The sequence below is a fragment of the Ahaetulla prasina genome, chromosome 1 (assembly GCF_028640845.1).
Source record: "Ahaetulla prasina isolate Xishuangbanna chromosome 1, ASM2864084v1, whole genome shotgun sequence".
In the NCBI taxonomy this organism is placed as follows: Eukaryota; Metazoa; Chordata; class Lepidosauria; order Squamata; family Colubridae; genus Ahaetulla; species Ahaetulla prasina.
This window is the reverse complement of record NC_080539.1, coordinates 117,809,861-118,357,436: the sequence shown is the minus strand read 5'-3', so window position 1 is coordinate 118,357,436 and position 547,576 is coordinate 117,809,861. Positions and strand designations below refer to the sequence as shown.

Here is a 547,576-nt window from a genome sequence, read left to right as displayed (position 1 = left end):
TCAGAAAAATAGTGAAATCAGCAAAATGATAGTGAAAAACAGAGAAAATGGAAGTCCTTGAAATAATAGTAGAAGAAACTCAGATAACAAAATTGCAAATATAAAGGAAAACGCTGATATGAACTATAGAAATTATAACTTAGAAGTAGTAATAACAGAGCCAATACATGCCAGCACTGAAACAACTTGTGAACTAAGCCCCTGACAAGAAGAATTAAAAGAGAAAATTATGACATATAGCAATAGTACTTAGACTTATATATTGCTTTACAGTGCTTTACAGCTCTCTGTAAGCAGTTTACAGAGTCAGCGTATTGCCCGCAACAATCTGGGTCCTCATTTTAGCCACCGGAAGGGTGGAAGGCTGAGTCAGCCTTGAGCCTGGTGAGATTTGAACTGCCAAATTGCAGGCAGCCGGCAGGCAGCAGAAATAGCTTGCAGTACTGCACTCTAACCACTGCGCCACCATGTAGGATTACCAGTAGAAAGAGAACTATCAATATTGAAAGTAGTGCCCAAAAAAGCAAAAGTGTCATCTTCCAGGGTGACTCATTATTTACCTTACTATTTGTCATTGCTGTCACCCCATTTTCAACTATTTTAAAGAAAACAAATCTTGGCTTCCAAACAGCAAAAAACGCTAACAAAATCTCACTTTTGCTTTAAATGGATGATCTGAAGCTTTATAGAAAATCAGAAATCAAAATCCAGTCACTGACAAATACCAGGGACAAACACCAAATAAGAATTTTTAGCACAGGTATAGCAAAGAAATTTGGTCTGGAGAAATATGCTACAGTGGCAATAAGCAAGATAAAATCAAACCACCTGGAGCCACCAAGACGAAGCCTACAAGTATCTGAGCATTTTACAGATGGATAACATGAAGCATGGATAAGTTAAACATGTGATAAAAAATATTGCTGTTTAAATAAATCATTAATATAAGCACTTGCAACAGTCACGCATTGTCTGGTACTGTCGTTGGCTCAGTTTAGCTCAATGAATTGTTTGAGCCCAATTGTGATTTGTAAATCATAACTGATGATTTAGGATTTCATGCAGAAATCACCTGATTGTGGCTTATTCAACATATGATTGAACTAAAAATATCTGAATCCAGTCAGTGTAACATCAGAACCATAGACTCACATAGGAATATATTCTGCCACATTATGACATCCTTGGCCAGCTGATAGGATCCAAATATGGTTCTGCTTCGTTGAAGGCATATGCTTGTGTGGCTTGTTCCAGTGGCAAAAACTGACGCTTAATTCAAGATGACCCAGCGCAGACTAGCAGTCAATCTGCATAAGGAATACACAGACCATAATGAAAGTTTTGCTTCTCTACCAAGGAAAATCCTCACATGACATCTAAGGTAATAATGTGTGACACAAGTTCTCCATTCTAGATGAAATAACCGCTGTCAACTACAATGTGGATTCAGCCAAGTTAGCACTTGACATTGCAAAGACTGCTCATTAAGCATCCTGTGGAAAGATGTACAAAAAAGGGTGAGGTCTTCTTGTCTGCTATGATGGTGAACCCAGTAGCGTACCATTTTTGGTAATAAAAAAATAATATAATTTCCATTTCTTCCCAGGTTTGTTTGCCTACCAGTGCATGTCTGAATCACATAATAAGCACGTCTGCCACGTCACACAGGTTACTTCTATCTATGCAGAATTCTTCCCATTGATCTAATAAAATTGTATTGGATCTAATTTGCCACTTAATAAATGTATTTGAGTATTTGAGGTAGTATCAACAATAATAAAAAAGTTTCCTCTTCAATTTACAGACTTAAAATATTTTTAATTTGTTTTATTGCTTTCATATGAGAGGGAGGGAGGGAGGGAGGGAGGAAGGGAGGAAGGAAGACAAAACTGAAAACAAATTACACAAAGGAAATCATTTGGGCAGTTTTTAACACATCACCAAAGCTTGAACACACAAAATAATAATGCTCCATTTTTCAATGACATCAATAGAAAGCCCATTAATAAGCTAAGAGCAAACATTCAAATCTATAAATTTTGGGCTGTGGTATCTTTCCAATGCAGAAAAGAAATATTTCTTTCTGCCCCTCCTACTGGATAAATCCTTCATTCTACATATTGTGAATGCTGGTTGTCTAATTCAAAAATACATTTACAATTTTTAACAGTGCTTATCTTTGAAACATTGTATTAAGAAATGTGTGAATATTACACTACAATGAGGAAATAGTGAGACCAGCCCATATGAAATTTATATTCCCTTCCAGGCAGTGGTGGGTTGCTACTGGTTCAGTCCAGTTCAGGCGAACCGGTAACAGCGGCGGCAGGAGGCTCCACCCACCCACCTGGACGTCAACAAATACAATATGCGAAAAAGCTTCTGCACATGTGCAGAAGTGGTAGGTGTGCGAGCGAAGCAGGTGCATGCACATGAGCAAACCAGTAGAATAGTTAAGTGAAATCCACCCCTGTTTCCAGCAGAATGAAGTTGACAGACGCTCCTTTCAAACATCTTGTGAGGTGTCTAGAAAACATGAGAAATCATCTTTTATTGAGTCAATCCCATCTTAAAATTATAAGCCACAATAAGAAAATATTAAAACCTTTCACCACTGATTTGTTAATATGGGAAAGCATCGTTCTTTATTCCAAAATTCTTGCAAATAACAAATATTCACCTTAGCAATACTCTTATCGTTTGTTTTGAAATTTTTAGAATAATTCAAAACACATTTTAATGTTGATAGTAATTCAGGAGTTCCAAAGATTGTTGCTGCATTTGATCAAATATTGAAAGGAAGAAATATTCTAATTAAATATCCTGTCATTTTGCAATTTTATGCAATCCAAGTTCCTCTTGCAATAACTCAGATGGTATAAAAAAGTTGATTGGGAATAAGATGACTAAAATATTAATAGCTCTACTTGATTTTTCTGTTTAATAAAAAGGCCCACCTGCAGTTTTTAAGTTGAATGTAAAAGTTCCTCTTAGACTGATAACATTCAAGCAACCATTCTGTAAATAATGTGCCACTGTAGACTTCCCGAAAAATCCTAGTATTTTACCAATCTGCATAAAATGAGTTAACGTTATTAGTCTAATCATACCAATCCTGCAATACTACAGTTATATTCATATTTATAACATTTATGGTTCCCTATAAACTCAGTGGGATTTTTAACCATCTATTTATGTCCATTTTAATCTGAATTTTAAAAGTTTATGTATTTACATTCAAAAATGAGGAAGAAATGCCCTGGAATTACTTTTCTCAGATAATTAAAATAATCCTAGCAACAACAACTGAATCCCTAATTACTATAAATTTAATAGCAAATTTAATACCACAGGCTTGAGCTTATAATTTGGCCTACTCCAGTTACTATAATAAGCTAATAAATTATGAAACTGTTGTATAATATCAATACATAATTATCAAAACACATAGTCTATGTTCAACAAATAATATTTTTGTTAAACTCCAGTTTTACATTTCTGAAATATTTTCTGATATTTGAAATGTAAATCAATGTTTTCCATATCAAATTAATAATAAAAGATAGCAGGATATCCTTGACTAGTTCCACAAAATAACTTGAGAGAAGGAAACATAATTATATTTATAATTATTATAGCAAAAGGAATAGAGTGTCACCAATTATTAAAAAGGAGGAAAATCACATTTATATCAAAATATATAAAATCAAAATCAACATTTTATCGTACTATATCAAAGGCTTTTTCTGCATCCAAAATCACTACTGAATTCCTATTTTTCAACATGTATATGCAGATTGTCACATTGTAATCTAAGAATATCAGATGTTTGTAAACTTTTATAGAATGAGATTATGCAGAATGGATAATATCTGTAATCTACATAACAGGAACATCAATTACATTGCACCAATGTACAAATAATAAAAAAATTGAATGATAGCTTGCATAGTCAGCAGGGTTGTTACCAGTCTTCAAAATCACAATTATATAAGCATCACTGAAGGAGGTTGGAAAAGAATTATGAAATGACAGTTCTAAATCTCCAATGTAATATTAAACCTATTAAACATTGTTGATTTAAATCTGGTCCTTATTCAAATTACATGCAACAAAAAAATTTTTTTCAGAATTTTGTTAGCAGTTTTGAAGATTAAATCAGTTTCAGGATCCACAAACTCTGTGTTGTGGCCTCCTTCTTCCAATATTATGTGAGATAACCATCAGTTCAATATATGTCACATTCAACATGTCACATCATACTCAGTGGCATAACCATCCAGACTGTGAACATCTCCTGTTTTCATAGATACGCTGTTTTAATTCAAAGACATGACGATACATCTAAGTGCAGTAGAACTTGATCGTGCCTAATTTTAGGAACAGCAAGATTATATACCGATGTATTAATTTCTTCCCCAGTTACCTTTGACTTAAGTGTTACACTGTTAAGCCTATGCATTTGTTGTATCAGAATCGTTTTATATTTTACTTGCTCATAACTAGTAGTATGAATTGCAATTGTTTCAGCTGAAAAGTTAGTAATTTACCATATTTTTCACCTCACTCCCAGTGTCTGTTTTTTTGCAGTTCAAGAAATATTCTGTTTCAAGTGCGTAAAGGGAATTAAATTTCCATTCAGCCTTCATAAACCTTTATATAATTCTGGTGCAGGTCATCTTTCAAGCATGGGCCAAAGTTCCTTAACCATTTCCTCCATAGTTTTGTGCTTAATCTTTTGATTCTCCGTGAGGGATAACCAATAATATCACGTATGTCTGCCTTTGAGGCATCTCAAGAGGTCAGCATTCATGGCAAGTTGGCCCCTCGGTTTTCTAAAGATGAACTCCGCCAGCTACAGACTTGTGGTTTGGTGATTCATGAGTTCACTTGAGGACTTTGACTTCTCTTGTCTGCAAGTGACAATGCTAATCTTTTGTGCATTTTTAGCCCCCTGTGTTTCCTCATCGCCATGTAATGTTTGAAGAAGGAGGCTGCGACACAGAGTATGTGGGTCTTGGAGCTGATTTAATCTTCACAACCGCCAGCAAATTTCTGAAAAATGATTTCGTTACGTATATTTTGGGTAAGGGCCAGAGTTAAATCCACAAGCAATTTAAGCCTGCATATTTTGATTTCAGATTATCCCGGTTATAATACAAAAACTAGTTATACCACAATGCTTGGACAGAAGCCAGTTTTACACCCATTTACGTCAATGCAACTAATGTGATTTAAATCTAGACATTCCAGTATAATTAGGTTTGTGAATCAGGTTGTTACGCAGTGATGTCAATGACAAAAAATATCTCAGCCCATATATTTTAACTCAGCCAGTTTATTAATTCAATTGTCCAAGCTTAAAATTCTGTTTTATTGTTTCAAGCAAAAATGGGAAAATAATCCAAAACTTTCTTGTCTTCTATACTGTGCATAAAAATGAATAATTATTCCTGTGATCTACTTGGAGTGATCAGGCTGCATCGCTTGTAAAAAAATGTAGCCAGGTCAATCTAATTGCTGAGGATCAAGATTAATTCCTTCCAAAATAGGACGACTTCCGGTATCCGGCGGCAACGGACATCTGGAGGTGCCTCTCCTGCCTCCAGTGTCCGAATCCGGCCGCCTCCGAGGCCCTTAGGGGCCAGGTGTTCCGAAAAGGACACCTGCCGCACGGACGGCTCGCCAGGGTCTCCCAGCCGACATACAGGACTGGGGGACCGATGCTGGCGCGGCCCTAGGCTCGGAGGGGTTCGAGGCCTCAGGCCGCGGCCATTATTTTGGTCGTCGCCTAGGCCGCTGTGCCCAGTGACACCGGGGCTTTGGATTTATAATTGCAGCAGCCTGGTGGCGAACAGGGAACGGAGAAGAATTGAGGAAGGGAGAAGGGAAGGAGATATCGGCAAATGTGAGTGGAGTGCTCCGGAGTGCGGGGGGGTTTCTCTCCCCTGCGACTGGAAGGAGCACGAATCACTTTGGAGAGAGGAGAACTTAAAATAACAAGATTACCGGTTTTGTGGAGCTCTGGAGAGAAGAGGTGATGGAGAAATTTAGGAGGGAGGGTTTGAGGCCCCCCCTCCCTCTGGGGAACAATGGTGGCGCCCAGCTTCCGCCTTCACTATGAGAATCTTGATGACATCACTTCCCTTCGGCTTCCTGGTTGACTAACTGTACTCTGGACTCGTTGCTCCTGTGAGTGCCCCCTGGTGGATCCGGAGGAAATTACAAGGATACTGTGCTTGCCTGAGGATTTTAAAAAATTTTTTTAAATGGCAAAAGGTCAGAGACCAACTGCTGGAGAAATGGAGAGAATTTTGGAAAAGTTATCTAATATGGACAAGAAACTGGATGAAATAAGAGCAGAAATTGTGACTATCCAAAAGGATTTAAAGGACACTCAACAAGTCTCAGCAGAAAACAAGCAGAAAGTGGAAGGTCTGAGGAGAGATGCGGCAGTGCAGAAAAGAGAGGAGACGACAGGCAATGCTGTGCTTGGACTACAGATGGATAAAATGTCTTATTTCCTTAGGTTTCAAAATCTGGAAGAAGTGGACCAAGAAGACTTGAGAGATGTTGTGACTAAACTGTTGGGAGAATTTCTTGGGAGAGGTGTTGACTTTATGAATTGGGATGTGGATCGAGCTTATAGAGTTAATTCAAAATATGCACGCACGCATGCAGTTCTGTAGGAATTTAGCACCCACCCCCCTCCTAGAAGAATGAAATATTCTAGGAAATATTTTAAAAAGCAGAATATTATACCTTCCTGGATGAGAAATGGAGAAACATATTTTAAAGACAAAGGAGCTCTCTGCAACTTCCTGACCCCCCCCACCTTTGTCAATGGGCCATTAAAAGCCTCAGCTAAGCTCACTCATTCTCCCCACCTTTGTCAATGGGCAATTAAGGCTTCAACCAAGCTCACTCAATCCCCCCATGATTTGCAACACAATACAACTGAAACTCACCACATGGCAAGGCTCAAGCAAGCTTGAGAGACAGCCAGCAAGGCTAGCTAAGGCCCCCACCCCCTGGGAGTCTGACAACCAATCAGGATACTCTTCCTGTGCCCCAGAAAGGTCAAAGCTCAGAAAAATCATAAAACCAGGGAGCACACAGGATCTCGGGCCCTTTTCTGTTCAGGAACTCAAGCCATGTGATCCTGACCACCATTAAACCATCTTTCCAAGCAGCCTCCATGTTTCCAGTGTCTTTGTCCCCACTTGGAACTGAACCCAGATGGATATTTCTTCCAACAATTGGCACCCACAGATGGGACTCCAAGCTAACCTAACCAATGGATCTGGCCCAGGTAAGCCTCCCTTGCTAGCAGCAGACCCATTGAGTCTGTGGGTAAGTTTTCCTGGACCTTGGCCATTTGGAACTAGGTTTTAAAGGGGTTTTGAGTGTTGAGCTCAAAGACTGCTTGGAAAGAAGGTGAGTACCTCTAAATTTTAATTTTAAGCATGGAAAAGCATGGGAAATATGTGTATGCCTGCATGTGTGTGAATGAGAGAGCCCTGCTCCCAATCACAGCTGGATCTTGCATCCTCTGTGCATTTCCTAACCGCAGAAAGACCAAAAGTCTGAGAGCATGGGGTTTTGCCAGAGCACAGGACCTTCTGTTAGGGAAGGAAGAAGTGTGTGTGGGATTCCACCTAAGGAAACAGTCTGATTCCACCTCTTTGAGCAACCTCTAGCCGCACCTCTGCCTACTGCTAGCTCCACCGAGCCGTGACCGGTAGGATAGAGAAAGCAAGGGGGGGAAGCCAAACGTGGAACTTTGTGTTTATTAGGAACGGAAGCCGAGCGAGAGGAAAGTAAGTGTGAATGAAGCAATTAAGAGAGTAAAAAAAGAAAAAGGAGAAAAAAAAGGAAGCAGGAGATCTGCTTGGGGCCCTGGATGCCCGGAGGCTGCCAGTACTGCCTGGTATGCTAAAAAGGAAGCAGGAAGCAGTGTTGAAGAGGTGCTCGTACCTACTGGCAGGGCAGTAGGTCCTCTGGGATCACTTTTTTTGATCCAAACTGGAAGCTCCCTTAACAGGAAGGTGCCCATACTTCGACAGAAGGGAGTCGAAGTCCTTCCCAGAACTTTTTTTTCTGAAAATTGTAGGAGGATCCACCCGGCTAGGCCAAAGTGAAAAATAAAACCTCACATCGGAGAGGGAAACATGGGAAGCAGTAGCTCGAGGGTGGAGGGAAATCCCCTGGAAAACCTGCTGGGGGCCTGGAGTGCCCGGAGGCTGCCAGTTTTACCTGGTATGCGGAAAAAGAAATTGAGGAAATTGTGTAATAAAGATGAGAATAGGAAACAAATTTGGCTAAATAAAGGTACTTAAAAGAAAAGGGAAATATATAAATAGGAATGTTTGGGTTTTTGTTTTGTTTTGTTTGTTTGTCTGTCTCTTTCTCTGTCTTCTATTGAACCACGTGGTCTGTCTGTTAAGATTTGTGCCTTCCCTAATTTAACTGAGATTTATGGCGGGAATGATCAGTGTGTGTGTAAATCTCAGTTTTGTTTTCCTCTCTGTCCTCCTTGTTTTTATGTGTGTATGTCTGTCTTTGTGGGCCCTTGAGGTAATTGTAACTGTAAAATGTATCTGATCTCTAGAGACAAGAATTTTAAATTGTTAGGGAAAAACAAAAACAAAAGGTTGAAGCAATAAAATAGGGAAAAGAGAGAGAGAGAGAAAAGAAAGAAAGCCTTTGCCCTATTTTCGTGTGGCCACCGGGAATAGGGTACAGAACTTTTCATTTCTGCTTTTTTCTCCTCCTCTTTATCTTAAAGTAACAACTCAAGTTTATAAGGAAACATTTTAAGTTCACTTACAAGATAAGTTTATGAGGAAACGTTTTAAGTTCACTTACAAGAGGGGAAAAAAAATTCAGTCTTGCATTTACTGTGTGTTTAAATGATTTTACCTGTTCCTGAAGCATGTGAATCCAGTTTTTTCTTTCTCATCAGTTGTTGAAACTGCATTTTGTTGAAACTGCATTATCTTTTAGTAACTGCAATATTGATGTGTTGTTTCTTTTCAAACTCTGCCTGCAAGATATCTACCCCCCTCCTTTTTTAATCCTGTTACAATGCCTTTCCTGAGATTACCCACAAAAGTGGGGAGGAGATCCTGTTCTAATGTCTTTCAGCCCTGAAAAGATGACTCTGCAACTGTGGAAGCAGAGCACATGGTTCCAGATGCTGCCCCCAGAGGAGACCTTCCATTTGTTGGAGCCAGGAATTGAGTTTGAATCCAGCCCCCACTGAAAGTCATCACAGCAACCAGATTGGAGCAGACCTTTCCAAACCTGACTGACCACCAAGCATGCCACCCAAAAGATATGAAAGAAAGGACCCTGAGATGTATAAGTAAAGACTAAAAGACTCTTTTCAATTCCCAGAAGACAGCTGAAAAGACTATGGCGGGAGGTGGAAAATTCATTGTAAGGTTTTCTGTCTTGTCTCATTTACATTGTAATCAGTCTAAAGTACTCATGTAAGGATTGTATTTGAGTGGCTACCACAGTTAGTTCTGAACACCTGAGATTTCTGTCTAATGGTAGGGAAATTTGTCCAGTATGTTTGTATTGTTTGTATTGCCTGAATTGTAAAAGTAGCTGCATACACAGGCACACACAGAGAGACACACCATTCAGAATTAGTCTATTCCCTTCACTTACCTCCACACAAGACTTTTAGGTTGATTTTTGCTCTGTGGCACTAAAAGCCCAAGGAGTCAGATCTCCCTGCTAATTCCATGGGGGAGGGGCATTCCCCTCAGGCAATTCCTCTCTTGAAGAGATAGCAGAAAAAGTGATATCCAAAACCCAAGCCCTGACTATGACTCACAAATGATGCTGCCCAGTTGCCCAGTAAAGCAAGATATGTTGCACTGGTGGTCTCATGAGTAGAAGTCCCAGGGCTCATTGTGTAATTTATTTTGTTAAGAAAGGAAAAAGCCTGGATTGCACACTGATTAACCTCAATTTGGACTGGAAAAAAAAAATCTTGGATAGACTTAAGTAAGAGCTAGGGCAGGTTCAGTAACCAACCCTTGGAAATGGACAGCCTGTAATTTAAAGGAAAACCATGGCTGTGAAAATTTTGGGATGTGTGCTTGCTTGACCTGACTGGAAGCTCTCAGAAAGTGATATCTAACAGCTGAAATTAATTGGCATAGAAAATTGGATACTGTAAAATTCTTACCAGAACTTTTCCCCTGGCTGCTAGACCTTCATGGTTGAAAGCTTTTGGGAGCCACTGAAGGAATCTTTTTTTCTGTTGTCTCTATCAATGGCTTCCTTTGCATCAGGAAAATTAAAAGCACCCACTGATTTGATCAATTTTAATTTTTGCCAAGAGCATGTTTCAAAACTCACATGTTTTGAAAAAAAAAAAAGTAGGGATTGTAGGAATTTAGCACCCACCCCCCTCCTAGAAGAATGAAATATTCTAGGAAATATTTTAAAAAGCAGAATATTATACCTTCCTGGATGAGAAATGGAGAAACATATTTTAAAGACAAAGGAGCTCCCTGCAACTTCCTGACTCCCCCCCACCTTTGTCAATGGGCCATTAAAAGCCTCAGCTAAGCTCACTCATTCTCCCCACCTTTGTCAATGGGCAATTAAGGCTTCAACCAAGCTCACTCAATCCCCCCCACCTTTGTCAATGACCATCTTTTGCAACACAATACAACAGAATCTTACCACATGGCAAGGCTCAAGCAAGCTTGAGAGACAGCCAGCAAGGCTAGCTAAGACTCCCACCCCCTGGGAGTCTGACAACCAATCAGGATACTCTTCCTGTGCCCCAGAAAGGTCAAAGCTCAGAAAAAGCATAAAGCCAGGGAGCACACAGGATCTCGGGCCTTTTTCTGTTCAGGAACTCAAGCCATGTGATCCTGACCACCATTAAACCATCTTTCCAAGCAGCCTCCATGTTTCCAGTGTCTTTGTCCCCACTTGGAACTGAACCCAGATGGATATTTCTTCCAACAGTTCCTAGAGAGGTTCATGTCAAATTTGTGAGAAGAGAGACGAGAGATGAAATTCTTAGAAAACATAGGAGTGGGGCACTGACTTATAGGGGCAGGGAGATAGCCATTCTGAGGCAGATTCCCAGACAGGTACGTGAAATGAGAAAGAAATATTACTTTTTGTCAAGCAAATTGTACCAGAAGGGAGTAGGCTTCAGATGGCTGATGCCAGAGGGATTGATGATTTTCCGGGAGGGCATTACGAAAAAAATTAGTACAATTGCGGAGGCTGCGGCCTACGTGGAGGAACACAAAGCCCTCCTGGAATTAGATGACCCAGGAGTTGAAGAAGGGGAGGTTATAGACCATGGGAGGAGGCGGCTGCCGCTGTTGCGCCCTGGAGTTGGGTCAGGCTGAACCCAGAGTTCTGAGATCCAAAACTAGGAAGTGACAATGATATTTGGTATTGTGTTGGTTTTCCTTATTCTCCTTTGTATGATATTCTGATTATTCTTGACCCTTCTTTATTGCGTATGTAAGATTGATAAACTTAGCTACTTCGTATCACCTGCTTGCCATATGGCTGTTGTATGTGTTTAAAATTTTGAGTAAAATTCTTATCTTGTATAAGAAAAATGAAAATTTACCATACCTGATATGTATTTGTATAAACCTTTTTTGACCAATAAAAACTTTTTGGATAAAAAAAAATTCCTTCCAAAATAGTTTGGTTTGACCTTCTTCCATTTGCTTATTAATTTTGTCATTAATAACTCACCTTGATGGGCATGTGAAGACAGGAAACACTAGAGCACACTTCTGCATGTTTTATATTGATCAAACCAAGCCCAGGCAATGTCAGCAGCAAAATGAATTAACCCCAGTAAAAAGAAAATGCAACTGCCCTGACAGGTTCTTCCACAACATGTATCTTCAGCTGTCTATCCTGTGAACTGACAAAGTTCATACAGATGTGAGGAGAGCACCATAATCTAGACGTCACCTTCAAACATTTCATATCATGAAGGAAATCAGGGCACAGAGCTGTGATAAAAAAGTTACACATTCAATTGGCAACAGTGTGAGAATTAATGAAATAAAGAATTGCCTATTCTTTCACAAAAAATGGTCAGCAAGAAACACCTGAGATGTTTTAGGCAAAGGCCTTGGGCTTCAGTGATTTTAGATCTGACAATAATTTGTGCCTTATTTTCTGTTAAAAGTTAAAAAATGGCTTGGTGATTTGATGACAATAAATTCTCTTACCTTTGTGGATAAGTGGGAAGCATGGTAGTCATTAGTGAACTGGCTCTTAGTAGGACATATCCATGAGTATGACAACAGCATTAATGTCTGCCCCATTGACAAGAAAGTCAACAGACACTCAACCATGATAAGTCTCTTGTAATTGAATTCTGCTGCAATATACATAGATAAGAAAGACCTCTGCAAATCGTTGGATTACTCTTTTTTCAAATGCAAAATGCAAGCCCTTTGTATACCTGTGGTGATTATGTTAGTGTTTCTTTTCCTGCCCTTTCTGTATTGAATAGCCATTTCGTCTTGAAGCTAGGTGATTTTGCTTGTTGACAAAGCTGACATATCTATCCAGAGAAATACTGGCTATTGACTACAAACAGAAATCAATGATCACAAGCTCTCTGAGTTGACTGAATTTCCACCTTGTGAAGAGCTGCTCTTTTTGTCAGAACCAGATTTTGGTATCTATGGAAGGGGCAGTACTATTTTCAATGAGAAAACACCAAGTAGACAAGAACTGCACAACTAATCCTAAGGAGCCATGGCGGTGCAGTGGTTAGAATGCAGTATTGCAGGCAAATTCTGCCCACAGCCTGAAGCTCGATCCTAACGGGCTCAAAATTGACTCAGCCTTCCATCCTTCCGAAGTCAGTAAAGTGAGGACCCAGGTTGTTAGGGGCAATGTGCTGAGTTTGTAAATTGTAAATTGCTCAGAGAGTTCTGTAAAGCCCCCAGGGAGTGCTATATAAGTCTAAGTGCTATGGCTTTATGAGCTCAGCCCAACTCTAAAGATCAAATGGAAAGTGCTCCAAATGATTCTTGAGGCTGAATGAAGCAATATGGGTTAACTAACACTGAATCTCAGGTATGAGCCTTAAACATAACCTGCAAGTAGAAAGAATATGGAAGTCTTTAAGCTAGTGTGGCTTCTGCTAATTAAATAATAAAATCAGAACCACTGACTTCATTCAGGTAAGTGCTTGATTTCTTTATATCAAAATAGACTACTGATTAATGTACCTGTCTCAACCTACTCTGTTCTTCATATGTTGTCTGGAATTCCCATCATCCCCAGCCAGGTTGGCCAAGAGCTCCTTTCCATGCACATCCATGAGAGGGCATCATGACATCAAAGTGATGACATGCACATCATGATATCATATATGTTCATCTAATTTGCCTCAGTTGTGTCATATGAGATGACTGAGGCTAATTACAACATTTCATTATTGTACAAGGATGACAGCTCATGGGTATAATCAATTCTCCCCACAAGTGTCTATGCCCCCTCTCTTGTATACTCATACATTGATCGGATTCTGATAGTGCAAAGGGAAGGAGGCTGTGTTTACACATGTATCCATATGTTAATGGAGCCATGCTTGAAGAGCTCTTTTGGAGGGAGGGACAATTTTTACATGACACACTGAAGAGAAACTAACTATATGGAATGCATTCAGAATACACACTAAGCTAAAAGTGTGGTTATCTACTTGGTGGTTTGGTAAGTCCTGAAAATCCAATGTAAAAAGTGTTGTGGTTTTATGAAAGATGAGTAGTTGTTAGGCTCTTGTGCTCCAGCCTATACACAATTATTTTTGTTCAAAGCAGCTAGGTTTGTTTCAATACCTCTGGCAAGTAAACAAGCTTTTCCAGTGAAAGAAGACCATGTGAACAAAACATAATAGTCCAGAGGTCCATAGAAAATGGTCTAGGACAGGGGTCGCCAACCTTAGCAACGTTAAGCCAGAATTCTGGGAGTTGAAGTCCTCCAGGCTTAAAGTTGGCAAGGTTGAAGACCCCTGGTCTAGGAGGGTGTTAAAAGTGAAGAACAATACCACTTGCAATGCCGCATAATTCCCAAAGATTCAGATGTCAGTTGGAGAGCAAGAAAAACATTCCTAAGAGCTGAGAGATGATCAACAACGGAACACACTGCCTCAGGAGATGGTGAGTTACTGGAGATATTTAAATGTCTGTTGGGCATGCTTTAGGAGTGATTTCCTGTGCAGCAGGGCAAGAGGCTAGGTTAAATGATCTCCTTCTATCCTGGAACTTAGGATCAATTTTATATTTGCAAAATCTTTGTAAAAGTCTGATCTCATCCTGCTTTATATCCTGCTCATGAGCGTAGCAACAGAACAAGAGTTACTTCAATCTCCACAATGTCCCATTTAAGGGAATCCTGGACCATTAAAGAAGAAACTTATCCTCCTCAATAGAAAAGAAGCAGGATTGGAATTCAGGTCTCTCATTAGTCTGACAGTGGATCCTTTATAGCTACAGCAGAACCAAACTGCACTTTTCTCTGAAAATGAGCTCATTTCACCAATGCTCTGATTCAGATGTTCCTGATTGGCCCACGTTAATTCCCATCTATTGTTCACAATGGGATTTAAGGGAAGACAACAGAAAAAGCAGGGAGGGCGGTAATTATTGCTCATTGCTTCTTCTTTTTGTCCTACCAGAATTTTGCCATGCAGTGTTGGAATGCTCCATATTACCCTTGGCTTGCTCTGCTCAGGGTGTGCATCTGTTTCTGGTCATATATGTGCTTAGGTGATATATAGCTAAGCACACATTTCCTCTCTATGAAACTTCCTTCCTGTTGAAGACTACTTCAGCTTCAACCGTAATAATACAAGAGCAAACAATAGATTTAAACTTAATGTTAACCGCTTCAATCTTGATTGCAGAAAATATGACTTTTGTAACAGAGTTGTTAACGCTTGGAACACACTACCTGACTCTGTGGTCTCTTCTCAAAATCCCAAAAACTTCAACCAAAAACTGTCTACTATTGACCTCACCCCATTCCTAAGAAGACTATAAGGGGCGTGCATAAGAGCACAAAAGTGCCTATTGTTTCCTTTCATTATATCAAATTAATATAGTTATTGCATACTTTTGCTTATATATATGTTTATATGATGTATTGTTGTTTTATGTTGATGCTTGTGTATACTGTTGTGACAAATTAAAAAAAAAACTAAACCTGTTTCAGTACACAGAATCTTTAAAAGAAGTAGTGGTAAATATAGACAAATAGAATCTTAACAACTTTACATTATAAATAAAATAGCCAGGCAGGGCATGTGGAAAAAAATATATATCCAGAAAAAGAAAGAAAAATAAACCAAGGCTATTCTTACACCAGTTAGTGACTATTTCACACAGTAGATGTTAGGACAAACTGGGCTCAAAAGTCTTCATTCTGTTCATTCCAGATTTCTCACGTTATCCTCCAAGCTCTTAACCTCATTTTCCCTCCTCCTCTCGCTCTCTTTTCACCGTAATCTTTTAAATAGTGCCTCATCAGCAAATCTGCTGCTCCAAACCTGCCTTGCCAAGAGGCCACTTGTCTTTGCGGTGTTTGGACTCACTGGAAGAACAAGCACTCCTTGCACGTGGCTCACAGGCTCTTGTGCAAAAGAGGAAAGAAAGGATCCCTTCTCACCAGGCCAATCCCATCAGGATTACCTTCTCCTCCTTCTCCTTCTCCTCCTCCTCCTCCTCCTCCTCCTCCTCCTCCTCCTCCTCCTCCTCCTCCTCCTTCTCCTTCTCCTCCTCCTCCTTCTCCTTCTCCTTCTTTTTAAATACATTTTATTAATTTTCTATTCATTACATTTCTTAGTGCTTAATAAACATTGTGTTGTCTGGGTATTTAAATTGCTTAACAATACAAATTCCCTTCTTACTCTCCACCCCTTTTTTCAAGCCATTGGTAAAATAAGTTCCAGGTTTGATAATATTCTGTGTCTTCTTTCTGTTTGATTTTCAGTGTAAGTCTATCCATTTCTGCACAATCTACTATCTTCTTAATTATCTCTTCATCTTGCGGTATTTCTACCTGCTGAAGGTTCGGAGTCAAAAACATCATGAGACACACAACATATCCAAACACATCATGCAAGCACACCAGATATCTGTCACTGGACATACCTTCCTCAAACCCTCAAGACTAATTATTGATTTTTCTTTTCTTTCCACAGCCTTCCCTGTCACTGTCCTTACATGATCTTAGAAGCTGATACGAAAGAGATGACCTGCTGCCCCCTATCTCTGCGTCTTTAGGCTCATGACAGCGAGTTGTTCAAGAAGAGAATGAAAGAAAACTGAGGATTCTGTCTCACCTGTCCAATTTTAGCTCTGTGCTTCATTTTCATTTGTTGACACACCTGTTTGTGTAAACATATTTTTCTCATTGCTTGTCCTGCACAAAGAATCTATTACAATGAGGGTTGTTTTTTTCTAGTTGTTCATGAAGTGATCTATCTGTCTTCTCTTTTCCTCCAATTATTTGGGTTTTGTATAATAATTTTTAGATATATGTAATATAGTAATATTGTATAATAAACAATTTGGTTTCAGAAAAAAATATCCTGTAATCTACAACTTCTTCACTGAAAAAACATATGGACTACAAATCTTGATCAGGGCAAACCAATAGATGCAATTTACATAGACTTCTGTAAAGCCTTTGATTCAGTGGTACACGACAAACTACTTCTAAAACTAAAATCCTACAGCATCTCCAGACCCCTCCATAATTGGATAACTGCGTTCCCGTCAAACAGGCAACAAGTGATCAAAATAGGCAGTGCCCTATCAAATCCTGCTCCTGTTAATAGCGGTGTCCCCCAAGGCAGTGTTCTAGGATCCAGGCTCTTCATATTATACATAAACGACCTCTGTGACCATATTATAAGTAACTGTGTTCTCTTCGCCGATGATGTTAAACTATTTAACACTGCCAACAATGCTGCTATCTTTCAAAAAGACCTTGACTTTGTGTCGGAATGGTCAAAAATTTCGCAACTCCAAATCTCAATCAACAAATGCTCTGTCTTACACATTGGAAAAAAGAATCAGAACACTAAATACAAACTTGATGGACATGACCTTGTAGATGACCCTCACTCTGTCAAAGACCCTGGAGTTCTCATATCAAATGATCTAAGTGCCAAAGCCCCCTGCAACTACATCGCCAAAAAGGCATTAAGAGTTGTAAACCTAATCTTGCGTAGCTTCTTCTCCGGAAAGATTACACTACTAACCAGAGCATACAAAACATTTGCTAGACCAATTCTCGATTACAGCTCATCTGTCTGGAACCCACATCTGCATTTTGGACATTAATACAATTGAGCGTGTCCAGAAATATTTTACAAGAAGAGTCCTCCACTCCTCTGATCGCAACAAAATACCTTATGCCACCAGACTTGAAATTCTGGGTTTAGAAAATTTAGAACTACGCATGACCTGAGCATAACTTATAAAATCATCTGCTACAATGTCCTTCCTGTCGAAGACTACTTCAGCTTCAACCACAACAATACACGAGCACACAATAGATTCAGACTTAAAGTGAACCACCCCAATCTTGATTGTAGAAAATATGACTTCAGTAACAGAGTTGTTAATGCCTGGAATGTACTACCTGACTCCGTGGTCTCATCCCAAAATCCCCAAAACTTTAATCTAAGACTGTCTACTGTAGACCTCACCCCATTCCTAAGAGGTCTGTAAGGGGTGTGCATAAGAGCACCAGCGTGCCTACCGTTCCTGTCCTAATGTTCCCTTTGGTTGTATTCATTTTGTGTGGTTATTTCATGCTTATACTTATATATATTGTTGTGTTTGACAAAATAAATAAATAAATAAAATAAAAAATAATTATTGATTTTTCTTTTCTTTCCACAGCCTTCCCTGTAACTATCCTTACATGACCTTAGAAGCTGATATGAAAGAGATGACCTGCTGCCTCCTATCTCTGCATCTTTAGGCTCATGACAGCGAGTTGTTCAAGAAGAGAATGAAAGAAAACTGAGGATTCTGTCTCACCTGTCCAATTTCAGCTCTGTGCTTTATTTTCATTTGGTGACACACCTGTTTGAATAAACATATTTTTCTCATTGCTTCTCCTGCACAAAGAATCTATTACAATGAGGGTTGTTTTTTTCTAGTTATTCATGAAGTGATCTATCTGTCTTGTCTTTTTCTCCAATTATTTGGATATTGTATAGAAGTAAGATAAATGTGTGTAGACATGTGTGTATGCACGTGTGTGTAAAGCATATGGAAGCAATTATTTTGTACTTAAACATGATTTGTTTTTCTTCCTGCCTCTTGTTCTTTGCAACTTCTCTGCTGTTCATTTAATGAAAGTGGTAAAAGGCAGGAGGAACCCAATAACCTGATTTTTGAACTGAAGTGTGCAAATGGTCTACGTAAGGTTTGGAAAGGTTGTCATCAATTCTATCCGGTTCTGCGCAAGACTTAGGTAATTCACAGAAAGCACAAACAAGACCTATGTTTGTAGGGTGTGTGTGTAAAAAATAGATTCCTTGCACATAGAAGCATTGCACTGACAAGATTGGAGCTGTGTCCTTCTGTCCCAACTGTACCATTGGGCTTACCAAGGCTTAAGAAACTGAGCCAATTAATTTAACTATTGGCTCAGCTCCTGCTCCAACTGAATGCCTCAAAGACAGTTTTGCAAAGGTAGTTGTAGAGACTAGCATTTTAATTAGTGGGAAGTCTGTCCGCATCTTTTCATCCAGCTCCTGGGATTTTCTTCCTCCTTCTTATAGTCAAGGCAATGTGGCATCTAGCCATCATCCTTCCATCCTTCGTACTTGGATTAAGGGACATCTTTGCTACATACTCAATTCTACATAGCTCAAGTTCCCTTCCATCTGTGCTTCCTTTAGAAAAAGAAAAACCACATGGGAAAAGACGAATAAAAGTGTTGGTGAGGGTCAATTCCCCCCCCCAATTTTGCATTGGTCAGTTGATGACCCACTGGCTGGCTAGAAAATAGCAGTGAAGATACCCACATAGTAATACAAAACTTCTGCCAAACAGCTGAGGAATAATATGAATGGCTGTGTAGAAATGCTCTTCGATCCATCCTTGAGAGTTGGCAGAAGAAAAGGAAAGGCCTGTATTCAATCCTGGCTCTTTGTAAATTACCATGAATCTGGAAATTCTTTGAGGAATCAATTCAGTGGAATTGGGGGAAAAAAATGAAGATATCTGATGACTTTTTGACCGCTATGGGTTTGGTAAAAATGCTAATGTATTGGGCCCTTGCAAAGAGACTGGTATGTGACCAGACCAGGATCACATTCCAGAACATTAATGAAAAAGGTGGCTTGGGTGTATGTGTGCTGCCTGACACAAAGCAGCCCAGCCCATCCTTTGGGTGTGGTTACTATCTGCCTCTGACGTACTTTTTTCCAACTAAGAAGTGTTGACCACAGATGGTATCAGTTTCTTCCTGCTACCTAACAAAATCAATCTCTTCACCATCCTTTCCAGCCACCTTCCACCCACCTCTTCCAACTAGCCCACAATTCCAGGAAGGAAAAAGGCAATGTCAATTGGCATCAGGGGCAAGTGCTTGGATCACAGACAATGGCATACCCATCTTCATTCCGCATTCAAGCAGGGAAAGATGCCTTCAGAATCAGCTTCTCTTTTGTCTGCTCAAATTAATGACTGATTTTGGACAACAATCCAACCTACATCTCATCCTCCCAATTAGGACATGGCAAATCCATAGCTGAGTTCCTCCCATTCAGTTTTTTCCCCCTGGCTTTGAGTCTTTCTTCTTCCTCAAGATAGACAAGAGGAAGACCCACCTAACAGACCTGTGTTTTTGGGTCTAGGGCAATTTGTCATAGCCAACTCCTCACAGCCAACTTGTCATGGCTAACTCATCATGGCCAATTTGCTGGCCAACTTGCCACAGTCAACTTGCCGCAGGACAAAAGTTACATAATATTGAAGATATGATGGAATAGAATCATTAAAGAAAGGATGCAAAAGGAGGGACAAAATGAAATGTGAAGGACAAAAAACTAAAATAATTTGTAAATTATTTTAAATAATTAAATTGAATTGCTGAATTGTCTGTCATGGGTTGGCCGTGGCAAGTTGGCCCTGGTAAGTGATCCCATACTGTGTCTTTTCAACCTTGGAACCATGACCTGAGGAGAAGATTGGGAAAGGGTGGTGGAAAGGCCAGCCGTTTCCCTTATCACAGAAATCTGTTGAATCAAAGTAAGGGATTACTGTTTATTGGTGTCTAAAGAAGTTATCTGAATAAGTGATGACCACTATTGACTGCATTCAATATCTAGAGCTGTCCCCATAGTTCCCATCAAAGTGGAAATCAAAGTGAGCATTATTATTGGCTGTAAAAGTGTCAGTCACCTGTCACTTTATACTGACAGATTAACCATCTTATTTTGAACAAGGGCAAAATGGACTTTTTATAGAAAGATAAAAAAAGGGGAAAAAAGAAATTTGTGGTTTTTGATTTTTCTGATTTGATAGGATAGAGATTATAGAAAGAAGAGTAATATGATGTAACTTTAGGCAGGTTAAAATATATTTATACTCACAACTGCTGTGAAACCACTACTTTATATCTTTTTTCTTTCTAGTTTTCCTCAACTTTTTTCTTTTCTCGTACTCTTTACTTTTATATCCTTTTTCTTTTTTTGTTCCTTATTTTATATATTAGTTTATTATTTTTATCTTCTTGTAGAAAAGTTTCAATAAAAGTAATATATAAACAAAACTAAAGTAGCAAGTGAGTAATAAAAAAAGGAATGAAATTATTCATTGCACCAGAGCCAGCAATAAAGTAATAAAAACAAATTCCCTAAAAGGGCCAGAGTTTTAGAGCCTGAATCAGGTAATGTTTTCTTGGATGAATAATGACTGTAGGAGTTGTAGTAAACCTCATTTATTAGTCAATTGACCACATCAAAACAATGGGTGTCAACCACAATAAGTAACAATAAAATAAGGTAAGATATGGTAAAACAAAATAAGGTAAGATAAAATAAAATAAAGATAAAAGATGAGATAACATAATGTAAAATAAAATAGTCCATATGTGTTTGTGCCCTGTTCCTTTCTTAACCTCTGGAATCTTGTAAAAAGAGCATTTTGTTTTCGTTCTTTTAATACTGAGAAACTGATTTGTTCAGGACTGACAAAATCTGATCGATTCAGAAGTGTAGATCCCACTACTTAGGTCCTTTTTTAAAAAAAAATCTCCCAGATACTACATAGAAAGAATGATAATATGTGTTTCTTCTAAAAGATGGGCAGCAAAAATCAGATGTAAAATGTTTATAATGATGGGAATAAGACAATTTGTTGTTATGGTCTCAATATATGGTTCTGTCAAGTAGTGTTTGTAAAGACTGAGTTCTTTCTGGAGCATGTAATTCACAGTTATTTCTGTTTCTGGTGGTCCATGAACACACGTTCTCTCATAATATGGCACTTCATGGAATTGTCTATATTTAAACACAGAACCTAGCTTCTCAAATCTTGCTTTGGTAAAAGCTATCCAATGGGAATTTATGGTAACATATTGCCAGGTATTTTTCTGTTTGAAGACATTTTATTCTTGGCTAACTATTTCAACAATCTGATGTTTGCAAGTGACTCAATATTGGTTTGGATGTTAAATGTCTAAAACTCCTTATTTGAATATTGCCTTGGCCTGAGGTCCAGCTGAGAGTAGATTGAGAAGCCAAGCTGCATTCAGAAGCCAAGCTGTGAGCTGCGAGATGATTTGGAGACTTCGATGCATCCAAGTGGTATGTTGAAGTGTCCCCATCTGTTCTTCAAAGCTCATTTTTGGTAGTTTGTCAGGTTCGATTGGAGAATCATCCACCAGTGGTTAAAGATTTTGATTACTGTTAGACAATAAATGGAGTGGTGGCCTATTTCAGTGTTGATCTCCAGAATAAAACTTAAAAAAACATGTTTGATTTTGTTTAAGTGGGCGAGCCTTTGATAGGCCCCACAATTGTACACCATAAATGAGCAATTATATGATTTTTGCCTTGTGAATCTTTATAATGGGGGGGGGAGTGGGGAGTGCTTGGGTAGTTATAACTGAGTGATTTAGTTAGCATTTTAGAACTTGCTGTGGTCTTTATTGAACTTCATTTGAAGTGGTTAGCCCCGGGCCTTGTGTTTGTAAAAAAACGACTCCCAAATATGAGAAATGCACTGTTCTATAGGCTTCCCTCTCAAGTGCCATTTGAATTTGACCCACCGTTTTCAAAAAAACATCACTTTGGAATTAGTTTTATTAATCTTCATAGAATTAGAAGTGAAAAAAGCACTGCATTTCCCCCACCAGTCTTCTTAGATCTACTTTTAAATGTGCCATCAGAACAACGCCATTTTTCTTTGTCTGTTCAAGCTCTTTGGCACGTGAACATCAGTAGAGTAGAGATGTCATTCCATGGTGGAATGCTGCCGGTTTAACAACCGGTTCAGTGAGGGCGTGCTTTGCACACACGCACACACACACACACACACACACACATGCTTCGCACTTACACATGGCTAAGGCACTTGTGCATAGCACTGAAAATGGAGCATTTAGAAGCTTAGCTGCTTACCTTCCAAGTCAACAACAGTAAATAGAACAGCGGGGAAGGGGGAATCAGCTGTGCCATGCGATTGAGAGGATCTACAAAGCAGGAAATAAAGGACAGGACAGAGCAGGGGCAAGTGGGCGGAGGCGGGTGGGCAGGGCCAACTGATCTTTGGCACTACCGGTTTGCTTGAACCAGTCCTAACCGGCTGAATTTCACTTCTGATGTCATTGCCATAACGGTTAAACATCATTGAGCCCAAGATGAGTTGAAGTCTACCTATCTTAAAGTTGGCTAGGTTGAAAATTGCTGCAATAGAGGGTGTTTACCACAACTGGGTTCTATATTTAGTTTGGCCAGTTTCTTCCATAAGGTATCTCTATTACGTCAAATGTTTACTATATGTTGCATATTTACTAATAAATTGGTGTGGCACAAAACAGATCTGCTGTGAAATGCCAGATCTGAATCCAGTCTATTCTTCCACTAATATGTTTTTCTCAATCACTCAATCCTTGATTTTTCTCAAGAGATGTTTTGCATACATCTTACTGTTATGTCAATAAGACTTATAGGTCTGTAATTTTTATGGTCTTCCTTGCCTCATATTTTATGTATGGGAGCTATAACGCGGCATCCCCATCCTTCAAGGATATGGTCAGTGTTGTCTATATAAGTAAACAGCCCTGCCAACAGAGAGGCTCACCAGTCAATACGTGTCCTGAAAAGTTCAGAGGGGGGTGGAAATTAGTTGTAAGTATTCAGTTTACTGTTTTCTCCTAGACATTTTTAATCAAGCAGAACAAAATATCTGTAAATATTTATTTTAAACTGTGGGGCCATGATGGCTCAGTGGTTAAAGATGCTGAGCTTGTCAGCTGGAAAGCTGACAGCCTGAGTTTGAGATCCGAGCGCCGTGTAATGGGATGAGCTCCCAGCTCCCACTCACCTACCAGTTCGAAAGCATGCGAGTAGATAAATAGGTACCACTTCAGTAGGAAGGTAACTGCATTTTGTGCTCCTTGGTGCGTAGTCATGACCACGATAGTGTCTTCGGATAATGCTGGCTCCCTTGGCCAAGAAACAGAGATGGCTGCCTCCTAGTGTCAGACATGACTAGACAGGGGAAACCTTTACCTTTATTTTAAACTATATACCCTTTTGAGCTACAGTCAAGTAAAATAGCTTATACCAATTTAAAATAACAAAAGCAAAAAATATCAAATGTGTTAAAATCACATGACAGAAAATTGAATCAGGTTAAGCATCCTAATTACCATGAAAAGAAAAAGAGGAGGGAAGAGGAGGGAAATTACTGTTTGTAATACCTGTGTTATACACAGCAACTTATTAATTTTCTTTACATTGTTAGCTCTCTGAAGTTGGATTTAGCTTAAAAATATAAGATACCTATTTTAACACATCAGATGTTTTTGGGGAAACAAGGATGAATGGGCCTTCTTTGGAGCAGAGTTACATATATTGTTATGACAATATATATATTACATATATTGTTGTGACAAAATAAATAAAAAAATAAAGAGTCTAAAATATTCTGATGGTGGTGATCAGAAATGGTATTCAGCCAGTTCACACTGGTTCGGGCCTGCCCACCCGCCCCGGCTCCAAGTCGTGCTATTTAGGCACGTTTTCGAGGCCAGGTGCATGCGCAGAAGGCGCATAAGCGAGCATATGCGGAAAGCCAGGCGCATGCACAGACAGCACACGCATGCATGAACTGAGCATGCACGTGCAGGGCGAACTGGTGGTAATGGTAAGTGAAACCCACCCCTGGTGGTGGTGGTGAAAATGATAGGCCAAAAAGCTGAAATGCTGATGAGGAGGAGAAGAGTCCCTGAGAGAATCCTCTCCTAGGCACTTTGCCCATCTTCAGTGGCCAAAATGATGATCGTAGTCAAGGCTATCGACTTAAGGATGGCATAGTTGTATTCTAGATTGGGTCTGTGAAAAATCAGCAAAAAATATAATCAAATAACCACACCCTATACCGTGTATCTAAAATTTGCAGAAGCAAAACCAGAACATGTTCCTGTAACGCATTCAAGGAGTGTGATTTTTTCACCGTTTCTCTGCAGTAACCTTCTAATTCTGGTGCAGGATTTTCACCAAATACCCTGCCAAATGGATCCATTTCATAAATCATAATTTTCTTCAAAATGCAAAGAAAATGCACTTCAAATGCAGAGAAAGAGAAGAAGGGAAAGGATAAAACTGCATTTCTTAGGGTTCCAGGAGACTTTATTAACCTGTACCTTTGGCCACCAATAAATACCAGATGACTTCAAATGTATTTTCTGGATTTATCAGCTGTAATTATCTTTTATCTCATCCTTGCCCTTCTTACTAAGCTGAAAGAGCCTACAATTTCATGCCATTTTCAAGGATAATGTTTCCTACTATTGAAGGCACAGAAGTGAAATAGCTTTAGGAGACAGCAGTACTTATGCCAATAATATTTGATTAGCCCTAATTGATGCAATGATTATCAAAAGTTCACTAAATGGGAAAACCAGGGAAATGCATTTTGCAAGCCATTTTCTCATTTAGCTGTTGCCCTTCTCTTTGTCTCTGGCAGGCCATATATTCCAATCTTATAAATGTCATTTACTGCTGTTTCTATGAAGAATGAAAATGCAGGACATTATGGTTTACAAGGAATTACCTGTTGTCTGTCATAGCATAAATACTTGGGGTTTTTTCGGTGGATGGGGGCTTAGCAATATAACAAGATGCAAAATAATCAAACATAATAACAATTATAATGATAATTCCTTAAGCACACATTTCCTTCATAAACTGTTTTACATAAGACATTTTACACATGATCAGAAATATACAGAGAAGAAAATAATTTTGAAAGTAGTCTTACTGCTGATTTGTCTTTTTATAGGGAAACTATACCCAGGCCTTATTTGGAGAATAGATGATTACTTATAGTGTTATTCCATTTCATGTAATTTTAAATGGGCATGCTGCTTTTCAAAACTACGTTTTCCCAGAATAGCTTGCAACACATTTAAATCACCAAATGAAATACTGAAACAAACAAAGTACATCATAAAACACTCAAAGGTTAATATATGACGTTAAAATAATGATGAAATAACAGAGCTTAAAAGTTCATCCACACTACACATATTTAAAATTAACGTATTAATTGATTTATCCTGAACCTTACTAGCTGCAGTTATATTCCAGTTCCATTTTCAATAAAGAGAAGGAAAAATCTATGCAAGAACCTTATTTATTTTTAAATGAGGCATTGTTGCTGTGGTTGTTGTTTCAAAAGAAATTGATAATATTCAATCACCAAAATAAAAATACATTCCTGCAGTTTAGCAGTAAAATTAAGGTTGTCTCATTTTGTCAGAAGCTGCAGAAAGCCAGAAAAAGAGACTCTAAAATTGATTACATAGAAGAAGTGCCTGATATTATTGTGCAATCATACAAATTGTGCTTGCAGAATATGAAGGGAAGCAGCAGCACTGTTGTGGTTTACTCCCGGTACATACAGGTTACCATAGTAAGAATACACTGTATGGGAGACTGATGCTGAGGGAGATGGATTAAAACGTTCTAGGCCAAGCAGTTTTTGAACTGTTCGTTAGATATCTAAAGGAATATTTAAACTACAATCCATACAGGTCAGCATGAAATACATCAGTAGTGCCCCTTGGACTTCTTCAGAATTATGAGATGCCTGCCAGTAAAAGAAGAGTTTAATCAATTTCTGAAATTTTGTAACTTGCTATATTATCTATGGCAATTTTTATTGGATTGCTTTAAAATTTGGTCCTGTTGTTGGCCGATCACAGGGGACCAAGTTCAAGTAATTATCTCAATTTCTGAAGGGGAAAGAGTTTTGTAGGGCAAGAAGAGTGAAAGATGATTTTGTGATTCATAATTACTGCAAGTAAAAACAGAATTTTATGCCATTTCACACATTCATGGAACAACACAAGGGGTCTAGTTTTTATAACATAGTTCCATGTCACCCATCAAGGTATATTTGGGCAATAGCAGGGGGAGTTTGAACAATTTCTGTACTTTTTTCTTGTTGTGAACATCAGGATATCTCTGTACTTGGTTCAATCCTGTAAAAAAAAAATAAAAAAAAATTGAAGAATGGTTTCATTCCTGTTCACTTACGGTACACTAAAACAGGAAAATATTGCTTTTCCTGATTTCCGACACTTGATCCTTTCTTCTTTCTCTCTTTACTATTTCATGATTTTGTACCGGTTTTATTTTATTTATTTATTTATTTTGTCACACAGTATATATAAGCATAAGCATGAAATAACTATACAGTATATAAGCATATATATAAGTATGAGTATGTAGTAACTATATTAATTGGATATAACAAAAGGAAACAATAGGACAGGAACAGTAGGCACGCTGGTGCTCTTATGCACGCCCCTTGTAGACCTCTTAGGAATGGGGTGAGGTCAATAGTAGACAGTTTTTGGTTGAAGCTTTGGGGATTTTGGGAAGAGACCACAGAGTCAGGTAGTGTATTCCAAGCATTAACAACTCTGTTACTGAAGTCATATTTTCTGCAATCAAGATTGGAGCGGTTAACATTAAGCTTAAATCTATTGTTTGCTCATGCATTGTTGCAATTGAAGCTGAAGTAGTCTTCAACAGGAAGGACATTGTAATAGATGATTCTATGAGTTAAACTCAGGTCATGTCGAAGGCGGCGTAGTTCTAAATTTTCTAAACCCAGAATTTCAAGTCTGGTGGCATAAGGTATTTTGTTGCATTCAGAGGAGTGGAGAACTCTTCTTGTAAAATATTTCTGGACACGTTCAACTGTATTGATGTCAGAAATGTGATATGGGTTCCAAACAGTTGAGCTGTATTCAAGAATTGGTCTAGCAAATGTTTTATATGCTCTGGTTAGTAGTGTAATGTTTTTGGAGAAGAAGCTACGCAAGATTAGGTTCACAACTCTTAAGGCCTTTTTTGCGATGTAGTTACAGTGGGCTTTGGCACTTAGATCATTTGATATGAAAACTCCAAGGTCTTAGAGTGGGAGTTTATGTTTTAGGTACTTTTTATTGTGGCGTGAAAACAACAGCATATGGGCTTGGTTTCTTTCCCCTTCCGGCTTCACAAAGTCACCAGTTTATTCTTCTTTTCCATCAGAAAACGTCAGTCTCTTCTCTAAAGGAACAAATATATTTTTGATATATTGAGCTCACACCATTTCTTAATTGTGGTTTGTTGAGTGAACTACAGTGCAGAGGTCACCGATTAAGCTAAGCCATAAAGAAACAAACTTGAGGGGTTTAAATGGGTTAAGAATCGAGGGGGGAATGTTAAAACCCAACAAATGTCAATTGTTTGGGAATGATCTGTGAACTGTGTTGCAGAAATAGTCAATAAACTCTTCTACCCCAATTGTCCTGCCTCAAGCAGATCTTGGTGAGTAGGCGTAAATAAATTTAGTGGGATTTACTATTTTTGATTAGACACAAAACTGCATTACTTGCATGTTAAAATTGTTTTGAGACTAAAACAATGGAAGTTTTATCAAATACCTGAAAAGTTATTGTCTTTAAAGGACATATGGAAGGTAGCAAAAATATAGCTTGAGGTTTATTTAATAAGCATCAGCAAATGTCAACAACATTTAAGTGGGAAAAACAGGGTAAAAAGGAGGCAAAAACACAGAGAAAAAGAAACATGAGCAAGAAGCAAAGATTTACACTACCTATGTTGAGCTCTAAATATCAAAAAAGGGCAAAAAGTTCCAGAGGCCCTGGAAATCATATCGAGGATAAGTGGCATGAACAGTTCCAAAAACAACGACTTTTGGTTATTCTAGCTTTATGACAATATAATGTAACAACTGCCAAATAGAAATGGAAAATAGCTCTATTATATCCCTTGGCGACCCAAGTGCTGTTATCACTGCACTCTCCTGTAAGCTGTAGAGGCCTGGATAGGAGACAACTGGCTTCAGCGGAACCCTGGCAAGACCGAATGGCTTTGGGTGTATGGCGCTTCAAGAGCTGGGACTTTGACATCTTTAACTCTGGATGGGGTGGACCCTACCCCACGCAGATCCTGTCCGCAACTCCTTTATTTGCGACTCTTGCTTGAAGAGCAGGTGGCAGCTGCAGTCTGGAGAGTCTTTGCACAACCTCAGATTATGTGCCAGTTGTGGCATTTCCTGGATCAGGAGTCCCTGCACTCAGCCATTCAAGCCCTGGTTATCTCACGCTTGGACTACTACAAGGCACTCTACATGGGGCTACCCTTGAAGAGCATTTGGAAGCTTCAACTGGTGCAGAGTGAGGCGCATACAGTCTTTGTGGCCCCTAGAGTGGATGGCAAACAAATTTCATTAATAAATAAATAGAACACCAGGTGATCTGTGCTCAGTTCTTCACCATGAAAGAAATGATTTGGTGGATGGAAGCAATATATTTACTTACTTTATTTAATTATTGATTCAATTTATATTGCCGCCCATCTCACCTGAATGATGCAGGGTGACTCAATTAAATAATTAATACAATAAAATAGTTTTAAAAAATACAATTTAAAATACAATCACAATAAAAGTCATTAAAATAATTAAAAGTTAATTAAAACAATATGACTAATTTGTGGGAGAGTACAGTACATTGCTAACAAAGCAACTAATCAGCAGGCTCTCTACCACTACCAGACCACTAGGCACGATGAGAAAATCATGTCTTAAGAGCTTTCTAGAAGGCCTGCAGGGTTGGGGCCCATCTCACCTATGCGGGAGAGATGGAGGATATTCAACCTTGGCAACTTTATGACTTGTGAGCTTTGCTGGCTGAGGAATTCTGGGAGTTGAAGTCCACAAGTCTTAAAATTGCCAAGGTTGGAGACCCCTGTTCTAAAGGACAGGTGCTGCAGCAGAAAAGTCTCTCCTCCTAGGTCCCATCAGATGACATTCCTTGCTAGACAGAATCCTTACCATACCTCTCTTGCCAGACCTGATGTTCTACAATTTAAAGCAGTGTAGATTCATTTCCCTTTCCCTCTTGTATTAAATGATGCTACTCACACTTTGGGCCATGTGTCATGTTTTGAACCAGGACACTAAAGCTTGTTTTAAAAGTCTGGGGTAAAGAAACTGTAATTTAGGATAATGTATGAGCCCAATCTTTATACCTCCACCATCTCTGAGAGAAGAGGCTGAAAAAGTTAGGAATGCTGATGCTAAACTCTGAGAGCTCAGCTGCCGAGAGCGCTAAAGCCGATCGCTAATATCAGTGGTATTTTACAGCAATTATTATATTATACGCCAGTTTTGCCATGTCAGGCTACATCGTCTTGGTTCTCAGTATTTAATCTCCCTTGGTATTGTTTTTTAATGGAAGTACAGTCTGGGACAGTAAATCCTTCCAGAACCTTCTGAAATATTAATTAAAAAGAGCATTATTCATTGTAAGATCTACATTTTTGTTACTAATTATTGCAAATTTACTCTGCTTTTCTGAGTATCAGTTATCTCTGAATTTGGCATTCTTTTTATGTTGCAACAGAAATGTTTAATACAAATTGAGAGAACATGCTTTTTATTGTATTCACTTCCCTTCTGTTTCATATCAAATCTGCTACCTGACAGCACGATCTTGCGAAGTGATAGCACAAACTGTAATTTTTATTCCTGTAGTTAGTGATTCTTGAAATTAATTCCATTAAGAGCTCATCTGTTTTCAGGTTGTGAGGAATGGGACTTTATTTTAGAGGCTTATCAGGTATTAGCATACAATGAAAACTGTATATTGGATACTTTGTTTTCCGGACGTCTCAGATACATAGTGTATATTTTAAAAAATATTAGGAAAAAAAGGACCTTCTAGTTCAGGGGTGTCAAACTTGATTTCAATGTGGGTTGCATCAGGGTTATGTTTGACCTTGGGAGCCCGGGGTGGCATGGGCCATCACTCGTGTCGGGGGGGCGCCTATGGTGGCTCAAGCGCTCTGCCAACAAAAACGGGCTCCTGAGCTCCGTTTTCAGCTGTGACAGCCTCCTGCAATCCTCCGTCAGTGAAAATAGAACTTTTGAGTGCTGCTCGCGGCCCTCGCAAGCTCCATTTTCAGCTGTGATGGCCTCCTGTAACCCTCTGCCAGCAAAGATGGAGCTCCAGATGTGGGCCGGTGCTTCACTGTTTCCAGGGTGGCCCCGCAGGCCAGATCTAAGCACCCCGTGGGCCAGATCCGGCCCCTGGGCCTTGAGTTTGACATCCCTGTTCTAGTTTCTCCTAAAGTATTAATATAAACTGCATTTAGTTTTAGAAGTCATATGTGCGTTACATTATCTCTGTTTAAAAGATCATACACAGTGATCTACATTACTATTTAAAACTTGTGAAGAAATTATTCCTACTAATTCTTTCTCCACTTAATTCCTGGGAATAGAACAAATAAAATGTGAATAAGAACTAAATTATAGCTGCCTTCAGTCTTCAAAGATCATAATATCAATGTTAATTAGGCTGTTTTATCAACCTGTGTAACACAGACTGACATTTTGTATTCTGTTCTTTCTTTTTCCTGTCAAGTTAGACCTAGTTGACATTTTGTGATATTTCTTGATTTATATAAAAAGTTTTTATTGGTCAAAAAAGATTTATGCAAATACATATCAGGTATGGTAAATTTTCATTTTTCTTATACATGATAAGAATTTTACTCAAAATTTTAAACACATACAACAGCCATATGGCAAGCAGGTGATACGAAGTAGCTAAGTTTCAATCTTACATACACAATAAGGAAGGGTCAAGAATAATCAGAATATCATACGAAGAGAATAAGGAAAACCAACACAATACCAAATATCTTTGTCACTTCCTAGTTTTGGATCTCAGAACTCTGGGTTCAGCCTGACCCAACTCCAGGGCCGCAACAGCGGCAGCCGCCTCCGCCCATGGTCTATAACCTCCCTTCTTCAATTCCTGGGTCATCTAAATCCAGGAGGGCTTTGTGTTCCTCCACGTGAGGCCGCAGCCTCCGCAATTGTACTAATTTTTTCGTCATGCCCTCGCAAGCTCCATTTTCAGCTGTGATGGCCTCCTGTAACCCTCTGCCAGCAAAGATGGAGCTCCAGATGTGGGCCGGTGCTTCACTGTTTCCAGGGTGGCCCCGCAGGCCAGATCTAAGCACCCCGTGGGCCAGATCCGGCCCCTGGGCCTTGAGTTTGACATCCCTGTTCTAGTTTCTCCTAAAGTATTAATATAAACTACATTTAGTTTTAGAAGTCATATGTGCGTTACATTATCTCTGTTTAAAAGATCATACACAGTGATCTACATTACTATTTAAAACTTGTGAAGAAATTATTCCTACTAATTCTTTCTCCACTTAATTCCTGGGAATAGAACAAATAAAATGTGAATAAGAACTAAATTATAGCTGCCTTCAGTCTTCAAAGATCATAATATCAATGTTAATTAGGCTGTTTTATCAACCTGTGTAACACAGACTGACATTTTGTATTCTGTTCTTTCTTTTTCCTGTCAAGTTAGACCTAGTTGACATTTTGTGATATTTCTTGATTTATATAAAAAGTTTTTATTGGTCAAAAAAGATTTATGCAAATACATATCAGGTATGGTAAATTTTCATTTTTCTTATACATGATAAGAATTTTACTCAAAATTTTAAACACATACAACAGCCATATGGCAAGCAGGTGATACGAAGTAGCTAAGTTTCAATCTTACATACACAATAAGGAAGGGTCAAGAATAATCAGAATATCATACGAAAGAGAATAAGGAAAACCAACACAATACCAAATATCTTTGTCACTTCCTAGTTTTGGATCTCAGAACTCTGGGTTCAGCCTGACCCAACTCCAGGGCCGCAACAGCGGCAGCCGCCTCCGCCCCATGGTCTATAACCTCCCCTTCTTCAATTCCTGGGTCATCTAAATCCAGGAGGGCTTTGTGTTCCTCCACGTAGGCCGCAGCCTCCGCAATTGTACTAATTTTTTTCGTAATGCCCTCCCGGAAAATCATCAATCCTTCTGGCATCAGCCATCTGAAGCCCACTCCCTTCTGGTACAATTTGCTTGATAAAAAGTAATATTTCTTTCTCATTTCACGTACCTGTCTGGGAATCTGCCTCAGAATGGCTATCTCCCTGCCCCTATAAGTCAGTGCCCCATTCCTATGTTTTCTAAGAATTTCATCTCTCGTCTCTCTTTTCACAAATTTGACATGAATCTCTCTAGGAACTGCATGCGTACGTGCATATTGTGAATTAACTCTATAAACTCGATCCACATCCCAATTCATAAAATCAACACCTCTCCCAAGAAATTCTCCCAACAGTTTAGTCACTGTTTTTTTTTTTTTTTTTTTTATTTCTTGATTTAGAACGGTAACATTATTTAGTTGATCACATTCTCAGGACAAGGAAATACAGGTTAATCTAGTGAATGGTTCAGTTTGCAGAACATATTAGGTTAAAATGCAATTAGCTAGCTTGTGCCTCAGTGTGTAGAATAGAATAGAATAGAATAGAATTTTTTATTGGCCAAGTGTGATTGGACACACAAGGAATTTGTCTTGGTGCATATGCTCTCAGTGTACATAAAAGAAAAGATACGTTCATCAAGGTACAACATTTACAACATTTGTGTGAATTCAGCCAATGTGGTTACTTTATTGTTCATGTAACCGGCAAACTCAGAAAATTGAGTAATAGCACAGCCACTGACGTGATGCTTAATTCTTTCTTTTGCTCCTGTTTTCTATTTCCTTTGACTGAATTTATGGATCATGTTAAGCAATGACTGACCAACCATAATTTATTAAATAAGGCATAATTTGTGTGAGCGCATACAGTTCAATAAAACTTCAATCACAGTTTATATAGCACATGAACTAGGTGGAGAAAACATGGTGAAGTACATATACAAAACAATATTTAAGTTTAGCTGAAATTCAGTGTATCTTATCAGAAGTGGCCTGAAGTTCTTTGTAAAGGCTAACAAAATGCAGTATTATGGTGGCTAGTAGACTACATGCTACCAATTCCCGAATTGTCCAGGGGCATCATTTTATTTATTACAAATGTTTCTATATCATCTCAATAAAAATCACTCTAAGTAACAATAGTATAATGCTGCTACCAATGTATAGAATCCAGCAAACAGGATTATATTATTACTTTTCATCCAATTCTTTTATCATAATATGGGAAAAAAGAATCTCATTGCCTTTGAAATGCTATCCATGGTCTTCAGTCATATGTAGATTCATCGGTCTGAGATATTCCCATTTTCATTTCTAATCAAAACAACTTCAAAAATGTCTTATGGACTTAAATTTGTTTTTGAATGCGCACAGGGTGAATAGGTTTTTGTAATATTCTTTCATTCCACTTATTTATCATGTTCTTCCTTTTTTCATTGCCAAACAATGGTGTACCATCATGCCTGTCCATAGACTGCATTTAATTCTGCTCAAAATAGGGTAGATAAATTCTCTTTCAGTACCAAAGTAAATCTGGATGCATTTCACTGTACCGAAGTACAAGAAATTATCATTTTTTAAAAACTGACTTGTTTTATAGTAAGAGGCCATGAAATTAGCCTCTGACAGCCTGCATTCAGCCATTGTTTCCGGCTAACTGTTCATATATCCACTGAAACACTTTGCAGATAAGTACAAACTGAGAGAGAATAGAACACATTCTGGTAAGGAAGTTAGGAGAGGGATCAGAGGTCAGTTCTTAAAAAAACAACAGACAGAAACTGGGAGGAAAAAATGGAAAGAGAACTTGGACAGTGTGTCCATGCATTATGGACGGCACAAAGAAAAATGGATCCAGACAATGTTACACTATTAAAAGATTTCTTACTGGTTTTGATAAAAAGCAATATTGGTTGCTGGGCCTAAATTGGATTGGCCTGTATTAAAATGTGGAAAGCTTGTTAATTCAAGCAAAAAATCTGGAGAACTTTGCTGAAGGGGAAATTTGGATGAGATCTGGCAGAAGATTTTGCCCACTCAACACAGATGACATCTCAGGGATTCCAGAACATTCTGTCAGTCAATGCTGAAAACAGAGCAGAAAGAAGGCTGGCCAGTATATATTTAGCCCTTTCCTTATCTCTAAAGTAGGATGTAAATAGAGAGGCGTGCAATTATAAATAGCCCATATGCACAAGCAAATTGGAGCAACATTATAGCTTGCAATCATATATATGCAGTTAAAGAAATCACAAGTTATGATATCCAGATGTAGAGAGGCAATCGAAAAAGACAAACAAAGGCATCATTAGATGGTATGGGGGAGAAAAGGGAAAACAAAACAAAAAAACACTTTGGAATGCATTTAGCTCATTATACAGTAAATTCTGCTTGCAGAACTTACACTGGAGGAACTAAAGCTAATGTTGTTAGCTTTTCAGAATAAAGAAAAAATAACTTCAAAAAATGCAAAGGAAACTGTTGTTTCACTATGTCATTCATCAAATCCTATGAACCCTCATAACTTAATTCCAATTAAACAAAACTCGGAATGACTGGAACCATATTTTTATTTTGATCATTTGTTTCTCTTGTTTAAAAACCAAACAAACTTATATGGGTCTGAAATGTAAAACTGTCTTTATTCCTATAGAACAGATAACTATGACTGCAGATGGTATGGAATTCAATATAAAAACTAAAAATTTCTTTACTTTAAAAAGCTGACACAAAAACTCATGCGCAGTCCTGTTGTGAACCGATAGTAAAAGTAAGTAGAACCCATCCGATTAAAACATAATCCTTAAGCAAACTCTGGACTACACGTATGTGAAAAGATACATGCATATGAAAAGATACACCTTCCTTTATGCAAATTTGTCATATATTTGTTTTAACCCCCAAGGCATTACTACAGATCAACTAACTTGGTTAGTAAGCTTCATGACATAGCTCCAGAATCAGAATCGTCCCTCATTAATTGGTAATAGCATTTTCTAAAACAGAATTAAAGAACCGCATAGAAATATTCTAAACAAAGAATTTGTTTTCTGAAAATATTTTATTGATATATCAATAGAATAATACTCAGAATATAAATTAATCTGGGAAACATGTTCACTTTTTAATATTTCATCCTTTCATGACTGTAAATTATACCGCAAAGACTATTGCATCAACTGTTCTGATCTTTCATGCATTGTTCAGCTTTTGAGCCCAAGTAAATAAAATTTACTACCTTAATTTCTTTGCCATAAACTATAAATTTATTAAATACTGTATGTACTGTAAATTGATATTACTTTGGTCTTCTTAATATTTAATATTTATCCCAGATGTTCACTTTACATTTCTATTTTGATAATTAGTCCCTTTCAGTCTTCCTTATATTTAGCCAATAAAATGGAATTGTCTATGTATCTCAAGCTGTTACTGATTCAATATCCATTTTTTCCTAATAGCTCTCATCTCTTTTTTGCATAATCTGCAAATTATTTTATTAAAACTGGAGCAAAAAGATAAAAAGTAACACAAACTGATATAAGGAAGAAAAAAAGAAAAAGAAATAAATAAAAGAAAAAGCAAATAGTGCAAAAAACCAAAAATGAATACTAGGAAAGAAAAAAATTATAAAGAAATGGTTTTCAATGTTTTTCACAGCAATTATAAGTACAAACATATTTTAATCTCTCTCTAAATTTATGTCATATTACTCTTCTTTCTATATCCTGTCTAACCAAACCACAGATCACAAATTCATTTATTTTCAGGAAGGGGCTTCCAATCAACAATAAATATAGATAATACCTTTTATATAATTGAAGAAGCCAATTCATCCATTTCAATAAAATCTGACAATTCCACCAAGCATTTCTCTAGAATGGATAGCGTTGAATCTTTCCATCTTTATATGTATGATAATCTCGCTTTCATAATCATACACTGAAATAATTTTCCATGGCCTTTTCTGTTTATCCATTAGCCCTAAAAGGAAAAGTTCTGGTTTTAATTGAATCTTTATCTTTAAAATCCTCTATATCAAGGTATGTATTTGAATCCATTTTTTAAAAAAACTTTTTGATATCTCAACAACCTATGATTAAAATGTCCCTTCATGTTGTTCACATTTCAAACATATATTCGAAGCGCCTTTACACATTCTAGAAATTTCTCTTACATTGTGTACCAACAGGATATCATTTTATAAAAATTCTCTTTGAGATTATAATATAGTATAAATTTCAACCCCTTTAACCACTTATTTTCCAATTGATACATCTGTATACTATAACCAAAATTCTTAATCCTCTTTATCATACATTGATCAACCTGTTCTTCCTGTTTCAAATTTCAACAACAGTTTGTACATTTTAGCAATTAATTTTTATCAAAGGTACACAATTGTATTTCAAATTCTTACTTTGCTCCATACAATAAATCTTTTTATTCATTTTAAGTCTTTCAGGTAATTGTTCTGCTGATTTGATTTTAAATTCCCCCTTTGATTGTTTTCAAATAAATTCTGGTATTTCAACCATTTATCTTTATTAACCCTTTCTTTTCTACTAAATGCTTCTTGAACTGAGATCCATAAAGATGTTTTCAGACACAACTTGGGTTTATATCAATTCCATATGGTCAATATGACATACTGTATCTAATAAAATTATTTCAATGTCCACATTAATTTTAACTTTATCATAGCATAAATATCCATTTCATCCAAACTTTAGGCTGTGACCTTTTAACTGTAAAAGTCTCTTATTTTTCAGCAATACCCATTTTTTCATTCAGACAAAACAACAGCCAGTGAAGTACAATTTCAAAGCCAAGGAGGGCCAGGAAAGCTAAGCGTTCTTTCCTTTGCATCTTGTAACACTTTACATGTTAACGTTTTTTTCCCCTTTGCCACTGTTTAAATGGTATATCAGTTGCCAAAACTAGTATGGTCTTAAATAAATTCTAGGCAAAATGTTCATTTTTATCACAGACATTCTTTCCAACGGTAACAATTTTAATTTCTTCTTTCTTAATATAACTTTTTTATACATTGTCTTAACTCTATTATTTTGAAATAACAAACAATTCATATTTAGCATAGTAATAACCAAGTATTTTTTCCTCAAATCTTAAAACCAGTTTTCTCTATCAGTTCTATTTGAATTTCTAATTTCATATTTTTGTGAACATCTTTGTCCTCTGATTATTAATCTTGAAACCTGCTAATGTACAAACCTCCTTAATTTTTCCATTGCCAGTCCATCGAGTGGATCTTATCAAAAATCATCTGCAAATGTCTTCAGCGAATATGTTCTTTTTTAATCTTATCATAATTCACTCTCTTATGTCTCTATTCAATACCTCATGAACCAAAATGTACAAAAGTGCTTACAGTGGACATCCTGGTCTTGTTCCTTTTTTAATCTAGCATTGTTTTATTAGTTTTCAATTAACAATTATTTCGCCTTTTTGAGAAGTATCAATTAACCTTACCTATCTAATAACATTATTTCCTAGGTTCATATGTTCCAGAATTTTAAACAAAAAAATATATAATTCAAATTGTCAAACACCTTCTCTGCATCAATCAATGCAGGTTACTTTTCATTATGTTGCTCCAGCTATTGCAGAATATTAACATTTCTAACATTACCTTGTAATTGCTTTTTATGTAAAAACTTGCATTGATCTTCATTAATAAAATCCTGTAAAATTATTTGTCATCTTTCAGCCAAAACAGTTTGCAATCATTATTCAATAAAGACATTGGTTGATAATTTCTTGTCCCTCATTAGGTAACTTTATAATATCTTTCCAACTATCAGGAATCTTTCCATTCTGCAAAATAATATTTCTTGACTTTTGTATAAGGTCCCAATCCCAATTCAGGAAATCAACAGAGACTTGTCAATCTTTTCTCTGATATCCTCTCCATGTTCTTCTAGAATTGTTCTAAATCTTAAGCACTTTTTCTCTGTTCCAATGATGCCGAACTGTCCAAATCCATCTCCAACTCTCTGTATAAACTTCTATTCTACTTCCCTAAACTTCCACTTTGTCAATAATTTGTTTGAAATCTATAGCCAGTGGCCCTATAGATTTTTCAATTTTCTTAACTTTTTTTCTGCTCTTTTTTCATCCATGCAAATATTTCTTCCTTTACCTTTTTAACTTTTTACCAAATTGTTCAAACTATTTCTGCAACAAATCTGACAAAATGCCCTTATCTGTAAGTTGTTCCAATGAACCCACATGTCCTTCTCCCAATTTGACAGTTTTCCTTGTGGTTGCCATGGTAAGAAAGTATAAGTATTTTAATTACTATAGAGAAAGAAAATGGCAGGTTTTTTTCTGTTTTGTTCTCCCTATATTTAACACTTTAGTCCCAACTGTCTCTCCATATTCAGTCATACAGTCCAGCTCATATTACTCTTATCTTCTTATTTTGTAAAATCCATCCATTATTACTGTCCTTAAAAATAAACCATCAATATTTCCATAAAGATCCAATTTGTTAGTCTAATTAATGTTTCTATTTTCAAAGGCAGTTTCATCAGAAAAAAATAGTTTTTCTTATTTTTTTTTAAATATTGTCCCCCTTGTCCATGTAAAACTTTCTTATATCACAATCTTGTTAAGCGTTTTGCTTTTTAAATTAAAATCCTCTAAGATAGCAGGGTTTTATTTTTCTCTTCTTAAATTTCAAAAAGAAAGCACTCAGAGAGTCTTTGATCTTCAATGCTATTTGGAATATCTCTCTTATGTTGTAAAGCAATTAAATTGTATAGTGATTAAGAAGGTGAGGCTTTTGCAAGGCCAAAAGACTATAAAGGCTGCACGGCAATTTAGGGCACATTGTAAATCCCTTAACTCCCAAGCCGTTTGCCTTACGATTGACCATAAGAAACTAATGTCTTGCAGCCTCCTTGAGAGAAGCAGCTCTTCCAGAGCTTGTGTGGGTGATCCCCTATATTCCAGTATATTCACTGCGTAGATTTAGCAGATTATGAGGACAATAAGGATCTTTGTCTCATTCCCTTCATATTCGAAAGCGTTCTGGTGTTGTCCAGTTTAAATTTTTATGGAAGCTTCCTGCTCACGGTAAAGATTCCCTAGAAGAATAATCAGGTGTTCTGTCACGGTCACCAACCTCAACCTACATGCTAGTGTGATTCAAACAGTTCAAGTGCCACAGCATCCAGGGGCAGGGAAGTGTGACAAGATGACGGTCAAAGTAACACACTTAAACCTCGCTATTCTGGGGGCATGCAGTATTATTGCCCTACAAAAGTGGTGGGGCTTTAACTGTAATGTTGTAACCACCATCTTGTCTTTGATCCACCCCTGCAGATGCTGTTTGTCAAAGGCCACTCAATAAAGCAAAGATAAACCTCCTCCTTCTAATGCCTTCATTTCTGATTTCATGCCCCTCTGCCTTTTCCAAAGCCTGGTTTTTTGGAGGGGTGTTATTTCTGCATGGTTCTATTCTTCTTTGTAAATCTTAAGCAACATTCCACTTACAAGCATGGCCAAAATTAAATAAATGGAATTATGTCAAAAAACCTAGATTACTACACAACTTTGTTCATATTTGTTGTAAGATAACATTTATTGTCATTTTTTCTTTGGACACTCTGGCACATATTAAAAATAAAATTCTGTTGCCTGCTCTCTGTAAATGTTATATAGATGTTACTCCACAGGCTTAAATATTTAAATATTTTCATATCTCATCTATTCTGGATGCTTCCATATTTGACAGCTACTCTATTCCTCACTTTTTATTAGGGATGGTTCCAAAATCTTTCATCTTTCCTTCATTTTATAATCCTGTTCATAATGGGTTTCTTTACATCTTATTTTAAAATAATTTGCCTCTATTAGATCTCTTCCATAATTATTCTTTTAAGTATTCCTTACATAGATGATTCTTCTGATCTTCTTAAAAAGATCTTTCACTTTTCTATTGCTACATTCCTCTGCATGTTAACATTCATGCTGAAGATTTCTTAGCCTGATATTGGGAGTTTGTAGTCAGTCATTGTCCAGAGCTTTGTTTTTCCCTCACTGTCATGCTGGCTTGTTCTGCCAGTCGCTAAGATGTTTTTTTTTTTAATGTTGGTTTGGTTTGTACAGTGTTGTTGGTACAGTGTTTCTTATCTTTTTGCTTTTAAATTAAAATCCTCTAAGATAGCAGGGTTTTATTTTTCTCTTCTTAAATTTCAAAAAGAAAGCACTCAGAGAGTCTTTGATCTTCAATGCTATTTGGAATATCTCTCTTATGTTGTAAAGCAATTAAATTGTATAGTGATTAAGAAGGTGAGGCTTTTGCAAGGCCAAAAGACTATAAAGGCTGCACGGCAATTTAGGGCACATTGTAAATCCCTTAACTCCCAAGCCGTTTGCCTTACGATTGACCATAAGAAACTAATGTCTTGCAGCCTCCTTGAGAGAAGCAGCTCTTCCAGAGCTTGTGTGGGTGATCCCCTATATTCCAGTATATTCACTGCGTAGATTTAGCAGATTATGAGGACAATAAGGATCTTTGTCTCATTCCCTTCATATTCGAAAGCGTTCTGGTGTTGTCCAGTTTAAATTTTTATGGAAGCTTCCTGCTCACGGTAAAGATTCCCTAGAAGAATAATCAGGTGTTCTGTCACGGTCACCAACCTCAACCTACATGCTAGTGTGATTCAAACAGTTCAAGTGCCACAGCATCCAGGGGCAGGGAAGTGTGACAAGATGACGGTCAAAGTAACACACTTAAACCTCGCTATTCTGGGGGCATGCAGTATTATTGCCCTACAAAAGTGGTGGGGCTTTAACTGTAATGTTGTAACCACCATCTTGTCTTTGATCCACCCCTGCAGATGCTGTTTGTCAAAGGCCACTCAATAAAGCAAAGATAAACCTCCTCCTTCTAATGCCTTCATTTCTGATTTCATGCCCCTCTGCCTTTTCCAAAGCCTGGTTTTTTGGAGGGGTGTTATTTCTGCATGGTTCTATTCTTCTTTGTAAATCTTAAGCAACATTCCACTTACAAGCATGGCCAAAATTAAATAAATGGAATTATGTCAAAAAACCTAGATTACTACACAACTTTGTTCATATTTGTTGTAAGATAACATTTATTGTCATTTTTTCTTTGGACACTCTGGCACATATTAAAAATAAAATTCTGTTGCCTGCTCTCTGTAAATGTTATATAGATGTTACTCCACAGGCTTAAATATTTAAATATTTTCATATCTCATCTATTCTGGATGCTTCCATATTTGACAGCTACTCTATTCCTCACTTTTTATTAGGGATGGTTCCAAAATCTTTCATCTTTCCTTCATTTTATAATCCTGTTCATAATGGGTTTCTTTACATCTTATTTTAAAATAATTTGCCTCTATTAGATCTCTTCCATAATTATTCTTTTAAGTATTCCTTACATAGATGATTCTTCTGATCTTCTTAAAAAGATCTTTCACTTTTTCTATTGCTACATTCCTCTGCATGTTAACATTCATGCTGAAGATTTCTTAGCCTGATATTGGGAGTTTGTAGTCAGTCATTGTCCAGAGCTTTGTTTTTCCCTCACTGTCATGCTGGCTTGTTCTGCCAGTCGCTAAGATGTTTTTTTTTTAATGTTGGTTTGGTTTGTACAGTGTTGTTGGTACAGTGTTTCTTATCTTTTTTTGCTTTTTCACATATGTTAACCATATGGGACCTTATTTCTAACATTGATCTTATATTCTGATTGTGTATTTTCTAGGTCATACATTAATGGCACAGCTGCTGTCTGTAATTCTCTAAATTTAACCTACATACGCAACACCAATAATTAATGGTTTGTCAATAATCTGCCCCCAAAGTATTTGGCTGACTGGATTGTACTTCTTCATCTTTTGTATCCTATTATGCAATTGATTTGGTTCTACTATTGTCAATTCAATGAAGGTTGCATGTAAAGGCCATTGTTATATCCCTCAAAGCAATATAAGCATTAATGACAATAAGCCAAAAAAACCAACCACAACCCATCGCTTCTCAAACCCCTATTAATCTATCTCCTATGTATTGTGTTTCATATAATTTTATACAAAAATTGTACTATATACAGAATTCTTTGATAGTTTCCTCCACTGCCTCTGCAGTACTATAGCTACATTACATTTATTGATGCTTACCAGTTATCTAATACTCTTGATAGATGTGCTGTATATCTTATTGGTTTCTAGCCTAGCATGTATTTAGCAATATCCTTTTAGAATAGATCTGGTTTCGTAGCCCTTCCACTACAACTTTATTCCTTCAAAAGGATTCCTGATCTAAACAGTATATCCTCTGGCACCAGAGGAAGAAAGCAAAACAGCAATTTCTCATTGCTGCACTTTAGCCATTGACCCCAATACTCCCACTACATGATTCCAGAGGGCTGGAAACTATTTAGAGCATTGGGACAATGATCTAAAGATCATTGGTGAAGAAAGAACTGGTGAATGTTGCCGTTGGAAAACTTCCTGATTCCCATTCTTCCAGAAATGAAAAACAACAACAACCCAGTACGACTAGATTATCCAGTGCACAAAATTGATCAGGAGCAAGCCAAGCTAAAATTAAATGCACAGAATAATTTTGGGCTGTGGGAGATCTTGCTTGTGGTTTATTTTTAACAATTTACTTCTGCAGTTTCCATCTTGTCCTTGTATCACTGGTTGTTCCGCAACAGTATGACCTTCAATCTATACTGTGATCATTGTATCAAGAATCAGTATGTCAAAAATCGTGGTTTTGATAGAGCATATAGTTTACCTTCTACAAAAATGTAAAAATAGAACAGTGGGTCATTGCTGACAATTTAAAAGAATGGATACAAAAACAGCTTTTGACTTAGAGCTGCAAATTATCATCAAATTACAATTCCCAGAATTTGAGCTAGCTGGCTAGTATAGTTGATATTTTATAAATTGTCTGATCATCTTTTTCAGGCCCAAGCTGTTCCTCATCTTCAGTGCTTGCATACTGCAAAAGGAAATTAGCATCACTTCTAAAAATGGACCAGTTTTCTAGATTCAGAAATTATGGTTTTGGCCTGTGACATACTGCAGTTGAGATCCCTCCACAAGATTAGGTTCTTGTAGGAGTTACCTAGAGAAGTATTTGGGAAAAAAATAGGTTTCATTTTGGAAGCACCTATGCCTTCACTTAAAAGCCAAGCAATCCCTTATCAAGAGTCATGGATTTTCTGAAGAGCATCAGAAGTGATTTCTGGAGCTTGCAACCACAGGGCTTATACTTGGCACAAGGCTGCCTTTCCCTTTGCCATTTAAACTGTATTCTTTTGCTTGTTCTCACCAGTCCCAAACTCATCCAAGTGGCTGATTCTTTCAGAATCCCCCATCAGCCCCTTTTGCCTGGGGAACAGAGGCCAGCCTTGTCAAGGGGCTGCTAAATGAAGTGGAGGGTTCACTGGCAGAGTGTGAGAAAATTCTCAGCAGCTATTCAAGGCCATGGACCAGGTGCACCCACTTCCCCAGCACCAAGGAGCTGCTACCGCCTCATCTTGAGCTGCCAAAAAATTGTTTACTCTTTGGTAGCAAAACAACATTGTTTACTTTATGGGGAAAAACAGCGAAGGCACAAAGTGTTTCAAACACACCAAGGGTTTCACAAACCTTCTAGTGTCCTATAACACTGAAAGCATTAAAAGGCAAAAAAGAATGCCTGCCTGCAAATGTGTGTGTACACACGCAGAGAGAACGAAGACCCGATACAAAACAAGGTTCTTCTCTTTGGCACCAGTGTTCTGGGACACATTAAGTGTAAGAAAGGGAAAAACAGAGGCTTAAAGGGAGAAAAGCATTTCTTTATTTATCGCTTGGGTCTACAATAGCTACCTTTGTACAAGAGCAACCCTGCTGCCTCATCGTGCCAAGCCTGCTTTCTGATCAAGAAAAGCCCATCTGCACCCAGTATATTAGAGATTGTTTTAAAAGATACAAGTTTTGTTTTTTTGTGACTATTCCTCATGTATCGATGCCAAAGTTATTGTCGGTTTAGGTGATCTGCTAAATAATTAAACATCAACTATGAGCTGCCTGAGGGAAGGTTGAAAATGTGCCTTGGGTTTTAAAGAGTCGTGCCTCTTAGGGACCCTTCTCTTCATGGCTGCTTGATATTTCCAGTTCAGCTCCTTTTTAACCTTACAGACTGGCTTTTCTGGTGGTGGTCCAAACTGCAGCTAAAAGGAGGCCACTCCAACCTGTCTACCTTTGTCACCTGCTCACAACTGCTGAAGAATCGATTCAATATTTTTTATGTTTAGTTTCATCTGAGAAAATCGGAGGTGTGGTCATTATTCTTTCTTTGAGGCTCCAAAAGTGTGAACATTTGTCAGCTAAATCTGTCTACAAGGAAATGGAAGACTTGACAGGCTTCTGCACAATTAGAGTTTTTTGAATGTTTTGTTTCCTCTCTTCTCTGAACCTCAAGTCAGTTTCATGGGCATGAAAGCATCATTCTCCTGTGGTTCCTAGGGAAAGTTGACTCTCAAACAGATTGCTCTAGAACATAAAAGATTAAGCAATTCTTATTTCTGAAATTGTTCGTGCCACTCTGATTTGATTACATTTTCCTCCCCTTCTTGTTTGGTACAAGACGAGTTTCTAAAGTGCTGCCTGTTTCTAAGTTTATTTTATTATAGATCTCAAGTAGGCTACCCATAAGTCACATGAACTCCATCCTGATATTTTTTGGCAAATTGCCTCCCAATTTGCCACCGACATTACATAGTAGCGTAGTCTGAGATCACATGTCTGTCCCCTACTTATGCTTTTTCTATGGTCTCCACCACAGATTTTCAGTAAAAGATTGAATTAAAGTTAGAAATTTGCAGACCAGAGGGTGAATAAATGATGCAGAGGAAATCATCTTTATGGGGGAAAATGTGGGTATAGAAAAATGTGATTTTTATTCCAGTTACATCCCCAGTTACTTTGGCCAGACTCATTTTTTCACAACACATTCTGTGAACTGCAGAAAAGATTATGCACTAGTAAGTTAGAGATGTGTTATGGGAGAAAAAGGACAACAAATGAAGTTTTTATGTACATCTTTTTAAACTTAACCTTTGGGAGAGAAAAAAATCCAGAATTAGTCTTAGATTGCATCTTGTTTTTTTGAGATACACAAATTGGTGGTCGACTGGTTGCATGTGTACGTTTGCATTTTAAATTTATATAAATACTTGTGCTCTTCTCTTGGTTTATTTGGAAGCATCAAGCTGCACAATGCCAAAGTCAGGCTATCGGGATTATTCATATAGTTTAGGTCCTTATAGATTTACTTTCTTCTGACGTTGATGAAATGAGACAGAGCTCTTTAGATTTGCCACATTGGGTGATTGATGGACCTCATGGGGCTCCCAAGGGACTTGCCCCCCCCCCAAGAATCTGTTGGGCCCTTCAGACAAGGGTTTGGTTGCAGGTGAATGACTGAGACCTTGAACCAGATTGCTCCTGTGCTGCATTTCCCTATGTGTCAATCCCACAGTGTACCTTAATTTCCTGACGGAGTATCAGAAGCAATCCCCAAAGTGACTTTGGAAAAAGACAAAGTGAATCCAACTAAACACAAACCAACATTGTGACAACAATCAGCATTTGCTGATAGCTGCCCAGTGGCCCTGCTTAGAGTGACTGTACCTTATTTGGGAGGCCAGGCCACAGGCAAAATTTCTCAATATCTTATCACTTACGATATTGAGTTCCTTGACAAGAAACACAAGGGAAGGCAAAATCATTTGGATTTGCCTGAATAATTTGTTCCACCTTCTCCAGTTTGATGCCCTTCAGAACTATTGCAATATCTCTTATAAATTAAAGAAGCTTCAGGAAAGCTTAATTAAAATTAGTTTTCTTATGGCCTTTCATAACTGGCTAGTTTCTGCTGCCCTCTGTCTTTAAATAGAACAAAGCTTGTTGAACCAAACCGCACCATCAGTGAGTGTGAGACGGAGAACAGCAAATTCCATTAAGGGCATAAATAAAGTGCATATGTGGTGCAAGATATTCAGAATAGCTGATCATATGATAAAAATGAACACGCTGTTTATCCTATACAACAACTACTATGACATTGATTCTGATGGCCCTCTCAGCTAATAGCGTGTACATAGGTAGACGCAGTATTTTCTATTATAAAACTGAATAAATGCAATTTAATATATGAATTAATTTTATAGATTCAAAAGTGCTACAGTTTTATTTATGTTTTATACTATAAGTGTATTTCCATATATAGTGCATTTACTCAAAAGTAACGTCCATTGAATTCAGGGACTCTTTATATAAGATTACAGCCTCAATGTAACATGCAGTTTAATTCAGTACTGCAAAGAGAGCAACCCTATAGTAAAAACAAAAATCTACAGGACAGCTATGTTATTTTGTGCATTGCACACATTTGCACTGTAAAATTGGGAATTCTGATCCACCTACTTTTTTATATTTGCTGATAAAATATTTTTAAAAGTTGATCTTATTTGCAGTATAAGATTTCATATCATTTTTATGCAGTTCATAAAAATATTATTTAAATTCTTCTTACAATCTTAACCTAGGAACTAATTTCATTTGGGAACTAAATCTATATAAATTTGCATAGGACTAGCAGACTGATATGGAAGACATGTAACATTACATTTAGCCTCAATAATCACAGCAGAAGCCTATAAGAAAGGAAACAGGAAATGTCTCTCTTCTAAAATGACGTGTTTTTCCTTCTCTTGTTAATTTTGTAAATTCTAATTATTCGTGTATCTCAGAATAACAATGTTTTATATAAACTAATTTAATCAAATGGATTGCATTCAAAACTGCAGTCTTAATTTTATATTCCCAGTACGGTAATATTTGCTTTACCATGTTAAAATAAATTTCAAGAAACTAATGCATACCGTTTTTTGTAGACTAAACCCAAAATAAATATGTAATCCAGGATTCTCATTATTACTTTACTTTGCAGTAATTTCTCAAAGCACCCTGAAAATCTCGAAGCCATTCGATAATTGGGGAAGCAGAACTATCAAAATAATTTTATTTCAATTTGCTCTTCACTCTTACAAAGATTTATTCTTCTAAAGTAGTATCCAAATTCTATCAGAACAATTTTATCTACGTATGCATACGTAGATTAAAACTCTTCACTTTCTATCATTGATTTCATACTTGACTTTAAAAAAAGTAGAAGCTTGTTGAAATTTTAAAAAAGGATGAGTTGCACTAACTTTATGTTATTTGGCAAGCTGGAAAGGAAACATTAGAAGAAAAATTAAAAGTGAGGTTTCGGGTTTCAACCTTCTGCTTTTTTTACCTTATAGGAGCTTCACTTGGTGCAATAAAGTAATTATTGCACCAAGTGAATATAATTGTACTTAATGCAAACTCCTGAAACAAATTGAACTCACAAAAATATTCTCAAATTTAAAAAAAATATGTGGAAGAAAATAAATTATATCAATTTAGCCATCCAATAACTGTTGTATTTCAGGAAAAATGATATGGTTCCCAAAGAACTGCAATTTAAAGTAAGATACTATAGTGAAACAAAAAAATGCAATGGTGATAAGAAACCCAAAACCCATATTGCACTATTTCAATATGACAAAGATGATTCTGGAAAGCAATCTTACTATACAATACCCCTAGCTTGAAGCTAGGAGTCAAACATAGTTTGTGATATACAATTAAGATCATCCATTCGATATCAAAATTTATGACTAACATATCTAAAATTATGGGCACCGCTGAAGTAGGATTGTAGAGATTATAGCCAAAAATATTACATTTTCAAGTTTGCCCATCATGACAACAATGTGTTTTAATCTCACTGTATCTACATAGAAAGAAAGAAGTGAGAACAATATTTGGCTGGGAACTTTTATAATGAACGAACGCATCTGAGAGTGAATTTCCAGGTCTAGCAGCAAGTATAAAAAAATGTAAGCGTTAATTGCTGTTGCTGTTGTTTTGTGTGTTTGTGTGTGTGTCAGTAATCACTATTAGAAAACAGGGAGGAAAATTAAACTAGAAAAGTGAGGCATAAGTATACAGTTGCAATAGGAGCTGAAGGCTGGTAGCTATTTTTTTTTCCAATCCTGGATACAATTGTTGTAAGTTTTATTTTAATTAAATTGTCAGATCAACATTTCAAAAGCACAACAGACCTCTAAAGAGAAATGTCTGAATTTTTATGAAACTCAAATGAATATTAGGATTATGTTAATGGAGCAAAAATGTTCTGGAATAAGAAACAAACCTTTAAAAAAAGGAAAGCCCTTTAAACTAAAAATCTGACAGCCCATATTGCACAAATATTTTCGGTCTTGTCCTTGTTTCACCTTTTCAGTGGGAAAGAATATGTTTTTTCTATATTTATCCAATGGCGAATGAATCAGCTTTAGCAAATTTCAAGAAAAAAATTGTTTAAACGCAATTCAAAGGGATAAGATTTATAAATTGTTGCAAGATCTATTTTTCTTATGTGAAATAAAATTTTCATAGTTGCAGAGATTGATAACAAAAATGTTTCTACAGTATATATTTATTTTTCATTGTTAAAATACAGAGCTGTTATCCTTTAAACATGCTTTCACTCTTAAACACTATTTAGGCCAACTAGAAAATTTATCCTCCATAATTATGTTTCTTGATCAACTCTAATCCACATTTTTTAAACTATAGCAATCCACACTAAAATTTATCATCACAATTTCCAGGTTTCTTATTTTGATTTATATATACAGAAGCAAATATATTACAATACCATAGTTTTAAATATTTTTGAAAAAAACAGGAGTTAATTAAATGGTACGAATAACTATACTTTAAAATATTTTTTAAAAATGAGTTTCGATTAAAGCTCTAGCATGTATAAAAATTAGGTACAACCAATTTTTTTAGAAGGCTTTTCAAAGCATGGCACTATTGTACACAATAGGAAGAAGCTAATATAAAAGCAAATCAATGTAAGGATTTAAACTGTTACCAATTTTTGAGAGTAAATACTGGGATGCATATGGATATGATACAGTTGTGTTATTTTTTACCATAAATCTGAATTTAATATGTTGTAACACAGCTATAAACGTATTGACTGTATGGATATACTGCAAAAATGAAATCTCTTATTTATCAGTAACTGAAGAACATGATTCTTTAAAAAATGTGTATGACCAAAAAGAAAAAAAAGGAAAATTACAACATGTCACAGATTCAATTTCCAATGTTCCAATGAATAGCAGCTAAAAATTTAGTAATTATTTCTGTGCAGGACATGTGGATCAAAAAGATGATAAATAAGAAGAAATATATCCCAGTGAATCTGGCAATTTTGATGAGCTATGTCTGATATTTCCAGAATACTTCTGGTCCAAAGGAGCAATGCTCAACTCGGTGTAAATTAAGAGAACCCCAGCCTTCATAGCTTTTCCAGTATAAGAAAGACACGGGCAGTTTTACCTATTTTAAATTTAAATCAGTGTTGTTATTTTTTCAAAAAAAGCCCCCTACAATATGGTTTCAATTTGGAAAGTAAAATAAATGGCTACATTTAAACAAGATTCCTATTCGTGCTATTTCATGATCGTCTATATTTCATTATGTAACAGTGAACATAAAATGAGGTCTCTTTTAGCTAGGCAGGAATATGCCTTCAACTGAGATGCTTTGTATCGTGCAACTCGATCCTGCAGAACACTTCAACTATATAACAGTATGTATTTTTTCTCCAAAGACAGGGAAATTATATCAAGAACCATAAAGCCATAGGTACCTTAGTAGAAAACCTACTGTCACCTTTGCTTTTTCATAGAAGTACTTAGAATTCATACATTGCATCAATATGAGCAATAAGGACCTTGAACATTTAAAAGCTTCAAGATATTCAGTGTCAGTTTAAGATCCGAATAAAATGGTAAGCACCCAAAACTTATGTCCTTCAGAATTTAAGCAGCTTTCTATTGCCTATCAAAACTACAAATGTACACATTTTAAAATTCTGCAACAATTTATAAGTAAGCGGTCGTACGAGGATATTAAAGTACATTTGAGCCCATGCCAATTCAGAATTTCCTGTTACAAAACTTCCTATTTTTATGCGACATGCAGTAATGTTCTGTAAGGTAAGAACATTACCTTACAGAACAATTCTGCTTATGTTAAGACATAAATTGTACTTAGCTGAATACAATGTATAATTTCCTTCAAATGTATTTAGTACTGTATTTATGAATTAAAATAATTGCAAGTATAGATCCCTTGACTGTATCTTAATATATCCAAGATTATAAATTATATAATTTATAAACTAACATTCACATACATTTAATAGAACATGGTTGCCACAAATAATTAAGAAAAAGATCTCTATTTATATGTTGTGTTCATTTCTTAATTTAGGTTATTTAATAGCCTTACAAATGAATCAAATCACTTTTTTTTGAAGAATGGGTCATTTATAAATGAAGTATATAAATGATTTTATTTTTCTGCTTGTAACAAAAAGTGTTAGGATTAAGCTGGTGAAGAATAAAATAATAATTAACTATTCATCTTTCATTTTTAAAGCTGCAAAGCTCCTATTACCAGGTCAGATTTATTCAGTTGTACTTGAACAATAACTTGGCTCTGGGTTTTAGTTCTAAATACTTTGCTTCTATTGCTTGTAATAGCACAAAGGGATATATTTTGGTCAGTTAAATAATTCTAAGATTTTATTTTCTCACTAATGCCTTTTGGGCCTTCAAAAAAATATCCTACAATTCTAGCATTACTGATTATATGAAAATGAACAGATTTCGTTTTTGTGTCTAATTTTAGTATTTATTTATATAGCAAAAGGGAAATCTGTATGAAAACTTCATTAAAAAAGAATCTCTAGGAAAACTAAGACAAATACATGTCTCTTACATTTTCCTCAAAATTATTCTCTTGTTGGCTGGGGTTCTAACATATAAAGCAACAGACATCCTCACCCAATCCTTGTAAAATCTCATTTTCAATTGCATATCTAAAGAGGAAAGCACAGTACCTATCACCAGATTCTAGGTATCTTTAATGAAGTGTATGGAAATATTTTGGTATTGTGGCTGTAATATTTGTTCTTGGAATATTCAAGTAGAAGTACACCTTTTGCTCCGTAAGACTAGATGGCAAGGGAAAGCCAAAAGCAAAGGTTTTCAGGACAATGAGGTTAGATGACAACAGCTAGTGTTAATCTCTCCTATCATTTTTTTCTTTCTTTTTGTTAATCTTTTCATTGGCACTTTGCAACTTTATGAATCATCTTCAAATTCTTATTCTTTTCATTTAAGTGGATGCAATCTCTTATTTTAAATACAAATCGCGGATACTTCCCTGTCTTCCACTTACGTTTTTTCACCCTTTCTCTGTCCTCAGGTTGTCATTATGTCTTTATTCTAAAATATCCTCTTCTTCATTACTATCTTTCAAGTCATCTGCTTCCTATTTCCATTTTGTGGGGGGGTGCGGCAAAGATCTTATGAAGACAGTGTATATATATATTTTTTACTTTCTTTCAACATTACTATGCTATTTTTGCTTCCTTCCTTCCTGCCCACTTCTGCCCTTTCTATACAGATAGTCCTCAACTTACAATAGTTTGTTTAGTGATAATTCAAAGTTACAACGGCACTGAAAACAGCAACTTATGATTGTTTTTCACACTTATGACTGTTGCAGCAACTGTATGGACATTTGATCAAATTTCAGATGCTTGGCAACTGGCTCATATTTATAATGGTTGCAGTGTCCCTGGGCCTTGTGATCACCTTTTCTGACCTTCTGACAAGCAAGGTCAACAGGGAAGCAGATTCACTTAATAACCATGTTACTAACTTAGCGACTGCAGTGATTTGCTTAACAAGTGTGGCAAGAAAGGTCGTAAAATGGAGCAAAACTCAAGTGAAAGGGCAGGAAGAAGCAAGAACCGTAGGCATCGTAATGTTGACTACCTGTATTGCAACTGTTTTGCTTAGCAACAGAAATTTTGGGCTCAGTTGTGGTCGTAAATCAAGGATTACCAGTACTTGATTCTTGATTGGCAATGGAATTTGTACATTTTATATAATACCTAACACACTGAGTGTAGTACCAAGCATGTAGTATATTAATCAAACTAACATAATAGTTTGCATGTCATATGGATTAAAAGGCTGATCAGCGTAAGTAGTAGATGATGTAGAAGCACCTTCCTTCAATCCTGCATGTCCTGTGTATGTAAAGCAGGAGACTTGTATTAGGCGTATCTTATTTATGCTGTCCTTCTTCCATAAGGAGTTATGTGTGGAGGGGAGAAAAAAATAATAAACCAACTTATTGAATATACCAATCTCTCCAAAACATGCATGACATCATGATGCATGGAGCCGTGATGGTGCAGTGGTTAGAACGCAGCGTTCTGCTGACAGCCTGGAGTTTGATCCCGCCGGGACTCCAGGTTGATTCAGCCTTTCATTCTTCCAAAGACAGTAAAATGAGGACCCAGATTGAATAGAATAGAATAGAATTTTTTATTGGACAAGTGTGATTGGACACACAAGGAATTTGTCTTGGTGCATATGCTCTTAGTGTACATAAAAGAAAAGATACCTTCATCAAGGTACAACATTTACAACACAAATGATGGTCAATATATCAATATAAATCATAAGGATTGCCAGCAACAAAGTTACAGTCATACAGTCATAAGTGGAAAGAGATTGGTGATGGGAACGATGAGAAGATTAATAGTAGTGCAGATTTAGTAAATAGTTCAACAGTGTTGAGAGAATTATTTGTTTAGCAGAGTGATGGCCTTTGGGGAAAAACTGTTCTTGTGTCTAGTTGTTCTGGTGTGCAGTGCTCTATAGCGTCGTTTTGAGGGTAGAAGTTGAAACAGTTTATGTCCAGGATGCGAGGGGTCTGTAAATATTTTCACAGCCCTCTTCTTGATTCGTGCAGTATACAGGTCCTCAATGGAAGGCAGGTTGGTAGCAATTATTTTTTCTGCAGTTCTAATTATCCTCTGAAGTCTGTGTTTGGGAACAATATGCTGACATTTATAAACCCCTCAGAGAGTGCTGTGAAGAACGATGGAGTGATATATAAGTAAGTGCTAATGCTATTGGTACCGCAGAGAAGTGGGTAGAAGGCTGTTCTGTTGCAGGTTCTCTTAGTTTAGTGACCACAGTTGAGGAAAGCAACTCACTGATTAAATGAAGCAATTGCTAAGTAAAACTGTGATTGTGCTTATTACGAGTTCAGCTTTCCTTTGCTTTATAGACCTGCAAAGGTCATAAATGCGAGCTTTGGTCATTAAGTTACTTTTTTTTATCACTGTCATAACTGCAAACAATCACTAAATGAGACGGTTGCTAAACAAAGGACTACCAGCATTGGGAAAAGTAAAGATTGGCCAGTTTCCTAGATCTGTATGACTGTAACCTTGTTGCTTGTATCCTTACGATTTATATTCACTGTTTCCTAATATGATTTAATGCTTATTTGTACCCTATGACTATCATTAAGTGTTGTGTCTTATGAATCTTGACAAATGTGTATTTTCTTTTATGTACATTGAAAGCATATGTACCGAGACAAATTCCTTGCGTGTCCAATCACATCTGTATTTAAAATTTGTTTTTATGCATGGCATCAGCTGCAAGGATATTATATGTACAAAGATGAAAAGAGGAACATATTTTTTATTGTTTTAAAATGTTTTTAGTATTTTAATTGTAATTGTATTTTTTGAATTGTAAACCAACCAGAATCATTGAGCAAGATGGCTGGCTATAGAAACTGAACAAACAAACAAACGAACGAACGAATGAATGAAATACCCATAGTGGAGGAATGGATCTTGAAACTAATGGAACTGGCTGAGATGATCAAAGTGATCCCTTTGATTAGAGACAGTAACCTGGCTAAATTTCTTGAGGCTTGAAAAACCATTGTTAGATTTCCTACAAGAAGAGGAGAAAAGGAGAAAAATGAATTTTTGACTCTGGGATTGAGAATTAGATCTGATTTGGTTAAAAAAATATCGTGAATTGTTAAGTATATGGTTATATATGGTTGATAAATCATATATTTATATATAGTTTATATATGCATTAGATGAAATTTAAATTAAGAATGTATGAATATTATTTATTATTAACCTTGATTATTTGTATTTGAAAGGTTTTTAAATATTGATGTTATTCATATGAACTTAGAGGAGTTTATTGAATTTTATTGTCTCTGTATTGAAGAAAGCCAGAGGTCACTTTTTAATATATATCTGCTTTAATGTATGTATTTTTAGTCACTCTTTAACTTTATCCTTTTATCCCCTCCCCTTTTTCCTTTAATGTTTGTATTTTATTGTATTTTATATTTATATTTACATACACACACACACGTGTAGATAGATAGATAGATAGATAGATAGATAGATAGATAGATAGATAGATAGATAGATAGATAGATAATCTAAAGCACAGACAAAGGCCCTAATCTCACCAAAGGTGTTTTTTCCCAAACACTCTTAAATTGGCTAATTCAACATACTGCCTTAGCTCTTTTTTCTCTTATGGAAGTACCAAAAAATAATGTCCAGAGAACTGAGTTAAGAAAAATAACATAGTTTCTGTAAGTGACTATTTAGGAAAAGATAGGAAAATATTTGCAAAAGAGTGCTTTGCAATATTTTTATTTTTTTGGGACATCACATAAAATGATGAAAAATTTACAATTTTTTTTTTTTTATTTACATTTATATCCCGCCCTTCTCCGAAGACTCAGGGCGGCTTACAGTGTGTAAGGCAATAGTCTCATTCTATTTGTATATTTACAAAGTCAACTTATTGCCCCCCCAACAATCTGGGTCCTCATTTTACCTACCTTATAAAGGATGGAAGGCTGAGTCAACCTTGGACCTGGTGGGACTAGAACCTGCAGTAACTGCAGGCAGCTGTGTTTTAATAACAGGCTTCTTACAGCCTGAGCCACACCACGGCCCTATAATATAATATGCAAGCAAGTAGTTAGTAGTACCACTTGGGAGTCCTCATTTTCAATAATTTATATTTTTAATATGTATCTTGTAATTCCATCATCACATTTCAGTGTTTCCCACTAAACATTTAAAGTAAAATGAGATCCACAGTAAGTTTTATGAAGGAGCATTTTATCCTCATTCATTAATGAAGATAATTATAAGCTGTCACTTAACTTCTTATATATTTCATAAATACAGAACCTGTTCATTCTATTCCAGTCTAAACATATACAGTACATGCATCCTACAGATAATCAGCATAATTTTTCCTCATACCTTGTGTACACTTTGAACTAAGAGTCCAAGTTTTCTATAGTGAAATCAGACTGCCATCTATGGGTGTAAGTTAAGACTTAGCAAACAACCTATCACAAGGCCATTTTTTCATACTCAAATTAGAGGATTTATAATAGGCCACGATTTTCAAATTTATTTGGCTATAAACAGCATTAAATGTACTGGGCTACTTCATCAACTACAGACATTCAAATGTTTAGTATATTATTTCCATTTGCATGCTGGAAATGGGAAAAATGATAAACCCAAAAATGTGGTAGGAACATTTAGATTTTGCTTTCTGCAAGTAAGCAAGATATAGATAACAGCAGTATTCAAAAAGTTAGATTAGATATTTATTAAGAATAGTTCATATGTTACATAACCATAACTATTTATGCAGCAAATATATTTCCATGCATCAGAAATATTTTTGTCAAAATATAACAATAATGTTATTATTATATTCTGACAGGAATATAGAGAATGCCTTTGCATATTAAAGGTAAGGAACTGCTTTCATCTTGAGATTTTACATATAAAATCAAAAACTAAATAGAGATAAAAGAGGCACACAAGAAAGCAAGTTGTATAAAGTGTCACATTATCACTGTTAACAAAAAGGAAGTCAACAAATAGTTAAACAAAATATAATTTTAGCTTTACTCCACTTTAAAGGATGATTGCGATATACTTTGATAATCAATTGATTTCTAAATGATCTGAGAACAATAACATGTAGCTGGATTTTTTTTAAAAAACTGCACTGCAGTAAACTGGCTAGATTATACAATGGGTACTACTGGACGATTTAAAAAAATAAAATGACAAAAGTATCTGTAAAATAACTTGTTTATAAATTAAACTTGTTAATTGAACATTATAGAAAAATTATAGCAATTTTTAACTATAATGTTATATGTTTTTGGGCAATGAAAAATTCCATTCAGTAATATAACCAATCTCAAGTACAACTACCAAATCTGTGTTGAAAAGTATAGGCTACAGAAACGTTGTTGGTTTTAATCAGTTTCTCCCTCAATCCCTATTGACTCGGTTCTCTTATTTAAAAGTCTCACAAGAGCTAAATTTTTCAGCTACCATATAATTTTTAGATGCATTCTGAGACAATCTCTCTCAGTTCTAATATTTAGGTTTGGATCTGCCCTCTGCAGTTCATATTATAGATTTTGTTTATTTGGTAAATTATCAACTTTATAAAAGTTAATTACGCATTCTGGGGGGAAGAACCATCCTTAGCCACTACGGTTGTTATGTCAATGTAGCATATGCCCTTTTAGTCACCAGCAATTTGTGGCAACACTTGTGCAAAGCACAGAACAATCCATTTGCTAGATGTCTGATCAGAATCTCCAATAGAGAGAAGTATTTTTTGGAAAGGACAAAATTTGCACAAAAGGGGATAATATGTAAACTAAAAATAAAAAATATACTAACAGAAAAAAATAAATATGAAGTGTCTGCATTACATAGGAAAGGAGGTTTAGAAAAAAATGAGAACAATTTGGCTTCATCATAAAATTAATATAAATAATCTCCAACCTTAGAGATTTCTTTCTGAAGAATGATACAAACATTAAAAGAGAGATGCTGTGATTACAAAACCAATTCATTAATCATTTTGTATCCAAGATTTAAAAATAATTTTAAACATTTTAGAAAACTTGTGGTCAGGGTTGTTCATTTTTTAATTAAGGAGAAAAAGGGATCTCTTTGTCTTTCCAAACTATGAAGGCACCCAAATTGCATCATTGACAATGTTTCAATGTTTCAATAGCTAGCTTCTAGATTAACTAGACTGTTCGTTTCAAATGCAAAGAAGTTCTAATCTAATGAAATCTGTTCCATAACACGTAAGCTGATTCTATATATTGCAATGGAGCATACTTATGTAATTGCTAGTATAACATATATATGATAATGCATTTTACTGGAAGACAAGATAGTCTCATAATTTGTTAGGATAATATCTATATGCTTCTTCACATTATGTAGAACAAGTAATAAACTAAAATAACCTAACATAAAACGGATACATTTCAGAAACCCTCTACTTTATGTTTTAAAGCAACTATTAGAAATTATATAATTGTTATAAAACAATTATTGGAAATTTAGCAAAGAATTCAGTGATAGTAACTGCAGGTGCATTGTGTAAATGAAAGCTGATCTATTACCTCTGAATCAACACAAAGTCTACTAAAAGTATCTAAAATAATTATTTCACCTCTAATACAAAAAGAGGATATAGATAATGATACAGACTACCAATTCCATCAGTAAAGAATATGTTAGCTTTCCATTCAATGGTATTGGAATTGCTATATTTTGTATATGATAGAGGTAAAATTTAAAATTACTTTATTAAATATATAAAATGTATATTATATTTTCTAATGAATATTTAAAAGTTAATGCACATGAATGATATTGGTATACAACTAGGTCTGATTTTATTAGAGTGCAAGAGATTTGCACCTCTTTGCAACAAGATACTTTCAGAATACATGCAATGTTAGCAAAGTCAAATTGCATATCATTTTTGTAAGTTGCAGAAAAAGAACATTATATAATTAATATAATCATGCATAGACCCATACTCTAGAATATATGTGTCTAAGATTTATAATCTAATAATGTAATAAAGATAAATGACAGTTAAAGATTTGTGAATTTTCTCCATCCCCAGTTTTTTCCTTTTAGAACTATAAAACAGGGGACAGATGTATGTTTTAAAAAATGTCTGTAAACTGAAGAATGAAATTTATTGTAGAAATCTGAATCTGTCTGAAAGTGTCCACTGTCATTTTTAATGAAGGAAAACTTCTGCAGTGGTCTAACCTGGGTATTTCCTGTATAGCAGGACTGATTCACAATAATAAAATCTGTGCCTTGGTGTGCATCTTCTGTTTTACTGCCAGCCTTACTGCAACATTTTGTTGATCTGAAATAAAAGAAACTTGTAAGAGGCCAAATGGATGCTGAAGGGTGTGTGGAGTTTCTTATATTTATGGCCTATATTTGAAAAGTCTTCCTTGTGTCCTGGGAAAAGCTGACATCTTTTCCCTTTATATAACTCTCTTTGTTGCATAACATCCAGCGTGCAAAGTGCACAACTCCTTTAATTCTATACCAGTCTCTATCATCAGTATAGTCTGGATTGAGGCTAAGAAAATTGTACTTATCACTTTACCATATAAATTGTTCCTTATTTCGGTACCTGTTTCAGAGAGATTTCAAAATAGAAGATGAGGCGTGTGCCTCACAATTTAAAACGGGGCCTTTTTAATAGTGGCCCTACAGTTTGAGAATCATCTCTCTGCAACTCTTTCAGACCAACAATCAAGTAAACAATACCCCGATCAAGAGCCAGCAGTAAAGAGCCCAACCAAAGAATCTCTAAGACCCACAGACAGGCAAGACACCAGAATATAAACTGACAGCAAACGGCACTCCTCACTAGCACTGATGATGTTGCCTAGTTAGGATAATGAAACATCTGCAAGGAAACAAGCCAGCTCAGAGACCACCAAGGACCCCCTCACTCTTTCAAATGTCCAGGGTATTTTATTTTTGGCAAGCTTTTCTATTTCCTTCCATTCCTATATTTATGTCATTTACCCATGTTTAAATTGCCTTTAAATTGTATTCTCATTTTTTTCAGCATGCAATCCAAACGTTTCCTAACATTCACCTCATTGGGAACTTACTTCCAGGTAGTCATCAATTGAGCTGCATATTTAGTGATTTTAAAAAAAATTATGTATTGTTTTGGAGTAGGAAAGCTTTATAGGAAAAAAAGATAAGAATTGTGGTAGATAGTTTTAAAAAACCTTGTGATGAGAAGGCCTCATCACATTTATGATTTCTTCCAGGGCTCAAAATGCAATAGAAATGCCAGAACAGTCTTTAGGGAAGAAAAAGTGTTATAGAAAATGCACGGAAAGAAATGACATGGAAATATGAGAACCCAATGTAATTTGGTATTTAAAATATATTCTCTTCCACACACACTTTAATCCAACTTCAAAATGGATTAATTTTTTTAAAAAAAGGAACAGGAGAACCAAAGAGCACAGTGAAATCCAAATCTCACTAAGTAATTCCTTTGGAGAAGACACTGCCTCCCAAAAATTGCAGGAATAAATTACCAAAAAGCTTTTATTATAGAAACCTTCCTGTAAAAAGCATAGTCCAAAAGAATGAAGTTAGGTTGTAAGCAATAGAAATTAACACTGCCAACCTTCCTAAGGCCTGCTAATATTTAGTGCCAACAGGTCCCCTAGTGGTCTAATCAAATATTGCAAATCACAACCAAATATGATTTGGCCTCAACAACTACAGATCACAAATGTTTATTACATACTAGTATATGGGCAAAAAACAATCATCATTGCTAAACACAATTTCCTAGTTTTTAAATTTCCATTGGCTGGAATACTGGAGGAAGATAATGCATATCTTTTGTCTTCCAAACTATATGAGAAAATGTTCAAGATTAAAAATAACCCTTCAATATTTCTAAATCTTTCATGATGCATGTAGGGTATCTGAAATAATTTCATATTAAATGATTCTCCATAAAGGAGAACGAATATTGGTTTATACACTTGGTTTACTTACTGTATGCACACATTTCTAAAAAAATAATTTCCCTGAACTGAAAGTCCACTGAAAAAAAAAGTAGCATAGCCAAAGTACATTGTTTTTTCTTAGAGGAAGAATATAGGATGCACTTATATAAGAGCTTATTATATTTTTCTTCATTTTAATCACTGGCAATGTATAAAAACTTGTGAATTATTATCACCAGTTCCCAATTTATTTCTAACCTTTGGCATTATTCGTATCTTTAAATGGAAGTACCAATATAGTACCAACATATGCACCAAGACAAATTTCTTGTGTGTCCAATCACACCTGGCCAATAAAAAATTCTGTTCTGTTCTGTTCTGTTCTGTTCTATCTGCATTTCATGCCTCATGCTGAGAGTAATAGGTAACTTCAGAAAACAAAGTGCCTAGATAAGAAATCAACACTCAAAGTTAAGTTTGTTCTTAGAGGTTTCTAAAATTGGAGGTTTGAAGATTAGGACTGCCTGCTGTCTGGGGTCTCCCTCCCACTTTGCCGTTCAATGAATTCTCCATTACACACATTCCACCCCAATGCAAGTTTTCTCTCTTCTCATGTACTGTATGTCATTATTATTTCCTAGACTTATAACGAGCATGCAGAGAATGTTCTGTGAAGTTACTTAACAAGCCCCAAGTTGTCTTTTAGAACACCAGAGTAAGATTACTTTATTATTCTGATAAAAGCTTCATAAAAAAGATCTTTATTCATTTAGAGATATGCATGTTTTATTTCATTTTTTGTACCAATTTCAATACAAATATGTTTACATAGATTTAATATAAACATGTTAAACATATGTCCTTCAGTGTAGTCCTGTTTCTGCTTTTCCCAAATGTGATGAACACATTTGGGAAGACAAAGAGAAAAGCAGAGAACTAGTTGTTGCTCTCTAAATGTTCAGCATTCCAAACAACTTTTCTAAGTGGCCAATCTAGTCCTAAGTACTGTTTATGTTTGCAGCACATTTCAAAGTAAGAGAGATTGCATAAATATGAATGGCATGGGGTTACAAACCCAAATTCTTCATTGTGTTATGAAATGTATTTCTGCTCATCGAGGCCTATCTTTTCAAGAAGCTGAGCAATGTGTCATGGAAGAAAACCCTAAATTTTTTATTTAGCCATGGTGTTCTCCTAAGATTTCATTTGTATGTGTGCAAATAGAATTTATGAATTATTATTAATATTGGTTGAGTTCTTTTAGTATTGTTTAAACAATATCCAGGTTAAGCTTATGGAAAGCTATTGTTATGGCCTTTATCTCTGCCTCTTTGAACACATAAAAGGATTAAAGGGACACAATCTAGGGGGTAAAAACACATTCCCACATCCTTCTTTATCAAAGATCTCCCTTATAATTTATCTGCAATACTCCTGTACACAACTCTGCCTGAGAATTCTAGCGTACAGTAAGTACCAAAGCTTTGCCATCTCCACTTCGTTTGGTACGTGCAGTGTACCAAACATTATGTTTACAGTTTAATCCATATTAAACTGCACATCTCTGAAAGACAGGTAAGCAGAATTAAATCTGTGTTAACACAGATTTATATGCATATATATGCATTCATTTCTAGGATTTAAAAATCCCTTTCTAACAATTCTGCCCCTTTTTAAAAATTATGTATTGATGGAGAAATTCTAAATGAAATACAGCACTGTATTTACATACTATATCACTTGCTTGCTACACTCTACCTATTTAAACACATGGGGCAGAAGTATCAATTTCTTGCTGCCTTGAATTGGAAACAAAACAAGATTTAAAAAAAAGTACTCAGTAGCCTGCATCAATAATATTAGCCTGGATTTGTCATGAGTGAGTGAATGTGTGTGTGTCTGTCTGTCTATCTGTGTACTATACGTCATGTTTTCAAGTAATGCAAATTCTTATTTCATTTTTTTTAATCTATAACTTAAGATGGTTCACATTTCTCTTCCTTATTCGACTTAAAAACACCCCACCAAAATACTTGTTAGTATATACAATATACTGAATTCCTTCTCCCTCCCTTCGTTTGCCCAAAACACAGAATAACACACACACGCGCGCGCACACACACACACACACACAGACAGAAACAAACGCACGTTTCCATGTAAACAAGTTATTTACCTTTGTCTGTCTTCTTTGCATAACATTCACTGTAGGACTTAGACCCAGCTGTTTGTTTACAAACCACACAAGTCAGCACTAGGTTGTTTGTGTTTTGTTTGTCTGTCCTTTTAAACCCTCCAAGAAAACTAAAATGGAAGGAAAATAAAGCACAGTGCAAATACATTCCGCCCGACATCGCGCTACCATTTATCCCGAGGCCCCTGTTAAAACACTGAAAACACACGCGAGAAAACTGTGTTTACAATCCACTCGTGCTGACTTCCGCCCCCTTCCTCCCCCCCCCCCGCCTTTGCAACCCGAAAATAGTACACCTTCGCAGCCCTAGAAAATTCTGTTTTCTGGCTGACAAGAGGATCTCATTTAAGCCTTTAATCTACGCTTTGAAAGACGCGATGATCAGAAGGAAAATAAAATCACCGACATGCCATGAAAATAAGCAGAACACCCGACAGACCTTTTATTGCCTCTATGTATTTCCCTCCCTTAGTGACAGACGTTTCATTGGTTTTCAGCCGCGGCGCAAGCTCGGTTGCGATTGGCCGAACGGGTTGAGCTTAGCTCTGTTGGTAGGGAAAAGGCTGGCGGTCAGGCCGACCAATCGCGTCTTTTGTTTCCAGGAGAAACATGGCACGAGGAGCTATTTCGATCCTTACGAGTGTGATGTCAGCGCTGGAGGCCAGGCGGGCCTGGGAAAACGCGCGGGCTTGCAAAGGGGCAGAAAAAGTATAGGCAAAAGGCAAGCTGGAGCAGTTATAGAGCCCGTGCAAGAGACACACTTGACCGAACTAAATCGGAATGGTTATTAACCAGGCAAAGTGTCCCAAAGGGGCTTTTTGCAAGAGGCAACTGGACTTCCTTGTTTTTTCCTTTGAAGACGTTTGGCTTTTCATCCAAGAAGCTTCTTCAGCTCTGACAGAATAGTGGGGAATGGAAGGAATTTATATTCCTTGCAGACAGCTGGTCATTTGCATCCTTTTAGAGCAGGGGTATCAAACTTGCCTCTTTCATGGCAGTGTCGCGTGACGTATGGCGACTTTTCCCCCCTGCGCTAAACTGGGCATGGGTGTGGCCGGTGCATGACGCATCTGGCCTGTGGGCCACGAGTTTGACAGCCCTGTTTTAGAGGGTTGTGAAGCACTTGGAGGTTTATCTGTGTCCTCAGGGTCACCTGAGAAGTGCTCCTGGTTCCTGTAGTCTGCAATTTTTTTCCTCTGGAATATAACTCCTTCCATTCCTCACTATCCTCTCAGAGCTGAAGAAGCTTCTTGGATGAGAAGTGAAACATTCTCAAAGAAAAAACAAGAAAGTTCAGTTGCCTCCTGAAAAAGCACCTTTGGAACAACCATGACCTGGATGACTGTGAATCTCTACAGGCTTTTGGAGGCAAAATGTGAAGGACCATATCACTACTGTAAATCCATACTGTAATGTTTTTTGGGCATCCTTCCCCCCATCAGCACGGAACTTACTAATTTTTCCCTAAGACCAAGGTACAGATAGTCCTCGACTTAACAACAGTTCACTTAGTTGTGAATGCTCCAATACTGGGAGTATTGGATAACTATTTGTCTGAAATGGTATAGGGCAGTGATGGCTAACCTTTTTGCCATTGCATGCCAGGAGGGGCAGGGGACGGGTGCCCATGTGCCTGCAATCATAATTCTATGCCCCTTGCCCCTGCGCATGCGTGCATGACTCCATCCTCACTCCTGGCACACAATGGCCCAGTAGGCCTGTTTATCTCTCTCACTTGGCTCCAGAGCCTCTCTATGAGTCTTGGGAAGGCGAAAGCTGCCTTTCCTACCCACCCCAGAGGCCCTCCAGAGGCCAGAAACAGCCTGTTTACCAACTTCTGGTTGAACAGAAAGTGACAGTTTTTGCTGTCCCCAGCCTCCAGAGACTCCTAGAGAGGCTCTGGAGTCAGGTGAGAGAGAAAAATGGGCCTTCCCCACCATCACCACTCAGGCCCTCTGAAGGCAGGAAACAGCCTGTTTCCCTACTTCTGGTGGGCCCAGAAGGCCCAAAAATCAGCTGGCCAGCGCACACATGCACACCTGAGCTTGTGTGCCCTCTGATATGGCTACGTGTGCCACCTGTGGCACACGTGCCATAGGTTCACCATCACGGGTATAGGGTTTCCTGCCTAGGCAGGAGGTTGAAGATCTCCAAGGTCCCTTGGAACTCTTTTCTAGTGACAGTTCGAAGTTACAATGGCACTGAAAAAAATGATCATTTTAACAATTTTTCACATTTATAAGCATTTCAGCATCCCTATTGTCGCGTGATTTACATTTAGATGCTTAACTTACATTTATGACAGTTGCAGTGCCCCTGGGTCACGTGATCCCCTTTTGTGAGATTCTGACAAGCAAAGTCAATGGGGAAACCAGATTGACTTAACAACCATGTTACCAATTTACAACTGCAGTGATTCGCTGAACAAATGTGGAGTAAAAGTTGTAAAATGGGAAAAAAACCACTTAACAAATTTCTCACTTAGCAACATAAATTTTGGACTCCATTGTGGTCGTAAATTGAGGACTACCTGTAGTTCAAAGATACCGTTCTTCCTTGGTTATATTTTTTAAAACATTAGGATTCATTTGCAGAATGCAATTTTGTAAAACATGTTTGCCAGTATAGTAAGGAAACGTTGCTCTTCTTATAGTACATTTGCTCTAAAATGATATCTTTGAAAAATAATGCCAGTGCATTGCTAAAAAGGGTAGTGTGGTAGTATAGATCTTCTACTTAATGGTTTGTTTCAGAGCAGTGATCTCTTAATCTAGTGTCTCCAGATGTGCTGACTACATCAACCTGGTTCCCTTAGGATGCTAGTTGAGTTAATATTTATTTATTTATTTATTTATTTGATTTTTATACCGCCCTTCTCCCGAAGGACTCAGGGCGGTGTACAGGCAACAATAAAATACAGAACACCACAATATACCATTTAAAATACGAATTAAAAAACTTATTATAATTAGCCTAAAACCTTAAAATTTATAAAACCAAACCCCATTTAAAATTAATAGAGAATTTAAAATCGATAAAATTTATGTAATTTAAAATTTAAAATATAAAATTTAAAATTTAGGCCAGCCCCGCGCGAATGAAAAGATATGTCTTCAGTTCGCGGCGGAAAGTCCGAAGGTCAGGTATTTGACGTAAGCTTGGGGGAAGCTCGTTCCAAAGTGTGGGAGCCCCCACAGAGAAGGCCCTTCCTCTGGGGGCCGCCAGCCGACATTGCTTGGCGGACGGCACCCTGAGAAGTCCCTCTCTGTGAGAGCGTACGGGTCGGTGGGAGGCATGTGGTAACAGCAGGCGGTCCCGTAAGTACCCAGGCCCTAAGCCATGGAGCGCTTTAAAGGTCGTAACCAACACCTTAAAGTGCACTCGGAAGGCCACAGGTAGCCAGTGCAGTCTGCGCAGGAGCGGTGTTACGTGGGAGCTACGCGAAGCTCCCTCTATCACCCGCGCAGCTGCATTCTGGACTAACTGAAGCCTCCGAGTGCACTTCAAGGGGAGCCCCATGTAGAGAGCATTACAATAATCCAAGCGAGAGGTAACGAGCGCGTGAGTGACTGTGCACAAGGCATCCCGATCAAGGAAGGGGCGCAACTGCCGAACCAGGCGAACCTGGTGGAAGGCCCTCCTGGAGACGGCCGTCAAATGATCTTCAAACGACAGCCGGTCATCCAGGAGGACACCTAAATTGCGCACCCTATCCTTTGGGGCCAATAACTCGCCTCCAACAGTCAACCGCGGTTGCAGTTGACTGAATCGGGATGCCGGCATCCACAGCCACTCCGTCTTGGAGGGATTGAGCTTGAGCCTGTTTCTCCCCATCCAGACCCGTACGGCTTCCAAACACCGGGACAGCACTTCATAGAATAGAAGTGAACTTCTATTCACTTAATAGAAACTTCATACAGGGAAAGATAGAAAGTTAAATAGATAGAAAGTCCAATATTTCTGAGGGCACTATTTTGTCCAAGAGTAGCACTGCAAAGAATTATGGCCAGTTATAGGAATGGAGGTGTGTATTTTAAGCTCCATCACAATATAATCTATTTTTAATTCCATCTGCATGTAAGCTCAAAAAGTCCAACCCTTCTTCCTTTCATGGTGGTTTAATTATTCCACCCTATTATAAAGCAGTAGTGATTTTGTTCTTTGTACTTGTCATCAAGAACAAGTACATTGGACTAGATTATTTTTTTTTGCTACATCCTGGCATAAAGGATGAGTTCTGCATATAATTGTATCTGGAAATTCATTGAACTGGGCAGAGCTTTATAACTGGGAAAACTTGGAACAAGTTAATTGCTTCTGATGATAATCCTGTATAACATAATGGTTCTCTTTAGCGTAGTTTATTTCTTCACATAATTCTTTTGAATAAATATATCGCCAAATAGCAGAATTGACTACTTGTGTGGAGAATAACATTTGAAAAATTAAAAGTCAGTCATTGGGAAAACTCTCCAGTTATTCACTGGACTTTAATGGATTAAAACAATCAAACTATTCTTTTGCCCAATTTAAGGTCATTGTGTTGACTGACTGACTGACTGATTGATTGATTGATTGAATGATTGATTACTTGATGATATTTGTCTAATGCCTGAAACTGAAGGACTACACTCATCTTGTGCATACGTAATTGTGAGAATTTACCTGGTGAAGTGACTTCCTTATAGGTTTAGTGTTTAAAAGTTAATTATACTTTCATATGAGATACAAAGTGGGCTTGAAAGATCAAGGGTTTATTTCTGGCAGCCATACATGGACAGGGACAGGTTCTGCCTTGATTCTAAGCTTGGCTTCTGAAGATACACCCCTTCAAAATCCTTCTTTTCAATTTCTGGCCACTATCTCAAAAATAACAAGGTAACATATTTTTGTTGCAAACAAAGTCCATAGATGCAAAGGTGTTGAGGCAAATCTACCATTTGTGTGCACAGATATACCAAAGGTGGTATTCATCATTCTGATCACTTCTAGAGAACCAGTAGCAGAAATGTTGAGTAGTTCGGAGAACTGATAAATACCACCTCTGACTGGCCCCTCCCAGGGGTGACTGGCGGACCGGTTCAGTCGAACTGGTAGTGATGGCATTGGGTAGTTCGAAGAACTGGTAGCGACGGCAGTGCAAGGCTCCGCCCACCAGCACGATTGTCATTACTTCCTGGTTTTAACCTGTTTTTTACCTTCTCCACATGCGGAGAAGGGTTTGTGTATGCACTTCCAAACCAGCAGGGAAGGTAAGTAGTTTTCACCCCTGGCCCTGCCCCCATCTATTCTCTACCATCCGAGTCCCAGCTGATTGGGAGAAAATGGGAATTTTGCAGTAACCTTCCCCTGGAGTGGGGAGGGAATGGAGATTTTATAGTATCCTTCCCCTGCCATGCCCACCAAGCCATTCCACGCCTGCCAAGCCACGCTTACAGAACCGATATTAAAAAAAAAATAATCCTGTCTCTGGGATGTACCATGGAGTGCTCACTTATTAGAATAAAGTTAAGCACTGAGTCATTCTGGGCAGCGGTGAAATCCAGCAGGTTCTGACAAGTTCTGGAGAATCAGTAGCAGAAATTTTGAGTAGTTTGGAGAACCAGCAAATACCACCTCTGGCTGTCCGCCGAGTGAGGTGGGAATGGAGATTTTGTAATATCCTTCCTCCAGGAATGGGGAGGGAATGGGGATTTTGCAGTATCCTTCCCCTGGAGTGAGGTGGGAATGGAGATTTTGCAGTATCCTTCCTCTGTCATGCCCACCAAGCCACGCCCACAGAACCGGTAGTAAAAAAAATTGAATTTCACTGCTGATTCTGGGACATGAAGGGCTCTCACAGGGAAGAGTGTGTGGATTTATTTTCCATTATGCTTAAGGGTAGGGCAAGAGCCAATGCGCGGAACGTTTACAGAGAGAGATTGAAACTTGAAAATAGAAAGAATTTCCTGATTGTGAGAGCTCTTACGCAGTGGAAGAGCCTGCCTCCTGGAGCTGTGGGTGCTCCATCAGTAGACGTTTTCAAATAAAAGTTGAATAGCTATTTGTCTGGGATGATCTGGGATAATCCTGCCCTGCACAATCGATTGGACTAGAAGACTCTAAGATCCCTTCAACCCTATGAATCAATGTATTAAGTTCAGCATTCCTTATCAACAGTGGACAGAAATGCCAGTAATGAATCTTCAAACTGTGAATGAAAGGCAAAGGCCCCTGCCTGCTGTTAATGTTTATTGTCCATCCATTTCAGGGAATAATAGTGACTTCTAGCTATATGAAAGTGAAACATTTATTTTTACTTAATCTTTATACCATTTTTAGTTACATAACCCCCCATTGTTACCTTCTCCATTAGGGTTCTTCCATGGAAGGGTACAATTCCATTACTGAACCACCTTTGAGCTTTCCCCAGCGGATAAAATAGGCTTGATCCATTTATTAAATGGAAAACTCTTGTTTCATAGCAATGAATAAGATGTTTTCCTGAGCTAAGGACTATCTGGGTTATGCTGTGTTACACGCACACCTAAGTTCAGCATGTGTCACTCACACACTCACAGTCTGTTGAGGTATGCAGATCTTGTAAGGCTCCACATCAGGTTCTTTGGAATACACAGAGTCTCTGTATATTTAAAGAAACAGTAAAATTTTACTGGTTACAATGTGCATTTACTTTTTTTTACATTCACACATTCATCCATACTTACCTATGTCCTTCTCAACTAGGCAGCTAGGCAATAGCTAGATGGACAGAAGCCACGAAGTCTGGATCCAAAGATGGCTTCAGTCGGTGGGCTTCATGACAGCTTAATATGCCCAAAAGATTCCTAGGACTGGCAGCTACTCTTGCCTTGTCATTTATTAGTCTGTTGATAGGACTGAGGGGTGGGGGGAAGGGTTTCCGTGTGTTTAGACCCAATTGCCTTTATTTGGTTCAGGTGACATTTTTTTCCTATGTTTTATTTCAATTTGTTCCATTTTTACCTACCTCCTTGAAAGGATCTTTTAGACAAAATTGCTGACTTTTTGTTCTCTCTATGTGCCTGCTTCATCTTTAATTATGACATCTTCAGCCTAGACTCACAGCTATGAGATGGAGAGAAAGAGAGGCTTGGTTTGTTTCACCTTCCAGCCCTTTGGGAAACACTATGATGATCTGGTACCACCCAGTATTATAGTAATGTCAGCCCAATGAGGAAGCTTGTTTCTATGGTGATCACACAAGTACCCACAATTGTGATCTTTTCTGAAAGGAAGGGGAAGTATGTTTGAAAGAAAATTATGCTGGCAGGAAGAGTAACTTGTTTCTGGCCGGCAACCAAGCACTGATTGGTTGTTAGGAGTATCCAGGTATCTGCTTTAATGTGCTTTCCTCCAATCTGTGGAGCAGCACAAAAGTTTGCCAGCATAGTTTGCTGGTTAGCCTCAGCCGGAGTGGTGCTTTACTACAAACCTTGTTATAGGACAATGATTGGTGGATTTCCTGACATGTGGGAAAACACCCACCAATCATTCTCCGCAACAAGCGGGGGTAAGGGGGTGGGAATGGAATCGAGGGAGAAAGTGAGTTTGGACAAGTTTCCTTGGAAGTCTCCGCCTACTTTTGGATGATCTATGCTCACTGCTCTTTCTTACTTTCACACTCTCTCTTGTCTGTTTCTCATTCTCTCATTCTCTCTCTTCTTTCTTGCTTGTCTGTTTTACTCACAGTCTCTTGCTCTAATGCTCATTTGGTCTTTTGCTTTTTTGTCTTGCTCACTCATGTGTGTCTCTTGCATTCTTTTTCTGCTCCCTCATTTGTGTTCTTTCACGTTCTCCCAATTGTTCACACTCTTGCTCTCTTTAACAACTACTGACAGGGGTCTCATGACAAACACTGGCAGGTGGACTTCAACCACATCAGTCAATGTTACCTGTCAGAGCATTTATTTTTATATTTGTCTAGTGGTCTCATATGAGACTGATAGAATAGAATAGAATTTTATTGGCCAAGTGTGATTGGACACACAAGGAATTTGTCTTGGTGCATATGCTCTCAGTGTACATAAAAGAAAAGATACGTTCATCAAGGTACAACATTTACAACACAATTGATGATCAATATATCAATATAAATCATAAGGATTGATAGACCTGTTTAGATAAGGAGGGACCACACAATGGCTCACAATGGAACTTTGCAAAGGCATTATGTGAGCAGATGCCTAATCTTGTTATGACTCTGTAGTAGTTTATTATCTTGCTATTGCTGTTGAATGGCCATGGTGGAAGGTCACCAGTGCCTGGAAGAAAGGGTGGCAAAAAACAGCCCATGGGAGCTGAACAGATCCCAACCTATGCCTCGCTCTCACCACAATGTCTGTGAAAGTGCCATATATCATGGCCTGTGTTGGAAGAAGATGGAAAACATGCTTTCGACATTGGATCAGATAAATAGAAAACAAGGACACCTGGTCTGTTAGGTGGGCATGAGAGGAATGTTAAGTGATGCAGGCACATCCTTCAAGAATGGTTAGGAAGGTATTTTTGAGCAAAAGGGGAGTTATGTTTGGCTGTGTCCTTAGTTCTGCTATCCTGGTCCAGAAGGGCAAGTATTAATTGTTGTTTCTTGGCCAATTTTGTAGACTTACAAGCATGTGAATTCTCACTTGTCCCAATATTCTTAGAAATAGTCAATATAATTGACTTAATCTTGATTGTTTTTTAGCCATGGGATAAGAAGTGTTTTATATGGGGGAATGGCAGGTCATTTAAAATTGTCTTTAGTTACTTTTTCCCTTTTTTGATAATTTGTACATTTGATATATTAAGATTCTTACCCCATGCAATCCTCTTAAAGCTGCATGTTTCTCTGCCTTCCTTGTCCACCATATCAAGCCCAAACAAAGCTTGTTCTGAGATTTAGTTTTGTGAATGCCCCTCTATGCAGGATCAGTTGAATTGGGTTTATTCAACCAAAATACTATATTGCTATATGGTGAGTACTGAAATCATTGATAAAATGTTGTTAATAAGGCTTAAGGCAAGCCTTAATTTTGCTCCCTGAAGCAAAAATAAAGAAAATATTGAATCTCACAGCATTTTCCCCCCCAAAAATTGAAACAAAACATTTCCCTGGCAGTGGGAAATATTGGGGCAGCAGTATTTAAGGTGGTTCATTTTTTGTGATGAAGAATTTCATTTAGCCCACTTAATTTTCCCACAGTGCATACCATGTATTCATATGATTTGTTCCGGGGGGGGGGAGTTTTCTGTCTCTCTTAGTTGCCCACATCCACCAATAAACTCTAAGAAGCACTCCAATTAGTTGGACAGAGGAAATGTATTCTATGCATGGATGCTGTTTCATTGGCAGGCACACACAATGCTTGTTTTGGAGCCAAGGAAATTATGCTTTAGCATTTCCTGAATAAAGTTTAACTAGCCAGAATTCCATATCTACAGTACATAGAGAGATGTAAAATAATTAATTAAAATAATATTTTCTATCGTATTTGTTGCTTTATTTATAAAACATGGTCTTCTAGTGAGATGTGGGTGATTTTGCAATTGTGGACGTACCAGTGAGTCAATTTTAGAAAATCTTAAATACCTTTGCAGTGTAACTCTATATGTATATATAATATACGTTATTGCCCTGGAATGCAGTCTTCTTCATGGATTTCAATATACTATAGTGTTTTTAAAATGCATTTTTCAACTAGTGACAAGTTAGCCTTATTTTGTCAGGATAGATTTATAATGCAACATTTATACACAAAATTCATTAGAAATGTACGAACTGGAGATAAACTAAAAATGAAGTTTGTCTATTTATAATGGATATAAATAATCATTATAAGACAGAAATTGGAAATTTTAAGAGTTATGCTGAAAAAAACACCTCTTTCTCCAATTTTCAGTTTTTATTTTTCTATAAGGAATACACTTTTATTGCATTTATATACAAATTAGGTAAGCAAAAGCATTTAGCCAATATAAATATATCATTCTTACTGTGATTTGACATAGCTGTTCTTGGGATGCTTGAAAACCTATATAGAGGTTGTGAGAATCTAAATTTACCACCAAGCCCATAAAATGTTGATTCCCAAATAGGGCACAACTCAGAAACCCCATCTGTCTTTTTAAATGTTTTGCAGGTATGAAACAGAATATAAATTAAAATTAAATTCTTTCTTGTGTTTCATCACATCCAAGCTTGCTCACATCTTCCCCTTAATTCTATAAGAACAAATAGAATTTTATCATGCTGTGTAAGAGTGGAGGGATTAAAAGGATGATGGATCTTGGCAGCATGTTTAGCTCTGGAGCTCTTAAAGGTAGTATATCCAAGTTGTAGAGTTCTCATGAGCTGAAGCAAACTTGAAAATATCTAGGGGCTTCTGGACAAAAACTATAAGATGGGACCATTTTGTCACTTCCAGTGAAAACATTGTAAATTACTATTACAATATTTATTGGCATTTGTATGGTTGTTTAATGTGTTCTTCTTGTGGGAGTAACTAGTTTGCCAATTGAGCAAGGCAAACTATTAATTATGTAATTATTTTGACTAAAAGGCATGATGGCTGCAACTTATCTATAGAATTGGCTTGCAATTGAACAGAAGGGGGAAAATGGTAGCTGCTATTGGTGGTTTCTATTGGTTCTAGTACTCGTTTTTAGTTTCTATTAATTTTTTGAACTTTTTTTCAAAAATCCAGCATGTAAAAAATACAGTCAATCCATAATCAATCCAGATTGATTTATTATTAATTTCAGAAATCCCACATTAATAACTACCCTGTAATTTTGGGTTTATTAAATCTTAATGATTACAAGATCCCTTACATCTAAGTGCAACGTACCCTAAAAAAACAAATCTCACCCTTATGGGTGGTATGTGTCTTCCTCAATCTTGAGTCCTCTATCAAAATGTCTATGGAGATTCTCAGTCATCCAGGTCATGGTTGTCCCAAAGGTGCTTCTTTCAAGAGGCAACTTGACTTTCTGTTTTTTCTTTGAAGATGTTTCGCTTCTCATCCAAGAAGCTTCTTCAGGTTGATGGGGAATGGAAGGATTTATATTCCTTGCAGACAGCTGGACATTTGCATTCTTTTAGCGGGTTGTTAAGGAACCTTAAAAAATGCATTTGTCCAGCTGTCTGCAAGGAATATAAATCCTTCCATTCCCCATCATCCAATCACAGCTGAAGAAGCTTCTTGGATGAGAAGTGAAATGTCTTCAAAGAAAAACCAGAAAGTCTAGTTGCCTCTTGAAAAAAAGCACCTTTGGGTCCTCTATCAAAGGCTTGGGAGCTTGACAGTTCTGCACAGGATCTTAACTGTTCTTAATCCTGTACTCTTCTGGACAGAGAGTTCTTATGTTGTTCCTGGAATTTGTTGGTGCCACTGTCTGAGTTTAGGAAACACAATCCTACGTGCTCCTACCTTTACTTTTCACATCCTATCTAGCTCCTTCTTCAGGCCCTGGTACTTCTCCAGTTTCTAATACTCCTTCTTCCTGAAGAGAAGATTAGGGGAAAAATACTTCCGCTTTGGTAGGAAGTTGGGGATTACTCATTATTAGACTATGTGATCTCTGAGCACATTCATTATTTGGGAAATACACATAGAATTGTAGCTTTGAGCCTGCTCACATGTTTGTGGAATGCATCAAGTCAGTGGACAAGGCACAAGCCTCCCTTCCCTTCTTTACAGGTAGTCCTCGGCTTACGACTATATTTGAGCCCCAAATTTATGTTGTTAAGTGAGACATTTGTTAATAGAGTTTTGCCCCATTTTGCGACCTTTCTTGCCACAGCTGTTAAGTGAATCACTGCAGTTGATAAGTTAGTAACCTGGTTGTTAAGTGAATCTGGCTTCCCCATTGACTTTGCTTGTCAAAAGGTTGCAAAAGGTGATCACATGACTTTGGGACACTGCAATGGTCGTAAGTATGATCCAGTTGCCAAGCATCTGAATTTTGATCACATGACCATGGGGATGCTTCAAAGGTTGTAACTATGAAAAATAGTCATAATTCACTTTTTTCAGTGCCCTTGTAAGTTTGAACTAAGTGAACTATTGTAAGTCAAGAGCTGTTTATACTTGCACCAGCTTCTTGTATTTTCCTAATGGCAGTAAAATCTTTGGAAGGGAAGATTTACTGGTGTTCTAGCAAACATGCCCAGAAAAACCCTGGTAAAATGCTTATTGAGAAATGACAAAGCAGGGCAGGGGTATGCATGGAAGAGAGTGCTGCTCTTTTCTTCTGCCTGCCTTGCAGTGTGTAACTTAGGACTCCAGATGTCTTATATTATATATTGGCATATTTTTGGTGCCTTCAAGTCACTGTTGACTCTTGATAACTGCCTGGAAAAGTCCCTGCAGTTTAACCATTTAGGATCCAAATATATATTTGCAAAATATGTAAGAGTTTTCATGTATTTGTTTCCTGCCTACAAAGCAACTCTTGGGACTCCTAATAATTATCTAATAGTTATATATATAAAACAGACCACAAAGATTTGGGGGACAGGGGTCCCCAACCTCCAGTCTGTGGACTGGCACTGGGCTCCGACATGCCAAAAACGGGGCCTCACAAATAAACAAAGTCCCATCCATGAGATGCAGGCATCACATCAGTAATGGGTTTCAATTTCAGCCGATACTAGTTCGCTCGTGGGTGCTCATGTGCTCTTGACATTTCTGTACATACACAGAAGCTTCTGCACATGCGTAGAGATGTCCGGATGGGTGGGTGGAGCCTCCCGCCACCGCTACCGGTTCACCTGATCCAGGGCGAACCAGTAGCAACCCACCACTGCATCACATGAAACAACGCCCCCTCCAGTCCATGGAAAAATCTCTCTCCACAGAACCAGTCCCTAGTGCCCAAAAGGTTGGGGGCCGCTGGATTAGAACATGGCAGATCATGCTTTTGTGACCTTTCATCTAAACTACTGCAATGTGCTCTATGTGGGGCTGCCCTTCAGCATTTGGAAGCTTCAACTGGTGCAGAATAGGGCTACAAGGGAGTAAAAGATGCTGAGAATCCAATACATGTAACACCATTGCTTTGTGAAGTGAATTGGTTGAGAGTGTGTTTCTGGGTGCAATTGAAGGTGCTGGTTATCACTTTTAAAGTCCTTTCATGGCTTGGGGGCAGATTACCTAAGGGACTGTCTTTTCCTAGTTATTCCTACCCTTTCAATTTGATCAGGCAGGTTGGGAACGTGTTTTGTCAGACAAAGAATATCTGTGGGGGAAGAAGGAATGGTTCTATGTGTGTGGCAGGTGTGCGCAAAAGCACGCACAGTTCCATTGCGGGTGCTCATACAAATGGAGCTTCATATGCAAGCAGCCACCGCTCACACAAGTGGAGCTTCGCATGCAAGTGCCTGCCGCTCAAGCAAGTGGAACTGTGTGTGTGAGCGTAAGTGCCCGCCGCTTGTGTGGCCCGGTTCCAAAGAGGTCATGGCCCTGGGGTTGGGGATCCTACTCTAGAACAGGGTCTCCAACCTTGGCAGCTTTAAGCCTGGAGGACTTCAACTCCCAGAATGCCCCAGCCAGCTTTGTTGGCTGGGGAATTCTGGGAGTTGAAATCCTCCAGGCTTAAAGCTGCCAAGGTTGGAGACCCCTGCTCTAGAATATACTCCCGTCAGATATCAGAGTGACCCGATTCTGTTGACCTGCTGTATCCAAGCCTGGTCCCCAAGTGCGTTAAGGGCCCTGTTTCCTGGTTCAATTAACCTCCATAGTAACAGTTTTACTTGATGCCATACATATTTATTTTGTACTATCTTAATTGTTTTTAATTATTTTTATGGCTTAAGATGTAGCTGCTGAGATCCACTTGTTAAGATGGGTAACTATATAAATCAAATAAGCAAATAAACTATAGTTTTGCATAACTGAAGTGAGAGAGAAAAAGCCAGCATGATAGTAACACCTGAGTAGACTTCTCTCCTGACATTTTTGTCATGTCTTACAGGGGAAAAAGTTTTATTTCTTTACCTGTTTTTAAAACAAAAACATAAAACAAATAATAACCTTACTGTAATGTATCTTTAAGAGTTTTGGAGGGAAATTTAGGCGGGAACTTGCACGTTCCTGATTGGTTAATGCACCGGAGAAAACTGTATATAAAGAGGGGTTTTGCCGGACGTTCTTTGCTGGGTTCACTATAAACTAAAGAGCTGTTGTCACTCATCTGGTCTCCTGTCTCGTTATTGCCCGAATCAAACACTGGCGACGAAGGTGGGATGTAGGCAGTGAGATCGGGAAAAAAGGCGCGAACCCAGCCAGTTTCAAGGACGGAAAGTAGCGATGTCCAGCTACACGCCGCCACCGCCATTCGACCCAGCAAAGGAAAAATGGGGGTCATACATGGCTCGTTTCGAGTGTTTCCTCGAAGCAAACGAACTACAAGGAGTTTTGGACAACAGGAAGCGAGCATACTTCCTAAGCCACTGCGGTCCAGAGGTCTTCGATACCGCGGAGTCGCTTTCAGAGCCAACGCCGGTACAGTCGGTACCGTGGCAAACGCTGCAATCGGCACTTCGAGCGCATTACACCCCCGTACCCTCGAAGTTCGTGCAACGGTTCGAGTTGAGGCAGAGGGTACAGCGAGAAGGCGAATCGATCAGTGTATACATGGCAGCGTTGAGAAAAGCCGCAAACCACTGTGAGTATCGAGATTTGGAGGACTCCCTACTCGAACAACTCATTTGCGGGGTCAGAGACATTCGTTTACAACGACGGTTGCTGTCCAAAAGCAACCTGACCCTGGCACTAGCCCTGGACGAGGCTAGGGCTCATGAAATGTCGACCAAGGCGGCAGAAACATTGCAAAAGCCGACGACACCAGGAGCCGGAGCGAAAGCAACTCCGGTCCACAACGAGGAAGTCCAGGGCGAGTCGGAAGGGGAGGAAGAGGAAGAGGCTTTCCACACCCAGAGGCCAGGGAAAGAGGACCGGAGTGAATGTATTAGTTGCGGGGGCCAACACCAACGACAACAATGCAAATTCAAGGACGCGACGTGTCGGCGGTGCGAAAAGAAAGGTCACATAGCACAGGCCTGTCGAGCCCCCCAACCTTCCCGCCAAAAATTTAAACCGACCAATCAGAGTGCGGGAACCGCGAGGCGGCCCGGGATTGGTCCATTCAAAAAGGGTGCGAAGTTAAACCAGACTTCAGCAAGAGTAGCCCTCGCATCGACGCGGCTAGAGAAAAAGATTTTTACCAAGGTACACATCGAAGGGGTATCTTGCAAGATGGAGGTGGACACCGGCTCATCGATCACAATGATGTCATGGGACACCCTCAAGAGGGACTTGCCAGCCATCGCGAAGCGCAGGTTACAGTCCCAGCACATAAGAGTTCAAGACTACCAGGGAAACCGAATCCCTGTGCGAGGGGGAACGTCAGTCCAAGTCAAGTATGGACAGTTCAAGAAAACCCTGCCAATCACAATAGTCGACGGAACCTTACCAAGTTTGCTTGGACTTGACTGGTTCCGGGCTCTGGGCATGGGAGTGACCGGGGTGTTCCGAAGCGAAATCGACCTAAAGAGTGAACTGCTGAAGGAGTTCGAGGACGTTTTCGAAGATGGCCTGGGCAAGTACGAGGGGACCCCTATTTCCTTCAATTTAGATCCCCAGGTTGCCCCCATCAGGTTGAAGGCTAGGAGGGTTCCATTCGCCCTAAAGCCCAAGATTGACCGGGAACTGGACAAACTAGTAAACCAGGGAATACTAGTGCCCGTTGATCACGCAAAATGGGAGACGCCTATAGTCACCCCAGTCAAACCGGACGGGTCAGTCCGGATTTGTGCTGACTACAAGGCAACAATAAACAAAGCATTGCAGAAGAGTGCATACCCCGTCCCAGTAGTGCAACACTTACTGCACTCGTTGGGACAAGGGCAAGTTTTTGCCAAACTAGACTTGGCTCAAGCCTATCAGCAATTGCCAGTAGATAGCAGCACAGCTGAAGCACAAACCATTGTCACGCACCGCGGCGCATTCAAATGCACCCGGCTCCAATTTGGGGTGAGCGTAGCCCCAGGGCTGTTTCAAAACCTAATGGAGCGATTATTGCAAGATCTACCCAGGGTGGTACCGTATTTTGACGATGTGTTGGTATCAGCCGAAAACGAAGTAGAACTAAGGGTACGACTGAGGAAAGTTTTGGGCATTTTCCGGTCTGCCGGGCTTAAAGTTAAGCTAAATAAATGCCAAATCGGGGTCGGATCCGTAGAATTCCTGGGCTACAGGATAGACAGGGAGGGAATTCACCCCACGGAGAGCAAGGTGCGGGCCATCAGGAAGGCCCCAGCCCCCAAAAATAAAACGGAGTTACAGGCATTTTTGGGTCTGGTCAACTTCTATGCGGTGTTCCTCAAGAACAAGGCGACAATAGCCGAACCACTGCATAAGCTACTGGCAAAGAATGCCGCGTGGGCATGGGGAAAAGTGGAAAATAGGGCATTTGAAGGGGTAAAGAACCTGTTATCTAGCCTTCTCATCCAATACAACGGCACGTTGCCACTAGTGCTGGTCTGCGATGCATCCCCCTACGGGGTGGGGGCTGTGCTCAGCCATAGGTTACCGAATGGAACGGAAGCCCCTATAGCATACTACTCCCGAACAATGTCCTCGGCCGAAAGGAACTACAGCCAGCTGGATAGGGAGGCTTTGGCTATAGTCTCAGGGGTGAAGAAATTTCACGAATATGTATTCGGCCGAGACTTTGAAATAGTGACGGACCATAGACCCCTGTTGGGCCTGTTAGCGGGCGACCGCCCCACGCCCGTTGCACTGTCACCCAGACTGACTCGATGGACTATTTTCCTGGCGGCATATTCGTACAAACTGATCCACCGCCCGGGAAAGGAGATGGGGCATGCGGACGCTTTGAGCAGATGCCCGTTACCAGAGACTATCGAAGATCCAGCCCCAGGGATACCCGTCCTGCTGATTGACTCTTGGGACTCTGGCCCTGTCACTTCCAAGGAAGTGGCAAGGGCGTCTTACAAGGACATTACTATAAGGACTGTGATTGGATGGGTGTTGAGGGGATGGCCCGCTGCGCCGGGCGAGCGTTTCAAGGACTTTGCGAAAAAACGAGAAGAATTATCTGTTCAAGGGGGGTGTCTGTTATGGGGGGATAGGGTGGTTATCCCGGAGAAATTACGGAAAAAAGTACTAGAACTGTTGCATGTGGGTCACCCGGGGATAGTTCGGATGAAGAGTTTAGCAAGGAGCTATGTGTGGTGGCCCAGAATGGACAATGCAATTAGTGACGAGATAGGGAGATGTCAACCCTGTCAAGAGTCGAGGCCACTACCCCCCACGGCCCCTGTCAGAGAATGGGAGAAACCACAGGGGCCATGGTCTAGGATTCACATAGATTTTGCCGGGCCATTTCATGGGCAAACCTTTTTAATCGTAGTCGATGCCTTTTCAAAATGGTTAGAAATTATTCTAATGAAATCCACAACGGCGGAAGCCGTTATCTCAGTCCTGAGACACCTATTCGTCACCCATGGGTTGCCCGACACCCTGGTATCCGACAATGGCCCGCAATTCACGGCAACACAGTTTGAAGGGTACCTAGCGGAGGAGGGCATCAGACATGTCCTCTCGGCGCCTTTCCACCCGGCGACGAACGGACTTGCAGAACGTTTCGTTCGGAGCGCCAAAAAAGCACTCTCTAGAATAAGACCGGGTGACTGGCAATTAAAGATAGACACTTTCCTTGCAGTCCAACATAGAACCCCCTGTGTAGCAACTGGCCGCAGCCCGGCGGAGCTGTTAATGGGACGAAAACTCAGGTGCCAACTAGACCGACTAAACCCTACATACACCCCAGACGAGTACAAAGGGGCACACGGGAAAACAAGGGAAATGACAGTCGGTGACCAGGTATGGGCACACAACTATAGCGAAGGCCCAACCTGGTTAAAAGGAACGATTAAGGGGGTAACAGGGCCGAAATCATATCTTGTAGATATGGAGGATGGCCGGGTATGGAGACGCCACATAGATCAAATACGAAAAAGAGTAGCAAGTAACAGAGACACAAATCAACCAGGCCCTGACTATCCAATGTTTGAATTCACAGCTGACTCAAACCCGGGGCGAACGGGGGACTTATCTGAGTCCGACGAAGTCCAGCGACGCCAACCGGGCCCTCCGGAGAACGGCAGGGACAGCTCTGCAAATAATCCAGGGCTGGATAGCCCAGAGGAGGAGCTTGGAGGAACTCCCAGTCCCTCCGGACAGCTCGACTCACTCCCCAAGAATGAAGTGCGCAGGTCTGAGCGAGTTAGGAAACGCCCAGCCTACCTGCGTGACTACGTAGAGAAATAATATGTTAATATGTTAAAGTTATGTAAATTTGGTTACAATGCGTTCTGGGAGGGGAGGAGTGTAATGTATCTTTAAGAGTTTTGGAGGGAAATTTAGGCGGGAACTTGCACGTTCCTGATTGGTTAATGCACCGGAGAAAACTGTATATAAAGAGGGGTTTTGCCGGACGTTCTTTGCTGGGTTCACTATAAACTAAAGAGCTGTTGTCACTCATCTGGTCTCCTGTCTCGTTATTGCCCGAATCAAACACTTACAGATGACCCCAACCCTATTAAAGATCTTAGAGTTTTCATATCCAATGATCTAAGTGCCAAAACCCACTGTAACTACATCACAAAAAAGGCTTTAAGAATTGTAAACCTGATCTTACGTAGCTTCTTCTCCAAAAACACTACACTGCTAACCAGAGCTTATAAAACATTTGCTAGACCAATTCTTGAATACAGCTCGCCTGTCTGGAACTCATACCACATTTCAAACATCAATACAATTGAACGTGTCCAGAAATATTTTACAAGAAGAGTTCTCCACTCCTCTGAATACAACAAAATACCTTATGCCACCAGACTTGAAATCTTGAATTTTGAAAACTTAGAATTCTGCTGCCTTCGACAGGACCTGTGTTTAACTCATAGAATCATCTATCGCAATGTCCTTCCTGTTGAAGACTACTTCAGCTTCAATCATAACAATACAAGAGCAAACAATAGATTTAAACTCAATGTTAACCGTTTCAATCTTGATTGCAGAAAATATGACTTCTGTAACAGAGTTATTAGTGCTTGGAACACACTACCTGACTCTGTGGTCTCTTCTCAAAATTCCCAAAGCTTTAACCAAAAACTCTCTACTATTGACCTCACCCCATTCCTAAGAGGTCTATAATGGGCGTGCATAAGAGCACAAACGTGCCTACCGTTCCTGTCCTATTGTTTCCTTTCATTATATCCAATTAATATAGTTATCACATACTTATGCTCATATATGTGCTTATATATTATATAGTTATTTTCATGCTTATGCTTATATATACTGTTGTGACAAATAAAATAAATAAATAAATAACCTCTGCATTTCATTTTGAACTAGCACTATATATATATTTGGTTTGGTTAAGAAGTGGCATAATAGGAAAGAGTAAAAAAAATTGAGATGCACTTTTGACTTCAGCATTAAAAGCTAGTTTTATTATTTGCAAATTAAGCTGCATTTAGAAATTACATTTTTAACATTTAGTTAAAGTACATTTACATTTAGTAAAAGTAACTTAAATGCCATATTTCATTTAAAATGAAAAACTGGTGTCTATGAAAAATAAAGTATTTTTCTAATGCTCTATTTTTCACGGACACCAATTTTTCATTTTAATTGAAATATGGCATTTAAGTTACTTTTCCATCAAAGAACATAACATTTTTAGAAATGATGCAAATTGTAGAGGCATAATGCGCATGCTTTAAAATTTTGCTTCTTTCATTGCTATATTGTAATAGCAGTGGCACTTCTACTTTGCAACCATGTTATAAGACAAAGAGTACGATCTCTTTGTCACGATCACAATCACGAACATGCTTTTATTGTAACTGTTTTTAAATGGCATCTAATTAGGGCGCCAGTTTGAACTTCTGGTAGCTTGCACAACTGGAGAGCACCAGGAGATAAATGTCCCTTTGGGTGCCCTTTGGCAGGGTTGGATTATAGCTTGATCAACCTCAGCAAGCAAATTAACAATAAATAAAAGGGAAGATGTCATTTAAGATGTCAGAAAGAACATCCGGGGGCATAGAATTTGATTCTTATGTTTATTATGAACATTTTCTCATGTGATATTAGCTTAGTTTAATGTGCCATGTTGCATGCTGCAGAGGAAAGGGCACCTGCTGCTGACACTTGTTTACAAATGCTCCCCTTCCTGTGGATTGTTGCCTTTGTGATGATTGGCTGTTACTTGTGGGGTCCTTGGTGCTCTCTGAGCTTGGTGATTTTCTTGCAGACATTTGATTACCAAATTAGGTAGCATCATAAGTGCGTCATCACATCATGAGCACTGATGAAGTTATCTAGTTCGGTTATGAAACATCTATAAGAAAACCACCAAGTTCGGAGAACGCCAAGGACCCCGTATTTCAACCCTGAGCTACAAATTTTCTTTTCTATTGATAACTGTTATTTCCTGCTTGCCTTCAACAAGAAGCTGATATAGATCATTGTAAATAGGTTGGGGATGGATTTATCTTCTCCTAATCTCTTTTTGAAACAACCTTCACATCTTTGCAGGAGATGAAAAAGATCGGCAGTAAGGGAGACTGCCATTGGGGCATTTTCAGTTATGTGATGACAATGCTGTGGTCTTTTGCTCTGGATTCTCCTCCCGCTGTCCCCCTGTCTCAGCTTTCAAGTATAGTCAACAGCCCTGGAATTTTCTGGTGGTCTCCCATCCGAATACTAAAATGGTCCCCTTTTCAATGTTAGTCAAAGCTGAATTGGTGTGGAGAACCCATGCAACAATGAGCAAACCTGATCGACACCACTTGACATATGGCAGGGCTGGTTTGGGGTTTTTTTTCAACTGTATTTATTTTCTTTGAACAAGCACAAAGGGGCCATTTCCTGAAATGGAAGTTGTAGCTTAGCACACATCTCAAGAGCACAATTTGGGGGAGATTGCCTAAACTATTGCCTGGAAATCTATGCTATGTTTCAGCAATCAAGAGCAAGAGTTTGAAATAAAACTTCTTTCTTCATCTTAATTTTTTTTTTTGCTTATTCAGTCCTCCTGATCTTCTCCCTCTTATCTCCTTAAAATTACCATCAAAGAGTACCGTCAGGTTTTCCTTTCCACTAGGGACTGCTGAAAATTGTGAAATGAGACCATTTCTAGTATGCCAGGTCCCTGGCTTTTAACCAGCAAAATGTTTAACTTCTCATTAGGAAAATACATGGAGAATTACAGTCTTAGTGGATTGAACTGATCAATAGAACTACCATATCTGGGCTCTGGAATTCTGAATAATCACTACATTTCTGCCAACTAGCAGTCGTTCAGATTTCTGGAGCCTAATTAAGGTCATCCTTGCTGGTGATATATGCTTTTCCTCGTAAGTTGGTGGTAACCAGAAGATCTTGTTTAGAGGACTCATTCTCTTAATACGTACATATATGCCCCCAAATCTTACATAAGGGTTAGATTCAGATCCACTGTAGTGACTTAAAGGTAAAGATTCATATCAAATGATCTAAATGCCAAAGCCCACTGCAACTACATAGCAAAAAAGGCTCTAAGAGTTGTAAACCTAATCTTGCGTAGCTTCTTTTCCAAAAACTCTACACTACTAACCAGAGCATATAAAACATTTGCTAGGCCAATTCGAGAATACAGCTCGCCTGTCTGGAACCCATACCACATTTCAGACATCAATACAATTGAACGTGTCCAGAAATATTTTACAAGAAGAGTTCTTCACTCCTCTGAAAACAACAAAATACCTCCCACCAGACTTGAAATCCTAGGCTTAGAAAATTTAGAACGCCGTCGCCTTCGACAAGACCTAAGTTTAACTCATAGAATCATCTATTGTAATGTCCTTCCTGTCAAAGACTACTTCAGCTTTAATTGCAATAATACAAGAGCAACCAATAGATTTAAACTTAATGTTAACCACTTCAATCTAGATTGCAGAAAATATGACTTCTGTAACAGAATCATCAATGCCTGGAACACTTTACCTGACTCTATAGTCTCTTCCCATAATCCTAAAAGCTTTAACCAAAAACTTTCTACTATTGACCACCCCATTCCTAAGAGGACCATAAGGGGTGTGCATAAGAGCACAAACGTGCCTACCGTTCCTGTCCTATTGTTTTTCTTTTTCTTCTCATATATATATATGGGAGTTGCTCCCAGAAGCACGAATTGCTCCCAGAAGCACGAAGCTGAAGCCTGAAGATGACGAATGAGACTTCGTCGAAACTTCGCCAAGACACTTCCAATTTTACACGGGAGAAAACCCGAATAACCAAAGACCTACATACAAACACCAGAAAACCTCAGAATATATATATATATATATATATATATATATATATATATATATATATATATATATATATATATATATATGCTTATACCACCTTATATTTCTTCATATATATGTTTATATACTGTATAATCTTTTTGTGTGATGCTTATGTATATTGTTGTGACAAAATAAATAAATAAATAAATAAAATAAAATAAATTCCCCTCACACATATGTGCTAGTTGTCCCCAACTCTAGGGGGCGGTGCTCATCTCTGTTTCAAAGCCGAAGACGTCCGAAGACGTCTCCGTGGTCATGTTGCCAGCATGACTCAACACCAAAGGTGCAAGGAACGCTGTTACCTTCTCACCAAAGGTGGTCCCTATTTTTCTACTTGCATTTTTTACGTACTTTCAAACTGCTAGGTAGGAAGAAGCTGGGACAAGTAACAGGAGCTCACCCCATTACATGGCACTAGGGATTCGAACCACTGAACTGCCGACCTTTCGATCAACAAGTTCAGTGTTTTAGTCACTGAGCCATCGTGTCCCTGTAGTGACTTACTGTTATCTAATTAAGACTAAGATTGTATTTTAATAAGTAAGTGAAAAAGTTCTAGAAATAGAGGTTTCTATCTAACCAGTTCTTGACTTTTTTATTCAGCATAAATAGATTATTCTGAAATAGACTACTGCAACGCTCTCTACATGGGGCTCCCCTTGAAGAGCACCCGGAAGCTCCAACTGGTCCATAATGCGGCCACATGGGTGATAGAGGGAGCATCTCGTAGCTCCCATGTGACACCTCTCCTGCGCGGTCTGCACTGGTTTCCGGTGGTCTTTCGGGTGCAATTCAAGGTGCTGGTTACCACCTTTAAAGCGCTCCATGGCCGAGGACCGGGTTACTTACGGGACCGCCTACTACCACCAGTAGCCTCCCATTGACTGTGCGCTCCCACAGGGAGAGGCCTCCTCAGGGTGCCGTCGGTTAAGCAATGTCGGCTGGCGACCCCCAGGGGGAGGGCCTTCTCTGTGGGGGCTCCTGCCCTCTGGAACGAGCTGCCTCCGGGGCTTCGTCAACTCCCCGACCTCCGGACCTTCCGCCGCGAGCTGAAGACTCTTTTATTCTATCGTGCAGGGCTAGCTTCAATATAGTTTTAATATAATTTTAAATTTTTAATGGGGTTTTGTTTAATTTAAATTTTAGCCATACATTGAATTAGTTTTTTTTAATGATTTTTAACTTTTGTTATATGTGTTTTTATTGGCTGTAAACTGCCCTGAGTCCTTCGGGAGAAGGGCGGTATAAAAATCTAAATAATAATCATCATCATCATCATCATCATCATCATCATCATCATCATCATCATCATCATTATTATTATTATTATTATTATTATTATTATTATTATTATTATTATTATTATTATTATTCAGCGTAAACCTCAGGGTCAAACTGCATGTGAAATACTTATACTTTTCCAACCAAAGAGCTGAACCAGAGAAGTAGATTTATCTTTTTCCTTATTATGGCTTCAGGTTTGGTGTATTTGCATTTTATCCCTGCTGTTTATTTTGGAAGGAAATATCTTTTCATTGACAATTTTTGAACTGGAACTAACCAGGACAGGAGGGTGGCTAAAATTCATATCAGGTAGCCTTTCATTGCTATCTTATACGAATGTTGTCTGCACAAAAAGCTATGACTGAATGTTTTGAGTTCTATCTGTGTTTCATCAGTAATCTGCATGTATCACACGTATTTTGCATCAGTTCCATGTCTTTTCCTCCCCCCATGATACAGCTACCTTCTTTTTTCTATGTAATCCGGGTGAAGGAATATACCAGTGATTATCCAGGCTATGGCCTGTTCACGTAAACACACTTCCTTAGAAGAGAAGTGGATTGTATGGTGAAATTTATGGAACATAGCCATGTGTAACAAAACTGTATTTCTATTATGGGCTTAGGATAAAAATAGGGAGTGTATATTGTGAATAAGCCATAAAATTAGCACAGCCAAAGTTGCTAAAAATCACTAGTGACAAAAAACCAAATCCCAATTATTTTATAGCTATTCCATATTATTATTTTCTGTAGTTTGTCATGAAAATATTTATAGGAAATTCTCAATTTACAACAGTTCGTTTAGTGACCGTTCAAAGTTATTGCACTGAAAAAAGAGACTTATGACGTTTTTCACAGATACGACCTTTGCAGCATCCCCATAGTCATATGATCAGATTTCAGATGCGTGGCAACTTGTTCATACTGTATTTATGACCGTTGCTGTATCCCGGGGCCATGTGATCCCCTTTTGCAACCTTCTGACAAGTCAATGGGGAAGCCGGATTCACTTAATAGTCAGGTTACTAACTTATGAACTGCAGCAATTCACTTAACAACTGTGACAAGAAAGATTGCAAAATGGGGCAAACTCACTTAACAAATGTTTCACTTAACATAAATTTTGGGCTCATAAGATGAGAAGTACCCCATTATCTATTTAAGAGGCTGGCCAACTGCACAAGACTGAGCAATTTGCAATTTATTGAAAACTATGAAACAGTGGTATCATAAAAACATAAACCACAAGAGTCTAAAAAAAGAATAGAATAGAATAAGCAAAAATCCTACAGGGTCTGGGCACCTGTCCTAACCCAAGGCTTTAAGAAACATTGACTTTTTAAGATTACATGAACATTGTGAGAGAGATAGCATACAAATCAGGAATGTAGAAATGCTGTTCCAGAGAGCAGGCACCATGAGAGAGAACTATTTCCTCGGGTCTCTCTAGATAACAATGGCATATACTCAGTCTGCCTGATTGTACAGGATAGGCTGAAACTATTGGAGATAGGTGGTCTCTCAAAAAGTCAGGCCTTGTGCCATGAAGGGCTTCATAGTTGGTAACCAAAACCTTGAATTCCACCTGAAAGCTAACTGGCAACAGCTCATGGAGCAGTGGTGTCACATGAACAAACTGAATCAAGCCCATTATCACCTACACATTCTGGAGCAGCTGTAGCTTCTGAATGGTCTTCCAAGATCAACTCCGTGTAACCTCAATTGCATGTTGCAATAATCCACTTAGGAGGTAGATCTCTCAATCTAGGAATGAGCATAATGGGTGAATAAGATGAATCTATACAAAGCCTTTCTTGGCCATAGCTGCCACTTGCTCTTTAAGCAGGAACTGCAGGTTCAAGAAAGCCCCAGATTGAGGACTAATCTCAAATGGGGAAGTGTGACCCCATCCACAATTAAAGACTGACAGTTCCCAGGAATAGGGAGAAAAAGGCCCTTATCTCGTTTTGTCAGGATTAATCTGAAGAGTGGAAGACTGTCCCAGACACTCTCAACTTCCAGACACAGAAACATGTTACTGACTGGATTGCTTGGGTTGCACAGAATCAAGTACCAGATTCTGAGTTGACGGTTGAATTCACCCTGTGGTTTGAAGTTACTTTAAGCAGGAGGGGTGAGAGCACAGGGCAACCCCACAAATGAGGCCTCAATCCTGATTTAATTTTCATCATTACATAATTTGCATCAGTTTGCATCACTTGCGTAAGCATATAAGTTTGAAATTTTGCAAATGATATAAATCAACACAAATGATGTAAATTATGTCAATTAAGTATTCATGCAAATGATGTAAATTGATGCAAATGATCAAAATATGTTAATGATGACAATTTGGATTAAACAGGCATTCTGTTTTTATGGAGGTCCCTTCCCTACAGTTGGTCTGTAAAATTGAGGTTGTAATGTAGCTAAATGTCCTTTTATCATCTGCCTTCCATTTCTTTAAGCTTATTATTGCTTATTCTTTTTCTGTGTTCTGCATAATGTTGCTTACTCTGACAGTGAATAGTGTGGTGACTTAATATTAATAATAGAAAAGGCTTAATAATAGAAAAGATAAAAGGCTTCCCTACCTGTAATTTAAACTGCTGGAGCAAAGAAAGCTGAAGAGAAATCCAGTAGTGAAGCTTTTGCAGAAAACATTGTGCATTCAGCATTAAATATATACTGTACCATGGGGTGCTACAGGACATGTCCCTATCCTTCCTTCTGTTTATGAAGCTGCTAAGAGAAGTTAGTTCTGGGTGAGGTCACAGCAGTATGCTGATGATTGCCAGATCCATCTCAGGCCAAACTGAAAGTGTTGTGGAAGTCCTAAACTCAAGCTTGGAGGCTGTGAAGGTCTGTGCATCTTTAAGATTTGTGGACTTCAAATCCCAAAATTCCCCAGCCTAGTCTAGATGGATAGAGAAACAAACTAAACTTTTCTGATAGCAAGGCAGAATTACAGAAACATTTTTGGCTAAGACACATCCCTAGCAGGGGTGGGCTCTACTTACCTTTTCTACCAGTTCGCACTGGGAGTTCCCGCCGCTTTTACTACCAGTTCGCAAGAACCGGATCAAACCAGGAGCAACCCACCACTAATCTCCAGTGATTATTATAAATGAGGCCACCCCGAGGGAGCAGATTTGCACCTTGGAGGCTCTCCTGTGTTTAATTACCACAAAAACACTGGAAGTAGCTGTGACCAGGGGAGCTTGTGTTGGTGAAACAATTTTAAGTTTACCTGGAACATGCATCATTGGTGACTGTAATTCACACTCTCATTACTATATTATTAGATGAATGGGGCTGCTTTTGAAAACAGCCCAGAAACTTAAAACTAGTTCGAATTGCAGTAGTTAAGACGCTTTTAGGTACTAACCACGCAGGTGGTCCTTATTTAACAAATCAGCCATGCAGGAACCATTTGAATTTATGATGATGCTGAAGAAGTTGTAGGTATGACCAGTCCTTCTGCTTACAATCTTGCAGCACCCCATAGTCACGTGATTGTGATTCACTACTTTCCTTGCCAGCTTCTGACAAGCAAAGTCAATGAGGAAGTCAGAAGAAAGTCAATAGCTTAATGACCTATGCAGTCCTTAATAATGGCAACTGCTGGACATCTAAGTGTTCACAACTGCAGTGTGATCACATGTTTGTTTGTGGGTTGTTGTTTTTTACTTACAAGTGGATAGGAGTTTCCACAGTCTAATTAGTGAAGACTACCTGACTGCAATATAAAACCTACAGGTAGTGTTTGTTTAACAGCCACTCTTTCAGTGACCATTTAAAATTACAGTGTCCCTGAATGAGTGGTACTTAAGGCTGGTCCTCAAAGTTCCAGTCGCCCTCCCCCATCCACCAGTAGCCATTGCTGGCCAAGCTGTACTTGTGCCATGCTACTCGCCAGCTTCCCCATCTGGCAGCAGCCACTTACCAGCCCGCTGGTCTCCTTGTGAGGCACCTGGGTCTTGTTTAACAGTACACAATCCTTGCTTAATGATGGCAACAGAGAATGCCAGGATTGTTATCACTGAGCAATGTGGTTATGTAATATCATGCTTTACAACTCACTCAGTTAATGATGGAAATTCTGGTTCCTAGTTACTGTTGTTAAGTAAGGACTATTTGTGTTTGCTGCTTACTTCATTCACTCATTACATACACAGTGTCAGGGTTAGAGCACCACATGTCATTGCTAATTAGGATGAGAATCCTTAATGAAATTCTCATGGATTAGTTTCCAAAGTTCTCATTTTCATTGTATGACCTTTATGCACAGACTTGAGAATATTGAACTGTAATCAGTTTCTGATTATGAAGTACAGTAGAACCTCTGGTCATGAACGCTTCTGACCATGACCAAATCGAGTTCCAACCAAAAAATTCACAATTTTTTTTTCACGGCCGATTTCCCCTTCCACACCATTTTTTTGTAAGCACTTAATTTCCAAAATTAGGTTTGGGTCACAACCAAATTGGTTTGCGACCAAAGTTATGGAACAAATTATGGTCATGACCAGAGGTTCTACTGTATTGTTTTTGTCTACAAAATTCTTTACAACTTGGCTTTAAAATACATGAATGATCAAATATCCTGGAAAAAAACAATGAAAAATCAGTTCTGTATCATTGCCAGGAAAACTGTCCATGAAGCCATCAGGATCTCAAAGGAGTTACCTATTTATGTGTAGATGAGGGGTGGAAAGGATTGGAACTTCCTTTTAATTAAACAGTAAGGAACTGCGACTGCTAAGTGGGAAAATTATAAAGGAAAGCTAAGCACAAAAGTTAAAATTAACTCTTGAGTTTGACAGTTTAGAGAATGGGGAAAAGAGGAATAATGTGCCTATGAAAGAGGTTAGAGAAAGAGCCAAGAAAGCTTGGTGACTCTACACAAAAGTGGCTCAATTAAATGTTACATTATTATAATCACAGGGAAAAGGTTCATGTTCATTATTTTGGCAGCATCATGGCTTTCGACCCAGAGGTTTTGTCTGTGCCACCTCATAAGTAAGGGAATGATTCTGGGAGGATGCCAGAGAATATAATGAATCGTCCATTCGATGTTTAAAATGACTTTTGAGGGGGGGAAATCCCTTCGGTTCCTAATTCAAAAAGTGCTTCAAAATGGAACACTAAGAAAAAGAAAAGAGTTCATTGCAGATGGTATTTAATTTCCTTTGTGGTATCTGTTTAATTGAGAAGACACATGGATGAATATATATGAGAAGTTATTAAAAATATTTAATATATTGAATATATTCACTTTGTGACATTAGGCTTGGCTTGATTCCAGATGTTAGTGCTTAGTGGTGAAATCCAGTGAGATAAGTTGGTCATGAATAACTTATACCTTGCTGATTTTAGCGTGCTTCTTGTCTAGGTAGATGAATAAACCTGAATCCAGCCTATGTAACTTGCATTTAAATGTTGTTTTTCAATATTAATATTGCATAACTGATGTCTGATAGGAAATACTAATGGATTGATGTATAAAATGGACTTAATAATGTATATCAATTTTAAATTCTGATTTTTTTGGGGGGGGGAAACAATCCTAATGTAAATAATGTTTATTTACAAGCCAATAAATTTGTTTTAGGGTAAAGCATTTTCATTAAATGAGAACACAGCCAACTGAATTATTTTGAAAATTAGTGGACTAGCATGAACCAGTCAAGCTTTATATGTGATTAAAATTAAAAGGGAAAGCTACGTAATTCATATTTGGGACAAATGGATCTGCTGAGGTTTGGGCTGTGTAATATTGGCTACAATATTCTATGATCACAGTTATGTCATAGCAATTAAAAGAGAGAGAAAAATATTTATGGAGGAAAAATAATTATAGACACCAGATAATTATATTTAACTGTTATACCAGTTAAAGTAACATTAAGAGTTATATAAGGAATATACAGTACTGTTCATCTTCTGAATATTTACTACTCGCCTTTATTTGGGGGCGCACCACAAAATAAAAAGAGGACAAATTACGGGCACTGTAGACTTCACTTAATGCCACTGAGCATGCTCACTCCCGGCTCAATAGTTACCAATAGGCGAAGGGCAAAGGCGTCAATCGAAGCTATTGGGCATGCTCAGCTTTTCTGAGTTTGCGCAGTATTTAATTAATTAAAAAAAGGGGCCAATTTTCATGCTACACCGGCTACGGCGGGAGAAGAAAACCAACTCTGATTTGCGTACGTGACGACCGCTCGTTTCTCGTAGCTTTCTCGGTCGAAAGCTTTTATTTTCCCGCGATAGCTTTAAGCTAAGCAGGGAAGAATCAAGGAAGGCTTGTAATGAAGGAAGGCCCGTGCGTGTACGGTTGCTATGGTAACGGGTCGCCGGGAGCTTGCCGCGCTGGAGCCTGGCGAATTGCATTCGGTTTCCCGCGCGTGGGTTGAACGTGCGCGGGCATAAGTTGTGTGTCTCTTGCCATGGCCAGCGCGCGTTAGGAATCTGCCCGATCTACTATGGCAGATGCCTCTTCGCACTCTTCTCGGCTGTGAAACTGATGGGAATGACTGCTGTTGGTGAGATTCAGTGATTATATACAGCAACCATCAGCTACCAGGATCCACCAAGTCTTAGAAGATAATGAACATTAAATACATCATTGAAGGGGCAGTCTCGGAAATGTAGGAAAGGAAGGTCCCTATTGATTTCCCTTTTCTTCTCTTTTAGACAAATGCTGGAATCAACTTCCATTTCATCGTAATGCTTGTCAGTAATAGCTAATAGCGAGTTTGCAACAAAGCAAATGGTGAACGTACTGCCTTATATCAGAAGTTAATGCAGTATGTACAACAGATACGTTGCCAGGTTAGTATGACAATGACAATGCTCACAAACCATGCAGAAACACACCTAGCCAGCCACATTTTAGTCCAGCATCTTGCATGATCAGCTGGTGAGGTGGTTTATGTAGGTTGTAGTTCACTGTCTTGTACCAGTCCAGAAAACGAAGTAAATTTTGATTTAGTTAATTGTGGGCTAATACGTTGTGGAAACACCTGTCAATATAGAGTAATTTTGGAATGATTCTGAGCTCATCTGTTAAACTTTATGATATTTCCTTAACAAAACTGTAATGAAGTCCTCCGCTGTTTAGGAAGTATATATGGGATAGTTTCTTCAGGGATTAAGAATTTAATAGGCTGAGAGGTATAGCTTAAATAGATAATTGATCTAAAACTATGATGGGTAGGAGAGCTGAATCTCATATTGATTCTTTTAATCACACATGTCTTACTCAATCTGTTTTCTCCATATGCATCATAGTGTCTTTCAGATGTGTGGAGAATCAGAATCCTCAGTTCCCATGGCTATTGTTCAGATGTTTGCAGATTCTGAAGGTGTAAGATGGGCAACTACCATATGATCTGAGAGTTTGCCATCTTCCTAAATCATGAAGTATGATTGGTAAAGCACAGAAGCCAGAATCAAACCAAATAATCACATTATGTCTTTTGATGAAAATAGTTCACCATAGCATCATATAACCTTCTCCCACACCCACAAACTCTAAAAACAGCACAGCAAGCATCTGTTTGCTTGTAAGTATCAGTTGAGGGAAGAAAGGAAATTGAACTGGGGAGAATAGAAGGGCTGCTAACCTTTTGGTGCTGACCTTACATTAAATTTCTTGCAAGGAGGGATAAGAATTTAGGTGATGTATGTCATGAGTTATCACAAGATGAAAGAAAGGTATGAACACAATTCTCCCTCTCAAGATGATTTTGTTCTTTACTCTATAATCTGTGTTGATTTAAGGCCATGAGGTTTAACTTTCCATGCTATTTAACAAAGAGACTATTACCAGTGGTTGGAAAAAAGGGTGGAGATTAAGAATAGAATCTGTATTGCTAAACAAATTAAATACCCAGACAGCATGGTGTTTATTAAGCACTAAGAAATGTAATTAATAGAAAATTTATTAAAAAACAAAACAAAAAAACAAAGAGATTAAAGAGGATGAGACAGGAAAAAGGTCATCTATCTTTTTGTGTCTGTAATTCTTGCATTACAAAAAAATGGTTATGGCTCAGAAATAAATTTCACCACTTGCTTGGCTTATCTGAGTTTGAAAATTCAACAAGGCTGGTAGTATTTAAATGAAACCATCAGAAAATTTGAGGGCTATAAGCCAGATTTGGGAATTTGAAAAACTTTGCAAAGAAAGGGATGCTTCTGTAACTATTGCCAATGAAACTGTATTTAAGCATCCTACAGTTAGCTTGACTCAAGGGTTTCTTTACTGTTGGCACCACATATTTCTACTTAAGCAAGTCTACATCTGAATTATTTTTGTGATGAGGAAATTAACACTTTATATATCTTTGCTTACCAGGAATCTTATACTGTAATTTTGAACTGTACACAAGGAAAATATTTAGACCCAGGAGTGTTCTAATCTCTGTTAAACAGATCACTGATGATCTTTAAACGGGGGGGTGGTTTATATGGTCAGCACTCAGGAGTTAGGGATGGCTTAGTTAATGTGAACATGGGATTGGACTAGATAGCTTATAGCGACTGCTCCATTTTATTGTTTCTATGTTTTGTGTTAACATTCATGATAGTGAAAACCATTTAGGAATACAATATAACTTTAGAAGATGGACTGAAGATCCACAAGGATCTTGACAGACTTGAACACTGACCCATATACAACAAAATGCAATTCAGTGGTGAGAAAAGTAAGGTTTTATACTTGGGCAAGAAAAATTAAATGCACAGGTATAGAATAGGTAGTACCTGGCTCAACAGCAGTAACTCTGAGAGGGATCTCGGAATCCTAGTGGATAACCACTTAAATATGAGCCAGCAGTATGCTTCAGTATACAGATTTATATTGCTTTGGAAAACCATAGTTAGAATATTATATCCAGATTTGGTCACCATGATACAAATTAAACAAATCGGAGTTAAACTGTGTTCTATTTTTCTAGCTAGATATTCTTTAGGGATACCAAATGCCTAATAAGATCGAGTCAGAAATCTGTTTAAATAAAATATATACTGCTTTCGATGCCAATTTACAAGCTGCTTCTAATAATCTATTGAGCATAAAAAATAGTCTTCTCTGATGATTGAAAACTTCTTATTTAAAATTTCCAACTAAAGCCCTCTTGGGTTTCTCACTACTGAGTGCAACTGGGAAAATTAAGTTTTTCCAGGGCGGCTTGCTTTTATTCTGTGTGTCTTATTCATTATTTAAGTGGTTGCTTAAATAAGGTGCAAAATAATTAATTCAGAAGCTAAAAACAGATGAAATGGACAAAATCAAAGTAAATGGAATAGTTGTGTGAGTGGAGCTAAAGAGAAAGAAAGAAGCAGCAAGGATGATCTGCTTGATACTAGGAAAGTTGTTTGAATTCTCTACAAAAACTGTAGAATAAGATTTTTCACAAGTTCATTAGCAAGTAAACTTAGGAATGGATATACTATTACAACTAGATTTTAATATTTCCTTGTTACTTAAACATAATGCATTCTGGTGGAATCAGTTACATTTACCTACAGAGGTTTGAGTTTAATGAAGTGCAGATATGTAAAACAAGCCAGCTACTTTGTGATGAAATATATATTTCTGCTCTCTGGGCTTGAAAAGAAATGATTTCGAAACAAGAACTGCAGAAAGTACATTGAAATTGGTGTATCTTTTTTATGCCTTGGAAGTAACAAATCAAATATTCTAAATGGATTGCTGACTAACACAGTGCTTTTTAAAAATTATAAATGCATTAAAATAGGTTTCATTGATTTTATATATCTTTGGTTATTCGGGTTTTCTCCCGCGTAAAATTGCTTCTAGGAGCAAAGGAAAGCTCCTAGAAGCACGAAGCTGTAAACACCAGCCTGAAGATGACGAATGAGACTTTGCCAAAATGTCACCAAGACACTTCCAATTTTATGTGGGAGAAAACCCGAATAACCAAAGACCTACATACAAACACCCGCGAAAACCTCAGAAAACATATTTATATATATATGTATATATATATATATATATATTGAAAGGGATCGTAGTTATTTTTTAAATTGATTGTTTATTCTTCTAGGAAGAAAAAAGATATTTGCATTTTTCTTGACTAATATTTAAATACTAATCAACAATGCTTATTTTCTGTTTAATAGTACATATAGTGTTGCCTTCTTTCTTTTAAAACTAGATTTTTCTCTTTATCATTCAAATCCTGCTAAAATGTCATTATTGCATCACTCACTAAAATATAAATTAATAGGTGTTTAAGTGCTTTTATAAAGGGATATCAGTGGAGTTTTTATTTCAACTTGGAGAATTACCTTGTTTGACTGTGAGAGCATGGAGCAGAGATGCTTTCAATGAGTGGCTTTTGTGTATCTTTCATTTTTGTAAAAAGATTTTCTGTGCTTCTTATACTTCTGCGTGGGTTTTTTTGTCATTAAGTAGGGCAAGAATAATTGTAGCTCCAGTATCAGAAGAAGCTTTGTATTAGCTTGAACAATTGCTATTCTTTATGCAGGTTCAAAAAGTCTTATCTCTGAACAGTTCAGATGGTCTGTAAACTTTCTTTAATAACATAGTAAGGGAGTGGATATGCTGGTTTGATTGGACCTTTGGTACTGTAGGTCTAAGTGATCTATAACATTTATTTTGTGGGTAAAGTATTTAGAAGACTTAAGATGATGTGCTGCTTTGCTACTTGTAAGACTTTCCTCAAACTTTAGATGTGCAGCCATTATTTCTTACTTTGACTTCAAGGCATTCTGTTGTGTTTCTATCTTATTAACTCTGTACTGCTTGGCCCAGTTCTTCCACTGATAAGTGCAGAACAGCAAAAATCAAGATGCTTTTTCACATAAAGATTAATATGAGAGAAAGAAAATGAAAGCCCACACTTTTTCAGAAATGAAGTTAAAGTTAGGCAACATAAAGATATTTAAATGAAACCTTAAAAATCCCTAACAATGTGATTAGTGTTAGTGGGGTACCTAGGAATCTGATCTGTTTTCCATATTTTGATTAGATCATATTTAGACTATTTAAAATAGCTCTACTGTTGAATAGGTTCCAGAGATTGGAACAAAATTCCATAGGCTGCTGCAAAATGCAGCAACTATGCTTGTTAATTAACAAATAATATTACGATGTTTTAATTCCAGTATGGAATTTTATTCCAGTATGGAATCTTCACTGATTCCATTTGCTTGTTGTTTTCCAGACTTAATTCTAAGTGTTGGTCTTAAGCTTTAAAGCTTTGAATAGCTTAGAGCTCTAGTTAACTAATAGGCTGACTGTCTTGATATTCAGCTGTGAACCTGCCAGGGTCCAATTTTATTTTATAAGCTCTGTGTGCTTCAAATTTATCAGAAATGTTTATTGTGGTATATATGACTTATGTGTATTTGTTAATTTCTTGCTGAAGGATATTCATTACAGTTGGAAGTTATATATCATAAATGTATGTATATCAGTGTACTGTATTGGAGAACCCTGTCATAATATGGTTTTTGCTTATGTATAGACTAGACTGATTATGCTAATCTGCAGTGCAGACAGATGGCTAAGCAGCATGGACTAATGTCCAGTATATTGGGAAATACTAGGATTAGATGTACATTACTGTGTAATCTGAACTCTAAAAACTTACACAGGAAATAATGCTGTCTTTAATATTTTTCTGTGCAGCAATATGCAGTCTTCAAAGAACAAAAATGTAGACTATTCAGAAGCATTCTATAAACCTATATTACCTGTCCAGAAGACTAGTGCTGAGATCATAAATGAAGCACGAAGTACACTAAGGACGTTAAGAACTCAAAGGCCATTTACACCAAGAGATGAGCGAAGGAAACTTTTTGGTTCCACCTCTTCAAGAACACCTGAAAATAGACCACCTTCTGCTTTTAGGTATGAAAAGGGGGGGGATACTCTTGTTCATACTGAACGTAGGCTTGAAACTTACCTGTATTTGTGGTGACTTGGGGCGTGCCACGAAAGCAACACAGCCAGAGAACAGGTCTAACTTCCCTTTAGAACAGGGGTCTCCAACCTTGGTCCCTTTAAGACTCGTGGACTTCAACTCCCAGAGTTCCAGAGCTTTGCTGGCTGAGGGACTCTGGGAGTTGAAGTCCACGAGTCTTAAAGGGACCAAGGTTGGAGACCCCTGCTTTAGAAACTCCCCAACTTTGCCCCCAAATGTCCCCACGTTTACTACAAGTCCTGGAGCAAAGCTCTCACACGCACCTTCAACAGCCTCTGGTTGCAAGTAGTCCAGTAAGCAAGGTTAGCAAAACAGTAACCACAACAAGAAGTTCAGCGAAGCAGGCAAACCAGGCAAGATCCAGAGCACAGTAATCTCCAGGCATCGGCAAGTGCACACGAGGCTCCACAGATTCAATGCTTGCTCCCGACAAATGCCCCTCCCACTGGCATCTCCTTGCATCTCAGTCCCCAGGTGTGCCTTGTGAAGTGGGGCAGGGCACTCTCCTCCCTCATAGCTGGCTCAGTCTGCGTTGTTTTTGCCTTCTTTCTTCTCTTCATGCTCTAGGATCAGGAGGGGGTTGTCCTTGCCTAACTCTGTCTCTCCTGCTTCTCCCTGCCTTCAAGCCTTTCTAATCATGAAAAGCCCTGCCCGGATTGGCTCTGCCTTTCCCCAGTTTCCTCCAAAGCCAGCAGAGCCACCCCCTCGATCTTTGTCGGCTCCTGTTCCAGCTCATCTTCCCCTGCAAATTCAGGTTCTGTTGGTGGCATGACAATATTTCTCATAATTCTCAATTCCAAAAATAAAAAAAAAACAATTTTGCAGTTGTCGATATCTTATTACGACATAGATCCTCTAGAAATATTTAAAGTTACTCACTTCTAAAGTGAATATTCCAATCCAAAACCATTACTAGGTTTGTGTGTAGGAAATATACTGGCGAAAACTTTTCTTTTTTTCTGTTGGTTTTGTGATTCCAGAAACAGTTGCTTATATAGGAGAAGCTTTGTCACTGAATGGCTAACCACTGTAATTATTCATCACCACACACAGAAGGGACCAAAACAATAACAGCGTTAATTCTTCCACTGAATTTGCCAGTTAGGAATCTATGAGATAAAACTAATATTTTTGTTTTTCTTTATAACAAAGGATTTTTATCCTTTACATGTTATTCCAAGAAAGAAGTTTGAGGTAAATTAAGCAACTTGGCAGTAAAAATATTTTCACTGCATTAGTGACACACAGAAGGAAATCTTGTGGTGAAAAACACACAAACAGCTGTGTACACATTGATTATTATGATTTGTTTTTCATTCTAGTCTCCACTCTTCAAGCTTTGAGTCAGTTGAATCAAGACCTGTCTCTTGTACACGCCTCAGCCCACTGGACCATGTGCGTATTTATTTTTGGCAATGCTTCTACATTCTATGCCCAATTAAATCTTGACACTAAGAAAACCTGTAATTTGTAGGGATTATGTAGTGTGATGCTTAAACCTACTGCCATAGTCCACTGGAGATTTTGTCATCTGCTCAAGATTGTGACCTGGCTGGGTGTATGCATCAAGGGGAAGATACTCGAGTCACAGGAGGGGCCTGAAGAAGATTGAAGAGTTGCCATCTTTACTGTTATTACCAGGCAAAAAACTGTAGGTTCAGAACAGGAGAGCAAATTTGCAATTTGAGAACAGAAAAATATATTCCACAATTAGCTTATAGCAACCAGATAGTTCATATCCAGAATAGATAGCCCTTAGCTATCACTCGTTATAAAAGATGTAGCATACCTTTTCTGTGACCATTGGCTTCCCCAGTGATGATGGTGGGTAGGCTAAAGAATGTTGTTCAGGAGAAAAAAAACTGAGCTCCATTCCTTTGATTCAAAGAACAACTGCACCTTTTGTTAATTATATGATTCAAGCATGAGGGTAAAGAAGATAGCTCCGGCTCAGAAGGACTAAATGCTGTATTTTTTGCACTATGAGATGCACCGGACCATAAGATGCATGTTAACTTTAGAGGAGGATAACAAAAAAAAAAATCTGCATCTGCCTCCCAGCATCCATCTGGTATTCATCTGGCTAACATCCTTGCAGCAAACAGCCTGGTCAGCTTCAGTATGTTATTGCAGCCCCAGCACATGGCTTGTTAGGGCTCTGCTCTGTTGCGCCCACTACTGGTCAGCTGAGCTGAGCTTCTGCTGCCTGCAGGGAATGCTGGAGCTTTCGCTGCCAAGCAGCTGATTGGCGGTTGGATCGGCTTCCCGGAACGCCGATCAGTTGCTCTAGGCGGGGATCATCCGCACTGATTGCCGCCTTTGCCATTCATCGCCTATCATTCCGCGGCGATCCCCGCTGCTTAGAACAGCTGATCAACGGTATTCCAGGAGGCCAATCTAACCGTTGATCAGTTGATCGGCAGCGAAGGCTTCAGCGTTCCTTGGTGGTGGCTAGCCGCTGCTGCACCAATCCCTTCCCCCCCCCGCTGCAATATTCGCTCTATAAGACACACAGACATTTCCACGTACTTTTTTGGAGCGGGGGGGGGAGTGCGTCTTATAGTACAAAAAATATCGTATTGGTTCTTGCATTTTTGGAGGATGCAATCAATAGAGACTTAGTTATAGAGTACTTAAGTCCTGAGCTGATTCCACCCTCTGCTGGAAATCAATTGCTATTTTTCTCATTTTGAGATTGTTTTACAAGCATTTCCCATATCATTTGCATTCCTAAATAAAAGTGCATTCTGTGTGCATTGGCACATTTTGTCAATTTTACCCAATATAATAGGACTGTGGCAAATATCATGCAAGTGATATGAAAAATGGTTGCAAAAAAAATCTTAAAACCGGAGAAATAGCTCTGCCTGTTGGGAGTTAATAACATGACTAATGTCTATGCATTTTTTCAAAATTTATTCAACACAGCCCTCTTTAATTTTGGTTCAAATTCTGTCATGTCCAGTGTAAACCTTTGTGAGACTATCTTCTAAGAAATTAGGAATTTGCACTCTTGTGGTTGAATTATTCATATGCTACATTAAATTTTGTTTTGTAACAGAAGCCAAAATTATTGTCATCAGCCTCTAATTATGAAGACTATTGTGTTTCCCCACCTTCATCACCAGTGGATTCAGAGGAGATCAGAAAAGTCAGCAATGCTCGCGCAAAGTTGTTTAAAACTGTTTCCTGTGGAAGTCTACTTCCAGATAAACTATTTCTTCCCAATGACTGTAAGAATACTAATACATAACTTTCTCTATAGCACAATTCCATTTCTTTCAATATGAATCTAAATTTCACTCTTCCATCAATAAACCTATTGCCGATTTAATCAATGCAACCTTACAGGTATTTCTACCCTAGAAGTAAGCACCGTTCAATTTAATGAGATTCACTCCCAGGTAATGATGTATGTATAATATTATAATCTCCATATATTAGTTTGAGCTTTAAATTACTGTATTTTTCAGAGTATAAGATTCACCGGAGTATAAGACGCAGCTTAGTTTTTGGAGAGGAAAATAGGGAGAAAAAAACCTGCCTACCAGATATTCATCTGGCTAGCGTCCTTAGTCTGGTCAGCTTCAGCACATTAGTTTGCTGGTTTTGACCGCCTGGCACTTGGGGATAAAAAACAGCTTCTAAAGCACAGCTGAGAGGGAGCAGCGATGAGAAAAGCAGGCAAAGCACGGAGATCACTTCACTCGCTAGCACTCAGCTAGGGCTGAAAAAAAGCTTCTAAAGCACAGCTGAAAGTTGGAGGGAGCAGGGAAAGCTCGGAAGATAGCACCTCCTTAGGGCTGAAAAAAAGCTTAAAAAAAGCTACATTCAGAGTATAAAACGCACCCAAATTTTCAGCCTCTTTTAGTGGGGGAAAAAGTGTGTCTTATACACCGAAAAATATGGTAGCCATCAGTCCATTATGCTTTCAGTCTAGTAAATGATCTTGCTAGAACGGGATAAAGGCAAGCCTCTTCAGGAGGTTTTACACAGCTGAAATTTTGTTGAAAGATTTTTACAAACACTTTAAACATTTTTATATTTCTTTAGAAAAATATTTGATGCAAGGAAAATCACCTCTATTCTTTATAAAGGTGCATTATGCAGATAGTCCTGGACTGAACAACTGTTCAAAGTTATGACAGACTTTCCTGAAGTTATTTACAACCCAGTTTCAAAGTGCTGATGCTCCCCCCATCACATGATCACCTGTTGGGTGCTCTGCCCATACTTAGAGGCATTTTCAGCATCCCATGGTCATGTGACCATGTTTTTTACAATGTAATTTTGCTGAAAACCAGGATTTACTTCGGGTTTTTTGGCAAATCCAGTCCATTGGTTCGCTGAACAATGGTATGTGTACATTTAATGACCACCACCAAAAGATCTTAAAATTGGGTCAGTCACATGAATGGTCTGATTTTTGACTTTCATGATTTATGAGTATGCTGGGCAGACTCCATTACGGTTGTCAGGTTGAGGACTACCAGTAGTTGTTCAGTTGCAATTAGGAAAAACAGCAAATACATGGACAACTGTTATTTCTGAACATATGTTGTTTTTCACTCTTAAAAGCTATCTTTCTGCATGTTTTACCAGTGAAAATATTGCAAGTTTTGTTTAATACAGGTAAGAGGCTGTATTTTGAAGAGCATTTTATTCCAAGGAGTGAGCATGAAAGTTTTTCACAAAAGCTGCCTGTCCAGTTCGGCGTCAGGGATGCCTGTCTTCCACTAACTTATATAGACCATCACAATAAGACAGTAGGAGAAGAATTTTTTCCACAAATGAGAAACATACCATTTCCAGCACAATTCAGCAGGCAAAGGTCAGTATTTTTTTTTAACTTTACCATTTTCTCCACATATATTGTCCTGGAACAGCATTCTCCCAGAGATTTGCATGGCTCCCAATTTACTAGCTTAAATGCATTAAAAACACATTTCCATAGATCTTAGGTCAGAGTAAAGCAGGATCGGGATGGGAAGTTATCTATTTTTTATCTCTGTGGGGGTGAGAGTTAGCTACTGCTTCTCCTCGATAACATGTACTTTGGAGTTTTATTTCAAATATTACTGTTTTTCTGTGTTAAGTTGTCCAGAGTTGTAGAAGTTGGGTGGCCTAGAATTTGAAATATAAATAAATAGATAAGTAATTTTATATTCCACTTCCTATACAACATCTCTAAGTTACTTTCAAAATATACAATAAGAAATAAATTAAGAATAATATACGTATAGAGCAGGTTGTATTGTTTAAGTTCAAAACTATCAAAACAAGGACATCATTAGTAACTGTTTGTGTTCAGGAAAGAAAAAACTAGTTGATATACCAATTGAAGCCAGCAATAGGTGCTGCCTTCTGCCCCCCAGTACACTGAGGTTACTTCAGGGTGTACAATTTACAGTGTTGATTTTAGGACCACTTGGATCTCTGTTCTTTCTGAGCGAATGCATAGGATTGAGGCCTGAGTTGGAGCTATATCATTTCATTATATGCTTTAAAATAATTTGAATGCCAGTGTGCAAAAAAATCCAGAATGTTCCAAAAGTTGTTTTTATTCATTGTATATAGAAACTGAACTGAGAATTAGTTTTCATACCCAAATGAATATTTGGTTCCAAGAGGATTGGTATATACTCTTCTTTATAATTGCTAAGAATAAACCTCTTGCGCACTGATAATAGTTAAATGTACTCATTTGTTCATATATTTACTTTTGTATTTTACATTTTAGAATTATTATGTCAGTTTGTTACAGTTACCTATACCTAATCTAATTAAGGTCTGACAATGTATTTTCACCTTTCCTTACTCTTTTTAAGCTACTTGTTTAAATGCCACAATTTTTTTAAGCATAATTCACTGACAATATTAATTGTACCAGTAAACTATGAAATCTTAGGTGCAGTTCCTTTTAAATATAGAATTTATACTCATAGGTAGGCTAGGTTAAATGATACAAGACATCTCTAATTTTAAATGTCTCAACTGACTCTATTTTATAACTTCATAGGTATGTAGGTTATAAATGTTGCTTATTTAACAGTTCCCATGAAATAGTAACACAGTTCCTAATGAATGGTTTTAAATCGATTTAGAAATAAACATTTTAAAATTAAGAACTTCCTTTCTATAATAGATATGAATTATCCTTATTTCCAAACTTCTGTAAGATAAACAAGGTGCCTTTTTAATGAAAGTATTTTGCTTAAGACTGACAAATAGAATTGTTTAACACACAAAATCATCTATTGCAATATCCTTCCTATAAAAGACTACTTCAGCTTCAATCGCAATATTACAAGAGCAAAAAATAGATTCAAGCTTAATGTCAACCGCTTCAAACTTGATTGCAGAAAATATGACTTTTGTAACAGAGTTGTTAATGCTTGGAACTCATTACCTGACTCCATAGTCTCTACTCAAAATCCCAAAATCTTCAACCAAAAGCTGTCTACTATTGACCTCACCCCATTCCTAAGAGGACTATAAGGGGCGTGCATAAGAGCACAAAAGTGCCTACCGTTCCTGTCTTATTGTTTCCTTCCATGTAGGTTTTTCACTTTTCTACACATTACAAAGTGAAACTGGGAAATGTCCTATTTGTGAAGAAACAAAGGAACAAAGTTTAAGACTTTTTAAAGCTAACGTTAATACCTAAATGTTGCATTTATATCAACCGCTGATCAACTAGTGTTTATGGAATGTAAGGTTACCATGCTTTGTTCCTTATCTTGTGGCTTACATTTTGGGTTACATGTTTGTAGCTGCTCAGGCTCAGAAGCTCATCAGTTTTTATGTTCAGTAATGATGACCTCTTGTGGTGTGATTCTTTTACTGCAACATGGATAGGTTAAATTTAAAACACTGTATAAAATCGTGTTAAATTCATTACGTAAATAAATGAAACCAATGCATTTAATATTAAATCATTTATAAAAGAAGCAGCAGTTTCATTTCTGATATGAGGAAACACGTAGAAGTCTTAGAGGAGTTAAAATATTTCGTCTTTTAAACCCATTTATATTCCCTGTTAATTAAAAAAAATACATGTGGCATATAGGATTGGGTATTGCTTTCAAGACTTTGACCAGAGGATATAAATAAATGCTCAATTTCCTTTTCTCAGCTTATCCAGGGGGAGAGCAAACAGACTTCTGCTCCTTTTCTTCCCAGCTGCTCCCCAAACTGGTTGTGGTGAGACAATTTAGCTTCAGAAACAGGTGGTTTGGCCGCCCACTCATTCTCAGTGCTGTATCAAATCTTGGTAGAGTTTGCAAAAAACAAACCTCTTGGGAGCACTGATCATCTAATTGTGAGTTGCAGTTAGCTGTAATGAGTGTTGCCATCCTCTGACCAAATTAGATTACTTTGGTTTGCAAGAGAAGGGTGAACTCCTTAATCCAGGAGTGTCAAACTTGTGTTGTCATGTCGTCATCAGATGACATTGCAACTTTTTTCCCCTTCCCTGTTAAACTGGGGGTGGGGGTGGGGGCGGCCAGCATCTGACACATCTGGCCCATGGGCCACAAGTTTAATCTGTCAGAAAGTTATTAACTTATTTGCAGCAGTTGGTCACAGCGGTTGATTAAAAGTTATGATAAATAATTTGTATAAATGGAATCAAAGATACAGATGAATATCCCTTCTCAGTTTATTTAGCAATTGGCATGTGAGAGAGAGGAAGAGAGAAAGAGTGTGTGTAATTTTGGCTCCTGAGGAAATCCAAATTGTTTGGATGAAGAGATCTAGTAGCATAGTTTGTGGCAAGAGTTAAATAGGCTCTCCACTTACTAAAATGCATTCCCAGCTTAGTGGGTGAAAGGTCAGAGTAAATATTATTCATAATTTTGATGGCTTTTTGGCATTTTTAAAAATTACTGCTAATTTCCCCTCCTTTTTAGTGACCGGTTTAATAGACAAGAGTCTCCTTTATCATATCCAGACTGTACTGAAATGACTAAGTCTGCAACTAAATCAGGTACATGTTACATACTTAGCCCATATATGATTTTTCATTGTAATGTAATGACAAGTGAATGAGCCTTGGCAAGCCAGAGCAAAGGTTCAGCCTTAAGTACTCTTCCCATGTGTCCAAAAAGGGGGTGGGGGGAATTTGACTTAACCTAATTGTTCACAAGTCCTGGTTTGTCATAACATACAGTACAAAGCAGGAATTATGTTGTCAGAACATTTGATAAACTAAAACTAAATGTTGATTTCTTTCTTCTGATCTTTGGTTTGCTCAAGCTCATTTGTGTTGGATATCTTGAATTAGGCCTGACTCCTGGATATTCTATGGACAATTACCCTCCATCTTGATTTGTGTCTGGTGACTATCCACAATTATTCTATGGACATTCCAGGATTATCTCTGATTTAATCTATCTATCTACTTTGCCTTCCTATCTTCTACATCCCTCAACTTTACCAATTTGGTAATATTATCTAGTTTCATCCTTATTTCATCCTCAGCTATCATTTCATGCCCAAGATTGAGTTTTTACTTGGTAATTATTGCCTCAGTGGAACTGTCTGTTGGTTTTTCTTCCAGCATGGATTGATTGAGTTTTTCTTGTAGTCTGGGGTATTCTTCATATCTTTGATTCAGATGTCTACCTTTTTTCATTCTTTTTTCAGTTCCTAAGTGACTATTACTTTAATTATTCTGCTTTGTATTGGCATAAAAATATACATACTTTTTATGATACTTTATAAAAGTGCTATTGCTTTTTCCTAGAAATAGTTTCTTTATTTCTTTAGCATGTTGTTCAGCTCAGGAAAACAATTATATACTATGTCCAATATTTACACTCCGTTATGATAGCTAGGTATACTGTTTAACATTGCTTTTGTGAATATCTTACATTAATACAGATTTTTACCTTTCAATGTATGTTTTCCTAGTTAAGTTTTAAAAATCTTATTTATTTTTAGTTTTGTGGGTGTCATTCATAAAAATAAAACTGCTAGTGCTTTAACGTCCAGTTTGAATTTAGTGTGGCCAGCCAGTTTGATGTAATGGTTAAGGGGCTGGCCTAAAAACAAGGAGACTGAAAGTTCTAGTTCTGCCTTAGGCATGAAAACCAGCTGGGTGACTTTGGGCCAGTCGCTTCCTCTTAAGCCAGTCCACTTCTCAGGTTTGTTGTGGGAAAAATAGGAGGAGAAAGGAGTATTAGGTATGTTTGCAGCTGTGAATTACTTATAATAATAAAGGCAGGATAACAATTTAATATATAAACATCCCAAACATTTTTCCCAGTCATAGAATGATGTTGGTTCCTTGATATTTTGGACAGTTGAAGATGCTGGATGAATGCTGCACATGTAATAAATAAGATTAACATAAATAAGATTTTGTTCTGTGATTATACTTTTTCAAGCAGAGTTTTTTCATGAAGCTAAAAGCTTATGGTTGACTAGACATTTTTTGTATAATGTTTATATTTCTTCTGATTTAGATATCTTTGTTTTGTAAGAGTCCAAGGTAAACAAAAAATAATATATGATGGTAAGTCATGTATAAATTATTGGAAGGTCGATCCTTAGACTTTTATTTGCCGTGCAAAATTGGCAGAGCTGGGATGAAAGACAATGAGGTGCTTGAAACTTGGAGACAGCGACAAAGTATTTAATTAAAAATATGATTTAATTCTGCAAATTGATTGCATAATTATTGGGCAAAGCGCTGGAATTAATCTAGCAGTGCTAGATTATATTGATTAGAATGAATAATCTTGTTTTAAATTTATCACAGAATAGAATCAATCTTTCTTACATTGTAATAAGATGAGAATTGTAGAGTGGGAATGCACTGTTGCCCAGTGGTTTATCAACTACCGTATATACTCGAGTATAAGCCGAGTTTTTCAGCACGTTTTTTGTGCTGAAAAACGTCCCCTCGGCTTATCTCAGATCGGCTTATATTCGAGTTTTTTTTTCTTTTTCACATTATACCGGATGGTGCAAACTTGGCGGCTTTGCATTAGCGGGAAGCCCTGCCGGTGCAGTGAGAGGGCGGGGAGCCGCCAGCCTTCTCGGCTGAGGAGGAGGCTTTCCTGACCGGTAGCTGCCTCATTTCCTCCTCGGCTTATACTCGAGTCCCCAGTTTACCCCAGTTTTTTGGGGTAAAATTGGGGACCTCGGCTTATACTCAGATCGGCTTATATTCGAGTATATACGGTAATCCTTAGCTGAGAAATTATATCAAAGTGATATTGGGGACTTTTATTCCATTCCACATCATTAAACAATATAATATGAAGTTCCATTGTATCCCTCATGTTTGTCAACATTTATCTGAAACTCTTGAGATATGTCATCCAGAAATTTGGATGTATAAAGTATCATTAATTATCATTCCTAGTGTCTACACATTTTAAGGTAGAGAAGGTGGCTAAAATGAGACTTAATCTGGCTCCAGATGCAAGGAAATCTTTGAGTATGGCTTACATGTCCCTTCTAGGAATTGCTACCAATTATAATGTTAATATGACTTAAGGAGAAAATTATTAAATGCATGAAGACTGCTATACATCAGCCTGCTTTTACAGTTCATAAATTTCATTTGGTCAGATGAGATGGTCAAATGTAGAAAATTAAACTATCAGTTCTGACTACTGATGCATTTCTAATCCCAATTAAAACCGATGGTTCAAATTTGAAGCAATAAACAGTTTAGACCAAGCAGCTTTTTCTGTTGCTTTCCAAGTTTCTGTTATTCCATCAGGAGCTTGTATATTCGTATATGGCAATTTTTGTCCTTAGGAGATGTATTGGGGTGAGAAAAGCCAAAGGCTTGAAGTCATCCAGTATGTTTCCATAGCGGAAGTAGACTTGAACCATAGTCTCCCCAGTTCTGCTCCAAAATTGAAATCATTTCTCCAGAGTTCTTCATACAACCTGTTATTTGAAAAAGGGCTTCTGAGGATCCCTTCTGCCTACCTCTCAGACACGGAGTGATAAGACAGCTTGAACACAAAAACTGGCAATGGGGGGGTGCTTTTTAATATAGCTGGTCCTTACTGTTATATCACAGAAAAATTGCTATGGACTCTCTTTTTAATTTGCCTTTAGTCTTTTGTGGAACCCTGGGGTTTGAAGAAACTTGCATTACACCATCATGATCCTGTTGTTTTATTAGCAACAATTAAATTTATGTTGTAGAATCTGCTGGGTTGTATTTTATTATTAATTTCATTAATTTTTGTTTTTCATTGAATTGAACTTTATTACCTGAGAGTGTTCCCCACCCCCCACACACACACGCACATGTGCTTTTATTCTTAAATTGCTTACTTGGGGGTTATGGGAAACCTACAGCATTTCATGAGCATTTTAATACCTTCCCTTTTATGTTCCACACCAGTTAGTACTCACTGATTTTTAGTAAACCCTTTTCCCATCTGTACATGATATGATCACATTATATTATCAAATTTGGACTGTCTTCTAAATCTGAAAACATTGGTTGGAAGAAATCGGGTAGAGGCCATTTATTTTTTTCTGTCTTGCACTGAAATGTCTTGTTAGTCAGGGAAGAGAAGCAATAAAGTGCTTCCTCCAGCAGAGCCTGTTTCTCTTTCCCAAAAAAATCAGGCAGAACCCCACTTTGACAGAACTCTAATTGGGCTGGCAGTGATCGTGAGATAATGGCTTTGCCCATAGTTGTAGATGGCCCATTTTACAGATAGTCCTCGACTTAACAACCGTTCACTTAATGACCGTGCAAAGTTACAACGGTACTGAAAAAAGTGACTTATGTCCATTTTTCTCAGTTATAACCTTTGCAGCATCCCCACAGTCATGTGATCAAACTTCAGATGCTTGGCAACTGGTTCATATTTATGGCAGCTGCAGTGTCCCAAAGTCATGTGATCACCTTTCTTCTATCAAGCAAAGTGAATGGGGAAACCAGACTCACTTAACAGCTGGGTTACTAACTTATCAACTGCAATGATTCACTTAACAACTGTGGCAAGAAAGGTCGCAAAATGGGGCAAAACTCACTTAACAAATGTTTCACTGAGCAACAGAAATTTTGGGCTCTGTTGTGTTGTAAGTCAAGGACTACCAGTACAGAGAGAAGTACCAACAATAAGGAGGAAAGAGAAAGGAAAGACGTAACACTTATGAGTGAAGTGTAGGTCTCAAGGTCTTGCTTTGTCTCAAGGTAGACATTCATGGTTTAGTTCACTCCTCAATTTGTCTATTATCTCCCCATCCATGAAATCTGTCCTGCCCAGTGATTTCAGAGTGAATTAATATTTCTCTATAAAGCAGAGCTCCTCTACTATTTTAAAGGTTATTTATTCCTATGGCGCTCCTTGGCATAATCGGCGGTGGTGAAGGGTCTTGCTCATGGAACCTTCTCTGGATTCAACCCATTTAAGCTGGTCCACTAATTTCCAATATAGCCATAGAGAAGACAGTAGCACTGCAGGTCCTGGAACCCTTACAGAAAATGGCTTGTCTAAACCCTTTTGATTCAGAACCAGGTTTGGAGTAGAAATGACCTTGATCACCCTGATGGACTATCTGTCCTGAGAGAAAAAGAATGATGGGGAAGTATTGACTTTCCTTACTCCGTCAGTAGCTTTTGATGCTATTGATTGTGGTTTGGTGTTTTTTTTTTATAGCACTTGAGGGAATTGGGAATAGAACGCATCACTGTTACCTTTCTATATTCTTTCAGAAGGTGGGAACTCTTTGAAAGTTGGTACCATTTTCCATATTATCTAATAGCTTTATGTGGGGTACTAGATAAAGTAACAAATGTGTTATTTGTTGACATTTGAGTTAGACTGTATCAGGTGAATCACAATCTGACTGTAACCAGTGGCTTTTATGTTTTCCCATTTTCACTCTCCCTAGAACATGGCCAGAACACACTAGGCATGTTCTACGTATGTCTCTGGACTAAACTCGTGTGGAATGGACTAGTTGATACAGCCTGTTCCAAACACAGGAATGTGCATGGGATATTTTGCACATCTCTGTAATTTTGTTTCTCATGTAATTTTTATTATCTATTACATGTGACTTTCAAGAAGATTGATTATTGGCACTTTGTTATGTTTCTTACCAACTTGGAAAGAAGGAATGGAAGAGATTTTAAGCCATACAGAGCCATATTAATTTATAGCACATATTTTTATAAATAAAAATGAGTGCCATTTGTGTGTTTGTGTATGTGCACGCATGCATACACATGTAATTTGATTATTTGAAAGAAAATAGAGATTGATTTTGTGACATGATAGCCCAGATCATGTTTGGCAAGGCTAAACTTTCCAGATTGATCTATTGTGTGTTTATAGGCATTTTGTGGTGCCTCAGCTTTTTGTGCTTTTACTAAAGAAATATTTCTGTGGTCCAAAAGAAAATGTTAATTTGTTCAAGTGGAAAACTAGCAAGTCAGTACTTATTAGAATTGTAATGATTCTCTTCTGTATAGTTAGGTAGATTTTTAAGAACTAATGTTCAGTTATCTGAAACTCAGTGTTGCTAAGGCTCTTGGATTTTACATGCTAAAAACAGCAGCCAATAAATGTAGACCAGTGTCATTTTTGTGACTGGCATACAAAGCTGTGGTTATAACAATAAACCACCGAGAGAAGGAACTTCTGAACTTGTCTGCCTTTGCTTAAGTTTCCTGTTTTTCTTCTTTTTATTACTGAGACTGTTGAAGTTAGATTACTAAGAAATTTCTGTTAAAATATTTATGTTTTACCTGATTGGTGCATGCTGCTATAAAACAAATTACAGTCTTATTAAAGTTTTGTTGTGTGACTATCTGAAAATCATTGTTAATGTATCTTTTCAATAATATATGTTTCAGAAAGTAGTTTGGAAACAAATGAAAGGGAAGAAGAGGAAGAAGAAGAAGCAGAAAGCTATTGGAAAATGAAAGTTTTACCAATTTTACATATATTAGAGATTGGTAAATAATATAGTTCTATAAAATTTGTTTGGGTTTCATAAACTAGACTTTTCAAGGCTTCATTCTATTCATTATTTCTAATAATATTTTTCCTATTACCAATTTTAAACAGTCCCATTGCTGGCAAGATAGCCTATATTCCTGCTCTTAGTTTAGACTGGGGGCAAAGTGGAATGGAGCTATAAAGATGTATTTGCAAGGTTTAAAAATCCATCGAGAATGCATACGATAAACATTCAAAGAGGCTGTAAATATTAATGACATATACTAGAAGTAGGTACATTTTAGATGTTTCGAATGACAAATCCCATATTGGGAATTAAAAGACTAAAACATAGACACCACCGTATTTGTGGGATTTTTTTTAATCATAACAAATATAAGCCATTGCTAAATGTAACACTAATTCTGTGATTCAGTTTTTATGTCTTAGCATTGTATATTGTGCTTGCTTAGATTAGTGTTTAAGTATCAAGTAGGGGAGCTCAAGATCTTCAGTAGGCTTTCAGTGGCATATTTGAGGCCACATTTCAAAAATAAGTAGAGCCATGAAAATGGTTTTAGGAATTTTAAGGGGTAAAATGAATGCCCTAAGCATCTGCCAAGTGTTATATATTCATTTCACTCCTTCAGTTCCCTCATCTTAACAAGTGCAAAGAAGCCCTGTATTTTTGATCCCATATTTCTGACAAAACTTTATTGCCTATGAAAAAGATGCTAGCAGGTTACACATGACCCTAGTCTGGTATCTAGTTGCCTTTAGTTGAAGAAAAATGCATGCTATTTCTGGGAAAGGTTTGGATAGTTATATAAACATCTATTAGAATGATACTGACCAAAAGCTATTTATATAATAATAATAATAATAATAATAATAATAATAATAATAATAATAATAATAATAATAATAATAATAATAATATTTTAATTTGTATACCGCCCTTCTCCCGAAGGACTCAGGGCGGTGAACAGGCAGATAAAATATAGATACACACAATAATTAAAAACATCCCTTAAAAAACTAATTTAAATGCCCAAAATGTTAAAAAACGTACTCCCCCGTAGTTTTTATTCCAGGATCATTTTCAGGAGGAGTATTGAAAGGACCTCTCCAGTTGAAGTCCATAAAATTTAAAATAGCTGTGTTTGTTGATAGTGCAGGTTTTGTGGTATTTGTTAAAAAAAGTTACTTTCTTCTTCTTTAAAATACTTGATCACTAATTTTACTTTCTTTTTTTTCCAAATCAAATAGAAAACAATGTAGAAAGTCTCTGTGATGCCTGTACTATTCTTTATCAAACATTGGAAGAAGGAAATATGCTTGGCAAGCGATTCAAGAGGCGAAATTTACTGCTAAAGATGTTATATAAATTAGTTGATGTTACTTCCGATCCTCTTGGCTTGAAATTAGCAAAAATAATTCTGGGTGTAAGTTAAAAATATTATACCTGTTACAGAATGTGATTCTTTGATACTTGTATGAAAGAGGTAGTTTATATCCTGAGAAATACGACTAAACGTTAACTACTAAATCAATTTTTCACAAGAAGTTGCAGAACTGCACTGTTTAAAATTACACTTTTTTTTGTTCTTGTTGTTAGATTTACTTAAAATCTAGGAGATTAACAGTGCAATTATTCCTTTGGCTACTTAGAATTGAGTTTACTTCCAAGTAAATAAATATAGAATTTCATCTCAAGTGATAGCATATGATAGTAGATAAAAATACCATGTGGTCACTGTAGTCAAATTTTTTGAACTAAACTGTTCAACCTACACCAAAAAACAGCTACACTTTGTGAGAATTTTTGCTTTCAAGGTATAACAACAAATGCATTCACTTGAATACATTTACTTGAATTCTAGAGTAAGTCATAAACCACATTTCCTGATTTCTTACTTGGGTGGTTGAATATCAAAGAGATAGATAGCAGAAGAAACTCAAAGAAAACAAATATTCATTATTGTAGTGTATAGTATCTCTCCTAAACCATTCAAAATTTATATAACTTTTTTACAAGCGCTGGCAACAGCTACTATCATATCATGCTCGTGTAATTTGTGATATACTATTTAATTTATTTGAAAGTATGTTTGTCATAGTTGTAACTGAGACATTTGTCAGGACCTTCTAATCATCACCTAGTAGCTCTGTAGTAGCTATAGAAATTTATAAGAACTTGTTGCTAGGTTGTTAACCATTTCCTACTTTCAACAATTTCTCCATTCACACATTCAAAATGGTTTGCTGGATTCAAGTGAAGGGAAAATCTATTCATCAAGGAAATTCAGATTCTCTGTATGTGTGTGGGTTTGCAATATATCTTTATAGATAACAATGATTACATTTTTTCTTCCTGTAATGGGGTGTCTAAAGCAGGATTATTTCAGTTAGAATTACCCAAATGCATGTAACATGGAAATGGATTTAATGTCATTAGATTAACCAGCATCTTGCAGATAGTTTTATAATCACATTCCAGTACGTTGGATGTAACAGGAAGCCCTGTTTTACATGATGTGGTATTGAATGCTGGAGTTGGTGTATAAATGGAGGACAGTTCCTAAGATCGTATTGAAATTTGAACTTTCTTTCTTGTAGATTTTTCCGTCTCCAATAATCTTGGATCAGATAAATGGCTGTTATATGTTGATTATTTGATATGGGAGCTCTTATCTGAGTACTTGTTTCGGAATATGTTTGAAAGCTGTGATAAGGCTCCAAATGTTTCTAGTTTCAGTTAAGTGCAGCATGTACATACAGGTAGTCCTTAACTTACGACCACAATTGAGCCCAACATTTCTGTGGCTAAGCAAGACCAGGGTTAAGTGAATTTTGCCCCATTTTATGATTTTTCTTAACCACCGTTGTTAAGTGAATCACTGCAGTTATTAAGTTAGTAACGCAGTTGTTAAATGAATCTGGCTTTCCCATTGACTTTGCTTGTGAAAACATCACAAAAGATGATCCCGTGACCTTGGGACACTACAGAAATATGAAGCAGTTGCCAAGCATCCAAATTTTGATCACAGGACCATGGAGATGCTGCAGCAGTAAGTGTGAAAAATGGTACCAAGTCACTTTTTCCAGTGCGGTTGTAACTTTGAACGGTCACGAAATGAATGGTTGTAAGTCGAGGACTACCTGGAGTATGAGAGCTGTATGACACATACCTGCTCTTAAAAGAACAGCTAAAACATAAGGTATAGTTATTTAATATATATTCTCTTTTTCCATTTTTCCTTATAGCTGAAAGTGAGTGGGAAGAATCTGCTTAATGTTTGCAAATTAGTATTTAAAATCAGCAGAAGTGAAAAAAATGATTCCCTTATTGAGAATGACCAAATACTGGGTAGGTAAATATGCTATTCTGTGACCGAGTAGAATATCTTTTATAATGTTGAAAAGATAATATACTTGCTGTTATGTGTGGGCGGGGGAATATGAAACTGCCAAATAATTTAGTATAAATACGATTTCAATCTGCGTTTTGGTGTTAATTTTTTTTTTCTGTTTCTGATTTTGCCTATCCTAAATACGTTAATGTTTTTGAAGCTAATGAAGCTAATATTAGCTAATAAGAAATACAAATATTATTATTGGGTAGGAACTGGACATAAAAATTGTAGCTGCAATTGAAGAAAAATATATAGAGAGATAAAAACTAATCCCCAGGCTTATTCTTTGATCTGTTTCATCATGGAATCTAAGTAATATATTCCAAAACCCAATTAGAAAGATATTGTTTGACTTCTTCTCTCTTCCCGCCTAAATGATATATTTTTCCTGCGTCAAAGATTGCAAGACATATTTAAATGGTGAATGGGAGGGAATTTGTTATAATCCTAATTTGCATGAGAAATTAATACTTTGCTTATACATTGCACACAATTCTTTCATCTGGAATTTTGGGGCAAGAAAATGAAAACACTGTGAATCAGATTATTGTTAATCAGACTTTTACATTATCTTTTAGCTAAAGATTAGTTAAAGCATGCACACTTTGGGCACTCAGTCCGGAAAAGGTTAGCCATCACTGGGCTAGACATCTAAAAACGAATGTTAGATTTGTATCCTGTCATCTTAATATGTGATTAATTCAAGGAAATACTTTTGTGTTTATAGGGTAATCTAAAGAATGTTTAGCAAACATTACGTATCAATATCTACATGTTGGAAGTACAGTCCTTGACTTATGACTGCAATTGAGCCCGATATTTCTGTTGTTAAGTGAGACATTTGTTAAGTGAATTTTGCCCCATTTTATGACCTTTCTTGCCACAGTTGTTAAGGGAATCATCACAGTTGATAAGTTAGTAAAACAATTGTTAAATGAATCTGGATTCCCCATTGACTTAGCTTATCAGATGGTTGCAAAAAGTGATCACCTGGCCTTGGGACACAGCAATGGTCATAAATATGAGTCAGTTGCCAAGCATCTGAATGTTGATCACATGATCATGGGGATGCTACAAAGATCATAAGTGAAAAACGGTCATAAGTCTATTTTTTTCAGTGCCATTGTAACTTTGAACGGTCACTAAATGACCTGTTGTAAGTCAAGGATTACCTGTATAAAATTATGAAATGAAACATATGTTTGAAACTTGTTCTATAATTACATAATTTAGTTTAATAGTCATAAGATTCATATGATGCTGGGAAGAGAAATATAATATAACTATATTATTGTGTTATCAATTGTAGACTGAAAATTTAGAATGTATTAAAATATAAAGAAACCTGAATTTAGTTGTGTGTGCTCTGTAGCTAAAAAAATGTTTGATAGAAAGATTCTGCTACATCCGATTTCAAAAGCTAGACTGAAGATAAGTGTTTGTCATAGAAAGAGTGGTCAATATTACTCCCATGTGGTCAAAGCTTATAATTTAGGACCTGAGTTGGTCTCCATCTCTCTTTCATTCTTTCTCTGTGTGTATTTATGTGTGTATTATTTTTACTTGTTTTTATTTCTGTTTATGTGCCTTTAATTTTTTCTCTTTGTTTTTAAATTAAAGTAAGGCAGTTGAATCCAAAAGTAAAAACTGTGCATAGCTGGGTATTACTGTCAGGAAGACGGGATACTTTTTAGTTGACATAAGACACATGTGATTAGTACCTACTAATAATCAGAAACAATTGGCCTCTAATCATTTTTATTATTGTGACCAAGACTTTTCATTATATGCAACTTCCACTGAAGCAAATTAAATTGTGTGCTGATTTCCTTTTTAAAAATGGATCTTCTTGCAATCACTGAGGGCTATATTTGCAAAAAGGAAATTTCCATAGCTTTGCCTTCATCAAAAACTTTCCTGGGTTTGGGAGAATGTTCAGTCCAGGCCTTGGATTTGGGATATGCTCACATAGTTACAATGGAAAAAAACCAGCCAGAAATAGCTTGCATAAACGTAAGCTCCACTGTTGCAAGTTCCTTCTCTTCAACAAATTTTCTCAGCTATTTCTCTTCCCTTATCCCTTATCTGAATTATTGGGATGGCAGATAGTAAATTAATCTTGAGCAACTGTCTTTGCAGTCTCATTGGATGCCTTTATTTCAAAGTACTTTAAATAAATAACAATGCAGAATTATTTATTTCTTTGATCAGTTTTATATTGCTTACTATATCACAAATTCTACTGTAATTTTGTATACAATAATCAATAGTTTATGTATTAATTAATTTAGAAAATGTATATGGCTGCCCAACTCATTCATGGTGACTCTGTGGCAGCTTAGTTAGAGAAGTTATTATTATTTTATTTGATAGTTCCTTAAAAAAAAAAGGCCTGGATGTACTAAACCTCATTCTGCCTGGAGACGGGGTGGGGGGGGAATTGCATTAGAGTGGAAGATTCACATCATGCCAATTTTTTTTGGTAGACTCTCTGCTTGAGATTCTGAGAACTGAAGACTTGCAAACAAACACTGAAGCTTTTCTTTATTGCGCTGGTGCTATAAAATTTATTTCTGGCAATGCAAGGCTCGTTAATGAAATGGTCAACAAGGGAGCTATTGAAATCCTGCTGCAAGTAATGAGAATGATTAATGAAATTAATGAAGATGATACTCGATTTTCCAGTTCAGGACATCTCTTGGTCCAGGTCAGAATTACCTTTTTATTTCAATTATTCACTTATTTCAATTTATTTCTACAAAAAAGTTTCAAGCTTTCTAATGGTGTTCCCTTGCTAGGTTTGACTCTTGGTAGACTGTCCAAGGTTTTTTTCTACCTTAGAAGTATTATGGAAATGGTATGTTACTACTTTTATTCTGAGATGTTTTCCACATTTTCAGTCTAGGCAACTATATTATTCCAGTTTTAACTTTGTGCTACTCTGGTAAATTTTTCTGAATTAGCTAAAGCAACCTAAGGTACAGCAGGCACTTTAATTTAACAGTTCCAGAATGATCTATAACACAGGTGTCAAACTCGCCGTGTCACATTGCTGTCACGTGATGTTTCGCAATGTTTTTCCCCTTCGCGAAGCTGGAGTGGGTGTTCCCTGCGCGTGACGCATCTGGCCTACGGGCTGCCAGTTTGACACCCCTGATCTATTATGTCTGTTATTGGAAACTGATAAATTGTTACTAGAATTTATTGGAAAATTCTTACTACATACCAAAGGAATAGTGAATAAGACATTCCTAGCCTATTGTGACTTCTTGCCAGTTTCTGTCATGTGCAGTAGCTCTAGTTGTATACTTGCTGAATCTGGGTCTTGCATTTGTCTATTTTATTTTACTTTATATGTAAAATATTTGTATAGCGCCTCTTGTCTAAGATTAAGGCAGCATGGTTACTTCTTGCTGACAGGATTATAACAACTACAGTAGCTCAGAGTATTGTGTCAGTATAACATTCCTTTCCTTGGAACAAACAATAGGACATAATATTAAGAAAGAATCATTGAAATAGAGAGAAACAAGATGTATGTTCCATCTAGGACTAATAGGGGATTGGAATGCTAATAAGGCTGATCATGAAATATTGAAATTGATTCCTGATTCCTATAAATAAATATTTACTTACTTACTTACTTATATAATACTATTTTTAGAATCTGCCCATGCCTCTCACATAAGACAATATCACCTTTTAAAATTGTTTAGCTTTACTTTAGACTTGAAAAGAGTCCCAAGTTCTGGTCTGTTTTGTGAAAGGTTGTTTGGGGTCTTTTTTGCTATTCAGGAGTGGATGTAATGCCAAAACAGCGATATTTGTAATGAATATGTTATAGTGGTGGAGAAGGAGAATTTCCTTGTAGTTACTGGAACAATTTATTACTGAATTTTAATAACAGTTAAATGTAAGTTTAAAATAATAAAAAATTCTCATTTGAACCATCTTGAATGTTATTATTCAGGATCTCATATTAAAAGGGCCAGTTCAAACAAAAGGATTTACATTTGAAGAAATAAGCGGGGCCTTCAGTGACTTACAATAAGTACCTCATGTAAGCTGAAATCTGAGGTTTAAAAAAATGTTGAAAGATTTGTTACTGTCTTTGCTATTTAAATGGCCTAATTGTTTGTAAATGTATATAAAGAAATAACTATGCCTTACCATCTGTCAATAAGCTTAATGACTTAAAATGTTTGTATCAAAATACATGTTGTAGCACATTCAAAATAAATAATTGGAATTCCAATGTTATGTTTTTAGAGAAACATTTTGGGTGATTTGACACAAAGGAAGATGAATTGAAGCCTAATAGGTCTCTGTTCAGTTGTGAAGAGAGAGTTAAAAATAAGTCAAAAATAGAGGGAATCAGTGGTGGGTTGCTACCAATTTGCCCTGGTTCGGGTGAACTGGTAGTAGTGGCGGCGGGAAGCTCCACCCACCAACCCGGACGCCATCGAATACGCTCTGCACATGCACAGAAGCTTCTGTGCATGCGCAGAAGTGCTGCATGATCGAAACAATAGCAAAGGTAAGTGAAACCCACCACTGGAGGGAATGGTATGGGATATGTCATTTAGGGAGCTAGATGTTTCCTACGTGGCAGATCTTCTTAGCTATGGCACCTGCATTGTGGAATATCCCATCCCCTGAGTTCGGCTGACACCATCACTCCTAACTTTCTAAAGGCTTCTCAAGAACTGGTTGTGCCATCAGGCTGAGAACTGGTAAACTAGTAAGATGGCTCTCATTATAATCCCTTCACCCATGATTTGTTTTAGTTGTGTTTTATAATTTTTAATGTTATCAATCATAATAATAATTCTTATTATTGCTGTTATTTATGAACTATTGTTTTTTTTAAATTTCTTCTACTCTACTGAGAGTCACTTGTATTGTAAAATGGACAATTATATAAATTTGATAAATAAAATAGAAGTAACAACTCCGAACAACGAATAAAGTTCTTTCAGATAAAAAGTGACTTACAAGTAGGTATGTTTTTAACAATAAAGCCTGTATTATTGTTTCATATTTTGAAGTTTACATAACCTACACCAGAGGTCTTCAAACTTAGCAGCTTTAAGAATTGTGGACTTCAACTCCCAGAATTCTCCAGCCAACATAGCTGGCTGGATAATTCTGGGAGTTGAAGTCCACAAGTCTTAAAGCTGCCGAGTTTGAAAACCTCTGACCTATACTATTTTAAATTTTCCACTGAGCTTCACATTACTGCCATCAGAGGAAGGCTATGCAAATTTTAGTTACATTTTCAAAAATGTCTGGTACTCCTAATAAAATTATGTTTACTGTGTTTGTTTAATTCATATTTAAATGTATTTTCTCTAGCTCACTGCCACTTTACGAAACTTGGTAGACTTACTTCAGTCAAGGTGCAAATTCCTTGAGTATGGAGCAATCCCAGAACTCTGCCTCACATTGGAGAAACGTATTAGTGACAAGGATGTATGTACCAATGTGGCCAGAATATTCAGGTAACCCCACTATTTTTTTTAAAAAAATACAGCGTAGATCTTTTTGCCTCTTCAGCAACTGCCTCGTTATCTATTGAAGTGGTTGCTTCCATGGAGATACTGTTTATATTTCTGTTGAAATACTTTGGATCAGTATAGCGTTTAATTCCTGAACGATTGTCTTGGCTGACTTTTTTGAATAAGTAAACACAAATCTTTTGCAATCTAAACACAAGTAGGCCACCCACAGTCTTCTGGGCGCCCTTGAGTACATTATCTTTTTTGACTTGTGGTTTTTGTAAGGGTGTTAGTTCTTCTCTCCCTCACCCAGCCAGCAGATAGGATTATTATTCCTTGCTTTAATGTTGTAACCTGCCTTAGGATTGCTATGAGAAGGGAGGAAGAAATGTTATTGCTTCCTCCTTCTTCACAGCAACCGTGCTCAAGATTGCGGATTTTTAAAATGACTTTAGCATAAGCAAAAGAGAACTTGGCCTCAAGATCATTAAGCATGAAGAGCATAAGACCTCTTCCATTGTCCCTTTTAAATATTGTTGCTTTTCACTGCTAGATAAGGTGCAGTACTAATTTTGAGTTGATTTATTGGGAAGGGATTAAGTTCTGCTTACTCCCCAAAAGATCTTATGCTGAATACTATTCTGTGTGTGTGTGAAGGTGTATTTGAATGGATGGATGTGTATGTGTAAGCAACCAATAGATACGGCCTCGGGTTACTAACTTAACTCACCCCTCAAAAACATCCCCATAGGAATGAATTAGGGCCATTGCTTGTTTAACACAGAAAACTTCTTATATTCCATTCCTTATGTGATTCCTTCAGAAAAAGAATGCCACTATATTAAAGAGGAAATCTGTCTCCTGTTGCAGTGGCCAATGGCAGTAGGCAGCATTTAAGGCTGAATACAATAATATGTTTACTTTTTTCCCCCCTTCTGTTCAGTAATCCATAATTAAACGGTCCAGTGAAACAGGTCAAGGTCTTCTTGCCATCAGCTGAGAACCTCAGGACTTGCCATCTTTGTTTCGCCGTCACTGCTGCTGTTACATCTTTTCTTTCTTCTCATAAAAATACCACTTTGCTTTACAGCAGACACTTCCTGTGTGTGAGATCCTTGGTGCTCTCTGAGCTTGGTTGTTTTTTTGCAGACATTTCATTACCCAAACTAGGTAACGTTTTCAGTGCACTAATGATGTTACCTAGTTTGGGTAATGAAACGTCTGCAAGAAAAAAACCAAGCTCAGAGAGCACCAAGGATCTCAACCCTCAGCTACAAATATTCTCCTTTATTGGTACTTCCTTATTTTTTTTTGCTACTGCATTATCCTTGGCTGCTGCCGCTTTGTCTTTCTTGTTGAGGTGCTTGAAGATGTTTGTGTTGTCTGCCAGAAATCATAGTGGGACTCAAAGAAACAGTAGAGGGATTGGAGGTTATCTTCTACTAGCAACTTAAATTAGCATATTTTTTGCACTATAAGATGCTCTGGACCATAAGATGCACCTAGATTTTGAGGAGAAAAACAAGGGGAAAAAACTGCCTCTGACTCCTAGCAATTTGTCTCGTTGCACCAAACAGCAAACAGCCTGGTCAGCTGCAGCACAGCCTGATTTAGCACGAGCAGCTGATTGGCGGTCGGATTGGCCTCCCGGAATACCACCGATCAGCTGTTCCAGGCTGTGGGGATTGCCACTGCCGCCCCTCATTGCTGCCACCTATCACCGCCTCCGCACATCCTGTTTTCAGCCTGTTCTTGCCCCATTTTCGGCCTCTACACATCCTGTTTTTGTCCCGTTCCAGGTGGCTGGGATCAGCAGCGATTCCTGCCACCTGGAACAGGTTGAAAATGGGGCATGCGGAGGCAGTGATAGGCGGTAGCGGTGATGAGTGGCGATGGTAGCAGTGGATGGCGGCGATCCCCGCAGCCTAGAACAGCTAATTGGTGGTATTCTGGGAGGCCAATTCAACTACCAATCAGCTGCTCATACTAAATCAGGTTTTGCTGAATCTGACCAGGCTGTTTGCTGCAAGGAGACAAATTGCTGGGAGGCAGAGGCTGAAGGGTGGGGGCCAGTGGGAGGGCAGGGCTTCAGCAACATTCACTGTATAAGATGCACAGACATTTCCATCCACCTTTTTTTGGGGGGGGGAGTGTGTCTTATAGACCGAAAAATACGATAAACGTTTGATTGTTATTATTCCTTGTGATAGAATTGATTTTTTTATGCTATCAAAGTCAATAGTTATTTCTATTGAACTGTACAAAAATAGACAATGCTGGCTTTTTCATTTTGTACTATGAATAATGTTTAAAACCAAAACAAAATACTTAGATTTTAGTTGGAAATCATAAAAGAAAATCTCATCTATATTATTGTTTCAAACATGCAGCAAACTTTCTTCCTTCAACGACTGCTGTACAGCTTTGGCAGATTGCTCCAGATGTTATGCCTTATTTTTAGTCCTGCTAAACAAATACCCAACAAAGCAGGTCAGTTTTTTTAATCGCCTGGGTTTTTTTATATTTTAATCCTTTAATGTTCCTGTGGGGTTATATGTATGTTAGTCCATTTTTAGAAACAAATTCCATGTGTATTTTCCAGATAGAAATGAATGTCTTCAGCCATTTAGGCATTTAAAAATAAGTTCCTGGTGCAATGCAGTCCTTTACTTATAATCACAATTAGGACTAGAATTTCTGTTGCTAAACAAGATGGTTATTAAGTGAGTTCCACTTGATTTTATGACCTTTTTTGTCATGGTTGTTAAGCAATCACTGCAGTTGTTAAATGAATCGCATGGTTGTTATGTGAATCTAGTTTCCTCCATTGACTTTGTTTGCTGAAAGTCAGTTGGGAAAGTCACAAATGGTGATCACATGACCTTGGGATGCAACAACCTTTGTAAATACATGCCAGTTGCCAAGTGCCTGAACATGTCATCATAGAGATAATGTGGCTGTTGTATGTGCGAGAACTGGTTGTAAGTCACTTTTTTCAGTGTTGTAACTTTGAACAGTTACTAAGGTAAGCTAATGGTTGTAAGTCAAAGACTATCTGTAGATGTAGATAGTACAAACCTCCTACTTACTGAGACGTAATAATAGAGGGGAATCTACAGATTTAAGGGCTTGGAAGTTTCTTGGTCCTGAAACTTCTATATTTGGCCAAAAATGGAACAACAAATAAAAGGAAAAAAGACTGATTTTTAGAATAGTAGGAATGCATTAAAACAAATATTTTTTTTCATAAGAGCAGATTAAATGTTTCTTTTGACTGTGTTGCTATGTGAAGATCCCAATTCATTACAAATTGACGTAATTATATATTTTTTACTTGTGTCAGTTTTTAATGTGGTAATTTATACTGAAAGAGTCAGTAAGGCATCAGGTTAGAAACAAGGAGCTCATGATTTCTAGTCCCACCTTAGGCATGAAACCAGCTAGGTGACCTTGGACCAATTGTGCTCTCTCAGCCCCTGAGTAGGAGGCAATAGCAAACCAACTCTGGAAAATCTTGCCAAGAAATTTGCAGGTTCTAATCTAGGCAGGAATCAAAAATACACACTTCTCTCTTAATGTTAATTCCATTATTATTGTTGTTTTGGATGTCTATGCCATAACAATGGAATCTTTTCCCCTCTTCTACTATGAATTATTGCAGAGGAGTACTGATGCACACAAGGCAGAGCTCCATCCCTAAATAATGCACAATAAAACAACTGTTTCATAGACAGTTATTGAATCTGTGTTGCTTTTACACAAATTAATAACTATGTTGCTGGGTTATAGTTGGGTAGTGTGGTTTTGAGATTTGATTTAGATCTTTTATTGAAAACAGTGTTATAAATGTGGGCTTAGAATTGTGAGAAGTTATGTTTTGAAAATATTGCTAGAGTATATGCTCCTATAAGGAATGTTTTATGCTATTTGTATGTGTAAAAGTGATAGATAAATAAAATCATGCTTGGTTGCATTATGTATTATTTCACTTTTGTACTAAGTATGAACTGTTTATTCAATATTCAATATGAACGGAAGTGAGTTAGATATTTTTTTTCAAACATTGAATTATTTATTGAAATGAAAATTATCAGTTTTCATTTGCAGCGGATTATTTCCTTTCTTATGTTCAATTTCAGGACTTAGTTATCCGTATCATTTTCATTCTTGGCAATTTAACAGCAAAAAACAATCGAGCCCGGGAACAATTTTTTGAGGAGCAAGGAAGCATTGATACACTGATAGCACTTTTCCAGACTTACTGTGAAAATGTTCCTAATCGTAAACTTTGGAAAGATGGTGAAATAAAGAATCTCAGACACCCTTCTGAAGCAGAAGATATTCTCATCAAGCTGATAAGAGTGATTGCCAACCTGTCCATTCATCCAAATGTAGGTGCATGTTTGGCAACTAATCATCACATTGTGGCATTACTTATTACAGTACTTGGTAAGAACTGCTTTTGAATATATAATCTGTAGAAGACAAACCATAAATGTCAAAATCATTTGGCTGACATTAATTTATGTCAGACTTCCCAGCGCCAATGTACATTTTCTGAAAGCATTAGACACTCTTAGAACTGTTGCTTGTCCACTTTCCTGAACTATAAGCAAATACTTTCATTATATCTGGAACAATTTTTTAAAAGGTTCTTGGGTACTCATGCCCAGTGGATAACCCAGATCTGGTCATATCAGTTGGAATTGAAATCTAACATAATTTGAGGGCACCAGGCTGGGAAAGGCTGGAAGGTTCAGAAATACAGAACTAGATGCATAGTTAAAAGTTCACCATTCTCTTTTATCTGTAAGCTCATTGACTGTTTCAGTGTCCTACTGTTTAATCCACATCCTGGAAAATATGTATTAGTTGTATACTGTATAAATTAGCCATTTTAAATGATGGATTTCAATTCGCCTTGCTGCATCGCAATTGTGTAGCCCATAAAGACCATTATAATTGGGACAGCATTCCTGTAATTCTTTGTTTGAATTCTGTGCATTTTAAAAACTATGATGACCATCATCTACAGGGGTACCAATTTTATTAGCTAATCAGAAATTAGAAAAGAGAATTGGCAGGAATTTTGTCTTCACATTTTTTTCTTTGCTTTTTTCAAAACTTTCCAAGGTCTTTATGGGCATATCATGTATTCAGATGTCAGTGTGAAGGGCTTCTCCTGGAAAAAAAAATCTATGTGGTACTAACAGTCAATACTGACTTGGTGCCACCTAATCAATCAATGAATGAAGGACTTCAGTAAAATGAATGTGTACATCTACTTGTATAAAAAACACACGGTTTCACTTTGAAATGGCCTCAGACAAAAAGGCTGAATTCAGCATCAGAATTTTGTTGAAATGTTGCCAATTCCTTATTACAGCAGTTAATTGACTTCATTTTATGATGTCAGTATAGCTTTTTATACAAGGGAATATAGCTTTTTATACAAGGTGGCTCAGGGGCTAGGACGTTGAGCTTGTCGATCGAAAGGTTGGCAGCTCAGTGGTTCAAATCCCTAGTGCTCCCGTTACTTGTCCCAGCTTCTGCCAACCTAGCAGTTTTGAAAGCACGTAAAAATGCAAGTAGAAAAAATAGGAACCACCTTTGGTAGGAAGTTACCAGCGTTCCGTGTGCCTTTGGCGTTGAGTCATGCCGGCCACATGACCACGGAGACATCTTCGGACAGCGCTGGCTCTTTGGCTTTGAAATGGAAATGAGCACCACCCCCTAGAGTCGGGAACGACTAGCATGTATGTGCGAGGGGAACCTTTACCTTTTTATAGCTTTTTATACTAGAATGACTGAAGTTATGATGAACTACATAATCAGTATCATGATAGAAGAGTGAAGTTTTCCCTTCTAAATCACTAGAGTGCAAGTCGATTGATGAATGTGAGGAATTGGTTATTAATGCCATTGCAACAATCAACAATTTATCCTTTTATCAAGTGAAGAATTCCGTAATCCAAGAGAAGAAATTACATATTGCAGAATGTAAGAATATTTTAAAAGTTAATTCTCTCATCTTTCTATTACATGGTAATGCTCAGGATTGCTTATGAATATTATAGGTTTGAACAAAAAATCATAAAACTTAATTTAATGATTTTTTTAGACAATTTTGTAATGATAAAGCTGGTCCAATTTGGCTTAATCTTTGTCATGTTTGCCTTTATTGATTAGCCTTATAAACAATATACTGATTTTGTAAACTGGTTGATTAGCATATTACTCCCCTTTCACTAGTTTTGTCTTGTTTTTGTTCCTAATTCGTGTCAAAGGCTTGTCTAATATAAAACATTATTCTTTGAGTCTATAGATAATAAAGCTGAACTGCACATCACTCAAAGATGTCAGATCAGAATTCACGGGACAAAATTTTCAGACACACAATATGTTAATAGGGATTTTCTGTCTTTGTAGATATTGCTGAATTGCTCTTCTAACATCTCTCGCAATTGGCTGTGCTGGCTGAGTTTGCCAGAACTTGCAGTTCAGCATCTTTTGAAAGGGCACAAACACCACAACTCTGATATGCATGGTATTTTTTAAAAGTTGGAGTCTTGTTTACAAGAGATTTAGCAGTAAAGAGGAAAGATAACTTCCTGATTAAGTAAGAAAAGTGCCAAGATTGTCTGGATGTTCAGTAAGATTAATGGAGGTTTGTCAGCAGATAAGGAACAAAGGCAGGAGAAATGTCAAGTTTTACAAGGGTGAGATTAAAAGTGAGAAAGTAATTGTTACGAGGGCAGTTTCAGCAGAATGTAGAAAATAAAGGGAAATAATACTTTAAAGCTTTTTTCCCCTGGTTCTTCCACTGACTAGGCTTCCCTAATTAGTGGAATATATACAGTCCTGGTCTAATTGTTTGTTTCAGTGAGTCCCTAAGTAAAAATAAACTGGCATAACCTCTGAATGGTGAAGAGTTAAACACAACATCTTTGTGAAAATTTAACTGCACACCTATTATTTTTGTGCAGTAGTTAACAGGTTCCAAGTTTTAAAACAAACCCCAGTAAATACTGTGGTTGCAAAAGTTTGGACACCTTTTCGGTGGATATTTTGAAATACTTCCTTTGGCAGGAAAAAAAAATGTTTTCAAACATTTCTGGTAATGACCTAAGAAAACTTTTGGGAACTTTTTCATGGAGAACTTTTCTAAATCAGAAATATTTTAGATCTCCTTGCATGAACTACACATTTGTGTTCTCCCTATAGATTTTCAATAATACTCATTTCTGGGTACTGTGAAGGATTGCAAAAACCTTTCTTTTCTGTAAATAGGGTTGATTTGAAAATTGTCTTGCTGAAGTATCCAACTGTTTTAAACTTCAGTTTCATTGACTGTGGATATTACTTCTATACTATGTTGATGTCCTGTTTTTAGTGTTAAAATTTGATCAAGGGTAACTCGAATTATGCATACCATTGTATAAATTGTATTTATATGTAGGTGTCATGGCCCTTTTAGCCTGAAGCACAACACACAACAATTTTTTCCTCTAGTCTGAGAGGCTAAAATAAAGATGCACTCATTGCTTAGTTTGGCCTTCTGGGAGACATATTTAACTGCCCTGTTTTTGGAATAAGATACTTATCCCTTAAAATATATATCCAATGCAGTGTATTTTCCACTTACAGTGCTTTTAAAGATGTTAATGAGCAGTCATATGGATGGAATTCTGGAGGCTATTCGTGTCTTTGGTAATCTTTCTCAAAACCATGAAATCTGCAATTTTATTATACAGCGAAAAGGTGAGTTCCTATCTCATTAGAAATAACCATGTTAAGTAACACAAAATCATATATTCACAAAATGTTGCCTGTTAGATTTTGCTTAAAAGAAATGGCTGTTAAAACAATCAGCACAGAAAGAGTTCTATTTGAGAATGCTTGGACAAGGGTCATAAAAGGAGATGGTTAAATTTAAGGAGAATTTGCAAAGGCAGGTATATCATTTCATACTACACTCGGATTGCCTTCCAATTAAAATACCTGCTTTTTTACTTTTAAAAAATTGAAAATTTAACGAGACAGCAATGCATGAGTTCAGCTTTGTATCAGGTGACTTTTTAAGAAGACATCAAGAGTAATTGTGCTGAAAGTAGTCATGCCAAGTGTTCGTGTTGAGATTATTGGGATAAACCCTTTGAAAAATACGGCATTTTCATTAATTGCATAGAGAGTTGATAACTGCTACAGAAGAGAAGTCAGTATTTCAGTCCTTTAGAAGTAGCATAGTAGTATTGTAATGGTGCATCTGATAGTTATCTGTTCTTAAAAGCAAGTTTGTTCTCTTTGATTTTTTTTCTTCTGTGATCTAGTGTACAAGTTCATGATTGCTTTGCTTGATGCCAAGCACCAAGATGTCTGCTTTTCAGCCTGTGGAGTTCTCCTCAATCTTACTGTGGATAAAAGCAGGCGGAATATTTTGAATGAAGAAGGAGGAATTAAAAAGTAAGTCCTAGAAAGTGGCTGAGTCAGAAAAAAGATTGCTGAAATTCACACGGGGGTGGAGGATATCTAATATATTGTTCTTTCTATTTTCCTACAAGGCTTCTACAAAGACTCTAGTTTTCAAGGGTTTAATAACAGCTATTCACCTATTATTACAACAGATTAATCGATTGCTTGAGAGATTTTGGGCCCACAGACTGGCAACTGGCTGGTTTGATATGCAAAACTTTGTGGAACTACAGTGAGAATGTTACAAGTAATGACCCCTGCTTTGAAGATGATGACTCAAATGGTCTATTAGTTCTTCTTATGACATTTCTAGGTAAGCTCTAAAAGCTGTTTCTTTAATGAATGGAAATAGGACATACAGAAAGTTGTTTACATGACTTTTTTTCTATGTAGCCCATTATTTTCTTTACAGTCTTTCCAGAGTCTTAGCAAGAAATCATTACTAGCAATAACAATAGCACTTATATACCACATCATAGTGCTTTACAGCCCTCTAAGCGGTTGACAGAGTCAGCAAATTGTAAATTGCCTCCAACAATCTGGGTCCTTATTTTACTGACCTTGGAAGTATGGAAGGCTGAGTCAATCTTGAGCTGGTCAGGATTGAACTCCTGGCAGTGAGCAATGAGTTAGCCTGCAATAATACATTCTAACATTCTGCCACCATGAAAGCTAGCTGGGTAATATTTGGCTAATCACTCCCTCTCAGCCTCAAGAAGGTGGCAGTGGCAAACCATCTCAAAAAATACTGCCTAGAAAACTCCATGATGTAATCAGGAGTCAAGTCTGACTTAAAGGCAGGAAAAAACCCAAATACCAAACCTCTTCAGGATATTTATCTTAAGACTTTTATGCACATTCTTTTCTTTAGATCAGGGGTGTCAAACTTGAGTTCATTGAGGGCCACATTAGGGTTGCATTTGACCTCGGGATGGTGGGTGAGGCTGGGGTGGGCGTGGCCAGCTTGATGTCACTCTTGTTAGGGACGCCTGTGGAGGCCCAAGTGGGGCTGGGGGGGATCCATTCCTCCAGCGGAGGAAGACAAGACCAGGAGAGGGTCAAACCCTTGTCCTCACCATCTCAGGCCACGTGGAGGACCCCCGGATGGCAGGGCAGGCTGTCCAGAGCCCTAGGCAGCGGAGGATAAGCGCCCAGCCTATCCTTTGAGCTCCCAGGGCACCAGGACCCCACAGCCCACCTCCGCTTCTCCAAGAAGGTGCCTGGCTGCGCATACCTCCTCGAGGCTGCTGCTGCTGTGCTCACTCTCCTTGGCCATGTTGCTCATGGTGTGTGCAGGAAGGGCAAAGTGTGTGGGTCAGAGGGAGGCCCACTCCCTCTCCATGCGACCCAGCTTTGTAACAAAAGCATCCTCAGAGATAGGATGGGAAACCACCAGGAGAGTTCAGGAGGAGGAAACAAGGGAATGGGGAAATGGCAGCAGGGCTGTTGGTGGCCAAGTGCTAAGGCAGCTCGCATGGCCCTCCTGAGCTCTGTTTTCAGCTGCCACGGCCGCCTCCAGTACGCTGCCAGCTACCACCAGGTTGTAAATCAGCGCCTGGTTGGCCTGGGTCAGGCTGAGGCACTGTGGCCAGTCCTTCGCTGTTTCCAGGGGTGGCCCTGCGGGCCGGATTTAAACACTCCATGGGCCAGATCCGACCTGCAGGCCTTGAGTTTGACACCTTTGCTTTAGAGATTCTTCTTTGGGTTGGTAGCAGATACATTCAAATAGATGTGTGAATAACTCTTAAATTGTTTTAAGTTATATTTAATGTTGATTGGTAGGCATTCTTTTTCTTGCTGTAGATGAAGAACTGGCACTGGCTTACAGTTTTGACAGTGACTTAAGAGAATATCACAAACTTTATTGGGAAACAGAGTTCAAACCTGTGGCACACAAACTTCTCCAGAGAATTCAAAATTGAAAATCATTACTTGAGTTCCTAATACTACGTGTTTCAAGATGGGTGTTGAATCAATCAATGCACAAATCACTTCTGCAGCTGCTTTTGCAAATCATTAGATATCAAAACATTTCAGTATGTTTCCATGAAAAATGCCTTTTTGTTTTTTAATTTTTCTACATAGCATAGACATTCATTGTAGAATACCGTTTTCTTAAATTTCCAGTGGCATTTAGGAAACATAAAAATAAACTAATTGCAACATCTGAATTGAGTATCTTTTTGATTTAACTTTATAATAATGTTATGCTTTATATTTAAGATTTTATTAAAGATTGCAAAAATTAATACCATAATTATCAAGTATAGATCAAGGAATTCAGACAGCATTCATTGTTAAATAATTTTGTTAGGTTTTAATATATAGAATAGTATTGCATTTGATCAACAATTTCAAAATGAATTTTTAGATGATTCACACTAACATTCTCCACCTAATATTTTAAAAATGTATTGAAAATCACAGTATAAATGCAGATTTTTACTTTTAAACTATTGTAAATGTATTTATGTGATAAGATTATAATCCTTGTCCCTTTATTGATAAGCCAATCTGGTAAAGCAAGATAGTTATTTGATTTCACAAATGAAATTCATAGAGCAGGGAATGAAATTGGTATTTTTAGCCAAAGCCAACTTTAAAATTGCACATTTGGCTTATATGTTTTGGATCAGCATTTGCCTTGCATTTTTGAATAAAGGAAATAGCAGATGCTTCCTGTTGAACTGTCAAGAATTGCAGTTTAACTTTTGTCGTTTTTCTCTCAAACAAATTAGAAATACACACCAGACACAGCATTCATTCGTCTATTTCGTAATGAATGATACAGGTATTAATGTAAGAAGTCTGAAAAAAAGAGGAAAATGTTATTTTTTTATTTAAACAACCCAGTAATACTAACAAAGACCTCATACAAAAAGTGTCCATATATTTTACACATGCACACACTCACATACGTATATCAAAGTCACTTACAGGGTTTTGTTTTTGTTCTTATCCTATTTTCTTGTTTAACTACATAAGCTGCTACTTAAGGGGCAGACTGTAGAAATGAGTGTTTTAGTAAGAAGCTATTTGAGGCCTGAATTGATATTTCGACACCTTTGATAGCTTCTAGGAATACTGAAGAAGTAAGATTTTCTATCCTTGCTCTCAACTATTCAATTTTTTCACAAAGTTGCAGATTTTTAAGCAGCTTTGATAGTCTCGCACTGCCTCAGTCTGAAATAATAGACCAATCTAGACAGCAAAAGATTCTCTTAACAATCAAAACTATTAATGTAACATCCTGTTCAGCTCTGCATTATCAGCAAGGAGCTTCTCTAACATCACATACAATGTAGGCTCAGACAATAGCATTACTTGCATTTGTTTATAGCTTAATAACTGGAATCGCTAGTTTCTTCATTTAACCAGCATGTTCAGCAGCATCAGGACTTTTATAACATTATTCACCCTTATATCAAAAGCAAAATTCTTATTTTCCAGATTCTTACTTATTTCTGACAATACATGACGATTTTGGTAATTAGTTGTCTGCCAGAAGTCACTGCCTCCTATGCTAACTAGAGCAGGCTGGAATCCGTTTGATTGTGTCTCTGAACAACTGTCCTACCACCAACCTCAACATCAGCAGTAATATCCCACTAAGGAAGGAGCAATAATACTAGTAGTAGCAGTAGGAATAATAATAAACACTATGGCACAAATAATTTCATGGCTTTTAGCCCCTGCTGGTTGAGAAGCCCCATAACAAGCCTTGGTAAATTGCCCCTGCGGCACCTTCAATTACTACTGCCCAAAGTTTTCACGTCATGTAACGAGTAATGGCTCTCAGAGCATAAAGCAGTTCAGCTTGCATCCGTGCTTCTATGAGAAGCAAATTGACATGAACCTTAAAGAAAACAATAAAAAAAAGAGTTGGGTTTAGTGTCTTTTGTGCAGTACAGTATTCTAAAGCATGCAGAAATGCTGCTAATATCTGAACTGAAGCCAGATGGAAATCCACGAATATACTAGTGGCTAATGATGGCAGGGATATTATGCTACAGCCTATCAGGTGGACTGTTGCCTCCATACGATAGCTATATGCGCAATATTCATTAGGCTGTGATAGCAATGGCACAGTGCTTTTACAGCCCTCTCTAAGCAGTTTACAGAGTCAGCATATTGCCTCCCAACAATCTGGGTTCTCATTTTACTGAGCTCAGAAGAATGGAAGGCTGAGTCAACCTTGAGCCTGGTGAGAGTTGAACTGCAGGCAGTCAGCAGTTAGCAGAAGTAGCCTACATTACAGCATTCTAACCACTGTGCCACTAGGCTTTAGGCCTGGAATGACTTACATCTTATTAGGCGAGACAAGGTAGCTGTAATCATAAGGACCTACAGAATTTTCTTCAATATAGAAGAAATGTGTTGTGATTTCTGCTAAAAGCAATAATGCAAAGACAAAAATTTTACAAGCTAGCGAAAGTGTAAAGAGATATTTAAGTCAATATTAGCAAAACAAATGCTTTAGTAAATGCAACTGTCAAACAATATTATTCAACCTACTAAGTCACAACACACAGGTATATAACAACGCATATACAACATACCTTCTCAGAATGTTTGAATTGCCTCCAAAAGCTATCGTACATTCTATTTGTGGTTCTCTCAGGAGCACACACTACAGTTTTGATATAAATTTTAAAGCTGCGATCCAACAGCTGATTAATTTCACCATAGTCGTAATCATCGTATCTGTAATCAAAAGAACAAATATGTTCAGATTTTGCATCACACTTGCCAGTTATAATAATTACTGTGCTATTCCTCGCTATTTCACAGCCATATTTTCTGGTAGATCTTAAGCTGGTTTTACTAGAATCCCAATTATAGTAGTACCCTCAGTATTTTTGTCCATTCTCAATATGTGGGAAACAGCACACGTCACCTTTTTTGGGTGGTTTGCCCTGTTTCCATCTTCTACTCTATGTAGTCCTGTTCAGGTGCTGACCTTCAGAGTACTGCAGCTGTCTTCTGCCTTTTTGGATTTGCTGTTTTCTGTGACAGCTTTCTTAGTATCTTCTAGCCATGGATTTGGGAGCAACGCAAAACTTTTGTTCTAGAACAGTGATAGCTAACCTTTTCTGGACCCAAAGCGTGCATGTGCGAATGCGCGTGTGTGCATGTGCCCAAACCCCCAAAATGCAATGCGTGTGAGGCCAAGCCCTCCCCGCGCATGCGCGGCAGAGACCCGACCAGCTGGCTGGCGGAAGACGCGCGCACATCCGTGGCAGAGCTGAACTGGGGTGACGGCTCATGTGCCCACAGAGAGGGTGCTGCATGCCACCTGTGGCACATGTGCCATACATTTGTCACCACAGTTCTAGCTTTAGCTTTTTTAGCTAGTTAGCTTTCTCAGCTTACAAGGTTCTTACCTCAAGCACAATTGTTATCAAGTATTTGCCTTTAAAAGCATTTGTTAGTAAGAAGTTACCAATGCAATTAGGTTTTTATCAAGTTCATTGATTGTATGCTCATGGCTTTTGATTTAGGTTCTTAATATAAATTTCCATAATATATGTTCAAGCAATATGGGAAGCATAATTTTCAAAATTAATAGATAACTAAAGCTGATCCGGACCAACCTTATTCCAAACATACAGTGGATGTAATTCCAGATTGCGCGTCTAAGCATTGATGTATCCACATCTTTATGCATAGCCATTGTGTTGTAAGTCAAATTGTAGGCAATTTGAAACTTCTCATCTATCAGTTGTCCTACATCTGGATAGAGACGATTTACCAGCGAATATCCGTGGTCTTCCCATGAATAGTCCTTAAAAGCAAAACATACATGGAAGCAAGTTCTCAAGAATTTTGACAAAGTAGAAAAAATATATATTTTTCACTGCATTTTTAAAATACAAATTAATGAGATAATTGCTAGGTATTCCAACAGCATGGATACTCTGTTGTCCTCCACTGGTTTCAACTGCAGGTCGTCCTCAACTTATGACCCACAATTAAGACAGAATTTCCATTCCTAAACAAAGTGCACTTTTTCAAGTGAATTGTGCCTCATTTTATGAAACTTTTTGACAGGGAGTCCGTGCAGTTAAGTGAATCATGCCGTCATTCGGCTTCCGCCTTTGAATTTTCTTGTCGGAAGCCAGCTGGAATGGTGTCATCCCCTCCACATGAACCCAGGATGCTACAACTGTCTAAATGTATGTCCATTGTCAAGTGCCTCAATTTTGATCCCTTGACAGTAGGAATGCTATGACCATTGTAAGTATGAGGACTGGTTGCAGGTCATTTTTTTCAGCGCTGTTGTAACTTCGAAAGGTTGCTAAACGAATGGTTATAAGTCAAGGACTATCTGTATAGCTTTCACAATAATCCCCTATATTCTGCCTGAGAATGATTAGTAAATGTTCAAAGCTACAGGGCAACAAATTGCCTGTGCTTGCTTTAAAGTTATTTAAAAAACCCATACAGCATGTACTTTATACACCTAATATTCTGGGGAACACTTTATTTATTTATTTATTTATTTGAATTTATATCCCGCCCTTCTCCGAAGACTCAGGGCGGCTTACACTATGTTAGCAATAGTCTTCATCCTATTTGTATATTTATATACAAAGTCAACTTATTGCCCCCAACAATCTGGGTCCTCATTTTACCTACCTTATAAAGGATGGAAGGCTGAGTCAACCTTGGGCCTGGTGGGACTTGACCTTGCAGTAATTGCAAGCAGCTGTGTTAATAACAGACAGACTTAGTTTGCTGAGACACCAGAGGCTCATTTCGATACTGATAATGTATGACTTACCTGCACACGGAAGGTAGGTACGTGCATCCCATGTCTTGAGAAATCTTTATAGCCATAGCTGGTATCCTCAAAGTGACGAGAAACATCTCTTGTTGGTGCTATTTCTTCATCTTCTGTTAAATATGTAACAAATACGATAGTTTCACAAAAATAGCTTAAAGCCCATTGCCAAATTATAATAAATGACAATACAGGAAAAGCATTTTGCAGATAAAGTATAGCTTCTTCAAAAATGCAGTACTGAAATTCCTCCCCATGTAATCTTTGCTTTTAATAGCAATAAGGATCCAAACATGTTGATCGTCTGTGTTATGAAACGGAGGGCTGCAACTTATTTGAATGTCACTTATGAATATGAAAAATGGACAAGCTTGTTTTCTTCTGTAATTATTTTCAAATATGAGAAAACTAGCCCTTGAGAATGAACCCATTACTTAATTACTGTGAAAAGGGTCAATAATGTACACAGGACCAGGAATTAGCATCCAAGATCCTTGCTTACGATCTTGTTGCTTGTCCATAAGCAGATTGACAGGGTAGATACAATTAACACCCAGTCTACAAGTATATTAGAAAGGTTCACAGTTTTAGTGGCAATGAACCAACTATACAAGCTTAGCTGTAAGATAATTGCTGCCACTGCAATTTTTGGGCTACAAGTTCCATACTGTAAATACGTCAGTTCTTCCGCTATCACATACTGTATATAAAAGACTTAGTTATTCTACAGGCTGGTTGTGAGCACCCTTCCTTGTGCTGCTTCTGAGAGCCAATGGGCAGGGAGAATGAGCCAACTCGTTCTCCCTGCCCATAAAATAGAAACCTTGGCTTGGGCATGGCAAAATACACACATTGCTTGCAACACACACCCTTCCTATCTATATACAATTTGTTCTTAGGTAATTATGTATTTTTATGTACACATGCAAGGGCATCTGTGGCTAGGAAGGCATTTGTACAATTTTATCTGGTACACCCATTGCATCTTTCCTAGATTGGAGAAGTCTGGCAGACAGCCATTTCTCTAGTCATCTCATGACTTGATTACTATAATGTACATGGGCTGCCCTTGAAGACACTTCAGAAGCTTCAACTGATCCAGAAGGTAGTAGTACGAGCAGTGATGGGAAAGCATTGATATGCTCATGTAACCTCTCCACTTCATGAGTTGCACTGGTTGCCAATTTGCTTCTGAGTGCAATTCAAAATGCTGGTCGATGCCTATAAAGACCTACATATAATAGGTCCTGACTGATTGGTCAGCCAAATATTTAGATTTGATTTGATATTTTTATCCACCTATCCAGTCCTTCCCAAGGCGTTAAAATATACCATTGCAGGATGCTGTTCCAAGTAAAGCTGCCTTTTACAATTGACGAATGGCGATTTTGTCGATGCGATGATGTTCAGGTGGTGCTTCAGAAGTTTTGGGATCTATCACTATTGGTACTACTTTTGCTTTTTTTTTCTACCACAGTCATTTTACTTCTATTTGTAGGTCTTTTGTATTTTGTTATTTTCTCCAGTTATTTCTTTCCTATTCTTACCATGTTGCTTTACTGTAACATCCACTTTCTGGATTTTTTTTGTTCTTATTGACAAGTCATTGTGGTTTTTATACCTACATGCATGGAATTGTCATTTTGTAAATGATGTAAGAGCAGATTTCTGATTTTGAATGTAACATTTTCAATATTTCCTAGTGCTACTGAAAACTTATTATGATATGGAACACAATACCATATTTATCATTTGATAACAGCTATTTTAAGCCCATACAGAGCCTTCAGTTTAAAATGAAATGACTGACTAGAGAGCCAAATTTGCTGGCCTGCTCCATTGAGCTAATGAATTCACATTTATTTATAAAAAATCTGTTTTGTCCTATTAGTGATTATGTAGTTTTCCGTTTTTTAAACCTCTTAAGTTTTAACAGATTAATTTTAAGAATGATTGTTATAAAATGAATGTCTGTTAAACTGGCAAGTGCTAATATGACAATTTGCATCATCTGCTTGATACCATTACACTAATTATGCCACTTGTGTTAATTTATGTCATTTGCATAATGGTGCTGTTTCACAAATGAGAAATTATATTATTTACTTTGTGTGTGTACTATTATGCAAATGACATCAATTTGTGCAGAAAATTGGTCTGATCCTTATAAAATCTTTTTCATCAAGATAAATTAAGATTTCACTGTATTTACTAAATCTAGTGTTCTTTAGGTTCTCTGAATTGTGAGTCACATAGCCAACAGATATATTAGTTGGATTAGTTAGATTGCCCATGGACAATCTCTGAGCCCTGACACTTTTCCGGATTATTGTTCATCTTACTTAAGAAATCTGACAGGTCTATGCTGAGCTGTGAAATATTTAACAACTTTTTGAAGGACAGTTGGATTCTTGATTTCTTAAAGGAAGCAATGTCAGGCCTATATTGTACTGAGGGGTGGTAGTTTAAGTACAAACTTTCTAAAAATTACTGCCCGATGGTCAGAACTTTTTAGAGTGTGCTGGGTTGAATGTAGGTTTAAAGGATGATGATAATTCTGACCCATTTTTTACCCCTGGTTTTAGAAGAGAGCAGTTATTGTTGCCCTGATGAACTATTTATGTTACAGAATAATGAGGAAGTATAAATACTGGAACTGATAAATATACATGTGAAATTTTAAAAAATAAAGAAATATTAAATATGTTCTGACCTGAGCAACCCACCAACATGCTTTCTCTCTTCTCCTTCTCGAATCGGGTGGCCTTTTCTTCTTGACTAGCTTCAACATCGTCTCTGCATTCCTGTATTTGCTTCATTTTTTCCATCAGTGCTTCTACTTCACAGGAGGGCTCAGGAGTCTTTAATAGAAACATTTGTTAAAATTGCAATGCAGCACTGATACTCCATTATGATAAAGACTGGATTTTCTATTTTATACCTAAGGTAGTACTTGCAACTTTTTTAGAAAGCCTATTTATAGAATTAGGAAGAAAGCAAATGCAATTTTTTCTAATGCTTAAATTAAAGGAACAATTTTTCTTTTGCATAGCAAATACATGGAAATTATTTTACCAATTGAAGGAATTTTTAAACGTCCCAAAATGAGAATATGTAAAGTTGATGCATAAATGTACTTGCAGGCAGGAATTGCTAGCAGTAGTTCCTTAGTGTGGCACTACATCACTGGATAATTAAATATCCTATAATTGGGATTGCTATAATACAGTTAATTCTTTATTTTGAACATGTTAGAACGAATTTTAAAAAGGCTGAGGCCTTGCATTATTATTAATAACATCTCAACTGAGTGGCAAATCATGTTTCTAACTGATACGCTTCATAAATATTTCTTACAATTAAGAACCGAGTGACTACTTCTGTTCGTTTTAATGAAACCAACATAATGCAAACTGTTTTATAATTATCTTCAGTCATATAATCTTGAAAAATAAAAACAATCTTATAATCATTCTTTGTCTTGCAGAGGATATATCAGATAATTCCAGGTGCTAATTTAGAAAAGTCAGACCAACTCTTAGAAGAAAAACATTTCTTGAATATTGCTGTTTCTTCTAGCTCATATTAAGAGAAATCCAAGTCTGTGTATCTCAAGCCAATTGGGTTTCCTGGCATGCAATTATACCTAACACTGTGCATTTGCTGCAGGAAATACTGTTAATGTGTATTAACAGATATACAGTATTAGTAATAATACCAAAGTTGCAGCTGAAATGAAATGTTATGTTCTAGACTACATTCAAGTTAAGATTGCCTTCAGCCTAATATGGCAACCTCTTCCCACGTCTCTGACTTCCAAAAATTTTGTCTGAATTTCTTTCAGGGTCCCAGGGTCCATGTGTTCAAACACTATGGTTACAAAGTCATACAGAAGTTTCTTCCAACAGTTAAGTAACAGATATACTCCATTTCAGTGTGCCCCTTTATAACATCCATCTTGCATTTCTAAAGAGATTTACTTGATAGTTTAAAGTATTCATTCTCTCCATTAAAAAAAAAAAGAAGGGAGAGACTAAGGGAAGGAAGGCAAGTTGTACAACTTTGCAAATATACACCACAACAAGCAGATGCCTTTTAAAAAGGTAAACACACTCAACCTTTCAGAACACAATACTCACTGTAATATCTGTGTCAGGGATGTGCACCTTATACTCATCATGATTGCCATTTGTTATATCACAAATGCAATAACCATCAACGGAGAGCAGCCTGAAAGTGTGACCGCCATCACAGTGGATCTCTGGATTGATTCCACAGCCAAAAGTGAACGAAGCGAGCGAGTGATAGTGTGTGAGGAGTACCACAGCATGGACCAATTCTGCCAATGACCAGCTGTGTTCTTCGGTTTTTAGAAGTTGCTTTAAAAAAAAAAGGGAGAAGGAACGTAATCATTACATCAAATTTTGTCAGGCCCCCAGAACCAACAGTGACATGTGGAGTTGCTTCTGTGAAGTTCCTTTATTGTTCACCTACAGGCAGACTCTTGCCAGATTAAAGCAACTATCTGCATAACTATAGGTGTACTGTGTAAACTACTAGCAAACTTTTCAAGCTCCGCTGCCTTTTTGCCCTCTGAAGCAGTCCCTCTCTTTTGGGACTCCTAACTATATTCCATAACAAATTTATAATCATCACACCACAAGTAATATCACAAATATAAGTCCCCAGTGAAGTCCACTGTAAACCACCCTGAGTCCTTCGGGAGAAGGGCGGTATAAAAATCAAATAAATAAATAAATACAGTGGATCAAAAATACTACAGCAAGAGATTAATTTTAACTGCTCCATTCTAAGGGGTCCTTTTAAAATGCAGAAAGCCATGTTAAATACTTTATAGCCCTTTTTCATTTGGCAGCTATGAGAAGTATATCATGTATTGTTTGTTCTATGTATCTAGGACAGTAATGTAATTTAGAAATAAAAGCAGGCAGTGGTGAAGGATGACTAAGCATAAAGTCTATGCAGGAAATGGTGTTTGAAACAATATATTTTAACTACTTTAAATACTGTAAAAGTCAAACATCCAGAAACAATTTAGTCATTGGTGCTACAGGACTCAAAAATTTTGGAGAGAAAATATCATCAAAATGGGTGCAATTTTGCACATCTGGGAAGGATGGGTGATCTTTTCTTGTTTCATTTTGAACTGGTAAAAACAAAAAGAGAACCTTTTCTTTTAAAATATATATATATTGCAACAAGTGATGGGGAAACCCCTGCTGAGTTCATTAAAGTGATTTGGAGACAGATTCTGCAATAACTTAAATTTGAGTAACAAACATTAAATTGGTAGCTTAAGAATTACGGACCAACAAATAATGGCAGCCATTTCAAAAATATAAAATCATTGTAGATTCAAGAAACACACTTACTTCAATATGTTCCTTTGTAATGAGCCAGGGTCTGTGCGCCAAGATTTTATTCAAATCACCCAACTTCTGCAACTTTTGAGGTGCATTTTCTAGACCATTCAGCCATTTAGGATCTCCTCCAACTTGTAGAAAATAATTGACATGAAGGTTTACCAAGTAAGAGCACTGATGTCTTGCTGCAGCCTAGAAAACAATGTGCAAACAAGAATAATGGAACAGAGATGTTCCATAGTCATTTAAAAACATAATTACAGAGAACACTGCTTAGGTAAAGTAAAACAATGCGTATAACACAATACTGTACACTACTGAAAAAAACCCCATGCATTCTTTTAATTATTTCATTTTTGTATATGCCTTATATGCAAGATCAAAATTGAAAAATAACAGTGAAATGGATTAAATTTGAAAGCCACTTGCACAGGCAAATTCCATGATCTACAGGAATGAGTTAGATTTAGTATGAACTGCAACTCCCTCATCTCTTACTAATGATCTCACTGGTGAGGATTGATGGGGAATAGAGTTCAGTTTCATCTGGTGGCCTGTACTTTGATCGGCCCTGATTTAAGGATTGTATTTCTAGAAAGAAATTTCATTGACTGAAATGATATCCAAATTTTCCCCTGAAAAGCATAGGCGTATAGTGGCTTACAAAACAGAATCGATGTTCGAATGATTTTTCAACAAGCTGAAAGCAGCAAGAACAAAACCACAAAGAAGTGCAACCAGCACCTAATTGAGTCAAATACATTGCTTAATCTTTTGGGGCAATGACTATTCTGCATTTCTTGCAATCCTAGGCAATAAAATGTGACTGTTGATCTTCAAGTGATCTCTGTTAACAGTTTACATAAATGTCAACGAACAGGATAAAAATCATGGGATCCAGGCCAAAGGGTTACATATGAGCCTTATAAAGTATACTATCAAAATTAAACTGGATCAATAAAATATTCTTTCTCTGCAAACTCCTCGCAACACAGTAACCCAGAAGATACCATGTTTGATATTGAAGTTGGATCATCACTACATTTTAATGCATTTAATAAAAATAATGCCACCTAATATTTATAGTATTTAAATCTAAAGTTATCTTCTTAGACACTGTTTAACAAGGATAGACAAGAACTAACCATATGCACCGCTTAGTAGTTGGCTATTTTTACATCCAGGATGTAACAAGCATGCAATGTGGGCAACCACAATGAGCCAAGAATCCTGTTCATATTCTCAGGATGCAAAAATTGTAGGGAGCCTTTAATCCCTGCACTAACAACTGCAAAAGATGCATAACTTTTATTAATATGCACTGTAAGTCAGAAGGAATTAAAATGATTTTATATACAAAAAGTGTCTTCCAAACTGGTCATAGAAATGGAAGACTATGTATAAAAGCAACGATGCAAAATAATTATGCTTTTCCATTATCCCTATCATACAATAGAGACATCGTTACTGAGATATAATAGTTGAGTTCTAATTTCAGTTTGAATTCATTCAAAGCTGTATATCACTTTAATTGTTTTATATACCGATTTCACTGTTAAGGTTTCCAGACAGACAATTTTCTTAGCTTTATGGAGCTAAGTGGAAAGGTAAACTATCCATTACCAAAGTTGCAATCCAACTCCTACAAGAGGAGCTGTGTAAGAACATTATTCAGACAGGCATACACCACATGGGCATGCAGGCCCATACATCAGAACAAGAAAACAAAATGAATATCTGTGCAGCTTTATCAAAAAGTTCCTGGCTACTCAATCAACTAGATTAGAGCAGGGGTCTCCAACCTTGGCAACTTTAAGCCTGGCGGACTTGAACTCCCAGAATTCCCCAAAGCTGGCTGGGGAATTCTGGGAGTTGAAGTCCGCCAGGCTTAAAGTTACCAAGGTTGGAGACCCCTGGACTAGAGCATAACCAACACAAGCTATGAAAAGGATAACATTATTACAACAAAAAATCTCAGAAATGATCAGCAGGACAATTTCAACCACCCATTATGGTGGTTGGTAAGGCATTACCATAACATGCAAACTAAATTCAATTAAAGCCCTCCAAAACCTCTTAACCAAACCAAAACAATGAAGAAAAAAACATGAAGGAAAAAACAGAAGTCATCTACTACATACAGTCTAAGCAGCCACTATGTAAGATAGACAAGCAGAAGACTAGAAGAGCAGATCCAGTCAGAAGGACACAATGAAAACTCCTTAATCTCATGCAGCCAAAAATGGACAGACTCAATCATAGTTTCACCTGGGAAACTGTGAGCATCCTAGACCAATTCCAAAAATGTTAGAGAATTCCTGGAAGCTTGGTATTCAGACAAATCAGCTACTGTAAGAAATTAACCATATTTATATGCCATTCAAGAGAAAAAAGCTAAAAAGGAAAGAAAGACCAGAACAATCTCCTCCAGCAGCCAACATCCAGATAAACATGAATTAACACCAGACAAACAAGCAGAAAACAATACCCTCAACAAGGAACTACCAAGCAGAAATCCACACCCCCATCAAAACCGGGAGGGTAAACTACTGTATATAAACAGGGAGCAACTCCACACTCACTAGCACTGATGGTATTACCTAATTGGGTAATGAAATGTCTGCGAGCAAACAATCGAGCTCAGGGAACACCAAGGACTCTACAGTTCAGTTCCGAGCTACATGTACTCTTCTATTGAAATTATCATAGAGCCCTTGGCAAGATTATTAAAAGTATAGGAAATTTTCAAATTTACAGCTGAGCTCACCCAAGCCAGTTCATGTTGTCAGACTCTGGGACAATATTTTTGATTTAATTTAAATGCAGCCATAAAACATCAGTATATAGTTAGGAATCGTTTAAAACTTTCCCCTTGAACTCTCTTATCTAAATCTATCTAATAATTTTAAATTCATTTTCCTTAATCTTAAATTAGCTTTGCTTTGGTGCTTTAGAGCTGTATGTGCTCTCTATTCAGCAAATGCTAAAAAGTGAGTAATATGATAAAGGGCTTGTAGATTTAGATTTAGATCAAGAAAGATTGAAGGGGGAATGAGAAAACCACTTCACTCAGCACCACTGATACTAAATTAACTGCTTTTATGGAACATAACAATGTAAACAAAAATCAACTTGTTTGCTGCTCATGTCAATAAAGAATTTGCATCTATGGTACTGTATAATTTTGATTATAATATTTAGTGCAGATAGAAACTCATTAGGGTATTTTAAAATATTCCAGAGATAGAACGCTGTTATTTTTACAAATTAATAAAATTAACAGAGATACTAAGATTCCCTAAGCACATAGTCATACACATACACTTTAAAGAGAAACGCTAATGCTGTAAAAAAATGTTTCATGGGTCATAATTCAACATACCATTATACCTATATAGTGTCGATAGCAAAGAGGCAGTGGACCATCCATCTGCAATAGATAATGCTGCGTTTTCAAAAAGCTCTCCAGATACCGTGGATGAAAAACCATCACCAATGTAATGTTATCCAAATGCCCTAAAGTTGTGAAAGACTCAGCAAACAAAGAAGACATCTGAGGATCCTCAGCGCTCACTTGAAGAATCTGTGTGAAAGGAGGGGGGGAAACCACAACAACAATATTTTTTAGGAGCAAAAATAACATATTTTAAATAATTGTAAACTTCAAAGCCAGTGTTTTTCAACCTCAGCAACTTTACGATGTATGGATTTCGACTGACAGAATTCCCCAGCCAGAAATGCTGGCTGAAAAATGCAGGGAGTTGAAGTCCATATATCTTCAAAATCTCTGAGAATGAGGAACACAGTCCAAATAAATTGTTAAGTCTATATACTGTGCATACACTGAGTTGGGGCACAGAAGAGATTCTAGAAATTAACCATTGCCCAAGCATGGCAAATAGTATGTGTACTACAAATTAATAATGTGACTGATTAATTATCTGGAGGCACATTTTAACTGAGAAATAAATAGAAAGCATATATTTAATTATCAGCAATGTGATAGTCAATAAAGTCTTCCAAATTGCTAAGTAGTGGAAAATAAATCACTCTCAGAAGGCCACTTGTGAATCTTAATTTGGAATTAAAGTTCACCAGCTAATTGTCTGTTACAATTATGGATCAGGTTAAACAATATTTGATACCCAAAAGAATTGGGCAACCAGTTTAAAATGGCCAATTAAATACTGGTAGTTCTCAACTTACAATTACAATTGAGCCCAAATTTTCTGTTGTTAAGTGAGACATTTCTTAAGTGAGTTTTGTCCCATTTTATGACTTTTCTTTGCCACAGTTGTTAAGTGAATCACTGCCGTTGATAAGTTAGCAACCTGGTTGTTAAGTGAATCTGGCTTCCCCATTGACTCTGCTTGTGAGAAGGTTGCAAAAGCTGATCACATGACCTTGGGATACAGCAACCGTCATAAGTATGAAGCAGCTGCCAAGCATCTGAATTCTGATCACATGATCATGGGGATGCTTCAAAGGCTTTAACTGTGAAACTCACTTTCTTCAGTGTTGTCGTAACTGTGGCCGGGCACCAAGTGAATTGCTGTAAGTCAAGGACTACCTGTATTAAAATTACATGCACATCTTTTCCAGCTGCCAAACCCTACTAAGGATTTGTTGCACTCTGGATGGCCAATACAAATTTGCAGATTAACAGCTGTTCTTCAGTCAACATTAAACTTTGAAAAATCCCCTCCAACCCTGGCAAAAATGTCACAATTTCATTGTTTTCTTGCAAAACAGAAAGCCTTACATACCTCCATTTCTGGGATGAATCTACTTGGTCCTTGTCCCAGTGGTCTGGGGATCCTAATTCCAAGTTCCTAGAAAAGAATGTTACACTACAGTACCTGAACTTTTTAGTTATAAACATTTCAGCTGCGGCTTTGAGAGCAATTAATGCTTCACCACTGAAAGAGAACCAGCCTTGTATTTCAAAAGTGCAATCAGTGGAAATGTTCTGCCCATGCTTCATAACAAGCCACACTTGTTTACAGTGCACCATTCTGCTGCCATTAAAAACAATGAAACCTGGTTCAGTAAAAAAACCTAGTTTTGCATAAAGTACTTGGCAAAGGGTCAAGAACAAGGAGTTCAGTACACAGCTGCTAGCAGGGTAATGTCAGCGATATTGGAGGCTTTTGAAGTACATCTGCATATCCGCAAAACAGCCTATGTATGAAATCTCTCAGTATCTTTCAGGAAGTAACAGGGCTGTAATTTTATCAGGGCTTGAGGGGGAAGCCACAAAAGTACATGCAATAGGATTTTTTATATGTCTATTTAAAAATGACAAAAGAACAAACAGTAATTTCTTAGACTGAATTTATAGTCAACTTGAAACTTTTATCTACCGCAAAACTTTCGCTGAATTAATTTTCAAGCCCCATTGCACAACTAAAATGTTTTCAGCTAAGATCTTTTAAACATATTACAAAAGCAGTGAATTACCCAAGATTACCCAAGTGGCATTTTTTAAAAACACCTTTATACACACACTGCATGAACCAATTTTGCAATTGTATGATTATGCAGTTAAAAAGATAACCTTATGGAATTCACAGAACTAAAGCTGGTTGCTTTTGTTATTGTGAAAAAGCCCTAAGTCATATAATCATTTCTAATATTTTTTTTGCGCAGAATCACTTCATCCAGAAAAGAAGTGCTGTGTCAGAAGAAAATATTTTTCTTCTGCGTTCAGAAAAATATATATTGTTATGATATATAAGTATCTTCATCCATTAAAAAATAAAAAATAATAAGGAGCAGAGACCAGCAATTTTTTAAAAAGCAAGACTTGGCCTTTGAAAAGCACTGCTGGAGCTTTGGCTGCCCACTGAAAAAGCAAAATGAATATGTGGGCAAAGTGATTACCTTACAACAGGTTCTGGAGAACAGAAGCCAAGCCCTCTTCTGGTCAATTACCAAATAATCAAAAGAAAGACTGACCCAAGAGGCAGTTTGGTCTAGTGGTTAAGTTACTAGGCTAGAAACAAGAAGACTGTGAGTTCTAATCCTCCTGCTTTAGGCATAAAAGCCAGCTGGGTGACTTTGGTCAGTCATACTCTCTCAGTCCAACTGACCTCACAAGGCTGTTGTGGGGGAAAAAGGAGGAGGAAGGAATATTAGATACTGTATATTTGCTGCCTTGAGTTATTTATAAAAATAATAAAGGCAGGATTTTAAAGAATCTTTTTAAAAAAGGATGGATGGATGGTTAAATGAATTATACATTATTTCCTCTTTCACGGACACAAACACACACTCCAATTATTTTAGAAATTTACAGTAAATGAAAACATGGCATTTGTGATGTAGCTATAATCATCCCAATAGGTTACCACAACCACAGCTGCCACCATCTCCTGTAGCAGCAGCTCTATTTTTATGGGAATATAACAACTTCCTTGCTCCAAAGAGTCCCAGTCACTCTTTGTGCAAATATATGCTGGGGTTTATAAATATGGCAGTCAGCGACTGCTTTTTGAACTTTGATGGCACCACTAAAATACATGGAGGACTAGAGAATGGTCATCACTACCTCTATTAGCTGCGCCAATACTGGACACCAGCAGCAATGGCTAACAGCACTACAAGTGTCCATATTAGAAAGCATCATGCAGTTAGATTCCTACTCTGAAGCAGAGGGTCAACATAAGCTTGGTGGCACGACCCTTAACAGCATCATTGGCATCCACGTTATTTTTGTATAGGCTTTCTGAATTGGGGGGGGGGGAACAGGTATACATCCTTTATCTTTTAATGGCATGTAGTCTATTTATCTACTTGATAAAATGCACTGCTATTTTTTTCTTCTATCAGTTTGAATAAATGTAACAAGCAAGCAAGACAATATGCAGGGGTAATATAAACAACATGAGACACCCACTCTTTTCTGCAGCCTCTCTCAAACCATTATGGGCAAACATTGAAATGCCCCATTATTTCAATGTTCCTTATTCTACTTTCAGGTTTTATCAGTTTGTACAAGAATAGCAGTGCTTCACCACAGACAAAAGGCAAAGGCTGCCAAAAATGCAGAAACAGTACATATGTTTTGGACCCCACCTTGATTCTTCAGCCCCAAAGCTTTCTTCAGGATGTCTTATCAGAACAGTATTGTATTGTACTTTTTATCATGTTCTGCCTGTCTCTTATCTACACTTCTTGAAGTCTTCTTGCTTTTTGTTTTCTATTGCTAAACCTTCATCCAGAACTGTTTCATTACTTCCCATAACACAATTCTTTTAGTCCATGCACTGAACTTCTAACTAGTTCTAACTAACTTCTAACTAATCTATCGTGTTTACAATTAAAACTATAAAAGGTTTGCTGTACCATCTCTCAACTTTCATTTCCTCTGCTACCTTCCTCAGTAGGTGTTGGTTTCCTCATACAACTTTGCCCTTTCTCTCTGTGTGTTTATATTTATGCTCTGAAAGATCTTCCAGTTTTTAAAATTCTTCCCTCAAAACTATCTTCCCAATGAGGCTTTTAATAACCCCTTAATACATATGCTGTTGTCATCTGTATTCAATATATGGCTTCCCCTCCCCCCCTCATTTATACCTGCCTACTCACCTTTTGTTAATGTTTATCCACTCAGGACAAGGATCCATCCTTATTCCCCCCCCCAATCCTTTCCCTCTCTCTCAGAAACATTTTCTGGTCAATTTAGATTGGCATGGAACAACATGCATCTTTAAATCTCTGTGGTTCTTTTCAGTTTCTAATAAATGATTTCATATTATGTTTTCATGTGGTAAGATTTATGTTGGTGGTTTGTACATTTCCCTTTAAGTACAATGAATGGTTAAAACAATTAGATTTTTCTCTACTCTTATTACTGAAGTGGACAAGACAGGCAAGTTGGATCTCTGTAGCTAAGCAATATTTTTAGGGGTGGGAACATTCACAGAAACCATTTCCACCCACATACTGTTCTCTGTTTTACAACTGGACAACAACAACACAACTGGAGATTTTCCTTGAGTCAGCCTCCAAACAACCAATTGAGGAAGTGAGCTGATGCCAAGTTGTATACAAGATTATACAAAACTGATATTGCCTATAAAAAATTCATGAGGTACACCACTGACTTCATATAACTGAGACACGTTAAATTTCCTAGTTAAAGGTCTTCATAAGTAGAGTTCGCCTGTTCTATTATTTTCTTATTTCACTCCAAAATCAATGTACAATTCCTTAAATCTTATTTCTAGGCTTTTTGATTAAATGATAGCACAACCCACACTATACATAGACACCTTGAAAATGGTAAGTACCCACTCATAACACCATTAGAGCCCAATATCTGTCATATTTTCATGGAACTAGCAAGTCATTTCACATTGCAAAAGTGATATCCACGAACAAAGCATACTAAGCATTTCAATTACAGAATGAACATGAGACTACAATGTATAGAATGCTAGTATATTAGAAGTCCAAGTTTATCAAAGAATAAGGACATTTAGAGGCCCTGGATGAGTTTACAGTATTCTTGCCAGATGAAAAGCATTTAACTGCTGCTTGCATAGCTCCGGCACAAACAACCCACCATCTTTTACAGCAGCCTGGTCTGCTGCCAAGAAACTCTACTCACAAATAAGTTATTTGCATGGCTTAACTGCATTTTATTTCTCTGCAGTTTCCAATTACTCGTTTTAGGATTTGAAATGGCAAAAAAGCATTAACCCAGTCTGTTCTCCTTGGTTAGTAGGTATTTAATGGCAACAAGGGTCAAAAGTCGTATTGAATAGGAGCTTTAACAGCATAAACTAGGGAAAGAAATCTGATTTTTCAAAATTACCTTCAAAGCAAATCTGAGTAGCATTACACTTTCAATTGTACCATTATATTTTATGTATAGGAACAAGTAGTGTTCAGGCCTTTTTCTATTTTTCTGTAGCTTAAGCCAAAAGCAAACCAGATGGCAAAACAAGCAACAGTATAGAAAAATCTTCCTGTAAACCAGGGAAATAGGAATGCACTACCAAGTAAGTCAAGCTACTCATTTCCATCCTCACTGCTATCCCCATTATTTATCAACAACAACCAGTTTAAGAGTATATTTTTAACCCCATGATAAAAAAATATATATCAAAATCATAATATTTCAAATACTTTAGAAAGATTCTAACAAGACCATACCTTTCTATCCTAGGGACCCATTTCATTCTCTCCTCTATCCATTCCTGGATTTACACCGGTGTGGATTCACCAGAATCCAGATCTGTCAACAGTCATTCTTCAACCCTTTCATTGCCAACAAACTTTCTAACTGGTCTGGTTATTTTCCAATAATATATTTGATACTTGCCTTCACACCCTGCAGCTCAATATTGCAGCTCAGCATTTGTCATCCCCATTAAACTTCTCTAGAGCAGGGGTCTCCAGCCTTGGCAACTTTAAGCCTAGAGGACTTCAACTCCCAGAATTCCCCAGCCAGCAAAGCTGGGAGTTGAAGTCCTCCAGGCTTAAAGTTGCCAAGGTTGGAGACCCCTGCTCTAGCGGGCCCCCAAAAACCCAAAGAGCATCAAATCATACAAGATTGATCCTTGCCAAGTCTCCAAACGACACACGGCGCTTCCCCAGATTCTCTGTCCCGCCTCGGGTCTTTTTACCTTGTTCCCACAGGTAGTACAGCGAAACGGTCGCCCTACTTCGCGGTCCCGAGTTGAGTTGGGGCCGCTCGCCAGCTTCATGCCGAAACGCGAACCGGGGATGCCGCCGCTCCCTTCCCCACCGACGGGCACCGCTTAGCACTCCAAAGAGCTCCAGAGCACAAGCCGGCCGAGACTTTAAAAACAGCTGGCGGGCGGGGCACCCCGAGCCGGGTACAAACAAGACAGAGCTCCTCCTTTTGGTCCGCCGCCCACCAATGAGCGGGCCCGGAGGGTTTGGGGGCGGGGCCCGACGGGCTACCTTGACGGGGAGGGGAGCGAACGATCAGAAGACTCCGGGATGAGGGCGGAGGTGGTGGCGCTTACAAGGCAGCTGCTCAACCAGGCTGGCCGAGAGCTGCAGAAACGCGGCATGCAAGGCCTCTGGTCCTTTTAGTCGTCTTCTCTCCTCTCCTGTCCCTATGCAACATTTAAGAGCGGGCTATTTTTAAACGGCCTCTTTGCAGTACAGCACGAGGAAGCCCGACTCTGATGAGAATCACTTGGCCGCTCCTTCTGCCAATAAATGGAAGAATTGTTTGCAACAGCGGAAGAGTAAAAAAGGACTCTTGTCCAGCCTTCCAGTGTCCAGATCTGTTAAATTATCTCAAGGGCTTCGGCATTCTCAAGTACAGGAGTGCTGGGTTGATAAGACAATATCAATACCCCATCTTTTTTTTTTTAACTATGCTTGTAGCAATATTTGATTGCTATTTGATATTTGATTTGGATCCCAAAAATGCATTGGAGATGGCAACAACCTCCAATCTAGTAAGACAGAATGGAAAATCTTTCCATTTTATCCAGTGCAAATGTTTGTTGGGGTAGAAAACACATGTAAAGCAAGTGCTAAGGGAATGTGCATAGTGAAGATGATCCTGCTACCGAACAAGGCCCATATACTTAGCACACCCTTTACAAGTGACTTCCAAGCACCAGTTTCTTCCACTTATACTTGATAGAATAGAATAGAATAGAATAGAATAGAATAGAATAGAATAGAATAGAATAGAATAGAATTTATTGGCCAAGTGTGATTGGACACACAAGGAATTTGTTCTGGTGCATATGCTCTCAGTGTACATAAAAGAAAAAGGAAAAAAAAGCCATCAAAGGTACAACATTTACAACAAATGATGGTCATAGGTGATGCAGAACGAAGAGCATTTGCTGGGAATTCCCCTGGCACTCTGCCCAAAGGCCATCCCACAACTTTCTGTATTCCAAGCCAGATAGTATTTTTCCTCATAAAATGTCACCTGCATTATCTGATGCAACCAAAATCAATAACAACTTTTATAGCAAATCGGTCCAAATTGGCAGCACTTTTCCAGTATTTTAGACAATCTTTCCCAGCCTGATCTAGAGAATGCCAAAGGATGTTCTATATGCAAAATACTTTGTTATTAGGAACATTAAGTTTTTGTCAGCCATAGCAAAAAATTCCTACAACCAACCTAATGGGAATTCCCACATATCTTTAGACCAACCATTTTACATGCAGTGTTGTGGACCAAATTGATAATCTTTTTCCCTCTTAACTAAAAAACATTTGGTGTACATACCAATGGGTCTGGTCACATCTTATTTAACCTATTCAGAGAAGTGCTCTAAATTTCTTGATGATCTTTTCAATAATTCTTGGGCACGTGAACTGAGCCATGTCTCTTCGCGCTTAATATATAAATTACAGAAATTAAAATTTCCGTTTACTTAACACATATTTCCTTTGTTCTTACATAAACTGTGCGTGGATTTCTGTACAGTTAGTAGACAATATTAATAACACTTTTCTCTCCCAAGAAAGGGAACTATTTAAATGCAAAATTAAAATATTGTTCTCTTTTACATGTACGTTTTTAAAACATAGAAATAACCATGTATTCTGGATATTGCTGGATTTAGTGTGACATGAGAAGAAAACTTTGCTATTATTATTGTTTCAACGGAGCAATGTGGCTACTTATTAGGGCTCCCTCAGACACCACCACCATTACGGATGAGTTGGGAAAGCATCTATTTGATTGCGGCTATATACTTTGTGTTTAAGTATTCTAAGAACAGATCATTATGTGGCAGCTACAGACCACATCCACAATTCCCCTTTGAATTTCATTTTCATTTGCTTTAACTCTGGAAACATATGGTTTTGTGGGGGGAACCCTAATCCCCTCCATTAGCTGATTTGGAGATGTACAGAGAGAGAATGGGCATGGAAACTAGAGCTGCACATTCTTCAAAAAGGATTCAGAAGAAATGCTTTGGTGCTTTGCCAAATATAGAGCCTCTCTACTAATTGCTGAACAAACATGATTCTTTCCATGATTTTATCTGAGTTTGAAAAATACGTAGCACTTTTAAGGAATCTATTCATTAAAGTTACAAAAACTTTTTAGCAGCCCATTTTCCAGGCTTCCATGAAAGCCTGGAAAAAGCCAGACCCCATTAATCAACAGCAGAGAGATAATGTTCTCAATCATTTTGTGTGAAAAGCCCTGAAGAAAATCCTCATCTTGAGGTAGGCTTCTCCTTTTTGAGAGCAGGTGTAGCATCACTTTAAAAAAATGCCCATGTTATTGCTTAACTTCTGATACTGAAAAGTTCTGTAAATAGACTAAAATGTTTGGCAGCTCACTACAAGAGACAGCGGTATTTTAGAGGTACTAAATAGTCATATTTTCCTCTTATACAGATAGTCCTCAATTTGCGACTACAATTGAACCCAAAATTTCTGTTGCTAAGTGAGACATTTGTTAAGTGAGTTTTGCTCTATTTTACAACTTTTCTTGCCACAGTTGTTAAGTAAATCACAGCAGTTGGTAAATTAGTAACACAGCTGCTAAGCGAAACTAGTTTCCCCATTGACTTTGCTTGTTAGAAAGTCGCAAAAGTTGATCATATGACACCTGGACATTGCAACCATCATGAGCCAGTTGCCAAGCATCTGAATTTTGAACATGTGACCATGGGGATGCTGCAATGGTCATAAGTGTGAAAAATGGTCATAAGTCACTTTTTTCGATGATGCTGTAACTTTGAACAGTCACTAAATGAACTGTTGTAAGTCTGGGACTACCTGTAGTTAATTTTATGTATGTATGTATATATGTATACGTGTATATGTATGCATGTGTGTGTATGTATGTATGTATGTGTATATGTTTATATATATATTTGTTTTCGTAGGTTTTCACGGGTATAGGTATGTAGGTCTTGGCGTATTCGGGTCTTTTCCCGTGTAAGGTTGAAAGTATCTAGACGACGTTTCAACGAGGTCCCACTCGTCATCTTCAGGCTGGTGCTTTCGGCTTCATGCTTACAGCCACAAAGCCAGCACTCCCCACCTCCCCACCATTATTTATAGAGAGACGGCAGCTCCGACCACACTTTGCTCACACAGGCACAAAGCCGAAAGCACCAGCCTGAAAACGACGAGTGGGACCTCGTCAAAACGTCACCTAGATACTTTCAACCTTACATGGGAAAAGACCCGAATATGCCAAGACCTAAACACACACACACACACACACACGTTTTCTGAGGTTTTCGTGGGTATTTGTATGTAGGTCTTTGGTTATTCGGGTTTTCTCCCGCGTAAAATTGGAAGTGTCTTGGCGACGCTTCGACAAAGTCTCATTCGTCATCTTCAGGCTGGTGTTTACAGCTTCGTGCTTCTAGGAGCAATGTGTGATCACAGCTGTTTCTTCCTTTTAACTGCTAGTGGGGGTTTGAACTGATTGGTTGGGAGCTTGGCTGTGTTCTGATTGAGTGGAGGTGTGTTCTGATTGGTTGGGGGTTTGGCTGTGCTCTGATTGGATGGGTTGTGTTCTGTTTGGGTAGGGGGGGGCTCGGTTGTGCTGTTACCAGAACTATCGCCAAAACTGAACACTTTAACAACAGAATAATCAGAGAAGCCATTGAGATAGAAAAACGCCCACACAGCATGAATAACCGAGATGATACCTCCCACCTACCAGCCATTTGGAAACCCGCCCTTATCGACAAATGAGTCCCTAACATGAAGAATGACGCAAGACCCATACTCACGAGTGCCACAGAGCATGTCACCACCACACATCCACGCAGAAAGCAGACTCAAACCCACACTGATGATGAAGCACGACCACGGACCAGAAGCCAGACCGCAGCTGCATCATTAGCCATTTCAAACCCCTCCAATCCATACATGCAGCAGACTGACACCATGAAGATGTAGCACGACCACGAACGCGAAGCCAAACAACAGCAATGCAGTTCACCATCTCAAATCCCCCTGCAACCCAGACTAACCTGAGCACAACCAAGCTTCCCCCCCACCCAAACAGAACACACTCCCATTCAATCAGAGCACAGCCAACCCCACCATCCAATCAGAGCACAGCCAAACCCCCAATCAACCAGAACACACCTCCACCCAATCAGAACACAGCAAGCTCCCAACCAATCAGTTCAAACCCCCACAAGCAGTTAAAAAGAAGAAACAGCTGTGATCACACATTGCTCCTAGAAGCACGAAGCTGTAAACACCAGCCTGAAGGTGACGAATGAGACTTCGTCGAAACATTGCCAAGTCACTTCCAATTTTACGCAGGAGAGAACCCGAATAACCAAAGACCTGCACATGTATATGTATATGTATATTTATATGTATATATGTATATATACACACCATTGCATGTTCATGCAGTTACTACAGTTTAATGCAAAAATTATTTAAAACTTAATTCAGCATAGTTAAAGTAAGGAAAAACTAAGATTATGTGTTAAGAAAACAAAAAGCTTAGCTCCTTCACTATTAATTTATGGAAATAACAGAGGTCATTTTTTACAGAGATATTTTCTTTTTCTTTTACGAAAACAATTACCCATAATCTAGAAAGCAGAATTTAGAAAGCTCATATCATAAACTAAATCTTATCTTCCTTTAGGGCAGGAGAGTGGGTATAAGGCATATCCTAAATCATATACACGGCTTGTTCTTAATAACTCCAGAGAAAATTCTAATGTTGTTCATCTTATATAAATAAAATGTAAATTTAGGGAAATTAGGAAAATGTATTATTGTCAGAAAGTGTGAAGATTCATTCTGCAGCAAACAGTTTGAGTTTACAGTTCTTTTATTAGTTAAGATCTATAACTGCCTGGACGACTTCCGGTATCCAGCGGCAACGGACGTCTGGAAGGCTTCTCCTGCCTCCAGCGCCCGAATCCGGCCGCCGCCGAGGCCCTCAGGGGCCAGGTGTTCCGAAAAGGACACCTGCCGCACGGACGGCTCGCCAGGGGTCTCCCAGCCGACATACAGGACTGTGGGGACCGATGCTGGCGCGTCCTAGGCTCGGCGGGGTTCGGAGGCCACAGGCCGCGGCCATTATTTTGGTCGCCGCTTGCCGCTGTGCCCGTGACACCGGGCATTGATTTATAACTGCAGCAGCCTGGTGGTGAACAGGGCACGGAGAAGAATTGAGGAGGAGAAGGAAGCGAATATCGCTAAACGTGAGTGGACTGCTCCGGAGTGCGGGGGGGTTTTTTCTCCCCTGCGGTTGGAAGGAGCACGAGTTATTCTGGAGAGAGGAGAACTTAAAATAAGAAGATTACCGGTTTTGTGGAGCTCTGGAGAGAAGAGGTGATGGAGAAATTTAGGAGGGAAGGTTTGAGGCCCCCCCTCCTTCTGGGGAACAGTGGTGGCGCCCAGCTTCCGCCTTCACTATGAGAATTTTGATGACATCACTTCCCTTCGGCTTCCTGGTTGACTAACTGTACTCTGGACTCGTTGCTCCTGTGAGTGCCCCCTGGTGGATCCGGAGGAAATTACAAGGATACTGTGCCTGCCTGAGGATTTCAACTGCTGGAGGGATGGAGAGAATTTTGGAAAAGTTATCTAATATGGACAAGAAATTGATGAAATAAGAGCAGAAATTGTGACTATCCAAAAGGATTTAAAGGATACTCAACAAGTTTCAGCAGAAAACAAGCAGAAAGTGGAAGGTTTGGAGGGTGAGATGCGGGCAGTGCAGAAAAGAGAGGAGACGACAGGCAATGCTGTGCTTGGACTACAGATGGATAAAATGTCTTATTTCCTTAGGTTTCAAAATTTGGAAGAAGTGGACCAAGAAGACTTGAGAGATGTTGTGACTAAATTGTTGGGAGAATTTCTTGGGAGAGGTGTTGATTTCATGAATTGGGATGTGGATCGAGTTTATAGAGTTAATTCGCAATATGCACGCACGCATGCAGTTCCCAGAGAGGTTCATGTCAAATTTGTGAGAAGAGAGACGAGAGATGAAATTCTTAGAAAACATAGGAGTGGGGCACTGATTTACAGGGGCAGGGAGATAGCCATTCTGAGGCAGATTCCCAGACAGGTACGTGAAAAAAGAAAGAAATATTATTTTTTGTCAAGCAAATTGTACCAGAAGAGAGTGGGCTTCAGATGGCTGATGCCAGAGGGATTGATGATTTTCCGGGAGGGCATTACGAAAAAAACCAGTACAATTGCGGAGGCTACGGCCAATGTGGAGGAACACAAAGCCTTCCTGGAATCAGATGACCCAGGAATTGAAGAAGGGGAGGTTATAGATCATGGGGCTGAAGCGGCTGCCGCTGTTGCGGCCCTGGAGTTGGGTCAGGCTGAACCCAGAGTTCTGAGATCCAAAACTAGGAAGTGATAAAGATATTTGGGATTGTGTTGGTTTTCCTTATTCTCTTTTGTACGATATTCTGTTTATTCTTGACTCTTCTTTATTACGTATTTAAAATTTGCAAACTTAGCTACTTCGTGTCACCTGCTTGCCTTATGGCTGTTGTATGTGTTAAAAAATTTGAGTAAAATTCTTATTTTAGATAAGAAAAATGAAAATTTACCATACCTGATATGTATTTGTATAAACCTTTTTTGACTAATAAAAACTTTTTGAATAAAAAAAAAAAAAAAAAAAAAAAGATCTATAACTGCCTTATTTATAATTCATTTTTAGTTTAATTGTTAAAATTCCTGTATTGTATTTCAATTTGAGATAGCTGCTTTAAGCAATAATGGGTCGTCCTTCTCCATGATCCCTATTGAATACATTTTATTTGAAAAATATAGAGCCACAATTATACCAACTAGCTTAACTATTTAATAATATTCATTAACTTGTTTGTATTTCCAAGCCTTCCTAAGAGAAAGACATGTTTCTATGTATTCTAATAGCCTTAATTATATGTACCATCTAATTGCATTGTTATAATTGTAACATTATTGTAATTATTGCTACAATGGCCTAATGTTGATATATTTCTGAGTCATGTAAACCCATACCATATAAAGGTTAGTTTCCATAATAACCATCAGCTGGTTTTTTTAAGTCGTTATATTTTTGTGTGTGGCAGAAATACTTTTCAATAGTTTTCAAAGGGAGAATGAAAGTAGTATTCTGCAACAGAAAGAACAAAGAACCCTTAAAGTGTAAAAAACATACGATAGTAGTCTATTGTGGATCACAGTCCACTTCATTAGATATATAAAAACTCTGTTGAACTGGGTGGTGAGTGATCTTCAACAGCTTATGCAATCATAGTTTTATTCATGAGGTAAAGGTAAAGGCTCCCCTTGCACATATGTGCTAGTCGTTCCTGGCTCTAGGGGGCAGTGCTTATCTCCGTTTCAAAGCCGAAGAGCCAGCACTGTCCGAAGACGTCTCCGTGGTCATGTGGCCGGCATGACTAAATGCCAAAAGTGCACAGAACGCTGTTGCGTTACCACCAAAGGTGGTCCCTATTTTTCTACTTGAATTTTTTACGTGCTTTTGAACTGCTAAGTTGGCAGAAGCTGGGACACATAACAGGAGTTCACCCCGTTACGCGGTATTAGGGATTCGAACTGCTGAACTGCTAACCTTTTGGTCGATAAGCTCAGCGTCTTAGACACTGAGCCACCGCTTCCCTTTTAATTTTATTCATACAACCCTATAAATATGCTATAAAATGAAAAAAAAACCTTTTATTCTTTAACTTAAATAGTGCCTTTGCCAGGTGAAATAAACATTTTTTTCCATTTTGATTTACAGCTCTAAAGCTTAATGTATTTAATGTTTAGTGCTTAGAGACTACTCAGCCTTTACTATATTGCTACTTAAAAAATGATATGAACATATCACATTTACTGTACCTTCTGGGGAACGAACAAAGGCAAGAAAGAGAGACAAACAACTGAGAAAAACAAGACAGCCGTTCAAACAGGTCTTGTTCAACTTCCTAATTTGCCCAGGAACTAAGAGCCTAGCAACAGTTCTTATCCAATCAGAGATACAGGTACAAGGCTCAGCTCAAAACCTCACAAAAACCAGCCTCCTCCAATAGTTTCTTAGCAATGCCTTGCAACAAAAAAAGAACTGCAGTTTCATAAACTGAAATGGGACACAAACTTACCAATCTACAGATATAGCCTCCTCTTCTTGCAAAATCAAGACTATTTGATTTTTAATCAAGCTTTTTAAAACTTCAGTCTCTTTCTTTAACCACCCTTTGATTAAGACTCCCTGTGTGTGTTTCTGTTGGACCTTAGCAAAAAAAAAAGTTACTGTTTCATTGTACTCCTTTCATTCCTCTGAATATCTTCCTTTTTCAAACTCTTCATTTTCAGTAGTTAACTCATTGCACACCTACTTGTACTTTATTCCTAGACACTTCAATGTTTATATTTTTGTAGTCCAGTTTCATAAGCTCTTTAGGAAAGAAAAAGTTTCAGAATCAGTTATACAATATGAATCGAGTTCTCTCTCTCCAACCAGTTTATAATCAGCTTCCACTGAAATTTAGTAAGACTGCACAGAATCTTTTTGACACTTTGCAGTATAATTGTCCAGTTACTCCTGTTTAGCACTGCAGCTATTTTAAGTGGGGAACACCCACTTTTACTTTCTAGAAAACATGTTTATAGCAATGAAGCAGAGTGCTTAAAAGTAATTCATGATCAATATAAAAGTTAAAAACCTATAATTTTAAAAAATATTTTAAACCATCAGCCTAAGCATTTTACACAAAAATCTAAACTATTAATGAAGGCCAAATTCTAAAATATTCAGTCTACCTACATACAATAGGCAGAGAAAACTGATTCCTTCTTCTTTGCTTTCAGAAATGAGATTAGTGTTACATTCAGATTGTTCCCAGAACTCATGTCCTACAGAAAAAGGATGAGATAGGTTTGTGTTATGTTTAAATAAACAAGTGGCAATTAGCAACAGAGAGTACTGTGACTGGGCTAAGGAGTCCTGTTTTCCTAAAAATTTCAGAGACAGATGAAACTGCTATAACTGTAAAGGATTCAGAAGCAATTAGTGATATCCCAGACCATTTTTTCCATACACCAGGATTATTGATCCCTCACTGTATAATGTGAAAAAGGGAAAAAAACTGAGATAAGTCAGATACCGAGTATAAGCCGAGGGGACGTTTTTCAGCACAAAAAACGTGCTGAAAAACTCGGCTTATACTCGAGTATATACGGTACTCAAAATTTCCGCTACTGGTTCTCCAGAACTGGTCAGAACCTGCTGAAACCCACCTCTGCCGTGGTACCTCTGCCAGTGAAAACGGAGTTCAGGAGCAGCCCTCCCAAGCTCCATTTTCCCTGGCAGATTGTTGGAGGCCACTGCAGCCGAAAATGGAGCTTGCGAGGGCCATAGGTGGCACTAGGGAGCCTGTTTTTGCTGACAGAGCGCTTGGGGCCACCACACACGTCCCCAACCTGAGTGACGTCAAGTTGGCCACTCCTACCCTGCCCCCCAAGGTCAAACACAGCCCTGATGTGGCCCTCAACAAAATTGAGTTTGAAACCCCTGCTCTAGGCCATATTTATGGAATCAAATCCAGACCGAGATTCAACTTCTTCCTCCATGCATACCCAAGCTATCTGTATGCTCAGTCAGGAAATGGCAATGGCAGTAAGGGGAAATCTTGCCTCTCCTGAAGTTCTCGTTCTGCTGCTGTCTGGCCATCTTTTCTCTATCCAAATAGAGGGTGGGAGCTTGAAGAAGAAAGAAGTGGGTGGGAACTGCCTTGTTTTCCAGGGGCTAGCTACATAGGTTCTTTAGTCCCAGGGCCAAAGGAAATGGCTTAACACTGGTCAGACAACCTTCTATTCTCTTGCTAGAACTGTTGGCGAGAGCAAGGCTCAGTCCAGAAAGAATGGACAGGTATAAATATCTGGAATGTGTTACCATTTGATCGGTACAGCACTAGTTAAACAGTTGTATCTGACTGTACATTAATGGGTCCAAGGTCAAGCTGGGATGAAGTGCTGAGTGATGCACTGCAGAGTTCCCTTCTCATCATATTTATTAATGACTTGAATGAGGGGTTCAAAAATATGGATATCATATTTGAAGCCAACACAAAAATAGAGAATAAGTTGGAAAAATAGACAAAAACCAGCAAACTGAAAGGCGAAGTCCTATATTTGGGTAGGATAAATCAAAGGCATGAGTATAGGATAGGGATACAACAATGGTCAAGGGTATATGTGAAAAAAATGAGGTTCTTGCTGGTTCATCAGGTAAGCATGAGTCAACTGTGAGGCATCTTCAAAAAGGAGAAATTTAATCCTAAATTGCCTCCATATCAATATGGCATCAAAAAATCCAAATGATGTCTACCCATACAAGGAAGATCATTATTTAAATCCCATTAACACATCTTAAAGGGACGCGGTGGCTCAGGGGCTAGGACGTTGAGCTTGTCAATCGAAAGGTCAGCAGCTCAGCAGTTCGAATCCCTAGTGCTGCCGTGTAATGGGGTGAGCTCCCGTTACTTGTCCCAGCTTCTGCCAACCTAGCAGTTTCGAAAGCATGTAAAAATGCAAGTAGAAAAAATAGGGACCACCTCTGGTGGGAAGGTAACAGCGTTCCGTGTGCCTTTGGCGTTGAGTCATGCCGGCCACATGACCACGGAGACGTCTTTGGACAACACTGGCTCTTCTGCTTTGAAACGGAGATGAGCACCGCCCCCTAGAGTCGGCAACGACTAGCACATATGTGTGAGGGGAACCTTTACCTTTACCTAACACATCTTAAGATACATGATTTCAACTGGTCTACTCTAAATGTACTCTAAACTAGCAATGGCTAAGCCAAGGATAAGAATATAAATTATTTCTTAATTAGGATATTTCAATAGTATTTATCTGGTGTTTAGACACTTTCTACTGAAATGAGCAAGACAACAATTTACAAAAAAGGTTATTTAAAACTACATTAGAAATTCAAAATGAAGCACATTTAGTTTGGAGAAGGCAAATATGTTACTAGCCAAACAAGCATTTTTCTAGTTCTCCATTCTATAAATATTCACCATTCATCAATCTGCAACAGTGTTTGTGGTTTACATAATTTTATGGTCTCTATGAGTAGCTTCTGCTGACAACTTGAAATTCCTTTTGTGCACATCAATGAGATTAGTTTTCATAATGTTTCCAATTTTGTTTCAAATGTGTTTTTTCTTCCTTAATAAATAAAAAGTTGCAATGCTTTTTCCTTCTGAAAATTTTGTAAGTAGATAACAAAGTTATTTAAAACCTTATCTAAAAACCAACATCTGTAAAACAGCAAAATAAGTGACATATTTATTAATATTTAAAACTGTAAAATCCATTCTTCCATTGTAGTGAATACTTCAAGTCAAAAGGTTTATAAATTGAAATGCCTAGGAAAAGAGAAATATTTTTGCTCAACTTGCTGGCTGGGGAATTTTGGGAGTTGAATTCTACCTCTGTATATTAATATTTACCTGAAGTCATTGGGTGTACAGTTGAACATCTGGCCAAACATGTACCAATGGATTTCCAGGTGCAATTTTATGTGCTGTTGCCATCTCGAAGACCCTACATGACTTTAGATTTTGCTGTCTAAAGACCACTATTTGCAATGAGATTTGCCCATCCACTAAGATCTGGAAAAGGCAACTCACTTTCTTTCAACTCTATGTATTGTTTTTGGTTTGAAGTATGCATTAAGCTTTGAAGAGGAAGAAAGAAGAAAGGAAAGGTGGGGAGAGACAGGGAGGAGGGTATATTGATACTGATGGAAGAGAATTATACTGTATTGTAATCAGTGTTCAAAGTATCATTTCGTATCATATTGATATCCAAAGAATTTTTCTATAGACTTTTAGCAATAGCAATAGCACTTAGACCTATATACCGCTTCACAGTGCTTTACAGCCCTCTCTAAGTGGTTTAACAGAGTCAGCATATTGCCCCCAACAATCTGGGTCCTCATTTTACCGACCTTGGGAGAATGGAAGGCTGAGTCAACCTTGAGCCAGTGAGACTCGAACTGGCAACTTGCTGGCAGCCGGCAGTCAGCAGAAGTAGCCTGCAGTACTGCATTCTAACCATTGTGCCACCATGGTTCTTTTATCTATAACAATGCTGTTTGCTGGAATAATTTCTATCACTTCACTGTACTTGCAGGTAACAATTTCTCTCTTAAAAGATAACGACACCATTTAAACCTCAGAGTTTGCATTTTTCCCCATAGCAGATTGCTAACCTTCAGACATACTCATAGATGTCATCTTCATTTCACCCCCGTGACCCAAGTGTTCATTTAGCAGTTTCTGACAGTCTAGTAAGAATGTTTATTTATTTGTTTATTTTATTAGTTTGTCAAACATGTATAAGATAGCAGGTATAAATATGAACATGGACATGAACGAAGGAAATGAATACAAACAAATGGGGACAGTAGGACAGGGACGGTAGGCCTGCTGGTGCGCTTATGCACACCGTCTTTACGGACCTCTTAGGAATGGGTGAGGTCAACAGTAGACAGTCTAAGGTTAAAGTTATGGGGCTTTGACGATGGAGCAACAGAGTCTGGTAGAACATTCCAGGCGTTGACTACTTTGTTGCTGAAGTCGTATTTTCTGCAATCGAGTGTGGAGCAGTTTACCTTGAGTTTGTCCTGTATTATTGATGTTGAAGCTGAAGAAGTCATTGACAGGTAAGACGTAGCAGACTATTTTGTGTACTACGCTTAGATCAGACCGCAGGTGGCGCAGTTCCAGATTGTCCAAGTGACTATTTTAATCTGACTTATTAAAAAGTCTTTGCCTTGCACCTTTGTAAATAAAATATTTGAATTCCGTTTCTATTTACACCACTCCTCTCCTATAGCAAATAAACAGAAATGGGGATAAAGGACAGAGAACTTGGCCATTCCTGAAGTATTTAAGAAGAGCAGCTTTGATACTGTTGCATTGTATCTCTTAAGATAATATAGTCACTGAGAACAGAAGAAGCACATTGCCCAAGAGTAATAATAGGGACTGACAGCAAAGAACAATTTGGTGGAAAGGGAAAATGATCTCCAGCATCTGCATTATTGCTATTTGAGAAGGGAAGTGTAGAATTTGACAATTAAAAGTCTTTGCTGGAGTTTTCTGATGTTTAATAGTAGTCTAAAATTCAGGGCTTTGTTAAAAGGCAACCAAAACCTCGAAAAGATGTGGCGCAGCATACTGTTTAATGAGCTTTAATTATTTTCCAGAGACCACCAGTCTAAGAAGATGTTAATCTAAGAGTGAAACCAGCTCCTGTTTCCCTGTTTCGCTCAGCCATTGAAGCTTCCCGGGGAACTTCAGTGAGGCCAGCCACTCCCTCCCATCCGATAAAGTGTCTTTTGGAGAGAAACATTGGAGGAGGGAGCATTATGTACACTGCCTGATGCTTCTGAATGAAAAGCAGAATAAAAAAAACCCAATAAACCAAACAGGTAAAAGAATTTTGTGCTAATACACAAAGGCAAAACACAGAGGGTCAAGGGATGTTTCACTTTTCAAATTGTAAAAACTTACTTTTTAAATTGTGAAACTCCCTTTGACTACAGTGTTATTTTCCATTATTATGCAATTCTTAGTCTATAGGTCCATTCCTAGATCGCACATTTAGTAATATTATTGTCAATTACTGCTTTAAGCCTTTTTGGTTTATCATCATCTACAATGAAAAGATAACACGTAGCATATGTGTTGGCGATCCACTTGCCAACCTGATGATAAAATGAGGTTTTCAGAGACTTCCAGAAAATCGATAGGGATGGAACTAGCCTCACTTTGGGAGGAAGGGGGATGGGTCTTTCATAAAGCAGGCACCACAGCAGGGAAGGTCCACTGCCTGAGTCCCACCAAGTATAGTTACCTAGCAGATAGGACTCATACCATGCCTCGTCTGCAAGATCTGGAAGCTGGTCCCATACCATGAAGGGCTTTAAAAATTAAAACCAGCGCTCTAAATTTGACCACAAAGCAGACTGTCAATCAATACAGCTCACGGAGCAGAGGTATAATGAATGCTGTTTTAGAGACATTTTGCATCAGCTGAAGTTTTCCTATATTCTTCAAAGGCAGTTCCATGTAGACTATAGTAGTAGTCCAATTGGTAAGAGACTAGAACATGAGCAGAGTCCCAATCTAGGAATAGGTGCAACTGGGTGCACAATATGAAGCTGTGCAAATGACCTCCTAGCCAGAACTGCCACCTATTCTTTGAGCAGGAATCATGAATCCCTGATTGTGCACCAGGTCTGTTTGGGACAGTGAAACCCCATCCAGCACCATAGATGGCATAGTAAACAGAACTGTCAGGTCCCCAAACCTAAAAGTAGTCAGTCTTGCTAGGGTTCAGCTGAAGCCTATTGCTCCTCCTTCCAGATCCTCACAAGTCTCCAGGCACTAGGATATGACATCTATGGCATTGCTTAGTTTGCTGAGGCAGAGGTGTTTAATTTGGATATCATCAGCATACTGTGGGGTATACCCTACCCCACAGCGATGGATGATCACACCCAGCAACATCGTGAAGATGTTGCATAGGAGTGGAGAAAGCACTGAACCTGCAGCACCTCACATAGTAGGAGCCAAGGGCAAAATCTCTCCCTTACATCTCTCCCCCCTACATCACGACTGACTGGAATCTAATCTGGAGAAAGGAGGTGGATCAGCACAACACAGTGCCTCTATCCTTTGAGCCGATTCAGAAGGATACCATAATGATGGCCTCAAAAACTACAGAGAGGTCATGTTGTGTCTTGTCCGCTCTCACCGCAGCCGGGGTCTGCTTATCTGCTCCCGAACACGGAGGAATGTATGCCTCCCGGCCCCAGTTCTGGCTCCATGCCCAGACAAGCTGCAGAGGAGGGGGCACCTCCCGGCCCCAGCCCTGGCTCCATGCCCAAGCAGGCTGCAGAGGAGGGAGCATCCCCCGGCCCCAGCCCTGGCTCCATGCAAACGGAGCAGCTAGACCCTTCCCCCTTCTCCACAGCATGTGAGCCTGAGGAAAGTTTACTTCCAACAGCTGATTGGAGTGACCCTCGCATCAGAAGATTGGATAGGCGGAGGCAACAGAAGGAAGGGAGGGGCAGGCCTTAATGAGTGCTGAGTCATGGAGCCACACCCCATGGCCTATATAAAGGATCTGCTTTCTGGCAGTCTCTGAGTCAGGCAAAGTCGAACTTATCTTGCTGAAGTCACTTACTGGTCTCCTGCCTGCTCTGAGGACTTTGCTAGGACTTTGGGCAGAGCTGCAGAGGCAAGCCTGATTCGGATTTCCCTGACCTGGCCGTCAGCGGAGGAGTGGGACACGACAGGTCAAGTACAGCAAGGATGGATACACAACCCTCATTCCATCCTTGCCACAGATCACCCAAAAGCCCAACCAATGCCATTCCTGTCCCACATCCAAGTGTGAATCCTGACTGAAAGGAATCCAGATAATCTAGTTTGTCCAAGGTCCTCTGAAGCTGTTCTGCAATCACCTTCTCAACGCCTTCCCCCCAAAAGGTGGGGCTGGATGAAAATTGTCTACTCTATGGGGTCCAAAGATGGCTTCTTGAAGAGGAGGTGAACCAACGCCTTCTTGAAGGCAAAGGAAAAACCTGTTCTAAGAATTCACCATTGCTAGACTCCATTCACATCACCAGGACCACTTGAATCACCCAGGAGGAGCATGGATTAAACAGCAGGTGATTGAGCTCACAATCCTTTGGACTCTGTCCACTTCCTCAGCCCAACAAGTGCAAATCATTCCCAGATAACTAGGTAAGATTCCTCCTAGGCCTCTTCCCCTGGATCTTGAAGAAGGCCAGCATTCAACTGCAAAGTGATTACGATTTAGTTAAGCTGTTCCTGAACACAGGTCTAAGGCTCTGTTGAAAAAGAATGTTACAACTGTATAGTCCAGCCAACAGGTCACAGGCCTAAAGAAGATTCCTGCTAAGTGATATGTAACAGCAGATTTGTTACATTTTTAAAATAATGAATAGTAATGAAAATGTTTTGTAGTGCAATACATCCCATACCCAAATAAAGATAACTAGTTTGGAAATATAGGCAGATTATAATAATAAAAAAAACAAGTATTTATTGCTAGCCACCAAAATTCAAAGTGTTTTAACAAACTACATTTTAATCTAGTAAAATCACAACAGAAAATGGGAAAGATTCCTTTAATCAAATGAGTTAAAGTACATTTATATTTGAAAATCTATGGCGCCAACTAAAGAAACTTGATAGTCAGAAGCGACCCAGCAATAAAACCCAGTTAATAGAAGCAATCATTCAATCTTGGTTTCACATTATAACAGCTGCAGAAGTAAAAGATTTGGTTCAAGGCCGTAATTCATGCTAAAGGTTACCCAACTAAGAATTAACTGACGTGATAATTTTTGTATATCTCGTTTCTTCTATGTGTTTCACTTTTCCTTTTTCATACTATAACTGCTATTCTAATAGCAAATCCTTCATAAAAGTTATTGCATTACATTCTTGATTAAATTATCTTTTCATTGGTATATAATTGTATGGTACGAATCCCCCCAAAAGTGGTGTTATTAGCTAGTTTTAGAAAATATACTTTTCCCAAAAGGTTTCCACAATTTTGGCCAGCACTGTATAAGGTAAGAAACAAAGCATCATTTACAGAAAATGGGGATGGGATAATATTTTTAGAATAAAGGATTTTTGAGAGTGGAAAGAAAATTAATTCAATTATTAGATTTGCAAGTAACTAAAACCCCAAATTCTTAGTTTAACTATAGCCCTAATTCTATCACTCAGAACATCTTCCTTCAGCAGAGGTCCACAAATTCAGTGTGACAATCAAAAAAGGCCTGAGGTGGGTTTTTTTTTAATGGTATCAATAAAACAGAGAATCTTTTACAAAATGGCATCTGATATTTTTGTCACAGAACACTGCATCAGTGTTTCTGTTTTCTACAAAAACATATTTTTATTCTGGCTTCTAAAATGGAACAAAATGGGAAATACTTATTTTGCTTCTCTAAAGCAGAAAATGAAGAAGAAAATAGAAAAATAATTTTTTCACCTTTCCCTTTCTTCTTTTTTCTATATTTCAGCGCCTTTAACCCAGGTTTTTTTTATATGGCAGCAAATGAAGTCTGGTCTTGAAATTTGAGAGTAGTAGTTCAGGATTCTGTAAAATTAATTGCCAAAGTGGCTTCACAGAAAAAGAATGTGCAACCTTCTGAATTCTAGACCACTGTCACTATGCACAAAATTTACATGCATGATTCTCAGAAACAATTTGGAAACTTGGCGTGAGAACAATTTAAATAAAATTCAATGGAAAAATAATATGTGCCCATTGGCAGTTATTTTTCCCTCGATAGCTATTATTCCTAAATTGTTTTTTTTAAATGCAAGAGAAATTTAAGAAGCGGTGTCCCTAAAAACAACTATAGAATTGTAATTTTTACCACTTATGCAGACAGAACATGGATCATAACCAAAGCCTCCTCCTGGGCTATGGGCTATCTAAACAATTCCATATTATTAAAAAGAGGCCAGTTTGTAAAAACCTAACACTATTCACTCACATAATCATAGTATTCCTTTAGCATTTTATAAAAGCACTTGTTTTAAAATCAAGTATAATAAGGGATATTTGAGAAACTGCAGCCTACACTAGCCACCTACAATCAGAAAATTTCACAGAATTTCAAATTAAGAATATTAATACAGTGCTATTTGCTTGCTTCTACAAATGCACTATTTGCAATTAAATAGCAGAGGCTTAAACTTTGTGCATGAATAGATATACACAAAAATGTAACCAACCAATTTATTATACTACCGTATCTCTCTGGCCATCTTTACTATTTGAGAAATAATCTTAACTTTCTTTTTAAAAGTTAACATATAGCTTAGCATGCTTACATCACCACCCCCTACCCAAAACATGAAGCTGCAATCCTATATATGTGATAGCCAGGAAGCAAATCACCATGAAATGAATAGATTTTATTTTCAAGTACACACGTATACAACTGTACTGTCAAACAACAAGTCAAAGGACTTACTGTTCTCAAAAGAAACACTTATTCATTCCCCTTATTCATTACCAACCCACCCAAATAATTTGCAAATACTGTAATCATGTTTGTTTGAATATGAAGCATTGCATAAAAGGTTCTCTGAAATTCAGAGAAGATTCTATCTCGCTTTTAGGGATAAACAGATTCCAAGGGTGTGATCTCCTTCAGCCAATCACAAATCTAAGCCACAATGCTGCCATTCGTTCATGTCCTATTACAGCAAAGAGAGGCTTGTTTTTCTGCTTTTGTCTGAAACCTTAATGATGAATGGCTGCTTCAGGGAAAAGATTAAGCAGCGTTGTTAAGGCTTATTATGAAAATCAGATGAAACAAACAAACAGCAACAGTTAATAGAATAATACCTCTAAAATACATCCGAATTTCAGAAAGAGAACATACTTTACCCCAGGATCTGTAATATTCCAACATGAACTTTTGTGACCAAATTAGACATGACAGCAGCAAAATTGGATCAGTGGCTAAATCTCTAGGAAGGTGGAGGAAAGGAACAATTTGAAGTACAATATGGGCAAATGTGAAGAGCTGAATTTCCTGTTCACCCTTCCTCCACAAAACTACTTTAAGTGGGCATAATTTTTTCTTTCTTTCTAAAAACAGGGTTGTTTTCCATGCCCAGACAGAATTCTCTCTGGAGAAAAGGTTTTGAAAGCAAGTAATTATGGGTAAAAAGCCAAATACAGGGAAAAACTGAGCTCTCACTTCCACTGATACTCTCTTTTTCACAGAGTTTGCAAACATACTTTGCAGAGGATGTGGCTTGTGCATTACTTTTGCCAGTCCTCTCTTGCCAAGGAAAACAACCAGAGTATGAATTTTTACAAACATAATTTAGGATACTAAATGCAGGTCATCATTTGTACTGAAAATGGTGTCTACTGTCTACACATTAATTTACATGACATAGTGACACTTTTGGCTGCCCTGAATAAATATTTAAGGTGAAGGTAAAGGGTCCTCGGAGTCTAGCTTGACTCCTGGTGAACTGAGATAAACAAATACATTACAGATAGTCCTCCACTTACAACCATTCGTTTAATGACTGTTGAAAGTTGTAACATTTTGGAAAAAAATGACTTATGACCTATACTCAGTTTTATAACTGTCATACCACCACCCATGGTCATGTGACCATAATTTGAGCACTTGATAATTAGCTTGTGTTTATGATATTCACTTAATGACCTTGTTGATTTGCTTAACAACCACTGTAAAAATTGTTGTAAAATCAACAAAAAATCAAAATGACTCAATTTATTACCACAACTACTTACAATGGAAATTCTGGTTTCAATTGTAGTTGTAAATTGAAGACTACTGTAGCTTTGTTGATAACAATACCAATGACTAGCTGCTGCCTTTTTCTGGGATTTTGACCCTGGATTGCCTTGATATCTTCCATCCATCTAATAATTTGCTAGCTAAAAATTTGATAGTTCGCTTAATTCATTACCCCAAATCCTTTCGTATTTTTTCTTGCTATCACTTCATATATCACAACATTTCTATATTAAATTGCCTACTGTTGGGATTATGAAACATTGCATGCCCTTAGGATATGTAATAACTTAATGCCTTCGTTCAATTTCAGGCCACCTGACTCCCCAGCAGCTTTGCACAACTTAAATTAAACATTTAAAATAAAATTGAATGAAAACAATCAGTGAAAAAGAATACAGACGGCCAAAATAGGGGGTATAAAACCCAAAAGGATTCAACCCAAAAGGATTCAAGGGCCGTGGTGGCTCAGGCTGTAAGAAGCCTGTTATTAAAACACAGCTGCCTGCAATTACTGCAGGTTCTAGTCCCACCAGGTCCAAGGTTGACTCAGCCTTCCATCCTTTATAAGGTAGGTAAAATGAGGACCCAGATTGTTGGGGGGGCAATAAGTTGACTTTGTAAATATACAAATAGAATGAGACTATTGCCTTACACACTGTAAGCCGCCCTGAGTCTTCAGAGAAGGGCGGGATATAAATGTAAACAAAAACAAAAACAAAAAAAAAACTATCATTCTAATCCAAGATCTGGGAGAACACCAGGTCTTTAACAATTCACAGAAAATCAAAATACTGGGATAATAATATATTAATAGAAGAAAGTGTGGATAATTGATTTGAAAATACCAGGGGACAGTAGAGTACAACACAAACAAATGGGGAAGATCACAGAGGATCAACATTTGAAAATGTAAGTTGAAATTTTATATTATAAATTGGCAGTGGTGTTCCCAGTGGTTATCAGCATATTGGATAGATCGGCACATATAGGTAGTCCTATACTAGTCCTGTACCATTCCTTTATTGACCGTTCAAAGTTACAATGGCATAGAAAAAAGTGACTTACGACCAGCCCTTCCATTTATGACCATTACAGCAACCTTATGATCTCATGGTCAAAATACAGGCCCTTGGCAACCAGCATGCATATATAAAGATTGCAGCATCCCGGGGTCGTGTGATTGCCATATGCTGGCTAGCAACAAGTTAAGTCAATAAGGGAAGCTGGATTCACTTAAAGAGCACATGATTCACTGAATTGGAGTGATACACTTAATGATCATGGCAAGAAAGCTAGTAAAATCAACGCAACTCACTTAACAACCATCTTACTTAGGCAATGGAAATTCTGATCCCAATTGTGGTCATAAGTCAAGGACTACCTGTCATTGACTTACAACCATATTCAGGACTGAAATTTGAGTTATGTGACTGCATCATCTAGTACAGGGGTCAGCAACCCGCAGCTCTGGAGCCGCAGGTGACTCTTTCATCCCTCTGCTGCAGGTCCCTGTCGCCAGTCGGCTCCACAATTGATAGGGCTTTCGGTTAGGACAGGTAGAGGAAAAAGGACGCCCCGCTAGGAGGTGGCTCTATGGTGGGGGAACTGGAATTCCAGTTCTGGACTTGGCTCCAGAATTGAACAGGGGGCTTCCGGTTATGATCTTTGTGGCTCTTCGAGTGTTTAAGGTTGCCCACCCCTGGCCCAGTAGCTGCAATCCCAGCAATCCCCGCTACCTTTATTAAGATAATCTACCAGTTGTTAGCTGAGGATCCACCTCAATCAAAGCCATTTCTGTCTTGGTCCCTCCCAGCCCTGAACCTAGTAAGGTAAGGAACTGCCTCTGATTGATTCCCCTAGCCACCTATTTCCCCCATATTACTGCCCCTTTGGCTCTGGGACTACATGCTACAACTCGGGAATCTGCAGCTACCCCACTCAGTCAAAGTCATCCTTCCTATCTTACACCTCATGACCCCAGCCATCCCTGCTAATCTTCACCGCCATCTTCTTGTTCCTGCTGATGAGGCATGTCTGGCCTGGCCGTTGGGGTGTATGGTACTGATTTCACGTGGCAGATAAGAAAAAAAAAAAGCACAAAGCAGCAGGAAAGGATGCAGCACACTAACACCTTTGCATCACGTTCCTGAGCTATAAGGGGTTGGCTTCACACTGCAAAAAATTGAAAAAGAAAGGCTGTTTTTGATTTCCCCCTCCCCATTTTCACAAAGCCAGCCCCAGCCCCACCCAGGAGCTTTTTGCGGGAGGGGGGGAAGAAAAGCCTTTATACCAGGGGTCTCCAACCTTAGCAACTTTAAGACTTGTGGACTTCAACTCCCAGAGTTCCTCAGCCAGCAAAGCTGGCTGAGGAATTCTGGGAGTTGAAGTCCACAAGTCTTAAAGTTGCCAAGGTTGGAGACCCCTGCTTTATACTATTACAGTGAATCAATGAAAATGATTTTATTTTCTAGATACTATAATGTAAAATCAAAACTTTTAAAATAGAGAATAGGCTTCATTCTATGTAACCTCACGGCCACCAGTAAAATGTTATTGAACTGGATTTTTTTTACCAGGAAGTTTTCCACTTGTCAAAGAACTTGTGCCCTTTTTGGTTATCCATTTTTGTTGACCTTCAGAAGAACTCAGCGCAGATAATACTTAATAATAATAATAATATAATGTCAGAGTTGGAAGGGACCTTGGAGGTCTTCTAGTCCAACCCCCTGCCCATGGGATAAAGCTGAAAGTATTTTGTTAAATAGTTAAGCAGGATTCATTCATACATCTATGAGCAAAATACAAATTTTCACCATGAGAACCATGCAGTACTTCTAAAAGATGTCACATTCCCTCCCTCCTCCCCCTGACTATTAAGGGTTAGAAAATTTAAGTAAGAATTAGGGCAATATTATTACCCAGCAGCGTCAATTACAGTAACATTGCCACAGAAGGAAGGAAAAAGAGAAGAAGGGGAAGCGAGTTTATTCCATTGGTTCTGGTGGGAAACCAACTGTTTATATTTTCCCCCCTCATCTGTTGTTTATTAGTAGTTATTCCCATCTGGACAACTAAAATGTCTCAAGTTAGTCGTAAGTTTTATATATTTAAAAATCAGTACCTATATTAAACTATTCTTCTTCCCTATTCCTTTTTCCCTTGTTCATATCTTATTTATCTGTTTATATAGCCTCCTATCTCACAATAATGGCTCTGTGTTTTAGAATGTAGGTAACCATGTTTTAAAGTCCTCTGGGCATGGGTTATTATTTGTACAGGTCCATAATGCTGTCCATATTGTTAAACAATGGAAGCATAAAGATCATTTGATAAGACACTTCACTTTGGGCCCATTCTTAACATTAGCTCTTGGTTTTCATGTCTTTTATACAAACACGTAAGGAAGTCTTCATGCACCAAGCCTTTGAGTAACTATGTCTACTTTGCTTTATTTTCAGAAACCTATTGAACTTAACCAACTCACATATCAGCTAATAGAAAGACACCAACACCATTTTTTTAAATTTCGTACAACTCAAGGCAGCATGCACAGTGGTCTTGCTTCCCAGTTTCCCCACAATATCCCTATGAGGCAAGGAGTTGGGCTGAGAAAGAATGACTGACTCAAAGTCACCCAGTGAGTTTTCAAGCCTAAGAGATGTAAGGTAAGGTCAGTTCAAATGCTTTGACTCAAGCTGGACTCTTTGTTAGTTCATGGACTCATCCATATACTGTACTTAATTAATTCCAAATAATACTGAAGTTGCTTGGTTTTTCAACTTTTTCAAGTCTCGCTTACAGTCCTTATATTTCCTTTTAGTCTCCAATTAACCAAAGCTGACCGGCTTCACTTTCAAAATTAACCAAAATGTCTAAGTGCTACCAAGAAAAAAGAAAAATTGAATGAATTCAGTTATTTTCTTTTCATGATAGTGACAAGTTTTACCCATAAAACAGATCACTACATATATCAGATTGCAAAAAGACCAAGCAAAGAAAGTTTTTTCAGCATAAGAACCTTTACCCAGGTCTACCCAAGGGTGAATTTTAGTGCAGATTTTTGACTCTCTACTTTTGTTATTTTGGTCTTGGCCTCTTCTTCAACTTATGTATTAGATAATATCTTTTAATTATTTACACCAACTGCACAGTTTACACCAGGGGTCTCCAACCTTGGTCCCTTTAAGACTTGTGGACTTCAACTCCCAGAGTCCCTCAGCCAGCAAAGCTGGCTGAGGAACTCTGGGAGTTGAAGTCCATAAGTCTTAAAGGGACCAAGGTTGGAGACCCCTGGTTTACACTATTTTTCTTTTCCAGATGTTGACCCTGTTCCTACAATTACCAATGACTATACCAATGATTGTAGGCTAAATTGTGGGGTTGTACAAACCATTCTGAACTTTGAAAAGGTTTTCCAATTTTAGTGGAAATGTTCCAATGTTCCTCTGGCCATAACAGCAATGTCCCAAGTAGCCTAAAACAGTTTTGATATAGTAGGAACATTTCTGCTAAGGTTGGAACTCATCTATTTTGAGTCCAACCTCAAAATGTTCAGACTCTGAAACAGTCTACAAGCTAAATACGAACAAAGTGACTTAATACTAGTGTGTCACAAACTAATTTTATATTAGAATTAGATACATCTGTGAATATCTTTTCACAATTTCCATTCGATTGTCAGGGATTTGACTTTTCTTATCTAGAATAAAAAAACCCAAATTCCCATTCATCATATGCATATTTTGTATTGTTTCAAAGGAATCAAATCCTTCAGGCTTGTCTCACCATAATTTTGACCTTACTTCTTTCTCGAGTGAGTCATAGACTAAATATTCAGTATTGCACAACAGTGGCAACGTAGCTTATGGTAGCTCTTTGCATGCCAGTGCATATTAAAATTTTACAACTTAAATACAGTGGGCATTCCTACTGTTAAATAAAATATTTATAAGAAAAGCTAGGGCAGGCCACATCTTACAAACACAAAAGGAACACCTCATTAAAAAGAATCAGTGCAGCCAAGTGAGAGAACAAATGAAGTATCCATTGCCTATACAAGCAAATTCTTTACCTGAAGTTAAAAACATATTTAAACATGCGCAGCACTTAAAACAGGTTTTAGCACGATAAACATAACAGTTTGGATTCCCAAATAGCATTATTTATTTAATTGGAAGTTGGAGCTACAATAGTTTTAGTCCAATTTAGGAAATAGTTAATTCTTAATATCCCACTCTAGGGTTCGTAATCAAGGACTAACTTTTTATTTACCTATTTATTTTAATTCAAGGCAGTAAACATAATACTCCTTCCTCCTCACAATAACAATCTTATGAAGGGGGTGGGGCTGAGAGACTGGCTCAAGTTATACAGTCAGGTTTCATGCCTAAAACGGGACTAGAACTCACAGTCTCCTGGTTTCTAGGCCATCATTTTAACTACTGCAATAAACTAATTTCTTTGCTCTACATTGTATATGCTATGAGTATACAACCTGGTTGTGTCCAAATGTTTGTGAATACAATTCCTATTCTCTCTAAACATGGTCATAGAGTTATATTTATTGTAACAGTAGTACAAAATGTACCATGAACTCCGCATATTTATGACTGCCATAACCACACAAACTTTCCTTCTAAGTCTTAGAAACAAAATCTTACAAACACTTTAATTTATCCATCCCAAGAACCCAAAGCTGAGTAGAAACTATACGGTTCCCATGCTGATTTGTTGGGGGATAATTCCTGACTGTTTTATTTAGAATCAAAAGTATTCTTAGCATATCTTAACAATCATTAGTCTGAATAGGAAAGGACAACATAAAGCTCAAGAAGGAAGCTGAGGTACTTCTATTGTGTTGTAAAATGGCCTTGGCTTCCTTTCATCCTTACCATATCAGATTAGAGGTTTATATTACACCCTGGCAGATCATATGCCACTTTCAAAGAACATCCATAAGTCTTATCAGAGACCAGGATAAAACTGGTCTATCTATCCAGTTCTATCCATCTAATTGTAATTCTCAATGGCGGTTCTTAATGCATCTCCTTCACTATCTAATGTTCAGAGATAGGGTTCAATGAATACACATACCCTATTTTCCAGGGTATAAGACTCACTTCCCCCCTCAAAAAAAAAGTGGATGGAAATGTCTAAGTGGGTCTTATAGAGCAAATGTTGCTGAAGCCCTGCCCAGCCACCGGCCCCTCCATTCGGCCTCTGCCTCCCAGCAATTTGCCTCCTTGCAGCAAACAGCCTGGTCAACTTCAGCACAGCCTGATTTAGCACAAGCAGCTGATTGGCAGTTAGATCTGCCTCCTGGAATATCGCCGATCAGCTGTCCAGACTGTGGGGATCGCCACTGCCCAACCGCCATTGCCACTGCTGCCTATTGCCACCTCTGTATGCCCCATTTTCAGCACCCCATTTTTGGCCTCTGTGCCCCCCATTTTCAGCCCATTCCAGGCTGCTGCCACCGATCCCCGCTGCCTGGAATGGGCCAAAAGTACTTTAAACTGTATTATACAACGGGAGATTCTATGATAAGATGTTCATATCTTTTGAAAACTTCTCTTTCAAATTCACTAGTTTATAAGGGAAACTTACATTCACCCTCAATGCCTGTCTTAGAAATCTATATTCAGTGCAATTAAGAAGGAATCTTCTTAATGATGTTAAAATCATATATTAGTTCAGATAACAACAGCAGTTACCTCACAAGCAGCCAAGAAACTACTGTATTTCTAAGTTCATTTATACATATTTCAGACTAGTGGCATAAACATGAATCCAAACGTGCAAAATTCATTAGGGATATTAAGAATATTTTTAAAACTTCTGAATCTAATTTAGACTATTACAAGAACAGTTAGCTATTTAAAATACAGACAAAACCTTTGCAAGAAGCTATCAAAGAGCAACATTCCCTGATCAGAATAAATGAATATCTCAGTTAGGACAGCAGGTGCGATTGGATAGTTTCAAAGGGATTCCTTAATTTTGTCTTTTCTTGAAATGTGGTACTTGCAATACAAGCCAGCAATTCCTATGGTGACACTGTGCCTTCCCCCATACTACTACTATTACTACTAGTACTACTACTACTACTACTACTACTACTACTACTAATTATTATTATTATTATTATTATTATTATTATTATTATTATTATTATTATTATTATTATTATTATTATTATTGTGATGATGGGAAGAAAAGCATTTTGTATGATTTCTTGAGTATTAGAACTATAAAAACCCTTCAAGATAAAATTGTCTTTTTGTGATGGACAAGTATGGTATCTCAAATGTGTTAACCCAACATGTCCTTTCATGGAAGAGTGGAAATCCTCTTCGCCTGAGCAGGAACAGGAAGCAAACTGGAGCTAACAAAACCTTTTTGAACTGCTGTGTAAACACATGTTTCAATATATGGCAGCAGTTCAACCAGCAGATGGTAAAACAAGACAACACAAATGCTGTCAAATAATAATGATTCTGAACTCGTAACTAGAAATGCAGTGCCCTCTTTTCTTAAGTAAACTCTTTAACTGTCAATGGTTTAGTCACTTGGCACCCTTTTTGTCCTTGATCTTGACAATTGCTGTAGGAGCCAATGAACAGTGGTTGGCCTCAAAATACATGTTCTAGGGAGCGTATATATGTAGTTGACTAAATGCAGACAGCAATTCTCCCATTATTCTTTCATGTATAGTCTTCAGTGTACACGGAGAAGATTTAAATTATCCTTCCCTTTGTGGTGATATCACTCTGCACCACTCCTTGTCAGGCAAGAAAGCACATGATTCAGTCACGCCTATATATAGTCTTATCTATCTGTCTCCATGCATTTCCCCAATTTAATTAATTTTCCCAACAAGCAACTATTCAACTGCATTGAAAACAGCATATTCTCAAATGAAATCATGGAAGCAGTGGCATGGAAGCAGGGGAGATCTGTAAGCAGATATGAACACTTTTGACATTTGTACACTATGAATGCACACTATGGCAGCTTTAAACATCTATATATCCATTCAGTAAATTATATAGCATTAACCCATGTCCTAGAGAATATATCTGATTTTTGCTGAGTTGTGAAAAAATGTAATGAATACATGCTATAGGTTAACACGTCAACCATTAACAGTTGGAAAAATTAATGTTGTATAGAATAACTAAAAGATAGGAGCTTATTCTAGTGAATATTACAGTCCTGCAAATATTTTATTTTGAATGAAAACATTTATTTAGCCAGGACTAGATAGCCAAGACTTAAAACAGAATCCAGGGTACTGAAAGAAACCACTCATAAAAATACACTTCAAGATACTGTTGACTGTTCTTTCATATTCTTGAATGTTTCATTTGGAAAGTTAATGTACCACATAAAACAAAATGCTTTGAGTTGGCAGAATGCTTGGAAAATTCTGCTCTCAATTTAGATTTACACATACCTTTTTCTTCAGCACTTCCTGCCTGTGCCATCCTAACAATAAGTGCCACATGAACATACTTTCTCCAGTAATCCTTGTGCATCACAATAGCAGGAATATTGCTGCTATTGTGATGCACAAGATTTAAAGCTTTTCACCTGACACTTGTCAAAAACTCTCAAGAGTAGAATAAAGTAGAAAAGAAATCTGGGCAGACAGAAGATTACAGTTCATTGATAGGCCCAGGCTTAAAGTAGTTTATTGATATTGTTTACCAGATAATATCTGAATTTTTTAGAGGACAGAAATCATTCTGATAATTACCAGAATTTCTATCATCTGCTCAAAATCTCAAAAAGTGTGTATCTTTTTTCCTAAGCAAGCTGAACTAGTCAGTTCCTAGTTTTTATCCAGCAAAACATTCTGCATGTTCTCAAATGAGAAAGCAGGTTTAGCTTCTCTAATATAAGAGGCCCTAATCAACCAATACTCCATCTTAAACTTCTCCCTACATACCAAAGCAAAATTGCACTTTTATGTAGGCAAATCCTTCAGTTTCAAGTGAGGCAGCATTCTGGTAATAGGCAGTTTATCATCACTATTCCATGCCAAACTAGAAGACCTGTTGTGGAAGTCCAAACTCAGTATCTGACAGAGCTGAGGGTTGGACGGATAGAAACAAATTCAAAATTAATCTCAAGAAGGTAGAGTTGCTCTTTGTATCTCAGCTCAGAATCTACCCCAGTCTATTTGGACCATGAAATCCAGGCAATTGTTCTGGATGGGAATTTCCAGTACAATGAGGTGGGTGGAATGAGGCGGTAGAGATTTCTAAGGGTCTCTCAGTAAAAATGCCTGAAAAATTTAGCAGTTCTTTTATGAACTGGTATTTAGCTGAAGAATAGGAAACAAAGATTGGAAAGATTGAACTATACAGTGGAACTTTCCAAGGATCTGTATTAAAGCCCGTGTTTGTTAGCTTGCTCACAGATAAGTAATAAATGAGCAGTGAAGTCAGTAACACAAAATCCCTACTAATAATATATAGGCTATTTCCCTGATAGTAATTTAGATTTTAGAACACCTCCACATTATCACTGAATCATTGCTTAAATAATATATAAATCCTGTTGTTGTCATTATTACTATTTTGGCACAAACATGGTTGAATGAATGTAGAAGATAGTCTAGTGGGGAAATGACCAGAATCTTCTAAGTTTCACCCAGTCATTGCTGTGGTAATATAAAACCCATCCTCATTATTATTTAAACCTCACCATTTATTTCTATTTGCTGCTAATGTTCTAATGCTAATGATTCCAATAAGATTCATATAATAATAAAAAATGAATGAAGAGTTTGAAATGTAGAATGAAAAGTAGAAAAAACAAGAGTTAAAACAGCAAGTATGTTCAAAGTAATCCAGTTGTAAATCCAGTTATGTTTCACTAGCCTATTGCTGAAAGAAGCCAAAGTAGTATTAAGTGTTGCAGTGTAAAAGAATATCTTCTTTATCCCAACATAAAATCCCCATTGTGGACAATCTAGATTCTACACCATATCACGGAAGATTAGAGAGCTCTTCAGCTTCAGTTCTGATTTCTCTGTTATGGGAACAATATTCTCCTGGCTGGGGGAGAAAAACAACAGGGACACTAACCAATCACTTTCTTACAATGAGAATGCATATAATTGTGCATGCTCCAATTCAATGCTTCTATATTTCCTTCACACACAAAAGCCATTTTCTGAAACACCAGCTTTTCAGGAATATGCATATGATTTTCTTTTCTCCCAATTATTTTCCTGTTAAATAGTACTACGCCTTGTATCTCTACAAACTGTCTAGAGTTAGCTTTGTATATGACAATGGCTATCAGGATACTTCATGCCATTTAGCAATAGCACTTAGACTTCTATACTGCTTCACAGCCCTCTCTAAGCAGTTTACAGAGTCAGCATATTGCCCCCAACAATCTGGGTCCTCATTTTACCCACCTCAGAAGGATGGAAGGCTGAGTCAACCTTGAGACTGGTGAGATTTAAGCTGCCAAATTGCAGGCAACTGGCAGTCAGCAGAAGTAGCTTGCAGTACTGCACTCTAACCACTATGCTGCCCTGGCTCATTTAGTGGAAAATGAGGGATAAGTTAACACACCAACCATTAATAGTTGAAAAAATTAATGTTGTATAGAATAACTAATTTAGGGAATTACATGTTAATTCCCTGTTTAGAAAACTGGCAAACTAAATTGTAGTAGTATACATCAATGTCAAAAATAACTTATCTGAAAAGCAAGCCTGACACACAATGTTATTCAACATGGAAACCACTTATGTAGAAACATTCTACGCAGTAAAGAGACTATTTGGAAATGTCACCATGGGGAACTCCCACAATATAACTATGGAAACCTGGGAAAGCAGATCACCTGGTATTTTATTTAAGAGCACTCTTAAATAAATAACAGCTCAATTGTCACTGTTTACCTGGACTTGCATCTTCTCAGTTGGGTAATATGCCTATACCTTTTACTCTTGCAAAATCAGGTGCCTTTTTCCTTTCTAATAACAATGGTGCAGGATCAGTGGAGGAGGAAGATGAATTGTGTGATATATCAGACATGCATGCTCTGAATATGCCAGGAGGCAATACTGAAAGTGAGAGGTGTGTGGGGTTTTTTTTTATATAGTTTTTTTTAACTTTCCTTAATAAAAAAATACTTATTAGAAGTTCTGAAATGAATATATCAATTTGCATACCTATTTTCAGTCTTGCTTGTTGGTTTAAACCCAGGGGCGAAATGCTTCTGGTTCGGACCGGATCGTGCGATCTGGTAGCGATGGGAGCAGGTAGTTCAGAGAACCGGTAGCAAAAATCCTTCCCCCACCCCCACTGCCCATGCCTCGCTGTTCCTCTTCCCTGTCCCTGAAGCGCTTGGTGGTGAAATAGCTGCAAACGGCCTTAAATGACTGCCGCGGCATTTCAAAGGGCCGCACTACAGCTGATCAGCACTGTAGGCAGCTAGTAGACCGGTGCCTGCCAAAAAGAGGCACTTGGTAGACCGGTGCCTCTCAGTAAAACGCAATTGGTGGACTGGGACCTCTATTTTTAAAGAAGGTAGACCGGTGCCTCCCAAGTTTTGTATACTTTATTATTTTTATTATTTATTATTATTGACCATGCCCATTCAGTCACCTGACCACCAAGCCACACCCACCAATTAAGCCACGCCCACAGAACCGGTAGGGAAAATTTTTAGACGTCACCCCTGGTTAAACCTGACAATTAATAGCATTCCACACTCTAAATGGGGTATTAACTATCACCATTACTTACTATGCTAACCTCTAACTTGCATATTCCATTTATGATTGATGCACTTTGGGTGCTGTAGTGGACATAAAAGCTTGCTGACAGATTTATTTTTATTTATTTATTTATTAATCATATTTATATACCGCCCTATCTCCCAAGGGACTCAGGGCGGTTTACAGGCACTAAAAACAGATAAATACAATATAAATACAATATAAAACATTTAAAAATGTACTTTGTTGTGCAATTTAACTAGCTAAAGCATTTTTCTTGACATAAGCATTTTAAATTAGTCTTCATTTTTCTTTCATGTATAGTGGCACAGAAACACAACTTTGGCTTATGGAAGAAGGCTAATTTGAGGAAGAATAGCTACCCATATCAGAAAGTCAGCCACTTCCTTTTCTCAGTACTGAATAGTTTCCAAAGAACTATAGACATGGAATTATTGTTAACTGTGTTTGATTCCTTAATTCCAAATATCTCTCTGCTAGAGCTATGCAGCACTTTGAATCTGAATCCTCAAAGGTGTTCTGGAACACATCAGAGTGCAAACATAGTACCTGACAGCAGTACCTTAAAACAAACACATTTTTGCCAGCTCATGTGGTGGGTTGAAAGGGCAGCCATTCAATATTGGAAAAATAGCTGTGGAGAAGTGAAATACCTTTGCATGCTCCAAAGTATTTCACAGAACTATATATCCCTTTTAATCCATTATTCTGTTCTTCAATTGTTATATCTCAATATTCTAGAAAATAGAACCTGCAGAACTAAAGTCGTTCCACATTTGCTATCTTACCCATGTACTGTTAATTAGATTTCCCATTTGAGAATGGGATAATGAATTAGGTAAATCTCTCATCCTTCTAAACCTCATACCTACTAGGGAAAAAAAGTAGATCAGTTCTAATACATTTTTGTTGTAAATCTTCAACAAGTTAATCATCACCCAGAAATGTTCAGGCATATCACCGTGGGATACAGTGTATATCTAATATTTATTCAGTGAAATATTATATATATAAGTTCATATATTGAACGTGTTGCAAGTTTAATTATATAACTTACATTTTGATACAACTTCTTATGTTGTGCTTATAATGATAGTTATTCTTTTCTGGGACAGAAAATAATAAGATAAAAGCTTTGTATTCCTCAGTTTATAATCCCATTTGGTGCTAAACAATGAAGAAAAAGCTTTATCTCTCAGATTTTTGCTGGTTACATTTTTATATGCTGACTTTCCATATTAATGAGCATGTGTACTAGCACTTTGAATCTGAATCCTCAAAGGTGTTCTGGAACACATCAGAGTGCAAACATAGTACCTGACAGCAGTACCTTAAAACAAACACATTTTTGCCAGCTCATGTGGTGGGTTGAAAGGGCAGCCATTCAATATTGGAAAAATAGCTGTGGAGAAGTGAAATACCTTTGCATGCTCCAAAGTATTTCACAGAACTATATATCCCTTTTAATCCATTATTCTGTTCTTCAATTGTTATATCTCAATATTCTAGAAAATAGAACCTGCAGAACTAAAGTCGTTCCACATTTGCTATCTTACCCATGTACTGTTAATTAGATTTCCCATTTGAGAATGGGATAATGAATTAGGTAAATCTCTCATCCTTCTAAACCTCATACCTACTAGGGAAAAAAAGTAGATCAGTTCTAATACATTTTTGTTGTAAATCTTCAACAAGTTAATCATCACCCAGAAATGTTCAGGCATATCACCGTGGGATACAGTGTATATCTAATATTTATTCAGTGAAATATTATATATATAAGTTCATATATTGAACGTGTTGCAAGTTTAATTATATAACTTACATTTTGATACAACTTCTTATGTTGTGCTTATAATGATAGTTATTCTTTTCTGGGACAGAAAATAATAAGATAAAAGCTTTGTATTCCTCAGTTTATAATCCCATTTGGTGCTAAACAATGAAGAAAAAGCTTTATCTCTCAGATTTTTGCTGGTTACATTTTTATATGCTGACTTTCCATATTAATGAGCATGTGTGTACTATCACTTTCCATTTGCTATCCCATCGTGTACCACAATTCAATCATGATTTAAGGCTTACCTACTCAAGAGTAATTGAAACCTTTTTGGGCTTCTGCAACCTAGGCCTTATCGCAAGACATTGTCTAAAACCTAAGTGGTACAAATTCAAATTGATGCCTATTTCAGATTCAGAGGATAAAGCTCTCAACTTACTGAAAAAAAGAGGGTAATGAGGGCAGTAAGAGGGTAATGCACAAGTACTATATAAATCCAGGTGGTGATTGTATGAATGGCAAGCTAAGCTATTTTGTAGGCAGTTGGTATACAGGAGCAAAGTAACTAACATTAAAGGGAGCATCATTTATATGTTTTAAAAAAAAACTATCCCAAAATATTTGTATTATTAAGAATGATAGGCTGGGCAATATAACATAATTACATGATCAATTCTGATATGTCAAACTGATTTTCATGTCCCATAACAAAGCTGTACATTTCTGTATGATTTCCAAAATGGATTTCAGAGTAGTTTATTCTGGAGTAACCATCATTCTATAACTCTGTGACATTCCCACCCTCCCAGGTCATTGTTCTGTTTGATCACTGCCACTCCAGTTCCCATTATGTTTTTGTGCCAAAGTCAGAAAGGCAAGACAAGCGAGAGCATAATCAAGAGCAGAAGGTTATCAGCCATGCTTTTACCTGAACGTGCTTCAGAATAGCCTCCGTCTTCTCTCTTACGTCTCTGAAGGGACACCTCTTGGAAAGCGTGAGCAGACGGGCAAGCATTTGGTTCAGCTCACCTGGTGCGCTATTTGCAGGGGGCAGGAGCCCTTCTGCAGCCGGAGGAGACACACTGCCTTGGTCCAGAGCCATGGCCTGGCTTTTCTTCAGGACCACCTGCTTTATGTTTTCCAAGGCGCTGACTCTTGCGTTGGCATCCCAGCTGCACAGCCCGTCCCACCTCACCTCTCCATCTCCCTCAGCCATTCTTGGAGAAAGACCAAAAAAACCCAGATCCTCCACTCTTCCGAGTCTCAGTTAGTGGGCGCCGTCCTCATGGTGAGCCTTCTCTGGAAAAATCACAAAAGGAGAACGTCTGAAGAATAGGGGAGGCTGGTACCACCACCACCACCGGGTTTACCTGTCAACCCCTTAAGACATCTGTCAGTTTGCATGGCGGAGCAGCGCCAAGCGGTGCTCTCGGCCAAGTAGGCGGCGGAGCAAAGCGCCGGGTTTTCTGCCACCGTCAGGCAGCGGATACTTCGACTTCCATAATCCCCGTCCCAACTACAAACTTCCATGGGGAATAACTGAGAAATCTGGGATGTTTTGGGGGTTTTTTCGACGCAGAAACGGCACTAGGAGGGGGATGAAAAAGCGGCTGGCTTCCACGACTCCAGACGCGGCAGACTTAGTTCCTTCCTTCCTTCCTATGTCTACTAGCCACCCTCACCCTCCCGGGGAGGAAGAAAAACTGAAGCCCGAACTCCCCTTTTGAATTCTCCCCCTTCTACTTCTCGCCTTTGGCAGCAGAGTCAAGATGGGAGTCGGGAGGGGAAGCCAAGCATGCAAAGACCAGGGTGAAAGCGGTGTGTCTGAACCTGATACGAGATTTTACCTGAGCAGACTCCCAAGCATGGGAGCAGGCGAAGCTACGCGCCCCGCACCCGATTCCAGAAGTCCCCTCTCGATTCTTCCCCGACCCCAGACCCCGAAGGCGGCCGCCAAAGAACCCGGGAGCCGCCTTCCCTCCTAAAGTTACACGCGCCTCCGAGCGAACGCGACTGGGATCCGCCCCAGCCAATCCCGTTTTTTTTAGAAGCAACCAATCAACGTGAAGTATTCCCGAGGTATCTGGGATTTGTAGTGCCAATCGGGCCGAACAAGAACATCCCTAAACCCGAGGCCGGGGGAAAAAAAATCCCTTTAAAAAGGGGGAAAAGGGGCGGAGAGGATAGAGTACGATTCAACCACGTGGGCGTATATTTAATGAAAAAGGTGGATGGGTTTCTTTTGTTGTTCGTTCGGGTTGTCGTCGTTTCTTTGGATCTGGGTGAAATGCATAGGATGAAGCGGACGAATGGACTCAAGTTTTTCTCAAAACTTTCAAGTTCATTCTTTAATAAAGTATTAGCCTTAAAGTACCAGAAATAATTTTACCCTCTGCTGATTTTTTTTGTAAGGGACATTTATATAATAAGCTTAGCAGGAAAGCTACTCTTTACATTTTGTAATTCTATGTTTCTAAGAAGTTTATAGAAAAGTTTTAGAATCTAAACTTTAGATAATCAAGATTGTACAGGCTCTGTATTACCTTAACACAAAGAACCAGTTTGAATGCACGGAAGTTCACCAGGTTAAACTTTTTCTGTGAGTCTGAATTTTAAAATACTATATAAATAAAACAATAATAATAATTGAGCTCTTGAAAAGAGTTGTCAGGGTTCCAAGGAGCATCCCCAACGAAATAAAGTTCTGAGGCTTGAGGTTCCTCAAAGTTTCAATTTATTAGAGATGTCATGTTGGCACAGCTGGGAAAACCCAATACTGAAAGCTTCCAGGTTTTCCACACCCAGCTGACAGTTCACAGCCCTACCCCACACCCACAAGTTCATCACATTGTCCAATCAACTCTTCACACTCAATTATGAGAGGATCTCTAGTAAGGAAACTACCTTGCAAGCCAATATATCCCATCAGTTGGGAAATGCGTGCATGTACTGATCTACCCAAGATTCCTTTTAAAAAATCTCTACATTACTAATCTAGATAGATAGATAGATAGATAGATAGATAGATAGATAGATAGATAGATAGATAGATAGATAGATAGATAGATAGATAGATAGATAGATAGATAGATAGATAGTGTTAGATTCGGGCAATAACGAGGCAGGAGACCAGGATAGTGACAACAGCTCTTTACTATATGGTGAACCCAGCAACCTGGGCTGAGAAAAACCTCTCTTTATATACAGTTTAGCCGGAGGCTTCAACCAATCAGCAACGTGCTTTTTCCCCGCTCAGTTTTCCCTCCAGAATTCTTAAAGATACATTACACTCCTTCCCTCCCAGAACACATTTTGCCAATATTTACATAAAATTAACATCTTATTTTTCTACGTAATCACGCAAGTAGACTGGGCGTCTCCTGACTCTTTCGGACCTGCGCAATTCATTTTCTGGGAGTGAGTCGAGCTGACCGGAGGGACTGTTTGTTCCTCTCAGCTCCTCCTCTAGGCCATCCGGCCCTGGATTATTTGCAGAGTCGTCCCTGCTGTTTTCAGGAGGAACCGGTTGGACCTCCTGGAACTCAGATAAGTCCCGCGTTTGCCCCGGGTTTGAGTCAGCTGTGGATTCAAACGTTGTATAGTCAGGGCCTGTTTCGTCTGAGTCTGATTTACCGGTTATGCGTTTCCTTATTTGGTCTATGTGGCGCTTCCATACCCGGCCATCCTCTATCTCTACTAGATATGATTTTGGTCCTGTTGTCTCTAGGATTTTTCCTGCTAACCAGGTCGGGCCCTCGCTGTAGTTGTGTGCCCACACTAGGTCGCCTACTGCCATCCCTCTTGTTTTACCGTGTGCCCCTTTGTACCCGTCTGGTGTGTAGTTTGGGTTTAAACGGTCTAGTGGGCACCTAAGCTTCCGACCCATTAATAGCTCTGCCGGGCTGCGGCCAGTTGTTACACAGGGGGTTCTGTGTTGGACTGCTAGGAATGTATCGATTTTTGTTTGCCAATCGCCTGGCCTGATTCTGGACAATGCTTCCTTTGCGCTCCGAACGAAACGTTCTGCAAGGCCGTTCGTCGCAGGGTGGAAAGGCGCCGAGAGGATGCCCTCCTCTGCCAGGTACCCCTCAAACTGGTTTGCCGTGAATTGTGGGCCGTTATCGGAGACTAAAGTGTCGGGCAACCCGTGGGTTACAAATAGGTGCCGTAGGACTGAAATCACGGCCTCGGCTGTCATGGATCTCATGAGAATGATTTCCAGCCATTTGGAGTAGGCATCGACTACTACCAAAAAGGTTTGGCCGTGGAAGGGGCTGGCAAAATCGATGTGGATCCTCGACCAAGGGCCCTGGGGTCTCTCCCATTCCCGAATTGGGGCCGTTGGGGGTAGCGGTCTGGACTCCTGGCAGGCTTGGCATTTCCCTACCCTTTCAGCAATTTCCCTGTCCATTAAGGGCCACCACACATAGCTTCTCGCTAGACCCTTCATTCTCACGATCCCTGGGTGGCCTTCGTGAAGGAGCTCCAATACCTTTTCCCTCAATTTCTCCGGGATCACCACTCGATCCCCCCATAGCAGGCACCCCCCTTGAGCTGAGAGTTCCCCACGTTTCTTTACAAATTCTTTAAACCGCTCGCCCGGCGCAGCGGGCCAACCTCTTTGTACCCAACCAATTACAGTCCTTATTGTAATGTCCTTGTACGAGGCCCGAGCCACCTCTTTGGATGTGACTGGGCCAGAGTCCAAAGAGTCAATTAGCAGAACTGGTGTCCCCGGAGTGGGGTCTTCGATAGTCTCTGGTAACGGGCATCTGCTCAGGGCGTCTGCATGCCCTAATTCCTTCCCTGGCCGGTGTAGTAGTTTGCAAGAATACGCCGCTAGGAAGATAGTCCATCTGGTCAGTCTGGGCGAAAGCGCCACAGGCATTGGGCGGTCGCCTGCCAACAGTCCTAGCAAAGGTCTATGGTCCGTGATGATTTCGAAATCACGACCAAATACATATTCATGGAATTTCTTTACTCCGGAGACTATAGCCAAGGCTTCCTTATCAAGCTGGCTATAATTCCTTTCAGCTGATGACATGGTTCGGGAGTAATATGCAATAGGGGCTTCTGTGCCATTTGGCAACCTGTGGCTGAGCACAGCCCCCACCCCATAGGGAGATGCATCGCAGCTTAACACTAATGGCAGCGTGCCATTGTATTGGATAAGGAGGCTATCACTCGATAGGAGATTCTTTACCCCTTCGAATGCCCTAGCTTCCGCCTTTCCCCAAGACCATGCAGCCATCTTTGCTAGTAATTTATGCAGCGGCTCGGCTACTGTTGCCTTATTCCTTAAAAATACCGCGTAGAAATTGACCAGACCTAAGAATGCCTGCAACTCCGTTTTGTTCTTTGGAACCGGGGCCTTCCTGATGGTCCGTACCTTGCTTTCAGTGGGGTGAATCCCTTTCTTGTCTATCCGGTAGCCTAGGAATTCCACAGATTCAACCCCGATCTGGCATTTGTTCAGTTTAACTGTGAGACCGGCAGACCGGAAAATGCCCAAAACTTTTCGCAGCCTTACCCCTAATTCCTCTAGATTCTCAGCGGATACCAGTACATCGTCAAAGTATGGTACCACCCCTGGTAGTCCCTGCAATAACCGCTCCATTAGATTCTGAAATAATCCTGGAGCCACACTAACCCCAAACTGTAACCGGGTACACTTAAACGCCCCTCTGTGAGTCACAATTGTCTGCACTTCGGCTGTGCTGCTATCTACGGGCAGCTGTTGATAGGCTTGGGCCAAGTCTAGCTTGGCAAAAACTTGCCCTTGCCCCATTGAGTGCAGTAAGTGCTGTACCACCGAACGGGTAAGCACTCTTTGCAACGCTTTGTTAAGCGTTGCCTTGTAGTCAGCGCAAATCCGGACCGACCCGTCCGGTTTGACTGGGGTGACTATAGGGTCTCCCACTTAGCATGGTCAACTGGCACTAGAATTCCTGGTTTACTAGCTTGTCCAGTTCCCGGTCAATCCTGGGCTTTAGGCTAACGGGACCTCCTAGCCTTTAGACGAATAGGGGCAACTTGTGGGTCTAAGTTAAAAGAAATAGGGGTACTTGCCCAGGCAGTCTCTGAAAACGTCCCCAAATTCCTTCATGAGTGCGTCTTTGAGGTTGACTTCGTTTCTGAAGATTCCAGTCACTCCCATGCCCAATGCTCGGAACCAGTCCAGTCCCAACAAGCTTGGCAGGGTCCCATCGACTATGGTGATGGGCAGAGTTTTCTTGTATTGTCCATACTCGACGTGGACGGACGTTACCCCTCGAACAGGGATGCGATTTCCTTGGTAGTCTTGTACCTTTAATTTCTGTGTTTTCAGCTTGCGCTTTGCGATGGCGGGTAAGGCTTTCACGAGGGTGTCCCAGGACATGATCGTGATCGCTGAGCCGGTGTCCACCTCCAATCGGCACGGCACCCCCTCAATCTTTGCTTTCGTAAAGATTTTTTTCTCTAGGCGTGTTGTTGCGTGACCCACTCTCACGACAGTCTGATTCAACTTCGCGCCTTTTTTGAATTGACCAATCACGGGCTGCTTCGCCGTTCCCGCGCTCTGGTTGGTCAGTTTGAATTTTTGGCGGGAAGGTTGGGGTGCTCGACAGACCTGTGCTAGGTGCCCCTTCCTTTCGCACCGCCGACAAGTCGCATCCTTAAATTTGCATTGTTGTCGTTGGTGTCGCCCTCCACAACTCGCGCAGTCACCCCGGTCTTCTTTCTCCGGCCTCCCGGTGTGGAAGACTCCTTCCTCCTCCTCACCGTCCGACTCGGCCTGGACCTCTTCATTGTGGACCGGGGTTGATTTCGCACCAGCCGTTGGTGCGACCTGCTTTTGTAGGGTTTCCGCCGCTTGGGTAGACATCTCATTAGCCCTGGCTTCATCCAAGGCGTTTGCCAGCGTCAGGTTGCTTTTGGACAGCAGCCGCCGTTGCAAACGGATGTCCCTGACCCCACGAATGAGTTGCTCCAGCAATGCCTCTTCCAAGTCTCGGAACTCGCAATGGTTCGTGGCTTTCCTCAGGGCTGCCATGTATACGCTGATGGACTCGCCCTCTTGCTGCCTACGCTCCCTGAATTCGTACCGTTGCACATACTTGGACGGCGTTGGTGCATAATGGGCTTTCAATAGGGTCTGTAGAGTCTGCCACGGCACCGATTGTACCGGCGTTGGCTCTGCCAACGATTCTGCGGTGTCGAAAACCTCTGGACCGCAGTGGCTCAGGAAATACGCTCGCTTCCTGTTGTCTGAGACTCCTTGGAGTTCGTTCGCCTCGAGGAAACACTCGAAACGAGCCATGTATGACCCCCATTTTTCCTTAGCTGGGTCGAATGGCGCTGGCGGTGTGTAGCTGGACATCGCTGCTTTCCGCCCCTTGTTTGCTGGGTTCGCGTCTTCCTGGTGACTTCAGCTTTTTTCCTGGCGCTCTTAGCCTCGAGATCCCACCTTCGTCGCCAGTGTTAGATTCGGGCAATAACGAGGCAGGAGACCAGGATAGTGACAACAGCTCTTTACTATATGGTGAACCCAGCAACCTGGGCTGAGAAAAACCTCTCTTTATATACAGTTTAGCCGGAGGCTTCAACCAATCAGCAACGTGCTTTTTCCCGCTCAGTTTTCCCTCCAGAATTCTTAAAGATACATTACAGATAGATAGATAGATAGATAGATAGATAGATAGATAGATAGATAGATAGATAGATAGATAGATAGATGACATTGTGGCACTGTAGTTAGAATGCAGACTAACACTGCCCACAGCCAAGAGTTTGATCCTGACCGACTCAAGGTTGACTCAGGCTTTCATCCTTCCTAAGTCAGTAAAATGACTCAGATTGTTCAGGGCAACATGCTAACTCTGCAAACTGCTTAGAGAGGTCTGTAAAGCACTATGGAACAGTATATAGTCTAAGGGTTATTGCAGGGGTGAAATCCAGCAGGTTCTGACAAGTTCTGGAGAACCGGTAGCAGAAATTCTGAGTAGTTTGGAGAACCGGCAAATACCACTTCTGGCTGGTCCTAGAGTGGGGTGGGCATGGAGATTTTGCAGTATCCGTCCCCTGGAGGGGGTGGGAATGGAGATTTTGCAGTATCTTTCCCCTACCATGCCCACCAAGCCACACCCACCAAGCCACACCATGCCCACCAAGCCACACCCACCAAGCCACACCATGCCCACCAAGCCACGCCCACAGAACCGGTAGTAAAAAAAATTGGATTTCACCACTGGGTTATTGCTATTGCTATTAAATGTGATACTTTTCCTCCAAAAAGTTAAAAATAGAATATAATGTTATTTGCCCCCTTCACTTTAAATCTAACGTTCTGACAATTAAATTATCCAAACAAAATATTCTATATTGCATAAGACTAAGAGAGGGGATAAATTCATAATAAAGGTAAAGGAAGCCAATTTCTTTTGGTATTTATGTGATCAGGCTTCCATTCGTGCTATTCCATATGATTTGTCTGTTAACTTTTAGCTCCTCCAGAACTTAAGGCTTAAATAGCAAGATAGTTTATCATCCTAGTACTTAACTTACCAAACCACATGAAAACATTTCTGATAGGATCAAGGTAGCTACATTATGAAAAAAATATTTTAAAGTCAAGTGTGAGCAACATATAATCTTCCATGTTTGATTAAACCTCATGCAAGCATTATAATTAGTCATGCTGGTTAGGGGCTGATCTGAGGTGAAGTTCAGCAACATCTTAAGGACCACACATTTCATCCCTTTTAAAGTAAATTCTGAATTGAATTCAGGAAAATAGCTGTACAAGTAGACTTCCAGTCTGGAGATAATAGCTTCCATTTCTAAAATTAATCAGATATTTAATATAATTGTATTTTTCCAAATGCTGAGCGCCAAAGAATTGAAGCCTTTGAATTATGGTGCTAGAGAAGACTCCTGACAGTCCCTTGGACTGCAAGGTGATCAAAACAGTCAGTCCTAGAGGAGATCAACCCTGACTGCTCTTTAGAAGGCCAGATCCTGAAGATGAAACTGAAATATTTTGGCCACCTAATGAGCAGGAAGGATGCACTGGAGAAGAGCCTAATACTGGGAAAGACTGAAGGTAAAAAAAGAAGGGGACGACAGAGAATGAGGTGGCTGGATGGAGTCACTGAAGCAGTAGGCATGAGCTTAAATGGACTCCAGAGGATGGTATAAGACAGGAAGGCCTGAAGAAATGTTGTCCATGAGGTAGCAATGGGTTGGACATGACTTCGCAACTAACAACAACAAATTTTTCCAAAGTAAAATTTCAATTATTACTAAAATAACTATTTTAATACTTCTAATAAACCAAAACTAACATGCATTCAAAATAAATGAGATGTATAAGTCCTATTAATTTTAAAGCCAGGATTTCCTGCTAAATAGTTTGACAGTTGTTAGTAAATGAATATTCTATTTGATCTACTGTAGAGCATATATAGAAAGGGGACATATACAGTACATCACTAATCTAAAAGGTGACTAAGTAATATGGCTAACAACTAGCAAACAAAATATATTCAATAACCTTCCAGTTATGGGATTTAACTACAAAAATACAAAATACAAAAATATAATAGACATATTATGAAATACATACAAACCTTCTGTCACCTCAAGAGAAGAAAAGTAATGGACAAAAAAAGTATAGTATAAGATTTGGACAGTAGACAAGTATTGCAACAACTGTTGTCTTCTAATAAAGATCACTCCTGGAACCTAGTGTTTGTATAATGTGGGATTATATTGAAGAAACTGGCTTTTGCATAAAGAACAGAATTAAAGAACATGAAAGCAATATTAGGCTTAAGAAACATATGGCAATTACCTTGAATATCAATCACGAAGACCAAAACAAAAAATAAACCTCTAGAGAACGTCAACATCATGGCAAAGTGTACGAGAGATTGCTGTAGAAACATTGTAAATTTACAAACATTCCAATAATTGAAAGAAGTAGAATGATTTATATGGTGGCTGTTGATTAATTGTGGGCATTCTGCTCCATCAAACACAGGTACCATGACGGTTGCCATTGGCCTGGATAACCTGGCCATCCGTTGATTATAATGGTTTTCTCTAGACTTTTAAATTTAAAGACAACTTTTTAATTAGCAAATATTTCGATTTAGGCTCATTTAAACCCATTATTTTCAACTGATATAGACATTTCCAATGCTATTACTGAATAATAGTGCAATCCTAAACTTATTTGCTAAGATACAAGTGCAATAAGTTGCATAACTTCAGGTAATAAGGTTCAGGCTTGCTGCTTTGGTTTATTTTTATTATTATTTGGTTTTTAAGGGTTAGGATTAAATAAACAAAACACCTTTCCTTCGAGGGCTGTAATTAAGGGGAAAAAATGAATCTATTTGTAGAGGCATACAAGATGGGAGGACAAATTTTGTCTTCATCTCATCCAAGTCTTCAGGTCTTTTATTTTATTTTACAGAATTCCAATAGATTGATTTGACTACCAGACAGCATTTCCTAGTCTGAAGGTATTTTTGATTCCAAGATAGCATGACTGATATGCTACATTTGGAAGGAACTAAATGTGCAGACTAACACATCTGAAGGATACCAGTGGGAGAAAACTGCTTCAAAATAAGAACATTTCAATAAAACCTCAACTTCTTGGAAAAAGTTTTGTACTGCCACACTAGTGGTCTCGCTGCTATATTCTGTCTTCCCACAGAGTTAGTCAGCAGACAAATGGCTATCAGCCAGTACAGTACCCCACTTACTCTTGTTCTTTTTTTTGCTGCTAAGGAAAAATTGAGATATTTTTTTTTGCTGCAAAGGTATAAAAAAGAAAATAAATGCTTGGAGTTGTTGCGGTGTGTGTGTTGGCAAGTTGCCTTCAAAGGAATTGATGAGAAGATGATAATGGCAAGGTGTCCAAATTTCTTGGCTACAGTTCTTCTAATGAGAACCTGCCTACAACATAACCCTAGAGGAAATGCTATAAAAGTATACCCTATGAAGCAGACACTAGATTGAGTTAACTGCTTTAGCTTTCCAAAGTTCTATGGCATCACAAGATGCATGAAAGGAGCTTAAAAAAAAGCATTTTCGGTAGCACTAATAGTAGTGTTGTGTTATTAAATACATATTTCAAACACGTGACTTTTCTTCCTTATTAGATGCCCCCAAAAGAAATCTGTGGAGAGCATATTCCCAGAAAATTAGACTGTTTATAAAGACATTTCAAGCTTGCTTCAGAAAATAAGGGGATGCCAAAAGTCCAATACTCCACTTTTTAGTTATTTACTAATATAGTGCATTGTAATATGATTTATTTTGCCACACTGATGTAAGAGTCCTAAATATACACAACTGTTCTCAGAACTGATGAATTCTCAGTACAGTTGTAATTATATAAAACGTTTACATTATATAAATGGCCTTTTAAAGTCACTGAACAATTATCTGAAGATTTAATATGGTATAGATGGAGGTAGTGAGGGTGGTTTTGGAAACGTTGGGAAACAGGAAAAAAAGAAGAGAACTAAGTTTTACACTGTTTGTTTCCTCAAGCTAACAAGTGATTATCATATCAGGAGGAATTTCTAAAGTATCCACTGAAATAATATGTGCAGATGTTCAGCCAAGTATTCTGGATAGAAAACAAGTTTTAAAAGTTCACATTCCAAGCTGGTCTTTCTAAACAGTTCATTGCCAGTTGTACTGGATCCTGAGAACAAGAGCCAAAAGAGAAGGGAGTTTCCTCATATTGCTGCTCATATTGCAACTATTAACATGAATTTTGTTTGGAATGCGGTCAGGAACTGTGAATGATTCAGAATGCTGAAGGTTGAAATATGGTCATATTTTGTGCATAATCCAATAAACTATCTCAAAAGGTTTGATACAATAGTTTTCTTGAAAGGCAATGAATAATAGCATTTTTCAAACTTTTAAAAAAGTAATCTTATGGGAAAGTCTAAAAGGAAATTTGAATAATAAAGCATATTTATTGGGTTCAGCATTTTCTGAAAGTTTGGTTTATCCTGTATTTTGAGGTAAGATTTTACAATATACATTTTAAAATAAGAATTTCTTTGAGCCATCAATAGTCAAAATTAGGGTTATTAGTGAAAAACTAATAGTTTCCATGTGTTTCAGTCAGACACCCTGAATGTTTTCCTGTACTCTTATGTTGATATACTTTTAAACTCAGAATTTGAATACATGACCCTCAAATAGCTGGTTTGCATTTTGCTCTAAGGCAAGTTTTTTTTTATTGTAGCCTTTGATTGTAGAGTTCAGAAAAATAAATATCAGGATCAAAATCCTACGTAAATTTACTTGGGAGTAAATTTTATCAAACCGACTGTGCAGTTTTATTCAGATTCATTACTGGTGGTTAGCACATAAAATTGTTTTTATTTCTATTTAAATGGTAATGGATTTGGGTGACGACCTGTGATTTTAAAAGCTGCATACAATGCACTACTGTAATTTACTGTAACAGGTGAAAACAACCCTTCAAAAATAATATAAAGGTAGAAAGAAAAAAACAGATCTTGAACCACAGAAAGCGGCAAATGCTTCATACGTTTGGGAGCAGTTAGATTAAACCAGAGTTTAATCACAATGGTTTAGCATTGGGTGTAAATAGCAGAAACTAGCAAAGTCCCCTTCCCTCTTTTTAACCCTTTCTTAGCAGCCCTGCCTCTACGTCATTCTAGACCAGAGGTCCTCAAACTTGGCAACTTTAAGATTTGTGGACTTCAACTCCCAGAATTCTCCAGCCATCATAGCATAGCTGGCTGGAGAATTCTGGGAGTTGAAGTCCACAAGTCTTAAAGCTGCCAAGTTTGAAGACCTCTGTTCTAGACATTTAACAAGCGCTGTTCCTGGGGTGGGGGGACCGTAATGCAGAAAAAGTCCATCTCTGCATAGCAAAACACTGAATTAATTACATTCCGTGGGGAAGCGAAGACACTTTGATTACATTTTTCTTATGCAAGACCCTCGCCTTGGGATCAAGCCAGAGATGTCCGCAACCCTTCCGCACGAGCCAACAACCGGCAGGCATCTGATTTAACAGAAGAATAGCAGCAAACCCCCTATTAGCCGCCTCGAGCGCACAGACCTTCTCTGATTGGCGCAATAACAGCGGGCAGAAGAGTCTGGGCAGAGGCGGGTCTCATCCGGGTCTCTGCGCCGGAGGCGGAGATACGTTTGAGCGGGAGGGGAGGCGGTCTATTTAAAAAAACGGCCCCCTGGTGAGGGCGCTCTAGTAAACAGGCTGTTTTCTATGGTTGATTGAGGATATCGAGTTCCGAAGTAGGAGCCTAGGGATAGTTGGCCGCCTTTTTGGCCCCCGCGTGGATTTTGCACCCTCTGTGAGGAGGCGGCGGCGGCGAGGGTCGTCTGCTGCTGAACTTCTGTTCGAACTTTCTCCTTCGGATTGTTTTTTTTTTTTGTGGTGGGGGAGGAGGACTGGCCTAATCGTTTGGAGGGGACCGACTATATGGCCTCAATCAGAGGGGAAGGTACTGTAATTGTGTATTGGCTTCTGGGCAGCTCTGAATGGGAAAATGTCTCCTATTCCGCTTTTCTGATTTTCGTTTCACGCAGAAATGGCCGAGTCAATCGGTGGTCCTATTAAGCCAGCAAAGCTGGGCTGGGGAATTCTGGGAGTTGAAGCCCTTTAGGATTAAAGTTGCCAAGGTTGGAGACCCCTGTATTAAGCTCACAGACTGTCACTTGTGGCTTCCTCAAGGAAGGAGAAGTGGTAGTGTATTAAATGTGTGTGTGGTGATGAAAATAATGTGTGTGTTAATTCGAAACAAATAAAGAATTTAAATATTAGGGATAAATTATTCCAGCTGAAAGATGGAACAAGTAATGGGGTTTTTTTGTTTTTGTTTTAGTTGAATGCTGTTCTAGATCCTACACAGTGGAGGTGAGTAATGCAAGTTGTAACAATCCATCTGTTTTAAAGTGATAACTTGGGAACAGAAAAGGCCTCAGCCTTTTTATATAAAGTGAAATGATCCTGCTTTTATGTTGAATTTGTCAGTCGGATTCTATTGTTTTACGTATCTTTTCTTTTATGTACACTGAGAGCATATGCACCAAGACAAATTCCTTGTGTGTCCAATCACACTTGGCCAATAAAAAATTATATTCTATTCTATTCTAAAGAAAATTGGTGAAAATCTAAAATGATCCTTGAATGTGGTATCCTTCCACATTTGATTCAAAATACAAAAGGTAAAAATCTAAAAAGAAAAACGTTGAGGAACATAGTATTTGAATTTTGATATGGATTTGAGGCACTTTTCAAAAGTAGAATTCTGAGTTATGATATGTGAAACCTGATGGAAAAAGTCCTTATGACAAGAACTGTTGAACAAAGGAAATTATTTTGAGTAGTCAAAATGTTCCTAGAAGGCACTCGACATCAAATATGTTTTGGATTACTGTACTTGAAATATACAGTCACATAATATAATGCCAGGGGAGTTATATTTATGCTGTAATGATTAAATAATTAAGTATTATGAATCCCTCAACACCTACATTTGAAATTCATGCATATATTCATAGATTCTGTTTTCCTGCAATTTACTTGCAACTAATTTTATTGGTTTTAGGGGAAGAGGATAGATTTCCTGGCACTTCTGCTTTAGCCCAAGGTGACAAAGTAACTTTGGTGGCAGAAAGCTCTGACTAATAATAAAACCATTGATGAACAGAAACAGAAACTCCAAATTAATTCCAGTCATAAGCAGTATCTGCTCTTTTGTATCAGCAAATAGATCCAAACAATTTAGTGGGATCTGAATGAGGCCTTACAGCAAGTGCATACAAATCATTTTCTTTGCTGATTATGCAATCTCATTGAGCACCAGAAGAATTTGCAAAAAGTACTACAAGATTAGAAAATTAGTTGGGAAAGAAACAGGTGCTATCCTATTGTCTGTAAAAGATAGGATAGGGGAGTTATCAGTAATTGATAAAAATACTCAATAGCCTGCCTTTACCATTTTGCAACCATCTTCAGCACAATGTTCCATTATTATAATACAATTGTATTTAGTGAGATCATTGACTCTTTTATCCTACATATTTTATTACATAAGCAGTGGTGGGATTCAAATAATTTAACAACCAGTTCTCTGCCCTAATGATTTCTTCCAACAACCAGTTCATCAAACTGCTCAGCAAGTTAACCGGTTCTCCCGAAGTGGTGCGAACTGGCTGAATCTCACCACTGCATATAAGGCTCATGGAGTTTCTCCTAAAGCAGTTTATATATCTGAAATAAATTTAAGTCTGTATAAGCTAGTTATTAGGCTCCCTGATCTATAATTTCTCCAACAGAATTAATTAAATTTGTTAGTCTAAATTAGATACTATGATTTGATCATAAGTGTGCTCTATGAGGCTTGCATTCAAACAATTTTCACTACTCTTGTGATCCCACAGCTCCATAGAACCTTTTTTTATTTAGTCATTTTTACACATTTGAGAAAATTTTAAGACATAACTCTGGTGCATGAATCTTTGCAGGGGTTTTACAACACTATTTCATCCCTTAAGTGTCAATTTGGGGTCCTTTTTCAAATGTGACATGCTGTTAAAGTTCTATGTAATTCTCAAACTAATGAAAATTCTGTGTATTCCTGATCTAAGTTTTTAAGAAGAAACGGCTGAATAAATGCTTATGAGGAATTATAAATGCTACTGTTATGTATCTTTCTGTAGTCTGTGGATAGTGAATCAAAACATAGCTATATTGGAAGTTTTCTTCAGCCTCCAGAAAGATTAAAATCTACTTTTGCTGATCTCAGGCCAAAAAGTGTTATCAACTTCCCACCAAACAACCAAGGTAAAGTACAGTATAACATACTATTAATGAGAAGCGTGGTCAGTTTGTCTTCTTGGCCCATGTTTAATGTCTTTTAGAATATGGTACACATAGTCCTTGACTTGCAGCCATTCATTTAGCAACTGTTTCAAGTTATAGTGGCACTGAAAAAAAACTTGACTCTGACCCAGCCAAGGTATACTGTCAAGGTCCTGTCCCAGTGTCGTGAGACTGGGCAGATCTGGATGAGGAGAAACTGATTCTGAATTAATCCTACCAGGACTGAGTGTGGCTATCAAGGCCTGCTGATCCTATATTTCTCACCTTTAATTTTAAATGGGGCTGCATTTCCCCATTCAAGATTGGTGTGCAATCTAGGAATGGTCCTGGACTCTCAGCTCTTGTTTGTACAGACCTTTGAAACAGTTACTCACTGACCTCATATGCCCATGTCCTGCCACTGCTTTGTAAGCTGCTCTGGTTGCCAATATCTTTGCTGGTGCAATTAGAGCTACTTGACACATTTCCTACCTTTCCAAGATTTCTGTCCATCTATTAATAGCTGATAGGGTTGATGCACTCTGGGTCCCCTTGATTAAACAGTGACCCAAGAAGCATGCCTTCTCTGTGCCGGCACCTGCTTTGTGGAATGAGATCCCCAAAGACTGGCAGGGCAAGCTATTATGCATAAATAGCTAGCAAACTCTACTCTCTCTTACTCTGATGATGTTACGTAGGCTGGTAACAAAATATCTGCAAGAAAATACTAAGAAGCCAGCATTTTTTAAAATCTGCTTAGATACTAGAAGTGTAATATCACACTGTTACATTGTGGAATGTAATAATGTATAGTTTTTCTTTTAATGATCAAAACTGAACAATTAAAGTTTAGTCAATCTGTTTACCAGCTCTAGTGGCAGCCCTAAAAACTCTTCAAGAAAAGATCCATCGTCTTGAGATAGAGAGGATACAGGCTGAAAATGACCTGAACTGCTTGTCCAAAGAAGCTGCACAATACAGAAGAGCCTTGCAGCAGGAATCAAATGAAAAGAACATAGTTCACCAGGAGCTGATGGAAGAAAAGAAAGGTAACTTCTCAATAGTATTGGTAGCAGCTGTTCCAGACTACATCTGTTCTATCTTAATCTGAAAGACCAGTCATAAGTATTGCATTCTTTTTTGCATTCCATCTTAATATATAAGTAAGGTTATAATATGGTTAAAGATATCTTATTAAGATTACATGTTCTTTTAAGAAATTGTAGGAAGTATGTAACAAATATACATACTTTGTTTATCTCTGTCTATCAAATTTGTTTTTGTAATCTCTAATGAAACGTACTATTACAATTAAATTTCTCTCCCCTGTTTTTCCCTTCCTTTTAGATGTGAGTGTGCCATTAAGGGCAGCACAATCACGCTGCTCTTTGCTGGAAAAGCAACTTGATTACATGAGAAAAATGATGCTCAAAGCAGAGCTGGAAAAAAAACTGGTTCTGGAGCAGCAGGTATACAAATTTAACAAATCATTCTTAACATTTGTTTCTCCATGTGGTGTTTTATGTTAGTTTTCTTGATGTGGGTTTCTTCGTAATCTTGCATATTCAGATCAGTAGCACATGAATCATGGACCTGCTGTTGCTGGTAGTTCTTGCAGATTCTTGAGCTTTTTCTAATAAACCACCTGCTGATTAAACTGAGCTCTTGACAAGCTCACAGATGACAAGTATTAATTTTTTCTCCCTTGAACAGATGGATATCTAGAAATAAAAATGAAAAATGCTCACCTAGGCTTTCTACCCAGATCTCTTAATATTAGACTTTTCAGCTTTATCACGTTTTCAGCATAGGCTTTTTGAACATATTTTAAAGAAGTTTTAAAAGAAAATATTCTTTTCTATGAAAGAAATGTATTGCTTATTTCTTAACTGCATGCATCAAGAATGATTCTGATGCTGAAGAAATGCACACATACCTTACCTACAGATAAATGAGGATTGATTGGATGTTTGCTGAAAGAAATGTAGTGGAAGTTCGCATTTTGGAACTTCTTACAGCTAGATGTTATTTATCAGGAGTAATTAGGAGGTATGAGCTATTAGCAATGGATCTAGATTGTAGATAGAGAGATACAGGCTGAAAATGACCTGAACTGCTTGTCCAAAGAAGCTGCACAATACAGAAGAGCCTTGCAGCAGGAATCAAATGAAAAGAACATAGTTCAACAGGAGCTGATGGAAGAAAAGAAAGGTAACTTCTCAATAGTATTGGTAGCAGCTGTTCCAGACTACATCTGTTCTATCTTAATCTGAAAGACCAGTCATAAGTATTGCATTCTTTTTTGCATTCCATCTTAATATATAAGTAAGGTTATAATATGGTTAAAGATATCTTATTAAGATTACATGTTCTTTTAAGAAATTGTAGGAAGTATGTAACAAATATACATACTTTGTTTATCTCTGTCTATCAAATTTGTTTTTGTAATCTCTAATGAAACGTACTATTACAATTAAATTTCTCTCCCCTGTTTTTCCCTTCCTTTTAGATGTGAGTGTGCCATTAAGGGCAGCACAATCACGCTGCTCTTTGCTGGAAAAGCAACTTGATTACATGAGAAAAATGATGCTCAAAGCAGAGCTGGAAAAAAAACTGGTTCTGGAGCAGCAGGTATACAAATTTAACAAATCATTCTTGACATTTGTTTCTCCATGTGGTGTTTTATGTTAGTTTTCTTGATGTGGGTTTCTTCGTAATCTTGCATATTCAGATCAGTAGCACATGAATCATGGACCTGCTGTTGCTGGTAGTTCTTGCAGATTCTTGAGCTTTTTCTAATAAACCACCTGCTGATTAAACTGAGCTCTTGACAAGCTCACAGATGACAAGTATTAATTTTTTCTCCCTTGAACAGATGGATATCTAGAAATAAAAATGAAAAATGCTCACCTAGGCTTTCTACCCAGATCTCTTAATATTAGACTTTTCAGCTTTATCACGTTTTCAGCATAGGCTTTTTGAACATATTTTAAAGAAGTTTTAAAAGAAAATATTCTTTTCTATGAAAGAAATGTATTGCTTATTTCTTAACTGCATGCATCAAGAATGATTCTGATGCTGAAGAAATGCACACATACCTTACCTACAGATAAATGAGGATTGATTGGATGTTTGCTGAAAGAAATGTAGTGGAAGTTCGTATTTTGGAACTTCTTACAGCTAGATGTTATTTATCAGGAGTAATTAGGAGGTATGAGCTATTAGCAATGGATCTAGATTGTAGATAGCAGAGAGATTCCCATTTATGTATGTTCCTACCCATATTGTAAATTGTTGTTAGGGTAGGCATTTCATTTGACTACCATGTCCCTGAAATACAAATCATAAATATGTCCATTCTTTGTCAACTTGCCATTCAGCCTTCAATTATACCCAGAGATCTTGCTGTGGGCAATCTTCTGTGGGCAACATTTATCTGTACAACCAGTGCTACAGGTCTAAGCTTCCTGTCCATACCTATTGTACTTGTTCGATCACACCTATATCTGCCGTTCTTTGTAGGGCTATTGGTTCACCTTAAAATATTTGTTTAAATATGGTTTGCTATCAGTTGCATATTTTGTACATATTTTACAGACACATCTTCGGAAGGAAGATGACCAAAATCAGATGGAACTCTGTGCAAAACTTGAAAAACTTGAAGTTCTAGAAAAACAGTGTTGGACTCTTATTAGCACTCAGAAAACTGCAGAAGTAAGAAAATATGGTATCATCCAAACAGACCAGGAGCATGTCTTTGGTTCTCTCTATCTAATGAGGGCATTTTCAAAGAGGTCATAAGAAGATGATAATACTCTTCAGCCTCCTTCATTCCTCCCAGCCTCTTTTCTATCAACAGCAATTTGGCTTGGGAAAATTAACTAAAGCATTTTTTCAGCCCAGGGCACCATTTACTTTAGTTTTAATTTACCCTTTTGGGGATTCTAGAGGCTATAAATGGTGAACTGCCTGCAATCTATAAGTTCCCTATCTATTGTATTTTTATTTTTTTCAGGAAAAGATCAAACATTTGGAACAGAAGCTTTTGGAAGAACAGCATCAGCGCAAGCTAATACAAGATAAAGCTGCACAGGTAAGGAAAATCAATATCGATATTGCCCTAGAGCAATGATGGCAAGCCTTTTTGCCATCGCGTGCCAGGAGGGGGGGCCGGGGGTGTCATGCGCGTGCATGCCCACACCCATAATTCTATGCGCCCTGCCGCACAACGCCCCGCTCCCCTCCCCCCGTCTCCTGGCACGTGATGGCCCGGTAAGCCCATTTCTCTCTCACATCTGGCTACAGAGCCCCTTTAAGTGTCTGGGGAGGAAGAAAACGGCCTTCCCCACCCCCCCGGAGGCCCTCCAGATGCCAGAAACGGCCCGTTTCCCAAATTCCGGTTGGACAGGAAATGACGTTTATTGCTATCCCCAGCCTCCAGGGACTCCTAGAGAGGCTCCCCAGACTCAGAGAGAGACTCTGGAGCCAGGTGAGAGAGAAAAAGGGGCCTTCCCCACCACCACCCAGGCCCTCCAGAGGCAGGAAACAGCCTCTTTCCCAACTTCTGATGGGCCCAGAAGGCCTGAAAATCAGCTGGCGGAGCTGAGCTCGCGTGCCCACTGATATGACTGTTGGAAGAAATATCCATCTGGGTTCAGTTCCAAGTGGGGACAAAGACACTGGAAACATGGAGACTGCTTGGAAAGATGGTTTAATGGTGGTCAGGATCACATGGCTTGAGTTCCTGAACAGAAAAGGGGCGAGATCCTGTGTGCTCCCTGGCTTTATGCTTTCTCTGAGCTTTGAACTTTCTGGGGCACAGGAAGAGTATCCTGATTGGTTGTCAGACTCCCAGGGGGTGGGAGTCTTAGCTAGCCTTGCTGGCTGATGTAATCTTCCCAGGTGTCATGTGGTGAGTTTCTGTTGCTAGATGGGTCCTATTATGTTGCAGATGATGCTGGCCCATTGACAAAGGTGGGGAGAATGAGTTTCTACCTCTGACCCATTGACAAAGGTGGGGGGAAATGAGTGAGCTTGGCTGAGGCTTTAATGGCCCATTGACAAAGGTGGGGGGGAGTCAGGAAGCTGCTTTGTCTTTAAAACATGTTTCTCCATTTCTCATCCAGGGAAATATATTCTGCCTTTTAAATATTTTCCAAAATATTTCATTCTTCCAGGAGTGGGGTGGGTGCTAAATTCCTACATGACTATGCATGCCACCAAATGATTTTTTTTTAAATTAACTCCTCTAGTGGTAAACGTATCTAGTATTCCTCCATTCTCCTATATTACCCCCAACAACAACCATGTAAGATGAGTTGGGCTGAGAGAGTGGTTGGTCCAAAATCACCCAGCTTGCTTTTATATCTAAGGTTGGACTAGAACTCAGTGTGCTGGTTTCTAGCTTGGTGTCTTCACCTCTAGACCAAACTGGCTCTTTAGTTGAGCCAGTGTGTTAATTTCCCTGTCAGCAATATTGCATGTTTTAAGAACATTTTATAATATGACTTACATGTTATTGTAGCTGAAGATGTTAGCTTGAACATTAGTCTCAAAAATGAATTCTTGTTTTTAAACAGCACAGCCATTACATGTCATTTCTTTAATAAGACAATTGGATATGAATATCTGCTAATTAAGATTGCTTGTTACAAATTTTGTCAAAAAGTTCAAAGGATGTGGTTAGGATTCTCGGGAAACTTCAAAATACACTGTGTTAGTTGGGCCTATAAAGGTCATCATTTAGTTTTGTGGTTCAAAGAATGCAGCCCATGAGGTTTCTCAATTGGCACTGATTGCAAAAAGAAAGGAGGGGCGGGCCTGTCAAACAATACTTGATACTGTGATGAAAATAATAGTTTTATGCTAAGCAGATATTTTAAAATAAACTTAGGCATGAAACAGCTGACAAAAGTTCCTGGCTAATGTAGTGTAAAAGTATAATGTATATAGAATAGAATAGAATAGAATAGAATAGAATTGAATTGAATTGAATTGAATTGAATTTATTGGCCAAGTCTGATTGGACACACAAAGAATTTGTCTTGGTGCATATGCTCTCAGTGTACATAAAAGAAAAGATACCTCCATCAAGGTACAACATTTACAACACAAATGATGGTCATAGGGTACAATTTAACACTTAATGATACAACACTTAATGATAATCACAGGGCACAAATAAGCAATCAGGAACAATCAATATCAATATAAATCACAAGGATTACCAGCAACAAAGTTACAGTCATACAGTCATAAGTGGAAAGAGATTGGTGATGGGAACGATGAGAACATTAATAGTAGTGTAGATTTAGTAAATAGTTTGACAGTTTTGAGGGAATTATTTGTTTAGCAGAGTGATGGCCTTCGGGAAAAAACTGTTCTTGTGTCTAGTTGTTCTGGTGTGCAGTGCTCTATAGCATCGTTTTGAGGGTAGGAGTTGAAACAGTTTATGTCCAGGATGTGAGGGATCTGTAAATATTTTCACGGCCCTCTTCTTGATTCATGCAGTATACAGGTCCTCAATGGAAGGCAGGTTGGTAGCAATTATTTTTTCTGCAGTTCTAATTATCCTCTGAAGTCTGTGTCTTTCTTGTTGGGTTGCAGAACCAAACCAGACAGTTATAGAGGTGCAAATGACAGACTCAATAATTCCTCTGTAGAACTGGATCAGCAGCTCCTTGGGCAGTTTGAGCTTTCTGAGTTGGCGCAGAAAGAACATTCTTTGTTGTCCTTTTTTGATGATGTTTTTGATGTTAGCTGTCCATTTTAGATCTTGCGATATGATAAAACCTAGAAATTTGAAGGTTTCTACTGTTGATACTGTGTTGTCTAGTATTGTGAGAGGTGGAAGTATGGAAGGGTTTCTCCTAAAGTCTACCACCATTTCTATAGTTTTGAGTGTGTTCAGTTCCAGATTGTTTCGGTCACACCACAAGGCTAGTCGTTCAATCTCTCATCTATATGCGGATTCGTCATTGTCTCGAATGAGACCAATCACTGTTGTGTCATCTGCGAACTTCAGTAGTTTAACAAATGGATCGTTGGAGATGCAGTCATTGGTGTACAGAGAGAAGAGAAGTGGGGAGAGCACACATCCTTGGGGGGCCCCTGTGCTAATTGTACAGGTATCTGATGTGATCCTGCTTAGCTTCACCTGCTGCTTCCTGTTTGTTAGGAAGCTTGTGATCCACTTACAAGTGTGTTCAGGTACCTGTAGCTGGTTTAGCTTAGTTAGAAGAGTGTCTGGAATGATGGTATTGAATGCTGAACTAAAGTCTACAAAGAGGACCCTTGCATAGGTCTTTGGAGATTCAAGATGTTGAATCTTGAATGTAGGATGTAGTGCAGAGCCATATTAACAGCATCATCTGTTGATCTATTTGCTCGGTATGCAAATTGCAAGGGGTCTAACAGCGATCTGTGATGGTTTTCCAGTAGGAAAGCACTAGCCTTTCAGAGGTTTTCATGACTACAGATGTTAACGCAACTGGTCTATAGTCATTCAGTTCCTTGATGGTGGGCTTCTTCGGCACTGGGATGATTGTGGAGCGTTTGAAGCAAGAAGGTTTGAAGTAAACCATTCTTAATTTACTGTAAATTGTACAACTTCTGTGATGGATCATGCAAAGCAAATTTTTAAAGGTATTTTTCCAGGGAGCCCTTACATCACACTATGACATTCCAGTCAGACTCTTATATCAGTCATGTACTCATATTTTTCATCTTATTTATTTATCTGACTGCTGGCTGTTAATAATTTACTACAGCTCCAGACAGGTCTTGAGATGAATAGAATTCTCTTGTCGTCACTTTCACCTGAAAAGGAGGTGAAGAAGAAAAGCAGGAAAAAGAAAGTCATCAAGGTAAAATGTTAGTTTTCAACCATATTGTTAATAATATTGCAAAGTTAGGCAAGCGATAACTTTCCATGTATTTTGTCCAAGGCAGGTTTCCTAGGAGTGCCTCTTAAGATGCATATTTAATCTCAGCAAAGAAATGTAAAATGTGCCCAAGCATTTCTGTGATTAATAGATCCTACTCCTATTTCTAGTTTTCAGATAAATTCACCTGAATTCTGCTTTTCCTCAAAACTAGTAGGCTATTAATCAAGCCTTCCAATTGGATTCCAATTTTTTTTTCTGGGGATTATCCCAAGACAGCATTTTCATTAGACATATTTTGGTTTTTCTAACTTTCAAAATGATCAATGTTATTTGGTATGCTTTTTGACCATCTTTTTCTTAAACTAAAAAACACAGATTGGATCATTTTGTAAATATATTTCTTGAATATATTTAAGAATGATCCATTGAAATCAATTGGATTTAGGTAGTTTGGATTAGTCATTTAAAATTATAACTAATTTAAATCCCATTTATTTTAGTAAATACGTATTGTATGATTAAGTCTGAGCCCACCTGACTTCCTAAATTACATCCAGTTTTCTATTTGTGTATAAGATTTTTTCTTTCTTTATGGAATACCCATCGTCCCTTATTCTGAGGTTTATGGAAACATTCAGAAAATGTTTGATAAGCGATGCAAGAAAGCTATAAAAAAGGGAAGGCTGGCAAACAAAGATCAAACACAAAAAGGATTAAAATATTTCCGTAATTCAGTATATAAGAAATACTTTGAATATTGATATCATGAAACTTACATGTTCTAAAGAGAAAGCTATAACCTTTCATATTTTGTCAAGTCTCAAACAAGTTTCGAATCTTGAAACAATTATCTTAAAAGTAATAAGACATAGGATTAATAAAGAGTTCTCATTCATCTCCCTTCTTCAATTTATTTATTTATTATTTGTATTTTTATACCGCCCTTCTCCGAAGACTCAGGGCGCTGTACAGCAAAAATAAAACATAAATATCGAAAAAAGTTTAAAATACAATAACTATTAAAAATCTAAATTCAATAAGCTGAGAATTTAAAAATTTAGAATAAAATTATTAATAAAATTATTCCCCTTAAAAAAACCATTAAAACATTCAATTAAAATTGTATCAGGCCAGCCCTGCTTGGTGAAAAAAGAAGGTTTTGAACTCGCGCTTAAAGGTCCGAAGATCAGGGAGAAGTCGTAGCCCAACGGGTAGTTCATTCCACAGGGCCGGAGCTCCCACAGAGAACGCTCTTCCCCGGAGGTCGCCAGACGACATTGTCTGGCGGACGGCACCCTGAGGAGGCCCTCTCTGTGGGAGCGCACAGGTCGATGGGAGGTTACCGACGGCAGTAGGCGGTCCCGTAAATATCCCGGTCCCATGCCATGGAGCGCTTTAAAGGTGATAACCAGAACCTTGAATCGCACCCGGAAGACCACCGGCAACCACTGCAGCCTGCGCAGGAGAGGTGTTACCTGGGAGCTAGGGGAAGCTCCCTCAATCCCCCGCGCGGCCGCATTCTGTACCAGTTGGAGCCTCCTGGTGCTCTTCAAGGGGAGCCCCATGTAGAGAGCATTGCAGTAATCCAGACGGGAAGTAACGAGGGCATGAGTGACTGTACATAACGAGTCCCGATCCAGGAAAGGGCGCAATTGGCAGATCAGGCGAACCTGATAAATTAAAGTTTAGAACCTCACTTCTTTTTTTTCCAAATGAATAATAAATCCAGGTTTTAATTTTCAGAATAATTCTAGTGTGAAGAGAACAGAACCAAGCTTTCAGGGTGGAATGTTGCCTTTTGTTGCTGGCAAGGTAAGCATTGTGTCTTTGTAAGTGAGAATTTAGTCAAATTATTATTTGCTTAACAAAACGTTATACTTTGCTGCTTCTCCCACAAGTCTGCCAGCTCAAGTCACTCTGTTGTTGCTAATGTACAAAGTGTCCTGCATATGATGAAACACCGGAACCCTTGTATGACTTCACAGTGTCCAGAAGGCACTGAAAGGAGGACTTCAAAATGGACTGGTATTTGCAAACCAGTGTCTTGTTCCACGACTTCCTGTACTACTGAAACACTTTCTGACCTTCTTCTGGGTATGCAAGATGAATTGGGACAAATGAGTTTGTAAGTATTTGTGTATAGTTTTCCATACAATCTCTGCAGTGTCAGTGGGTATTTTAACAACATATACTTTTTGATCTCCTGTCACCTACCAGATACTGGGGCAATGTAAAAAGCACCAATCTTTCTTCTCCACCTGTCCCATCCATATATAGGCAGATGTGGAAAATGGCAAATTGCTTTTTGAAAGCAGGTGGTGATATAGGTTGATCCCATTCAAATATTAAAAAAAAAACACCTGAGATGCTATTTTTGTCACATCCACAATGTTAGTAGGAGCAGGACTGAACTTTAGAGGCACCTTACTAAAAGCAACAAAGTATCCTGAAGTTCTTAGTAGCACAATAGGCAGTTTTTGGCACATGTGACACTCCATGAACTGCATTGGTTGCTAGTACAGGTAGTCCTCAACTTACAACAGTTCATTTAGTGACTGTTCAAAGTTACAACAACACTGAAAAAAGTGAGTTATGACTTTTTCACACCTACGACCATTGCAGCATCCCTGTGATCACATGATCAAACTTCAGAAGCTTGGCAACTGACTCATAGTTATGACCATTGCTGCGTCCCAAGGTGATGTGATCACCTTTTGCGACCTTCTGACAAGCAAAGTCAAAGGGGAATCCGGATTCACTGAACAACCATGTTACTAACTTAACAAATGCAAGGATTCACTTCACAACCGTGGCAAAAAAAAGTCATAAAATGGGACAAACTCACTTAATAGTTCACTTAGCGACATAGGTTTTGGACTCAATTGTGATTGTAACTTGAGGACTACCTGTCTGTTTTGAGCTTCAGTTTTAAGGTGCTTGTAATTAGCTCTAAAGCTGTTGGGGTGGGGTTAACTGTCTCTCCAGGTGTATCTACCCATTCTGTTAGATTCAGCAGGAAAAGCTTGCTCTGGGCCCTGTCCACTCAGGAGTGTCATCTGGTAGGTCCCAGAAACACAGCCTTCTCTGTCAGGATGCCTGCCCTTTGGAATATCATTCCCCTGGAGATCAGATACTCACACTTTGGCTGTGTTAATTATTGTGGTTGGTTGATTTTGGTCAACTCCTGTTATTTATGATATACCTTACTAAGGTAAAATAACCAATGTGTTATTTATGATGTACCCTACTAGAAATGTATGTGATTTACAAGCTTCTTGTAAGAAACATACTTTTCTAGTAGGGTGCGCAACTGCATGTCTAAATAACAGCTGTCTAGTCAGCTGAGAATATTCCATCTCTTTAATTCTGCTGCTTCTCCAGTACCATCTGGAGTTTCATGCGGCAACACTTATTGGCTGCATTTATTTCTCATGGCCAATTAATCTGCACAAAACTTGAAATTTGGAGCTCCTCTGCTCAAGTAATATCCTCATTCCAGTAGTCCTGGACTTACAACCATCTGTTTAGTGACTGTTCAAAGTTACAACGGCACTGAAAAAAATGATGTGCAGCCGATTCTCTCACAACTATTACAGCATCCCTATAGTCACATGATCAAAATTAATGTGCTTAGCAATTGGCATGTATTTATAATGACTGCAGTCTTTCATGTGATTGCCATATGCAACTTTCCCAGCTGATTTCTGTCAAGCAAAGTCAATGGGAGAAGCCAGACCTGGCTTAATGACCGTAATTCATTTAACAACTGCAGTAATTTGCTTAACAGCCACATTATTTAGACTTTAGTATTTTATGACTCTTGATGTAGAAGTAATAAAGAAACCTACAAGGATGAACAAACAAAATGTAGATGTAGAGTAGAAAATAGCTAAATTGTGTTTAAACAACTGATAGAATTTTTCTTCAACAGTGAACATCAAGAACTATCAAAGCAGATAGAAGAAAGCCAAAACCAGGACATTCGGGAAGACCTAGAACGTGAATTGGATTATCTCGTGAAGCAGATGGAAATTAAAGGAGAACAGATTTCACAACTGAAAAAGCACCAGGATCATGTAAGAGACAATACTGAAATCAGAAGATGTGATTAGTTAGAATGTGCCTTGTTAGACAGCCAATGTTTAGAACTGTGATGCTCGGGGAATGGAAAAACAAATTGAGAATAAATTTTATGACATTTCATACAGTTGAGACAATTATGAATGTGCTGGAAGGACTAAAGATAGACATCTATACAAATGTTGATATACATCATTGCTTTGCTGAATAATATGCACTATCATGCCACTAAGAAATGTTAAATCAACTGTTATGTATTACTTTATTTATTCAAATACAGCTCTAAAAAAATCTTATTACCCATTTTAATCCTTGCACTTAAAACCAAACATATCCATATTCCAAAATTATAATTAAAAAAACATTTGATAATGCTTTTTCTTCCTGTAACATACCTAAGTCTATTTGAGCAGATGCTATAAAGAGATTGCTAGCTTTGCAGCAAAGAGCCTATCTCTGCACATCAGAATTATTGTGCATTTTTTCTTTTATTTAGGTTTATAAACTAAAGCAAAGAGCTCAGAAACTGAAGAAAGAGCCAGCATATTCAACATCAAGGCCTAATGAATTAAAACGAAGCAAAGAGACTGTAATCACTTCAAGTATTTGTTCCACAAATAAAACCACAAATTCCCTTCGGCTACTAAAAAGTGCTCAGAAGCTTCAATCAGTATTGAAGAAAGATGATATTGTGTGGGAATCATAGCTTTCACGTCTGATTTCATACATCACTACCTGCTGAGATTTGATTTTATAAGTTTGGTTTGCCTTAATAGTGTACCCACTAATTCTGAGAATAAGATGTGAGGTAAATAAATTCCCTGTTTTCTGTACTGGCATTTAAAAATTATTTTAACAAAGCTTGTACACTATTTTTAATTAAAGGACCTATCACTGTGTAGTCAAATTATTGTTTGCCTTTCCATACTTTCTTTCATGAGAGACTTTGAACAAAAAGTATTAGTTTGCATCTGAATTGATTTATAAAATACCTAGTGGTTCATTGTTTTATTTCTATAAAATATTTATAGACTGTTTTTCAGTAAACCAATAAACTTTGAAGTCTTAAAAAATATTTTTAAAAACTTTAAAAAAAACACAGTTCAGGTCTAGGTTAAATCTGTATGCTTGCTTGTCTCACTGGTATTGTTATGCACCCATCATATTCTGCTAGTTTACAAAGCAGAAGTGTTACATGAGCATACTAAGGCACCCCTCTCACTGTATGTGAAATCTTTGTCAGAGTAAAGAACCCTGGTACTGCCAAATATAAATACTAAAAACCAAATTTATCTGGTGCAAGCAGTTTGGAGGGTTCACGGAATCCTCCTTTTTAGCACCCCAAGAATTGATCACATCACCACTGAATACTCCAGAGAGGAGAAATTGGGTGCTTTAGCAGAATAGTCAGGGAAAGAAAACCAGTTGAATGCATCTCATGGTTATCATATTCAATTCTTACTTTTTTAACACCTGATGGCAAACCGGCTCTTAATAAATGAATGTATGAAGATGGTGTGGATTTGCAGTTGTTTAAACAGTATTTCAAAAGGGCTTTGTTTGTGATATCTAACTTTCAAGCAGAACTGTCTGAATATTTTGAGCACCTACAGTCTCATTGAGGCCTACTAACCTTTCACATGGTTTTAACCGTCTTTAGAACTCAGCAAAACATTTTCTCCCACTTATGCAGAAGGACCCTATTTATTTGGTCATTTTTTGATTAAAATAGAGCAATATGCCATCTATGAATCAAGCCCAGGAAGTTATTTTTTCAGCCCTCAGCTTTTGTGTATAGATGTTGTTACGGTTACCGCAAAGCCTACCCAGGCACTCTGACAAACGTCTCGATTGCATCTTTAGTTTTGATCACTAGCTATAGAAACCTGTGGGAGATGTTTGCTGCTTCTACTATTTCTAATAACGCAACTGAGCTCTTTGCTTTGCTAGAAGCTGTTTACCTTCTGTGCTTGTGAAGTTGTGACCTTTCTATTGAGACCAGGTATCGTATTCTCTTAAACTATGTGTTCCAGGACAGAGAGCAAAAGTAATATAAAATTAGTTTTATTTGTCCCAGAAAGTGCATTTCCTTGTTAATTTATGCTAAAATAACTGCATATGAAAGACCTTCAAAGAGGAAAAGTACTGGACCCCGATATACAGAACCAGGTCTTGCTCTGCTAAAGAAAGAACTACAGTAATCAAAATGAACAGCGGCAGTTTCACTCTTAAAGATTTTTTTAAAATGGTTTTCTGGAAGGAGGTTAAATGCTATGTTTTTAGAATTATCATTCAAATGCTTCAAAAATTAAGATAATTGGAGAAGAAATTCTGACTTATTTTCTCTTTATTCTCTCTACCTCCCCTCCTCTCCCTTCCCATCATCATAACAAAGGTCATTTCAATTTTGTTTGCTTTTAGGGGAACAGGCATTCTTCCTAGTATGTATTATGTCTATTTTGAAATCTTATATATGGGTTGCTGGTATCATTCTTAATCTCATTACCTAAGTCGGCTAGCACAATCATGCCTGTGGCTTTTTCAGGGGGAGAGACATCAACTGATCATGGATAATTTTTGAAATTGTGATCTGGCATTTGAAAATCCTGTAAGCGTCAGTTATACAATAGACTTGTTGCTTTAAGAAAATACTTAAAAGTTTCATAAGAAATTGGGGTGGGTGGGTGTTATTTTGTTAAGGCGGAAGCAGTCACTCTGATTTAAGAGACATGCTTAAGACAAATTTTAAATCCCTCACAGTTTTAATTTATATATTAATTAGATGGAGTGCTTTTTCTAAAGAAATTGCATTGCATTTTCCAAATTTGATATGTTGTGTGGCTTTGGGCAACAAGTCAAGAAAAGGGATGTGCTTTTCCATAAGTCAGTAGGAAATTATCTATGTGGGTTCAGCTGCAGTTTATGTAACTAGAACCCATATGATTTATTCTGATAGAAATTGTGCTACCCAAATCACATTGAGAGTCAGTTCCTATATAAAAGCTACACTAATTAAGAACTGGGACTATAGAGTTATGTTCAAAGAGGAAAAATGGACAATTCTATGTAATTATCAAAATCTTTGATACAAATGATTATATTATTATGACCATAATAAAGATTTGATTTGATACTGGTGATTAGGTATGTTTTCGCTGTCTTTCAATTATATATCAAATGTCAGGATAAAATAATAAAAAATAAACATTTTAAAAGACTCATGTCTGAACCCACCAGAATGAGCCAAAGATGAGAAGCAGTGTTAGAAAAATGCAGTCAGTGTTCTGCATTAATTACCATGTTGGACGTGACTTGTTTCAAATTCCTTTCAGTCATTAACCTCATTACTCTGCCTTGCACCAATCACTATCTTTTTAGCTATCTCACAATCTGATTTTTGGGGGCAGGAATGGAGAGAAATAAAATGATGTATTGCACCCTTGAGTTTCTTGAAAGAAAGCTTACATATAAATTAAATCATTTATATTTATATCATATTGCCACCACAGAACAAGCGGAGGACAGAATTTGTAATGGAATTGACATTTGAGGCAACAGATATATTAAGTCAATTTTTGACCTTTGAAATATTCTGTACTAATACTCAGCAAGGAATCTCTGATGTATTCCAGATAGGCAACGTATAACAGTCTCAGTACCGAGCAAACTCGTATATATAACTGCTAAAAGAAATGTGTAGGCCTGTCAAAGGTTCTAATGGTTTGGGTAACTAGGCCAGGAATAAGTATATTTCTTTTCTTTCAAAGTTCTTTTGTGCTATAATGTTATAGCACTTTCTAATGCTATAAAATCTGCTGATGTGGATCCAATATTAATGAGGCCAAATGTGGCTGTACTGAGAATGATCAGGAATCTAGTTCATATATCATAATTGGTTGCATTTGGTTTGGTCTTACCATAATGTGTGAAATTGTAATTTATAAGCCATATTTTATGGATTATAATTTGCACAATCTTGCTAAATTATGCCTTATTCAGTGAGCTGTTGTAAAACCAATAATAATGATGTGTGGACCCAGTTAGTATATGACATGAAAATACCTTATCTGTATTTCTGTAAACACTATATGATGGGTATATTTGCTCACTGAATAGGTGCTCTTAATGGATATTGTTGTTTGTCTTGTCTTGTTTTTCATTCTGTAAATTTTTGGGAGGGATGCAGCCTAGAAATTTAACAAATAAATGAATAAATATCTTATACTGATGGAGGTAATAATTAGCTTTCAGCTTGGTCAGAATAAACTAGAGTGATGTTTTAGTAGTTAGTACTATCAACCAATAACAATTTCTGGATATTGGAGTGTACATGCTTTCAATAAGTGAACCAGAAAAAGACTATAAAGAATAATTTACAGATCATCTTCCCCTTCTTATTATATTGGTGATATAAAAGAAACTTGAATCACAGCTAGAAGGTATGCAGAACTTGCTTTCAGGTTTAGACATAGCTAATCCAGATTATTTTATGAGCTATGGTGGTGCAGTGGTTAGAGTGCAGTACTACAGGCTATTTCTGTTGCCTGCTGGCTGCCTGCAATTTGGCAGTTCAAATCTCACCAGACTCAAGGTTGACTCAGCCTTCCATCCTTCCGAGGTGGGTAAAATGAGGACCCAGATTGTTGGGGGCGATATGCTGACTCTGTAAACTGCTTAGAAAGGGCTGTAGAGCACTGTGAAGCGGTATATAAGTTTAAGTGCTATTGCTATCTTTTGGTCCTTCAAAATACCAACACAGTTTCAAGTAACGGTGCAACAGATAGCATGCACTTGCAGCTTGAAATTGTTCTGTTGCAATTAACAATGCATATAAAAGCAATGTCATTAAACTGTTTAAGTAACTGGGCTTTTTATTTTTGTGGTGCTGTTTTAATATATAAACTGGGCAGTTAGGATAAACAGGTAAGTTACATTTCTACTGGTTCTTTTATCCTCAAATAAGAAGTGAAACAAATATCCATCATACATTATAACTTATTTATTTGGTTTCTGTGCATTATATTTATGCACTTCTAAAATGCTTTGTTATGAAACTGCATTGTTGAAAATTGAACATAATTTTATCTACACTTTCTCTTTATGTTACAAGACCAAATGGATGAAATGTATAAGATCTCTTCAACTGAGAGAGTCCAACAGGTAGAGAAAGAATTAGCTGCGCAGCTGGCTGAACTGAAGAGAGAAATTGAAGGAAATGGGATCTTACAGGGAACTCCACATTGGTAAAAACATCATTCCTTATTTAGGACCATAGCTGTTTTGTAAAGGGCCAAATACCTTTGCTCCAATGCAGCTCCTTCCCATTCTTGGGCAAGGTTGCTCAAAGATCTTCCCGTAAAATTATTGTGAGGAATGTATTGGGCATCTGTGGAATAAAGTCAGTTTGCTCTAAGTTAGACTTTAGCCTTGTAACAGGTCTTCAGGGCTCAGTCTTGTTCAGTTATCTGGGAGGAAGTTGACCCTATTGATGAAGTGAACAGGATTCTCATGACTGTTAGCTTGTCACATGTCCTCATTAAGCCATCAGTAGACCCAATGATGCTGGACAATTTTTTTTAAGGGGAGGTAATAGAAAAGGTGGTTGTGCATAGCAGTTCCAGAGAACTCTGGTGAAAATGGATTATTTGGATCCCTTTCATTCAGGATTCAGGTCTGGGAATGGGACCATAAAGCATTTATGGTGCTTTTAGAAGACTTAAATAAGAACAGGTTGGAGGCAATATATCCATCCTTGTTCTTGACAGCTGTTATGATCTGTCATAATGTCCTTGAGCAGGTTCCTCAAACTTGGCAGCTTAGCAGCTGGCTGGGGAATATTGGGAGTTCAACTCCACAAGTCTTAAAGCTGCCAGGTTTGAAGACCTCTGTCCTTGAGGGACAGGAGGAAGAAGAAGAGCTGCAGCCTACTTAGGTGATGGTCAGATAAGAGGTAGCTGAGCCCACAGAAGGAATGGGAACCTTGAAAATGTCCCAGAAGTGACTCACCTTGGCTTGTTGGGCTGTAAAGAAAAGGGAGAGAAATGTCTTTTCATATTTTCAAGATTCTGTTATCCTAACCTTACAACAAAAGGTAATGTTAAGATTCATAGTTGGCCCTTTCTGTCTGGACTACCTTGAAGGGTTGAAATCTCACCCCCTCCCCAGCAACATCAACTGGGACCAGCCCTGAAGGAAAGAAGAAAAAGCACCAATGACTGTCAATACTACCTTTAAGGGTTTTTTTTAAACATTTGTTTTTAATTATTATGGTGCCCATATAAGTAGAACCAAATAAAAAAATCACATTATAAATATAGGCTTAATTTCAGAAAGAACAGCTGAACAATGATATATGCCAGTCTATCGTATATTTCTCTGCAGCATATTTGATTTTAATAATTCCAGCACATCTTATGTAACCTTAAAGCAATATTCTTTAGGCTGTCCAACCCAATGTTTATCTACTTATAAAACAATATGTGAGGAGTGAATTACTGTTGTGATATCAGTGACTCACACACTGAACTCCAATTCATTAGATTACAGCAACTTGTTTACGGTGTTGCCTTTAGAGATAACTCAGAAATTCCTGGCATCAAACACAGTAGTGAGATTACTAACAGGGCAAAGTTGCTGCATTAGTTGATTCACAGGACGTCAAACAAAGATGGAAGGAGTATACTGTAGTTCAGTTAAGGTGTCAGTATGCATATTATCTTAGTTATTCTCTATTTAGAAGAGCTTCTACAATAGAAAGTTAAATTAGATCAGCACATCTGGTTGTTTCCAAATTTGGAGCTTACCAAATTGATGGAATGGTTATAGGAATATGGAAAGCAACAGAAGAAGAATCAGTAAAGGTTCTATGCAAATTATACTAGCAAATCTGAAGAATGACATACCGACCAACAGACTGTATAACAATACTAAAGAAAGGAGGCGTAAAAATGTTTGCAAACTATTATACCACGTCCTTAAGTTCACACATTAGCAAGAAAATGCTTAGGAACATCCAAAACAGAGCAGATGGAGATTCTTAGGTCATGGTTGCCTCAAAGGTGCTTTTTCAAGAAGCAACTGGACTTTCTGATTTTTCTTTGAAAACGTTTCACTTTTCATCAGCTGAAGAAGCTTCTTGGATGAGAGGTAAAACGTCTTCAAAGAAAAACCAGAAAGTCCAGTTGCCTCTTGAAAAAGCACCTTTGGGACATTTACCCCACAGTGTAATGCTTTGCCAACCTTTTTTCATTTCATTTTCACAATTCATGGAGGTATTTGCTACTGTGTGACCCCCTTTAGAGAATGTCATGGCATCAGTTTAAAATTAGGGCCTTAACTTGCTCATCTCTGATTTTGACTGCATTCTAGTGAAAGTGATGTTCTGTTCAAAATTGCAGTTGTACAGCTGTTGACTTTCTCAAACAATCAATTTCCCACATCAGTTGCATGTTTGTTTAAATAGTATTCTAATATTTGTTCTACTTGTGATTAATAAAATGAATTAATCTGTATCCCAAGCCCCTCCACTAAGTGGGAATGATGAGGTCTGACAAAGCTGAATTGGCCGTTTAATTTCAGCAGAAAAATTCCACTAGCTGGAAATAAGAATATATTTAACAAAATAAAGGTAAAGCTTCCCCTCGCACATATACTCGTTTCCGACTCTAGGGGGCGGTGTTCATCTCCATTTCAAAGCCAAAGAGCCAGCCCAGCGGTGTCCGAAAACGTCTCTGTGGTCATGTGCCTGGCATGACTAAACACCAAAGGCGCACAGAACGCTGTTACCTTCCCATCAAAGGTGTCCCTATTTTTCTACTTGCATTTTTTACGTGCTTTTGAACTGCTAGGTTGGCAGAAGCTGCCACAAGTAATGGGAACTCATCCCTTTACATGGCACTAGGGATTTGAACCACTGAACTGCCGACCTTTCGATCGACAAGCTTAGCATCTTAGCCACTGAGAACCGCATCCCCTCTTAACAAGAATAGGTGGGAATAAATATTGACTTGAAAGTTTCAGTCTGTGGATATTGGTGAGTCAAGCTGTATGAAATCCTTGAGTTTCCATGTGATTATTGTTAAATTTATTCCATATATGTTGCAGCTGTTAAATCATTTCATATATGTTTTACTGCTAATTCTGCTTCGGTTTACACTACAATAATATTTCATCATGTTTCATAGTTCTGTGTCTCTTCCAAAAGACATTGATTATTTCAGAAAAGAAAGGGAGTGGACACTGAAAAAATGTTTACAGGTAAGTAATAAATGCATCACTGTAAAAAATATATTACAACACAGACAGTCCCAAAGTTATATCTCTATGCCTTTTGTCTGTTGTTAAACCTATTCAAACTGGAGAAGCTTATTTCTGATCTTTAGTAATTATTTTATTGAATAAAAAAACTGTCATTAGAATGTTCTGATCGTTACTAAACAGCAGAATTTTCAAAGTTCCCACAATACTATAAACATATCTACTGTATATTCAATACCGCTGAATAATTTTACACCGTTGTTGATTTTTCTCAGGTTGCAGAGGCAAAGCCTCTTGTAATTCAAACTGATGTCCTGAAGAGGGAGCTAGATAGCTGTCTAAAAAGAGAATATACACCGGAAAGTTTACCCTTGTTGTTGTATCAGGTAATGTTTGCTTTTTTCACGTTGAAGATTTTTTTTTCCAGTCTAAATTTTCCGCCAAAAAAACCCTGGTATATTATGGCTTCTCAGTTTCCAAATTCCTCAAAGTTGTGCCTCTAATTGCCCATATTTTGTATTGGAATTTTTTAGTTTGAGGTGGACAATGAGCCAATGTGTATACAAATGATATTCCAAGGAAGTTATTTATGATGTATAGTTTTTCAGAAGTAAAACTGTAATTTTAATCTGTAAAAAATCTCTTATTTTTTTACAAAGTTTTTTATCGACAGGATCCCACAGTTAGTCCAAAGCAAATACTTACATATGCTAAGATGGAAAAGATTTTGTCAGCACAGTAGTGTTATTGAACAACTGTACCCTTTTTACCAGGTATGAATTCTCAAAGTTTGCACAGTTGTTAAATATAATGTAAAATGTTTATTTTCAAATTTAAATATGATTTAATGTTTGTTAAGTGTGGGGCAAAGCTATAGAATTTTCCTTTCTGTAAATTCAATTTAATTTGAGAAAAATAGTATTTTCCTACATAATAACTTAAAAACCTGCTCCTCTAAAATCACTGACTTCTTATTAATGCCTATTTCTATATGTGGGAACTTATAGGGAAGTATTAGAGTCTACCAACAAAAATAATTTCTATAGAATTATCTATACAATGTATAGAATAGAATCTATTGACCATAGAATGTATAGAATATCTATAGGATAGATAGTAACTATAGAAATTGTAATATGTGTATTTGTTCCATGTATAGATCGGCTCTAAAACTAGGAGTCCAGTGGATCAATAATGTGATATTAACCATTTTGTTAGTTATGCCAGCCAATAGGAAGAATTGTTGAAGCTTCAGATGGTGCCAAAGAGATGAATTTAGTTTTAGAAATCATTGATCCCCAACAGTGTTATGTTTCTAGTTCTCAGCGAACACTTTTAAAAAGTAGGGGGGGGAAAAAAACCTTTATCGCAATAGGCAAGCTTTTTGACTCTCTGAAGGTGATGGGTGATTTAAAAACGTGCAAACAAACAAACAACTTCCCAGAATTTTGGAAGGATATCTGTGGGTCTTCAAGGCATTCCTGAAAATAAAAATAATGCTAGACTGGCACTTTGCTTTTATTTTTTTTTAATGGCTCCTGCTAACATTTTGTAAACTTCATTTTCCATTTTTTTAAACTGAAGGGATTTTGTAAAAAAAAAAAAAAAAGCCTTGTAGAAAAGGAAGCCTTTTCCCCAGTTATACAAACCCCAAGAGTCCCACCCCCCTGACCCCTTTGATGGTCACATGGTCCCACGTTCTCCCAGTTCATTCGAATATCTTCTCGCCACTCTTCCTGCAGATGTGAACACCATCCGACCTTGACCGTCTGAAGAATGTTACCATACCCCTCAGCCCCCCTTCTTCCCCTCAGGGGAAAAATGTGGCAGCATCTGGAAACCTAAAGTCTAATATGGTTTCCAGGCCTGACAGGCGTCCCCCCTTGGAAAAGAATCCGGAAATTCAGTTTTGGAATTTCACTCATCGTGTGCCAGTTTCCTCATGCTAACTCTTAAAGTAAAGGACTCTTAAAGACAATGGCTTCTGAGTTTTCTTTATGCAGAAGAGGTTTTTCTGGAACCTTGACACTAGGATAATTTTTACTATTTACTATTTAGTTACTACAAACTAAGTTATTTATTAAATAAGCACAGCGGAATTTTTATGATTTACTTCTTCAAAGGAAAAAACGATTTTGTAGAATCATAGAATCATGGAATAGGAAGAGAGAGACCACAAGGATTATCTAATCTACATCTCTGTAAAGTTCAAGAAAACAAGTTAAATCACCCTTGGAGGCTAGATATACTGACAACCTTATACAGAGTTACCATAAATAACTGTAAATACTCTAAGAAAATAAGAGACAGATTATAATCTTCCTTCTTTGTCTGGATACCATACTACTAGGGAAAAATAGTAAGAAAGATATATGGCCATATAAATAGGTGATAAATAAATAAACCTCGGTGCAATAATTCTTAAAATTGTTCATTTGTGGATAAACTTAGTTTCTGGCAACCATATTTTATAGTACATTCATGTATCTGCAAAAAGTAACACAGAAATTGTGCTACTTCTGACCAAATCAACTTATTTTGCAAAACCCCCAAGATACTGTTGGAGTGCACTCAAGTGGCTGACGGTATCATATTGTCTGATACTGGTGCTTGATGTTCTAGGTCAGGAGTCTGCAAACTTGGCTCTTTTAAGTCTTGTGGACTTCAACTCCCAGAGTTCCTCAGCCAGGAAGTCTTAAAAGAGCCAAGTTTGCAGACCCCTGTTCTAGGTAGTACATTAATTCATTTTCCTGGGACAAGAAAGCCGCTTCCATCTTTTTTCCTCTCTTTGTAGAAACAAGTGGCTCAAATTATGCAGGAGTATAATGATGCCATTCAAAGGGCTGCGAGACTCTCCAGTGTACGAGAGAGCTTTCTGACTGGAAAAGAAATTCCTATAAACCTGGTGACCCAGGAAGATTTGATGATCTACACACAATGGCTGATATGTCATTTGCATTCACTTAAAACCATCCATGCCTATCTCCAGGTAAAATAATGGCTTATCATGAAAGAGGCCATGAGGCGTTATGGGGAAGTTGAGACCCATTTCACAATTAATATTCATGCATTTCTGCTAAAGGCAGCAGGACACTTACAGAGGTTGTGTTAACAACATTCTGCCAATAGTATTACAATATTAATGTAAAATGACAGCACAAAGTCTGGATCCCTTTGCAAATCTCCTCCCGAAATCTAGCCCTTTGAGCATTAATTGGATTCCTTGAGAAGCAGCTCTTTTTTTCAGATGCAAGGCCCCAGAACCAGCCATCAAGAGTTCAATATTTATTCTATAATTAGATAGCAGTAGATAAAGAACTAAAGATTTATAAACGTTTCTACTCAGGTTGCACTCTTATATGGACATTTTTCAAAGGAGTAGCCTGAAGAAGTCAAACCATTGTAGGCTAAAGCATTTACTGTGGTATAAATTTGATTGAGCATGAAAATGTGCACCATAAATTGATTGGACCTCAAGGAAATATGAGATTATCTTTCTCCTAATAGATAGGGAGTCTAGGGCTCTCCAGACACTGCTGAACTGCAGTTCCTAATATCTTACAATAAGAATGAATTTAATAACTATAGATGTGAAGTGAAGTCAGGGTCCATTCTTATTGTTTTACTTGGGCTAGTATATAAAACATGAAACATCCTTTCTGTAGGAAACTGGAGTTTATAACAATATCTCTTTTATTAATAGCAAGATGCAGCCTACATTTTCTGAGATAACAGTCTCATAGAGGTGTTTGTGTCTCCAACCAATATAAAAAAGAAGAAATAACCTTAGTTGAACAGCATATTTCAAAATGTCCTAGGCAGGATTCCCTAAATTGTATTTCTTTACAAAGGCTGGGAATCTCAGTCCATTTCCCATAAAACAACAGTTTCTATCATTCTTTGGGGAGAAGTATAAAAATAGTTGATATTAATTAACTATTAATTAAATGTGTACTACCTTCTGCTTTAAAGACATATAATGAATGTAAAACATGTCCTCAAATCTATAGGTACTCCAATACTTGCCTATCTCTCATAGGACAGAGGTAACCATTGGCAGACATCCATTTCAAGGTGATGGACATAAAGCCAAAGCTTCTGGAAAAATGAATTTTTTGTCTCCCAGGATGCAGGTCTCTGTCCACCCTAGCACTTTAACCATGGAGGGTAAGGAATAATTATATCTGTATAATTGGAAAGCCACAGTCTTGAAGGGCTCTGGGGACTATAAAAATTAACTGAAAGACTGAACATGGGTCTCTTGGTGGTTCCTATACAAACTAATTGTTTTGGCCCAACAGCCATGCCGTAGGGGTCTAGCTGCTAAACAAAGCTAGATGTCTTCCTGAATTTTCTAGAGAGAACATGTTTTCCAGTCTTTCCATGTTTCTCAAAATTAGAGCAGAAGGACTGGAAAAATACTGATTCGAGGTAAGGTAAGGTAAGGTAAGGTAAGGTAAGGTAAGGTAAGGTAAGGTAAGATGATAATAAGACAAGAGCAGACAAGACAAAGCAAGGCAAGGCAAGGCAAGGTAAGGCAAGACAAGAGATAAGAAGATAAGATTTTGTTACTTTCTCTTGAGAAGGTATATATTTACCCAAATACATACATAACACACATACAGTATAAACATGCTATATACATACATGTAAATATATACTATTTATATTTAGCATTTCCTCAGGATATAGTATTTTCTGGGTACTCAAAGCAGTGTTGGTGGACCTTTACCTCCTATAACAAACTCTGATGGTAAGACTAGGCTAAGAGAGAGAATGACTAAACCCAAATTATCCAGGGAACTCTGCTTTTGAGGAGAACTTTGAACCTGGATCTCTCCAGTCCCATTCTAATAGGTTTACTTACTACTACTTTATGTTGTTGTCCTCAACTTACCACCAATTGCTTAGCTATCATTTCAAGTTTGAAGTTATGACAGATTCCCCAAAAAAATGCCTATGACCTGCCTGCACAATCCCACAATCATGTGACAACATTTCGGGTATATTTACAGATGTTTGTAAGCATCCAATGGTCACAGGGCCAAAGTTTTCAATGTTTTTGCTGAAAATCAGTGTTTACTTTCAATCTTTGGTAAAAGCACTCCCTAGTAGACAGTAAGTTTGCTTAATGATTGCTGCAGAAAAGGTTATAAAATCAGGTTGCTTATGTGGCTGTCTCATTTTACTACCTTCACGACTTATGATCGTAATGAGCAGCCTCCTGTATGGTTGTAAATCAAGGTCTGCCAGTATGATTATACCAACATCGCATTTACTTCTTAGATTGAATTAACAAAGATGAACAAATATGTGCACATTCTACCGTTAGACTGAATCCAAGGTCATTTCAGGATTCTGGCCATATGATTCTGTACTCAGTTCATATCTGACTATAATTTCAAAGGCAAATAGGCTTTTATGGAGCCAAAAAGATAATTTAAATGATTTGTTTCTTTGCTGTTTACTTCCAGTAACAAGTTATCCCAATCCATTTATTTCGAAGATATTAAATAAAGTCTACAACTTCATCTGCTATACAGTATAGATTTAAATTGGATAGATTAAATGAGAAGATGATTAAATAAAACATTAAAAGCAAAGATTGAGTGAAGTGTAGGGTAGGAACACAGATGGCCTTATTCATGCCAAGCCATCAAACCAAAAATTAGATTACCTACAGTTCTACAAATTCTGGTGAACCTGATTGAACTTTAGCAAGTTGTTGCACAGTAATTAAAATACTTGTCTCAATAAACTTATAAGCAAAGGACATCTGTGCAGGGAACATAATTATATTTGAGGTTTGAAATATACCTTGAAAATGTGTCTCAGTAGAAGCTACATTAGGCTCACATTTGAAAGTAGAAGTTAGTGTTCTGGCCATAAACAGTTTTTCCCTATAGCACTGTCTCTTGTTTTGGGGTCCAGATTAAAATGATGTTTTTTGCTCACTTATTTTGGTCTTGAATTGTACAGGTGGCCCTTGACTCACAACAGTTCGTTTAATAATTCTTCAAAGTTACAATGGCACGGAAAAAAATGGCTGTTTTTCACACTTATGGCTGTTGCAACATCCCCATGGTCACATGATCAAAATTCGGATGCTTGGCAACTGGCATATATCAATAATGGTTGCAGTGTCCCGAGGTCATGTGATCACCTTTTGTGAGTCAATGGGGAAGCCTTAATGAGGAAGACTTAACAACCATGTTACTAACTTAACAGCTGCAGTGATTCACTTAACAACTGTGGCAAGAAAGTTCATAAAATGGGGTAAAACTCACTTAACAACTGTCTCACTTAGCAACAGAAATTGTGGGCTCAATTGTCATAAGTCGAGGACTACCTTTACTTATTTTCCTTTTTTTTCTTTTCTGATTTTTATTGGTTTAAATCCTCCAGGGGTCACAGATTGTGAGAGGAGCAGTTTACAAATCCTTTAAACAAGCAAGCGAGCAAATTGCCCAAGAAATACTCAGTCTGGGAGACTACTCCCTTCTCCCTGATGTATGTGCTCAAGAATAGAGAATTTTCTCCACCACAAACAAGAGGGGCAGCTGCTGGGGTCGAGGCCTTTTGGCCAATATCACCCCACTTTAGGACTGCTCTCCCCAAAATGCTTGCCTGGCCCATCTCTGTGTTCTTTTCAGCACAAGATGAGGGCTGACCCCAGAACTCCAATCACTGCCATTTTAAACCTGGCCTGTTTTGAGATACTGTTTTATTTGCCTATTCGTTTGTTCAACTTAGAACCGACTCTAATAGTGTACAGTTAAACAGTTAAAACCAGTACAAACCCTAACAGGGAAATGAACAGGGAAAGGACATTATGTAACAGGGAGAAACATACAGCCAGCCCAAACAAGAAATGCTCATCACAATAGCCCACTGCCATTGTTTATTTTAAGATTTTATACACCTGGGTGGTTTTTATGTCAGCTAACTGAAAATCTGGCAACCTAACCAGGGGTGGGTTCTACTTACCTTTACTACCGGTTCGCATCGTGCCCTTGCGCATGCACTCGCTACACTCGCGTGCGCGGGTGCTCTTCTGATCATGCGCAGATCACTTGATGACATTCGGGTCAGTGGGTGGAGCTTCCCACTGGTTTTACTACCGGTTCTATAGAACTGGTCCAAACCGGGGGCAATCCATCACTGAACCTAACTGTACTCTATGCCTTTTTAAAGTTCCCACTAGACTGAAAAGACAAACAATGTTGAGACGGTGTTTCAACATCCAAAATGAGCAGCAAAAATTTAGGCCAGGGGTCTGCAAACTTGGCTCTTTTAAGACTTGTGGACTTCAACTCCCAGAGTTCCTCAGCCAGCTGGCTGAGGAACTCTGGGAGTTGAAGTCCACAAGTCTTAAAAGAGCCAAGTTTGCAGACCCCTGGTTTAGGCCACCTATAGTATGAGATTTGGAGGGCAGGGGTTGTCTCGAGAGTCACGAGGATCTAACATTTCTCATATTCTTCCATTAATTTTGCTTTCTTAAAGAAACCATTGCAAAGAGTGCACTTCCCCAACACACCGCAGAAATGGACGAACTGAAACCACAGCTCAGACTTCTGCTTTCTCAACTGGATATTAATTATGATGTAGAGAATGTGAGACATTCTGCAAATGAGATGGAACTTTTTTCCATGGTAATAAAAATCCTGGTTTTTTATTTCTTGCATACTGAGAAAATGCAGTTATGTTTTTAGTTTTTAGTCTGGTGTGTAACTTTAAAAAATTCTGCGTTAGCGTAAATTAGTTCCCATTATCTAACTATTTAATGCACTTATCAGACAGCTCTATTTGCAATTCTGCAGACACAAAGTAAAAAGTAAAATTCCCTATAGGCTGCAGTCAATTTTGGTGAGTTAATCGATACTTCTATGCTGTTTTTCTTGGCACAAATATGAAAGTGGTTTATCACTGTTTTCTTCTGAAATCAGTCCCATTGGCTACCAGGCACAATGATGCCCAAATGACAAAACATGCATTGCAATGTCACGATTCAAACCCTACCATCTATGTACTCGCATGTTGTCTTGTGATGCAAACAAAAAGGCGCAAAGTTTGCACTGTAACTTTGTGATACTTGTTCCACTGCTGCAGAAACTTCTGTCTAGAATATTTCTCACTTTCCTGGTTTATAAATTTTCGAATTCTAACTCATCCAAATACTGTATTAATCAGGCCCAGTCCACTTAGATTCTGAATGAGACAAGATCAGTCAGGGGTTGCTATCTTCTGAGACATACCCTGTTTTTAAAGAAAGCATAATTTGCTGACGTGCCACACAATTTGAACATTTTTCTTAATAGAATTTATCTGGGCTGAAATATTTTTGGAACAGAATTCCTCTCTCCATATGTGTACATTGCAATGCCAGTGCATATATATGTGTTTAAATATTTGTCTGAAAATCAACTACAAAATTATATAATTCAAAGGGTTTTAAAATGTTATATAGGAAGTGAAAGTTTGAATCCAACCTATTGAAAGTATTTTGTACAACAGAATAAAACGTATTGGGAGATATCTACCACCTCTAACATAGCCAGGCGGCAAGTAGATTTTTATAGCATATTAACAAACTTCATATAATCATATAAACAATTATGTATGTTGTACAATGCAGGTCTGGATTTTTTTCTGAAAGCCTATAGTTAAAAAACAACAATCCAAACCAGTAGTGAAATGTAAAATTTGTTACTACAGGTTCTGTGGGTGTGGCTTGGTGGTGGGGGTAATGTGACTGAGTGGGCGTGGCCAACTTTTTATTTTTTATTTTTAAAAACATTTTTTCTACAACCTCTTCAGCCAAAGAGGTTGTAGAAAAAATGCTTTTAAAAGGCTCTAATGATGCCAGCTGAGCCGAACAATCATCAGAGGCTTTTTTTTTTACTTTTAAAAGCATTTTTTCGGTTGAAGAAAAAATGCTTTTAAAAGTAAAAAAAATACAACTCTGATGATCGTGCAGCTCAGCTGGGCATGGGGAGGGCAGGGATTTTTACTACCAGTTCTCCAAACCACCCGCCACCATTGCTACCGGATCGAGTGATCCGGTCCGAACCGGGAGCATTTCACCCCTGATCCAAGCTATTATTTATTTTAACTTCAGCAAAGAATATAATAATCCTATCAATCTTCCCTTCCCTTCCCTTCCATTATGTTAGGTAAAATTAAATTTGGTTTAAAGTAAACAAGACTTCAGTGAACTCAACCTTTTCCTTGATTATAATATTTCTGTATTGAGTAAGTGAATTCTGTCCTAGCATTGATGTAACATTAATTCAGAGTAAAGCAATATTATTTTTCTAGCTTAATCAGCATGATCTCCCCAACATCCTCAGGTCAAACATAAATTTAGGAACATTTTCAATAAACAACAAACAATGAGAACATTTCCTGTTTATGATGCTGGAACCCCTGGATCAGAAAAATTGGGCATAATGAACTCCAACGTTACTTTGAAAAAGAGAGCAAATTGGACCTCTTTTATAAAGGTAAAAACTAAATTTCAACTTCAAGCTATGCAAGCAGCTATCTGAACTTCTGAATTTTCAAATTCTCGATAGCTAACTGCCATATAATCATCCTGAGTGAAACCAAAATTAAATATATTTATATTTAGGAAGACAGATTATGTGTCTTGTGTGTATAGCTGTACGTGGAAAACCATACAAGAGCATTACCTTATATATTATACTTCTATATACTAAACTTAGAAGATGCTTCACATATAAGAGATTAGGGTTGCTCTTTGAAGAGGGAGATATATTGTGGACTGAGCAGATGCAGTTTTCTTTCACAGCATTGACTGCTCAGTAGTCTGGAGGGCCTGTACAGAGGTTTTGTTACCAAATTAATATCACCAGTGCACAGATAATGTTACTTAGTTTGATAAGGAAACCTTTGCAAGGAAACTACCAAGTTCAGAGAGCACTTAGGGCCCCATAGCTCAACCCTGAGGTACAAATATTCTATCAATATTATACTGATAATATACTGATAATATACTGATATTCTATCAGTATTCTTTTTCACACATACATAATTGTTAATTCTCACCAACTACTAAATTAGTAAAATAAATTTTCTGTATTTTACTTTGAATATCTACATCTTGTCTGACAGATTAAGCCTCGACAAGATCCATGGCAACAAAAACAATTGATAAAACTTAAACAGTGGGAAAGGGTAGATGAACAGCTACAGATTCAATCAAAATTGTTACAGGTAAACAAATTTTTTAAAAAAAATTTACAGTTGGGTGTGTAACATCTTAGAATATTAATGACATTCTCAAATTCATTGTAATATGCATAGTAATATTACATGATACTTTCACTTCAAACAATTTCAGAAGTTTTGGGGTGTTAAGATAATATGTAAAATCACTCATGGGGGGGGGAATCTTATTTATTCTACAAAACCATGGAACTTCCTTTCCACATTTTCTAGCAGATTTCCCATAATATAGTTGTCCTGGATTTTCACACTATTTTGACATTCCTATTACCTTACTTTTGACTTACAACCAATCTATTAGTTAAATCTAACTCCCACCAATTCTGATAGTTGATCACTGATGTTTAGCACAGATTCCAATAAACATACAGGATACTGGAGCCTACTTTTTTGGAACTGTTTCCTGTGGAGTCCAACTCTCTGTTCAATGATCTTATCAGTATTCATTTTCTTATGCAGCTCTCAAAACAGGACACAGTATTATTAATACATGAAGCTGCTGAACAGTGAGTGCCTTTTAATTTAGTTCTAAAAGGCTCTGCACGCAATCAGAGAAGAAACATATCAGTTTTCCTACCTGAGATAACTTGCTCAGATGAGAGAAAGTGGGGGAGGTAGAATGGAAGGGGTTGCAAAAAGAAAAAGAGAAGAGAGTGGTAGAAAAAGAATAAAAAGAAAAATCTCCCACAGTTTCTGTCCTGGTGATATATTCTCCATGTAATATCTAACACATCATTCCCAACTCCCAGGAAAAAGCTGCCTTATTTCTGCCCCAAGCAAATATGTGGAAGCGATTACATATTCAATGAATGTTGTGAATGTTAATAGTGCATGATGGTAATATATTATTACATATAAAAATCTAATAATAATTGATCGCATATAAATACTATAAATGTAACATTATATATTTGCAGTTTCCATACTGTAGTTTTTATGAATATCATTCTTTCCTTTTCCTAACTAGGAATATTTCACTTGCAAACATGTTTCCTGCTAGGAGAGCTGGAAAACTTTGAACAAAATGCTTCGCAGCAGTCACTGTTAGAAAGCAACCAACCAAACTGACACTAGCCTCAAGATCTTTGTTCTTTGGCTTGTACAGTTTGTTTTCCTAAATTAAAGCATGTGGTTGTGTCAAACTAGGCTTCCAATCTGGAGTATGTGATGGAGGCTCTCCAGGAGCAAGCGGTAGCCATGCTCGAACCACCACCAATGACATCTGCCTTTATGACTTCTTTCCGTTCAAAACATTACAGTCAGATCTGGGAAAAGCTTTATCGTAACCCAGAACTCTATCAGGTAATAACAGAGACTCTGTCTGACAGTTCTTTCTAGGCAGCAAATGAAACAAATGCATTTTGGCAAAAAATCGTGAAAAATTCAACACAAAAATAGTTTGTCGCGAAAGCGACTGCCTGCGAAGGCTCCTGGATTGAAAGGCTGAAAGGCGGAAGCGGAAGCAGTATGCTCTGTCCCATAGTTGGGTAGACCAGATTGCCCTGATAGACCGGCCTCACCAGAAAAAACACTTATTTTGGCAAAAGCTTTATATAATCTGAAGAGAAACCAGAGAATGGGATTTTTTACAGAGACTTTGTCCTTGTGGATCCAGAGAGATCAAAACTCTTGACCATGTCCCTTTTATGATGCCCTATGATATCTGATTTCCCCAATCATTTCTAAATGCAGGGGCCATAGAGATACATTTTGTGCTTATTATTTTTTAAGGGATGCTAACCCTACACTCCCATATCAGGTAGCCAGTTCATTTAATGACTGTTCAAAAATACAATGGCACTGAAAAAATGAGTTATGATCATTTTCCACACTTATGACCATTGCAGCATCCCCATGGTCACGCGATTAAAATTCAGATGCTTGGCAACTGACATATATTTATGATGGTTGCCGTGTCCCAGGGTCACGTTATACAACTGTGCAAAAATTTTAATTAGATATGCTGCTTTCTTGTCTTGTTACTTTTCCCCTTCCCCATTAGCTAAGGGATGTATTGAACTATTTCCCTTTCCCCCTTTTTATTGTACAGGCTGGTCAAAGACCACAATCAAGATATCTGATTTGCATTTTGGTTGTTTTCACTTTCCTAAGTCATGTTATGTAAATATAAGATTGAAGGAAATGATTTACAGGTCCATATGTTTCATAATTTCTTATTTATGTAACATTGAAAAATAAAGGTGCATGTATCCATTTGACCGTAACATTTAATCTGCAGGGGCAACAAACGAATGACAATAATAACAATCATATTGTGGCAATTGATGGAAAAAGCATGGAAAATATCAACTTTAGAGAAGGTTCTGCTTTTTCAGGAAAGAGGAAACATGGAAGGTAAAAGCGATTGCTTGTTTTGTTTGTGTTGAGATCATGCACACACATGCAAATATACACAAAGACAGATTTTGTATGCATAATATAGAATATCTAGCAAGAAACAGTGATTAATATGTACATAGTGCATCACTTAGTAATCTGGAAGTTTTGTGATTTTCATTTCCCCATTTCTATAATGAATAAATAATAGAGCTGCTCAAGAGTTCTAAAACAATGTGGGAAAAGTGTCTGGAAGTGCATTGGGGCATGAACATAGCACTTTTATGCTGCAATTTAAAACAGCTGCCAGTTTACTTATCATTGCACAATTGCTCTCTGAAGCTACTACCTGATATTAAGAAAACACATGGCTGATACCACCTGAGCTATCCAACAATCTGTCTGATTCCTCTTTCTTTTATTTAACACCTGACCCTGTATTGACAAGCTGATAATCTAACTACAGTCTTCAATAAATATGTCTCTTTCACATGTTCCTGGTACACTTTTCTGACTTTTCTGCATTGCTCCTAGAAGTGAACTTGCCGTAGGCAGTGAAGTTCCCCCACCAAATTTCATACTGTAGATAATAATGGGATACTGATATAAGAGATTATTTGTGTCTCAGGACAGGACTGCGGGATCCATGATGCTCTCTGAGCTTGGTGGTTTTCTTATAGACATTTCATTACCAAACTAGGTAACATCATCAGTGCCAGTGCTAATGGGGTTCCAATTCTTCCCTTGGGGGATGCTTCAAGCTAAACTTCTACCTACTTTTCTTCCCCGATTATCCCATGATAAGATGTATGAGTACAGAATTTAGGTAGATTTGTCCACTTTGAAAATGCTCTTTTCCTTTGATCATCCAGAGATTCCATTTTTGTTTCTGATAAAAATGCATATACTGTTCTATTTTCTCACTAACTCATTCATTCTTGAATTTCTTTGTTCATCCAAGTCTACAATTAGTTCTTCAGCAATATTAAAGTCCAGGTTCTTGTCAGGCAGGAAGAGAAAAGTATGATTAAAGATATGATGTAGGAAAGAATGGGACAGAGATACAGATAGTCCTTGATTTACGACTGTTTGGTTAATTGGACTCAAAAAATTCATGTACGACCCATCAAAGTTATGTCTACCACATATTCACTCACTCACTCTCACACACACATATACACACCGCAGTCATGTGATCACATTTATGGTGCTTGGCAACCAATCGCCATTTATGACTAGTTGCAGGATCCCATGGTCACATCTTGCAACTTTTTGGCCATTTTCTAGCAAAAAAACCTATTGGATAAGCAGGATTTGAACTTACAATCATATGATTCATTTAATGACCATGGTGACCCATTAAAAATATTTGTAAAAACAGTTGTAAAATTGAATCCGATCCAGAGGTGGGTTTCAGCAGGGTCTGACCAGTTCTGGAGAACCAGTAGCGGAAATTTTGAGTAATTCAGAGAACCGGTAGTAAAAATTCTGACTGGCCCTGCCCCCATCTATTCTCTGCCACCCAAGTCCCAGCTGATCGGGAGGAAATGGGTATTTTGAGTAACCTTCCCCTGGAGTGGGGTGGGAATGGAGATTTTATAGTATCCTTCCCCTACTACACCCACCGAGCCACGCCCACCAATCCATGCCATGCCCATCAAGCCACACCACAGAACTGATAGTAAAAAAATTTGAAATCCACCACTGATCCGATCATGTGGTGATCCAACTTACAATTGTAATCATTTATGACCAAAATTCCAAATTCAATTGGGGTTGTAAATTGAGGATTATCAGTATGTTAGAACAAACATTTCATATTGCAAGCTATAAATATTATAAAAGCTGAAGGTGCGATTTCTTCTACTCCTTGGCATTTTCAGATATAGCAAGCTTTCCACAAGCATAAATGATAATGGCATTTATTTTATATGGTTTTTCATAAGTTCTCCTTATCTTAATCTGATTGCATCAGAATCCATCCATTCTAATTATTGTTCTGGTACAGAGGCATCTATATAAGTGAATTCCTTCTAGGAAGGAAATATAAAAGAGATTATTTAATTTAGATATAACAGAAAATCTGTCTGAGCTACAGTAATGTGATTTAATTTCTCTTTCCTGGAAAAAAAAAATAGCGAATTGACTGTCTCAGAGCTGCTAGGTTTAGATGAAGACCTGGAAGCACCCAGCAAAGACCTTTCCACAAGAAAAGGTGGATACTTGTCTGTCCTTTATTTACGCCACTTGAGAATCAGAGAATTACAGGTAATAAAATCTTTAAAAAAACAGAAACAGAGCTGTATTAAATGCTGAGGCTGTGTATTTTTGCCAGTTGGTATTGTTATCATCATACTCATCATTGTTTAATCCCAATGTCATTGATACCAGAGAATTTGCTTGGGAATCCTCAACTATTTCCGATCCATTGAAAGAACTCTGACCATCAGCACCTCAGGTCTCGCCTCGCGTAGCGGACATCTGATTTCCAGTGCAGAAGATGCCAGCTGGGTGAACGCAGCCAAAGGAGGCACTGGCGCCTTTGGGGGTCTCAGCTCACACTCTTACATGCATTACACTCCAGCTGACTATAAGGTGAGCCTTTGGTTACATTAGAATAGAGTTCTCCAACCTTTCTGGAAAGCGGTGGTATTCAGCTGGTTCTATCCAGTTCGGGCAAATCGGTAGTGGTGGCTGTGGGAGGCTCCGCCCACCTGCCCGGATGTCATCACATCCCGTTTTGACGCTCTGCGCATGCACAGAAGGTTCTGTGCATGCATGGAAGGTTCTGTGCATGCACATGCTCACATTTGCGAACCGGTAGCGAAGGTAAGTGAATACCACCCATTTCCAGCTTTATGGACTGACAGCAGGGAGGGGGAGAGCGGATGGGTACACTTGCATGTGCTGCTCCATTTGCACAAGCGTCGGGCATGTATGCCTGCTGCTGGCACAAATGGAATGGCTTAGGTGCTACTCATGCAAGTGGGGATGGGTACATGCACTCACCCACCATTTCTGTGGCCCAGTTCCAAATGGCTCAAGGTCCAGTAGTGGGTTACAGTCCAGAGTTTTGGGAACCCTGTATTAGAGAATATTTTCATAGTGATAGATCTTTAAAAATAAAACATTAAACCAAGTATATTGTCTTTAGGAAAATTCCCAGTACATTTGCAAGAGGAAATGGACTGAAATCTAGTCATAACAATGTTTGGCCAAAGTAATAAAGTCTAAACCTGAAGTCCAAGATCATCTAAATTATTTATTTTTGACCCAGACCTTAACTTCTTATCTATCAGAATGCAAGTTTCAAAATAGAAACAGTAAACCAGTGCACGAAGGAAGAAAAAAACACCTTCCAGTTCTCTGAATATTAGTCATGCAAATCCAAGTTTATATGAGGAAGGTTTACTAATGGGCTTAATTCTGTAAACTTAAGTATTCTAATCAGCCAAGTATCAAATACAGGTAATTCTTGTTTTACAACCTCAACTGGGACTGGAACATCTGTTGCTAAGTGATGTGGTCCTTAAGTGAGTTGCAGTTCATTTTATCTCCTTCTTTGCCATGGTTGTTAAGCAAATTACTAAGATCATTAAGCGAATCACATGGCCACTAAGTGAAACCTGCTTCCCCCAGTGATGTTTCTTGTGGGAACCCCTTGTGACTGTTGTAAATGGTGATTATGTGATCCTAGGATGTTGCGAGTGTTGTAAATGCACATCAGTTGCCACCCAAATTTTGATCACATGAGCATAGAGATACTGCAACAGTTGTCATTGGGAGAACTGGTCATAAGACATGTTGTTACTTTGAAAGGTCATTAAACAAATGGTCATAAGACAAGGATTGTATGCTAAACTACGTTCACACATCCCACTAATCCGTAATCATGATTTCTTGAACAAGACTTAGTGGCTTGATTCATACATGGTGCTAAAACAAAAATCTTGGTTTACAAACCAAACTAGCATACATTGCATTAAGCTCAGTTTGAACAAACCACATCCTAAAGGAGGGGGACTTCAGCTCTTGCTAGGAAGGCAAAGGAAAAAACTAATCAGAGCTTCAAAAGTATTTCAGTATGTACCTGAGTGAATGGATATCAGTTTATCCTTTCTACAACCTGGATAAATGGATAAGGAATAAGAGAAGTGGTAAAATCCTCCAAGGTCCGCTACTGGTTCTCTGTGTACTCACATGCATGTGCACGCCAAATGCATGCTTTGCGCGCATGTGCACCGCAGGTGCTACTGCATAGCACTGAAAAAGTAGGCTTAAGAAGTTAAGTAGAACAGCGAGGGGAACGGCTGTGCCGCATGATTTAGATTTGCTAGAAAGTAGGATTTCCTGCTTTCTAGCGAAAATAAATTGCGCAGCACAGCTGATCATCAGAAATACAGGTTCATCCAAACTGGTAGCATTTTTTTACTACCGGTTTGCCTGAATCGGTAGCTTTTATTACTACCGATTCGCCCGAACCGGTCCGAACCAGTAGCATTTCACCCCTGAATGAGAGGTTCCTTAAATTTAAAGGGTAATGGATTATGGATCAGAGGAGATCCCTGTGGGAAAGAAATGGCTAAAAACCTCTGAAGTGCACAGCTATTTGGAAGTAGATTTATTGGTCAGCTGTCATGTTTTCTTTTCACCATCTATGACTCCACAGGTCCACAGTGTGCAGTTCATGGAGTTTGCTGAGGTGGAGAACCATGATGATTTTTACACTGTTGAAGAGGCATACATTCATACCCAGGATCAGAGAGGGGCTTTTGTAATGTATGATGTGGCCCTCCAAGACCTGAAAAAGACAGAAACGCATCTTTTGCTTGTGGCAAGCCAGTACATTGAGGTGGGAAATGGTAAGGCCTTTATTCAAACTTGGCCCTGAAATATCTCTGATATTACCAATGATTGAGGGATAGAAACTCTCACAAAAAGCAGCCATTCCCAAAACCAAAATTACTTAGTAACCTAATAATGGAACCAAAGATAGTTGTTTCAAAGTAATTGTTGGAGAAAAGAATAGAATAGAATAGAATAGAATAGAATAGAATAGAATAGAATAGAATTTTTATTGGGCAAGTGTGATTGGACACATAAGGAATTTGCCTTGGTGCATACGCTCTCAGTGTACATAAAAGAAAAGATATGTTCATCAAGAATCATAAGATACAACACTTAATGATAGGCATAGGCTACAAATATGCAATTAGGAAACAATATCAATATCAATATAAATCATAAGGATACAAGCAACAGAGTTATAGTCATACAGTCATAAGTGGAAGGAGATGGATGGTGGGAACGATGAGAAAATTAATAGCAGTGCAGATTTAGTAAATAGTTTGTCAGTGTTGGGGGAATTACTTGTTTAGTAGAGTGATGGTGTTTGGAAAAATACTGTTCTTATGTCTAGTTGTTCTGGTGTGCAGTGCTCTATAGCAGCGGTCACCAACTGGTGGTCCATGGACCACTGGTGGTCCATGAAAATTTTTTGGTGGTCCACAGAAAAATTATTTGCATTTTTTATATTGCACTAAATCAGGGGTCCTCAAACCATGGACTCTTTCTCATGGTGGCTGCTTAGCTCCAACAACTACTATCTGTTGGAGCCCTAAGGAGCCCGAGAAGGCAAGCAAGGAGTGGCTGGGAAGGGAGGGGCGAGAAGAGGCTGGTAAGACACCCTTTGATATGAATGGCATCATTGGCGATGCCCACCCAGTCACATGACCACTTAGCCACGCCCACCCAGTTAGTCATTAGGCAGATCATATTAGTGGTCTGCGGGATTGAAAATTATGAATTTAGTGGTCCCTGAGGTCCAAAAAGTTGGTGACCACTGCATCGTTTTGAAGGTAGGATTTGAAACGGTTTATGTTCAGGATGTGAGGGGTCTGTAAATATTTTCGTAGCCCTCTTTTTGACTCGTGCAGTATACAGGTCCTCAATGGAAGGCAGGTTGGTAGCAATTGTTTTTTTTTTTGCAGTTCTAATTATCCTCTGAAGTCTGTGTCTGTCTTGTTGGGTTGCAGAACCAAACCAGACAGTTATAGAGATGTAGATGACAGACTCAATAATTCCTCTGTTGAACTGAATCAGCTCCAGAGGCACTAATTGTTTGAAACTTTAATCTTACTGGTTATTCGGGGTCACCATTTATTTGTAATGCATCTGTAATTATAGTAAGCGTAGCTATATGGATAATTTTCAGTTCAGCTCTGTGAAGCAGGAAAACCTTGATAATGGAGGAAATTTACGGCTTATGTTTTATTTGGCCATCATTAACTGCAAGTGTTTGTGACTGTTTGAATGTGTTATTGCTGGGTTAAAGTCTTTTGTGTTATCCTTTTCTTTCTGAGGCCAAAAAGCAGGGCCTGATTCCTCTAGCAACAGCTGCTCAAGGCGGGCACAATCAGTGGATCGATCGGCAGTCTTGCTTGACCTTTGGACCTGTGAAGCAGATTTCTTAAAAAATAAGTGGCAGGTATACATACTCATGCTTCATTGGTCTTCTAAGAAATCAAGGACAAACCCCACCCCCCCATAGAACAAGGGTGTCCAAATTTGGCAACTTTGAGATTTGTGGACTTCAACTCCCAGAATTCCTCAGCCAGCTGAAAAATGATCTTGACAGAGATATGCAAGATTGGTGGCCAGGATGGAGGTGAGGGCAAAACACATTTAAAGTTATAACAGACAGATAATATTTGGAAGTGACTCAGATAGATACCTCCCTAATTAACTGATCCCTAATTAACTGAACTATGAGACGGAGGAGGAGGTACAGCACAATCAGATTTGGGAGATTCTGCTATCATAGCTGATCTCAATTTAGCCTTGCTGCGGAGTTGATTTCTTAATTTAGCCTTCCTAGTGGAAGCCTGACAGATTCCCTGCAGGCAACTGATTGTGCACTGGGCATCATTCATATTTGCAAATAGGTTTATTTAATAAATTGATTGATAGGGCTGCCCGTTTCAGTTATGTGACTCTGGGTAGCTCCCAACATTAAATCTTATGTTCTGTTTACATCTAGAAACGGTGGCCCTTATTTCAGCTTGTGTCTTTTTTATGTTTAACCTGATGAGGTGCATTCATGTGTCCCTTCAACTATATCATACAAGAAAAAAAAGGAAGGGAATAGTAGATGTTTTCCTTCTCCCCTAAATTACAAAATTATACAGTATTTATGTAATCTCGTTCCTACTCGGTCTAGCCTACCAAATGTTGCTGCCTGAAGCAAAGGTGTACAGGCAGTCCTCAACTTAAGACCCCAATTGAGCCCCAACTTTCTGTTACTAAGTGAGACATTTGTTAAGAGAGCTTTGATCCCATTTTATGACCTTTCTTACCCCAGTTAAGTGAATCACTGCAATTGTTAAGTTAGTAACTCTGTTGTTAAGTGAATCTGGTTACTCCATTGACTTGCTTGTTAGGTCATAAAAGGGGATCCCCTGACCTTGGGACACTGTAACAATCATAAATATGAATCAGTTGCCAAGCATCCAAATTTTGATCTTGCGATCATGGGGATGCTACAATGGCTGTAAGCAGTGGTGGGATTCAGCCAGTTCTCACCACTTCGGGAGAACCGGTTTTTAACTTTCTGAGCAGTCTGGTGAACTGGTTATTGGAAGAAATCATTAAGGCAGAGAACCGGTTGTTATATTATTTGAATCCCATCACTGGCTGTAAATGAGAAAAATGGTCATAAGTCACATTTTCAATGTCGCTGTAACTTTGAATGGTCACTAAATGAATTGTTGTAAATCGAGGCCAACCTTCATAGATGACCACCAAAACTCCATTCTTGATACAAAAGATGCCTGGGATTTATTTTTTGCTTGTCCCTGGTGAAATTATACCCTCTCCCATCGCTATTGTGAGCAACAGTCTGGCTTACAGGGTACAAGGGAGGCTGGATGATATAAAACAAGGCCTATTTGAGAGCCAAGGTGGCGCAGTGGTTAGAGTGCAGTACTGCAGGCTACTTCAGCTGACTGCTAGCTGCAGTTCAGCAGTTCAAATCTCACCAGCTCAAGGTTGACTTGGCCTTCCATCCTTCCACGATGGGTAAAATGAGGAGCCAGACTGTTGGGGGCAACAGGCTGATTCTGTAAATCGCTTAGAGAGGGCTGTAAAAGCACTATGAAGTGGTATAGAAGTCTAAGTGCTATTGCTATTGCTATTTATTTATTTTCTTAGCACCTGCAGTTTGCCTCAGTCCACCAATATTTCTGATTTAAATGAGCTACCTGGATTATTGTTCTGAACATATTTATTTTGATTTTTGAAAAAACTAGTGTGATACAGCAAGACACTAGATATATAATAGGTGGAGCGGAGAATCTCATTGAGAAATTTACATGTGGCACACACAGAAGTATTTGCTGAAAGATTTATGTTATTAGCGGATGAAAGCAAAAACAACTAAAACAAAATGAAGGAAAAATAAACATTTCTTGCTTATTGTTTTGAAATATATTTCAGCTTCTTGATAGTTACTTTGAAGTATACCAACATGCTTTAGATTCAGAAGAAAGATTTGCATTGGCCCAAGTAATAACTAATATCATGTACAGACGTCCTCGATTTGATTTCCACCTTGGGTATTTTGTGAACACTTACAGAGATGAATGCACTTGTCTAAAGCTTCACCTCTGCTTGGTGAGAGACATTATGAACCGACAGGTAAGTGGACAGTAGAAGGTAAGTTGGCAGTAGACAGGTAAGATGTAAGATGCAGTAGAATTTTGCAGTAGAGTAGCCAGGATCTAATTCTTTATCTTTTCCATTAAATGCATGACATTCAATTTTTAGCATTTGACCTAGTAATGTGCCAGGCCATGCTGACTGCTAGTATTCAATTACAGATGTTAGCATCTGTTTACTGTTTATGTGGTGTTCCTGCAAAGCATTGAAAATGGGGATAGGGACGAGAAACAGATGGAAGCCGGTGAATCTAGCAAATTCAGTTTATTTGTCACTTTAATTGCTTGTATCAGGCTTCCTCTAACACTGAGGTCATGATATAATTTTTTTTAAAAACCAGAAATTGCTATATTTTATGTAACAAGATCTTTTTTATTTTGATTTTTTCCCCCCAGATAGAGAATCAGCGTAAATATAATTATAAAATTTGGCGTGGTGGTCCTAAAGGTTGTATCTCTGAATTTGGCTTTCCCCCACATATAGTTACAAAACAATTAATTGCTCTCAGTAACAGCCCGTGAGTATCATTTGTCTCTCTAATATGGCACATAGGTTTATAATGGAGCTCATGTTTGGTATTGTTGTTTAATAAGAAACTCACACAAGCAAATTCCATTGTTTATTCCCCTGGGTTCAAGCAATTCTCATTTAAACGAATCAACCAGCCAAGCCATATGACAAAATAGCTTTCCTTATGCTGTTCTTCCAAAAGCAAATGGTCATTTCTCAGACCTAGTAATAATAAGGCATTAATTCTGTGTTAATTAATTCAGCATGCATATATGTACCTGGGGTCATTTCTAAATTAATAATAGACATGCAAACAATTAGGATGTATAAGATTTCATTATCTCTTAAAACATTTGTTTAAATGTTTTAGACATATTTATTTTGATTTTTTCCCCCCAGATAGAGAATCAGCGTAAATATAATTATAAAATTTGGCGTGGTGGTCCTAAAGGTTGTATCTCTGAATTTGGCTTTCCCCCACATATAGTTACAAAACAATTAATTGCTCTCAGTAACAGCCCGTGAGTATCATTTGTCTCTCTAATATGGCACATAGGTTTATAATGGAGCTCATGTTTGGTATTGTTGTTTAATAAGAAACTCACACAAGCAAATTCCATTGTTTATTCCCCTGGGTTCAAGCAATTCTCATTTAAACGAATCAACCAGCCAAGCCATATGACAAAATAGCTTTCCTTATGCTGTTCTTCCAAAAGCAAATGGTCATTTCTCAGACCTAGTAATAATAAGGCATTAATTCTGTGTTAATTAATTCAGCATGCATATATGTACCTGGGGTCATTTCTAAATTAATAATAGACATGCAAACAATTAGGATGTATAAGATTTCATTATCTCTTAAAACATTTGTTTAAATGTTTTAGACATATTTATTCTTCCGCGCAGGACTGGCATAAAATTAGTATTAGTATTTGTATCTTAAATGGGGTTTTATGGTTCATATATTTTACGTATTTTATGTATTTTAAATTTAGGGGCCAAATTTAATAAGTTTTTTAGCACTGTTTTTATTTGTATTGTATTCATGGATTGTTGTTTTTATCTGGCTGTGCACTGCCCTGAGTCCTTCGGGAGAAGGGCGGTATAAAAATTAAATAATAATAATAATAATAATAATTATATTATTATTATATTATAATAATAACAATAACAATAACAATAATAATAATAATAATAATAATTATTATTGTTATTGTTATTATTATAATTATTATAATTATTATTATTATTATTATTATTATTATTATTATTATTATTATTATTAAAAATTGTAATATTATATTATTTTAAAAAGTCAGGATCATGTCACTGTACCTGGACTCAAGAGCATCTTATAAGACTGTTTCAACACAGAAGGCTCCCTAAACCTTAAAAGCCAGAATTACAAGCAAAACAGAATCTGACTTTTTAAATTGCATTATCTGCTGTGTGGCGAAATTGACAATCTCTATTCCAGGGATGAAATGCTACTGGTTTGCTCTGGTTTGGGCGAATCGGTAGTGATAAAAACTACCAGTTCTAGCGAACTGGTAGTAAAAAAAAAAGCTATTGGTTCAGGCAAACCGGTAGTTAGCTACCGATTCAGTTGAACTGGTAGTTTAAAAAGCTACTGGTTCAGGCAAACTGGTATGTCTGACAATCACCTGTACAGTGGGGTTTAGCTTTGCTAGGAAGCAGGAAATCCTGCTTTCTAGCAAAGCTAAATCGTGTGCCACAGCTGATCCTCCCTCACTATTCTACTTACTTTCCCAAGCATCCTTTTGGTACATATTGCGCGTGCGCACCTGCACAGCACGCACCAAAAGGAGGCTTGGGAAGGTAAGTAGAACAGCGGGGGGAAATCAGCTGTGCAGTGGGGTTTAGCTTTGCTAGAAAGCAGGAAATCCTACTTCTACTTACCTTCCCAAGTCTCCTTTTGGCGCGCAGCGCACATGCGCAGCCAGTGAACTGGTAGCAAACCAGTTCGGATTTTACCACTGGTCTGTTCCTCCCTTCCCTTTTGTAATAATGTATTACTTTTTATTTACTCAGTTCTATTTTTCTGTTTTCTCATAGGATAGACTTAAGAAAGTCATCTTTTGAACTGTGTATTTACAATATAAGTAAATATATAAATGTATTTTTTAAAATAATTATGTTAAACTATCGTCATTCTGGTATATATGGATATATATAGTGCACTGAGCTAAAAGACTGCAGCTAACTTTATATATGGATAAATAAGAACATAAATTGAGTCATACATTCAATTAAGAGATTGCTTGTTTTTTAATCCAGTTCACCACTGAATCTTCTCATTCCTTTGGGGAATGAATAACCATCATTTTACATTATTTGTCATTTATGGTTATGTTTTTATTAGGTTTTTTGGGGTGGGGTAGTTTTTATTAGTTCATTTTCAAATAATTCTATTCTGTCATAATACATTTAACTCTTTTTTTCTTTTAAAGTACAGCTCTGAAGAACATGTATTTATTGGAATTTCATTCCTCCCTTGGCCTAGTATCTTTAATTCCTAAAGCTCTAGATCATATCCTTCAAGAGTTCCAGCAAATCTGTAGGCCAAATACAGCCTGTGAGGCCATTCATTTGGAGGAACGAATACTTCAACTTTCGCTGGATGGATGGATGACCATGGAAAATCCAGAATCTTTTTATGGTGCTCAAATTCAGAGAGATGTATGTTTGTGTTCTACATACAAGGATTTGGGTGGGTTTTTGCTGCTAAAATGTCCTAATCTCATTAAGTAGACATATAGGATTGGGTTAATAGAGATAATTCAGAATTTTTGTAGACCTGTTACAGATTCTATCTACAGTAAGTAAATTACTAATAAGGAAGGACTGGTATATTGATACAAAATTGTTTGAATTTAACTTCAGGGTTTCACTGAATGTGTTTCACAATGGAGTAAAGCCATTTTTCTTTGTGAGCTGGGCACAAGGCACTATTTGTGCTTTAAGAGAAACTATTTGCTGCTTATGCTTAAAAGTAAAAAAGAACATCTCCTCCCATAGTCATACTTGCTTGTTGTTCAGTCATCTGAAGGTTCTTGTTCCATCTTCTCCTTCTCCTATCTTTCAATTAAATATTTCCATGGTACAGAATAATGTCTTGAACAATTAAATATCAATTGTAACATCAGTACAACAATCAATTGACATTATTTGAATTAAACATTTATAAATGCTATTATTTCATGGTAGATATTTGCAGATGTTCTGGTTGAGGATCCTCTCATTATAAGAGAAATTGTTACATTAGCCTTGAAATCAATATCAGAAGAAGAACAGAGATCGAGCAAAGAAAAACAAACTATTACTCTGAATGTCTTTTCAAGACTCCTTGAACTTCTAACCCTCCGTCATCGGTTGATTGAGGCAGCAGTAGAAGGAGCACAGCTGGGCAGGTTAGCAAGGGGACACAGAGGAAATCATTGTAGAAAGTTGTACTGAAATTCAGCAATATTTTTTTATTTAATCTAAATCTTTTCTGTACTATTGTTTTAATCTGTAAAAGTATAATGACAAAATCCATATTCAATGTAATATTTATCTTCTTGCTGATGTAATTCCCCCCTTTCTTCAATTTTCCCAAATCACAATTGACATCATCTTATTGAGTACTTAGTTAATTGAAATCACTATTTCTCTTTTTTTTTCTAAATACTTTTATTACACATTTTCCTTTATTATACATCACATTTCCAGTTTTGCAATGCCAGTGCACTGGCTGTATCAAGTACTTTTTAAGTACAAATAGTTTTATACACCCTAAGTATAACCTGGTCTGTTTCCCCCTCCAAATACTCCCAACAAAAAGTCAGTCAAAGACCTTCTTCAAGTTTATTTACATTTGGCTGGATTCCTTCTGGCACAGAGATGTTCTGGCCACGTCTACCCACGCACCTGCCAAGTCTCTGGAGATAACTAGGAAATTATAGATAAGGCAAGAGTAACTCACGAACATATTCTTCCCTCCATTGAAACAGTTTGCCCGCGCAAATTCACTGCTTTGTCCAAGACAAAAGACAGGAAGCTCCGCCTCCTGCTTTATAGCCCCTGTGGATGTCACTCCATGACTCATCATTCTCTGACCCTGTCCCAACGCCACCTCTGCTGCGCACGCCGGTCACGTCTGTGCAGTCTCGCATCAAGCCAAGATTGTTCTTGGGGCGTTGCCAAATCAGAAGAAGGCCCGGGGGAATCAGGCTTTGCCAGCCCCTCCTTCTCCTCCTGGGTCGGTGCCAGGGTGGGAGAGGGCCCAGGGGAAGCAGGCCTTGCCAGCTCCTCCTCCTCACTCCCTGAATCCTCCTCCTCCAGGAGTCCGAGTCCGGGAACCTGGGTTACAACATAACCATTATTCTTGTAGTCATACAATATAGTCTCTTTTAAATACATAATGTTGTACATCATAGTTATAACCATTATTTTCATAGTTGTACCATAACACTCTATACCTTTATCACTCTACATGTTTTAATCTATAATCCCATACAATCTGGTAGTACTGTTATTTACAATATATATATATATATATATATATATATATATATATATATATATATATATATATATATATATATATATATCTTTGGTTGTTCGGGTTTTCTCCCGTGTAAAATTGGAAGTGTCTTGGCGACGTTTCGACGAAGTCTCATTCGTCATCTTCAGGCTTCAGCTTCGTGCTTCTGGGAGCAATGTGTGATCGCAGCTGTTTCTTCCTTTTAACTGCTAGTGGGGGTTTGAACTGATTGGGTGGGAGCTTTGCACGCATTGAAGTGCACGCATTGAAGAACACAAGAACTCATTCAAAAAAGAGGAACCAACTTCTTCCCTGGTCCAACACTTTAAAGTCACAGGACATGATATTGACTTTAAAAAGACCAGAACTATTGCCAAAACTGAACACTTTAACAACAGAATAATCAGAGAAGCCATTGAGATAGAAAAACGCCCACACAGCATGAACAAACGAGATGACACCTCCCGCCTACCAGCCATTTGGAAACCCGCCCTTATTGACAAACGAGTCCCTAACACGAGGAATGACACCAGACCCACACTCACAAGGTCCACACAGGATGTCACCACCGCACATCCACCCAGAAAGCAGACCCAAACCCACACTGATCATGAAGCACGACCAAGGACCAGAAGCCAGACTGCAGCTGCAACATTAGCCATTTCAAACCCCTCCAATCCATTCATGCAGCAGACTGACACCCACTATGAAGATGTAGCATGACCACAAAGCCAAACAACAGCTATGCAGCTCACCAGCTCAAATCCCCCTGCAGCACAGACTAGACTGAGCACAACCAAGCCCCCACCAACACAGGACACACCCCCAGCCAATCAGAGCACAGAAAACCCCATCCAATCAGAGCACAGCCAAGCTCCCACCCAATCAGTTCAAACCCCCACTAGCAGTTAAAAGGAAGAAACAGCTGCGATCACACATTGCTCCCAGAAGCACGAAGCTGAAGCCTGAAGATGACGAATGAGACTTCGTCGAAACGTCGCCAAGACACTTCCAATTTTACGGGAGAAAACCCGAACAACCAAAGACCTATATACAAACACCCGTGAAAACCTCAGAAAACATATATATATATATATATATATATATATATATATATATATATATATATATATATATATATATATATATATATATATATATATATATATATATATATATATATATATATAGTTGATCTTTCGTTAAGTTACTAATCTGTGCACCTATTTAACCATTTGTACAATGTCCCATGTTGAGTAATACTACGATTCCCCTTTATCTTTAAATTCCATTGTTAACCTGTCCAATTTGGTGAAATCATTATTTCTCTTCTTCCATCCTGACCCAGTATAACTTCTAACCCTTCTATAGCTGGCCCTATCAGTATACTCAACTGAAAAGCCATTATTTTTAAGGGAAGCCCCAGATATCTTGGCCTGAGTTGTAACGTAGATAGTTGATAATTGCAGTTGAATGCTTTTGATTGATACTGTTTAAATATGTTTGACAAATCAAATTATACTGGTTGTGTTTGCTTTGGCATGTTCATTAGTTAGAAAATATTACAAATATAGTACACCAAAACCTTCTACTTATCTTTTCCTAACAACCCAAACTACAACTTGGTTTAGCAGGGAACAAGCATCATATTTTCTAAACCTAGTACTCTGGCTTATTCCATGCCAATCTAGCCATGCAAAGAATCCAATAGAAATAAGCCAGAATCCCTGATGCAGGAATCACAGTAATCAAACCACAGACAAAATTGCACATACCAGTAGTTTATTAACACTCATTTGGGGGAGGTGCCAGCAAAAATGATCTGAGCAATGGACAAAGTGAAATTATGGGTTGAAATATTATACAACTATATTTATTGTCTCTGGGTTTGAAACTCAAAAGAATATATGACAGGCAATTAATGTGTGTGTTTTGCTTGAGCAGAGTAACCACTATAAGTAGTTAGTTCAAATATGTGCATTCTTTTTCTTCTTAGACTGTACAAAGAATTTGCAGAAGAAATGGGCTTTAATGAGTTTCATTTGTACTTACGGCCTGTGTACTTTGAATGTGCAACTCACAAAGAGAAGGCTGATCAGTTCTCACCAATATTCATCGCTTCACTTTTAGAAGATCACGACATTAATGTGGACAGGTAAATCAGAGGTTTACAAATGTTTTCAGCAGGTATAAACATGCATAAATCACCAACAAACTTAATAATATTTGTTTCCATTCTAAAGATGCATTTAGCAGTTTGATATAGAATAGCTACTACTTTTTAAAAATATTCTGATAGAATTTTGCTATACTGTTGTTTGCCCGAAAATAAGATCCTGTCTTATATTTTTTTGAACCCCGAAATAAGCGCTTGACCTTATTTTTGGGAAGGTCTTATTTTGGGGCGTGTGGAACAAGATGCGGCTCCTCTTGCCATCTTACCTGATTTCCAGCTCTGTGTTTAAATATTTTTGGGAGGGCTTATTTTTGGGGGGAGGCTTATTTTAGCACATGCGCTCATAAGCCTGATTGGGCTTATCATCAGGGGATGTCTTATTTTCGGGGAAACAGGAGACAACAAAAGTATGAAAAATAAGAAAAAGGAAAACATTAAGAATTAGAAAAAAAAGTGAAAAAAGAATGTTTACTTATGCCCTTCTTTCTTAGAATAAATGCCATCTTAGTTTTCCCACTCCCTCTTTAAATTTTTCTAATCCTCATAGAACAGCTACTTCTTGCCATATACGTTTCTTTTGAGTAGAATCCAATACTACTTTTCTTCTGTCTATGTAACTAAAAAGGTATATTGGTAGTCCTTGACTTACTACCACAATGGAACCTAAGCAAGACAGTTGTTAAGTGAATTTTGCCCCATTTTATGACCTTTCTTGTCATAGTTGTTAAGTGAATCACTGCAGTTGTTAATGGAACCATTCAGTCATTAAGCGAATCTGGCTTCCCCCATTGGATATTGCTTGTTGGAAACCAGCTGGGAAGGTTACAAATGATGATCACATGACCCTGGGACAGCCCAGCTATCATAAATACATGCCAGTTGCCAAGCAGCTGAATATTGATCACATGACTATGGGGATTCTGCAACGGTCATAAGTATGAACCCTGATCATGTCACTTTTTTTCAGTGCTGTTAAAACTTCAGATCATCACTAAATAAATGGATGCAAGTCCAGGGCTACCTCTAGTTCTAATAAACTGTTGTATCATATAGATGTTTTAATATTGTTTTTAATTGTTTGTGAACTGCCCAGGATCATATACCTGAGACAAGTGGCTATATAAAATGAATGAATGAATGAACCAACCCTTACCGCCTTTGACTGACCTAAAAGGTCATTATGGGCAGTTAGAGCAGAACTTGTAAAACTATATTCTGTAAAACTCTAGGATTCTATGAGAACTTGATGGGATTCTATGTAAGAGGAAGAGAAGAGAAAATTTCATTTGAAATCCACCACATCTTAGGCTGGGATTCTGGGATTTATTTATTACTAATAGGTGCTACAGCCTAAAAGTTTTTGCAGCTCCATGAGTTAGAGAGCTGTTTGGAGCAGATCAGGGAGCCCCCTATTATCGTTTATCATCTTTTCCTCAGTTACATTAAATATTTACTAATTATTTAATTACATCTCATATTTCAGAAATTGACATTAGCATTTAGAAATTCAGCTGAACTGGAAAAGAGAATATGTGTGTGTGTGTGTGTGTGTGTGTGTGTGTGTGTGTGTGTGTGTGTGTGTGAAATAAATAATTTGATATTGATAAAAAGAGATATACATATCCCAAAATGGAAGAAACAATCCAGACTTGTTCTTTTGAAAACTACAACTGAAATATTGGGTTGGGAATATTTGTAAGCATGATTAATTTTTAAATATATATGTTCTGCATAAACAAGGACAGCTGAAATCACCTGTGATGAGAAGAAGGATAATCTTTCACGTAATCTCTAAATGTGGGTTGGTATTTCATTTCTGAAAAAATTTAGACAATGTTTGTTGTTTTCTGCAGATATATTCCTTCTAACTTAATGTTAGAAATCCAAGATATAGACAATCAAATTGGAAAATTTAGCTTTTGCACCAGGGAGAGCATTCTTCAGGTAACTGAAATATTTTTTATTCTGGTTTCTATTATAGCTATTAAGCTATTATATTAAGCTATTATATTACTTCATTTTACTCTTCCTGCCCCTTTCCTATTTGTTTCATTTTGTACTAAACCAATAGTATTTATGACTGTACTTCTAACCAGAGTCATACAGATTCCATAAATAAAAAAAAAATTATAACTGCAATTTGAAAATGTAGACCTCTTAGCATCTAGACTTTGAACAAATCTTGAAGCAAGAAATGCAATTCTAAACAATACCAAAAGTCACATTATGCAACAATTTGGTCATTTTGAAGCCTTTGGGGAAAAAAAATTAATTTCAGTGAAACCCAACCCTAAAATGCTCTGTCCAGAACAGAAAAAAGGATATTTGTGTTCCAAGGAAAATTCAGTGTTAAATAATTTATGTGAGTGGAGTCAGGTATAGCAGAGGTCTGGGGTGGAAAAATTGATCATTGATCTTAATCAATCACATATCATTGCTAAAACGATTATTGCTTCTGTATGTTCACTGGAGATCTTCTGATCAACATTATTACTTGTCTATGGCATTTGATTAAATTTGCTTTGTGCTAAACTATTGTCACAGAAGGTGGCACCAGGTAGTTAATTTTGGCTAATGTTGAAAATGCTATGCAGCGTCAGACATGGTGATAATAGAACAAAAGACTATCTGGAAATGACAAGGTTATACATGATAGACTGGGAAGTCTGTCAATGCACAATATGCGTTTGCTTGTGTATAAACCAGGGGAAAAATAATGACAAAATCTTAAGTATTGTTACACATGCATCTTAAGAATGTTACACGCACATATAGTTATCTGGAGTGAAGATCTGGAGATCTACTGAATTGGATACTGTTGCTTTCTTTCTTTTTTAAAAAAAAATGTTTTATTGAGTTTTTACAATTAAACAATTCTTATTCAACTCTTGTGCATGACTGTGACCATTTACATATCAGCACATTAGTATTCATCTATATTCTATACATTTTTACTAAATCTACAATCTATTTTTTCCATTTTTTCTATTTTTGATCCAATTAAACCATTTCTCCCACATTACGTAAAAATCCGAATCCATCAGTTCTTTCAATTCAAGTGTCATTTTATCCATCTCGGCGCAATCCAATGGTGGTTATGCTTCAAAACAAAAAAAATATTGGATGAAAATACATAGTTGGATACAGGAAGTAATAGACTTCCACATACAATGCACACCAGAATTGTTTCTTTGAGGAATAATGAAAAGGAAATATGAAAAAACAACAACATATATTATACATATGACAACTGAAGCAAGATTGGTCTTCGCCAATCTTGTTGTTTGGAGAATCTTTAATATACCCTCTAATGATTTAATAATTAAAAAAGTACTGTTGCTTTCAAACTTCATGCAAAATCAGTCCTGCTTCTTGAATACAAATACAGATAGTCCTGGACTTACGAGTGCATTTGAGCCCAAAACCTAGATTGCTAAGCGAGATATTTGTTAAGTGAATTTTGCCCAATTTTACCATCTTTCTTGTCAGAGTTGTTAAGTTAGTAACTTGTTAAGTTAGTAACACATTTGTTAAGTGAATCTGGCTCCCCTATTGCTTTTGCTTGATGGAGGGTCACAAAAGATGTTCACATGACCCTGGGACTGCAACTGTCATAAATATGAGTCACTTGTCAAGCATCTGAATTTTGATTATTTCCTGGGGATGATGCAATGATCGTAAGTGTGAGAATCTGTCATAATTCGCTTTTTTCAGTGCCGTTGTAACTTCAGAACAGTTACTAAATGAACTGTTGTAACCTGAGGATTACCTGTACAACTGAAACAAGTTTATAGCCTCATTGTCAGGCCTAAAGGAAGTAGATGCATAATGCTGCATTATAATGACCACTAATCTTTTTATCTTCATCCTTCAGCTGTTACTGAAGCCGTATGGACTGGAAAACTTGCAGATTGCTCTTGCTTGCCAAGTCACACATAAAAACATGCTCCTTGTAGCTGTTCAGCAGGCTGCATTTTGTCCTTCAGTGCAGCCCATACTAACTGGAGACTTAAAGGTTGGCAACTTTTCCCCCCTCTTCCTCCCTTTCAAAGACCAAATTCCACCATCACTCTTTAAAAAACCAACATAAAAATCAGAAGCAAAAAAGTTATGAGGAACGAATGAGTCTTTCTTTGCTATCTGCCTTCCGTGCTGTTTGACCTTATACCTACATTTTGCTGGGAAAGTGTTAGATACATAGCTACACTCCTGGCCTTCTCTGTTTCAGATAGGAGATTATTATCGAAGAAAAATAAAAAGTGAGATTATGGGTACCTTTCTGTGCTACCTTTTTTCATCCGGGGTACATTCCAGATATGACGACGTCCACTCCAAGGATTCTCCACCCAGCATGACTATTGCTGATACATCTGGTATTTGAAGGTCACATATCTGAATGGTATCTTGATTGAGAAAGGCCCTATTCCAATGATGGAATCTTTGTCAATTGATTTAATTTCTCCGTAAAGAAGGCAATGGCGGAGCTCACTAGGTGGAATCGGCTTTAAGTGATTACACATCTTGTTGTTAACCTTCTGGGGTTCAGGAAATCTTGCTTCTGAAACTAGACATTTCCTTCAGTCATGCAATTGGACTTAGATCTTCGACTTATATATACTGCTCCATAATGTTTTACAGCACCCTCTGAGTGGTTTACAAAGGTCAGCATATTGCCCCCAACAATCTGGGTCTGCAAAAAAAAAAAAAAAAGCATATTGCCCCCAACAATCTGGGTCTGCATTTTACTGACCTCGAAAGGATGGAAAGCTGAGTTGACCTTGACCTTGAGCCTATTAGAATCAAACTCCTGGCTGTGGGCAGAGTTAGCCTGCAATAGTGCATTCTAACTACTGTGCCACCAGGGCAATGCAATAATGTAATCAGACATACAGTAATGTAAGAATCATAGGACAGGTGATTCTTTTATAGAAGCATACACTGCTAGAAATAATATACTGTCATTGTGAATAGTGGCCATTGATAGCTTATAAGGAAGTAACAGCATTTATTTATTTAACAGTATGTCATAATATGCATATTATGGAGGGACGCGGTGGCTCAGGGGCTAGGATGTTGAGCTTGTTGATCAAAAGGTTGGCAGCTCAGCAGTTCGAATCCCTAGTGCTGCGGTGTAACGGGGTAAGCTCCTGTTACTTGTCCCAGCTTCTGCCAACCTAGCAGTTTCGAAAGCACGTAAAAATGCAAGTAGAAGAAATAGGGACCACCTTTGGTGGGAAGGTAACAGCATTCTGTGCGCTTTGGTGCTGAGTCATGTCAGCCACATGACCACGGAGACGTCTTCGGACAGCGCTGGCTCTTTGGCTTTGAAATGGAGATGAGCACCACCCCTAGAGTCGGCAACAACTAGCACGTATGTGCGAGGGGAACCTTTACCTTACATATTATGCAAGATTAGGGTATTATGTAAGCCCCACCACTTTTCTTAATCCCTGCAGCCCTCCTGTGAAAAAATTAGGACACCCCCCTCCCCAGCATAATCTTCAAGGTCTGCCTTTAAGTTTAACCCCTATTGCTTGGTGAAAGTCAAACACTATAACCATTGCTCCATATTGGAATTTTCAGTGTGAAAAAAAGGATTGCTGGTTGCGATTTGTAGGCAACAATTTGTCTTTTTCTTTCTCTTTCCTTCTTTGCTCATGTGGTTTATCTTTTTCAGAAAAATGCATAATATAAAAAAGAATAAAATGGAAATCAGTGCAGACTTGTTATTTAGTACGTGCTAACAATTTGCCTCAGGAGATCATAATATTCCTCTTAAATGGTCTGTTAAAATTAGTTTTTAAGCAATTGTTTCCAATTGTTCCTGTTTTTTTTTAAGAAACAGGAGAGGATTAAAAAATATACATGTACTAAAAAATCTCATTAGTTTTCTTCCTAGACAGCTATTTTCTGAGTAAAAAGCAAAGTGTGTTTACACTTCCTTCAGTAATATTAGTCAGCTCCACACCTATACAGCCTTCTGGCTATTTAATGCTTCCTTGTTCTTTTTTTATTTTTTGAATTTGTTTTTCTTTCAGGAGTATTAGAAGAAGCCAAATTACAAGAATTTGAAACTTCAGAGTCAAAATAGAATGGAAAGGAATAGAATAGAATAGAATAGAATAGAATAGAATAGAATAGAATAGAATAGAATAGAATAGAATTCTTTATTGGCCAAGTGTGATTGGACACACAACAAATTTGTCTTTGATGCATATGCTCTCAGTTTACATAAGGACAGTAAAATACATTCATCAAGTATATAAAAATACAACACTTAGTGATAGTCAAGGTTACTAATAAGCTATCAAATCATACTAGTAAACAAGTAAAACAATATAAATTGAAAGCTACAAGCAACATGGTTATAGTCATAAGTGGGAAGAAATAGATGCTAGGAAGGAAGAGAAGAATAATAGTAATAGAGTCTTAGTAAATTATTTGACAGTGTTGTGGGAATTAGTTGTTAAGCAGAGAGAGATGGCATTCGGGGGAAAACTGTCCTAGTTGTACTGGTCTGCAGTGCCCTATAGTGTCGTTTTGATACTGGTCTTTTTCTTCAACAAGGGCTGTATCAAGCATCCAAAAGCATGTGCTGAGTTCCAGGACATTTACAAGGGCCTCTGTTTACACTGACCTTTCTCTCCCCTTTATAAAAATATTCAGCATAACTATCTGAGCCAGCGAGACTATCTTCCATATAAATTTCTCATAAGGCACTCAGTGGTGGTTGTTTTCCACCGCAACAACTTGCCTGATGGTATCAGCGTGGCTTCCCTGAGTAAGAGACCCTGTTGCTCTTCTGTTTCAGGAAGGACACCTGAGTGTGAAAGGTCAGAGCAGCAGCTCACCAAATGGAAGAAATTCTACAGTTGGGAGTGAAGCAGAGGATACCTTGATGTCTCATTCCATTAGGCGATTGGCAGCTGGAGGTTGCAATTCAAAGAGGTAGCTTAATGTGACATACACACCCTTCGTGGGGTCGGGGCAAACGTGCTGAATGAGGACTGGAGAGAGCGGGTTCATCCCAAACAGGCACAGAAAACCATTGGATGACTTTGGAACCATAATCCTCTATCAGCGTAACCTATTCCATGGGATGGCTATAGAATAAAATGAAGGAAATTCCTTTCTTGAAAGAAAAAGAGACTTTGAATCTAACAATAAATAATAATAATAAAAAGATCAGAGCATCTGGGTATTGAGGCTAGGGCTAGGTAGAGCAAAGGGCTAGGTACAGTAAAGTAAGAAAATGACAACTGTTCTCATGTCTGAATGCTCTTTCTGGACTTAAGTAGCAGAAAGCAGCCTACACCCAAAAGGCTGTTGCTCCCAAAGAGCTCTTCCAAGTAACTTATCCCTCCTATTTGGGGGGATCGTCCAAAAAGAAAAGAAGGTCTTCCAGAACATAGCAATAGCTCTGCTGCTGATTTTGATTTGTAATTTACTCTGTACACTGGCATCTCAAGACAGCAAGAGCTGCTTCAAATACATATTCAAAGTGTGTTACTACTTTGTGCCTTAAAGGGTGGTCTGTGTTTTCAGTGGAGACATTCCAGCTCCTGGTTTAGCAACATGCTGACATAGTTGGGAAAGATTCCCAAATACTAGGCCAGCATTACAGATCGTAGGGGTTCAGAAAACAACATACGTTCACCACTTTGAGTTATTTGTAAAAATAATAAAGGTGTAATAGAAATTAATAAATACAAGTTAGAAACACAAGTTAGAAACACAAGTTAAAATAGGGAAGAAAATGGTAAGTGAACACCTGTCTACCCTAGACGAGTTCAAATCACCAGGACCAGATGGATTACACCCCAAGGTTCTGAAGGAACTGGCAGATGTGATTTCAAAACCACTGAACTATATCTTTCAAAGATCCTGGAGCACAGGGGAGCTGCCAGAGGACTGGAAAAGAGCCGATGTAGTTCCCATCTTCAAAAAAGGAAAAAAAAAACAGATCCAGGAAACTACAAACCTATCAACCTGACCTCAATACCGGGGAAGATTCTGGAAAAGATAATCAAGCAATGAATCACCGAACACCTAGAAGCAAACAAAGTAATAACCAAAAGCCAACATGGGTTTGTCAAAAACAGATCATGCCAGACTAATCTTATCGCATTCTTTGACAAAATGACAAAATTAGTAGACCAGAGGAATGCTGTCGATATAATTTACTTGGACTTCAGTAAAGCATTTGATAAAGTAGACCATAACCTACTACTAGATAAAATAAAAAAATGTGGGTTAGACAGCACCACCACCAGATGGATTCGTAACTGGCTGACCAACCGCACTCAACGTGTAGTCGTCAACGGAACTACATCCACATGGAGGGAAGTATGCAGTGGAGTACCCCAAGGCTCTGTTTTAGGCCCAGTACTCTTCAACATCTTCATCAATGACTTGGACGAGGGGATAGATGGGGAACTCATCAAATTTGCAGATGACACCAAGCTGGCAGGAATAGCCAACACTCCAGAAGATAGGCTCAAGTTACAGAAAGATCTTGACAGACTTGAACATTGGGCGCTATCTAACAAAATGAAATTCAACAGTGAAAAAAGTAAGGTTCTACATTTAGGCAAAACAAAATGCACCGGTACGTATATGTGGTACCATGCTCAATAGTAGTACCTGTGAGAGGGATCTTGGAGTCCTAGTGGATAACCATTTAGATATGAGCCAGCAGTGTGCAGCAGCTGGTAAAAAAGCCAACATAGTTCTGGGCTGCATAAACAGAGGGACAGAATCAAGATCACGTGAAGAGTTAGTGCCACTTTATAATGCCTTGGTAAGGCCACACTTGGAATATTGCATCCAGTTTTGTTCGCCACGATGTAAAAAAGATGTTGAGACTCTAGAAAGAGTGCAGAGAAGAGCAACAAAGATGATTAGGGGACTGGAGGCTAAAACATATGAAGAACGGTTGCAGGAACTGGGTATGTCTAGTTTAATAAAAAGAAGGACTAGGGGAGACATGATAGCTGTGTTCCAATATCTCAGGGGTTGCCACAGAGAAGAGGGAGTCGGGCTGTTCTCCAAAGCACCTGAGGGTAGAACAAGAAGCAATGGGTGGAAACTGATCAAAGAAAGAAGCAACTTAGAACTAAGGAGAAATTTCCTGACAGTTAGAACAATTAATAAGTGGAACGACTTGCCTGCAGAAGTTGTGAATGCTCCAACACTGGAAATTTTTAAGAAAATGTTGGATAACCATCTGACTGAGATGGTGTAGGGTTTCCTGCCTGGGCAGGGGATTGGACTAGAAGGCCTCCAAGGTCCCTTCCAACTCTGTTGTTATATTATATTATATTAAATAGATAGAAGATAGATAGATAGATGATAGCTAGCTAGCTAGCTAGATGATAGCTAGATAGATCGATAGATATCACAGAAAATGGAAAACTTTCCAAGTGTTTGACATATTTGTGTATATATTAAACATATGTTAATAATTTAATTCATCCTGTTAATATAATGCATGGTTTTGGATTTTTCATAAAAGCAAGAAAAAACCCGAGAAGCAGCAACATTATGTGTAAAGAAAGTTAAATGCCTGGGCACAGTCAAAGAATAAAATGTTACTTATGAATGCAGTTTGCATTCCAGTGGTATTTCTTAGTAATGTTCTTTTCCTTCATTCTCCAGACCTACCGAGGCTTTTGTTTCGATTCAACTGGAGAAACAGGGTCCACGTGACCTTATGCTGAATACATTCATTCAGAAGAAACAAATCTTGGGAAGTCGAATACAAAATCCAGTAAGTGTATGTTTAGGAATTAACCAATGTTTGATTATAATTTTTAAAGGATTATTCATCAACTTTACTATAATAGCTTTGGCTTTAAGCTTTTGGATATTTTTGTCTTTACAGATTGTCCTCAACTTAAAACCACAATCGGGGCCAGAATGTTCATTGTTAAGCAAGACACTTAAATGAATTGTCTCAATTTTATGGCCATGTTTGCCATGGTTACTAAGCAAATCACTGTAATTATTAAGAGAATTACATGGTTCAATGAAACTGGCTTCCCCCATTGACTTTGCTTATCAGAAATTGGCTGGGAAAATCGCAAATGATGATCCCACAACCCTGGGACACTGCAACCATTGTAAACACATGCTGGTCACTAAGCACTTGAATTTTGATCACATGACCATGGGGAATGTTACTGCAGTCATAAGTGTGAGGACTGATCATAATTTACTTTTTTCAGTGCCATTGTAATTTCAGTTGCTAAACAAATGGTTGTAAGTGGAGGACTACCCGTATTTTAAAATATAAAATATATTTTAGGTAACTTTAGCTATGTTTTGTGAGATTGGTGGTCATGTAAACAGTACTATAAATAAATATTTTTTAAAAAATAAGTCAGTCTTGTAATCAGAACAAATAAGAACAAGAATGTGTGTATGTATGAAAAGAAATAATAGAGGAGTAAAGTCTTATGAATACTTTGGAAAAAAACCTTAATAATGATTGTTTCTTTAATTGCCATAAAAATGCAAAATGATTGTTCTTTAGATATGGTAACCTTTCAAATTTTCTTTTGCTATTTGAGGGAATTGCTATACAATTTTTCTTCCAAGAACAGGTATGAGGATCAAATCCGATTTACATTTTAAAATCTATATATTTATGTAATTTATTTGTATATTTATTGTTATATTCCCAGAAGTTGGGGCATTAGATTAGATTAGATTAGATTAGATTAGATTAGATTAGATTAGATTAGATTAGATCAGGGTGCCGTCTGCCAAGCAATGTCGGCTGGCGGCCCTCAGGGGAAGGTCCTTCTCTGTGGGGGCTCCCACACTCTGGAACGAGCTTCCCCCGGGTTTACGCCAAATACCTGACCTTCGGACCTTTCGCCGCGAACTGAAGACACATCTTTTTATTCGCGCGGGGCTGGCTTAAATTTTTTATCGGTTTTTAAATTTTTTAATATTAATATTAATTTTAAATGGGGTTTTAGTTCTCTATTTATTTTAATGTTTTCTAGGCCAATTATAATAAGTTTTTTAATACGCATTTTAAATTTGTATATTGTATTGTTTGTTTTTTATTTATGCCTGTACACCGCCCTGAGTCCTTCGGGAGAAGGGCGGTATAAAAATCAAAATAAATAAATAAATAAATAAATAAACTGACATTAATTTGTTCTAGGATGAAGCTGAAAAAGTCAAGAGAGAAGTTATTGCTGAATATTGCCACAGGCAAGTACAAGAAATGTATGCAGTATCTCTCCTGAAGAGTCATAGGTAGTATGTTTGTTTTTCCCCACAGTCTATGTTATGGCAGGAAATGGTGCAATGTTGACTTTTATCCAGCATAGGCTATAGAGGAACCAGAGAGTAAATATACCGTAATCCTAAAATGAAACAGATTGAAACATCTGATATATAACGTTACGTTAATAGTTAAAGCAGGAAAGAAAATCAAAAACCCCATTAATCCTTTATATAACCTTTCAATAATACACAATGTGTATTATTCTTCGTATTTATTCTTCCGCGCAGGACTGGCATAAAATTAGTTTTATTATTTGTAATTTTAAATGGGGTCTTATGGTTTTATGTATTTTAAATTATGGGCCAAATTTAATAAGTTTTTTATTAGTGCTTTTACTTGTATTGTACCTATTTATTGTTGACTTTATTTGGCTGTGAACCGCCCTGAGTCCTTTGGGAGAAGGGCAGTATACAAATTAAATAATAATAATAATAATAATAATAATAACAATAATAATAATAATAATAATAATAATAATAATAATTATTATTATTATTATTATTATTATTATTATTATTATTATTATTATTATTATTATTATTATACTACTACGAACTGGATATTTACTGGATATTTAAATAAATCATTCCTCAACCTTAGTGTTATATATAAGGCAGAAGAAACTGCCTTGATATTCAAGCTATGAAGCCTGAATTGTTGCAGTGCCGGTTTTGTTATAAAGAGTCTCAGTAGGAGGTAGCCATAATTGCTACTGATATCATATATCATGCCGCTGAATCAGAGATAAACAAACCGAAGGGTCCCAGGGAGTTCAGATTATAACTCAAACAACATGACTAGTATTCAGGGATTTCAGGAAGTGTAGTCCAGAATATCTGAAGGTAGGCATGTAATTTTGATCTGCATTGTGCTCTTTCTGATATTATAAGTGTTGTGACTTGATTTAAAAAAAAAATGGGGGGAAAGTATGTCACAGGCTGGGATGCTGACTTAAAAATTCACAATAAAAAAATATTTTCCAATGTAGAAGTGACATAATTACTTGATACCATCACAATGAAACAATAAGAAATATTAATGAATGTCTGCATTCTTCCACCCTTACTCATTGCTAAGGCTGAAAAGATAAAATCCTGTGCGCTATTATCTCACACGAGCACTGATAAATTTTTGAGACTTCTTTCTTTTGAAGTTGATTATTTGAATATCAAGACTCTGGTTTTTTAAAAAAAATATTAGTTAGATCATTCTTCTGATATTAAGATTTGGATCCCGTTTAGGTTGACTCACCGTATGTCTCAGTACTCTCTTCGAAGTCAGATTGTTGCCTATTATAACAGTATAAAAGCAATGCTGGATGACTTTCCCAGGGTGAAAAACAAATACTTTACCATAGGATTGCCACAAGACAAAAAAGATGAAAAAGAATCCAAAGAAAAAGTTAACAGTGATCCCAGGTTTGTAATTTGTCTGCAGAATTCCCTACCAACTTGAGTGCCATAAAGCAGAGGTCTCCAATCTTAGCAACTTTAAGCCTGGAGGACTTCCTTTATGGAGGACCCCTGCCATAAAGAATGGAATTAGCATTGTGAGGGAACAGTGGGGTTAAACCAACATCAATTAGTGGTTTTTGGGTGCTGTGTACCATTGAATTTATTTGTACAAGTAATTCAATTATTCTGTTAACAATCAGGTCATTCCAGCCACGACCTCGTTGCTTGCTGTCCAGTGATGGACAATCCTTCTTGAACCTGTGGTTCATCCCTCACCCTTCAGAAACCCTAGCTGTATTCAAAATGCTACCAGAGAAGGTCAGTGCTTTGACAATCTTGCAAAAAGTTCTTAATTGGTCAAACGGCCTAGATCTGAGATTGATCAACTAGTAGAGTGTGAATATGAATAGCCCAGGAAAAGATATTTTATTGGGAATCATGATTTTAAAAGTGACTGAGATGTCACCCAAGATATTTGACATTTTGCAAGATTTTCTCTCGTCATCATCTCTCATAAGCAATCAGAAATACTGTGAAAGCAAAGAGAACTATTCTGACTCAGAATTATGGACTTAGTCCAACCTAATGGATGCTTCATTTTGGGAAAATTTAGCCTATCCTTTGGCAGATAGCAGGTACAAATATTTTATCAGCTCCTGTGTGTGTATGTGGATAAATGCATAATGATTATCCTTTAAGAGCTGAATGCAACAAAATTTCATTTTAATGTATACTGATTAGTGTACATTTAACGTGACAATAAAATTCTATTCTGTTCTATTCTGTTCTGTTCTTTACTGGGTAATATCTGGGATAGAAGGAACACAAGTTAAGTAGGCCTTTTTCCTGTATAGAGATCTAGCAATGTTACTCAAATTGCTACAGAAGCTAAATTGCACTGCTTCATACCATACATAATAAATAACTGTGATGCAATGAAGATCCTCCCAGTTTCCTAAGAGATTTGGCTAACCCAGTATGCTAATCCATAATCGTTTACACTATGATTTTTGCAAAAAACAATTGGCTGATTTCTTATGCACTGGGATAATCATTAAAATGCTACCATTTTAAGGGTTCATCAATCCTGCTATTATGATTTAGTGCAGGGCTGGTTAATTTTTTGAGGCTAAAGATCATGCCTAATATTTTGAGAGAAACTTAGGGTGGCAAAAAGACTGGGACCACATTGCTGATGTGGAAGGACAGCGGTTTGGGAGACAGGTTTGAAGCTTTACTTTGTTTTTTAAATGTATAGGACTAAGGGCTTACCTTACAATTGTTGTACCTTTTGTATTTTCATCTTTAGCTCCTCATGATTTATGAAATAACATAGCAATCATGGTCAGAAGAAGGCTTTGGGATCACAAAAAAGGTGGTTCGGGGACCTCACTTGTATTGCGGCCACAGATTGCCCATATGTGATTTTAGCACAGTGCAAGAATTCATAAGATGAAAAAGAAATGAAGAAATATAGTTGAAACCTTAAATAACCTTGGTTAACTCCTAAATATTGGATGTGCTACTGTTTCTAAGTAAAATACAAAGTTCATCCGCTAAATTTTAATTCACCCAGAAAAAAAATACTTGGGCTTACTGTTTGGAAACTACTGTAATAGTAGTTTCCTTTGGGATATAAGGAGATGCGAGGCAGCCAAGGGAATGATCAGATAAAAGCAGCTTAGCCTTCAGCAGGAATGTGGGCCAGGCACTTGGCTCAGAAGAGAACCTCCCTAGTTTCTTGGGCTTAAGTTAAAAGAGATGTGGGGAGAGATGTAATTTCAGACTGCAGGACTCTGTTAATGTAAGCTTACAATCAAGTAGAATTAGCTCATCTGGCTGTGGACCTCATCTACCTCACAAGGTTGACATCTACCAGTAGGCAACTCAAGCACACAGCTTGTTGGCACTAAATATAGAAAGACAGTAGGACACTTAGTGAACCTGTTTAGAGAAGATTTATGAAAGGTAGAATTACAGCAGTTTATGAATGATTGAACTGGTGTCACTCTGATCCGCTCAGTCAGTTTCTTTAAAGCATTTCTGTGCCTGTTCTTGAATTGGATAGGCAACCAAACGGCTTACATACTTAATAAAAGCACGACAGGCTTGCCATCCCAACAGACAGACATAGAACAAAAAGAAAAGATAGGTGTAACTTCTGAAAGTTATAACGTCCTTGTGATGATCAGATATGAAAAGGACTTAATTCAAGTGGAATATTGTTTGCCCTCATAACACATCAGCCAGGCAGTTCAAAAATGGCAAATCACCCAGATGAGCCATTACAGCAACTGTGCTCCCTGCTCTCCCTCTGCTGCAGCCTAATGGAAGGACTCCTGGACGATCAGCGTAGGAGAGGTCAAACCAGGTGGAGCTGGCTGCTACTTTCATTTTGTGATTGCCTGACTGCTTGATGAGCTGTGTTTCTTTCTGAAAGTCTGTCCTTTAACCCTCTTTCTCACAGGTTGGCTGCGATGCCCTGCGGCACACATTGCAAATCGTGGCATCCTTTCACGACGTTATTGCATACATTTTCAGTTTTGCTCAGCTAGGAAGTGCACCAGGCTGCTTGGATTACAGGTGTCCTTCTGAACATCTCACAGCAGACTGGGGAGGGACTGAGCAGATTGGTTAGTATCCGTTGCTCAATATTGGGATATGATCTGTTCTGGTTGGGGACAGAGTGTTGTTTCTTGTTGTGAATGCTGGAAAAGGAGTTGCCACAGCTTGAAGTTTTGCCACAGCTTGACGGCAGCTATTCCATAATGGTAGACCGAACGAAGACCTGGGAGATGGGGCAAGTAGGAATAATTTTCTCTATTAACAGAATGATCTGCCCCCACAGGTTGCAGAAATGAAGGTATACTTTTCAATGTACTAATAGTTGCAGAACACCAATGTTTCAGTCCACTAAAGATTTCAAATGCAAAGCCATGTTTTCCGAAGGAGTGGCACTAAAAGGTGGAGGAAGCCTAGATTGTATATCGCATTTTGGATGGGACAATTATTATTTCAAGTGAGCTGTCAGGATTTTGCCTGACAATTAATAAATTTGTCTGAATGTCTCATTAGACGAGAACTTTTGAATCCCTGAACCAAAGCGATAGGTTCTGAGAAAAGCAAAGCAGTCAAAATAAGTCAAACTAGCAACAACTTGGTTGTTTTTCATAGAGAACAGCAGTGTAATAACTGGATAACAGTATTTGATGTGATATTACACACACAAAAAAGACCAAAGGTACCAACACATGCTCTTTGGATTCTAGGAATTGAACTTCTTGAAATACAGAAAAACATAGACAGCCTTCCAAACTCGTCAGATCCAAAGAAAGTGTCTCACATGCTGACCATGCTCAAAGAAGTGAAGTTTCTTCAATTTGAAGCAGCAGTGAGATATTCAATGAGGTAAGATATGAAAAAGAAGCACATCAGAGGTATTTTCTTTTAAGATGTTTGCAACTTTTTCCTGATTACTCTTAATTACAGGGGCAGTTCAGCCTTTATCTCTGGGTATTTTTTCTACTCAAAACTATGTACCGCTCATTATTTCTCTGCTTATTAGGGAACAAATATGGTGGGAGATTGGAACTTGTGAGAAAGTTGGGGGCACACTTGCAAAAGGACTGCTGGGAGAGAAAGTTGCACACTCACAAAATGGATGTAAGAGTCTATTGACTCTTATACTCTGTGTGTGTGTGTATATGAGACTCCAAATTTAAAATTATCCATTCATCTCCCATATAGTACTGACAGATTTCATTTGCCTATGTTATTAAATTCTCACTAAATTTAAATCAACCCTCCCCCCTAAACAAAATTATTTGTGGGAGTGGAGGAACCTTCCTTTTTCAGGTTATGTAAGATGTACAGTATATTTCCTCTGATTATAGTTTGATAATCACTTTAGTATACACACATACACTGTGTGTGTGTGTGTGTGTGTTAGGATCAGGTTAATAGTAAAATAAGGAATAAGGAATTAAATAATATTAAATAAGGAATTTTAAAAGATGTAAATAAAATCTATTCAAATGAATTTTTGTTTTGTTTGCTTCTAGAAGCTATAAAAAGTATTTTATTTCTACATTTTGTGGAAAGCTATAACTACAATATGAAATAAACAGCACTGATTATTGGGGACCTTTTTAGTTTATTAAACCTATACACTATTTACAAAATGCATTTAAGATCACATATGAAGAGTGAATCTGCACGTCTCTTCAACGGTGAAATGTGTAAGCTGTGGAGTGTTCATGGGAAATGTATTGTGTAAACTGGAGTAAATGGATAGAAGAATAAGAAATTCCAAATTGGTTTCATTGAGGTCCATATATTACCAGCCGAAATTAATATTCCTTCTCCATGGGAATAACAGGAAGAGTTATTTAATGAGAAAAGCTGTTTTGATCACCTTCAGCATCCTGGCAGGGGTTCAGAGATAAAACAATGGGAAACGCTAGACCACTTTTCAGGCAGATGTTGTCACAGTAACTTAAATAAAATGCATTGTACAATTGTTAAGCAGAATAAATTGGAAATTGGATTTGTCTTTTCTGTATTTATTTATTTAAAAAAATTATATGACCACCCATCTTAAGCAATTCTGGGTAACTCACAATAACAATAAGTATTGTTCTATTTTTCCAACAACCTTTCAGGGAAGCATTTTTATCATCTGGAAATGTTTCTGCATATCAGAGTATTACAGACAACATTTACCACGCATTGCCTCCCATGAGTAATGCAGTTTTTGGAAGTGCATTTGCTTCCCAACTCCAAATTCCACAGCTATTAGATCCACATGGCCAGAGAGTGAGTAAAATGGCTTTTTCAAGATATATTTGCTTTAACTTCTGAGACATCTTTCAGAAACATTTATCTCCCATCTGTTCTCCAAAGAATTTTGTTCAGCATTTAACAATTAAAAACAGCTGAAGTGCTTTGCTTCTCATCTGTACCAAAGGTATATATAGAAGGTACAAATACAGATAGTGTGTGTGTTAAAATGAAAAAGTTCAAGCAAATGTCTATTGCAGAGGGATAGCTTATCTTTCTGACCTACTTTTTCACAGTCTAAAAGATATTGTAATTAGCAATTTCTGGTTTTACCAGTAATGATAGAATTCATAATTTTACCAGAGGACTACACAAATTTGTGGAGAGGAGCTTTTAAGCCAAAATGTTTGATTGCTCTCATGGCGCTCAATAGGTTTCTTTCCAAGATAGCTCTGTACTTCTGGGAGCTCATATTTCAGCATTTTCGTATAATAAAAAATTGTGGTCTTTACCATTGTAATGTGAGTGATGGTAAAACTTCAACTCACACATGTGGCTTTTCTGATTCTTTTTGTATGTGTCAATGTGTCTTCAAGTCAGTGTTGACTTCTGGTCAAGTTCCTGCAGTTTTCTTGGAAGATTTCAGAAGTAGTTTTGGTGTTCCTGGTCTCTCTGAGCTTGATTGTTTTCTTGCAGATGTTTCCTTACTTAACTACCGGTAATATCGAGTTACCTAACTACATTACCTAATTGGGTAATGAAACCTGTGCAAGAAAATAACCAAGCTCAGAGAGCACTATTCCAGAAGTGGTTTCCCCATTGCTTGCTTCCTAGGGCTGAGAGAAAAAGACTGGCTCTAGGCCACCCAACTGGCTTTGTGCCTAAGATGGGACTAAAACTTTCCCCATTTGTAGCCACATTGGCTCTATACATAAGTCTTCAACTTATTTTGTTTCTAAACCAAGAGCTTCTCTTGATATTGTAAGAGACTTTATGCAAAATCTCTTCCTCATGTTGATATCAATTTTCCTCTAGTATTTATTTATTTATTTAACCGCCCATCTTATCACAAGGTAACTCTGGGTGGTTGAACCCTTAAATCTTTTCTTTGCCCACCATAGCAAGCAGACTTTTCTGACATTCCACAGGGACCTTCTTACTCCATTGTTTATGGAAGAGCAGAGCTTGTCCTTTTGCCACAGCAAGGATGTTGAATACTTGTCCAAGTGTTCGCAGGACATTCTGAGTCCTGGAAGCTTTGAGGATTTTCTGTCAGGCTGGGAATGGGTATCACATGGAGCACCGGATGTGAATTTAATAACTTTCCAGTGCATTTCCAGCTACCTGAAGCTCAGTTGCTCAGGGTTAAAAAAAACACATTATTCTCTTGAATACTATTAATAGCACTCACATGATGAGAAAAAGACAATGCAAGGAGACTTTTAAAATGATAGTGGCTGAAGATGAAGAGCAAATGTGACAAATTATGCCCATGCAGGGATTTTCACTGTGATGATAAAAGGGTGAAGCGACTACAGAAATTTTTCCTGGAATTTTACTGTTCCTCTTTTGCCTAGCACAGTCCACTGATCAATGCACACTTCTGTCAATTAAACTGGAATTAAGGATATTAGAGGTAATATACCTGTGCCTGGGGTTTAATATTAGAGCTCTACAATTATCACTTTCTTTAGGCATTAATGCTGTTTCCCTGGAGGACATTCCTAGCAAAAGGAGATCTATTTCCTGACACCATAAGCAACCTAAATCCCATCAATTCTAGTATGCAGGTATGAGGCTTTTATTCCTTAGTAATCTTAGATTTCTTTATATTTCCAACACTATGCAGTTGACTACAGAAATTAAAACACATTTATTGCATCTAGAACAAATCTATTATATTGCCATACCTGAATTAAACACCTTGGTACCATATAATCATATTTTATGTCCTAGTGTGACTTATTAGAATAATCAATGATTGATTTGCTTTCATAAAAATCCGATCAAGTTCTGAATTCATCTCATCTCTTCTAGTTATGTCTATGTGGTCTGAGCACTGAGGATCAAAAAGTAGCTCATGGAGAGCTGATTGGGATACAGTTTGTAATGGAAGATGTTCTCTGGAATTCCGAAATTCTGACCGACCACCAAGAAGTGCAAAAACCGTTCAGAAAGGTCAAACAGGTGGAATTGTGCATAAATCTTGTTCTGTTTGGTGCTGACCACATTTGCATTTAGCACTAAATAAAGAACTTCAACACTACAGTTTTTTTTTATTTCTTGCATTAATTACACGATAACATTGTTCAAGTTCCAGAAAAAATTATGTGTGGCAACTTTTGCTAGAATGTATCAATCATATAACTGAATGCCAGTATATCTTTAAATGACTTGACCTTTTTTTAAAAAAAATTCTGAACTACCATGTCAGGCTAGACTCGCAGAGTTTCTCAATTGTGACAACTTGAAGAGGTGTGGACTTCAACTCCCAGAATTCCCCAGCCAGCTGTGCTGGCTGGGGAATTCTGGGAATTGAAGTCCATACCTCTTCAAGTTGTCACAATTGAGAAACACTGGGCTAGAGACTGGTAGTAGATCAGTGATCAGTAACAGGGCAATTTTTATATAATTGACTCAGAAATCAGAATAACTGAGAGATCCTTGGTACTCTCTGAGCTTGGTTGTTTTCTTGCGGACCATTACCCAACTAGGTAACATCAACAGTATTATTCTTTTCTGCAAGAAAACAGCCATGCTCAGAGATCACCAAGGACCCTCCATTTCAACGTTGAACTATACCTTATTGGTATAAGAATAACTGTATGAAAAGTTGCTAATTCACACAATGTATATTTTGATTTCTTTTGACAGAGAGTATTAATGTGGACTGACATAAGTTAGCTGTAGACTTGAATCATTCATTCAGTTTTTTGAATTTGTTACATTGGCTAAAATGTGCTTTTGCAGCTCTGTTAAAATGTCTTTCTAAAAAATGATCTTGTATTTTCCAATCATTGTTTCATCAGGTTTCAGCAGCATCAACAGCTGAAGCAAAAGGAAAAGCTTTAACAGCACCACCTGACACAATGACCTCATATGCCTTGCAGAGATCGTATCTGATACAATGGAAGCAGCTGGAAATGTTAAAGGCAGAATGGGGAAGACTTAAATTGAAAGTTGAGGATATCAACACAGCTTCTCTGTATAAGCAGTTTTCTGAACTATATGAGTAAGTTACATCCTAATGTAAAACTATTTTTAATTTAGAGATTCAGTGATATTAAATTTCAGCAGTGCAGATTATAAAATAAAACATTGTGTTTCATTTTCCTGTTTTCCTTGTTACATTAAATTTAATTGTAAAACAAAGTAAATTTAACAACAGACAGTATGCATCCTTGTTTATAAATACGAATAAAGAAAAATCGATTTACTTTTCTTTCTTGAACTTCTATGTTAAATAAAAATCAGAATATACCCAATCATATATTTAATCTGTTACACTTACCCCATTTGGGGAATGAGGAAATATTACTTTTTAAAAAAAATTTGCATTTATATCCCGCCCTTCTCCGAAGACTCAGGGCGGCTTACACTATGTTAGCAATAGTCTTCATCCATTTGTATATTATATACAAAGTCAACTTATTGCCCCCAATCTGGGTCCTCATTTTACCTACCTTATAAAGGATGGAAGGCTGAGTCAACCTTGGGCCTGGTGGGACTTGAACCTGCAGTAATTGCAAGCAGCTGTGTTAATAACAGACTGTCTTAGCAGTCTGTGTTAATAACAGACTGTCTGAGCCACCAGAGGCCCTACTGGCTGTGAGTCTAATGGGAAGTATTCCTAAACTGCATCCCATTGTTTTCATAACTTTATGAGGTAAGTAAACAAGGAAGGGATTTGATTGATTTCAGTTGTAAATGTTTATGGCAACTTTGCTAAGTTATCTAACAATTGTGATTTATAGGCATTTGAAGGGGCCTGGTGAAATCTACCCACTGTTTATAGGAATAAAGTCAGTAGGTTTCTGGGTGCAGATCAAGGTCCTGGTCAACAGCTATTAAGTCCTCCATAGTCCATAGCATCTCTCAGTTGTTTCTACCCATCCAGAGTTGATACACTTCAGAACTCTTCCATAAATAGCTGCCATCTTCTGGGATTTAGAAAGAATGGTCTCTCTTGCACACTACCCTGCCCTCTGGGATTCCATCACCCCTAGATACAAATGAAGTCTACTCTCCTGGGGTCCCAGAAAGCTTTTAAAGCCTGGTCTGTTCCAGCTCTGATATTAATGATGTATCTTTAGGGACCCTCTCATATTCGTATGGTTTATTGTTCCGGTTGTTTTAGTCTCGGCTGCCCGTTTATATATATTTAATTAATTTGTATTGTTTTCTGAATTTTGTTAGCCATCCGGAGTCTAATGGAATGGATGGTTACAACCCTCTACAGGGTTGAACTGTAGAGTTCTTGGTGGTCCAGTGAAGTTGCACTGATGATGTTACATAGCTGGGAAATGAGACTTCTGTCAGCAAAGAGCCCAGCTCAGCAACAAGAACTTTGGGAATTAAAATGTTACTTTTACTTCCATTGCTTTAGTCATTTCACACGGAATGGAATTAGCAAAATGGAAATATTCTTTTCATTATTAGTGGCATCATTTTCCAAACATTGATATGAACAGAAGATATTTGTAAATATTGCTATCATTTGAAATCACTGAAAAGTTACGGTATTTAACAAAAGAACCCATGTATGGAGATATATCTTTGCATTTATTTTTAGAGCTGAAATCTTTCATGCTGCAATGAAATTCATAGCCAGACATTGGGGTATAGAGGATGAGTTTGAAGAATATGGCACCATCCAACCATGTTCACTCTTCCCTAAAGAAGTTTCAAAAACTGATGTAATAACACACCAGGTAAAATAGATATGACAGGGCAAAATAAGAGATTGGTGTTTGTTCATTAAAATATATATCAACAATATTTCCTCTAACAAAGTAGAAGACATGTATCTCTAGCGAGATTTATTTGAGTTTCCGTATGAATAATAACAATGATTGTGTTACAATTAATACTTTATACTGTTATGTTCTCTTTCCATATTTCCATTTTAATTTAATTGAAATCCTGTGAGGCAGGTTAAACAGAGATAGTATCTATGATCATCCAGTAAATTTCTTATGACTTATTCCATTTATGACTGTATGACTGTAACTTTGTTGCTTGTATCCTTACGATTTATATTGATATTGATTGTTTCTTGATTGCTTATTTGTACTCTATGGCTATCATTAAGTGTTGTACCTTATGATTCTTGATGAACGTATCTTTTCTTTTATGTACACTGAGAGCATATGCACCAAGACAAATTCCTTGTGTTGTCCAAACACACTTGGCCAATAAAAAATTCTATTCTATTCTATTCTATTCTATTTCATGACTAACTAAGGTATGCATCAGTCCTTTTTAGGAGGCAAGTCAATTTTACAAGTGGCAGATAAAATAAAATTTTATTAAAGAAAAATTAAATTTCTTTCTTTTAAAACTTTAAATATTAAATGTAAATACTAAGTGTTGGTAGAAATAAAATAGAGCTGTTCAAATAGCAACAAATAAGAAAAATACAGATGAAAATATTCCAGACAGCCACAAGATAACATTGGTTGCTAGAAATGACATCTCTGCTAGAATCTCAGATGAGATATTATTATATCTGATAATAATATTACGAGTCACAAGATATTGCAAAAGAGATTCCTGTCTTTTTCACATGAGTAAGATATAATTCAAAGGTGGCAAAATCCAGTTTAATTTGCTCAGAACATTAAAGAACAGGGATTTAACAGGACACTGTAAACAGAAACCAAGACTGAAAAAAAAATATGTGGCTAGAACAATTTTATTTATTTCTACAGAAATAGAACCTACTTAAAACAAATGTTTTTCTGCTTCATCTTGCTTTTTGGAGGTTTGGAGGTTTTTCGAGGATGTTAATATTGGAGTATATGCCGCACAGATAGAAGAGATCCTATTCTTAATCAGCCTCTGAATGGCTTTTCCCAAGTTTGCATTTTATTTAAAAGGAGCACAGGATCTATCTCCAGCAGAAACGGCTGGGAGTATCTACCTTTATTTAATTGACAGCCATCTGTAATTGTGTACATGTGTACTGAACATCTGTCCAGGCAGGTTGTACTCTGACATGCAGGCCAAATGTATTCCCAACAGATACTATTATAATTTCTACATATATTCTTGCTTCATTATTTAGTGTTATTTTCCCTAATAAAAATAACGTATTAAGATATTGTATTTGGAGAGGATTTTTCAAAATAAATCTTGCAACTTCGTAACAAATATATTTCTTTGACTCCTATTCTGCCTTCTTACCCTGGAGAGTGTATATAAAAACTAAAACAGACATATGCTGTTGGTCTGCTTCACCCGATATTGCTTGGCAGCCCTTTGATCATAATCTACCCACCATATGGGGGTCTGCTTTGTGCTTTTCCTGTTACCAGAAAACAGAAAAAAAAAGCTTGTCAGAGGCAGCTATGTCAATCACTTGTAGAAAAACCAATAAACATCCTCATGGATTCTTAAAGATTAGCAGGTCTGTTATGAAATAAGATTTGGTTGACAAATTTTATTTAATCAAGTATGCAAAATGAGGAAGGAAGTGAAAATTGCCATCTTAATAACTATGGAAACCTGAGATTTTTTCCCCCCCAGAAAGCTGGTGGGGAGGAATCATAACAGGATACTTCAGGAACTCTCTGTTATAGTTATCAGAACAAAGTTACTAGCCCAAGTTGGGTAACCTTGGGCCAGTAACTCACTTATAGCCCTATGAAGAAGGCAATGGCAAACTACTTCCAAAAATCTTGCCACAAAAACTCAGGGATCATTCCAGGCCATGACTCAAAATATAACTATACAAATGAAACAAACAAAGCATCAGGAACAAAAATGTTATTTGCTTGAAAACTTAGATATATATGTGTAAGGCTTTTTTGTTGTTGTTGATGGCCTTTAAAACAATCTCCTCCTTTTTTGTGAACGTGAAGAAAGTACCTGCCAGCTACAATTTTTACAAATGTTTCCATTAATAATAAATCAACCTTACTATTAAAGGGTGCTGTGATTCATTTGATTATTTTTAGATGACTCCTTTTTTGAATGGTTTTTCACTTAACAGTATTAATCAAACATTCATGGATAAAAGTTGTAGCAGTCCTTGAAAAACCTTCACTTTCAATTTTAAAGTACTCACAATATTCTCTGAATCAATTTAGTTGCTCTTGATAAAAGAAAAAAAAATCTGCTTTTTTTTCTAGATTCAAAAACTTTTGGAAAATTTAGAAATACATATGATCCATGATGTACAAAAGAAAATTAACAAAGAAATAACACTGGTTTTATCTGAAAAAGCAAGGGAAGAGAGGCACCTCCCCACAGGTAATAACTGAAAATGCTTCAAATTCGGGACAGATCTTAAGGTGTGGTGTTAAAAATGAGGAATAATCATATGCTGGGAGATTCCTGGGAGCCACCGTACTCAACAGACAATTAATTTATTTTTTAGTACAGGTAGTCCGCAACTTACGACCACAATTGAGCCCAAAATTTCTGTTGCTAAGTGAGAGGGTTAAGGGTGTTTTGCCCCATTTTATGAACTTTCTTGCCACAGTAACTACACTTGTTAAGTTAGTGACACAGTTATTAAGCGAATCTGCTTCCCCAATGACTTTGCTTGTCAAAAGATGATCACGTGATACTGCAACCATCATATTTTATTTATTTTATTTTATTTATTTATTTGATTTTTATACCGCCCTTCTCCCGAAGGACTCAGGGCGGTGTACAGGCAAGATAAAACAATACAATATACAGATTAAAATGCAATTTAAAAAACTTATTTTAAAATTAGCCTGAAAAAATTAAAATATGCCATGAACTAAAAACCCCATTTAAAATTAATAAAATTTACAAAATTTAAAAATTAAAATTCAATTCAAGCCAGCCCCGCGCGAATAAAAAGGTGTGTCTTCAGTTCGCGACAGAATGTCCGAAGGTCAGGTATTTGGCGTAAGCTCAGGGGAAGCTCGTTCCAGAGTGTGGGAGCCCCCACAGAGAAGGCCCTTCCCCTGGGGGCCGCCAGCCGGCATTGTTTGGCGGACGGCACCCTGAGAAGTCCCTCTCTGTGAGAGCGTACGGGTCGGTGGGAGGCATGTGATAACAGCAGGCGGTCCCGTAAGTACCCAGGCCCTAAGTCATGGAGCGCTTTAAAGGTCGTAACCAACACCTTAAAGTGCACTCGAAGGGCCACAGGTAGCCAGTGCAGTCTGCGCAGGAGCGGTGTTACGTGGGAACTACGCGTAGCTCCCTCTATCACCCGCGCAGTTGCATTCTGGACTAACTGAAGCCTCCAGTGCACTTCAAGGGGAGCCCATGTAGAGAGCATTACAATAATCCAAGCGAGAGGTAACGAGCGCATGAGTGACCGTGCACAAGGCATCCCGATCAAGGAAGGGGCGCAACTGCCGAACCAGGCGAACCTGGTGGAAGGCCCTCCTGGAGACGGCCATCAAATGATCTTCAAGCGACAGCCGATCATCCAGGAGGACACCTATGTTGCGCTCCCTATCCTTTGGGGCCAATAACTCGCCTCCAACAGCCAGCCGCGGCTGCAGCTGGCTGAATCGGGATGCCGGCATCCACAGCCACTCTGTCTTGGAGGGATTAAGCTTGAGCCTGTTTCTCCCCATCCAGATCATAAATATCAACCAGCTGCCAAGCAACCAAATTTTGATCGTGTGAACATAGGGATGCTCCAATGGTCGCAAGTGTGAAAAATGGTCATAAGTCACTTTTTTTCAGTCTGAAAAAAATCAGTCTAAATGAATGATCGTAAATGGAGGACTACTGTTCACTTTGAGTCAACAAACACTGAGCAATTATACTTCTTGTTTCCTAATGAATTTTCCTTGTTGGATTTGGCAGTGGAGGGTTTATGTATATCTAACTATGCACATAGACTTGTCTGACACATTTTATAAGAAATATCCATTGATGTTTCAGAACTTGTTCCAAAACAAGTTTTGCTTTATGAAACAAAGACAATAGGGAAAAAAGAGGAAGGAAAAAAATAACATGGTATGTGTGGAAGTTAACTTGAATGAAAACCTTTTTCCCCCCAACAATAATTGTAGCCCTTGGAGTAAGGAGACGGTAACAATTTTGTTTGGGGTTTCATTTCTTTGGGTTCCTTATGCAAAATCCTATTCAACTTTTTAAAAAGCAGTCATAGCATTGCATATAGCATATAGCAGTGGTCCATATTTCATGGATCTGAATATTGCTGATGTATCTTTTTTGTTCACTCTTGCAGAACTCTGGAAGCATCACAGCATGCAAGAAATGTTCTCTGTCACAAGGCCCGTAATTGTTGAATCATTTATACAGAGGCTAATGGAAGATCATCAAGAAATTAATGCAGAGGTACGTATATCACACCAGCTTCAACTAGTAGAGGTTATCAAGCATTTTGTTTCAGATTTAGCTTCTCGTATCTCAGAATTAAAATCATCATGTTAGATGCAGATGGTAGATCTTGGGATTTTATATATGCAGTACATCTTCTTCACTATCAATGAACTGTGGAAGAAGCATTAGGAGAAACCAAATTTGCCTATGTTGCTAACACTGTTTTTTGCCTAACTGCCTAACACTGAGAGTAAGTTTGGTCTAGTAGTTAAAGAATAGAATAGAATAGAATAGAATAGAATTTTTTATTGGCCAAGTGTGATTGGACGCACAAGGAATTTGTCTTGGTGCATATGCTCTCATAAAAGAAAAGATACGTTCATCAAGGTACAACATTTACAACACAATTGATGGTCAATATATCAATATAAATCATAAGGATTGCCAGCAACAAAGTTACAGTCATACAATCATAAGTGGAAAGAGATTGGTGATGGGAACTATGAGAAGATTAATAGAAGTGCAGATTCAGTAAATAGTTTGACAGTGTTGATGGAATTATTTGTTTAGCAGAGTGATGGCCTTCGGGAAAAAACTGTTCTTGTGTCTAGTTGTTCTGGTGTGCAGTGCTCTATAGCGTCGTTTTGAGGGTAGGAGTTGAAACAGTTTATGTCCAGGATGCGAGGGGTCTGTAAATATTTTCACAGCCCTCTTCTTGATTCGTGCAGTATACAGGTCCTCAATGGAAGGCAGGTTGGTAGCAATTATTTTTTCTGCAGTTCTAATTATCCTCTGAAGTCTGTGTTTTTCTTGTTGGGTTGCAGAACCGAACCAGACAGTTATAGAGGTGCAAATGACAGACTCAATAATTCCTCTGTAGAACTGAATCAGCAGCTCCTTGGGCAGTTTGAGCTTACTGAGTTGGCGCAGAAAGAACATTCTTTGTTGTCCTTTTTTAATGATGTTTTTGATGTTAGCTGTCCATTTTAGATCTTGCGATATGATAGAACCTAGAAATTTGAAGGTTTCTACTGTTGATACTGTGTTGTCTAGTATTGTGAGAGGTGGAAGTATGGAAGGGTTTCTCCTAAAGTCTACCACCATTTCTACGGTTTTGAGTGTGTTCAGTTCCAGATTGTTTTGGTTGCACCACAAGGCTAGTTGTTCGACCTCTCGTCTATATGCGGATTCGTCATTGTCTCGAATGAGACCAATCACTGTTGTGTCATCACTTGACTAGAAACACCTGGAAACACCTGGCTAGAAATACCTGGCTAGAAGCACCTGGTTAGAAACCAGAAGACCGAGTTTTAGCTCCATCTTGAAAGTCAGCTGTGTGATTTTGGACTAGTCACTGTCTTTCAACACAACTCACCTTACAGAATTTTTGTGGTGGGGAAAATAGGAGGAAGGAGTATTATGTCAGATTGTTGCATTCAGTTATTTATAAAGTAATAACAATGAGATAAAAATCTTTAAAAACATGTTTATTTTCTGATTTTATTTTATTTCCAGATTATCTTTCAAAGGGACCACTTTAAAAAATGCCTCACCTCTCTAGCTTGTGATGTCATGGCCAGAGAACGTAGCAACTTTGAAACCTACTCCATGTTCTATGAAAATCTGCTCCGTCGGCAACATCAGCTACTATATCAAAAAGAACAGGTATTCTCCTGCTACTGGTTCTATAACAGGAAAAGGTGGAAGTGATTCTTCATTTCTTTGAACATTTAATTTGAACACAATATTTACAAATTACTGTCCTGAACACGGAGAAAAGGTAGCAATTTCTGAAAGGCCAAATTAGTTAAAAATACATTTCCATTCTGTTTCAGGAAGTGCATGTCATAGAAGACAATACAGGAGTTGTTGCTGTTGAAGTGGATCTGAGTCAAGTTAGTGGCTGTGACTTTGGTGCTTTTATTCAGGAGGTCTATGAATGCCTCCTGGTGTCCTTATACTCTAAAGACTTATTTTGAAAGATTACGTTTACAAATAAAATTGTAAATCATTGCTTCTACTTCTTTTATAGATAGCTAGACTGAGTCATGAGATGATTCTGGAAATAACTGCTTTGCGAGCCAAAGTTACTGATCTGCAAAGAGAAGATCACAATATCAAAGAAAAGATAAGAAAAGAAGTTCAAGAGGATTATGAAACATTGATACAAAATATATTTTTGGTGTGTCTGCAAATAAAAGTAGGTACAAGAGGACACAGAGGGATATAAAATCAAGTAGATTATTCCAGTGCTTTTTCAGAAAAGTGTTGAAATTTAGTAAAATATTTTATGCTTTCTCAAGAATAAATGCTAAATTCCAAAGATCAGGTCCTGTGTAGACAAGATAAGAGAGCAGAGCAACCTGGTTCATTGTGCCATGTTAATTCTGTCCATGTTTTTCTTACTTCTCAAACTTCCTAAACTATAAATGGAATTATTTAACTTCCTTGCTACTTTATTTTAGTGGAACTTCACCAGTGAAAGATCAATTGTCTGCTCATTGTTTTCAGATTACCGTAGTGAAGGATGGTACCAGTTAGCAAAAAAAAAAAAAAAGCAAAATGTAACTCCCCCACATACTATGTCACTGGTCTTGTTTTCATTCATTACATTTTATTTCTTATCAGAGCTCTGTGTATAGAATGTCAGTACACACTATAAAGTAAAAACAAACAGTCCCAATGTGCTTTTTTTCAAGAAGCACCTGGACTTTTTTGAAGTTGCTTAGACTTCAAGAAGCAAGTCCAGTTGCCTCTTGAAAAAAACACCTTTGGGACAACCATGACCTGGATGACTGAGAATCTCCATAGACATAAAAACAAATATAAATGTCAAATTTGGTTTTTATTTAACAGAAAGCTGGCTTCAAAAAGCTTTTTCCAGAAATGAATTGGTTTCATTTTCTCATGTTGCCTTTGATTACTAGGTAGGGATTAGGAGAAATGTCTAGGTTGCTGGCCAGTGTTTATTTTACAAATAATAATGTTAAAGATGAGGAGATTTTTGTGTTTCCAGTTTTTAAAAATCCTACAGAATTGTTTTCTTAAAATTCATTTATTTTAAAAAAGACATTCAGAGTTTGACTTTGCTTTATGGCTGCAGGGGAAAGTAGATGAATATCGTCTAAGCATGAACAAACAAATGTCAGAAATCATCAGTGAAGTGAGAAAAGAGGGTGTGGAGAAAATTATTAATCTGAAGAAAAAGTTTGGCTCTACAAAGGATTACAGTGCGCTTGAAGAACATTTGGCTCAGGTAGCCCTTTAGTTTCCTTAATGCTTAGGAATAAAAGAAACAAATTATGACCTAGGGTCAAAAGAAAGAAAAGCTGAGAATTGCAATTTGATATACATGCATTAGAGAAATCCCTCTAAAAGCTATTAAAGCAAACAAAGCAAAGCATGTAGACATGAAATTTTCTGTATTCTGATATTGAATAAGGATTATGCAAATTTTAGTGGCTTTTTCTTTGGAATCGTTACCAGTCTGACTCTCTCATTCATTAAAATAATGTGTTATGAATTAGAATATATCTGGTCGGAATTTCACATCTTTCTGAGATGGATTGTATTTAGGTTTACAGACCAGAAAAGCTGTGCTAATTTGAATTATGCCTCTGCCTGAGGTAACCTTCTCTTTTCTCAGTCTAAGTTCCTTTCACATCAGCCATATTGGGGAGGAGATCAAGAATCTGATGCTTAATGCTAAAAAAAATTATTCATTAGCATTTTTTATTAATTTTTATGGACCGGTATATACAAATATTACGTGATGAAAACAAAAGTTATTGAAAAAAATGCATTATTGGGGATTAAAATCTATTTCTTTTATAATTGTTTAAATGTAGAAAATCTTCCTGTTTTCCATATAAATAAGAATTTAACCGTAAAAAAGATTGCCTGAGATAAATTGTGTGCTGGTTCCTGCTCATTGCATAATTTACAGAATCACCAGAAGCACAATCCTACTGAGTACGATGAACATTACTCCCAGATTAAATGTTTAGAATTTCAGTCTGAGATGCTTTATAATATTTCAAATAGCAATGGATGAACTTTTTCACATTATTAATTTTATCATAAAACAAAACCTCTGAAAAATATATATTCTATATCAGTAATGGAAGAAAGAGATGATATTGCAGATTTTATTCAGAACCAAAAATCTGATGACTAATTCTATACATTTCTCATTGTGAGCATAGTTATAATGCAAAGAGAGAATATGCTAGGGTCCACTTAATTGTAAGCTGAACTACTGCTCTGGGTATTCCTGAATAGCCATAAAATTTTTGTACTATGGAGAGAGATTATATGACATACAATTTAACATGTCTTTGAGTTTCTGTTTTGTATTCATATCTCTTTCCTCACTAGAAAAAATGCTTATTGTTAAAAGGCTGTTGCAAGGATTTGGGGAGAGAATGCTAATAGAAAGAACCTATGCTCTTTAGCAGGGGAAGTTGCAGGAACTACGGGATGAAAACAGTGAATTGGAGAAGTTATTATGCAAACTGAAGGTCTTAAAGGTCTGGAAAGAAACAATGCAAAAAGCACAATTTTTGACAACATTGCAAGAAGTAGAGAAGGTGAGATTCCCTAAAAAAAGCTACTGGCTTTTTAATAAGAGTATAATAAATAAACATGTAAATCATGACAATTTTTTTTTAAAAAAATAGCATAAATTGGGATTGGACAGGTCTTTATGGCAGAATATATGTTTTGTTTATATGTGTGCTCCAGTGGTGGGTTTCAAATTTTTTTATTATCGGTTCTAAGGGTGTGGCTTGGTGGGTGTGGCATGGCTTGGTGGGCGTGGCAGGGGAAGGATATTGAAAAATCTCTATTCCCTCCCCAATCCAGGGGAAGGTTACTGCAAAATCCCCATTTCTTCCCGATCATCTGGGACTCAGGAGCAGAGAATAGATGGGGGCGGGGCCAGTCAGAATTTTTACTACCGGTACTCAAGAACTACTCAAAATGTCTGCTACCGATTCTCCAGAACTGGTCAGAACCTGCTGAAACCCACCTCTGGTGTGCTCACTTCTACACAAAGATATTAGTTAGCTTCTGAAAATAACACATGTATTAATTAGAGGAGAACATAAGCCTGAAGGACAATGTGCACACCCTTTGTCCCAAAATTGTGTTGATGAGATTTAATGAATACTTGTTTTAAATTAAAAATAGGATTGAAATTACTTTCCACTCTGAATCACCCTAAAAATAGTCAATTTTTTTCATTGTTATGCTAATTATGGCTTGGTCTAACTTTTTAAAGGATGGGAATAGAAACAGGAAGTGTTCCATTATAGAATGACCTCATTATATGACCAATTAACCTGGCAGATAGTTGGAATCTGATTTGTGGCCTCCAGCCTCTCAAATATTGTCCATACCTACATTGCCAGATCATTGAGAAAGCAGAAGTTTTAGTGTTATTTTCTTTCTGTCACACACCTCCAGACTGTTGCTTCCCCCAGTTATTAGCATTTGACTTTAGCAAGAAAGAAAAGGAAATGTTGTCTGTCTGCCTCCTGCCAGTTCTGCAGTAGACAATTTTTAATGTTTAAATCAGGAGTGGAAAAGTATTTATTGCCAAGCATCCAGCTGCAGGCAGCTGACAGGTGGGTGATGGGGAAAATGAGAATATGGACTGAAATCAGCCCCCACTGTCTCCAAAGGTACTTTAAAGTGCCTCATGGGCTTGTTGTACAGAAAAATAGTATGGTGCCTTGAGTTGGCAAATGAGACTTGCAATATCAATCCATTGGCCATAAGCAACTGGGTGCTTAGTTCACCATAGCCTCATAAATCTAAACAGCCTATTTAATTATAGTTGTAGAAAGAATAATTTCTCTCACATTAAGAGATGTTCTGCCAGTTTAAGATGGCTGTGGACATAATTATTTAAACTAGAAGAAGGCCACATTGAATGGCTGGGGCTAGCACTTTTTATTTCAGAAAAGGTGAAATAAAGCAGCAGTGTATGCAGCGCTGATGTTGTGAAAATTAAGAGTCAGCATTGAAAGAAGTAGAGATTTTCTGAAGTTTGTTTTGTATTAAGCTTTAAACGATCTACAGTAGATCAAAAAAATGTGGGGACCTCGTCACACATTGTAAAAGAGACAAAGTTAACAAAGTTAACAACCTTATAAATAATTCAGCCTCTCTGAGAGTTGATTCTCTAGCTTAATCCTTTGCCTTCGCAGGAGGCTGTTCAGAATAAAAAAGAGTGCTTACAATCCCAAATGAAGGCGGAAGAAGAGGCCATTTTATTTAATCATCAGTTGAGAGCTATAAGGAAAGTCTTGGCAGAATCTCAGACCGAAAATAAAAAGCTGAAGCAACAACTAGAGAAACAGGTATCTACCCAAGCTCATCATATACCATGTAGCCAACAAAATCCTCTTTTATTATTTTTACTGAATTCAATAACATCTCTCTCATTTTTAAACTGTGTTTTTACGTATTTCGTTTTTCTTATAAAACTTTAACAAGAACCTGTGTATTCCTTCCTCCTACCAAAATGTAACAATTAATTCACTTCAATCTGTTTAAAATGTAGAAATGGAATCAACATAAGCATTGCTTGATAGCGTTGCTATCACTCTTGAATCAAAATACATTTTCACATTTTCAAATACATTTTCAAATTAACTCCTCAAAATGTAAAAATATTTTTTCTATCTATAATTAACTCCTCAAAATGTAAAAATATTTTTTCTATCTCTTAGTATTCATCTGGATGATGCATTTAGAAATGCTCTTAATAATTAAAATGGGAATTATGCTGGGGATAACAGTCTAATTTAATAAATTGTGGATAGTGTATAAAACCTATTTATTTTCTTATATCCTTTGGAACTTCATATTTGGCCTAATAGTTGACTTAAATCCAGTTTATTTATATCCAGAATATTAAAGTATACAATTTTTATAAATTTAGGTACTGATTGTAGAAATTTCTTACTACTTCTTGTGCCACATCTGTCATTGGTGATCATGTTGGCAATCCTATTTTTGTCAACAGCCGCATGAAAAAGTGCTGATGAGTTTTGTCCAAACCAGTCCCTTAGGTTTTGAAGCCATGATGTTCTTTTTCTGCCTGGACCTCAGTTGCCTTCAATCTTCCACTGGAGTGAAGGATGCCGTATTTTTATTTATTTATTTATAGAAATTATAAATAAATTATAGAACTTATATTTATAAATTTATAAAAAAATATTTAATGACATATTATATTATATTTAATGACATATTTAATCTATAGAACAGCACAATAATACTGGACTTCAAGATTATTGTAACCACTAACTATAAGGCCATTCAAAAAGGGACCAACTCCAAGAATCTTAGAAAAAGAGATATGGGAAGTACTCCATCTAAAATTTTGTTTGTTAATGTAACATTATAGTGTAATGTAGCTCAGGATTCACTTTTTAAAGAAACAAATCATTTGTTACAGCAATATGCAAGTTTTAAAGGACATATATTATACAAATTATTCAAAGCAAAATATTGCCAGACAAGGTGTTTTTGCTTATCTAGATGTATTTTAATTTCTAGAGTGTCTCTCAAACATTAAAAACAAGCCAAGTCTCTGGAAAACAATCTGACATTACAATCTAAATCTAAATGACTGTTGTGATAAAATGATATGTCTGAGACAAATTACTTTACATTTTACTCCTAAAGATTATAAAAATGAAAAATGTAACTTCTATTTTTTAAAGATGGAATGAAATAATTTTTTCTTTCCGCAGTCAATTTTAATCACTTTTTTATTTGAATATTCTATGCAGCATTGCAAAACATATATTTTGATAAAAATATTGTCTCTGTATAAAGTTTAGTCTATATTAATAAATTTATTTAATTCAGTTTCTTTTCTCCTGAATTTAAACACAGTATTATACTAATCTTGTTAATATTTTCATATAGGAATACTTACTTCAGGAAGCAGAACGTAAGATTAATCGAGAATTTTGTAAAAGACAGCAATTAGATTTGATTAAGACAGCAAACTTGGAAAAAATGTTAGGAAACCTTGGGGGGAGAGAAGTGAAGTTGTTCAACCTGACAGAAGAATCAGAAAAATCCTCTAAAACAAGACATCTTCAGGAAGCAAAGATGAAGAAAGAAATTCAACAAGTAAGGTTATAAATATGTTAGTGAATTACCAAAGGATGTATTTTCGTACATGCTTTGAAATCTTCTTGCTAACATGATTAAAAAAAAAGTCATGCACCAGAATGTACATCTGAATTTTAAAATGCAGTAATATAGACAAAGATGATCCAGATTTTTTTTTAGATTTTTTGTTGCACCTTTATCGTTTTTATATTAAAAAAATCAAGGCAGCAAACATACTTAATACTCCGCCTTTCTACTATTTTCCCTGCAACAACCTTGTGAGGTGAGTTGGGCAGAAAGAGAGAAGAGTCTGACTGACCCAGTCATCCAGCTGGTTTTTCATGCCTAAGGCGGGAGAATAACTTGTTTACTGGTTTCTGGCCTGATGCCTTAACCACTAGAGTAGACCCATGCAAAAGAACTTCCACCTTTGGCTTCCACTTACCTTCAGATCTCTTTTGCCTGGCAGAATAAGGGCACCATTATTTTGTAGCTAATATATTTTATTGCTGCTATATGTTTTTTCTGATTTTCTGTAGTCATCTGTTCTAAACCGCTAAGCTTGTTCTGATGCTAGTATAATTGATACGGAATATGTATGCCATCCTTGCCATAGGGCAATTAGTTTGGTTGTTTGTAGTAGTTGAGCACAGTTGTGGTTAATTTTTATTTATTTTCTGAGTCTTTCCAAACTGGCACAGGGAAGTCTGGAAGATTGTCACTTCGTATTACTGTTGCTTTCTCCTGCCAGAAAAATTTTAAAAAACAAAATTCCAGGAGCGTGATTAGCATTGGCCCCATCATGGGTAGTCCTAGGGAGCCTAATTTACTATCAATCCCTTTCTGCCTCTGTGGTTCTACAGCCACTGGGGAGAGGGTGAAAAATAAAAAGGAAACACAGGACTCAGAAAAGTCTTGTTTTCACAAGGCTCTCTCGCATTTAGCTCTTGTCTTGGAAGTAGGAAAGTACAATTAATCCCAACATAAGCTTCATTTGATCACATGGAATTGCTTTGTTCTCAAACAGTCCTATGGCTGCTTCAATCTAAATTAATCTAATCCCTTCTGGTTTAGCTGTCAATATTTATTGAACTAAGGTTAAAAGCATTTCTTTTCCTTTCCTTTATGCACTGTTTTAAGTACGGATCATAATATGAATTTGGGATTATTTATAAACATGTATATATGTATATACGTATTTTAGATAAGAAGCCAGCTGACCCAGGAACGCAATTTAAAACTGAATGCTTTCCAGAGGATACACGAGCTGCAGTGTCAACGTTATGACTCAGAAGCTGCAATTTCCCAGAAATGTTCCCCTGCAGGTATAAATGTAGTTTGAAAGATAATTGGTTGCAATTATATTTTAGTTCCATTGCACGGCTATTATTCCAAACAAAAACAAAATCAGCAGTAAGAGTCTGCGGCCTTGGAAAGGCAGGGAAGGTGAAAGCAATTAAAGAAATAAAATCAGGCCTTTCACTAAGAATTATGTCAGTATGTCTTACTTGCCAACATGCTCAGATCTACTCACCAATTAATTTCAGTGAGCCAAAAGCCATGGAGAAAAATAGTAACAATGGCATAGGATACAATTCAAAGAAATTACCATATCATCCTCAGAACCCTCAATTTTGAATGAAAAGGTTAGAGGAGGAGGAGATTCTCTCACTCTTGGTTTTGCTACCTATGTTGTTGAAATTAATCTAAAATGGACCTTGAAAATATTTATTGAATAGCTTCAGCATGAGAGCTATCCATTATCCAAAGTCAGTATTTTAACACGCTGCTGCTGAAAAGCAGACACTTCTTGCAGCCCCCAGTCAGCTCACATTTGATATACGTACTGTAATAGTCAATTCTGTTGACTATTTCTGTTAACTTGGCATCCTAATTTCCTTTTTATTGCAGTAGCATTTTTGTATCATTTTCAATCAATAATTTGTTATTTGTAGCTCAGGGCTGAAAATATATCAGGATTTATATGTGATAAGTGCAGCAAAGCATACCTCTCTGCCCCTACTGGATCTGTAGTTAACTTCCTATTGGCCCTATTTCATGTAACCAGGTCCCTTTGGGTAAGGAGGAGCTGGGGGAGCCATTTCAAGACTGCTATGAGTTGCTCAGCTTCGCTTAGGGTTGGACTCTGATTGAGCAGATCCTTTGGAAATAACTCAGATACATCTGAGTCTTGTAATCTGGGAGGAGCTTGAGCTGGTTGATCCTAAGGAAGTGAACAGGGTTTCTATGCTTGTGAGCTCAGCCACCTGTGGTCTAGATCGATGCCCCTTTTAGCTAATTTAAGGTGTCCTCAGAAGGGCCATATGTTTGGCTCCAAATGTGAGGGGTTGGCACAATCTGCCTTGAAGGAGTCACAAATGTGCCCCATACTTGAACCAATCATGTTAGACAATGTTCATCCAGATGTTTTTAGTGAAGATGGTTGGGAGGGTGGTTGCTACTCAGTTTCAGAGGTCACTGGGGGAAGTGATTTATATGGACCTTTTCAGGTTTAGGCTGGAAAAGACATTGGTTGTGGTTCTGTTGACTTTTGATGGGCTTGGGACAGGAGTGGTGCAAACATCCTCACTGTCCTAGAACCGTCAGCAGCTTTTAATACAATGGTATCTTTCTGGATTGCCTTTGGGGGTTGGGAGCAGGAGCCATTGTTTTGCCATTGCCAGGTTAAGTCAAAATTGGTTCCAGCCCATCCAACTCCTCACAATCTCCAAACAGACAGCACTGCCACAGCCATTGGCTATGTAGCTTGGAATGATGCATCATCAGCCTTCCAGGAATTGGTGATGTGTCATTTAATTCCAGACAAGGTTGCACTCTCAAACTGAGGTTGTAATTCTTGTGGATTCTCTACTCCTACTTATGGAGTAGATTGCAGCAGCACCTAGATTAATTGTTGTTCCAACAATTGTGAACTTTTCTGGACTAGGATTCTGTGCTTATGGTCAACTCCCCTTCGGAGTACCACAGAATACTACACTGTACATGGGGATGCCTTTGAGCACCACCCAAAAACTACAACTGTTTCAGGATGCAGTACATACACATTGGGCACTTCCAAGTTTGCCCATGTTACAGCCCTGTTGCATGAGTTACATTGGCTCCCATTTTCCTTCTGGGTACAGTACAAGGTGCTGTTTATCACCTCCAAAGCCTTACATGCCATGGGAATATGTGGTGCTCTCTGAGCTTAGTTGTTTTCTCGCCAGCATCTCATTACCCAGCTAAGTAACATCATTCCTGCACTACCCATCAGTGGGTAAAGAAACATCTGCAAAAAGAAAAAGAAAAAAAGAAGCTCCAAGCACCAAGGATCCCACAGTTCAAACCCTGAACTACAGATATTCTTTTTATCAATGAGACTGCCTCTCACTGAGTGTATCTGTCTGTTCCATCAGATTGAAGGGGTAGGTATGCTCCAGGTCCTCTCTCTGAAATGTTGCTATCTAATGTCTTTTCTGTGGCTGCCCTATCTTGTGGAACATCTTCCCTCTATATCCAAAATATAGATCCAGGTAATTTGTTCCATGAAATACTTGCATGCATTTAAACCTGCATCATATAAGTTAATTAAATCCCCATCAGAAATGAAGCATTACCTAAATCCATGCCATATCTGAGAATCATATCTGTGAACACTTTCTTTGTACCAGTTCTTAATTGCTCAAATAACACAACTATTATCTACTTGTACAACTGGGAAGAAACGTTTTAAAAAAACCATTACAAGGGATTTACTTGCTGAAGCTTGGATGAACTCTTGGTTCTGTTTACATGCACAAATGCTTAAAGTTAGGACTCCGGTGCTTGACAATATCATACTAATAAAGCAGCAGCTGCATTATAGCATATCTCTATTCAGAAATACTGTTATTGAGTTGTAAGAAAGCCAAGAGTATGATGTGAGAATTTAATTATATCCACTTATTTAGATATAGTATTGCATACGGCAACAAAAACAATGTCAGAAGATCCAATCTTATCCATTTTAATAAATGTTAACTAAATTTGAAATCTGATTAATCATAACCTGAAAGCAAAATACAAGTCTAACAAAAATTGATGCATCCAGATCTGTTAACTATGTAGACGCTTTGATATTTTATTTTTCATAGTTAATTTTTTAATTCATCTTATGTTCTTGCTTTCAGTTACAAGGTCTGCTAATCTTTCACACATTACTAAAAGCAAACCTTACTATTTTCCAGGTAAGAAGAACTAAGCTATCATTTCTCATTTTAACTTTAGCGTACTATCTTGGAAAGCTGTAAGGAAAAATATATAAACCTGTAGGCTCCCTTTACCAAGTAGTTATTAGTATATAAAAGCAAATAAAATTCACGGATGGTATGTTTTTATAAACAGTGGGAATTTATTACTATGTCATTGCCACCACAATGTTTACAATGCCCTGAGTTGAGCTTGACCTCTGGAGATTACATGGACATATCACTGTGTTATACTGTGAATGTAGACAGAGAGGCAAAAGTATTAAAGCGGTTTGTGTTTGTCATCGTCCAGGATGTTTTTTAACCTCTCTAGTCAAACCTAACTAGATTGATTTGACAGCAACAACCACATCCTGGTAAGAATGTAATTTAAAGGATAACTTAGCTAACTTGGACTAATGTCAAAACCACTAATGGTATGGGATACTACCAAGAATGCCCTGGGCCTGAAAATTGGAAAAAATATATATTCTGCAGCAGTTGCCAACCCCCTTCAAAATTATTGCCAAGATTTCAAATGCATTCTGTTCAGATTGCTATAAAGTTCATTCGCACACTTCAATTGTCATCCACACAAGCAATGGAAACATTCTAATGAATAAGCATCTCTTCTATGTAGAGCTGTGAATGGGATATATTAACAAAGAATACAATGTAGCATTGTGTACCTGTGCACAACAATATTCCAGAAATTGTTCCAAGCTCTAAGATTAACTGTACAAATTAATCAAAGCCTAGAATGTACTGCTGGTCTTCTGTAATGACCTCATTGCATTTTGTGCTTGGTTTACATTGTTAAAAGGAGAGGTACACCAAGTGGAATTTTTAAAGCACAAAATTTCACAAAATGTCTTGCATCAAATGTGAAACTGACAGATTATTTTGGAAGTACTCTGAGCTTTTGACAGAGATTAATGAGTTTAAAACACCTCCAAAAATGCTGAAAACCACAGGATGTTTGTAAATGGTATATTTTCAAGAAGGGATATACAATCACTTCGATGTAACCTAGAAGAGGTGCTTGGAAATTATTTAGAGTCCAGATGCAATACCTGTTCAACTGGGGAGAGGCTGTAACATTACCACTTAACAGTAACAGTAGAGCAGAACATGCAAAGATTGTCCAAAACAGGTGGTAAATTCTCATTCTCATGTGTTCTGAAGCACGCTACGTTCAAGCCAAATATAATAGTTGCTATCATATTATAGCAGGGGTATCAAACTCATGGCCCACAGGCCGGATGCGTCACATACTGGTTTAGTGAAGGGGGAAAAAGGCCCGATAAGTCACATGACAACAATGTGACAACATGAGTCTGACACCCCTGCACTTCAGTGACTTTCAAAGCTGAGAAAAAGTGATTGGTACCAACCTTGAAAATAAACACATCTGCTTCTAGTATATATCAGAACGATGGCTGTAGGCTTTTTAGTTGGCTAGTCTCACTGACAAGAGAACAGATGTGAACTACATCTCTTCTCTGCAATCCCACTCAGCTGCCCTCTACAATTTTATTTATTTTTGTCACACAGTATATATAAGCATAAGCATGAAATAATTATATAAATTATAATATATATATATTAAATTATATATGTAATAATATATATAAGCATAAGCATGAAATAATATCAGGCAAGTTGCTATTAGGAAAGCTATGCAAATAAAAAAGATTTGTCTGGGGGAAAAAAAAATCACCCTTTTTTGATATGTGATGCTATCCCTATTCCCAGTGTGAGGAAGTATTCTTTGTTTTTGTTACAATATATTTTATAGGGAGATTTCCCTAACAGAAAGTAAGAAGCTATCATTGACTTCTTTGCCGGGAGGATGAGGGGGAGAAGGAGAGGTTTGTTTTTGGATGGACAATCATATAACATTATATTATATACTGCATTTATATTTCAGGCTCTTCTTTATGCAGTCAGAATGCAGAATTGCCAACATTCATATTAACCAAGGATTCCACTCAGAATCTTTTGACAGCCAAAACCAAGTTAAAGAAGATTCCTAGACCAAAAACAGTGAGTAGTGAAAAGTTAATGAAATCATCAGACAACAAATAAAGTGATCCAGTCAAGAGAGCAACAAGTGTATTAATCTGAATGCTATTTTTAAAGTGTTTCACTATGAAAGAATAACAATGGTTATTCTTGCATGTGTATACACCTCAGATATGCAGTGGGTTTTCCTCTGTCTGCTTCCCCAGATTATGCCGCTACAAAAAATAGCCATTCCCAAATCTTTAAAATGTTAGCTATTCAGAGTGCAAAACATAAAAATAATAAACTTTGTCTTTCCAGGTACCTTCAGGATGGAGAAAAAGAACAGATGTTCTATTGCCAGATCTTACCCAAACCTCACATTCTACTTTTCCTGTGCAACAAGAGTGAAAGCCATCTCAAAAATAAACTGCTACTAGATTTGTCATTGACCAAGACTGAAAACATTACTGTGGACACAGTTGCTGTCAGTAATTGTTAATAAAACTTTTCCTACCATATTTTCTTCAATGCTTTTGAGTAATAATATGAGAATAAAAGTTTTTGGCTTTGTCATGCCATATTGAAATTTCATTGTTGTTCTTTTGAGTGTTACTTATTGTCATTGTACTTTCCTCAACGTACGACCACAATTGAGCCTAAAATTTATGTTAAGAGAGAAATTTAAGTGGGTTTTGCCCCATTTTACAACTTTTCTCACCCCATTTGTTAAGTGAATCACTGCAGTTCTTAAATTAGTAACATGGTTATTAAGTGAATTTAGTTTCCTCGTTGACGTTTCTTGTCAGAAGGTTGCAAAAGGAGATCACTGCAACATTGCAACATTCATAAATGTGAGTCAATTGTTAAGCATCTGAATGTAAATAATGTGACAATGGGGATGCTACAATGGTCACAAGTCCCTTTTTCAGTGCTGTTGTAACTTCGAATGGTCACTAAAGGAACTATTGTAAATCAAGGACTACCTGTATATAATGCACATGCGTTGTATAAAACTGTAGTTTGATATTTCTTAAACAAATTATCTCTTGGGTCCCCTAAATAACCAATGCCTTACAAAATACGTAGCACAGTTACATGCTGTCAATGTAACGTTTATTAGGTTGTTTATGTAGTCTAGCGCTAAGTAACTTACTTGGACAAAAAAAGCATTTTAATAAATGATTTATTATTTTGGTATTACAGTTGTAAATAATTTGCATTTCTTCCAATGACAACATCACATATGCAGTACATAATATCTATAACATTCCATTCCCTATGCAGTACATTTGCATATGAGAGTTCTAAGAACAATCCAGATAAAGAATGAAAGTCACAATTTACTATCTAAAGAATTAAGGTCCACGTGATCAGTTATTCTATACAGGAAATTGCTTAAAAAACAAACAATATGCTGAATTTCAAACAACCAGCAAAGTGATAAAAATCTATTCATACTAATTCATAAGTAATGGCATTATACCGAAAACAAAGTTTTATCTATCTAAATCTAGATGGTAAAGAATTTAATATGTGAATAACCGGGAAGCCCCTTAATGTGTCCGCTGTTGTTTGGTAGATTACAAATGAAGCTGGTTTAGAAAATCAAATCTACTGCCACTGTATGAAATTGTTAGAAATGCCCTAGTAACTAAACATATAGCTTTATGCCTAAATAGAAAATATAGATTTCCTGAAATACCTGAATTTTCTAAAATCATTGGAAAAGAGCAATTGCTGACACTAAGGGGCAGATATATTGATTAAAATTTCATTCCCTGACATGAGGCCAACATTAAGAAAATTTAAGGCACTTGAAAGAATTCCTATATTTAGGAATACATGTTTTAATGTCTTTGACAGGTATTCTTGGCTCAGTAACAAAATCATCTCACATTTTGATTTTGGAAGTGCATACTGCACTGTCAGTTTTGAAACATTTTTCCCTTTAAATTTACAAGATAAATATTAACATTCAAGAATAAGCATGGAAGCAAAAAGTAAATAGCTTTTTAATCTTAATTTGAAGAATAATGTTTATTTAATATTAAGAGTGCATTTTTAAACCATCATTCTTTAGAATTTCATTAGCATTGTGTTTAAATTTTCAGCTTCTTAAATTTATAAAGATCATGGGGAGGTGGGTAAAATGACTACCACAAGGCCATTAAATACACATTACCTATTTTGGAAATATCTGAATGGAGTAGTCAGTTCAACTGTCTTATTCACCTGAGCTATTGTCTTTTAGGAGTGCAGTTGTCGGAAGATTCTTTAAAATTACAGTACTCTCTACTAAATATATTTTATGAATTCACTTTCTGGCTAATACTGAAGTGAACTTTACTCAAACTAGAAGGATTAAGGAAATTAGAATGATGTTAACATTTTAAACAATAAATCTAGAGAGTCAATTTTGTCACCAGCATAATATCAACCAACCACTGCAGTTCCTGACTGGAGCTCATCTAGCAGAAGCACTTAATCCTATAAACTGAGTTTTGATTATTTCAACTGTATTTATCACATGACTTGCAAAACAAACATTATGACGCTATTAAGAGAATAATCAAAATAAAATAACTTAGTTCAAGTGTTCAATCAAGTTTGTTTCCATCACAATTGTTCTATCATACAATTTGCTGTATTATGAAATGTACAGGTCGGATATTGCTATGTGGGAATAAAATATTCCAAGATCCATGCAGGACTACAGTACCTTTAAAATATCCATAATGTTGTGAGCACAAATTGTGTTTGCTAAAATTATTATTCTCATATGAAAAGCACAGCATTTTCTAAGGCAGGTAATTTGAAGGCTATGGACAAATGGCTTTAGAAACAGTAAACAAAGCCTGGATACAGCAAATTGAATCCACACTTTGCCACATTTAATAGGCCCACAAATATCAGTTGGATAAATTCATCACATGTAGCTTACCCAATCTATTTTCCTCAAAGAATCTAATTCCTCAAAAATATAGATCCAAAACAGTTAACAATGTTAGCATATAGTGCTGAGGTTCCTATGTCTAATGGAGAAAACTTGGTGCAAATAAAATAACATTCTTCACTGAACCTCAAAATATAAGATGGCACAACACTTCAATTTGCAATCTGCTAATTAAGGCACTGGTCCTTCTTCCTTACGCACAGGAGAACTTGTATCTTTTGATCATCATTCTTCCTATAGATGCTTACACTTACAATAGAAAACAATCATCCTTGTAATATCATATAATATGGAAAAATATGGGCATTCATATTTAAGAAAAAAATATCCTAAAAACATCCTACAAATCTCTTCCAATTTCCAAGCTGAACAGATAAAAAGTCATAATTTTCAGAGATAATTTTTATGTCAAATTAACAGTAATCTATTTTCAATAATGATGCATAGGGATATTGTATCTAAACCTAATTAAATCACTGTAATTGTAAATTTACCTACCAAGAACATTGCTGCCACTAAATACAATAACTGTCAACAGCTACATTTGGCATATCAAATAATAGAATAGATTCTATAGTAGCAGCTACTAAAAATTTAAAACAGCAAATAAGGGTTCATGCAGAATATTGCAAATATTTCTGTTCAGCAAGACATGATTCACATCTTATTCCAAGCACGTTGCAGATCTATTTTTTTAAGTCTTGAAAAATAATATCTTGAACTGCTGTATTCCATAAAGAATAAGCATCTTTTGGTGTAGCTAACCATAAATATTGAGCTAATCTAAGTCCACTTAAAAAGCAACATTTCCTAGAGTGTGTGATAGTTTTGTTCTTTGGACTTGCAAAATTTATACAGAAAGAAGATAACTGCTTGCAGACCCAGCACAAGTACAATACCACCAATGAAACTGGCTGCATCAAAACTTGCTTTATGATGTGATGGCTTGGTAGTTGGTGTTAGAGCTGTTGTACCTGTCAAGTAAGTGAATTATAATTATTAGTGATTTGCTCCTGAATTGTATTTTCTATATATTATTTTTTATCATCTAAAAATCAGTTCTACAGTTTTGCCTCTATGAAACAGAATTTGAATACACTCTTCTAGTCCTTTTCTAGATTAGATGCTACAAGTGGGCAAGGTCAATTGCTGTTTAAACCTGTTCAGGTTATTTACATCATGTGTGTGGATGCTATAGAGACCACAGATACATGATTTAAAAAAATTAAATGCAAATCTTATAAGATTTAATGATCTTGCAAACTCTCAAACAATGATTTAAAAGTTATATGATCTGGAAATTAATTGCTGATTCCCTCCCCACTTTGCAATGTGGATATATAGTATCTCTCTTGGAATTGTTAAAGTTAAGCACAACTACTGCTTCACAAAGAAAAGCTTATAAAACAACTGACAAAGACACTGCTGCTTTATGATTCGGATGTTTTGTACATGGTCTCTTACCTCCCTGGAAGAGAACATCATTACACAATTTGACTCTTGTTTTCCAGTGTCTGACAATGGACACATACTATTTTATTTAATCCATAGTTCACTTGCCTTTTGCTTTTTTTTATTCACCCAAGCCAAGAACACGCTTACAAGTAACTTTCCTCAAGACAACAGAGTTCATCATGAATGCCTAATTAAATTTTACCTGTTTTAGCAGTAATAACAGAAGTAGTGGCAATGGTTGTAGTATTCAGAATAGGTTTTCCTGTCGAAGTTGAGTTAATTGTACTACCTGTTACAAAGAAACAGTTTATACCCTTTTATTTGCCTTGAAATATGAATGTACACGTATACTTACAGAATCCTATTTGTGATTCAAATCATTGAACATGATCACATATATGAAAATTATAAAAATATCAATGAATGATATACTGAGCACAATTTAAGAATCAAGTATAAAAGAGGGCAATATCATAAATGGAAACCCACCAAAATGTTCATCTTTTTTTTTTTTTTTTTTTTTTTTCCCTGTTCAAAAAGTTTTTATTGGTCAAAAAAGGTTTATACAAATACATATCAGGTATGGTAAATTTTCATTTTTCTTATGCAAGATAAGAATTTTACTCAAATTTTAAACACATACAACAGCCATATGGCAAGCAGGTAACACGAAGTAGCTAAGTTTACAAATCTTACATACGCAATAAAGAAGGGTCAAGAATAAACAGAATATCATACAAAAGAGAATAAGGAAAACCAACACAATACCAAATATCTTTGTCACTTCCTAGTTTTGGATCTCAGAACTCTGGGTTCAGCCTGACCCAACTCCAGGGCCGCAACAGCGGCTGCCGCCTCCGCCCCATGGTCTATAACCTCCCCTTCTTCAATTCCTGGGTCATCTAATTCCAGGAGGGCTTTGTGTTCCTCCACGTAGGCCGTAGCCTCCGCAATTGTACTAATTTTTTTCGTAATGCCCTCCCGGAAAATCATCAATCCCTCTGGCATCAGCCATCTGAAGCCTACTCCCTTCTGGTACAATTTGCTTGACAAAAAGTAATATTTCTTTCTCCAAAATGTTCATCTTCAGTTGGAGACTGCCAAGAACAAGAATGTAAAACAAGACCCTTGTATTGTTATTGAGATTAGTGGAGGAAAGAGATCAGGAAAAGGAGATATAGCCTTCACAGTTGTTATTATATATTTAGGCAGTGAGGATTTTGGAGAAAAAAATATATATCTTTTTTGTGTGTCTTTTTGCATTTTCTTGATCAAATAAACAAATATCACCTTATGAGTTACTTTTGTAACTATTATGCACAACTAGATCTCTTTGTTGCTGTGTAAATTAATTGGGTTGAAATGCCTACATTCACTACATTGTAGTTTCAACCAAGGAGAATTTCTAAAAGCAGTCAAGTAACAATACTGTAAATGCAGGTACATCTAAAATTTTACCAGTTACACAAGAAATTATTCATGAGAATGGAAATATAGAAACTGAAATTTTTGTTTAGAAGGAATGCTTAGAAATAGTAATTTATGAATTGCTGTACATTTATAATTTTTATACTGTTACTTGAGCAATACTAATGCATACTCTCAAAGCAGATTTTGCTTGATCTATACATTTATCAAATTACTGATATAACTGAACATAATTACTTGAGCACAAGAATCACATAAGCATGTAAGTAAAAAACTTACATGTCTCTTCAAATACTTATTTTACTACAGATTCATTACTGGAAAGCATTAAGCTAAAACAGTACATCTGCATCAATGCAGAATTTTTTCTATTGTTACCTGTTGGGCTGGTGACTGTGGTGGAGTTACTAGCTGTAGTCGTCTTACTAGCTGTAGTAGTCGTGACAGGAGAATCTAAAAAACAAAACAAAACTATGAAGCATAAAACTGATTTTTAAGAATAATAGTAGCAATATCTAGGCTGCGAATTCTTCTAGGGTTCTTATGTGCATATAAATCTTTACTTGAGTAACTTGGTGCTTGGCCTGGAATTTTTTTTTAAAAAAAATCATTTAAAGTTAATAATTACAGCAGTAATTACTCCGCTCATCAGTAGTCAATAATCAGCTGGAATTCATGAGACATCTAAATCCCTTCTACAGTAATGGATATACAGCTTTTCATCTTCATTGGGATTGCAAAGCTATTAAGATTCAAGAAGGGGAAAAGTATCCACTGAAGGGGCAGGATTGTACACGACACTTTACAGGCAATCATCTGCCCTAGAAGCCAGGAAATATCATTAGGTCCAGGTGACTAGTCTGAACAACTGACAAAACTACTAAACTACTATTCATTTCTTTTGGTAAGATTCTTTTTTCAGACTTTTTTCAGTGTTTAGAATTTCATCAAAGGATTATCAGTGTAATTAAAGTAATTCTTATCTTTACTAATTAGAAATCCTAACTCTTTGATGGTCTACATAAGGGGTGTCAAACTCAATTTCATTGAAAGCCACATCATATTTGACCCCGGGAGGCCAGGGTAGGGGTGGCAAGGGTGAGCGTGATCAGCTTGATGTCACTTGTGTCGGGGCGCCTGTGGTGGCCCAAGCGCTCTGCCAGTGAAAATGGGATCCCGAGCTCAGTTTTCAACTATGACGGTCCACCCGCACCCTCCCAAACTCTGTTTTCGCTGGCAGAGGCACTGCGGGCCAGTCTTTTGCTATTTCCAGGCTGGCCCCACGGGCAGATCTAAACACTCAGTGGACAGGATCCAGCCCTCGGGCCTTGAGTTTGACACCCCTGATCTACATAGTGATTGTGTCATACTCCTGCTGAGTTGATGGAGATTAAATTAGAAGCTCTTCATAGGGGTACTGGACTATTGGGATTTGAAATGGGCTGACAGTCACCACCATCTTTGTTAGTGGAAGGGTTCTAAATTGGCTGTGAATGTTCTGTTATCCAAACCTCAGAAACTTCTTATGGAATGAGCGAACTGCATTGTTTAGGCAAGCCAATGAGGTCAAGATAAGATTCTTTTTGAAGATATTCAGTGATGGAACTCAAGAGTTCCCATAAAAAACTTGTGGCATTTTGTGGTGCAGTTCACTCATTTAACTTTGTAATTGTGCACATTTTTCTCATTTTTATTGTACAATCAATAGGTAGTCCCTGACTTACAACAGCTTGTTTAGTGACTGTTCAAAGTTACAACAGCATTGAAAAAAGTGACTTATGACCATTTTCCACACTTATGACCAATATAGGATCAAGTTTTTTCAAAATTCAGACACTTGGAAACTGATTCATATTTATGACAGTTGCAGTGTTCTGGGATCACATGATCATCTTTTGCGACCTTCAGACAAGCAAAGTCAATGGGAAAACAGATTCACTTAATAACCGTGTCACTCACTTAACAACTGCAGTGATTCACTTAGCAGTTGAGTCAAGAAAGATTGTAAAATGGGGCAAAACTCACTTAACAAATGTCTCACTTAGCAATAGAAATTTGGGGCTCAATTGTGGTCCTAAATGAAGGACTACCTGTACAGAATCTCTCACCTTGTGAACCCATGGAAAAACCTAAACAATGTTCAGACTTTAGAAATAAGCCTAAAAGAGGTTATCAGCCTGCTAAAGTTGTAAGGTTACATCATAAAGATCCAAACTGCATCATATTTTGAAAACACTGCAGAGTTCATCCTTTTTAATAGAGTTCTCAACAGAACTCTATTCTATAACAATAGAGAAAAAAGATGGACATAAAGAAACACATTAATAGTAAAAGGCAAGATTTGCCAGCAATGGAGAATTTAAAGAAACAAGAATATTTTCAGTTGTCATCTGGCAGCTGCAGTGCAGTAAAAGATTAGGTGCTGACAGAACATAATAAATATGTTTGTGTTGTTTATTATACTGAATAAAGTTTTCAGGCAGCTTTGCTTTCATATTGTTTGACCCTTAAATAATTATTCTCTTTATATGCATAAATACTCACCTGTACATGTCCCATTTTCAGAAACAGCAACACAACCTGGTGGAATACTTGTGGAATTTGTGCACTGAGACATAGTTCCTTCTAGAGAAAAAAACACCAGCTTTTAATGAATGAAACTTTAAAGCATTTGGCTACAATTCTTATTATAAACATTGTTCTATAATGCCCTTAAAAACCCAATGAAGTTCTGATTTAATAAAATATTTAGGGAGAGTCTGTTACTCCCCAATGTCTGTTAAATTGCAAATTATATTTGTAGCAGTTTGTCAAACTGCATAAAATTCACAATTATAATTTATATATTATTTGTATTATGTTGCATTTACATACTGTAAATTAATTCAAAGGAAATAAAATTAACATAAATTTAATTGCCTTAGATTTTTGAGATTCAATGGATTTTGTCCATTTTTGGAGGGGGTAGGTAGGCAATTATTTTATTCACTAAATCTGAAGTCCATTAAAAGGGGACTGTTAATATAGAGTTTCATATACACAATGTTATCTATTCAGCTATTATTTGTAACACTTCGATTTCTTTTTCACTATTATTAATTGGTTTCATATAGGTTACATTTAAAAGATAGCAGTTATATAATAAACAGAATGGAAGAGTGCTAGGGAACTGACAATATCCATGCTCATGCTTTACTGAATTATTAAAAAGCTCATTCTAAAAAAAATTAATCATTTACAAATTAACAATATTTTGTTTCAATAAAACAGCATTAGCCTCACCTAAAATATATGTAGGAAATCCTATAAAACATGTAGAAATTTACAGTCAAAACACTGGTTTAATATGTAAAAGATAAACCCCACTCATCTCTTAGCTTTTTTCAACTTTAATTTTATCAGGTTCTATATTGTAGAAATAATAGAAGACACAAGGGGAGAGGGGAAGAATTCTTAAACATTGCCAGATTATAGTCTGAAACTATAACAATTCCAATGTTTCTTCATCAGTAATTTTCACTACAAATTGTTTCAATTTTTCATTATTCAATGATTTCTTGCTATTTCTTTTTCAATGCAATCTCTTTCTATGCTTTCATTAGGTTTATACCATACCTATTTTGCCATTTTAGCAACCATGTATTTTTGTGTCAATACACTGCACATATCTCTTAGATGGTAGATTAAGGCAGAATTAATCTAGCAGAATAATCAAAACACAAGAGGGAGCAGTTTAAAATAAGTATAGTAAGGTATTTTGATCACATAGAGAAAGTGAATGAATGGATTCCAGAACCATATTAATGGTGTTACAAAATACTCAAAGGATAAATCTATTGTATTATGAATGCTGATAATAAGGATATGAAGATATGACAACTTTGTGTCATTCTGCTTTCTGTGTAAAAACTGGAACTTCTTAAGCTTTGCATATTTGTCTATAAACATGCAAGTGATATTAAATATGACATCTCATTAGATGTAGCATCTTTCCCAAATATATAGTCTTAAACAGCTCATTATCCTTAGATGTGTTACTGAATATAGTATACCTAAATCAAATTACCCCTAATATAGGAGGCCATTGTCTTTGGCTTGATATATGCCCTTCCTAGTAGTCCTAGGACTAGTGCCGAGTGCCCAAAGTGCGCATGCATGCCCCAATCCCCAAAATGCAATGCAAGAGTCCCCTTTGCATGCACCCGGCCCTGCGTGTGTTCCCTGAGCATATGTGTCCCCCCTCCCCCTCCTGTGCAAGCGCCCCGGTCCCCGTTTTGGCTTCCAGGTTGGTGCAGACGGCTTTTCAAGCCCAAAACAGGGTGCAGCGGGGGACTCGCATGCCCAGGCTTTTTCCTCCATTCTGCCTTCCCCAATCTCCAGAGTTTTTCCCTGCGCACCCAGGCTTTCTCCTCCATTCTCCTCTCTTCCATGGAGAGGCATCTGCGGAGGATGGAACCTATGGAGATCGGGGAAGGTCCCGCCCCCGCGCATGCACAGCAGAAACCTGAAGATCAGGTGGCTGGCAGGAAGCGCACGCGCATGCACGATGGATCTGGGCTGGGCAATGGCTGGCATGCTTGTAGAGAGGGCTCTTTGTGCCACCTGTGGCACACGTGCCATAGGTTTGCCATCATGGTCCTAGTTATCCCAGTTGGGCTAAGTTTAGCTCACACAGCAAAGGGGCTATTGGGATTTTCCAAATAATGTTTACTAAGACTAGATTTAGTTTTCCTTTAAAAAACAACACCACAAATCCTGTCCTTAATTTTTCTTTACTATTTATTTCCTCTTCTTTGTACTTTCTATAATGTTGCTTAGCCCAAAAGGAACTAGTGGGCTGTCTGTCTTTTGGTTAATAGATTGCTTAGAACATATCTTCACTATTTCATATACAAGCCTAAATCCCAGCAAACAACTTGAGAGGCAAAATACATATGATTATGTTCTCTTATCAAATTACATGAATCTAAACCTGCATATATGTAGCAATGACAGATTTTTATATATGTGAAGAACCAAACCTTACAATGTTTAATCTTACAATGTGTGCAAAAACCAATAAAGTCAGAAAAAATGTAATAAATCAGAAGTATTTAAATGTAATTCAATTTACCAGTGCATTGAAGCCATGTGCAATTCAGTTGAGATGATTCAATAGCAATGCAGGAACTACAATTTGTATGTCTTTCACAGCCAACTAGAACAGAAAATAAATTGTAAAAAGAGAAGCCAGTTAACAATAGATAGAAAATAGAAATGTAAAGGACAACGAACAGTTTAAATTTAAAGGCTTTAATATATTATTGATGACTAAAGATACTTGCATTAGATACTTTATATATGAACCAAAATCCAGAAATAATTGTAATAGTCTTTATTTTTAAATGGAAAATTAACAGAGCAAAGGGGAGGAATGAATCGACAAAGCATTGGACATTATGAATTATTCATATTTAGAATTTGGTTCTTTAATAGTTACTTTTGTTAGCTATTCTTGGCTCACAAAATATTAGGTTAGCCTATTGCAGTATTATTTGCATGCTAAATTTATGTGTCTATATGCCTTAAAGCTCTTCTTCTTTCCCTTTCACTCTAAAAATGGATCTAGTTTTAGCAACAGCAATAGCCCTTAGACTCATATACCACTTCACAATGCGTTACAGCCTTCTCTAAGCGATTTACAGAATCAACTTATTGCCCCAACAATCTGTGTCCTCATTTTACCCAACTCAGAAGGATGGAAGGATTGAACTAACCTTGAGCTAGTCAGGATCAAACAGAATACGAATCAGCGTGCAATACTGCATTCTAACCACTGCACCACCACTGCTTCTTTTAATTACTAAATTCTATACACTAATGACACTAATTTAAATTTCAACTCAATTTTTTCAAGTTTAACAAGAATATCCCTAACCATCACAATGAAGTGTTATATTTATATTTATGGCACTAATAGCGCTTTCCCTGTCTTAAAGATAAGATATCAATTTCAATGATCCATCCAATGACAAAATAGATTTTTCTAGATTCCAAAAAACTCTGTCAAAGCCCTGATTGCTCTGTGGATGTAGAGCTGTCCTAAGTGGTCAATGCAATCACTCCTAAGCATGTTCTTCTTGCCAGCAGAGCCTGAACAGCAACTTGGCATGTATCTGAATTGAGAACTATGAAATAAGTAGGATGTCCACTAGAATACACATGAAGAAAAACCCATGCCAAATAAAATTTGATATAATTTAGGGCCCATTAAAAAGTCAATATGATACAATTAAGTCTTCCAAATGTCACCCAATGGAGTTTTTTTTAAATAGCAAAGGGCATATTACAATCTGTCCCAAAGAAAGACCCAAACTCTCAGTAACACAGGAGAAATCCATAAGAAACCTTGAAGGTAAATTGCTTGCATTCACTACAATTCAACCTCTGCACTGATGCAAATCCAGATGTGGAAGCATCCAGAATACCATCCTGTCCCATTTTGGATGAGTTTCAGTAGTGATGCTCAAGATGAGCATGGTATGTGTTTGATCGGTCAACTGTGTATTCAACTCTTAAAATTACAGGTAGTCCTTGACTTACAACAGTTCATTTAGTGACCATTCAAAGTTACAATGGCGCTGAAAAAGTGACATTATTTTCACACTTGCAACCACTGCAGCATCCCCATGGTCATGTGATCAAAATTCAGATGCTTGAGAACTGACTCACTTGTTCTGTCCTCCCTCGCCTCCATCCGAGCGATGGCTTAATTAGCCGGCACTATCAGCTCTGGCAGCAGAATAGCCAGCGTCTGCCAAGAGCCTCCGTTATCTTCCACGACGCTGATGAGTCACCCAGAAACAAACTTCAGCTCTTAATCAGTGGATTTGCCTGTTACAAAGGGACACAGCAGCTCTCGCTGCCTTTTATATCCTGTGGGGTGTGGCTCCATGACTCAGCACTTCCTGGGCCTGCCCCACCCTTGCTTCTGTTGTTCCCTCCTCTCCTGCCTACAAAACCTAGAGTTCAACCAAGCCTGATTGCCATCAGCTGGGTCTGCAGGCGTGGCCTGGGGGGGGGAAAGAGTCAGGGAATGGAGGCCTCGTTATCTCCTCCACCTGGCCTGCTTCTGGCTCCTGGAGCTGAGCCAGGGAAACCGATGCTCCCGAGGTAAGTCCTGACGGCCCTTCCCCCTCACTGTCCAAGTCACTTTCTGGCAGCAGGCCCGGCTCCAAGTCACTTTCTGGCAGCAGGGCCGACTCAGGGGGCGCAGACACAACGTCACTTTTATGACCATTGTAGTATCCTGGGCTCATGCTATCAACTTTTGCACTTTTCTGGCAAGGAAAGTCAACAGGAAAACTTAACTATGTTACTAATTTAACAACTGCAGTGATTCACTTAACTATGGCAAGAAAGATAATAAAATAGAGCAAAATTCACTTAACAAATGTCTCACTTAGTAACAAACATTTTGGACTCAACTGTGGTTGTAAATTGAGGACTTCCTGTACTGTCTTATTAAATTAGTAGGAGAGGCTAGTTAAGGCCATCAATGCCTCAGTGAGAAAGGGAATGGTTCCATCCTTCTTTGTTCTGTATTTCTATAACTCTATTGACCCTTTAGGACCTCTTAGTAGCTTTCATATCATTGATTATGGTGTTTTCTTGAACAGGCAGTCTAATTTGGGCTAATTTGGTGGAAGTGTACTATAGTGGTTTCACTTGTACTTGGAAACCCTTTTTCATAAGGGAGAATTACTGTTTCTCAACTGTTCTTGTACATGACAACTAAGCTACAGAGTCCCTGGGGTTTCGTATTATTTCCCCTTGCTTTTTAACATATGTAAATAAAAGTGCTGAGCAGTCATCCACAGATGTGGGCTGAGGTGCTCTCAATATAGTTTTCACCTAGCTCTACTTTCCTTCTTAATTAACGGGTGAGACAATTGGCATTCTGAACCAGTTCTTGGGCAGGTTAAGGGACAGGATAGGGGCCAATAAACTAATATTTGGTGGTAGCACAGATTGCCTTTCATCAGTTTCAGGTGATTTACCACTTATGAGCTTACCGAGACAAAGATAATCTTACAATATTCATATTCTGGTAACTTCCTGGTTGGATTATTGCAATGTACTGTACATGGGACTCCCTTCAAAAATATTCTGACAATTTCAGCTGTTTAAAATAGAGCAGTTAGACTGCTCACTGGGACTGGCTGACACAGATTATTCCAGTATTTCACCATCTATATTAATTACTGCTTCATTTCCAAACCCTATTCAAAGTGATAGCTTTCACCTTTAAAGCCCTCAAAAGCTTAGGAACACGTTCTTTCATATGTATCTACCCAGACCTCAGTATCATCTAACAAGGCTCTCTAAGTCCCCCCACAAAAAAGATGATGTGGATCTCTATAAGGGAGAAAGCCTTTTCTGTGGCAACCCAGAATGCCCTGCCCAGAGAAACCTGACTGCTGTCCACAAAAACATTTCAGCACTAGGTAAAGACCTTATTTTCCTTAATTTTGAAATACAGGTAGTCCTTGATTTACAACGATTTGTTTAGTGACTATTCAGAGTACGATGGCACTGAAAAAGTGACTTATAATTGTTCTTCACACAACCATTGCAGCAGCCTCATGGTCATGTGGTCAAAATTTGAGTATTTGGCAACTGGGATGTATTTATGACAGTTGCAATACTCTGGGGGGGTGTCATGTGATCACGATTTTCAACTTTCACTGTAGGCTTCCAACAAGCAAAGTCAATAGGGGAAGCCAGATTCACTTAACAATCATATGATTTACTTAAATGCAGTGATTCATTTAATAACTGTGGCAAAAAAGTCAAAATGGGACAAAACTCACTCAACAAATGCCTTGCTTAGGCTTAAGAAATCATGTCATGTTCTTATAACACAACTCACTATTACAAAAATAGACAAGGAATAAGGATCTTTGCAAAACACAATACTAATACAGGATTGGCATTCTGACAACGATTATTCCTATATCATTTCATTGCCAAAACTTTAGTTCAACATTTATGGGTCTTCCTCTTTGTCATACAAGCCAGCAACTCTGGTACAATCTATCTTAGAAACATAGAAAACTGTCAACAATAAGACCTAGTGGTCCTTCCAGCACACCCTTTGAGTTTTATTTTCTTCATTAATTTATTATTTTTAATTATCTGGATTTTTAATTGTTATCCTGCCTTGCCACTCCAGTTCCCAACTCAATAAAATAAGTTTATCGGTTTACATTATTAGGTACACAATCCAACACCTGACCCCCCAAACAAAGTCTTTCAGATTAATCTGGACTTAAGGTTGTAGTGGAAAATCATTTGTCCCTTATTTTTTTGTCTTCTTGCAGACAGAACTTCTCAACTATAAATTCTAGCTTTTTCCTCCTCCGGATTGAGTCTCACCGGCAAACCTACTTAATAATGTACCTCCTTACCATCGAAGAACAAATACATAAATCAGTTTAAAGCTAAGGGCAAAACCTGCTCTTCAGCTAGGAAGAGCCGATGTTATACACCTTCATAACAAAACAAAAGTAATTCTACTACTTCCGGCTCCAATGTGTCCCCCTTCGATTCGCCTTGCTAAAATCGACCTTGCCCACCAGCAGAAGAAACTCAGAAAAGTCCACAAATGATCTGCCTCCATCTCGCAGGGCTCAAATACGTCGGCCTTTTTTTCACCTCTCCGCCGTCCATTTAAATCCCAGATAAAGCGAAAAGCAGCCGCGTGGCTTCTTATCCAGGAAGCGAACGCAGCGACCGTGACTGTTGTTTAAAACCGTCTCTGCTCTTCGAATGGCTTTTTTCCTTGCTGTGAAATTCGGCGGCTTTTGCGCGCAGCCCAAAGGAAACGCTTGGCGTCTGGCCAATCCAGCGGAGAGTGCCTGCAACCGTGTGCGCGGTGGGATCGCAGCGAAGGATTTTTCCTTCCGGGATCTATCAATCAGAACAGAGCTGGAAGGGACCTCGGAGGTCTTCTAGTCCAACCCCCCTGGCTCAAGCAGGAGATCCTATACCATGTCAGACAAAGTGGCAGTCCAGTCTCTTCTTAAACACTTCCAGTGATGAAACACCCACAACTTTTTGGTGGCAAGCAGTTTCACCGGTTAATTGTCCTCACTAGTAGGAAATTTCTCCTTCATTCCAGGTTGCCTCTCTCTTTGGTTAGCTTTCATCCGTTGTTTTTTTTGTCTTGCCTTCTGGAACAGTGATTCGTGTGCGTGCGTGTAGGCTGCAGGTATATATTTATGTATGTATATAGCCACGTATTATGTATGTGTTTGGGTAGAGATATACACTTTCTCTTGGGAGCAGACAACAGAATTTCATGTTTAATGTGGGCCGGTGTGCTCGCAGTAAAAAAAAATGGCAATAAAGTTATCTTGTCTTCTGTTCTGGGGCTTGATCTTCTGCCTTCGGCGATCCCACGCTCTTTCTCAGCCCACTCGTTTCTTCCCACTCCCTCCACCCCCGACCGCGACTCTGGCAGCCGGTTTCCCCAACTCGAAACGCGGCCGAAGGAGGAACCGCAGCGGCCGCCTCCCTTTCTTTTTCTCACGCCTCGGGATTCGCGGCCAAAACCCTTTTCCCCTCGGGACGCGCGGCAGCCCGGGCCTTCAACCTGCTAAGTCGACGGGCCCCCTCAAGTCAAGGCCAGGCGTTTCCAGCTCGCACCCCACCTCACCCCCCCCACTCACCCCAGGCTCCCTTTTTCTTACCTTCTTCGACAGCTGCTTTGCTCTGCGGAATAAGGCAAGAGGCGAGAACCGCCAGGAGCAGCGAACAAGCCAGGGTATCCCAGAAGCAGCGCTGGCGGCTGTAACGGCTCATGTCGGCAAACGGTACAGAAAACGGAGACCACCCCCTCCCCTCTCAGAAGAGCGTCGTCCGTTCCAGATGGCCGTTGAACGCTCGTCTCGCGCCCAGCGGTTTCCCTTGCCAGACCGTACTGCCCTCTGCAATCACGTGAGGCGGCCGTTGAACGGACGACGGAACAAGGAGGCCAAGGGCGTGGCCTCGCTAACACCTTTTAGTAGTGAAATAGTTTTCGACCACGCCCCCCGCCCCGTTTTTCTGCGTTGGACCGGCCCCTCCCACACCGGAATCGGCACGTTCTAGTCACGGGACCGACGCTTCTCGCCCGGGAATCGAGGGTGGGAACCGCTGCGGCCGCTCTAGGCCCCTACGCTAGACTCCCTTTTCCCGTAAATCTGACGACGCAATTGGGGAGGAAGTGATGTCATGCAAGGCTCTGCCGCCGCAAAATTCCCAAGTGTTAATGCGGTGCCGTGTGGATCTTCGGGATCGGATTGGTACTATCTTCTTCCATAGCACAAAGATTTTTCTTAAAACCGTGAGATCAAAAATACTCTTTTTTAAGGAAAAAACTTTTGGGATATGCGCGAAAATTGTTTTTGGAATTTGGGACTCGCACCCCACCCTACATATTGGTGTGACTTGGAAGATAAATTGTCAGCCAAAGTTAACGTAATTTCCCTCCAGACGTTCGGGCATCTTTGGTCCTTCTTTGGTGTCTAATAAATTACATTTTATTTTTCACTCTTGCAAAAATTCGGTATTACTGTACACAAAATGAAACAGTACAGGTAGTCCTTGGCGTACAACAGTTCGTTTAGTGACCCTTCAAAGTTACAAAGGCACTGAAAAAAGTGACTTATGACCATTTTTCAGAATTACAACCTTTGTAGCATTCCCATGATCATGGGATCAAAATTCAGATGCTTGGCAACTGGTTCATACTTATGACCATTGCTGTGTCCCAAGGGGATGCGATCACCTTTTGCAACTTTTTGGCAAGCAAAGTCAATGAGGAAGCCAGATTCAATTAACAACTGGGTTTCTAACTTATCAACTGCAGTGATTCACTTAACAACTGTAGCAAGAAAGGTTGTAAAATGGGGCAAAACTCACTTAACAAATGTCTCACTTAACAACAGAAATTTTGGGCTCATTTGTGGTCCTAAGTCAAGGACTACCTGAAAGAAAGACTTAACTTTTATCCACCTTGAATGCCTTTTGGTTACAAAGATGATTACAAATATCATAAGCATGCTTTATTAGCGAGATATTTAACAGCCTTTTCTAGATCTATGGTATCTTAACCTCTACTAAACAAAACATTCTTTTATACATTGCTAAATTGATATATCCCTTCATTCCCTCTCCCATTTTAACAAGAACATTTAAGAACTAGTGGTTGAACAGGTTTAGCAGGTTAAGTTGATGGTTTTACTGCCTGCCCTTTCCTTAAGAAGGATCGTTGCTCTACATATGAGACAATTTCCCATCCTTTTTTGCATAAAAAAACCTCCATGCATTCTATAATCTGAAATAGATACAGATTTGGGATGTTTTGGGGAGTACTTTGTCTCGTGTTTGTAGTGTCTTTCCTAAAATCTGATGAGGGAAATAGTGAGTTCAACCACTGTAATATAATATGAATCTGAAGCCCAATCAATTCTTAACCTGTAGATTGAAATATATTATCTTCCAAAGGGCAGTAATTTGGTAGTACGTCACTCCTGAAGCATCACTGGATGAGAATGATAACACAAAACACATAATGTCTGGAGTTTCTCTGTTATCCAGGTTATGGTTGTCCCAAAAGTGTTGTTCAAAAGACAACTGGGATCTCTTGGTTTTTTCCTTCCTCATCCAAGAAGCTTCTTCAGTGAAAAAATCCAGACAGTCCAGTTGCCTTTTGAACAACACATTTGAGATTGACCATAATATTTCTACCTACTCATCATTATCACAAATTAAAATCACATATAATAAGACCAGTCTCCAAGAATCTCTTTAAACATTGTCATCAAGCTGTAATGTTGATTTAAAGGGGATGTATTAAATATACAGTATAAGAAGTAATAGTATATATTTAATTGTACTTAAAATTTAATACAAATTAATCCGAATATTAATTTTGTTTTGGCCTTACCACTCAAAGCTCAAATCCAGCACTCAGCTACAAAAGGTGGCAGATCACTAATGCTTAAGAATTGTTATGATGAATAAATTCTTTACCAGTTTAATCAGAGGTCCATTTGGTTTAGCTTTAGATTTGAATCAATCAAATATACCTCATAATTCATTCTGATTCTCATCAAGATAAATAATAAAATTTGATAATATTAAAATTAGAGAATCTCTTTAGTGCTTCCTGCATAAGAAAACAATGTTATTGTATTGGCTAATGAAATGCCTGCTAGTGTTAAAATAGTAAATGAATTTGTTTCGGTTTGGTTAAACACATCTAATTCTCTTTGAGCAACTCAGTCTGTAGAAAATCCTCTTTTTAGAATCTCAGATCAGTCTTTCACAATTTTCTTATTTACTCAGTATATTCTTCAGCTATCTTGACCTATTTTACAGATTTTTTAACTCGAGTTCAGATTAATCAAGTATTTTGTCATAACATCTTTATCTTCAGTAGATATCTTTAAAAATCTAACATGTGATTTAGCAACAAACTCAGTAGTTTCTTCGCCTTGAGTCAGCAAGTCCAAAACATAAATCCAAAACTTTATCCATCTTGAAAGTATTATAGACTTCTCTTTTTGTGTTCGTCTCTATCGTATGCAATGTTGTATGATAGCTTGCTGGGTATACAACTGATTGGAACAATGTGGAACAATGGAGAGATATCTTTTAATTCTGATCATCTTTGAAACATTTTAGTTCACTTTAGTGGTATGTGTTTTTCCTCTTTTGTATTTTTGACCACCCAAAGTCACATTATTGGACACTATATAAAAGTTCTAAATAAGTAATTTGCAAGTTGTGCTTTGACAGCAGCATTATGGAGATCCAAAGTGGCACTCGGTTATCAACCCAGGTGATAAAAGGCATCCTTTGTTGGTGAGATGAATGTTTGGCTAGTAAATGATAACACAGAATTTCATGCTAGGGCAAAACTGGTACAACATTGTGCCTTATTTCCTCCTAAAAGTATAATACCACTCAGAGCCTCACATTTACTTGCTTAGAATGATAATATTCTGAATCCAGTCTGTTCTGGGCTAAAAAGAAATCCAGCCCACAGGCCGTACCAACCAGTTTGGTGTAGTGGTTAGGGCTTCAGGCTAGAAACTGAGATATTAGGAATTCTAGTCCTACCTTAGGCACAACGCTAGTGCCAAATGACTTTCGGCCTGTCATTCTCTGATGGAAGGAAGGAGGGAATGGCAAACCACTTCCAAAATCTCACCAAGAAAAGTACAGGGACTTACTAGACAGTCACCAAGAGTCAAGACTGACTTGAAGGCACCCATCCATTCATGCAGCACACACATAAATACTGCTCACAAAGGTAAAGCCATCAGATGTCGGCTGCTGAAACCAGTTGATAACTAGATAGCAGAAAAGAGCTGTGGGGAGCTCTGCTGCCATCTATCCATAATATTTTACAGCCCAAAATATTCAAGCATATGATATGCATACAGGTAGTCCTCTTTTAGTGGCCCTAATTGCAATTCCATCACTTAAGTGCAGTAATCATTAAGCAAAACATCACATGATTGCCCCACACTTGGCTTCTCCATTTGGCTTTCCTTTTGTAAAAGAAATGATGACATGGTGTAGTATGTCATGTGTTGTTGTTTATCTGAGGCTGTATTTTATCTAGTTTTAAGAACTGCTAAGGACCAGATGATTTTTATTATGTCCTTAGACATATAACCACAGAATTCAAATAGGGTGTACTTTCTTTTTCACATGACTGTATTTTACTTTGGAAATGAAAAGGACAATAAGTGCTTTTATTCTTTGGTAAAAATTAAAAAGTAATTTTTATTTGTCAACTTTTTTAATTGCTACAAGTCATATGATCAGAACAGAGCTACACTCTACAATAAAATTAAATTAACATCCACAGTATACGGTAATCATGGCTGAAAAACATTACAATTAATAATTCTGCATTGTAGCACTGGTCTCTCATTGAATGTCTCTGATAATTCCAGTTCCCGGAGAACTTCTGAGCCCTCGATTACCTGTCTAAAGTAATAATTAAAAAAGAAACCTAAGTAAATCCTTGGAATTTATGTCAGTTGGATTGGTATTAAGCCATAGTTTAAGAGTACTATTTGTTTATTTATTTGATATCTATGGCTGACCATCTTAAAATACAACCCTGGGCTGCTCTTAGCAGTAATAAAATTATAAACCATATAATTAGGAAAGAAAAACTAAAATAAACTAAAAAACCTGGCATCCCAGCCATCTTCTAGGATTCCCCACTAGTCACCCACCAGCTTTTATCACTTTGCCCCAATGCCTGGAAAAACAGCCAGGTCTTGAAGACCTTCCAGGAGGCTAAAAAGATGGGTTGCCTACTGGATTGTTGGGAGGGTGGTGTTCCACAAGATAGAATAATGCAGCTATCTCACTTCAGTGAATCTTTCCACTAATATTGCTTTGAGTTCCATGATAGAAGAAAGGCAGGAGAGAAACATTAAAAAGAAAAGAAAATGTTCCCATGTTTCAGTTACAACATTTATACTTGGGATACCCAGAGTGATGTTATACACCTACCCAAAAGCCACATATTTGGTGTTCAGATATGGTGCAGCTTGTAATGTGATGTAGAATTGGGACCCGTTGGTGTGACGTCCTTTGTTAACCATTCCAAGAATCCCTCTCTTATCGTGGGGAACTGCAAAATTTTCATCTAAAAACAGTACAATAAGCAATATATAGGTGTGCATGTGTGAATATACCTACGGATAAACCTACAAATACTAAGGCTGATGAAACTGTCTTTATCCCCATTGAATTAACCTGCACAAGTTAAAAAGTCTCGATTAGTCAATCCAGAGGTCATTTTCTAAGGCTTTCCAGTTCTTGCAAAAGAGGCTGGGAGGCTGCTGCTTCCCTTTTAATAGCCCTCTTTCCCTGGTCCTTCGTCACAGTCAGCACCATAATACATAGTCCCACTTGTTTCTGTACATGGTTTTATTCCCCATTGGAGTGGAGTTGGAGTGTGCGTAGACATGCCTTGTTTTTGCAGAGCATCTCTGAGATTTCTTGATTATGGACACCAGAAGGAGCAGCTTTCCTCTAGGGTGACATGGATCAAATCATTTTATTTATGGAGAGTTAGTTTGTCCCTAAACAGACCTGGTTGGGGCTGAAACCAGGTTTCTCTTTATTCTCTTCCTGGCTCCCTGCAGATAAGGCTATAATGGAAGCACAGTTCTCTATGGCCCATTAATTTACTTTTTCTAGTGTTATATTGGCTTGTCTGCTTGCCTTAGTTCATTGTAATATCTATAATGCAACCAGAAAAAAAGTATTGATCATTCCCAGTTTTAGACAGAAAGTTGAGCGATACCTATTATATACAATTCACAAATCCACCTCAAAATCGAGCTCCCCACTATTCCATACCATGACAATGAGTTGTTCTGTGGTTTCTATTGCTCTCCATGCTTTTCAACCTCTTTTATAGCTTTACTTCTCCTGGTGATGATGGCCAAAAATCAAACACTTTGTGAACTATCGATAATTTGGAATATATGAGTTCTAAACTGCTTTTGAATCTCTTCAGCTCAGACCTGACCCTTTTTATGAGGAAGTGAAAATGAAAAGTGGCACTTGTAATACAAATGGTTGGCATTTGTATTACACTGATTAAAGTAAGAGCTTCAATATCGCCTTAACTCTATTTTACACTAGTTCTTTCAATTCTGTTTTTCTTAGAACATTATTTTTTACATTTAGGATATATATTGTGAAACCTGCTATTTATGTGGGACCAACTTTATTTAAGAAAATACTTCTACCTTCAAACACGGGTCCATATATTGATTCACCTCCATTTCCTCTTCCACCATCTATATCTATGTACATTATGAAAAATAAAATAAAATTATACATTATTTTTTTTATATCGGAAAACAGAATTTTAAATGACACTGTCATGTATAATATTATGAATTGTAATGTTTGTCTTTAAGCAAAATTAGGAAAAATATCAGGAAAAGGAAAAAAGCAAAGTACAAAATTATATATAAATATTTTACAGATCATCTATGGGTGATTATAATGGTTCTCTTTCACTGAAACGGTTGTCTAGAACTTTACCTACATATCCATTCTTGAGAAGCCCTAATATATTTCATGACATTGGGAAGAGCGCTACTGTATATACCATAGTTTAATGGTTATTATTAACAGATCCTGCAATATAGGGAATTCATAATGTTAGTTGTTGCTGAAATATATCTTTCAAAATCCAGGATTGATCATGTTTGATTGGATTCCTGGGAAGCATAATTCAGCAGCAGTCAGAGGACCACAAGTTCCCATATTTTGTTGTAACAGAAAACCCAAAACAACTTTATGTCAAATAAAGGTAAAGGTAAGGGTTCCCCTTGCACGTATGTGCTAGTCGTTCCTGACTCTAGTGGGTGGTGCTCATCTCCATTTCAAAGCTGAAGAGCCAATACTGTCTGAAGATGTCTCCGTGGTCATGTGGCCGGCATGACTAAACGCCAAAGGCACATGGAACACTGTTATCTTCCCATCAAAGGTGGTCCCTATTTTTTTACGTGCTTTCGAACTGCTAGGTTGGCACTAGGGATTTGAATTGCTGAACTGCCGACCTTTTGATCAACAAGCTCAGTGTCTTAGCCATTGAGCCAACGCATCCCTTTTATGTCAAAACATAATGAGTATTCTATGTTTAGGCCTGCTTCTATCCAGATAAATTTATATAAAAGTTAAATTTTGTGTAAAAATTCCCCCATGTTTTATTTCCCTGCCCCCATGCTTTTTTATTTACCGACATGATTATCTAAAAGTATAATACTTATCTAATACTTATCTTGGTTTTATTCTGGTGATGGGGAGGAAGAACACTCTCACATGCTGGGTAGTATACCAAACCTGTCCCATACTTCACTCTATGAACAGATTTCAGTACAAACCTCCTCCTTGTATCCAGCCATTTTTTACAATTCGATGAAAAATTGAATCCTTGTAAGTGAGTGCCAGTCCAGACTCAGAGTATCCTTTCTCTCCTGTACATAAACACTTGAAATTATGGCATGTTCTGGGGCAGATATCAGAATAGAGCTGGACAATAGAAGAATATGGAAAATTTCAGAAGCTCAATTCCTGAGGTCAGTGGGAAAAGAAACATTACATTAATTTATGAGATGAATGGATCACAATGAATTCTGTATATACCAGGTATTTTATCAAAGATTGTGACATCTTTTAAAAATGAGTGTTTTATCCTCATGAGAAAAGACAACGTATTTTAAAATGGGAACAAAAAAACATGATTCAGAGATTGAGATCTTGAGCATGCCCTATTTTTATCTGTTCTATTATTTTATGGTGACATAGAATTACTTTTCTGCCTCAGGCCAACTGCTCACTATCATTTCACCCATCTCAGCTGACCAATAAAGCAATAAAACTAACAGCCTTGGCAACAGTGTTGCCTCTCTTTTGGAATACCTGTCCCTCGCCAAGATTCAGGTTCTGGCAATTTTTCAGCTATGTTTTAGGAGGCAATTTCCTTTTCTTCTAAAGAGCTTTTAGTTGAAGTTTTAAGAGAGGGAATGGACAGGTTTATTTTCCATGGTGTTACATGATAACTTACTAATTTTAGTATTTGCATGTTGTAATAGCGTATTTTACATTTACTGTGAATCATTTGCAAATATTTACAAGGACAACAGGCAAATGGACTTTCCAGTTTGTTTGGTTTTTTGAAGACATTTTGCTTCTCATCCAGGAAGCTTCTTAAGGTCTGGCTGGATGGTGAGGAGAACTGAAGAAGATTTTGGATGAGAAGCAAAACGTCTTCAAAGAAAAACCAGAAAGTCCAGTTGCCTCTTGAAAAAGCACCTTTGGGACAACCATGACCTGAATGACTGAGAATCTCCATAGACATTCACATGCAGAATTTCTGCATTCACATGCAGAAATTTAACATGCATGCATACATACAAATACCCGGAGAGGGGGAGGGAGGGAGGGAGGGAGAGAACTGCTTGATTAGAAAACTCTTATGGCACAATGCTAAACATGTTTAGAGAGAAACAAAACAGTTTGAGGAGTTGGCAGTAAGAGTATTGGATTGTAGCTTTAATAAATTGTTTTAAGTTTTAAACATTTAATTCATCAAATAAGCATCAGCTTGCATTTGAAAAAAAATCTAAATCAAAATATATTTGTTTTTATGTTCTGAGGAGGCATTGCTTCAACTTTAAAAGCATTCCTTTCTCGTTGTTACACATATGCCTATGCATGCGTACTGTATACAAGGTACAAGGGATTGTACCTTCTAAGGTGACACTTTTCATACAAATTTTTTAAGTAGTTATATAAAAATTGATTTAATAAAATTTGCAACTTTACACTTAAGAAAATATTTTAAAATAAAACTGACTGATCAAACCAATATTTTTTGATCAAGGTGAACCCACAAAATTTCGGCTCCAGAGGCCAGAAATAATGTACACAAATTTCACCCAAATTATTCTTATGAATAGTCTAAGCTTCATTCATGTTCCAATGCGTAATTGATCTCACATCAGGAATTGGACCTTAAGTGTTTAAGTAACAGTTTTAAACATAAGTGTGTTTCCTTCCATGTACAAGATTAAAACAAGGATTGTTTGCCTTTTCCTTGGGCAACTTACCTCAAAGAGCAATTTTCCAATCGAAACTTCCTGAACTGCTATTTCCATGAAAACAAACATATGCTGCCAAGATAAAGAAACCAAACCCTATGGTTAAAGTAGAACCGAGTGAGTGAATCACTGGATAAAGATTGCTCCCTTCTGACTCTGAGTCATGCTTCAGAAGGTAAAGGGTCAAATTCCAGTAAGTGGTCAATTTTATCTGCATTTCCCTGAAGCTATGGCTTGTCAATATTTTACTATTAGAAGATTTGATCAGTAATCATCAACTAAACTTTCAAAGAACTCAGACATCATATGGATGAGTCTGGAAAGCATTCCAAGGTACATGCCTATAGCAGAGGCTCAAGGTCTTAGATCAAATGTGAATGGAGAATAAATAGAACAATGTATCTGTGAAATTTAAGCAAGGAGAAGAGATTTACATTAGGTAGGCAAGCTGAGTTTTAAGGGTTGAATTAATTCCACTTCTTCACTGATCCTGAACCTCTGCTGGGAAGGGTGGGCCAAAGCTTCATAAACTATTCTATGTTGGCACTGCATGGAACTCAGTGAAGTAAATGGATAGCTTTGGATAGTGAGATAGGCAGCGTATACATTTGGTAATAAATAAATAAAAATAAAATGAATGGAATGGAATGAAATGAAAGTTACCACATAAACCAGGATATTGAAAGCACATCTGTCAAGGAACAGCTTGGTCTGCAAATATGTCACAGTTGAAAATGTCTGAAGGCTACAACTGTGTTTTTTTAAAAAGTATATTAATGTAAATTAGAGGAAATGATACTGAAAATATGGGTGTTTTTTAAAAAAACAACAACTCTCCTCCTTTTTGAATGATTAGAATAAAATTATTTCCAGCTTCATTATACCACTTGTATTTTAGCAGGCATTAAGCCTGAAATCTTTCACATGAGTATGAACCTATGTTCCAGAATGCATTCTTGAGATGGTGGGAGCCTTTTTTGTGAGCTTTTGGGATCATTTTGTCCCTAAAATGGATTGATACTGTAGTTCAGGAGTGTCAAACTCCTGGCCCGTGGGCCAGATGTGTCATGTGCTGGCCACGCCCATCCCTGCTTTAGTGAAGGGGGAAAAAGTTGCGATATGTCACGTGACAACGTGTCATCGTGAGTTTGACACCCCTGATGTAGTCCATTCAACAAACCTTTCATGGTAAAGGGCCAAACCAGGGGTGAAATCTACTTACCTTCCTTACTGGTCCGGAAGTGCATGCGCCCTGTGCTCGTGTGCTTGCTTCACTTGCGCGTGTCACATGCACAGACAGACCTTCTGCATATGTGCAGTAATATATTAAAAAACACATTTTAACCAGGAAGTAATGACACCCAGGTGGGTGCGCTACCAGATCGCCGAACTATTGGCCACGATTAGCCGATTGGCCGGTTTAGCTCACGCTGGTAAAGCCTGTTATTAAGAACACAGTAGCCTGCAATTACTGCAGGTTCGAGCCCGGCCCAAGGTTGACTCAGCCTTCCATCCTTTATAAGGTAGGTAAAATGAGGACCCAGATTGTTGGGGGGGCAATAAGTTGACTTTGTAAAAATATACAAATAGAATGAGACTATTGCCTTATACACTGTAAGCCGCCCTGAGTCTTCGGAGAAGGGCGGGGTATAAATGTAAACAAAAAAAACAAAACAAAACAAAAAAACGATCGCTACTGGATCGCGCAATCCGGTCCAATCCAGGAGCATTTCACCCCTGGGCCAAACATTTATTTTCCATTCCAGATCTGAGCTGCACCAAAACTTCCATATCATGTACATTGCCGATTTTTGCATCAGACTCAGCGGGAACTCACAACTTTCCAGACATTTCACCCTTATTAAACACTTGGCTTGATTTGGCAAAAAAGTCTCAGATGTGACATGGCTATATTAGACTCTTTATGCCAGTTAAGGGTGAAGCTTAACTAAATTGTTTGTTTACTCACAGCCATGCAAAGAATGCACAGCCTTCAGATGCAGCTATGCTTCAACGTGTTGGCTTTTTCTTCCTTCTGTTCTGAATTCATGATATTGGTCACTCTCATATGGCCTTAACAGGCAGCTGAAAGATGTTCATGGGACAGTTGCTATTTAACTTGGAACTGCTGGTTCCTGCCAAACTCAGCCCTTATAAGCATTCAGACTGTGCTCTGGACCTCAGCTGCCTGTTTTTAACAACTTACTCACTGACAATCCCCATTTTTTTTCAACTGGCATGTTGCATATTTTCTAAAAGTATATATATAATGGAAAACTAAGTAGCAAATAAGTATTACTGGCTTGAGTCATGCAGCCAGTAATGCCCCGGAGTTACAAGCTGGCTTATTATGGCTCCAGCATCACTGACAGTGAAATATACTACGGCCTCCCAGATAGATGCATTCAATATTTCAATTTAAAAAGAATGCTGCTATATCTTTGCTTGGCCTGGAAATGTCAGTAGCAATCTATTTTAGTTTATTTGTGAGGATTGTTTGGACTTTCCTGGAGGGTGGGATTTTGGACAGCCATAAATCTGTCAGAAGCTATTATTGGTGTTTATCTGTAAAGCATGATATGAAGAAGAGAGGGAGTTAAATCTATGATGTTAAGGTTAGTGTTTAGTAAGGTTTATGTGATTTAAATGCCACAAAAATGATGACTACAGCAACTTAAAAAATGGGAGAAAATCTATGAATTGAAATTCTCCTGGTTACTCTTAATTTTCTAAAGCCTTTTCTAAGTCAGTTTTAGAAAATTAAACAAATGAATTACATAGGGTTTTATGTAAACTCCAAATATTGTCTAGCCATCAGTGAGACTTTAAAAACTGAAATATCACCTTTTTGGCTTTTAAGTATTTTGTGAGGAAATCTGATGTAATTGCTTCATAAAGTGCTGTGGGTTTAAAGTCTTTATAATCCCAAACATCATAAGCCCATTTCAGCAGCATTTTTTCATCTCCAAGAAGCTGGCCATTAACAAAACACATCACATTGGATGGATATTCCCATGTTTCACCTCTCAGTTCCTGCAATCAGAAAACAAAATGGCAATGTTAAGGACTGATACACATATCATAGAAAATCACTAAACATTTTACATTGGTGATAAAATTAAGAATAGATCTGAAAAGATAATGATGCATTTTTGCTAAAATATTCAAGTTTGAAAGCATTACATAAATTGATCAGGATTCCCTATTTATTATTGAATTTCTAACCCGTCTTTCTGTTTCTTCAACTGTAGATACACTGGTCATATTCATGCATCATACTAAGCCATAAATCGTTCTTTCTGGCTCGTTTTATTGTGGAATTTCACCAGCTTACAATAAAGCACAGAATAAGGCATTTGACAATTGTGGATTATTCAACAAATCATAAATTTAGTATAATATGCTATACTGTTAGACCTCAAAGAAACCACTTCTCCTTAATTTAGGCTAATTTGTCCTGATTTGGAAATAGAAGTCACACAATCAGAAATTAGCCAACTATACTTTACTATCTTGTACAAACCAATCAGTGTGATTGCTTTGCAGTTCAGTGTGGAGTGCAAACTCTGAAATTGGAATAATAAAACTAGTTAACTATAGATAAGCATATTGTAAAAATATAGCCAGAAATAAAAATATACCTTCTTTTTTTCTTGTAGATATTCATCCCATGCAAACTGCAATAAAGGAAGTACTTTAGGCTCAGCAATCTTGGTGGGGAAATTTCTGCTAAGGGTCTAAATATGCAAGAGAAAAGTTTTAAAGACTGAGCTATGTTTTATATTTTATAATGGTGTTCCTAAAATACACATAACCATTATAGTCATGTAGCTGATCATATAAGTTACTTAAGTAACAATATTTTGGGACCGCCTTTAGGAGAGGAATTTATACTACTTGCATGTCATATGTCATGCAAGAGTTTTATCATAATGATGTCAATTTCTTCTGCATTTATTATACAAGAGTAAAATGGCTAAAAATAGTTTAAGCAATGGAGTGGTAGCAGTGAGACTTGCAAGTCAAGAAATTTGCTTTTCATCAAGCATCGGTTCAATTAAATGGTCCTTAGTTACCTTCCATCTCTCTCTACAATATATTTCATTGTATCTCATAATCTAGGAAGTATGTGCAATGAATTGACAGGTATATATGATGTACCATCAGAACTAAGTATCTGAATGAAGGTCAATATCCTTTCACAGAAAAATCTACTCTTGGGAGATATTGATAAATGTCAAATTTTAATTGCTTCCCTTTGGGTTAGCCATATTTTTTTCATAGTAGCTCTCCTCCATCCCTACTTCCTTTTCTTTGTAGCCCTCCCAACTCTTTAAAGGAGATGAGAGGTTGCAGGATAGATGCCTCCTCCACAGTCAGTGAAGAAGGCATTCCATCAGTGGGTTTAATTGGTTAAAACCCTTTTAGTCTACCCATCTAATTAATTCTTGGTTTTTCATAATAATGTGTGAGTTGACATGAGATGGCCTAGGTGAAACAGCCTTCATATAGCTGCTTGAGTACTAAGAATAAATATTGACTTTTTGAGTACTTTTTGTGCAGACATAATTCCTTCCTAGAGTGACGTTCTCTACATCTCTACATCTGCAGAGATTTTCAGCAACTTAACTAAACATTTGAAAAAAGTCAACCTGGGTGCGGTTTTTCTCCACCATGAAGGAAATCTCAGTTTTATTTCTACCTAACTAAGGAAATTTATTTTATTTTATACTTATTTATTTTATAAGTTCATTAGCTGCTACAGAAGGCAAGAATAATATAGAAATGGACAGTTTGTGAGGGGCATTATTTTTTTAAAGTTACAAAAGCCTACCTTATAACTGCATACTGACACTATAGAAGATAGACTCATAGGCCTGGAAGGGATCTTAGAGGTCTTCTAGTCCAACCTCCTCAAGGCAGGAGATCTTATACCATCCCAGTCAAATGGTTGTCCAGTCTATTTTGGAAAACCTCTACTGATGGATCACTTACAACTCCGGGAGGCAAGCTATTCCGTTGATCAATTTTTCTCATTGTCAGAAAATTTCTCCTTTCTTCTAGGTTGGATTTCTCTTTCACTAACTTCCACCAGTAGTGGGATTCAGCCAGTTCGCACCACTTTGGGAGAACCGGTTGTTAATTTTCTGAGCAGTTTGGTGAACTGGTTGTGTTCTGTCCCCCCTCGCCTCCGTCCAAGCAATGGCTTAATTAGCCGGCACTATCAGCTCTGGCAGCAAACTAGTGAGCTTCTGTCAAGTGACTCTGTTATCTACCTTGATGCTGATGAGTCACCCAGGAACAAACAGTACTTCAGCTCTAGTTAAGCAGTTGATTTGCCTGCTACAAAGAGGCATAGCAGCCCTCGCTGGTTTTATATCCTGTGGGGTGTGGCTCCATGACTCAGTATTTCCTAGGCCTGCCCCACCCCTGCTTCTGTTGTTCCTGCCTCTCCTGCCTATGAAGAGGGTCTAGCCAGTCCTGATTGCCATCAGCTGGGTCTGCAGGCGTGGCCGGGGGGGATGGGGAAGAGTCAGGGGACGGAGGCCTCGTTATCTCCTCCACCTGGCCTGCCTCCGGCTCCTGGAGCTGAGCCAGGGAAGCCGGTGCTCCCGAGGTAAGTCCTGATGGCCCTTCCCCCTCACTTTCCAAGTCACTTTCTGGCGGGGGACCGGCTCAGGGGGGCGTAGACACAACAGGTTGTTGGAAGAAATCATTAGGGCAGAGAACTAGTTGTTAAATTATATGAATCCCACCATTGCTTTCCACCCATTACTTCTTATAATACGTTTAAATCTTGAGCTCAACCAACAATTCTGTACTGGAAGAGCCTTTGCAATACCACGTTTGCGGTCTGAAGAGCTCAGGGGCAACATTATCAATGCAAAGAGCAACAAGGAAAAGAGAAGCAGTTCCCCAAGATGTGAGCAGTGCATCTGCAAGAAGGACCTGGGTCCTGGGAATTACCTCCGCTGCGTGTGCTGCCATGTGAAAGGAAGGTTCGGTGAGCAGGCCCACCACCTCCACTTCTTGAAGCTTTATGGACTGAACACATGGGCTCTTCGACCACATTACCCACAAAGTTTTCTCTCTTCTTTGCTTTTCAGCCACCACACTTCTTCTCAAGCAGCAGCAGGAGAAAAATCAACAAGTCCCCTCACCATAGCAACTCCAATCAGGTGCTACCATTCTCTTCAGCTGGGAGTTGTGCCAGCCAGCGATTCTCAGCAGACTTCCCCCTTATCTAATGCAACATGAAACCCAACTGGTCAGTTTGGAGGTACGTTTAAATTTGATAAATAGCTGTTATTATCAACCCAGAACGTTGATTTTCCAATGAAATATCATGAGATAGTGGTGTGCTGGCTCACTGAGCATGTTGAGCTGTGATACCCACTGAGAAGAAATCAACATACTCCTTATACTTTTCTTTCCTATACATTTGTATAGGGAATTATTTAAATAGTACATATTGATTAGTGGTGCACTGTAGAATTAATTTACACAGATGGTAATAATATTTGATTAAAGTCTCAGTAACAACATAATGTGCTTTTGTATTGGTGATGGGTTTTGCTAAAGGCCAATTTCTTTGTTCTTTGATTAGTACAGTTAAACAGATTAATTCTTGCCGTATTTAAACTCCACTGATAGAAACAACACATAATGTCACATGCATAAGAACAGTTAAAAGTTAATAATTGAAAAAACATGATAAATTTAATATGTATATAAGTAATTGTTATATACCCAAATTAGATCAATCACTGACTGCATGTGATTATGAAATTTTATTTTAAATGCTTTAAAAAATATTAACGTATATACTTGCAGATAAGCCAAACCCAATTTTTAAGGTACATTGTGGCACCTCAAATTCTGATAATCACGTACAACCACAATTGAGCCCAAAGTTTCTGTTGCTAAGTGAGTTTTGCCCCATTTTACAACCTTTCTTACCATAATTGTTAAGTGATTCACTGCAGTTGTTAAATTAGTAACACAGTTGTTAAGTGAAACTTAACAGCTTCCCTATTGACCTTGCTTGTCAGGTCACAAACGGTGATCACATGACCCCAGAACACTGCAACAATGAGTCAGTTGCCAAGCATCTGGATTTTGATCATGTGACCATGGAGGTTCTGCAATGTGAAAACTGGTGGTCATTTTTTTTCAGTGCCGTTGTAACTTTGGTCACTAAATGAATTGTTGTAAACCAAGGACTACCTATACAGTATGAGCCTGGAATATTTTCCATTATGGACTGACAACTGTTTGCCATCTATACCTACGTGTTGCAGCTTCTCAGATACTATCACCCTGTGATCTTGAAATATGCTTGGCTCGCAGACGGTTAGAATAGAATAGAATTTTATTGGCCAAGTGTGATTGGACACACAAGGAATTTGTCTTGGTGCATATGCTCTCAGTGTACATAAAAGAAAAGATACGTTCATCAAGGTACAACATTTACAACACAATTGATGATCAATATATCAATATAAATCATAAGGATTGCCAGCAACAAGTTATAGTCATACAGTCATAAGTGGAAAGAGATTGGTGATGGGAACTATGAAACGATTAATAGTAGTGCAGATTCAGTAAATAGTTTGCAGGTTGTTTCAAGAGTTATCCTTTTTTTCCCCTTCTTGTTATTCTCATTCACTTAAGACAGTATAGAGACGATTTCACCACCAGGTAAGGAATATCTATCATGTGGGTTTTAATGAGAGTGGGTAGAAGCTTTTCTGTTTTGTCATGTTATTTTACCTAAGTGTTTTAATTTCCTTAAGGATCCTAATGACAGCCATTTTGTTCCTGTGAAATTTGCAGACACCTTGATGTTGACAGCCAGATAAATTTTAAGGGAGAAATTGGTAACATGGGAAACAGCGGTAAATATTTCAATGGTTGTTGTGCAATACTGAAAAGATACACAAAAGTACTGTATTCCCAAGTAAAACAGGATATTTACATATGATTAAAATTCAGGAAATCAGTTTTGTTTTTATTGATAGTCAGAGGGAACTCCAAAAAGCCAAACTGGTTCCTGCTGTAAGGAATGGGGAGGCACGCCCTAATTTACATTTATTGGTAAGTGCTAAGTCAACGCTCAGTTTTGGTTGACATTCAGGCTAATTGGGAACACATAGGCAGGGCAGTTATTCAATCTCTCTTTTTCTGCTAGGTAATGTTTTTCTTTAAAAAATAAACAAAAGATAGAAGCTGGAAACTGAGTCAGGAATAGAAACGTGGTTCATTCTCCCCAGCAGCCTCAAATAATTGACTGAAATGCAAAGGGATCTGAAAATTAAATGCAGGAATAATTGAGATAGAAACATGTTTCAGGAAGTTATCTTGTGGTATGGTGAGAGCCTTATATTTAAATGTGCCTACGCAGTGGTGGGATTCAAGTAATTTAACAACCGGTCCTCTGCCCTAATGATTTCTCCCAACAACCAGTTTGCCAAACTGCTCAGAAAGTTAACTACCGGTTCTCCCAAAGTGGTGCGAACTGGCTGAATCCCACCACTATGCCTATCTTTCCAGAAAAGTAGAAAAATAAGGGTGCTGGGAATGATTTGGGAAGGTTACAGGAGGTCCTAGAAAGCACCCTCAAAAATTTGTTGTTGTTAATAGGGTATTTGGGACTGGTAATATCCATCATGGCTGCCATTTTGTGATAGCATCTAAATATAATCTCAAATTATCATTTGGGCATGTGGGGAAACAGTTGAAATGTATTTTTATATTTGCACATATGATTGTTGCAATTATATTGTACCTTTATATATTTTTATTAAAGCAATTGCATATTTAATTTGTTCTTATTTATACCACAGAAGCATAGGTTTGACCTGCAAGGAACACATTTCTGACAAAAGAAAAAGTTTGTAACACACAGATAAACCGTGGAAGAAATTTTTTTTCCAGAAGGATTAATGCATTGTGTTTATTTTAAAAGCAGTGTAGCTTTATCTTACATAAAGAAGCATTATATTTTAAATGTTTAACTGAGGGCACAATTTCATCATTTAGAGCAGAATTATTTCCCGGTTATACGTCTTATGCCATTTTTCCCCTCCTGGTATTTTTTTTTCCTTATGCAAACCTTCAAAGTTAATTATCTTCACTACATCATTCAAATGGTTTTAAGACACTGAACTTTTTAGAACAACAGATTTATAAAAATCTCAATTAACAATTGAGGGAAGAATGAGTACCCTCTCTCCCATGTACAAACTCTTAGTATCTGCATCTCATCCTGTTCTGCATTATACCAAAGGTTATGGGATGCTGAAGTAATCCGTAAGGTTTCATCGCCAACCAGTGTTCATTAACACACTGAAGCTTTCCTATATTCAGTAGAATCCATATTGTACAGTTCAGGCAGTATGAGGAAAGGAAGAATGGAAGCAGTGGTGGGATTCAAGTAATTTAACAACCGGTTCTCTGCCCTAATGATTTCTTCCAACAACCAGTTTGCCAAACTGTTCAGAAAGTTAACAACCAGTTCTCCCGAAGTGATGCGAACTGGCTGAATCCCACCACTGAATGGAAGGTATAGTGCACATCTGAGTTTGGATTCCTTAAAGAGGAAGTATTTTCTCTCTTCCTATTCCTTCCTACTTTTTAGACTACTTCGGAACTAATGATTTTGGTCAATGGTTTATTGGCCCAAACATGAAGCTTTTATACTCTATTCCCCAGTTTGATTCTAGTTTAAAAACTAGAACTACTATTAACATATAAAGCAAATGTACTTGTAGTTCTAATGGGAAACAATCATTTTTTAAAAATTTTATTACAGGAATGCATACTGCCAGAATATAAAAAGAACAAGAGAAAGGAGAAATCACAATGCCTATGTTTGCTCTGATAAGCCAATACCATGATTGATTTGTGTCAGCTAAGTCTAGGGAAGTCGAGCATTGAACTGATGTGCATAACTTAAAAAAAGCTAATGACAACAACCAAAACAAGGCAATGGTTTGTTAAGCCTGTTACTTAGGAAAGCTGTAATGATGACAGCCGCAACCCAGAAGAGGAGCTGCCCAGGGCGCATGCACGCACCTGAAAATGAAGTCTTCCAGGAAGAGGAACGGGTGATGCTGCGCGTGCCAGGCAACATGGCTCCACTTCAGGCACGCATGCCATAGGTTTGCCATCACAGGCCTATGCCCATCTGTTTGGAGATGTAACTTTTATTTTTTGTCTTAACTGATTCTCGCAAAGTCTTAATTGACACAGATCGATCCATTTTTAAAAAAAATCCAAACATGAGCTTGCTTTAGCCCAAACTAATGAGCATATAGGAGGAAAAAAATACTATATATATCTATATATCTATATATAAAATCAGTTGATAGGCTTGTTAAATATATACAGTATAAGTCAATTCAGAGGCAATTTTACATCCCATCATTTTCAGTGGAAAAATTAAGCATGCACTGTTTTTTCTCACTGAAATAACGGAGATGGCAAAATGTGTAAGCAGGCTTGTACCATGTTCTTTTAATATTTGATTGCAGTTCAGGCAAAATGCTTGAGAACCCTGGTTAAAAAGCCATGCTTTCAACATGTATCTAAATTGATAAATCTGCAAAGTAAAAATGCATAAACCAATTGCCGTTATGGCAACAATCAACATTACCAGCATGTGAAATTAAATAGGGAATACTGTATATATAATGCATTTCACATGAAGGCTCTTCTTTCATCTTGATAAATAAATATATCTAAGGAGGAAATCAGTTTGGGTTTTTAAAAAGCCTGCCCTTCAGGGTGATGATCTCGAGATGGCTGGTCTACAGTTAAGAGGCTATTAAGCTGTATTGGAGATATGTACAGTTTGGTTCTGTCCCTTGCTAATTTGAGGAGGTAGAATTGTATCTTGGCTAATGTGAAACTGTTGGCTAGGTTCTTGGGTCATCTGCAGATGCGGGGTTGGATGCGGTGTTCCTGCAGCTATTTGAAGCACATCTGCTTGACTCTGATTGGCATGGAGATGTTCCAGAGCTTCTTTGGACAGTGTGATGACATGCATTTGTTCAGTCTGGGGAGAATCCATTGGGTCACTCACAATGCTGATATTCTGAATCTGGTCTGTGGGTTCCGCTTGCCCTGAAAGAAGCAGGTTCTGCAGCTGCTGTGATGGCTGAGTGAGAAGAGTAAGGCTGCCTGTGTGCTCCGTCATCACATTTTGGGAATCATCTGAAGTGACAACGCTAATGCCTGGATTATGGCTGGGCACAAAGTTTATGTTGTGCACTGAGTCTGTCACCAACAGCTGAATCTCCTGGGGTCCAGAGGTAGAAAGTTGATACTGCTGCAGCTGAAGAATGTTCCTGACGTCCTCTGTGCTGCTACTGTTGGATGCAGTGTTGGCTTCCTGCAGCTGTTTCTCTTTGATATGAATTTTCAAATGAGATTTCAAATTGTCTAAACGTGCAAACTGCACACAACACTCTGAACAAGAGAAAGGTTTTTTGCCGGTGTGCAAGATACAATGTCTCCTTTTGGCGCTGGAATCGGAAAAGGATTTTCCACAAATACTACACGAATATGGCTTTTCTCCTCTGAAAGAGAAGACATCTGGTTTGATCACATGTGTCAATATTTTGCGAAACATGGATGTTAATAAGAACTCAAAGCATTATTCAAATATCACAGCATTAAAATTGAATGGCAGATGGAATCTCTCTCTCTCCCTTCTTATGAAGTACTACTCAGGTGATATGTAAGTCAATGGGAGCCATCTTACTTTCTTATCATGCAGTATAAATCATTACTATATGACAGAATGAAACTCTCTGAGATCCTGTTGCTGCTCATGATGCCTCAGTATGGTTGGTAGCTAGTTTGCCAATCTCAAAAACTATTGGGCAGGAGCGCAGATATATGGTGAGACAACTGGGTACAACTAAACCCATTTTACTCTTGGCATTTATACTGTAGTAGCCATGTTTGTTTCTAATCATATTCCAGTATGTCTATCCCATAGAATAACAGTAATCAAACTACCATGTGTTGAATAAGTCTGTCATTAAGATGACATGGTAATACTATTCTTTTTTATCCATTTTGGGGTATGCAGTTGATTTACACTGAGGTAATAAGTGAAAAGATATTAACACAGTACATAGAAAAACATTCCACCCAGTCACACATTTTCTGTATAGCTTTCTATCCCTTTACTATTGAGCTTTCAAAGACTCTTAGGATTGTCAGCTTTCTCTGCTTTTATAAACAGATGATGATCTATAGGTGCCCCATAAAAACAAATTTCAAAGTTTTTTTTAAAAAAGACATTACTATCCATTTCTAATGCACATATACTCTCAATCTGTAATGCCAAACTTTTTTTTAACCAAAAGAAGATAAATTAAAACTGTATGCCTTGTGTCATCTATAATGAGAAACCCAGAGTTCATTTAAAGCAGGACCCAATAGAGGTCATTGGGGTTGGGTTTTTTTGACAATATATATTCAATAATGTGACTGTGCTCATTAGCTTTCGGATAAAGACTAAGTATAATGTGCACCAGTGATTAAAAATAATTTGTTTAAATATTCACAATGATGTAGACCAGGTGTGACTGGCCCACCGGCCACATGCAATCCTGAGCAGTAGTAATGCAGCGCAGCTAGTAATGCAGCCCAGCTAGATCATAAACTTTTAACATCATGTGATTTTATATTATAAAACTATATTATATATTTATATCAGGCTCAAGACAATTTCTCTTTACTCAGGCAAGCCAAAAGGTTGTATACCCATGGTGCAGACAATCAAAATTGTCAGCATACAACATACTGTGAACTGAATTTACAAACTCTGATCTGTAATTGTATCAGACAATAAAACTGTATTAATAGCCTCACTCACATTATTTTTTATAGACTGGTTTCCATACAAAATCACAAAGAAAAACAGGGGAAGGAGAATACCTGTGAATTCTGATATGTGTCTGAAGAGAACTTTTTGCTGTAAATGACTTGCCACAGATTTCACAAGTAAATGGCTTTTCACCTATAAAAACATGCTGATTAGTACATAGTAATTACCTCTTATTTAAAGAACAATTAAGAAAGTTTGACTTACAAGTAGACGCCAATTAACAACCAAATCTCATGCTAATTTGTAACTATTAGGGTGAATAAATAATGAATTGAAATATGAACATAAAAGAAAATACTGAGAAAATTTTGGAGGACAATGTTTTTCTCTTCAGTCTTCTTTAACTGTCCCTACTCTAAAAAATTAGGGGGAAAAGATTATGAAATATATCATCATATTTTAATGTAAAATTATACACAAAATGGATAATACTGTTTTATTTCCTTTTAGTAATCTGTTCATGGTTTTCAGCCATAATAATTTACTTTCTGATAAAAAAGCAGTAGTTCTATTTCCTACCAGCCAAAAATTCTGAAACAGTAGCAGCAGTTTGACAGTGGAAACCAATTATTCAAATGTAATAAGTTGACCTTCACTGAATGTACTGAAGTACCCGTCAATTTATATTCCTGCGCTGAGTGAATGATTGAAATCAGCACTAGGACTCCCACATTGGGCTGCAAAACTCCAGAGAACTGCCTAATATGGCAGCTATAGTCCATGACCTTAATAGCCCCTACCAATTCTTTTACTGTAAACTTTGCACAGTATTGATTCAGCACCACACAGTTTCATTGTTAAAGATTAGAATCCATTATAATCTCATTTATTATTTGCTTACTTGGATGTTCCTACCTAAATTATATATACTGCCAGCTTTTTTTCAGAAAAGAATAGAAAGTAGCATTACCTGTATGAGTTCTTAAATGTTTCTTTAATTGAGCTGTGTCCATGAATTTACGATGACAGAGGATGCATTCTGGCAATGAATGGCCTGGATTATGTAAAATGAAAAATAAATTATTATTTTTCCCAAGTGTGACTATTCCATTTATAATTTTTATCTTAACATGTTGGTGGTTAATAGTAACAAAAGTATGACGTTTACAATTCTAATACAACTGAAACCAAAGTAATGCCACAATTGATGGAAGCATTATAGAGAACATTTAGAAAATTAAAACATGGGATAATGGCTCCATCAAATGCTAGGTGAACTGACATCTGCTTGCATGGTAGATTTCTCTACTTTCCTTCTACTTGCACTCCAATTACTTCCAGATTTGGGAGATGTGTGAGGGATGAAGGAGGAATCTCTTATGGTATTGTATCAGCGGATGACTACCATTGCATGTGTCCCTATGTTCTTCTAGTTGTTGCTCATCAATAACATTTGCTATTATACTTTTTCCAATATAATCTTAGTAACTAAACTATTACATTAATGAAACAAGCTTGTACTAGAACACAATAATGCCAAAGTTAAGCGAACTGGTGGTCCAATTCACCACAGCAACTGTTCTACAAGCAACTCTATTTTTCTTGCTTCTTCATATGCAGGAATTATCCCTTTACAATCTCTATCTTCAATTATAATATCTCCATAATTTTTAGCTTATTACGAATTGCTTCCTTTCAATTGTGCATTTTCAGCAGAAAATATCTCCAACACGGACTATTTTAATTTTCTGTATTATCACATTAGTCATATAATAATTCTGCAAAATGATCAGATGGAACTAACAATGTGCTGAGCCATTTATGGAATGCACAGTAAACAAATATATACCTCTTGGTTATGAATCAATAACTAAAATTACAAGAAAATCTCAACATTTCCTAACAACTTGTATTATTCTTTAATTCATTATACCTGTATGAACTCTATAGTGACTTTTAAGTTGCCTTCTCTGGCTGAAGTATTTTCCACACTGGTCACAGGTAAAAGCCTTCTGACCTGAAAAGAAAGGGGGGGAAACAGGAATTGTAATTTATTTGTACTTATGGTAATCTGAGCAGCCATCTGTGAATTCACACCTAGTTATTCTGATCTTGCATAGCAACTCAGTTGAAATATTCCAGAGTGCAGGGAATTCTGACAAGAACCCTGCCCATTACAAAGTAGGGCATCATCCAAAACCCTGTTCTCAGGACTGCCATAAAAGGTTGAAACCAAGGTGATTATTCTTAGTGGCAGGTGGGATGAATGGACTGGTTGTATAAATTCTCAAATGCCATTCAAAAAACCATAATAGCAAGTAGTAGCAGCATCTCTGGGTCATTTTCAACCTTATTTACCAGCTTCCGACAAAGTAAATGGGAAAGCCAGCAGGAAGTCACAAACGGCAACCACAAATTGCCTTCCCTTAACAACCTATGATGTTTCACTTAATGATGGCAAACTGGGAAGTGCCAGAACTGCTGTTGTTAAATGATGCAGTCACATAACATTGCGCTTTATGACCACGTTGCTTTGCGATGGAAATTCCAGTCCCAATTGCCATCCTTAACCAAGGACCACCTGTAGAAGAGCTGACACTAGTGGACTGTCTGGCAAATGGTTGCAAAAGAAATCCCTCAGAAACGCCACTGATAAAGCCACAGAGTGACTTTGTAAGTTTATGAGATGAAGTACTTTAGTCAAATCATATTAACTAAACAAGAAGATACCAAATTTATAGGCTATTAAGCAGGCAGAGAAGTTATACACGTAAATCACAGGATTTATAGATTTACAGAAATAGCAAATACTGGAAAATGAAACATTTTCTCAGGACTACTTGATAGTATTTCACATTTTGTACCTGGACTTTCATTTACAGAACATTACGTAGGCAGATTTCTATTTACCTCATTTCTGCGGCCACCATCACATTCTCATTACTTGTCTCTGTTACTTGATTTTGAGAGCATGTAGTAATTAGAAGATGGTGGAGGAATTTCTCTTGTCTCATTCTTGGAACAAGAACAGCAGTAAGGCCTTGAATACCAGTGGATTATGGCTGCTATATCCAATGTACCTTATTCAAAGGAAAACACACCGGGGACTTCTACCATTAATGTGAAATTGACATAGAATTTATTCCATAGGGAGAAATCATGAGCTATAAAAAGCTTTCTATAACTGAATGGAAAGATCTAGTCTTATGGATTAATTTATAGCCCCTATGAACTACAGAAGTATACCTTATAAAAAAAGCAGACACTAAGGACAAAATATTGGGGTCAGCTATAATTTCCAACTCCTAAAACGAGTTCTTGGACTTGTCAAACATTCTGTTACTGAAATAATGCAGGTATATTCATTCTAATCCAGCCAGGGATTATTATTTTTTGACTTTACAATTTTAGCCTAATGAATGGCTTTTGATCTTACCTGTATGAAGACTCATGTGTTCCAGGAGAGAATGTTTTGTGGTTAAAGCCTTACTGCAAACTGTGCAAGCATATGGCCGTTCCCCAGTGTGCATCCGCTCATGGACTTGGAGAGAGTGCTTCTGGGAAAAGCCTTTGCCGCATTCACCGCATTTGAATGGGCGCTCTCCTGAAAACAAAGGTAAGGCATTGTGAATGGGAAACAGACATTTCAAGCAGATGGAGCAGTGCTTGAAGTAACAAGCATCATTTAATTTAAATCGGAAGTATTTTTTCAATACTACTACAGTTTGAAAATACTACAAAGGCAGCAATGTTGATGGTAAATACAAAAGGGCAATTTTAAGAATTTTAATTCTAGCAGCACTCAACTTCTTTTATCTATATTCTGCTGTAATTATTTATATAAATAACTATAGTCCATGAAGATACCTAATATTCTTTCCTTCTCCCATTTTTGCCACAACAATCCTATAAGGTGGGTTAGGCTGAGAGAGATTCACTTGCCCAAGTCACCCAGCTGGCTTTGTGCCTAAATTGGGTACTAGCATTCCTCGTCTCCTGGTTTCTATGCTGGTGTCTTAACCAAAAGGAGATAGATAAACCAAGAAAACAAAAGTTTGTTGTGGGGAAAATAGAAGGAGGAAGGTATATATACTTGACACCTTGAATTCTTTGTAAAAATAATAAAGGCAGGATACAAATAAATAAAAATAAATATTAAGAGAAAATTAAGCTATATTAAACATTACTGTGACTTTTCCTCCATTTTGTATGTAACTTAAACAAATATAGCCACTGAAGATTAGGCAGCTGATTTTCAGGCACAATTCTTTGGACAAGCTAGCAAATGTATTTTTTCTTCCAGTTTTTTGGAAGGTGAGACATGTATGTCGATCATTCTGAGAAGGATTTTCAAAAACCGTAGATTGCCAAGGAGATTCCAATTTCTATCATTGGAAGTTTTAATTGTTAATTATAAATGTAAACCTTATTGCTTAAACTAATAAATATTACATATGAAAGTTTTTAAAACACATAATTTTATTATTGGCAAGCGATGAGGAAAAGCGTTTTGGGAGATTCACAATTTACCTGTAATTATACCACTGCTGCGCAAGCTGCACTGGCTTCTGAATTCCTTGTACAATTCAAAGTGCTGGTTATCACCTTTAAAGCCCTGTATGGCACAAGGCCAGGTTATATGAATGACCTTTTCCCCTTAGAGGACATCGTCCCATTAGATTGGATAGGGTGGGCTTACTCTAGGTCTCCTCTAGTTATTTGCCAGGATCTAGGGAACAAGCCTTTTCCATAGCTGCATTTACCCCATTAAGAGCCATTCTCCTCTTTGTCTTCTGGAAGGCTGTTAAGATCAAACCTTCAGATGTTGGGCCAGAATGGGAAGCGAGCTCAGAATTTGTGATGCTGAGAAGACAGTGTTATAGTGTTTGGTAGTATGTAGCATTTTTTAACTGTATGTATTTTATTAATTATATATCTGATAGTAAGCCATCTAGGTTATTTTATACGAGTGGCCGTATATTTTTTAAAATAAATAATAAATAAAAGTTTAGGTTTATTCATTTCCCCAACAATTGGTTGATCAATTTATACATTATATTAATCTTTCAATCACAGTTTAATAACAAGTAGAGTGCTTGTCATATTTTGCCCTACTTTTCTTGAAAAGAAAACTAACCTGTATGACTTCTTCGGTGAATAGCTAAAAAATGATTATATTTGAAGACTTTCCCACAGTCTTTGCACTCAACTTCAGAACCAGTACGTTTCCTTCTGCCATTGGCCCTTTTTGACAGCCCACTGTCCTCTTCATCACCAATAAGTTTATAATCTTTTAATTTGATTGACCGCCGTATCCTACGTTTGCTGTAACGACTCTGAGTGATCTGTGTATTCTGGCACTTAGGATCATAGTTCTCATCCTTTTCTGTTGAGATGCTGACCACAGCTTCTGTCCTACATATTTCTCTTCCCTCTCCACTTACAGGAATGAGTTCATTGGTATTTCTGTCTTCTACCACAGCCTCCCGCTTTATAAAATTTTGCTTATTATGAACCGAGTTGTTCTCTTTTAATTGCACATCTTCAGTTGAAAGGGATTCCAGTTTTTCTTCCTGAATGTTCTTCACTTTTCTTGGTCTTCCACGCTTTCGCTTTGGTGGATCTTCACTTTTCTTTGCTAAGACAGCTATCGGGGTTTCAGCATTAGAAATTCCAGATAATGTGTTTGTTAAGCTGCAGTTCCTCTCTTGCTCTGTATATGCTCTAACTAGATCATTCACTTTGAGGAGATGAGCAGTAGCTAAAATCTGTTCTATACTTTTTTCACTAGCTTGTAGGCAGCCTGTGTAAATAAATTCCAATAGCACACCAAAAGCATCTGCCACCATCCCTTCCAGCATGTAGATCGACTGGCCAATCTCGCCCTCTTCAATGAACATCATGGAGAAATATTCACTGCTGGCAGCAAGTAATGCCTTATGGGCTCTAAAGTGAACATTTTCTACAATTAAAGTGATGTCACACAAAAAATCTTTTTTTCTCTGTTCCTCAAATTTAATCAGGATAGTGTCTCTGTGAACCTTGGAGTGGATTGCTATAAGTTTCTCTGAAGAATTAGATACAACTTCATCCATTATTGCTAAAGACAAAGGGGAAAAAAAAGAAACTAAGATTGAAAGCGCTCCAAGACAATGGAAAATACTTATTTAAGTACAAGGGATACATGCTGGCCTATTTGAATGGCACTATACAATGCCCCGAAACTGCCAACTTTCAGAGTTATTCAGGCTAGCCACTATAATTTTGAATTAAGCATCCTAAATAAGGGCCTCATTTAAATTCCGAGTTTTAATAATTATTTAATTAAGTTAATAATTAAATAGCTTTAAAAATAGAATAAACATTGATACCAACATAGCAAAAAGAAGAACTCTATGACAAGATCCTCTAGAGTTTGAAAGGGGAAGGCAATTGTCATGAATTTGGCACCTACTTTTTGTAAGGCTTTACCCCTAGAAACTCTTGTTTTGGAAAAGTTGGGGGACTCTCCAGAGAAACATGGGAAATGGCAGTGGGGGAAAGCAGCAATACATTTCACCGTTTTTCTTTAAACTTATGGAAGCACTTAATTAGCGGAATCAGCCATAGAATAGAATAGAATAGAATAGAATTTTATTGGCCAAGTGTGATTGGACACACAAGGAATTTGTCTTGGTGCATATGCTCTCAGTGTACATAAAAGAAAAGATACGTTCATCAAGGTACAACAATACAAAGGTATAGAATAAATCCTTTCACTTAGGGATGAGTATGTATGTATTTATAAAATTTATTGGATGCCCATCTTACCATAAGGTAATTCTGGGCAGCTTACAGTCACAAAACTATATCGGCATTAAAACATAAATTAAAAATCAGAATTAAAATCTACGGACATGTGGGGAGAGCAGGGGTGGAATGGGTGGAGGTGGGAGCAGTTGTTACTCCATCAACCACTTCCACTATGCTGTTCCCCCATCGGGCCCCCAGGCCAATCAGCAGAGCCAAGTCTTTAGGCCCTTTTGAAAGGAGGGTTGGGACCAGCCTCACCTGGGGTGGGGGTAAGATGCTGTAGAGGACAGAAGCAACAACAGAGGAGACCCTCCTCCTGGACTGCTAAGTAAATTGGGATGCAATTTATGCTCCGTTATAAACGGATGCTCCGTTTATTCATACAGGTATTTCTACATAGGCACACAGATGTACATGTACGCACAAGAGAGTTTGCACTGGGGCTACCAAGAACAGAACAACTTGAATGTAATACAGTGCATATGTATTACAGCTTGATTTCTAATTAGCTGCCAATTATAAGTAGACCTCAGGACTTATTCCTAAATATATATTTGTGAATAACAAGAAAGGGTTCTTTCAAATCAACAAAGGCAGAATTCTGATAGGAATGTAAGTTTTTTTAAAGCATTATTGGAGATAAGGTAAATAAAAATGTGATCTAGTGTAATGTAATACACATTCAAGCTTTTTTTTTTTTAAATAGAAATCTCAAATTTAGCAGTGATACAAATGAAACTTGCAAGATGGATATTGTCCAGATCTATTTTTTGTTCTTTTTAACACATGGGAATGATTATACTAATGTCCTGGTCAATAGGAAACTGGCTAGGGTTGTCACAATGTACAAAAAGCACCTCTCTTTGTTTCAGTAGTGCAACTGTATCTTTTCCCATGCTTGCTGTTGGCTTTTTCCACATATCTGGGAAAAGGTGTGGCTACTTTATTGTTTTGAAGTAAAATGCTTTATTCAGATTCCTGTCTATTGCACAGTGACTCTTTTGAAGGATTTGCATAATATTACTGGCCAGTATCACTGACGTAAGAATCACTTATAATAATAATAATCATCTAAGGTCAACTGAGCCTCAGGCAGAAATCTATAATTTTTTTTTCCAAATAAATGCTGATGTAGCCACTTTTTCTAAAACCACTTAAGAAATCTTTAACTGGGCCTGTCACAGAAGTATGTTTGTTTTCTAATATTTTTTGAAAGTTTAAATGAAATAGGATATTTATAGGTTATTCGTTCCATTAAGAACGGGCTTTTCTTTTAGAAGATGTGTATATATAGTTTTGTGCCACATCCAACTTTTCCGTAGAATCATATTTCTAATTGAATAAGCAATGCATTAAATCAATTCAATATTGATTTAATGCATTGCTTATTCTGTGGTTTGTACTATGCTAGGTTAACATGTTCAATTGGGATGCTTTTTTCTCATCCTTTTTACGCTTCTTTTTTTTCACTTTCTTTTTTATTTACATTTTTATATAAAAATAAAAAAATGACTTTTATTTCCTCCCATGTTAAAAATCCCTAAGAACATTAAAACCATGTATCACCATGTACCATATTTTCCCTTCCAGCTTAGGTTCCATACTGTGTGATTTCATGGATACATGAAGAATAAAAATAAATTTCTTTTTCTATAATGAGACAATTCCTGCACTTTCTTCAAAGACAATTCCCATACTTTCTTCAAAGCTTTTGCAGCAGCAAAAAAGAAGACCCAATTAGAGAAAATAAGGGATATCTATCTATCTATCTATCTATCTATCTATCTATCTATCTATATATATATATATATCTATATATCTCACATATATATATATGACTGCTCTTTCAAAGCCAGATCTACCTGTGATGCCCACTTCCCTTTGCTCTCTTATTTAAAACAAAAGAGGAGTCAAGACTGTTAAGCAAGACAAGGTCAGAGAAATAATGAAATAAAGGGAAAAGGATGAAAAAAATGGAACCGCGAGGCCCGTTTTATTTATTTTATCCTCCCGCCAGAACTTTCCTGCCTTTCAGAAGCTGCGAGCGAAATTCAACAGGTGACGCTTTTTTTTTTCTTTCCATCTCATCCAACTGGTAGAAATACGAGGTTTCGGGGTAGTGAATTTCATCCCCCCTCCAACAGTCATTGGAAGTTCCGTCCTTCCGACGATCGTTGTTTACCAACCTAACCCATTTACCCAGAATAGGCATCGGTAGCGGGCTGAATGCAGCAGAAATACCGGCCATCCCGTAATCCATTGAGAAGACCCAGAGGAAGAGTTGGAACCCCCAAACGCCTCTATCGCGCCGGTCGTCTAATAACTGTCAACGGAAGACCAAGATCTTTCTCTGCATAATCTGTTAGGCGTCCGGGGGGGGGGCGGGAGGGGGGGGAAGAGAGAGAGAGGAAAAAAGTCAGCGATGAAGCCGGACTCACCCTCGGATTGCGAAAGCTGCAAATACGGAGCCCTGCAACAAGGTGGTTGAAGCCAGCAAAGGCATACGCCGGAAGCGGGAGGCGCGTATCCCGGAAGTGAGGTCACAAGACGAGTGAGGTGGGGAACAGAAGGGTGGGGTGGAGTTCGGGCGTAGGAAGAAGGTAGGACGGTTAGGAGTTCGTTGCCCTTAAGCGGCAGGTGGGTGGGTGGGATGCTCTTCGGTCCAAGCCGGCGTGTTCTGGGATTGGAGGAGCCGGTGTGCCGATTCGGAATTCCCATAGCAAAGCATTTAGCAATCCCAAGGGTGCTTTTTCAGGAGGCGACTGGTCTTTTTTTTCTTTTGAAGACGTTTCGTTTCTCATCCAAGAAGTTTCTTCAATTCTGACAGGATAGTGGGGAATGAAAGGGTTTGTATTCCTTGCAGATAAGAAAAAACAAGGAAGTCTGTATTAAGTCCGTGACTAGTGGGTCCAGAAAGAGTCTCACACAGAGGTTGTAAGGAACACAACCTTTATTTAACTCGCAATTAATCACAACGGAATAACATGTTAAGCTCAAAAACTAACTCTCCGGGTGACAGCCCTTATATACTAGCTGCCTCAGGAACTTTATCCAATGACAGGACTTCCAAACTCCCGCTTCTTCCCTCCAGCGCGTCTTAACCAATCAGAGACCGCCTGGCTGTTGTCAAGGCTCAGGCGGGTCGTAACCCCGAGGACTTTGTTAGACATAACACCCTTCCCCTCCTGGATCGCGCATGCGTAATCGGCTAAGTACGCGGGCCGACGTCGACTCCGCTCCGATCTCCTTATTACAGGGCCGGACGCCGGAATAGTGGGCGAGGCGGAGGCTGGGCTCGCTGTCAAGGTATCTCCGCCTCGGATTTGGATTGGGCGAGGCTTTGTTGGGCCTTGCCAAGAGGATGACTCCACCCCTAGGGAAGGACTGGCCAGCGCTGGAACACTCGGAATCTCAGGTAAGTTTCCCGACGAGATCGATTCACGGTTTAAGGGTTGGAGTCCCTCCCCGGCCTCTTGGCCCGGAAGGCTGGTCTCTGGACGGGGCCCAGCGTTGTCGAGGTTCCTCTCGGGTCATCGCCTGGCGGTTGGGTAGTCCTGCTCATGGAGTGGCTCCTCGATGCCCGGCATTCTCCGCCGGAGCTGGTTCACATGCCGGCGCCACTCTCTCCCATCTGCCAATCGGACCCTGTAGGAATAGGGCCCAGTCATTTCCGTAATGGCTCCTGGCACCCATTTAGGAGACGACCCAAAGTTCTGGGCAAAAACAGGGTCCCCTGAACTAAACCCCCGAGGCACACTGGCATTATACCGAGGTTGATCAGTATCATACTGTGGGTGTAATCGATCCAGGGTCGTCCGGAGACGGCGACCCATTAACAACTCGGCCGGAGTAAGATGAGTGACTGGGCACGGAGTGGTATGTTGTGCCCTTAAATACTGGCAAATTCGGTGGTGCCAGTTAGTGGGCCCCAAACGGGCCAGCGCCTCCTTCGCCGATCTAACGGCCCGTTCTGCCCGGCCATTCGCTTCCGGATGGAACGGGCCGTGGGCGCATGTCTAATGCCATGCCTGGCTAAAAACATCTGGAACGGTGCCGACATGAATTGAGGCCCGTTGTCCGTCACCACGAGATCTGGCAACCCGTGGGTGACAAATAACCGATCTAAAATTCGGATGGTGGCCTCAGCGGTGGTAGTGGGCATAATTGCCAACTCCACCCACTTGGAGTAGGCGTCCACTACCACCAAGAATGACTTACCTGGCACGGCCCTGCATAATCCAAATGGATTCGGGACCAGGGTGAGCGGGTACCTCCCACTCCCTAATGGGCACCGCCGAGAGCTGGCCTCGACTGTTGACAACTTGTGCAACAGGACACACATTTCAATATCCCGGTCCACCCCCGGCCACCACACATAACTCCTGGCCAGCGACTTCATGCGGACAATGCCAGGGTGGGCCTCGTGTAGGGTATTCAGAATGACCCCCTTCAGAGTAGACGGAATCACCACCCTACTTCCCCACAGAAGACATCCCCTGAGCGCAGACAGCTCATGCTGTCTGCGCCGGAAAGGAAGAAAATCCTCCGGCACTGGGCCCACAGGCCAACCCCTCCGGACCCAGTCCAAAACCTTGGCCAGGGTTTGGTCCTTTGCAGAGTGGTGTGCAATGTCTGCAGCCGAAATTGGGGGTCCCCACTCTTCAACTAATAAAACAGAACCCGCGGGGGCTGGGTCACAAACCAGAGTAGGCAACGGGCAGCGACTCAGGGCATCTGCATGCCCGATCGCTTTCCCTGGCCGATAAATCATTTTATAATTATAAGCGGACAAGAATTCAGTCCAGCGAGACATTCTTGGGGACAATATTTGGGGTGATGGCCTGTCACCTGCTAAAATGCCAAGGAGCGGCTTGTGGTCGGTCACCAACGAAAAGAGACGGCCATAAAGATAGTGGTGGAATCTCTTGATTCCAGCCACTGCTGCAAGGGCCTCTTTATCCAACTGGCTATAGTTCCGTTCGGACGCTGAAAGCGTCCGGGAATAATATGCCATTGGAGCCTCTGCTCCGCTAGGTAGCACGTGACTTAACACGGCTCCTATGCCAAATGGCGAGGCATCGAGGCCAGAATGACAGGGAGGAGAGGGTCGTATTGAACTAGAACCGCTTGGGAAGTCAGAAGGCCTTTAACAGCCTTGAAAGAAGCGGCCGCTTCTTTACCCCACTTCCAAGGCGCATTGGCCTCTAACAATCGGTGCAGGGGCTCTGCCAGGGTCGCCTTATGGGGCAAAAATACCGATAAAAATTCAGGAGCCCCAAAATGCCTGAAGCTCCGTCTTATTTGAAGGGGTGGGGGCTTGTAAGATAGCCTCGACCTTAGAAGGGGCAGGGTGGATTCCTTGGGAGTCCAGGAGGAATCCCAGGAATTCCACTTGTGGAACTCCAATGTGGCACTTCTCCCTCTTTAATTTAAGTCCCGCCCTCCTGAACTGAGACAAAACGGCCCTCAGCTTTTCGGCCAGGTCCTCCGGACCCGTAGCCGAAATGAGGACATCGTCAAAATACGGGACGACACCCTCCAATCCCTGGAGCAATCGCTCCATCAGGCATTGGAACAACCCGGGGGCAACGCTAACGCCAAATTGCAGGCGCGTGCATTTGAATGCCCCCCGATGTGTCACAATTGTCTGGGCCAGGGCGGTGGACTCGTCTACCGGCAATTGCTGGTATGCTTGAGCGAGGTCAAGCTTCGCAAAAAGGGTGCCCCGTCCCAAGGTGTGGAGCAGGTGCTGCACCACAGGAACGGGGTATGGATTGGCTTGCAGAGCCTTATTAAGCGTCCCCTTATAGTCGGCACATAACCTAACCGACCCATTTGATTTAAGGGAAATCACTAATGGCGTTTCCCAGGGGGAATGATCTATGGCCTCTAGCACCCCCTGGGAAATGAGTTTGTCCAATTCCTCGTCAACCTTAAGCCTCAATGCAAGTGGCACCCTCCTAGGTTTTAGGCGAATCGGCGCTATTTGGGGGTCCAAATTAAACGATATCGGGGTACCCGTATATTTACCCAACTGATCACTGAAAACATCAGCGAAGTCACGGAGGATACTCTCGTAACAGTCGGGAACAGTGGAATGGACCCCTATGACATTCAGGCGGAAAGCCCTGAACCAGTCCAACCCCAGTAAGGTTGGCAGGTTACCCCTCACCACGATTAGAGGCAACCCACCCGAGAACCCCTCATGAGTCACAGGGACATTGCAACAACCCATAACTGGAATAACCCGCCCCTGATAGTCTTTGAGGGTGACAGGGCATGGCCTCAGACGAGACTTGGAGAAAGTTGGCAAATGTCGCTTGAGGGCGGACCAGGCCATTAGGGTTTTGGATGAGCCAGTGTCCAGTTCCATTCTGCATGGCTTGCCCTCTAGATTCACCGTAAGGTAGATCTTATTACCAAGAGGGTCAACGGTGGCATGCCCGACAGCGAAACAATCATCCTTGCGGGTGGCCGGCAGGCCAGAAGACTTCCGACGGGGAGCAGGATCTCTCAGGGAATCAGCCATAGGCAACCCCGCCCGGCAGACCCGGGCTAGGTGGCCACGCTTCCCACAACGGCGGCAAACGGCATTTTTAAACCGGCAATCGGCCCTTCCGTGGCTTCCCCCACAGCCAGCACAACTCAGCGGAGAAGACTTGGCGGCCGGCAACCCGCGCCGAGGAAAGGACTTGAGACGGCGCACATCATCGTCTTCATCCGAAGAGCCATATGGTGTCTCCGATGGTTGCGCCTCCCCGTGGTGAACCGCCAGGCCAGGTGCGGCTTGAGTCTCAGGTGGACGGAATCTCTGAATCTCCGCCGCGGACTTCTCCGCCAACTCGGCCGCCTGCGCCTCAACCAACGCTGTGGCCAAGGTGATGTCTGAGCGGGCTAGCAGTCGACGCTGCAGCCGCAGGTCAGTGGTCCCAGCCACCAGCTGATCTAGAAGGACATCGTCCAGCTCCGGGAACTCACAATATAGGGCAGCAGAACGCAGGGACGCCATATAATCGTTGATCGATTCCCCGGTCGCTGGACACGCCGTCAAACGCAAGCCTCCGGGCGATACGAGAAGGCGTTGGGGAGTAATGGCTCCTCAGCTTGGCCAATAAATCATCCCACGGCATTTCAAAACCAGCGATGGGGCAGCCAGGACCCTGGCGTTGCAAAACCTCACGGCCACAGAGGCTCAGGAAGTAGCCGCTTACGAGGCAGGCAAATCCACATAGTCCTGGGAGTGCAAGAAGCACTCAAAGCGCCCAGGAACGAATCCCATGTCTCAGCTGCTGGCTCAAACGGCAGGAATGCTTGGGCCTTCTCCATCTTGAGGTGATCGCGAGTGAAACCGCAGAACCGAAAAAACAATAATTAGGTTGCTGCGCTGTGCGGACTCCCCACACCTTCGTCGCCAGTATTAAGTCCGTGACTAGTGGGTCCAGAAAGAGTCTCACACAGAGGTTGTAAGGAACACAACCTTTATTTAACTCGCAATTAATCACAACGGAATAACATGTTAAGCTCAAAAACTAACTCTCCGGGTGACAGCCCTTATATACTAGCTGCCTCAGGAACTTTATCCAATGACAGGACTTCCAAACTCCCGCTTCTTCCCTCCAGCGCGTCTTAACCAATCAGAGACCGCCTGGCTGTTGTCAAGGCTCAGGCGGGTCGTAACCCCGAGGACTTTGTTAGACATAACAGTCTGGTTGCCTCCTGAAGAAAGCACCTTTGGGACAACCATAACCTGGATGACTGAGGTTAACTCTGCTGACTGCCAGGGGCTTGATCCTCACCGGCTCGAGGTTGACTCAGCCTTCAGCCTTCCGAGATCGGTAAAATGAGGATCCAGATTGTTGGGGGCCATATGCTGACTCTGTAAACCGCTTAGAGCAGAGGTCTCCAACCTTGGCAACTTTAAGACTTGTGGACTTCAACTCCCTGAGCTCCTCAGCCAACTTTGCTGGCTGAGAGCTTCTGGGAATTGAAGTCCACAAGTCTTAAAGTTGCCAAGGTTGGAGACCCCTGGCTTAGAGGGCACTGTGAAGTGGTAGATAAGTGCTAAAGTGCTATTGCTAAGTGCTAAAAGTCTGTAGAGATTCTCACTCATCCAGGTCATGGTTGTCCCAAAGGTGCTTTTTTCAGGAGGCAGCTGGACTTTACAGTGTCCACTAAGCAGTTTACAGAGTCACATATGGCCCCCAACAATCTGGGTCCTCATTTTACCGAGCTCAGAAGGATGGAAGGCTGAGTCAACCTTGAGCCGGTGAGCCGGTGAGGATCAAGCCTCTGGCAGTCAACAGAGTTAACCTGCAATACTGCATTCTAACCACTGTTATCACCTCTGCCCCACCTCGGCTTTTGAAAATAATATCAATCAAAATGTGGAGTGCAAGGGCTCTGTATCTCACTCAACCACGCTATCCACTTTTTTGCCAAACACATTGATTTTTTCCCCAAACTGAATGAAAACATTGAGGAAATTCTAACCATATCTAGGGAGATTCTCAGTCATCCAGGTCATGGTTGTCCCAAATGTGTTTTTTCTGAAGATGCTCCTTGGCTGAGAAGGAAAATGTCTTCAAGAGAAGAAAAACAGGAAGTCCAGTTGCCTTTCGAAATAGCACCTTTGGGACAGTAGGTGGAGATCTCATGGGACTCTCCAAGCTGACACCTTTTACTTAGGGTGTCTAATAACAAACTTCGAAGACAGGCCACTGGGTATTGGGATGGCAGGTGTGTAAGTACAAAAATATTCTTGGCACTAGGAATGGCAGACACATGGAGTCCAGGTGTTGTTGTTTTTTTACATTTATATCCCGCTCTTTTCCGAAGACTCAGGGCGGCTTACAGTGTATAAGGCAATAGTCTCATTCTATTGTATATTTACAAAGTCAACTTATTGCCCCCCCAACAATCTGGGTCCTCATTTTACCTACCTTATAAAGGATGGAAGGCTGAGTCAACCTTGGGCCGGGCTTGAACCTGCAATAATTGCAGGCTATTGTGTTCTAATAACAGGCTCCTAACAGCCTGAGCTATCCACGGCCCTTTCTCGATGGGGCATTTGTAACCGAAATGGTAGCAGTAAAGCAGTAAAGGAAAACTTCCAATTTTCCCATTTTAGGGGGAGGATTTCCTCCCCTTAAAATGGTTTCCAGATTGACATCATGGCCATTCAGGACATTTTACTGTTTTACTGAGGAAAACAAATGAAAAGAATAGTTGCATAAGATAATTGCAAAGTGCTTCCCAACTGTTGACACTGCGATCTTTGGAAAAATTCTCAGTTTGGTATCTGAGTTGCACTGAAAATATAGTTCCCTAAGATACATTTGAACTGTTGACTACTTTTTGCCAAGTATCTTCAGACAGGTTTTATTTTATTGCTGTTTATTTGTGACTCTCTTCCAGAATGGTTCTTTACGGCTGAGAAAGTTCTTCAAACTGCTATGTGTGTTTTCACTGCCAATTCAGCTAGTGCTGCAACAACTAAACAGCACTGAGCCATTCGCTAATTAACAATTTATTAAACTAGCTCTTGACATTTTAGCTTAATATGTTGCACAAATCTGTCTACGTTGTTAGCTTATGGCTCGGTGTATTGGACAAACACATAAACTGATCTAATTGAAGGGTCCTTGGTGCTCTCTGAGCTTGGTTGTTTTTTTACAGACGTTTCATTATCCAAGCTAGGTAACTTTATCAGTGCCACTAGCACTGAGGATGTTGCCTAGTTTGGGTAATGAAACATCTGCAAGAAAACAACCAAGCTCTGAGGAACCTTCATTTCAACTGTGAGCTACAAATATTCTCCTTTATTGATACTGATTTTATTGAGTAGACTATGATTAAACGAACTATAACACAGTCATAATGGTTTATTCAGTTGACTGACCCCTAAATCTGATTAGTACTGATTAATAGAGCTCTATGTCTGTGTTGACCTTACTATTTCAGATTGGAGGGGAAGTCAAATAATTGCTAATATTCAGGATTCAAATGGAAATATCTGATAATGTTTTCTTCATGCCGTCTGGTTTTTCCTATGGAAGATTTATTTTTGAATTGAAGACCATTCAACTATATGAGCCTCTGCTTGCCAAAATGGTACAGACCTCATTCACCAATCTCATTGAAGACAAGTCTATACCAACTGCTAATCTGATTAGCCACTGAAGTGAGGAAAACACAGTATTAAGAAAGCCATTTGAAAAACCACTGTTTTTAAAGGCATTGTTTATAATAAATATTCATTTAGAATTTTTTCAGTTTTCCATTCTAGGAAGGGTAAATAGGGCAAAAATATACAACTGACTGTATTGCTCAATTGCGCTTAGTATTACAGAGTTGCTGAAAGGACTTACACAGTAGAATGAGATTACTCTCAAATTATTCAAAAGTGTAAAAAGAAGCAATTACTCATATTTATTTAGGACTGGGTGTGGAAGAAACAATAGCAATGACCTGAATGTGGATTCTTTCAGATAACTACATATAGAAGTTAATATTTCACTAGTTAACAAAAGTAACAAATTTAAACCACTACAGTAACAACTGAAAGCCAAGATATTATCTCAAATTTATGAAATATCTCATAGTATCTCAAATTATCCCAGATCTTTATATTTAAATCAACACACTAAATATTTAAGTACAGTAATGTCAAACAATAATGATTTAACAAATAGCTTACAGCAGTTGAAGTTCTATCCTTAACCACTGAAGACTATTAATATACCCACAATTATAAACACATTTTCTGAGAAGTAGACTTACTAAAAACAATCTTTACTAAGTTCCTTGCAAAATTAGAAGTATAGGGCAATTTACAAATATGTTTGTACACTATCAGTTTTACAAAGTGCCTTTTGCAAACTATAGGAAACTACGGTACGGCCTTATTTAGACTTCCAACAAGCCAGTGACATGAGCTTAGCCTGATCTGTTCTGTAGTTAGGCAGGTTCTAAAAACCCCAACCACATAAACAACCATATATGTTTAATTTAACAGTCAAATATGAAAATATCACTTTCCAGTATTTTTGCAATATTTCACACTAATAGGAAGTTGGGTCCACATCTTTGAGAGACAAGAAGGTCTGTAACTTGTGATCAAAATCAATAGGTCGATTTTGAGGCTCCTTGTACTTCTTTGTCATTTTGATGCCTAGGTATGGGATAAGTTCACAATGGTCTATGAACCGTTCCAACTTCATTTTATACTTCTTTCGTATATAGTCTGGGCTGTTAGGGTTATATGCTGCAAAAAATTAAATACCATCATATTTCAGAATTCACATTACTGTTATTCCAATATCCAAAGTCACATAGAATCAGTGGTGGGTTGTTACCGGTTCCCCCAGTTCGGGCGAACTGGTAGCAGTGATGGTGGGAGGCTCCACCCACCCGCCCGGATGTAATCAAATACACTCTGCACATGTGCAGAAGCAAATACACTCTGCGCATGTGCAAGCGAACCGGTAGCAAAGGTAAATGAAACCCACCACTGCTTAGAATACATGTACATACTATGTTTTAGTGGTTCCCAATATCTCACTAGATGTTTATTTAACTATTTTTAAAATTTGCATCCATGTACTCCTAGGAAAACCAGCCTCTGGCAATTTACAACAGTAGCTACTGTAATGGTAACTTCTAATATTGAGGTCTTGCTATGAGAAAACTGCTGGAAGTAAAGAAAAATGGATAATGAGTATAAGAAATAAAAATAGTTCAACTTGCTTGTTTTTTCAGATATTTTCTCCATACCACCAAAAATTTTTAAATTACAATTATGAACCGAAACCATAAAAACAAAAGCAATTGTTGTTCAAGTAAATCTAATCAAATTATACTGGGTTTAACTCTTGGAATGGAGGAAAAAAATACAGTAAAACCAAGAGGAAATTCTTTTCCCTTCAATTCTCTGTTCGGTATTGAATTTTTTTTCAGATTCAGATAAATACAAGTTTTACTTCTTATCAATTTCATGTGCAACCATATTTTTTAATATGGTTGCATGGCCCATTAGTGGACAATGAGCTGTTTCAACTAAGCCACAGAAACATCAGGTGAGTGCAGATGTGCATCCCCACTTCTGCGAGCAGTGGGTGAGTGTGTGCATGCGCAGTCCATTTACATGCCAGCCACTCACACAGAATCATCCCCTCCCCCTCCAGTTCGCAAAGCTGGAAAAGTTGGGGAACTCTGCATTAGATTACCTCTTGCATTATTTTTTTCCCCTTAATGGTCTGCTTCCTAGCATTCATATTATGAATTTGGTATTGCCTAAATGTTCCTTTGTTTCATTATTCCTGTATTGATATGATGCTTTCATTATGCATCTCTCTATTTAGAAGTCAGCATTTACACTGACATAACTAATGTAACCATTTGTTTCTGTATAAGTTTACAAATCCTTTCCTGCTCTCCTCCCCTCATATAGTAAATTTTTTTACTAAAATTAAAAATAACTTCTGGAAAAGGAACATAACTACTTGAAAAGAATGTTCTTTTTCTATCTATCAGGAAAATTATTAATACCGTGTTTCCCCGAAATTAAGACCCTGTCTTATATTTTTTTGAACCCCGAAATAAACGCTTGGACTTATTTTCGAGGTGGTCTTATTATTTTGGGGCACGTGGAGCAAGACAGGGCTCCTCTTGCCACCTTACATGATTACCAGCTCTGTCTCCCTAACCTAACCAGAGGAAATGGTGGGGCCCGGCTGTGCATGCATTTGAATATTTTCGGGGCGGGCTTATTTTCAAGGGGGGGGCTTATTTTTAGCGGATGCGTTCAAAAGCCCGATTGGGCTTATTATCAGGGGATGTCTTATTTTAGGGGAAATAGGGTAGTTTTTTTGTTGGATTAATTCTGATGTCAGCGCTCAATCTGAATGTTTCTACAATTAACTATATAGAAATAACAAAATTTTTGTAACAATAATGCTCTCTTCCTTTCTTTACCTTTTAAATGATAGGCTATGAATAGCAAAGCGGTCCTTTTCACACTCAGGAATGGAAATTTTGGCTTTAAGCAACCAACTGCATTCATTGCTTTTATTAAAGCTGTAGCCACACCCTTTGGGATAAAATATTTTTAATGTTAATTGTTTAGAATGAGTTCATTTCATTGATATGCTTTATAATGTACATGGCTTGATACTGAGCTTCATAGAGGGACCGAATACAGATTCTGAAGCACCTTAAAATTTGATTTTTTTTTAAAAAAATTACTTTTAGATGTATGATAAAAGATACAATATATGTCTCATTTAATTTGGCCACGTCGTGGGAAGATTCACTGCAGAAACCAATTATGTTTGGAAGAGTTAGTGGTGAAAGGAAACTAGGCCATCTAAGAATAGAAGTGGCTGGGCACCATTAAAGCTGAAACCAGCCAGAGTGGTGCAAGATCAAATGATATGGAGGGACCTGGAATCACCAAGAGTTGGACATGACTTAATGGATAATATCATCAACATCATCATCATCATCATCATATGTTAAACGAGCTGAATTTGTATTTGTTGAGAGTTCAGAAATTTGGATAGGTAAAGGTAAAGGTTCCCCTCGCACATACATGCTAATCGTTGTTGATTCTAGGGGGCGGTGTTCATCTCTGTTTCAAAGCCAAAGAGCCAGTGCTGTCATGTGGCTGTCATGACTCAACGCCAAAGGCGCACGGAACGCTGTTACCTTCCCATCAAAGGTGGTCCCTATTTTTTCTACTTGCATTTTTACGTGCTTTTGAAACTGCTAGGTTGGCAGAAGCTGGGACAAGTAACGGGAGCTCACTCCATTACACAGCAGCACTAGGGATTCGAACCGCCGAGCTGCCGACCTTTCGATCGACAAGCTCAATGTCCTAGCCCCTGAGCCACCGCGTCCCTACTTGTTGAGAGTTCAGAAATTTGGATAGACTTGACTAATTTGAGTGGAAGATCAAACAGGATTGCCAAGCAGCGGTGACCCTAGTGTATGCTAATTTAAATCCTAGGTGACTTAGGAAATATTTATGTATAATTATCTTATTTGGCATTATAAATATGCAGATTTGATTTGATCACAGAGTCTTTTGGGACATATATGGCACATTTCTATGCATCACAAATCAAATCTAGTCTCAAAATCAAAATTATAAAAAAGGTGTACCAATGAATAGGAAACATTTTAATGAAAATCATCCATTTTGTTTGAGAAAGGTCGTTCTAGTTTTAAAATGTGTATAAATATAGCTAACACTGATTAGAATCCAAATAAATATTTAAATTTTATTATAAATAACAAGAAGAAGAAAAAACCTGCTCAAGATATCCAGTCAGAGGAAGAGCTGTCAACACTATAGGTTCCTTTAAGGGGGGAAGCTTATGTGGAAGTGTCAGTTTCCAATATTTCTCTGGTTTTCTAAGAATACGGAAATGAGAGGTCAGTAAAATGTAAACCTAGCTCAACATACAGATATGAAGATACTAAATGCATTCCATACCTCATAAACCTCTGAAGTTTTTCTTCATTTTCAAAAATATATAGCTTTTTGCGATAAAGTACAGCATATTCAATGTTCCCAGGTATCAGAGCTTCATATCTCAAGAGAAAGGAAGAGCAATATGTATATATATTAATTTGCACCCTGTCTTTCTGTTTCAAATTGTGTCAGGAAATTATCCTTAAAATATAAAGCCCTTTAAATTATTTTAGGGCTTTAAAGATAATGATTAGCCTTTAAATTGAGTATAGAAATGCACCAGAAACAGTGAGCTAAGATAAAAGAAAGAAATTGTCCCCAGTTAATTGGACTGCAAGTATTCAACATTTCTGTACATGACTTTTGCAGTCTTTTATCTGTCCGCTCTGAAATCAGTCCTGGGCAATATATAACTTCATCTTTTTTGGGAACAAAGAACCAGCATGAACAGAACAAAAGTATTTCTCAAGTTAGCAGCCATCTGGGAATCCAGAAGCATGTGCAGACTGTGATTTTTCAAGAATTAATCTATAAGATCTCACAGCCTTAACCCTAAAATTATCCAGGAAGATTTATATTGAGTATATTACTGTATTGTACATTACAGTTATCATACAATGTAATGTACAGTGGTATATATTCTAGATACCAAGCATTAGTTTGATAATCTTTGGGATATGTGTTTGGCCAACATGTTTGTAATATTTGGCGAAATATAAAAAGTGTGAATGGAAGCTACTTTAAGTATATAGAAAGAAACAGTTTAGAATGCAACACAGTTTAAAATGCATCTCAGAGTGAAGATGGAATTTTGGATCTTCTATGAAGTAAGCAGGTATACCTGCATAATATATTTTACTAGCAATACCCGTGATCCATTACAAAACTATCTGATCAGGCTTGACAAATCTACACAGCTTGAAAATTAATGAGTAGTTACAATCAGCCTCTCCTCTCCCCTTCTCTCCCTCAGCCTATCCTATTTCCCTTCTTTCCCTCAGCCTTGCCCCATATAAGCTTATCCTATCCTATCCCCCTTCTCTCCCTCAGGCTTGCCCCACAGAAACATCTCCTATCCTATTCCCATCTTTCCTTCAGGCTTGCCCCATAGAAGCCTCCCCTATCCTATCCCCTTCTCTCCCTCATGCTTGCCCCACAGAAGCCTCTCCTATCCTATCCCCCTTCTCTCCCTCAGGCTTGCCTGATAAAAGCCTCCCCTATCCTATCCCATTTGCTGCTGTGAAAGTAAAACTGAAACTCCTCTCCTTGTGTTTTGCATTTGGAACAGATTTCTTTTCAGGTGGGAAGGGGGAGTAGAACACCTTAGCATCAGAGGGCTGTTTGGAAACTGAAACAGTATTTGCTTTGTGAGGAAGGAGGAGACAGGAAGGAGCCTGGCCGTGGTTTAGCTTAACTGCTCTGTAATAAAAAAATGCTGCTGTGAAAGTAAAACTGAAACTGAAACTCCTGTTCTGGCTCCAGCCCCCGAACCTGGCCCCATGCCTGAAAGTGACTCCGAGAGTGAGGGGGAAGGGCCGGTAAGGCTTACCTCAGAAGCACCGATTCCTTTGGCCCGGCTCCAGGAGCCAGAACCAGGCCAGTCGGAGGACGTAATGAGGCTGACATCCCCTGATTCCTCCCTTCCTCAGGCTACGCCTTCAGACGCAGCTGATAATCATACTAATCAAGGCTGGATCGACCCGCGCTTCAGAAGATCAGAGAGGCGGCGTCATCACAGGATATATAAGGAGCTTTGGGACTGCTTTCAGTTCCACGGGAAGCAAATTAGCTGAACTGAGTCAAAGTGAGCTGAAGTCTTAATCTGTTTGAACTTTTTGGCAGGCAGCTGTGTTTTCTCGGCCAGGACTGATAGGAGCCATGAACCCACTGGCTGTAGGCCAGCTCGTTACTCCAAAGTGAGGACGGAGACAGAACAACTCTTCTCCTCTGCTTATATTTTGCATTTGGAACACATTTCATTTCAGGTGGGGAGGGGAAGTAGAGCTCCTTAGCATCAGAGCATGTTAATCATAATATAGGAAATACTAATGCTCTGATGGTCATTTCAAAAAATCCTTTCTTAGTGAGCACCTAGAAGCCAAGAGGAACATACATGGCAAATTTCAAATTTGTAGGCTTTATGGTTTTGGAGATTTTGTGATGATATGTGAGTGGTATTTTGCTTTTATATATATAGATGAGACATACAAATACTTAACATTTCTTTAAAAAAAATTCCTTCAGTGCAAGATTAAGAAAATGGCTCATAAAAATTGCAAAAGAGAAGGCTTCAGTTGCTTCATAAAGCGTTTTATCATTTAATTTTTTAAGCTATTTACAGTTTTATAGTCTGTCCTAGGTTTGCCTTGGATATTTTAGTTCTAGTTATTTTTGTTTCAAGTTGATTCTCTTCATTATTGTAAAATACTGACAGTCCAGTTAATGGCATTGAGTATAAATTTTATAAAAATATTTCAAAGCATTGTTTTTTGACATTACAGTTAATGGAAATGAAAATGTGAGTGTTTACCTTTTCTTTCCATCAAGATAAGTAACTGGGCAGAAGCCTTGCAGTTCAGCTTGCATAGGAAATAAAGCTTTTACATCTGCAATAGTCAACCTTTTGGGTAAATCATTTAGTAAAGGAAGAGGATAAGGTGCTAATGGAGGAACATATAATTCCGGAGTTTTCAGAAATTTCTGCATTGAAAGAAATATTATTTCACAAGAAGAAACATACTTTAAGATAAGAAACAAAATACTGTATGAATCTATGAAAAAAATGGATGTTTCTTTTTTAACTACTGTCTACTTAGTACTACAGAACATTTATCATCAGCCCTTTGATAAGTGCTCTATAGAACAACAATATAATGCAGTAATAATTTAAGAAGCTAAGATCAAATTATGAAAAGGGAGGGAAGGATTCAAGAATTAACGGTACCAAAATGTACAACAAAGACAGCATAATCATTCTGAAAGGAAGCTTTAAGGACAGGGAGGTGGTATAGATAGGGGCCAGGCTACAGGTACTCCTCGACTTACAATCACAATTAAGCCCCAGATTTCTGTTGCTAAGCCAGACAATGGTTAAGTGAGATTTGTCCCATTTTATGACCTTTCTTGCCAGAGTGGTTAAGTGAATCACTGCAGTAGTTAAATTAGTAATACGGTTGTTAAATGAATCTGGCTTCCTCAGTTAGTTTGCTTGTGAGAAGGTTGCAAAAGGTGATCACATGATTTCAGGACACTGCAACAGTCATAAATATGAACAAGTTGCCAAGATCCAAATTTTGACCACATGTCCATGGGGATATTGCAACTGTCGTAAGTGGTGGGGAACAGTCATAAGTCACTTTTTTCAATGGCATTGTAACTTTGCTCACTAAACAGATGGTTGTAAGTCAAGGACTACCTGAATGCAAAAGAAAGTACTTAATTATCACTGTCCCAGAAATTATTTAATTTACTGCTTTTATTTAGTCTAAACAAAATGAAAATACATCTTAAAATATAACTGCTACTACATTTTAATTAACAGCATTGTATTCTTAAAGCTCAGGGAAAAAAAAGAACAGCACAACTGAGCAAATAAGCATTATGTATAACCTTTATGTATAATATTAAACCTGAGCATTCAAACAACATCCCAAGACATTTATTTATTTTATTTATTTTATTAATCATATTTGTATCCCCCCCTTCTCCCGAAGGACTCAGGGCGGTTAACAGCCAATTTAAAAACACAATATCCAACAAGTTGCAATATCATACAAAGAACTGAACACTGGGCTTAAGGGACAGTAATTTGCCTAAGAATGCTGGATGGGTGCTGGGTAACTCAGAATGCTGGGTGGGTGCTGAGAAACCATAGGCTTCCCCATTCACTTTATTGTGTATGCCATGTGTGCTGAAACTCCCCCACCAGTTTTGGTATAAGCCACAACAGCAGAGTTTGAGCTCCAAGAATTTGTTTTTGTCTCCAAACTCTTCCCCAAATGGTCAAGAGATTGGGAAGAATATCTTCAGAAGGTTCTCTACATCTTTGGAGAGTCCAGTGCTTGCTCTCACTTGCTAGTCTACCCTACCCCTACCTCCTTCTTGCTACCCCTACCCCTTGCTACCTTGCTATCCCTACCCCTTGCTACCCCTGCCTCTTGCTACCCCTACCTCTTTCTTGCTGCCCTACTCTACTCCTACCTCTTTCTCTACGAGGGTCTCTTGCCCCACCACAGTGCAGGTAAATTTCAATTTGTATACGCCTAACAAGCCCTACAATCTCTCACAACTCTTTGCATCAGCATTTGTTTTGCTAATTAATATTATAATACTTACATCTAACTCCTTCTGTCCAGCCATTTTGTAGTAATGTCCTCGAAATTCTGCAGCAAACTTCAGAGAAGGAGAATCGGAGCAATCAATAAGTTCTTCTCTTTCCGCAAGGCTCACTGGACAATATTGCCCAAACTCTCCCAGCCGAGAGAGCAACTCATTTGGCGTGATACACATATCAGCAATACTGGCGGCTTTTCCTGTTAACAATTGAATACACTACACTACTATCTTATTTTATTTATTACATTTATAAGCCACCCATCTCACTATCAAGTGACTTTTACCGCATCATAAATAACAATTTGGACAATGAAAAAGTTAGAAATGTGGTAGTAAAACATGAAGCATTAAAATTAAAACATCATCATTAACAACAAATTAGGTAAAAGATCCAATGCCTAAACAGGTTGGAGATGGAATCTTATCTAATCTACAAGTCACTTCCGTAATGGGACACCCCAAGCCAGTTGACAGAGACAGATTTTCATGCTCTTTCAGAAGACGAGGGTGGAGGCGATTCTCACCTCAAGGGACACGTTGCTCCAGAGGGCAGGAGCCATGGCAGAAAAGGCTTGTCTCCTAGACCCCACAGTCAGAATCCCTTGACTGACAGGGTCTGCAGCATGCCCCTTCTACTGCAGTGAGTAAATAGGCAATCTCATAGGGATGAGGTGGTTCCTCAGGAAGCCTGGACCCAAGTTGAATTGCATCCAGAAGCAGATGGGTAACCAATGCAGTTTGCGCAACAGAGGTGTCACATGAGGTCCCCAAAACTGTTTGCAATGCTGCATTTTGTATTGGATGTAGTTTCTAAATGCTCTTCAAGAGTAACCCAATGTAGACTGCATTGCAGAAGTCCAAGGGCAAGATGACTAGGGCATGAGTGACTGAGCGCAGGGCCTCAAGATGCAGGAAAGTTTAGTTGTTCAACATTTGCCTTTAACAAAGATTCCCCACTAACATCTATATTGTGCTGTGACCCTGTGACATTGGTTTCATCTCATCCTCTTCACATGAATGAAACAAACTTAAGCTGTTCTTGATGGTGTTAAAAGTACTTTCCCACTCCCATACCACTCAAGGGCAATCTCAGGGTGCACAAAATCTGTTAGGCTTACTCATCCATTATCTTGCAAAGAAATTGGTGACTTGCAGCGAATAGGAACAGAGAAGATAAGAGGTGGAATAAGGATTGGAAATGGGTATAGCAAGTCTCATGCCATTTAATGGTCAATTTAAGAGTGGGTGGAGACTACTTCAACTGTGCAGTGGGCAAAGAACTAGTATCTTTTTATACATTATTCCATATAAAATTTTCAATTTTAGAAATTGAAAATACCACTTCACCTTCAAATTAACATAACATTAATAACTATTAGTAATTAATCAGATATAATTCAAATAGTAAGAAGTTTGAGCTTTTAATTCCATTTTCCTGCCTATAGGGTAGAAAATAAAGACATGTTTAATGATAACAATGTCATATAAAAATATATGACTTCCTATTGCTACATGAATTGCACACATAAAGGACAGAAGGAAGAATCTCATATATGTATGTGTGTGTGTGATGTATATATGTATGAATATATATGTATGTTTTCTGAGGTTTTCACGGGTGTTTGTATGTAGGTCTTTGGTTATTCGGGTTTTCTCCCGTGTAAAATTGGAAGTGTCTTGGCGACGTTTCGACGAAATCTCATTCGTCATCTTCAGGCTTCAGCTTCGTGCTTCTGGGAGCAATGTGTGATTGCAGCTGTTTCTTCCTTTTTAACTGCTAGAGGGGGTTTGAACTGATTGGGTGGGAGCTTGGCTGTGCTCTGATTGGATGGGTTTTTTTTTGTGCTCTGACTGGCTGGAGGTGTGTCCTGTTTGGGTGGCTTGGTTGTGCTCAGATTAGTCTGAGTTGCAGGGGGATTTGAGCTGGTGAGCTGCACTGCTGCTGTTTGGCTTCGTGGTCGTGGTCGTGCTACATCTTCATAATGGGTGTCAGTCCGCTGCATGTATGGATTGGAGGGGTTTGAAATGGCTAATGTTGCAGCTGCGGTCTGGCTTCTGGTCCTTGGTCGTGCTTCCTGATCAGTGTGGGTTTGGGTCTGCTTTCTGGATGGATGTGTGGTGGTGACATCCTGTGTGGACCTCGTGAGTGTGGGTCTGGTGTCATTCCTCATGTTAGGGATTTGTTTGTCAATAAGGGCGGGTTTCCAAATGGCTGGTAGGCGGAAGGTATCATCTCGTTTGTTCATGCTGTGTGGGCGTTTTTCTATCTCAATGGCTTCTCTGATTATTCTGTTGTTAAAGTGTTCAGTTTTGGCGATAGTTCTGGTCTTTTTAAAGTCAATATCGTGTCCTGTGGCTTTAAGGTGTTGGACCAGGGAAGAAGTTGGTTCCTCTTTTTTGACTGAGTAAAGCCAGACCGCAGCTGCAACATTAGCCATTTCAAACCCCTCCAATCCATACATGCAGCAGACTGACACCCATTATGAAGATGTAGCATGACCACGAACACGAAGCCAAACAGCAGCAGTGCAGCTCACCAGCTCAAATCCCCCTGCAACTCAGACTAATCTGAGCACAACCAAGCCCCCACCCAAACAGGACACACCTCCAGCCAGTCAGAGCACAAAAAAAAACCCCATCCAATCAGAGCACAGCCAAGGTCCCACCCAATCAGTTCAAACCCCCACTAGCAGTTAAAAAGGAAGAAACAGCTGCAATCACACATTGCTCCCAGAAGCACGAAGCTGAAGCCTGAAGGTGACGAATGAGACTTCGTCGAAACATCGCCAAGACACTTTCAATTTTACGCGGGAGAAAACCCGAATAACCAAAGACCTATATATATGTATATGTGTATGTATGATAGAAGACAGAGACAGAATTGGTTTTGTAGTTATAAAACCAATACTGTACTAGATGGATTTGGATTATTTTGACAAATAGCATCTGGACGTATCATGAGTTTCTTTAAACTAATTCTCTTTTTAAATTTCTGATACCTTGATTTTTATTTTAAGATGAATTCAAGTTCAAGTATAATATTGTAGATTTGAACACTAATTTCCTTGACAAACGATTATTCATTTAAAACAAGACTTTCAGCTTACCTTGCCGTATTCTTTCCAGGTATAACTGGATTTGTTTAGTAACTGCTTGAGTTTCCTGTAGGATTTTGTTCCAGATCCACCATTTGCTGTGAGAGCCATCAAGTACATACCAGTTCTGGTGCTCTTCCTCATAGAATGGCCTGATTTCTTCAGTTTGTACTTTGTAACAGGAATTCTTGAGGGAAATGATGTGAGAGCTGTCATGCAGTGGGTAGGGAGGTCTGAGAAAACAATTTGAAGAAATATTAGTGCAAAACTTCAAAGTTTGGCCTCCTAAAAATTGTTCGGTTGTAGGTTATATTGACTGTTGCAGTAATAGTGGTAATGAGCATAACATGATTTCCTCTTTTACTTAGTGTTCTCATCACTATGCTTCCTCCCTGCCACCTCCCCACCCCTTCAATTTTTTTCTGGAAAGCTCTTCAGAAGTCCAAGATATTATTTTGGGTTGGGTGGGGGTGGGGGTTATCCACAGAAACTCTTCCATTATGATGCAAGGATTGTATGTAGCTCCCAAACTCCATAACTCCTTGAGATTCTGCTGCCAGAATTCAGTAAACAATTTCAATGGCTCAATTCCTAACTGATTTTGGAGGCAAAATGAAAAAAAAAAACACCATACAATGAAATGCTTTTTTTTAAACAAATGTTTTTGGATTTTAAAAAATATAATTCACTACCACCACCACTACCACCCCTGGAAAAAAATAAACATTGGATGAAAAATGCCATATCATACCTTCTGATTATGTCACTGTTTCACATAGAACTGTCTTTCTCAGCTGATATTTTTAGAGTGACAACCAAAAAGTTACCCATGTTGTTATTAGTTATTGAATTAGTTTTAAATACCGTTCACTTATTATATATAAAAAACCCTTTACCATGTGACCTGTTTATAGTCCTCTTTCATGGAACGTAAATACTTCTAAATCAGGGTACTGAAGATTTATTGCTATGAAAATTTATGCCACAATAAAGTTATTCTGAAGCTGCCACAGAATTTTTTGTTCTTTTGGTTGTTATATTGGTATATATTATTGTACGGACAAATACTAACGATATGCATGTATCCTGTAAATATATCATGAGGCACAAAGGTAGACAATTGAAATAACATTTAAGGAGCACATATAGTTAGTTATTGACCATTCTATGTTCTGTCCACAATAATGGAACTAAAAGTGCCAATTTTGATATGGTTTGTTGTTCACATGTTATTTTATTATTTTTAGAAAAACACTGTAATGTCAGTCTAAAAAAAAGTTTTACTTTTACTAATAGAATCAGTTTATGGGTGTTATTCATGTCCCTGGCATTGCTACCTGTTAGGACTTTGTTTATCCTGAAGTGCTCTTCTTAAAACCTCCTTTATATCAATATCTAACTCAAAGATTTTTATTGGAATTATTTTCATTTCTTCCAAGAGGTCCACCTGTTTTCTTGTAACTGGGTATCCATCAATAACAACTCTATGAGAGATAAAATGAATAGAATTCAGATCTGAGTTCAGATTTATTTTGCAACAGTAAGAGTTCCTGTAATTCCTGAACGCTGCTAACAAGGTAGAGAACACAAACCAGAAGGAAACAATAACAAAAATATATATTTACAGAAAGAGAGAGAGAGGGAGGGAGGGAGTGTGTGTGTGAGAAAGAGAGGGAGGGAGGGAGGGAGGGAGGGAGGTAGACTTAAAAGAATTCTGAAACTTACAATCAGTCGTTTTATATGTATGTACCGGTATGTACGTTTGAATATGTGTGTATGTACTGTACAACATATATATTTATTTATTTTATTTATTTATTAATTAGATTTCTAGACCGCCCTTCTCCCGAAGGACTCAGGGCGGTGTACAGCCTTATTAAAACACATAGGTACACAATAAATTTAAACAATTTAAACAATTAAAACAATAAATTTAAATTACATTTAAAATGAAATATTTAACCGGCCAATTTAAAACTAAAAACGGTCAAACGACCGATATAAAACCCTAAACTATAAAATCACCATTAAAAACCCATAACTTAAAAAACTAACCCAGTCCAGCGCAGATAAATAAGTAAGTTTTGAGCTCGCGGCGAAAGGTTCGGAGGTCCGGAAGTTGACGAAGTCCTGGGGAGCCTGCTCCAGAGGGCGGAGCCCCCACAGAGAAGGCCCTCCCCCTGGGTGCCGCCAGACGACACTGTCGCGCCGACGGCACCCTGAGGAGTCCCTCTCTGTGAGAGCGCACGGGTCGGTGAGAGGTATTCGGTAGCAGCAGGCGGTCCCGTAAGTAACCCGGCCCTATGCCATGGAGCGCTTTAAAGACGTTCACCAACACCCTGAAGCGCACCCGAAGGCCACAGGTAGCCAGTGCAGCCTGCGCAGGATAGGTGTCACCGGGAGCCACGAGGCTCCTCTATCACCCGCAGCTGCATTCTGGACCAACTGCAGCCTCCGGATGCCCTTCAAGGGGAGCCCCATGTAGAGAGCATTGCAGTAGTCCAGACGAGACGTCACAAGGGCGTGAGTGACTGTGCACAAGGCATCCCGGTCTAGAAAGGGGCGCAACTGGCGCACCAGGTGAACCTGGTGGAAAGCTCTCCTGGAGATGGCCGTCAAATGATCTTCAAAAGACAGCCGTGCATCCAGGAGAACGCCCAAATTACGCACCCCTTCCATCGGGGCCAATGACTCGCTCCCGACAGTCAGCCGCGGACTCAGCTGACTGTACCGGGATGCCGGCATCCACAGCCACTCCGTCTTGGAGGGATTGAGCTTGAGCCTGTTTCTCCCCATCCAGACCCGTACGGCTTCCAGACACCGGGACAGCACTTCGATAGCTTCATTGGGGTGGCCCGGTGTGGAAAAGTACAGCTGGGTGTCATCAGCGTACAGCTGGGAGCTCACACAAGCCACTGATGACCCCCCCCAGCGGCTTCATATAGATGTTGAACAGAGGGGGCGAGAGAACCGCCCCCGGCGCCCCCCCCCAGGTGAGGCGCCGGGGGGCCGACCTCTGCCCCCCCGTCAACACCGTCTGCGACCGGTCGGAGAGATAGGAGGAGAACCACCGATAAACGGTGCCTCCCACTCCCAACCCCTCCAACCGGCGCAGCAGGATACCATGGTCGATGGTATCAAAAGCCGCTGAGAGGTCTAATAGGACCAGGGCAGAGGAATAACCCCTATCCCTGGCCCTCCAGAGATCATCCACCAACGCGACCAAAGCCGCCTCAGTGCTGTAACCGGTCGGAAGCCGGACTGAACGGGTCCAGATAGACAGTTTCCTCCAGGTGCAGGGGAAACTGATATGCCACCATATTTCTACAACCTTCGCCGGGCGAAGGTTGGAGACCGGACGATAATTACCTAAAACAGCCGGGTCCAGGAAGGCTTCTTGAGGAGGGCCTCACCACCGCCTCTTTCAAGGCGGCCGGAAAGACTCCTCCAACAAGGAAGCACTCGTAATCCCCTGAGCCAGCCTCGTGTCACCTCCTGAGTGGCCAGCACCAGCCAGGAGGGGCACGGGTCCAGTAAACACGTGGTGGCATTCAATCTACCCAGCAACCTGTCCATGTCCTCGGAGTCACAGGGTCAAACTCATCCCACACAACATCACCAAGACCGCCTCAGATACCCCATCTGAATCGCCACAATTTTGGTCCAGACCGTCCCTAAGCTGAACGATTTTATCGTATAGATAACCGTTAAACTCCTCAGCACGCCCCTCAACGGGTCATCCCGCTCCCCTGGTGAAGGAGGGAGCGGGTCACCCAAACAGGGCAGCTGGGCGGTTATCTGCCGACGAATGAGGGAGGAGGCGAGGAACGCCTCGCTTCCTCAGTGCCACTAGGTAGGTCCTGGTATAGGATCTAACTAGTGTCCGATCAGCCTCTGAACGGCTGGACCTCCAGGAACTCTCTAGGCATCTTCTCCGGCGTTTCATCCCCTCAGCCCTCGGAGAACCAAGGAGCCGGTTGGGATCTGCGCCGGGTCAGAGGTCGCAAAGGCACGACACGGTCTAAAGCCCCAGCCGCAGCCCGCTCCCAGGCTGCAGCTAGTTCCTCTGCCGTGCCGTGAGCCAGACCCTCAGGAAGTGGCCCAAGCTCCGTCCGAAACCTCTCTGGGTCCATCAGGCGCCTGGGACGGTACCACCGTAATGGTTCCGTCTCCCTGCGGTGTTGGGTAGCGGTCAGAAAGTCCAGGCGAAGAAGAGAGTGATCTGACCATGACAAAGGTTCAGTGACTATTTCCTTTAAGTCCAGATCTCTCAACCACTGACCAGAGACAAAAATCAGGTCCAGTGTGCCTCCCCCGATGTGAGTGGGGCCATCCACTACTTGAGTCAGGTCCAAGGCCGTCATGGAGGCCAGGAACTCCCGAGCTACCGTCGATGACGAGCCGGCAGATGGCAAGTTAAAGTCCCCCATGACTAAAAGTCTGGGGGTCTCCACTGCCACCCCGGCAAGCACCTCCAGGAGCTTGGGCAGGGCAGCTGTCACGCAGCAAGGAGCCAGGTACGCGACCAGCAAGCCCATCTGACATCTATGACCCCACCTCACAAAGAGGGATTCACACCCGGCAATCTGAGGTACAGTGGTCTCCCTCGGCTCTAGACTCTCTTTAATAGCAACCGCCACCCCTCCACCCCTACCCTGGGCCCTCGGCTGATGGAATGCACGGAAACCCGGTGGGCACATCTCGACCAGGGGCACACCCCCTTCAGTGCCCAACCAGGTCTCCGTAACGCCTATAATATCCGTGGCACCCCCCTGTATCAGATCATGTATTAGGGGGGCCTTATTGGCCACGGACCGTGCGTTTATATGTATAAATATTTGATATAGTATTTTAAAACTAGCAAATACTGAGTTATCCGTTGTCCTATATATATTTTAGAATCCATGAATAAATAAATCCACTGAGTTCTTAGTAAAAAAGAAGTAAAAAAGAATTATGATTATAGCAATGCTTTAAGAAGCTGTATCACTCTTTTTTTGTTTTGTTTTGAAATACAGAGATGTGATTTTCCAATAGTAAACTGCTATGAGAATTATTAGAATTATGTGGTAGACAATCCACAATAGTCTGTGGCATAGACTGGAAAAAGCTTCTTACTATTTTGCTAAACCCTACAGAAATAATGCAATACCTGAAATAGAAATTGCTCACCCTGAAGTGTTACACACAGTATCCATCAAGGCAATATCTAAGGCCCTTAGGGCAAGTTCATCAGGTGCAGTCAGTCCTTTGTGAAGATGCCACTTTAGCACAAGGGCCAATTCACTTCCTGACTGATTGTTTAATATTGAACGGATAGCATCTCCCATGGAAAGGCGTAATAATCCATATGTTTCTGCAAATTTTTTGGCAACTGCAAAACATGTTGCCAATTCTTAATACATTTTTCATTATATCAGTGAAGCATACTGATTGTATTCTAAAGAATGAACAATTATGATCAACAGAGACAGTTAAAATAAAAACTAATACAGTGACTAACATTGATGGGAAGAAATAAATAGTCCAAGTTATTTTTAAAGTTTAATTACCATCACTTGATTAAACAAGAATAGCAGTTTATTAATAAAAAAACAGCTTTGCCCATGGTTCCCTGCAGGACCAATTACATAAAAACATTCATATCAGCAGCTACGTGTGCATCTCTCCCTTTGGTTATATTACAGTTATTTTACATTATGTCTTACAGCAGTATATTATGCCTTAATTTCTGAAAGGATATATACCTCACATGAAAAAATGTTTTTAATTTAAATTGTAATGAATTGATTAATTTAGTTTAATTTAAATTTAATGTAAATTTAAATTTATTTTTTTTAAAAAATGTTAAAAAATTTAAAAAGTACAAAGAAACCCATACTTTATATAATGGGGATGTGTAAATTTCCAGGATTGGGGGATTAAAAGGCTGCAGGTGACAATATTAGAACGATATTGATATTACTGAAAAGGATGGGACTGATCCTGTTTTTTTAAGAGTGGGCAAGGGGAAAAATCTTTCTCATTTCCACCCTTAAAAATCCTCCAAGCTTCAAAAAGCAGCTTGCAGTTCTGCCACCAAAGTTTGACGATATAATGACTGAATTTTAGTTGCATGGTTCTGAACCATGAGGAGGTGGATTGTGTTTTGTTTTGCTTCCCCACAATAAAAAAAAAACCAAGCAAACACAAACACCAATATTCTCACAGTTGAATTAGAAACCTACCTGTTGTCTTGCCAGAGCGTGGAGGCCCAACAATGGCAATTTTAACTGGTACAGTTGGTTTAGGTTTAGGCTGGCGGAGATATTTGAGGGGATTTTTCATAAATTTTTCTCTATTTTCTTTATTTGTAAAGAAATATATACAGTTTCGATGAATAACTGGAAAACTCGGTGTGTCATCATTTCGGAAGGGCTTGATTGCATCTCCTTCACTTAGCTGCAATAAATACAAAATTATTGATGTCCAAAATTACATTAAAATTACAGAGCCCTTTGGAGTTGAACAGCCAATTCGGATGGTCGATAAAATTTAATTAATAAATAAACACTGTATTATTTGTAACTTACATAATACTTTTTTATTATGTTAAATAGATTTTGACAAATAGTAATCTTTTATTTCTGAGAAGGAAGCTAAGCTTCTTCATCCTGCAATTTAAATAATTTATGCTAGTACCAATACTTGCTGAAAAACTGCATTAAAGAATCATTACTACATTACTATTAAAGCTGCATTTAAGAATCATTACTACAGACATAGTCCTATCTAGGTCTTTTGGAAGTATACCTAAAAGAAAAACAAAGAAGCTATCTAAAATTAAAATGTTTCAAGTTTGGGAGCCTCTATCAGCCCAAGATTTTCCCTTGAGACAAATTTCACATCAAAGGCTCCTGGAACCTTGAGTTGAAGGCAATCTTTGGCTGTTGCCAGAATGATTTGATATTAGCAAAATACATTGTGGAACTTTTCTCTTTTTTCTCCTGGCAGGCTCCATCCCTGTTTAACTTATGCAAGTCCATCAAGACATGGCTATGTTATCAGGCTTGGAGCCCCCAGGGAATGGTGAGTTATTTCCACAGTTATTAATATCAGCCATGCTTTCCTTGTCTTTTAAAATTATAATATCAATTTTTAAATTGTTAATCTATGGGTTGTTATGGTATGCTATCTTTTTTGAGATGGGCAACTATATAAACATGGTGAATAAGTAAATAAAAAATAAAATTGTGGATAGTATTTTCATAGTTTAAGAAGTCTATTCTGCAGACCACTGGCAACTGAACAGGGACTGACTAAGCTCCTATCTTTATAGCTATCTACCCCAACTTTTCTATTTTATTTTTTATTGAAAGAGTTTTAAAAAACAAAAACATTTTCCCCCTTTTTTCCCCCTCCCTCCCAAAAAACAACAACAACAACCCCTCCCCCCCTCCCTCCCCCCCCCGGCTTCCCGGGTCAATCACAAGGTATTGTTATACATAAACCAAACATAGAATAAAATTTTCCCTTCCAATCCAAATAACCACATCCAAAGCTTTTCATCTCCCAACCCCCTCCCCATTACATAAAATAACTTTCTAATTATTCAAAGGCAATCTGATATTTCTTAATCTGATATCTGTTTTGTAGATAATCAATCCATTTTTCCATTCAATTAAATATCTTTCCTGCGTATTGTCTTTTAAAACGCTGAGATTTTAGCCATCTCAGCCAAATTAATAACTTTCAATATCCATTCTTCTATTGTAGGTATCTCTTCTTCTTCCAGTATTGTCCAATCAACAGTCTTGCTGCTGTTATTAAATTCAGAATCAATTTAGTCTCAATCCCTGTACAATCCGTTATAATTCCCAAAAGGAAAAATTGTGGCAGGAACTTTATCTTCTTCTTCAGTACATTTTGAATAATCCACCAAATTCTTATCCAAAAGACCTTAATTTTCTTGCAAGTCCACCAAATATGAAAATATGTAGCATCATCACAATCACACCTCCAACATTTCGCTTGGATATTAGGATACATACATGATAATTTTTTGGGATCTAAGTGCCATCTATAAAACATCTTATAAAAATTTTCCCTTAAATTCTGTGCTTGTGTAAACTTAACATTTCTAACCCAAATTTTCTCCCATGTTTCCAACATTATTGGTTCCTGAATATTCTGTGCCCATTTTATCATACAATCCTTTACCAAATCCTTTTCCGAATCTATTTCAAGCAACACATTATACAATCTCTTTATATGCTCCTGGGTCTGATTTCTAATTTGCTTTATTAAATTTTCCTCCCTTTGCATTATACCAATTTTTTGATCTTCTTTCCATCTAGCACTTATTTGCCCATATTGAAACCAAGTATAATTCCTCCCTTCTTCATTTAATACCTGTAATGATTTTAATTGCAATCTACCTCCTTCAGCATACAAAAGTTCTTTATAAGTAATCATTTCCTGTTTCTGTTCTATATTTATATTCTCTATTGCATGTCTAGGGCTCGCCCATATAGGAATCTTGTATTCTAATTTATAGGAATATTTTTTCCAGACCCGCAAAAGAGCACTTCTCAACACATGATTCTTAAAAATCTACCCCAACTTTTGATTGGTGTTTAGCTGAGCTGGTTTCCAACTGGCACAGATTGGTGAGGGCTGGTCTCTCCACCAAAATGAACAATCAGAATCGGGCACAAACAAAGAACCAATTAGAAACTTGCACCTATTTCCTTAGCCAATAGGCAGAACTGCAACCTGAGAAGAACATATCTGTAACCCAAAAATCTTTGCATTGTATTTCTTAAGAGTTTTTCTCCTACCAGTTGCAAGACATGACATGAGCATCTCCTCTGCCAATGTTCTGATAGGGATTCTGTGGTGACAAGTAGAACACAGAACTGGCTTCCTAGATCTCTTACTATAGAAAAGAAAGTAACTAATGGTCAGTAGCAGGAGGCACTTTGTTGATAAGTAGCTGGAAAAGCAAGGAAAAAGGGGCGATGCGTTTCTATACATCCAAAATGGACTTGAAGCCCCATTTGTTGATTCATTTTTATGATAAACTTTGTTTTACTAATTAACATTTTATGAATGTAACCCATGATGATACATCCTTGCTTATAATTATGAATAATAAAAGGTATATTGAATTGAGAGATAGTTTTAGAAAGCCAGCAACCTGACTCTTTGGTTACCTTGACAGGATCCCATTGGCCAAAATTGCTTGGATGTTTATAAGAGAGAACAATCATTTTCCGTGCAAGTGAAAAACTTAGTGGATAACATTTCTCAAAAATGCTCTCACGATTTTCTACAACGTCTTTTAGCTTTTTCAACAATTGGTAGCGCACAATGTGAGACTTTCTTTTGCAAGGGAGAGTTATTAGAGGTATGAGTAATTTTTCAAATTCTTCCTGGGAACAAAAAATAGGAAAGAAATTTAAAAATATGGTTAAGAGCTATTTTAAATAAGTACCTTTCATAAAGCCTCAACAACTAAATCACCACTGTAGGCATATCACATGTTAACTAGAATTATGGAATTGGCAAACTACTTTTCAGAAGAATAGCAGATGGCAAAGGTATTAAAAGGATACCTCTGCAAAATCCACTAGTGGCACGTAATACATAGAATTAATAAATTATTGATAATCCGCATTTTCAATTGGTTTAATATTGTTATTCAACTTAAGTATGTACAGTTATATTCACTGTTTTTTAAGATTCATTAGAATATTCATAGTGGACTGAAGACAAGTCTTCAGTCCGCCATGAACATGTCAACAAAAGAGTAACTGATGAATGGACTGACTCCCTGAATTCCTCACTGGATTAAGGAGAGGCCTAAGATTGTTCACAAATGCTTTTAACAGAAGCTCCCTGTGAGAAAACCCAAATTTTAATTAATTTCCTTTGCTTTGCTGGACAGCTACCATATATTGATGTTCCAAAGTAACATATTACTGACCAATTCTTCTGAGGCATCTAAGTTATGCAAATTTCTAAACTGTTTAGGCAAATGTTAAAACAGAATAGAGATAAATTGGATATGCTGAAAATACCTGCACAGTTTGCACATTTGCAGTATCTGCTTCATATCTCTCTGCAATCTCAATCTTTAAGCGCTCAATAGCTTCAGACTCTTGCTCTTCGTCCTCTTCCTCTTCCTCTTCTTTCGGAAACTCATCTTCCAGAATAGCTTCAATATCTTCTTCTTCTTCTTCATCTTCTTCTTCACCTTCAGCCTCAAGCTTCCTCGCCTCATTCTAAAATTAAGCATGTTGCTGTACAATGATTTTTGAAGACTTCCAAGAAATAAGTGTTGTCAAATCAACAGCAGCAACAATAGTTTGCTGAAATACTACAATATTGATAGATACGGAACTCAAGAGCCAGTGAAATTTAATTGCCATATGATTGAATTCATTTTGAGTTTATGTACAGATGTTGATGCCAAACAATATGCTGAAGAACAGCATAGGACATGGATACTCAACTTTTTTAGGGACAGAATCCACATTTGCCCTTTTGGGCACAATGGGCACTATAATACAATAAGTAATGTGCATGAGACCAGGACAAAAATGTATATTTGATTTTATTCCCTAATCTTGATATTTAATTACAATTAAATATAGCATTGTTAATACCATTTATCTGAAATGGTGTAGAGTTTCCTGCCTGGGCAGGGGGTTGGACTAGAAGACCTCCAAGGTCCCTTCCAGCTATGTTATTATGTTATGTTAATAAGCAGGATCCAATCTGGGTTGGTCACCATTATATAAGGTATGAGAAGTTCCCTAAAATGGGCTCCAGTATGAGTCTGAAAGCTCGGAAGACAAAACCTCTGGTCCCGGTAACCGACCCAGATTGGATCCTGCAACATTATCTTAGGACATGTATATTCATCTTCATTCATTGTTAATATAGTTATCCTATAGTTCAATATTTAATAATCCCCCTTCTGTATTATTAAATATTATAGTTTAATAATAATTTGGGAGTCATTGGGCTGCTCTCAAGACTTTCAAGAATCTAAAGCGTCAGGTGAGACTTTTCTGTTATAATATGTGGTGGGGTTGAAGTAGAAAGGATGATCCCTAAAAATCAGAGAAATTGCTTTTAATAAGTATATAATTTGGGGACGGTGGGGAATCAAAGGTAACAATTGGGGGTAAATAGAAGAATACCTGGGGAAGGAAGGAGAGAATTATGCTTCAACATCTCTAATTTTTGAAATCTGGGTCTAGACCAACCCACTAATCATCTGATTTTTCTCCTCTGGATAAAAATAGTTTTGGAATGATGTCATACTCATTTTTGTTTGCTTATTATTACTAATACAGATGAAGCCAAAGTAAGCTGATTCTTTGCCACGTACAGTTTATTTCATTTCATTTCATTTATTTATTAATTTATCAAATTTGTACAGCAGCCCATTTCACAAAAAGTCATTCTGGGCAGCACACAAGAATCCAATACAAAAAGGTGTGGCTTCGTGACGAGATGGACGCGAACCCCGGGAGTTCCGGGGGGACTGTCGAAAATCCCATCATTACGGGGGTCCGTAATGGACCATAGCTGTCCTGCAGGGACAGCAAAGAAAGAAAGAGCCGTCGGAGCGAACAGGGAAGTTCCAAATTCTTTGCAGCACCGGCTTTTTGCCTTCGACCCAGCAATGAGGACTGCAGCCATTACAAGCTGCCAAAGTCGGGACCGCCACATAAGATCGTGGAGGAGGTTGAAGCAGTGAATTGGACAAAATATTGAAGCTGGGTGAGTGAACACCAACTCACGGTGAGGAATCTTAAAATTGATATTTGCAACAAACTTTTAAAACCTTGGAATAGCGGCTAAAATGACAAAGACTGTTAATACAATTGAATAAAAGAAATGGAAACAGTACCCAAAGACCTGACAAAAATTCAGCTTTTGAAATTGAAGTCTAGAGCCTTCAAATAAAAAGAGAAAAATAGAACTTTTAATTAAAGGTGGAATCTGGTACAATCTGGAAGTTTTTAACAACTAATTAAAGATTATAAACTAGGGAAAAAGGGAAAAAACTGAGGATTTAAAATTGGACTTTGATGGAATATCTCCGACTTCCTCTACCCTCTATGGATCTGAACTAAGCAAATTATTAAGTTAAAGTTATGTTTTTTAAATGGGACAAACTGGAAAAGGAAAAAAAAAACAAGTTGAAACAAAATAAGGCGCGGCTCTAAGTAAAAGAAACAAATGGATACTATTGTTAATTGTGGATTGGATCTGTGGACTGTAAAGTGACACCTAAAGGCGGAAGAGGAACTACAAGTATTTGGTCATTGTTGAAAACCTTTTATGACTGTGATAATTGGTGAGCATTTAAGGGAGGTCCCTATCAACAAGCTGTCTGACCTTCACAAGAACAACACCTACAACTTCAAAGAATGAAACAGAGAACAACTGAAAACAAGAGAAACACAAAAAGGATTTTAAAGCAAGAAATACAAAAATAATTATAAGACTGGACAGAAAATAATAATTTAGCAAAACTAGAGCTGTTTTTTAGCAGTGACAGTGAATAAAGAATTTATGATGTTAAAATATAAACTTAAAGGATTATACAGAGGCTATCAGAGAGATATAAAGATGGGGGAAAGAGGGAAAAATGAGAATATAGGATATATATAGGATAAGCTAAGAAAGCATGGAATTTTAAGTGAATAAAAATTGAATCAAAATAGTTTAAGAATAAAACTTCTAAGAGATGAGAATACATAAGTATAAGCATGAAATCTTTTGAAATAAGAGAAATGTTTGTTCCTTTTTACCTTCGCTTTTATAAGATTAAGAATAATAATTTTAAAATCTTCATTGATAAAGAAATGGAAACAGTACCCAAAGACCTGACAAAATTCAGCTTTTGAAATTGAAGTCTAGAGCCTTCAAATAAAAAGAGAAAAATAGAACTTTTAATTAAAGGTGGAATCTGGACAATCTGGAAGTTTTAACAACTAATTAAAGATTATAAACTATGGAAAAAGGGAAAAAACTGAGGATTTAAAATTGGACTTTGATGGAATATCTCCGACTTCCTCTACCCTCTATGGATCTGAACTAAGCAAATTATTAAGTTAAAGTTATGGTTTTTAAATGGGACAAACTGGAAAAGGAAAAAAAAAACAAGTTGAAACAAAATAAGGCGCGGCTCTAAGTAAAAGAAACAAATGGATACTATTGTTAATTGTGGATTGGATCTGTGGACTGTAAAGTGACACCTAAAGGCGGAAGAGGAACTACAAGTATTTGGTCATTGTTGAAAACCTTTTATGACTGTGATAATTGGTGAGCATTTAAGGGAGGTCCCTATCAACAAGCTGTCTGACCTTCACAAGAACAACACCTACAACTTCAAAGAATGAAACAGAGAACAACTGAAAACAAGAGAAACACAAAAAGGATTTTAAAGCAAGAAATACAAAAATAATTATAAGACTGGACAGAAAATAATAATTTAGCAAAACTAGAGCTGTTTTTTAGCAGTGACAGTGAATAAAGAATTTATGATGTTAAAATATAAACTTAAAGGATTATACAGAGGCTATCAGAGAGATATAAAGATGGGGGAAAGAGGGAAAAATGAGAATATAGGATATATATAGGATAAGCTAAGAAAGCATGGAATTTTAAGTGAATAAAAATTGAATCAAAATAGTTTAAGAATAAAACTTCTAAGAGATGAGAATACATAAGTATAAGCATGAAATCTTTTGAAATAAGAGAAATGTTTGTTCCTTTTTACCTTCGCTTTTATAAGATCAAGAACAATAATTTTAAAATTTTCATTGATAAAGAATGACTGATATTGAAGTTATGGAAATAGGTAGAATTTATTGAAATATAAGATATATTGTTTTAAAGCAAGGAACTTTAAAGAAAAACAAGAAGGGAATTAATATAGATTAAGATTGAAATATTAAAGAGATGAGAATTAAATATATAAGAGATCTTTTGGAAATATTAGAAAGATGAGAAGTAAATACATAAGAGATCATTTGAAATAATGAATATTAGCTGGTATTATTTTGTCTTTTTTCTTTGTTTTTGTTTTTCTTTTGATAAAATTAAGAATAATAATTCTTTTAAAAAATGTTTGTAGAAATGTAATGGAATTATAGATGTTGATGATATAAGGATTGAAAAGAAAGAAATTTGTAAATGGGAATATAGGGTTTTAATACCGATGATTGAGATAAAGGGGGGCAAAAAAAGGGGGGGGACTAGACCTGATTAAAGGGTTAAATTCAGGACAGAGGGTTAGATTGAACTTTATATTAGAGATATGCAAATAGTAAAATTAAAAAAGGGGGAAGGGAAATATATTTGATAAAGTATGAAAGAGGAGGGTGGAAAATTGAATTGGGTTTGACCATATACCTGACCGATATTTTGTTCAAAAAGGATACTGTATGTGGTTTCTATTAAAAAAAATTTCCAAAAAAAGAGAATCCAATACAACAGTACATATCAAAACAATCAATCTTTTAAAAAAAAAACATTTTCAAGTAATTGATTCTTTAGTCAAATATGTAGCATATATTTAATTTACCATGAGAGACAACTTAATCTGTGTTTGTGGTGTTATTTACACTAGATGCAAGCTGAGCACAGAAAGTACAATGACCTAATTTGGATTATGATTTTTGCACAAGGGGAAAAAGAAGCATAACTTTTCTCCTCCCAATACTTGAGGAAACACTAAATCCTCCAAATCAGAATCCTAATAAAAATCAGACTAAAGCAAGATAAAAAGTAAAATTTTGGTAGTCTAATTTATCCCTCCAAGTATCCATGGGTTAGCTCCAGAGAATGTAAATAGAAAGACTTGGTCTGTTGAAAGAAAATATTGACAGCCACAGGAGTTCTATCTAAAGAAGTGGGGAAAGTGAATTTTATTCATGTTTCCTTTCTTCTACCACCTTTCTTTTCCTTTGCCACTTCCTTCACTATTTTGGATGGAACCCTAATTTTCAGGGGAGATTGTAGGCAGTTGGAGAAATCAGAGAAAACTCTCTCTCTCCACCCTACCCCCCAATCCTTCTGTAAAAACATTCCATGAACAAATATTCTGAAATGAAGGGGAAAATTTATGTGTTGACTTGAAACATTTATCCAGTACAGTTTTATCACTGGACAAATACATTGAGCTAATTTTATTTTATTTTTTTCATACCCATGACAGATTGCTTTCCTAAGTACAATTTGTTCTTAAGGTAGCAATGACTGAACTTAAAACTTTGTATAGTCGTGGGTAGAGAAAAGGGGAAAAAATAAAGATCACAGTAATCATAAAATACAAATAAAGCCTCTTTTTGGCAATGTAAAATGCTTCAGATTGACAGATACACGTCCCTAAACAACTGACTAGTCCATTGTGGGATGAATGGATAATTCATAAATGATCTTCAAAGAGTAATAACTGGTACCGCGGTGTGGCTCAGGCTGTAAGAAGCCTGTTATTAAAACACAGCTGATTTGATGATGGTTTTGTCACACAGCTGCCTGCAATTACTGCAGGTTCTAGTCCCACCAGGTCCAAGGTTGACTCAGCCTTCCATCCTTTATAAGGTAGGTAAAATGAGGACCCAGATTGTTGGGGGGGCAATAAGTTGACTTTGTAAATATACAAATAGAATGAGACTATTGCCTTATACACTGTAAGCCGCCTTGAGTCTTCGGAGAAGGGCGGGATATAAATGTAAACAAGCAAAAAACAAACAAACAAACAATCGGGCTTTGCTGCCTAGACACAGTCATGGAACAGAAATAGCGGGCTGAACTACTATTGGTGAAATTAAAAAAACAAGCCAGCTACACTCTTTTAAAACTAAGAGGGGGAACACAATGAAAATGTTTTGGCATCTTGAGCTCATATTTGGGTCACTTCATTAATTCTAAAAATAAGGAAATATATATGATAGACAGGGGAATAGAATTAAGTCTTAGGACTGGAATGGATCCTTCAAAAGACTCTCCTTTTACAGGCTGGATGACATTATAGTACTGAATGTGGAAGCAAAATGCAAACTTTCACAAAACCATCATCAGACCGCCATCATTTGTAGTACTGGAATTTATGGTACTGAGAGGTGCCTCAGAAAAGTGTTAAACTTGTCAAGTAACAACACACCAAACATGTATGTTGTGTGCTTATATATAAAATGAAACACATTTATGCCTGTTTCTTTAAAAGAAGGGGATGAATGAAAGGAATATTAAAATAAAACATGCTTTAATAATGCTCTTTACTTTTTTAAATATTTAATAATAGTGATAATAAATCAGCCTTAATGAATTTGACATTTTTTCATTGAGTGAAGTGAGATTTATTAAATAAAATCTTAAAATTATCCTAGCATGCATCTTTCTTTTATATTTGGTCTAGGGTTATAGTAAGTGCTGAAAATTCACTTTCACATTAATATTTTGAAGGAAAAGGAATTAGGACTCTTCTCAGTAAGTTTTCACATAAAAATTATGTTCATTCACACATTTTTCTGTTGTTCCAAAGTAAAATCTGAGAAGTGACCTGCTAACATTTCCTCTTCATTTAGGATTGGAATCTACCCCAAATCCATAAAATCCTTTTCTTAAATCTTATGACCACTTTTTAGGTATGTGGAAAATGCTGGTGGTCAGAAGAGAATTTAAGAATATTGCTTTTAAAACTTTACAACAATATTGCATTTGAAGCATATTTATATTAAGATGGTAATGATGCTAGATGGCATCTTTATTGTATTTAGTGAAAAAAAGTCAATTGATGGAGGAGGACAGGGGTCAAGAGACAGCTGATGTCAATGGGCACAATGAAGACAAAGACTTCTTAGTCAATGATTATTTTCTCAAAGCAAAACATTTAAGTACTTTATTCCATTCCAGCCAATTTAGAGAAAAATGTGCCATAATTATAATCTGAGATCATTTAGCAGTTTATTTTCTGTTCAATTCCAGCAGTGTCCAAATACTAGTCATTTTATAAATTTCTATAACATTAATTCAAAACAATGTTTAAAAATAGGTTTTATGAAATTTAATTTTGCCTTTCGAGTCTTCTTACCTCTAATTTCTTTCTTGTTTGTTCAGTTAGAAGCACTGCCCGTCTTCTAGCAATTTGCTCTTCCTGTTAATAAAATATTCTAATGTACATATTTACATTGTTTCTAACCAATCTACTAATATTAAATCTCATTTTTTTCAATTAACCCCTGATAATAAAGCTAACTAGAATTTGTTAAATGAGTCTTCCTCAATTCATAAAAAACACTGAGCTAAAAATAATGTAGTAAATCCAGCATTATATATAAAGATAATATGATAGGTTAATCTTAAATCATAGATTGGGAAGTGACCTCAGAAGTCATTTAGCTCAACCAACTCAATCCTCAGTGCTAGATCTGCTAAAATATTTGGACAGTGTACTATCCAACCAAAACACTTATCATTCTAGTTTTAAACCAGTCTGCTCCAAATAGCCAACTATAGCTTTTGGCTAGTTAAAAAAAAAAGTAGTCTATCATTAAAAAGATTACCTGTATCTGTCATTGAATTATATAATTAATACTAGTAATACTTACTCTCACTTTTGCCTTTGTTTCTTTAATCTGCTGCTTCTTTTCCATCTTCTTAGTTTGTTTCTCTTTCCATTTAGTTATTTGTTTCGTAAGAAGTCTGTCAGAAATGTCCTCTTCGTCAGCTTCAAGACAAACTACAATATCCGGAAAAAGTGAACGCTCTGCTAAGTATTGGATCTCTTCTCCTATTCGTGGAAAACCATCAAGTATAAACCCAGCAGAACTAAAGGGAAACAATATTTGGAGAAAAAGAAGTTGTTACTATTCCTTGGGAGTTTAGTTTGCTTGGTTTTTTTTTAATCAAACAATGAGAAAAATATCATACCGTTTTGTGGGTAAAGCTAATTGGAGAACTCATCAGGGATGTAGAGGACAGTTTTATTTAATTTGATGAATTTGTGTCCCATTTGGAAAAGCAAAAATTCGATTAAAATTCTGTTAGTAATAAAGCTAAAATTAATCTGTTTGTTGCTTTGGAATTGGTTAGAATGTTTAAGAGACCTGCTGAACAATGGCTTATGATAATGCATGTGATAAAATGCATTATCATAGCCTGGTTTAGAGTCTCAGAATTGGTAACAATTTTAGTTGCATCAAATAAAGCTTTGTTTCCAAATCATTTCAGAAACTGTCCATTTTAGGGCCACACTGTACAAAAGATTCTGAGAGAAAGACAAAGATAATAGGGGATGCAAACATTTCCTGTGAAACAGTGGTGGGTTGCCCCCGGTTTAGGCCGGTTCTATAGAACTGGTAGTAAAACCGGCGGGACGGTCCGCCCACTGACTCGAACGTCATCAAAAGCGATCTGCACGCGCGCGGACACAATGCGAGCCGGTAGTAAAGGTAAGTAGAACCCACCCCTGCTATGAAAGGAGTATGAGGGAAATGGATGCAATTAACTTTGCAAAGAAACACTTAAGGGTTAGCTCTCCTCAGATGTCTGAAAGCTTTTTCTCAAAAGAGGAGGCTGTAATTGATTTTTCTTTTTCCCTAGAATGTTTCTATTATCAAATATCGGAGGGCTGAGAAATGCCATAGCACTGGTTAGAAGTGAAAGGGCTTAAAGTGCTTGGGCAAAAAATCATATTCAGTATACTGCAATCAATATAAAAGCAAATTATTTTTGTTTTAAGATGATGTCTGTACCCTGAACCCATCACAAGGAATACACTATGGGTTATTTTTGGCAATAAAGCAGAAAGATTGACTTCTTAGTTTATGTATTCTTCCTTATTTTATCCATAGCTTGTTGCAATCTCTGAGGCAGAATCAAGGCTTAGTGCATTTTTTAAAATGCTTCTTAAAAAATTCTGCATTGGAAGAAGAAAACAAGGTACAAACCATGAATTGGCTACACAAGCTGTAATGACCTTGCTGGGTTAAAACAAATCTAGATTTGCTCTTGTCTTACAAGGCTTATTAACTATTATTTAATTGTGAAAGTAGCTAATAGGTTCCTTATAAAAATATGGAAAAATACTCAGGGTGAAATATTGGACAAATAATATGATTGATATTTTCAGCTGGAATTTACATGCTATATAGAGGGGGGAAAGTGAGATTATTAAAAAAAAACACAATAGTTACCGAAATGGCTCCTTCATCCACCAATCAAGAACAATATTATCAAGCACTTCCATGGGAATTGGTTCATTTTCTAATATATTGGCCTTGATTGCTTCTTCCTCATCTGTTAATAGCATATCTTTCTGTTAAAATGATCAAAATCCATGAAAAATAATTATCTAATAAGTGGTAATGTAATTAAGAACTTTGATTAATAATTTTGCATAATTGAAGGTTTCACTTAACTTCCTTTCATAATTACATAGTAACAGTATATAGTTGTAGAGCATAATATTCTATGTACCATAAAACTAGATAATTTGAATTGATTTATTTCATTTCCCAGAAATGCATTCATGGAACAAGTGTATATTTAGGCTGTTCTAATGATATAACTATCTCTAAAAAAATAGACAGTCCTCAACTTAGTACCACAATTGAGCCCAAAATTTATGTTGCTAAGCAAGACAGTGAACCACTATAGTTCTTAAGCTAGTAACATGGTTTTTAAGTGAATCTGGCTTTTCCATTGACTTTGCTTGTCAGAAAGTTGCAAAAGGGGAACACATGACCCCAAGACACTGCAACCATGATAAATATGAGTCAGTTGAGAAGTGTCTCAATTTTGATCACGTGACCATGGGGATGCTGCAATGGTCATATGTGTGAACTACATTTATGGCTATTTGCAGCATCTCATGTTCACGTGGCCATGGTTTACAACATTTTTGCCAGAAACCAGAATCTACTTCCAATTTCTGGGGGGGTGGGAATGTCCAATAGTGAACAATGGGTTCACTTAATGACCACTATTTTTCCTTTCAAAATGCTATGTTCACTTAATGATTGCTGGGTTTGCTTAATAAACTCTGCAAAAAAGGTCAAAAAATTGGATGCAGGTCCAGGATCACTCAATTAATGATAGTAACTACGGACTCAATTATGGCATAAGTTGAGGACTATCTGTATCATTCCTACAATGATGTGGACATTCAACTAAAATAGCATGCATTTCAAACATTGGGTTTGATGGGAACTATTGGGCTAATGAAACTTAGTTCTTTTAGACTGATGTTATTGCAACATCTCTCCTCCAAACCTGCTTAGCCTGCTGTAATATGGAATCAATTGGTCTATAAAGTGAATAGATGCTAATTTAACATTGTTAAAATAAGAATCAGAAATGACTGATGTCTTCCTGTAGCCCAACTGGCACAATAGGAGCTAAAAAGTAGGATTTAGAATTATAGCTTGTCTTCTTTCCATTAACAATATTGGCACCTCCCATCATAGCTTTCTTTGATGGAAATTCATCTTCCACTTTGGAGGAAGCGAACAAGGAATATATATAGTAGCTCGATTACCTCATGAACCTGCTTACTTTCCTCTTCACTCCCATCTTCAAATTCAGGTGCACTTTCAGGAATAGTGGATTCTCCCAATTCCTGTGTTCCCTCACCTTCCTCTTCCTCCTCTTCTTCTTCAAGTCCAACTCTTTTTCCTGTTTTGAGCATGATCAATTCTTGCAAGCGTTCTTCAAATTGAATATGAAAAATATTTAGCTTATCTGCTAACCACCGGGCACAGACTGTTTTACCTATTCCATGTGGCCCCAACAGAAATATTCTTATAGGAGGAGCCTGAAAAGGAAATGTGTGAATATTATTATATAGGTTTTTAAAAGAGAAGGTCTTGCTCAATAAGATTATTGAATGAATGTTTCTAAGAAAAACCTTTTTGAGAAACTTCAGGCAGAAGATCCATGTTTTCAAACGTATTATTGACTAATAGTAAATACTTCAGCATGAGTAAGAGAATTATATATAGAAAGTATGTTGCATGACAGCTGTTCTACTCAGATGCTGCATTCATACATCTGCACATTTCAGAGCATCTCTTTGGAATCAAACCTGTAGCACTGCATAGCCTTAGCAGTTAAAAAAACAATAAATCAGCAAGCAACCCAGATATATTATATGTAAATATCCAGCTAACTCTGGATGATCTCAAAAAGCTAAGCAGGAGCAGATGAAGTTTGTCATTAGATGAGAGACCATCAGAAATTTCCAGAGCTAGTCAACACTGTGAAGTTGAAAACAAATCCCAGAAGGCAGTAACGATAAACTATTTTTGTAAGAAAACTACATGGATGTGTCTCAGAGAAGACTTTTCCTAACTTACAAAATAAAAATATGATCTGTATTTTAAAGGAAGAATGGAAATTGTTAGCTATCAAATATTGTACAATTACAAACCCTAGCATTACCGATCATGCTAGCAAGGAGTGTTTGGTTTTGGAATTCAGCATTGGTTTTTATTGATATACTGAATTGTTACTCATTTAAGTAATACAGAGGTAGAAGTATAGTACAGTGAGCCCCAGAGCCATTTTCAAACAAAGAAAACAATGCTGATCCTCTGGCAGGTAGACAACATGAAACCTATTTAACTAAGCTTGATTGGCGACTTGCCTCTAGAACAGGGGTGTCAAACTCAAGGCCCACAGGCTGGATCCAGCCCATGGGATGCTTAGATCTGGCTCATGGGGCCACCTGGAAACAGCAAAGGATTGGCCCACGGTGCCTCTGCCAACAAAAACAGAGTTCGCAAGGGCTGCGTGTGACCCTCCCAAACTCCGTTTTTGCTGGCAGAAGGTTGCAGGAGGATGTCGCAACCAAAAACAGAGCATTTAGGCCACCATAGGTGCCCCCAATAGGAATGACATCAAGCTGGCTCCATCCACCCTGGAGGTCAAACACTACCCTGATACCCTCAGTGAAACTGAGTTTGAATACCCCTGCTCTAGAAGTTGCAAGCACTCCAATACTGAAGGTTTTTAAGAAGAGATTGGATAATCATTTGTCTGAAATGGTACAGGGTTTCCTGCCTGAGCAGAGGGTTGGACTAGAAGACCTCCAAGGTCCCTTCCAACTCTGTTATTCTGATATTAATACATGGACCGACATTTTTTCCTTCTCTAGCCATCACACTTGGCCAATAAAAAAATCTATTCTATTCTATTCTATTCTATTCTATTCTATTCTATTCTATTCTATTCTATTCTATTCTTATAACAGCTGCACTTCAGTATTGCATTCTGAACCTTCTCTTGCTCAGAAATAATATTTAATTCAACACATACAGTAATATTCAGACCCAAGTACAACTTATCAGTTGGACTACTTAAGAGGTAAGGAGCCTAGTCTCAAAATGTTTTGCCAGAAGGACCATACTCTAATAGTTTCTAGAAGATAATATCCGTTGGTCTGATAAAAGATTTTCACTCCAAGATTTTGCTTTGCACCAGAGCAGCTGCCCTTTGTTAACGCACATTTAATTCAGCAGCAATTCATAAATGATATTGCAATCTTTCCCAGATGCTCTGAATGGAAGCTGCTTTTGCACATAACAGATCAATCCAGAAAAATATTGTGTTGAATTTTTGCTATATGCCAACTTTGGACACAGTTGAGGAATCCATTGTTTCATGGGGAGACCTGAATATCATTACCTATTATTATCACCATTCGGTTAAATTATCACATGTTAAGCACAGATAAACACAGATATTCACATGGATATTGGAACCTCAATTAGTGTTAATTTATATAGCTCCTGTATGTAAGAATTACATACTTTTAATGGCTCATTGTGAGAAACATACACGTCAGGATTTTCTAGAAATTTATCTCTGTTTTCTGGACTTGAAAAATAATAGTATTTTTCTCTATATTTAGCTGCATTTTCAGAATTTCCTGGATAAAGGATAAAGTTTTCCTTCAGAATCACTGGACAGAAGTTCTTCGTATCTCCCATGTGTCTCTTCCTCTCAGCAATTTTTTCTTCATCCTTAAAACAGCAAAATATATCTGATAAGATTACTTACAGTACATTAACCCTTTAAAGAATCTGGATTTACTTTAACACTTTACTTTAGCCCAGACCTAGGTAATTCAGAAGGTAGAAAGCAGCTGCAGATCCATTCTATACTTGGTTAAACAAGGAATGAGGAATCCAGATTCAATTCTACCCACAGGTGTGGAAACTTATTGGGTGATTTTGATCAACCCCACCTCTCTCATACGGTGGTTGTTGGGGGATAGAATAAAGGGAAATTCACATATAAGCAGTGGTGGGATTGAAATTTTTTAACAACCAGTTCTGTGGGCATGGCTTGGTGGGCGTGGCCAACTCGACGTCACTCAGAGCAAACTGGGGCGGCATCTTCCTGTGAATGACGTTGAGTTGGCCATGCTCACTCAGTCACATGACCAATGCTGCAGAGACAGAGTGATTTCCTATCTTTCCCCACTCTGCCCTTGGGCTGGCAAAAGCCCATCCTCACTGCATGCCAAAGCACCCCCTCCCATGCTGCCCCCCCGTTAATTCGCACTAAGCTTCCCTCTTTGGAAGACTTTGCCGATTGTTCATTGTCCTACAAAACCAGCTGCAATGTTCAGTCCGTGCGTCCAGCTCCTGCCTTTCTAAACCTCCCCCCCACCGCCCTGCTTGCTTTCACTGTGGACTCGCCAGTTCAGTTGGCTTACCTCTGTCCCATTTCCCCTCCTTCAGAGGTCCCTTACTCACTCTCCCCGCTTCTTCCCCAACAGCCACCTTTTTCTTTGTCCAAACACATACATATCTCACAGCGCCAGAGGGACTCGCTTACCCACGCGCTGTCTCCTCGCAGAAGGTCCTGGCACTGTGAGAGGTGTGTGTGTTTGCTCTGTGTGTGCGTTTGAGGCCAAGAAGATGACTTGCCTGAACTTTTCCTCTCAGAAGGCAGCTGCCGTGGCCTGTCCCTTTATGGTTCCCCCCTCCCTCCCGCCACCTGGCTTCAGCGTGCAGAGTGACCAGGATTGGGAGAGTTGAGTCCTTTTTCTTTGGCAGTGGTGGTCCTGCTGGGCTGCTTTTCCACAGGGCCAGACGTCACACAGTGTTGAAGTACCTTAAAGGGACAGAGTGTGGCAGCTGCCTTCCAAGCAGCTTCGCACTTCATTGCCTGCCAGTGCCGCTCGTGGCCAGACCCAGCCAGAAGGACAGCCTGCTGACGAGCGGCAGGCTGCTGCTGTCCTGACATGTCCCGCCATTCTCCTGGCCTGTTGCCGCCCTGTTCTTTGCACTGGCTGAAGCTACTCACAAGGCAGCTGCTGTAGCCTGTCCCTTTAAGGTACTTTGACGCTGCCTGCCAGCAGGGCCACCATTGCTAAAGGAAAAGGACTCAACTCTCCCAATCCCCAGTCACTCTGCACACTGAAGTCAGGTGGCGGGAGGAAGGGGAGAATCATAAAGGGTCAAGCCACGGCAGCTACCTTCCAAGCAGCTTCTGAGGCAGGAAAAATTCAGTCCTTCTTGGCCTCAAATGCACACACAGCGCAAACATACACACATCTCATGGCGCTGGGACCTTCTGTGAGGAGACGGCACATGTTTGCTCTGTGTGTATGTTTGAGGCCAAGAAGGAGAAGACTTGACTGAACTTTTCTGCCTCCCTCTCTTCTGACACTGGCCAGGCAGGTGAGCAGCCTGCCATTCAGTAAATTATAGTTTATAATAATCTATTGGGTCGAGAGCTACATCTTACTTCTTCCTCTTCCTCTTCTTCCTCTTCATCACCCTCTTCTTCTTCTTCTGCCTGTGCCTCTGCTTCAGCCTGCAAATCTTCTTGTTCTTCATCTTCATCTTCAGGTGATAATTCCCAGCCATGATATTTAAAAGTTTCTGTTGGAGATAGTCAGTTTTCAGGCCATATTTTTTTAAAAAATGTTATGTGAGACAGGCGGACCCTCAATTAACCAAGCCCTATGCCCGTGATGGCAAACCTATGGTACATGTGCCAGATGTGGCACACAGAACCCTCTCTGTGGATACCCGTGCTGTCACCAGCTGTTCTTCTGGTTTCCGGTGTGCCCCAGAAACCCAAAGATCAGGTGACCGGTGTGCATCAGGCAGCTTGTCTTCAAATTTCTGGGGTTCCGGTGCACATGCGTGTTCTGGTTTAGGCACTCAGTGCCAAAAAGGTTCGCCATCACTGCCCTATGCCATGTAGGACCTTATAGGTAATAAACAGGATCCTGAATTACACCAGGAGCAAACCAGCAATCAATGCAACTTGTGAAGCAGAGGTCTTACATAAGGCATAGTGAGCATGCTCATCGCTGCTCACCCCGTCACATTCTGGATCAGTTGAACCTTCTGGGGTGCTCCATGTTGAGAGCATTACAACAGTCAAGCCAAGAAGTAACTAGGGCATAGGTATCTATCTGAAGACCCCCTGATTCAGGGAGGATGCATCTGGTGTACTACATGGAGTTGTGCAAAGTTCCTGGCTACAGTAGACATCTACTCTTTAAGCAGGAGCTTCAAGTCCATATTCATATTCACAACTAGTACCTGATCCTAAGAGACAATTCAGCAGGAAAAGCCATCATATTTGAAAAGTAGATCTCCTTCCCTTCATTCGTTCTCTTCAAATAGACTATAATTAATAGCATCCTCTGATTTCCCAGAAGAAAAATTAAGTCCTGTTTTGTTCATTTATCTCTAGAGGAAGCTACCCCAGCTTGGTCAACATTGCCTTCAATTTCATAATCAAATGGCAAGAACACTTTTATATTTCCTTCTATTCTCCTGCTGACAGTCCATTTTTTAAAAAGAAAAGGTTTTTAAATGTTCTATTTTAATACATGAATACTTTTTTCAAATATGAATAAAAGAAGTCATGTTGATTATTCAGGATAGTGCATTCATATTAAAACAGCCTTTTTATTAAACCAATTAAAGGTTTATAGAATGTTAAATATTAACTTAAATGATTTCTCTTGCTCTTATTGTTTATTTTCTAAGTAGTAGAAGCACATGTACATACAATACTATGATGTGGGCCGCAATTGTAAGATGTTATTTGCCTCTTAAGAAGTAGCTCATAATTTGTACAAGCTTGCTTTAATCAACTTTATTTATAATTTGAAGAAATCGTTAATAAAACAAAGCCCAAAACCACCTGAAATCTCCTGAGGAAGAAACAATTTTAACATAACAGTGAATGTGAATTACTTACGTCGCATAGCTTGCAAACTCTTATTAAGTAGCATTTCTGGAGTCTGCCCATCAATCTCCAATTCAGTAACCTGGACCAAAAGTGATTCTGCAATATGTGACTCTAATTTTTGCCAGTTATTCTGGAACTGGATGAGCTTATTTTTAAATGGCTCTATTTCTACTACATCTGGAAAACCATCTGCAGGATACTCGGGCATCGTGACTCCTAAACAAATCAAGTTGCATTTTAGGAAACAATTATGCATTAACAATAAAATGCTCTCTTATGTGTGACTTTCTTCTTGATATTCTGTCCAGTTCTTATGGAGCCACAATGGAAGACTTCACAAGAAGGAGGACCGACAAAGCTAAACAAAGTGTTTCTCCAGAAACACTACACTACTAACCAGAGCTTATAAAACATTTGCTAGACCAATTCTTGAATACAGCTCGACTGTTTGGAACCCATACCACATTTCAGACATTAATACAATTGAACGTGTCCAGAAATATTTTACAAGAAGAGTTCTCCACTCCTCTGAATACAACAAAATACTTTATGCCACCAGACTTGAAATCCGCCTTCGACAGGACCTGTGTTTAACTCATAGAATCATCTATTGCAATGTCCTTCCTGTTAAAGACTACTTCAGCTTCAATCACAACAATACAAGAGCAAACAATAGATTTAAACTTAATATTAACCACTTCAATCTTGATTGCAGAAAATATGACTTCTGTAAGTTATTAATACTTGGAACACACTACCTGACTCTGTGGTCTCTTCTCAAAATCCCCAAAGCTTTAACCAAAAACTGTCTACTATTGACCTCACCCCATTCCTAAGAGGTCTGTAAGGGGCGTGCATAAGAGCACAAACGTGCCTACCATTCCTGTCCTATTGTTTCTTTTCATTATATCCAATTAATATAGTTATTACATGCTTATGCTTATATATATGCTTATATATTATATAGTTATTTTCATGCTTATGCTTATACTGTTGTGACTAAATAAATAAATAAATAAATAAATAAATAAATAAATAAATAAATAAATGGACTTCTGCAGAAGTTCAGAAATCTGAAAGGGGAGGGAGAAATACTTAACAAGTGAAATTCCTCTAACAGCTCTATGAGGAATAGGTGTGCTAATGAAACTACTGAAGGAAAAGTGAAAAGTTGGATGGAGGAAGAATGATGTATTCTAAGAAGGACATCACCACAACATTAAACTGGGACAGGGCACACAACCAAAGTTTATTTCAACTCGATATTTTTAAGAAAAAAGAATTGGAATGATTATACAAAGCCATTAGTTATGGTTTATTCAATGCAGACCACCCTGTGGCAGGATGAATGACCCAGTCAACCACTAACCTAGTTCAGATGCAATACTTTTCAGGTGTTCATATTGTGATACAGATTTTTCTTCACTTTCAAGGGGTTCTGTTGATTCTGTGGAGACCAGGAGAGAATCGTTATTACTTAATTTTGCATGTTAAGAGCTTTCAAAATATTTAGGAAATTAGTAGTTTTGATGTTCTCCAGATTTTCACTTTGTAGGCTTTGCTTCTGAAAGTTTATCAAATTAAGCCAGTAAAAAGAAGAACTAATAAATTTTCCTACAAAGAAGAACTAATAAATATATTAATTAGATGGTGATAAAGAATGAAATGTAAATGGTGATATTTAATAGATACATTGGTGATGATGATAGATTTATAAAGCATCAAATCACAGATGCTCATATTTTGACATTAAAAATGCAGTGAAAACAAAACACTAATAGTGTCATAGGATTAAATGAATAAAAATAGTTGTTTCTTATAATGAACTATTACTGATATATACATATATATAAATCTAACCTGTCTTAGATTCTTCATGTTCTTTGGAGTCTGCAGAAACCTGTGCTTCATCACTCTGATCTACAAACTGCACTGTTTCTGTAATCAGGTATATAAAAACACTGAGGTTTCTTATTAAATGGATTTCCCCTAATCCATATAATCATGGTAAAGCTAAAAAATATGCTACAAAACCATAAAGTTATAATTGAAGATTATTTAAAATAAACCTATTAATGCAAAGTGTACAAATAAGGGAGATGGGCTAATTATGTTATTATTTGTGATCAGTGGTAGAATTCAAATTTTTTTACTACCGGTTCTGTGGACGTGGCTTGGTGGGCATGGCAGGGGAAGGATACTGTAAAATATCGATTCTCACCCCACTCCAGGGGAAGGTTACTGCAAAATTCCCATTTCCTCCAGATCAGCAAGGACTCAGGAGGCAGATAATAGATGGGGGTGGGGCAGGGGTGAAATCTACTTACCTTCCTTACTGGTTTGGAAGTGCAGGTGTGGACTCTCTGTGCATGTGCAAACCCTTTGCGCATGCGCAGAGGGTTAAAAACAGGTTACTTCCTTGTTAAAACCAGGAAGTAACAATGACCGAGTGGGTGGGCAGAGCCTCACAGTGCCTTCGCTACTGGTTCTCCGAACCACCCGCTGCAATCGCTACCGGTTTGGCTGAACCGGTCTGAACCTGTAGCATTTCACCCCTGGGGCGGGGCCAGTCAGAGGTGGTATTTACAGGTTCTCTGAACTATTCAAAATTTCCACTACCAGTTCTCCAGAACTGGTCAGAACCTGCTGAATACCACCTCTGTTGTGATGCATAATTGCTGTGATTTAAATTTGACTTGACTATTGACTTCAATAGCTGGTCCTGAAGGAGGTTAAGTTGATCTTCACAGTCAATCTTTCCATTAGATAATGAAAAAAAAACTTTATTATAAATTTTATTCTTTAGGATGGCTACTGTCAGACTTTACAACATGGCCCCAGAGCAGGTTTTAGCTCTTCAAAAGCCTTGGCAGTATCCCCACAGGTTCTATATTTTGTCACAAAATTATAATTTTAAATGTGAATAAAGAGGAAAATTATTAATACATCATTGGAGAGTAACCATGTCAATATTATAATATTTGTAATATGCACTTTCTGTGAAATTTTAATTTCTTTGTGATCATTTTGCCCAATGGATACTTAAATCATGTCCTTGGGATATATAATTTTTCAGGCCAGATACGGCTCTCAGCAGGAATAACACGCATTAGCGTGTTAGATGTTAGTCTGATAATATGATTCAAATGACATCTTAGTTCAGTTAGTGCAGAAATGGATGTTTCCACATGAGAATTATACTTTAAGAATGTCTTAACAGGCAGAAGAATACTATTTATAGCAAGAACAGTGTCAAAAAATTGAAAAAAGAAGACATGGTAAGAAAAATACTTTGTTGCCCTCAGATTTTCTATAGCAGAGTTACAGACACAATAATGTAATAAAACAACTTGATGTTTGTCAGAAAACAAAGATAAATATCAGTGATATCCTAACCTCCGGATGTTTCTTTCTGTTTAGATTCTGAAAAATCAACTTGTCCTGGCTGGCTTCTTTCAACCCCAAAGCTACCTTCCATAAACTCTGCAGATTCTATAAATACAAAAAAACATTTTTTATGGAAACATTTATAAAGCAATTTTGGAACACTAAGGTGGGACTTTACTGTACTATAAAAAATATAAACAGTTTAGAAAATCATGAGACAACCCAAAATTGGATCCCAATTTAAGCTTTAGAAAAATATATACAGTCAGACAAGAATCCTAAAATTACAAATAAAGCCAGAGTGCTAGATTCCACAGTTCAGAGTTACAAGGAGTACTTGAATATCAATGAAAAGTTATCCATTTTCAGAACTTGGAATAATTTCTTGGGCTAGCCATTAGAAATCGGTGGCCTCACATCTATGGAATTTATTTCCTGATACTGCTATGAGGCTCTTGCCCAAGCCATTCATTTGTTTAATTTCTCTTAATGCCCTTATGATGTGCATCAGATGCCTTCTGGTTCCATTTTTATGTTTTGGCAAGTCCTAATGAGAAAGAAGGACTCAATGGAGAAGTGCCTAATGCTGGGAAAGATTGAGGGCAAAAGAAGAAGGGGATGACAGAGAATGAGGTGGCTGGATGGAGTCACTGAAAGAGTAGGCGTGAGCTTAAATGGACTCCAGAGGATGGTAGAGGACAGGAAGGCCTGGAGGAACATTGTCCATGGGGTTGCAATGGGTGGGACACGACTTCGCAACTAACAACAAATTCATATACTGTATGAGTACAGTAGGTATGATGAATGGTAGGGACAGAGTCATGCCCCAGATTTAAATTCTTCCTTGTTTAGTAGTGCTTGTGAGTTTAACAATATGATTAATATGCACAAAATTAACTTCATTGCTGTAATAATTCTAAATACACAATTGTATTTCTTACCTCTGTCTTCAGCAGATTCCTGAGCTTGCAGTTTTAACATTTCTTGCAGTTCTCTTCTGCAATTAGAAATTCAAGCAATTTATTATTTATTTACTGTAAGATGAGAACATGACAGAAGAGAAGTAAACATATATGTATGTAATTATAAGTAAAACTTCTATGGGGATATGACAGTGGCCTCATAACTGGATATCCAATTCAGCTATCCCAGGCCATTGTCTCTGGTGTTGCTTCATTCAGATCTTCTAGGGAACAAGAGAACACACGCTGTGGGCGATCTTGCCCCATATGTTTAATAGTTTGCATATCAGCAACACAATCGCAACAAGGGGAATCTTTCCATCCCCACTGCTACAGGGCAGAGGCAATTCTTCCAGTATCAGACATAATTCTGTTCAATTTCAACCAGACAAAGTGAGGCAAGTCAAAAGCAGGTGGTTTGGTAGAGGGATCACTAATGGTCAGGCCACAAGAAGGTACCTTGGACCATTCCTCTCTCCAGTCATTCTTAGGGTGAAACTGGGTAGATGTTAATTGAATAGCTGTTTTCCAAACTGGCCTATGGGATTTCAATCTTGTGACAGGCTGTGCATTGTCCTGGTGAATAGGGAAGGAATAGTTCAGCATCCTTGACCATAGCCGAATGAGAGCTTGTTGTCTTCTAATGTGGGGTGGTATGATATTGCTAAGTACTGGTATCCAGTGCACAGGAGTAAGATGCAATGTGCCAGAGATGATACGCATTTGTCTGGTGGAGTTGGACATTGACCATTTGGATGGGGGCGCTGTTAAGCCACTTGCTGCCACAATATTTAGCTGTGGAATAAACCAAGAAAAGCTGAAGAAGAGAGCTGAAGAAGCTTCTTGGATGAGAAACAAAACATTTTCCAAGAAAAACCAGAAAATCCAGTTGCCTCTTCAAAAAAGCGCCTGAATGATTGAGAATCTCCATAGGCAAAGCCAAGGCTGTTGTTCGTAGGGTGTTAGCATCAGCATTGCAGGATGTTCCAGCAAGTCTGTTCAGTAAATTGTTGTGGCTTTTCAATTTAGCAGTTGTTTTTTCTTGGTGTTGCTGGAAGGTTAATGATCTGCCCAATGTTACCCCCCAGAACTTCAGGGAGTTATTACATTGTAAAATGCAGTTCCAGAACTTCACTGAAGGCTGGTAATTTGCTTACCTATTGCTGAGGTGGAATGTGGCTACTTCTATTTTTGTTAGGCTTGGTTTTTTTGAAGTAGAATTCAAACAATTCAAATGATAATATAACATGAATGAAAATGAACTGCAATCTTTCAGAATATAAATTATTCTAAACAAAATCCATATTGGTCTGCCCATAATCAGTTTAACAGGTTATACACATTTCGGTAAAAATAAAATAGCTAAATCTGGACTGGCAATCTTAGCAATTAGTTTACTCTCTATAAAGGTAAGCCATGGCAAAAAAGAATACCAGGATTTTTTTAATGTAGACCAATCTTCATTGTAGTCTGTTTTAATTAAATTTCTATCTTCCCCTTCCCTCCAAATACTTGCTTTGCTTCTTCTTCCTCTTGTTTCTTTTTCAAAGCATCATCTATTAGCCTTTGTATAATTTCAGCATCAATTTCTTCTTTATTTGCTTCATACAGTCTATGCAGTACCAGCTGTCCTGCAATTTAATAGAAAACAATGCAATAGAAAAGGCCTGTGTACCACATCTCACAAACTATAAAACTTTAAAAAAAAGATATATTGTTGATCCCAATAATAATAGTTAACTGCATAATGCTCCCAATAATAATTAAGTGTATTAGACAGCATTCTTTAGGCAATTGCTTTAAACGGTTTTAAGAAATCAAAGGTCTTTCAATAGCTGAATAAAATTAATTGAGCAGCTGAAGAAAATAAATAGTATATCACTATTTATGCCTCACTTTAATGAAAGTATGCATTAATCAAGGAATAAACTGGTGGTAAAGTAGGATATAGTAATGGTAGGATTAATGTATCAATTCTCTGTGTTTGCAGTTCTTTTCTATGTTATTTGCAAGTTGAAACTAAAAAATCTCTAAAGCAGGGATTGAATCTAGCTATGGTCAGGCTTCAGGTTCCCTAACTTCTGATTGGCAATACTGGATGAGGCTGGTGGGAATTCAAATCCAACAACAGCATCCATATTTTTAGAGACTGAATTCCACAGCTGGGAGGAGGAACATGTTGAAAACTTAACCACATCAGCTATGATGATTATTCCTTAAGTGACATTTGTTTTATATATTCATGTTGAAATATTCACTTACCATTTTGTTCAACATTCTTCAAACAAATCACAGTATCAGGTAGGAGTCCTTTTTCTAACAAAGCAATCCAATGTTCTGTCAGTGGAGGGAAATTATCCACTACCCATCCTCCTTTACTTGCAGCTCCAGGATATCTGCTTGAATTTGTCTTCTGTAGCTGAAATAAAAGAGTGCAATGAGCATATTAAATTGTTGAACATGCAGAATGACAAGTGCATTCTTTAGAAGAAAGATACATTTTTGAGTTCAGTTGACTGGCTTTCATGAATTTTTCCTCAGCAGTAGAATTTCCATCAACTATTGCAACGAGCTAATTCATTAAAATGTATGTTACATATCAGAGAGAGACAGTTACAAAGTTACGACAATTTGCACTTGCTAGACCAAACCTTTTCCTTGAATTCTAGAATAACTCTGTTATTCTAAAGACTCATTTTTTGTTCAGTCATTACATATAATTCAGATAACAGAATAACAGAGTTGGAAGGGACCTTGGAAGTCTTCTAGTCCTCCAAGGCAGGAAAACTTATACTATTTCAGAAAAATGGTTGTCCAATCTCTTCCTAAAAACTTTCAGTGTTGGAGCAGAAAGTTGTAAATAGGGTTTCTTGCCTGAGCAGTGGGTTGGAGTAAAAGACTTCCAACGTTCTTTCCAACTCTGTTATTCTGTTAAATTATTATCAAATTGTTGTAGCCTTATGTTTTTCTTTTTTTTTATTAAAAAGTTTTACAAAATTTTTTACCCACACATCCCCTCCTCCTCCCACCAACCCACACCCTTCCCCCTCCCCCCTCCACCCAATCCCCCCCCCCGACTTCCCAGAGCAATATACAGGGTATAATATCTAACAATCATAAGCTAGAATGCACAAACTATCCATAGATTCCCATCCATCCCTTAGAACCTTAACTCCCCTTCTCCATAGTAAAGAAAAAGGGAAAAAAAAAATATACAGTACATTCTATTCATTCATAGGCTATTTGATAGTTCTTAATCCAATATTTGTTTTAAAGATAGTCGATCCATCTTCTCCTTTCCAATATCCATCTTTCTTGTAAGTAGTCTTTCTGGTACACTGAAGTTTCTGCCATCTCCAGGAAGTTCACTGCTTTTAGCGTCCAGTCTTCAATGATAAGCAAATGTTCCATCTTCCAATATTGCGCTGCCGGTAAAGCTACTAATACTTAATTTAAAATCAATTTACGCCCTTAAACGTTATCTTCTTTTTCAAAATATTTTGTATAATCCACCAAATTTATATATCCACCTTATGTAATAATAAATAGTATCAGCCCAACCAGATCTCCAACATTTAAATTGTAAATTCAAATACGTACACGCCAGTGTTTAAAATCTAGATACCATCTCTAAGACATTTTACAGAGTTTTCCTCTTAAATTTTTAACTTATATAAATTTAACATTTAACCCGATTTCCCCTTTTACCATACAATCCTTAACTAATTCCATTTCTTATTCTATTTTTATCAACACCTTATATAACCCCTAATCAATTTTTACCCAGAATAACTTAATTTTTAACAAATCCACCATATATAATCAAATAACATTGCATTTAAATTCCAAATACCATCTACAAAACGTTTAAAACTTAACTAGTTCCAGTCCTTATTCTATTTTTATCAACACCTTACGTTCCCAAAATCAATTTTTAACTTATTTTCTAATAGACCCATCACTTATAATCAAATAACATTATTACAAATTCTTCTTCAAGATTTAAACACATACACAGTACTTTTTAAATATATTCAAAAATTTCGGTTATGATTTACCCTTTCCCATAAAAAGAAACTCTTTTCGCTTGATATTGCTGCTTCTTTACTCTTTTTTCTTTTCTTTTAATGTCTATTCGAATCAGTCTTTGCTCATTTAAATCCCCTACTTTTTCCAGTATTTCTTCTTCAGCAATTGCCATCCCAACTTTAAATTTTGTGTGCTTTGCTTCCTTCTCCCGCTTTTAGGTTCTAGCAGTGGTGGACTTCCAGCCTTTAATACATTGGTATAAAATCTCTTGCTTTAAAAGCTGTGTTAAGACGATATTTTCTTCCTTTATAATTAACTGTTAGTACAGCTGGAACATCCCATCTAAACTGCATCTGACGGTTTCTAAGTTCATCCACCAAGAAAGTAAACTCCTTTCTAGATCTTAACATTTTAGGAGGAATTTCTTTAAACACTAATATCTCTTGTCCTGATATTTGAATTTTATTTTTATAAAATACTTGTAAATTTTCATTCCGAATCCTCCTAGTTGTAAAATAGATAACAACATCTCTTGGTAACTGTCTCTGTCTGGCAACCCAGGAGTTGACACGATAATTTTTTTCAATTTGAGTTACAAATTCTGTTGGTTGTTCTCCAAATATATGTGCAAAAGCATCTGCAAAAATATCTTTTAGATTCTCGCACTTATTTTCTTTGAGACCTCTCACTCTCAGGGCAAACTCCATCGATCTATATTGCAACAAAACCAACTCCTCATCTGCCCTGTTCATCTTGGTCTGGACCTCCTCTATTTTATTTTCCAAATTCACATTAGCTTGATTAATTTCTTCCACTCTTCCATCCAACTGAACCGTGTATTCAAACAATCTTTGAAATACTGCCACATCTTCCCTTATATCCTTATTCCTAGTTTCGATAATATCTTTTATTTGAGATATTTACTCTTCAAGCTCCATAAATTTTTGATCTATAACATAGGTTTGAAAGTCTAAAGCTTCTTCTAAAAGACCTTTTAAAAATTCCTTCAAATCTTCTTGTAGCTTTTTCATTTGAACTGGTAAAATCCCAACATCCTTAATAACACGAAACTTTGTTTGCTTAGAAGCCATTTTTCACTTTAAAACCGTCTCTATAAATTCAATAAATCTTCAAATCTTTTCATAAACTCTGTATTTGGGTTAGGTAAATCAATTCTATAGTCCTTCCACTTTTCAGTTTAAAATCTGTTCATGTAAATATAAAATCCGGCAAGTTTAAAGAGAACTGAGAGTGCAACAATGTTAACAAAAACTTCCTTAAGTTTCACTTTCACACCCTTTTAAGTACAGGTGCCATTTCCTTTGTTCTTCTTAAATGCAGTCCGAGAACGGAGTTAAGGTCTGGTACTTGCCATTGCCAGTGCTCCTGTCATTGCTCTGTCTGCTTTAATTAAATTAAATCTTCATCTTGAAGCAGAAGTGGTCGTGGTGTTTTGTTCTGCTTAAAAGCAGAAGTGTCCCGGATCCGGAACTCTGTTGGGCTTTCCAGGGAGCTCTCACCCTTCTAGCCCCAGAGTTATTCCTGGGGCTTTTTGGGGAGCTCTACCTCCGCCCAAATGCTCACCTTTCCCTCTTCTCCTGAGGAAAAGGTTTCCGAGCTGCCAGACAGCTGATTTTCGCTGTCTGGACGGCTCTACGCAATCGCGGGGCTGGCGGTCTGAAAAGACCGTCTTCAACACCTATGGTGCCACCGGAAGTCCCTAGCCTTATGTTTTTCATGGGACTGTTCCAAGAAGATTTTTAGAGTTTACTGGCTTTGCAACAGTGGTGAGTTGCTACCAGTTCACCCCGGATTGGGCGAACCGGTAGTGGTGGCGGCAGCAACAGGAGGCTCTTCCCACCCTCCTGGACACTTCTGCATATGTTCAGGAGCATTGCGCGCGCACAAACACCCACACACCCACAAGCAAACCAGTAGCAATGGGTTTTGAAACCCGCCCCTGGTTTGCAATATTTAGCCCAATACCCCACCACTCCCGCTTTCTCTTTTTGCTTTCTGATTATTAAAATAGAAACATTTAAATAAATGGCCTTTTCATTTTTCTTTGGATGATTCTTTTTAATTAAGCTAATATCAATTATCCTCCTTGTGCTGGAAGAGAAGAAGCAGAAATCCAGAGTGGGCAATTAAGAGTGAAAGCCTGTATTAGTCTGTTCAAGAATCATCTTTGTCATGTTTATTGAGGCTTACTTGTACACGACTCTCATCCCCACTCTGCCTACCAGAATCAGTCCAAAGCAATAAAATAGATATGGTTTGCAAACACACGTCCTTTAATTAATACAAATATAACATTTCATGTGAAGATTGTATTTTTACGAATGAAGAAGATGAAGAAAAGCATTGGTAAATAATACAGCATTATGTTGAATTCTTCATGGAACTCTGTATGAATCATTTGTTTGATGTTTGGAACACTCAAAACATTTCATCTTTCCACCCAACAATACTTTTATAAATTGCAAAAGGTATGACTGTAGACCTACAACATCCACATAGATTTTTTTTTCTTTGTAGTCAATTGCATGTTAAGGAAGTGACATTTGGAGACAGGCATAACTGGAAACACTGGAATGAGAATTACATTCATTTTGGGAAGTGCTGCAAATGAAAAGTGGCTTTCATAGAGATTTAAAAACAGAAAGTAGATAGTAAAATGCATCCGATTTACATTGCAGGTCCCTAGCATAGTGATTACAGAACATTTCAACATTTTTATTAGAGATTTTGTTTAGAAATTGCTCAATCTTGTCTGATTTTTGGAAACTGCCCAGAAAAGTCCCCATAGTTTTCTCGACAAGGTTTTTTAAAACTGTTTGCCTCCTTCCTAGAACCAAGAGAAAGTGACTGGACCAAAATTACCCAGCTGTCTTTATGCCTATGGCATGATTATACAACACAGTCTCTGGTTTCAAGCCTAATGGTTTTTCCACTATACCAAACTGGTTCTCTTTAGAAGTCCTAGAAAAGGCCAATTTTTTTTATTAGCAACATTATTCTATATCAGCCCTCCAAAAGTCTCTTGTAAGAAAAGAACATTACAAAATTCAAAATGTCTCTGGGACATAAAATATATAATATATAAAATGAGAGAGGAGCATTCCAAAAACGAGTAATGGAGAACAAATAAATAAAGAATGTTTAAAGGCGATCCTCGGGCTATGAGAATGCAGTAGCTTGGGGCACCTTAGGTCTAATATTTTAATGGCATATCCCAGATTGATTGTTTCTATACCTTAGTGAAATTATTTTCTGTATGCAAACATTATGCATTCTGTATGCATACATTTTCTGTATGTAAACTGATCTGTAATCTTCCTTATAACATTACCAAATTGGTAATGATTTACATAATTTTAAATACATTAAATAACATGTCGGTTATAGTAAGATCTTTCTATCGTGCATGCCTTTCATTTGATCCTGGTGCTTTTACCTCTTCAATGGTTTCTTCTAATACTTCCACATATTTTTCTGGTGCCAGAGTAATTGGAAACAGCATTGCAGCTTCTATAGCACTCTGGACCGCTTCCTGGATATCTGGATGGTCAAGAGGGATCTCCGACTCTGTTTGTACTGTTGAGATATCTGCTTATTATATAGAAAAAAATCCATGCGTAAGTATCCCAAAATGTAGTGAACTCTAAAAAATCCTGTTAATATTACTACCAGGAATGGAAGATTCCATTAGTGGAATAAAATGGTTCTCTTTTCCAAATCTGAACTGAAGGATCGTATGAACTTCTGAATAAATTTGGTGGGAGCAGGGACAAAAGGAAAAGGGGAAACGCCCTTGCTTAAGCAAAATTCTACCCACACAATAATGTTCTAGTGTTCTTTTGGACAGTTTTTTTTAAAAAATACCGCACTGGTTTTGTTATGGGTTGAAAGAATGTATTACAAAATACATATTTCATATTTAAGAAAGCATAGAAACCTAGCTTGTTAGTGAGAGGGAGCCTGGTCCAAAATAAGAACATGTCTGTCTTCTCTTATTACCCATGATACCAAATGTTGACGAGAAATATTTAGGAAAAAAAGCATGGAGGGGAAGATCTTATAGTGGATTGCATACTAGTAGCAAAAGGAGCTGGTATCACTCGCCAGCATATTTTTACAACCTGGGAGGATAATAAAAATTCTGATCCAGGAAGAAATAAAGAGTCTCCTTATGTTGAGGGAAGGACAAGTTTGACAGTTCCATTAATTACACAACAAAAAAGCAGGAAATGTTTGTCTAGTGAGATTTCCTATGTAAGCACTGCATCAAATTATATCCAAATCACATAAACAGGTAACTAAAAGTGAAAGATGCCCATCTCCAGCACTCTCAATATCATATAAATATTTGGATCAAGTGAGCAAATACTCTATAACCCGGTAATAATTGATATTCTTCAATTACAGCAAATACTACTTCCACTACAGATATTTATTATTAATGCTGATTATTTTTTAAGGTAGGCCAACTCAGAAAACAGACTCCACAATCTTGAACTTTATTTTAATATAAGAGACAGAGAGAAAACCAGAATCTTGAAAGTCCAACTGAGTTTTTCCCTCCTGCCTTCTTATACTCTAGTGTAGGGGTCTACAACCTTAAACTCTCAAAGAGCCATTTGGATCCGTTTCCCACAGAAAACAAAACATTTTGGGAGCCACAAAATCTGGGTGGGCATGGCCAACTCAAGGTCACTCACTCCCACCCAGTCACATGACCCCAGCCATGTCTACCCAGCTTTTGTGGCTCTCAGTGTTTTCTTTTCTATGGGAAATAGATCTCACTCTCTCTCTCCCCCCATCTCTCTTCCTCTCTCTTCCTCTTTCTCCCATCTCTCTCTTTTTCCATCTCCCTCCCTCCCTCCCTCATCTCTCTTTCTCTCTCCCTCTTTCTCTCCCCTCTTCCTCCCTCTCTTTCTCCTTCTCCTTCTCTCTCTTTCTCTCTCTCTCTCTCTCTCTCTCTCTCCCTCTCCCTCCTTATCTCCCTCCCTGGGTGCCCCCAAAGATGCTTGACAGGCAAAGTACGGGACGACATCCCCCCCACATCACCAATCACCAAGGCAGTGTCCACTGAATCCTTGCAAAATTGGGCAAAGGCGGAGAGAGGGGAGGAGACAGAGCCGAATTGAGCCAAATCTGTCTCTCCCTCTCTGTCTCTCTCTGGCTGCCTGACTGCAGCAGGAAATGGCAGGCGTCTACTTCCAGCTTTGGTTGGTGCTGGACACGCGACCTGCTCTCCGCCCCGAGACAGAGAGTTGCCAGGGGCGAGTGGGACAGGGCCGCATTGTGCCTCTGTGTCGTAATGGGTTCCAGGAGGAGGAGGAGGAGATCCAGTCTTCCCCATTGTGAAGCATGCTTTCACTGTGCTGTGCAAGGCTGCGAGAACAGCAGACAGGCCATAGAGGGAGTATTGGGTCTTTCCCCTGCCCCACACCAAAAGGAAAGCCAGCCCGGCTTCTCTTCCTAGAAGCCCCCCTACCCTCCCTCCTGTTCCCTGTTCCCTGCTCCCTACCCCCCACTCAATCCCACTTTGGGACAGAAGAGGGCATGCTGGAAACGTGTTGGGGTGACATCGGAACACACCTTCTGATTCTCTGGCGCTCGGCCCACAACTCTGTGCTCCTCCAGGCCCAGTTTGCAGAGGAAGGGGCGGAGCAGCCCTGATGGCTCCGCTGTTTCCACCATGGTCCCAGTCATTGCTGCCTGGCTTCCTCAAAGGTGCGGTGCATTTCAAAAGTGGCAACTTGTGTTGGAGGTGCCAAGCCAGCCTTCCCCTCCCACTGGGTTTTTGTGCTTGGCACTCGGCCAGGGGAGGGGAGCGCTTCCACATACCCACCCCTTCTTCCTCTTGGCCCCACCAATGAGGGAGAAGGAAGTCCAGGCTTGGGGGATGGCCCCATCCTGCAAGGTCTGCCCCGCTATTCTCTCCCAGTCCTCTTTGCTGGCAGCAACAGCAAAGTCCATGACGAAGGTGGAATCCTGTTGCCGCACAAAGGCAAGTACAGGGGTGCTTCGCTCCCGCACTAAGGCTCCAGCCATCACCACGGCCGTGACAAGACGACAGCTCTTTCATCCGTCTGCTGCGACAGGGTGACAGGGAGCCACAGCAGAGGGGTGAAAGAGCTGCATGTGGCTCTGGAGCCGTGGGTTGCCGACACCAGCTCTAGTGAATTAGGGCAGAGTCCATCTGAGCATTTTTCTTACATTTTACGTTGTTTCATGACTTAATGTATGCTTTTGTTCCCATAATCATCATTATCTCTACCTTATTTCCATATTCTATCCGTAATACCTATTTGTTCTGCAGACAGGGATGAAGACATTTCTTCAGTCTCATCTTCTTCTTTTATTACGCTCTCTTGTTTCATGATACTGTCCTCTAAATCAGGTATTAAGAGAAATAAAATACATTGAGTTATACAGACAACATTTTTCTGTAGTCTCACATGGTTGGTTCACATAGTACTCTAAATCAGAACGTGGTTGCTTTGATTTTGTTTAGACCTGCCACTGAAAAGAATTTATTGGGATTGACACCAACACAGTTAGGAACGCTTATGCCAAGAATCTAAATGGTGTAAAAGCAGGTTAAAGCTCTATTTGATTATCCTGGTGTAATTAAAAACCACACTGATGGATCTTTAAAATTTGGTATGCAGGAGCAAAGCTTAGTAATCGTTACTGCAGGACATATATTTTTCCTTTCTTCCTTCATATACTAGAGGAAAAGACTGGCCAAGTGAAAAACCACTTTACCTGTAGTTTATTTAAATTTCAATTAAATGAGAACAAACTAACTATAAATCATAGTTTCAGGACTTGGATGACATAATAAATAAATAACTCTCTGGCCTCTAGCATCACAGGGAATTTGTGGCAGGAGTAAAAGTGGAAACAAAAGCTTCCATTTTTCACCTTATTTTCATAAAATAAAGGAAGGGAGAATGTCTGTGAAAAGTCTGAAGTTAGTTGTTACTTTATGTAGCAGTAAATTATGGTCAATTAGATCATTTCTAATTGTAATTCATTATAGGACGGTAAAATCTCAGCTTCAGGACTGGGACCATATAGAGTGTAGAAAATCCACTACATGTACAAATAATGTTTCTGTATTAAAATACTCACCCCCCCACCTCCTTTTATCACATTACAGCAACGGAGAAATAATGCCAGGTTTATATCCATATCAAAACAAAATGTATCACAAGTCTTCTGACAACCTAAACAACTGGATACCAAGGATGGGGCTTGCTTCACTCTGTAGGGAGAGCTCTGTGGGTATATCCTATTCTTCTATAGAATGTATGAAAAACCAAATCCTTATATTACCTTTTGGGCTAGTCATTGTTGAGGCAGCACTGGGAACTATTGAACTTTTTTCCTCTGTGGGAATGTCCTCCTCCTCTTCCTCATTTTCCCCTTCCCCTTCCCCGAACTCTCGGGCATATAGTTCAGCTATAAAAAAAATAATAACATAATTAACGTGAAGTACTTCTTCTATTAAACTAAAGAAAGATTTCAAACAATTTCAGAAGGTCTTAATAAACACAATGGGCATTTAACAAATTACATTTGTTAATTGATAAGGTACTTGTAATCTGCATCTGCATAATAAACTTGTCTTCCCTACCTCCATGCTAACAGACACTTTTTGATTGATTTATTTTTTTTGCTAGTTGAGATTGCAGTTGTTTTAGCTGCCGAACACAAATAATGGAAAGGAAACGTTCACGATTTGGAAGTGCTACAAACCCCATGTGGCAACGTCCCTGGTTTAATCGATTTATGAAGTGTATAAACCTGCCACCCTAGCCTTACAAGATTGCTGTTCAATCTTTCCTCTAGAAGAAGTTTAGTGAAGATTATGTTTGGTTCCAACAGAAGAGAATATAAGAGAGCAGGGGTCCCCAACCGCTGGGCTGTGGCCTACTACCGGGCTGCAGCTCATTTAGAACTGGGCTGCGGAAATGGCAGGTGAGCACACAGGTGCATGTAACTCCACTTGTGCATGCAGCAGGCAAACATGTGTGTGCAGCTCCATTGCAAGCGGCGGATGCACATGCCTGCTGCTCAAGTAAATGGAGCTGTGCACACGTGAGCTCACCCACCACTCATGCGAAACCATCCCCCTCCTCCCTATCTGCCCTTAGATTCAAACATGTTCTAACAGAGTAAAAACTGTTGGCAGAAAAACTGAGCTAGAAGTTGTTTGGCAATAAAAACATATGGTTGGTTGGTTGGATGGATAGATTTTTAGACAGCCAAGCCCCAGAGAAACTCCTGGTAGTCTGTATATAAAAATGATAAATAAGATTTAAATATAAAACCAGAATAAATAACCAGCTCAAAAATATAGTTTCCTCAAAAATATTCAGTAAATATTTTGTACTGAAATAACATACTGTATTAACACTGATAAGAGTTAACAGGTGGCGTCTGTGGCTGATAATAATAATATATTGAAGGATGGAGCTAGTTTTACATTAGTATTTTATGGATATATCTCTTTCTCCACATGACAATAAGTACTATATTTTGCATATTTGTTTTGATAATTTTAGATAATGTTATAATTTTGGTTGTACTTCCTCATATCTTCATTATTTTACCTTACCAAGAAAATATTTAAATGTTAAAAAAAGTCACATCCCAATGGAGAAGAGAAAAAAATATGACTTCATTCTTCTCATTTTAAATAGCAATTCACTGCTTGCAGTCAATCATTGCAATGTTCGTTCTTTCATCCAGCAAGTCCTTGCAGAAACATTCTTATATAATTTCTGAATTGAAACAACTTTATATCTGAACAACTGAGCCTCTTAGCTTTGACATGGAACCATCTCACCTTGTTCCTTCAGTTGCTGCTCTATTTCCATTTTCTCTTTCACTCTGGCAATGCCTACCATGATTGCTTCAGCTCGAGTCTGCTCAATGAGTTCTAGTTTTGCTTGTTCATAATGTATTTTCAGAAGAGCTTCCATGTCAAGAACCTACAGAAAATCATTGAACATGGCATCTTAGGGAGGACCAGGCAGATACACTGCTAGTTTGTCTAGTGTCTTTCTTCAACAGCCCTAGCCCTAATACTGTCGCCCTCCTTGTTTCATTTTCCAAATTTTATAGTGAAAATGAATATTTTATTAAAAAAGATTAACCTTGTTATCTTTGAATATGAAAACGTTATAGAATGTCATTTTCCCCCTGTATACTTAATTTTGTGTGCACACATTCCCAGAGTCCCCTTGTAGGGGGAATGGGTGGTATAAAAAATTAGTAAATAAATAGTATGAAACAGATACTCATGTAAAGTTCCTTCATCACTAGAGAAGAGGTGATATAGAAACCCAATACAAAGATAAATAAATTAAAGATTTTCTAAAATCTTTCCGCACTCTTGCTTTTGTCTGGTGCCACTTTTAAAGCAAGAAACTTTTAATTGCCATTTATAGGGCTCAACAGAATCAGGTGACAAAATAATCCAAGGAAAATTTACCTGGACTTTAATAATTGGTCTCCCAGAAAAATTAGGAATACAATTCCCAGTTTCACTGATATGTATATTCTTTGTGGTTCTGTATTAAGCTCTTGATTGTCAAAGTCATTGTGTTTAAGAGTCTTCTATTTAAATAAGATCGTCTATAAACAGGCATTTTGAGATTTTGATACTAAAGTGAATTTATACCCACCTTTCCCTGATAATGGTTTGCAAGCAACTCACACAGAGTTGTTTTCCCAGATAACGGAGGGCCCAGTATCAGTACTTTACAAGGTGGAAGTGGCATTGGTGGAAGCAGGTAGGAACGAGGGTTCAGCATGAATTGTTTCAACGCTTCTTCTGTAGAAAGCAGGTACATCTTACCTAAGAAGCTACAAAGAAAGCAAAAATACAGAACTATAGCCTTAGAAAAATGGATTTTGCATTAAAGATAACAAAGTTCTACTTACCTAACAGTATTGTCTGCAGTTCCCATGATAATGTCACCATCTTTTAAAGCCACAGGACATGCTCGGCCCCATTTGCTGCGACGCCATCGATGTCTAGGCCCTACAAGTTTATAGGACGCAAGCACCCGAAAAAGTTCACCCTGAGGGCCAAAATAAAGAAAACAATGGAAGCCCTTTAAAAACATATTGTACTGAAAAGTGACGGGTATTTTACCATCCTATATTTTCAAACATTATGTCACTAATTTTAACCAGGCTGCTGAAGGTTAAAATAAAAGCCCTCTCTAAGCAGTTTACAGAGTCAGCATATTGCCCCCAACAATCTGGGCCTTCATTTTACTGACCTCAGAAGGATAGAAGGCTGAGTCAACCTTGAGTCGGTTAGAATTGAACTGCCAAACTGCAGGCAGCCAGCAGTCAGCAGAAGTAGCCTGCTGTACTGCATTCTAACCACTGCGCCCCCACGGCTCAGTGATGATACAAAAGGTTTATACATAAGCTCTTATAAGAAGATAGCATGATATTTTTAGGATTTTTCTTAAAAATGAAATGTGGGAATATTTTACTTATATAGCTAGTTTGGTATAATGGTTAAGGCAGTAGCCTAGAAGCCGGGAGACCATGAGTCCTTCTACCTTAGAAATGAAAGCCAGCTGGGTGTCTGGGCCAGTCCCTCCCTCTCAGCCCAACCCATCTCATAGGATTACTCTTGTGGGGAAAATATGAGGAGAGAGTATTAGACATGTTCACTGCCTGATTTTAAAAAAAATAATAAAGGCAGGATAAAATAATATAAAAACAAATAGCACACCATAAACAATAACAATAGAGGAATGAGAAATCCTAATATACTTACAGTATGACTGTAACTTTATTGCTTGTATCCTTACAATTTATATTGTTTCCTGATTGCTTATTTGTACCCTATGACTATCATTAAGTGTTGTATCATTAAGTGTTAAATTTGTATCCTATGACTATCATTAAGTGTTATGTTGTATCTTGATGAAGGTATCTTTTCTTTTATGGACACTGAGAGCAAGACAAATTCCTTGTGTGTCCAATCACACTTGGTTCCATTCCATTCCATTCCATTCCATTCCATTCCATTCCATTCCATTCCATTCCATTCCATTCCATTCCATTCCATTCTATTCTATTCTATTCTATTCTAAACTGTTGTTTGTATTTAGGGCATTCTTTGAAGTTGTGCCATATGCTTTAATCTGCTATGAGTAAGAAAAATATATTCTCAGCATTTATAGCAACACTCTTGTTAATATGATTGTATGCTATTTCTACTGGCAACCAATAGGAACACATACAAATGTCACACTTACATTTTCCAGACCATCTAACATTTCTTCGTCTGCACTCTGAAGCTTGGTTATAAGAGCTCCATACCGTTGGCCCATGGATTCAAGGCGGGTTATTACTGACTGAGCAAAACCACATAACAGTTTGTGCATAAAATATATTTGGTTAATATTGGGTACTTGGTTTTGAAATATAAAACCAGTTTGAAAGAGTACTTCAGTACATTTTCTTTAAATAAACAACTTGATCAATAAAAGATAGCAGGTGGGAAATGTAGTTCTCTGCAATTTCTGAAAGGTTATTAATAGATACATTAATAGCATAATAATACTAGTATTATCAACTTATTGAACTGTCTTGTACATATAGGATAGAGACAGAGAACTCATTGCCAAGTTGTAGAAACCCTGTTGCCTTAAAGGAGGCAGGGTTGAAACTGGAATAGGGTGGTATAATTGGCATTGAAAATCAGTGGTGTGTTCCTTACTTACTTTAAAAAGTTCATCTGCATTCTTGTTTCCATCCAATTCGAAAAGATACTGAGAGTCCTGCTCAGCCATTAATTCCTGAAATTTTAAAACAGAAATATGACTGAATATATAAATTGGATTTGAGTTGGATCCCATGGCTTCAGATGATTGCACTGACATATCTGGGGAAAAATCTGTGCTATTTTTCTGACATACCTTTTTCTTAATATCTAATATTATTGTAACTAATATTTACTTGGCAAAGAATGTGAGGACAAACACTTCACTCATAAGTACAATTGAACTTAATGCAATCCACAGGCCAGAATTGCATAAGTTCAATTGTATTTACGAGTGAACACAGTTTAGAATTTGTCAAAGAAGTGATGTCGGGCTGGCAGAGGAGCCATATTCTACCTTATTCACATTGTCCATATTGTATTTCTTGACTGAGGACAATATTGAACTTACGTGTTGTGCCTCGCCCGCCCCACTCTCCGCAGCCGGGCCCCTCTCATCTCCTGTTATCTCAGCCAGGGACTGATAGTGCAGACGAACGGCCTGGCATGCCTCCAGCCCCCAGTCCTGGCACCATGCCTGGACAGACTGAGCAAATAAACCCCTCCCCCACAGCATGTGAGCATGAGGAGCAAGAAGCCAGTCACGAGCTGGAATGGCCGGCAGCTGGAGGGTGGACGGATCCACGCTTCCGGAGAATGGAGAGGCGACGTCAGCAAAAGGAAGGGAGGGGCAGGCCTGGATAAGTGCTGAGTCATGGAGCCATACCCCATGGCCTATATAAAAGATCTGCTTTCTGGCATTCTTTGAGTCAGGCAAAGTCTAATTTGGATTGCTGAAGTCACACCTTGGACTCCTGCCTGCCCTGAGAACTCTGACAGAACTTTGGCAAAGCTGCAGAGGCTTTGTGGCCACGCTTGATACAGATTTCCCCGACCCAGCCGTCAGAGGAGGAGTGGGACACGACATTATGTATCCATTCAACAACCAGTCCATGTGGCAAGCAAGACTGCTCTAGAACCAAATGCAATGGCTCGGCAAGCAACAGCTCTACAGTATGGCTGCAAACACAAGCCTCCAGCACAGAACCACTATTCGTGCCTTCCTATTTTTTGATAAATGCACATGGACATATGAAGAAAAAAGGAGATTCCTTCCCAAATTTAGGAAAGAGATTCAAGGCATTTTAGAATATAATTGATTTTTTAAATATTTTATATTTTGGTTCCCATAGTACTAATTCTACAGACTAGATGAAACCATTATTATTTTTATCTTCCTTTTTGTTTTTAAAAAGCAGATGCCTAAATAAGGATCCGTGTCCTCTATATAGCAGTATCGGGGGGCGGGGGGCGGATCTTTTTTTTAATACAGTACCAGTAGTATCACTGAAAATTGAGATTACAAAGATAAAAACCTAATGCAAAATAAAAAATAAAAGAATAAAAAGAATAGAAAGTGTAGAGGAGAAAACAATTTGTGGACCTGGCTTTTGGGCTCTATGTCACATTATATGATTTAGTATGGTCTTCTGCCCTTGCTCCAACTTTGCTGTTTCAAACACTCCTCTAATCAAGATTGAACATCTGTAATGTTGTTTCCTGCTACTTTGATGAAACCACACTTTAATCTTCCCAAAAGAGTAAATATTGTTTACAATATTTACATACATAATACAGTCCTATTCAGTCTGCAATACTATCTCACCCAGGTTGGTCTTAACGCCTCTAAAAATATTATTTATTTATTTATTTATTTATTTTGTCACAACAATATATGTAACTATCATACAGAAAGGTTATATAGTATATAAAGGTATAAGCATATATATATATATATATATATATATATATATATATATATATATATATATATATATATATATATATATATGAAGAAGAAAAGAAAAAACAATAGGACAGGAACGGTAGGCACGTTTGTGCGCTTATGCACGCCCTTATGGTCCTCTTAGGAATGGGGTGAGGTCAATAGTAGAAAGTTTTTGGTTAAAGCTTTTAGGATTATGAGAAGAGACCACAGAGTCAGGTAAAGTATTCCAAGCACTGATGATTCTGTTACAGAAGTCATATTTTCTGCAATCTAGATTAAAGCGGTTGACATTAAGTTTAAATCTATTGGTTGCTCTTGTATTATTGCAATTAAAGCTGAAGTAGTCTTTGACAGGAAGGACATTACAATAGATGATTCTATGAGTTAAACTTAGGTCTTGTCGAAGGCGACGGAGTTTCAAGTTTTCCAAGCCCAGGATTTCAAGTCTAGTGGGATTTTGTTGTTTACAGAGGAATGGAGAACTCTTCTTGTAAAATATTTCTGGACACGTTCAATTGTATTGATGTCAGAGATATGGTGAGGGTTCCAAACAGGTGAGCTGTATTCTAGAATTGGTCTAGCAAATGTTTTATATGCTCTGGTTAGTAGTGTAGTGTTTTTGGAAAAGAAGCTACGCAAGATATTAGATTGGGCCACAATCACCAAGTCACTTTGGATAGTGAGGTGGGCTGAATATAAATGTAATAAATACATATATTCCATGCTTAAAGTACCTTATAAATTCAGCCAACTGTGTTTTATTCAATGAACTATTTATTAGTCAAATCATGCCTTGCTGTAATATGTAAAATTAGATCTTAAAAGTTCATGGCTCATAATAATAATCATAGTACAATGTGTTAAAGATGAGCATTTGTGCTATCAATATAATATAGCTCATGGATTCATGAGACAGTTATCTAAGCTTATTAACAATAACAAAAGTTATAACATTGATATCTGGAATTTTTCTTTCCTTCTTTTCTTACTTCTGGGTGTTATGGCTAAGAAGTGTAAAAGGTATTATCCTTATCTTACCTCTAGGGGACGCAGCATAATATCTTTATAGAGTTCAATTCTCTTTTGTGCATTTTCCATAAAATCTTCTGGCCTTTGCACTAAAGTTGGCAAAATTTCTGTCAACATAATTTGATCAGCCTAGGTGAAAGAGAAAAAAATCCTGTTTTAAAATAAAGTAAATACATATAAAAAGCTTGGTTCTACCTCCCACTCTGAATGTATAAAATCAGCAATGATAAACATTAGCTGTATGCAGAACAAAATTAATTAGCTGAAAACAATTTTCAACTGTTTAAAATGAAATTGCGGCTGGCTTAGTTACGGGCTGAAATGAACCTTTGATAAAACTTTATTCCTAAACAAATCTGCAATTCCAGTTACTAAAACTGAAGTGATTTTGTAAGCTTTTTTTAAAAAAAATGTGTTTTCCTGCTGGAGTCCTGTTGAGGAATTCTGAGATACTGTAGATAGAATAGATAGATGGATGGGGATGGAGATATATATATAAATTGATAAATATAAAGGGTCAGTAATACTGTTAATTAAAGACATATAGCTTTCATATGGTTACAAATGACAATGGCTTTCCCCCCAAAAAATGCAGCATGTAGAATTAGGATATTACATATAACTGGTGTACAGCTTAATTTGATTAACTTTATTAAAGAAGAATTTTGCATTGTTTAACAAATATTAAACAATGTGTTTATGAATGATCCAAGCTTTTCTTTTATTTGAAACAAATAATTGGCTTTTTAGAAAATATGGGAAAGCTACCTCATTTGACTCCTCTTCCTCTTCTTCTTCTGCTTCTGCTTCCTCATCTTCTTCTTCACTTTTACGTAATTCTTTCTTCTTTTTCTTACGCTTTTCAATAATATCAGGATCCCAATCATCTCTTTTAAATATATGTCCCGTGTCAGGCTGCTGTCTTTGACCAGTGATTCTTTGGCACAAGTCATTGTTAGGACACTAGTGGAGAAAACAGATTATTATGAAATGGAAGTTGTTCCAAATCCAATAAGATACAGTAACTTTGTAACTCTTCTTTCTAAGATCTTAGAAGGAGAGCTTTTATTGCTAATGTGCTGGTAGAGTTTCTTTTAAAACTAATAAAAGACAGTTGGCAACTTCTACTTTTATGACAGTGGGTTTAAAGGAGACAAGGATGGCTTTACGAAGCATAATCTGTAAAGGTATGAAACACAGATATAAAATAAATGGAAGATTTACTAAGAACTTTCAAACGCGGATTACCTTTATATTGATCAGGAAATCTGGTTTCAATTTTAAATTTTTAATCACATCTATTTGTTCTGGTATAGACATGAAATCCTCAGAAAGAGAAGGGAAATCACAGAGAACATAACCTGCAAAGGGGGAAATGCAAATATTTTTATACAGTACTTAAAGAACATTTATTTTACAGTAATTATGGGATGACTATGGGTCTTTCTTCATTTGTATCTAACCACTGTACAACCAATTCCTGGAAACATTTTATACTGCTGTGTCCTCATTTTGTCTTCAACCAACCAATAGCTTTATGTATGAAAACAGTGTTTCCCCCTTAGATCAAAATAACAGAATAACAAAGTTGGAGGGACCTTGGAGGTCTTCCAGTCCAAACCAAGTTTCAAGGTGTGTCAGATTTGATGTACAGTATTTCAATGGCTATGCTACTGGAAGCCCATCTGATAAACTGGGACAGTAGAATCAGCCTGCACCTACCGGCTCCTTGAAATAGGAATGAAAGTACACTCTCTCCTCTGGTCTCCATATATGCTTTACTACACTTCTTATTTTCCTTCCTAAAGGAAGAGGAGAGGTCTGGAGAGGATTCCAATTTTGAAAGAGCAACTGTCTCCTGTAAACCGGAGAATCTACACTTTTCGTCTACAACTTTAAAAACTTCCACTTTCTTCACTAATCTCATTTTTACCAGGGTGTTTTCTTTTGTGTAATATGTATGCTCAAAATTATCAAATACTGTAGCTAACACAAAAATATAACCCCCACTGCCTTACAGAGCCACCCAGACTTGTGTGGGAATTGGATGGCCTCTAAATCCCTCTGCCTCCCTCACCCCCCCACCCCCCAGTTCAATCATTTGCAATTCTCCGAGACTGCCTGGACAAGTTCCTGCTATTTACTTGGCAAGTTTTTTCAGAAGTGGTTTGCTATTTTCTCCTTCCTAGAGTTGAGAGAAAGTGACTGGCCCAAGGTCATCCAGCAGGCTTCATGCCTAAAGTGAGATTAGAACTTCAGGTTTCCTGGATTCTAGCCTGATGCCTTAACCATACATGATATTGCCTCTTTTTATTTCTTCTGTTAAAATTTGTCCAATTTTTGGGAGACTGGATAAGTCCCTGAAGTTGTCTTGGCAAGATTTTTCAGAAGTGGCTAGCAATTACCTCCTTTCTAGGGCGAACAGAAATAAAGAAACTGGCCCAAGGTCATCCAGATGACTTTGTGTCCAAGGCAGCATCAGAACTGAGCGGCTCCTGGTTCGTAGCCTAATGCCACTACACCAAACTGGCTTTCTAAATCCCATACAATCCATGAAACAGACAGACAAATCAATAAGTCAGAGGTATATATTTCTAGGATTATGATGAGCTTACTTAATAGATAGTGGAAAAAAGAAGATGCAGCAACCCATACCGAAGTGATTAATCTCTGGTGAGTCCAGCTTGATCATAAGCATCTTTATCACCAACTCTTCAGGAACATTTTGACCTTGGTAAAGCAGGTCCTTACACTTAGGGAGAACAATGTAAGATATTGAATTGCATTCAGAATATATAATAGGGGGGTATATAATTACTTTGCAAAGCTGCCTTACACTATATCAAAAACAATTCTCCAGAAGCTCTCAATATTGCTTCTTTTATGTTTTGGATTACAAGTCCCACAAATCTCTCTGTTGTGTCTACATCCCCCGAGCCGGGCCCCCTGCCAGAAAGTAACTTGGAAAGTGAGGGGGAAGGGCCATCAGGACTTACCTCGGTAGCACCAGCTTCCCTGGCTCAGCTCCAGGAGCCAGAGGCAGGCCAGGTGGAGGACATAACGAGGCCTCCGTCCCCTGATTCTTTCCCTCCCCCAGGCCATGCCTCCAAACCCAGCTGATGGCAATCAGGCCTGGCTGGACCCTAGGTTTCGTAGGCAGGAGAGACGGGAACAACAGAAGCAGGGGTGGGGCAGGCCTAGGAAGTGCTGAGTCATGGAGCCACACCCCACAGGATATAAAAGCAGCAAGGGCTGCTATGCCTCTTCGTAGCAGGCAAATCAACTGCTTAACTAGAGCTGAAGTACTGTTCGTTGACTCATTGGCATCAAGGGAGATAATAGAGACACTTGGCAGATGCTCTCTAGTTTGCTGCCAGAGCTGATAGTGCCAGCTAATTAAGCCATCACTCGGACTAAGGCAAGGGGGACAGAACACACACTCTCTCTCTCTCTCTCTCTCCCCTTCTTTCTATTTTTTTATAGCACCTCCTTAAGGATAAATTCTTTTACTCTATATTATCTGCTGCGCTGTCTTACATTGGAGTTGTCAAAAAATGAACCTATATGCAAAACATGTGCTCTACCATTGAGCACATTTCCCATAGTTCAAATTCAATCAAATTCCAATAATTTAAACTTGTGAGCTGAAGTGGGCTTTAACTAATAGTGCCCATTGAAAGAATAATAAATTCACTAAGGAATAAAATACAAAAATATACCTCAAAATCCAGGTAAATAAATAAGTACAGGCTTTACCTTCAGTCCATATTCTGTTTCGGCTGTTACATTTTCATTTATAAGTTCAAAAGCTAAAAGGATATATCACATAGAAAAAAATTGAAAATTCTTGAGATGGTGCTATGTGCATGTACAGTATATATGCAGTACTGTATAATGCAAAACAGAATTTAAATAACTTTAAATGGCAATTCAAAACGACATTTTTAATACTGAAGTTCATGCATTCCTTTTCCAAAAAAAATTCATCTGCAATTATGGTTTCTTGTATATCTCTCTCTACAAAGAGATAATAAATACAATACAGATAATAAGTGAAGAAACCATGAAGTGGCCATATTTTATGTTGCTCTAGTTAGGTAACATCTGATCTCCTGTTAATTCTTTAAGGAACATTTATCTTTCTGTGCTGTAGCCAAATTTTCCCTTGAAAATGACACAAGACACTTAATGTTACTTCTAAATATCCTGAAATGTCTAGAGAAGTTGCACAATGCATGACTCAGTGAGTTGGATGCACACGTACAACTAGTCTGCCGGGCATGTGACAATAGTTGAGATAATATTAAAACACTTTGTAAAAGAAACCATAATACTAAGTTCGCTTGTAATGTTAAGCGGTATACAAAATAAAATAACTTTGCACAAAGTGAAACATAAACAGATCATGCTAGCATCAAATCAAACAGATCACAATGTGCATTTACAGGATATGCAAAATAAGTAAACAAAAATTTGTCTTCAATAATTCTTCATAGGAAAGAAAGATAAAAAACAGATTTGTTTATTTCATCCACCACCTCTCTTGCTATTGTAATTCTTTTTTAACTGTAAACATTAAGTTATACAGTTTTACAAAATACAAAAGTAAATAAAAGAACAGTGAGGAGGGAGGGGAAAGGGGAAAGGGAAGTGAGGAAAGGTAGGGAAAAGAAAAAGAAGCATTGACTTCCGACTCTCTCTGCTGCAGTAGAATAAGGTATTAGCAACAAATCACAGCTTTTTGTTTTTTCATAATAATATGAACAAGTCATTTCTATAAAGATCTATCAATCTAATTTATAAAACCCAAAATCAAAGCTACATTCTTTTCCATATCAAGCACAAAATTCAAAAGTGATTTCCATGTGAAAGCAAAAGTACTGTATTTTTCAGAGTATAAAATGCACCGGAGTATAAGACCTTAGTTTTTGGGGAGGAAAATAAGAAAAAAGCTGATTGGCAGGTGAATTGGCCTCCTAGAATATCCCCAATCAGCTGTTTCTAGAGGTGAATTTTAGCAACAAGTTCCTCGGTTGCGAGCTCTGTGCCTTTTTTTTTTTTTTTGCTTTTTTTTCTGCCTCTGAAACTTCTGAAACTGTTTCAGAAAAAAACTTTTTTCTGCCTCTGAAGTCTCTGAAGCTTTGGAGGCTTTTTTTCTGAAGCTCTGTTTGGGGGCTTCTTTTCTGAAGCTTCATTTCTGATGCTTTTTTCAGTCTCTGAAATTTTGTAAAAAATTTTTTGGAAGAATGGGCTTTGTTTGCTTTTTTACTGTTTATATTTTAAATTTTGATCCCTGTTAAGCAGAGTTTGGAGATATGCTTTAAATGCACATTAATTGGCCAAGAATCAAAATGTGTTTCCAAATTACTAATACACTACTATTGTTCTTTATAATGACTCCAGCACAACTGCATGTATAGTACAGATTGTCCTGGACTTATTACCACAATTGAGCCCAAAATTTCTCTTGCTATGCAAGACAGTTGTTAAGTGAATTTTGTCCTTTCTTGCCACAGTTATGTGAAATCACCGCAGTTGTTAAGTTAGTAACATGGTTGTTAAGCAAATCTTGCTTCCCTGTTGACTTTGCTTCTCAGAAGGTTGTAAAAGGTGATCACATGACCTTGGAAAATTGCAACTGTCATAAATATGAATCAGTTGCCAAAAGTCTGAATTTTTATCATGTCACTATGGGGATGCTACAATGGTCTTAAGTGTGAAAAACAGTCATAAGTCAATTTCTTTTTTCACTTCAACTATTACAGCTTTGGAGAAGAAGGAATCAATATCTTTTTCTCTAAAGCCAATTCTAGATCTCCAGAGTACCCACCATGGATTGATAATTATCATTGCCATTAAAACTCCTATTTAAATAAAAAAGTCTAATTATAGTTCTGTGTGCTTCATAATCTAGTAGTTGACCATGATTTCCACAAAATAAGACACTTTTAGAAGAGAATAGAATAGAATATTTATTTATTTATTTATTTATTTATTCAAATTTATATACCGCCCTATCTCCCGAAGGACTCAGGAATAGAATAGAACAGAACAGAACAGAACAGAATAGAATTTTTTATTGGCCAAGTGTGATTGGACACACAAGGAATTTGTTTTGGTGCATATGCTCTCAGTGTACATAAAAGAAAAGATACCTTCATCAAGGTACAACAACTTACAACACTTAATGATAGTCATAGGGTACAAATTTAACACTTAATGATACAACACAATGATAGTCACAGGGTACAAATAAGCAATCAGGAAACAATATCAATATAAATCGTAAGGATACAAGCAACACAGTTACAGTCATAAGTGGAAGGAGATGGGTGATGGGACAATGAGAAGATTAATAATAATGCGGACTTAGTAACTAGTTTGACAGTGTTGAGGGAATTATTTGTTTAGCAGAGTTATGGCGTTCGGGGAAAAACTTGTGTCTAGTTGTTCTGGTGTGCAGTAATCTATAGCATCATTTTGAGAGTAGGAGTTAAAACAGTTTATGTCCAGGATGTGAGGGGTCTGTAAATATTTTCACAGCCCTCTTTTTGACTCATGCACTATACAGGTCCTCAATGGAAGGCAGGTTGGTAGCTTTTTTCCCCCCTGCAGTTCTAATTATCCTCTGAAGTCTGTGTCTGTCTTGTTGGGTTGCAGAACCAAACCAGTCAGTAATAGAGGTGCAAATGACAGACTCAATAATTCCTCTGTAGAACTGTATCAGCAGCTCCTTGGGCAGTTTGAGCTTTCTGAGTTGGCGCAGAAAGAACATTCTTTGTTGTCCTTTTTTGATGATGTTTTTGATATTAGGTGTCCATTTTAGATTTTGCAATATGGTAGAACCTAGAAATTTGAAGGTCTTTACTGTTGATACTGTGTTGTTTAGTATTGTAAGAGGTGGAAGTATGGAAGGGTTGCTCCTAAAGTCTACCACCATTTCTACAGTTCTGAGTGTGTTTAGTTCCAGATTGTTCCGGTCGCACCACGAGACTAGTTGTTCAACCTCCTGTCTGTATGCAGATTCATCATTGTCTCGAATGAGGCCAATCACTGTTGTGTCAACTGCAAACTTCAGTAGTTTAACAGATGGATCGTTAGAGATGCAGTCATTGCAGGGGTGAAATGCTCCCAGTTCGGACCGGATTGCGCGATCCGTTAGCGATGGGAACAGGTAGTTTGGAGAATCGGTAGCAAAAATCCCTGCCCCCCCACTGCCCACGCCTTGCTGTTCCTCTTCTTTGTCCCTGAAGTGCTCGGTGGTGATATAGCTGCAAACGGCCTTAAATGACTGCCGCGGCACTTCAAAGGGCTGCACCACAGCTGATCAGCACTGTAGGCAGCTGGTAGACTCTATTTTTAAAGAAGGTAGACCGGTGCCTGCCAAAAAAAGGCATTTGGTAGACTGGTGCCTCTCAGTAAAATGCAACTGATAGACCGGAGCCTCTATTTTTAAAGAAGGTAGACTGGTGCCTCAGTAAAAGGCAATTGGTAGACCGGGGCCTCTATTTTTAAAGAAGGTAGATGGGTGCCTCTCAGTAAAACGCAATTGGTAGACTGAAGCCTCTATTTTTAAAGAAGGTAGACTGGTGCCTCCCAAGTTTTGTATACTTTATTATTTTTATTATTTATTATTATTGACCATGCCCATTCAGTCACCTGACCACCAAGCCACACTCACCAATTAAGCCACGCCCACAGAACCGGTAGAGAAAATTTTTAGATTTCACCCCTGAATGCAGAGAGAAGTGGGGAGAGCACACAGCCTGGGGGGGGGGGTGTCCCTGTGCTAATTGTACAAGTATCTGATGTGATTCTGCTTAGCTTCACCTGCTGTTCCTGTTTGTTAGGAAGCTTATGATCCATTTACAAGTGTGTTCAGGTACCTGTAGCTGGTTTAGCTTAATTAGAAGTGTGTCTGGAAAGATGGTATTGAATGCTGAACTAAAGTCTACAAAGAGGACCTTTGCATAGGTCTTTGGAGATTCAAGATGTTGTACGATGTAGTGCAGAGCCATATTAACAGCATTATCTGTTGATCTATTTGCTCGGTATGCAAATTTCAAGGGGTCTAACAGCAGATCCGTAATGGTTTTCAAATGGGACAGCACTAGCCTTTGAAATTCATGACTACAGATGTTAGAGCAACTGGTCTGTAGTCATTCAGTTCCTTGATGGTGGGCTTCTTTGGCACTGAGATGACAGTAGAGCATTTGAAGCAAGAAGGAACATAGCACATCTCTAGCGATTTATTGAAGATTCGGGTGATTATGGGGGACAATTGGTCAGCACAGACTTTTAAGCAAGAAGGAGTTTCTTGTCTGGGCCTGGAGCTTTTCCTGGCTTTTGTCTGTGAAATAGGTCTTGCACTTCCTTTTCTGTGATCACTAGGGGTTGTGAACCCAATGAGATGGAGTCCGTTGTAGGAGGCTTGGCTGTTGTTGGTGTGTCTGAGATGGGGGTTGTGGAGATAGGTGGCTGTAGTTTCCTTTCAAACCTGCAGTAAAACTCATTCAGGTCATCTGCCAGTTGTTGATTACCTTCAGCCTGGGAAGGAGGTTTGCCATAGCCGGTGATATTTTTAAGAGTTTTCCACATGTTTGCTGGTTCATTTGTTGAGAACTAATTCTTTAGCTTTTCAGAGTAGCTTCCTTTTGCTGCTGTGATCTCCCTTGTTAATACATTTCTAGCCTGATTGTACAGCATTTTATCACCTTTTCTGTAGGCTTCCTCTTTGGAACGATGTAGCTGCTTAAGTTTAGCTGTGAACCAAGGTTTGTTGTTACTGTATATTCGCAAGATCCTGGTGGTTACACATAGGTCTTCACAGAAGATGACATATGATGTTACAGTATCTGTGAATTCATCCAGATCTGCAGAGGTATCTTCAAAAATATTCCAATCAGTGCAGTCAAAGCAAGCCTGTAGCTTTAAGCCACCAGAGGGCTCCCACGTTGTTCTAATTGTTGCCTGCTCTAATTTTAAAGTAGCATGTAACGAAGAACAGGCTCATATAGACAATTTCCCTTTCAGAACTTAAATACAATTATATTGCAATTTTAAAAATTCAGAAATTTTAGTCTTGCCGCAGGATTCTTTGGAAATCACTGTAATTATATTCTAATGATAGTACTTCAAAGAAATGATGCTTCTGGGAACAAACTGGAAAATCAGCTATATGCTGCCTCCTAGCTTTAGGTTTTCACTCAGAAACCTGCTGATGCCAAATTAATCCTAAAGGAACAAGCCAGAATCCAATCACTAGCTTGCTGTGCTACATTCTTTATTCACTCTTGCAAATTTAATGTAAAAACTACTGCTCCCAAAGGTAAGGTGGTCTCTCTCTGTGGGCCAGAATATCCCTGAGGAGAACTTAATTTAAAAACCAAAAATAGATTTCTAACAGCTGTACCTGATGGAGAATATATATTTCCCTCTAATCAGTTATCCCATACTCCCTAGGTGAATTAATCATGGCATGGGAAGTTTAAGTGGAATGGGAAAGGCTGGACTCAAGCATGTTTTAGTCATAAATTGTTGGTAAAATATCTTGAAGAAAATCTTCAGATTATTACTGAAATTCAGGCAGCTTGGGAAAATTTCTATAAATTCTATAGGCATATCCTTCATAAGACTAAGGGAATCTTTATGTTGCACAAATATATAGAGGACTTTTTATGTCCTCTTTCTACTGGTCCCATATGGACTTTTTTTTTTTAAAAAGAACTCTGATCCGACTTTCATTTTTTTTTATTTTCATACAATAATGATTTATGATTAGTCCAGAGATTACCAGAAGCAATTTATTAACCCCTTAATAAAAAATTACATGTCATTACAATATTTTTTCCTTTCTTATTCTCACGTAAGTCACTGTTACTGATTTCATTAAGGTTCATTTAAAAAATGTATATTGCAACTGGTGGTCTTAAATTTGTATCTGTTATATTTGTATGACCATAATGGAACGTGAGACAACATTGGAATATGGAAAGTAGGATACAGGCTAAATCACATAAAAATCATAGATAGAATACTATAATGTTTTAATGTAGAGATTGATGGTACAAATATTAACCTTATAGAGTGGACTAGTGTTTTCTTGTTGTTTTAAATAATTCTCTAACTATATTACACTTTATGTGTAATATGGATATTGTCTATGTTGTCACTGATACGACCTATAAATGAGCAGAAAAAAGTTAGCTTTGGTATCAGTATCTTTAAAACAAGTTTTTTGAAGAGGGATGGCGGAGAATATCTTATTTCACCATCAGAAATCAAGTTCCAAAGCATTAGATTCTATTTCCCCATTTTTTTTGCACCTCAGTTTTATAGAAATATGTTAATACTCCTAGTGATATCTGCTAAAAATTCAAAATCTCTCCAATAGAAGAAGAATATACATTGTCAAACTCTCCTGAATTTATATGTTAGTTCATGAAAATGTTGCAGACTTTAAAAAAAAATTAAATAGGTTTCTGGAATGTTAGAAATTATACAAACATGCATAGAATGAAATACAGTAAAATGAATAGTATTTATATTTACCATCTACAAGAGTGCACTTCCAAAATTGGGCTATTTTTTTAGCTAATGTTTTCTTTCCAACACCCTTAAAATGAGAAAACAAAAAGAAAAGGATTATTAAAACTAGAATGAATTGAAGTGCTTCAAATGTAATAAATTAGAAAGAAACAATGAAAACTGAAATATTTATTAGAATAAGGAGTGACTAGAATTTCCATCCACATTATTAAATGTCAGAAATCCTGTATATGGCTCTAATTGTGTATGAAATATATTCTGTTTTTCCAATTTTTTAATGAAAAATGGTCTTCTTGTCCTTGCTACCTTTCAAACCAAAGATATATTTGACACTTCTAAGTCATTACCTCTGGTAGTTAAATCAATGTGATTCTATGTTCTGTGCAATGTATCTGCTTGTAAGGTTTCATGTTAGGGATAAAAAGAAACAAAGAAAACTAGGGCTATGATCATGCATTTGCTTGCTTCTACTAAATATATAATATACTTAATATATTAGCAAACCATTCCATTTTACAAAGCAAAATTGATAGAGCTAAATTAGGAGCTTGGTCCTATTGCTGATTTTTTAAATTAATCAATTAATCATATTCATTAAAGTGCTAAATTCTGAGGATTCGGAGCAGCTTATTATATAACATACACAAGAAATACCACACAATAAAGAGCAAGTATTAACTTCCAGAAGCTAATGAAAATATGAAATAAAATTAAATAAACCAAAATAAAACTGTAATTAAAACAAGTTGGAATCTAGCCGTAAATACCTTCCAGAAGAGCTCTGTTGGGACAGGGGTGAAATCCAGCAGATTCTGACATGTTCTGGAGAACCGGTAGCAGAAATTTTGAGCAGTTCAGAGAGGTTATCACCTTTAAAGCGCTCCATGGCTTAGGACCCGGGTACTTACGGGACCGCTTGCTGTTACCTTTTGCCTCCCACTGACCCGTACGCTCTCACAGAGAGGGCCTTCTCAGGGTGCCGTCCGCCAAACAATGTCGGCTGGCGGCCCCCAGAGGTAGGGCCTTCTCTGTGGGAGCTCCTACGCTCTGGAACGAGCTTCCCCCTGGGTTACGTCAAGTGCCTGATCTTCGGACCTTTCGCCGTGAGCTGAAAACGCACCTATTTATTCAAGCGGGACTGGCTTAAAATTTTAGTGGGGTTATTTATATTTTAATGTTTTAAATGTTTTAAATTCGGCCACCTTATAATATGCTTGTTTTAATTTCTTTTAATGTTTATATTGTGACTTTTATATGGCTGTACACCGCCCTGAGTCCTTCGGGAGAAGGGCGGTATAAAAATTGAATAAAAATAAATAAATAAAAATAAATAAACAGGCAAATACCACCTTTGGCTGGCTCCAGGAGGGGGGAAGAAATGGGGATTTTGCAGTATCCTTCCCCTGGAATGGGATGGGAATGGAGATTTTGCAGTATCCTTCCCTTGCCATGCCCACCAAGCCACACGCACAGAACCGGTAGTAAAAAATTTGGATTTCACTACTGCGTTGGGATAACCATTACCTGGATGATTGAGAATCTTCATAGACATCTGTTTAGAACAGAAGGCAGCCAGCATGAGAACCAACCAGAAGTCCATTAAGAGGCTGCAGTAAATGACCAATACTGGAACTGAAAACCAGCACCTCCAAACTTTGCCCTCTTCACCCCTAAAGTGGAATAATACTTGTAGTTTCTCTTGGGTAGATTGCACTGGCCAGATCAATTCCAAATGGAGAATGCAGTTTTGCAATTAAGCATGTGCCAAGCCAGGTAGGACTTTTAGATTAACACCAACATTTTAAATTGCACCTAGAATCCTGCACTTTCTAAGTGATCTTCAAAGGCAATCCCATATAGAATCTGTTGCAATAGTCTAAACATCATGGTGATGATGGCATGAGTCACTATAGAAAGATCTTCCCAGTCCAACTTATACAACAGCCAGAGCTAGGAACATGCATGGCTATAACATCCCCCTTTCTCTTCTAGAAGATCTGAGAGCCTAGAAGAACCCCCAAGTCATGGACATGCTCTTTCAGAGATAGTACAGTATTATCCTGTCAAGACAGAACACTAAAACAGACAGTAAACCCAATGGTAAAACAGTAATTCTTTCTTCCTACGATTCAGTTTAAGCCTTTTCTGCTCCCATGAACTGTTAAGGCACTTCAGTGGCATCATCAGTCTGATTTGGGGTAGTGATATAAATCTGAATCTCATCAGCACATTGATGATGCAAAACTTGAAATTTTCTGATGAACTTTCCCAGTAGCAAATAAGTGGTAAAGAGGAAATTTAAATGCAAATAAGAATAGCACTTAGACTTGTATACTGCTTTTATAGTACTTTACAGCCCTCTCTAAGTGGTTTACAGAGTTAGCTTATTGCCCCCAACAATCAGGGTCCTCATTTTACCGACCTCGAAAGGATGGAAGGCTGAGTCAACTTTGAGCCAGTCAGGAGGGAGGATAAATAAATCGGAGAGAGATAAAACTTATTCCTGCATCACTCAATAATTATTTTCCTAATTCTGTACTTAAAGAACAGTTTAATGTTTACTCAACGTGACATGTTGAAACATGACTGTCATCATCCTCAGCCAGCATAGCAATATTGATCATAGCTGAAAAAATTCCAATACATCTGGAAAAGTGGTGGGTTTCAAATTTTTTTACTACCAGTTCTGTGGGTGTGGCTTGGTGGGTGTGGCATGGCTTGGTGGGTGTGGCTTGGTGGGCATGGCAGGGGAAGGTTACTGCAGAATCCCCATTTCCTCCCAATCAGCTGGGACTTGGGAGGCAGGGGATAGATGGGGATGGGGCCAGTCAGAATTTTTACTACCGGTACTCAGAACTACTCAAAATTTCCACTACTGGTTCTCCAGAGCTGGTCAGAACCTGCTGAAACCCACCTCTGATCTGGAACATTAAATTAATATTCAGATGCTAAATTAATGTAAGTATATGAAAGACATGAATTGCTTTATTCTGAGAATACCCCTCAGAAGTGTTATTGGGACCAGTATAAAGTAGAACAGATACAACTGATGCTTAAATTCTCCTGCCATCGTGGTAAGCAACTTTTAACCATACAAATGAGAATTTCAAGAAGAGTCTAATCAAATAAATTCAGAAACATTAATGGTGTATATAAATTTTGGCTTGCTGAATTAGATCCACTGCAATTATCAATCAGATAATTGTAATTCCATGCAGCATCATCTCAAATGCATGACAGAAATAAATCCCACAGAAATCAATGCAATTTGTTTTCTAAAGCAAAGTCGAGAGGGTGCATGGTCAGGCACATGAGTATAGTTAGACAGAAGGCAACTCATAAGATATATTGCAAAATAAGATTGTGACACTCAGCATTGTGGAATGAAAAGGACAGATTTTATGAGCCTCTATATAATGACTCCCAAAACAGCAAAACAGTTATTAATCTGCCAGCCTGCAACAGACAGCAATAAAATAAAATAAATACAATACAATACAGTAAAATGCAACTGAGGCTCTGAGCAAAATTCTCCCATAATGCATCATGAAAAATACCTACTGGTCTCAGATAAAATTGCAGCCTCAATATCTGAAGGAAAAGATTTTCAAAACCTTCTGAGACACTTTCAAATTCAGGGCCATCTGAATGTTAGCGGAAGGGCAGGCACTCTGACAGAAAAGGTATGCTTTCTGGGTCCAACTAATTGACACTGCTTAACAGACCCAGAGCAGACCCATTTTGTCTGATTTGGTGACAAGAAACCATCAGAAACAGTCAGTCTCATAATAACCTGACCTCATGCCATACATGGGTGATAACCAGACTTGGAAGCTATTGAAAGCAATGTAGCTCATGAAACAATGATACCTTGGTATGCCATGGGATATGTCCAAAGCTACATGTTCTGCTGCATTCTGGATCAGTTGCAGCTTCTGACTACTTTTCAAAGGAAGCTCCAAGAATAACACATTGCTATACTCCAAGTGGAAGCTGATTAAAAGGTGAGTAGATATGAAGAGTTCCCTGATCCATGAATGGAGTCAACTGACAATATGGATTTGTGCAAACAGCTTTCTGGCTACAGCTGTCACCAGCTCCTTGAGTAAGAATCATGAATTCAAGAGGACCCCAATTTATGTATCAGCTCTGGATGGAGTGTTACCCCATCCAGAGTCAGAAAATCAGAGACAGAACATTTCCAGATTGGGGAGGCCCTGAAATCCATATTTTATGACATGCCATGCTATACATTCTAGCTGTAATCTAGAAAAGATATCCTGGCAAAGATTGCCATACTGACAGCACCATTTTATGAATTTTATTCAGGAGTTCATATGGACAGATGCTATTACTTTATTATTTACATGTTCATTCTTCTAGCAATAAAACCTGTGGAATTTCTTTGGATTTATATATATATATATATAAATATATATATATATATAAATATATATATATATATATAAATATATAAATCCCAGAAGCACGAAGCTGAAGCCTGAAGATGACGAATGAGACTTCGTCGAAACGTCGCCAAGACACTTCCAATTTTACGCGGGAGAAAACCCGAATAACCAAAGACACACACACACACACACACACACACACACACACACACACACACACACACATATATATATATATATATATGGCTGTATTTTGAATTAATCTGTTTGAAGTGTCAATTTAATCATGTTGGCCTTTTTCTTACTGGTTTTCCAAGGATAATGAAGCAGGTAGGCTTGGACAAAAGGAAGACTCTGTCAGCTTCATCTTCATCATATATATCTACAAAAGGGTAAGGTTGTTCATCTTCTGGAGATGCCATCATTCAATCTACATTTAAAAGATAGAATTAGTTATTAAGATCCTTACTAGTTTTTACATCTGCAGCTATAGCAGCAAGTAGCTGATCTTGGTTGATGAGGGGGAGGGGAAGAGGGTTGCACCTAGATTTTGAATGGGAGACAGTCAGAAAATCCTATAACTACAGACTATATTAAGAATCCCAAAATAATAGTAAAGCAAACCAAAAATCCTGAAAGAAGGCAATGGCACACTACTTCTGTAATAAATACTCATTTTTTTCTGATCCTGTAGTTTCTGTGATGCTGACAAAAAAAATCTATGGATGTATCCATGCAGACAACAGGCATCAGTTCAACTAACATGATGCCCTCCTATAATCTGTGAGCCTCATAAATATATGGCTGCCACAGTGGTGAAATCCAATTTTTTTTACTACGGGTTCTGTGGGCGTGGCTTGATGGGCGTGGTATGGTCGGTGTGGCTTGGTGGGCATGGCAGGGGAAGGATACTGCTACCCCATTCCAGGGGAAGAATACTGCAAAATCCCCATTCCTTCCCCACTCCTGGGGGAAGGATATTGCAAAATCTCCATTTCCACCCCACTCTGGGGCCAGCCAGATGTGGTATTTGCCCAAGGAGCTGCTGATTTGCTCAAGGAGCTGCTGATTCAGTTCTACAGAGGAATTATTGAGTCTGTCATTTGCACCTCTATAACTGTCTGGTTCGGTTCTGCAACCCAACAAGAAAAACACAGACTTCAGAGGATAATTAGAACTGCAGAAAAAATAATTGCTACCAACCTGCCTTCCATTGAGGACCTGTATACTGCACGAATCAAGAAGAGAGCCGTGAAAATATTTGCAGATCCCTCGCATCCTGGACATAAACTGTTTCAACTCCTACCCTCAAAACAACGCTATAGAGCACTGCACACCAGAACAACTAGACACAGGAACAGTTTTTTCCCGAAGGCCATCACTCTGCTAAACAAATAATTCCACCAACACTGTCAGACTATTTACTGAATCTGCACTACTATTAATCGTCTCATAGTTCCCATCACCAATCTCTTTCCACTTATGACTGTATGACTATAACTTGTTGCTGGCAATCCTTATGATTTATATTGATATATTGACCATCAATTGTGTTGTAAATGTTGTACCTTGATGAACGTATCTTTTCTTTTATGTACACTGAGAGCATATGCACCAAGACAAATTCCTTGTGTGTCCAATCACACTTGGCCAATAAAATTCTATTCTATTCTATTCTATTCTATTCTATTCTATTCTCTGAACTGCTCAAAATTTCCGCTACCGGTTCTCTGTCAGAACCTGCTAGATTTCACTCCTGGGCTGCCATATGAATTGCAGCATAAAAGCAGCTTGGTAAAAATTTTCCTATGTAGCCGAATTTGCCAACAGACTCTTTCCTAGAGGTATTTCACAGTCCCCTGGGTTATGATGACTAATAGTAAATTTATTTGGGCTGGTTCCCCACCCCCCTCAAGTAAAATCCCTTTTTGAGAGCAGGGTCAAACAAGCGAGGTAAAAATATGGCAAATGAATGAAAAACAAAACAAAACTCAACGATCACAGAGTGGTGCTTCATCCCCTCTTCGACAATCTTGACTAAGGCGCGAGAGTGGGCACAAATCAGCTTGATAAATTCATTTTCACGGGTGTTGCCGGGCCGGCGCAGAAAACGGATTAAAAAGGGTCGCCCAGGGAAGACTTACTGCAGGACGAAGCCAAGCGGGGTTTCGCCGCTTCGCTTTGGCAACCAACAGCAGGGAAGCTCCGCAGCAATTTGTGTTTCCCCGTAACCGTGGAGATAACGCCCGGCCTCCACTCTCTTTCTCTCGGAATCACGCCGCCCCCGCTCCCTTCACCCAATCAACGGTCCCTGCGCGATCCCGCCCACATAGGGGCCGTTACACAGCAGAGCGCGAGGAAGCCCGTGGAATGCTTATGGGTGCTTCGCTAACGGTTTTAAACGGGAGCTTTTCAGTGTAACCGTTTTATAGGGGAAATTCCCAGCTTTTTAGGGAGCCGACCGATCCTCGGCGGGAGCTTTGTGAGGTTAAACGGGCGCAACTGACTTGCCGAAACAGGATCGGCTTGTAATGTTGCAAACGACGGAATCCCTTATTTGCTCAGCAGTTTCAATATCGGTCTCAGGGCAGCGATAGGCATATCGAAGCGGGGTTGATGGTGGTGGTGGTGGTGGCGGCTGGGTCTCGCTAATTTCCATGAATCCGATTTCTTGGTGTGAATATTTAAAACTCTTTTTCTAAAGGAAAAAGAAGGTGTTTTTTTTTTAAACTCAAGTAGTGATTGCTATATATAGCTTCAAGGTTGACTCAGCCTTCCACCCTTCCGAGGTCGGTAAAATGAGGACCCAGATTGTTGGGGACAATATGCTGACTCTGTAAACTGCTGAGCGAAAACTAAAGCCCAGTGAAGTGGCATATACGGCATTGAATGCTATTGCTATTCAATGCCTGTTATTTGAATTCTGCCTCAACAACAGACTATTAGCCTGGAATGTTATTCACACCCGCGTGGGGCACTCCTAGGAACAAAGGGGTGCAACTTCGTGCAAACGATGACATGGATTTTCATCCACGAAAGCCGAAGTCCTTTAGGAAAAAAAGAAGTTAAGGGAGCTGTCTTCACAAAGCTCGTGTCCTACAAGCTACTACCCCCGTGGTAGATTTCCTAGATTCCACTCGCCAGTAGCGCGAGCGGAAGATGAAAAAGGCTGGTTGGCTTTACAATCCCTTCTTCAAAATTTCCTCTGCTCCGGGCAAGAATAAGCATCGTTCCCAAACCAAAAATGGCCGCGGCGCCGGCAAATCCAATCACGTGGTTTTGCGCTCTCCTTTAGCTGTCACTCTCTCGCGACCTTGCTCGGTGGCGGCGCAACAGCCGCCTACCCTCGATGGGGAGACGGGGTGTGTGTGTGTCTCCCCTGTTTCTTCGGCTCCCGATCGACCCTTCCTCATAGGGTCCCTCGCCGATCGAGTAAAACGGAGAAGAAAATGGCTTCACGCGGCCCGCATTTATCTCGAGCCGTAGCTTAGCCAAGGCCAAGCCTAGCCTTCGAAAAGGAGGAACGGGCGTTATAGGGCAGGTGGGAGCTTTCGCAGGTGCCTTGAGTGTAATCCCCTCCGCTGTGTTACCATGCCTGCGGCGGCTCCGATCATCAGCTCTGTGCAAAAACTGGTGCTGTACGAAACTAGAGCTGTAAGTAACCCCCACAACGCCTGCTGCTTCCCTATTATTTTTGGCATTGATTGGGATCCTATAGGTTTTGGACTGAGAAAAGTGGAAGGATCCTAGTTATTGAACAGAGGGAGTTCCCTAGGTGCAGCTTTTAGTCTGGCTGGTGGATTTCTACACTGGCCAGGCTAGAAGTTTTGTTTTCTGCCTTATAAAAGGAGTGCAGCCCAGGGCTGGAGTAATAGGAGCAGTTATGCCCTAATCTCTCATTTTCCAATGAACACCTATTAATTATATTTTCTTTACTATGGAGAACTTACCTGGAGCCACTGCTGGAATTATAGAAGAGCAACCAGGAAAGAATACTGGGATGAGTTGCATTGGCTTGAACTTGTATTGGACTTTGAGGCCTAGTAAAGTGATCTGGTAGCTAAAAGGAATCTATACATTTAGAGCTAGCAGATATGTCAATACTAGTGGTAGGAACTTGGCTGTTGTCATACCTAGGTGCAGCTTTCTTAGAAACATAACTCTTTGCAATGTGTTTTGATGTGTTAAGCCAACATACTTAGTTAATGAGCACAGGAGAGCTAGCAGCTTCCCTCTTCTTAGAGCTTGTTTACCATATTTTAACCAAAGTAAACCTATCTTCAAAAAATTAGAGCCATTTCAAATTTAGATAATATACTAAGTCTTAATTTTTTGTTGAAATGCAATCTCAGTGAAGGCAGGGGAATAAGATGCTGATGCATGCCATTCACTGAACATTTTTAGTGAGTCATGCAAAGAGAGCCCGAGAAATATGTTCCCTGACTAAATTAAATCCTTGGATCTAAAGTAGATAAACTTTTCTTTAAGTCTATTTTTTCCCCTCAGTGTAGAAAAATGATGGAAGTCTGCACCAGCTGTTTTTCTCCAGAACAGCTGTCCAGAATGCAACACATTCCAGGTGGAGATACTGATCAGTACTATACTTTGAAACTTCTGTAGTAAGAAAAGTGAACTCTAGAGTGAATGTTTTGGTATCCATTGAGAACGTATCTGCAGACTGTGAAGTCTCCTATCTATTTCATCCTCCTAGGGAGGATGTGCAGTTCCTGAAATGTGCTTGGAATTATTTTTGGATAATGGTCGATGTAATGGATACATTAATCCCCTTTTTAAATATCAGGAAGTTATTTATATGTGTTGAAGTCTGACAGCAGGTTATATGTTGGATACTAGCTGAGTAATATCTATAAACTCCAAATCCATTATTTAGCAAAGTTAATAATAATAATAATAGTAATAGTAATAATAATAATAATAATAATAGCGGTGCTAATAATGACTGGTGCTAATGATTGATACGGGTAATGATGACTGGTGCTAATGGTTGATACGGGTTGCTGCCAGCGTCCTAGGTATCAATCAAGTACCTTCTTAAGATGTACAATGTTCCAAGTAGCGCAGTTTTCTGCAGTTCTGCTGGTGTTATTGCAGGAAGCTGCAATTTGTTGTTGTATCTTATAAAATTATTGGACATGGTACCAAGTGCCCCAATGACAATGGGTATCACTGTTACATATTTCATCCATAGCCGTGTAGTTTTGATGGCCAGGTCGCGATATTTCATGATTTTTTCCAGTTCTTTTTCTTCGACTCTGGCATCTCTTGGTACCGTGATGTCAATAAATTGTACATTTTGGTTTTCCACAACTGTGATATCTGGTGTGTTGTGTTCCAAGTGACGATCCGTCTGTATTCTAAAGTCCCACAAGATCTTCACCTTCTCATTTTCTATAATTTTTTCCACTTTATGTTCCCATTACTTTTTGGATACAGGCAAGTCATATTTTTTACATAATGACCAGTGGATTAATTTAGCAACTCGGTCGTGTCTAGCTTTGTAATCAGTTTGTGCAATTTTGCTGCATTCACATATTAAATGTGAAACAGTTTCAACTTTGTTGTTGCAAAGTCGGCAGTTTGGATTGTGGGTGGATTTTTGTATCTTTGCTTTCATGGCATTAGTTTGTAGTGCTTGTTCTTGAGCAGCGAGTATTAAACCTTCCGTTTCTTTCTTGATGGTTCCCATCTTAAGCCATGCCCATGTAAAGTTGTCATCACATTTTCCTTCAATGTTTTTCAAGTGCTGTCCATGCAGAGCTTTGGATTTCCATCTATTTAATCTGTCATCCAGCTGTTTTTCCTTATATTCTGCCTTTGTTTCTGTTGTTTTTATAATGTTCTCTGTTTTCACAGCCTGCAGCAATTGTTCTGTACTTTGGTTCACATAATCATTTAAACTTCGTTTTTCTTCTTCTACAGTTTGATGGATTTGCAATAGTCCTCTGCCCCCTATTTTTCTTGGCAGGTACAACCTGTCGATGTCACTCCATGTAAAGTGTGGTACATATTGAAAAGTTTCCGCATTTTCCTGTCCAAGTTTTCTACTTCAGCCAAAGTCCAGTTGATGATTCCAGCTGAGTAGCGTATCACTGGAACTGCCCATGTATTAATGCCTTTAATTATGTTTCCAGCATTCAGCTTTGATTTTAATATTTTGCGGACCCTCCTGATGTATTCCTTTTGTGTTGACTCTTTGACTTTTCCATTCAAGATGTTATCTGCTTCCAATATGCCTAGGTATTTATAACCCTTATCCTTTGCTAATGCTTTTACTATGTTTCCTTTCCCAGTTCTATTCCTACTATTTTTTCCGTTTTTCCTTGCTGCATGGATAATATAACAGATTTTTCAAGTCCAAAATTCATTTTGATGTCGCTGCTGAACAGTTGAACTGTGTTGAGTATTGATTTAAGTTCAGTGGGGCTTTTGCATTCATTTTTAAGTCATCCATGTATAGTAGATGGTTTATCTTCCCATGTGGCTTGAGATTTGGTATCCCAGTTTTGTTTTTCATAGGATTATTGTCAATGGAATTAATGCGATGTTGAACCATAGTGGTGAAAGTGAGTCCCTCTGGAAGATTCCTCGTCTGATGTTGACTTCACCAATGTTCTCCCCATTTGCTGTTAGAACTGTTTTCCATTTTTGCATATTTGCTTTCAAAAATGTACAAATATTTTTGCTGATTCTAAAGTTTTCCAAACTGGTGTTAATCTAACTGTGGGGTAATGAATCAAATGCCTTCTTGTAATCAATCCATGTCATATTTAAATTCGTTTTTCTTCGTTTTCTATTTTTTAGTACCATTTTGTCAATGAGCAGCTGATCTTTTGTTCCTCTTGATTTTTTATAATTTCTTTTTTGTTCTGGATACGAACTGTTTTCCATTAGATGATTGAATACTGAATTTGTCAGTATTCTTGTAAAAAGTTTGAATGTTGTTGGCAGACAAGTAATTGGACGATAGTTCAAAAAAAGCTCTGTGCCCTTTTCTGAATCTTTTATTATCAATTATGTTCAACCAGCTGTTAACCATTCTTCGCTTGTTGCATTTTGAAGCATTTGATCAAATTGAGTGGCCATGCGATGATGGAGGCTGGTCAGGTGTTTTAGCCAGTATCCATGCAGTTCGTCCAGGCCAGGTGCACTCCAGTTCTTGACCTTCTTTGCTTGTTTTGCAACTATGTCAGTTGTTAGTACAACATTTTCCATTTTGTTTTGTGTTGTTTGTTGTTGAATATCTTTGATCCTGGAGGCAGTTTTGTTCTGTTCCACTGGGTTTTCCCACAGTTCTTTCCAAAAGTTCAGCGTTTTTTCTTTACATGGGTGAACATTAGTTTGGACTCGATTTTCATCAAGGGACTGGTAGAAGAGGTGTTGGTTTCTTCTGAACTGGACGTTTTCACGATATTATTTAATTTGTCTTTTGTATCTTTCAATTTTCTTTACTGTTGCTATTACACGTTGTTTTTGTTCTTCCATGATTTCCGTTATTGTTTTTTCCTCCAGGTTGTATTTATTGTGTAAACTAATTTTCAGCTTTTTATTATTTAATTTTCCTTCTTTCAAGTACTTCAAATTGCTGACATCTCGTAGTTTTTTAATTTTATTTTCAAGTCGAATTTTCCACTTTGGTGTCCGGTGTGTTTCTCTTTTGGCATTTTATAACCCAGTTCTGCAGTTATAATGGCGGCTGTGCTATACATTAGTTGGTTGGTTTCATATGGTATGCTGGACGGGATGGATGTTAAAATGCTGTTCACGTCAGTTAGGAGAACTTTCATTCATTTGCTATGCATTTCGCGAATGGTAGGTAGTCTTTTTCTTTCTGTGTTTTTTTTGATGTGGTTTTTAATCTTTTCTTTCAACATTTTTGCTAGACCACTTAACTCTACACTTTCAAGTTGTTGCACAGGAGGATTTTCATCCTGTGTGTTGGTTTCTTCCACTGGTTGATCAGTTTGTTCAGGTGTTGGAACAGTTTCTTCAGCCTGTTCTTCATTACCTGTTGTTTTCTTTTTAGCCAATCTTTCTAGATGTTGCATTTCCACATCTGTGAAAACTTTATTACGGATGATGAAGCGTCTTTGATCCATTAATCTTTGTTCAGTTATGTCACTTTCTGGTTTTTTTTTCCTTCCACAGTTGCATCATTCTTTTTTGAAATCCTCTGGCTGTTGGTTCTGCCTGGTAATAATCCTGGATGATTTCTCGATTTTCTTCAGTTGTCCAAGTTTTGCGCTTTTGTTTTAGTCGCTTTGCAGTTGCACGCCCTGGTCCTCTAGCAGTAACAACTAAGCCCTGTAGACCCTTTTTTGACATATGTCCAGGAGCCATAGCATCTGACGCGGTCCTTATTGACCTGGGCGATGATTGATCCGGTATGGAATTTCGTTGATTCCTTCTCATCATTACTGATTGTAGGTGCCTAGGTTGGTTCACTGTGGCTTAGCCACAGTGTTTGATCAGCCAACTACTGATCCAAAAATGATAATCCCATAACTGTAGGAACTGCACTGAGTAGCTGTCTAGGCCCAGCCATGGCAGCCTAACTGCTTGTTTAGTGGCAGAAAGGCAGGATAAGGAATAGGGGGAGGAAAGAGACCTAATTCCCTGTTGGGTGGCAGAATCAGGAATGGGGGGCGGGGAAGTGGCCTACCTGTCTGTTGGATGGCAGAGTCAGGAATGTGGGGGGAAAGGAAAGTGGCCTAACTCAGTTAACCCAGTCAATGCTATTTGTGATGTATTTTTGAATGTTCAGTTGACAGAGTTTCATTTTTAATGAATAAAGTAAATAATAATAATAATTATTATTAGGATGCTGGCAGCAACCCATATCAACCATTAACATCAGTCAGTGGTATTTGTGATGCCTTTTTGAATGTTCAGTTGACTGAGTTTTATGTGTAATGAATAAAGAATAATAATAATAATAATAATAATAATAATAATAATAATAATAATAATAATAATAATAATAATAATAAACTTTACTGTCACTGTACATGTATACACAGTATACCCATGTATGGTAGTTAAAAATATTTGTAGGATTTATACTGAATATCTGAAATCTGGTTTGCCCTCTGAAACAACATCCCCCTGAATTTTGCAAGAGTCTAACCCAGCAAGGCTGGTGCAAGTCTTTAAAATATAGTTTTACTTCCAGGTGATTTTTGTAACCAGAATGTTCCCTATGGTTTGGAATAGATAATGGTAATTCTGTAACCAAAACATCTGAAGTAAATACAGCAGAAATAATCATCTGTATACATTTTTGTAATTTGTTGACTTCTATATTTTTAAAAGTTCCCTGTTGCTTAGCCTGATAATATTGGAACCCACTTTAAAATGTTTCCTGTTATCCTTTTTTAAAAAAGGTTAAGATGATCTTCGGTCATACATCTGTTCAATTAGTACAAAAAGCTTTCATATACGAATTATTAGAAGCAATGGTCAGTTGTTTGGCTTTGTTTTTGTTTTTAAATTATTGCTCAGTTAGTGCAGATTGAATGAAGGATGTAATAAATACATTTGGGAATGGATCATACTGTAAACAGCGGAAAAGGGAACCGCACATCTTTATTTGGGATTATTGCATCATCTGTTTATTCGATACAGATGATCATATTGTTAAAGTTAAAAATTATACTAACCCAAGAGTTCTCAAACTGTCGGTCATGACTGGAATAAGCATTAGAAAATGTGGGTGGGTGTGGGGGAGGACTAAGCAAAATTGGATACACTCAAAACTCATTTGTGGTTTCCCTAGTAAGCCTGAAAAAGGGTTCTGCACAATAAATGGGGATTAAAGGCCAAAATGAGTTTCCGGAGATGACTGTTAACACATTGTTAATGTGCACTTTCCATGAAGAGAGTCAAACAATTGTTTATTTTAGCAATGGCAATATTGCAATGTTGATAACCTCTGGTTTAAACTATTAAGATTTGTCCCAAAGGTGCTTTTTCAAAAGGCAGTTGGACTTTCTTTGTTTTTCCTTGAAGATGGTTCACTTCTCATCCAAGAAGCTTCTTCAGTTCTGACTGAATGGTGGAGAATGGTTTATATTCCTTCAAAAAACAAACAAACCCTGGAACAACCATGTGTTGGATGACTGAGAATCTCCATAGACACTATGGGGATTCGATTAGCCTTTCAGTGGCTTTCAGAGTTTCTCTGTGGGGGTGTTAGTCATTGTGGTTTATGGCTTAGTCTAACTGTTGAAATACTTTTCATATCACAGGATACCCCTGCATAAAAATTATATATCTGGCTTATGATGTGTTGTATGATCAATAAGTTGTAGATAATAAAGTTGTATAATAAAATAACTCAATGCTAAGAAATAATTCCCTGAGAAAATTGCAAAAAAAAAAAAAAAGTATGAAAACTTCAGTTCACTTATAAGGTACACACCAGCCGCGCGGGTGATAGAGGGAGCAACTCGAGGCTCCCATATAACACCTCTCCTGCGCAGGCTGCACTGGCTTCCGGTGGTCTTCTGGATGCAATTCAAGGTGCTGGTTATCACCTTTAAAGTGCTCCATGGCATAGGACCAGGTTATTTACGGGACCGCCTGCTGCTACCGGTAGCCTCCCATCGACCAGTGCGCTCCCATAGGGAGGGTCTCCTTAGGGTGCCGTCGGCCAGACAAAGTCAGCTGGCGACCCCCAGGGGGAGGGCCTTCTCTGTGGGGGCTCCAGCCCTCTGGAATGAGCTACCTCCAGGGATTCGCCAACTCCCTGACCTCCGGACCTTCCGACGCAAGCTGAAGACGTTTTTGTTCCATCGCGCAGGACTGGCCTAATAGTTTTTATTTATTTATTTATTTATTGTTCACATTTTTATACCGCCCTTCTCCGAGGACTCAGGGTGGTGTACAGCATAGATAAAACACAAATACCAAAAAAATTTAAAATATAATATATCATTAAAAATCTAATTCAATAAGCTGAATATTTAAAATAAATGTGTAAAATTATAAAAATAGAATAAACCCCTTAAAAACCCCACTAAAAACACTCGATTAAAATTTATCATTAGGCCAGCTCTGCTTGATGAAAGAAGAAAGTTTTAAGCTCATGCTTAAAGATCCGAAGATCAGGGAGAAGGCGTAGCCCCACAGGTAGTTCATTCCACAGGGCAGGAGCCCCCACAGAGAACGCTCTTCCCCTGGGGGCCGCCAGCCGACATTGTTTGGCCGACGGCACCCTAAGGAGGCCCTCCCTGTGAGAGGCACAGGTCGATGGGAGGCTACTGGTGGCAGCAAGCGGTCCCGTAAATATCCCGGTCCCATGCCATGGAGCGCTTTAAAGGTGATGACCAAAACCTTGAATCGCACCCGGAAGACCACCGGCAACCAATGCAGCCTGCGCAGGAGAGATGTTACATGGGAACTACGAGATGCTCCCTCTATCCCCCGTGTGGCCGCATTTTGTACCAGTTGGAGCCTCCTGGTGCTCTTCAAGGGGAGCCCCATGTAGAGAGCATTGCAGTAATCCAGGCAGGAAGTAACGAGGGCATGAGTGACTGTGCATAGAGAGTCCCGATCCAGTAAGGGGTGCAACTGGCGAATCAGGCGAACCTGATAGAAAGCTCCCTGGCGACGGCTGTCAAATGATCTTCTAAAGACAGCCGTACACCCAGGAGAATGCCTAAGTTGCGCACTGATTCCCTGGGGGCCAACGATTCGCCCCCCCACAGTCAGCGATGGAATTAGCTGACTGTGCCGGAATGCTGGTATCCACAGCCACTCCGTCTTGGATGGGTTGAGTCGGAGTCTGTTCGTCCCCATCCAGACCCGAACGGCCTCAAGGCACCGGGTCATCACATCAACGGCTTCGTTGGGGTGGTTCGGGGTGGAAATCTACAGCTGAGTGTCATCAGCGTACAGTTGACAACTCACCCCGAAACCACGGATGATCTCCCCCAGCGGCTTCATGTAGATGTTGAACAGGAGAGGCGAGAGAATCGACCCCTGTGGCACCCCACAAATGAGGTGCCTCGCAGTCGACCTCTGCCCCCCTGCCAACACCGTCTGCGAGCGGTCAGAGAGGTAGGAGGAGAACCACCGAAAAACGGTGCCCCCCACTCCCAAACCCCCCAACCGTCGCAGCAAGATACCATGGTCGATGGTATCAAAAGCCACTGACAGATCTAATAGGACAAGGACAGAGGAGCAACCCCTGTCCCGTGCCCTCCAGAGATCATCAACCAACGCGACCAAAGCCGTCTCCGTACTGTACCCAGGCCTGAAGCCGGACTAGCACGGGTCTAGATAGACAGTTTCCTCCAGGTACCGGTGAAGCTGCCAATGGGGGTTAATGGGAGTTTTTATTGGATTTTTTATAGTTCTTAGCCAAATTTGAATTAGTCTTTTAAATTTGTTTTTAATTTTTGTATCTATTGTTTTATTCTGGCTGTAAACCGCCCTGAGTCCTTTGGGAGAAGGGCAGTATAGAAATTAAACTAAATTAAACTAAACTAAACACAATCCATGCTTTATAACGGCAAAACGCCGTTTTATAAGCACAATCCATGCTTTATAACGATGAAACGCCGGAGAAGACGCCTAGAGAGTTCCTGGAGGTCCAGCCGTTCAGAGGCTGATCGGACACTAGTTAGATCCTATACCAGGACCTACCTAGTGGCACTGAGGGAAGCGAGGCGTTCCTACGCCTCCTCCCTCATTGCGTCGGCAGATAACCGCCCAGCTGCCCTGTTTCGGGTGACCCGCTCCCTCCTTCACCAGGGGGAGCGGGATGACCCGTTGCGGGGACGTGCTGAGGAGTTTAACGGTTATCTATACGATAAAATCGTTCAGCTTAGGGACGGTCTGGACCAAAATTGTGGCGATTCAGACGAGGTATCTGAGGGCGGTCTTGGTGATGTTGTGTGGGATGAGTTTGACCCTGTGACTCCCGAGGACATGGACAGGTTGCTGGGTAGATTGAATGCCACCACGTGTTTACTGGACCCGTGCCCCTCCTGGCTGGTGCTGGCCACTCAGGAGGTGACACGAGGCTGGCTCCAGGGATTACGAGTGCTTCCTTGTTGGAGGAGTCTTTCCGGCCGCCTTGAAAGAGGCGGTGGTGAGGCCCTCCTCAAGAAGCCTTCCTGACCCGCTGTTTTAGGTAATTATCGTCCGGTCTCCAACCCGCCCGCGGCGAAGGTTGTAGAGAGTATGGTGGCATATCAGTTTCCCCTGCACCTGGAGGAAACTGTCTATCTGGACCCGTTCAGTCCGGCTTCCGACCGGTTACAGCACTGAGACGGCTTTGGTCGCGTTGGTGGATGATCTCTGGAGGGCCAGGGATAGGGGTTATTCCTCTGCCCTGGTCCTATTAGACCTCTCAGCGGCTTTTGATACCATCGACCATGGTATCCTGCTGCGCCGGTTGGGGGGGTTGGGAGTGGAGGCACCGTTTATCGGTGGTTCTCCTCCTATCTCTCCGACCGGTCGCAGACGGTGTTGACGGGCAGAGGTCACCCCGCGCGCCTCACTTGTGGGTGCCGCAGGGCCGATTCTCTCGCCTTCTGTTCAACATCTATATGAAGCCGCTGGGTGAGATCATCAGTGGCTTCGGTGTGAGGTACCAGCTGTACGCTGATGACACCCAGCTGTACTTTTCCACACCGGGCCACCCCAATGAAGCTATCGAAGTGCTGTCCCGGTGTTTGGAAGCCGTACGGGTCTGGATGGGGAGAAACAGGCTCAGGCTCAATCCCTCCAAGACGGAGTGGCTGTGGATGCCGGCATCCCGGTACAGTCAGCTGAGTCCGCGGCTGACTGTCGGGAGCGAGTCATTGGCCCCGATGGAGAGGGTGCGTAATTTGGGCGTTCTCCTGGATGCACGGCTGTCTTTTGAAGATCATTTGACGGCCGTCTCCAGGAGAGCTTTCCACCAGGTTCGCCTGGTGCGCCAGTTGCGCCCCTTTCTAGACCGGGATGCCTTGTGCACAGTCACTCACGCCCTTGTGACGTCTCGTCTGGACTACTGCAATGCTCTCTACATGGGGCTCCCCCTGAAGGGCATCCGGAGGCTGCAGTTGGTCCAGAATGCAGCTGCGCGGGTGATAGAGGGAGCCCCTCGTGGCTCCCGAGTGACACCTATCCTGCGCAGGCTGCACTGGCTACCTGTGGCCTTCCGGGTGCGCTTCAAGGTGTTGGTGAACGTCTTTAAAGCGCTCCATGGCATAGGGCCGGGTTACTTACGGGACCGCCTGCTGCTACCAAATACCTCTCACCGACCCGTGCGCTCTCACAGAGAGGGACTCCTCAGGGTGCCGTCGGCGCGACAATGTCGTCTGGCGACACCCAGGGGACGGGCCTTCTCTGTGGGGGTCCCCCGCCTCTGGAACGAGCTCCCCCCAGGACTTCGCCAACTTCCGGACCTCCGAACCTTTCGCCGCGAGCTCAAAACTTACTTATTTATCTGCGCTGGACTGGGTTAGTTTTTTAAGTTATGGGTTTTTAAATGGGTTTTACTTCCAAATTTTAATTATGGCCAATTTAAATAAGTTTTTTATTAGTATTTTAATTGTATGTATTGTGCATTTTACTTAGCTGTGAACCGCCCTGAGTCCTTCGGGAGAAGGGCGGTATATAAATTTAAATAATAAATAAATAAATAAAACGGCAGGCCAATAGCTGTCACGGCACATTAAATAAAATCCAACAGCTAATAGCACTAATATTGTGCAACAATAAATGAGCGGAAATACTGTATCTCAAGAACCAAAATAAGTCCAAGGGCAAAAAAGCATTTTGCTTTTAAATTTGGGGAGAGTGGTTTGTAAGAATAATGTGATGTAATTACTTCTGTTAACCATCTATAGTGCTCCTTGTATAAACACAATTTACTTTCTCCCAATATTTTTTTCAATCTAGTACAATTGGTCGGATGTCATCTTTTACCTCAAAAATTTTAGAAGTATTAGAAAGTGTCACAAATGGTGTTAACTGATTGTTCAGTGGGTCAAAAATAAGGAAATAATGCTATTAATGTAACAAGGTTGAAGTCAGAAATTACTTAAAATAGAATGAGGGTGTTAGCACAGGTTTTTTTTTTAAATGTAAAAAATATTTCAAAAATATCAGGACAATAAATTATATTTGAAGAGTATTGTTAATAAAAGAACTGATTGAATTACTATAAATTGGATGAATTTCGTTCTTGCAAATGAAAGTTCATGTCAATATAATCACATAACTTGCAGTAAGTACTGTATATAATGTCCATAACTATTGCTTTACTGTTTCGTTTGCTTTTTTTTATTTTTTACATCCCCAGCGATATTTTCTTGTTGGAAGTAACCAGGCAGAAACCAAATATCGTGTGTTGAAAATAGATCGCACAGAACCCAAGGATTTAGTTGTTATTGATGACAGAGTGAGTACTTCAACATTTGAGATGTTACTATTCAAAAGAAAATATACGAATCCAATATGACACTGCGTTGGATTTAAGCTGCATTTAAATTCTCAGTATTTTTTTTACCTTTTTATTACTTATTTTCATAATACTATTTTATTTTACGTAGTTTTCTAATAAATGAGTTAAGCAACAATAAATAAATTGCTTTGAGAGAAGGCTTGGTTCTAACGAAAAAGAATTTCTGAATAAAAGGAATTATGACATTGTGTTCCCTGACAGGGTTTATTGAAAGAGCTCCTTCAAGTGAAGGAAGGACATCTTTGGATAAAGCTCAATTAGAAACCATGTCTTAGATTCATTTTTGACTCTGAAAGGGAAATTGGAACTTCTGATGTTTATTCTGGGAAATTCATGAATTTCATCATCTGTGCAATAATAACAAGCCAGTATTTATGCTGGAAGGGATTCTTATTTTTCTTAGATTGTGGTTTTAAGAACCTTGATTTTGAGTTAATTTTACCTGAGTCATATTATTCACAATAAACTCCCAGTTTTTCTTAATAATTTACTCCCCCAAAGAATATGACAAAGGTAAGGGGGGCGGCATTTGGAACTTTGGGAAAAAATATAAAACATTTTGAATTTTAGGCAGCACTTTTCTTTACCTGACTCTAAAGATAAAATTCTAGATTTTCTCTCCAGAGATTTATATATATGCTAAAAAGGAATGCTGCTTCCTTTTGTTAATGTTTACCCCTCCCCCCCTCAATATTCCATGTATTTGTGCTTGGGACAAAGGAGCAACTTAGAAATGGAAGAAAGTAATAATATGATTCAAATAAAATAATCCTTAAACTGTTAATGTTGAGATTTTGAGAGCCATAGAAATTCTCAGAAAATGTCTGACATGTTATGAAATACTTTGCTCATTCATAAAATAAGTTGACTTTGTATATAATATACAAATAGGATGAAGACTATTGCTTAACACTGTGTAAGCCGTCCTGAGTCTTCCGAGAAGGGCGGGGTATAAATGTAAATTAAAAAAAAAAAGTCACTATGGGCAAAATAATTAACTATAAAATATTGGTTTTTCCAAATCCCCCATTATTTATTTTATTTATTTTTATTATTATTTTATTTTATTATTTAAATTACTTGCACTAGCCTACTTCTCTGGATGTTGTCTGACATTGCTGCATCCCTTTGTCTCTCTTCTGGCAAATCAGCCTTTCAGATAAATCACCGAGTTTTGTTCCTTGCATTTTACTTTTTTTAACCAATGCTTATCAGTCCCACTTGGGGTTAGAGAGATTCTTTGAAAAAAGATAATGATACCCTGTTTCCCCCAAAATAAGACAGCCCCTGATAAAAGCCCAATCAGGCTTTTGAGCGCATGGCAATAAGGCCAAGCGCTTATTTCAGGGTTCAAAAAAATATAAGACAGGGTCTTATTTTTGGGGAAACACGGTATAAACTAGTACTTTTGATTTAAGTATAGTAGCATCCTGTTAAAAATATTACTATAAAAATTAAATGTACAAAAGTGATATGAGACATGAATCATTGGGTATCTATAAACATGATGGAAATCCAGCTCAAGGTTAACTCAGCCTTCCATCCTTTCAAGGTCGGTAAAATGAGGAGCCAAATTGTTGGGGGCAATATGCTGACTCTGTAAACTGAGAGAGGGCTGTAAAGCACTGTGAAGTGGTATATAAGTCAAAGTGCTATTGCGATTGTGATTATAACCTGTCTACATATAATATAGGTAGTACTCCATTTACGACCACAGTTGAGCCCAAAATTTCTCTTGTTAAGAGAGAGATTTGTTAAGTGAGTTTTGCCCCATTTTACGGCCTTTCTTGCCACAGTTGTTAAGTGAATCACTGCAGTTAATGTTAGTAACACAGTTGTTAATTGAATTTAATTTCTTATTGACTTTGATTGTGAGAAGATCATAAAAGGTGATCACATGACCATGGGACACAGCAATGGTCATAAATATGAACCAGTTGCCAAGCATATGAATTTTGATCACATGATCACATGCTGCAAAGGTCATAACTGTGAAAAATGGTCATAAGTCACATTTCTCAGTCCCATTGTAACTTTGAAGGGTCACTAAATGAACTGTTGTAATTGGAGGACTACCTGTACTAAAAAGATTCTCAGTATTGTTGTGCCTTCATTAGTGAATCATATCAAACAAAGTTTATGCTGTCCTTGAGCTCATGCAAAATAGGCACTTCTGCCCTAGGGAGGTGACTGAAACTGCTTTGTAGAAGTTATAAATTAAGTTTTTAATACATTCAGAAATATTTAAATTACTATACATTTTTATTTTCAAGCATGTATACACCCAGCAAGAAGTGAGAGAGCTACTAGGCCGTTTAGATCTGGGCAACAGGACAAAAATTGGACAAAAAGGCTCATCTGGATTATTACGTGCTGTCTCTGCTTTTGGGGTAGTAGGTAAGTTACTTTATTTTTATTAGCTTGTTTTAATAATGGCCAAGACACTGCAATTATTATTTTGGATATAAGCACAAAACACACATATGAAGGAAAATTCAAACAAGAACTCTACAATTAAGAATAGGGTAATAATTTGGAAGTTATGTGATTCAGATTTTTTGTGGATCAGTGGCACCTTGATATGACCTTAGAAATCTCTCTTAATTTACCCTTGAAAATAGGTAATCCATAACACATAAAATACTTGATTTGTGTTTGTGTGCTTGTTTAAATAAATACATATATGCATTTTTAATTTGTTTTTCAGCATAGAAAATTATATGATCTCTATATCAATGTAGAAAACATGTAGATTTAAAAAAAAGTTTATAGACAGAATACCATCAAAGCAGATACAAAATATTTACACTCTCAGTAAAATAGAGGAGACTTTATTGTACCTAAAGGCTACTGGTGATACTCAACAGTGTGTGGTCAAAAAGTAAGTGTGCACAATAGACTTCTACTTTTCTTCTTGGACCCTAGTGAATTCATTAAGTGGTAATGAATTATCACTTAATATATCTATAACACAATAAAATATATTTCACATTTTAATAAAAATACTTCTAATACCTTTTCATTTACGAAGAAAACATAAAGCTAAATGTAAACCTTCATTTACAATGGAAACAAAAACTACAACTTTGATTAGAGAGTTTAGGCTATGACATTTATTTGTGAGAAAAAGATAACCTTTATAGTCTATTTTTTTTTAAAAACCCCAGAAGGATTGTTTTTTTAAAGCCTATGCTCAGCTCTTCAGAATTAAAAATCTCAATTCTAAAAAAAAGATGCAAACAACATTCAAGAAAATATTTTTCTCAAAGACAAGAATTAAGATGATAAGCTCAGAACCAGTATGGATACCAACATTTAAAACGTGAAACACAATGGTTGATTTCAACTCTTAGCCTCTTTTCAGAATAGACATGCTGTTATGAAAGAGTTTATTGCTCAGTCCAATACTGTTTTTCAGAAGTTGGAAAACCAAAAATGGTGAAAAATGTTACATACATATTTGTATACAATAACTAATTTTGGGGACTGATACATGATATCTTTGTTTTGAAAAAGTTAACCGTCTTAATTTCTTCAAGAACTACAAAGTAGCACTAGTTGTCAAGAATACCTAAAAGGCCTTTTCCATATATTCATGTCAATTTATATTCCTCTTCACTGTCAGGAGTAGAGGCCTGAAAATACAGTGCATTCAGAAAGTATTCAGGCCCCCTTCACTTTTTTCAATTTTGTTATGCTACAGCCTGATTCTACAGTTGTTGAACCTTAGTAAGAGAGGTGACCAGGAACCCAATGGTCACTCCGACTGAGCTCCAGGTATCCTGTGTAGAGATGGGACAGAGTTTCAGAAGAACAGCTATCACTGCGGCTCTCCACCGATCTGAACTTTATGACAGAGTGACCAGATAGAAGCCTTTCCTCAGTGCAAAGCACATGAAAGCCCACATAGCATTTTTTCCTTGCAATCTGAGAGTCCTTCAGGTGCTTTTTTGCAAACTCCAAGAGGGCTTTCATGTGTATTGCACTGAGGAGAGGCTTCCACCTAGCTACTTTGCCATTAAGCTCAGATTGGTGAGGGCTGTAGTGATGGTTGTTCTTCTGGAACTCTCTCCCATCTCCACACAGGATCTCTGAAGCTCAGTCAGAGTGACCATTAGGTTCTTTGTCAATCAATTTAATTTAACACAGGTCGACTCCATTCAAATATCAGCAATGATCAAGAGAAATGGAAGGCACCAGAGCTAAATTTCAAGTGTTGTTGCAAACGGTCTGAATACTTATGCCTATGAGATGTTTCAGTTTTTTCTTTTTAATAAATTTATAGACATTTCTAAAATTCTGTTTTCACTTTGTCATTATGGGGTAATGAATGTAGATTAATGAGAAAAAAACTCGAATATCAACAACTAGAATCAGGCTGCAGCGTAATAAAATTGACAAAAGTGAAGGGGGTCTGAATACTTTCTGAATGCACAGTAACTGCTATTATAAATTAATGGCACCTTCTTCTATAGTCTAGAATGGAAGGATAAAAGCCATGAGTATCACTTGCTTATTACTGAACTACTGATTTGTGAATTCTCACAAGAACTGCTGTCAACAAGAATGCACGTTTACTATTAAAATTTTAGTGGTGACTGGAAAAGCAGCTGTTACGCAATTACATATTGTTGCTCAAGAATCCCATAAGATACTCAATGAAATGTTTATTGTTCAACTGGGACTGTGAAACAAAGAAATAATTGTGCATCTGACAGACCGTAAAAGAAGACCAGTAAATTCTATTCAGCTTGACGCATCATTATCTAGGCAGGGATAATATGTATTGAAAGATCAGTCTGTACCCAATTTCGCATGTACCGTATATTTTGTTTTTCTTTGTGCAATTCACCATGTCTTAGAGCGGAAATAGGCACAATGCTGAACCCCTAATGTCTGTCATAACTGAAAGAAGACAACAATATGTCAGCTTTAATGTGAGCAAAGATGGGAGTTATCCAACACATGTACAATTTTAGACTGCCCATTTTTGACCTAAAGGCTCCAATGTCTCCTCATTTTTGCAAACTATTGCATCATTTCCATGGCTTTGCATATCACTTAAGAAATCTTACTCAAACTAATAATTGTGGCTTCTAAAAATATTTAAATATGAAAACAGCATCGTTACGTTTTCAGCAACAGAAAAGTATAACATCAGTAATGCAATTTTCTAGAAGTAAATAATGATACTATGGCACTAATACTACATGGTTATTTTTTTCTATAATTTTATGAAAACAATGCCATGTGCACTTTTAAAAAACAGGCACAGTAACACAATATCAAAAATAATACAAAAAATGTAATTAATTGCATTTCTGCCTACCCAACTGTGTGTAAAACACATGATAAAAATTGCATTTTTCCATAATAAAATAAAGGTTTGCAGTAACATAGTATTTTTTAAATATGAAACTAAAAGTACTGATTATATTTTTTAATCTGTGGATCAGTTTTTGCTTTTCCAGGTGGGGTTTATTCTGATCCTGCAGATATAATGGTGACAGTTATTCAGACTATGTTAACTATTAATTAACTACTTGGAGATACACAGAAAGTTTTTTACAATAGTTAGCATACCACTGTGTGCTATAATTTTGGTTGTTCTTAATCATTGTGTAAATAATTTCTTTTTCATTAAATACAACTAGTTGAGACAAATTAAGGCTATTTTCAACAATTAATATGTATTCTTCCCCTTAAACTGCTTTTATTTTTTATTTTTTAATTGAAAGGCAAGATTTAAGAGCTGGCAACTCTGTGGTAAAGTCCTTGTTGATTATAGGTGTATTTTTTTAAATCTCCCAGAACAAAATTGTCAGGTTTATAAATAATATAAAACTTTTCATACCCTGAACCATTGTGGGAATTGTGGCAGATAAGCAACAGTAAGCTTCAGCTTTTGGGGGCGGGGGGCGGGGGAGAATGCCTATCTCCTCCCTGAGAAGTTTAGAAGAGTATGCCAATGTTGCAATGAAATCAGAACATGAATTTTCTATCAGACAATTCTCAGATTAATATTATATCAAATAACTGACTGTTGTATCTTTATAGGAATTTATATTCTAAGACTTATTTTCTAAAGCCTAGTTTTCCTAATCTATTTTTTAAAAACTATTTTACAATATTAAATCTTTTATAAATCTTATATATGAGGAAATTGGACTGATATCCATCTTCTGATTAACATCTAACAATACGCAACTATTGCTTATTACTAGGAATGAGTATGCAATTTCAGTGAGGCCAGCTTGAAGCTCAAAGGCAGCTCTTCCTAGAAACAACTTTACATGTGAACTACCCTAATCCAATACAGATTTATTCTGTCTTTTAAAGTACCGGTATTAATTACTTTGCATGCTCACTTCCAAAGGAGCAAAATTGCACATTCAAAATCAGAACCACCTTCTTGAGTAGAATCCAGTGTTGTGCAAATGGAAATTCCAGCTTCAAAGTGATTTATTTATTTATTTATTTATTTATTTATTTAATTAAACTTTTATACCGCCCTTCTCCCGAAGGATTCAGGGCGGTGTACAGCCTTCATTTAAAACAATTAATATACATATTAAAATAACAATTAAAAAGCTTATTCAATAAAAGGCCGAAATTAAAACTGTCCAATTGACCACATAAAATACCCAATAAAATTACAATTTAAAATTTAAAATTTAAAATTTAGAATTTAAAAATCAGGCCAGTCCCACTTGGATAAATAAATAAGTTTTCAGTTCCCGGCGAAAGGTCCAAAGGTCAGGCAATTGGCGTAAACCGGGGGGAAGTTCGTTCCAGAGAGTAGGTGCTCCCATAGAGAAGGACCTTCCCCTGGGGGCCGCCAGCCGACACTGCTTGGCGGACGGCACCCTGAGAAGACCCTCTCAGTGAGAGCGTACGGGTCGGTGGGAGGCATGTGGAAAAAGCAGGCGGTCCCGTAAGTACCCAGGCCCTAAGCCATGGAGCGCTTTGAAGGTGGTAACCAAAACCTTGAAACGCACCCGGAAGACCACAGGTAGCCAGTGCAGACTGCGCAGGAGTGGTGTTACCCGGGAGCAACGTGGTGCTCCCTCAATCACCCGCGCAGCTGCATTCTGGACTAACTGAAGTCTCCGAATGCACTTCAGGGGTAGCCCCATGTAGAGAGCATTGCAATAATCCAGGCGAGAAGTGACGAGAGCATGAGTGACCGTGCATAAGGCATCCCGGTCAAGAAAGGGGCGCAACTGGCGGACCAGGCGAACCTGGTAAAAAGCTCTCCTGGAGACGCAATTCCACATGCAGTCAAAAGACTGCACCCACAGTTATTCAGTTCTGTTTCTGTTCAAACAATAAGGCTTTTTACCTTCATTCTGACTTCCATTGCTTTATACTCATTTTCAAATCTCTAAAGAACTTTAGAGGGCATGAAATGGAGGAGAGAGGAAAAAATCACTTCACTAGAGAAATGATGTTGTTGAATGCTTCCCAAGGTGATTACACTTTTTATGACAAATGCTGTCATCTTCACATAAAAGGCCATAGGCAATTTTCACAGAGCTCCATTTGTTAGCAGAAATGCCAGTACACAGCTGGAATGCATAGCTATTAAAAATATTGTACTATACAAGTATGGTCAACTTATTTCACATTGTACATAATTTCTACTTCACACAAAGCGCAGTAATATTTCCCATTGAGTTTGATGTGAGAGTCAACCAAGCAAGGCAGAACTGCTCAATTTTGGACAATCAGGTTTGCCACAGCCAATCATTCCTCCATAAAAACACTTGATGGAACAAGTATTTTGTGGAATTATTGGGATCTACTGACACAGCCAAGACATTGGAAGAATGAACTGATAAGATAATATCAACTACTTGTCAGATCTTTGTTTGTTTATTGCAGTATCTTCCTCAGATGATCTCTGGTTTGAACCTTGAATATTTTTCTTATCCTTTGAAATTCTTCCCTTTTCAGTTTTTTTTAAAAACAGAGCTTTCAAAGTATCTGTCTTTCAAATTATTCTTTAGATCACTGTTTCTCAACCTTAGCCACTTTTAGATGTACAGGCTTAAACTTCCAGAACCTGAAAATGGCCAGAATCTGTTTTAAATAGCAAGAGCAAGAGCACTTAGACTTATATACTGCTTTACAGTGTTTTACAGCTCCCTCTAAACAATTGACAGAGTCAGCATATTGCCCCCAACAATTTAGGGCCTCATTTTACCAACCTGGGAAGGATAGAAGGCTGAGTCAACCTTGAGCCTGGTGAGATTCAATCTGCCAAATTGCAGTCAGCCGGCAGTCAGCAGAAGTAGCCTGCAGTACTGCATTCTAACCACTGTGCCACCGTGGCTCATCTTCAGATTGGGCCTGGTCAGCATCCAGCCACTGAGTGTGCTTGTCTACTATCTCATGGCCAACTATACTTTGTTATTATATTTTTTTGTATTTTGCATAACATTCTGCAATATTCCTATGTGTAGCTTTGATAATAGACACCCCACATTTGAAATCTATTGTCCTGTAATAAGGAGAAAACAGTTCACAGTGCGGGGAAGTACTGCTAATCCTCAAGGGGTAGGTATTTTTAGGATAGTAGTGGGAGTAGTGAAGCTGTAGGGAGATGACAGGAAAAAATGTGTTACACCTATTTGCTTTCTCTATATGCAGCATTGTGAAGTATATCCAATTGAGTACATAAGAAAGATGTTCCCACCATTGAAAAAAGTCCAATTTTCTAGTGCTTTTTTATTAGAAGCATTTGAAACAGGTTGATGGGGAAAAAACATGCTCCTTTAGAATGCACACAGTTTCACATTGAAGTATTTGGTTGCAACATTTGCTGTTGAGCATCATACCATTTTCAATTATTACAGTATACAGAATGACTCTCTAAATAGACAAGTAGCTATAAATCCTTCTTTGTAGAATCACAATAAAAGGTTATTTGCCAGAATTCTTGATTGATAACTGTGATAGATTGAAGGAGTGAAAAGTTAATCTGATGTGTCATGTCAAATATTGTAGATTATTGAAAATTTTCATTATGGGAATGGCTAACAGTATGGATTTGCTAGGAAATATATCATATATTGCACTGCTGAACAGTTGATTTAGATGAAGGCTAAGAAGAACAAAGTATATCTGACATTGTAGTGGAAGCATTAAGTAGATTAAATTAAATTAGAATTAAATTAGATTTAAATTAGATTTATCAGGTTAGAAGTGGTATACTTCTGAGTTTATATGGTGGGTGGGGATGAAGGTGGGTGGTAAAATACAGTTTAAAATGATAAATCAAGTGTTCTTATACTGAAGTTATCTCCTCTTGCATCTCTTCCTAATAGTTTAATTATGCTTTCTCATTTACTTAGCTGGACAATTAAAATTGTATTTAATACATTATATGTATTGTACATACGTGTTTCCTCGAAAATAAGACCCTGTCTTATATTTTTTTGAACCCCGAAATAAGTGCTTGGCCTTATTTTCGGGGTTGTGTTATTATTTTGGGGTGCATGGAGCAAGACAGGGCTCATCTTGCCGTCTTATCTGATTTTCAGCTCCGTCTCTCTAACTTAACCAGAGGAAATAGCGGGGGTCTGGCTGTGCATGTGTTTAAATATTTTTGGGGAGGGCTTATCTTTGAGGGGGGCTTATTTTAGCGCAAGTGCTCAAAAGCCCAATTGGGCTTATTATCAGGGGATGTCTTATTTTAGGGGAAACAGTATAATATCACACACATACACAATATATATATATATATGTGTGTGTGTGTGTGTGTAGGTAGGTCTTTGGTTATTTGGGTTTTCTCCCGCGTAAAATTGGAAGTGTCTTGGCGACGTTTCGACAAAGTCTCATTCGTCTCATTCGTCATTGCTCCTAGAAGCATATATATATAAATTTTCTGAGGTTTTCATGGGTGTTTGTATGTAGGTCTTTGGTTGTTCGGGTTTTCTCCCATGTAAAATTGGAAGTGTTTTGGCGACGTTTCGACGAAGTCTCATTCATCATCTTCAGGCTTCAGCTTTGTGCTTCTTTGTTGCTCCCAGAAGCACAAAGCTGAAGCCTGAAGATGACGAATGAGACTTCGTCGAAACGTCGCCAAGACACTTCCAATTTTACACGGGAGAAAACCCAAACAACCAAAGACCTACACACACACACACACACACACACACACACACACACGTATGTATGTATATGTATATGTATATGTATATATATATATGTATGTATGTATGTATGTATACGTATATGTGTGTGTGTGTATATATATATGTTTTCTGAGGTTTTTGCGGATGTTTGTATGTAGGTCTTTGGTTATTCGGGTTTTCTCCCGCGTAAAATTAGAGGTGTCTTGGCGACGTTTCGACGAAGTCTCATTCGTCATCTTCAGCTTCGTGCTTCTGGGAGCAATGTGTGACAGCTGCAATCACATTGCTCCCAGAAGCATGAAGCTGAAGCCTGAAGATGACGAATGAGACTTCGTCAGATCGCAAGACACTCAATTTCGAGGCTCAACAAAGACCTACACACACACACACACACACACACACACACACACACACACATATAAACCATAAGTTTAAAGAAGTAGAGCACTATGCTTATTTGCAGAATGATAGTTCTTTTCCTTTCCTTTCCCCTTTTGTTAACTGCCTCTTTCCTTTCTCTCATTTCCAGCTCTTTTATCTTCTGCCTTGTCTTCCTTATACAGGATGTTCAGTTAACTCATTACTTAGATTTCATCTTAATGGGACATTCCATTTTCCTCAGTTCACCCCAGGCATTGATTTGATGAAATATGCTTTGAGAATGGAATACATAATTTTTCAAAAGAGATGAAGTGAGCAGCCATGTTGAAAAATACTTTTCAATGTATATCCATTAATTATTTCATCTATAATTTAACAGGAAAAGGAGGTTACTTTAGCAAAATTCGGTAGATTAAATATTTATTCAGGAATGACAGTTCTCCCCTCCCAATCTCTAGTGTTATAAGGTGCCAGAAATACAATATAATTATTGCAACCTTGACAGAATTTGTGCTTGTGTTTTTAACTTTCTCGTAGTGTAGTGAATCAAGTGACAGATACAAATAATAGGTAATTTATTCTGTTTCTTGCAGGTTTTGTCAGATTCTTAGAAGGTTATTACATTGTGCTAATTACAAAGAGGCGAAAGATGGCAGATATCGGAGGACATGCAGTATATAAAATAGAAGATACAAATATGATCTACATTCCAAATGACTCTGTACGAGTGAGTCATCCTGATGAAGCAAGGTACTGTACTTTTTGGGGTATAAGACACACTTCCCCTCTCCAAAAGAGGGTAGAAATGTTGGTATGTCTTATACACCTAATACAGCCATTTTTGGCTGTCTTCGTTTTGCTTCAGAATAACAGGGACCAACATGTGATATTATATACTGCTTACCTTAGCTGAGCTTAAATAGCTATCAGCTGGACTGGAAAAAGAAAGCAATGGTAATCCACTTCTATATTACCAAGAAAACAACTTAGATATATCCATAGAAGTTTGCATCAAGAGAGTTTTTACTTGTAAGATTAGAAATTTGAGCTCCGTCTTATGATAGCTTATGCAAAAAGTTAGATGCAGGGCATCGGTTCTAATTTTCATACTGAATTGATCAGCCTGAACAAATGGCTTTTGGGGAATGAGTAACACTTTTCCTGTAGTTCATGGCAGCAAAAACCAGCAAACCTGAGCAAGAACATTGTAAAAGAAAGGCAAAAACCTTTTGAGAAAAACTAATAGGTTTGTTGTAGGTTGTATGATTTATTGCTTCCGTTTTTTTCTGGTGACACATTCAATATCATAAGAAATAAATGAAATGTTTCTGCAGTATGATTTTAAGAGGATGCACATAACTGATACAGACTATAGTAGCTCTAAATTTGCTCCCTTTAGCTTGAATTAATTATGCAAAATTCAAAATTTGGACCTGCTTCTGGATTCTTGCTGACTGGGCTATGTTAGCATGTTTAATTTTGAAAAGAGAAGTAAGATATGATTGTGCTCTTCAAATACATGTGTCAGGCCTGGAAACCATACTAGGCCGTAGGTTTCCAGATGCTGCCACATTTCTCCCCTGAGGGGAAGAAGGGGGGTTGAGGGGTATGGTAACATTCTTCAAGCAGTCAAGGTCGGATTGTGTTCACATCTGCAGAAGGAGTGGCAAGAAGAGGTTTCGAATAAAGTGGAAGAACGTTGGACCATGTGATCGGCAAAGGGGTTGGGGGGTGGGACTCTTGGGGTTTGTATAACTGGGAAAAGAATCTGGAAGCTTCAGTTTTGGAATTTCATTCATCGTGTGCCAGTTTCCTTATGCTAGTAAAGAACTTTGAAAGACAATGGCTTCAGAGTTTTTTTTTATACAGAAGAGGTTTTTCTGGAACCCTGTCATTATTCCAAAACTAGGCCATACTAGGCCGTAGGTTTCCAGATGCTGCCAACATGAAGCAGTTCACATGGAAGATGTGACCTATGATATTACTCAGAAGGCTGCCATTCACTATATGTATTTAAATGGAAGGATACAGAAATCTGTTTGGGATGCTTTAATTTGGATTTCTGCACTGGGCAGAAACAATTACGGTAAGTAGATATTAAGTAAACATCAATTGTGCTTAATGTATTCCAAATAGAATTTTATTATTTTAGTGTATCCTTCTACATTTTTTCACCACATTTTGTTTATCTAAATTTTAATATATTACTATTTTAATACCTTATAGACCATCATATAGAAATATAGCTTGTACTTAATAGTGAAGCATTATTTCCAATTTTTGCTGCTTTACTTTAAATATAGCCTGCTATTCTCGTTCCTACACAATTTTCACTTTTCCTCTCCTTTTTTGTGTGTGTGTAATCTATTCACCTATTTTGATCTCATTCCCTATTGTTACTGAACTGTATTTATATTTGATCATTGGCCATAATAAAGGATTCTATTTGAATATAACTAGCACAAAAGGTTTTGATAGAGAGTGTCAAAGACAGCATACCCTTTCTGCATAAAATACCTTTTATTATCTTTTGGGTTTTGTCTGTAGATACCTCCGAATTTTTCAGAATGTCGACCTGTCCAGTAATTTTTATTTCAGGTATGTTTCTAACTGTTTTTGAAATATTCATTGGAATTATAAACAATAACACTAGCAATAGCACTTAGGAGCGGTCCCCAACCATTCCAATTCCATGGACTGGTAGCAGCAGTGGGAGGGAGAGGAGATGATTTCATCTGCATGCCCACTGTTTGCTGAAATGGAGCTTCATGCACCCACACATTTGCCCAATCGCCTGCCACTAGCAAATTCCCAACGGGCCAAGAGCCAGAGATTGGGGACCCCTGCTTTACAGCACTCTCTGAGCAGTTTCTAATGTCAACATATTGTCCCCAACAATCTGGATCCTCATTTACTGACCTCAAAAGGATGAAAGGCTGAGTCAACCTTGAGTCAGTCAGGATCGAACTCCAGACTGTGGGCAGAGTTACCCTGCAATACTGCATTTTAACCATTGTGCCAACAGGGCTCCTTGATTTATTGTTGAGGATGGCCTAGAATTTTCATATTTCTTTCTCTTATTGTCTTAGAATAGTATACTTAAAATATTCACACTTGGACAATAAACCTATCCTATCCTATCCCATCCCATCCCATCCCATCCCATCCCATCCATCCCATCCCATCCCATCCCAACAAATGGCTGAAATACAGCATCCCCGTGAACAAGTTACTCAGCTCTCTCTTTCTTGCTTACCTCTTTACCAATATGCATAACCTGATCTTCCTCTAGAGTGTATTCTGCAATCCTGAATGTCTACAACATAGATGTTTCTATATGCCAGGTTTTAAGGACTTGGAATGTAACTTTTTTACTGTGTATTTTCCAGATGCAGTGTAAAAAATGTCTTTAGGCTCCTGTATTCTCAGTTGCTGTCACATTCACATTCTGTCAGCTACCATTACATCATTTCAAAATAATTTTGATAGGAGAGTTGAGTCCTGTGGTATTTCATAGGAAAAGTAACTGAAGAATTAAAAACTTCCATTATACATAAGGCATCCACTGTTAAGGGGAAACTGTTCTCAGTCATGGATCCACACTTCATTTTGCTTTCCTTCAAGACAACTCATATGTATTCCAAATCCTTTGAACATATTTTCATTCGATATAGGAAAGATCTGAAGGATTATGTAGCTTTATTTAAGTAGGAGAAAGTTTTCAGTTGGTAGCATTTCGAAGGCTTTGAATGTAAGTATAGAAAAATAATAGAACTAATATAGAATAATAGAATAATAGAATAGATAATTTAAAGGAAACTATCTACCTCAGTGGGAGGATACTACCATTAGAAATTTTTAGATGTGCAAATTGCCAGTGGAAGGGTAGTGAGTAGATGGCTTGTTGCTAGGAATGATTTTTTTTTTGTCAAAAGAAACTAAAATAGATGTGTACAACAGTTGCTTGTGTCTACTTCGTTATATGAAATAAGACTTGAGTAGTCAGGGAAAACATAATAGTATAGATCATCCTCATGTTATGACTTTCAGTTACTGGTCAAATGTGCAGTGGTGCTAAAAGAGAGGGACTTACGACAGGTCCTCATTTTCAATTGTCACAGCATCCCCACAGTCACATGATTGTCATCTGGGTGCTTGGCACCCAGCTCACAATTACAATGTTGCGGCAAGCTGTGATCACGTGATTGTAATTTCTGATGTTTCCTGCCAGTTTCCCACAAGGAAAATCAATGGAAAAGCCAGCAGAAAGTTGAAAGTTGCAGTCACATGAGGCTCTTACTTAACACTCTATGCAGTCATCCTTTAAGTATGGCAATCGGGACTGTCAGGGGTGCCATTCCTAAGCAACGTGGTCACATGACTTCACACTTTATGATCTTATCACTTAGCAATGGCAGTTCCAGTCCCAATTGCTATTGTACCCCAAGGATTATTTGTAAGTTGAATACAGTGAGTTTGGAGATACTTAGTAAGTGTATAAATACAGTGGTGAACTGTCAATTGGATGGAATTAATAAAATCCCCCAAAACAGAGAGATGAGAAGTTTAAAGAGCAAATGTATGAATTAGTGTATGTATGAATTAGTATGTGATAGAAACAATTATAATTTGCAAGTAGAGAGAGGTATGTACCCATATTGGTGTAAAGTAGATTCAGCTACTGCATATTCTTTTTCTTTTCATCTTTAATATTCTGCCTTTGGTTGATGGAAGGACGGAAGATTGACTCAGCCTTCCATCCTTCTGAGGTGGGTAAAATGAGGACCCAGATTGTTGGGGGCAATATGACTCTGTAAACCATTTAGAGAGGGCTGTTAAAAGCACTGTGAAGCAGTACATAAGTCTAAATGCTATTGCTGTCTTTGGTTTACTGTTTTTCTGTCCTTTTGTTCAGTTGTTTACCCCCCAAAAAAGAATAATCTGATGGATTGAATGCATATATGGATGGATTCAATCTTGTCCATCATAATAAAAAAACTCCCTTTTAATGACCTTGTAATATACTAGAAAATTATATTTTGATTTCTCAGACTGGATAATCTAGAATTGTGACTCATAATTCACTCAATTTGTCACACATTCGCACACATTTAAAATTCAGTTCATAAAGCATACTGCTTGTTCATTATCATTGGATTAATTGGTATTTTATTTCTAAGGAACTGTACAATTAGAAGACACAGTACTGTAAATTAAAGCAATTTGTTTCGGATAACTGAAAACTTTTCAGAATGATGGCCAGTAATTTTTTCTCAGATTTTTTTTTTATTTTTCTCCAAATTTTAGCTATAGCTATGATCTGTCCCACTCCCTTCAATATAACCTTACAGTTTTGAGAATGCCTCTAGATGTACTTAAAACAGAAACAACACGAACTCGTCAAGAGTGTTTTGATATTTTTGAAGATGAGGGACTCGCGACTCAAAATGGAAATTGTAAGTATCCTTTCCATACAGCTAAGTCTAATTTTGTAATGCTTTTAATTGCAGAGACATGAACCTCTTAATCAGTATTACACTGAAAGTGTTCAGAGTTAATAAAGAATTACATAAGGTATTGATTATACCTAGTTTGATTTTGAAAGCAAACCAATTTGTATAAATTGTTGATCCCTTATTTGGTAAAGTTAGCATGTAAGTTAAGAGAATAATATAAACAAGTGATTGTTACTATTTTGCAAAAATACCTTTTTATAAAGGATCAGTGGTTATGAATTTATTGATAAAGAAACTTCTCCTGCGATATAAATTAATATCGATAGATACTAATGATACATACTAATGGGAAAAATTGTGGTTCTCTGATACCTTTGGGTTATAAACAATAATAATTGACTAAATACTTTCCGTTTTTAGCTCAACCATGTGAAATAATGCTTAATTATTTATACCAGGTATCTCTTCCCACAAGTTACTGCTGTAAATTTGTGAAAAATTCTCTTGAACTGTTTACAAGTTACAAATCATTATATCTGAAGGACATGAGCCTGGAAATATTCATCTAGTCAGTATGCAAATATTACATAGTTGTGAGGAAGACTGCATACAGATTTCATTCTATAAAGAAAGGAAATGGAAGTCCTTTTACTACTGATAGCTTCCCTAAATGTAGTAGAAAAGGGCGCATTTGGTGTCTTCCTATTCTGTCAAATAGAAGATTGTAAGATCTCATAAAGCATTTGAGTTGGTATAGAATTAGGAACAGTAGTCACTTCTCCTCTGCTGTTGCTGGAAGCCTTCAGTCAACAGAGCAATACAGTTTGAATTCCACCAGTTTCTTAAAGAACTGGAGAGTGAGAACTTACTTGCATTTATTTATTTGTTTGTTTGTTTGTTTGTCAAATACAAAGTATATATAAGTATAAGCATGAAATAACCATACAAATTGGATACAATCAAAGGGAACATTAGGATAGGAACGGTAGGCATGCACGCCCCTTACAGACCTCTTAGGAATGGGGTGAGGTCAGTAGTAGATAGTCTTTGGTTAAAGCTTTGGGGATTTTGGGAAGAGACCACAGAGTCAGGTAGTGCATTCCAGGCATTAACAACTCTGTTACTGAATGCCTTTTTGTGCCAAGGAACATGCTCTCCAACAGTGGCTTATATCCTCTTCCCCTTTTTTCCCTTTAAAAAAGCACAGGCCTTGCTTGGCATTGTAGTATAAAGGGAAGAACTCTACTGTATCAGATCCAAAAGTAATATAGATAAATATCTTGTTTCCAGTAGCAGTGAACAAAATGTTTCTGGTGTTCTGATCTGTCTAATCTTATGCAATGATTCAGACATTATATGGTTTTTTCTGTTTGTGTTCCATAATATCCTTAGCATGGCCTGAACCTCTGGCCTTTGTTTATTCACCAGTTATATTGCAAGTTAATAAATACAGATACTTATCTAAATAGGTGCTGCGTGTGTGTGGAATAAACTGACAATGATTGATCTAACGTAAGATTTAAAATAATGTTCTTACTATTTTTGCAATCATTTTTCAGGTGTATTTGGAATTTGCAGTGAACCTTACAGAAAATATGTATGGAATGGGAAATTGCTTGATGTTGTCAAAACTGCAGTTCATCGAGACTGGCTTTTGTATGTTATTCATGGATTTTGTGGGCAGTCGAGTATCCTTCTTCTTCTGTTAGTTATTAATGTTTGTTACAGTAACAGCAAATTGCTATTCTAGAAAGAAAACTGAATCATGGTAACATACAATAAAGTCCTTCCTTAGGTTCTTTGTATGTGGCTATTAAACTCACCCACAAATTAATTAGCTGTTTGTAAAAGAACCTCTTAGATCTTAAGAGCTGGAAAACAAATTTTCAGTGTTCATCTACATGCAGATAATGAAGCACAATGAAGGAAAATTCTTATTCTAAGCATGCCTATTACGAGAAATCATGAATGGGGTTAGTGTTGCCAGTGAAGAAATAAAAGACCAAATAAAGACTTCATTTCCTACCACAATGACTGTGTCGGACTTCACTGTGAAATTAGTTTGCAATGGAATAATTAAGCATACTCCTTTTGGAGCAGATAGGGGAATACATAGCTAATAAAACTTAATTATGATTAAATGCATTTTAATACAACAGAAAAATGGAAATGGATATACCAAAGTAATTGAGACCTATTTATTATTTTAGAGTACATCTATAAATGTTGTAGATCAGTTGAAGAAGGAACAATGTGATTTTTGTGCATTTTCTTTTCTTTTTTTGAAACAGTTTTTATTAAAATATTTTATATATACGATAAGTATAGTCAAAGAAAAAGACATAGTAAATGTGAAAGAGAGAAAAAAAAGAAAAAAGACAAAAGAAGTATAAAAAAGAAAAATACAGAGCAGCAAAAATTAACAGAAATATAATAAATGGCTTCTGATCTTCGTCTTGGTTGTTGTGCATACAATTTTAATCAAATCCCTCTCTGACATCATATTTCTCTTCTTTCTATAGACTATTTTTTTCTAATCAACAAAACCCAAAGTCAGAAAATCATTTTCTTTTTTAATATAAAAAGTCCGTAAGGAGTTTGCAGTCATTGATGAAAGTCAATAATGACCTTTCTCTAATCAAAGAATTTAATTTGGTTATCTCAGCAGGTTCAGTCAATTTTACCAACTATTCATGGTTGATAAGTGCCGAATATTTCCATCTTTGTCCATATAATAGTTTTTGCCCAGTGATCATAAATTGAAATAATTTTCCAAGACTCTTTTCTAACTGTGTGTCCATTAATTCTAAAGGGAAAAGGTCTGGCTTTAATTTATAATACTACACTTTAAAATCCTTTGGATCAATGTGCTTATTTAAATCCATTTTTTTTACATATCTACCAAGCATGATAAAATGTCCCTTCATGTTGCTCATATTTACAACAGACATTTAGAATGCCTGGATATATTCTAGATAATATTGCTGACATCAGCTACATCATTTTATACTTTTGTAGTCTTTCTATCCTGGTTTTTGGCATTTTCCGCACTCTTCCTTACAGAAATTTTCTAACTCAGAAATATTCTTCAAGGAAAATTGGGGAAAATGCCATCATGTTAATATTCAATTGAATCTGTTCTTTTTGTGTATAGAGATTCTCAGGCATCCAGGTCATGGTTGTCCCAAAGGTGCTTTTTCGAAAGGTCACTGGACTTTGTTTTTCCTTGAAGACATTTCGCTTCTCATCCAAAAAGCTGCTTCAGTTCTTCGTTTTTCCTTGAAACATCTTCAAGGAAAAACAAAGTTCAGCTGCCTTTTGAAAAAGCAATTTGGGGCAATTTGTTCTTTTGTTTGGCCACATAATATTTACTGTACTAGTGACTGTTGCACAACCTGAGAGCACAATAAAGCCATTCCATGATAAATAATTGGCAAGATGACATTCTAGTAGGGATTATTATCTTGTCCTGAATTCAACAGCTTAAAATTTTTGTTTTTTTAAGCAGTGTTTCTCACAGTTGAAATTGCCAATTGAAAATAGTTAGCATTTTTAAAAAATCAACCTTACCTTGATTTGCAAGGGTGAATTGTCTTCATTTTCAAATCTTTGGATAGTTGCTTAAAGAGATCCATGGTTATTAAAATAGAAAAAACAACAATCACAAGCAGAGATTTAGAAGGAGCAGAGTATTTATTTATCTCTGAATGTCTGGCTAATTGTGCCATAGGAGTAATGAGTAACAAATTTGGAGGTCTTATTGATATTTACTATATTTTTAAAAAGCAACACTGAATCAATTGGAATGGTGTTCAAGCTTCTGCACCTGCTGTATGTTTTCACTGTTTTCTTATTTTGAATCTTTAAATGGTTGAACCATTTCCCAAAAGATACAACATTTAATTTTGTATTCATGCAGAGGTTATGTTAACCTGTGTTCACCAAGGGATACACAAAACATACGATTTGAACAGCAATGCCTGATATTTTTGCATTCAATTCTAAAATAGAATTTCTGCCTTTCTTGTTTTTGGTTAGGGTAGTTTGAAAGATTAAAATGTCATGTTGCTAGACTAAAAGAACATTCTTTTTTTAAAAAAATGGAAACTGTACACTTGCTCTATGTTTATGTATATGCTAGAACTAAAAGGAAGTTAAAAAAAAGAATATGGGATAGCGAATGACATAGATTTATAAACCTTATCTTGGATTCCAAGAACTGCTTATTTATGGGCGTCCAGTGTATGTCACTTTGATAGCTAGAAGATCAAGTAAATATGCTGGAACACGGTTTCTAAAGAGAGGAGCAAACTGTGAGGTAATCCATACAATAGAATTTTTTTTCATTGTTGTATGAAAACGTTGCATGAAATGTACTTTGCCTCCTCTGCGCAGGCTTGATCTTGGTGGTAACTCTGTTTTGCCATTTAGGCAAATCTAAAAAAAAAATTCTAAATCATATTTTTTCTTATTTTGGGAAAGTGTATATCATGAGGTACAAGACAAACTAGTTGTTTTGTTAATATGCTTAAAGAAAATTACAAAATCTCTGCATCTGTTATTGTTAGATGCAGTGATTCCAGGCTTTTCAATATACTTATGTATATCGCAATTTTATGGTTGCAGTTTTTGTGTACTCAGAGAAATGTTCATTTATGCATTTCAGATTTAAGATTTCTCTGACGAAACATTGACAAGTTAGTAGAATTTAGATTTTTATCATAAATTCTCAGGAGCATCAAGGTCAAACTGTTTAATCGGGTTGCAAACCTAGGGACTTATTCAAAACTCCTTGACCTTTTTTTAAAAAAATGTCTGGGAATATATTGATACTCATTTACGCAAGCAAATTTATTAAATATGCATGAAGGTGGAAGGGCTCCCCCCCCCCCGAGTTTTGGAGATCAGTAATTGTGGCATGATATTTTTTATCTCCTGTGGGCTATCTCTGTTCTAATGGTATCCCCCTTCATTCTTTTCCTCTCTCTTCCAATTGCCCCATGGACACTTCAGATAACCGAACCCCAAGCAAATGTGAATAATATCTTAAGACTTGTAGATATTAAGACTGTATGTATAGTTAGATACTTCTGAAGCATAGTGTTTTCCTGCAGTCATCATATCTGGTTTGGAGTAACTAGTTTTAGGAAATGAAGGAAAAACTACAATTTCAATGTAGATGAGAGCAAAATGAAATTAGTGAGACATTTTTCTAAATAATCTTATTTGGAAAATTATTGTTGAATGATTAAGACAATGCCACAAATCATAGTCCATCATTGCTTTTACTATGCTAAAATAAAAACTAGGGTGACAATTGAGTGATGAGACTTTTGAAGATGATGTTGATAATTTGAAGTATAAAGTTACTGCGTTTTTCATGCAGGGAGATGTAGCAAATGAAGTAGAAACTGAGCAAATACTTTATGATGCTTCCGTAATGTCATTTTCTGCTGGAAGTTATTCATCTTACGTCCAAGTGCGAGGTTCGGTCCCTCTGTACTGGTCTCAGGACATATCGACTATGATGCCTAAGCCACCAATTACACGTAGGTACAAAATATTGATTTGTAGATTGTGTGCCAATTATGTGCTGGTAAATTACTGATTCTTGTGCTTCCAGCTGTAGTTTCAAGATGGAGAAATAATATTTTGATCAGCCACAGCTAATTGTAAATTGTACTAGTAAAAGTTTTCTAAGTGATAACATTAATATATACTCTGGTTATGCAATCTATACTACTACATACTGGGATGGTGGCCATGAATCCTGTTAATATTTTATAGATAAGGCATTTCAAGACATAGACAAATATATTTTCCTCCTCATACCCACACTTTTAACATACCTCTTTCTTCTTCTCCAAGGACAGCCAACTAGTCTTCAAGATAACCTCCCAATTTAAATTTAAATAGGCAGGATTATGTTGCTATATCAGGGACAGAGCTGTGTAGGTAGGTAGTGAGGGAAAGGCTATTCTTTTAAAATAAATATATTAATTAGATGCAATACAAGGTTCAACTTTCTTAAAGAGGCTGTTGGCGTCATGGCATCTTTGTGCTATTCTCCTAGCAAGTAGTACCTCTCGCAAGACTGTAGGGGGCTCTGATTTTTAAGGAAGTTCTGTTTGTTTGTGGAGTGTGTGGAGCCTCCTTAAAACACTGCCCCCTACAGTCTCAAGAGAAGTACTATTTACTAGGAGGATAGCACACAGTTGCCCTGAAGTTGGCAGCTTCTACAAGAAAGCTGAGCTTCACATTGCATTGCATCACATGAGAGCAAGTCAGAGCCTGGCTTGAGGGACAGGAAACAGAGCACTGGGTTCCTCAGGGATGGGGGGGGTCATTGGGAGGCACTGAGCAGGCAACTCTGGCCCCGTGCTTCTAAGGGCCTCTCCAGGGGTGAAATGCTACTGGATCGGACCGGATCGGGCGAGTAGGTAGTGGAGTTTGGTTCTGGTTCGCCGATCCGGTAGCGATCGCTGGCTGGCCACGCCACCGAACCACTCCACACCCCTTGCTCGCCGCTTCCTCAACCGGGTCGGGGAATGCACCATTCCCTGACACCAGCCTTGTCCCGGAGCTGCCGCCCGCTCTTCCTTCGCCACACAGCGTATACTTACTTTCTTCCAGCGGCTGGCTGCCAGGAAAGGCAAAAGTCCAAAAGTTAGAGTCCCTCTCCTTAAATCTGCCGCCGCTATTGCTGTGTTTTCCATGCACCGACTGCGCAAGCGCACACCCGTTTATTTCATTTATTTATCAGCAGCAGGTTGGGTATGTGCTTGCGCAGCCAGCGCATAGAACAAGGTGGCATATTCAAGGAGAGGAACTCCGGTAACTTTTGGATGCTTGCCTTTCCCGGCAGCCAGCTGCTGGAAGAAAGTAAGTATATGCCGCGTGGCAAAGGAAGAGCGGGCGGCGGCTCCTGGACAAGGCTGGTGTCGGGGAATGGCTGGTGTCGGGGAATGGTTCCATTCTGCAGGGCTGGGTGCAGGGCTGGGTGTAATATTTGACCAACAGAACTATGACAGTTTTTTAGAAATTCAATAATATACCTTATTATTTAGTTAACTAGCTATTAAAAGCATATGCTTATCTTTATTAGCTATCACTTACATAGAAAAATCAGTGTTTCTTGCTTCTTGCTGTATGCTGCTTAAGTTAACAGAGCAGAACTTAAAAGACATATTGGGCACTTAAAAGACATAAAACTATTGCTGCTTTGTTGTCTTTTTTTGCTCACAAATAGAAAAGATAAATAATATTGTGTTATTGAATTATGGATTTGTTTGGCCTAGCTCAACTAGTTATATAAGATGGAGCCAGGGGATAAAAAATATAATGCACTGTGTGTTTTAAAACTCATCCAAAAAGAAAGTAAAAAGGCATTTGTATACAAGTAGTATCACTTCATTGATCCAGTAAAATTTCAGATACTGAAAATAAGGAAAAAAATCCCCTCTTTTCCCTTTATCCCATTTACACTGCCCAGTTGGTTAAGCTTTTTGAACAACATTGTAAGTGGTATAGGAAGCTGTAGAAAGAAGTAAAAATCATTGGAAATTGTACCTCTGCTGGTTGCAGTTTGATATGAGAGTGGCTCAAACTGTTCTACCATCAAAGTGATAATAACTGACTGCAATCCATTATTTGTTCAGGTTTTTTCTTGATGAGATCATTAAGTTACTAGGTAAAATTGAAAAGGTCGGTACTGCATACATACCAGGGGTGAAATCCAGCAGGTTCTGACAGGTTCTGGAGAACCGGTAGTGGAAATTTTGAGCAGTTTGGATAACCTGTAGCAGAAATTTTGAATAGTTCGGAGAACTGGCAAATACCACCTCTGGCTGACCCCAGAGTGAGAAGGGAATGGAGATTTTTCAATGTCCTTCCCCCAGGAGTGGGAAAGGAATGGGGATTTTGCAATATCCTTTCCCCAGGTGTGGAGAGGGATTGGGGATTTTGCAGTATCCTTCCCCTGGAGTGGGGTGGGAATGGAGATTTTGCAGTATCCTTCCCCTGCCATGCCCATCAAACCGTTCCCACAGAACCTGTAGTAAAAAAATTTGGATTTCACCACTGATACATACCATTCTGAACTCCAGGAGAAACAGCAAAATATAAATGCAACAGATAAAACCATGGTGACCTGGGAATTCTGTTTCTGTTACAAGGTTATGCTCATTAATCTAATTAGAGCTAATTCCGAACCTATGACTTTTATATATGCTTCTGTGTAGCCAAAATAAATCTGAAACCAGAATGCCCTTCTGCCCTGAATTCTTTCAAATATCGTATTCCATCACTGAGAGCCAAGTGAGTTGTTGGGAAGTATTTGCTTAACATCTATCTCAGTAGCTCTTTTTTTAGCATTATTGTCCAGCTTATTATTTTTTATGTGTATGTTATCATTTCACAAAAGAACTTCGCATAACAATATAAGCAGTTCATGTACGTGGGGCTGATCACTTCACTTTCCAGGTTTAGAAAATTTTATTAAAAAATAGATGAGAGGAAAACAATATCATCTGTCCTGAAAATAAGCTTCCTGACTTTCCATCTGCTTTGAAGTTTCAACAAGGATTGCTAAATATGAAATATATAGCATATTAAAACTAAATAACAGCCTAGGATTCTGTTCATCTAATATGAATTACTGTTTTTCTAGTGGACCAGGCAGACCCATTTGCTCATGTAGCTGCTCTTCACTTTGATCAAATGCTTCAGAGATTTGGCTCTCCAATCATCATTTTGAACCTTGTCAAGGTAAACATTTTTGCTTATGTTATTTCCTAAATGTTGTCAGCTTTTGGTGAGAGATCCTAAAGATCTCTCTGAATGATCTTGTCATTCAGAAAAATCAAGTTAAATTAAATATTTTATTAAACCATTGAAAAATATTACAAAACGGGTTAATGTACTTGGGATTATTTTCCTGTTTTATTTTCAAGTAAGTTGATGATTTTGTGAAATGTTTTTGCTTTATAACTAATATTTTAGTACATTTTAATTATTCACTTTATCAATCTCCTTGAACATTTTTAATGCTGACTATAAGCTGTATTTATTGAAGATATTATCATTAATACCCTATGTAGGGAGACTTATATTTACTTCTATTTTCCAATCCACGTAGCATTCCCATGGAAAGCTGCTACAAAAATTATTTGGCATTTCAGAGACAAGTACTCAGAGCTGTGCTTCCCTTTCGCAGTGCTATTTTTTGAATTGTCAGTGAGTAAAATCAATTATTTCTTTTGATAAAAGAAATAAATTATTTAGTGCAGTGTTGTATGTGATCAAGAATTTCTATCATCTTAAGGATTTCAGCTATGTCTTTGCATATGTGGAAACTGAGTACATTAATACATTTTAAAATATAATTCGTAAATGTTTCTAAATGTGCCAGCAGATAGTATCAGTTTTTATAATAAATGTTGTTTCTTCTAAATACTTTGCAAGGAATAGATTTCTTAAGAATCCACAGTTAGCATATGTATATATCCTACATGCCAATTTGAGAACTCAGTATAGATTTTAGCAAATGATAAATGGATGTATATCCTTCTAGGCACTGCTGAGAGGAAAGGAGTATCTCAGAGGAAGCATGCAGAGTTAGAGTGAAAAAACCAATGACAAAATCAGCTTGGAGATTAGCCCTTATTATCCCACTTTTTGGAGATACAGATTAAGGGAAGAAACATTTTTAGTTCTCCAGTATGAATTGAATGGAGAAAAAAGATGTTTACATGAAGCAAAGTATTTAAAAGTTGCCATGAACTTGCTAAAATCGAACTTGCTAATAAGCAATAATTTATCATTATGGGAAAAATCTGTTGAGGTTCTAAAGTTGGAATGCTTCTTTTATTCCTTCTACGTTAGAAGAGAAAATTGAAAGTTTTCAGTAGTGATCAAAGAAGGTACCAATTGTATTATAAAATCATAATTTGCCTACTTGATTTACTTGCCCAGTTCCAAATCTTAGTTTGTAAAGGCTGATCTTAGTTTTTGATTTTAACATGAGGCTAAATTGCTCTTCTATACGGAAGGATGGGAAAAGAATAACAGTAGTGTTCTGTGTACATTGTGGCATGATATCAATGAATCATCAATCCACCAAGTTCAACATTTTCTATGCTGATTGGCTAGGAGTTTTTCTGAGCCCTATCTGGAGATGTCAGGGTTTGAAGGTGAGATTCTACTACAGAAAGTTTGCTCTAGTCCAAACTTGTGGCCCGTCCATCCTTAGGGAGATCTTTTGCAGGTTACCACTATAAAAATGTTGCACCATTTCCTATAGTCAACTGGCATGCCTTAATAATAATAATAATAATATTTTAATTTGTATACCGCCCTTCTCCCGAAGGACTTAAATTTGCATTCTGTTAGAATTAGCATTAATACATTATTAATGTAATTTATTTTAAACCACTGTATATGTCAATATTTTACATTTCTGATTTTATAAACTTGTACTAGAACTGAATTGACATCATTTTAATATCAAAAATAATAAAGAGCAAGAATTCCAGTCTATTTTAACTCTGTCAACCCTTGAAGCAAAACTGTATCTAAAGCTGTTTCATTAGTAAGTAATTCTCCTAACTGTTCTTTTGTCAGCAGCCACTGAAGAGAAAACTTAGGCATGTAATATTTTTTTTCATTTTCTTTCTCACACACATTAATTAACAGGTTGTCCCTTTGATCACTTTAGAACATAAATTACTCACTGAGAATGACACAGTGGGGAGGAAAATGAAGTAAATAGTTAATTTATTTTCACTTGCTTCGTTGCAAGTTTCTTACAGAACAGCTGCTCAAGATCCTATCTGACATTCCAAAAAGCCATTTATCTGACAGAATATGCATATCCCGTAGGAGTATTTGAATGCTATTCTTGCTTACACCCTGTCAGCTTTCCTAATGGCTGAGCCAAGGAAAAAGATTAGTGTTGTTATGTCTAAATACTATACAACCAAGTTACATAGGTACTTGATGTGAGGTCCCTCAGAGCCAAAAAGGTTATAATCTGAATAGAGGCAAGTATTTTAGCTGCCGTTGTTCATAGGTCTTAAGGTCAAACCCAGTGATATAAAAAGAATGTTGTAGAAGAGACTAACTTAGTAAAATATCACCCTAGTAACAAGTCATGCTGTTAAATAACCTGCACTTACTGATTATCCCCAATTTTCCAAATTATTATTAGAATTAGAATTCTTTATTAGCCAAGTGTGATTGGATACACACAAGGAATTTGTCTCAGGTGCATAAACTCTCGGTGTACATCAGTGGTGGGTTTCAAACTTTTTTACTATCCATTCTGTGGGTGTGGCTTGGTGGATGTGGCATGGCTTGGTGGGCGTGGCAGGGGAAGGGTACTGCAAAATCCCCATTTCCTCCTGACCAGCTTGGGAGGCAGAGAATAGATGGGGGTGGGGCCAGTCAGAATTTTTACTACTGGTTCTCTGAACTACTCAAAATTTCCACTACCGATTCTCCAGAACTGGTCAGAACCTGCTGAAACCCACCTCTGGTGAACATACAAGCAATAAGTGGTAATTATAATCATATTCCTTTGTACATTTGGGGGGGGGGGCAAAGAAAGCATGTAGAAAAAATATTTTAATAGTGAAGAGTTCTGATGTATCTAAAGAATGTCTAAGAAACCTCAAACAGATATGCAAGCTTCCTATAGAAGCTTGGGAAATTGAAGGGAGTGTGTCAGCTGTTTGATACGAAGAAAAATTTATCCTCTGAGAGGACAGAAGTGGAGAAGATGTGAAGTGATTTTATGATCTCTGTACCCTAGAATCCCTCATGGGATTGTTGATATTACAGATAAAATTACTGAGTGCATAGCATATGTGCAGCATTACTTAGTATATCATTGTTTATATTAATAGCTAACTAGATAAACATGTTTTCTAGGTGATATAGTCATGGGTAGGCAGAGCATGCTTAAAGCCAACATTGAAAGTAAGAGATGTTAGATATCTGTGAGGGTTCTTTGCTCTCCAAGGACTGAACACAAGACAGCATACCAAATATTTTATTGCAGCACACACTTTCCCTAATAATAGGCCAGTGCTCTGAGTCAACTCCATCCTTCTAGGACTTTGCAAAGTGATGTTGCCACGTAACTTATGTCTTTAATACTCTTTGTATTCAGTCTATTAATACTCAGTTCAAACAAAAAGTCTCAGAGTCTTTAATGTAGCATCAACCTTTGGCTTTTTCCAAAAGTTTTTATATTACTTAAAATGGGGTGCTATTGCAGTATGGTTACTCCTTTTCTAGTTGTTGTTGAGCTCTAGCTAAAGCTCCATGCAGGACTCCTACCAGAATATCCTGCTCACCATAGTTAGTGGTCCTGGCAGATGACCAGTAGTCTTCTTGCCTGCTTATAATAGCTGCCAATCTCCAGAAGTTGCCTCCACTTCCCTGTCTGTACATTGGCTTATCTTCTTTTCTCCCTCACGCCTCCTCACTTTGTGTTAGTGTGTGCTTTTCTTAGCTAAGAATCTGGGTGAGGTGAAGCTGCCTCTGGACATCAGCAGGTCCTTCACAAAAGCAGATCACATCCCAACTTCACTCCCCCCTCATCACATCTGAGTAGTAATTCACATATGATTTCAAATGTCTCTATTATTGGGAGAGGAAAGCCTGGATTCATCCCAAAGTGCTTTCTATTGTAGCTTTTTAGAAACTGGAAAAGAAAGGAAGGACGTGTCAAATAAGAGTAAAAGGTTATTTAAATAGTCAAAACTCGTTCTGGAGAATTGCTGAGAAATCAGAAAGTAGCAAATGAAACAAAATTTCGAACTACAATAAAAACATTAGTTAAAAGTCTGTTTTTTGTGGTAAAACATAACTAGTGATGATAGTCTCTGTAAATCTCAGCATATAGTAGCTATATGGCTGGTTTCGTTCACTGAGGCTAAACAGAAAGAGATCTCCTTAATACTTAGAAAAAATCTCCAGAGAGTTCCAGAGTTGTAGGCTGAGCTGGGACAGTACAAGTAGTCCTTGAATTACAACCACAGTTGAGCCCAAAATTTCTGTTGCTAAGCTAGACAGTTGTAATTTTGCCTCATTTTATGACCTTTTTTGCCTCAGTTGTTAAGTGAATCATTGCAGTTGTTAAATTTGTAACACAGATGCTAAGTAAATCTGGCTTCCTCTTTGACTTTGCTTATCAAAGTTTGGAAAAGGTGATTACATAACCCCAGGACACTGCGAATGTCATAAATATGAGTCCGTCGCCAAGCGTCCAAATTTTAATCACATGACCATGGGGATGCTGCAATGATTGTAAGTGTGAAAAACAGTCATAAGTCACTTTTTTTCAGTGCCGTTGTAACTTTGAACGGTCACTAGATGAACTGTTGTAAGTTGAGAACTATCTGTAAGATAACATACAGCATACACGTGAGCTGCTCTATCCCTAATTCACTACCAACTCCATGAGTTCCTCTCCCCCTAATTCATATGAATTGCTTAAAGTGCTTTTATAAGGAAACATTCATAGCAAGCAGAATTGACCCTGAGTTACAGAACAGAGGGAGGAATCAGTTAGGAACATGTGGATCAGTAAACCAAATGGTTTATATTCCCTGACCATATCTCAAAGATAGTATAGCTAGTATGCTAACCTAGAGAGGGATAAATAATGATAGTCAGATGGGTTTATTAAAACCATTCCACTATCATGCAGTATCATTTGTACAGTTTCTGCCTTTTGGGGGGTCTTTTTTTTAAAAATGTAGTGGGTTGAAGATATATAAACCATGGTTCTGCTTTTGCTCAGGTTTGCTCAACAAGCTGCCATTGTAATTGTTTGCATACTTAATCGATTTATATTGTATCTTTAAGGCAGGGATGTCAAACTCGATTTCATTGAGGGCCGCATCAGGGTTGTGTTTGACCTCAGAGGGCTAGGCTGGTGGTGGCCAGGGGTGGACGTCGTCATGGTGGGAGTGGCTGGGGTGGGTGTGGCAATGGTGGCCGTTTGACGCAGGCACAAGATGCATTTTTCCCCCTTCTCTTCTTTCTTTCCACAGTTCTTTACTGTAACCATTTTCCTATCCCTTCTACTAGATATTACTGGCAAATATTTATTACTTATTCTTCATATGCCACTAAACTTTTTATTTCTAAATTTATACCCCATTGTTTAATAGTAAATTGCTTTTCCAGGCAGAAAAGCTGTTTATGCTATTGTATTTTTATTGTTCAACTAAAAATAAAAATACAATAGCATAAATAACTTGATAATACAAGTTCTAACAGCAGAGATAAATTTCCAGAATAGTAAATAGAAATGGCTGTCAATTATAGACTGTTGATTGTAGATTAAATGGACCTACAGTGTAAAATCTGGCATTAAACTGTAGTGTTAATGTAGGATGTTGCTTGTTTTCTATCCAGATCAGACACTTACTTGAGGCCACATAATTGTAATCCAGTCCAATCCAGTCCTCCTGCAGCACTCTGCCAGCTGAAAATGGGCTGTGTGGGGACTGGATTATCTGTCTGAGTAACAACTTTTGGTTGTTCTGTAAAATATAGAATAAAAGAGCTGTCAGTTGGCAAACCATTTAATTCTATCTGATACAAAGTGTCTTGTCATAACTTTGGCGGTTGTGTGCCAGGATCAAAGATCTGTAAAGCTTTTAATTTTTAAGTATTCTCTTTGGCAAAAAGGTTCTTTGATTCATAGTTTATCACATATAAATTTGAGAGGTGTTTTTTTTTGACACAGCAGCCTTTATATGTTGCAGTGTTAAGTTGTGCAGACTAATTCTAACACACTCAGAAAAAAACAGCCTGAAACTAGATGAGTCTGTCACTAAACCAAGAGGCAGGTGGAAAAACAATTTCTAAAGAAAAACTTTAAACTCCTTGTACCACATTCTACCCCAAATCTGGCAATAGTACAGATTGGATTCATGTTACCTTAAAGTACTTGCTTCATTTCTATGTAAATTACCAGCAAGATGAGTGGCTTGGTGTATTGCAGATGGGGAAGTTCACAAATGACAACATGCTGACATGTAGCCATTCAGACCTTATTTAGTTACCAACCATACATGTCAGCATCTTGTGCCTTATCCTGTTTTGTATCTGATACCTTACATTTTCTATAGGAATTTCAGGCAATCAGCTGGATTTCCCCCCCAAAAAACTTCAAAGAAATGTACTGCTGATCATCACAATCAAGAACAGTTCTCATTGCTATTAGGGCTTTCTGCTTAGTTCTTACCTTACAGATGCTTTTCCAAGAAACCAGATTCCAAATTTATTGGCCTGTTCCCTGGATTAGCACAAATCAAACCCGTTGTTGTTCACCCTTTCATTGCTTCCTGATCTTTGAATGTATTCTTTCCCCCTTACACTCTATCCAGACTTCCCAGTCTCAATTATAGGGAGGATGAATTTGTAGTGAAAACTCTTGGGTTCTTGAGACTGGAGGGCCAGGCTGGAATATCTGGTTCATTGGAAGATATGAACAGAGGCACAAACAGACTGTGGAAAGCAGCAAAGGATATCCATGCATGGGGCCTTTTTCAATGGTTCCATTTGCCATATCCTGACTGGCCTTGCAATGTTTTTTTTTTTAATTTGCATTTATATCCCGCCCTTCTCCGAAGACTCAGGGCGGCTTACACTATGTTAGCAATAGTCTTCATTTTATTTGTATATTTATATACAAAGTCATCTTATTGCCCCCAACAATCTGGGCGCTCATTTTACCTACCTTATAAAGGATGGACGGCTGAGTCAACCTTGGGCCTGGTGGGACTAGAACCTGCAGTAATTGCAGGCAGCTGCTGTTAATAACAGACTGCATTAGCAGTCTGAGCCACAGAGGCCCGGTTGCCATATCACTTACTTAATCTTGTTCTGTCAATGAACAGAACAACAAGCATTCAAGGATACAAGAACTACTTTATTATAGAAAAATTAATAAAGTTATTACAAAACAATCCAGACAACTGCAACTGTGTCTCGGATATAGGTTCTATTGTTATGAAATCAAGCTTTAAATTCTTATGCCTTTATTTCCTGCCATGCAGTGCAATTACCTTAAACCCACTCTCTTGGGCGAAATATAGGATGAAATATAGGGCAGTAACCAACCACAAGAAGAGTCATGGTACCAGGCACCATACCAAAATAGCTGGATATGTCTAGCAAGTGAATCTCCTGGAAAGACTTTGGACAGCTTAGGACAGAAAACATAACTTTAAAATGTAAAATATAGGGGTGCATTTGTAGTGGGTGGAGATTTATCCATTTCGTCACTCAAAATATTATAGATGGCCCATAATAGTGATGAGGAAAGGATAAAGGGCAGATCCGACCCTAGTCCTTTTTAGTATTTTGAAGGCACTTGATTCCTGTTCCACATTGTCAACCTCTGAATGTATCTCTGTGTTTCTGAAAATGTGCAACAGAGACTTTGTAAATCAATCAGCTAAAATGTAAATGGATTCCCCACTCCCCCACCCAATTGGAGATAACAGTTTTCAGAAGCTGAGCTGGAGACTGTTGTAAACAAATATTAGGCACAGCTAGTAACAAAACGTTGTTGGCTGTTAAATTTTTAGATTTAATTAGAGCTGTCATGTGTATCTAAGCTCACGTGACTCTGCCAGGTGAATCATTGCATGCTGTTATTCACAGGGCTTCTGGAATATGGCTGAAAATGCACTTCTCTGAAGATGCTCAGTACTAAAACACCCCATTAACACTTTCCTGTCATTTATATGTGGGGAGAAAAGGATATTATCCTAGACATCTGAGCCAACCTTGAATCATTTGCCTAATCAGATATACAGCCTATGTAGTTTTACTTAGACACGTCATTTAGGATAAATGGTTGTTAAACAATGATTTGGTATTTAGTATAATATGGAAATAGGAAACAGCCGGAGAAGACGCCTAGAGAGTGTCTGGAGATCCAGCCGTTCTGAGGCTGACCGGACACTAGTTAGGTCCTATAGCAGGACCTACCTAGTGGCATTGAGGGATACGAAACATTCCTACGTTTCCTCCCTCATTGCGTCCGGCTGCCCTGTTTCGGGTGACCCGCTCTCTCCTTCAACAGGAGGGGCGGGAGGACCCCCTACAAGGGCGTGCCGAGGAGTTTAATGGTTATCTATACGATAAAATCGTTCAGCTTTGGGACGGATTGGATCAAAATTGGGTAGATCCAGGTGAGAGTTCCGAGACACGTCTTGTTGAGGTGGTTTGGGATAACTTTGACCCTGTGACTCCCGAGGACATGGACAGGTTGCTGGGAAGGTTGAATGCCACTACATGTTTACTGGATCCGTGCCCCTCCTGGTTAGTACTGGCTACTCAGGAGGTGACACGAGGCTGGCTCCGGGGGATTACAAATGCTTCTTTGCGGGAGGGGGTCTTTCCCGCTGCCTTGAAAGAGGCGGTGGTGAGACCTCTCCTCAAGAAGCCTTCCCTGGATCCAGCTGTTTTAGGGAATTACCGGCCAGTCTCCAATCTTCGCTTCATGGCGAAGGTTGTAGAGAGTGCGGTGGCATGTCAGCTACCCCAGTACCTGGATGAAGCTGTCTATCTAGACCCGTTCCAGTCCGGCTTCCGGCCCGGATACAGTACGGAGACAGCTTTGGTTGCGCTGGTGGATGATCTCTGGAGGGCCAGGGATAAGGGTTACTCCTCTGCCCTGGTCCTATTAGATCTCTCAGCGGCTTTTGATACCATCGACCATGGTATCCTGCTGCGCCGGTTGGAGGGGTTGGGGGTGGGAGGCACCGTTTATCGGTGGTTCTCCTCCTACCTCTCTGAACGGACGCAGACGGTGTTGACAGGGGGGCAGAGATCGACTCCGAGGTGCCTCATGTGTGGGGTGCCGCAGGGATTGATTCTCTCACCCCTCCTGTTCAACATCTATATGAAGCCGCTGGGTGAGATCATCAGTGGCTTTGGGGTGAGATACCAACTGTACGCTGATGACACTCAGCTGTACTTTTCCACCCCGGGCCACCCCAGCGAAGCTGTCGAAGTGCTGTCCCGATGTCTGGAAGCCGTACGGGTCTGGATGGGGAGGAACAGGCTCAAACTTAATCCCTCCAAGACGGAGTGGCTGTGGATGCTGGCACCTTGGTACAGTCAGCTGCAGATGCGGCTGTCTGTCGGGGGCGAGTCATTGGCCCCGATGGAGAAAGTACGCAACTTGGGCGTGCTCCTGGATAGTCGGTTGTCCTTTGAAGATCATTTGGCGACTGTCTCCAGGAGAGCTTTTTATCAGGTTCACCTGATCCGCCAGTTGCGCCCCTTCCTGGATTGGGATGCCCTATGCACGGTCACTCATGCTCTCGTTACCTCTCGCCTGGACCCCTTGAAGAGCACCCGGAGACTTCAGCTAGTCCAGAATGCGGCTGCGCAGGTTATTGAGGGAGCAGTTCGGAGCTCCCACGTAACACCTATCCTGCGCAGACTGCACTGGCTACCTGTTGTTTTCCGGGTGCGCTTCAAGGTATTGGTTACCACCTTTAAAGCGCTCCATGGCTTAGGACCGGGCTACCTACGGGACCGTCTACTGCCGGCCTCTATCTCCCAGCGTCCGGTGCGTTCCCACAGAGAGGGACTCCTCAGGGTGCCGTCAGCCAAACAGTGTCGACTGGCGGCCCCCAGGGGGAGGGCCTTCTCTGTGGGGGCTCCTACCCTGTGGAACGAACTTCCCCTCAGGCTTCGACAACTACCTGACCTTAGGACCTTTCGCCGCGAACTTAAAACCTGTTTATTTCATATGGCTGGACTGGCCTGATTTTAATTTTAAATTTTAATTGAATTGTTGATGGGTTTTAAATTTTGTAATTTTATGGGGTGTAATGTCATTTTAAATTTTCTGGCATATTTGAATCAGTTTTTTAAGGGTTGTTTTAATTATTGAGTATGTTTGTTTGTATTTTATTTGCCTGTTCACCGCTCTGAGTCCTTCGGGAGAAGGGTGGTATACAAATTAAAACATTATTATTATTATTATTATTATTAAAGAGCTTTTTCTGTTATTTGCATATTTATCATTTTCATAAGAAAGTTTAACACTATTATGAAACTTCAGGATTAGAGCAACATGAGCTTCAGGTGTTGGTATCTAGAACATTTTTATGGGACAAATTATATATATAAAAGCAAAATACCATTCATGCATCATCACAAAATCTCCAGAACCATAAAGCCTACAAACTTGAAATTTTGCCACATATGTTCCTCTTGGCTACTAGGTGCTCACTAAGAAAGGATTTTTCAAAATGACCATCAGAGCATTAGTATTTCCTATATTATGATTAACATGCTCTGATGCTAAGGAGTTCTACTCCCCCTCCCCACCTGGAAAGAAATTGTTCCAAATGCAAAACCCACGCAGAGGAGAGGAGTTTCAGTTTCAGTTTTACTTTCACCGCAGCAAGCAGGGGATAGGATAGGGGAGGCTTCTGTGGAGCAAGGCTGAGGGAGAGAAGAGGAGAGGATAGAGGAGGCTTCTGTGGGGCAAGGCTGAGGGAGAGAAGGGGAGAGGAGAGGCCGATCGTAACTTTTCATTAATTTTCAAGCTGTAAGTCGATTTATCAAGCCCCATCACATAGTTTCGTAGCGGAGCACGGGTATTCAGCTAGTATAAATATAAATATGTTTTAAAAATCTGGTAATAAAATATTCTTGGCAAAACCTTTTTCCATGTTTTATGATTAATGATAGCTAAAGTTTATAATATAATTCAGTTAGGTTATTTTATATTAATTGGTTATAAATATTTTTGAGTTTGCGTTTATGGTATAGAACTAAAGAATAGTTTGTTATAAATGTTGTTTTAAAGAGATAAATGGACTTTGGTCAATTTATATGAGGATGCTTTTTCTATTCAGCACCATTGCCACATGGCAATGTGTTTTAATGAATCATAGAAGGTTCATTTAAACTTTTGAGTTCGTCATCCAAGTGCAATGCAGGAATCCAAATTAAAGCATCCTAGACAAATGGCTATTTAACCTTTGTTCAAACGGACCCAATGAAAGGTAGACTGTTAGATTGCTTTATCGTTAAGTATTTTACAACATTCAATCGAACGTATCTTTGTGTAGCTTCGGGCATCACTTTCTTGAACCACGTTACTGCAAATGGGCTAACTTATAGTAGGCATCCAAAATCTGACACCTATGGTTCCCATGGGATTGTAATTTAGCAAATTTGTGACTACTTCAATGATATTACACTGCCATGCCGCCACCCAGAGATTCAATAGACCAGTCCTTCCCTAGACTACTGGAGGTCAGGGAACTGAACTGTGGAAGTGGTGGGCCCAATCATGTAGCACAGCTCTGTATGTGCTGGCCCACCTGTCACATGTTCTGGTCCCGAATAGGCCATGGCCTGGTAGTAGGCCACGGCCCAGGGGTTAGGGACCCCTGCACTATTGACTGTCAGAGTGTGGTCAGCTGCGGCCAAGTCATCAGAAAGTCAGATGTTGCTACTGCTCCCATTGTTTTTTAGCTCTTGGTCATTCTGTGTTTCCAATTAGGAAAGGAAATATCTCTAATACTACCATATGGGGGTCTCGGATTATCTAGTACAATACAAAAACAGAAACAAAAGGCAATTACTGGGGAGAAAAAACTTCATAGTATAATAGAACTGCTGTGCTCCCACTGAGTATGTTGTTATTTGGTGTAACATATGGTGTGTACCCTGTTAGGGCAAATGTATCTGATGCATGTTTAAAAAGCTCCAAAGGCTCGCTTTTTAAAGTTGTTAGTTAGGTTTGTCGTTAGTTAGGTTTGTCGTTAGTTTAGATTTCTGAAAGAGTGCCCTGACTAAAGATTGGCCACATTTTGAAAATGCAAAAACTGCTTGTATCTTTCAGTGCTTCATTGTATTTACTAATATATACAGTTTGCTTTAGTACAATTTTTTTTCCTCCCCTAGAACTTAACTTATTTAATGTACAGTATATATGCCATTTCAGTTAATGCTTTTTTTTAAAGGAACGTGAAAAAAGAAAACATGAAAGGATACTAAGCGAAGAGCTTGTTGCTGCTGTAACTTACCTCAATCAGTTTTTACCTCCTGAACATGCTATTGTATACATTCCTTGGGATATGGCCAAATACACAAAGAGGTACGTGACGTTGTGAGGATGTTTATAGAGCTTATGAGCAAATATAGCTTACTCACATATGCAGCTCTTGTTTTTAGCATACATTTAGTATGTACTTATACTAACTGTAGTACACTATATTAATAAAAATAACTATTGTTGTCTAATTTCATATAATGATATAAGGAAAAATCTTGGAAGACAAGGGGAAAAGCCACAGCCAAGGGAACAGACAGACAAGAGGCAGTTTAGCCACTAAACAAATGTGAATGTGGTAAATCTCTCAGAAGGGACCTTCCCTAGTTTCTTGGACTGTAAAGGCAACAGGCAGAAATATACTTTTAGACTTGCAAGATTCTGTTATTAACTTTACAGTAAAATAGAATTAGCCCGTTTCCTGTTTGGATCACCTCATTAAGCTGATTCATTAATACTGTCCTACCATAATTTAAGAGATGTTGGTCAGTGCAACTGGAAAAAAAAGTTTTTCCAGCTTTGGAACCTAACAAAAGAACACCAGCAGTGCACAGCTAATCTAACCCCTGGCCTGTTTAGACCAGCAGTTTCTTCTTACCATGGCCAATGGCATATGGAAACCTACTAGTGTCCCAGCAGATATCTTTCAGATACAATCACATTGCCATCAATAGCTGTTGATCCCCAGAACTTGCATCAGTTGAGCCTAGCCTTTTTTGAAATAGTAGCCAAGCTATTAGTCCATATCACATCTTGTGGTAGCAAATTCCAAAGCTGACTTACGCATTGCGTAAAAAAGCTATTTAATTCGTCTGTGCTTTTTCAGGATTCAGTTTCATTGGATGAAGTTCCAGTATTTTGGGAAGGAAAAAATAGCTTGTCTTTATCCATTTTATCCACACCAGGCACAATTTTATACTTCTCAATTGTGTCCCCTCTCATTCGTCTCATTAAAGGCCCAAATGTCAAAATCTTTGCTCATAGAAAAGCTGCTCCAGCCCTTCGATCATCTTAGTTGCCCTCCTGTGTATCTTATCTAGCTCCACTGTATCTGGAATTGCACAGTGTTCCAGATGCAATCACATCATTGATTTATATAAGGACATTGTGATATTGGCACCTCTATTTTTAATACTGTTTCTTATTAATGGTAATATGCTATTGGTCTTTTTTACAGTGGATGCACACTGTGTTGATAACTACATTGAATTGTTTACCTGTTCAGTGCTTTATAAAGGATCTGAAAAAAGAAGCAGTTTAAAGGCCTTTAAAAAACTTATGAGCTTAGGATCCAAACATAGAAATCTATAAAACCACGTCAGTTTTATTTAGAGGGATCCTGGTGGTTTTTAATCTCTTATGACTTTTTCCAGACCAGTATGTGACATTTAATTTTACCATCTTTCGTTTCCTGTATGATAGGACTGTAAGTGGACATCTGTATTTACCTTTAAATCAGAAAAAGGAAAACAAAGTTATTCTTGCATTTTGAAAGTTCTTTACTTTTGATTCACAAAAGATATTTTCAACAAAAGGAAAAAAAATGTACTTTTTATTTTTATTCCCACTTAGCAAACTGTGTAATGTCCTTGATCGATTGAACGTGATTGCTGAAAATGTAGTGAAGAAAACTGGCTTCTTTGTAAATCGACCTGATTCCTTCTGCAATGTTTTGCGACCAGATGAAAAGTATGTATTAGGACAGAGTGCTAGATATCATTTGTAATTGCTCTTTAAATACATTTCTAAAAATCTGTATTGTTTAGTACACTAGTAGTACATTAATATCAAGACGTGCCTCAAGTACAAAATTATGGTTCATGTGTTTTCATACCAATTAGAGATGACTAGTAACTTTATTCATCATATTCCAGTGTTGAATGCAATAGTGAGTAAATCTCAAAATAGTGTATAACCTGACATAAAAAATAAGACATATCAATACATTGATGCATAGTTGAAATTATTATTATTATGGTGCAATTTGTCATTTTTATCCACCTATTGAATCTTTCCCAAAGACCTGGGATAGGCCGGTATTGTCGTTTGATGATGTTAAAGGTATTGTCCCAGGATGTAAGCTGTTTCAAGTAAAACTTCTGTTTGCAATTGACTGATTTTGTCAATGCCAATGATGTTTAAATGATGTTTTGGGATTGCATCTGCCTATTACTATTTGTACTGTTTTTGCTTTCTTTTGCCTTAGCCATTCTACTTCTGTTTGCAGAACTTTGTATTTTTTGCAAGTTGCTTCTCTTCTATTCTGCTGACACCAGATATTGCAACATCCGCTATCCAAACTTGTTTGTCTTTCTTATCAACAATTGTTAAGTCTAGAGTGTTAGGCAGTAGGTGCTTATCTGTTTGAATTCTGAAGAGCACTTTAGCTTCTTCATTTTTATTACTTTTTTTATTAAATTGCTCCCCCCCAGTTCTTGCTTGCAGGCAAACGGTATTTCTTGCAGATATTCCAATGCAGCATTGTTGCTACTTTGTTATGCCGTTGTTTGCAGTCAGTCTTTGTAATCTTGCAGCAGCTAACTAGGTAGTGCACTGTTTCTTTAACTTCCTTACAGAAAGTTTACTTTCTGTCTGTCTGTCTTTCTTTACTGTCTGTTGCTGTCTTCTCAATTCTGGCTTTGTATGCATTTGTTCTTGTGCAGTCAGAATTAGCCCCTCTGTCTTTCTTCAATTTTCTTGCCCTTAGCCATTGCCAATTCTGTTGTTATCTGCTTTGCCTGCTATTTTTTTTAAAAACACAGTGGCATGTAATACTTTGATTTGCCATGTCTTTTTTCTATTCTTTATTTTATCTTTCTTGTAAGCCAGTTTGGTCTCTCAATTTCCAGCTCCAAAAACTAAGAAAGATATATTGAGATTCTTCTGAGCAGTTTCCTTTATTGTTCCTCACCTATAGATAGAAATCTTGCCAGCCTAAAGCAGACCTTCTGCATCTTTAAACATACACTCTGAGAATTAGGAAGGAGCCGTCTTAACTCTTTTCCCCCACATAAACTTATTTTGCTTCTCTAGAATGTACTGCCTCCCTCCTGGCACTTTGGATTACATTTCACCACACTCCAGTATTTAGTAAGTCTTTATGGTGTATTAGCTTCAGTGCATCTTCAGATCTTCTTCTAATGCCCTTTTTACTTCTTCAGCCATCTGGTATACTTGCAACATTCCTCACCCACTGATTTTCCTTAGGAAGTAGAGTCTGCCAACATCACTGGATGGATGATGGGCATGATTCTACTTGAGTCGAGTTCACTATTTCAGCTGTGTATCTAATGACTGGGATTGCCTCGTTAATTACCTTGATGGTATTTCCTCCAGAGAATTTGGACTTTGAGATCTTTTTCACTCTGGTGATGTATGTGTTCCACTCTTGACCTTATTCTTGACTTCAGTTTTATTCTTGTTTTCAGGCTGAAGAATGTCTAAATATATATAGTGATCTTCTTCATCCAGACTCTTGATGTTATGTGTTAGAGGGGATCTTGATTCCTTCAAGTTTACACTGGTTTTCCTCTGTTGATAGTGAAGGTGGCACATTTGTCCAGTCCAAACTTCATGGCAATATCTTGGCTGTTTACATGAACAACGTTGAGTGATTCTATTTCAGATGATGTTTTTCCATACAGCTTCAGATAGTCCATGTAAGGCAGGTGGCATAGTCTGGCAGATGTTTTTGATGTTTGGCCTGATTTGGTCAGTATTGTTGACAGAGGAATCAGTGCAATGACAATGATGGTATTATTATTATTTAAATTTATATGCTGTCTAACTTCAAATGACCCTGGGTAGTTACAAATGAATAGAATAGAATAGAATGGAATGTAGAGTTGGAAGGGACTTTGGAGGTCTTTTGGCCCAAGCGCCTACTCAGGCAGGAAAACCTATAACATTTCAGACAAATGGTTGTCCAGTCTCTTATAAACTTCCAAATTGCAGCATTCACAACTTCTGGAGGCAACTGATTAATTGTTCTAACTGTCAGGAAATTTCTTCTTAGTTTTAAGTTGCTTCTCTCCTTGATTAGTTTCCATCTATTGCTTTTTGTTCTGCCCTTACGTGCTTTGGAGAATAGCTAAAATGTTAAAAACAAGAAAAAATGCAGTGATAGACAAAAAGTTGTCAAATGTGACAGAAAGAAATCAGATGTGAAAGAGACAAATCCATACAGAAACAAATCCATACAGTCCAAAGAGAGTTTCAGTCACTCTCATCAAAGGCCTGGGTGGAGAAGCAGGTTTTCAAGGCCCATTGAAACACCAGCAGGATGGTGGTCAGTCAGATCTCCATAGCAATCTCATTCCAGAATCAATCTTAGAGCCAAACTTTAATGCAAGTTTTTATATGAAATGCTTTCTTGCCCCATTTTTAATTGATAGAAACCTATTCATTTAACCAAACATATGTAACTCTGAACTGGTCGACTTTAGAAAAATAATGGGGACAAGACAGACAAAAGTAGTAAGAGAATATATGCCTTTTTTCTACTTGAATAGCAATTAGAAAAGTTGAAATCCAAACACATCTAGATGACACCACTGGAGAAGGTACTATTATACAGTATGTCTTACCGATAGAATACAGTGTTATGGACCTGAATAATAGTATGCTTTTGGTCATCTCTTTTTTTAATTGGTTTAGAGTAGTATACATTGTTCATTATATATGCAGCAGACATTGTTGGAATCTTTAAAACAAAATAAAATCTTTAATTTATTTTATCAAATTTATCAAAAGGACTATGGATTCTTTATTACAATTCATGAATTAATTTGGAAATGTTACACAGTTATTGATCGATTGCATAGAATTCCTTAATACAGTTAATATATCTTCATGCATTATTCAACAGTCAGTAAGTCATTAATATTAAAGAATAATATTTAATATTAACAGTTACTTCATTTATTAAGGGATGTATTACAAGATGCTCTTGGGAACAATTTATCTTAAGGTCTGAGCTTTCTATTCCTTGCAAAACTAACAGCATCATCTATATGTTAATGCCATTTCCCAGTAACTATGCAGAAAGTGTTTTCCCTAGATGGAAGCGTGATAAGACGTCTCAGCTCTTGGAGTGGCAGAAAAATATTTTTTTAATAATAGAATCAGTCTTTCAAAATTCCCATCCTTTATGTTCTACATGAAAGGATATGCCTGTAATTCCTTTTCCAAGAGTTCAAGGGTAGGACAAGGTCATGGAAAGGATTTTTCTGTGTGAGGTTGCCCCAATCCTACGGGATACCATTCAAATTAGTACCCCTGCCCATATCATTTCAGAATGAGTTGAAGACTATCCTCTTGTACTGGGATTATGGATGATGTGTGGTTATAAAGAATGCTTCCACACTCTGTGCCCAATCATTGTTTATATTGAATCAGTCTTTATTTTTAATGGTTTTTATATTTTCTTTGTTGTGCAACGTATTAGCTAATAATTGTTGGTTTTCCAGCAGCCCAGTATTTTAAATAGAATTGTAGAATATTCATGAACCTTCATATATTTTGAAAGTTAGAATCTAGCATAGTCTACTAGGCCAGAAAAGAATGTCTGCAGTTTAAGGAAAGGAATGCTAAATAAATCATAACATTGTTGCTGGATTGAATAAGGAAGTAAACTTTAAGATATTCAGCAATAATAAAATTAAAGCAAAAACATCCAAAAATGAAAAATGAATTTTAACAAAAGAAAGTAAATAAAAAAGAAAGAAAGGAATTCTACTTTATACATCAAACTAACTTACTGGTTCACAAAAATATAATATACCGTATATACTCGAGTATAAGCCGAGTTTTTCAGCACGTTTTTTGTGCTGAAAAACGTCCCCTCGGCTTATACTCGGGTCTATACGGCTTATACTCTAGGTTTTTTTTTTTTTAAGCCCCTCGGCTTATACTCGAGTATATACGGCTTATACTCGAGTTTTTTTTTCTTCTTTTTTTCACATTTTACCGGACGGAAGCCCTGCCGGTGCAGTGAGAGGGCGGGGCGGGGGAGCCGCCAGCCTTCTCAGCTGAGGGAGGGAGGCTTTCCCCAACCGGTAGGTGCCTCATTTCCCACCCTCGGCTTATACTCGAGTCCCCAGTTTACCCCAGTTTTTGGGGTAAAATTGGGGACCTCGGCTTATACTCGGATCGGCTTATATTCGAGTATATACGGTAATACAATAATTAAGTACAAAATAATATTGTAAAATATAAAATCTATGCCAACAAAGAATGTATTATGTTAGCCTTTGATTAATAGAAAATAATGCCTTTTTCAAGACTGATAAATTCCTTATTTCCAAAAGCCACTCCTTAATATCAAAACGACGCTATAGAGCACTGCACACCAGAACAACTAGACACAAGAACAGTTTTTTCCCGAAGGCCATCACTCTGCTAAACAAATAATTCCCTCAACACTGTCAGACTATTTACTGAATCTGCACTACTATTAATCGTTTCATAGTTCCCCTCACCAATCTCTTTCCACTTATGACTGTATGACTATAACTTGTTGCTGGCAATCCTTATGATTTATATTGATATATTGATCATCAATTGTGTTGTAAATGTTGTACCTCGATGAACGTATCTTTTCTTTTATGTACACTGAGAGCATATGCACCAAGACAAATTCCTTGTGTGTCCAATCACACTTGGCCAATAAAATTCTATTCACTATTCAATATTGGAAATAATGTCACATTTCCAATTTCTCAAAATTGTTCTTTTTACCAACTCCTTTCACCTCCCCATCCTATCCCACACAGTACTACCATAATTCTTCAAAGTTAGATATCAGAGTTTTGACATATAATTAACTCACATTAATTTCTTTAGCCTTTAAACATTTCCCTGGATATCTATTTGCATGCAGTAAAATACCAGTCCCCCAAAATGTCAACAATTCACAAGACCATATCATGAGTAGGAGTACAGTGGTTCATGTGGTTAAAGATGCTAGGTTAGCAAGCCACGTTCCAGACCCGAGTGCTATTGCATGATGGAGTGAGTTCCCATTACTCACTCCAGCTCCTCGACAGGGACATGAAAGGATGTCCTTTGGTCAATGGTGATGTGATCAGCTAATCCTTTCAACTCGGAAGCACCGTACATTGGGCCTCCAATACAAACGGGACAGGGTCATTTGAGTGAATGAACCATCAATTTTTTTACAGAGAAAATCTGATGCCCGTTATATGATAGACATGGGAGCCTGGAAAGCCCTGTGAAGGAGGTGGGGCAAATCTTTTGGCCTATTTTGTGGGTGATTAAAGAATAAGAAGCAAAATATGTGTCTAAAGTCTTCCAAAGATGCATATTATCCCTTAACACACAGTCCAATTTTTCAGATTTTGAATATGTTCAGGGATAACTTGGCCCCTTAAATATCCTGGCTCCCAAAAAATTTCCCCAAATTTTGTCTCTCTCTGCTCTGTTGGCATAGAATTATTCTGCTGCACCAGGAAAATACTTCCTTCAGAAGAATTTGTTCTTAAGATTTTTCTAAAATTTGAACAAGATTTTTATATATAGAAAACTGTATCTTATAAAGCACTTGTATTTCTATACTACAGATGGAATGAACTAGGAGGATATGTAGTTCCCAGTGGCCGTTTGCAGGTAAATGAAATGAACTTGTTAAAAATTGTTATTATAATACTATAGATCAGTATTCTGAGATAGCAAGCTATATTTATCACTAGGGAAAGCAGTCTTTTAGAGAATTATTGTGAATTTACATAAAAGTGATGCTTCTAGTTTATAGTCATAAAAGCATTTTAAAAATGCTACACTGTAAGAAGAAATACAGCATATCTCATAACAAGGAAGCTCATAATACAAATATTTGATTATTTGCTCAATGTTAAGAAATTTGGAAATTTGGAAAAATATTATGAACAACCTTACTTGGTTACAGCCAATATAGTTAATCTTGGATCAGAAAAAGAAAGCCCAGCATATCCATAAGCACAACTTTCCTCCCTTACCTTGAACAGATGCTCGTTCTTCTCATAAAGAATTACATTGGCTGCAATACATTTCAGTAAACAAAATAATGAAAACTCTATATAAGTTTTCTGTGTGTCCCAATTGTTTGCAGTTGTTTATTTTATTCATTACCGTACTTTATAACCTGATTTTATTAATTTTATTATTTCTATCATTATTACTGCACTTGGGAAAATCTGCACCTATAGACAAATGCATAGCCTTGAAGATTATGTTCTGTAGATTGAGGGTAAAAAAACCCACCACCTATCCTGAAGGAGACTTGGGTATTTACTGATGTATTTTGAGCTAATTACAGACTCTGCATTTATGAAAATGATTTTTCAGACAGGAGTTCTTCGAACCAATTGTGTGGACTGTTTAGATCGCACAAATACAGCCCAATTTATGGTTGGAAAGTGTGCTTTAGCTTACCAACTCTATTCCTTGGGATTGATTGACAAACCCAATCTTCTGTTTGACACAGATGCTGTTAGGTAAGACTTTCCTTCTGCAAGATTTAGTAAATACAGCCATTTGTTTTACACTACTAATTCTTTTCTAAACCTTTTTTTTCTGCGCCTCATTTTACATTAATTTGAATATTTTGGCATATTTAAATGCAGATTTGTTTATCTGAAACTGAAACTCTTCCCAAAGCATGGATGGATTTATTTATTTTTTGCAGAAACATCTTTGCTGTTCCAATTTAATTACTCTAAAGCAGCTTTTGTGTGGTTCTAGTTGACTTTAAATTGGCATTTAATATTTCTCAATTTTTTTTGGAAAAAATTATAGTAAGCTTTGTGAACTTGGAGAAGTTCTTCAGTTCCTACGAGGTTGAATGACAAATGCTAATGGGTATTGGTTATGAGAAAGATTAAATTAAAATGCCAGTTGATTATTACTCTTTTTAGTAGAAAAAATAATAAATAATAAATAATAATAAAAAGTAATCTGTTTGCAACAAGGTTCTCTAATTTAATTCCAAAGAAGAATATTTTTATGTTTGGCTTTTAAAATACTCTCCTCTATGCTCTTTTTTTGGGAAACGCTTACAGATTCAAAGATCAGATGCCCATATGGGTCAGGAAAACTGAGACAGTAACTTGTGCTTTTACAAAGCTTGTGTTATAGCGATGTCCATGAACGTGTCCATTTTAGTAAGGATTTCAATCGAGCTAGATGCATCTTGTCAACGTTTTGTTTTAGTTGATAATTGCAGAGCAGAAAAAACAGACAAAGCAAATGTCTGTGTGGGAGCTTTGCTCTTGGCCATATGAGGTCAATATCAATTTTCCTTGCTTTGCTTTGAGTCATAGTTTCAAATCTGTATTGTCTGGATATAATGGAAGTTTTTAACTTGCACTCTATCTATGTTAGTGATAAAGCCCTAAATTTACCACATGGCAACCTATTTCTGCCTGCTCAAGAAATAGCTAATGGTTTCTCATTTGCATCTGTTCCACTAAGATGCAATTCTAAACTATGTTGCTCTTCCTGCTTTAGATTATTTGAAGAATTATATGAAGATCATGGGGATACATTGTCACTCCAGTATGGTGGCTCTCAACTGGTTCATAGAGTAAAAACCTACAGAAAAATAGCACCCTGGACCCAGCATTCTAAAGATATTATGCAAACTCTTTCAAGATACTATAGCAATGCTTTTTCAGGTATTGAATTGAATCCTGTGTGTGAATATTTTTTTCCATATCATTTAAGGTACTTTAGAGGTATTTTTTCTAATTAATAATAATTAATAGCAAACAAATTTTACAGAGAATATTATTCTGATTAAAAAGAGGTTTATCAAATAAAAGCATGGATATGTATAGGTAGCCACAAGAAATTTTGTTCTATGAAATTAAAGTATTCTCAAGTTGAGATAGGTTATTGTACATATGTACAATTGTATAATAAGTTTATTTAATTTTCCATGTATTACTGTACTGGAAATTGATTTACACACAATAGCCGAGGTTATAGAATAGAATAGAATTCTTTATTGGCCAGGTGTGATTGGACACACAAGAAATTTGTCTTTGGTGCATAAGCTCTCAGTGTACATAAAAGATATAAGTGATAAATCATAGATCATAGATTTGTTACACATAAATTGTGAGCTGTTGAATAAACTCTTCACATGATTCCTGTTTTGCTAAAGAAAAATATATTAGTTAATGAAAGGATCATTTTTAGAGCAGAGATTTAAAAAACTCCCAAAAAGTATAAAACGGAAGCATTCAAGGGAAGAACCCAACTTCCAAGTTTAATGTGAAAGAAATAATTGGAGAATAAGTTCTCTAGAAGATAATTCTTTAATTAAATTGAGATTGAAATAAAATAAAATTGATTTTAAGTAGAAAAGAAAATGGAACTTGTTGTGTTAGGCATTATGGAACAGCATATTAGAAAATATATGGAAAGGCTATAGAAAACATACATTTCATACATTACAATGCATGAGTGCATGCAAATTGCCACTGTATTGTGTTCTCTTTGTAAGGAGGGTACTGGGCTATGTGTGAACTTATCCATAATGATTGGCTGCTGCAGTCAGGAAGAAATGCCCAGAATATAATGATGACTTTTTAGTGTACTTTTGCAAATACGTTAAGAAATAATTTGAAATAAAAATTCTCTTTGCAGCTATAGACCTGCGTTTCCTATAATGTTAATATTCTATACCCATTCCTTTACTGCTTTCTGGCAGTGAAACTAATGATAAATTTTGAGTGAGTGTGTATTTTTTTTTTAAAAAAAAAATCCCTTTCCTTGTATCTTTTAGATGCTGACCGGCAAGATTCTATTAACTTGTTTCTAGGAGTATTTCAGCCTGAAGAAGGAAAGTCTCATCTCTGGGAACTTCCTACTGATTTTTATTTGCATCAAAAGAACACAATGAATCTTCTCCAGACAAGGCGAAGGTATTTCATTTCAATATTCCCGAAGTACAGAAAATCAAATAGTTCCATTCCATTTCCTTCTACCTCCATCCAATATTTTAGTGGGTTGCAGGGAGCTTCAAGAGAAAGACCGTATGGTTTTTCTGCCACTTTTACTAATGGAAACCTGTGCAAGAATTTTATTGCAAGCAGAAACTTCCATTAATAAATTTTACTTTTTTAAAACTTTCCATTCATAAGAGTTATTTATTTAGTTATCAAATTTGTGTAGTCACCTATCTCACCAAAAATTGACTCTAGGTGGCATACAACAATTGAATAACACAACAAATATAAAAACATCAAATATGGAGATACTGTATAAAAATCCACCTTAAAAGATGATATAAAAACAAAGCAGGGCTCTTTCCATCCCATAGCAGGTAAAAGGATCTCTGCATGCAGTTCTGCCCTGTTCTGTCTCAAACAAATGTACTAGGCATTATTTTCCCGACTGCTGTCAGCAAAATCTTTCTGCTCTATCTATATAATTGAAATAAGTAATGTTTAAATTATCAAGCAGTAGACAGATGTCACAATGAAAGGAATTGGCAAGGGATCCCTCATTGATCTTTTTTCAGAACTAAAGTATTTCAACTTCTTTATAAATTAAGTTGTCTTTGTATATAATATACAAATGGATGAAGACTATTGCTTAAAACATTGTAAGCCGCCCTGAGTCTTCGGAGAAGGGCGGGATATAAATTCAAATTAAAATAAATAAATAAAATAAACTGGACTTAGCGGCATGGAGGCACATTGGCCTGTGACAGTTAATTCAGGGTGCTAAAAACAAAAGAAATACCAAGAGTTCCAAAATCGTTCTCCAAACTAAATAAAAATTGAAATGAAAGCTATATTGAAGTAGAAGTTTAATGTAAGGTACACTGGGACAAAAATGTATTTTAGAATTGGAAAACATCTAATATTTAGATCAAAATGATTAGGGGTATTGAGAAGCTGTATTATGAGGAAGAATTTCAACATTTGTAGAGAGAGAGAGAATAATGTGAGCTTCAGAATACAGAATAGAAAATTATGATAAATTATAGAATCATCATCAGGTAGTATAAGATATAATTTTAAGAGAACTAGGTAAATTTGTGGGTGATATGACAGTAAATGGCTATTATTCATAAATGCTCAGTACTCCTTCCAGGATCAACTACAGCGTGCACTTGAATATTACTTATTAAGAGCAACATGAGTAAGGGTTAATTGCATTTATGTTCTGCATGTAAAAGTATCCCATTGGACACTACCTAAAGCAATATTACTAGATGTTGTATTATCACGATACATTTACAATATGAAGATGGTTTACACTGTAAACTCTTGATCCTAGTGTCAATTTAGTGGACGCCTTTGAGATATGATTCATAATTACAGGCTTTATCTCAATTTGTTCAGTCAGAATGACCATGATGGAGAAAGCAGTTAGACCTTATTCTTTGATTATATTGGTTTCTAAAATGTACAGTCTTTGTAGAGAATGGCTTTTTTATGACTAAGGATAAGATTATTATCCATAGCAAAATGAGGAGAGAAATGTTTAGTCACCTTCAGAGATCTCACCATGCCACTCACAGAACAAAAACAAAGCAAAAACATGGCTGATGGCCAAAATGACACACACATACAGAAATTGAACAATGTAAGGATTTGCCACGAGTAGAAGACAATGAAGCTTTTACACTGGTGGGAAATAGCTACTAGTTTTAATGTTAGCAGAATACATATATTTGCTTCTAATATATTGATTTACAAGAGCACAAAAGGTTCTTCACAAAAGTTACATATGCCAGATATGGTACTCTTCAGTATGATCCATTTTCCAGCAGAGAAAATAAAACACTTTGCAGGATTTAGGGGAGTAAAATTAATCCTAGGTGACTGGACTGAACAATCCAAACAATTCAATTAACCTAAAACAGCAAGAGAAAATGTCTGATTAGTTTTATTACATTTTCAGAATACACAGTTGATTGTCTAGGAGTATTTCCCAGCAAAATTATTTGTAGGCCCTCTTTTAAAGACACCTCTCCATCTTAATATATCTGCAAATAGTCCCAAACGTGCTTTTTTCAAAAGATAACTGGACTTTGGTTAGGTTTTTTTTCTTTTGAAAACATTTCACTTTCCATCCAAGAAGCTTCTTCAGTTTTTATAATCTCTTTAAATAACTTTTCAGTCTAAGATTTTTGATCACTAAGTATATTTTCTATTACGAGACCTATGGAGTGAGAAAGCATACTTGCTATCACAGTTGGCTAAATTATGAGTTTTTAAATCATGAGATTCAATGTGCATGGGTAACAGTATAAGGTTGGCAATTGGAAAGGACAATGGTACCATATCCAGACGTATTATTTTGCTTTGTTGACACATTAGTAGGTAAAAGATACTGATGCAAAAGAAGACATTTGAAAGAGAATGAAATAATCTCAAATTCTGAACCTCAAGTTCTGTGAATGATTAGTAGGATTTTAATATCAGGTATAGCAAACTAGTCTAGCATAGGAGTGTCTTCAACAATTGGTTCCATTTCACAAATCCCAGAAGCTGAAAGAGAGGTTGGGACAAGTTCATTAATGCTAAGTTAAATGTTTGGGAGGAAATATGCAGCAGTACAGTTCTGCAGCAGCCAGAAGCTAAACATATGAGCTTCGATTTCTGTTATTCAGAATTAAGATAGTTTAAACTTTTACAAATGCTTTTTGAAAAATCATTTAATAATCAATGTTAATATATAGTTTTAATATAAACAAGGAATGTTGTAATTGTTCTATGTCACATTTTATAATGGAAGGGGAAGATGTATATTTCTGTTACCTTAGGACTAATTACCTATAATTAAAAGTGAGCTGGATATGAATGATTTCTTAAGAATGTTATGCTGTTTTACTTTAGTGGGCTGTTCTGTTAAGAATGATATACATTACTGACTGAAGTAAGGAATGTATATGTAAAAGAGGCTATTAAGCTAGATAATTATTTAACCTCAACCTCACAGCTAATTTCTCATTTATCTTTATAATGGTTCTAATTTGCTGCATGATATCATTAAAATTTGACATCAAAATTATTGGAAAAGGAAGCTTGGGTAATACGGAATGTATTATTTTGTATACATATATGTGGGCTTAGGTAAAGGCTTAGGGTAGAGGTCTCTGAGGGCAGCAAGAGGAGAAGCATCATGTGGCAAGAGGCAATTGCAAATATAAGATATGTGAAGGATGAAGAATGCTTTTCTCATGTTATGTTTTTGGTTCTTTGTTTAAAGCTACACATTTTGGTGGACTCCTGGTGTTTTAAAATATTTGCCACTACCTTTTGATGAAGGTAAATTATACTTGTATCGTAATGAAAACTGTATAACCTGTATAATATGCAACATAAAATGGGCATAATAAAAGTCATTCCCTAACCTAGTGGTGAATTAAGCTTGCATGTTGTTAATAAGGCATTATCCCTTTATGTAGATGTATGAAATAGGGATTTAGCATATATAATACTCTGATTATCTCATTTATCCATCTTAATATATTATGTTTCCGTCATTTTTCAACTTCATTAATATAACTAAGGGAACTTTGGATTTGAGGGATATTTTGCTTGGCTTCCTCCTGTTTTAATGGATTAAGTTGCATGAAGAGTTATTTGATAAACTGAGGGACAAAAAGGAGAATTACAAAAAAATTGAAAGAGGGGCAGGTAACTGAAACAGAATACTAGCAAATAGCCTGAGTCTGCCAGGACAGTCAGGATGGCCGGGGCTCAGAATGAATTAAGAACACCAAAAATAACAAAAAGGTTTCTGTCAAAATGTAAGGAGAAAAAAAAATCAAGGAAATAATCAGTAACTAATGGAAGATGATGATAAGAAGATGATGGGCAGCAGGAAGAAAGTGCAAGTGCTTAATTCCTTCTTTGCATCTGCCTTCAAGCAAAAAAGAAATATAGTCCAATTTATCAAAAGCATCACTGTGGGATATAGGACAGGAAAACAAGTCAAAATAGGGAAGGATTTGGTAAGAGAATGCTTATCTGCTTTGGACAAGTTCAAATCTCCTGGGCCAGATGGCTTATATTCTGCGATACTGAAGGAGCTGGTAGGTGTGATTTTGGAACAACTGAGTGAAATCTTTCAGAGCTCCTGGAAAAGAATGGATGTGTTTTCTTCAAAATGGGAAAAAAGATCGTCCAGGAAAATACAGACCAATCAGGTTGGCATCAATACCTGAGAAAATCGAACAGTGGATTAGTAGATCAAAGAAATGATGTGAACATAGTATAACTTAGACATCAGTAAGGCATTTGATAAAGTAGACCATAGCCTACTTCTTGGTAATGTGGAAGATAAAATACAGTAGTACTATCTGATGAATTTGCAATGGAACTACCTCTATGTGGAGGGAAGGTTCTGTCTGGGGTTCAGTGGTCTTCAACATCCTTATAAATGACCTAAATGAGGGGACTGAAGGGGCGTTCATCAAATTGGTCGATAATAAGGGTTCTGGAGGCCAAATCACATGATGAATAGGTAAGGGAATTATGTATGTTTAGTCTAACAAAGAAAAAAACCTGGGAGAGATCTTCCAATATTTGAAGCTGCCACAGAGAAAATGGTGTCATACATAGCACCTAAGGGTAGGACAAGAAGCAATGGGTGGAAACTCATCAAAGAGAAATCAGGAGGAATTTCCTGACAGTAAGAATGATTAATCAATGGAACAATTTGTCTCCAGGAGTTTTGGGTGCTCTATCACTAAAGGTTTTCAAGAAGTTTGGGCAACCATTTGTCCAGAATGGTATAAAGAATACCCAGAGCAGGGGGCTGAATTAAAAGACCTCAAAGGTCCCTTCCAGCCTTATGATTCTAGGTGAACTGAGCTAGCTATAGAGCATTGTTCTTTGTTGTGATGGCCCTTCAAGCCAAAAACCTGAATTGTTTTTTTTTATAAATATACTTATGTATTGTCACCTATCTAAAGTCATTAACAGAAGTTAATTGGCTGGGAAAACATGGAGAGGGACTTATATGTTTTTTGTTTTTTTAGAAAGGAGAGAAGTCATATGTTCTAACATGGAAAGTGCAAAATCCTCAATATGCTAATAATAAAAATATTAATAAAATGACCAAAAAAAAAGAGAGCAAAATTTAAGGGTTTGGATATAATACATCCACAAATCTACAAGTTAATGCAAGCTGTATTTTTCCCTTTCACTTAGTAGTATGATTTACTTGTTTTAGTGACATGTGCTGAAAACCAGAGGAAGTTAATAGTGAAGAGATTTCATAAATTTGATGATGAGATTGATATTCATAATGATTTTTTTCGACCATATGAACTCAGCAGTTTTGATGACATCTTTTGCTTGGCAATGACAAATTCAATGCGGTATGTTTATTACATTTTTATTTGATGTTGCATTTTGAACTTGCTTTTTTACTTCAAACTCTTATTCAATTTTCTTTAAAAAGTATATAATAGAAAATATAATGTAAGACAGAAGCAGCAATGGACTGTTAGAAATTACATACTGTTTCTGTTTTCATTCAATAAATGATGTGCTAAATTCCACAGAATTCTGTACTGTGCTTCCAGTTTCAAAAGAAACTTAGTTCTGTCCAATATCCATCATAGTGCATTTATAAACCAACCTACTTTTGCAGGAATTCACCAATATAAGATATTCTGAAATATTTGCATTTTGCTGATAAGTGTGTAGGATAGATTGGCTGTGTGAATCAGTTATTAAGAAGTGAATCTGACATGGTTTGGATTATTTAACAAGAGGAATGTCATTTTATACATGCAGAAAACAGTGATGTTAAAAATGGATAATCCGACCAGTAGTACAAATAAATCACTTCCTAACTTAAATGGTGTGTGTGTGTGTGCGCGTGCGTACATGTGTGTGTGTGTGCTGTGTGCTGTGTGTGTGTATGTACAGTATATGTACACACACACATTTAATGGCAATTACATCTGAAATACTCTTATTTCCAGAAAAATATTACTCCTGAAAAGTAGCTTTATATTTGATTATTGGTTTTTCTTTCTCCACATTTCTTCAGAGATTTTATGCCTAAAAATGTTCCCATTGATCCCAGCCCATTTACTGTACGTAAACCAGATGAAACGGGAAAATCTGTTTTGGGGTAAGGAAAGAAGTGCTGTAAAAAGCATAATATTGCTTCATTTATTTAGCTATATTTACGTTATCTGCTATTGCTCTGTTACTGGATAGAATGCAGTGTGAATTGGAGCAATGACTATTTTTTTTGTCAAAAGGATATAAACAGATTAGGCACAGGGGTGAAATGTATGCACAAGGCAGGGTTTGAATTTCAGCTTCTAAATCTTGAGTAGTTTAATAGATTTACAGTAAACCATCTTTCTGCCTGCAGAACTCACAAAAGGAGATCAGCATTTGTCTTTGCTTCTGTCAGAGAGATTTATGCTGTTCTCTTTTTCTCTGGGCTCTTCTGGTAGCTGGTCACCTACATAAACCAAACTAAGATAATACCAATTAATGGTAGTATGACTAGCTGCCAGAGTGCCAGGTGCATTCAGTGCTGTTTCCCCCACCCCCAAGTAATCTCTTCTAATGGGTGGGTGGGGGAATCTTCTAAAAAACAAGAATAATCTAACAATTACAGAACTACTCCAATGTTTTATTGCCATTTGATGCATGAAATTTCATTTTAGTATTTCTACTGTTACTTCCTTTACATTAAAGGTTATAAGTATTTTTGCTGATCTATCTAGTGTCTACCGACAAAGGTTGCTTGTTTAGCGACATTTCAGTTATTGGGGCAGAATTCAAATCAAATCTGAGATAAGCATCTTTCTTTTGCTTTCTTCTTTTCTTTTTTGTACTTCATCAGCCAGGTGATCTCAGCAAAAAGTCATTTCTGTTTCTTCAATTAGGCTTATACCCACACCTCAAGATAGACAGTTACTGACTAAAGAGCTTGGCAGTGCAGCAGCTGGTAAAGGAAGAATTATACAGAAAGATGTACCATTGCAGGAATTTTTAATGTGGGATAGATAATGCCCTTTGGGTTCAGAGTATAATTCAGCTTTCTGACCCACTAGCAAGCTGCAGAAGGCTTTCTGGTTGCTTGTGACTTACAGACTACAAGTTATCTGCTCATTTTAAAGCAATAGATCTTTTGTCCCAGGAAAAACATAGAAATGTATCCTCGTCTTACTTCTTAATACCTTCTACACGTACAAAATAAGTAAAATATATTTATAAAAGTATGTTTAGTTTCTAAAATTAAAAAAGCAGAATCTTATTCAGGTAATTATAAATTGACAGTATTACCTCTGTACAGTTCCTCCAATTTTTCTGATTATTTTCCAGTTTTCTGCATTTCTAATGATATACTCCTATTTGTTGAGCTACTCTGCATACAATATGTCTCTCTTTAGTTCTGTGTATTTAAGATCTTATTTTACTACCAATGTTGCTATGAGACTGTTATGTTTTAGTTAAGTAACTCAGTTATTACTTTCAGATTCAGCTGAAACGAGATGGGTAAGAACATTGTGTCCATTTCAATGAATTTTTTATTCCTTAACCTGAATTGGGAATGGAATCTTGGTACATATTCAATACATATGAAGGTCTGTAGGTTGAGATAAGTTTATATAGTCTGCATACTTCTTGGCTCTATACTGGATTGCAGGAAAAGACTAGTTCCAAGAGTCTTTGCCTTTTGCAAAGAAATCTTTTGAGCTACCTTCACCAAATAGATGGTGTTGAGAAGCATGACTTCTACAGATATGTTTCCCTACTAAAATTTACTGTTGCAACACTGTGTTAACATATGTCCACCTGTTCCCACAGTGCATTAAGCAGTCTTAAGAATTCACAACAGATCTAGAACTCTACCTTCAAAAATTGCAGTGATAACAGTCAGTTAATGGTCTTCTGATAGCTGAAGGTATAGAGTTTTCTGTGTTGAGAGATCTTCAAACTCTGTTGATTATCCTAGTTTTGCACACATATTTTGTAATGTGCCTGATGAAAGAGTTTACTTTTAATAGTATAACTATTGAATCAGGACTAACTACTGCTTCATTTGAGTACATCCAAGAATTTTTTCTTAAATTTTTACATTCTGTTCTTGTTTTTATTTATAATGATCTCTTTTTTAAAAGAGAACATGAGGGTATTTTCATATCTTCATGTCTGTCCTCAGTCTCTAAAAATCAATTTGCTTAAAGGAACATTCTTATATGTCTTTGAGGAGGTAAATACTATAATTGTATGCAAGTGATCAATAAGGCTATCTGTACTGAAAATCTAAAGTCATATTTTGTTGTTAATATACTATGCCTCATAGAGAATAGATCAATTGCATTTTTTCCTCTTGAAATAGTTTGGAGACTTTAAATCATTACTCTTTCAATGATACCATAGTGTCAAAATGTTCTGATCTTGATCTGGAGCCATTTAACCACTTCACTAGTTTGCAATTTACTGTTTTCTAGGCTGGACTTTTAAGTGTTGGCAAATGACTCAGTTCAGCTAACAAAGTCATCCTTTGCTCTTTCTTTGTAGTTTTACTTGATAATCTAAACATTAAAAGCCATTTTAATTGGGTACTTCTTTCCTAATGTTTTTACACCTCAGATTAAAATATGTAGTCAAAGTCATAGGTGATATGAAGAGCCAAATGGCCCAGAGGCAGAACAAACTGTAGTTGTAGCTGGAACAGAAAGTCTAATAGAATTTAGCTTTAAAGGATCAAGGACTCTAGCAAGTGAAAAGACTGAAAGCATAATATGATATTTTATGGAGAAATCCATGAAGCTTCTGTTACAGGGGTGTTTTGTGCAATGTCTTACTGCAGCTATAGTGTTCCAGTTCTCTTAATCTGAAGGCATATCAGGGATAGTGGTGTCTTTCCTCCCTACTTTTCAAGTTTGAATGGTTTATTTATTTAACCTAGAATATTACTAACCATCAGTATTTTAGCAGTTTACTAGAAAAACACTGAAATTCAAGACATTGGAAAAGCTCAAATACAAACTTTATATGTCATTCTCAGTTGTTTGAGGTAGATCAGGTCAGGAAACAGAACTACTGGTATTTTACTATTGTAAAGTGTGTTAACATAAACTTAAAGACTTGCAAGAATATCCCTTTTCCACCTCTTAAACCAAACAGTCAAAGCAGGATGATTTTGATCTTTCCTCTCCTCTCCTCTGGTACATCTTATCTTAATAAGAGAAGAGAAGAGAAGAGAAGAGAAGAGAAGAGAAGAGAAGAGAAGAGAAGAGAAGAGAAGAGAGAATAATTTTTTTATTGGCCAAGTGTGATTAGACACACAAGGAATTTGTCTTGGTGCATATACTCTCAGTGTACATAAAAGAAAAGATACGTTCATAAAGAATCATAAGGTTCAACACTTAATGATAGGCATAGGGTACAAATAAGCAATCAGGAAACAATCAATATCAATATAAATCGTAAGAATACAAGCAACAAAGTTACAGTCATACAGTCATAAGTGGAAGGAATGGGTAATGGGAACAATAAGAAGATTAATAGTAGTGCAGATTTAGTAAATAGTTTGACAGTGTTGAGGAAATTATTAGTTTAGCAGAGTGATGGCATTCGGGAAAAAGCTGTTCTTCTGTCTTTTTGTTCTGGTGTGCAGTGCTCTATAGCATCGTTTTGAGGGGAGGAGTTGAAACAGTTTATGTCCAGGATGTGAGGAGTCTGTAAATATTTTCACAGCCCTCTTTTTGACTTGTGCAGTATACAGATCCTCAATGGAAGGCAGGTACTCCTTATCTTATTCTTCCACTTCCACAAGCTCTGCAGAAAATGCTGTTCAAAGAAAAAGGAAGCCCAAATCATCCCCAGACATCCAAAATACAGTAAATATACACAGCAGGCAAAATAATTAACCAGTAAATAGTATAATAGTAGAAATGATAGTAAAGTCAAGCAATGGGGCCCTTAACACTTTCAGAGCCTTAGGCTTGGGTACAGAGCCAAGACTATAAAGCATTACAAAAGGCCATCAGGGTTGGGGCCTTTGTAATCTCTATGGGGAGAATATTCCACAAAGTAGGGCCATTTTCTGAGCCCTACCAGCCGACACTGTTAAATCAAATTGGATATTTTATTACCCTTTGGATCAGGGTTATTAACAATATTTTAAATTGTGAAAAAAAGTATTGATGAGAGATTGAGTGCAGTCCCAGAGGTTCACATATTTCTTTACCAGAACCTCCATTTTAAATGAATGTTTTCCACAGCCACCATTCATGTATAACAATTAACATAAACCACAGATCTTTCCTACTTAGGCTATCCTCAGGCTCATATTGCTGTTGTTAAGTTTAGGGAAATAGGACTTCTTTAAGAAGAAATGGAATATTTTTACTCCTATCCCCAATGTGTCAAAGGTGTGCAGAATCTGGATGACAGTCAGCCCCCACCCCCAAAAGCCTTAGCAACAAAACATGTTTCCAAAGTTAATCAAATGTTAAATTTTGATAAGATTTGGAAACATGTTTATCAGTTCATTGGGTGAACTGATAAACATGTTTCCAAATTTTATCAAAATTTAACATTTGATGAACTTTGGAAACATGTTTTGTTGTTAATCACAACAAAAGACAAGTTAAGAAACAAGCTACTGTTAATTTCAGTTCATTAATGACTGAAGTTTAATGAAATTTACATGAAATTAAGTCAGATTTTGGTATGGTTCTTGTCCATCTATTATTTTTAAATGTGTGACTTCTGGCAGGTTAATCAAAGGTTAAGTGCAGCTTTGACTCGGATGAAATATCAAGAGGGAAAAACCTAGCACCAATTAATGTAAGGAAAAGAAGAAGAACCCTTTTGTTCTGTTTCTGTTTCTTGAATTCACAATTCTGTCCTTCCTCAGGAACAAAAGCAACCGAGGAGAAGAAACAGTACTGCAACGTAAAACGGCTGCTAGTGCTCCTCCGCCACCCAGCGAGGAGGCCATGTCCAGCAGCTCTGAGGATGATTCTGGAACTGATAAAGAAGACGAGGGTGCTACCTCTCAGCGTTCAACACCTGTGAAAATATCAGATACTGGAGACAATACCAAAATAACTGAAGTAAGAAATTGGGATGCCACAAAGACGGGCACTGTTTTATATCTGCTCTTCTCTTTGTATTCAATATGTACTGAAGGCTTACACATCTGATTTTCTCGCTGCATTAAAGACATTTTTTTTTCTAAGATACAAAGGCAATCACAAGAAGATGAAACCAAAATAAAAACACTGAGGAGGGACCTCGGAAAGCAGATGGAGTACTTAAAAAGCAATTTTAAAAGGGATTGTGCAACTGATTAGATTTCATGCAGAAAATATACCGTGAAGTACTTGATATGTATCAGTGTTTTAAATTAAACTAGGTAATTCAGCCAGGAGTGAAAAATGGATTAATAGAATTTTTGGCTTAATGTAGAAATATAGCTTAATACTACATTTTCAAATAGGAATACTAATTTAGCCAGATGATACCCTTGTGCAGACTGATTCACTACCATTATAATGCTTCAATATCTGGTGATGTTAATGAAGATATGTAAACACAATAAGATGAGGCATCTTGGCAATTTTGTTTCAGCACAACTTAGACATTTATGATTGTACAGGGAAAAGTTCAGAGCAATACTGTATGGACAATCAAAGATCAAAATGTGCCTTGTCTTTCAAAACATATGCAAGAAGATTTTTATACTTCTGGCCAGATTGGGACTACAAGCTATAGTTGAGGCGGTGGGGGGGGGGGGTTTCCTGTATATCTGGGAGGTTTACCATCTCTGGTCTTGGACAGGTTTGCTCTGCCCTAGATGGACCTAGTGCATAAGCTGGGAATCCCCCTGTACTCATGATTCCTGCTTGAGGAGCAGGTGGCAGTCATAGTAGGAGGGCCTTTGTACAATTTTGAATTATACGCCTTTCCTAGATTGGGAGCCCTTGTTTCAGTCATTGATCCCCTGGTCATCTCCTGCATGGACTACTACAAAGTGATGTACATGGGATTACCTTGAAGAGTATCTGGAAGCTGCAAGCTGTGCACGTAACTTCTGCTGCATGAGCTCCACTGGATGCTTGTTCAGGTCCAAACATTTTTGCTTTTAGTTTTATATTAATCAGATTAACTGTATTTGATACTGTGATTCCCATATTTGGAGAACTGTAATATGTTCAAATTGTAGTTAGTGAGAACAAATCAGGGCTAAACCATGCTCTTATACTAAGCAGATTGCCCTCAAGTATGGGTTTCATCTAATAGATATTAGATATTCATCTAATATCTAAATATTAAATATTGACATTTGGTATATTTATTATTTACTTTATTATAAATTAATTTGAACACATTTAAATTTAAATTTGAAAGTTTATTCCCTCTTTTAGATGCCAAAGAGGAGGTTTGGTGGGGTATGTAGCATAATATCCTGATATCCATGGAATATTAAATATTTTAGTTTCTTCATCTGGAAAAAATAGAATAGAGTAGAGTAGAGTAGAGTAGAGTAGAGTAGAATAGAATAGAATAGAATAGAATAGAATAGAATAGAATAGAATAGAATAGAATAGAATAGAATAGAATAGAATTTTATTGGCCAAGTATGATTGGACACACAAGGAATTTGTCTTGGTGCATATGCTTTCAGTGTACATAGAAAAGATACCTTCATCAAGGTATGATCTCTTTATATGTATGCATTTGAATATGTACACATACACTCACTCTCACTGCTGATCTTTTACCTGCTTTGATTTTGCATGGCCATAGTTGCATAAGTTGAGAATTAATGGGAAAATCTTCATTATTGCAGATTATTTGTGGAATCTTTCTAATACACAACATCAAAAATTATCTGAAATGTTGGCCCATTTTTAGTTCTTTTAGTGCTTTTGAAGAGGAAGTATAATAGCATCCCCAAAGCCGAGTTGCTATGCCTTACTGGGGAAAATTAAATGGCAACATGAGTGTTAATAAGCTGCGCCTTGTAATTCCTTTTACTCCAACCTTTGTCCCAAAACCACTACTTTGCTTCTAGGTAGATGCGTAGATAAACTTAGAGGAGGATTTTATTCTTTTGCTCTGAGGCCAGTACTCTGAGACTATAAAGAAGGTTGCAAGGTTCTTTTCTGTCACTAGTCTTGATACATTGCTAATTACTGGAAATGCTCTAAATTGAGTAATAGTAAATGCTTTGTGTTGAGCATACATTTTGTGATAATTGATTTTTTCCCCTTTTTTCTGGAATCCTGATCATTGATAGAAATATATCATGTCACGCCTAAGGAGCCCTAAAGCTCTTAATGCCACTCTTTCCTCACCCCTAGCAGCAGGGTTAGCAAATTAACTGACCATGGTTTGTTTAAAATTACATGTGTTGGTGAGAAACAAAATGAAGATGTTTTTGGTTGGAGCTGTCTAGAGAACACAGCTGTAGTTTGGTAATCCATCCTTCATCCAGTTTTATGATTACACACTCTACTGAAAAAAAACAACATGAAGAATTAGAATTAAGCTGATGTTCAGATAGGAACCAGCAGCCATAGACATGTGTGCTAACTAGCACTTATGATATAGTACGTCCTACAGATATTTCCAATATGAACAAAACTAACAGTAGATATCTAATGAATAGTACTAGATCAGGGAAAAAAAAGGAACAGCACTAATGTATTATTTATTACCAGTCTTTTGTGGATTGAAGCATTGTTTACACATAGAAATGAAGAAAAGATTTTTAATAAATTCATACATTACATGTCCCGTTTCTGCTTATCCATTCCTATTCCTTTTCATTCACTATAACATTATACCTCTTAATACGTTTTTGGATATTACTCTGCTGTTCTTTGTGTTCTTATATTTAGTCTTTTTTTTTCTACCCTGTTTCCCCTAAAATAAGACATTACCTGATAATAAGACCAATCGGGCTTCTGAGCGCATGCATTAAAATAAGCCCACCCTGAAAATAAGCCCTAAATATTTAAACGCATGCGCAGCCGGTCTCCACCATTTCCTCTGGTTTGGGTTAGGAAAACAGAGCTGGAAATCAGGTAAGACGGCAAAAGAAGTCCCATGTTGCTCCATGCACCCCAAAATAATAAGACCTCCATGAAAATAAGGCCAAACACTTATTTCGGGGTTCAAAAAAATATAAGACAGGGCCTTATTTTTGGGGAAACACGGTAGTTATTTCTTATTTCATTTCATTTCAGTTTCCTGTTTTCATATTTCTGTTTCCTTTTCTCCTTCTCTTTGTGAACGCTGCTTTACCTTTCACCACAGATCTTATGGCCTGAAGACACTATTAAGAAAATGCATAAGATACACTTATTTCACTACAATTTTCCCTATATAATCCTGAAATATTACATCCTGAACTCAGATCTTTGTTCCCCTGCCTGCTTGTCTGTTGGCTTGCCATGAACTGTGGCCATTTCTTTCTCACTTAAGCACCTATCCATTCCTGACAGCATGGCACAAAATTAACCTTGCTCCATTGCCTGCCTGGCTCATATTCTCTGCCCTTCACACACTTGTATCTGGAGAAAAAATGAGTCACAGGGAGCTTTTGGGAACATGCAAACACAAAGACAAAGACAGGTATTGAAAATAATAGTTCCAGTAATTTAAAAATGCCAAAAACTCCCACAAAATAATTTAGGTAATGTTAACACTTGTAGTGTTGACACATGCACTGTACTGTAACATTGCAACCAATTTATACTTACTTTTTAAAAATGACAATTTCTTTTGAAAATCAATAAAAGTATTAGAAATCTCAGATGTAGCCTCTAATTTTCCTGTATGATATTCAGAGACACATATGTCTCTTCCTAAAAGCAGGTGTCTACAACATTTTAACTGCAGATCATTTATCTCTATTCAGAGATCCTAAAATTCCCAAGTAGCCTAGCCTATTTTTCTTCTAATGTGATAAAAAATCCCTCTTTTGAAAAAAGAAGACCCGGCATCAGAATGTTGAAATGCAGTGTGCTCCTATGAAGAGTTTTAGATAGCTAATCGTGTATGATTCAATATTGCATTTCTCCCATACCTGAGATTCTATTAATTTTCTTCTCTTCCAATGCATTTCAGAATTACCTGCTTAATTGGACACATTCTGTCCACATTTGCTTGTTTGTAATGGTCTTAGACTTCTTAGGTTTTTTTAGAAGAATTTTGAGTTCTCCCTGTAAACGTTACCTTTCAGGTGTATTGGAAGATGTTGCCCTATTGCAAAGATAGAAATAAGAGTTTGTGTGTGAAATGGAGTAAAGAAGCTTTTGTTTTTGTCCTCGGACATCAAAATATTCAAATACTGGCTCTCCATAGGGTGTAAAATACAATGTAGCACAATGACTAGATAACCTGTCTCATGCAAGCACATGCATTCTAATTAGTAACTTCTACAGTAAAGAAAGAACAGTAACTGAGTGGGATCTAGTGGGCAACCATTTAAGTATTAGCAAGTAGTGTGCCGCAGCTTCCAAAAAAGCGGCTCAACAGAGAAATAGTATGAAGGTCACGTGAAGTATTAGTACCACTATATATTGTTTTGGTAAGACCACACTTGGAATATTGCATCCAATTTTGGTCAACGTGATACAAAAAAGATATCGAGTCACTAGAAAGAGTGTAGAGAAGAGCAACAAAAAAGATTAGGTGGTTAGAGGCTAAAACATGATGAACGATTGCAAGAACTGGGTATGTTTAGTCTAATGAAAAGAAGGACTGGGGTGACAGTCTTTCAATATTTGAAGGATTGTCACAGAGAAGACGGGGACAACCTATTCTCCAAAGCACCTGAAGGCAAGACAAAAAGTAAGGGATGAAAACTTATCAAAGAAATCCAACCTAGAACTAAGAAGAAATTCCTTGACAGTGAGAGCAATTAATCAATAGAACAGCTTGCCTTTGTATGTTGTGGGTGCTGCATCACTGGAAGTTTTTAAGAAGAGATTGGACAGCCATTTGTTTGAAATGGTATAAAGTTTCCTGCTTGAGCAGGGAGTTGGACTAGAAGACTTCCAAAATCTTTTCCAACTCTGTTATTCTGCATTCTGTAAATCAAATCCAATAGTCTAATTCTTTTTCACTCCCCTTATGCAGGGTAGTAAATATCATTAGAGTCAGATTTATGTTTTTGTCCTGATGACATTGCCTAGCTCTGAAATCACTTTAAAATGACAGAAATGCCTATAAATTGCACTCTCTTATCACAGCCATTTTTGCAGCTTTCCTCAGTCTTCATTCACCCTTGCCTTTCTTTTGTGGGGAAACTGGAGATGCAAATACTATAACTGTGCATCAAGCATTCCAGCCTGTGGTGCTTGGTGAGAGCATATCTACAGTTTCATTAACACTACAACTACTTTGGAGAAGCATAGGATAGCCAAAGCAACCATGCTTGTAAGTTGTTTAGTTGGAGCAAATATATCTGTTGCTGAATATAATAAATGAAGTTGGGATGGAGAGTTGAGGCAATGTTGGGAAGTCTTGAGATCAAGATTGACTTCGTAGGATGGAGGCTATTTAAATCTTACAAGGGGTGGGGAAGCATTTAGAGAGTGATTGAAGCAGAAAAACAGCATAAGAAGAACCTGCTCTGTGAGGCCAGTCTAACAAAAACCCAGAAATATCAAACATGTCACCGTTCTTCTTGCACACGTAATTCCTACCTTGACTATGAAGAAAATTCTAATGAGGAATTTGCTTTATAAACCAAATGAAGCCAAATCTTTACCAGGACTCTGGATTGTTAGCTGCAAATCCAGATATAACTTTGTCTCAAACGGAATATTCCTGATGAAAGATACTTTCCCTGAATTGTGGCTAGAAGCATGTATGCAGAGAGATCTCCCTTCCTTTCTCTGGTGAGAAAAATGGTTGGTGTTTTTAACTATAGAGTAGAAATGGCTAGACAAGAGGCTGGGAACCAGTAAGAGTTATTATTTCCATTCAACCTCAGCTGGAAATGAAAATTGGTAACAGGATTTCTGCACAGCATAATTGACACTGTGGTACCATACGCTCTAAGGCTAATGTAGAAAAAGATTAGCTAAGAATTCCTTTTTCTGTGTGGTATTTAAGATTAATTTACTATCTCTGAAGAATTTAAGCTCTTGATTCATGGTTGATAAATTGTCTTCTTTTATGCATCGTGGAACCTTTATGCATCAGAGTTCAGATTAACAATATTTTATGATTACCCAGAACCTTAACTGGTTCCTTCTTAATCTTCTGTCTGTTCTGAATGGCTCCATATTTGCTATCGAAAGTTGTACCTATGCCTTAAATGTTTGTATTCACTTCCCCCATTCCTTTTTTAAAAAAAGCTAAAGAAATGAATTTATTGCTTGTGAGATTGCTCTGTCTCTAAAGAAGGTGGGGGACTCATTACCTCTAGTCACACTCCTCTTGATACGAAAGCAGCAGATGGCATTAGAAATTGCATTTCTTTTTTTTTTTTTATCAACCTATTGTTTTTATTATTTGTCAGTAAAGCATCCTGGCTGTGAGGAAGGTTAAGTGAGAGGGATTCTAGGTAAAGGCAATCTTCCTTTGTGGAAGATAGGTGATGTAAGCAAAAAACTACCTTCAGCAATGCTACAGCAAGAAGGTAGCCAGAACGTGTAAAACGCAGAAGTCCTTCTGGGAGAGGAAGGATGAGCCTTCCTTTTAGCCTATCAACCATGTTACTAAAAGGGATAAATAAGAAGACCAAAGGATTAAATAGGATATATTTTGTAACAACTTTCTCATAAGCTTTGCAGAGATAAGTGAAAGTTGATAATTAGGTCAGATGAATTCTGGTCAAGTAAGATATTCTATTCAAATGTCTGAACAGCAAATTCTGGAAAGTACTAGCATCTGAACCCAGTAACTTCAGAATTAAATCATAAAGTTGATAACTAACGATAACAGCTTAATGTACTATACTGGGTAAAAAGCGATTCTATATACTGTGCAGAGGGGTTTGTTACAAAAACGTCTTTTATTGGCCTTGGTTTTCCTTTCATGTAGCTTTATTGGAAACTGAATTCTGATACTGCTGATGTTATGGTTAAGAATATTATATTACATCATGTATGAATAACATGCTGTGAACATATATGCAAACACAAATGTGTATGTATAACCAGATGCTTCCCTTTTAAAAGCTAAAAATGGTTTAAGTTGTCACATTTCTTCTTAGTGGGGATATGTTCTAGGCTTCTAAAATTATTTCCATAATAATATAGTCATTTTTTTGACAAATCTCCCAACTTCATGGTATCATTGTTGAGACAATAGCCCCAATTGTGTACTGTAATTAATGTAGTTATACCCAAAAGTTGTATTAGAGAATTGTTGTATTGGTAGTTTTATACCCAGTCCTTCTATGATACGTATTATATTTAATAATTATTGAATTCTATATTTGTGTTTGGTTCTCAGGTGTATTGTACAATAATACTTGCCTAATTTGAACACAATGCAATACATGTCCTTTCAAATTTGCTGCGTTTAAAGAATACTTTTTTGGGAAGCACTTGTGCCTCTGCTTTGCCAATGGGTTTATTGCATTTCATTGTTTTCTTGGAGGAGGGGGTTGGCTATTGCTGCTTTTAAAATTGTATTTCTTGAAATATTTGAATAAACTTACAAGCTAAGACATATCGCCCCTAAGATTTTATCTTGCTTTGTTTCAGAATGTAGTGCAACCTACCAAAGATGTCTATGGAATTAATCTTTCAGACTCTCCTTCAGAGGATGATCTCACCATATATACAAGGTAGGTTTTTTATTATCTTGCTAATGCTGAAAGAAAGCAAGCCTAAATATTTGAAAAAGAAAAGAAAAATGGAGATGTTTCAACTAGAAGTATGCACACTTACATTGTACTCACCTCAGTGAGAGAATTCACAGATGGTTTTTATTTTGCTTAGTTTAGTGGGTATAGATCATTAAGAAGTTGTTTAATTGTGTATCTCTAAAATAAATTCATATATCTTCTTTTTAAAAAAATATCTTTATCTCCAAGAGAATCTGGAAGTAAAAAGTATGGGTGGTAGTTATCATCATGCGTAATCATTTTTTATTTAAAACAGCAGTATAAAACAAGATAGATCAAACAATTAGCTGCGTTGCTAAATGTAATTTTAAATCTAGATTTCCACAGTCTTAAATCCAAGATGCTAGCCACTCTAGCTCTGACTTAAAAAGCCTGCCAAGTGATACAAAGCTCTGCCATCTAATGCATGGCACATCACTCACCCTGTCCACAATTTCTTGTTATTAAGAGCAAATCTCCATTGTCTGTGGATTTCACAGTAATGTATGGAAAAGAGTAAGGAAAATTCCAGATATTGCACCTTTCTGCTAATGCAGGTATTTTTATACCCAGTCCTTCTATGATACGTATTATATTTAATAATTATTGAATTCTATATTTGTGTTTGGTTCTCAGGTGTATTGTACAATAATACTTGCCTAATTTGAACACAATGCAATACATGTCCTTTCAAATTTGCTGCGTTTAAAGAATACTTTTTTGGGAAGCACTTGTGCCTCTGCTTTGCCAATGGGTTTATTGCATTTCATTGTTTTCTTGGAGGAGGGGGATGGCTATTGCTGCTTTTAAAATTGTATTTCTTGAAATATTTGAATAAACTTACAAGCTAAGACATATCGCCTAAGATTTTATCTTGCTTTGTTTCAGAATGTAGTGCAACCTACCAAAGATGTCTATGGAATTAATCTTTCAGACTCTCCTTCAGAGGATGATCTCACCATATATACAAGGTAGGTTTTTATTATCTTGCTAATGCTGAAAGAAAGCAAGCCTAAAATATTTGAAAAAGAAAAGAAAAATGGAGATGTTTCAACTAGAAGTATGCACACTTACATTGTACTCACCTCAGTGAGAGAATTCACAGATGGTTTTTATTTTGCTTAGTTTAGTGGGTATAGATCATTAAGAAGTTGTTTAATTGTGTATCTCTAAAATAAATTCATATATCTTCTTTTTAAAAAAATATCTTTATCTCCAAGAGAATCTGGAAGTAAAAAGTATGGGTGGTAGTTATCATCATGCGTAATCATTTTTTATTTAAAACAGCAGTATAAAACAAGATAGATCAAACAATTAGCTGCGTTGCTAAATGTAATTTTAAATCTAGATTTCCACAGTCTTAAATCCAAGATGCTAGCCTCTCTAGCTCTGACTTCCTCCTTACATAACCAAATCCTTCAAAAAATTAACAATAAACAGTAATAAAATATATAAATCAGTAGAACAAATTAATCCTAAAATATTTAAAACCAGCTAAAGCATAAAAATCCAATCCAGTTCAGAGAATATCTCCCTTATAGCTTCTATAACCATATAACCATATAATTTCCCCCCCAAGTCTTTCTTACATAAGATCTTTCAAGAATATTCTATTTAAAATTCAATACAACAGATTATAAAATTTATAAAATTTCAATAGAGAAAATTACAATATTATTTAATTAATTACAATATCTATTCAACTTTAGTCCTTCCTCATCAAAATCCAGTATATCCAAATATCCAGTCTCTTATAGTCACAAATTGCCTTTCGGGGACACTAATATTTTTGTCTATTAATATTTTAAAAAAACCTTGTTTCAAAAATAATACTTTTGTCTCTTGCCATTTTTTTTGGTGCATTAATCTCTGTCTTTCCTTCGTTGCTCCTTTTAAAAAGTCAATCACAATATTTCCTAGTAATTCCTTATGTCCAGAAATCCAAAAATTACTGCCGTATATTCCATCAGTCCAAAAGAAGAACTCTTGGGAAACATTAAGCTTGTGAGTCTTTTCCATTTGGACAATCTCCTGTAGCACAAATTCAGGCAGCTCATCCAAACTATTTAAAGAAAACTTCTTTAGATCACCTTGTTTCTTCACGATCAAATCTTCATATTTATCCACTTTTATTTGTATGTCCTCCATTCCATTTTCCGAATAATTGCACTGGTTAATTTGCTCCAAACTCTCATCCAAAACGTCCCCATTTTTTATCAATTCGTATTTTTGAATAATTAAATACATACTTTCTGTGTAGTCCTGTATAAAGTCACGAATCCATTCTTCTGAAAGAACCTCCATAACAAAATTCCTGCTGAGAATCCCCTTGTAAAGTACTTAAACAGCGTAATATAATCCAACAGTCCACAGTCAAACACAATAAGATAAAATCTCCATTCAGTTTCGATTCAACAGCAAAGCTCCCTTTGATGTATCGCTCTGCTTTCAGTTTCTCTAAAACGAAACTGAAGGGGGGGTGGAAGTCAGAAAATCAAAAATACTTGCAAACCATTAATTGTTCCTCACACTCGTTCCGCCTGCTTTTCGTATCCACAAAAAGAAATCAATTGCTAGCAGAAGTGGACACCTTCCTCTTTTCCTGCTTTTTCAGGAGCGCAGAGAATACTGGAGGTGGGGGAGGGGTAAATAAGGGGATTCGACCGTTCAGGACTTTGTATTACAAAAACAAAGCCCCTAGGGGAATCTACCCAATTCCTCCCCCTTGCTCTGTCTCTCTCTTTCAACCAGAGAGAGAAATGAAGCCGGGATCAGTTGTTAAATCCGGCTTTTACCATATTCAATGCGGAGTGCCATAAATTAGCACCCAGCGAGAAAGGTGGCGCCACCCAGAAGCCCGTTGTTATTATTATTAACTTTATTCATTAAACATGAAACTTGGTCAACTGAACATTTAAAAATGTATCACGAATATTATTGACTGGCACTGATAGATGATATGGATTGCTGCCAGCATCCTAGGTATCAACCAAGTAACTTCTTAAAATATACGATGTTCTGAGTAGTGCAGTATTATTATTATTATTATTATTATTATTATTATTATTATTATTATTATTATTATTATTATTATTATTATTATTTACTTTATTCATTAAACATGAAACTCAGTCAATTGAAAATTCAAAAATGCATCGCAAATATTACTGACTGGTGTTAATGGTTGATATGGGTTGCTGCCAGCATCCTAGGTATCAACCAAGTACGTTCTTAAGATGTATGATGTTCCAAGTAGTGCAGTTTTTTGCAATTCCGCTGATGTTATTGCAGGAAGCTGCAGTTTGTTGATGTATCTTATAAAATTCTTGGACATCGTACCAAGTGCCTCGATGACAATGGGTATCACTGTTACATGTTTCATCCATGGCCGTGTAGTTTCGATGGCCAGGTCGCGATATTTCATGATTTTTTCCAGTTCTTTTTCTTCAACTCTGGCATCTCCTGGTACCACGATGTCAATAAATTGTACGTTTCAGTTTTCGACAACTGATATCTGGCATGTTGTGTTCCAAGTGATGATCTGTCTGTATTCGAAAGTCCCACAAGATCTTTACCTTCTCATATTATTGTTATTATTGTTGCTGTTATTATTATTGTTATTATTTCAATTGTTATGGTATTTTTTGTCATGAATGAAGGTGAATATATGTGTCCCAGGATCATGTTGCAGTATCCCATCTGGGTCGGTCACTGGGACCAGAGGTTTTGTCTTCCGAGCTTTTGGACTCATACTGGAGCCCATCTTCCAAGAAATTCTCTGTAGCCAGCTTCTGTCCAGCATGAGTTCAAAAGCTTGGAAGACAAAACTTCTGGTCCTGGTAACTGACCGAGATTGGATCCTGGTCTTTTTTGTATTTAACAAAATAACTAGTAGACATTAAAATGATACTTTTTAAAAAGTAAGACTGTATTTCTTGGAGGAACAGGATTATAATTTACATTTTTACTTTGTAAGACAATATATAGAGACTGCACAAACCTAAGTTATTGCCTTTCAGTTATTTGAACATTAAGAGTTTGTAGTGTTTTCATGAAATGGACCTATGAAAAAGTAAAATAATAGGTGGTATTATTAGGCAGTTCCTAATGTTCAGGATGCCAAAAATGAAAAGCAGAATCTTTTCAAGACTTTTGAATGGTTGGGATCAGACGAGTAAAATTAATAACATATTGTGTACTTAAATGTAAGAATAGAAACCTAGTAGGAAATCAGACAATTAAGAGAGTTTGGTATACTTGTGGGATCATAGCAAAGCCATTATAGAGTCAGGGTAGGAAATCACATGATTACAGTAATGAAACAGATGAAATATAGTAGAATGCTGCATAGAAGTGAAAGTCCCAGAACAGATTGATTGAAAAATAGAAAAGAGATGTCTGCCATGTTAACACTGATAATCAATCATGAAAGATGAGGAACGCAGGGTTTTAGAAAAAAATATGAGAAATATCTTTGCTCAACTGACACAAGAGAAGCTTCTCTTCCTACGCATACTCCTTTCACCAAAATTGGTTTTAAGTAGTCCCTAAGCCTTCAGAGTCAATTTTTAGTAATGGCAGGAGCTGCAAAGGATGCAGTGTCCCTCTTCTATTGACTAAAGTAGTTGCATAAGCAGAACAATAGGTGCCCAATTAGATTTTATACCATTACTATTATTATGACATTGTTTGTCTTTTACAAGTCCCACTTTTCTTCTCCAGCTCACTACTGTGCATAGAAGTTTCTATTTATTTTAACTACATAATAACACTTAAGTTGATTGGGGTGAGAGTTAATTCCTGCTCCAAAGTCACCTCATGAGTGAAGCAGCAATATGAACTAGTCTCTTCAGTCTCATTCCAACACCTAAACTTCTACTGAACAGAGAAATGATATTGCTTGATCATTTGTCAGACTTCAGTGGCATCAAGTGACATGGAAATAGGGTATAATTAAAAATAAAATTAAGATAAATAAAATAAACATACCCAGCACAGATATAAGTTCCTTAAGAGACTATCATAAATTGTAGCAAAAAATAGGGAAGCAGATAAGTTAGCAGCTAAATTTTGAGGAAGTTTCATCAAATTAGATTATTATTAGATTATCCATTAAATAGATCATAGGTCTGATTACTAACTAAATTAATAACCGGTAGACCAACCAACCAACCAACCAGCATACCATGTTCCAGGGCCATGAGAGGCTGTAGCAGCCAGAAGACTCCTGAAAAGTGTTGGGGCGTGTCCTTCCATTTCATTAGGAATACGCAAATTCTTTCAGGTTGGGTGACCACATCCGTTTCTTCTCTTCTGCATGCTGAAATTTTGTGAGCTACAGTTCAGTAGCAGATATTTTGGACACAGGAAGCATTTAAAAATCTGTAATAATGTCACAAAATAAGCACCATATTGGACAGTAAAACATGCATGTCACTCACTTTTTTTTAATATTGCCATGTGAATAATCAAGAAAGAGAAGGCTTTGAATGGTATTGTTGATGTTAAAGGATATCACTGACTAGAATTTCTATCTTACCTCTTGAAATTTCTCCCGAGTTTAACATCCATTTTATTTTATTTTACTTTTCACAGAACACCCATCTCTGCTTTCTCCCAAGACAACATTTATGAAGTCCAGCCACCTAAAGTGGACAGGAAATCTATTGAGATTTTTCACGCTCACATCCAAGCAAGCAAGGGTATTATGCAGCCTTTAGGAAAAGATGACATCTTCCTATACCGAGAGTATATAAGGAATAGATACTTATGAAAAAAATGCCAGTACTCATCTCTTCTGAATGTAACGCCGATGAATCTTAGATAGATCTTGCAAGGAAAGTCAGGAGTAAAGTATCTTGAATACCTCTTGTATGTATTTTTTTCTCCCACAACTCCAAGGAGGACAGATGACTTATCTTTGATGGCTTTGTGGTACTAATACAAGTAACTTCAAATCTGAATAATTAGATTAAAAAAGAACTGAATATAACTTTGAGAAGGATTGAGAATATTAAAGGTTTTGATAAGCAATATTGTGTACAACTGTAAGCCCATACACATACTGTATATGTACACACACATATGAAGACACCCATAAGTAAATTCATATGCACACTTTGACATAGTTAGAGAGTGAAAAGTTGCCATCAAATTAAACTCTACTTCAATACATGGCCAAAGTCCCAGCAACATACCTAAAAAGATCTAAAAACATGTCCACTATAAAATAATTTCTAATACTTTTCTATTAGATAAAGTAGAGTGGGGTTTTATATAAAGAAAATTGGATAATAAAATGGCTGCAAACATACAATCCGCTCAGAGAGCACCAAGGACTCCATAGTTTCTAATTTACTGTCATCTTCGTTAGGCCCAATTGATTAGAAAATAAAAGGAATGCTTAGCATTTTTGTGCATTGCAAACTGGAGATTCTACCATTTGTGTTTCTGTGACAGCACTTCTTGCAGATCCAATCCCACGGTCTTCACTGAAACAAGTGAAATAGGCATGGCAGAAGACAATTTTGTTGCCTTCTATTATGAAGGCCTTGGAATTGTTGCACAAGCTTCAGAGATGGATGTCAGTTACTATTGCATCTGAATGGCAATTATATGACCATGGGACCGCTGTTAAGTTCCCTCATTCATTAAATTTTGAATGGTCACTGAATAAATGGTCATCATCTGAGGCTTACTTGTATCAACATGAATCTTTATAGGGATTGTGCACCAGATATAATCGTTCACTCTACATTGTCTTCTAAAGTAGAGAGTGATTTATTTCTGAGATAATCTATGAAACTTCTGTTCCCCATGAATAATACCAACCTACAGTACTAATACCAACAATAATTAACACTGATTAACATCAGACCAACAATCAAGAAATAAACAATATTCCAGCCAAGGAACTTCCATACAAGCTAACAGTAAGCAGCCCAACCAAAGAACTACTAAGACGACTCCCTACTAACACTGACAGGGCAAGTCACTAGAACATAAATTGAGAACAAACCCCACTCCTTAGCAGGATGGATGGATGGATGATGTTACTTAGTTTGGGTAAACCCTGAGTTACAAATATTCTCCTTTATCAGACCCATTAATACAATGAAGCAACACTATTTGGCTATAGAAGAAATTAATGCAGCTTGGAAACAATTTACCGAGAAGTTGCTTACAAGATTGTTTGATATTAAAGCAGAAGGTATAGAAAGCAACAAATTTTATTGGATAAAACAGACTGATCGATTTGATTTTTTTAAAAAATACTGCATTACAAAAGCAATAAGGAAAAAGATGCTCTAGATCTGGCAAAATTGATTTACAAGGAAAACCAGTTGATGCTTAATAATTAAAGGGGATTCTCCAGAAAATGACGCACTGAGCAACAGGATGAATTTTTTCTTCTGCCGGCTAACAACGGATTTTGCTGCCGAAGTTGACTTTTTAGGAGCATGCTCCCCAGATTTGAACTGGAGCAACTAGGAATGACCATGACCCAAGATGATTCTCATGACTGGGAAGAGGAAGCCAAATGACTGCAATTATCAATAAGAGCGACCAGAGGGTTGGGTCTCCATCTTTCCCTGTCAACATTTGATAGTTTTTTTAGGTGTGCCTCGGTTTTAAATATCATGTTTTGAACATTTTTGTGGGGTTTTTTTGCTTTTGACCTACATTTTTAATTAAATGTCTGGTTGAATGCTGATTGATTGTATACCCCCTTGCTGGACTGTGAAATTTTTACCTTTTTTATTGCTTTGCTCTGGAGTCAGGAAACATTTTCATTTTTGCTGCATGAAAGGCGACCACACAAAGACTTTCTCTTTGGTAGTGATCTGATTTGATTTACTGCAAAGATTTTATATTTTACTAGTTTTTAAAAGAACTTTGCTGCTTTACTTTGCTTTGCTCTTTTATATCTTTTTAATGTATTTTTTATATATATCTTTGTTCTCTCTTTTTTCCTCTGAAGAGATGGGAATTTTCTCTCTATTTATTCTCTATTGTGGGAAATATTACTGTAACTTTTTCTGCCAACATTTTGTTATGGAACATCTTTTGTTTTTGAGAGGAATTGCCTACATTTTGTTGTGAAAGTCTGGATGTAAAAGAAATTTGGATTATATTAAAAATGAAAACAATAAATGAAGGATTAACATTATACATTATATACTCTTTACAATGCCCACAAAAAGAGATATAAAAGAAAGACAAGAGCCAGATCAATTTAATGTCAAAGCCTTCTTGGAAGCCGTCAAAAAACATGTTTTTAAACTTACAAGCTCTGAATGAAAATTTAGATAAAAGGTTTGATGATGTAACAACAATCATACATCAACCTAAGGATGATACTCAAAATACATGTAATAGCAGCTAAATCACACTTGCATTTGGGTGGATTGGAAGTCTGTTGCTGACAGAATTAAAGGAGGAGCTTTGTTTAAGAATTGCAGGTTTGCTGAAGATGGCTGAAAGGGGTCTGAATTTAAGAGGCTTAGAGATGGCAGAGTGAATCAGCAATGAACTTGACTTTCTTACGAAAACTGATGGAGATTGTGGAATAGATTTATTATATTCAATCAGAAGACAACTGTTAAAGAGATGTGTTTCAACTTGTACGAAAAACTACTGAACAACAAGTGCTGTGGAGATACAACAGAGAATTATGACTTTGGGGAATGAGATGCAATTGTTGGAAAAGATCCCAATTATAATTTTAAGAAAAACTTTTATTATTAAGAATCAATTGAAGGTACTTGATCCTGGACTGATCAAAGATAATGATTGCAGTGGTTTATGGTAGATTAGAAGCCCTCGTGGACTTTCTGCATGTGAAATATAATAGCACTTAGACTTACATACTGTTTCACAGTGCTTTACAGCCCTCTCTAAGTGGTTTACACAATCAAGATATTGCCACCAACAATTTGAGTTTTACCGATCTCGGAAGGATGGAAGACTGAATCAATCTTGAGCCCGTGAGAATTGAACTGCCTAACTGCTGGCAGTCAGCAGAATTAGCCTACAGAATTAGCCTGCAATTCTGCATTCTCAACATTGTGGCACTATAGATTGTTAACAGGGCTTTGAAATTTAGTGGTGGTGTTGGCCTTACCTGTTGTTATTTTTTTTTAAGTAAATAGGTGGTAGGTCAAATTAACTTGGCAAATAGAGCTGTAGAAGCTTATAAATTTTAGACCTGTTTTCCAAGGGAGGACATGATTATTTTTGAACTGTATCTCAATATTCAACTGTAGGGGACTATGTGTATGTTTTTTTTTTAAATGCACTTTTTTGTCTTGTTTAGTTTTTGCTTTGTTGCTTCCCTTTTTCTATTGAAGTTTGTATTTTAGCTTTGGAAATAAAATCAAAAAGTCATGCAAATAATAAATCAGAAGAAAGACTTGGAAGGCCCTTTCCTGTTGGGTTTATAAAAAGAAGTTGTTCAACTAATCAAACTGTTCCTAAGAGTAGACAAAGAGAAATTATTCAAGCTATTCCTAAAAGGAGACAAAAATGATAACAAATCAACTTCTGGATGTTATTTGATGGGATTAAAGATTATCCTTTTAAAAAGAAAACGGAAGATTAATAGTGAATTTATCTGATCAGGATTAAAATATATTCACTGTGGTTTCTGGTAGATATTAATTGGATTTCTTTTTCATCAGGATTGAATGATAAGGCTTTAAAGAACGGTTTATAAATTGAGAGATAATTTTTTTGTTTAATGGTTTAAAGAAAGTGATAAATTGGATTTAAAAAAAAGATTGATTGATTTAAGATTACAATATATAGTTATTATTCCTGATAGCTCTTTTGCTGATTAGGACTGAAAGATTTTTTTAAAGTATAATTGGATATTGATGTGAGATATGGGAAGGGTATCATTTTTTTATTATTATTGAACTACCCAAAAGATGTTAAGTTACTGAAATTGTTTATACTTATCTGGAGGGTGAAAGAAGTCATATCAGGTACAAGCAACCAGAACCATTTGTGAATAGCCTCAAGCTGAAATTTTATTGTCTATCACCTATGTTACAGGAATCTTACCAAACTCTTTGGCTTCCCATGGGAAGAACCAGATAAGGTTTCATGGATTCTATGGGAGGTCATGCTTATGGCATTTATAGCAATGTAATGACTCCAAGTTTGACCCTCGCTTGACCTTCCAATTTAGCTGAAAATTCCTCCAAAGTTGTCTTTTGTCTCCTTTTCCTCTCTCAATCTTTTTGTATTTTTCCAATTTTCATTACTTCAGTGGTTTTTCTATGTATTGTATGCCATCCAGAGACACATACCTAAATAAATTTGAGAAAGGAAGGAAGGAAGGAAGGAAGGAAGGAAGGAAGGAAGGAAGGAAGGAAGGAAGGAAGGAAGGAAGGAAGGAAGGAAGGAAACTAAAAGAAAAGACACAGTCCAATTTCTTTTCCTAAATTATTTTCGTTTAAGTTCATTTTTTGTTTTTAAAAAATTACAATGTCTATGTTCAAAAAAAAAAACACACAACCTGGTTTTATCTATTAATTTTCTTGCAATGCCTTATTAATCGTATTGGTGATATCAATTTAGTGGTTTCTTTATGAGTTTTTCCTATATTGGAATTGTCAGTAAGGGAATTTGTAATGTAATTAAATGAAGTAAAGTTTCCTTTAAGTCAGGGGTGTCAAACTCAATTTTATTAAGGGCTGCATCAGGGTTGTTTTTAACCTCGGGGGCGGGTGGGCGGGTTGGCCATGGCCAGCTGGATGTCATTTGTGTTGAAGGTGCCTGTGATAGCCTGAGCACTCTGCCAGGGTAAATGGAACTCAGGGCCATCTGCGGTGCTCCCAAGCTCCGTTTTCGCTGGCAGAGGCACTGCGGGTCAGTCCTTCGCTGTTTCCAGGGTGGCTCAACGGGCCGGATTGAGCCCTCGGGCCTTGAGTTTGACACCCCTGCTTTAAATGAAGCTCCATTCCTAATGAATGCATCAATATTGTATTCCAGCTGCATTTGGAATCTCATGTGCAATCTCACATCCAAATTTGGACCAGATCCAACGAGGTTTGCTTTTCAAGATTAGCTAAGATCAACTAGGGGCTGCCAGTTAAATGAATTAGTTGCTCTTTTTTCATAACATGAAAATGATAGAAAGAAATATGCAGTAAAATTTGAGATTTGAACATCTCTTGAAATATCGAGTTCATTGTACATCAGCAAGAATCCATGAGAACTTATGTTAACCATTATTAATTGCTATCAGTTTTTTGCCCTTTTGCTATATATAAAGTCCAGCCACCTTGAATTTTTTTTATTACAGTCCTTCCCCAGAAAAATTAAATACAACATTCTTGCTTTATTGACCATTTTCCTCCCCTCTGCTTGCCTCTGTTTGAAATTGCTCTGATTACATTGATCTCTAATGCATTATAGATTTTATTTGCTTTTTTCACTCCTGCTCAAAGAATACTTTCTTTTCTAGCATCAATCAATTCTTAGTTTAACATTACTTTTGAGTTTTGTGAAGTAACTGTTAGTACCCTATCATAAAAGTCATAAAAGATTTCATTATGCACTACAGAAGTGATGGTTATGCCATAAATCCCTGGAGGTTGTTCTTATACTATGTTCGCTATAAATCAATTTATTTTTGTCTTTGCCTCCATTTACTGTCTAAACACTATATTCCCCCATCACCATTATATCAGCCATTCAGGTTTATGTATTCCACATTTTAACTTGCAAACCATTGAACATTATAGTGATACTATTTTCAGAAATTCTCGTATGATAACTCATAACTCATCGACTGCATTATTATTCATATCCTAATAATCTTGTGCTAAATGACACTTGGACACATTAAATAGTTATGTCATGCTGACATGTAAGCAAAGAAGTGCTGTCCCTTGATTGTCTCCTAGAAAACATTTCTGTGATACATACCTGAGCCTCCCTCAAAAATGCCTCTTTATGTTAAGACAAACTAAAGGAATTGACTTTTATTATTTATTTTTATTTTACCTTCCTTCTATTCTCCCTACAATAATTGTCTGCAGCGCCTACAATAATTGTCTGCAGCGGGACAGTGACTTGCACAGTCACCCAATCACTGGGTGTCCAAGTCAGGATTAGAACTCACAATCTCCTATTTTCTATCCTGGTCCCTTTACAACTAGATTAAATTAGTCCACTCAGTTCATTTTGGCATATTATTCAGGGCAAGTTTGGCAAACAGGTTTGGTAACTGAAATATGGCATAAACAAATCATTTCTGTTCAATGAATGCTGGTTATAGATATTTCATATTTGAGTTGCAGAGATTGTAGAGAAGATTTTTATTCTCTGATTGAGGAAGAGATTAAACTCATTAATCTGCCTCTTAGAATCAGCCAGAATATTCAGAAAAGCTATGAAACCCGATGACATTTTGATTGGGCTCTCATGAAGGAGTATATGATCATCATTGCCTTACCTGACCCAAAATTTAAAAATAACATTTAAATTTTATTTTCACAATTTGTCAGGGAAAGCTTGAAGATATAATAAGGCCGGAACAAAAACCAAGCTTTAGTAATCCAGTAATGGTTAGGGTTCAAAAGAATAATTTGTGCATATGACAAATTTCCACACCTTTAAGAGAACATTTTTCTGTTTCCTAGATAAAAAAAATGCAGTATAATGTGTTTTTCTGGGATTATTTACTATATAACTGATTCTAATTAGGTCACCTGTCATCTGTTCACTATCATTTGTTGCTCTATTATAAAGTTTTCCACCACAGTCCTTTCGTATTCTTAATTTTTTAAGTGATTCCAAAGACCACATCCAAATGTGGCAAACCTTGTTGGAAATATAGAACCATTATTATTCTTTTTTTATATTAATTTTTTTTATTTTCCATAATAATTTCCACAATTTGACCAGTGTACAGTATAATCACTTATCCAACAATCGATCCTATACTCAAAATACGCTCAATCGGGCCTGCTCGGTCTCCACTCCCTTCCTTAATCCTTTCTACCCTTCTCATCCTTCTTCTACTTTCCCCACCATCCTCCTCCCCACTGTCCTACTTCCCCTCCTCCTTCCCACTTCTCACTTCCATCCTTTCTAACCCTCTATCTTCCCCTCCTTCTCCTCCTCTTATCCTTCCCCCTCCCTTCTTTCCTACCTACATACCTGCCTACCTACTTTCTTCCTTCTTTACTCCTCTTTCCTTAACCTTTCCCTTCCGGAGTGGTTACTGAGCAGCCCCGACTTTACACCGTTCCAATTTATTTAATTCTACCATTATTCCTGTACAATTGCAATCAATCAATTTATAATCATCCCCTTCCCCCTCCCCATTTCCCCTCCCTCCTCCCCCGCCCAAGACTTCCCAGAACAGAATACAGGATATAGTAACTAACAAACATAATCTAAAATATAACATAAAACATATTCCATTTCACACCATCACACTATCAATTCCCTTCTTTCTTAAACTCTAATACATAGCAATTCCTAACTTCACTCAAAAACTAATTGGTATTTTTTAATCCAATACTTATTTTGAATATAATCGATTCACTTTCTCCATTCCAAAATATATTTTTCTTGTGTATAGTCTTTCAAGTAGGCAGAAATTTTTGCCATTTCTGCTAAATTTGATACTTTACTAATCCATTCTCCAATTGTAGGTAAGTCATCTTTCTTCCAATATTGTGCAATCAATAGTCTTGCAGCAGTTATTAAATTCAAAATCAGTTTTGTCTCTATAACAGTGCAATCAGGAATTATTCCTAATAAAAAGAACTGTGGAACAAACTTGATCTTCTTTTTCAAAATGTTCTGCATAATCCACCATATTTTAATCCAAAAAGGTTTAACTTTTTTGCAAGTCCACCATATATGATAATAAGTAGCATCCTCACAATCACATCTCCAACATTTTGCTTTCACATTTGGATACATACATGACAGTTTTTTCGGATCTAAATGCCATCTATAAAACATTTTATAAAAATTTTCTCTTAAATTTTGTGCTTGCGTAAATTTAACATTCCTCACCCAATTTTTTTCCCATGTTTCTAACATTATAGGTTGTTGAAAATTTTGTGCCCATTTTACCATACAATCTTTAACCAACTCCATTTCTGAATCAATTTCTACCAATACGTTATATAATCTCTTTATATGCTGTTGACCTAGATCTTTTATTTGTTTTACCAAGTTATCATCACTTTGCCTAATACCAATTTTCTGATCTATTTTCCATCTAGATTGCAATTGTCCATACTGGAACCACGTATAGTTTCTCCCTTCATCCCTCAATTTCTCCCTAGATTTTAATTGTAATTCCCCCTTTTCCATAATCAAAAGCTCTTTGTAAGTGATAACCTCCATTTTTTGTAATACATTTATATTCTCTATCATATGTCTGGGAATAATCCATATTGGTATCTTACCATCTAACTTATATTGATATTTTTTCCAAACCTCAACAAAGCATTTCTGACCATATTATTCTTAAATATCTTATCAATTTTCTTGTCATATAATACATATGCATGCCAACCATATAACAAACCATAACCTTCTATATTCAAAACCCTTTCCTCTGTTAAATTAATCCAATCAGAAATTAACGATAAAGCAACTGCATCATAGTACAATTTCAAGTTAGGCATTTTTAAACCCCCTTTCCCTAACGTCTAGCATTATTTTTAACTTTATTTTAACTTTACCCTTCCATACAAAATCACTAATCCCTTTTTGCCATTCCTGTAAATTTGCATCTTTCTTCAATATTGGAATCATTTGAAACAAAAATAAAAATCTAGGCAAAACATTCATTTTTATAGCTGCCACTCTTCCCAACAATGATAATTGTAACTTCTTCCAATTCTCCATTTCTTTAATTACTTTCCCCCACAATACCTCACAGTTATTTTTATATGACTTTACATTCGATGCTGTATATATTCGATGTATATATTCGATACATTCGATGCTGTATATTCGATATATACTCCTAGGTATTTGACCTTTTTAACTACTTCATATCCAGTTATTCTTTCTAGTTCTTCTCTCTGATGTGTATTCATATTTTTAATTATCATTTTTGTCTTCTGTTGATTCACTTTAAACCCATATACCTTACTATACTGATCAATTGTCTCCTTTAGATATACGGCTGAATATATTGGTTGAGATAAAGTAACAACCAGATCATCTGCAAACGCTCTTAACTTATAATCTTGATTTTTAATTCTAATTCCTTTTATTCGATCTAAACCACGTATATTACTCAATAATATTTCCAAAGTTAAAATGAATAATAACGGTGACAAGGGACATCCTTGTCTAGTCCCTTTCTCAATCTTGAAGGATTCTGTTAATCCACCATTTACTATTATTTGAGCTGTTTGCTTTCGATATATAGCCTTAATTGCTTGAATAAAATAATCCCCAAATTGCATTTTTTTCTATTACTTTAAACAAAAACTGCCAATCCAATCTATCAAAAGCTTTTTCCGCATCCAAAAAGAAGAGTGCTGCTGAGACCTGGCTGTTTCTTTCGAAATATTCAAGTAAATTTACAATTTGTCTCATATTATTTCTCATCTGTCTCCCCTTAATAAATCCTGTTTGATCATTGTGTATTAATTGTGTCATCAGTGGCATCAATCTATTCGCTAATATCTTAGCAAATATCTTATAATCAGTATTTAAAAGCAATATTGGCCTATAATTCTCTGGTTTAATACCCTCTCGATCTTCTTTAGGTATTAATGAAATAAAAGCTGTCCTCCATGAGGGAGGAGCTTCTCCTCCCCTTTGTATTCTGTTAAATAACTCCTTAAGTGGTACAATCATCTCATTTTGTAAATTTTTATAATAAGTAGTTGTCAAACCATCTGTACCTGGTGCTTTATTTGCTTTAAGCTGCTTAATTGCAAACACTATTTCCTCTGAAGAAATTAATTGATTCAACTCTTCCCTTTGATCTACTGTAATTTCTAAGATACCGTGGTCCTGTAAATATCTATCTATATCTTTTATCATTAATCACATCTCTAGCATATAACTTAGTATAATATTCTAAAAAGGCTTTTTGAAGCACCAGCCGCAAATCATATCTTTCTTTGGGCCTTGCTCCTCCCACTGTTTCCGTCTTGATAGTAGCAGATTGAGCCTGTTGAGCCTTTTCTTCTTGTTTCTTGTGTTTGACAGCCGCTCTTGTCATCCTTGGCTCTTTTAGAATCTCTGATCCCGTCTTAGACACATCCAACACTTGTAAAAGGTCTTCTTCCATCACTATCACTTCTTTTTCTTTAATTTCACCTTCCTTTCTCCTACCATCCGGAGATGGTGGACTTCCAGCTTTGAGCACATAAGCATAAAACTCTTGTGCTTTACCGACTGTATTAAAATGATGTGCTTTCCCTTCATAGTAAACTATTATACCAGTTGGGATGTCCCATCTGTACTCAATCTGACGTTTTTTAAGTTCACCAAAAAGGCAAATTCCTTCCTACCTCTCAACATTTTGGGGGGAATTTCCTTTAGTATTAAAATATTTTGACCAGCCGCTTGAATCTTGTCTCCTTTAAAAGAAGCTTGTAAAATCTCATTTCTCACTGTTCTAGTAGTAAAATAAATGACAATGTCTCTCGGAAGATTTCTTTGTCTTGCTATCCAGGAATTCACACGATAAATTTTATCAATATAAAAAGCCACATCTGCTGGACCAACTGCCAAAATCTCCGCAAAGGCCTCAGAAAAAATTTGCTTCAAATTCTCGTTGTCTATTCTCTTTTAGGCCCCGTATTCTTAAAGCAAATTCCATAGCTCTATATTGTACCAAAACAATTTCATCATCAGCTTTATCCATTTTACTTTCAGCTACCTCAATCTTATTTTCCAATTTTAAATTAACTTTATTTCTTCTACTTCCTGCTCCAATAAAATCACATTTAATGCCAAACCCTGTACTGCTGACACCAAACCTTCCTTGACTTCTTTATTTCCAATTTGAATTTCTAACATCTGTTTTTTCATCTCTGACATTTCTTCTGTAATTAATTTAAACTTATCTTCTATCTGAGAGGTTTGCAAATTCATAGTATCATTAAGGGATTATCTCATAAAATCTTTCAAATTATCCTGAAGTGCTTCCAAATTTAGTGATTTTATATCTGCTGTATGTGCTGGAGAAACTCCCGGTGTAGATGTTTCTGGGGTTTTTGTTACAGTTGTCTTTAATTGTTTTGCTGCCATCTCTTAAAGTTTCTCTTTAACTTAATGTTACTTATAAATCTTCTAAGTCTTTTAAAGAAACAATCTCAATGTCTCTTCCCCCTTCTCGTTACAATGTTTTAAAAAGTCTCCAGCAATTCTTCAGCAATATACAGCAAGCAGTGAGAATTGTAACACTTTCGTTTTCAACTGATTAGCTCATTAAAGAACAGCCGCCATTTTCGCTTTGAAGTCAGCTCCAAAACTTAAAAAAAACAAACAAACAGGGAATTGATTTAATTACTTGCTTTTGTAGCTAAAGCTCTCCCGTTTCTGTTCAGTCCGGTATTTTCTTCTTTAAGCTAAAATCGGTCCCGGCAGTTGGTCGTGGCAATTAGGTCTGCCGAAGCAGGAAAAAAGCCTCAGATCTGGAGCGCTTTGAAGTTCTGAGGGGGCTTAACCCTTCGAGCCCCCTGGTGTCTTCCAGGAGTTCTAGGGAAGCTCTACTTCTGCCTCTTTTGCTCACCTTCTCTTCTTCGCCTGAAGAGGGTGAATTTCAAACTGCTGGGCAGCTGATTGTCGCTGTCCTAGCGGTCCAACATGATCCAGAGGTTGGTGATCAAAAAGATCACCTCCATTGCCAACGGAGCCAACCCAGAAGTCAGAACCATTATTATTCTTGTGTCAGTTGATTTCTCAACATATTAGTGATGAAGTTTCGACATGACTTTGTTGACTCAGTAGTAGAAGTGCCAATCAAAAGAAAGTGTCAATCAATATTGGGTTCCTCCTACCAAATGTATACATTCCAGCAAGAGGACAGGACTAGGAGGACAACAATGGGAAGTACTCATGGAAGTACAGATCTGAGAGAAGCTCAGAGTCTAAGCCTGGAAATGCTTTCATCTGTCAGGAAGGAAGGTTTAAAAATAATTTTAGGATTGGGCTAGGCCTAGGCTAGTATTGATGAGATACAGATAACAGATGAGACCCTACGTTTTAGGGCTGAGAAGGAATGAGTGGCCAGCTGGCTTTGGGTCTAAGGTGAAACTAGAACTCATAAACTCCATGTTTCTAGTCCAGGGTCTTAATAACTATACTAAACTGGCTCTGGCTCCCAAATCCTATTCAACCATTTTTACTCCTTTTTTTTAAGCAACAGACCATATAACTTTTAATTAGCATTTGTACATTTTAATAATTCTCTTTCCATTTCTCCACCTTTAATAAACACTCTGCCAATGTACAAAGATTTATCTACTTCCTCTAGTTTTTCATCATTTATGTGTAACTTGAAATTGTTCATTCCATTTTCCCTGTCAAATCCTTGGTCTTTAATACATTAATATTCAGATCCATATTCCTCAATTATACAGTCTTTCTAACATTGCAGGATTGTATTGTATAATTGTGAAAGTAATAGAAAGGATATGGATTAAGTAGCCTGATTATGATTTATTAAATGTACACATTTCCCAATTCTTAACAACTCTAAACTGATGGATTAATTTTGTAAAATAGAGTTGATATATATTATATGCAGGGAAATGAAGGTGTAGTTTTTATTCAGCTTGTTGAAGTGGGATGATAACGTGGAATTGAAATCTGTGTTATAAATGTTAGGTCATCATCATTTTAGCCATTATCCACTGCAGGATGAAGGCCTCTTCCGCATGTTTCCAACTAATATGGTCCTGAGTTTCCTTTTGCCCACAATATTTGCTGATGTCATCAGTCCATCTTGTTTTAGGTTTTTTTTGTGGATGCCTTTTATCAAGTGGGATCCATTCTATCATTGCCTTGGTCCACCTGCCATCAGTTCTTCTTACTATGTGACCAGCCCATTTCCATTTCAATTCTTTTACCGTCTTGATGATATCGTATACTTTTGTTTGTTCTCTTATCCATGTGCAGGTCTTTCTATCTTGTCTTGTAATGCCGAGCATGTATCTTTCCATGGCTCTTTGCGCTATTCGTAGCTTTTGTATACCTACTAAAAATGGATGAAAAGGAAGTCATAAGTGCTATGAAAATGGTAAAGGTGTAACTGTAGATGGTGTAAGGAGAAAAACAATAAAATAGGGAAGTGATTTGCTCATGATGTGGTTCTGTCACTTGTATAATATAAGTGGTTCATTTGTATCTGATTTTGACAACCAGAAGAATGTTGTTATCTTTCATTAAATAGAAAGGTAACAAGAAAGAATGCAACAAGTACAGGGTGATTCCATCTTCTCATCCTAACAATTGCTACAATTCATTGGTTTTCTTTTGGTATAGAGCTATTCTCAGAAGAAAAAAGTCATGAGCTTGGAACTGAAGATCTCTACAGAAACAGGACACTTAACAAATGCCCAAGCATTCGATGTCAATCTGCCAGGACATCTTCCATCCATTTGCTCTTCACATACACCCCCAAGTGTTTAAATTCTATATTTTCAACTTTTTTCGACATTTGTGTTTTCAATGAAAGTGTTGTTTTTTAACCTCGCACTGGTTAATCAAAAATCCAGTTAAAATATTCAATAACACAGATTCATATTCTGTGGATCTGTGAATATGAGAGCCATCTTAAGGTGTACTGCGAAAGCACACCTTAAGGTGTGATTTTTTTTAAGTTGGTTATTATCACAAATTTCCCTCCTAAGATCCTATGTGCCAAAACTGGATGTCATTTAAGCAGAAATTATTCAAGTTTCAATTATCAAGAGATGTTGCATTGTACTGTACTTTATGCTGCTTTGGATAACATGGCTGTAGCTTCGTATTTAAATTGTGTTTATGTTAGTTTATTCTAAAATAAATATTTCAGAAAAACTTGCTTTGGAACAGCATTTCTTGATATTCTCTGGACTTGCTTGTTCACTTGCAGAAGTTTTCTTACCTGATTAGTAACCTCATCAGTGCTCTAGTACATAGTCAGGCGATGAAGCGTATGCAAGCGAACAGCCAAGCTAAAAAAAACCCCAAGGACTCTGCAGTTCAACCACGAACTACACATATATTCTCTTGTATTGGAACAGGATACAACTACTATAAATGAGGAAATATTATCAGATGCTATTGGTAGTAAAAATAGTGGTAAAATCTAATTTCTGTTTGGCAACATCCCTATGGATGCTGGTCTGCTTTACATATTATGTTAAGCCAGGCTTGATAAATAAACCCAATCATCCAGGTGCAACTTAAGACCATAAAACATTGGTTGGTAAACCATAGTAGCTTGAGTGTTCATTGTTTCCCATCATTAACTTGCAATACCATATAGTTCTATGTGAAATATGTATTTTGCAGGCAGAAGTCCCAGAATCATCCTTAGCTATCTCAAGGATTTTGCACATGTCTTATAACGAATTATGCAAAAGATCACTGCCATAGAACCTGGTGCCAGATGCTAGGTTCTAATTCTGTCTTGGGCACAGAGCCAGCTGGGTGCCCTTGGGTCAGTCACTCAATCTCAGCCCTTAGAAGGAAGCAATGGAAAGTAAATCTGAAATCTTGTCAGGAAAATTGCAGGGAATTGACCACATAGTTGCCAGGAATCAAGACTTACTCAAAGGCTATGTCTTTTCACCTAAAAGTGAAGATGTTGTGGCTCCAGCCCCCTTCCCTGGGCCTCGCCCCCTGCCAGAAAGTGACTCAGAGAGTGAGGGGGAAGAGCCGTCGGGGCTCCCCTCTGCAGGGCCAGCCTCTCTGGCTCAGCTCCAGGAGCCAGAGGCAGGCCAGGTGGAGGAGGTGACGAGGCCTCTGTCTCCTGTATCTCCCCCCACCCAGGCAACGCTTCCAGACCCAGCTGTGGACAATCAGTCCTGGTTAGATCCCAGGTTTCGTAGACAAGAGAGGCGGGAACAACAAAAGAAGGGGTGGGGCAGGCCTAGAGAGTGCTGAGTCACGGCGCCACACCCCACAGGGTATAAAAGCAGGAGGGGCTGCTCTACTACTTCGTGACGGATAAAGTAAACTGACTGGAGAAAACTTGAGATGAACTATTTGACTGAGCATCTGGCCTGGACTGCTGTTTGACTTCCTGGTTGCTCTGGTAACATCAGGGAAGATAAAGAAAACCTTGGCAGATGTTCGCTGGTCTGCTGCCAGAGCTGATAGCTGCCATGGACTAAATTGCTGGCTAATTGAGTCACTTAATGATATTACATAATATCATTTCAAATATTTTAAGTTCTGTTTTAGCTAGATTCCATTATTACCATTAAAACCATTTATTGTATTTTCAACTATTTTCTTATTTTCTTCTCTTCTTTCTTTCTCCTTTTTTTCTTTCTCCTAAAATCCTTTACTTTCTTTATTTGCCCTGCATTTCTATCTACTCTCCTCTTTCCCCTTTCCCTCTGTCTTGTTTTCTTGCTGTTAATCCCAGTGTAATCATTAGTTTTTTATATTTTTTATCTTCCCCTCTTTTTTCTCCTTGTCTCTTTCTACCTATTTTTCTCTGCTCTCCTGATTTGCCCTATATTTCCATCTGCTCTCTTTATTCTCCTTTCCATCTTTCTTATTTTGCCACTGTTAATTCCAGTGTGATCATTTGAATTTTTTATATTTTTTCTCTTCCCTCCTGTCTCTTTCCACCGTCTCTGTTTTATAAGTGTCAATCCCAATATGGTCTTTTAAGTTCATCTTTGTTTCTTGTCTTATTTCTTTTTTTTCCCCATTGTTGCTCCGCACATAATCATTTGATTTTTCACAGTCAATATTTTTATCTTTGTCTTCAATATCACTCTCTTGCTTCTTCTTCATAATTTCTTTATCTTCTTGGGTGTATTCCAACATAGTTCCTAGTTCACCTGATTTACATTTACATTTATCATGTAATATTGTGATCATTTCCTTTGTTTCCATTTTTAAAGATGTATGCATCCTTTTAATCATTTCAATTAATTCCTGTGCATTTTATGTGCCCTGAGTTGTCCTTGGTTGTCAAAATCAAACAGCTTGCAAACACACCAATCCTCCTTAAAAGTTCCCACCGCTCTTATCACTTTGAACAACTTTTTTTCCAAACTACAAGTTAAGTGTTGCAATTTTTTTTCTCCACCTGAAGATGTCTCTCTCCAATCCACAGTTCCAATCAACAAGCTACAAAGGTATCCATTTTTTAAATTAAATCCACATACCAATATTTATCCTTTTCTCTTTTACTTCTTCATTTTTTTATTCCCCAAAGTTCTGTTTAAAGTCCAAATCAAATCCAATTTAAAAAGGGAAAGGAAAAGTAAATATAAAAAAGGCTTCATAGGGCTTTATGTTTATAGTTCCCTCTATTCTTCCTTGAGTGGTCAAAAAAGCATGTTAAATTTTTTTCCAATCCTCATCACATCTATTTTGGGTTTTTTCTTCTGATATTTTGAATATCTCCACAAATTATAATCCAAAAATCAAAGTTCCCTTTCAGGCTTTAAGGCTTTAAACTTCCATTTTATTTTTCTTCCTGTATTCATGTTCCTCCATGCCAATTAGCTGCTGTTTCCACATTGGGACACCTTTTACCAAATTAAAAGTATTTTTTGTTTTTCTTGTGAGCTGGCAATCACTCACCTGGCTTCAATACTCAATCCAAATCACCACTTCTGCTCAAAAACTTTGTCTGGTTGCCCCAGCTTAATGATGGCTGCTATCATTATGGCCCCCGCCCCCGCCGCAGAGTCAAAGAGTTTCTTCTGACCTCCAAGGAACTTGCCAGTTCCTTTTGGTCATCTGAGGTGCCTCTCCTTCTTCATCATCCCTACAGGACAGATCTGGTCTGAAGACCCCTCGACAGCGGTTTGTCAGCCTGGGATTTTGCGAAGCTCATCAGAACTCGCTATTCCCTGACTGTCTCGCCGCGACACTTCCGGTGTGTATCCCTTTGGGTTTTTTTTTCATATTCCAGTTTTTATGATGTAATTCTGAGTTAAAATATATATACACATTTAAAAGCATTTATAATTGGGAAAGTAATAGTCAAAATATCTAAATTAGCAAATGGTATATGCGAAAGTGAAAGTGAGCTTTCTCATTTTAAATAGGCAAAAAGCTATTGTAATGTGCAGACAAAATCTTATGTCATCATTGATTTTTCAGTTTTCTCCATTTTGCTGGTCATTTCTCATATCTGCTGACATTATAAATGTGTCTAGTCTTTCAATCCCTGATCCAGACTTTTGATTTTTTTTTCACATTTATCCACTGAAATCCCTCACTGCAGGTCTTCTATATATTGACATTTCACACTATACGAATCCTGCTGAATTTCTAAAACAATCTCAAAGGAGATTCTGACACATCCTGCCAGCTATAGTATAGTTGAAAAGGATTTTCATCGTTTGTGCTTGACAGAAAATACTTCATTCGAAATTATGCCACAGAAGGCAAACACTGATTAGATTATTATTCTTTTATTTCTCTATTGAGATTTAAAAACTGCATGGCTTTAATATCAGAAGGCCACTGGAAAAATAAAGACAAATCACTCTGCTTGTAGCTTTTTCTTAGCTTGCATCTAAAAAAAGAAAAGTTTATTTCATATGAAGGGGATGTGGGCAATTTTTTCTGGTCACCAGACTACGTTTTATAATTTAATTTTTTTTATTTGCCTTTTGAAGATCATGATGGTGATGGAGTGTTGTTAATAAGAAGGACGTGGCTTTGGATTACTCAGCTGCATGTTCCAAATAGGCACTGTAAGTCTATCCAAAGCTTAACATACTTATGTGATTTCTTAATTCGTCATCATCATCTATCATCATTATCATGATGTTCATCATCATTATAGACTGAGGGTAGCATATGTGGCTTGTTCAGGGTTAATGCAGCATAGGGGTGGGCAACCTTTCGTTGGTGTAAAACTGATTAGGATGATGGGGTTATGATCTAGGTCAGGGCAGCATATTAGATCTGAAGGATGCTTTAGAACAGGGGTGTCAAACTCACATCATCACAGCAGTGTCATGTGATGTGTAGGGAATTTTTTCCCTTTTGCTAAATTGGGTGTGGCTGTGGCCAGCGCATGATGCATCCAGCCTGTGGGCTGAGAGTTCAACACCCCTGCTTTAGAATATGCAGAGATACTGTCAAGGTTGACTCGCAAGGCGTTTCTTGCCACTTGACAAGCTAAGAGAGGGGGGCATGGGTATGATTGGAATGTGTGGGAAGCTGGGAGAGAGAAAAGGAATTTACCTGAGCGTTTGCAGCCTGAGAAAATCTCACAACACCCAAGTCAGGCAGTGAAGACTTTTGAAAGATGTGCAGACTGTTTTCCCAAAATAAAATGCTTAACCTGGATTGATGGACATTGGACACTGGGTGGCCCAGGCAGGGTAGGAAAAAGTGTTGTTGTTTTTTTACTATGCTGCTCTTCACGCCAAAACTTGAGAACTGGCTTTGCTGCTTCTGTGCCTGCATGGATCTTTCAGTAAAGTTTTACCCTTGGTAACAAAAAAAATGTCCCAGGGGTTTCTTTTGCTGTACTTACCAATGGGATGGTTGACAGATACAAAGGGATGTCATTTTGCAACTCCTTACAGAGGACAGTCATGTGATCTCAAGAAAAGTTGCAGCTGCTTTAAAGAGTCATAGAAGCATCTGTTTACCTTTCAGTCCCAAGAACTGTACAATCAATTGTGTGCATTAGTGGATGGATTGATGCTTTTACTCATAAGTAAGACCAGGCGTCCCTGCGTTTTGCTTGTTTTGTGACATCTCCTTATATTAAAGACAGACTAATGGTTCAAGAGCTGCAGAACATTCTGCTTGGCATATGGAGGCCACACTCTGGTAGGACCAAGATCCTTTGGGAAATTTTCCTGGGTTTTTAAAGGAAGGAAGAAAGAGGATGCAGATGTCGGCAGGACCACATTGCTGTCAATTTTTCATTACCCGTGCTGCCCTGCTGGCAAGGCTGTTGCATGAGTAATTGTTTAACAAGACAGATCTTTTCAGAGCATACAAAAAAAAAAATCTGTATCTTTTTGTTAACCTTCTTCTGGCAATGGAAACACTAATTCACACCTTGGAACAGGCAACCTGCTGCAAAGTCTGCCTTTCATTTATTTGTCCAATCGCTAGAAAAATACAGCAACCAAAATCAATTTCACTCAATTGTTCCTCTTCAGAGTTTGAGCACCAATCCAATCTTGGCCTGTGTAATTCACAGGAATACGTACCAATGTGAAATTTGGACTCCAGTTAAAAAGAGCTAATAGCTCGGTGACAGAGAACAATTCAGACATGTAAACTTCCCCCCCCCCAGGTCTAAACTGTGGCATCTGGGACTGACTCGCCCCACTTGGGCTGGCAGAAAAGGCAGGTTGCGGGCCCCTTCAACCAAGGAATTCCAGCTGGCAGGGTCCAGGACAAGAGCCTTTTTTTGCTGTGGCTTTTCCCCTTTGGAACATCTTACCCCCAAAGTGAGATCTACTCCCTCTCTTTCTGACCTTCCACAAAGACCTGAAGACTTGGCTCTGCCGGCTAGCTTGGGGCCACAGTGGGAGAGCGAGTGTCATACTGGAGGTGGTTGATGGATCCTGTTCTCCCGTTCCTCATCTTCCAACTGTAATCTTGATTGTAATGCCAAAACATTTATAAAATGTTTATGCGTTATGCTTTTATAGCTTTAAATGTTGTAAGCTGCCCAGAGAGGCGAGATGGGCAACAAACAAATTTAACAAATAAATCTCAAGGTAGAGCTGAAAACATCTCTGTTTGAAATAGCAGAGAGCTCTAATGGTCATCAATATCTCACAGGCTTCAGGCAGACTCATGGCTGGCTGGCTGGCTGCTGCTTGGAAATTCACTGGGTGACTTGAGGTCACTTGCCCTGTCTCAAGCCAGACTACTTCACAGAGCTGCTACTGGGATAAAATGAAAAGAGTTTCCTGTGGAGGTCATTTTCAACTATTTTATCAGAAAACTAAACAAACATACAGCAAGTTGTAAAGAAAAAAAATCTTACCTGAGGCCTCAGGAGCCCTCAGATACACAGCATCAATACTGGGTAGCAAAAGATGGTCCTTTTAGTACACTTAACATACCATTTTTGCCTTTGGGAAAAAACCCAGCTAGTCAAACATTAGCCCCCTACAAAAGAGCAAGACTCTCGTTGTCCTCCTGTTGATATTACTGTCAGAGTCCCTTAAACTTTCCAAAACTAACAAAATTAATCCAGCCAAAAATTAGTTTTCTGTCCATGAGTACCGCTTTATACTGCTTTGGTAAGACCACATTTGGAATATTGCATCCAGGTTTGGTCATGACAATATAAAAAAGACATTGAGACTTTGGAAAGAGTGCAGAGAAGAACAACAAAGATGATTAGGGGACCGGAGGCTAAAATATATGAACAGTTTCATGAATTGGGTATGTCTAGTTTAATGAAAAGAAGGACTAGCGGATGACATGATAGCAGTGTTCCAATATCTCAGGGATGAGGGAGAGGGAAGAAGAGGGAGTTAAGCTATTCTCCAAAGCAGGGGTCTCCAACCTTAGTAACTTTAAGGTTTGTGGACTTCAACTCCCAGAGTTCCTCAGCCAGCAAAGCAAAGCTGGCTGAGGAACTCTGGGAGTTGAAGTCCACAAACCTTAAAGTTACTAAGGTTGGAGATCCCTGCTCCAAAGTACCTGAGGGCGGGACAAGGAAAAAGGGATGGAAACTAATCAAGGAGAGAACTAACCTAGAACTACGAAAAAATTTCCTGACAGAGCAATTAATCTTTGGAACGACTTATTTCTAGAAGTTGTGAGTGCTCCAACATTGGAGACTTTTAAGAAGAGATTTGTCTGAAATGGAACTGATTAAGTAGGGGGTTGGACTAGAAGAACTTCCAAGTCTGTTTTTCCATTATTCTGTTTTGGAATCCTAACCTCAAGGAAGAGTGGAATAGGAGGAAAAATGTGCCTGAGAAAAAGCAAAAGCAATTTTCCTGAACCTATCCTTTTTATTTATAAAAATGTAACTGACCTTGTGGGGATGAGGCGATGCTTGGAAAGGCAGATTGCAGTATACAGGTCAACAAGAGTGTAAACTGCCTGCATCTGTAGTAAAGATTTGTGCTGGTTTCTCTGAAAGATGGAAATAGTGCTGAATTGGGATCCAGAAGGAAAAGAGGAAAAGGGAGAAAAGTTAAATTGCTCCTAAGCTAAAGTGACCAGATTTCAGCGATGGCAAAGCGGGACACCATTGACTGGGGGGCTGTGCATGCGCACTGCGTCTTGCCACCTGCCTGAAGGAGGAGGAGCGGCTGCTGCTTCTCCGCTCTTCCAGGCAGGCTCGGCTCTCCTCTCGGCTCTTCCAGGCAGGCTCGTCTCTCCTCGTCTCTCATCTCGGATCTTCTCTTCCTCTCGGGTGAAGTCAAGTGGCATCTCTCCTCCTCTCGTGCCCCCTTCTCCACCACTCCCCCTTCTCCGCCTCCTCCTGTTGCGTTGCCACCTCCCATTTTCAGAATGGGAATGAAACAAAAAAAATCAGGACTTTTTGGAATTGCCGCGGGACAAATTATTAAAAAGCGGGACTGTCCCGCCAAAAGCGGGACGTCTGGTCACTATATCCTAAGCTTCCAGATGAAAAGTGGAAATAGAAAATATTACTTCCCAGAAAGGAGTAGTGGAAACCTGGAACCAACTTCCATCAGAGGTAATGGGTATCATCCTCAGTAACTGAGTTTAAACATGCATGGGATAAACACATGCTCATCATCCAAAAATAAATAATAATGATAATTAAAAATAACAAACTAAAAAAAAAAACAATAAGAAAAAACCTCAAAGGACTCGATGGACCACTAGGTCTTTTTCTAGGAAATCTGGTACAAGAAGAATTTATCTAGGTAATCACTGAATCACAGAGCATCAGAAATCCGTAACTAGAATGCACTGTCATGTTTGATGCTTTTTCCCCTCCAGGAGCTGAGTCTGCTTCGTTGTGTCTGGTAATTGCCTCTCATAACCGTTCTAATGAAGTTTGCTGTACTTGTGAAAAGCAAACTTGGTTCTTGTATACTTTGTTCCATCATAAACTTTGGATCCTTCTGCCCATGGTGGATCTGTGCCCAGGATCCCTGTTGCATTTTATGGCAGATTAAGCCACTGATTGAGGGTTTGTTTGTTTTTTTTGGTCAGCAACTTAATCCTTATTTCATCCAGTTGTAATTGTTTTGGGCATCTAAAATTAAAAGGAACTTTTCCTATGTTTAACCCATCTGATTTTTAATATATAGCATTATTCTTGGATCTCACACCTTAAAATGGGTCAGCAGTGGAACTACAATAGTCAGCTATCATCATCATCATCATCCCTCAATTTACTGCCAAGTAAATCTCTGAAATGTGAGTTCTTCATTTGTCTCAAAACCAGTGTTAAAGAGAGGATGTTGGACCACAAGATTCCTTTCCCTTGGAAATATGGAGTTGACAGTAGAAAAACCACAGGAGGGAGGCAGGACCACATGGTGTGGTTACTCCTAGAGAACTCCTGGCCAGGAGTGACAGGGTGGAGAGGGCAGTAGCAACATTAAGATTCCTGCCTTTAGATTCCATCCTACAAACTTCCAGCCCTTTGCCTCAACATAAGTGTTCAAACCAGTGGTGAAATCCAAATTTTTTACTACTGGTTCTGTGGCTTGGTGGACATGGTGTAACTTGGTGGGCGTGGCAGGGGAAGGATACTGCAAAATTTCCATTCCCTCTACTCCTGGGGGAAGGATATTGCAAACTCTCCATTCCCACTCCACTCTGGGGCCAGCCAGAGGTGGTCTTTGCCGGTTCTCTGAACTACTCAAAATTTCTGCTACCGGTTCTCCAGAACCTGTCAGAACCTGCTGGATTTCACCCCCGGTTCAAACTGCTAAGGATGAATATAGGCATTCTGTGACTGGCCTCCATATTTTTCAATCCAGTGATTTTGGTAGCTGTAATTGTAATGACAAAGTTAGTTCTGAAACTTTTAGATCAAGGGCAATGGCAGATTATTATTGGGCAGTGTTTTAGTCACAAAGGAAATTATTTTTGATCGGATCAGCCAATTTATACATTTAGCCTAGTATTGCCAATAAAAGAAACAAGCAACTTCTGACACTCAATACTTTGCAGGCATTCAATTTCCAAAGAAATTGGGATAGGGAGGAGAGAGACAAGAGGCAATGTTTTTAACCTCATCCATTCGGGGCAGGTTCTACAACCCACAGAATTTGCATCTTGAACTATACTGAATGCCGCTTTTATGTCATCTGAGAGTGAAGAAAAAGATGATAGAAGATTTAAGAATTCGTACTGCTAAGCAAACAAAATAACTCAGACAACACAGTGTTTATTAAACACTAATTAAATGTAATAATAGAAAATTAATAAAACTTTATTTAAAAAAAAAAAGATCTAAGAACTTCCTCTAAGCCCATGTGCCTGCAACGTATTCATGTGCTCTACAAGAGTGCTGCAATCCTTTCCCTAAACACCCATCAGGAATGAATCTATTACAGCAGGGAAACTGAAAATCTGCTTTGTGGCACAGCACTTTCTCCCAGTATTATTATTATTATTATTATTATTATTATTATTATTATTATTATTATTATTATTATTATTATTATTATTATTATTTCAATTTTTATACCGCCCTTCTCCCGAAGGACTCAGGGCGGTGTACAGCCAAGGTAAAACAAACAGTATAATATACAATTTAAAATACGAATTAAAAAACTTATTACATAATTGGCCTAAAACTTTGGAACATAAAAACTAAAACCCATTAAAAATTAGTAATAAAAATTTAAAACCAATAAAATTTAAGCCAGCCCCGCGCGAATAAATAAATGTGTTTTCAATTCGCGGCGGAAGGTCCGAAGGTCAGGTATTTGGCGTAAGCCCGGGGGAAGCTCGTTCCAGAGGGTAGGAGCCCCCACAGAGAAGGATCTTCCCCTGGGGGCCGCCAGCCGACATTGCTTGGCGGACGGCACCCTGAGAAGTCCCTCTCTGTGTGAGCGTACGGGTCGGTGGGAGGCATGAGGTAACAGCAGGTGGTCCCGTAAGTACCCAGGCCCTAAGCCATGGAGTGCTTTAAAGGTAATAACCAAAACCTTAAAGTGCACCCGAAAGACCACAGGTAGCCAGTGCAGTCTGCGCAGGAGTGGTGTTACGTGGGAGCTACGTGAAGCTCCCTCTATCACCCGCGCAGCTGCATTCTGGACTAACTGACTAACTGAAGTAGGATAAATAAGCATCACACAACCTTAATCTTATTTGGTGCCTGCTCTTTTTAAGCAACTGAGTCAATCTGCCTTCTCTTATTTGCAAAATTCCATGAAACCAATATACACATTATTGGTTTTCTATTTGTTTGTTTTGGTTGACGATTATGGTTGGCTTTTGAGAGGCAGACTGGGGATGTCACAGCCAAATTGGTTCATAATAAATTCAGAATTAATTACTATTGAATTAACAGGTTGACATGTCTATTTTTTTTTCCTATTTCCCCCTTCTGTCTAATGATAAATTATATTGGGAGGGACCCACATCCCTGATGTAGGATAAAGGACACAAGTTTGTAAGACACTAACACAATTGAAAGTTCAGTATATATGGCTCATGATTAAAATATGCCATGCTTTGGTAAAACTAATCTGATTGTATTATGCAAAATAAGAGGAAGGAGAGTTAAGAAACCATAAAGCAGCTCTCAGCATTAATCTTGTCAAGGGCAAGGATATCACTAACCTATAAGTATGTTCCAATATAGGCTGCAAGAGAGTGAAATATTGGCGTGTTTAGATTAATTAATAATTAGAATAGATTAGTTTCTTGGCTAAGCTGGTATCCTACTGCAACATAGGCTGTTGGGAAGTTCAGCAACTATTTCCTAGAAATGCAGGCAGCCAAAATAGTGACAGCAGGTACTTATTTAGCCAGTAACAAATACTGCAGAAGCCACTGTTGAAAACAATTGTATAAATGCAGATTGAAGGCACAAGGCATAATGTGAAATTATTAAAGATTAATAACCACAGTAAATTATTCACTTGAATATGATCCAAAAAACAACAGATCTATTGTACATTTCAAAGGCAGCTAGAATAGCGATGAGAAGAAGCTTGGCTAAATCTGCTTTTTAAAAAATGTATCTGCATTCTTTTTCAATTCTATTGGAGCTTCTTCTCATTCTTGTTGCTGCTGATAACATCTGTCTTTTGAGTCTGCAAAAGTGAATCACTTACAGTAGGCTCCTAATGTACATCTTAAAAGATCTACTTGTCTCCTACAGACCCTACACATCTACAGACCACTCACATCCTGGACATAAATTGTTTCAATTTCTACCCTCAAAATGACATTATAGGGCGCTGCACACCAGAACAACAAGGACAGCATCCTGAATGCCATCACTCTGTTAAACAACTAATTCCCACAACAGTCACATTATTTACCAAGACTGTATTACTATTATTCTTCTCATCCTTCCTAGTACCTATCTCTTCCCACTTATGACTATAACCATGTTGTTTGTATATTTACAATTTATATTGTTTTATTTGTTTCCTAGTACAATTTGGTTGCTTATTAATAACCTATGACTATCACTAAGTATTGTATCTTATGATTCTTGATGAATGTATTTTATTTTTTCTTTATGTACACTGAGAGCATATGTACCAAAGACAAATTCCTTGTGTGTCCAATCACACTTGAATTCTATTCTATTCTATTCTGCAGATATATTTTATATTTTATTTATTTATTTATTTTGTCACACGGTATATATAAGCATAAGCATGAAATAACTAAACAATACATAAGCATATATATATAAGCATGAGTATATAATAACTATATTAATTGGTATAATGAAAGGAAACAATAGGACAGGAACGGTAGGCACGCTTGTGCTCTTATGCACGCCCCTTACAGACCTCTTAGGAATGGGGTGAGGTGCAACAGTAGACAGTTTTTGGTTGAAGCTTTGGGGATTTTGGGAAGAGACCACAGAGTCAGGTAGTGTATTCCAAGTATTAACAACTCTGTTACTGAAGTCATATTTTCTACAATCAAGATTGGAGCGGTTAACATTAAGCTTAAATCTATTGTGTGCTCGTGTATTGTTGCAATTAAAGCTGAAGTAGTCTTCGACAGGAAGAACATTGTAATAGGAACTGGGAGAAGCAAAAGTTTATTACTTTGGAAAAGGAAATAGTACCTGTTTTTCAGTTATTTTTTTAATTATATTGGTATGTCTAAAATTTCTAAGTTATATGTTTCAATCTATGGATTCAATCATATCTACAGTAACTATATTGTCTGTCTGTCTGCCTGCCTGTCTATCTATTCTTGTTTCAGGTGATGGCCACTCTTAAACTTGAACTGAACTAGATTGAACTAGAACTGAAACACCCTAGATTAGAATCCGGCCTCGGCCATACATTCATTCAATTAAACATAATCCATTTTCTTTCCCTCAACCTCAGTTTCCCCCTTTCCAGTAGAGTAGATAAATGTCTTGCAGGGTAGCATTCAAAATGGCAGGCAGAGAGTGACTCTGGATATTTTCAAGCAACTGAAGAGTATTACAGGCTGGATCCAGTCTGGGTCAGAATAGGTAGATTTAAAGCTGCTTTCAGTATGCTTAAGATTGAATGCAACCTGAAGAAATCAGGGACAGTTTACGTAGTAGTTGGTAAGGTTTCAGTTAACAGATCTATTATGATTGCCGCAATGTATCATATAGGTCTTATTATGAATTTCAGGGAAAGGGAAGGATTTAGGAATGTCAGATCGTGTAAAACTGTCAATAGAGTATTGGCAGTTTGTTTAGCATGGAACATATGCTTAAAAAACAATGTACATGGTCCCATATCCATGGAGAACATCTTTATTACTAAGAAAGTCCATCATAAAAACATCTTTTCTCTGTCCTCAGTATTCAGTACCCATGATTCCCTCCCCCCCCCCATTATGTGGAGGGAAAAGATAGGAATTATTTTCTTCCCTTAATTTCATTCAGTCACTTCAACATAAAGTCTTAGACTCTGAATGATGAAAAGACTTGAAATAAGTATTATTTCCTTTCTTAGGAAAGAAAGTAACAGCCAGCCAGCCTTCATGTAATATTTGTTTTTGGCTTAGTGCAATGTTACAACCAAATGCTGTGGTTTGTGAGTTAGTTTGTGGCTTAATTAACCCCATCAATTGTGTCTTAATCAATAACCATGATTATGACTGAGCACAATGTATAAGTCCAGTATGTTGTTATCAGCTGGTCTCCCTTCATGTTCATTTTTGTTCACCCTCTATTCTGTAATGCATGAAATGTATTGTAGAATCCATATTTCCCCATGGCTGAAACATCTCATTTGGGTTCATTAATTTCACTTTCCACTCAAGGTCATAGTCAGCCTGGCAGCGTTCACACTAATTTTCCATGGAAAAATGGGGCTGGCCGACTGAAGCTGGCTTACATGCTGCAAAAAGCACAACAAGAGACGAAATAGACTCCCTTTGTTCTGAAGCCACGCACAACCTGTGTTCGCTTTCACCGTCTCTCTCCTCCAGTCCTTTTTTGAGTTTGTCTGTGCACCTCAGATTTGTTACCTGGTTCTCAGAAGCAACAGTGCAACATTTTCCTCACACGCCTGGAAAAGTGTCTATTTCCAAATGACACCTCCTGCCACTTTTTAAATCTTTGTTCTTGCACTTGGTTTTAATCTGCACAGTGCTGGCAGCGCTTTTGAAATTTCCACCTTAGTATTGAGCCAATCTTTGACTTGTCAGCCTCTGTTTTCAAACATCTATGAAAGTGAATCAGTGCAGTATCCAAGCAACAAGAGAGATGGCCACACTGAAGAATCTTGTGACAGAGCTTTTTCCCCCCTGAACTCCAAAAGCTCAGGAGTATCACTAGAATTTAACCATGAGGGAGAACAAATTCATTTTTAATATTGGGGGGCTGATGCACTGAGGGAGCTCAACCAATCTCATTGTGCATATGTTGTGCACTGACAATAAAGATTTGAATTTGATTATTATCGCCACCCCAAGTGCTATACCATAGGACCCTGATGGCGAGCCTATGGTACACGTGCCAAAGGTGGCACACAGAGCCCTCTCTATGGCCATGTGAGCTGTTGCCCCAGCTCAGTTCTGCTGCGTATGCACGCACGCCTCCCACCAGCCAGCTGGTCTTTGGGTCTCTGCCGTGCATGCGCAGGGGAAGGGTGCATGTGGAGGGCTGTGCATGCATTGCATTTTGGGGATGCACACATCCACATGCACATTTGTGCACGTACACACGTGCTTTGGACACTCAGTCTGGAAAAGGTTAGCCATCACTGCCATAGGACTCCAAACTGTGGGAAAACCATGTTGCTTGGTAACAGTTTAGATAAAATATAACTTTTTCGTTTGTTTCTGGAGGAATCCCTCACGTGTGATATAGCATAATGTCAGAAGTTTCCAAGTTCAATCCTGGAATCCTTTCAGCCTTGACAAGACAAGCAAAAAAAAACCCTCTGAGAAAATCAAAATAGCTGTTCCAAATATTGTTCTTTTTATGGGTGTCTGGTATTTCTGACAGAATTTTTTTTTCTCCTGCATGGAAAATCATTAAATATCATTTGTAGGTAACTTCAGCTCTGTGTGGAGTGTGCCTTGCAGCTTCTCCAGCCATAAGAAAATAATAATTATACACAACCACTTCAGAAAAATTACTACTTAAAAAAAACCCAAAAAACAAACAAACAAACGAGTGCAACAAACTTTCTAAGACAGAAAATTAAAGGTATAAGAGAAATAAGAAAGTTTAAAAGTTATCTTTTTTGCAAACTATGGCACTGAAATTGCATGGTTCATTTCCTGCTTTGTGCTGAAGTCCCGTAGGCATTTGCAAACCTGCAGAGAGGTATGCAGAAAAAGCAACGACAAAATATTAAAAACTGCTTATTCATTGGATCACAGGTTCCTTATTTTCCATTTTTTGTTCCTGGACAGATAAAAATCATTCTGAAAAAAATATTGACAATTTTTCACTGGGGTCTTCTGGGTAAGTTATGATAAATTAAAATATTTCTGAATGAGTGGAAACAACTTCTGCAGCTAAGACCAAAGGACCGTCAAATAGACCAGTCCCACGGAATCTCTCTGGATAAGGAGAGGATGGGAAATTACTCATTTGTACTCTGGATGCTACATCTAGTGAGATTATATAGGACATTGGTTTTCCACAGGTTTGAGCACTGTGAGACAAAGGGAACAATCATGATCTTAACCAAGATCATGATGGTTCCCTTTTAAAGGACACTGAGCTTTCTCATTTTCTTTCTAATCCCTTTCAGAAATTATCTATTTCTAAGGCCATTAGATATTATAAAAATCTTTTGCTAACACTAGTGCTTAAATGTTCATGATTTATGGATTTGCATGTGCGTAAGGGATGGGTTAATAAGAAGAGATACTTGCATTTAATATTACGGGGAAATAAATTAGTAGGTTTGTACTTGTGGTGAAGATCAGAAGCTACTTCTTTGCATTTCTTTTTCTTTTCTTTTTTATGTATATCTGCTACTCTTTTTTCTTTCCTTTAACCTTCTTTCAGAGTTTAATTGCATTTTAAAAAATGAAAGATTTTTTCCCAGAACAGTTAGGAACTGAGATTTTGCTTCCTTTTGTAAAAAATAACACTTTGGTGGCTTCGATTAGGCTGTCTGTGGTTAGCTTAGATGAAAAAAAATTGTGGTGACATCTGCAGCTGTCTCTCTTCCCAGAGGCAAAAGTGAACCTGTGTGGAATGCCTTTGATGGAGAGAATAATGTTTTTTTCCCCTGAGCTACAGAGCCAATTCTGGTGGTTCCATCTTCTCCCCCAATCACATGGTCTCAGGAGACGTTGTTCCAGAAGGCAGGTGCCACAATAGAGAAGTTATGTTTCCTAGGCCCCAATGAATGCCATTGTTTAATCAAAGAGATCTAAAGCATGACAATGCTGCCAGCTCCTACTGGCAGAAAACATGGAAGATTGCCAGCTCCTCAAATTACCTGCTCCCGTGTCATGTAGAGGTTTATAGGCAATAACAAGCACCTTGAATTACACTTGGATGCATAATTGCCCCAGATGCAGCTTGCAAAACAGAGGTGCAACATGGACACACTGAGGCATGCCCATCATTACCTGTATCACTATATTCCAGGCCATTGAAGCTTCCAAGCAGACTTCAAGGGCAACTCCATGTAAAGTGCATTGAAATCATTCAGCTGTGAAGTAACGAGAGCATGAGTGACTGCCTGAAGGGCTTTTCCCATTCCCAGGAAATGACACAACTGGCACACAAGATGAAGCTATGCAAATGCCTTCTTGGCCACCGCTGCCACCTGCTCTTTGAGCAGAAACTGTGAAGCTAAGAAGACCCCCAGATTGTGCACTACTCTTGAGTAGGGAAATACAATCCTATCTAAGGTTAAATAAGAAAAAATCACCAAGTAATCCAGAGCCATTCAATCCTGCTAGATGTCAGCATTCCAGGAAAAAAAAAAGCCAACTCCAAATAAAAACTCTGAAGCAAGCATCTTTCAAAGTTCTATTTACTAGGATAGGTAAACTGGCAGATCTGGGAAAACCTGAATCTGAGAGGTCCGGGTTTTCCCTCAGTAAATCAAAACCCCCAAACCATCCCCTCACTCTTCAGTCAATCACTTACTCCAATCATCAACCATCCCATCTCGAGATAGCACTCCGACCACTCCTTCTCCAGATGTAGGATCGGCCTGACCTTGACCGACAAGGAAGAACGCTATTATGTCTAAAGACAACCCCTCTACTAAATCCCCCTCCTGCTTTCCCACACATGAGAAAATAGCAACATGGAAGCTTCTAGCCTAATATGACTTCCAAAGCTGACACTAGAATTGAGAGGTGGCCTGGGACTTGGAGTCAGTTTTTGACAGTTTCTAACCTGATAATTTAATCATTGTACCCAATGGCTCTTAGTAAACTATTGACTATGTTTGGTCAAAATCAAAGTCAAAAAAGCTATTACAAATACTAAACTCTGTGTGTGTGTGTGTGTGTGTGTGTGTGTGTGTGTGAGAGAGAGAGAGAGAGAGAGAGAGAGAGAGAGAGTGGTGGGAGGAGGAAGAGAGGGAGAGATTTATATGCAAGAACTTTGTGGTTTCCTCTTTGACATAAAGCCCCATTTCTTGGCACGTTCCTGACAGGAACATTACTACATATCACTTCATCCACAGAACAAACAGTTACGAGTGGCCTTGTAGTTATTTCTGGGATCTGTAGAAACAGAGAGTCCTTTGGCACCAATTGTGCTTTTCGACTTCAAGAGATACTAATGTGAAAGGAGGGCTGAGAACTTCTCTAATAAGTGATTGACTCGAGAAGCTGTAAAACTAAAAGTGCAGAGAGAGGTGCCATTACAGGCTGAAGCAAATGAAGACTAATCCCAAACAAAAATTCTCTTTATAAGAAATTCAGAGCATCTCTTATTTTAGAATAGAATGGAATTTTTTATTGGCTAAGTGTGATAGGACACACAAGGAATTTGTCTTGCATTCTTGCTTATGCTCTCAGTGTACATACAAGAAAAGATACCTTCATCTAGGTACAACACTTACAACACTTAATGATAGTCATAGGGTACAAATAAGCAATCAGGAAACAATCAATATCAATATAAATCGTAAGAATACAAGCAACAAAGTTACAGTCATACAGTCATAAGTGGAAGGAATGGGTAATGGGAACAATGAGAAGATTAATAGTAGTGCAGATTTAGTAAATAGTTTGACAGTGTTGAGGGAACTATTAGTTTAGCAGAGTGATGGCATTCGGGAAAAAGCTGTTCTTCTGTCTTTTTGTTCTGGTGTGCAGTGCTCTATAGCATCGTTTTGAGGGTAGGAGTTGAAACAGTTTATGTCCAGGATGTGAGGGGTCTGTAAATATTTTCACAGCCCTCTTTTTGACTCGTGCAGTATACAGGTCCTCAATGGAAGACAGGTTGGTAGCAATTGTTTTTTCTGCAGTTCTAATTATCCTCTGAAGTCTGTGTCTGTCTTGTTGGCTTGCAGAACCAAACCAGACAGTTATAGAGGTGCAGATGACAGATTCAATAATTCCTCTATAGAACTGGATCAGCAGCTTCTTGGGCAGTTTGAGCTTTCTGAGTTGGCGCAGAAAGAACATTCTTTGTTGTCCTTTTTTGATGACGTTTTTGATGTTAGCTGTCCATTTTAGATCTTGCGATATTTTAAAGATAAATCATTTGGTGAAAAACTTGATACCTTTTCAGATAAACAGAGTAGAAATCCTGTCTCTTATTCTGCTGCAAATATATCCATCAATCAAAGCAGAAGTTTCTGAAATCCATTGGAAGTGGCCAGTTGCCCATCTTGGCATTTGTAGCCAGCTCTCAAGATTGTGCAGGCTGCCTACAGAACAGATGCTGCTCTCGGGGCATTACCATTCTGAACATAAATCCTGTCAGTCATAAGGCAAGAATTTATGTGCATCTATCATGTACATCTATACTATTGCCGGAATCCAGAAATGACTGAAACAGAGTTCATTCAGACAAGAGTTTTTTTAGCTCCTTCCTCTTACTACAACCCCTCCCCACACTCAACTCCAACCAAGGTTTCCTAAAGCCAATAATCTCTAATGGCTCAATAATAAATACTTGATGCTATACCAGCCTGGGCAACTATTACTGGTAAAATTACTTTCCATATGTGTGGGGAAAATATTTTACAAGTAAAAAAAAAAGTCAGGTTTCCTTAATTTTTGACATGTTTGTTTTGGAAAAAATGAAACGCTATTGGGGAAATTTGGCTGACTACCACAGTAACACAGACTCTGAGGTTGTTTAGGTATTAAATTTATCTCATTCTACTCAAGACATCTTTTAACAGAAATGGGAAACATCAAAATGAAATAAAATAAGTCCTGTCAGTTTGCTTCTAAATCCAGCAACTATGGCAAAGCTCCTCTGTTCCACTCCTATACCAACATGGCTTGTCTCAATTATTCTATTCATCTCTGGTATTTAAAAATTGCCCATCTGCATTCATTTCAAGTGCACTGAAAGAAACCTCAGAAGATAGTTATCGCTCTGTTTATTTTCAATCCGTTTCTCCAAAGAGATGTACCAAGGCATATCATTTAAACTGTGTGAATGAAAGGCAATCAAAATCGGCTGCACGCAATGACATTTGGAATCATAAATGCATCGTTCAGAGAAAACAGATTGCCAAACAATATTGCTTCATTTGTACCTGACTTAATAACAATAACTCAATTTAAAAATTATGAAGACATCCCTAGTCCTTCAAATCTTTCCTCAGTCTGCTTCAAGCTTCCCTTTTTGGCAATATTGTTTCAATCAACTCATGCCTTGCATTTTTAGACACAGGTTCAATTTACTGGAATTTGTCAATTCAGTATTGTTGTTGTTAGTAGCAGCATAAAAATCAAATAACAAACATAATGTTATCATCAACTTCAACTTCATAAGTATCCTAGCTACTAGATTAGTTTGGTATTAATATTAGGAAGGGCTGCAGAATTGGCAGTCAGTAAAATAAAGTTTAGTTAGTCCCAATGGAGTGTATCTGCACCAGAGGTGGGTTTCAGCAGGTTCTGACCAGTTCTGGAAAACCAAGTAGCGGAAATTTTGAGTAGTTCAGAGAACCGGTAATAAAAATTCTGACTGGCCCCTCCCGCATCTATTCTCTGCCTCCCAAGTCCCAGGAGGCAGGAGGAAATGGGGATTTTGCAGTAACCTTCCCCTATATTGGGGGGGGAATGGAGATTTTACAGCATCCTTCCTCTGTCATGCTCACCAAGCCAAGCCCACCAAGCCATGTCATGCCCACCAAGCCATCCCCACAGAACCAGTAGTAAAAAATTTTGAAACCCACCATTGATCTGCACCTACAAAGATCAGAATAGTGCAAGCAATGACATTCCCTGTAAAAATTGGAGTTTGAAGAAGCAGGATAGAAAGAATATTGCACTTTGGTGTTGGGGAAGACTTCTAAGAATAGCCAAGAAAACAAACAAATGGACCACAAACTAATTAACATAAAGTTCTCACTTGAGACACATGTGAGCAGGCTCAAATTATCCTGGCTCAGATAATTCAAGTCTTCTGCAAAGACCCAGTTCTCTGGGAAACACTCTGATGCTAGGAAGTGTAGAAGGAATGAGAAGAGGATAGGCAGCCGTAAGAAGGATGGACTCATTTACAATAGCAATGAAGGCACTGTTGGAAGACCCAAAAGTCTATCTTAGGGACAGATCACCATGGGAAAAACACTTATTTGGTCATTAACAGTCAAAATCAAACTTGATGGCACAGTAGCAGCAACATCCTACTTTTCTGACAGTGGGGTTTGCCATGCTCCTCCTAATAAGTCTTTTAGACAGTTGCCAAAATAAATAATGCCCATCCTTTTCTGGTAGCTTGTGCCTTGGTGAGTGTATCAAATTCTACCTAAGCAGTTATAAAGAAGTGGTAGCAACTCTTCATTATCTCAAGTTTCAGTAACATTGCTGCTGCATTCTGCCTTAGGCTGTTTTCCATGATTTTTGTGGAAGCTCAGCTGATGCCAAACTCAATAGATCAGGTTTTGATGAGTTATAAATTGCATGAAAGCTTCAGTATCTCTGCAAGTTCTCAATAGATACATTTCAATGTGACAGAACTGATACGCAAAACTCTTAGCAGCTTCGTTCTGCATCCCTAAACCTGCCTTTTTCTCTTTGTCCAGTTACTACTGTGTTTCCCCGAAAATAAGACCCTGTCTTATATTTTTTTGAACTCTGAAATAAGCGCTTGGCCTTATTGCCATGCGCTCAAAAGCCCAATTGGGCTTATTATCAAGGGATGTCTTACTTTGGGGGAAACAGGGTATCATTAATGTAAATTATGAATGTCTTCTTGGAGGTTCCATGCAGCCAACTTAGAAAAAAGAGAAATTGTATGCTAGAGGTCTTACAATTAAGCGATATTCCCTCAGAGATTAATCAAAATTGAAATCTTCCAGAACAGCTACAAAATGTTCCTCTTGGATTGTGTGATCAGTTGCAAAGATTCACCAGGAATCCAAATATATTACAATGTTTGTAAAGTTATGTCCTTGAGGGTTTTTTTGGACCATTTTTTTTCTTGCAGATTTCCACAACTTTATCAATATCTCAAAGCTGAACGCAGTTTTGTCCTATGACAAAAAAGTGGGTATCTCTCGAGAACATGATGATTTTATTATGATTTATTATGATGGCCTTCAATTTCTATTCTCTCACAAATTTACAGATTCTCTAATGCTTCCAATAAATAAGCAAGAATTTAAAATCATATATAGAAAAATATCTTTCCAGATGAGAATAATGATCCGATGCAGGGGTAAACATATCTGAGGATATACTTTATCAGGTGAAAAAAAATAATTTAGGCAAGATGGTATAGGAAGTTTCTTGTCAGGAAGTGGTAACCAGTATAAAAATTTGAATTTTTAAAATTTGTCATGCGAAAATCCTCTCTGAGGTTGTTCTTAGCTTGGGTTGAGGACAAAAATCTTTTGGGTTGTGTTGCTATCATTAAACAACTGAGAATGAGAACATTCTGCTGATGTAAATAAAATTCACCAGGCCTTAACTAATAAATCTTTTCTGACAGTTTCCTGACACTAGCCTGAACAGATACAAGAGTAAAAACTATGTTGATGTTGGGAGTTTCTGTGCAACATATTTCTTTATAGTGGAACAATGAAAGAAAAGATCAGAGTAAAGTACATTTTGTTAAGCAGGCCATGTCTTTTGAAGGAAAATAAGCAATAAGCAGCTCAGACATTTCTTTTAGCCTCTCATCCTGGAGATTTACAATTAAAAGAATTGAAAATCATTGAAAGAGTATTAAAAGAATTGAAAATGGATCCTTTGATGTGCTACTTTCTGACAGTTTATAGATTTTATCTCCTTGTGCCTCATGTTAAACCAAGATCAAAAATCTTTAAAACAGTACAAAAGTTTCCAAAGATTTCTTGACTGAAATGAAAGTGTGATAAAAGCACATATTTAATTTTCCCTTTTCTCCTGGGGGGAAAAAAAAGAAAAGAAAATATGTTTCTGTCAACAACCGAGTGCCTCAGTGGCTGAGCTGTCCTTGGTACTGAATTTCCAGGCTTTGCATTCAGTACAGATAGTCTTCAACTTACGACTACAATTGAGCCCAAAATTTCTGTTGCTAAGTGAGACATTTGTTAAGTGAATTTTGCCCCACTTTACGACCTTTCTTACCACAGGTGTTAAGTGAATCACTGCAGTTTTTAAATTAGTAACACAGCTGTCGAGTGAATCTGGCTTCCCCATTGACCTCGTTTGTCAGAAGGTCACAAAAGGGGATCATATGACCCTGGGACACTGCAACTATAATAAATATGAGTCAATTGCCAAGCATCTAAATTTTGATCATGTGACCATGGGGATGTTGCCATGGTTGTAAGTTTAAAAAATGGTTATAACTCACTTTTTTCAGTGCCATTGTAACTTTGAATGATCACTAAGTGTGATCATCCGGGGTATGGCACAAAGGCAGTAAGAGAATGAGTCTCTTTATTAGCTCCAACTTTTCCCCCAAGTCCATTTACTCTCCGGTCTGGAGAAAAACTCTCCCACAAAACTGTAACAGCCTTTGGCTGAAAATACTCCAGTCCAAGTGTTACAAACAGAACACTTCCAACTATAAATCCAACAAGGCAAGATAAGGTAATTAATCTGTCAGGGCAAGCAAGATAAGGAATTCCAGAAATGAATTAGCACAGCAGT

The 547,576-nt window shown here is 37.9% G+C and overlaps 10 protein-coding genes and 2 long non-coding RNA genes across 19 annotated transcripts; 6 read left to right on the top strand and 6 right to left on the bottom strand.

The window, feature by feature from the left end:
• Positions 1 to 24,899: 24,899 nt before the first annotated feature.
• Positions 24,900 to 63,054, bottom strand: LOC131193729 (uncharacterized). Of its 3 annotated transcripts, XR_009154000.1 has the most exons (4): positions 62,797 to 63,054; positions 58,888 to 58,990; positions 36,463 to 36,639; positions 28,260 to 29,007 (listed from the first exon to the last, which is right to left on the bottom strand). It is a non-coding gene; the product is annotated as an uncharacterized LOC131193729 (long non-coding RNA). The 3 variants fall into 3 exon arrangements; XR_009153998.1 differs by lacking the exons at positions 28,260 to 29,007; positions 58,888 to 58,990 and adding an exon at positions 24,900 to 26,769; XR_009153997.1 differs by lacking the exon at positions 58,888 to 58,990.
• A 29,811-nt stretch (positions 63,055 to 92,865) lies between these two features.
• ARMC2 (armadillo repeat containing 2) lies at positions 92,866 to 132,476 on the top strand. Its single transcript, XM_058174205.1, has 19 exons — positions 92,866 to 93,089; positions 93,241 to 93,378; positions 98,231 to 98,452; positions 99,848 to 99,920; positions 101,587 to 101,758; positions 103,158 to 103,356; positions 106,436 to 106,512; positions 112,372 to 112,473; positions 113,726 to 113,901; positions 115,724 to 115,826; positions 118,359 to 118,579; positions 121,228 to 121,373; positions 123,761 to 123,860; positions 125,510 to 125,819; positions 127,248 to 127,370; positions 129,018 to 129,131; positions 129,701 to 129,833; positions 129,995 to 130,155; positions 131,646 to 132,476. Exons 2-19 carry the CDS (start codon positions 93,356 to 93,358, stop codon positions 131,762 to 131,764), a joined length of 2,574 nt encoding a protein of 857 aa, XP_058030188.1. The 5' UTR covers positions 92,866 to 93,089; positions 93,241 to 93,355; the 3' UTR covers positions 131,765 to 132,476.
• A 307-nt stretch (positions 132,477 to 132,783) lies between these two features.
• On the bottom strand, positions 132,784 to 186,888 carry SESN1 (sestrin 1). Of its 4 annotated transcripts, XM_058174217.1 has the most exons (11): positions 186,749 to 186,888; positions 185,830 to 186,200; positions 146,777 to 146,842; positions 145,393 to 145,593; positions 142,020 to 142,202; positions 140,766 to 141,005; positions 139,340 to 139,487; positions 136,627 to 136,739; positions 135,437 to 135,627; positions 134,402 to 134,546; positions 132,784 to 133,698 (listed from the first exon to the last, which is right to left on the bottom strand). In XM_058174217.1, the coding sequence occupies exons 2-11, from the start codon at positions 186,115 to 186,117 to the stop codon at positions 133,612 to 133,614; spliced, it is 1,662 nt and encodes a 553-aa protein (XP_058030200.1). In that variant the 5' UTR covers positions 186,118 to 186,200; positions 186,749 to 186,888; the 3' UTR covers positions 132,784 to 133,611. The 4 variants fall into 4 exon arrangements, with proteins under 4 accessions (XP_058030200.1, XP_058030217.1, XP_058030208.1 ...); XM_058174234.1 differs by lacking the exon at positions 186,749 to 186,888 and having other exon boundaries at positions 185,931 to 186,018; XM_058174225.1 differs by lacking the exons at positions 185,830 to 186,200; positions 186,749 to 186,888 and adding an exon at positions 151,646 to 151,830.
• Positions 186,889 to 198,107: 11,219 nt separating this feature from the next.
• CEP57L1 (centrosomal protein 57 like 1) lies at positions 198,108 to 213,648 on the top strand. Its single transcript, XM_058174192.1, has 12 exons — positions 198,108 to 198,412; positions 198,794 to 198,825; positions 200,634 to 200,757; positions 201,645 to 201,824; positions 202,123 to 202,244; positions 204,373 to 204,489; positions 204,791 to 204,868; positions 208,545 to 208,640; positions 210,405 to 210,473; positions 210,560 to 210,786; positions 212,593 to 212,737; positions 213,238 to 213,648. The coding sequence occupies exons 1-12, from the start codon at positions 198,391 to 198,393 to the stop codon at positions 213,445 to 213,447; spliced, it is 1,422 nt and encodes a 473-aa protein (XP_058030175.1). The 5' UTR covers positions 198,108 to 198,390; the 3' UTR covers positions 213,448 to 213,648.
• Positions 213,649 to 217,874: 4,226 nt separating this feature from the next.
• Positions 217,875 to 243,113, top strand: LOC131193675 (uncharacterized). Of its 2 annotated transcripts, none has more exons than XM_058174143.1 (17): positions 217,875 to 217,984; positions 220,925 to 220,997; positions 221,273 to 221,383; positions 221,671 to 221,770; positions 223,792 to 223,986; positions 225,008 to 225,164; positions 228,501 to 228,649; positions 230,348 to 230,500; positions 231,132 to 231,233; positions 232,392 to 232,547; positions 233,485 to 233,600; positions 235,721 to 235,850; positions 235,974 to 236,177; positions 238,252 to 238,444; positions 239,945 to 240,069; positions 242,076 to 242,276; positions 242,693 to 243,113. In XM_058174143.1, the coding sequence occupies exons 4-17, from the start codon at positions 221,705 to 221,707 to the stop codon at positions 242,816 to 242,818; spliced, it is 2,073 nt and encodes a 690-aa protein (XP_058030126.1). In that variant the 5' UTR covers positions 217,875 to 217,984; positions 220,925 to 220,997; positions 221,273 to 221,383; positions 221,671 to 221,704; the 3' UTR covers positions 242,819 to 243,113. The 2 variants fall into 2 exon arrangements, with proteins under 2 accessions (XP_058030126.1, XP_058030117.1); XM_058174134.1 differs by having other exon boundaries at positions 221,657 to 221,770.
• Positions 243,114 to 243,222: 109 nt separating this feature from the next.
• Positions 243,223 to 292,096, top strand: LOC131193663 (coiled-coil domain-containing protein 162-like). Its single transcript, XM_058174113.1, has 31 exons — positions 243,223 to 243,328; positions 245,279 to 245,507; positions 246,036 to 246,238; positions 249,350 to 249,508; positions 251,383 to 251,473; positions 253,404 to 253,544; positions 256,341 to 256,477; positions 259,187 to 259,298; positions 260,706 to 260,755; positions 262,073 to 262,249; positions 262,486 to 262,603; positions 264,753 to 264,918; positions 265,555 to 265,693; positions 266,947 to 267,100; positions 268,759 to 268,854; positions 269,102 to 269,242; positions 270,094 to 270,296; positions 271,857 to 271,995; positions 274,417 to 274,537; positions 276,471 to 276,580; positions 278,081 to 278,230; positions 278,401 to 278,460; positions 278,598 to 278,765; positions 279,669 to 279,821; positions 281,020 to 281,154; positions 282,778 to 282,930; positions 284,510 to 284,719; positions 285,906 to 286,026; positions 288,871 to 288,927; positions 290,858 to 290,973; positions 291,253 to 292,096. Exons 2-31 carry the CDS (start codon positions 245,295 to 245,297, stop codon positions 291,340 to 291,342), a joined length of 4,083 nt encoding a protein of 1,360 aa, XP_058030096.1. The 5' UTR covers positions 243,223 to 243,328; positions 245,279 to 245,294; the 3' UTR covers positions 291,343 to 292,096.
• A 4-nt stretch (positions 292,097 to 292,100) lies between these two features.
• On the bottom strand, positions 292,101 to 307,780 carry CD164 (CD164 molecule). Its single transcript, XM_058174169.1, has 6 exons — positions 307,504 to 307,780; positions 301,884 to 301,967; positions 299,315 to 299,395; positions 297,149 to 297,223; positions 295,545 to 295,631; positions 292,101 to 294,861 (listed from the first exon to the last, which is right to left on the bottom strand). Exons 1-6 carry the CDS (start codon positions 307,613 to 307,615, stop codon positions 294,698 to 294,700), a joined length of 603 nt encoding a protein of 200 aa, XP_058030152.1. The 5' UTR covers positions 307,616 to 307,780; the 3' UTR covers positions 292,101 to 294,697.
• A 207-nt stretch (positions 307,781 to 307,987) lies between these two features.
• LOC131193702 (uncharacterized) lies at positions 307,988 to 325,245 on the top strand. Of its 2 annotated transcripts, none has more exons than XR_009153980.1 (2): positions 307,988 to 308,138; positions 322,560 to 325,245. It is a non-coding gene; the product is annotated as an uncharacterized LOC131193702 (long non-coding RNA). The 2 variants fall into 2 exon arrangements; XR_009153979.1 differs by lacking the exon at positions 307,988 to 308,138 and adding an exon at positions 319,444 to 322,456.
• On the bottom strand, positions 308,132 to 322,570 carry PPIL6 (peptidylprolyl isomerase like 6). Its single transcript, XM_058174156.1, has 8 exons — positions 322,420 to 322,570; positions 320,094 to 320,189; positions 319,297 to 319,485; positions 316,462 to 316,524; positions 314,734 to 314,881; positions 313,588 to 313,644; positions 312,338 to 312,473; positions 308,132 to 311,800 (listed from the first exon to the last, which is right to left on the bottom strand). Exons 1-8 carry the CDS (start codon positions 322,522 to 322,524, stop codon positions 311,689 to 311,691), a joined length of 906 nt encoding a protein of 301 aa, XP_058030139.1. The 5' UTR covers positions 322,525 to 322,570; the 3' UTR covers positions 308,132 to 311,688.
• A 1,478-nt stretch (positions 325,246 to 326,723) lies between the features above and the next one.
• Positions 326,724 to 338,606, bottom strand: ZBTB24 (zinc finger and BTB domain containing 24). The gene is made up of 7 exons (XM_058174124.1): positions 338,527 to 338,606; positions 334,434 to 335,396; positions 332,733 to 332,900; positions 331,230 to 331,313; positions 330,267 to 330,350; positions 329,407 to 329,488; positions 326,724 to 328,034 (listed from the first exon to the last, which is right to left on the bottom strand). The coding sequence occupies exons 2-7, from the start codon at positions 335,389 to 335,391 to the stop codon at positions 327,281 to 327,283; spliced, it is 2,130 nt and encodes a 709-aa protein (XP_058030107.1). The 5' UTR covers positions 335,392 to 335,396; positions 338,527 to 338,606; the 3' UTR covers positions 326,724 to 327,280.
• A 5,530-nt stretch (positions 338,607 to 344,136) lies between these two features.
• AK9 (adenylate kinase 9) lies at positions 344,137 to 424,364 on the bottom strand. The gene is made up of 41 exons (XM_058175012.1): positions 424,336 to 424,364; positions 422,497 to 422,621; positions 417,786 to 417,849; positions 410,991 to 411,043; positions 409,890 to 409,986; positions 408,483 to 408,595; positions 408,003 to 408,197; positions 407,244 to 407,363; positions 404,379 to 404,453; positions 403,911 to 404,009; positions 402,571 to 402,710; positions 402,312 to 402,492; positions 401,471 to 401,615; positions 399,955 to 400,080; positions 398,918 to 399,004; positions 396,026 to 396,216; positions 390,838 to 391,021; positions 390,092 to 390,206; positions 388,439 to 388,610; positions 387,623 to 387,815; positions 386,087 to 386,164; positions 385,596 to 385,673; positions 384,236 to 384,442; positions 382,760 to 382,896; positions 380,812 to 381,024; positions 378,540 to 378,815; positions 377,197 to 377,318; positions 375,610 to 375,829; positions 375,093 to 375,155; positions 368,053 to 368,256; positions 367,186 to 367,404; positions 364,219 to 364,432; positions 363,164 to 363,365; positions 359,329 to 359,475; positions 358,004 to 358,224; positions 354,897 to 355,093; positions 353,092 to 353,261; positions 350,583 to 350,681; positions 350,398 to 350,500; positions 349,061 to 349,175; positions 344,137 to 347,351 (listed from the first exon to the last, which is right to left on the bottom strand). The coding sequence occupies exons 2-41, from the start codon at positions 422,614 to 422,616 to the stop codon at positions 347,149 to 347,151; spliced, it is 5,958 nt and encodes a 1,985-aa protein (XP_058030995.1). The 5' UTR covers positions 422,617 to 422,621; positions 424,336 to 424,364; the 3' UTR covers positions 344,137 to 347,148.
• A 1,108-nt stretch (positions 424,365 to 425,472) lies between these two features.
• Positions 425,473 to 505,102, top strand: FIG4 (FIG4 phosphoinositide 5-phosphatase). The gene is made up of 21 exons (XM_058174100.1): positions 425,473 to 425,845; positions 437,508 to 437,606; positions 439,943 to 440,066; positions 448,783 to 448,939; positions 450,737 to 450,787; positions 453,497 to 453,645; positions 455,205 to 455,333; positions 457,863 to 457,963; positions 459,032 to 459,194; positions 462,314 to 462,411; positions 474,669 to 474,802; positions 476,330 to 476,446; positions 482,338 to 482,383; positions 483,101 to 483,249; positions 484,262 to 484,428; positions 485,544 to 485,682; positions 488,984 to 489,042; positions 490,955 to 491,102; positions 491,783 to 491,866; positions 496,628 to 496,826; positions 504,447 to 505,102. Exons 1-21 carry the CDS (start codon positions 425,783 to 425,785, stop codon positions 504,531 to 504,533), a joined length of 2,463 nt encoding a protein of 820 aa, XP_058030083.1. The 5' UTR covers positions 425,473 to 425,782; the 3' UTR covers positions 504,534 to 505,102.
• The last annotated feature ends 42,474 nt before the right edge of the window (positions 505,103 to 547,576 follow it).

What these genes read in the sequence shown, in the direction of transcription:
- ARMC2 (XM_058174205.1), top strand. Translation starts at nt 93,356, where the DNA reads ATGTACAACAGATACGTTGCCAG. An exon ending in TACAACAGATACGTTGCCAG is followed by an intron (nt 93,379 to 98,230) that starts GTTAGTATGACA and finishes TTTTCTGTGCAG; the next exon opens with CAATATGCAGTCTTCAAAGA. An exon ending in ACAAATACCCAACAAAGCAG is followed by an intron (nt 123,861 to 125,509) that starts GTCAGTTTTTTT and finishes GTTCAATTTCAG; the next exon opens with GACTTAGTTATCCGTATCAT.
- SESN1 (XM_058174217.1), bottom strand. Translation starts at nt 186,117, where the DNA reads ATGGCTGAGGGAGATGGAGAGGTGAGGTGGGACGGGCTGTGCAGCTGG. An exon ending in TACCTACCTTCCGTGTGCAG is followed by an intron (nt 135,628 to 136,626) that starts GTAAGTCATACA and finishes TTTGCTTTTAAG; the next exon opens with GACTATTCATGGGAAGACCA. An exon ending in CACTGTATGTTTGGAATAAG is followed by an intron (nt 134,547 to 135,436) that starts GTTGGTCCGGAT and finishes TTTTGATTACAG; the next exon opens with ATACGATGATTACGACTATG.
- CEP57L1 (XM_058174192.1), top strand. Translation starts at nt 198,391, where the DNA reads ATGGCCTCAATCAGAGGGGAAG. An exon ending in GCTGATGGAAGAAAAGAAAG is followed by an intron (nt 201,825 to 202,122) that starts GTAACTTCTCAA and finishes CCTTCCTTTTAG; the next exon opens with ATGTGAGTGTGCCATTAAGG. An exon ending in GAATTGGGACAAATGAGTTT is followed by an intron (nt 210,787 to 212,592) that starts GTAAGTATTTGT and finishes TTTCTTCAACAG; the next exon opens with TGAACATCAAGAACTATCAA.
- LOC131193675 (XM_058174143.1), top strand. Translation starts at nt 221,705, where the DNA reads ATGCTAAGATGGAAAAGATTTTGTCAGCACAGTAGTGTTATTGAACAA. An exon ending in GTAACCCAGAACTCTATCAG is followed by an intron (nt 232,548 to 233,484) that starts GTAATAACAGAG and finishes TTTAATCTGCAG; the next exon opens with GGGCAACAAACGAATGACAA. An exon ending in TCTTAAAAAATAAGTGGCAG is followed by an intron (nt 240,070 to 242,075) that starts GTATACATACTC and finishes AATATATTTCAG; the next exon opens with CTTCTTGATAGTTACTTTGA.
- LOC131193663 (XM_058174113.1), top strand. Translation starts at nt 245,295, where the DNA reads ATGTATTTATTGGAATTTCATTCCTCCCTTGGCCTAGTATCTTTAATT. An exon ending in GAAGGAGCACAGCTGGGCAG is followed by an intron (nt 246,239 to 249,349) that starts GTTAGCAAGGGG and finishes TTTTCTTCTTAG; the next exon opens with ACTGTACAAAGAATTTGCAG. An exon ending in AAAGTTAACAGTGATCCCAG is followed by an intron (nt 262,250 to 262,485) that starts GTTTGTAATTTG and finishes GTTAACAATCAG; the next exon opens with GTCATTCCAGCCACGACCTC.
- CD164 (XM_058174169.1), bottom strand. Translation starts at nt 307,615, where the DNA reads ATGAGCCGTTACAGCCGCCAGCGCTGCTTCTGGGATACCCTGGCTTGT. An exon ending in CAAAGCAGCTGTCGAAGAAG is followed by an intron (nt 301,968 to 307,503) that starts GTAAGAAAAAGG and finishes TTTCTGTTCTAG; the next exon opens with TTGGCTGTGAAAGACATACA. An exon ending in TGTTATTACTGCTAAAACAG is followed by an intron (nt 294,862 to 295,544) that starts GTAAAATTTAAT and finishes CTTACTTGACAG; the next exon opens with GTACAACAGCTCTAACACCA.
- PPIL6 (XM_058174156.1), bottom strand. Translation starts at nt 322,524, where the DNA reads ATGTGGTCGAAGAGCCCATGTGTTCAGTCCATAAAGCTTCAAGAAGTG. An exon ending in TGGCTGGATACAAGGAGGAG is followed by an intron (nt 313,645 to 314,733) that starts GTTTGTACTGAA and finishes TAATGTACATAG; the next exon opens with ATATAGATGGTGGAAGAGGA. An exon ending in ACCAAATATGTGGCTTTTGG is followed by an intron (nt 311,801 to 312,337) that starts GTAGGTGTATAA and finishes TTATTACTTTAG; the next exon opens with ACAGGTAATCGAGGGCTCAG.
- ZBTB24 (XM_058174124.1), bottom strand. Translation starts at nt 335,391, where the DNA reads ATGGATGAAGTTGTATCTAATTCTTCAGAGAAACTTATAGCAATCCAC. An exon ending in TCACTATAGAGTTCATACAG is followed by an intron (nt 330,351 to 331,229) that starts GTATAATGAATT and finishes TACATAATCCAG; the next exon opens with GCCATTCATTGCCAGAATGC. An exon ending in ACACATATCAGAATTCACAG is followed by an intron (nt 328,035 to 329,406) that starts GTATTCTCCTTC and finishes CTTCTCTTTCAG; the next exon opens with AGGAGAAAAGCCATATTCGT.
- AK9 (XM_058175012.1), bottom strand. Translation starts at nt 422,616, where the DNA reads ATGATGGCATCTCCAGAAGATGAACAACCTTACCCTTTTGTAGATATA. An exon ending in AAGAAGAGGAAGAGGAAGAA is followed by an intron (nt 381,025 to 382,759) that starts GTAAGATGTAGC and finishes TGCTGTTTTAAG; the next exon opens with GATGAAGAAAAAATTGCTGA. An exon ending in CTGGACAGAAGGAGTTAGAT is followed by an intron (nt 353,262 to 354,896) that starts GTAAGTATTATA and finishes CTTTCAATGCAG; the next exon opens with AAATTTCTGAAAACTCCGGA.
- FIG4 (XM_058174100.1), top strand. Translation starts at nt 425,783, where the DNA reads ATGCCTGCGGCGGCTCCGATCATCAGCTCTGTGCAAAAACTGGTGCTG. An exon ending in TAGTTGTTATTGATGACAGA is followed by an intron (nt 437,607 to 439,942) that starts GTGAGTACTTCA and finishes TTTATTTTCAAG; the next exon opens with CATGTATACACCCAGCAAGA. An exon ending in GCCTAAGCCACCAATTACAC is followed by an intron (nt 459,195 to 462,313) that starts GTAGGTACAAAA and finishes CTGTTTTTCTAG; the next exon opens with TGGACCAGGCAGACCCATTT.